Source organism: Psittacula echo, assembly GCF_963264785.1.
Source record: "Psittacula echo genome assembly, chromosome: 4".
NCBI classification, from domain to species: domain Eukaryota; kingdom Metazoa; phylum Chordata; class Aves; order Psittaciformes; family Psittacidae; genus Psittacula; species Psittacula echo.
In genome coordinates, this window is record NC_137738.1 from 122004761 (window position 1) to 122578781 (window position 574021).

At 49.0% G+C, this 574021-nt stretch overlaps 5 protein-coding genes across 11 annotated transcripts; 3 read left to right on the forward strand and 2 right to left on the reverse strand.

Annotated features, from left to right (window-relative positions):
- Positions 1–61512: 61512 nt before the first annotated feature.
- On the forward strand, positions 61513–178282 carry RALGAPA2 (Ral GTPase activating protein catalytic subunit alpha 2; the record flags this gene model as incomplete). The annotated part of the gene is made up of 42 exons (XM_080615981.1): positions 61513–61739; positions 69361–69471; positions 70108–70157; positions 80887–80944; positions 84059–84102; positions 84375–84549; positions 85109–85224; positions 86008–86146; positions 87443–87642; positions 89208–89438; positions 93202–93375; positions 94231–94368; positions 94980–95128; positions 95551–95662; positions 96378–96615; positions 97147–97311; positions 98820–98960; positions 100941–101078; positions 101593–101690; positions 103824–103914; positions 104077–104253; positions 105649–105842; positions 106310–106408; positions 106676–106831; positions 116989–117117; positions 118415–118543; positions 119190–119248; positions 119528–119636; positions 120688–120798; positions 121136–121204; positions 121337–121474; positions 121929–122112; positions 122827–123595; positions 123900–123971; positions 124956–125079; positions 126109–126264; positions 133419–133577; positions 138405–138532; positions 165827–165948; positions 176905–177049; positions 177731–178071; positions 178254–178282. Exons 1-42 carry the CDS (start codon positions 61634–61636, stop codon positions 178280–178282), a joined length of 6273 nt encoding a protein of 2090 aa, XP_080472107.1. The 5' UTR covers positions 61513–61633.
- A 6698-nt stretch (positions 178283–184980) lies between these two features.
- Positions 184981–186527, reverse strand: INSM1 (INSM transcriptional repressor 1; the record flags this gene model as incomplete). Its single annotated transcript, XM_080614832.1, is given in 2 exon segments — positions 184981–186438; positions 186441–186527. Coding segments are annotated over 2 exon segments (1425 nt in total). The 3' UTR covers positions 184981–185100.
- Positions 186528–187861: 1334 nt separating this feature from the next.
- Positions 187862–299377, reverse strand: CFAP61 (cilia and flagella associated protein 61; the record flags this gene model as incomplete). Of its 5 annotated transcripts, XM_080615810.1 has the most annotated exons (26): positions 187862–188088; positions 189622–189712; positions 209100–209305; positions 211577–211668; positions 212169–212496; positions 220172–220464; positions 226262–226436; positions 228297–228462; positions 232221–232319; positions 248507–248634; positions 261895–262029; positions 264648–264854; positions 266023–266100; positions 267086–267212; positions 270618–270757; positions 272707–272746; positions 275982–276160; positions 277197–277288; positions 282310–282454; positions 284428–284560; positions 290794–290920; positions 292008–292075; positions 293038–293114; positions 295674–295824; positions 296931–297081; positions 299114–299377. In XM_080615810.1, the coding sequence occupies 25 exons, from the start codon at positions 297071–297073 to the stop codon at positions 187900–187902; spliced, it is 3609 nt and encodes a 1202-aa protein (XP_080471936.1). In that variant the 3' UTR covers positions 187862–187899. The 5 variants fall into 5 exon arrangements, with proteins under 5 accessions (XP_080471936.1, XP_080471937.1, XP_080471935.1 ...); XM_080615811.1 differs by lacking the exon at positions 266023–266100; XM_080615809.1 differs by lacking the exon at positions 299114–299377 and having other exon boundaries at positions 296931–297106.
- An 86-nt stretch (positions 299378–299463) lies between these two features.
- CRNKL1 (crooked neck pre-mRNA splicing factor 1) lies at positions 299464–311001 on the forward strand. Of its 3 annotated transcripts, XM_080616267.1 has the most exons (15): positions 299591–299829; positions 299909–300061; positions 300360–300542; positions 301260–301351; positions 301469–301627; positions 301987–302153; positions 302671–302849; positions 303513–303683; positions 304335–304526; positions 305231–305290; positions 306256–306336; positions 308708–308947; positions 309354–309455; positions 310027–310275; positions 310778–311001. In XM_080616267.1, the coding sequence occupies exons 5-15, from the start codon at positions 301542–301544 to the stop codon at positions 310943–310945; spliced, it is 1695 nt and encodes a 564-aa protein (XP_080472393.1). In that variant the 5' UTR covers positions 299591–299829; positions 299909–300061; positions 300360–300542; positions 301260–301351; positions 301469–301541; the 3' UTR covers positions 310946–311001. The 3 variants fall into 3 exon arrangements, with proteins under 3 accessions (XP_080472391.1, XP_080472392.1, XP_080472393.1); XM_080616265.1 differs by lacking the exons at positions 299591–299829; positions 300360–300542 and adding an exon at positions 299464–299538; XM_080616266.1 differs by lacking the exons at positions 300360–300542; positions 301260–301351 and having other exon boundaries at positions 299590–299829.
- A 58476-nt stretch (positions 311002–369477) lies between these two features.
- Positions 369478–538821, forward strand: SLC24A3 (solute carrier family 24 member 3; the record flags this gene model as incomplete). The annotated part of the gene is made up of 17 exons (XM_080614864.1): positions 369478–369589; positions 402972–403109; positions 470191–470267; positions 480337–480411; positions 484652–484736; positions 486206–486309; positions 505077–505151; positions 508556–508581; positions 510253–510306; positions 512695–512840; positions 515677–515837; positions 516320–516596; positions 518136–518302; positions 520261–520375; positions 521259–521371; positions 535202–535267; positions 536656–538821. 17 exons carry the CDS (start codon positions 369478–369480, stop codon positions 536803–536805), a joined length of 1941 nt encoding a protein of 646 aa, XP_080470990.1. The 3' UTR covers positions 536806–538821.
- Positions 538822–574021: the final 35200 nt, after the last annotated feature.

The following is a 574021-nucleotide window of genomic DNA, read 5'->3' on the forward strand; positions in this document are numbered from 1 at the left end:
TCGGCACAAAGAGCCCGCAGCCCGGGAAGTTAAAAGAAAAGCCGGTTCTAAAGCACCAGCAACAAATTACTACTTCAACGCTGGATTAAATTTAAAAGCTCTTCACGGAGCTGCAGATAAATCCTATATATTAGAAGAAACCATAAAAGTACTTGCTCAAGAGCTAAAGGCACAAGTGGGAAGTTGACCCCAAAGATTTTTTTCTCTTAATAACCTGCTAAGTTTATAAAATTTCCCAGCATTGGAGAGGGCTTCGCTACCTCCGCAGTGCTCAGCACCACAAAGCAACACGGGCTGCTCTGCCCCATTAAATGAACTTGGACAAATCGCAGCAATCAAAGCGATTCATTAAATAAACACCACCAGGTTTGATTTTGGGGTTTGTGGTGATTTGTGGTTTGTGTGGGGTTTTAGTTTGGTTTCCCCCCCACCCTTGGAGCAGGATGGATTCTCTTTCACCACTCACACACACAGTGGGAATAACATCGATCCCATCCTTACTTCCCTTATCACAGGGAGCGGTGAGTGCAGGTACAGAACTATGCTCCTCCCGACCCGGGCTCGCATTCATATGGATCCCTTTCAGTGGGAAGGGTGCGGATGCACCCGCAGCGGCCAGGGCACAGCGCTGCCCCTCGGCTCACAGACACCCTGGGACCTGCCCGTGTTTTATCCCACCTTTCTGCACACTCAGTGCTTTAGATTCCTGAAACAGGGGCTTGGGCACTGCAATCGCTTCCCTGCATCTCTGGATGTGTGTATACATCCGTGCGGCTGCACGGGGGATGTACAGAGAAAGGAATGCTGCTCCTCCCTCCCCCTCCCCGTCCTTTATCCCAGTAGCCTATTTTAATAAATAATTATAGGCAGCTAAAGGATTTGTTCATTCCAAAAGGTCTCCCCTTCACATTTCTCAGAGGTTCAGCTCAAGGAGACACCATGATAATAAGGCTGACTCGGGATCCCTACTTCACAATGTCATTATGAGCTAGCATTTAAAATGGAGAAAATATGTATATTATACCTAAAAGCGTTACAAGGTTACAGCCTCGTCTCGGGAATATTTAATGCTGCCGGGGAAGCAGAGCTGGGGAGGAGGGAGAGGGGGGGAAACACGGGAGAGAAATCCTTTCTGAAACACAAGCTTGGAAAAAAGACGCTGGGAGCGAGCACGGGGTTCATTTGCATTTCCAATGACTGGGACTAATCCTCGCTGCCACCTTTACATTTCCTTATTACTTTTCCTAATTATCTTCTTTTTTTCCTGCTCGTAGCTTTCTCTCTCCATTCCCTCTCCTCCTATTCCCAAATACCCAGCGCGCTGCTGCCTGTGACCAAGCCCATCCATGCAGCTCCTCCAAAACACAGGTGCCCCCCAGCCTGGGTGCCCTGCGGGGTGGTCCCCATTAGCAGGGCTGTTAATGAAGGTTCCTGGGGTCTCGTAGGAGGCCGAGGTGGTGCCAAGGTCCCCGGCACGGGCCAGGCAGAGCCCTGTGCGCCCCATCCCATGGGAATGTGGGTGCGTGCGGGGTTCCCCCCAGCCCCTTCTCACCCCCCCAAAAGACACCGCGTCCCCGGTTGCTGCGGGTGGCATCAGTGACCGATCCTGGAGCACGGCCCATCCCAACGCAAGCCCCGCAGGGCAGCGGCAGCCGCCCCGCATGGTGGCCAGTGGAAAACGGGGCTTTATCGGCGTACAGAGACCTCCCTAAAAACTAACGCAGCTTAATCCCTCAAGCCCGACTCCAAGCGGTACTTAGCGAAGGTTCGGCATGGAACTGGAGCGGTCTTAACACGAACACACATCCCCTGTCTGAGACAAGTAAATTACGCTGCTAAACGCCTGTTGGAGCCCAGCTACTGAGCCACTATTTCAGTCTTATCCTAAAATTTGCTAATAGCAGCTCTTTCAAATAAATGAAGTGATAATGAAAAAAGTCCCGCTTTGAATTTATATATATTTCAGCAGAGAAGAATGTTTTATTTAAAATAGTTACAGTGGGCCTTTTGATTTAGAGTTTAAAGTAAATAATATTTGTACATCTAAAACATACTCAAGACAAATGAAAAGCCTCTAGATGCTTTTGTATGAGATGCTGAAGAGCTCTACAAACTTAAAAGCACAACCTCAATTAAGCCCATCTTCATCTGGAAAAAAAATTAGCAACTGAAAGCTGAATATATTAGATAATGCACACTCGCAGAAGAGCATTCTCTTAGCAAAAAATTCTTGATAACCAACCTAAAGCTGGCCTTAGAGTTGCTCAATGCTAATTCTGTTTGAAACTGTTTAACTAACTATGAATAGATATCCATATTCAACAAAGACATAATTAATGGCAACCTTTTCTTCTGCTCAGAAGACATCATAACAAGCAGAAAAGTACAAAAAGATTTTTATAGTAACTAATTTAAGGACAAAGGGTTGACCTCTAGCATTTCATTAAATAAACTGAGCGAATAAAAGCAGAGTGACAGTATTCATCCTCGTTCAATTCAAGCAGCCAATTTCAAAATGCAAATCATAATCTGCAGATGTTGCAGCCTGATATATTTTTCTTAGATATCATTTGTTCAATTTAAGAACATCAGACATTTGAATTTTAAATAAAAATCAAACCCAATTCCCAGCCTCAGTGCTCGGCGTCGCAGGGCCGACAGCGCAGGGCTGCGGGTGCACGGGGCTCCCCCTCCATCCCTCCCTCCATCCCTCCCTCCCCGGCGTTTGAGACCCAATGCTCCAACCATTCATTTTATATATTATTTCCAAAACCTTTTAATGGAGAAGTTTGATTAAGCCACACATTATTTCTGATTAGTGCAGCCAGTGAGTGCTGCTGCATCTACAGCCCGGGGATGGAGCATGAAGAGCCGCAGCTCATCGAGTTCCTCCAACCTTCTCGCTCAGGGAGACTCAGCACCCGAGCCAGGGTGCCACGGTCCCCCAGAGCCACAGATGGTGCTGGATGCATTCCGTGGACCTCAGAGGATGGTGGATGCATCCGCTGGACCACAGGGGGTGATGGATAAATCTCTGAATCACAGAGGGTAGTGGATACAGCCCCTGGGCCACAGAAGGTGGTGGATGCAGCCCCAGACCATGATGCCATGGGGCTGCTCTGCTCATGGAGAAGAGCATCCTTGCTCTGGTCCCTGAAAGCAGCAGGAGCCCACAGCCCCTGCCTGGGGTGGGGGAGATGTGGTGCTGTGCCCTGACTGGTGGACAGCAGGGAAAACACAATAGGAGATACATTTCCTAGGAATTTGGCAACACAACCCCAGATCTGTCAGTTTTCCAGGTTTTCTCCTGGGTGCCGGAGGAAAATGTGGGAAAGGAGGAGTGTTTGACTGGGCTCTGGGTGATCTACAGGCTTTTACCACGGAGGGAATTAAGTCTTGATGCAGCTCAATGCTTAGCATACGCTTCCCTTCCGCAGGGATTTAGGGGAAGTTAAACCCGTGCTGAAGCATGCTGCTCCAATGGGAGAGCCACGGGGGGGCATCTCCAGCCAGCAGATACCGTGCACTTTGCCAGCTATGGATCTGCAGCTGACAGCCTCACATCTGTGGAGGGTTTTCTTCTTCATTCCCACGCTTTAATAAGTATATTTTAGCATTTCTTACCTTGACAAGCTGAAGCGACAGGAGGGATGCTAAGGGATGCTTTTGATATCTCTAAAGGGGCCAGAAGATGCCTCGCTGCATCTGACACATGGGAACATGAGTTCCTCCCACTCCTGTTTACACGTCTGTGGAGCATCGCCCACTGGGCATGGCATCCCACGAGCCTGCAAAAACACAGCATTCTTCTTAGGAAGTTGCTTTGGGGTGTCTGGAAGTTTTTTGGGTAAGCAGGAGATGTTATTTGTTTATTTTGACCAAATGCACAGCCCATGGCACGAGCTCCTGGCTTTGCTGTCCTAGGCTTTTTTGGCCTAGGCTACAGTGGATCAACACTGCTGTCTGCTCAGGGAGTCATTTCCTTCCTTCTTTAATAAAAGGAAAATATCCCAGGGACCCACCACATGGACCTTAGTTACTGCTAAGTTACAACGAGGAGCATCATCTGTGAAAGCATGTCTATTAATTAAACTGCTGTTGATCAGAACTGGTTCATGGTACATAAAGAGGAACTGAAGCAAACAGTTGGGGGCATCAGTGCTGTTTCACCCAGCAGAGCAGTCACCACTGACACCCAGAGCATCGGTTCCATACCGGACCCTTCCAAAAGGGTCACCAGTGACACACAGAGCACTGGTTCCACACTGGATCCTTCCAAAAGGGTCACCACTGACACTCAGAGCACCAGTTCCACACTGGGCCCTTCCAAAAGGGTTACCACTGACACCCAGAACACTGGTTCCATACTGGACCCTTGCAAAAGGGTCACCAGTGACACACAGAGCATTGATTCCATGCTAGACCTTTCCAAAAGGGTCACCACTGACACACAGAGCACCAGTTCCATACCGGACCCTTCCAACAGCGCCACTGGGAGTGTGGGCACGGGGCACAGGGATGGGGATGAGGAAGGGCCGGGGCTTTGCCTCCTGCACAAACAGACCCTGCAGCTGTCGCAGGGAGAAATAAATGACTTCCGGAGGCGAGGGAGAATAAATGGGCCCATTCATGCGGCGTGAAGGGGACATTGTTTTCCTCCAGGGGAAAAAAAAAGATCCCTCCCAACAACCTATATATTAAGGTATCAATGAACAACAAATTCATTCTGTTATGACACAGGAAATGTAAAACAGAATAGGCTGCAAAACAAACTCGATTTATCAGCGCCACACATGCAAAAGAAGAAATTTCCCTTGTTGGCTGCTGGATCAGAGCGGCCTTTGACGGTGGTTCTGGCTCTCACGCTTAGAATTCCAGCCACACATGGAGCGTGTTCTGCCGGCGCGCTCGCGGTGGGTGCTCGCGCCGCAGATGAAGGCTGTGTCCCAGGGTTTATCCTCTTCAGTGACAACGTGTGCACAATACGCCTCCAACGCCTGTTTAAAACCGGCTGCAGATGAACACGGTGTCTGTCTCCTGCATTACAAGCAGGAGACATGGAGGTTTGGGGGGGTTTAAAGGGAGAGGAATTACTCACTGGAAGAGCACCCAAGCCTTTCGTCTGCACTTGGCAACCCCCAGGTCTGTATTAAAAAACAGGGAAAGAGGGCAAAATGGAAACTGGGAATGTGACACAAACCAGACCCTAGTTCCCAACATGAGGGTGAGCGGGGGACCAAGTCGCTTCCACCAGCCCCTCAGTCCTTCCTCTCACATGCTGGACTCAGCTCCATCCTCTCCCCGCCTCCTGCTCTTATGTCTACAACATTTATGCTAAGCCATTTTTCCCAAGTAACATTAAATAAAAATCTCTTAAAAATGAGTGGAATGGATCGATCCTGCCATAGAAATGGAATTTAAACAGCTGCAAGAAGCACTCAGCTTGCAGGGGACTAATCCAAAGGGTTTTAATTGGGGAAAGCAGCAATAAATGAAAGAACACGAGCTTGGAGAAGAACACTTGAAAGTGACTCGGGAAGATGAGATCTGTTTGTGCTTGGTGGGGAGATCTTCCTGCAGAAGGGCAGGGGGAGCCTTGTGGGCCCTGACCTGCAGCCCTAGAAGAACAAGGAAGGCCAAGGGGAATGGCTTGAACCTGCCAGAACAGGGGAGACTGAGCTGAGCTCTTAGGCAGAAGCTCTTCCCTGTGAGGGTGCTGAGGCGCTGGCCCAGGGTGCCCAGAGAAGCTGTGGCTGCCCCATCCCTGGCAGTGTTCAAGGCCAGGTTGGACACAGGGGCTTGGAGCAAGCTGCTCCAGTGGAAGGGGTCCCTGCCCGTGGCAGGGGTTGGAGCTGGAGGAGCTTTAAGTTCCCTTCAATACAAACCAGGCTGGGATTGTATGATTCCATGAAGAAGGCACAGAGCCCTTCCCAGCGCCAGCCAGACCCCAGTGCCAAGGGGCTCTTTAAGGGAGAGGGCCCAGGTGATACCCAGTGCGTTAACGCTGATCACATCCCTGAACCCGCGTGTGCCCTCCCCGTCCCTGAGCCGGTGACTCCCGGATCCTCCTGCACAGCGCGGGTCCGTCCGAGACGCCTCATCCTGCCGGATTCCCGGGGCCCGCCGGCGCCAAGGGGGTCCCGCACAAGCAGGATGCGTCCCTGGAGCCGCGCAGGACGCAGCCGGGGCCGGGCCGCGCCGTGCTCCCCTGGCGCTGCTTTAAACCCATGTCACGCTCCCAGCACAGCGGCTCCTCTGCGCCTGTTTGAACTGTCCCTCCCAATTAGCGGTAATAAGTGACTCCGGGAGGACGAGCAAACGCGGCGCATTCATTACCCCCCGCTCCGGCCGCCCCAGGAGATGCCGCCCGCAGCCGCGGAGCGCACCACGCCTGGCCCCAGCCACCGCCGCCGAGAGGCGAATTAATGACAAAGTCGCTCCAAGAGTTTGCCTGAAACGATTCTGTTCTGCCCATCCGCGCAGGAATTGATTGCTGCCGGCCTGGAAATATGTCCGGATCAATACGGCACAGCCCAGAGCAGAGCAAGGCATGCTCGAGCCCCATTTATTTAACCCACTTTTTTGAGGAATGGCACATAATTTACCAGGTAGGAATTGCGAAGCCTTCCCAGAGCAAGGACTAATGACAGGCGGTGGGGAGCCTGCGCCACCATTCATCTCCTTGCAGAGCCGCGGGTCCCTGCGCCCGCCGGTGGCCATCGCCGAGGTGATGCCCCTGCGGTGCCAGGACGTGCCCCCCGGCTACCTCGTGTCCTTGCTGGACACACACAGGGCCAAAGCACATCGCTCAGGTGCGCACTGAGGAAACGGCTTCAGATTGCACCTTTAGGGAAATGTTCTTAAAGGAAGAAGAAAAACCCACCAGAAAGGGCGGCTGGCTGCAGTGGCACACCCCAAATCACTGATGGTTGTGCATCTTGGACCATTTTATCACAGAACCTCAGCCTGGTTTGTGTTGGAAGGGAACTTAAAGCTCCTCCAGCTCCAACCCTGCCACAGGCAGGGACCCCTTCCACTGGAGCAGCTTGCTCCAAGCCCCTGTGTCCAACCTGGCCTTGAACACTGCCAGGGATGGGGCAGCCACAGCTTCTCTGGGCACCCTGGGCCAGCGCCTCAGCACCCTCACAGGGAAGAGCTTCTGCCTAAGAGCTCATCTCAGTCTCCTCTCTTCTGGCAGGTTCAAGCCATTCCCCTTGGCCTGTCCCTACAGGCCCTTGTCCCAAGCCCCTCTCCAGGTTTCCTGCAGCCCCTTTAGGCACTGGAGCTGCTCTCAGGTCTCCCCTTCAGGAGCCTTCTCTTCTCCAGGCTGCCCCAGCCCAGCTCTCTCAGCCTGGCTCCAGAGCAGAGCTGCTCCAGCCCTCGCAGCATCTCCATGGCCTCCTCTGGTCTCTCTACAGATCACATGTCCTACAGACAAATACTCGCTCCAGGCTATCACAGCTCAAAGCAATCATCCAAAGCCCACCTAGGAACAGCCTCAGTGTTTTATGGCAGTGCACTCCAGGAAAAAAAACAACCCCACAACTCCTGCACGCAGAGGTCGGACAAGCATCCTGCTCCCACTTGAGGTAACTCCCAGCGGGCATCCAAACCCTGAGGTGCCTTCTTAGAAAAGCAAGACCATGCTCAAGGGTGTGAAAACAGCATTAAAAGAGTGGGAATGAGCACACAGAAGAGCTGGGCTGTGCACCAGGGCTGGTGGGGAGGGCAGAGACCTTCCTGCAGGTACCATGGGGTGTACCGGGAGGCAGCGTGCAGCAGGGCTGCTGCCTTCCCCACAGACCAGGCTCCTCTGCGGCACAGCTGAAGCAATTGTGAAGTAAACACTGGTTTGGGATGAGCTAAAACCGATGCTGAATGGACACAACAGAACCACTGACACTCCCTGGGCAGCAGCTGTGACTGAACCCATCGTTAGCACTAAACACACCTGGAACTCAGCTCCCTGCAGCGCACAGCACAGAGACACTTGGCAGGGCAGAAGGGAGGTCACCCCTGTGGGGCTGGGACCCAGCTCTGGGGAATTTCATCCCCATGTGCTGCTTCCATAGGGGCGGCTCCAGCACACCCAGCCCCACTGTCCTGCGCTGCTGCCCCATGCCGCTCTGCCGGGATGCTCTGCATGCTCCACAGCGCCCGTGTTTTCCAGGGCATTAACTCCATGTGCACGGCTGCTGTCATCCTCCCCGAGGGGGGTGGCTGGGCCCTCCCTCTGCAGCCATCAGCATCACTCTGACCTGTCATCAGGGAATGATGAGGTGACACCAGTGCCCCGGGCCTGTCACCACGTCCTGGAGCAAGGAGCAGCCTCTGCCAGGGCAGCAGCAAAGCTACAGGCACATATGGCTGTAGGTACATGGCCATAGGTACACATGGCTGTAGTTGCACTCAGCTGTAGGTACACACAGCTGTAGGTACATGGCCATAGGTACACATGGCTGTAGGTGCACTCAGCTGTAGGTACACACAGCTGTAGGTACATGGCCATAGGTACATGCTGTAGGCACACACGGCTGTAAGTACACACGGCTGTAGGCACACATGTGGCTTGCCCTGCACTGTCATGGGAAGATTCAAGGAAAGGACAGCTCAGATGCCTTCAAACCAAGTGAACTCAAGCCTCCCTGCCTCTGTGATCCCTCCAGTGAATGTGTGTGTGCACAGCAAAGAAATAAACAGCAGAGCATTGCAGAAATCAAACTCTGGGATTTGCTGGGTTCTCCTGCCCGGGAACTTGGGGGAAGCCCTTCCTGCTCTGCTGGGCTGCTCCCAGCCATGGGATGTCCCTGCTCGGCCGGCACTGATCTCACAGGCACAGACATTGCCACAGGGACAGCCACAGGAGCATCTTCCCAGCGTCAAGGGCTGTGGGTACAGCAGGGAAGCACAGCGCCTGCTCTGCCTGGGGGTTCTAACAAGCATCCCCAAGCCTAAAGCCAACCCAGACTGGAGGAGAACTGCTGCTGGCCCCATTCCACAGATGAGACACTGACCTGGGGGGATGCCAGGGCAGGGAACACAGCCCAAGGAAACAGCAAAACAACACAGGGCTTGAAGCAGGAATTGTTGAACCCCAGCCCAGCTCCAGTGAGCCAGAAGGGGGAAAAGACACTTTCTATTCCGAGAGTTTGTCCGTGCTCCACATTGCTGGCACAGGCAGCGAGGCCGGGTCACATCTCAGGGCTCAGTGCAGGGTGCTGCAGCCCAGGCACTGCATTGCCTTCAGCTGCGCTCCCCTGTGCTTAGGGGGGCTTTTCTCCATTAAAAACGCTGCTTCTCTCCCATTTGGAGTGGAACATGCATGAAAAGGGTCATTCATGACAACTCTGAGGGCTGGGAGGATGAAATAGAAAACAACGTGGCTTTTCTTTTCCAGCAGTACCCCAGGATCCCCCCATGGTGATGCCCAGCAGGGCTCAGTGCAGCCCCAGGAACCCTACAGTGGTGATGCCCAGCAGGGCTCAGTGCATCCTCTCTGCGCCCAGCATCTCCTAGCTCCTCCACAGCACCCAGCAAAGAGGAGCCGGTCCAGCACCGCTTCTTCCCTCATCTCCTCCCATCCTAGCAGCACAAACCCCCACACGTGGCAGCCATCTCCACCAGTTTTATTGCTCAATAAAACATTTGAACCACAAATAAATGCTTTTGCCCAGCACTACATCTCCTCAAATAATAATGCACCAGCTCAAAAAGAAAAACAACCGGCATTCATATTCCGCTGCAAAGTTTTATTTCCCCTCCCCAAGGAGGGAGACGGAGGCCTTTCCGTTCTGCATTCAAATACTGTATGGGAATACAGTAACCATCGTTCTCAGAGGATTTGTGCAAATGCCAGCAAGACAAACCCCAAATCAAATTTATTAGCTGGTGGAGATGTCTAACAATTTTACACAGTGACTGATAAAGCCGCCTGGGAATTCCTTTCAACATTAAGTGATTTAAAGCCTCTACAGAAACTTCATTGTCTGTTACAATATATAAAGAGTTTCTCAGTATCAAGTAATGCTGGAGCAGCAGTCATTGGGTTGTTTATTATTGCTAGTGTGTGTTGTCTTTAATCCGGAATGCTTCCCAGGAATCCTCATATCCAGAGCCCTGTACAGAGCCATAACGGGACAATGGGAAAATTAATTAAGACCCACAGCCTGTGTTTTAAAGGCACTAGCTGTATTTTGATGGCAAGGTTGAGATGCTCACTCCTAACCTGAGTGCACTTGTGGAAGATGATCCAGATCTGATTGCCCCATTAGGGTCACCCATTCAGTGCCCACAGACTGCTTGGGGCAGGCACGATGAGGAGGGCTCCAGCCCCGAGACTCCTTGGCTGCGGCCAAGTCATAGAATCACAGAACACCAGAGTGGTTCGAGCTGGATCTCAAAGCTCCTCCAGCTCCAACCCCTGCCACGGGCAGGGACCCCTTCCACTGGAGCAGCTTGCTCCAAGCCCCTGTGTCCAACCTGGCCTTGAACACTGCCAGGGATGGGGCAGCCACAGCTTCTCTGGGCACCCTGGGCCAGCGCCTCAGCACCCTCACAGGGAAGAGCTTCTGCCTTATCAACAATCTAAACTTCCCCTGTTTCAGTTTGAACCCGTTACCCCTTGTCCTGTCAACTACAGTCCCTGATGAAGAGTCCCTCCCCAGCACCCTTGTAGCCTCCTTCAGATACTGGAAGGCTGCTATGAGGTCTCCACGCAGCTTCTCTTCTCCAGGCTGAACAGCCCCAATGTTCTCAGCCTGGCTCCATACAGGAGGTGCTGCAGCCCCTGAGCATCCTCGTGGCCTCCTCTGGCCTTGCTCCAGCAGCTCCATGTCCTTCTAAATGACAAATGCGTCCTAGAATCAGGCTGGCTTTGTGCTGCTGCAGCCACCTCCTTCAGAACCATTTGTAGCCACAGACCCAGGAACACAGCGCTCTTAATTGCCAGCTTTTCATCACGCGCATTCCTCGCTGTGCCATTTGCATTTTGGGGGTATTTAATCAATCCCCCCCGCTCCCAAACTCCGAAGTGAGATAACGTTTCTTGATTGTCTCTGTTGTATGTGAACGCTCCGCAGGCCTGACAGACAGTTCTTCATTTCAATTAGGGGATGCTCATCGTTAGCTTACTAATAAGGACCAATTTTCTGTCACAACTATTTCCTAATTAAATTCAAACCAGAGATTTCTAACCCAGATGGTCAGTGATGCCACAGATTTGTTTAAATTTGGTATCACAGTAACAAACTACTAATTAGGGTTTGTAAATACACCAATTCCCTCATGACTTAGTTGTTAGTAATGCATACAACCGGTTTATTAAAGCACTAATTGTGTCTGGCTTTACTTGGGCCTAACACATAATCCACTTATCACATACTGGTACCAACTCATTTCGAAGGGATTATGAATGAAATCATAAATGAGGTCTCGCATCCAGCTCCATGGTATTGTTAATAAAGGTTTGGTGTCATATTTAGATGATTTTCTGCCTCCGATGGAGAGTGGCCCCGCAGTGATGCTGCTGCTCTGCTCTCCAAAGGGTATTTGATGGAAGAAGTTCTGGATGCTGCTCCGGCACCTAAACCAGGGGTTTCTGCCTCAGCTCAGGGAGTCAGCACATCACTGAAGGAGCCAACCTCCTCCCTTTCACAGGGAAAGCACCAAAACAACAACTAATTCCTGTTTATCCCTATCAGAGACAAGCTTAGCACCTGCACAGGTCTGGGTCTTCCACAGGTGAGACCCCAGCCCTTTGCCTGCAGACCTGAGACCTTCACCAGCCTTCATCACCCTCTTGAGGGATGGAAACGTCCCAGCGCCACCAAAACCCACCTGCCATAGGAGCTGGATGTCACAGAACCCCAGAATGGGTTGGGTTGAATGGACCTTAAAGCTCCTCCAGTCCCAACCCCTGCCACGGGCAGGGACCCCTTCCACTGGAGCAGCTTGCTCCAAGCCCCTGTGTCCAACCTGGCCTTGAGCACTGCCAGGGATGGGGCAGCCACAGCTTCTCTGGGCACCCTGGGCCAGCGCCTCAGCACCCTCACAGGGAAGAGCTTCTGCCTAAGAGCTCAGCTCAGTCTCCCCTGTTCTGGCAGGTTCAAGCCATTCCCCTTGGCCTGTCCCTACAGGCCCTTGTCCCAAGGCCCTTTCCAGCTTTCCTGCAGCCCCTTTAGGCACTGGAGCTGCTCTCAGGTCTCCCCTTCAGGAGCCTTCTCTTCTCCAGGCTGCCCCAGCCCAGCTCCAGAGCAGAGCTGCTGCTCACGCTCTGGGGGTGCAGCCCAGCACGCAGCCTTGCAGAGGGGCAGCTCTGCACAGAATGCACCCTGGGGCTGATTTCATGGAAGTACCTGTTATGAGGAGCAGGAATGGGGAGCTCGCTGTTGCTGTGGATGCCCCTCCCTGCCTTGGCTTCAGTAAGTAAAGTAGGAAAGAAATGATAGATAACTGTGAATTGCAAGGTTATGTAAACACGGAGGGGGCTTTAGAAGAATCCTATTAAACCATAAGAGAAAAGCATGGATGGTTTATCACATCACTAAGACCCAAGAATGCATTAATAAATAGAATAATAGATAATGAACCATAGAGTACAAGGCTAAACTATCCGCCATTGTGAGGATCCTGTGACAGTAGAAACAATGAAGGGGAAGAAAAAGCTTTGTTGGTCTGTCACTAGAACCTTGTCGTGTATCTTTTATAGCCCATTTTTAATGGATTCACAGCACCTATCCATTATTCTCCACTCAAATCCCTCGTTTTTCTCCCTCTTGAATGCAAATTCCCATGCACCTCTCTTCCTTCACCATGACTGCCCATGTCAAACTTTGGGTTCCTGGGAGCATCGACAGCCTTTCAGCCCCAGCAACAACAGATTCCTGCCTTTGTATTCCTGAAGGGTTCCTAGGATGTTAGCAGGAGTGGGTACCTCAGCCCTGTTACACCCCTGGCTCTGCCCTAACAGCAGCAGGAACGTCAGGCAGGTCTCAGCCACCCCAAGCCGTGATGCCACAGACATTCCAGGAAGGAAAAAGAAGCATCAAAGCTGCTGCTGCTCCCTCTGTTTTCCAGCCGTCTGCAAATGACCCTGAGAGTTGTTGGAGGGGACTTGGCATTAATTCAAGAGATAGTTCCCTCTTTGTGGACACTTCTGAGACTCACTAACACTTGATTTCATTGCTCTGAGGAGCTTTTATCATTAAACACGTGCCACGGAACATTTACTGTAGATTGCTTTTCTTTTACTGCAGCACCGTTAGGTGCAGAGGAGCATGAATACGGGGTGACCACAACAGGCTCGATTGCATTAAAATCCTTCACTCCACTCAAACCCCAAATACTGATAGGATTTCTATATAAAACACAAAGACTTTCTGCTGCTACACTGGCAGCTTGGTGGTACCAAGAGCTTGGAGTCTGGCTGGCACTGCAGGCTGGGTGCCCTGCAGGGGATGGGAGCATGAGGGGATGAGGCATCCTGCGATGACCACACATCAAGCAGCAAGGCTGCTGAGAAACAAGAGGGTCCACGTCAAAGGTGAATAACTGGGCACAGCAAGACCAATGCCCCCAAAGCTGGGCTGCATCAAGAGGAGCGTGACCAGCAGGTCGAAGGAGGTGATCCTGCCCCTCTGCTCTGCTCTTGTGAGACCTCACTTGGAGCATTGTGTGCAGTTCTGGTGTCCTCAACATAAACAGGACATGGAACTGTTGGAACAAGTCCAGAGGAGGCCACGAGGATGATCAGGGGACTGGAGCACCTCCTGTATGGAGACAGGCTGAGAAAGTTGGGGCTGTTCAGCCTGGAGAAGAGAAGGCTGCGTGGAGACCTCAGAGCAGCTTCCAGTGTCTGAAGGGGGCTACAAGGGTGCTGGGGATGGACTCTTCATCAGGGACTGTAGTGACAGGACAAGGGGTAACGGGTTCAAACTGAAACAGGGGAAGTTCAGGTTGGAGATAAGGCAGAAGCTCTTCCCTGTGAGGGTGCTGAGGCGCTGGCCCAGGGTGCCCAGAGAAGCTGTGGCTGCCCCATCCCTGGCAGTGTTCAAGGCCAGGTTGGACACAGGGGCTTGGAGCAAGCTGCTCCAGTGGAAGGGGTCCCTGCCCGTGGCAGGGGTTGGAGCTGGAGGAGCTTTAAGGTCCCTTCCAGCCCAAATCAGGCTGGGGTTCTCTGACATCCATCATAATTTGGGTGGCGAACCCCACCTGAGGCAAGGTTCACGCAAGGAGCCTGGACCCGGCTCTGAGGTTCCATTAGAAACTGCCCTTCACTCACAGCTCCCGCTGCCGGGCTCTGCCGGGTGCCGGAGGCGAGGCAGGGATGCGGCTGCCCTCCTCCCAGAGGAGCCTCTCCCTGGCCATGGATCAGCCAGGAGCTCTGCCAGGAGCACACCTCACAGCAGTGGGGGCACAGCCCGTGCTCAGCAGCCCCTGCAGACAAGCACAAGTCACATAAGTTTGCCACTCTCTGTCCCCCCCTTCAGCGTGCAGCTTTGATCAAAACCCCTGGGTACCCGAGCGCTTGTTGACCAAATGTAGTAACGAGACATGGCCTGAAGCGAGGCTGCTCCCATGCCCCTTCAGCCTCTGGGAGCGGAGATGCAGAGGGTTAGGGGCCCTCCTGGTCCCCGTGAGCTGGAGCAGAAGCCTGGATCCAGCTCCACCAGATGCAGCAGGAGATTCTGTGCAGCCACATCTACACAAGACCTGCTTAACCCCCCTTTGTATGCAATAACCGCTCACTACAGCACTGGTAACGTCAAGAAATCAGCTAAAAATGCCTCCTCAGACCTGCTCTGTGCTGCCCATCCCCAGAGCACCTCCAGACATGGCTTAGGAGGAACCCTGTTAGAAACCCAACCAGCTCCTGCCAGAGCTCAAACACACGATGCCACATCATCCCTTAGGGAGCAATACAGGGCAGGGAGACTGCCTGGGCTCAAAATGGGCTTCTGACAGCATGGATGTTCTGGAAGAGGTCATCGACACCAGCCTTCCACCAGTGAGAGCCAGGATGTCCATCCAGAGAGGGGAGGTAAGGTACCCACAGCAGCAGTGCTGTTACGGTACCATTAGCACACCATTATGGTATGTTGATATTGTGAGGTACCATATCACATTGGTACCTCACCTATGTACCACCGCCCAAGGACCAGGTTGAGCCCAGACTCTGCTGCTCTGGACAAAGCACAGAAGCCCACAGCAAGGTGTTTGGGTCTAGAGCTTTGGAGTGCAAGCTCATTTCCCCCTTCCATGTGCAGAGCTGGAACAAGGAAGCAGAGAAGCACCGGTGGGGTTTCCTCAGGGAGGACTCAATGAGCCAGCTTCATCAGAAGCAAAGCTATTACAGTGCCTTTGGAGCACTGTGGCTCACAGCACAGAGCAGGGCTGGTAACTCCATCACACTGTGTCCTCCAGGCAAGTTCCCTTTCCTGCCTTAACACAGCAAACAAGCTCCAGCTCTGTGCTGGTGGTGGGAAGCAGGGCAGAGTTTATCCTGGAAGGGAGAACATGCTCCATTTATCAATGGATATCCATCAATGGATATCCATTTATCACCTCCAGGGGTGACCATGAAGTGCCTCCGCACTCCACATCCTGTGGTCTCCCACCCCATGTGCCCCACTGCAGCCCCCATGGCTGGGGCCATCTCAGGGGTGAGCTTTCACAGCAATGCTGCCCAGCATGAGCAGGCATTTCGCCTCAACAAACCCGCACACGAATCAGCCACTGCTGCTGGAGACAAACCCCGAAGAGTTAGTGATGCCTTTGGAGCAACAGGAAAACCGGGAGGCCCATCCCACCACCAACAGCATGGAGACTGCTTGGGAAGTCGGTGAGGGGAGAAGCTGGGATGGAGCAACAGGATCCTGGTGCCTGAAGTGGAGGGAGAGGATCCTGAAGAGCGAGACCAGCAGCCAAGAAGGGTGAGAAGCAGGACGGGAGATGAAGGAAGGCAGAGAAGCCACGGAGCAGCAAGGCAAAAGCAAGGAGGGCTGGGTCTGACGCAGTGAGGGATGGGAAGCTGCCACAGCAATTCCCAGAGTGAGGGGCAGACGGCTCCGGCCCTGGTATCCGGCTGACAGCGGAGATGAAAGCCAGGAGAGAAAAAGGGAATACATTGGGAGCGGGGGAGCGCCCGGCAGCACGGACAGCGCTGCTGTTAACTGGCCACCGGCTGACGCGGTCATTACAAAGCTCCCGCGTGGTCAGCACAGGAACCTGGCAGCAGCGAGGTTCCTGCGGCACCGAGGAGCAGATCCCTGCTCCCATCACGTCCGGCACTTCAGGCACCCCAACGTCATCACCAAGCAGCCACATCCAATGAGCCCGATGAGCAGCTTGAGCCCTGGCTCCCCTCAATGCTCTGCATTGAGCCACGGATGCCAAAAGCCTTCACTGCAAACCCACCCTCCCATGAACAGGGTTCCTGTGCCAGCCCCATCTCCACACACTCTTGACTGCAGAAACCTGGCCCCAGTGCACGGGCTCTGACCCACAGCATCAGATGTGTTTAGACAGTAACAAGCACACTTGTTAACCATTTCCTCACTGCTTGTGATCCAGACCCTTGGAGACATTCCCACACTCACCACTGACACCAATGGGGACCTAAATGTTTTCAGAGCTTGGACCTGGCTCCTGGGATCAAAAGGAGAGGTCTCACTTTGAGGTGCTGAGCCTCCACTGATCTCAGACTAGCTGCAGAGATTAATTGCAGGGTACGTGCATCCAGGCAAACCGTGTTCCTTATTCATCTCTCAGATGAAGATATGAAAATCAGGTCCCTGCTGTAAATTGCACATCTAGTGCACAGCAGGGAAACAACAGTCCTCCGGGATCAGCCCTTCCCCAGCAGCACAGAAAGGCACCAGAGCTTCAGTCAAGGCAAGGAACACAAATGAAAGTGTGCTGGACTCCTGTGAAAGCACAGGCTGCAAAGAGGCTGTTTCTCTAATCCTACCCAGCCTAAACACATCATTTCCTCACTTCCAAGGCTGCTTGGAGCTGCTGTTCATGGTCCAGCCCCAGAAAAGCCCAGTCTCTCACCAAAGGCTGTTTCCAGACTGGCAAACACAGGTTTTATTGTGGGCAATCCAAGGCAGCCGTTGGCTTTGCTGGAGCAATGAAAACCTGCCCTTGGCACTGCGCTATCTCGCATGCACCACACGGCTCCTTGAGGGCAGAGCAGCGCTGGGGGGGAGCACGACGAGGCCGAAGCAGCCACCTCAACCTCCACATGAGCACGGCTGCAGGGAGGCCGTGAGTGACACCAGCACATCCCACAGGCAGCAGTGTGGGAATGACGGCAAGAGTCCCACCTTCATTCCAGACGTGACCCTGGTGTTACTGGGGCTGTTTGGCCTTAAGGAAGCGGTGATTGCTCTCTGAGCGCGCACAATTCACCCAACAGGACAAGCAGAGCTTTAACTGTTCCCCACCAAACACCAGCATGCACTCAATAGGACCCCGTGAACCAGCACCGAGGCTGCTGCCTTGGGAAATCAAGATTTCCTGATGATCCCTGCCAGCGTGGAGGCACCAGGGCTGCATCAGCACCAGCGACAGGAAAGATGCTCTCCAGCCCACTCCAGGCAGTTAATGAGATTCGCTGTAATTAGCTCTGTAAGAGATGTGAAATAATAAATGGCACCAGCTACTGAGCCAGTGAATTACTTTTATGCTTTCTTCCTTTGGTTCTGACATTGCTGGAGTGAACATCGATTTTGTGTTGGAGATGAGCAGCACACACCTGCCTTGGGAGAGCGTGGGGCTGGGCTGAGCAGGGCCCAGCTGTGCAGAGCTTGGTTATGCAGCATTACAGGGTCTGTCTACACCCGAGAACAGCCCAGCCTCAGACATGCACTTACAGAGCCCAGAAAGCTCAGAAAAGAGCTTGTGGGGGCCAAGGAACCTGGAGAGGGGCTTGGGACAAGGGCCTGTAGGGACAGGCCAAGGGGAATGGCTTGAACCTGCCAGAACAGGGGAGACTGAGCTGAGCTCTTAGGCAGAAGCTCTTCCCTGTGAGGGTGCTGAGGCGCTGGCCCAGGGTGCCCAGAGAAGCTGTGGCTGCCCCATCCCTGGCAGTGCTCAAGGCCAGGTTGGACACAGGGGCTTGGAGCAAGCTGCTCCAGTGGAAGGGGTCCCTGCCCGTGGCAGGGGTTGGAGCTGGAGGAGCTTTAAGGTCCCTTCAACACAAACCAGGCTGGGGTTCTATATTTTGCACTTGTAAATGCACCATTTGTGTTAAATACCAACTCCATCTCATCACTTACAGCAGCAGCAGTTAAGGGGCAGGTGCCATCCCACCACACACATGGAACAGGCACCCCCCTGCACGAGGACCACACACCCTGGAGACAGGGATGTGCACAGATCCCTTCATGCGGGTGCAGAACCTGGGGCTCCCACAGCTGAGGGCAGTGCTGGGCTCCGGGGCTATGGAATCACCCCCATGCAAGGGGAGAGCACCAGCACCGTGCCCACACTGTGCCCATGGAGCGAGGCACCTTTACTGCGACCCCTGCAAACAGCAGAAGCCTGACGACAACGGCACAGAGCACTCGCTGCTCCAGGTGAATGCATTGGAAATGGCATCTCAGTCGCCATTGCCTCACCTCGCAGACAGCCACAGATTTTGTCACCAGCAGAACCCGCTGCCACCTTTGCCCCCTCTCCTTCAAACCCTAACAGTGTCCTCCCCTGGCTCCCCCATTTCCTCATCTCCATGAGCTGACAACACGATGCCTCCTGCAGAGACAGCCCCATATGGCTGGTCCCAAGGACACAGGACTCTGGGATCAGCCTCTCCCACCCCATCACAGCAGCTCAGTCACTGATGTTTCAGGTTGGTTTCTCTCACTTGCCCTCTGGGGTCTGAGCACGGAGCTTTCAATTTCTCCTCAGCTGAGAGACCTGGGATTTAAGCAAAGTCTGAATTCAAGATATACCAGTGAACACCAAACCCCTGGGAAACGCACCTCAAGGTCTATGGCTGTGGTGACAAGAGTCAATGCTCCAAATCTGCAATGGTAATAACTGTAACACCACAGAAGCATCTGTATCACTTCAGATTATTGAAGTTCACAACTCATCAGGAAGTGGGGTTCCTGGGGGGTGTTAGCACTGATTATTCCTAAACACCCTACCCTGAGCAGTGAATAAAGACGCTGTGATGCACCAGGCCATGTCCTGATGCAGCGTCCGGCCATCACCCATCTGCAGCAAAGAGCAGTTCAATTAAAAAGAACCAAACCTCTTCTGAAGTTCTAAGAAATCAGCCAGCACTTGTGGAGGACGGTTCCAGTGCACTCACCACGCAGTGCCCCTGCAGCACTGCACCGCCCCCGCAGCCCTGCACCGCCCCTGCAGCACTGCACCGCTCCCACAGCACTGCACCGCTCCCACAGCCCTGCACCGCCCCTGCAGCACTGCACCGCTCCTGCAGCCCTGCACCGCCCCTGCAGCACTGCACCGCTCCTGCAGCCCTGCACCGCCCCTGCAGCACTGCACCGCTCCCGCAGCCCTGCACCGCCCCTGCAGCCCTGCACCGCCCCTGCAGCAGTGCACCGCCCCTGCAGCAGTGCACCGCCCCTGCAGCACTGCACCGCTCCTGCAGCACTGCACCGCCCCCGCAGCACTGCACCGCCCCCGCAGCACTGCACCGCTCCCACAGCACTGCACCGCCCCCGCAGCACTGCACCGCCCCCGCAGCACTGCACCGCCCCCGCAGCACTGCACCGCTCCCGCAGCCCTGCACCGCCCCTGCAGCACTGCACCGCCCCTGCAGCACTGCACCGCTCCCACAGCACTGCACCGCTCCCACAGCACTGCACCGCCCCTGCAGCACTGCACCGCTCCCACAGCACTGCACCGCCCCTGCAGCACTGCACCGCCCCCGCAGCACTGCACCACTGTGGCAAACCAATCTGGAGGCCGAAGGAGCAATAGCCTGTCATCAAGGGTATCCGTAGGGTAGTTCTCCTGCATGATGCTCGTGCAGGTGGGGAAGCAGTAAAGCATTGTTTCATCAAATGGCAATTTCCTTGTATCTCAAAGAAGGAATCCCATTTGCTAGTCAGGGCACAATTCAATTAGAGGGGAGAATCCTATGAGAGGGAATGAAATCTATCTGGGATTGGGATGCTGCAAATCACACAGGGAAGAAAACGGCATTTGGTCCTGACATTATGATTTATTTCCTACTCAGCATCTTATAATTCCTACAAGATAAGCCCAGACTAGAAATTACCATGTGTGCACGGGTCTGTGTCTGAGCCTCTTTATTTTCTCTCTCAACCGCAGGACTCTTTCAACCTTATCTTTTAAGAGGCCAGTAAAATGAATGGTAACACTTTCAGAGGTGATGCAGGTCCTGCTGCGCACCCAGGGCCAGATCACTGCCACAAGCCCACCCCATGGATGTGCAGTGACTGCAGGGCTGAGATCCTGCCCAGCACTGCCCATCCCATACACTCCACTGCTCACAGCACTGGGGAGCCTCACCCGGCCTCCCTGTGCAATCCCTGTGGGAACACTGGCCCAGGCTGGGAGCCAGGCTCCCGAGCTTGGGGCTGAGCAGCGTCTCCCTCCAATGAAGACCTTCCTCCATCAACACTGCAGCTCAGCAGCAGCACTGCGGGGCTGGGACATGCGCACCCATCATCATCCAGCTTCAGCCTTCTCACAGCTGGTACCTTTGAGGCAATGGGAGACAAACTCCTCTGCTCCTCTCAGCTTTTCAGAGGTCTCCAGCACCCAGCCAGGTCCAGCAGGGACCTGGGATTAGGCTGTGCCCTCTTCCCCACACCCCACTCCCCAAAATCCACCCCTCTCTCCCTGGAGGGTACACACACACCAAAGGAGTGCTCTGCTCAAGGAAGGTGCCATGATTTAAGCCAGTCGGCAAGTCAGCCACGCAGTTTCTACTCCCCCCCCTCCCGGAGGGATGGGGAGGAGAATCAAAAGAATGCAACTCCCACAGGTTGAGACAAGAGCAGTCCAGTAACTAAGGTATAACACAAATCACTGCTGCTACCAACAATAATAATAATAATGATAAGGGAAATAACAAGGGGAGAGAATACGATACCGCCCGCTGAAAACGAGTCCGACTGAGCAGAGCGTGCCCTTCCGGGTAACTCCCCGTTACATCCCCAGGCATGACATGCTGTGGTATGGAATACCTCTTTGGTTAGTTTGGGTCAGGTATCCTGTCTCTGCTTCCTCCCGGCCCCTCCTCCTCCCTGGCAGAGCATGAGGCTCACAAAGTCCTTGGTCAGAGTAAACATTCTGACCAGCAACTGAAAACATCGGTTCTATCAGTACTGTTCCCAGGCCGAAAGTCAAAAACACAGCGCTGCACCAGCTACTAAGGAGAAAAAGTGACCGCTGCTGCTGAACCCAGGACAGAAGGTGCCTCTCCTACTGCAGCCAAGGAGTCACCATGAGAAATCTCAGCTGATTTTACCTCCAAGCTTGCTGTCAGCACTGGATGTCCTCAGCGCTGATGACCTGAGGCTCCTGCAGCCCTGAGCGCTGCAGATTTCCTCTCCAAAGACAAATCATCCACGAGACAGGCCCAGGGCACTTCATTCAGCTTGTGTGGGAGCTGAGCATGACTCCTCTCTGCAAAGCTGCATTTGAACTCCAAAGCTCCTATATATATATATATATATATATAGTGCACATTGCATCCCACATTCTCCCCTCCTCCTTCCCTCCTCCCTGGGCACCATCTCTGCGGGACCCTGGCCCATCTCCTTGGCCACCAGCAGGAATGCTGGCGGGGGATGTGTTTTGATGGCTCTGCCCCCTCGGAGGGGATGTCAGGCTCCCTGCTCTGTGAGTGCTCTGTGAACTCATCACTCTGGCTGCTGCAGCTCCTTTCTCTGGTTGCCTGTTTGACAGCCCGGTCCACAGCAGTGGGCAGAACCCATGCACCCCATTCCCAGCAGCACCCGTTACCTTTGAGAGGTTTTCAGTTCATTCACCCTCCTCCTCCTCCCAGTTTGCTTTCAGGACCTTGAGTCCCCCCTTCTCGCTGTGGGGAGCATCCTGCCCTCTCCAGGCCCTGGCTCACACTCCAAATCCCCCAGCCCAGGTAAGCAGACACTCACCTGGCCAGCCAGCATGAACAGCTCACTGAAGCACCTGCAGCACTGCTGTGTGCTACTGCAGTCCTCTGCAAGCAGATCAGAAAGCCATTTGACCCAAACCAAGCTGTATTTGAATTCATTGCATTTATACTTTATGCAGTTCCCTTTACTGTGATTCCCATAACATCTCTGGTCACCATAAACACGGCACCACTTCTCACAAGTGTCTTTTCCCCTTGCCTCAGACTTCCCTGTGCGCGCACAGACCGACCCGCAGAGCCCTCTTCCCAAAGCCTGTTTTCTGCCCAGTGCACAAAGACCTTCACGGAGCGATGCTTCCAGCCCTGCCTGGTGTGCGCAGGCAGGTGGGGGGGCTGCAGCACAGGAAGAGCCGCCCAAGCAGGCAGTTTCGTAGCTCACACCTTGCGCTCCATGTTCCACTCCACACTGTTCCCTGCGCTCCCGCTATCCCCATCGCTGCGTAAAGCAGCATTGCTGGGTCAGCAATGGACCACAAACCTGCAGGCTGGGGGGTGCGCTGGGCACCCGGTTACTGGCAGCTTTGCTCCTGCTCTGAAATTTCCTCCAGACCGGAGAACAGCAGCATTCCCGTTTGTCCCCACATGTCAAGGATTGCCACCACTGAGAGCATCTTCCATTGTCAGCTGCTTCATCTCCTGCTCCGTGCTGCTCTCACCTCCCTCCCGCTGCTCTCCCACCACTCCAGGGTGCTCGGGGTTCCTGGGGATCCCCACAGGTTCCATTCAGCTCCATAACAACATCTTTACACGGGCTGAGCACCAACTTGACCCCGCTGCCTGGTGGAAGCCCGGCAGGACCAGCACAGGGTCACCAGGACCCCAGTGAGGCAGGGCTGGGGCACCTGCAGCAGCCAGGACATGGGAGGAGCTGTCCATGGAGCTGGAAACGAGGCGTTTCCCATGGGAAGCAGGCACAGCTCACCCCGAACCTCCCTGCTCCGCACCCAGCTCTGCCTTCTCATCACTGGGCTGAGTCCTGCAACAGCCACCAAAACCAGCTCAAACACCCCAAGCCTCCTGCTGACCAACACCGGCATCCAGCAGCACCAGACACCAGTGCTGCGGGTCAGACACATGTGGTTCCAACCCTCTCCTCTTCCTGTGGCTCAGGTTTCCCTTCCACACAGTTCAACACGTTCACCTGCTGGCAGAATGAGGCAGAACCCATGAACATACAGTTTTAAGACACCCTAACCGTTTCGGGAGCTCAGGCACTAATGTCACGCACGCACACGCAGACAGCAGTGACAACCAGTGCTTCACATCAGTCAGCGCTGCAGCAATTGACCATTATTTGCACCTCAGACCCAAAACCTATGGCCAGGCCCTGGGAAAGGGACAGGAGACGTTTAACGCAGGACTTGGAGAAGAGAAGCTGCGTGGAGACCTCAGAGCAGCTTCCAGTGTCTGAAGGGGGCTACAAGGATGCTGGGGAGGGACTCTTCATCAGGGCCTGTAGGGACAGGCCAAGGGGAATGGCTTGAACCTGCCAGAACAGGGGAGACTGAGATGAGCTCTTAGGCAGAAGCTCTTCCCTGTGAGGGTGCTGAGGCGCTGGCACAGGGTGCCCAGAGAAGCTGTGGCTGCCCCATCCCTGGCAGTGTTCAAGGCCAGGTTGGACACAGGGGCTTGGAGCAAGCTGCTCCAGTGGAAAGGGTCCCTGCCCGTGGCAGGGGTTGGAGCTGGAGGAGCTTTGAGGTCCCTTCAACCCAAACCAGGCTGGGGCTCTGTGATTCCATGCCTCGGGTGCAGTCCCCACCGAGCACCTCTACCTGCTGTGGAGAGGACACCAGCGTGGTTTGCAGCCTGCACTGCAGGAGCCCCGCGCGGTCTCAGGCTCACACGGGGCAGGCTCAAGGCAGCCGCTACCGCAGAGCAAAGGGTGCCCTGGTTTGCAAAATTAATGGTATTTAGCGCAGCAGTTTCCGTAGTAACGGGCCCGGCCGCGCCAGGTCCCTGCCTCCGCGTGGCGCTCACCCATTTGCTTGCTCTCACCTCGCTCTCACCTTTACTTTCAGCTCTGAAGACAACACAATCCACAGCCGCTGCCGAGCAGGCTGAGTCACATTAAAATGATCCCCGTCTGCCCTGACCTCTTCTCTCTGCAGGTGAGAGTGTCCCCATTCAGCAGCTAAATGAAGCAGAAATGATGGAGTGTTTGTTTTCCCTGACTTTCCCTCAGCTTGCCGGTAAATTTACAGCCACGAATATGAAGTGTTAATTTAATGTTCCCACTGAGCATCTCATTGTCAACAAAGGCTTCAAACCAGAGGAGAGGAAAAGGTTAGCTCATGCAGAAAATGACCCTTATGGTTTGATTGTCTTCTGGTCCAGACTGGCAGCAAGCAGAAAGTGAAGGGCTTTGACTTCCAGCTTAATGCATTTGATGGCAATAAATGGAACCTCTCTACCTCTGCGCGGGGAAAGCAGCACCTGTAATGCTCACTTATTTGTGTGCCAGGCAATCTCCGCAGCCTGGAGGGGGAGCGGGCCTCTCCTCGCTCCCACCACTAATTTGACAGGACGGAAAAGTTAAACCCTTCATTATCCCAAACTCCAGCGGAAGGGGTTTGCTGCCTGGAGATTACAACAGGGCCTCAATGGTGGCGTGAACCATGAAATTGCTTTCTTCACCTGGTGCTTCAAAACTTTAAGGCCCCGGCTCTGGCAACAAGAAGTCGCGGAAGGAAGGAAAAAATTAAGGTTTAAATAATCAAAAGCCTTTCCAGGCAGAATTATACATGCAGGAGGCTTTATTCCCAGCACATTCAGGTCCTTTATCTGGTAAAAGGAGCTTAATACTTGCTGTAAGTAATGCTTACAGAGCTAATTTACAGACCAAGCGGAGCATGAGCGAGCACCACGGAATGCATTCCCCTGAGCTAACCTATTTGTAGCTTCAGAGGCAAAATGAACCCTGATGCTGGTGTGGAATAGTAGGGACAAATGAAGACTTGAGCAACAGAATGTTTTCTGCTAGGCAAAACAAATGTTGAGAGCAAGATGGAGATAACACACACAGTGGTGGGCTGTGCATGACAGGTTAATTCAGCAGCCCCTTGTACCCTTGCAAAGCCCACTAATCAAACTGGCAACATCTCAAGCTGCCAGTGTTCATGCTGAGGGCAACCACATTGATGTCTTCCATAACAATCAATAGGAATTGCTGTAACCTACCAAAGCCACCCACCACATTACATTAATTGGCTATTTCTGATCATGGATCGTTGTGTTCTGCAGGAGGCAAGGCTCTGAGCATGCACGTGCTGCAGCCCCTGCTCCATGCACTTCCATGCGTTAACACGTCCAAAGAGGCACGGTCGAGTGAACCAGAAAAGCCTGGAAGCAAAGGGGACCTACAGTAAGGGACCCGTCTGCTTTGTGTACCCCGTGACACAGCGCTCCCACTCATCCCAGTAACCCCCTTCCTACCAACAGTGGGCATGGGCCTGAGCCAGAACAGCAAGTGGTTACAGGAGCTATGCGTAGCACTGAGACCCAAATGGGAAGGGACAATGGGACCCACCACATGGGTTCAGACAACCCCTGGGACCCAAACTGCCCAGCCTGGGAATCCAGACAATGCTGCCATGGTCTGCTTCTGAAACTGAGGTCCTTTAAAAGCCACCTCTGCAGCATCCGTGTATCCAAAACCGATGAAACCCCTCTGTTAGCCAGAACCAACCAAAACACAAACCCACAAAACCCCTCAAGCCCCACAGCCTGCCCAGAAACCATCCGGTAAAATGCACAAAACCATTTTCTGTGAGCACAGGCACATTGAGGAAGCTCTGTACCAAGATGTGACTGAATCTGGGTTCAAACCTTGGAGCAACCTGCTCCAGCAGAAGGTGCGCCTGCCCCATGACAGCCAAGCTGCTTAGGAAGGGGAAAGCCGATGGTCTTGTAGGGACACCGAAACAGCAGAGGAGACGGCATTCACAGCATCCCTTTTAACTGTATTTCCTCCCGTGATAAACAGAGCCAATTAAGCACATTGAATGTGCCCCTTTATTAAAGTGCTGCAAGAACTACAGGCGTGTTTGTCAAGAGACAGTTGCTTTTAATTAAAGACGCATTATTCAGTGCGCGCTGGGTTCAGGACCGCTGTGCTGGAGCTCAGCACCACTACAAACCTCCCTGCCTTGGTACCCATCTGCAATCACACTGTCAGCCAGCAGCGGTCATGTTGAAAGCAGCAATTCATTCCCTACAGTCCTTTCTTAACACAATTTTCAGCCTGCAATTTAGATGATAGGAAAATTACAACCCTGCTGCACTGTATTATGTGATATAAATGTTATTGCAATTAAGCCAATGAGGAAAAATCCCAGAAAACAAAGAAGTTGAGCTCATGCGTTCTCCTTATTCTTCCCCCAAAGCTCAAGCAGTTGTCAAAGGGTGGGAAAGAGGAAGAATAGTTTCCATTAGAAGATGGCTGCAAACAGCAGGAGCTCAAAAGCAACATACAGCCATAGCCGATGTGTTGGGTTTTATCCCAATGCCCTAACAAGTTACCTGCCTGGGGCACACACGAGCAAGAATGGGCATGATTTGAATAATGAGGAATAGCCAAAAGTCCAGATGCCCTCCAGGTGATGGAGGAGGACACGCCAGGGCACCCCAGAGGGGGCTCCCACCAACTGCACCGGAGATTTCCACTCCTCACATCCTCAGCATCCACCCAACGTTTCCTCCTTCCCACCACAGCTCCCAGTGCCTCCGGACTGTGTGCACTGGAGGGTTTTTATGTACCCGGAGCACCTGGGCCCAGGCAGCAAGGCAACACCTCCACATCCAGAGCAGCAAAATGGGGTTTATAGAGCAGGGGGCAGAGGCATGGAGCAGCCAAACCACTCTCAGATTGGGCTCGCTTGTTTCTTCTCTCCCTGCAGACACAGAGAAACAGGATACTGCCCTGGATTGGGCTGGGAGAGAGTTAATTCCTTCCTAGCCCTGGCACAGTGCAGTGTTCTGGCTTCAGCTGGAGGAGAACTTCTCCTTAACTGCGCACTACATTAAAGCCAATTCTACCCTTCCTGGCCAGCCTGCAGCCTGCCCCAGCCCCTGGGTGAGCCTTGCAAGGGAAAGAACCCACAAATTACTTTGCAGCTTTCGAAGTCATGCTACATGTATGGACACGACTTCCAAAACAGCTCAGGGAGAAGTCTCACATAAGTGAACTATACACGGGGGCAATTTAATTGCCAGCAGCTCAGGAGCGGGATTGCACTGAGAGCACACAGGAATGGCCGGGTTTGGGATTTAAACTGCTGCCTGCAGCAGCCACAGGTTTGTGCTGAAATACAGGTGTCTAATTAGCCCCAAAAGGCTGAGGCATCCCCGGCAGCATCAGGAGCCAGCGGCCACAGGAGGAGAGGGACATCAACGCTTCCTTCCAGCTTCAGCTACTGGGATGAGGCACTAGGGACCCACGGATGTTACACACTAAATACAACAAACCTCAGCTGAGATGAATAAAGATTCCCTGAAACATCCTTAGAGTGCTAAGGAAAATGTCACAGAATCCCAGCCTGGTTTGAGTTGGAAGGGACCTCAAAGCTCCTCCAGCTCCAACCCCTGCCACGGGCAGGGACCCCTTCCACTGGAGCAGCTTGCTCCAAGCCCCTGTGTCCAACCTGGCCTTGAACACTGCCAGGGATGGGGCAGCCACAGCTTCTCTGGGCACCCTGGGCCAGCGCCTCAGCACCCTCACAGGGAAGAGCTTCTGCCTAAGAGCTCAGCTCAGTCTCCCCTGTTCTATCACAGTATCACAGTATGTTAGAGATTGGAAGGGACCTCAAGAGATCATCTAAAATAATCAATCTGGCAGGTTCAAGCCATTCCCCTTGGCCTGTCCCTACAGGCCCTTGTCCCAAGCCCCTCTCCAGGTTTCCTGCAGCCCCTTTAGGCACTGGAGCTGCTCTCAGGTCTCCCCTTCAGGAGCCTTCTCTTCTCCAGGCTGCCCCAGCCCAGCTCTCTCAGCCTGGCTCCAGAGCAGAGCTGCTCCAGCCCTCGCAGCATCTCCATGGCCTCCTCTGCACTCGCTCCAGCAGCTCCACGTCCCTCTTGTGCTGCTGCCCCAGAGCTGGATCAGGGCTGCAGGGGGGGTCTCCCCAGAGCGCAGCAGAGGGGCAGGATCCCCCCCAGCTCACACTGAGCACGGGTGTTCCTCACACAGCTCCCATCCCGCACTGGCGGCTCCCCAGCCCCTCGGGACCCTTCCCCTCTGCTGATGCCAGGCAGGGGTTGACGCGGCGGCCGCACGTCCCTAATGGCTCTCTGGGATGTGCTGCCACGTTCAGCTGATCAGCTGCGGGCGATGTGAAATGTCACACCATTAGCCCAGGCAGCCACTGCCAAGGTGACTATCGGCTGGAAATATCTCTTTAATAATGTAACTGTTTGTAAGTGACAAAGGTGATGCTCAAAACACAACGCAGCAATCAGTGCACATTACTGAACAAACCAGAAAGAGCCTTTTGTTTTCCGCCAGCCTTTCCCAGGCGTGTCCTGCCCAGATCTGACGGGATCATGTCCTTGCAAGGCAATTTGCAGTATCATAATTAAGACCACAGAGCCATTGAAGACAATAAAAGTCTCCTACCAGCATCCTCCCATCGCACCTCTAACACACAGGTACCTGCACACCCATCCTGCTATGGGTCTGCAGCCTCTGTGCATACAAACACCCCCATCCTCATCCAGGTGTGAGAACACCCGGAAGGAAAACAACTTCTGTGGAGGGAACAGGGCTCTTCACAGCACCAGCAGCCAACACAGCACCAAGAGAAGTACCCACTGTGCTTCAGGACAGCGCAAAGCACCAGCTCTTCCTCAGACACATCACACCGCAGTGGTTTGTTCCCAAACAAAGCTGTTTGCCAGGATGGGCTCGCTGCATCCCAGTGTCATCTATTCAGGAATGGATGAGCTGAAACTCTTCCCAGCCAAAGAGAGCCCCAGATGCTGCTGCTTTTGGCTGCTGTTCTGCCCGCATTTCTTATGATTTCTTAGAAAAGCTTTAATTTGGAAGGTTTCTACACTCCATGGCAGTGCCACAGCAGGGAACAATCACCACGGCTCAGCACAGGGCTCAGACACAGGGAAAAATCAAACAAGGAGAAGAGCAAGGAACTGCTCATGGTCAAAACTATTTGACTGCAGGTTCAACAACAAAGCTTGGGGAGATAAGTCTGTGTGTGTACCAACATCACATAAACCAGTGATTATCCAGCCATGCATGGCAACAGAGCCATTGATTCAAGTAACAAAGGGCACTGGATGAACTGCAGCGGTTTTGCTCTTTTTTGCTGGGAAAATTGATTTTCTCCAACTTTCCCTTGAACCTGCAGTCGGTTTAATCTGAACCCAAAGGAGCCTTTTAAGAACTCCCATAAATTAAAAATCTCTCTCTTCATTTCGCATGGTTTTGGTTCCTGCTGTTACAGCTGAAGCCCAAGGAACACTGGGGAAAGAGGTGGAAGTGATAATTACAGTTTGCTGGTGTCACCAGGACGTGCTTGCTCGCATACATTAAGAATAACATGTGAATATTGAACACAAGTGAAGCACAACACAAGACAGCTTAATGGCATGGGGAGACTCAGGCTGAAATCCAGCAGGAAAGACAGAGGCTGGCGAGCAAACAAGAGATGCAGCACTACCCATGAGCACTTCCCATCCCCGGGCATGTCATGCCCCATAGAGCACACAGGAGGATGAAGATGCCAATGAGGAGCTGAACTGTTGGCAGAGCACATGGACGGTGCTCTGGTTAGAGCACAAACACTTCATTGTTCCCCTGCCATTCCAGCCCAAGGCTTTCAAGGGATCAACCGCCTTGGAAGCCACCACCAGCCAGATGAGGTGGTGGCCCAGCCTGACCACAGCCAGCAACCTCTGGGTTTGCAAGTTACAGTACAAATGAGGTGCTTGCTTCATGCCCTGTTGGGACTCAAGTGCCACAATGACCTGGTCCTGCAGGATGCTGTGTCCTGATTCACCAATTGCATCCCAATCACGCCAGGAGATGCCCATTGCCTGCAGTGCTGGGTCTGTGAAGGTGTTGAGCACCCCACACACAGCATCACAGAATCAGCCAGGCTGGAAAAGCCCTTTAAGCTCATCCAGTCCAACCCTTACCCCAGCCCTGCCAAGGCCACCACTAACCCATGGCACTGAGGCCTCGTCTCCACGGGCTGTGAACCCTTGCAGGGACGGTGACTGCAGCCCTGCCCTGGGCAGCCTGTTCCAATGCCTGAGCACCCTTTGGGGCAGGAATTGTTCCTCAGCTCCATCTAAACCTGCCCTGGTGCAGCTTGAGGCCGGTTCCTCTTGTCCCATCCCTTGTTCCTTGGGAGCAGAGCCCAGCCCCTCCTGGCTCCATCCTCCTCTCAGGCACTTGTAGGGAGCCATCAGGTCCCCCCTGAGCCTTCTCTTCTCCACACTGAACCCCCCAGGTCCCTCAGCCATTCCCCATCACACTGGGCTCCAGGCCCTTGGCTGCCTGGGCACAAGCTGCTCATGTTCAGCTCCATCAATCAGCACCCCCAGCTCCTTTGCATCCATGCTTTGCACCCCATGTAGCTCTGCAGCACTGGGTCTCATCGAGATGCTGAGTACCCCACACCCCCCATCTCTGGGCTGCTGGGCCCCGTGGAGGCGCCGAGTACCCCACACCTTTGGGTGCTGGGCCCCATGAACACACTGAGCACCCCACGCACGCTGCTCAGCACCGCTGACAGCCCCGTGCTCACCGCGGGGCGCTGGCGCTGTTTACAGCCCCCGCACAGCACCCCCTTTGTGGGCGCTGGGCAGCGCAGCGGGCAGTGCACCCCCGGACACTCGCTCCCTTGTTCTGCCCCTCCGGCAGGCAGTAAATGACCTTTTATCCAAACAACAATCCCTAAAACAAAGCCCGCCCCGCGGCCGGCGGCAGCGCAGGGCTGGGCGCGATTGAAGCCAGCGCTGCGCTATGCAAACAAACCCGGGCTCTGTGTTCTCAGCAGCCTCCTGCTGACTTCGCAACTGATGTTGTTAGCGAGGAGAGCGCGCTGCGCTGCCAGCAATGCATCAAGGGGACCAGGGACCTTTGTTCCCAACTTTGTGACAAACACTGATCAATCGATGCTGGCGGGTGTGGGGAGAGAGGAGCCCACAAACAAACCCACAACACGCATGGGGGGGATGGTTTTAATGGCACAAAGGGCAATTAGGCACCCAGCCTCCCAGGGAAATTGGTTCCTTGTGGTCCTCCGTGCTTTTGAAAGTCTTCCTCTTATGCTCAAAGCAAACAGATTCTACCATCAAGCATCCAGAGCAGGAAAATATCAGCTGCAGCCAAGAGAACGGTTCGTGTGCACCACACAAAGAGGCAGGTAAAGGCTCCTTGAAAAGTGAAGGGAACTCTAGCCCAAGGGAACTGTCTTCTGTACCATGTATTAGAGTAGTCTAACTATGTCAAAATAGAGAAAACACTAATTAGCCATCACTAATAGCTGTGCTCTGTAAATGGTGGCACACACATGCATTTACTTGGGTACATCTTAATGCCAACACCCATTCCTCAGCATTAGCGCTACAGCAGCATCGTCAGGCCACATCCCAGCTCTTACAAGGCACAACACTACTGGAGGGCAGATCATGCCCTGAGGGGACTGAAGCCCAAGGACACAATGGAAAAGGCAGAAGGTAAACAGGAAGGACCTGATGGAGGTGGATTGTGCAACAGCAGAGCCAAGGGGGAGCACTCCCATCCACGGTCCCTGCGGGCCGTCCACGGTCCCTGCGGGCCGTCCAGAGGCTGGTGACACCTCAGAGGTGCTCGTTTGTAAAGCTCACGGGTGAGCTGCTGAGCCAGGCACCACGGGGTGACCTCGCACCACCCTGGGGAACTGTTTTTGGAAACACAGCCCAGAGGGTCAGTGACAGTGACATTGCCCTGCACTGCAGCCCAGGCTGGGCCAGCGGTCCCATCCCACCCTCCGGGTTGTCTTCTATTGAGTAACGCACACGGGCACTTCAGAAGTGGAGTATCAGCACCAGTGGTGGGATTCCTAGCCACAAGCTACTGGGATGATGGCTAAGAGTGTACTCACTGCCGGCTGCTCTGGCACAGTGCTCCTCTGAAAGCCTTCTCTGAAGACCCCCCCATCTCAGAAGCCTTGTAAAGACAAACAGGGAAGTTGAAAATCAAGTGATGGAGCCAGAGTTCTTCCCACCACTTGGTGAAATAGAGATCTGGTGCTCAGGCCCTTCCTAGCTAGCTGGCTGCTGCAGAGACGTGCTGCGCGCTAGACCAGCACACACAAAACAAGCCTGGAGAAGCCAACAAATGCAAACTTCAGTGGAAGGGGTAATTACACAGCTACTTTAATAGGGTACAGACACAGCTCTATAGAGGGCATAGACACAGCTCAGCTGAGGATGGGGAAACATTTTTATTGAGAGAGAACTGATCCTCTCTGGGGCAGCCAGAACCAATACACTGTGTTTAAATGCATTCACATAACACACAGCTAGATGGGAGAGCAGCAGGGGAACCGGTGACCCAGCGAGGCAAGCCTGTCCCACAGAGGGACTGAGGGTGGCACTTTAGGAGTTACACAACAGCAGCAAAATGGACAGGGGATGAAGCACATCTCTCAAAGTTCACTGCTGCAGCCTGATAGTGCACAGCACCATTTACTTGGCAGTATCCATGACCTTGCTTTTCCTTTGGCTCAGAGGCTGCACTGAGCAGTGGATCAGCTCCTCATTAGCTGCCTGCCTGGCAGGGAAATGCCACACAGACCCACATCACACCATTAGCTGCTCCCCACACATCAGAGGAGCTCTGCCCGTGCTGCGCCCCTCCTGCAGCCGCTGACATTTACCTGGTCCCCAAGCCACAGAGCATCCCGCTGTCAATCTCCCACTCTGCATCCCTGGGGCCTGAGAGGGCTGCATCCTTGCAGCCACCCCTCAGCTGCCTATTGTCACCCCACAGCAGAGTCTTGCTCTTGGAGGGCAGCACCGGGGCAATGCTGGAACTGGCTGGGGGGGGATGAGTTGGTGGCACTGGCTGCAGGCAGAGCGGGACCTTGAATTCCTTCTGCAGGAAATGAGTCCTCCCCAATCTGAGCATTTATAGTTTGTATTTATAAGAATCACACAGCCCCAGACTGGGTTGGGATGAAGGGACCTTAAAGCTCCTCCAGCTCTAACTACTGCCACGGGCAGGGACCCCTTCCACTGGAGCAGCTTGCTCCAAGCCCCTGTGTCCAACCTGGCCTTGAACACTGCCAGGGATGGGGCAGCCACAGCTTCTCTGGGCACCCTGGGCCAGCGCCTCAGCACCCTCACAGGGAAGAGCTTCTGACTTATCTCCAACCTGAACTTCCCCTGTTTCAGTTTGAACCCATCACCCCTTGTCCTGTCCCTACAGGCCCTGATGAAGAGTCCCTCTCCAGCATCCTTGTAGCCCCCTTCAAACACTGGAAGCTGCTCTGAGGTCTCCACGCAGCTTCTTTTCTCCAGACTGAACAGTCCCAATGTTCTCAGCCTGTCTCCATACAGGAGGTCCTGCAGCCCCTTATCCTCATACCTGAAACATATCTAGAGGGAACCAGAAGAGGAAACAGGAACATTTCATACATTAACTACACAAGCACTTGCATCCTGTCTGATTACAGCATCAGGTGCTCAGCTCCTGCAAAGCAGCATCTCCACAGGACTGACACTGGGGCTGTTGTGGTCTGTGCCGCCTGAGGACCAGTCAATGGAGCACCAGGCAGCATCATTCACCACAGCACAAGGGGCTTTGGGAGCCCCACGGATGCATTCACTCCATTGCCAAGCATCAGGCAGAGCTGGCCCAGTTCATGCACTCCTCTGGCCCCCCCAGCCGGGCTGAGCAGCAGCAGCAGCACAAGATGCATTCACCCCTCGAGCTATTTACTCACAGCTACAGATGTTGACATAACAAAGAGCTAAAGACAGACGGACAGAAGGGGAAGTGTTGCAGCACAGACACTGAGGGCTCTATTCTTCAGAAAGAGCTCTGACTTCCCCACCCAGCCCTGCATTCATGTGAGCATCATCTGGGGATGAAGCTTGCCTTCCTCTCCTGCAAGACACTACTGTGAGTGAACATCAGCTTGGCTGTTTGTGTCTGTGCTGAACTGAGCCCTTATAAACCCACAGAGCAAACAGTTGTTTCTAGGCAAAGAGCTACAGCTGATGGGTGCACTGGGCAGCCTCAGCTCCTGCTTTGCTGGGGAAGCAAAGGCCTTTCACCAAGATTACCTTCACAGACAGATTTGAAGGGCTGAAAAACTCTGTTTTCTGGGGGCAACACCTTGTACTCACAAAGCTTTGAGAACACCAACCTATTGGAATGACAGGACCAGCAGAGCGGGAAGATCAGAGCAGGGGCAGTGTAGGATGCGCTGCAGTTGCTGTTCTGCTGCTGGGATGCCCATCCCAACATGTCCTGGCTTCGGGAGATCCCTTCAGCAGGGTGGGAGCTGGGGGTTCAGCCTCCAGAGGTGGCTTTGGGAGCAGGACACGACACCACACAGATCCCAGTGCATCTGGAGAGCCGGTTGGCATGGGCTGGTGGCACTTGAGCTGCGAGTGCCCAACACTATTCCCACGTAATGGAGAAAAGGCGGGAGGCACTGGATGTTAAAGATGCATCAGCAAGGCCCCAGACCCCTACCAAGCCCCACCAGGGCTCAGGGACCTGATGCACCCAGCTGGGTCTCTCCACACAAGGCAGTTGGGATCCCTGCACTGCAAACCAGCTCTGCCCCAGGCACCAGGCTCTGGTGTCTGAGCAGTTGCTTTATGTTAAGTGTCTCACGCAAAGCGGAGCTCAGATCCCCCCCAGCCGCTGCGGAAAGATGCTATTGCCTGGAACCGTGCTCAGAGCAGCTCACTGCCGAGGGCCCTCCCGGCTGCTCCAGCGCTCACGCTCGGTGCCACCTGGTGTTCGCAGGCTGTAAATCCAGCGCCTTCCTTCCCAGCAGGCAGGGGTCAGGGTACCCAGGGGGAACGAGGAGCCCCAGGTCAGCAAGCACACGGTAACGCACAGCATCTGCTCTGCCAGGCGAGTCCTCTGGCACCGCACGGGCTCCCAGCCCAGCGGCGGACCAGGGCTCGGGCTCCAAGCAGGACGTGGGTAGCTGCTCACCCCCGATTTCGCTGATGTCTCCCCTGCCTGGGGACAGCTCGGGACCGGGACATGCCCGGTGCTGAGGAGCTGCCCTGGCACAGCACACGGCACCGAGCAGCCCCCACGCTGCTGGGCCTGACGGGGCTGTAAAGAGATCTCTCAAGGAGCAATTGAGTTGACTCCATAAAGCAGCAGGGAGCAAGCACCCTCCTTCCCGCAGAGGATGGGACAGGTCCGTTTGAAAGAACTGCAAGCAGGGGGTTTGGGTGGTGTTTCCCTAAAGCAGGGATATCTCCTACCAGGAAGCTGCCTGCAGACTCATCCCCAAGACCCCACAACATCTCTTCCCTGCTGGAAGTCACAGCTGGGCACACACTGGCCCAGGATAATGCAGGAAACTGCTTGAGCTGCATTCCCTTGAATTTAGCCGGGTTTGCACTCTCCAAAGCAATACAGTAAGAAGCAAACTCAGTGGTCCTTCTGGGGAAGCTCCATTCAGGATGTTGTTTCCCAGCATCCCTGGGGATACAGATCTGCAAATTGATTTACACTGGGCAAACCAGTTCGTCTCCACCATCAGTACCCCACTGCTTAAGCACACAGTGCACCAGCAGGTCCTGCTGCACCCAGGAATGCTGCTGTCCCTCTGCCACCGGAGACACCCCACCAGCAGCAAGGGAAGGTGGAGGGGCTGGTGGGTCAAAAGCAGTTGTTTCCATGTCCCAGATGCAGCTGGAGCACCAGTGATGCTGGAAGCACATCAAGAGGCTCTGGTGGAACTGGCAACACCAGAAACATGATTCACAAATGTTTAGTGGGGAACACATGAACCTAAGGCAAACATGCATTCACTGGAGATCTGCTGGTGTTTTGGAACTTGATGGCCCTTTCCAACCCAAACCATCCTATGATTCTATGAAGCAAAGCAGTGAGAAGAGCTGCTCACTCCTGCAGGTGGGGGTTTGCCTTGGAAAAACAAATTTACATTTCTTACACTTGTAAAATCTTTCTAAAACAGACCAGATGCAGGAACCCACATCCTAGCTCCTGTGACAGGACAAGAGCCAATGCAGCTGAGCAATTTAATCAGGAAACCTGGAGAGGGGCTTGGGACAAGGGCCTGTAGGGACAGGCCAAGGGGAATGGCTTGAACCTGCCAGAACAGGGGAGACTGAGCTGAGCTCTTAGGCAGAAGCTCTTCCCTGTGAGGGTGCTGAGGCGCTGGCCCAGGGTGCCCAGAGAAGCTGTGGCTGCCCCATCCCTGGCAGTGTTCAAGGCCAGGTTGGACACAGGGGCTTGGAGCAAGCTGCTCCAGTGGAAGGGGTCCCTGCCCGTGGCAGGGGTTGGAGCTGGAGGAGCTTTAAGGTCCTTTCCAACTTGGATTTTGTGATCTCCGAGCGCTGCAGCCCTCGGGCAGGGAGAGCATCCTCATTCCCTTGCGCACATTGCCACCTTGTGGCTTCCCGCCCAGTTTCTACACGAGGCCCCAAAATTCAGAGGTGCAGCCGGAGCCCCTGCGAAGTTACCTGCAAAGGCGTTCATTTGCCTGATGACAACCACGGCCTGTAACAGGCTATGAGATAACACTGGGCAGCTGCACACTTCAGAGGTACCTTTATCAGCCTTTACCCCCATTGCAGTGTTTGCTCCTGGCTCCAGCTCATGTCTTTAACATTGTGGTGGCACAAGAAACGAGGGAACTGAAGAATTCTGGGATTATTTATCTAGCACCAAGTGTTGGTATAAATATATATATATACACACACACCACACACTTCTGTGTGTCTGCTCCCTGCTGCAAGCTCAACAGGTACACTGCTGCATAATGAGCTGCCTGCAGATGAGGCTGACACTGGTTTGCAGGGTACAGGCAGCCATGTAATTCCTCAGGAGCTACACGGTAATTACGGTGCTTTTATGGAGCAATTAAACATCCCAATAAACGCTAACACAAGGATTCGGGGTGGGAGCTGCCACCAGCGGCCGGACAGAAAGCCAAGCAGTAATTCACGTTACAGTGCAGAGCAGCAGCATGCAGCGGTGACCTCCCACACCACAAACTGCTTTGTAGCTCCCGTGGCTGCACTAGTGCCTGCTCTGATGACCAAGGAGAGACTCAGTTTTGCCAGTGCTCTCTTCTGTTCCCATAGCCAGAAGCACATGGTTTATACTGGAACCACAACAGATGCTCCGGGCAAGGGCTCTCCAGAAGCCATCCTGGTCCTCCACAAAGCAAAGTCCCAACTGCTGCTGCCACCCAAGTCAGGGCTGCAGCAGTGTCCCCACCAGGAACAGCTCCAGGATGGGCTCCTTAGCTGAGTCCCAACACCGCTCTGGTTACTGGATCACACCAGTGTTCAGCCAGGTACATTAACATCTATTCTAGTCTATTTTCACCCGTTATTTCATCCCATTCCTGCTGAACTTTAGCAGAATTTCCCCACTCCCTCTAATGCTCGCATTTAGCACAGTGCTTGTTCTGACATCCTAAATTTGCACATGGAAATCAGAGCCACATCCTCCCCCTTGGGCAACGCAGGCCTCCTGATGTCAAAGTCAAACTAAACCCCTGCGGAAGCTCAGCCTCAGGACTGTGTATCATGGACAAGGCAGTACCTGAGCAAGCTCAGACCTCAGATTCATTTTTCCCCAGACTCCCCCCATGTATTCTCAAGTTTCCGACACTGCAATGAAGCCCCTCCATAAGAAACCATCTCTGTTGAGGAGCAGCCTGAGCAGCACAGCTCCTGCCACACACCAGTGAGCCCCAAGGTAAAGCCCTGCACATCCCTGCAGCATCCCATGGCCCTCCCGAGTCCCCCCTGCAGCAGAGTGGGGCACAGGCACAGACATGGTCACCAGCACAGCTCACAGTGCCCAGGCTCTCCAGGCAAGCACCAAACCACATAAACTGCACTCATGGACAGATTCTGCTTTCAGATTTCAGCCCCAATGTTGATGATAGATGCACCTCAAACACCCCCAAGCTCATCCCTAAAGATCTCTGGCACCCCACTCCCGTATCCCAAGAAATCCCTGCAGTCAGTGAGATGAACTACAGCTCATCCAGCAGTGAAAGGGATCCATTTGGCTGAATATTCTTGCTCATCGTAACAAGTGAACTTGACAAGCAGACAGGAACTTGTGCTGAATTTAAGCAAGGATCCTCCTACGGAGCAGAGGTGAGTGTAAGAACAGTCTGTCCCTTTTGTGACAGCTTCCCTAAAACTGGGTGTGCAGAAGAGCAAGCTGCAGTTAGCTGGGAACGAGGGGACTGAGCAAGCAGGAAGGGAGGGGTTGTAGTGGAATCCACAGGGGTGACACAGGAGCTGCACGTGACAGCGCAGAACCGTACCTGTAAATCACAGCAAGCATCACAAGAGGGAAGCTTTAAGTAAACCAGTTGTATTTCTACTCCAGGTTGGCATCCAGGCCAGTGAGGCAGCTGTAGGTCCTGAGGACCTACACCTTTAACACCCATCCATAAGGAGGTTGCAGCATGCACTACAGCTTCAAGGGAAGCCTGAGGGGTCTTTGCCCTGTCACACAAGGAACGCCTGCCTGGAATAGCCGCTCACTTCCCTTTGCCAGTCACCAGCTACACAAGCATTGCTGTTGTTTCTGGCTTCTTACCAGGACATGACTTCCACACTAAAAAGATGCACAAAAACCTGATTTCAGGCAAGTTTGCATTAGTTGTGGCAAAAGCATTTCCCGCAGCTATTTAACACTAACACAGCACTTTCCCAGCCATGGAGAAACACCTCGGGAAGACCAACAAGTACCATTAACCCAAGGTCACATCACGAATCATTCCAGCCCAGGACACAAGCACAGCACCTCCACCTCCTCCTCAGCCCCCATCCATAGGCCCTTGGCAGAGGCTTCACCCGCAGCACTGCGGCCAGGTCCCAGCCCTGGGGCGAGGGCACAGGCTGATGCCAGCAATGGCCCTTGCTCCGCTGCTCTTGTTAGCGCAGATCCCTCTCTGACACCTGCAGCTATTGCCAAAGCACACCCTGTCAAACGCTGTGGATCTACAGAGGGGAACAACCTTCCAGTGAGCAGCAGCAATAAACACTTTATTTGGACCACACACTGCCTCCAAGACACGCACCAAGGCTTGACTGACCCTTGGCTCCCGCGCTCTGTTGACAAAGAGATCTTTGTGACCCTGGGAAGCTGCACAGATTTAAAAGTATACATTTCTTACCTTAATGCATGTATTTGCTAAGGTAGGAGCAATAATCACAGCTACTGCTATCCTTTCCTTGCTCTGCCCCCTCACTTAGCAACTGGTGCTAACAGCATTATTCTCAGCTCGCCAAGGAAACTATTTCTGTTTCTTGCATTTCATTTCCTCGCAGAGCTTGATTTCTATTTTGTGGCGTTCTGGGTGTCCTTAACCACCCCTTTCCCTGCTAACTACAAGGTGTGCTGACACCTCCTCCTCCCCTCAGCACATCCAGGTCCATGACCCTCCATCCCAGTGACTGCACTTGTACGTGGTTGAGGAACACTCACTTGTAAGTATGTATACAAACCCAACATCATTCCAGAGCCTGCTCACTGGCATCTCAGCAGAGCCCTCTGAGGAGCAAGGGTTTTTTCTGCCTCTACACAGAGGATAAATCAATAGTGATGAGGTCTCAGCTCCCTGCAGAGGGAGCAGGCTCACCACCCCATCACACCAGTCCTCCCCAGCTGTGTGGAGATAGCACCTTTCAGATGGCAGGGATGACCTCACTCCGTGAGCCCTGTCATGTCAAGCTATTTCTGACCCAGGGCTCCAGGTTTCCTTATCCAGCATCAGAGGATGCTCAGGGGCTGCAGCACCTTCTGTACGGAAACAGGCTGAGAAAGTTGGGGCTGTTCAGCCTGGAGAAGAGAAGGCTGCGTGGAGACCTCAGAGCAGCTTCCAGTGTCTGAAGGGGGCTACAAGGATGCTGAGGAGGGACTCTTCATCAGGGACTGCAGTGACAGGACAAGGGGTGATGGGTTCAAACTGAAACAGGGGAAGTTCAGGTTGGAGATAAGGCAGAAGCTCTTCCCTGTGAGGGTGCTGAGGCGCTGGCACAGGGTGCCCAGAGAAGCTGTGGCTGCCCCATCCCTGGCAGTGCTCAAGGCCAGGTTGGACACAGGGGCTTGGAGCAAGCTGCTCCAGTGGAAGGGGTCCCTGCCCGTGGCAGGGGTTGGAGCTGGAGGAGCTTTCAAGTCTCTTCCCACCCAAACCAGCCTGGGGCTCTGTGATGACCAGCATGAAGCACACCTGCACAGGTGTTCCAGCACACAGAATTCGGACACAGCCTTCCCACACTCCTAAACTTCTGCAGAACAGGTCAATAAACACTGGAAACACGAACATCAGGCCAAGGGACCCTGGGGAGGTCGGGCTGCCCTGCTGCCCCTCTGCACCAGAACATGCTGATTCACTTGGATACCCACAAGAACAGGACAAGCATCCTCAAAACAGGTAATGCGTTTTACACCTCACACCCCTTACAGAGCCCTAGGTGATGCATGCCAGGGGCATCACCACTGATGCCAAGTGGGTGTCGAAGGAATTTACACCCCTTCAGCTGCCCAAAGGGAAGGGAAACAGTTCCGCCATGTAGCCCAGACCCATAAGACAAGCCACACACAACCACTCACAGCAGCACTGCAGATGGGAACAGACTGCACAAGGGGTATGAATACACATCCAGATCCTGCTTTTAAACAGCCCCAAAACAACCCCTCCAACAGGCTCCTGAGGAGCTCTGGAGACCCTTCTCCAGCCAGCCCAGACTTCCCTACAGCACCTTAGGACCCTCCAAAGCACCAGAACCTGCACACGTGCTCTATGAGTGAATTACAGGGGTTTCTGCGGCACCCAGGGATCTGGGGTCACTCCTCCTCCCAGCCAGGACACCCCAAGAGGAGTAAGGGGCTCACATGAAGGCTGAGGTGCCAGCAGGGTGCCCCCTCCCCACCAGAGCTGGTGGCTCTACTGAGTGAGGTGGCTGCAAATACACACTGCATGTGCAGAGAGAAGGAGGAGGAAGACACTCATCCCCCCAAACAGCACAGAGCCCAGCCAAGGGGCTCAGCCAGGCACAAGGGAACAAGCAGCAGGGACAGCCTACAAGGGACTGAGCAAGGAGGTACCTGCAGTCTGGGTCCAGAAGCCAGCCAAGATGAGAAGAGGAGCACCAAGCAGCAGCACTGATCACAACTCACACCAGGGAGTGCCACCTGGCGCCAGCTTATATGGAGCTTGGCTGTGGGCACAGGTGATGCTCCTTAGGACAATTCAGCCTTATCAGTGCCTGTGGTGCCCCCCCCTTCCTTTCACCCTGGGCTTTACGCTCTCTGTCTCCTCTCCATGCACAGAACACTGGCAAAGCTGGCAGAAGAGAAAGTGGAAAAGGTGCTTTTCTTCTTGAAATGCAGTTTTGTCTACACTAGGTGTAGCTGGGAAGGGTATGGCGGTAATTTGTCCAGCCCTGAACTGAAATGGTGGATAAGAAGCATGCTTTTTGTCTAGAAAATCCAAAATGAAATAGTGTCTAAACCTGCAGCGTTACACAGCACGTTATCTCGGAGGGCTTTGGTGTAACTTAGATAAAACACCCTATCTCTTATTGCAGAAATGTCAACATCATTCTAAATGTGCATGTGCTTTTCCATGGGTTTTCTATGGAGCCCCTGAATTCCACGAGCTTCCCTCTTGTTCTTTCATTCTCTTTTAAATTGGCAAATGAGTGTTCAATCCCTCAGAACTTCAGGTGCATTCTCATGTGTGGGAGAACACGTTCAGGGTGCCCTGAGTGGCTCCGTTCTGTGTGTGACACCAGAAATGCAATCTGTGCACCCGGCTGAGATGGGGAAAGTCAATATGAGGCTCCAGGGCAAGGTGAAACCTTTCACTCCCCTCCCGTGCTCCGGGTATTTGTGTGGCACTTCATCCCTGTTGCTCTCTATGCAGCACATGGTGAGGTGTGAACCCCTGCCCACGGATGGGGTCCCAGGCTGAAGTGAGGCCCCCCCCAAAAGCCTTGGCACAGGCACCAGCCAGGGCTCCTGGCTGGGCTCAGCACATCCCTAAGACCCTCCGGGCATGTCCAGGGCTACACGGAGCAGAAGATGCTGCTGGTGGCAAAGGGAGCACAAGATTGCCCACTGTTTGCTTCCCTGGCTGTGTTTGATCTGGGGAGAGGCTCTCACCCCAGAGCCTGGGTACCTCCCTTACCCTTCTTTCCATCACAACCTTGTCTTCAAGCCCTGGGAAAGAGGAAGACGCGGCACTGAAACACAGGGAATTCCAGTCAGGCGCACAAGCCGCTCCTTTTGGTGGTCCGATACCGGCCCAGGTTGCATGGAGGGGCTGTGCAGCCTCCATCCTCGGACACACTCCAAAGCCAACCAGGCATGGTCCTGACGGCCTGCCCCGGGTGACCCCGCCTGAGCAGGGGTGGCACCACCATCATCCACTGTGGGGGTTTCTGTTTCATGGTTATTCCATAGGAAAATGAGTACAATTAACAGGAACTTTATCCCTGTTCTGCCGTCTCCAACTTCTGATCAGGTTTCAGGAGTGTTTCAGACCCCCCATTAATTGTCCTCCAGTGATTTCATAGTGTTCTCCCAGGAGAAAAAGCCCTCCTGCAGTGGGTCCTGGCACTAAACACCATGGGGATGTGCCTCCTGCAGAGCCTGGAAGAGGAAGCAATGATCACAGGAGCCGGGCTTTGGTGCACTGCATCAGTGTGCCTGGGTACCTGCTCCCGTATATATGCAGCCACTGCTGTGGCTGGTGGGTTACAGCATGGATGGGTTTGGCTCTGTCTGCTTTGTACCTGAATCAGCAGCAGGACAAAAGAACAGGATGCTCCCCCAGCACAGTTACATTCCCATTTTTCTGACCAGTACAGGCTCCCCATTCCCTGATCTGGGATCTGGAGCACACCAAACACAGCACACCACTGTGGGAAACCACCAAGGACCATGGAGGAAGGCTGTGGTAGCCACTGACCTGAATTAAAATGCCCCTTAGAGTGCACAAAGGTGCAGATTTGTGCAGATCCACACAACCTGGCTGTTTGCTGTTGTGAGCAAAGATGCAGCCACACATCAACGCTCACCTGCGGTACCTGTGCCTGTCCACCACTCCTAACAGCATGTGCATGAATAAATAGAGGTTTCTAATGAGGCTAAGCCTGATCAAGATACACCATGGATTACCATCCCTCTTCCTTACAAAGCCAGATATGCTGTGAGATGGATGCCATCCTGATTCACACCCCAGCCTGGTGTGAATTCACACCGAGTGCTGCTGCTGCCCACCTCAAAGTGTGGTCACCAGCTCTGGGCATGGGGAGGCCCATGAGGGGACACGGCCACACCAGCTGCACTGTGCTTCTCCAGCTCCAGCCCTGTGAGTGAGCACGGGATGACACTGGTGCGAAGGCCAAACCTCCCTGTGTGTAGCACAATGGGCAAGGACAGACCCCAGCTCATAACGGTACCTTGCTGCACATCCAGCATCCCCCTCTCCATCCTCCTGCTGCCCAGCACTTGCGTTTCTGCCCTCCCCCCTCTACTGCTTCCATCCCTGAATACACCCCTGCCTCCATCCCTTCCATCCACCCCTGCATCTATTCCTGCCACTCATCCCTTCACCCACCCCCGCATCCATCCCTGCATCCATCCCTGCACCCATCCCTGCATCCATCCTTGCCACCCATCCCTGCACCCATCCCTGCATCCATTCTTGCCACCCATCCCTGCGCCCATCCCTGCATCCATCCCTGCGCCCATCCCTGCATCCATCCTTGCCACCCATCCCTGCACCCATCCCTGCATCCATTCTTGCCACCCATCCCTGCGCCCATCCCTGCATCCATCCCTGCGCCCATCCCTGCATCCATCCTTGCCACCCATCCCTGCACCCATCCCTGCATCCATCCCTGCGCCCATCCCTGCACCCATCCCTGCACCCATCCCTGCCACCCATCCCTGCATCCATCCCTGCACCCATCCCTGCATCCATTCTTGCCACCCATCCCTGCACCCATCCCTGCACCCATCCCTGCATCCATTCTTGCCACCCATCCCTGCACCCACCCCTGCATCCATCCCTGCACCCACCCCTGCATCCATCCTTGCCACCCATCCCTGCACCCATCCCTGCACCCATCCCTGCGCCCATCCCTGCATCCATCCCTGCACCCATCCCTGCATCCATCCCTGCACCCATCCCTGCATCCATCCCTGCGCCCATCCCTGCATCCATCCCTGCCACCCATCCCTGCAACCATCCCTGCACACATCCCTGCATCCATTCTTGCCACCCATCCCTGCATCCATCCCTGCGCCCATCCCTGCATCCATCCCTGCGCCCATCCCTGCATCCATCCCTGCACCCATCCCTGCCACCCATCCCTGCAACCATCCCTGCACACATCCCTGCATCCATTCTTGCCACCCATCCCTGCCACCCATCCCTGCACCCATCCCTGCAGCCATCCCTGCATCCATCCTTGCACCCATCCCTGCCACCCATCTCTGCACCCATCCCTGCACACATCCCTGCATCCATTCTTGCCACCCATCCCTGCATCCATCCCTGCACACATCCCTGCATCCATCCCTGCGCCCATCCCTGCATCCATCCCTGCACCCATCCCTGCCACCCATCCCTGCACCCATTCCTGCACCCATCCCTGCACCCATCCCTGCCACCCATCCCTGCACCCATCCCTGCACCCATCCCTGCACCCATCCCTGCACCCATCCCTGCATCCATCCCTGCACCCATCCCTGCACCCATCCCTGCACCCATCCTTGCCACCCATCCCTGCACCCATCCCTGCACCCATCCCTGCATCCATTCTTGCCACCCATCCCTGCACCCATCCCTGCGCCCATCCCTGCATCCATTCTTGCCACCCATCCCTGCACCCACCCCTGCATCCATCCCTGCCACCCATCCCTGCACCCATCCTTGCCACCCATCCCTGCACCCATCCCTGCACCCATCCCTGCACCCATCCCTGCGCCCATCCCTGCATCCATCCCTGCGCCCATCCCTGCATCCATCCCTGCACCCATCCCTGCGCCCATCCCTGCATCCATCCCTGCCACCCATCCCTGCAACCATCCCTGCACACATCCCTGCATCCATTCTTGCCACCCATCCCTGCATCCATCCCTGCGCCCATCCCTGCATCCATCCCTGCGCCCATCCCTGCATCCATCCCTGCACCCATCCCTGCCACCCATCCCTGCAACCATCCCTGCACACATCCCTGCATCCATTCTTGCCACCCATCCCTGCACCCATCCCTGCCACCCATCCCTGCATCCATCCTTGCCACCCATCCCTGCACCCATCCCTGCACCCATCCCTGCATCCATCCCTGCACCCATCCCTGCATCCATCCCTGCATCCATCCCTGCACCCATCCCTGCCACCCATCCCTGCAACCATCCCTGCACACATCCCTGCATCCATTCTTGCCACCCATCCCTGCACCCATCCCTGCACCCATCCCTGCATCCATCCCTGCACCCATCCCTGCATCCATCCTTGCACCCATCCCTGCCACCCATCTCTGCACCCATCCCTGCACACATCCGTGCATCCATTCTTGCCACCCATCCCTGCATCCATCCCTGCACCCATCCCTGCATCCATCCCTGCGCCCATCCCTGCATCCATCCCTGCACCCATCCCTGCCACCCATCCCTGCACCCATTCCTGCACCCATCCCTGCACCCATCCCTGCCACCCATCCCTGCACCCATCCCTGCACCCATCCCTGCACCCATCCCTGCATCCATCCCTGCACCCATCCCTGCACCCATCCCTGCATCCATCCCTCGCTCACCCTGTGCATACACAACCAGAATCAAGCAAGGGATGTTTCTAGGGCTGCAAGTCTGCAGCTGCAATTCACAAGTTCATTAAGAGTGGCCCTGCAAAGATGAGGTTTTTAATTGGAGCCCTAATTAGCAATGAATTCTCATTATTCCCCATGAATCCCCGGGCAGCTCTGGCAGAGTTTCTTTGTTCTCTTGCAAACAAGGAAGTGGAGAAGCCTCTGGGAGGGAAAGCAGCAGCTGATGATATACTGGGGGTGCTTTCCACTCGAGCCATTCCTTCAGTTTAATGCATTTTGCAGCCATTTTGCCTATGATTTATGGTTTGAAGAAATACAGAAACACGAACTTCATCATGGTTGGTTGCTACTCCCTCTCCCTTCCACAATGATGTGGCCCATGGGTCAGACTCGCCCTGCGATGAGCCTGGGTTCTGTGTTCTGTACTCGGGCAAGATCCCCCTTGACTTCAGTGGGAGTTTTACACATGGGGGGACACAGATCCAGGCACTGGAGTGGGAGAAGTTCTGCCTGAGAACAGCACAACAGCCCCACAGCAACAGCGCTGTGCTCTGCGCAGGGAAACGTGGAAGGGATGGAGGGGTCTGCCAGAACCTGCACTGGCAACAGGGAGGTCAGGCCCAGAGCAGCATCTGCACCGGGAGCCTCCCCTGGCACCTGGGGCTGGTTACTGTGAGCTGCAGCCAAGGCACAGGCACGTACACAGGTACAGAACAGCAGAGCGGGGTTCCCCATGGCCTGGGGTGCAGGGTACCAAGAAACCTCCAAGTGCTGGCTTGACTCATTCAGAGCCTTGTCAGAGGAGCAGCTCTGCTCTGGAGCCAGGCTGAGAGAGCTGGGCTGGGGCAGCCTGGAGAAGAGAAGGCTCCTGAAGGGGAGACCTGAGAGCAGCTCCAGTGCCTAAAGGGGCTGCAGGAAACCTGGAGAGGGGCTTGGGACAAGGGCCTGTAGGGACAGGCCAAGGGGAATGGCTTGAACCTGCCAGAACAGGGGAGACTGAGATGAGCTCTCAGGCAGAAGCTCTTCCCTGTGAGGGTGCTGAGGCGCCGGCACAGGGTGCCCAGAGAAGCTGTGGCTGCCCCATCCCTGGCAGTGCTCAAGGCCAGGTTGGACACAGGGGCTTGGAGCAAGCTGCTCCAGTGGAAGGGGTCCCTGCCCGTGGCAGGGGTTGGAGCTGGATGAGTTTTAAGGTCCTTTTCAACCCAAACCAGTTTGGGATTCAAATGAGCATTGAAATGCAGCAGTATTGAGGCAGTAGAATGGAATCTTTGCATTATTTTGGAATTCAGGTGTTGGTATCACCTGGGTAAAACAAGCTCTTCTCTTAATGAAAAACAATAGTTAGTCTACATCAAGCAGCCATCATGCATTCCTAGTTGGAGACACTTCCAAGCTATTTAGCTTCCAAGGTTTCTTTAAACTAGATGTGTTGGGGGACGGGGGCATCATTCCATCCCAACACACCCAGTCAGCTGCCAGCACCTACAATAAATGCTCAGAGCGATGCAGAGATATTCCAGCTGCTCCAGCCAATGAGCCGGCTTCATTTGGAGCTCGGCTCAGATGTCTCTATACAAACACCCATAGCATGGGAAACAAACAAGAGGAATTAGAGATGTGTGCATGTCTACGGGGGTATGATATAGTAGGCATCACAGAAACATGGCGGGATGGCTCCTACGACTGGAGTGTTGGAATGGAAGGTTACAGGCTCTATAGAAAAGACAGGCCTGGCAGGCGGGGAGGGGGAGCTGCTATTTATGTTAGGGATAGGCTGGAGAGTATGGAACTCTGTCTGGGGACGGGTGAGCAGTCGACAGAGGGTTTGTGGGTCAGGGTTAAAGGGAGATGTCCCACCTATGGGGGACATCACTGTGGGGATCTGTTACAGACCGCCTGATCAAGAGGAATCTGTGGATGAAGACCCCTATAGGCAGACAGCAACAGCCTCACGCTCACAGGCCCTTGTTCTCATGGGGGACTTCAACCACCCTGACATCTGCTGGAGTGAAGGTACGGCCCAGCACAAGGAATCCAGGAGGTTCCTCGATTGTGTGGAAGACAACTTCCTTCTGCAAGTAATAGAGGAGCCGACAAGGAGAGGTGCCATGCCAGACCTCATGCTCACCAACAGGGAAGGGCTCATTGGAAATGTGACACTCCAGGGCAGCCTTGGCTGCAGTGACCACGAGATGGTCGAATTTGAGATCCTCAGCACAGTGAGAAGAGCGTGCAGCGAGCTCACTGCCATGGACTTCAAGAGAGCAGACTTTGGCCTCTTCAGGAACCTGCTTAGTAAGGTTCCATGGGATATAGCCCTAGAGGGCAGGGGGGCCCAAGACTGTTGGTTGTTATTCAGGGATCACCTGCTCCAAGCTCAGGAGTGTTGCATCCCAACTAGAAGGAAGTGCAGCAGGAGGGCCAGGAGACCTCCTTGGATGGATAAGGAGCTGCTCAGGAAAATTCAAAGGAAAAAAGAGGCTTATAGAAGGTGGAAGCAGGGACAGGTGGCCTGGGAAGAATACAGGGATGCTGTCCAGGAAGCTAGGGAACAGGTTAGGAAAGCTAAGGCCCAATTAGAATTGAACTTTGCTAGGGATGTTAAGGGTAACAGGAAGGGATTCTATAGGTATGTAGCGAATAAAAGACAGACTAAGGACAACGTAGGCCCCCTCCGGAAGATATCGGGAGAACTGGCTACCCTGGATTTGGAGAAGGCTGAGGTTCTGAATGACTTCTTTGCCTCGGTCTTCACTGGCAAAGGCTCTGACCGCACCACCCAAGTCTTGGAAGGTGGATGCAGCGACTGTGAGAATGAAAACCACAGGCCCACTGTAGGAGAGGATCTGGTTTGAGACCATCTTAAGAACCTAAACGTACACAAGTCCATGGGACCTGATGAAATCCATCCGCGGGTCCTGAAGGAGCTGGCGAATGAAGTTGCTAAGCCACTGGCCATCATATTTGAAAAATCATGGCAGTCAGGTGAAGTTCCCGACGACTGGAAGAAGGGAAATATAACCCCCATTTTCAAGAAGGGGAAAATGGATGACCTGGGGAATTACAGACGAGTCAGTCTCACCTCTGTGCCTGGCAAACTCTTGGAGCAGATTCTCCTGGAAGGCATGCTAAGGCACATGAAAAACAAGGAGGTGGTTGGTGACAGCCAGCATGGCTTCACTAAGGGGAAATCCTGCCTGACCAATTTGGTGGCCTTCTATGATGGGGCTGCGGAACTGATGGACAGGGGCAGAGCAGTTGATGTCATCTACCTGGACTTGTGCAAAGTGTTCGACACTGTCCCACACGACATCCTTGTCTCTAAATTGGAGAGACATCAATTGGATGGGTGGACCACTCGGTGGATAAAGAACTGGCTGGATGGACACACGCAAAGAGTTGTGGTCAATGGCTCGATGTCCGGCTGGAGACCAGTAACGAGTGGTGTCCCTCAGGGATCGGTGTTGGGACCGCTCTTGTTCAACATCTTTGTCGGTGACATGGACAGTGGGATTGAGTGCGCCCTCAGCAAGTTTGCCGATGACACCAAGCTGTGTGGTTCGGTTGATACGCTGGAGGGAAGGGATGCCATGCAGAGGGACCTCGACACGCTTGTGAGGTGGGCTGATGCCAACCTGATGAAGTTTAACCATGCCAAGTGCAAGGTCCTACACCTGGGTCAGAGCAATCCCAGGCACAGCTACAGGTTGGGCAGAGAAGAGATTCAGAGCAGCCCTGCAGAGAAGGACTTGGGGGTGTTGGTCCATGAGAAACTGAACATGAGCCGGCTGCAGTGTGCGCTCGCAGCCCAGAAAGCCAACCGTATCCTGGGCTGCATCAAGAGGAGCGTGACCAGCAGGTCCAAGGAGGTGATCCTGCCCCTCTGCTCTGCTCTTGTGAGACCTCACTTGGAGCATTGTGTGCAGTTCTGGTGTCCTCAACATAAAAAGGACATGGAACTGTTGGAACAAGTCCAGAGGAGGCCACGAGGATGATCAGGGGCTGGAGCACCTCCTGTATGGAGACAGGCTGAGAAAGTTGGGGCTGTTCAGCCTGGAGAAGAGAAGCTGCGTGGAGACCTCATAGCAGCTTCCAGTATCTGAAGGGGGCCTACAAGGATGCTGGGGAGGGACTCTTCATCAGGGACTGCAGTGACAGGACAAGGGGTAATGGGTTCAAACTGAAACAGGGGAAGTTTAGATTGGATCTAAGGAAGAAATTCTTTACTGAGAGGGTGGTGAGGCACTGGAATGGGTTGCCCAGGGAGGTTGTGAATGCTCCATCCTTGGCGGTGTTCAAGGCCAGGTTGGATGAGGGCTTGGGTGCCATGGTTTAGTGTGAGGTCTCCCTGCCCATGGCAGGGGGGTTGGAACTGGATGATCTTAAGGTCCTTTCCAAGCCTAACTATTCTATGATTCTATGATTCTATTTGTCTCAGACAGGGAAATACATGTGCAGAGAGGGGTTTACCATAGAGGCAGCAGTGCCCATGTCCTGAGGCAGAGGAGCAGTGCTCATGCCTGGTCACTGTTCCCTGAGGAGTCTCCATGTCTTTTGCCAGCTCCATCACCAACCCCTCCATGTCTGTTCCTACGGCTGTGTCAGCCTCTGGCTGTGCAGCCCAGCTCTTGGAGGCAGGGCTGGGCCTTGCTCCTGAGCATCCCCACAGATTTACTTGGATGTGCTTATCCAATCCTCACCCTGCTCATTCTGCAAGAGTTATAGAAGGGAAAAGGAGCACTTCAAGCATGTGTAAGTGTAATTTTTTCTTGGGTTTGGCCTGGTTTCACAGCTTAAGTGCCTTGGAAGTGCTACAGTAGAGACATGTATTAGCCCCAGGAAACTTAATCACTTGGTTTTGTTGGAGATAATAAGCCAATAATTAAGAGATCCATTTTCCCAGGGAAAGATGCCCAGTGGCATCTCTTCCTCCTGTGATCCACACACATCCAGAGGTGCCCACACTCCAGGGACAGTAGCACACGGATATCACTGGCTGTCACCCGTCAGGGGACCACAGGAGGGAAGCACAGCAAGAAACAGGTAACCCATATGCATCCCAGTACCGATGGGACAGGGCACAGGACAAAAGATTCCAGCGTTCAGACCACCCCAGCTCCTGTGGAATTCTGTGATGCTTTATTCTTCAGAAGGTGGATCCTCACCACATTGTTCCCACAGCCCTCCACAAATTATTTGGATAATAAAGGACCTCCTGTGACATTAAGTACATTTTAATTACAGCATTGTCTGTAATGCATATATCTAATTGCAAATAATGATTTTCTCGTATTTTGCCTGCCTGCCCGTTCCATGCAGCAGATACTATCTTCTGACTCAGTGGTACAGGTTAATTAAAGTTTCTCTTTTAATACCGTTTCAAAGTGAACCACACAATTTCATCTGAGCTTCAGCTGTGTTGGCAAAAATGAGTTTTGTTATTTTTTGCCATGCAGAAAAGCTGAGTTCTGAGGCTGCAATCACTGCACTGCTTTCAGCAGTCATTGACTTGCAAAGGAAGAGCAGAAGGAAGAGTCTGGGTAACATCAGTGGCCAGCAGTTGCTTTGTGTGTTTCAGGATTGTTTTAATGGGTTTTGTTCTCTTCCGTACAAGAGAATTTGAGATCTTACTTTCAGAAGCACCATTTAACGTATTAGGTGGCCATTAGATGAAGTCCGGGTCGTTGGTATAAATCGCACTCAGGGTTAAGGCAACCCTCATGGTCATTCTTGATGTTAACAAAGCTCAGCCTAAGGGTGATCCCGGTCAACTGCTTCCTTCCTCATTTATTGTTCCTTAGGGTGATAAAGAGCAAACACAAGACGAGAGAAAACTGAGACCACAAACATGCTGTTGAATCAAAACAAGAGAGCTGAGGTTCAATACAGGGCAATAGAAAAACCACACCAAGAACGCTGCGCAGAGAACAAGAGGAGAAAGACTCATTTCATATGGGACAACACTTCAGCTGTAACTTGTACTAAAAAGTGACCTTTAGCTCTTGCCCTCTGAGCGTTATTTCCTTGGAGCAGCAGTATTCTGTAAGTCTGACTGTCGGCATCTCACTGCTCCTTAAGGCCGTACCTGACACACGCTGCCTGTGGGCTCAGAGGCGGCTCCAGGGAAGATGGAGGGGCAGGATTAACATGTGTCCCCAAAACCCAGGATACAGCCAGAGGAGGAGCTGGGGCTCCCGGGACCTCCCCATGCAATGCCACAGGCAGAAGTGAGCGCTGCCAGGAGGAAATTGCTGGAGCTCCTCCGAGAGCAGGAGTGACCTTTCCTCTTGGAGAGGGGTGAAGTAAACACCACTTATCCGGGATTCAGTGAGTGGAGACAGCAGCGCTTTATCCCTGTGCCACGGCACATGGAGCAGGGAAGCAGGGGAGGGATTTTCCTGCTTTTACAGCATAAGCCATCTCTGTCTGTTAGTGCGGCCTTGAGCTGAGCTGTAACAGCTCCTCATGGAAAGATCTTGGCCAGGCCAGGAGGCGATGGGCTTTCACAACCTGCCATAAACCTCTTCATGTGGTTCAACCTTTCGCAAGAGCAGTTGGATCTCTCCTTGCTGATATTTTTACTCCATGAAATTTCCTCATTCTCTGTGCCATTTCCTTTTGGAAGGCACCAGGGGACACGCAATCCACGCTTGTTCTATTTTAGGGGTTTTTTCCATCCATAGGCATAAATTCTTCTTCGCTCTACAGACAGTTTGAAATCCTGGCAGAAGGAAACCTGACATCTTTTCTTGACTGGTTTTTTCCTGTCTATCATTTTTATTATAAAAATGACATTTCAGTGCCTCACATGCTGCAGTGCTTACAAATTTTCCACCGGATTTCTCCAAAACAGCCCAGCACCCAGAAGCTTCATCCCCTTTCACTGCCAGATTCCCAGCGTTAGGAGCCTCTGAAAAGCTAGTTCCCAAGTGCTGCTCTGCTGAGGGACACTCCTGCTCCAGCTTTACATGTGCTTCACTTCAGCATGGCTTATTTCAGCGCTGTTGACTGCTATGTGCCATCCTGCAGCCTGCTGGAAGCTCTGCTCACCGCAGGGCCAGGGCCACATCCTGATCCTGCTGCCCCTCCCAAGGGCCACTGCCCTTCACCAGCCGTGAAGTCTTCAAGCCTCGTGTCTTGCTTGCTACATGCAAAGCCTCACACCTGATGTTGTACCTATGGCTGGATGGGGAAACTTCACAACTCTTACACTCACACACCTCTATCTGGCATTTGATTCCTCCCTGGTTTTGTATCTTCTGCAGATGACCGCATGCAGCTGGCAATATGCTGACCCCACAGCTGAAGATCTCCATGTCATTGCCTGTTCAAAAGGAACTGAACAAAAGGCTGCTGCTGGTCTCCAGTCCATGCACCAGCCTAGACCTGAGCACTGCAGCACAACCACTGTCAGCTTAACCCAGACCTAAACCCTGAGGAGGAGGAGGATGCACTTTTGGGTACCAGAGTCCCGTCTGCTTTTCCTTCAGTAAATATTCAACTCCTGTGAAGCAAGCATCAAGTAACTCGTGCTAAATACTGAAGTGCTTGTTGGGAGGCTGGGCTGCAGTATGCTCACTCAAGCAGTCAGCACACTGCTCCAGGGGACAGGCACCAAGCACCTTGAACTGCTCTTCTCCACCACCCCATCAGCTGGGCACTGCCCACAACTCCCCTACCTCCTGTACACCTCCAGCCCCTCCAACACGTGGTATCTGTGTCAGTCATCGATTCATCCATGGTGTCAGTCATTGATTGACTCATCCGTGACAGGCAAAGGGACAACACGAAACGCTTCGAGTGAGAGTCCGCAAGGGAGATCCTCAGCCAGTGCAAATGGACAAGGTGCCTTTGCTTCCATAAACCCAGTGGAAATCTGAACCTTTGCCAAAGCTGATCCATGGAAAGCAGTTTGCAGCATGCAGACTGGGAAAAGTCAGGTGTATATCAGAAATTAAGCACCAACCATATGGCTTTGAGCCTCAGGTGGTACCTTGTGGGTGCAGTGATCCAGGCCTGAGTACCGTGCAGGCACACTGATAGGGAAATAAACCCATCAAACCCAGAGCCAGCCGGAGGAGTCTTTTACATGATTAGTCCTATCAAGAGCGAGAGAGCAGAGTCCCACTTCCACAGGCTGGCACAGAAACAATGCTCTGCCAGCCAACCCCACGCTGAACCAAAGTTGGGAAGCATCAAGTGAATTGAGTCAAACTCAGGTGTAAGAAGCCAGTTTGCCTTAATCATGGGATCTCAGACTGGGTTGGGTTGGAAGGGACCTTAAAGCTCATCCAGTTCCAACTCCAGCCCTCTCCTCCAGACACTTGCTTCTCACAGCTCATAACACAACGCCTTTGAGGCTGTAACACACCTGCAGACCTGACTGAAATGGCAAACTAGACAATGGCTGCAGTACACCAGAACAGATCAGATCATTTTCTCCTCCTTCTTACCAAGGAGCACAATCTAAAAGGAGATAAACAAACACTGCCACCGATGCTCCTGAACAGGGACAGTGCACAAAAGCTCTTAAGAGCATTCTCCTGCTGCAGTTTGCTGAGTAACAAAGAACACGAGGCCACCCAAACCTTAGCAACTCATTTCTCACAGCTGAAATCACAGAATCCCAGCCTGGTTTGGGCTGAAGGGACCTCAGAAGCTCCAACCCCTGCCACGGGCAGGGACCCCTTCCACTGGAGCAGCTTGCTCCAAGCCCCTGTGTCCAACCTGGCCTTGAACACTGCCAGGGATGGGGCAGCCACAGCTTCTCTGGGCACCCTGTGCCAGCGCCTCAGCACCCTCACAGGGAAGAGCTTCTGCCTAAGAGCTCAGCTCAGTCTCCCCTGTTCTGGCAGGTTCAAGCCATTCCCCTTGGCCTGTCCCTACAGGCCCTTGTCCCAAGCCCCTCTCCAGGTTTCCTGCAGCCCCTTTAGGCACTGGAGCTGCTCTCAGGTCTCCCCTTCAGGAGCCTTCTCTTCTCCAGGCTGCCCCAGCCCAGCTCTCTCAGCCTGGCTCCAGAGCAGAGCTGCTCCAGCCCTCGCAGCATCTCCATGGCCTCCTCTGCACTCGCTCCAACAGCTCCATGTCCCTCTGGTGCTGTTGCTCCAGAGATGGATGCAGGATGCGGGGGGGTCTGCAGCGCGCAGCAGAGGGGTGGATGTGTCAGGCCACGGATATGCAACAGGATACACAAAAACCTTTCTAAATACAAATTGAGCACTTGGCTGGCAGGACAAACAGTCAGTTCCGGCATCCCACATGATGGAAATCGTTATTATCTCACCTGCACGTTACTGAGGAGGCAAGTCCCTGTGTTTACTTTTCCCCAGCCCTTCTTGCAGGCTCAGGTGTTGCACTGACACAGGTAAACCGAGAAGTTCCGTAACTTAATCTCTGCCATTAAAGTTTCAGGCTCCCCAGAAGTGACCCTGCCTGTTCCTCAGGCCTGGGAATGCAGCACTGGGTTCCCCACAGTGGGAGGCAGCTCCTCCACACAGCCCGCTCTGCACAGGGCTGTAGGGGAACAGGACAGAGTCCACCCTGCTGCGAGTAAGGAGCATAACGCACTAAGAGCACAGAAACACCGACCAGCTCCTGATTCTCCTGCGCCATCACAGCACAAAGATTAAAGCAGATGAGGCATATCCTGGGTTTGGATTACTGTGACTGTTGTTCTGTGCAATACATTTTGTTATCACAGAACCCCAGCCTGGTCTGTGTTGAAGGGACCTTAAAGCTCATCCCATCCCAACCCCTGCCACGGGCAGGGACCCCTTCCACTGGAGCAGCTTGCTCCAAGCCCCTGTGTCCAACCTGGCCTTGAACACTGCCAGGGATGGGGCAGCCACAGCTTCTCTGGGCACCCTGGGCCAGCGCCTCAGCACCCTCACAGGGAAGAGCTTCTGCCTAAGAGCTCAGCTCAGTCTCCCCTCTGGCAGGTTCAAGCCATTCCCCTTGGCCTGTTCCTGCATGTCCTTGGTCCCTAAATGGCTCACAACAAGGCTCTGCCCTGGTCTCTCCTGAGGTCTCTTTCCACTGCAGCAAACAGGCAGGAGAGGAGCAGGTTCCCTGCACAGGCACATGGCTCTGTTCATGCTCGTGGCCTTGCTGAGCCTTTCCTCTGTCCCTTGGGAGGTGCTGAGGCCTTGGGCATGCCTGACACCAGGAATAGGCACAGGCAAGCGGATGCCTGGGGTGTGGGAAACGCCCCTGCTTGGAGGGTGCAGCACTGGACCTGCAGCTTGTGTGTGTGTGTGAATTTCAGGAAGCCTTTTCCTTGCCAAGGCAAAGCTCCCTGGGGACAGCCCTGCTCAGCATCCTCCCACCTGTGCCCCAGTGACTCGCTCCAGCACAGAATCTTCTGGGCTATGTCCTGATGATGCTTTGTGGGCTCCCATTAGCTGACAGTGACCTTGCCCACAGCAGGGGGTTGGAACTGGATGAGCTTTAAGGTCCCTTCAACCCAAACCAGTCTGGAATTCTGTGATAGCCCAGATGCAAGGACAGAAAACACAAAGAAAGACCAACACTGTGCACTTTGCTTCTGCTCCCCTGCCCCTGCATCCCTCACTGTGTCACAGAGGTAGCAACTGAGCACCAGTGTCAGGGACTGCCTGTGGGGCCATCACTGCTGGCCTGATCCTGTTATTCCCTGGCAGTACCACGCTGCTTCCAAGAGGGGAGGAACACGGCAAGAGCCATGCCATGCAGGGTAGTGTGCCTGCCTGCAGCGACAGTGCACATTAATAATTTAGGCTGTTCTATTTCTGATGGGAGATGTGCTGCCCTTGCCCCTGCTGCTGATGTGCTGATGATGATGTGTTGCTGCTGTGCAGCGGGGGCTGAAACAGCAGCTTGGGCAGTAGCCACCTGCAGCATGGGCAGTGAGGGGATGTGGCTGTGCCAGGCCTCCCTCCCAGGGCAGGCTCCTGGGACTGGACTTCAAGGTCTCCATTCCTTCTCTGTGTGTGGGGCCTTGGCTGTGCTCTGACTTCCCAGAAACCTCCCCATGCTGGTGTGGTGCTGGTCCTCCTGCCCTGTGGCCAGCTCGCCTGGGGTCTGTGCACTGCCTTGTCCAAACTACCCAGCTCAAAAGGCAGGTTCCTCTTTACCCAAATGAACATCCGATCTGCTCCCACCGCTGCCGTGCCCGTGCCTGGATGTGCAGCTCACAACAGATGTCACGTTGGGCTGTGACCCTTACAAATCCAGCTCTGTGGTAAGTGATTACTGCTTTGTCCCCTTAAGTGACTGCTTTATATAGATGTTACTTCAGATCCTGAACGCTGAATGACCAAATCTCCTGCAGGAAATTATTCTACCTTAAGCATCTTCTTTCGGAAGTGCATTATCTGACCTTCTGGGAAACTGCAGCCGTCAGAGAACACAGGGCAGAGGGCTCTACACGCAGCTCCCCTCCACAGGGGATTCCACAGGCTGGGATCACTGCTGCCTGTTTACTGGGATCTCTGCATTCCGCTACATCACCTCAGAAACAAATAATTTCAAAAGCTGTATTTTAAGATGTTTTAACTAATAGCTTAAAGATCAGTTGCACACAATTCTGAGTTCATGGTATGACTCCATTTGGATGCATTTACTTAGCTAAAACTCATAGGAGGTTAAATGGGTTTGAACCTTGCTGCTACACTGACTGCTTATGCTTAGTAAGAGACAAAGGAATTTTACACTGGGAAGATAAGCCAGAGTATGGTGATGCATTACACACAGAGCAAAGTATTATCTCATGCTACATGACATGCAGAAGAAGACGCAGTTAGAACATCCACAGTTTATCATTCAGTTTTGCACCTGATTACTCAGCTAAGGCAATTATAATGGGGAAATGGTCAGAACTCTTCAAGATAGCTTCCATTTTTAAAAGCTTTTATCAGATGTGTGTTTCCACGTAATATGCGCCTGAAAACTGGTGGAGGAAACCTTTGAGAGGCACAGTCTCCCATCACATCCCATTAGGAAGCATCTTAATTTCTGGGAGCTTTGAAGTTTGCCTTGAAGCAGCCAAGTGGCCAAACCCCATTCTCACAGGGTTGCAGTGGATGATGGCAATGGGCCTCTCTTCATCAGCCTGCCTTTTCCTATTTCAGAGGAGCCAGCAGTGATACTGAGGTCAGATTTAGTCCTCACGTAAGTATAAAAGTGCATTAACACTTTAACTGTAGCAGCAGCACGGTTGAATTTGTCCTGCTCTGCACTAAGCTCTCAGTGCTGTGGGAAACAAGAAGGTGCCTTCAGACCTGGCCTGCAGCTGGCTATCATGGCACCGTCACTCAGCAGGGCCAGCTCTCCAACCTAGAGACATGAATGTCTGCACCACAGTGCATTAACTCCCTACCATCTACACATAGCATTGGGCACATCTTCCTCCCTGCAGCTCACTGATGAGCAAGAACCAAGCCCAAATGACCTGAATTCTATGATTTTAATCACAGAATTAAGTAGAAAACCCCAAACCACGGTAATTATGCCTATGCTAAATGACTCACTGAGCTCTTTATGTGACCACATAGTGCAGGACCTAACAGGGAGAGAAGCGAAAGCACTGCCTTCCCAGGGCACTGTAACTCCAGGCATGGAATCGATATTCCGGGGAGCTTTTCACAGGAAGAATTCCTGGCAAACTTGAAAGCACAGAGTGCCTGAAGCCATGCAGTTAGGTGTGAGGCATCAAATGCTCCCCAGTTATCACACGAGTTATTTGACATGAGAGCAGCCATACAGCCACAATCGCCTGATCCACAATAACAAGGACTTTTTTAACCAAGCAGGAAAAGACAATAACCTGGAATGACCAGAAACTGCCAGAAGGGACAAACTGAAAGTTGCTGTTTTTCTAAGTCAATTGAAATAAAAGGAAAAGGGAAAAAAACAAAAAAGCAAAGAGCAAGCCAAGATTTTAGCCATGCGCTTCCTGAGCCAACTGCGCGCATTGATTTGTGGCAGTGAAAGGGAAAAGCTGGAATGACCCAATCGGCTCTTCTCAGGAAGCTGCAGCTACCCAACCGGCAACCCGTGACCACAGATTTGAGACAGTTGTGGAAGATTCATCACTTTTCTAGGAGGAGACATTGTGTAACAGATTATGGGAAGAATACGCAATATGAGTTACTGTAAGCCTTAAATGGGCTCCGACACAATAGACTATTGATAGCAAATTGTGTGTCCCATTCCAAGGTCGTGCGTTGAAACTTTCTGCGTAAGAAAAATTATTAGTTTTTTTGGTTTAGCGCTGTGTGCCAGCACTGTTCATCCTCCTGTGACTGCAGGAAGTGACCTCCCAAAGAACCACAGGAATAGTCCAAGCTTTGGTACTTCTTGTGGCGTTTTGCTTTTCTGCAATGCTCCATGGCTGAGAAATAGAATAATAGAATCATAGAATCATAGAATAGTCAGGGTTGGAAAGGACCTTAAGATCATCCAGCTCCAACCCCCCTGCCATGGGCAGGGACACCTCACACTAAACCATGTCACCCAAGGCCTCATCCAACCTGGCCTTGAACACCGCCAAGGATGGAGCATTCACAACCTCCCTGGGCAACCCATTCCAGTGCCTCACCACCCTCACAGTAAAGAATTTCTTCCTTAGATCCAATCTAAACTTCCCCTGTTTCAGTTTGAACCCGTTACCCCTTGTCCTGTCACTGCAGTCCCTGATGAAGAGTCCATCCCCAGCATCCTTGTAGGCCCCCTTCGATCATTTCTATAAATATATGACATGTAAATTCATTGCTCATAGAATCCCAATGGTTTGGGTTGGAAGGGACCTTAAAGCTCCTCCAGCTCCAACCCCTGCTACGGGCAGGGGCACCTTCCACTGGAGCAGCTTGCTCCAAGCCCCCGTGTCCAACCTGGCCTTTTAACTAATTCTGTTAAAACCTAAGAAGTATTCGTGCAGTTTATTGCACTGAAACACTTTGCTTTCTTTCTTAGGACCTCATCCTGCCCTGGGACTTAGCAAACCTGACTTTCCTACCCAGGATTTTTACTGAGAGGATCTGTGGTCCTTGAACTGCAGCCCTGCTGCCTTCCCATTCCAGGCAAATCCTGCTCTTCTTGTGCATCTATTGAACCCACAGAGTGTTTTACCCTCCCTGCGTGCCCCAGGAGCAGCAGCAGCACTTGTGAGACATTGGCAGTGGAAACCCAAAGGCTCTTCCCACAGATGGAACTGTGTGTAGCTCAGTGCCCCTGCGAAAACAGGAATTTATTAACCGGAACAGTTACTGTCCCAGGGCTGTGGAATTGCCAGCTTTGAAAACAACAAAATCAGCAACAACGGATTGAACATTACAGGGCATTCCCCACAGCAAGCTCATTGCAGCATTACAACCCACAGCAAACATTAATCCAGCTGCAGCATTTCTGGCAAGGGGCAGACAGGCAACTCCAATTGAACCACGCAGACCTTGCCAAGCAGGGATGGAGCCCTGTGCCCGTATCACTGTACCTGCGGTACAGAATGCTGCAATCACAGAATCAGCCAGGTTGGAAAAGCCCTTTAAGCTCACCCAGTCCAACCCTTATCCCAGCCCCGCCAAGGCCACCACTAACCCATGGCACCGAGGCCTCGTCTCCACGGGGTGTGAACCCTTGCAGGGACGGTGCCTGCAGCCCTGCCCTGGGCAGCCTGTTCCAATGCCTGAGCACCCTCTGGGGCAGGAATTGTTCCCCAGCTCCATCTAAACCTGCCCTGGTGCAGCTTGAGGCCGGTTCCTCTTGTCCCATCCCTTGTTCCTTGGGAGCAGAGCCCAGCCCCTCCTGGCTCCATCCTCCTCTCAGGCACTTGTAGGGAGCGATCAGGTCCCCCCTGAGCCTTCTCTTCTCCAGACTGAACTCCCCAGGTCCCTCAGCCCTTCCCCATCACACTGTGCTCCAGGCCCTGCACCAGCTCCTTTCCCATGAGCATTTTCCAGCCACTCTTTTCCAAGTCTGGAGGGTTCCTGGGATTCCTGTGGCCCCAGTGCAGGACCCAGCACTGAGCCTTGTTGAACCCCAATACTGACGTTATGGGGCACCATCTTCCTTGGGGGCATACGGACAATGCCATCAAGGGCAACAAACTGCGGCTGGAGCAGGACTGTGCCGGGTGTCCCACAGCGCCAGCAGCCGTTCCCAGCGCCGTTAATCCAACTGGCACGGTGGATAAAGCCACCTTGAAACGTCAAACCCCGGCCGTGACGTCACGGTAAACGCCGGCGGCGCGGACCGCCCGCCGTGGGGCATGCCGGAGGCTGTAGTCCTCCCGGCCGCGGGGGAGCGCGGCTGCGCAGTGCGGCTGGCGGGCGGCGCGGACACTCCCACCCGTGCGGCGGGCAGCGGGCTCCGCGTTCGGCCGCCCGCCGGGACGGACACGGGCTCTGCCGGCCTCCAGCCCCGGCTGTGTGCGCCCGCCCCGAGCCCCCCCTGCCCGCGCCGCCGCCCCGCGCAGGGATGTTCTCCAGGAAGGGCCACGCCGATGTCAGGAAATCCACGCAGAAGGCGCTGGACCCGAAGCGGGACGTACTCACCCGCCTCAAGCACCTCCGGGCGCTGCTGGGTGAGTGGGGCCGCCGCGGCGCTAACCCGCGCCCCGCAGAGCAGAGAGGGGAGCGGGCGGGGCGGGGCTGGGGGACCCCCGCCCCTGCGCCCCGCCGGGCAGGGCCGGGCGGGAGGAGCTTCACCTTCGGGAAAGCCTCACCTCGAGGCGAGGGTGCCGGCCGCGCCCGCCGGTTGCCGCGCGCCGTTCTCCCCACACGTCCCGTTCACCCTCGGTGCCCCGATCCATTCACTAGCGCTGTTGGGCGCTGAGCGGCTGCTGTCCTCAGGCAGGAGTAACGCTGAGGAGTAAAGACTTGACAGGCAGCCCCCGTTGAAGGTGCCCCTTCCTGCCTTGAGTTACCGCAGCTTTCCCCAAGCTCACTTGGCAGCGCTGGGGAGCTCCGGGCGCTTTTCGGAGCTGTTGGAAGGCAGCAGCCCGTGTCCTTCCCAAGTTACTGGACCAGATGCAGAAGGTTATTGGTGTGTTCGGCTGCTCCTGGCTTCGGAAACTTGGGTTGCTTGTGTCGAAATACTTGTGCTGCAGCATTGTTGTTTGGGTACAAAGCCGTGCCTACATGTGTGATTTCCTGCGGGGCTCTTCAGAAGAGCCGTTCTAGGAACTCTGCTCTTGTCAACAGCACGTTGACAACGTGTCCTTCTTTCTTGCTCCCTCCCTGGGGGCTGCTTTTCTGGAGCCAGGCTGAGAGAGCTGGGCTGGGGCAGCCTGGAGAAGAGAAGGCTCCTGAAGGGGAGACCTGAGAGCAGCTCCAGTGCCTAAAGGGGCTGCAGGAAACCTGGAGAGGGGCTTGGGACAAGGGCCTGTAGGGACAGGCCAAGGGGAATGGCTTGAACCTGCCAGAACAGGGGAGACTGAGCTGAGCTCTTAGGCAGAAGCTCTTCCCTGTGAGGGTGCTGAGGCGCTGGCACAGGGTGCCCAGAGAAGCTGTGGCTGCCCCATCCCTGGCAGTGTTCAAGGCCAGGTTGGACACAGGGGCTTGGAGCAAGCTGCTCCAGTGGAAGGGGTCCCTGCCCGTGGCAGGGGTTGGAGCTTCTGAGGTCCCTTCAGCCCAAACCAGGCTGGGATTCTGTGATTTCAGCTGTGAGAAATGAGTTGCTAAGGTTTGGGTGGCCTCGTGTTCTTTGTTACTCAGCAAACTGCAGCAGGAGAATGCTCTTAAGAGCTTTTGTGCACTGTCCCTGTTCAGGAGCATCGGTGGCAGTGTTTGTTTATCTCCTTTTAGATTGTGCTCCTTGGTAAGAAGGAGGAGAAAATGATCTGATCTGTTCTGGTGTACTGCAGCCATTGTCTAGTTTGCCATTTCAGTCAGGTCTGCAGGTGTGTTACAGCCTCAAAGGCGTTGTGTTATGAGCTGTGAGAAGCAAGTGTCTGGAGGAGAGGGCCTGGGGTGAGTGTCTCCTCAGGAGAGAGCAGGATGCTGCAGGGCTGCACGGATGAACCTCCCTGTGGGCAGCGTGGGCCTGTTTGCGGTGCTGGAGATGGAACTGCAGGTTAAAATGTCATCTGTGAGGAGAGAACATACACAAACAGGTTTGAACGTTCTGTAACAAATCGAGGAGCGTTCCTGGTGAGGACACTGAGTGTGGTCCTGAGAAGAGCTTATCTCCCTTGGGATGGGCCCTTGGAGAAAGCTGTGCTCAGAATGTGGAAATGAATGAGTGAAGTGAAAGCAAAGGCTGTGGTAGTTTAGCTTGCTACGGGCATCTTGCTGATTTTTTGGGGACGTGTTTTGTACACATGTGAGTAACCATCACCCTGGTTTAAAGGTGCTGTTCGCCTGTGATCTGCGGCATTTAAGTAGCTAATCTGAGCCAGAGGCTTCTGCGGGTAATCGATTAGTGGGCAAGTGCTGGACAGATCTGTAACTGGTCTTGAGTCATGCTCTGAAAGTGGCCAGGTCTTGCTCATCTTCTGACCAGCAAGGCATGCAGGTTTGACGTGCCCAGACCTTAGATAGTCAATATTCCCAATGTGGACTCACAAGTGGAGCAGTTCTGACCACTGTGGTGGCGGGGCACAAGACGCTCACGTGTTGGAGTCCCTCAGCACCTGCAGTCTGCACGTTGTTTGTGAACAGCATTGAACCTTTGCTTTGGAGTTAGTGCTGAATGAAGGGTCTGTGGCTGCTCTGGGTGTAAATTCCTCCTATTCTGTATGTACAGAATCTCCATAGTTGGCAATCTGGTGTCAGTTTCGTGTTGATTTCCCTCTGAGGACCAAATGTGTATATGATAAGTTTGTTTTTCTTTTTATGTGTTTAATTTTTAATGGTACCATGTGTTTAAGGGCAGGACTTCAGAAAGGCGGGAGCACATACCTTACCTGCATTATGATGTGCCTTTGAACTGTGTATGTCTTATTGCTCATGTGCTGTGCAAGCCATAGTGAAATAATGGAAAGTTTCAGCGTGAAAAAAAAGTTGGGAAGCTTCTTGTTTCTGAGGTGAGGTTTAGAGCACTTTGTGAAAGCATCCTGGGAGAGATGCTCTGGGAGGCTGGAATGTGAGCTCACAGACCTTGTGTGTCATCCTGCTCAGCCAGCCCCATGAAAGTAAAGGGACTTGAAAAAGCAAGAAATACAGCAGCTTGGGTTCGTGTTCCCCTTTCAGCCTCTCGGAAGGACACAACTAAGTTAAGGTGAAACACTGGTGTGGCTGTGGCTCTTGGTGATACCCATCCTAGGGAGCGCGATGCTTTGTGTGCCCGTGCAGGACAGAAGGTTGTCAAGCTGTGGTGACAGAGCTGACGGGTGGAACTAATGGGAAATACACCCATGAGCGTGACAAAATTAACTGATGTCCCCAAGCAGATGGAACAGAAGGGGAAAGCGGTGCCTGATGCTTTCTGTAAAAATACTGACAACCCAGTTGGTAACAGGGGGGAACTACCCCCATCACTGCTCGGGAAGTAGCCTCTCTTCCAGAGGTGGAGGCCTGATGTTTTGATTAAACTTCCTGTTGAACATTGGTTTCAGGTGAAGCTGTTATCAGAACCAGAGGGCTGGGCAGTGAGTGAGGGCCTTGCTGGCTGCAGTGCTGTGATGTGACAGCTGGCTGTCTCGTACGGGATGTGGTTTATTGCGGGGGCTGTTTCAAAGCAGGCTCTGGTCCTGTTCCTGATGTCTGCCTTTGAGAACATCAGTGTAAACACCTCAGATAACATGGGAGTGGCTTTTTGAAGATAATATCTTCAGAGATATTGCTGCAAGTGCATGTTTTATGGTATCATTCAGCAGGGGGAATGAAGCAACTCATGGTAAGGATCTCTCCTGTATTTAAAGCAAACTGAGCTTTTGGTGTAGAGTCTCAAAAAGAATTGGATGTTTCTTTCTCTTTCCTTCAGCAGTGTGGCACTCCTTGTGCTGGCCAGGGCTAGGAATGTGTGTGTCTTCGTGTCCTTCCACCCCAGTCATTTCACTCCCTGTCCCCAACTGCTTGGCTCAGGCCATAGTGGCACATGTTCTCAAAATAGCTGCCCTGTTCTTGTGTTTCCGTAGGAGGTGCCATCCTCTCTTCCTTTGTTAGCTTTAAATCACAGGAATTAATCTGTAAACAAAATGACAGTTACTCTTCTGAGATCCTGCTGGTGCAGGAGGATAGTAATCAGAAGACGGTATAACAGGGGAGGGATGAGGAGAAGGAATGTGTATTTCCATAAATAAGGGGTTGTGTGAGCGCCAGGATCAGTAACACCCAGTTTGATGGCTTCGGGTCCCTTAGCTACCATCTGTTTGTCCAGTACCCAAACTGAAAGAAAAGATTCCTGTACCTTTGTGTTCCTGTAACATCTCTCAAGTCTCTGATGCCCTTCAGGATCTGAGCTCCTACTTCCTGTGAGCAGTCTCTACCTGCATGGCCATGCAAAGCACTCACTGGAATCACAATGGTGTTAGGGAAATGAGCAGAGAAGTTCCTTTAGTTTTGTTACTATAAAGACAAACTGACTTTCAGAACTTTGGTAAAATCCGTAGGAACGTTTTTTTCCCAAATACAGTGTTGACAGCGTGGTCTTTTTAGAATAGACTTGAACCATACTGGTGTTATAAGTGGTGGTGGTGACAAGCTTGGCTCTTTCACAGTGATTTGGCCATAAATGAAGCCCTCTGCACTGTTTCCCAGGTTAGTGTCTGTGGGACATTGTTTAGCATAAAAATGTGCCTTTGCTCTTTAAAACTTTGTTTCTGTGACTGTTCATGGGTAAAAATATTCTATTTTTAAGCATCTCTCAATGTTTTCTCCTCAGGTACAAATGACAAGTTCAGTCTAACATCTTTGCATGGCTTAGTGTATTCCCCTTGAGTTTTTCTTCTGGTTCCAAGAATTGCTTTGTCATGACATGGTATCTTTTATGAGTAATGGTGTGGTAGGAACAGCAGCTACTCTCTGCTGTAGTTCTCCAGTAATTTACATGAGGTCACTCTGTGCACATGCAGAAAATGGGTAAGTTTTTACTTCATGAGGGTGCTGAGCCTTTTCTGTGTGGTGTTATTACTCCTCCTAATTTCAGAGTGATTAGTGAGAGAGCATTAAGGCTGGAGATAATATTGGTGTGGAGGTTGTCTCTGTGAACAGACCCTGGTGCTCTAAGTTGCCCACCACCATGCACATTACACTGAGAAACAGCAAAGAGTGGGCACTTCCCCAGAGCCACTGGTGAGTCGCTGCGAGCCGCCTGGGATGGGGACGGTGCTGAAGCTGAATTATGGGGCTTGAATTTTCTTGAACTGAATCTTGTTAAGGATGATAACGTTGCTTTGAAAGTAGCAGCAGATTGGTGCAGTTGCCAAGCCCAAGAACGAGATACTGAAGGAGGGCAGTGGGGTTTTCCAGTTATGGCATGGGCTTAGGAGAGGTTTATCATTTAGAGACACTCAGAAGTGACCGCTTCCAGCCTTCCTGCTGAGTTTAGAACAGCCCTTATCCTTAGGTTTCACGTGAAATTGGAGGTGTTCAGTTATTGTAGAGATTCTTCTAACTAGAGGGGGTTAGTAGAGGATGTTGCCATGCTGATGCACCTTTTTGAAGGTAAAATCTGTAATTTCTGGGGCAAGAGTAGTAATAAAAGTTTATAATTAACTGGGGTATGACTGCACCATTGTCTCTTCATCTGCTTTAATTCTGAAGTATTTGAGCTGAAGAAAGCCCTTCAGGACTGAGAGAACTTTGTATGAATAACATGAAGCCAAGGGACTTTGGAAGTTCATGGAATGAAGGGAGGATTTTAATTACTTAAGTGCCTGCAGCAACACTTGGAGTTAACAGAAGAAGAAAGGTTCTGGCTTGCTAAGAACAGGATGGTTGTCCCCTCAGATTTAGTCATATGAGAAGGGTAATGAGAGCTTGGCAAGAAACGCAGATTCTTATTCAGTGGTACCTGGATAGTTTGTTTCCCTAAACTTTCAGCTTCAGTAAGGCAAATAATGGTGACTTGCAGTTACCTTATGAGCCAACCGCTCCATGTTTTATATGGAAGAAATATCACGTGCACCCTCATGAACGTCTTGTTATCTCCTGTATGTTGCTGTAAAAGCTGTAAAGTGCCCATGGGGAGCATCAGCCAATGGATCACCTATCCATGTTTGGGGAATGCCGTTATACGTGGGTTTGGAAAACCACTATGTATCTGATGGCTGACAGTGTTTGCCAGCTTGCTCAGAGCTCTGGCTTCACTAGGTGGCTGGTTTCAGCAGTAGTAACCTGAGAGCTACTTATGAGTAAATATAAAAATATTACCTAATACCTGCAATTCAATCCCAGCCCTGCAGTTCAGTTTCCTTGGATGCTTCTAAATTCTTTAGTCAACCTGATTTCCCTAAAGTCAGTGTTTTGTTTTCTTATTTTATATGGTAAATAGTGCATGAAACTTTCACTGATGTTTTCCATTTGGAAAGCAGAAGAATGAGCCTTACCCTGCCACAAGCTGAACATACATGTAGTAGTGAGCCAAGTGACTGTCTCAGGCCTCCTGCCAACTTTCCGTGAGCCCTCCTGAGGAGCCCTGTCTTGTCCTGGTTTCTGTCGGTTTAGCTGGCAGAGCCATCACCCACCTCTGCCCCCCTGTGCCCACCGGAGCAGGGAGAAGCACTGGTGCTCACTGTGGCTTTTCACTGCTCCTCACCATGAGCATGTGTGGTGAAGGAGTAAGGAAGTTGTATCCCTTAATGTATGTTCCTTAAATGTCTTAATGTATGCAGCAAATAAGGTATTTGGGAGTGAAATGCCCAAGAAAGCTCTGTTTTTGAGCAATGCAATTATTGGGCAAGTGGCTTATTCCTTATATATTGGATATTATGTTTTAGGTGAAGTGGGCAGTGGTGTCAGGATGACAACTTGCATGCAGGATTGCAGTAAAATCTTACTTTCTGAGTGAATATCAGCTCCTGAGGTAGTAAATGGGGGTGTTGTTGCCGGCTGCTTCTAGGGCAAGACAAGGTTTTCCTGCACACCTTGCAAGGGAATGTGAGGAGCCCCATGGTTCAGCAGGAGGGGGCTGCAGTGCTCCAGTGCCTCCTGACAGCAGAGCGACACGTGAGTCACCCACAGAGAAAAGGAGAATTTGCTTTTTTTGATCAGGCAGTTCCTTTCACAGCTTAAAGGGAAAGTTTCCTTTTTGTTCAGCTCTTAATGACCTCATCCCTTCATATGAAATCCTTGTAAATGGAAGCCTTGTTTTCTCCTGGAGTTGTATTTAACAGAACGCATTCAGAGAGGGGAATAATTGCACTTAGCTCACAAATTCGAGACCAGTAGCTTGTAGGAAACAGATATCATGTAAAAGAGTTTCCATGCACTGCTTGTTTCTGTAGCACAAGCAACCAGGCAATGCCCTACTCCCAAAAAGGTATTAATTAACACCCCATCCCACATTGTCCAAGACTAAAGTCATTCCCTCTCCTGCAGTTGTGTGATATTACTGGGTTGTGTTGCAATTGCTTTGTCTTGATTAATGAATGAGTTTCTTGAGAGGTGAAATTTCAGTGAGCAGCTGTGTTGTTAATAATTCCTGCCCTTTATCTTCTTACTTCGGGGTGGAATCATCTCACTTTTCTTGATCAAATCAGTTCAGTGAAGGGCAGGTGATGTTAAAGTGTGGTTTGCAAGTGGCAGGTTTAGAAAACATTGGTTTTCCTTTTTTCTTCTTACTAAATAAACTCATTTCAAATGCCTACCCCAAGCCGAGGCTCAGGGAAGGGAGCATGCCTGGCTTTCCGTTGGAGTGGATTGGGAATTTGCTGTTTTCTGAATTGATCTGCTTGTCAGATAGTCTGCAATTTGCATACAGGAATCTCTGCTGGTGTTTGTCTTTTCCCCCAGTGCCTGCTTGTAATGACCCAGAAGCCATTAAGTTGATAGCCAAGACACAGCCCATCTCCTTTCTGTTTCTGTTTATGGAAACCCAGTGGACCTCAGCCACATGGCAAACTTTCATCAGTGAAGTGCAAATGGAAATGTCCCTGTTTTACTTGCGAGGATGGAATCACAGTTTGGTATAGAATATCCAATGAACTCACTGAAATGGTTTTGTACTGCGTTTATTTCATTCTCTAACACTCAATTTGCATGAAGGCAGCGACTTCCAGCCTTGTGATGTTGTGTAATGACCCTGTTTGTTCCTCTTTTCAGATATTGTGGATGGGAGTGACCTGAAGCAATTTTTTGAGAACAATTATTCTCAAATTTATTTTGTGTTCTATGAAAACTTCATAACACTGGAAAATAGCTTGAAACAAAAAGGTAAGGTTTAGAGGTTTGCCAGCAATTGTTGAGTCAGTTTTCCCCAATTGTTCTCAACAGCGTTCTCTTAGAGCTTATCTGGTAATTATCTAGTCCACAGTTACCTCTGTTTGCATTAACGGTTCTGTGCAGTACAGTATTAGTAGTAATCATGTTAATTTTATGGTAGTAGAGAGACGAGCACGGAAATTGCTCTGAAATGTTGTAACTGAAAAGAATTCTAAATACATTTTTATGGTGAAGTGTCACTTCAGCTCAAGAATCAGTTCTTGTGCATTTACATGCACATCCTCTTGTCTCGTTTTGAAGTGCTGAAGCCTTCAGCCTGCAGGTAAGCAGATGTCTGTTCAGCTCAAGCACTGTCTGAGGTGCACAGACCAAGCGCAGTGCTGGAGCTCTGTCAGCAGGAATGGCCGTTTGCTTGGAGATGGGCACGGTGACCTGGACTGCAGCGGTTCCTCACTCGGATTCGAGAGAGAAGGGCACTGAAGTCTGGAAGCATCTTGCTCTTTTGATATTAAAGATGAATAAAATAAGCAGAGTGCAACATCTTTGACTTCAGTTGAGTAACTGTGTGATTTTGCCATCTGTCTCATACTGTGTATTTATGGCAAACTGTTGCTTTCTGCCTTGCAGGGAATAAATCACAAAGGGAGGAGCTGGACTCCATTCTCTTTCTTTTTGAAGTAAGTTTTCCAACTACTTTTTATGTTAAATCTCACTGTCATTATATGCTTACTTAGGCCTTTACAATGAGGGGTGAAGCCAGATGTCAGTCAAACCGACAGTAGGTATCCGTGACTATACAAAGTGGGAGGCAGAGGAGAACTAGGGGGGTGTTAAGCTTGCAGATACAATGCCAATAAACAGTTTATTATGCAACAGGAATGTTGGTTGAATGAATATCCAGAGTTAAGAGATTTCATCAAAATTACTTGATAGTCATTTTGATAAATGACAGGTGTATTACTATCATTTATCTGTAGATAATATGTAATGAATACTGTAATTATGAATTATACCTGTCCTGAGGATCAGCTCTTTGGAAGTGTCCTGGTTTCTCTCAGTAGAATTTGGGAGCAGTTTTTTTGAATGAAGTTCTTGCTCCTGTGCCTCATGGAAGGCTAGTTTGAAACAGCAGTTCTGCTCCCCTGTGCTTTGTCAGTGTGAAGTTCAGTGTCATGTTTATGTTGAATGTCTCACAGCAGGAGTCTGGGATCTGCTCCTTTCACATGGAGGCATCTGTTAGGACTGCAGTATTTGGTCTTGCAGCACAAGGAAAACAAAATGAATAAGAGTTGTCAACTACTGCATAGCAGTTTGAGCTGAGTGTGAAATGTTAATTTAACTTTTTTATGACTTCATGTTTAAAATGTGATTTATTAAAGAGGAGCATCTTTTCCCCCCAGAAGCGTACCTTTCCCAGCGCCAGCGCTCACAGTGTCTGCAGTGTCTAGGGAGGAAATGTTGGCCCGTTAACTTTGGCAGAGTCAAACCTGGGTGTCTTTGATTTAAAGAAGAGTAGACTGTGATAGATCATTTTCTCAGGGACCTCTACAATCAGTTATTACCTGAATACGTTTGGGTGTGAGAAAACATCACTGGACCAGATGAAAGCCTGACATATAAAGTGTCTTACGAACACACAGCAGAAGCTCTGCCTGTCTGAAGGCAGGATCAGTGGTGCCTTTAGGGGTTTTGGTTTGGGTTTTTTTAACAATCCATTAGGCAAATAATTGGCCTGATTTCTTTCTGAAGGGTAAATACACACATCTCCTATTGATTTCTCTTTGTTAATCTATCTGCTAACTTTTTGCTTGAGTCTTGCATCACAGAAGTGTTAGTCTTTCTTTATAGTTTAGGCTTTTTTTTGGTAAGGGTGTTAGGAAAAAAAAGCCCCAGACTTTCAATGGGACTTTAGAAATTGAAGTTAAAATGAAGGTTACATGTTCTGAACTCTTTTCCCGCCCTCTAAAAATGGAAAAAAATCCATTGCATTAATGTATAGCTTGTAGTTACAATAATATTTATCCTGACAAGAAGAATGATGCTGTCTAGCTTAACATGCTGTAATATGAAACACGGCCCTGAAAATGATGACATGGAGTGCTGGATTTTTGTGGTCTCATCTTCTGATGTTTATGAGGTAGCCAGTGCATCTCTGACTCTCTCCTCTGACTACCAGGCTGCATTTTCACACTGAAATCTAAAATCGAATCATGTTTTCTGCTACTTATTAATAAGAGAGCCTGCTTTAGGCTTTGCATGGGGCAGTGTTGAAGAACAGGAGCTCACACATCTGCTAGTGCCGTATTTGGGGCAGGAGACTCCTCTTCCCTCTCCTCCCACCCCAGTGGAGAAGGTATGGCCACATCTCCTGAACAGGGCTCTGCAGCTTAATGGGAGCTCATTAATGCCCTTGCTCTGTGTCTGGAATAAGTAATTTCAGTGGCTGTGTCATTAAATGGCAAATAGCTGATGGTTACTCACCCGCTTAAAGTGAACACACATGCATTCCTGGGTCCTGAAACCCAGGGTGCTGAGAACCGCGCATCTAACGCCACTTAGAAACATCAGGGAAACACTCTGTATGAGGAAGAGAAAAATCCGTAGTGTATGGAACACAGTGTTGCCTTGGGTCCCAGTCGAGGGGAATTATGTTCCAGCCTGGTCATCGACAGCCCTGGGGAAGAAGAAATCCTTTTGGATACTTGTGTGGATTTTGGAGGGATCACTTCTTGGTGTTTATCTACTGAAGTAAGTTTGCAATCCATTTGTAACACTTGCTCACTTGTACAGTTCTTTAGAGGGCCTTTTAACACACCGACAGAGGGTGCGTCAGCCTGAGCGCGGGACAGGAGAAGATGTAAATGCCAAGAAATGAAACATTCATACTGCAATCCATAGGAAACCCAACTAATGGGTTGTTAAAACTGCCCATGTTTCATCTGGTGGCAGCTGAGCCAGAGGGTGCCTGGAGTTTCCTTCTAATTAGCTAAATAGGTAATTACTGAGGCTTAACAACGCTGGAGTCCCGGAGCTGAGGGTTAACACTTTGCAAATCAATAGCAATATTTACGGAAGGCATCGACTTCTGCCTGTGCCGGTGGCTCAGCGGGGTCCTGCTGCTGTTCTGGTGACACCTAGTGTGGATAGGAGGTAAAAGTAACAAATGCCTGCTCCGCGAGTCCCTTGGGAGCTGCGTTGATTCGGTTGTAGGTTAGTGAAGATTCAATTTTACGTGTCAGCTACACAGCCTGGCCACTCACCAGTAACATCCAACAGCATATTAAAGAAGAAATATGAATCAAAAGGGGGTAACATGAAAGGTTAACCGTTCATTTTGTAAGGTACTTTGTTACAATTCATGTAACAGAGTTCTTAGATCTAACTTCATGTTCTCTAAGGGGCTTTGGCCTTGTCTTTTGCCAAATAGATATTCATGAAACAATACAGTGACTGTAGTTAGCTGCGTTATTTTTCCCTGTATCATCTCAAGGGCCAAATCATGTGAGAACTGAATTTGCCTGTTCTCTGGCGAGGCCTAGTTACTCCAGACTGTAGTGCACGTTCAGAACGCGTTGATAGCGTTTCCTGTGTCACTGTTCTCTCTGATTTGAGGGCATTGCTTGTTACACTGAGCACTGTGTGTCACAGAAGGGGCACTGCAGTTCCGCAAGGTTTCTGGGTCCTATGGAAGTTCTGTGCCATCATTTGAGTGTGAAAGCTCGGGTTTATTTTAATTATAAAGGGTTTTGTCTCTCAGCATCAGGTACCGATTCCTCTGAGGCTGCATGCTTTTTGCGTTGGTAATGCAGTAGGAGCAGGCTGGTAGGTTGATATAATGCACCGATCAATTTCTTCCCATTCTCTCTGATTATGTTGTATGGGTTAAGCACAGCTGCATCTCTTGTGCCGATGCAGCATTGGCTGCACTGATGTAACGTGCTTGCTGTCTGGAATAGTTTATTCTTACCACTTCAGAGACACTTCCTAGTGCAGGAAAGGTTCCCAAAGTCACTTACAATAGCTGCTGTTGTTGCTAGAAGCTTCTCAGGTCCTGCCAGTGTAGCTCAGGTCTGTGCCGAGTGCAGGTAGCTGGGGTGGTGGGTTGGGTGCCCTCACTGCCGCAGGGGTATGTACCCAGAAAGCCTCTCAGCACACATTGCTTTGCTTGTTTATTTTGTAGCAGTGCATATTAATGTAGCATTGAGTGCCCTTGTGTTTCACAGCGCCTTATTTACAAAAGCAGACTGTGGTTTTCATTTAGCTTGTACAATAAGCTTTGGTTTTGCTGGGAGCTCTTAATTGCTCCACGTCCATGTTTCTTGTGGAACTTGTGGCTCCTTGAACTTGGAGAAGATGAGGGTAAGGCCAGACACAGGGTAAGCACGACTTCTTACAGGATCTGCAGAATTACAGCCCTCACATAGCTCATGCTGTGCAGTGGCTGTGCTTCTAGACCCTTCTGTGTGCCAGGCCCAGCCTGCCCCCTATGGCTCTTGCCCTGCTGAAGTGAGTTGAGGCTAGCAGAGGTGGTGAACAGGCACAGAGCTGTCTGTTCTGCCTCCCGTACAAGCTCAGCAGCAAAATGCTGATGCATCCTTCCCAGCTCTCCTCCGGAGTGTCCCCAGTACGTACCCAGCGGGTGATGTAAACTGGAATGTGAATATGCTGGGAGCCTCTGCAGTGCTGGCATTGCACACACTCAAGTTCATGCTCTGCTTTGGCTTCTGTACAACACGGAGCGTTTTCCCAGAGCTGAGCATCAACAAACTGTTGGAACTTGCCCAATGTACTTTGAGCTTCGTGTTCTATAGCAGCAGGTACTGGTCTCAATACAGTGGTGCTGTCCTTAGGAGCACATCTAAGTATAAGCTACAAATGGCCATATACTCAGAGGATTGAGATGTGGTATAAATCCACTGCAGCATGGGTTGCTCTGCTGTCAGAATGGGAATGTAACGACTACAGAAGCAACCTGAGTTCATTACTGCAGGTGTGCACAAGTTACTTGTTCTGCAAATGCTGGTGCTAATTCTGGATAGGTTTGTAATTGGCTACAGTCTGTTAGGAGCCCATTGGAAAAGTAGGTGCAGCCCAGGCCCAGTAAATGCACCACATGTGTCAGAGGAGCACCGGCTGTGGTGTGGGTGACCAGGCAGGGCTCTGCACTGACACAGCACAGGAGCAGGCACTGCTGTGTAGCACTGCCCAGTAACCACATAAACACCATTTAAAATGTATAGCTGTGGTTCATGCTGCATCAAGGTTGCTGTGGATGTTTTAAATGTTGGATTCTTCCAGCACATTGTAGGTCTGCTTTATATAGACTCCTGTGTGAATTAGCAATAGTGGTTAAGCAGCTTAAAGCAAATCTCAAAGCCAGTGGTGATTTTTAGCAGGTCATTTTGAATGCCATAAACCCTGCATCAGTGACACCTTCACTGCTTTCACATTCATCACTCTTTACAAAGGACTTTAGTGCCGTGATGCTATTTTTTATGAATGTGCAAAAGGCTCTTCTGTATGTGCAGCATTTTCTTGGGCTGGTTTGCTTATCTGAGGCTGTTGCTCCTAATTACTTCCTTCATTTAGAATAAAACTGAGGAAAATTGAATTCTGTTGAAATAAATTGTGTATTGAAAGTGGCCAATGTGAAAAGTACTTGTAAAATTCTTTACAAAGAACAATCAAGTCAGGTTATTGTTGAGTTCTTATTGCCACAGCTCCTGGTTTCTCATCTCTTGGGGTTATACCTTCTGTTTAGCTTTTCCCCTTTATTTAACTTTCTTGTTACTATTTCCATTTTCCTCATGTCTATGCAGCTCAGTGGCTTAATTTCCCCATCTGCAGGTTATCTTACACTTGAAATCAAATTACCATTAAGAGTCGCAGCTTTAAATTCCGGTTATAGGCTCTGGTACAGCTTTTCAGTTGATTCCCCGTGCCTTCTGTGATTACCAGTTCCCCTGCTTAACCCTGAGTCTCTCACACACACTTGGCTGGCTAATTCTCAGGCTCAGTAGAGTACCAAGGGCTTATTTGTTTATAGGAATAAAATTACTTACAGCCCTTCTTCCTGCATGGAGAAAATTACTTTTTGAACCAGCCTCAGTTTCTTCTGCCATAATTCTCATGGTTCGTCTATTGCTGCTCTTTAAATGACATTGATGTTACTCTTACAGCTTTCTTTTGTTCATTCTAACTGTATGTTCATGTGTCTGACTTCAGAGACCCTGCTGTTTGATGCTGTGCCTAGGGCAAGAGTATCCTGCGTGCTTTGGGCAGATGTTTTCCCTCAACGAATAGCTAAATAATTTATTGGTGCATTAAATGGAGTGTCCCTTCATGCAGACAGAAGCGCTGCAGGCACACGGAGAGCAGGCTCTTGGCTTCACCCAAATTGGTGAATAGGAGCTGGAAAATTTCTGACTTACTGCAGGTTTTAGTAGTTGAACACTGAAACTCTTGTGGAGGCACCACCGAGCGGCACTTGAGCTGGCGTGTAGGGGAGCTCGTCTGCATTTGACTTGGCTTAAAGCAGCTCCACCTGCCACTGACTAACAGAAACTTCTTATGATGTCCAGGTTGCAGCAAATAAAAGCTATTTTTTGTCTCAGAATCCATTCTCCTGGAATGAATATTACTGTGAACCTGTCACTGACATTGCCTCTGAGAGCATGTTCAATCAGCAAGAACATTTGTGTTGGTTGATGCTTAATAAGAGGCTACATAGCAAGTTTCAGAGCTCTGGGACTCTATTGTCCACCTATTGTCTCACCTCTGTGGAACTTCAAGGGGAAACATCCAAGCTATAGGGGTCTTCAGTGTGATTTGGTCCCAGCCTCAGCCTGCCCTGCCTCTGCAGCAGAGCAGCACAGCGCACTGTGACAGGCACAAAGCCACCCGTGGGTTTGGTTCAGCAAAGCTGGTGCAATAACAGACCTTTCCATAGGAGCTGCAGGATTGGTTAAGCCAGAGTGAATCTGTAGAAATAGAAACCCTGGTATCTTTTATTTTACTTTGATAAAAGAGAGAGAGAGATCTTTCAAAAAGCAGCATCCTGTGTAAACTAAGGTTTCAACTGAACATTATTCCTAGTCATGCAGGAAGTCTGGAAGAAAAAGAACTATGGATAATCAGTTAAAAGAACTGACAGATACCCTGATGTGTTGATCAGTAGTAATACCTAATTTCTATTTCAAGTGTGCTATAATGGATTACCATATAGATGCAGCAAAGCACTAAGCATTAAATAGATCTATGTGTTTTCTGGAAAAGCAATATTATTTTGCACTGTGGGGTCTCTTAAGCAATTTCTTACTAGTCTGCTGTGAAACCAGAACCAGGAGTCAATGGCCAGCGTGGATTCACAGCGGTGCTGCTCCAGCTCTAGGCTGGAGTGGAAGCAACTGTCATTTGTTTTATAGGAAGAGCAGGATGTGTTTTTAGAACACCAGGGGTTGGGAGGGCATAGAAAATGCTGTTGGAAATGAGATGTTGGCAGTTCAACAGCCGGAGCTTGCTCACAATGTCCGTGCTCCCCTGTCACGCTGTGACACTGCCTGGGCACTCCTGCACACATGGAAAATTCCTGCTTAAAAATTGCTTGAACTGTAGCTTTGAATGAACTTGGAACATTCACAAGTTTTATTTGATAGTGCAGACTTGTAACCGGGATAACTTGGTTTGCATTGAGGAGCAAATGTGGGCTCTGAAGTCAGGCTGTTTATGTGGGTGCTGATGTGCTGCTAAGCTTTCCTATCTTCATTAGGAGGCTGAGGTGCAGGCAATGCGACCTGGTCACTGTGGCAGTACAGGCAGGTGATTAACCACATCTTTGCGTTGCTTCAAAGTGCATCATATAGATATATATTTCTTGGTTTTTACATGTTGAAGCAGAGAACAGCATGGGAAATGACTGAAGTGTCTCCATTTTTGCTGCATGAAAACATGTTGGGATATGGAAGCCTTCCTCAGATGGGAACCTCTGTCCCCTTACTAGCTCTGTCAACCCTTGAATTGTTTTGACTCGGTCACCTGGGAAGGGTGTTTGTGTTTTATAAAGAAAACCCCCTGTAAGTGTGTTCTTTCCTTCCCCAGCCCTGCCAGCTTCGTGCAGTTCAGTTGAGCTTGTGTTCTGGTGGTGGTTGTACTCCACAACAGCATTTGCTTTCCTGTTTTTCTCTGCCACAACCCACAATTCACTAACACTTGGATATACAAGTTGTTGTGAAGTTGTGTTTCAGAATGGATCTTTATTAAGAAGAAATAAGGAGGAAATTCTTTCCTGTAAGGGTGGTGAGGCACTGGAATGGGTTGCCCAGGGAGGTTGTGAATGCTCCATCCCTGGCAGTGTTCAAGGCCAGGTTGGATGAGGCCTTGGGTGCCATGGTTTAGTGTGGGGTGTCCCTGCCCATGGCAGGGGGGTTGGAACTGGATGATCTTAAGGTCCTTTCCAACCCTGACTGTTCTATGATTCTATGATTTATTTTGCAGCTTTGCCACCTTCCAGCTTACACCTTGTCCTGGTTCACTGTCTGGACGTGACCTTTGTGTTGAGGTGTAGGTGACAGTGTGTGACACACAGGATGTTTATGCTGTGCTGTTGGGGAGTGAGACCCAGTTTCCCTCAGTGCGCTGTGTGTCTGAAGCAACTGCTGGTTAGTGACTGAGCTGAGCCAGCTGGGATGTGTGACTGCAGAACTGCCCCCAGAACACGGCGGAAGCTCTTGGGAATACGTCTGGTTTCTTCTGGCAGCTCAGGAAAACTTGCTTGTCATCAGATCGCTCTCATAAGCTTTCCTTCCTGCCACAGGAGTGTGCCGGGCTGGTGTTCGCATCTAGTGAAGCAGACGTGTTCCAAGTACAGGTTTTGGTTTACAATAAGGGATTTTACTGTGACATGTGCGGTGCACTGAGACGTGGTTTCCCTGGTAGCAGTGCCAGATTGTGACAGGTTTCTGATTCAATGTTCTGATACAGAAGTGGCAGTTGAGTTTTTGGAAGTTCAATACAATTGCTTCTCCGAAGTGAGGGGTTTGAAATAGCTGAGAGAGGATTTACATCCAAAGACAAGCTGAAGGTATCTCATTCCTGTGGTCTGTGAAAGGAAGCTGATTTTGCTCTAACTGTGCTTCTCATAATGGCTTAAACAATGGGAACAAAATGTATGTGGTTTTGACCATTTCGCCGTGACAAATGTGAAGGTATTGGAAGGTTTCTGCCTACAGTGTGTTCTGATGCTTGAACCCAGACAGATTTTGCTGCCAGTTTGTCTTAGGGTTTCATTTAACAGAGCTCTTGTGTTACGGGCTCTGATGTGAGCTGGGGTGCAGACTGAACCCTGCATGCAAAGTACCACCACTCTTGCAGTGACTTGAAGTGTTCGGGATTCAGGTCAGAAGCTCCTTTCTGCCCTGTGCTGAGTGCGGTAATGCTCAGTGTTGGAAATGGGCTGGAGAAGTGGTGGGCTGCGACTGTTTCAGTATTTAGATGGATAACGATAATTCTCTGTCTGCGGATCCTGCAGTCTGGTTGGCAGAAGCGTGGCCCCTTCCTACCAGGTAAAGCCCCAGTGTGACTCATGGCCTCATTTTCAGCCTGTCAGAGCCTTCATCCCAAGCACATTCCTGCTGCCCATGGATGGGGAGCCAGACCTCTGGCCACCCGCCCCGCTCCTTTGGTTCCTGCTCCACGGTGCCATGGGGGTGAAACAAAGCACACGACAGCATGGAAGGGACGGGCCCCATTTCTGCTCCAGGTAAACCTTTAGAAAGGCCAGATGCTATTGGGAGCATGTGCCTGGTGAAGGTGTGAAGAAGGCCAAGCTGTCAATGGGACCTGAGGTCTAGTTCCCCAAGTCTATGGACGTGCCATCAGTGCCACCTTCTGCCATGGAGAAAGGAATGCTCCATTTCCAGAAGGACTCTTGGGAGAGTTGCACACCATTTCTGAGGTGGTGTCGAATTAGACAAGTCTGTTCTGTCCCATCTCTGGAGCACGCTGTTTCCAGCAGCAGTACTTTGGCTGTCTCTGAAGGGATGCCCACACTCGCTTTCTTGGCTGTGATGCTTTACTTCCTCTTGTGAGCTTTTATGTGCAAAAGACCCACAAATGTTGCTTAAACGACCTGTCATTCATTTGCATCCTGCATGGAGTATTTCTGGAAACTGAACGGTGCTTTGTATGCAGAACTTTGTTCCAGTGATTCTGTTTAGTAATTAAGAGGAGCTCTGTTAGTCATTTGTAACATCATTTAATCTCATTTCCAATAGATGTTAAAAGCTAGTTTCCCATTTAAATGTATCTTGATTTCATGTTTCAATGGCTGGAAAGGTGTGAGATCAGACCTGTTTTTCTGTGGGATCCATGTGAAGCCGTGTTTGTTCTCTCACTGTTTTTGAGAGCTGAGCAGCAGTGAGTTCCCTGCCCTGTGTCGCTAATACACCTCCATGCTGAGCCCTAGCCTGTACTGCTAATAGGGTAAGAAGGAGGAAAAAGATGCTTGGAGCCTGCTAACTGAAGGTCCTTTTAAAAATCATATTTACCCAGGTAAGACCCTGGGTAGTTTTGATTTGTCCAGATTATTTAATAGCATTGCCATCCACTAAACTGACAGAACAGCACTTGGTGGCCCCAACTGCCCTTTACAACCAAGATGATACAGCTCCGTTCAGGAAAGCACTCAGGAGCATGCTTAATCTGCTTTGCTTCGTGGTGCCCTGTGGGTACCAGAACTGAGGGGGAGTGGGTTTGACCGCAGCCTCTCCCTGTGTTTGAGCTGCCTCTGGTGCAGTCAGTCCAAACCTCCAGAGGCCACTCGTGCTGTTCCACAGAGGAGCTTTACTGAGTGCTGCGCTGGGAATTAACTGAGTCCAGCTTTGTGCAGCTCGGTTCCGCACCCCAGCTGAAGGCACAGGTAAATCACTCACTGCAGAGATCACCACAGCGCTGTTCAGCCCTGCCTTAGCCGGGGATCAGAGCCCCTTACCTGGGGAGAGGCAGACCTGAGCCCCAGGAGCTCAGGATCTGGGCTGTATCGACCCAGTCATTACCAGTCACTGCAGGGGGAGTGTAACCCAAAGGGAGCTGCTTAGAAATCTGCAGCTTCTGCATTGGAAAGCAGTTTATATTCGGGAATGCTAGGCATTGGAAAGTGATGGGAAAGGGAAAGCGGTTCATGACAGTGTCATGGTATTTATTCAGGACCGTTCCAGGTATCTTTCTCTGCTGTAAGACAATAAAGTAATGGGCAAAAGTTGCACTATGGTAGGTGTTTGCTTTCTATTGTGTTCTCAATGTGTACATTGCCATTTCATTGATGTATTTCATTGTGTATTAATTTCTCTGTATCCTCTGAATGAGCCTGTTTACTACAGAAAATGTGACTTTCAGTTTTGTTTCCTGCAGAAAATATTGCAGCTGCTACCTGAGAGGATTTTTTACCGATGGCATTTTCGCAGTATAGGTAAGAAGGAAGGGTTTAAAGCTTCCAGTCAAATAAAATCGGTGTTTTCTGTATTCACTCCCGGTTCTGCAGGTCCTGTTAACCACAGACTCCCATAGTATTCCCATACAAATAGTACTTACATGAGGCTGGCAGCTGAAAAATCTCAAAGCGTATGGTATGGAAAATGCTTTTACCTGCTCTAAGAGCTCTGTGTGTTCCTTGGTTTGTGTGTGTTTTGTTGCCTGCTTCACTTGACTTTGCACAAATGCCTTTTAAATTTTATGTTCTTGGATTTATCTGTGTCCTCTTCCCTTCTCTTTCATCTGCTGGAAGCTATCGAGAGGATGGGGGTCATAAACCAACACATCTTTTTCTGTTTAGGTCTCCCTTTGTGTTCACAGCCTAACAGCAAAGTTAGGATTGAGGAGGGTTGTGGAATCTGTGTGTTATAGAACCATAGAATCATAGAATAGTCAGGGTTGGAAAGGACCCCAAGATCATCCAGTTCCAGCCCCCCTGCCATGGGCAGGGACACCTCACACTAAACCATGGCACCCAAGGCCTCATCCAACCTGGCCTTGAACACCGCCAAGGATGGAGGATGATGGTCTTTTGCATGTGATCATACCCGAGATGCATACAGACCCATAGCACTGAGTGCGGCTCTTTGCCTCATGATGGATGCTGTTGAACTCAACCCTTGCCACCTCCTGGAAGCTCATTCTGTAAAACCCAGGCTGTGGCCAGGGGGCTGCTCAGTAGGTGAGCATAGGCTGTGCTAAACTGAGTGCAAGCCATGGGGCTGCTGCAGTGAAAGGAGCTTCATTTCATCTCTTATCTCCTGTATTCTCTGGGCAGCTTAGTCCATTAATGTTTGTGAATCACTCAGTTGTCTCACACTATTTGTGGCAATTAAATGAGGAATTTCTGGTTTAGGGCTGGGACAGTGAAGGAAAGAGATTCAGGACAAAAATACAGACTCTTTGGTAGCTCTTTTTGATCAGTTTTTCTTCTGATGAGTGGCCCACAATCTTTCTGTCCTGTGTAAGTGGAATCATGAATGCACAGTGTTTGTCCAGGCTATCTGCCACCGATTCCCAGGTAGTGGAGGGTTTGCCGAGCACTCCGTTAGGATGTGACACTGGCCATGACAGACAGGAGATACCGATGGTGGCCCTCACTGGGTCACACCAACAGCGTGTCTGCTCCTTCCCCAGACTCCCAGGGGATTTACTGTACATTGTGCCTCCTGGACCAAGGGAAGGAACAGGGGGAGGGTAAAGCTCTGCTTTATTCCCTAGCCTCCTGTCCACTCTGCATGCTCTGGGGGGCAGGTGTGCTGCAGGAAGAGGTTTCACAGGCGCCAGCTGGAGATTGTATCGAAGCACGTGAGTGGGAAAGGACAGGATAAAGTTGCCAGCTCAGTGAAGTGCTTGGCTCAAAGCACTATCTGCTTCTGCTATACTTAGCTTCTCTTAAAGGTAGTAGAAATTGTGGCAGGCTTGGTTTAGTCACTCCCCAGCTTTGGAGATCTCAGTAAGAAAAGCAGGATTCATTCTTCTGCACAATGATCGTGTGTAGTTGAGGATTTCATATAGTTCATATAGAGCTTTTAACTAGATTTACATATTGGATTCAAACATTAATGCTATGGGAAAAGAAGTGCCATTGTCTTCAGTTAGATGAAAGTCAACTTTTTAATGGTTTAAATATTCCCTGCAGCCTCCAGTGCTGCTATAGGGAATGTTGTGACCTGTGATCAGAGACAGGAGCCGGAAAGCAAAATTTATTCCTCTCCTCATTTAACCACATAGAATAAAGCTGGAGTTAAATGGGCACAGCCATACTGAAAGGTGCAGTGCATTCATTATGATAGTCAGAGCACCTTGAAATCCAGTGAAGTGCCTGAACTTGAGCGTTTCCTCTGAATTCAACATCTTTGATCCATCACTGGTTTGAAAATTCTGGTCCCAAATGCTGCCAGGGCACTCACAGGGTTTGGGTTTGCTCTTTGTTAAAGCACGTTTCAGCTGCTGGCGGAGGGGGTGTGTTTCCTCCAGGCAGTAGGGTTTGGCTCCAGCACCATTCTGTCAGCTGCCATGTTGCCGTCAACACAGTGCGTTTGCTGGTGCACAACTACAGAGTGGAAGTTAAAGGTTAAGGAAGGAGTCTTGTCACATTCCCAGTTAGCACTGATGGGAACAAAAGGAGACATCTGCTTGAGCACTTGGCTGCCATTTCAGCTGAACTAGAGCAGAACAGGTTGGCTTCAGTCAGTTGTTCTAGAGCTGATATATTCTTTATATTTCTGCTTCTTTTGAATAGTCATATTTGGATAATTTTTCACCTGAGTCTGATAAATGAGCTCTGGAATTTGGCAGGGCTGTTATTTACAGCTGTACCTTGTGAGTTGTGCTCGATGTTCCCACGCATTGAAGTGTATTTGCTATATATGTTAATAATTCCATTTAGTCCTGTGGAACGGTGAGCTCCTGAGGGAAGGCTCCCATTCAGGGTGTACAGAATTCACAGACCCAGGGGGATGAGCAGCTGAGTGCTCTATCATGTTACTTTTCTCAGAACTGGATTAAAGCCGTGCTTTACCTGGAGCATTTGAGGTATAATCACTTGGATTTGAAGTTCAGAGAGGTTGGTTTGGAATCTCTAAAAGCAGAACTGAAACATTGTGCGGTTTCGTAGCTGTGTTTATAGACACGAATGCAGTGCGGGTTGCTAGCATCATTTTCTCACCATTGCTGTCAATATTAGTGTATTCACGTGCATTAATCCTACCAGTTAGGAGTAAGGAAGATTTCTCCAAATCCAGTAACTCAAAATTCCCCCTCCGTAGCTTATGTTTAATGAGAATAATTTGAGAAACTGTCAGCTGACTGAACCCAAAGTACCCCACTGGAAAGATAAGTCATGTTTAATCTTGTGGCACTCACAATGATGATTATGGTTGTAAGTGGATTCACTTGGGGGTTTTCAACCCGTAGTCTTCCTTTTGTAGGACCCATCTCAGTACCCACATAGCAAATGGCACTAAACTGGCGTTTCTGTGGTGCTCTTTATACCCCGTAGTGTCCGTCTCTGGATCTGACATGTGCCTGTTTCCTTCTTCTCACCCAGGGTCGATTCTGAAGAAACTTTTGCACACTGGGAATTCTCTCAAGGTATTTCTCTGGGATGATGCATTCATAGTGCTTTTCACTTGGATTCCTATGAGGTGTATTACTGTACAGTTTTCCATTATCGGTGGTTTTCAGCTTGCTGGGCTTCGTAATGTTACTTATACACCTTTTAACCACAAATTTGATTATTGTAATCCTGGTTTATTTTAATATTTATCCTCAGTCATTTTGCTGTTCATTTCTTCATGATTTCACTGTTATTGTACTTACAAATTTGTTTTAATATCTTCTGCTACCGCATCATTCCCTCGTAGATAAGATGTGAAGGAATCCGCCTGTTTCTTCTCTGGCTCCAAGCACTTCAGACTAACTGTGGGGAAGAGCAGATATTAATATTTGCATGCCTTGTGCCTGGCTTTCCACCCCTTACCTCCTCCCGAGGTCCCTGTACACTGGATAACCTCATTAGTCCTCCGAATTCACCGGATGGTGAGTAAATGAACACCATTTCCATGAGGGGCACATAGCTTCTCGTGCCACTGGGGTTGTGGTGGAGCTGCAGAGCTTCTCGTGGGGAAGGTGTTACATGAATGCTGTTTGTCTTTCTGGTTCAGAGGTGGATGGAATTTGCCGAGCTATTGTGTTTAGTGCAGCTGTGCAGCCTTCTGGTCTTGTCATTCTCAGTTCAGAACGTTGGGTTTGTTGGTTCATGGTTGGCTTTTGTGGGGGTTTCATTAGTTTGTGCTTCTGCTGGAGCTGCAGCTCTATGAACGCGTTACTGCACAACGAGTAGGTGCGGAGATGTGCAGTTAACCTGCAGTGACTGCTTGTGTTAACCCCCCCAAACTGCTGTCAGGCAGAGGCTGCTGCCACCTTCGATTGTATGTGGTAGGGCTTGGGAAAACATGGGAAGCCCAATGGTTACTGACTTCATACAACTTAGGAGTGCATTAATGGTTATCTTCAGATTCATCTTTCTCTAGAAAATACCTTTTATTTAACTATTTTGGGGGGTTTCTCTGCTTAAAACAGCTTCTTTTTATTTTAGCCAAGATTTCTCCAGAAGAAATAACCCCACTCGTGCCAGCGGTCTCTGGAGAGAAAATTGCTGAAGACCAAACCTGCTATTTTCTTCAGCTGCTGTTAAAATACATGGTGATTCAGGTAGGGAGGATACATAGTTTTAACTCTTCGTATTTGTACTTGGGGTAGGAAGTTCAGTCTATGCTGTACCTGCACGAAAGTGGTTTTGCCGCTCCACAGGAAGAAGCTGTTTTCTGCACTTTCTTACTCTTGTTTTTAAAAGGAAAATCATCCTAAAGCTATTTCCTTGGGCTGTTTTGTTTAAAATAAGAAGTTTTGCACTCTTGTGGTAAGAATTAGAATCATAGAATCATAGAATAGTCAGGGTTGGAAAGGACCTTAAGATCATCCAGCTCCAACCCCCCTGCCATGGGCAGGGACACCCCACACTAAACCATGGCACCCAAGGCCTCATCCAACCTGGCCTTGAACACCGCCAGGGATGGAGCATTCACAACCTCCCTGGGCAACCCATTCCAGTGCCTCACCACGCTCACAGTAAAGAATTTCTTCCTTATATCCAATCTAAACTTCCCCTGTTTCAGTTTGAACCCGTTACCCCTTGTCCTGTCACTGCAGTCCCTGATGAAGGGTCCATCCCCAGCATCCTTGTAGGCCCCTTTCAGGAAGGCTGCTCTGAGGTCTCCACGCAGCCTTCTCTTCTCTTCTTCAGGCTGAACAGCCCTAACTTTCTCAGCTGAATGTTATCCAAACCTGCAGGATAACTGACTGCTTTATGTGCTTCTGGTTGCATGTAGAAAATTTATCTGGGGTAAAGATGCAGTTTGTTCTCTTGGCCACATTGCAGAGCTGAGAAGACTATTTTATCTTGTTTGTTTGTTTCTCTCTAACTCCATGACAAAGGCTGCAAGCTTAGAGTGGAAGAATAAGGAGAACCAAGACACTGGGTTTAAGTTTCTCTTTACCTTGTTTAGAAAATACTACCTTCCTCACTTGTTTCCATCATTCACAAAGCTGACCAACCTCTACAAACCTGTTCTGGGTGAGTAGTGAATTCTGTCCTGTCAGTCAAAAAAGAAGTTAACAGTGACTGTTCTCAGTAGCATCTCTGTTCCCTGCCTCATATCACCACAGTTCTGCTGAATGAGGAGTTTTCCTCCCTCATCTCATGATTTGATGTTTTTGTAGCATATTTTGATTGTATTTGATTGATATTTGTAGCAAACTTCTGCTTTTCTGAGGTAGTCCAGGAGGCTGCTGCTGCTCAGGCTGCATAAGGGCTGGCCTGGTTTTCCTTTCCTAAGGGCATCTCCACAGACATAACATTTACATGGAGTGAGTGAGGACTCTGTAACTGTGATGTGTAATGACAGAACATGCTCTCTGATGGGTTTGTTAAAGAACCAGCAAGCTGCCCCAGGCTGAGGGAGCAGCTAACTTAGTTACTCTCATTTACTTCTTGTTTCCTTGAAGAGAAGATGGGCAAGAAGGGCCAGATAAAAGGAGGTAAGATGTACGTCTGCAACTGCAGGATTAAAAGCATGTTAATTCAGAAACTCTCACATTTTTCCTAATTTTCTACTGAATTATGTATGGGAGTCAATAGGAGCAGCGGTGTTAATCCTCACTTGATGTGCTGCAGCCTCTTCATCATCCTTCCCCAATCCTCTGACATCTAATTCTTGTCCTTTGCAGTTTAATATGTAGTGTCTAAGCTCACCTCGGTGCCACCTGAGCTCTGTTCACAACTCCAGCCCAGGCCTTCCATGTCTTTGGGCTATGCACCAGTGATTTTTCCCTAACTCTAAGCATCTGAGTGGATTGTGACCCAACCCTGTCTCCCTTCAGCAACCTTCCACTTCTTCCCATGTGTTTTCCTTCTTTATTTCAGCTTGTGCAATGCTCTTTGCACCAAGTATCCTTTTTCTTCTCGGTCTTTGCACTGAGGAGTGTTCCAGAGCCTCTTCTCTTTCTCACTGTACTTCATTAATAAAGCTCTGTGAAACTTATGACATTAACCAACACTGTAATAGTAGTTCTCTGTTTCAGGTTTTGCCCTTCTTTTTGCAGCCCTCCTCCTTTGCTTTCCTTTGTTTTGCATGATACAAATTATAACCTGCAAGGAAAATCTCTGCTTTTATGTTCTTGCTTTCCTTTAGGAGTAACAAAATTCTGACAATGTAAGCACTACTGTAATAAAAGCAGTCAGTTACTGCATCTGTTAGTTCATATGCAGAAGATGTTGGTGACATGTTCAGGACATTTAACCACAGTCTGGAAGCTACTGCAGTATTCTCAGATGAGTTTTTCCTTTTATCTTCTCTTTTTATCTCCCCAGATATTCCTGATGTAAGACCGAGGCCGGTGTACATCCCTGCAACACGGAACAATGAGAGTGTCTATAGCACCAAGATCCCCTACATGGCAGCTCGCGTTGTTTTCATTAAGTGGCTTGTTACCTTCTTCCTCGAGAAGAAATACTTACCTGCTGTTCAGAATGCGAAAAACGGGGGGGAAATGCTCCCTAAAATCATTCAGGTGCTTTGAAGCCTCTCTCTTTCCTAATGTTCATACTGACCTGGTGCATGATCACTGCGTATTGACAGCCTGAGCAGGGAAGAAATGCTACCCCTGAGTGAATAAATGATATATTTGATTATTTGTACTTTGATGGAGGAAGGAATCTCTGAGGGAAATCCTTCAGGAGTCTGCTAGAAGTTTGTGGCTTTTCTCTTATAGCTGTTTGCCTCTGCAGCACCATCAGTATTATGTTCAGACCTTCAGAATTCAGTCTGTAAACTGTCATTTGTGGCATGGACCATTTCCCAGCACATCAAAGGCCTCTTTGTTTCCCTCTCGATGACAGCAGCTGTGTACAATGAGATATTAGAAAAAGACTGCACTTTCAGGTTGCTGGTTGAGACTTCCCTAGGACCAGGGGCTCTGCAGGGATCCCGGAGGAATGGGTGTGTTTCTTTTAAGAGACTCCAGCCTCCTGTTCAAAATTTAGGATCAATGTCAGCTTCTGTTCTCTTGAGTTGTAGGTGAGTCTGGCTCCAGTGGCAAAGCCTGCAGTAACTATTGTGGCAGAACTGTGTATTTTCATGTCTGTTGGTTTGGGAGCCCTTCACTGTAGAAGCTGAAGGCCCTAAACCAGCAACTGAAAGTGCTTTTTAATTGATCTTTTCTTTCTGACTGGAAATTGCACCTTTAAAACTGCTGTGCGCCAACAGGCAGAGCCAGGAGAAAGAATTGGTCCCTTCTTCCTGAATTTTATAGACAGCGGACACACAAATTCGGGTTGCATAAAGGTATTGCTGCCCTCAGGGTGGAAGCTGGTTGGGAGCTAGCACTCGGCTGCTGGTATGTGCCAGCCTTGGGCACACGCTGACCTCTGTGGCTCTGAATTCACTGACTGCAGCCTGGGCCTGGCTGGTGAGGTTGAATCTCACCCAAGCTTCCTTGTGAAAAGCAGCAGAGGTGTTAGTGCTGCTCTGTTGCTGCCCACTTGGCTGAGCAGAGGGCAGGCTCACTAACATGATCAGGAAGCAGACCTGTGTTTGGATGATGCCTTATTATATCAGTGTAAGCTGGGATTCTGGTAACTCAGAAGCAACTTTTAGTCCTCTGCCTACTCCTGGCAGCATCACTTCAGCCTAAACAGAGTTCAAGATGTTGCAAAATACATGCAATTGCAGAACAAAACCTGACTAGGACAAGTCAGGAATAATAACGTGTGAGGGTATGAGCCCTGTGTAGTGCTATGAGCCACCGTTTCCCAAAACCAAGGGGAGCTGGAGATTCCTCTCCCCTGTGTCTGCACCTTCTCCACTCCCTCCACTGCACCCTTCCCTCATTTTCGCTTTATGACCTGGGCAAGGTGGTTGCTGTTCTGTGCTGGGGGGCCCATATGAAGGGTGCATTGTGTAGACTGTAAGACCAGATTCCTTCTCGGATGAAGTCATAGACTGAAAATGACACTTCCCGAGCGCCGAGATGCCAGTGTGTTGTGTGGCACAGAGCACGAGCATCCTGAGGCCTGTGTAAGTGCCAGGGCGTTGGTGGATGTTGCTTCACTCAGGTGTGTGTTCTCCTCTGCCCAGACTGTTGGTGGTGCTAGCCAAGATAAACCCCCAGAGCTGGACACGGGAGCGTCGCACGCGGGCGAGCAGGAGCGGAGCCACTCCAACAGCAGCAGCCTGTCCGACCGACGGCTCAGCAGCTCCAGCCTCTGCAGCGTGGAGGAGCAGCACCGCCCCCTCTACGACATGGTGCAGAGGATCCTCTTGTCCACCCGGGGCTACGTGAACTTTGTGAACGAGGTGTTCCGGCAGGTCGGTGCCTGTGTTCAGTGGCTGTTGGGTGCTTTCCCTAAGGCAAGTGTCATGGTTATGAGGCAGAACGCAGCAGAGGCTGGTGGGCAGGTAACTGGTCAAACTGGATGTGACACACCAGCACCCTTTAGCTTGGAGTCCTTCCTAGGGCTAGCTTTAACAGCAGTGTTGTGACATACTTGTGGGAGCTGCAGGTTGTTGCTGGTGCCAGGATGTTGAATGGGCCACTTCAGTTGTTCTTAGTATTGGGATATAATTTAAAGGTGTGTAAAAAGCCATTAGCGTACAAGTTTATTATTTGAATTAGTTCCTGTGATCAACATCAGTCTTTAATGTTGAATATTAATTGCTTCTACTTGTATTTGTCATTAATTTGGCATCTTTTCAGTCATTTGGGATACACGTGTGTGGCCCTGCTGGAGAGGCCGTTTTCTGTTTGTTGGGTTGGTTGGTTGGTTGGTTGGGGGTCTTGGTTCATTGGATTTTGCTTTTGTTTGGAATTTTTTTGTTTCCTGTTGAGTTTTTTTGATTTTACCATTGTTTTTTCTGGGACTGAGGTAGAAATCGGTTAAAGCGGCAGCTCCAGGTGACACAAAGGTGCAGGAGCTGCTCTCCAGCAGCTGAGTGAGCTTCCTTCACAAGCTTCACTGTGAAGTGCCTCATGTGGCACGGATTACGAACCCTTGCATGGGTTTAGAAGCCTGTCTCGGTGCTTTTCAGTGCGTGGCTGGCACTGGGGGAGGAGACAGCAGTGGGACAAGAGGCAGCGCTGGTTCAGGAGGCAGCACTGGTTCAGGAGGCAGCGCTGGGACGGGAGGCAGCAGTGGGACGGGAGGCAGCCCTGGTTCAGGAGGCAGCCCTGGTTCAGGAGGCAGCGCTGGGACGGGAGGCAGCAGTGGGACGGGAGGCAGCAGTGGGACGGGAGGCAGCACTGGTTCAGGAGGCAGCCCTGGTTCAGGAGGCAGCGCTGGGACGGGAGGCAGCAGTGGGACGGAAGGCAGCACTGGTTCAGGAGGCAGCAGTGGGACGGGAGGCAGCAGTGGGGCGGGAGGCAGCAGTGGGACGGGAGGCAGCAGTGGGACGGGAGGCAGCAGTGGGACGGGAGGCAGCAGTGAGACGGGAGGCAGCAGTGAGACGGGAGGCAGCAGTGAGACGGGAGGCAGCAGTGAGACGGGAGGCAGCAGTGAGACGGGAGGCAGCAGTGAGACGGGAGGCAGCGCTGGGACGGGAGGCAGCGCTGGGACGGGAGGCAGCGCTGGGACGGGAGGCAGCGCTGGGACGGGAGGCAGCGCTGGGACGGGAGGCAGCAGTGAGACGGGAGGCAGCAGTGAGACGGGAGGCAGCAGTGAGACGGGAGGCAGCAGTGGGACGGGAGGCAGCAGTGGGACGGGAGGCAGCAGTGGGACGGGAGGCAGCACTGGTTCAGGAGGCAGCGCTGGGACGGGAGGCAGCGCTGGGACGGGAGGCAGCGCTGGGACGGGAGGCAGCAGTGAGACGGGAGGCAGCAGTGAGACGGGAGGCAGCAGTGAGACGGGAGGCAGCAGTGAGACGGGAGGCAGCGCTGGGACGGGAGGCAGCGCTGGGACGGGAGGCAGCGCTGGGACGGGAGGCAGCGCTGGGACGGGAGGCAGCGCTGGGACGGGAGGCAGCGCTGGGACGGGAGGCAGCGCTGGAACGGGAGGCAGCAGTGGGACGGGAGGCAGCACTGGTTCAGGAGGCAGCGCTGGGACGGGAGGCAGCGCTGGGACGGGAGGCAGCGCTGGGACGGGAGGCAGCACTTGTGTGGTTCCGAAGCGCTGTGGCTTGCTGCCCTCTCCTGGTGCGTGTTCACAGCGTGTGAGGTTGGACCCGTTGCAGGGAACAAAGGCTCCACGATGCCTCTGTTCAGTGTGGTCAGTGTTCAGGAACTGAGACAGATAAATGTGTTTGCATCCGGTTTGTGTTTATGCTCCCTTACAGGAAGCTCACTCGGCACTGTGAATTCTGCTTTCCTTCCCCTGCTTTCTTTCCCCTGCTTTCCTTTTCCTTTCTACCCCACTTCTTAGTCTTTCTGAAAGCATTCTGTGTCGTGCCCATTCCTCCCACTGGTGAGCTCGTTTCTCTACTGTTGCAGTAGCTGGTTTGTGGCTCTTCCAGGTTCTGCATCCTTCATAAGTTGTCAGTGCCTGTGAAGACATGCTCAGTAATTTCACACACTTGCTGTATGGCACAATTGAACTTGCTTTTGCTATAACCCTTCCATTTCTGTTAAACCAGCTGCTGGGTGTTGCACTTCCTGCTGGATAGAGACAAGGAAGTGTGTGGTGTGATGTGATTTCCCCTGACCCGAGCAGTGTGCCCTTGCAATGGGTTTGCAGCTAGACTGGGGTAAGGAGGTGCTGTAGCTTGTGGCCCTGTTGATCATGGTCACCTCTTCAGAGTTGAAAAGACCTATTTTTCAGAATGAAAAATGTGTTTTCCTCTCTTTCAGTGTTTTTATAACATAATGCATATTGATATCAACATTTTTTGTTGGCAAAATGGGGGTTTTTATTACAAGATGACATTTTCAGGTATTGATTTCTGTGCCTGTTCACTGCAGTGCACAGGTCTGTCGCTGTATTGCTTCCTGTCTCCTAAGGCCCACAGGTATGTGGGGAAGCAGCCAGTGCAGCCTTTGGGAGCTTTGGGAGAGGGTGTCTGTACAGAATGACTCCCAGAGACAGATACTGCGCAGCATGTTGGGCACAAATGCACTGTGGTGATTTCCAAAGCCGCGGTGAGGAAGGATCGAGTGCCAGCCACTGTTGCCCTCGTCACAACTCACTGCCTTGTCTCTGTGTGCACCTCCTGAGGTGGCCCTTCACATCCCACACTGCTGGCGGGACAGGGAGACCTCTTCTTCAGGAGGTGCAGAGCAGTTCCCAGGCTGTGCCTGCCAGTCTTTGGGGCTGGTGATGGCTTGTGGGCTGAATCCAGGTGGAGTCAGAGACCTTGCACAGGGCAGCAGCCACCGCTTGGGGTTGTCCCAATGTCCTGGTTTAGCAGTAGCAGTCATTTTTTCTACTGGTGCAGTGCTGTGTTTTGACTTTCGACCTGGGAATAATACTGATAAAGCCAATGTTTTCAGTTGTGGGTCAGAATGTTTACCCTGACCAAGGACTTTGTGAGTCTCATGCTCTGCCAGGGAGGAGGAGAAGCCAGGAGGAAGCAGGGACAGGACACCTGACCCAAACTAGCCAAAGAGGTATTCCATACCACAGCACGTCATGCCCAGGATGTAGAATGGAGAGTTCCCGGAAGGGCTGGATCATGGCAGGGTGGGGGTGAGGTACCGGTTGGTGAGCGGTTGTATTCTCTTCCTTGTTATTTCCTTTATCATTATTACTATTGGTGGTAGCAGCAGTGATTTGTGTTATACCTTAGTTATTAAACTGTTCTTATCTCAACCCGTGGGAGCTGCATTCTTTTGATTCTCCTCCCCGTCCCTCCAGAAGCGGAGGGAAGAAAGGTGGGGGGGGAAGTGGACTGCATGGTTCTGATTTACAGCCTGGGCTTAAACCACGACACCCAACAAATGCAGTGTGGAAGTAATTTGGAGTTGTGAATGATGCAGGTGTATGCAGGGGCTGTTGGTGAATCATAGCTCCTCCTAGTACAGACGGAAGAGTAAGAATTGTGTCCTTCTGAGCTGTGTCAGTCATGGTGGTGGTGTGGGTGTGTTCATGTGTGCATGTCCTTCTGTGTCCTAGGTTTGGTAAAATGAGTTAACTTTTCAATTCAGGCTTTTCTGTTGCCACCTTGTGATGTATCTGCAACACGGAAAGTGGTTAAGGTGTATCAGAAGTGGATACTGCAGGAGAAGCCGGTGTTCATGGAGGAGCCAGACAAGAAGGATGATGGGCAGGATGCTGGTGACAACCTAGAAGATTCCTCAGTGCAAACGGATGGTAAACATGTATGGCATCAGTGTTACCTACTCCATCCTGTCACCTACAGCACATGACTTAAGTTTAAACTCTCAGTGTAAATGAGTAACAACTTAAAAATGTGTGGAAAATCAAGATTAAAATAGGCTTTTATTTAGGGACTCAAAATAATTACTGAGTGTTCAGTAGCACTTGCAGAGTATTGAAATACATGATCTGTTGGTTAGTCCCTGCCTGCACTAATGTGGCAGCAAGAACTGAATGGAGCAAATTACTGATAGGTTCTGCAGTGTTAACATTCATGTTGTTTGTTGGCCTCGTGCATTTAAGACTAATTCCTTTAGGTGGTAGGTACTTCAGAATCTGACAATACGTACTGGTTTGTATACACCGGTGAAATACTTGGATTAGTCTAGGAAATCAAAGGGTAGATACAGATTCTGTGCATCATTTTAATAGCCTATACTGAACATCAGTAAAAGTTGACTTTGACACTACTGACACTGTGAAACTGTTTAAAGGGAGGTTTTGTTGTACTGAGCAAGAGGTTTGAGTTGTAAAAACACAGAATTACAGGGGTTTGACAGATTATTTGTAGAGAACTTACAGTTTGGCCAGGCTTAAATTCAAATATTACTACAATCAGTAATTATAAAGCGTGATATAAAACATTTCAAATAACATAGCCTTCAAACTTTAATGAACCTTTATGTTCCACATACCATCTGTTTGTTCAGAGATCAAGCAACAACAGATGTGCCTTCCTTGCTGAAATGAAGCAGGACATGAGAGGTCCCGTTTTTGCTGCTGACAGCTTAACTGCGTTAGATTAAATATGGGCACGCTCCTTGCTGCTCATCACTAACCCAGTCTGTGTTTGACAGCTCTCCTCTGAGCACTCGGGACACAAGCGCTCCTCCAGCTGGGGCAGGACGTACTCCTTCACCAGTGCTGTTAACAGGGGATGTGTGCTGGAAGAGGAGGACAGAAACGTTAAAGCTGGTGCTCAAGCTGCATTACAGGTGTGGTCTGTAGGAGAGGAACGGGGCTGTAACTGGATCATGTAACCTCATCACTTCATCGTTTAACCTAATCATGTAACTCACAGTGCAAGTTATAATACAGTCTCTGAGATGAAACAAAACAACTACCAGCAGTTGATGGGCTTTGTAAGCTAGGATTTGCACTTCATTTATAACTTTTTATAATGTATATTGAGCCCTGGGACCATATCTTGCAGCCAGATAGCTATATTCTGTGACAGAAAGTTCATGGTTTTCTGCTGTGGGTACTGGGAATCAATCAGAACTGTACACTTGCTCTCGTTGAGCCTCAGTTATGGGGAATACTGGTGCCTGCTCAGGCATGCAATGCCAGAGGACGAGTAGCTGGAGGAATGATGCTCTTGCCTCAGCACATAGCAGAGGTACTCACCAAACCCACAGTGTGTGACATGTGCCTTTGCTGGGTCTGTAATGTCACCCGAGTTGTTGTTGGAACAGTGCAGCAGAGCAAAGTGATAGGTAAAACATGAAACCTGCTGTAGGGAAAGTGAAAGGTTTGGCTGGAGGAGGACAAGTGTTTTCTTCACTCCTGACACCACATAAACTGCCTGTCAATGCCTGTTCTGAAGGTGTTCCTGACAAACTCAGCGAATGTTTTCTTGCTGGAGCCCTGCCCTGAAGTCCCTGTGCTGCTGAAGGAGCAGGTGGATGCTTGCAAAGCCGTTCTGAGCATCTTTAGGCGCATGATAATGGAGCTGTCTATGAATAAAAAGACCTGGTAAGCTTAATACATTCTGTATTGTTTAAGAGGAAATTATCACCATTTAAGTTTTATGGGAGAACTATTGGGTAGGGAACAGACTGGCTTTCCCAGGAACAGACCTTCCTGGGTCAGTTACCCTGGTGACTTGCCTCGGAATGGATCCTTGAGCTTGCAGGTTCTGCTGAGTCCACATCATTGTGTGGTTTGACACGTGGGTTCTGGCTGGTGTTGCCATTCCTGACTGCACCTCTCAGAAATGGGTTTTTATTGTCCACAACAAACTCATGTTGTTTTGCACATGATCTGTGAAGTCTCAAGTGTGATCCCATTATAAGTCAAGCTCACTGGAGAATTAAGAGGGGGTTTGGTACATGGGAATTAACGAGTACAATTGATAGAACATGTGAACACAGAGTGCAATTTTGTTTTGGCTCCAGGGAGCAGATGTTACAGATACTCCTTAGAATAACAGAAGCTGTGATGCAGAAGCCAAAGGAAAACCAGATCAAAGATGCCTTCGCTCAAAGCATGTCAGGATTGCTTTTCCGAGTGAGTGACTGGGGTTGGTTGGTTTGTTTGGGGGGGTTTACGTTGGTTCTCCATGATGCTTACCCATAGTTTTAGTTAAATGCAATGAAACCTACTTTGAAACCAGGAAGAGATTCTCCTTTGCAGTACTACAAGGAATTACTTTGTAAACTGCTCCTAACAGAGGGAGACAGCTGATTTGATCTGTCCCTAAGGGCTGTGTGACAAACGGTGGTAGAACACGCAGGCACACAGTCTCTGTGTGGGTGTCTCTAAGGTGTAGGCTTGATGTAACTAAGTCCAGCTGGCACATCACAGCTGAGGCACATTGAATGACATGAAAACATTTATACATCCTATTGTACTTCAGAAGCTCAGCTACAGTGTCCAGGTCTGAGTGCCACAGGCATAGCTCAGTCACTGGGATCACTCTGTAGGTGTAGGAGACAGTTCTTCCTCATCATCATCATCATTATTATTAGTCACAGTTTGTTTCAGTTTGCCAGGGACCATACAGACCACCTGAGGCGTGTGTTTGGGAATGTTTGGATTTCCTTAGTGAACAACTTTGACAATGATTTACCTCCTGATGTCTGGGGATGGGTTTTTTGATGAAAGACACTGCCTGTGCATCACGAACACTCAGTGCTAATGTGCAGGTCAGTGCTGACTTCAGCAGCATGGGTCAGGGTTGTTGTGCTGGATTCATGAGCTCGCACTCATTTCTGTCTCTCAGACCCTCATCGTGGCGTGGATCAGAGCCAACCTGAGCGTGTACATCTCCCGGGATCTGTGGGACGAGCTGCTCAGTGTCCTGTCCTCCCTGACCGACTGGGAGGAGCTCATCATTGAGTGGGCCAACATCATGGACTCTCTGACAGCCGTGCTGGCCAGAACTGTGTACGGGGTGGAGATGACAAACTTGCCCTTGGATAAGCTCAGTGAACAGAAAGAAAAGAAGCAGAGAGGGAAAGGTTGGTCTGTGCTTCAGTGCCTTTTGTATCCAACAAGTTAAATATTTCAGATTAATCTCAAAAATTAATTTGATTTAATCTAACATTAAATACTCCTTAATCTAATGTAAGAACCTGTTTAATCAAATGTGAAGTGCTTTGGATTTGTGTGTCCTCGCTGTGTGAGGAAAGGTAATTGGGGTCAATAGAAGAAGCAGGTTTTAGTACGCGCTTAAAATCAGTCTTTGCTGTGTAGTGGCAGTGAAACGTGGTTTCCAGTGCTGTGGTCTGGCCTAGTCAGCAGTGCAGAAATTCTTTTCCATGTCTCTTTCTTAAACTTTAATAAAGTATTTTAGCTGCATTTATGTGCCACTTACAATTGATGCACATAGTTGAAGCAGTGATTGGTTTTTATTGATAGTAAAAGTTCACCTGTGTTGTTTAAAAGGTGAATGTTTTTCATGCCCGAGTGCTTGTAAGCCCATTCATAGTTAGCAGAAACATGTGCCAAAGCATGCAATCACTGAGGATTTTGCTTGTTTTCTCTCTAAGGTGGCATTTTGGAGCCTCAGAAGACAGCTGTAGTGGGAAGATCTTTCTCATTAAGCTGGAAAAGCCATCCTGAAGTTGTGGAGCCGATGAGATTTAGAAGTGCCACAACCTCTGGAGCCCCAGGGGTTGAGAAGGCAAGAAATATTGTTCGTCAGAGAGCAACAGGTTAGACACAAAGAACTAAATGCTTATATCCTCAAACACTCGTGTTAAATCTGCCCTGGAGTTGTGGCTGCTTCCGAAAGTAGTGCAACTTAAGAGTTAAATGCCTGAGCAGAGGTGCTGTGTACCTGTGGCTGGATGTCCTGACCACTGCCACTGTGAACAGATAATCCAAGTATTTTGAAAGCCTCTAAATAGATGCTTTGAAGTACATTACATTTAATTGCAAGTTAGTCCTGTGCACACTGTGGGTTTCTGTAAAGTGCATCCCATCCCTATCTGTGATTTGATAAGAAAGCATTTATTAACATCAGTCAGATAGTACCTGGTGCTTCTGTCCTTTCACACAGCTACTGACTGGGAGCACAAGGTAAACCAGATCCGTAGCAAACAATTTCATCCTTTCTTACTCACTTTATTTGCTTCTTTTTAATTGGCATGATGAGGTATGTACAGCATCTCCTTTTCCTTTCCTCTCTCATGTTTACCTCTGGAAAGAGGAAAACAGGAGAAGGGAGAACAGGGGTGCGGAATAATGGGGCATGTCTGAGACCCCAGGCACGGAACAGATATCTGATTTTTTCAAGCATTTCAGCAGCCTGAATCTGATCTCTTTATTTCATGGTAGCATGGTTCTGTGTTCCAGTGCAGTGGGATAAGGATGAGAACTCCATAGAAAACCTGTTTTTGAATAGGACAGATTTCACTGTGCAGCTTCCTTCCTCCATCTGAACAGATTAGTTGTGTTTCTTACCAGGAGAACTTGAAGGTGATTTTGTATGTTTTGAGGCTTTAGGCTTCCTGACTAAGCTGCAGGCTTCAGCTTAGATCACAAAACATTTTGTCAATGGAGTCAGTCATTCTTTGTGTCTGTTTTACTTTCAAATCCAGCGAGTTCCTATTTGTGTTCCAGTGGGGGCTCGCTGTTTCTTCTGCCACAGCATTTCTCCCCTAGTTCTCTCTAGGGAAGAGATATCTCTGCTCGCCAGAGCGGTTGAGAGGACCTGGAGGTGTTGATCATCAAGGGCTTTTCAAGTCTAACCTCCAGCTCAGAGCAGGTCTGCTCAGAGCAGGGTGCTTGGGCTTTACCCAGCCTGGAGCTGGGATGCAGAGTTTCACAAGCCAAACCAGAGGCAGCTCTGTCTTCAGATCAGTTTCAGCAAGTTTTCCAGTCTTTATTTTTGAGCTGTATGTTCTGCTACAGATACTTTGGGGCAAAGAAAAGAGGATAAAGTCAAAAAATCAGCCCGGAGGCAGGACTTGTGCACTGTCAGAATGAAATATTCCCTGTGGTAGAACTGCTGTGATTCAGGAATCACTGGTTGTTGCACTCTCAGTGGGTGAGAGCCAGTTGCACATTATTGACTTAGAGCTCATAGGAAAAACTTCTGGGCTTAATGGTGTCATTTTTTCCCCCCAAATTGTTGTGTTTCATTGTATCACAACATTCAGAATACCAAATATTTCCTTCCTGTTTCTGACCTAATTCTTGCTTTATTTCTCCCTGAAAGCCAAGCGCAGCCAGTCTATCAGCAACTGTGTGCACCTTTATGAGGCTTTGCCAGCTACTAAAAGCGTCCCTCTCCTGCTTCACACTGTGAGCTCTCTCTTACCTGGTATCTCTTACACTTCTTGTTCTCACAGACTGTCAGGTACTGTACTTGAAATCACCTTTTATATAAATGTTCTTTATATTTGAAACTGCTGTCTGTCTGTTCCCCTTCTGTCTTTAGTGGTGTGGAATGAGATGTGTTGCCCTGGTTTGGTTTCTCACGCATCAAAGCTGTTCAAAACATGGTGTTAACTAATAGTGGTAGCCGTTAAGAGATGAGCAAGTTTAATGGGAGCATAACTTGTCCTTTTTCACAGTTACAGAGGGTGCAAACAGTGGCTACTTGTAGCTTTTTGTTACCCTGGCGCTGGGTTCAGTGTCAGACGGTAAGGGTCACTGAAGAGCTACTGCAGAGACTGCTTGAAGGTGTGAGCTGGTGCAAGCAAAATAGGCAGAGAAATGCGGCTGGTTGAGCTGCTTAACAGAAAAATCTCCTTCACTCTGTTACACGGTTACAAATCCAGGCTTATAAACGTGGCCTTTTTCCTTCCATGGAATTCTTTCTGTAACTATTGATCCCAGAAGCAAATGTAAAAGTTTTGTCTGTGCCTCTTAGTTCTGGGGTAGTGTTTGATTTCTCTCAAAGGTTTGCAGTACTGCAAGCAATGCAAGTTTTGTTCATTTGAATATTAAAGATGACCATGAATCATGGTTCCTTTCTTAATAAAGAAATCCTTTTATTCATGCTTACACTTTTTATCACTTGATTTATGGAAGGTTTCCAAGCAGTTGTTAAAGTTTTAATTTAGTGCGGACCCAATATGCTAAGGGTAAGGGAAGCAAACACTAAAGGCAGCAGTCCAGATTTGGGCGTTTAGTGTTATTTAGACTTAAGTGGGTGTATTTCTGCTCAAGTGCAGTAAACCTTGGAGTTCCCAAGGAGTGGGACTTGTTATTGTGGCAACTGAAGCTGGAGCGAGCCCTAAGCATGCACCTCCTGAGCTAAGCTCTGTGCTGGTGCCCAGCCACAGCTGAGTAAAAGCGAGGAGCACAGAGTGCTTGGCTGGAGGGCACTCATCCTGCCCCTAGCCAGGGGAGCTGGTGGAGCAGCCAGCTTGCTCATCCTCTGAGCAGGCTGTCCTTTCTCTCTGCTTTCGGCTGGGAAACCTCTGACAGTGACTTTGTCCCCTCCTGCATTTCACCTCCTGGGAGGGGTTTCTGACTCGAGCCCTAAGCAGGGTTGGAGCTGAAGTGGTGCCAGTTGCTGAATTGAATTTGTTATTTGATTTTATCACTTTCTGCAAGGCGCTTGAGGCAGCAGTGATGCTGTGAGGTCAGTGCAGTTGGGGTGACGCTGTGAGGTCAGTACAAGCCAGAGCAGTTGGGGTTTGTGCATGGGCACTTGTGAGGTACTTCTCTAAAGCACACACAATGTTCATTAAGAGTTTCAGCATTACACTTGGTGCAGGTTGCTCCTTCCCCACTCTGTCAGTTCACTTTCTCACTTGAATTTTCATGTCCCTTTCTCTTCTCTTTTGATTTCTCATTTGCAGTTACAACAAAAAGCTGCAGGATGCAGTTTCCCTCAGAAACCTCAGATCGCTTTTACCCTGTCTGAATTGTTGCCTTTTCTATTGTCCCCCTCCCCTCCTCAAGCACAGGTCAGTCAGCACAGCCGTGTCCCGCACTCTCCATCTCTAGCAGTGTTGCAGCTTCTCCTCTGTCCTGTTTCCAGGAGCAGGGCCTAGTGCGGGGCTCTAGCGCTGAAAACCAGCTTTGTTCCCATGGCTCCCACCCTTCCTCATGCACTCTGAACCCCAAAGCCATTTCTGTCCCTTTTATAGCCCTTTCACCACTGGCACTGCTCCTACACCTCTCTCTAAACTTTACAGTTGTCTAAGGATAGTGTATAAAACCTAAATGATAACTCTGTAACTGAGAGGGACATTCCAGCTGTGGAACTTGGGAAGTTTGAATGTACTTGAATAGATACGGAAAGTCTCGTGTAGCTGCCTTAGGTAAGGAGTTCACACGAGTGCGTCATTCTGAGCTGTGCGAATGTTCTGTGTTCAATCACCAGAAGTGGAAGAATCTCAGCAGCTGGAAAATCCAGCAGGAGCAGAAGCCTCGGGCCTGTTTGCAGAGCAGGAGCAGCAGCTGACTCGGAGCAGCAGCACCTCGGACATCACAGAGCAGTTCCCACCTGATTTTCTCCAAGGTAATTCAGACCACAGCGATGCTGCACCTCTGAAGAGGAAGTGTGGAGCCTTGTCCAGCCCCATAAGTGCTGCTCTTACCGGCTTTGCTTTCCAGCCCTGTTCCAAGATGTGTCTTTATCTTGGTTTCTCAGTAAATATATCGTTGGCGTCTTGTTGAAATAACTGTTGGTAAGAAGTTACAGACCCAAATGCAGGACACGACCTTTATAAAGCAAGGCAGTGAACAAAGAAACCTTTAAATGTGTGCATTTTATGTGTGACTCTTGACATTTATTTCGTTTAATCTGGCTTGCATTTAAATTTTGTCTTCAAGAGAACAACTCTGCTGTTCCATCATGTAGGTTATGCTCATGAAGGATCTTCCAAAGCACCTTGTGGTCTGTTGTAATGTATTACTTCCCTGAGCTATAGACACAAGTGACATGTAAATGTAACTGAAGTGCTCGTGTGCTGTGCTATGTACTTTGGTCCCACAAATGTCTGTATTTCTTGTTTGCTTTCCAAAATTTCTAGGTAAAAAGGCTGGAACTTCTCATAATTCCACTTCTGCAGACTCCAGATGTGTTCAGGATAATAAGGGATGCGCAAAGAAGGAGCATGAAGCTGAGCAAGTAAGGCAAAACAGGAAGTAACCATTGATGAGAGCCTGATAATGTTTCATTTCTAATGAGGTGGGTTTAGTGTTTAGAAACTCCAGCAGCTGCCAGTGTGAAAAGCCACGAATCACATCTCTAGTTTGGAGCCTGGAATTGTGCTGTAGCTGCTTGCTTGTTGGGTGATGTGAGCATTCTGCCTCTCCCCATCTTGTCAGCTGTTTCTGCAGGCTGAGGTGATGCCTGTATTGCAGGTTTATGCAAGACTTCTGTGCTTTTTATATTAAATATAAACAAGAAGTTAATAACTTTTAAAGTGTAAATAATTCATGGCTATTACAGAGCTAGAGTGCACTGGAATAAATGTTTCATGGTTTAAAGTACTGGGGGAAGTGCTCTCCTCCAGCACCATTTGTGTCACCAGCTGTGTACTGCAGAGGGTTGCGCAAGTTGCCATCAGGACAGGAAAGCTTCATAAATTTTTAATGCAACTTTGGAATAAATGGCAGAAATAATGATGGCTGGGGCTGAGCATCCCTGTGGAAGTGTAATGCAGTGTGGCATGGAGGGCTTCAAGCTGAATCTCATCTTTGGACCGTGGCTCTCCCATATGTCTAGACTTGGAAGTGCCAGTAATTGCTCTAGAAAGGAGGAGCCATTTTCTGCAGGGTGCTTTCATTCATTGCTTTGGGAGTAGCCAAGTGTCTCAGAGAGGGAGGAAACCCCCGTCTGCTGTGCGTGGTGGAGGGGAGAGGGTGAGAAGTGAGCTCGGGGCGGGGGGCAATGAGACATGAACCTGTTACAGAGCACTCCCAGGCTGGTGCTGCCAGGCTGCTGCCGGAGGGCTCCTCCACGCTCTCTGCAAGCGGGAGCTGGGCTTTGGCCATGTACTCACTGTGTAACTTGCTGAGGTACCGCGTGAACCAGCCGGAGCTCAGGTCGCAGCCCACCACCAGCACTGGGAGCCAGTCACCAGCGCAGGGAGAGCACTGCAGCCTGGCAGGCAGTGCAGGCCAGCAGGCATTGCCTGGGAGTGATGGGCAGGTCTCTCCAGCTGCAGTGTTAGATAACGCCATAATGATTCGTAAAGCCAGATGTCTCTTTGGGGGCAAGAATTCCTCAGATTTAGGCAGAAAGAATGAACGGATTAATGTCTGGCCAGGGGGTCAGAAATTGCTTTAAGAGATGTATACATTTATTTAAAAATAGTAATAATAATAACTGCAAATCTCAAAATGGAATGTCACAAATATTACCCGAATTGAAGAATTTCAATTTTTCTACTCTTGAGAGTAGAGGTTCCTTCAGCAGTTAGATCCAGTGTGCCCCGAGGGGCTTGGTGTTGGACAGGAGTTAAGTTCTGCCATTACAGGTGTCATGGAGATGTGAAGTGGAAGGTGACCTGCCAGATGTAAAGAAAACCAGTGATATGCAGGGACAGAGCAGTGTTGTGTAGAAGAAGAAAATGGTCTGAAGAGTTTTCAGCAAGTATCTCTAAACACATCTGGTGAAGGAGGAGGAGGTGAACAAAGGATGGGGCATCTTTTCCTGAGTCGTCTTGCAGCAGGATAATGCTCTGACAGAAGAGATGATGCAGATTCCTTCCTGGAAGATTTTTGATACTTTTCTGTGTTGATTCATTTCAGATTTGTGGAAAAAAATTAGATAAAATGTCCTGCTTGTTGGTATGAAAACTGAGCCTAAGGAAGGGAGGATAAAGGCTGAAACTGAAAGCATAAGCATAGAATCGGAATCATAGAATAGTTAGGGTTGGAAAGGACCTTAAGATCATCCAGTTCCAACCCCCCTGCCATGGGCAGGGACACCTCACACTAAACCATGGCACCCAAGGCCTCATCCAACCTGGCCTTGAACACCGCCAAGGATGGAGCATTCACAACCTCCCTGGGCAACCCATTCCAGTGCCTCACCACGCTCACAGTAAAGAATTTCTTCCTTATATCCAATCTAAACTTCTCCTATTGGTTCCCTTAAGTAATTTAGAGATATTTGGGTAGTCTAAATATTAATTGAAATATCTTATCTGGGTTATAACTGATTCCTAGTAACTGTGTATGTATCTCAGATTTGCTAAAACATGATGTGGTTCTCAGAACTGTAATAAAGTGAGATGAATGTGTTTCTCCGAAGGTACCAGTCCGAAGAAGCAGCAGCACAGCTGAGTTGGATTTGAGGGCAGACTGGCAGCAATCCCATGGGAATTGCAGAGAGAGAGAAAAAAGTGAGTTCCAAGACACACAGCCTTTTTCTGAAGTGTAGCAGCTGGAGTCAGTGTCAGATTCTGTCTTGTTGCAGATGTAGTGGCCACTTTTCTCATGGTGCTTTGCTAATGTAGTTGTTACAAACAGGGTTTGTGACCTGGTTAATGCCCTTCCTGCTGCAGGTGAGAGCGTCAGCAGTGACACGTCCATTGGCTACAACAACGAGGTGGAGATTGCCCTCATCCCCTGGCAAGCTTCTGAAGATGACCCTGAGGCGAATGCCTCAGCAGATGTTTGTGTGGATGCTGATGCCCCTCGCTGGCTTCAGCTTAGCCCCTCGGACACCGCAAACCTGACAGGTACTGCACTGCAGGGAACATGTTCTACACTGTGATCTCCCAAAGGACTTCACACAGTTCAGTTTGCTTATAAAAAGTATGTTTCATTTATCATGTTCCTTTCATGATGCTCATTCAAAAATGAGTTTTCAATGCCCAGAGTTTAAGAATTTGGATAATCCGAAGCTGAACTGGGTGCCAGGAAACTGTGGTACAGAAAAGGATCACACAGTTGAAAATAATGGGGTTGCTTTCTGTGTCAAATCACTACTCATCAGCTGAGTTGTGACAGGTGATCACATGTGCTCTCTGAGCCTGTGCCACTAATGCCCAGTAAATTAATTTAATTTCTATGTAAAGTGAATAAGATTTATTTTTTAGCAGAAAGGTACAAGCCAAGCAAAAAAAACAAAACAAAATATCCCAAAAGCTTTTTAAAGAAATCAGTTCACATGAACATGAAGGTGTCTAGAATGGCTTTCACTTTGCTGACCCTCTTTGGGTCCTGGCAGAGGGTACTTCCCTCTGCCTGTGTAGAGGGTTCCTGCGCTGCTCCCGCAACCCTCGGGTGCTGAGCACTGCAGGGAGCCCCCTGGGGCTGGTTGTGCCTGCAGACAGGCTGCTGCGTGGCTCTCGCTGCACTGAGAGTAGGCTCTTGTCAGCAACAATTCCACTTCAATATGGAATTCTGCTCGTACTGTCCCAGCAGACAAATCCATCGTCCTGGTGGTCTTCACAGCCCCCTGCTCTCCTGCTCAGTTTGAGTACCGCAATCTCAGGAACAGTTCCTGCATAAATGAGGATGTCCAAGCATGCTGTTCATCACTAGCAGTGCATACCTCTTAGGGCCTTTGTTCACTTGCATTTCCAGGTCATTTTATACTGTGTGATCTTAAAAGAGAAAGGGCTTTTAGAAATAGAAATCACAGAATCATGGAATCCCAGACTGGTTTGGGTTGGAAGGGACCTTAAAGCTCATCCAGTTCCAACCCCTTCCATGGGCAGGGACACCTTCCACTAAAGCAGCCCCTGCCCGTGCCAGGGGGGTTGTAACTAAATGATGAAATGTTACCTGTTAGCCAGTTACAGGTTGAATAAATATCTCTGACTGCATGAATGTTCCATTTGGAACTCCTGGTAAAACAAACCTAATGTTGAGGAGGGCAGTCTGATGTAAGCTGCTCTGAGGCTGTATCACCTCTGCGTGGATGGCCCATGAGCCCACACTTTCTGCTGTGTTTTAGTTTTGAACCGTGTGCTAGCTTGAGCAATGAAAAAGAGAGGGGTGATTTGGAGAGAGGGAGAACTTCAGAGGTGGAAAATGGTTAAAAGGAGCAGTTTTCCTGGTTTACTGACCCGCTTTATGCTGATGCTGCATTTCTGATTCATGGCAATGGACCTGTGTTGGATTTCCAGACAGCAGTGAGTTCCTTGCCGATGACTGCAGTATAATTGCTGGTGGAAGCCTCATTGGTTGGCATCCTGATTCTGCTGCCGTGTTATGGAGGAGGATCTTGGGAATTCTTGGAGACGTCAACAATATAAAGTCACCTAAAATTCATGCAAAAGTGTTTGGGTATCTCTATGAGCTGTGGTACAAACTTGCAAAGGTACGTGGATGGTGCTTGCTCTTACTGAGCTGGTTTTTCTGTTGTTTAAAAATTATTAAATATGATTTAGTATTAGCATCTGGAACAAAAGCATGGGATTTGGAGGATTCTCTTGTCAGGAAGGCTAATTGTGTTTCGTTTCCAGTAGGTGTCCTCCTGTTCAATGATAAGAGAATTTAGGCAGTTAATTTATATGGGGTGAGGAAACAGTGGCAAAGAAAATAGAGGTATAGAACAGAATATTGGTGCAAAAGCCCATGCTGTGACCTGAAAGGGCAACATTTGCTTAGGACATGGGGAAGCTATGTAGAAGGAAGAGCCTTCCTGGTAGTTTTGGCTGAAGTAGGAACTCTTGTAGTGCAGAATGTAGTACCTCAAAATAACTAAACCAACCTAAAATGAGAAAGTGAATGTGAAATAAAGCAAGCCATCAATTTTATTGACTCTTCTCTTTTAAACTGCCCTAGATTCGGGACAACCTCGCTATAAGTGTGGACAATCAGTCTACTCCCTCTCCTCCTGTCCTCATTCCTCCTCTCAGGATATTTGCATCTTGGTTGTTCAAGGTAAGTGGTTTCTAAACTTCTCACGCGTTGGTGTTGTCTCCTCTATCAGTACTGAATGTGTGTATGTTCAGTTGTGTTACTGTTAATGGTTGCAGCCACTGCTGCTAAGAGGATGAGTACCCTCCGGAGGCTGTTTGGACTTGAATCTCTTGTAGCAAATACAGGGAACAGCTTTGCTTTGTGCAGAATCTGCTGGAGATGCAGGTTTGCATTCGCTGGCTATCTGAGAAAAAAAAAGCACTAATACAAGGATTTTGCTCATTACAGGCAACCACCCTGCCAAGTGAGTACAAGGAAGGCAAGCTGCAGGCATACAGGCTCATCTGTGCCATGATGACAAGGCGACAAGATGTTCTGCCTAACTCTGATTTCCTGGTTCACTTCTATTTTGTGATGCACCTTGGCTTGACAAGTGAAGACCAGGTACAAGCTTTCCCTGATAAAAGTGAATTTACTGTTGTGTACTGATGGAGATGTCTGTTTTCTGTGGTACAGTTCTTGTGCTGGGGCTCTGGGGCAGCAGCACAAGAGGGACGTGGAGCTGCTGGAGCGAGTGCAGAGGAGGCCACGGAGATGCTGCGAGGGCTGGAGCAGCTCTGCTCTGGAGCCAGGCTGAGAGAGCTGGGCTGGGGCAGCCTGGAGAAGAGAAGGCTCCTGAAGGGGAGACCTGAGAGCAGCTCCAGTGCCTAAAGGGGCTGCAGGAAACCTGGAGAGGGGCTTGGGACAAGGGCCTGTAGGGACAGGCCAAGGGGAATGGCTTGAACCTGCCAGAACAGGGGAGACTGAGATGAGCTCTTAGGCAGAAGCTCTTCCCTGTGAGGGTGCTGAGGCGCTGGCCCAGGGTGCCCAGAGAAGCTGTGGCTGCCCCATCCCTGGCAGTGTTCAAGGCCAGGTTGGACACCGGGGCTTGGAGCAAGCTGCTCCAGTGGAAGGGGTCCCTGCCCGTGGCAAGGGCTGGAGCTGGATGAGCTTCAAGGTCCCTTCAACCCAAACCAGGCTGGGATTCTGTGATTTTCGTATTTGAAGTCTGAAGCAGAAAGGAAGCAATGCTTTGTGATGCTTGTTGCGTGAAATTGTCTGATGTAGCCTGGTCTGTACCTCTTTTTAGATTACTTAGTCATAAGTTTCTCATTGCTCCCCCAGTTAACAACTACGTATTTGTGATGCACTGTCACAACCACATCACAGCTCACCTTAGGGATGCTTGTACCTTCTAGCACAATGTAAAATGCCAGACATGATCTTGGGTGAAGGAGGGGCTGTGAAGAGCTTCCTGTTAGCTTAGGAGCAGTGTCTGCTCTCAGCACGCCCTTTGAATGCCCTGTGCATTGTGTTCAAGACCCTCCTCAAAATTAGCATTACTGTTGTCCTCTCCAGACTTTTGCCCTTCAGCATTAGTCCTTCAGGGGAGGTTTAACATACCAGCTCTTCCTGACTGCTGCAAGGGGGGCTGAGACAGAAGGTTATCTTACCACTGTAGCCAGGAGGTGCTGCCAGAACATTCTGCTGCTGAGGATAATTGTGTCCGGGTCCCTGTGCCCTGGGCTGGCCTCATTAATAAAGCATTCAGTGGGAGATGAAGTCGAGACTTCATCTGTTGAGGTGTAAGGAGATTACTGGGCCGCAGAAACGGCTGAATACGTATAACAGCTCTGAGAGTTACTCTTAGCAAAATAGAGGATATGGAAAAGCACATCCATGGTTTCATAGCTGGAGGAGAGCGGTTTCTTCCTTACAGGAGAGCACGGGCAGAGCCGAGCTCCGGTGCCGGCAGAGGGCACCTCGGAACCCTGCGGCGCTCACTGCTCTGCCGAGTGCCTGCAGGGAGAGCCCCACCGGCTCCCTTGTTTCTGGGGTGGAAAGGGGAACAGTCCGTTGTTAGCGGGCGGGGGCGCTGGGAGGCCCAGCTCCCCTCCTGACAAGTGAGGGCGTTCCGAAAATCCGCCTTTAAATAGATAGTGGAGGGGGGAAAAAAGGAGTAGAAAGGAGATGGTTTTCTGGTGGAAAACCAAGTCCTGGCCAGTGCTGAAACAGAAAAACTCCCCTCTCTGCACTGTCAGGGTGTAACCTGGGGGTAACGAACAGCTTGTTGCTCTTTCATTCCCCTGATGCCATTCGGATTTCAGTTTAACACTGCCTGGTAAACACAGTAACTTCATTCCTCTACAAACCCCTCTGTGTGCTAACATCCACTGTGATCAGACCCCCTCAGTGTTAAGAACCACTCAGCATTACATCCTGTCACATAAAGCCCACAACTCACCAAACGTTAGAGCCTGATGTAGGCTGAATGTAAATAAAATAATTAGCTTTTACATTTGAAAACACAAAGACCCTGAATCAGTAGAGCAGCGGCTGCCAGCACAGGCCATAGGGATGGGCAGTATCAGTGCCTGTAAGACTTCACTTGTTTTCATCTACAGCTTTCCATGAAATGGCCAGGTTCAGAAGTGTCAGCAGCTCCTTTCTGCTAAGCTGGAGGGTGCTCTGCTTTTTCCAAATCTGATGGTTTCCTGGAGAGCCAATCCCTACATAGAAACTGGAGGACTTCTGAAATGTGAGCGGGTTGTTGTTGAGCTGCTCTTTACCCTGTCCATTGCACTTTGGTGTCAGTAGCAGTCCCACAGGCTTTAAGTTCTTTCTGCTGTGTGCACTGGATTTCATTCCTTGTGCAGAGCCCCAGTCCCAAGTGAAAGAGGATGGAGAGGTGGACACCGCGCAGTGAAGGCAGACCCCGCGCTGCCCATCCTTCCAGGCTGTCCCAGCTATTTTCCACACTGATGCTGCTCTTTTGTTCCTCCTCGTCTCACTCTGTTTTGCGGCTTTTGCCTCTTGGTGGCACACTTGACCACAGGTTTTCTCGTGTGTTGCTGTCCTTCCAGTTTTGCTTTCCTTAGCTGTGGAATTGGTTGAGGTATTAGCTCGTGGTGCTTGGGAGCTTGGATTCTTGTGCAACATATTGATACAAACCACAATCCATGTGCCTGTTTCTGTATTTCCAGTATCACAGAACCCCAGACTGGTTTGTGTTGGAAAGGACCTTAAAGCTCATCCAGTCCCAACCCCTACCATGGACAGGGGCACCTTCCACTAGAGCAGGTTGCATCCAACCTGGCCTCAAACACTGCCATGGATGGGCCGTGATTCGCCTCAAGGTGCTGGATGGGTGTTGAGTCTGGTCCAGTAATTTGGATGCTGAGGGCACTGCCTGCTGCAAGGACAGGTTCTGTGATTTTTGTACTTTGTGGGGTTTGGGACATGCTGTTCCCTGATAAGCCTCTTTAAAAGAGGGAGTGATGTCCTGGGCACAGGGATTGCTGGGACACAGATCCCTGTTCTTTGTAGCACTGCAGAATTTGAGGATTCCAGTCATTGCCCACCAGAATAAGCTGTGGTGCAGATTCTTTTAGCACAGATGTTTATATGTGCTAAGCAGAAGCATGAATTTCTCACTCTTAAGGAACACAAACGGGAGAGCTGGGGGGATGTTCTCATGGAGCAGTTTTCCTTCGGTGTATATCACTAGTGCAACTTTAGAATTACTGAGGAAAGCAGGAGGAATGTGGACAAACCCCAGGAGAGCACGTTGGCTGTGTTTGAAGAGTTTTGAGTCACTACATAAGTTACAGTCAGAAACCCCTTTGACCTGAATGTGATTATCAGTTAGTTTAGTCTACTAGGTATAGTTCATAGTTGGTTATTTTATTTAGTTAGCATTGCAAGTGTTCCTTTCTGCCATATGTTTCTGTTTCCACTCCTCCCTTAAGGGTACAAAATTCCTGCTGTGTTGTGTAGCCCTTTGTGCTGACAGGAAACCAAACCGATCCATTTGGAACACGGTTATGAATTATCCAGTAGCATCTCAGCGAGTGGGGCCGCCTCGGGGGTGTGTAAAAGAGCGGTGGAAGGTGAGGTGGGAGGTGTGGTGGGAGGTGTGGTGGGAGGTGTGTTTTCCACGGGGCTCCGCTGGCCCTCGGGGCAGGATGCAGCAATTAGGACACGCGGGGTAATGAGCTCTGCCTGTTTGTGTGTGCAACACCCGGACAACAACCGTCTCTGAGGGCAGGTGAACAATTCTGCACCGTGGTTGCATCAGCTCCTCAGGTGGGAGAAGGGGCTGAGCCCAGGCTGGTGCTGTCACTGCTCCTGGCTCAAGGAGGGGCCTCAGGTCAGGGGCCAAGTGACCATCTGGGGTGATGGGTCTCCTCCTCCTCCGCTCCCAGCAGTGGCCATTCTGCTGCAGCTCCTTAGGGGTGAGGTTCACTGGGGCTCTACCTTCCCTTCCTCCCATCTACAGGACAGTGAGTGCAGATGTTCACTGCCCTGCTGTGGGGCAGTGGAGGGAGGTCACCTCCCGTTGTCCTAGTCCCTTGTCTGGGTTATGGAGAATCATGGCATGCTTTGGGGTGTGAATCTTAGCCTATGTCCCAGGGGAGCCTGGTGTGGTTTGAGTAGGCATAGCTGCCTTCTGCTACTTGGTGAACACCCTCCCCCATGCCCATGATTGTGCCCACACGTGTCTTTCAATTTGGACTATAAATAAAGCTTTTTAAATAAAACCACATCTGGTACTGCAGTGCACACACTGAGTCAGGAAAGAAAAGGCGGTTTGTTATCCTGGCGCTGCTGGGTGCTTACTGCAAGCAGTGGTTTTAGCTTTGTGAAGTCCATAAGCATCTCCTTGCTTCATAGCTTCCTTCCTTTTGCTGAAGAACCAACGTACCAGAACATAATCCCAAAATACTACTGACACTACTCACCCCCCTTCAGAAAGGGGGAAAGCTTCAGAAAGCTCTTGGGATAGTTCTGATTCCTCAGTTCGGGTGCTTTTGGTACTTAAATAATCCTAATTAGTGGTGGATTTCTGTGGCACTGTCTTACCTCTACATTTCCACTCCCAGTTTGAGCAGAGACCGCAGTGCAACTCATGTGCTTGCCTTGGAGGCAGGTTTTCAGTGTCAGCCCCACAGCTGTTTGGTGTCACTTCTTTAGCAGCTCTCCGCCTGCTACCAGGGCTTTGGCATCAGTGAAGATGCTCTGTGTAACCTCTCAACAGCATGTGCCACTGAGGCTTTGCTCTGTCGTCAGAGGTTGTCTGAAAGTGAGTGTTAACACATAAGTTTAATAAAGGTACAGTTCCACAGGCTCACAGAGGACCTCTGGAATGGAATGCTTATAGCAGATACTAATGAACGTAATAAAAAGCACAGACCTCAGAAATTCCCTATGGAAAGGCAGCTAACAGCGAAGGAGGGAGCCTGCGCTGGGAGCTTCTTTTAGTTGAGTGGTGTTAAGGGCAGAGCAAACTTTAAACATGGAAGCAAAAACCCCACAAAGCCCGGACCGAAGGAGCTGGCAGATGTCCTGGTGATTAGATTTCAGGCCGTGCAGGATGCAGCCAGCTGCAGGCAGAGGAGTTAACAGCTATGCTTTTAGCTCTGTGCCTTTTGGTAGCAGAAGGGTGACTTAGCTGAAATACTCTGCCAGTAAAGATGGTGATGTACTAATGTAGGTTGTGCCTGTCTACAAGCCTCGTCATCTGTTTCAAATGTGCTGTCCCTGATTACAGCAGGGAAGCTCCAGCAGCTATGTGGTAAGCTTGTGAGGAAACACTGACTGCAGCTCTTTCATCAGAGATGGCTGCTTTAAAACCTGAAGCATTTCTCAGTAGAGCTGCTACGAGAGAAGCCATGTTATCTACCTGTTATCTACCATGTTATCTACCTGTTTGTACTGACATCGATCTGGAGTTCAGCAAAAAGCACTTGTGAGCTGCTGTATGTTTCTTTGAAGTTCTTATTCAACACAAGGGGCTGTGAACAGCTTCTACACTGCTCAGCCACTGCAGCTGCTCACTGGGACCTGCACTAGCTGCGTTTGCCGTGTTTTGGGATGTGCAAAACAACCTCTTCTCCTCTGCATGTGTTCCTGCATCCTGAAAGCTGATGCAGCAGGTAGGTAGAAGTGCCTCCCTGGCTCCCTGTGATCCAGGGCTTGGAAGTGTCCTGCCACTCCCTGTGATGACACAAAGTCAGCTCGATTCCTCAAGCAATGCCATGGACTAGTAACTGAGGTGTTGGTACCGTAGCTCCATAGCAAATGGGTATTTGAATTCTTCCCTCTCAGTGTGTGTGAACTTAAAACAGTTCTTCCAGTCTGAAGCATGTCCCTAACCCTCTGAGGCTGTGGATATATCAAATGTACTGTAAAGGAGGAGAAGCTTTAAAAGCTCTTTAAAAACTCCTTTCCTATGTTTGTGTGATCTCTCATGAGGGCATATGAGCAGTTCTGTCAGCACAGGGCTTTGGCTGTTCTCTTAGTAATGCAGCTGTAGAAGAGGGAGCTTTCTGATGTAGTTTAGAGGGGAAGGAGCAGTTACCAGCAGGTGATTTACACAGTAATCTCTCATCTTTAGCACTAGTGAGTAACCTTACCCGTGTTTTACAAATGCGTTGTTCTTCTGGTTTGTAATATCTCTCCCTGTTGCATTCCAGTCACAAGACACTTCAGCAAACACAGCTTCTTTGGAGGTTAAATGACAGGTTGAAATGGATTTTCCTGACAGGCTAATCCCGAGGGTGTCAGAATACTTCATACCTTGTTATTGCAACTTAATTTTTGACGAGGTAACTCTTACCTACAAGGTGATGGTAGGGAGGAAGACCTGGAATGGTGATGGATGGAAGCGCGTGTTCCTTTACAATGGGGTCGGAGGACGAATGGCTCCGCGCTGCAGTCTCAGGTTCTGATCTTTGCCGTGCTGTGGATTTCAGTGGCTCCTGAGGCTCGGTGAGGAGCAGAGTGCCCTGGGTGCCAAGGCGGCAGCGTGCGGGGCGGGTGGTGGCTGTTCAGATACACCCGGAGTGTGCAGGAGCCTGGCGGCACTGCGGGGAGGGGTGTTTTTGTAACTGAGCTCTCAGTGACCCCCATCCGTTGGTTTTTCACTTACTCAGTGGACGTTTGTGACCTTATTATTTGGATTTCCAGCTTAACCTATGCTGAAATACCATGCTGCTTATAGGGTTAATGCGTTTGAGAAGGACATGCGTGTGATTGCCCCCTTCTCTCCGCTCCTCCCCGTTTTTAACACTACAGAGCGTCATTTTGAATGGAAATAGTCCGTAATGGTCCTTTTTTTCACTTGTCTTCAACAACGTGAACGCTAAATTATAGCTGTGCAATTATGTAAACAATGGCCATGCTTCCAGAATGAATACTTCCTTTTAAATTTTCATTTTGTGTAATTGCTGAAAGGTTTGGAGCCATAATAAACCAAAATTATTTTACACGTTTATCGTTCTAAAGGTCAATTATGAAAGAAGTAAAGAAACAACACGGCACAGAATGAGTAAACCAATTTCTATTGCCATCACCATATGCTTTTCTTATTGCTTGTGTTTTCCCAGTTACTGTGTACATAGCATTCAATTAAAGTGATTCATTTACCAGGCTGCGAGCTGCAGAGCAGGGTCTGCATGTACCGGGCAGCGCTTCGGAGGGGAGGAAACAACGGCCTCTGTTTGAATTACCTGATTTTTGTGCTATCACTGATAGGACATATGTTCTCCCTTGGACTCTTTCTCATGAGCCCAGGTCTCCTGGATGAGCTCATAGTGCTCCTGAACTGCTGCGTGAAGCCGCACTCAGCTGTGAGCAGGAAACGTGGTGCCTGGTGGGGAAAGGGAGGAACCGGCCCAGCTTTACCTGAAAGCACCATCCCAGGGGGAGCTTCTGCCCTGTGCATGCTGCTGGGTCTGAGCTCAAGCAGGACACCAGCGTTACCTCAGACACTCTCTGCCTTGTGTTAGTTCAAACGAAGTCACTCAGGCTAGCGTGGATCTCTACCGGAATGCCCAGGATGGCAGTGGGAACCGATGGGAACCAGGCTGGATGCGGTTTTGCCTGGGCTGTTACACACTTGCACCTTGTCAGCTTCCAATAGTTGTGTGTGTTGTAGCTCACAGTGTACAGCCTGTGCTGGGAATCCATCGCTTTGAAGCTACCGGACAAAACAGAGGAAGTGAGGGTTGTTTCCTTAGCTTTTCCAAAGGAATTTCCGAAAGGTTCTCACTATGAAAACCAATGTACTTCTTTAGTGGCAGCCCATCTCACAAACAGCAAGTATATCTGTGTGGCCTCATTCTCACAGCTTTTTGGCATCTGTTGTCACAGGGTTTGTTAAAGCTGTGTTCGCTGTGCACCCGCAGGTATGAGTGTATGAAAGCAGCAGTGTTGCTGCTGCTCTTTCATCCTGTTTCCTGTGCAGTGACCACTGTTGGGAGCCCACGAAGCCGATGCCTGTTCCAGTGGTGGTGAACAGATGGGGCTGAGCAAGGACAGGGGCAAAGGCCGTTGTTTGTACCTCCCAGGCCAGGTTAGCCCAGGCCCTTTCACTGTGGCATGTGTCAACAGCAGCGTGCTCCCATCTGCTGCTGGTGGTGCACAGCCTCGCAGAGCCCACACACATCCCCTACCTGCCTGGGGTGGGTGGTTACAGGTGCTGCGGGGAGCCGGGGCCTCAATCAGAGCCTGCATTAGAAAGGTGGGTCCTTTGTTCTGCCCAGGGCGAGTTTATCTCCCACTTTACGAGCGGCTGCATCCATCTGCTCCCTCTTTGCATGTTTGCCTTGACTGATATTGACTTTAAAATGTATCAAAGGAAGTGATTAAAAGCAGTTTAAACATTAACTCGAGTGGCATTTAGCTTATTCAGGAAAGTGAAAGCATTATCTGCTACTATGTGACAAACCAGTGTTACTTACTGAAAATACACACCAGTTATTTCATGGGCTGTCACTGCTGTGGATACATAGCAGGGCACTGACCAGGTTCTGCCCAGGTGCTCAGCAGGGACTTCAGAAAGTACCGGTGGTGTAAAAGCTCATCTTCATGGAGAGCAAAGGGAGCTTGGCTTCTTTAGGTTCTGATGTACGGGCATGTTCTGGGACTGAAGTTAGGTTCAAGCCTTCCTTAGCACATCATAACACCAGAAAAGGTGGACACTGGAAATGATTTTCCCTTGCAGCTTTTCTTTGACATTTTACTGAGACAAAACCTAATTTTCTACATAATGTAGAAATTGCTTTTTCCAGTTCTTCAGCAAATGCAATGTTCCATGTAAGGATTATAGAGATTTTGTGCCCAAGTTTAAACCTCCTGAAACCCGGTAGGAAAGGAATCTTAAATAGAAGAGCTTTGCTCTGATGTGAAGAGACTGTGGAGAATTGAAGTGTGGAAGGATTAAAGCTGGAACGCAGCTCTGGAATGTGTTCTGTGTCACAGGTAATGTGAGAGCAGAGCTGGGGTTGGTGGTCTGCTCTCACACGTGTAGTGCTACCTGTAAAACCCAGGAGAGCCCCTTTGCTTCTTCAGGAGTTCAGCAGCAGCTCTTCTCCCCAAGGCTGACCTGCATTTGCTGTCGTAGTTATTCAGAAGAGTGACTTGGGATAAGCTGGTCGCTGTGGGTTTCTGTGGCACCGTGCTGGCTGCCGGCACTCGGTGCGTTTCACCTCAATGTATTTCCCAGCCAGTTCAGAAGAGCAGGAGGATCCCAGGATGCTGGAGCAGCCTGGCAGTGGTTGGCGCCTGCTATTGGTTCCTGCCCAGGCTCCTCTGGGCAAAGCCACAGCCCATTGTGGCACCTGGGGAGTTCATGGCTACAGAGGTTTGGGTAATGGGGTTTTAGGGAATAACTCACTGGGAATGATGTAATACTTCATCTGAAATGGATTAATGCCTTTGGATTCAAGTCTTATTTAACAGGAGAACAGTTATGCTTAGGCACAGAGAGACACGAGGGTTTGGTTTGGGCTTTTTCCAACAGGGATGTAAGATTACAACTATTATAAAAATACAAAATGCGCTTTTCTCACAAAGCACATCAGCAGGAAGCAGTGGCTGGTACCTGATGGTCAGTTTCTACATAGAGCTGTGGGGATCTGAATTATCTATCACCATGATTAGTGTGGAACTGGTGAATTGCAAAGTTCAATCACAGAATCAATGAGGTTGGAAAAGCCCTTCAAGCTCACCCAGTCCAACCCTTACCCCAGCCCTGCCAAGGCCACCACTAACCCATGGCACTGAGGCCTCGTCTCCACGGGGTGTGAACCCTTGCAGGGACGGTGCCTGCAGCCCTGCCCTGGGCAGCCTGTTCCAATGCCTGAGCACCCTTTGGGGCAGGAATTGTTCCTCAGCTCCATCTAAACCTGCCCTGGTGCAGCTTGAGGCCGGTTCCTCTTGTCCCATCCCTTGTTCCTTGGGAGCAGAGCCCAGCCCCTCCTGGCTCCATCCTCCTCTCAGGCACTTGTAGGGAGCCATCAGGTCCCCCCTGAGCCTTCTCTTCTCCACACTGAACCCCCCAGGTCCCTCAGCCCTTCCCCATCACACTTGGGCTCCAGGCCCTGCACCAGCTCTGGTGCCCTTCTCTGACCCTGCTCCAGCACCTCAATGTCTCTCTTGAGTGAGAGGCCCAGAACTGGACACAGGATTCAAGGTGCAGCCTCACCTCTCCCTTTTGGTTTTGGCCCTTTGTTGTTGTTGTGTTTTCCTTGTTCTGAAGCAGGCCCCTTCTCTTCCAGGATATCCTGAACACAGTCATCAGGCACTGCCCGCCATGGTTTTTCTTCCTGGGCTTGCCTGGCTTTACCATGCTTATCGGGGACTTCATCACAGCGGCGGCGCGGGTGCTGAGTGCGGACACGCTGGAGGTGAGGGGCCACCCAGTGCCTGCTGCTGGGGCTGGTGTGTATGGACTCATCAGTGCCGTGTGGGGCGGTGCTGGGGCAGCTGAGCATGGGGTCCTGGATGCACTGGCATGCTCCTGGTGCAGACGTGTTTCATCAGAGGCACCGTGTGAGGAGCGGTCCCGCTGGGGCCGCAGCACGCCTCTGTGCTAAAGGCAAGGCTTGCACTTCAGAGCCTCATTAGCTACTCACAGGGAGCACGTACGGACTCTTGTGGCAGTACAGGATCTCGTGCTGAGCATCAGCGCTAACAGAAACATGACTCTAAACAATGAGAGTGGGGAAGGAGAAGTAGAACAGCAAACCAGTGGTGGGGTGCCACAGTAAGCGGGAAGGTCTGGCAGTGCTGGCAGAGCAGCAGAGCTTTGTCTATGAAACACCCGCCCAGGGGGACCTACCTGTCCCCTCTGGACAAGCGCTTTTGCTGCTGCTCGTGACCTTGGTGCGGCTGCGCAGGGACACAGCCCTTTCCTGTCCCAGCAGAACTGAAGAGTGAGCCTGGCTGTGCCTTCTCCATCATCCTGTCATCGAACATCAAAACCCCTGGTCAGCCCGATCACTGATCCAGAGCTCAGAGTGTAAGAAATGAATAGCCAGCTTTCCATGGGGGAAGAGCCCAAACCACCACCACCTTCCATTTCTCCTACAACCATGAAACTTAGCATGCATTGCACTTTCAACAGGACACAGGATGATATAGCAGCAGTTCATGCATTTATAGTTCATGCCATGTTGCTTTTGATGGTGTTATTGAAGTAGGAATCTCTCTATGCACTTCTATCACATATACAGTCAGTTTGAGTGCATTGTGCTGTCCCTTGTGTCCCACGATCAGCTAATAGTAGTGCTGGATTAATGCTTAAAACTCTCACTCAGCTTTTCTTTAGCTTGTTCTGTGGTTTTTGTTGATGCTAAATCGCTGATGGTTGGGTTGTGTAATGACAGAGGAGGTATTAAAAATGTAGAACATGCTTAGAAGTGGGGCCAGGTCCCTGCTGGAGGCAAAGCTCAGGCTCAGAGAAAGAGCAGAGCAACACAGCAGCTGACATGGGCAGGTAAGTGCTTGTTAGTCACTGCTTTAATGCAGCCCTTGCTGTAGTTGTAAAGGAAAAGCCACAGGGATGTGTTCCTCAGGACGCTGCTGCAGTGGGAATACAGCACACTTGGTGTTCATGGTGACACACACGGCCTCAGAGCTGATGTCATTTTCCTAACCTCTGGATGTGCTCAGTGGGTGTCTGTGTTCGCTTCCCCTGGGCAGGCTCCCCGCTCGGAGGCTCTCACCATCCTTGGTTCTCTTGTTTGCTTCCCAAATATCTACCAAGAAATCCCACTGCTGCGGCCCGTTGCCGAAGCGGGCGAGGTCATCGCGGGAACTGCGGATGTGAAGGTAACGTCCAGACCCACCAGGAAACCCTTCACTGGCCTCATGTGCTCTCCCTGCTCCATCGCTCCGTGCCTGCTGATGGTTGTGCTCAGACCCCCACGGCTGCACACATTACATTGTACTCACTCGATAAGCATTGCTGTGTTTAATGGGTACCCTAACATTGACAAAGCTGAGCTCCTGCAATTGCATTTGATTTTCAAGGAGAGTGAACTGGTTCCGATCAAATGCGACGTTTGTCAGGCAGATGCTGCAGGTCAATTCGTTAAATGATGGTGGTGATATTATTTAAAGTGTCCATTCATGGTATCTGTGTACGTTAGTCCAGTAACAGATGTGGGGGTGCAGAAGGGGAGGTAGTTTTGGTATTATATTAAATGTTAAGAAAATTCCAGTACTAGAACCATCATCTTGTGTGAATGGTTTTACCTTGAGCACTGATTTCAGTGGGACACCTGGAGATGTGAATTGCCTTGAGGGATGGAAAGCTCTGTCATTTGCTGACTTTCACAGCAACAGTCTTGTAGGGGAAAAGTGGCACGTGCCCACCCCAGAGACCCACCAAAGGGTGCTATGGCAAAATGAAACAACTTTATTTAAAGTACATAAATGAAAAAGATGTTTATTCAAATTTGTTTTGTTATTTTAGTGTTACCTCATAAATATTTTATTGAAGAATGCTACAGAGGAGCCAAGTGAAGCTGCAAGGTAAAATACTGAGTAAAACACATGGGCAAATGGGAAAGTCTTTCTCACTACTTATTTCTGGGGCTTGTACAGCTGAGTTGTTTCTACTGCCTTGTGGTTTGATCCTGCTTAGATTGGTTCTTTAGCCCTAGAAGATGAGGTTCGTTCTGTGCCGTGAAGGTGTTGAGCTGTGGTGTCAGAGGGGAAGCAGAGATCATGTCTTTATCATGTCTGTCTGCTTTTTTTTCCCCTAAATATTCTTCTAAAGCCTCTGACAGAAGCGCTTTTCCTTTCCCAAAGGTGCATAGCCATCTGTGGCCTCGGAGTGTGGATATGTGAAGAGCTGACACAGTGCACAAACCACCCCCAAGTGAAGGAAGCAATCAATGTCATAGGTGTGACACTGAAGGTACTGCTGTGACAGCCTCTACTCGACAGCATCATGTAAAAGCGTAGTTTCACTTGATAAGTAGTTGCTGATTACGTGGAGCCCAGTCTGCTGGTTTGTTGTTCCATTGCTTAAAGCCCCAACAGGATGCTGCTGAGCAAACCACAGCCTGGGGCTTTCTGCAGGCTGTAGTGAGACGGCATTAACTGTCCTCAGGAAGGTATCTGCCAGTTCTGAACTTTTGCCTGTCATTAGCAGCTCCTTATCTTCAGGGAGCATGGTTCTGAGTCTGTGCATGGTTCTTCAGTGGGGCCCTTGGCAGGGTCATAGAATCCCAGCCTGGTTTGGGTGGGAGGGACCTTAAAGCTCCTCCAGCTCCAACCCCGGCCACGGGCAGGGACCCCTTCCACTGGAGCAGCTTGCTCCAAGCCCCTGTGTCCAACCTGGCCTTGAACACTGCCAGGGATGGGGCAGCCACAGCTTCTCTGGGCACCCTGGGCCAGCACCTCAGCACCCTCACAGGGAAGAGCTTCTGCCTAAGAGCTCAGCTCAGTCTCCCCTGTTCTGGCAGGTTCAAGCCATTCCCCTTGGCCTGTCCCTACAGGCCCTTGTCCCAAGCCCCTCTCCAGGTTTCCTGCAGCCCCTTTAGGCACTGGAGCTGCTCTAAGGTCTCCCCTTCAGGAGCCTTCTCTTCTCCAGGCTGCCCCAGCCCAGCTCTCTCAGCCTGGCTCCAGAGCAGAGCTGCTCCAGCCCTCGCAGCATCTCCATGGCCTCCTCTGCACTCGCTCCAACAGCTCCACGTCCCTCTTGTGTCCTATAGAACAGTTCAAGACACTTGCAGAACCAGCCTGTGATTCTGTACCTAAAGACCCTTCCCACCACAGGCCAAGTTAAGATCACACAGATAAGGTCACACCTGGCTTATCCCGGTGCAGACAATGTGCTGTTGCAACATCACCAGTTTTTTATGGTTATATGGATGCACAATAATTTAAAATACAGGAAAACTGAAGGAAATACACCTGGATATTTTATGTGGATATTTATATTCTAATCTCCTCTTCTCTTCCAGTTCTCTAATAAACTGGTAGCTCAGGTAGCCTGTGATGTTCTTCAGCTGCTGGTTTCTTACTGGCAAAAGCTTCAGAAGTACGAATCCTCCCTGTCCAGAAAGATCGCTGAGGTGAGACAGGTTCTTTCAAGTGTTTGTGTGGAAATCATGGGCAAAGTTGTCTTCATTCCCTCATTCCTTGCCCGAGCTGCTCTAACTGTGGCTTTATGTTCGCTTTGTCTCTCTACAACTCTTGGTCCTAGAACCAGTGTGCTTCTCTTATCTGTAGCGATATATTTCCAAAAGGCTCGGTAAAACTTTGTAGTCTCCCTTGGACATTGATTTATAAGGGCAGTGAGATGCTCCTGAGAGAATTTAACCTCTCTCATGCCCTGTTCCAATGAAGTTCATGCTCTGTCTTTATACTGAAAGAAGTGAGATGTCTTTATGAAATTCTGCTCCAATGTAGATCCTCGTGGCCACTATTGCCTTCCTCTTGCCAAGCGCTGAATACTCCTCAGTGGAAGCAGATAAAAAGGTACGTTGACTGGAAAGAGCAGCCTCTGTCCCTTCTGTGTGCTATTGGAGATGGTTATTGAATTAAATTGCTTTAAGTTTGGATGAATTTAATAGAATATACCTAAATTCTGTGTTATATGATTTTATTCAGTTCATAGTTTCATTACTGCTCTGCCTGTTGGATTGGTGTATGGCACTGCCCATGAAAATGCTGCTGGAGCCAGTGTCTGCTGGTGCTCTTGAAGATCCACATGCATCCAAAGCTCCTTTACTGGACTACATTTACAGAGTGAGTCTGAGGAATGAATGGGATTCTCTCACAGATCCTCTTGGGCACAGAAGCATTTTTAACAAAGTCCTGAATTCTCACAGTGAGCAGAAGTTGTCCAAATGAGAAGTGCAGAATGCAAAGCACCGTGATGGTGAGATCAGAGAGCTAGAACAGACACAGGATGGTGAGGAGAGAAAGGCAAAATGCTTAAAACAGTGAGCCCCGGCAATAATCTTTGCAGAAGTATTTCAGTGACTTGACCTGGGCTGTTAAGATACAAAGAGTCCTGCAGGGAGCTGTTCAGTACAGAATCAGTGCTGATGAAGAGTGTTCTTTTGAAAACAGTATTTAGACGTGAGCGTCCTTTGTAGCATGTCCTGGCTCTCACCATGTAAAGCTGGCAGTGAACGTGTGTAAGGGGGTGCTGCGGTGTCCCCATTATTGCTCCTCAGCCCATGCCTGTGTGCTGCAGGTTCTGCACTGCTGTGTGAATGGCTCCAGCACCTACACCCAGCAGAGCCACTACGTGCTCAGCCTGGCAGACCTCTCCTCCAGCGACTACGACCCGTTCCTGCCGCTGGGCAACGTGAGGAGCTCGGAGCCAGCCCAGTGCCACTCCTCCACAGACCTGGGCAACCTGCTCACTGTCGCCGAGGGTAAGAGCTCAGTGTGGTGAGGCCCTGCACGTCAGCCCTCAGCAGCTGGGGAATGGAGCTTCCCAGGGGACAGCTCTTCCTGGAAAACGTGCTGTTTCCTTTGGGTTTGTGCGTGTACTTCTAGTTTTAACAGAAATGTTAAAAACATTAAAATATCGTTTTAATGTCACAAAGATGCTGCGAGGGCTGGAGCAGCTCTGCTCTGGAGCCAGGCTGAGAGAGCTGGGCTGGGGCAGCCTGGAGAAGAGAAGGCTCCTGAAGGGGAGACCTGAGAGCAGCTCCAGTGCCTAAAGGGGCTGCAGGAAACCTGGAGAGGGGCTTGGGACAAGGGCCTGTAGGGACAGGCCAAGGGGAATGGCTTGAACCTGCCAGAACAGGGGAGACTGAGCTGAGCTCTTAGGCAGAAGCTCTTCCCTGTGAGGGTGCTGAGGCGCTGGCCCAGGGTGCCCAGAGAAGCTGTGGCTGCCCCATCCCTGGCAGTGTTCAAGGCCAGGTTGGACACAGGGGCTTGGAGCAAGCTGCTCCAGTGGAAGGGGTCCCTGCCCGTGGCAGGGGTTGGAGCTGGGTGAGTTTTAAGGCCCCTTCCAGCCCAAATCATCCTGTGATTCTCTAACAACTAAGGCAAGCTTCTCCAATAGGAACAGAAACGTGCCGATGCTGTGTTTGAATTGCTCCTGCTGCTCCCATCCATCTGTGATGTTTTCATTGTTTTAGAAAAAAGGAGGAGGAATTTAGAGCTGATCCCTCTGACGGCGCGGATGGTCATGACTCACCTGGTGAATCACCTGAGCCACTACCCGCTCAGCGGAGGCCCTGCCATCCTGCACAGCCTCCTCAGCGAGAACCACGACAACTCCTATGTGGAGTCCTCCGAGCTGTCCTCGGAAGTCTTCCGGAGCCCCAACCTGCAGCTCTTTGTGTTCAATGACAGTACTCTTATATCCTACCTCCAAATCCCCACGGAGAAGACGGACACTGAGCCACCAGCAGCCCCCTCGGACGTCAGGGTAATAGTCAGAGATATCTCAGGGAAGTACTCTTGGGATGGCAGGATACTGTACGGGCCTCTGGAGGGCTGCCTCCCGCAGCAGAGCCCAGCGAGCGCGCTGGTTGTCTCCAGCAACCCCCAGCACCACTTCATTTCCCAGAAAGACCTTTCTCAGGTGGAAGAGGGAGAAGATGCCCTGGACCAGCTGCTGGAGAGGATTGGTACCACCAGTCCCGAGTGCCTCCTGCATCCCCAGCGGAAGCTGAACGAGCCGGCGCCGCCACCCCTTGGCATGAGCTGCGAGCAGGAGCATGCACTCACCGAGGCGCTGACAAGGCAGAGCGCCCAGGAGGAGCAGTGCATCCTCCAGTGCAGCTCAGACCTCAGCATGAGGGTGGCCCACCAAGAAGAACCACGTCCTGTTGAGCCACAGGCTTCCTTCTATTTCTGTCGGCTCTTGCTAAACGACTTGGGAATGAACTCCTGGGATAGAAGGTAGGAAGAGAGGATTCAGAGCATGTTTATGGTCCTCTTCTCACTTCTACCCCCAAACATGTGCACACTTAAATTGAGAACTACACAGCTGGGTGGTGGTCAGAGCAGGATTTTGAACTTCTGCATGTACCTGGTTCAGTGATTCTTTTAAATAAGCATTTGTAGATTGCTTATAGTAAGAGTAATGACAAACCCCCATTTGCATCGTGCTGATTTGATTCCCTTCTCTTGGTATTTGAATGAGGAAATGCTGTGTCTGTGCTGTGCTGCGTTTTCCTTCAACTCCTGTTTTACATATTCATAGGAAGAGCTTTCACCTTCTGAAGAAGAATTCAAAGCTGCTGCGAGAACTGAAGAACCTGGATTCCCGCCAGTGGTAGGCAAATGGTTACTGCCTGCACCATTGGGAAGGGGAGCATTTCCCAAGGAACAGTGGGAAGTCACCAAACCCAAGCTTCTGTATTGCTTATTCTAGCATGTGCTAGCAATATGAATATCTGTATGGAAAAGGGATGGCTTGTTTCTGGGGGTTCTGGAGTGTGGATGGACAAGCTCTCTTCACTGGCACCAGATACACAGCATTCCCAGTCAGTAGCAGATCCCAAGACACAACAACCTGTTTCCTGTTCTCGTTAGCTGAGCAGGGAGGAAGAATCTCCAGACACCTTGTGGCCTTGGCTCAGCTCACACAAAGGACTGTTTCCTGCAGGGCGAGCCCTGTGTCAGGGGCAGCAGTCGAAGGGGTGATCTCCATAGAAGTACTCTGAAGCCAGGCAGTGGCAGAGCAGAGTGCTGCATATTGTGTTTGATTCTTCATTACATGACATGCAGCCCTTGGGAAACTGGAGTATTGAAGAGTCCTGGTTTTCTGCTATCCCAAGGATTTCCATACCAAACCCACCCAGGTTGTTTTCAAAGCAGGCAACTGTCCCTGTTGACCATGTACAGCTCAGCCCAGGCTCTGGAAGTCAATAATGGTTTTTCTTTCTCGTACATCATCAGCCTGTAATTAAAATCCTGTAGGTCACATTAAGCTCCCGTTAACACCTGGGCCAGCACCTCCTTGCAGGGCTGCACAGATGTATGTGATTAACCCTCTAATTGGGACCTGGTCACCAGTTCTGCTGCTGCTGCACTCAGCTCTGCTCTCGGCTGCGGCACCTGCACTGTGGTCATGGGGAAAGCACCGGGGAAAACCTACTTCTGCAGCTGGAAGTGAGGGATGTATTTGTGTGCAGGGAAGGGAGGGACGTGCAGAGCCAACGGGGGTCACCTGCTCATTGCTTTTGAGTGCAGGTGGTCTAAAAAATAACTCTGAGCTATAGCTTGTGTAAGTTTTGTTTCTTGTATCCCATTGCAGCCGGGAGACCCACAAGATTGCAGTGTTCTACATTGCAGAGGGGCAAGAGGACAAGTGCTCCATCCTGTCCAATGCAAGGGGAAGCCAGGCCTATGAAGATTTTGTTGCTGGACTGGGCTGGGAGGTAATAATAGTCACGAATTTAGGCAAGCTTACATACTGGAAACCAAGGGCTTAGATCACTGCGTGGTTTGTAATTCTTTGCTGGGGGGGGGAAGGTAAATTTAATGCACACTGATGTTTAGCAGTACTTAAAAGATCACCTCCTTAGCAGAGTGCTGTAAATCCCCATGCTGCTCCTGCACAAATGCATCCTCCCTGTCTCTGAGGGACCCACGCTGCTGCAGGGGACACTTCTGCTTTCTGCATCTTGGAGAGCTGGAGCATGACTTTACCTTCATTTTACCTCCTCTTAACTCCCCACATGGTCAGGCCACGTACGCAGCCACAGGAGAGCTTTACAAAGAGCAGACACAGTTGTGTTCAGTTTGCACTGTTGAAATGGTGTGCCAGGGACCTGACTGCCATGAATGCTTCTGGGTTTTGGATATAGGGAGTAACTGTGTTCATGCTTAAGGATTTAAGTGACACAAGGTCTGCAGGGGAAGGTGGCATCCTCAGTGATGCAGCTGGGAAAACAAACAAGTTTTTGGACACAGGCTTGTCTTCAGAGGGACATTTCTTCTAAATAATCTTCTAGAATAGTTTCTTCTGAGCTTTTTCTTCTTGTACCAATGTCCACTTTGTTCTGCAGCTTTCCTGGTGGCTTGTATTTGCTCTGCACTTCAGTTGCTTCTCAGGGTGTGTGCTTGGAGTGGGCTTGCTAAGCCTGCACAGCCCCTAGAGCAGCTGCTCATGACAATGCTGCTGCTTCCTGGCTGTGTTTGCTGGAAGGGAGGCAAAAAGCCACGGAGATAATGACTGGGGCCTAGTTAAGAGGTGGTTACTGTTAGTAAAGGTCAGATACAGGAATAGGCAACAGACAGCTCTAACTAATGCAAAGATCACAGACCCATAGGGGAAGGCTTCTCTTTCTCTGGGGTGGCTGCAGAATCATAAAGGGGTAGATTGACCGGGGCTTGAGATATAAAGAAGTACTGATGATTGATCAGTCTCTTCACATCCCTTCTCATTCTGCCTTTCCATGGATCAGGTTGATCTGTCCACGCACGGGGGGTTCATGGGTGGCCTGCAGCGCAACGGCAGCACAGGACAGACAGCACCCTACTATGCTACCTCCACCGTGGAGATCATTTTCCATGTGTCCACAAGAATGCCTTCAGATTCAGATGATTCACTCACCAAAAAGGTAAATCACTTCCTGGGTATTTCAGAACAGTGTCTGCAGTTTCTCTGTGCTTAAATCAAAGTTTAAACTGGAAGCAGATTGTGCTGCTTGGTCCTCACAGGCCATCTTTGCTGTGCCACATGGTGCTCTGCAGCTACATTATCTGCATTAAATGGCATCTAAATTCTGGATTCTGAAACACAATTAACATTTCCATGGTAGCCTCAATGCCACCATTAGCAATAATATTAGCAATAATTTCATTTGTATGTTGTCTGCCTGCCAAAACTGTTGTAGTTTGGTAGAACAAAACAACCAAATGCAGCATAATAAAACCTTACAGATGAATCATCCAGCGTGGAACGGGGAAGAAAAGAAGTGAAAGAGAAGTGACAAGCCTAGTACTGAAGGCAGCCAGCTGATATGGAAAGCCATTATCCAGTTATTCACAATTCTGACAAGCAGACTCTGCTTCAAAGATGGCCAGAACCCAGCCCAAAATTTTGTTGGTATCAGTGCTTAATCATTTGTCCTCCCTAACAAGGAGTGATGTGAGATTATGGTGCTTGCCAACTGCTGCTCAGAGTCAAAGAAGATTTTAGGTGCATACCATATCTTTGCCTTTTTAATTAGGATTGGCAACTTGTCCTACATAGGTTGTTAATGTGTGTTAATAATGCTGCTACAGCCATCCAGTCTGCCATGTGATGCTATTGTGCTCTGAAAATCATCCATAACTATGTCATTGGGTGATTGCATTTGTCCACTTGGTTTCAAAATAACATGTGTTTTTCCTCAAAATCAAAAGGTGGGATTTCTGATCGCTGGAGCTGAAGCCTCACCCAGCATTGAAGAGTTAACCAGGTCCTTGCATTTCTTATTGTGCTATCTGGCATTTAAGACAAAAGTCAACAAAATGACATGTTCCTCTTCATGAATGCAGCTCATTAGCTTCATATTAGTGGATTTACATGGCTATGGGAAAAATGCAGGCTGAGTACTTCAGGACGGAGAAGTAGGGCTGTGGCTCATGTGAAGAGGCTGTACGGTCTCTGTCACTTCACTAAGGTAGGACCATCTGTATTTTATTGTTCCTGGCCAGTATTTATCCAGCTGCTAGTTAAAAACTCCAGTGATGAATGCTTTCCAGTTTCCCTAGGCAACATATTCCCATGCTCCACGAGAACATTTCTTGTAGCATCTACTTTGCTCCAATTTAAGCCCTTTATTTTTACCCTGTTCCACACGGATATTTGGAACAGATTATTTTGCAGCAGAGTTGCTCATGTTTGGGAGCTGCTGCTATGTCTCCTTCTTCCTACTCAAATTGTGTTCATTTACTCTAATCTTAGCTCCTGGGTTTTGTGGAAATACTGTCTCGCTGTTGAGTAATACGTCACCAGGGAGAGGAGAGAGCACAGTCTGACAGAGCTACCACAAGGGGAAAAATGGGGTTTAATTGCAAACAGTCTATTTTACTGGTTCTCCTAATTCCCACCCACATTAGGGATTAACACAGACATTGAGAGAGTCTGGTTATTCTGTTTAATTGTCTTCCCTCTGTGGGCTTTAGGGGAATTTCTTCTTTGTTAGAAACAAAAAGCAAAAGCAGTTTGTAGTTGCCAGTCCCCAAGTCTTGAAGTGCTGGGAAACCAGCCCAGCTCCAGTACCTACTATCCACAGAAAACAAGCAAAGTAATTGCTCTGAGACTTAAAATCTGCTGTAGGGATCAAACTGCGTGTCCTGTAAAGAAGGACAAAGCTCTGAGCAATCCCATGGACCTGAGGAGCTGGTGGGCTGGACCAGAGGACTTCCAGAAGGCTTTTTGAAAGGAATAATCTTCTGTGCTTGTGCACGGAACAGTTCTGGTTGATTTGTGGCAGCTCTTGCATAAGCAAGTGTGTGTTCCTGTGCAAATCAGCATAGACTTCTTACCAAACTTGGCAGACCTGCAGGTAAGGGTGGAGGCAGGATGTGCTTCAGAAGCACTGGAAGATTTCTGGACGATTGATAGGTCTCCTAGTTCTTTGAAGACGCTGAGGGATGAACTCGCCTGCCTTCAAGACCAGCATTTTGAGCATGAGCATATCCAAACCATCTCTAAAGACAGCATTAAACCTACTGGGGTTCATATAACCCAATAAACATGTTCATTTCTAGAAATTTCTGTTGTAAACCTTAGCTGCAGAGGCCCTGTACTGCAGTATAGAAAGACAGCTACATCGATGCTTTAGCAGCACAGTTCCTCAGGCCACAGAAGTCCCATGTTGATTTTGGCAGCCTTTGCCTGTGCAGAGCACAACCGGCGTGTGTTTGAGGAGAAGCAAGTGCCTGCTGTGACATACTCTGAAGCAAGAGGAAAATGTATGTGCTCCCCCCACTGTCCATGCTGCCCTTGTGCATCCTGCAGTACCTGGTTAACATTGTGATCAGATGCAGCCGAGATCACAGCGGCTCTGCAGGTCATCACCAGCACTTTAATAGTTCTACTTGCACAGCGAGTGCTGGGCTTGGCTCCCGCCTCAGGTTGTTGGGGCAGTGTGTCCAGGTCAGCAACATCATTTCGTGTTTATTTCTTCTTCCCAATAATGCTCCCTTTTCATAGCAGTGTGTCAAAGGAAGGCAGATTCCAGTGTCACCCGGTCCCTGCTCCATGTCAGTGTTTGCTGTGCTGGAGCACAGCACAGTGGGCACGGAGGACACTGTTACTGAAGCAGAAAATCAGATGTTGCCAGTCAGGATGCAATGGGGGCCACAACGTTTTTCTTGCCTTCCCCTGCTTCTATCAGGCAGGGCTGTGCATGGATAGTGTGTGGGACTCGAGCCCCTTATCTCTGAGATCTTGATGCTGTTTCTGTGGGCTCTCCTGTGCTTGTTTTGCCTGCAGACAGGCAGCAGGAACTCAGCGCCTGGCTCTCGGGCTTGGGCTGAACAGAACAGAAGGGTTTACCACCTGCTGGCCCGGGAGCTGAGGCAGAGGCCGGATCCTCTGCGATGCGGAATGAAGCAGATGCAGTAATTTTACTTAAATATGTTATTATGGCTCTTTACTGCACACAAGAGGAACAATTCATTGCGGGTTTGAATTCACAAGAATAAGTACACTTCTACTGAGGGTGAGCGTGGCCCCTTGTTGTGTAGTGCAGTTGTGATTTGCAGTTTGTATTCTTTTAGTTGAAGTAAATGCTGACAGATTATATTGCTTACTTGGGGAAGGAAAAAAAGGCAGAAAAAACCCTCTCCAAATAAGTCTGAGCCCTGAAAAAAATGTTTCTTAGCGGAATAATCAAAACTCAGCAGGTATCTGCTGCTGTGGGGTTCTGCAGCATTGGCTCTGAACTGGTTTTTAACCTGGCTGTCTTGTGGCAAAGTGAAGATCAATCATAGTAGCAGCATCCTGCCTGAATTGTGCTGAAAGGCTTAAAACCGAGCTGCAGCAGTTGTGAGTGCTTTATTCCATCCCCATTGTCATAGCAGAACTTTTCAATTCAGAAATCTGGTTGCAACCCCATACTGAACTCTTGCTCCTTTGCTGCAGAAATTTGTTAGCTGGAGCTAGATTCGATTTTTAGCAGCTAATCTAACTGCTGTAGGGGTTTGCAAAGTGGGGACAGAGCTGTGCTATTGGATTTGTCCAATTCATTTGACTCCAGGACTATAATTGCACTTATGTCTTACAAGGCTTTTATAGCCTAGGGCTGGCGAGCAGCAGAAAAACAAATTGGCAGTGATACAGTAAGAGTGAAAGGGAATGAAAGGCACACATTATCAGTCTCCAGGCAGCACTGTTCTGGCAGGAAGTTTCTTGGTTAATTTACAAATAAAACTTAGATTTTCGGATGCGTACGCTGTCAGCAGACAATGGGGATGTCAGCCCCCACTGGTACTTAGCAAAAGTAGCAGCCGTGCCTTCCCCAAAGCAGGAATTCTTCAGTCAAACAGACGACTCGTCTCTGGAGCCAGCTGGCTGTGTAATGCAATTAGCGGGGAAAGGAGGTCAGGCCATGAGGTGTGTGCCGTGACCAGCGCCGCGCCAGCAGCGCCGTGCCTGCGGGCGGGGGCAGCCCCGCCGCGCTCCGCGCAGCCGGCGGCGCTCGGCGAGCAACCGGACAGCTCCCGGTGCTCGGTGACCTCCCGAGGAGCTCTCTCTCAGCGCGCTCCCAGTGCTCGGTGAGCTCCCGGCACGGCAGCCGGCTGCGCTGCCCCCGCCGTGTTACCGCTGAGCGGGCGCCGAGCAGAGCTCATCCGCGGCCGCGCCGCGCACGGCAGCAGCGGTACCCACCGGCTCGCAGGCGCTGCGCGCTGCAGGGTCAGCGAGCCCTGGCCATGGCTGTGCCTGAGCTGGGAACGTCCGTGTTTTGTTCCTGTACATGCGGCTGAGACCCCGAGTGCTGCCAGCGCGCTCCCGAGGAGCAATTGCGGGTTGGGGAGCTGCCTTCCTGGCACATCTGTCCGGGCCCTTCAAGTCAGCAATAAACTGTGGAAAGTCTGAGTGCCTGCGGCTGAGCTGCTCTTTGGGTTTTGCTTTAACACAGATCTTGTTTCCTGGCTGCTGTGGGACCCTCTTTAACATAGTTTTTATTTCTCCTCTGACCCTGCCCCTCGTGGAGGACATGGCCGGGGCCTCTGCCTCCAAACACCACCTCTGCGCTGCTTCGGGCCCCCAGGCAAAGCTCGCTTCTGTCCTGCAGGGCGCAGACTCTGGCCCGCAGCTCGCTGTGAGGGAGCAGGGCAGCAGAACAGCAGCTGGGCTGTTGTCACTGATAACATTATTACAGTGCTTTTTATCAGTGGCCTTTCAAGAGCAAATAATTTTTATTAATACCAGTTTCATATTTGTAGCATTATACCTTATACATGTGAGGGTTAAAGACTTGTGACTTGGAAACAGTGGCAGTAGTTTGAGCTTTGCAATGCGTTACAGCCTGCCATGAGGACTGTAGCAAAGGCAGGAATTTATTATCATACGATGTTGGCAAGATTTGAGCCACAAATCGCTCCCTGTCTCAAACACAGCAGCATCAGTTGATCTGACTTCTGTTCACTGAATTTTGTTCTCTTGGATGTGGGATAAGTGCAAAGTGTTTTGGGTTTCTTCAGCATGAAGAGTGTTTGATTGTTAGCAGGACAGTTCCTTGTGGTGTACAAAGGGTCTCTGAAGCAGTGTTTGGACAAAGTGTGATCACTGGTTTATAGCAGTATGTGGTGTTTGTTGCTCTGGAAGCAGAGGTGAGGCAGTGCAGAGCCTTTCCTTCACAGGTTGTTTTGGGGAAGAGCTGTGTTAGCTCAGGAATTGCCACATGCAACCCGATAATTGCATCACCTTTAGAGTTCAGTTTCTGTGTTCATTTGTTGGGCTTTCTAAAGCAGAGCTTGCTAAATGTGGGCTTCCTCTGTGTTGTGAAGCCCGTGCCAGAGCTCTGTGTAATATTGGGCACAGCCTGGTACACTGCAGGCGCTGCCTGCTCTGAATACAGCTGGCTCCCCGCTCAGCTCCCATGGAACACCACAGCCTGGCTTCAGCTGGGACAGAACAGCCTGGCCATGCTCCGGGCTCCTCCGCACTAAAATCTGTTGTTGCCACACAGATCTCGGGGGTTTTAACAGTAAACTTCAGGTCTGGCTTTTGGGTGCTTTTCAGGTGACACGGCTGCATCAGCTCACAGAAGGGAAGTCCGGGTCTGGTTGTACGTGTGAATTCCTGCTGAGGTTGGTGTGTGCCAGGCTGCACCGTGGTACTGTCAGCATTGGTGTTGTGTGGGTGCTGCTTTGTTTTACTGAGCAAGTAAGAAAATAGAAGAGACTCACAGAAATGAGGATGACTGAGAACAGCAACTTGTGTAGATGGTTGTACATGGAAGAAGCTTTAGGAATAGCATTTAGTGATTTTGTAAGACAAAAAGTGTGTATTTTCTTCAGGCAGATCTAAAAATTTCTTTTATTTACACTGATGGGTAAAACACCACTCTTTGTCTGCTGGTTCATTTAAATTAAACTGGGAATCTGGGTCACTCTGCAAACTTGGCTTTATTCTACTCCACTAGAGTATGAGCTGTAGGGCAGGTTGGTGGCTGTACCTGATTCTCACAACGTGTCACAGCTTTGCCATGTTTCTCTCCCAGGGAGGGTACAGTTTCCCCCGGTGTATAGCAGTAGAAGGCTGTACTTCTAAAGGCAGTCGGTGGATGGGGGAGCTCGCTGGTAGGGTAGGGCTGATGCAAGGCGGGTGGGGATTTGCTCCCTTATTTACCAGGGAAAATCACTACTTTTTTTTCCTTTCCTCTTTCCTCCCCCCGCCCAGAGGCAGTGAAGAGCTGGGCCCGTTTGGCTGCTTTGTCAGGGCTATTGTGCACATTGTTCAGGGGCTAGCACTGAACTGTGTGTGTCTGGAGGGGAGGGGGGTGCTTTTAAGCTGTAAGTGGGACTTAAATTCTCTTTCTGCTCTGGGCTGGCATTCTGCGTGTGGATTAAATTTTAACTTTAAAGCTTACAGTTGAAACTATTGTGCGTGGCTTGTACACGATTGCCAAACACTCGCTGCCATCTGTTAGATCACCTCCAGTCCCTCCAGTAACAAAGCAGACCCGCGGCTTTCAGATGCGTTCCCTACGTCACATTTAGCATTATCCTTATTTTATGTAACTCGGCTCCAGATAACAAGGTAACTGCCACAGTGTTTGCCACTCACCTCTAATTCACGGTGCCCAGCTATTTTCCAACAAAAAGTCCTTCCCAAAGCCAGCAAGGGGCTATCTGCAATGTAATAAACCAGGAATAGTGGTTGGTGACGGGGTTTCTGGACATCCCGGGTTGAGGCATTGCATCTTTCTGTGACAGCCACCTTCTTGTGGCTGCACTATGATGTTCCGTGGGGTAATGGTTAGTTCTGGTAGTTCAGATTTCCATGTGAAGTGATTGTAGGTGATGCACATTTACATCTCACACTAATGGTTGGTTTGGTAATTACTTAATTAGCCATCACCAGCGATGCCTTCAGAAGGGAGCAAATTCTTTAGCTCATCTTTTCATGAGCGACTGGACAAAACCAATATTTTCACTTTTTCTGTAATGAAATATTTCTACTATTGAGCATTGTAATTCAATTTGTAAGCCGTGACCCCTCATAAACTGTTGTTATCACTCTGATTAATAAAGAGCCAATTTGCTGTTGCAGCTTCGTCACTTGGGAAATGATGAGGTTCACATCGTCTGGTCTGAGCACACCAGGAACTACCGCAGAGGCATTATTCCCACAGACTTTGGAGATGTTCTAATTGTTATTTACCCCATGAAGAATCACATGTTTTTCATAGAGATAATGAAGAAACCAGAGGTATGTTTTGATTGATTTACTGCATCTCTCCTATGTGTTATGCAAAGGACCAGTTGTTGCTTAAATAAAGCTTGGTGCTTTGGGTTTGTTTTACCAGCAAATACGAAGTACAGTTCCTCCATCTCAGTTTAAAAGTATGCTGAGCAATGAGCTTTTATCTTAAACCTGGAATTATTAATAGTGATGGAGATGGCTGCTAGTTCATGTTACAGTCATACTTGGCACTTAAAGAAATGTTCCAGCATTCTCAACCCATAGGAGCTATTGTACAATAAGAACAGTGCTTAAAGTCATTGTGAATTTCCACTATGAGGCAATAACAGCAAAATAATCAAGACATAAGTTCCTTATTTGCTCTGAGTTCACCCCATACAGCTTGGTTACTGCTGTACGTGTGGTACCATGTGTAACCTCACAATCTGACTCAGTGGGACGATGCAGATACTGGGTATCCTTACATCAGATTTGGTGTTTTCTGTTCAAATAATTGTTAATGCAGCCACATTTTAGACACATTTTGGAAAGAATGAACTTTTTTCTTTGCCAAATGTTGGGTGTGTAGGTGCATCTGTCCATATATAGAGAAAAAAAGCTACTTTAATGCTTGTCTGGTACATTCTGGATGCAAAAATGTATATAAAATATGCTTTATGAAAGCAATCAGTGTGATCAATCCCATTTCCTTTATATGAGGGACAATATTATTCAAGAGAATAACCAGCTGTGGATAAATGCCTACATCAGGTATGTATTTACCAGCTGGTATTTTTTGGGTTGTGAATGATGGAGTTGTTATCTATTGATATTATATATTAGATTATATTATATATTGATGGAGTTATCATGTATTAACAGCCAGTGGTTTGCCAGTGCATGTTTCAAACTTGAAAATGGTTTCTATATTGAAATAGTGGGGCTTTCCCTACACTTGAGTTTGAGCTCTGCAATGTACTTTTGGGGAGTTTTAGCTTTTTGTGTTCCATCAAGAACATCAGGACTTGGCGTTACGAACGCGCTCGGTAATTCTGGGGAGCAGTGGAGAAAAGCCATGTCATCTTCCATATTAGTCAAAAACACCCACCGGGCAGAGAGAAGAATAGCTAACTGGAAATTTAGTGTTATCCCTACATTTAAAGTACAAACCATTACAATGTAATAAAATTAATCCAGACATTTCCAGGGCAAGTGTGGCTGACCTTTTGTTCACCAGCCACTGACCCCAGGGTGAATGAGAGAGGCTTGCAGAGAGAAATGTCTGTTGTTTGGCTTCGGTCCCTGGTATTTAAATTGCATTCCCTAATCAAATGAAAAGGCTGTCCTCTCTATCAGGTTACAGAATCCATGGCAACATTTGGCCTTTTATATACATAATGTTAGCCTTTTTGTTTGCATCTAAGCAGAGACACCTGGAGCAATGTTAACATTAACCGATTTAGCATTAATAGCTTCATTATAGAAGAATTTCTGATCAGATAGCTGTTACTTTTGTTATATTGCCTCAGCTTGTATTGTTTTCATTTTTTATCTCCCTGCTTGGCAACCGGGCAATGATTTGCAAATTTTTTTTGTCTTGATTAATTAAGCAATATAATTATCAGGAGCCGGGATGCAGTCTTTGCCCGACAAAGCTGCTGGGGGAAGACAATAGTAAGTCTGTTAGTGTGAATGCATTCCACGCGTCACAGATGCATGAGGATATTCTGAACAATGAGACGAAAAGCTGCCTGCAAAAGGGGACAAAGAATGCCAGGCAGACTCTACACGCGGCACATACCGCCAGGGACATGCTGCGGGTTCCCTGGGACACAGATGCCTCGTTAGATTGCAGCTAGTCAGCAGAGATTAATTCTCAGCCATTTGGTACAATAATTTCCCCATTCCCCACTCCTTTAACTAGTGCTGCTCGCTGGAGAGGGGCAGCCTTTGTGCTCAAAAGGTTTATTTAACCTTGCCTACTTTTACTGCGGGCAGCGGAAATGGGGATTTTTCTCCGGGAGGTTGTAATGAAGCAGGTGTTTGCAAGGGGCTGAATATTAATTTTTGCCTCGTGGAGAACCCGCGCTGACATTTGGGTGCTCGAGGAAGGGGACGTTTCCCTTCCCTCTCTTTTCATTGAGTCCTGTCAAAGCCAAATGTGGGTTTGTAACCACTCAAAGCACCGTTTTCCTCCAGTGGGTGTTTGATTCCGACCCACGGAGAGCGCTGAGCCAGGGAAGCGTCCCTGTGCCGGGGTCCCCCTCCAGCCCCTGTACAGATGGAAGCTGACGATACGCGACTCCCATTGACTTTAATGACCCTGAGTGTGGCCGCTGGGGCTGCTCGGAATGAATAATGCCCTGCTTTGTGTCAGGGAGGGTGTATGGTCCGGCTGTGCCGCTGCCTGCGCTGCTGCTCCTGCCTGCACTGCTCCCTGCCTGCTCTGCTCCTGCCTGCTCTGCTCCTGCCTGCGCTGCTCCTGCCTGCGCTGCTGCTGCCTGTGCTGCTGCTCCTGCCTGCACTGCTCCCTGCCTGTGCTGCTGCTGCTTCCTGCCTGAACTGCTGCTGCCTGCACTGCTGCTCCTGCCTGCCTGCACTGGTGCTGCCTGCCTTTGCTGCTCTCTGCTGCACTGCTCCTGCCTGCACTGCTCCTGCCTGCGCTACTGCGCCTGCCTGCACTACTGCTGCCTGCCTGTGCTGCTCCTGCCTGCACTGCTGCTCCCTGTATGAGCTACTGCTGCTCCTTCTGCCTGTGCTGCTCCTTCTGCCTGTGCTGCTCCTTCTGCCTGTGCTGCTGCTGCTGCCTGCATTGCTGCTGCTGCCTGCACTGCTCCTGCCTTCCCTGCTTCTCCCTGCGCTGCTGCCTGTGCTGCTGCTGCCTGTGCTGCTGCTTCTGCCTTCCCTGCTCCTGCCTGCGCTGCTTCTCCCTGCCTGCACTGCTCTTCCTGCCTTCCCTGCTCCTGCACGGCTGTTCCTGCCTGCACTGTGCCTGCCTGTGCTGCTCCTGCCAGGCCGGGCAGTCCCCAGGGTCAGCCACACATCCCAGAGCTGGCATCCCACTGGCAAACCCAGCTCCTGGTTGCAGCTGCGCTGAGCTTCACCTGCCAGTGGAAAACCAGTGCCCGCCACACAAAGTCCCTTCCAGCCCTTGCAGTATTCTCTTTTCCATCTGCCAGAGTAGGCTGAGCTCCTCGTGAAGTGCTGGGAACTTCGGACAAAACAGATGCCCACGGGATGGTTCCTGAAGTAAATCTGTTTGAGTGTTCGGAACATGCTGGAAAAGCCTGTGTCCCCATGCCGGGAAGTCACCTTCCAGCGCTCCCACCACACTCGTATCTCTGCACCCTGGTCAGGGATGCTCAGGAAAGCTCTCTGGATTTAGGGTTCAGCCTGACTTAGCCTCCTCTTCTGATTAAGGGAAGTGTAAATTATGACTTACTGGAGTTTGACTTTTAAACTTTCAGAGGAAGCAATTATTTAACTTAGTTTTAAACTGTCAGACAGATCGGAGGTGGTTTTGATAAATTTACTGGAGAGAGCCGCTGAAATGGTTTTAAATGTGAGCTTATGTACATGTATGTATTCATACACACACAGATTGTCTGCACTGAGCGTGTACAAACTGTGTAACATGGTGTTAACAAAATCCACCCCATCCCTGGGCTGCAGCTGGGTTTGAAACCCTGGAGCAAAGTCCTGGGAGCAAACCTGGCTCATCAGAAAGCCCGATGGTGCGTTCCCTCCGTGTGGAAGTGCTCATCTGCTCTAAGTGTCTGGTAGCTGCGAGCTGGTGTCATTTTAATACCAGTCGGTACTTAACCTCCTTATCTGTACTTCCATGCAAATGCAGGTTTACAAGTTTTCTCCTTTTATCAATCCTGTGAACACAATATGTGTTAAGAGTGCCACTAGGGAATGTTACTGCTCAAAAAGGAGAGACTTGATGCTCTGGAACATCTCTCTTTGGTGGCATAGAATTCCTCCCTGGCCCCTTTCTTTCCAACCGCCAAGGTGGGAATGCCAGCATCAAAAAACAAAGGCAAAGCCACTATGGACACATTTTACACTAACCTGGTTTTTGGGGGCGGGTAACTCTTTAAGTAACGGAATGACAGAATAACTGTGCTGGAAAGACAGCTGTCATTTGCAGATGTTAGATTAAAACCAAATTTCTTCTGTAATTCATTGCCACTTCTAATTAGAGGAATTCCCTAGATGCAGGGGATTTATATTATTCCCTTTGTCCTGTTATTGAATGACTGTCACAGTCACCCACGAGCAGTTGCAGAAGAATAATGGAGGGTATTTATTTACGTGATAAGCCCCTGTACAGATGGAAAAAATCCATAGCTTAAATATTGATAATTGCTGCTGGCTTCTGTCTGGGGCTTGGGCTGGGGGTTGGGGTTGGTTTTGTTGTGGAAGGGGAAGGAGTTTGCTTGGAAACACGAAGATGTATTTAAACATCAGTATTTCCTGGGTTTGACACGGCAGAGCCTGTTACACGTATGCAATTCTGGGCACCTTTCGCTTTCATACAGCATCTCTCTAACCTCATACAGCCTTTGTGTGAGGAGCTGCGTGCCAGCACCGGGCCCTGGGGGTTCCTCTGGAGGTGACGCTGCAGGAGCAGGGTTCAGCACCTCGAGGTGCTTGTGCCTGTCCCAGCCCTGCCCCTCAGGGGCGCTGGTTTCCACAACGTGGTCGTACCAGTTTATGGCAGAATAACACCCTGGTCATAGAGGGGGACACGGCTTTTGGCACATTGCTCCTGTGCGTGACTGTGGGAGCTGCTCCCGTGCTCTGCACGAACCTCAGCCTCACACGTGCTGTTTCTGCTTGGGTGCACAGGTGCCATTCTTTGGTCCTCTCTTCGACGGAGCCATCGTGACCGCGAAGCTGCTGCCGAGCCTCATCTGTGCCACGTGCATCAATGCCAGCAGGGCCGTCAAGTCCCTCATCCCGCTCTACCAGAGCTTGTATCCTTTGCTCCAGGGGCAGGGCTCCTTGGCAGGGCGCATACTTGAATGCTGCTCTGCAGAGAGGTAAGCTGGGACGACAGCCTTCCATTGGAGTTTACTGGGAAAGGTCTTCATAAGATCATAACGTGACAGCAGTGCTCTCCAGCAGCTTCAGTCTGATGGCGGCTGGCTTGGGCATAACGCTGACTCTTTGAACTGTAAGTAACAACACTACTCAGTTTTCTTTCTCACTAACAGAAGTTTCCTACTGTGTCTATTGGGTTATATATTGGGTTATATATATTGGGTTATACACAGAGCTTGGTCCTGTTCTTGTCTTACTCAAAGAAGTGGTCCAAAATTCTTCACTTGGACTTGTTCCGTTACTAAGATGGGTGGGATTTGGCCTCAGATACAGATGTTTCCATTCCCAAATTCCAGTTTCATTCCAGCCACATCTGTATTGGGGCATTTTCAGAACCTCTCTTCTCTGAGGTGCTGGAAGGTAACTCTCAGGTGTGGTGCCCTGCTGCAGGGCTGGGAGCACAGACATTCCTGTGTTCTGTTCCAATTGACAGCATTGCTGCTGGGTTTCACCTACCCTGGGATTTTCTTATGATGCCGTAATAATGCCAGAAACATTTTATAGCTTGTTTTGTGATCACGTCTCTTATCTTGGGACCAGCACTCACTGCACTTCATTTGCTTTGGGGAGCTTTTGATCTGAGTATTTCTATAACCATGTGACATTGAGAAGGAGTTTGTAAATGAAACGTTTTGACCTTTGAGAGAACATTGATCAGTTTGGGACATTTTTAAACACAAATATCCACAAAATACTGTTTTGTTTATTTAAAGGCTAAATTCTCTCCAGTGCACTCTGCAGAAGCCGACAGCAATGAGAAGCAGCATTGTGGTTAAATGAGTTTGTATGGTATGAACGTGGCTGTGACCTGGTTTAAAGCGAAGATGTGGTTGTTGCCTGTGCCGCTGGCTCTGAGCAGATACGAACCTTGCTGAGTTTTCTGGGGTGGTTTTGGGAGAGCTCTAGGTAATTACCAAAGTGCTTCTGTGCAGAATTGAGCTTCACCCGTCCGCTCCTGTAGCCAATGTACAGCAATAAAATAGCTCTGCAGTAAAGTTAATGTGAGTAACAGAGACCCTGCTGCTATCCCAGCACCTCACCCCGGCTGGAGTCCTCCGATTCCCACTCCTGCTCTTCCTTTTGACTTTCAGCATCCTGCCGTGCTCCTGCTTCCAGCCAGGCCTCTCTGGGTCCCCCTCGTCCCCAAGGGAACATGAGCAGCAGGAACATGATAGCACATGCCCCTTCCCGGCATATGTGTGAGGGCTTGCTGGAGCAGCATCTGTCCCCGGATTCTTTTCTTCCTTTCTTGTGCCTGCTTTCGCATCAACGGTATCTGCAGTGAATCAACTGCCACTTGTCTGTTTGATAGATGAAAGTGGATTGAGGAACCTCTGACACTGGGCAGGGAGAACGTGGTGGGATGATCCCGTCAGGATGATGCTTCAGTGGGAGAGAAAGCTTTCCGTGACTGCTGCTATAGATAACACCTTTAGCTATACTGAAATCCTTAGTGAGCCACAAGCTGGGGTGTAGGTGTATACATGTGTAAGGTGGTGTGTGGACCTGTCCCATGCAGTAATGGGGTTTTGTAGCTCCTGCAGGGTGCACACACAGGGAATGGCTCTGCTGGCTGCTACTGGAACAGGAGGATTTAAACAGTAAGTGAAAGAGTTTAGTAACTGTCAGACTGAGAGATGTTACTTTCATGATGATGAAATAATCATGCTATTTTCATGAGAGATGGTATTATCTGGAGATGAAAATAACTCAAAAGGTGAAATAATAACAGGAGGGAGAAACAGAAGTCAGTAATCCTGGCAAAGTGAGGGGTGAGGGTTGACAGCGCATCGGCCACAACACCGTGGTTCATGTGAGTGCAGAACAGCTTGTGTAGGGCAGAGCTGAGGAGGGGTCTGCCACTGGTGTTCCTCACATGGGCCGTGTTAAAGTCAGCACCCATAGAATAAGAGTTAGTAACTGAAAACGTTGATTCCAGCGTGGTCAGAAATGGACTGGACGCTCCATCCGGCATCAGTGGTTCCATGGCGATGGGCTCCTGTTGTTGGAGCAGTGGCTGGTGCAGAGCATCTGTGAGGACCTGACTCCCCCCCAGGCAGAGCCCCCACCCTGACCCCAGGATGTGGGGGGCTCAGGAAGGAGTTGGGCTGTGCCCATAGGGAGCAGTGCTCATGCAAAGCAGTGCCGATGGGATGCAGTGCCGATGGGATGCAGTGCCCATGGGGAGTGGTGCCCATGGGGAGCAGTGCCCACTGGATGCGATGCCAGTGGAGAGCGGTGTCCATGGGGTGCAGCGCCCATGGAGAGTGGTGTCTATGGGGTGCAGCGCCCATGGGGAGCGGTGCCCATGGGGAGCAGCCCCCATGGGATGCTGTGCCAATGGGGAGCAGTGCCCATTGGATGCAGTGTCCATGGGATGCCGTGCCAACGGGGAGCAGTGCCCATGGGATGCAGTGTCCATGGGATGCTGTGCCGACAGGGAGTGATACCCATGGGATGCAGTGTCCGTGGGATGCTGTGCCAATGGGGAGCAGTGTCCATGGGATGCAGTGCCGATGGGGAGCAGTGCCCATGGGATGCAGTGTCCATGGCATGCTGTGCCGATGGGGAGCGGTGTCCATGGGATGCAGTGTCCATGGCATGCTGTGCCGATGGGGAGCAGTGCCCATGGGATGCAGTGTCCATGGGATGCTGTGCCGATGGGGAGCAGTGCCCATGGGATGCAGTGTCCGTGGGATGCTGTGCCGATGGGGAGCAGTGCCCATGGGATGCAGTGTCCGTGGGATGCTGTGCTGATGGGGAGCAGTGCCCATGGGATGCAGTGTCTGTGGGACGCTGTGCCGATGGGGAGCGGTGCCCATGGGATGCAGTGTCCATGGGATGCTGTGCCGATGGGGAGCAGTGCCCATGGGATGCAGTGTCCGTGGGATGCTGTGCTGATGGGGAGCAGTGCCCATGGGATGCAGTGTCTGTGGGACGCTGTGCCGATGGGGAGCAGTGCCCATGGGATGCAGTGTCCGTGGGATGCTGTGCTGATGGGGAGCAGTGCCCATGGGATGCAGTGTCTGTGGGACGCTGTGCCGATGGGGAGCAGTGCCCATGGGATGCAGTGTCCATGGGATGCTGTGCCGATGGGGAGCGGTGCCCATGGGATGCAGTGTCCATGGGATGCTGTGCCGATGGGGAGCAGTGCCCATGGGATGCAGTGTCTGTGGGACACAGTGCCAGTGGGTAGTGGTGCCCACGGGGTCGCGTGCCGCAGCCAGGCAGCCCCTCACCAGCAGTGGCAGCTGAAGTCACTTGTTGAAGTCTGTAACTCCGGCTCCAGCTGCACTTGTCAGGGGCTGTAAGGGAAGTGTAATCAGCCACGGAGAGTCATTTGCATCTCAATTAGGAGGGAGTCAGGAGGAAGCGGTGGGGTCTGTTGCTGGAAGGTTGTGGAAGAAATCTCATGAGGCACAAAAGGCCCCCGAGTCCCCGTGCTCCAGCCAGGGGAGGACAAAATCTGAGCCCGGTTTCCATGGGGACCAGGCCCGCAGAGCCTCTGAGCACCTCGCGCTGCGCCGTCATCGCTTGGTCATCATGACACAAACTCCTCTGTTGTACCCAGATACGTTTCTCGGTTGGAAATCTGCTTGGAAATGAGGCAGGGAACTCTGGCAGACCTCAGAGGATGTTCTTGTGTTTATGGAACTGCTGCTGTTTAAGGAATTCATTAGGGCGAGAGAAACACTCCTCACAAAGTAATTAACCAGACTTAAACTTGAGCTTAAAGCCACTGTCTCTTTGTACACACCACATGGCAAAACCCAGGGTAGGCATCACAGAGCTCAGTTGTCCCTTGCACGGCTGGAGCCCGGTCCTGGCTGTCGCTCTGCAGGGTGTGCGTGGCCGTGGTGGTCAGACGCGAGTGTGTGCTCAAACCGATGGTGTCCAGGGGTGTTTCATCCCTGGAGCACTGAGGATTGAGACCCTCTGGTGGGTGCTCTCCGCATCCTTCAGGAGCTGTTGAGTGTGGGGTGATGGTGCCTCAGCACCCCAGCAGCCCCAGCAGCCCAGCTCCTCAGGCAGGAGGTTTGTTTTAAACGTGGCTGTGTATTTACAGAAATCTTGAACAACGAGGTGGCTTAAATTATGTCAGACCAAGGAAGAATAATATTTATGCTTCCTAAATAATAATTTTTAAAATTCCTAAAATTATGGTATAAAAATGCATATGTTTATGCCAGTTTTGGGGGGATCATTTAAACCACCTCTCTATGTGCTGGAGAAAGGAAGGAACAACAAATCTCACAGAGAAATAATGACTAAATCAGAAATGAAGTTGCTCTGAATCAAGGCCAGTTAAAGCAGCGGTGGCTGATGGTCAGTATTTAAGAGCACCACAATTTCCAGAGCAGGATGAAACCCAGCACATTGGTTGTCTGGTGCGAGTTGTAGCCGGTGTGAGCAGGACACCTGAAGGAGGGGCCTGTTCTGGTTCCAGGAATAGTGAGTATTCCAAAGCATGGGGGCAGTGCTGACACAGAACTGCCCCTTTGTGCTCCCTTCCAGCTGATACCAAACCAGTTGTGTGCTGGAAAGGGAGCTTGAACACTGGCGCATGATGGAGCCCCCGTTGCTCTGAGCTGCACCTCTCTGGGGACTGGTCTTGGCTGCAAAGACAAATACTGGAGGAGAGAATGGGGTCTGTATTCAGGTCTTTATTCTGGGTCTGATGCACAGCTGCTGTTCCAGCCCACAGTTCCTAAGCTCAGGTGCTCCGGACACAGGAACATAGCTGAGTCTGCAGTTACCAGGCGCTTTGCTTGGGCCAGGATTCAGTGTCTGTTGCCAAAAAGACTTTGGGCTCTGGGGATAGCGATGCCTGAGCAAAAACATCCCCTTGGAGTGCACAGGGAATTGCAACTTTGACTATCCGGAGTCCAGATTGTCTTTCAGATGGAGCGGTTTCCTTGCTCCTTGACGCCCATTGTTCAGAGATCTGTACGTTGGTCTCAGGTTTACTCATGAAATTCTACAACCAGGATGCTGCTGCTTTCCCATCTGACCTGTTTCGCTAACAGCAAAGTGAGCATCCCCGATTCCTACATCGTTTATCAGCTTTTTTTTCTTTTCTTAAAACCCTGGTAGTGCAAAACGCTCTTCACAGGCAGGGCAGGCGTTGTGCGGGCTGCGCTGCTGGAGGGCTGTGCCAGGCCAGGTTTGGTGTGAAAACCCTCTAAGTGTGAGGAGCAGCAGTGCTTTCTGAGCCTTTTCCTTGCTTTGTGACTGGAGAGGAAAGAGCCCACAGCAGTGAAGAGGGAGCTTGGGTGAATGGCTGTCATGGTCTGTGAGGCTGGGGAAGCGGCCCCATGTTCTGCAGATGTCTGTGTCTGTGTTCCCGCTCTTCCACTGGGAAAAGCCTGGTTTTAACTGAAAGATTGTTTTTGTTATTTGCGGTATCTTACCCCTGGTTTTCCCTCCACCACTGCAAACAGCTGCTGGACTTGGTGCTCCCTGGCCTCACTGAGTGAATTCAGAGCAGCAGAGATTCTCTGACACATGAGATGTTCCCCCAGCTCTTGTGAGCAGCCTGGCAGAGGGTGGGAGATGTCCCTGCGAGCACTGGTTGCTTCCCTGGGGCCTTTGTTGAATTCTCACAGTCTCTGGGTTATTTTCTTAGCAATTTAAGCTACTCGGATCTCGCTGTGCATGAGTAAATAGGGAGTTAGTTCCTGTTGGGGCTTATTGAGAACTGACATGCTTATCATGAATTACCTTTTTAAGCAATCTCAGGATAAATTGGTTTGTTCCTATGCTAAAAAAGGGGTTGTTGTTCTTATCCTGCCTGCTGGTTCCTGTGTATTTCCGATGCTCTTCTACAGTTCCTGGATTCGAGTGCAGCACCTTTCTCTGCAGGGGAAGGTGGTAGCTGGTGAGTGAGCCCCCGCGGGCTTCTGGCTGTCAGCTGCTGGCTTTGCCCTCAGAACTGCCCATTTCAGGTGTCACTGCAACTGTTCCGGAGCTGTTACCCCAACAGGCCTCTCGTATAAGCTGTGCTGCTTCTGCCTTTATCATTAACTTAAACAGAATTATAGAAGGGCTGACCTCGTAGAAGAATGAAATTGCCACTGTGGCAGGTTGTGGTGTTCCCAAAGTTGTTGTGTACTTCTTGTTCATTCAAAGACAAAACCTGAAGGTAAAAGAGTTAAGTTGCTTTTGAATTGCCTGTGGGTGTTCATAGTACTTGCTGCAAGGTAATGCCCCCGTGCACTAAACACTGACAGTGTCCATGCATTGAACAAACAAAAAGGGCACACTGAGGATGCGCATAAACTATGCGTTGAGTAGTGTGTGAGCACTGGATGTCACCATTTTCCCGCTTACAACTTGCAATCCTGTTTGTGGGCCTGAAGAAATCACAGCTCTTCCTTTGGAGGAGCAAACTGGTACCTGAATAACTCTGGAAGTCCTACCTGCTGTAAGGAATATGGTCTGGCTGCTTAACAACACCAGGCACGGGGTTCATCGGAGAAAATCAAGCCACCATAACAGAAAAAGGCATGTGTAAATGGAATTCATTACATTGCATGCAGGTATTGACACATCTCTCAGGTTCTCATGCCTGCGGTCAAGGAGATTAAGCAAAGAACATAAACTTTGATATTTTATTTTTGTAATTCATTCCCTTTAAGACAGTTTCTGATTCCTGGAATGCAGAGCGGCTGATCTGCTCACCTGCTTTACCAGGGACTGAAGAAGAAAGATCTGTGCTGTGATGGACTTCGCTGTGTGACCTGAGTGGCCATCACATATTCTGTAGGAGCATGTCATGTCAGGTGCCTGAAAAGACATTTTGTGAACCTTTCCAAATGTGAACTTGCTTCTGGGGCTCTGCCCTGGTGATAAAGGCGTGTGTGATTGTGCCATGAACATGAAGCAGAAAGCCTGGTCCTCTCTTTAGAGAAGGCTTCCCAATTTGTCCCTTGGCTTCACCCAAAGAAGTCATGCCCCCAGGCTCTATAATGCTGTCAGAAATTACTATGAAATTGTAAAGCACGTGTCACAGGAGCTGTGACAATTTATGTGACACCGCATCTGACCGTTCTCTGCGGAGCGCTGGGCTCTGGCTGGGGGGGGTCTGCGTCTGTCTGCGGGGAGCAGCGGGTTCCTCTCCAGCGGCCGCTGTAACCAGCCCTCACAGAGGGTCTGGGTCTGGGAGCAGCGTGTGGGGCTCTGCGGGCTGAGCACAGGCAGCAGCACTGCCCCTCACGGTGCAGCATCCTGCCGGCACGGTCGATGGCCGCGCGCTTCTCTCCTCGCAGCGAGCACTTTCTGCGGGCAGCGATCGATGCCTCTAATCTGCTCCAGCCTGTACCAAGTCATGCGAGGAGAAGCTTTTAGGTGGCATTACACGGCGCTGTGGAGGTGGCTCTTCAGCTGTTATTCATAGTGCTCTTCATGGACTGGCAGAGAGATCCACTTCATCCCGCTTGTGAATGTACCGGGAGTACGTCTGGCTTCCGCAGCTTGGATTTCACACGCTGCTGTGTGATGCAGGGACATGGTGGCTTTGAGCTTCTGTAGTTTCATGCGTACGTTGTTCATATGTGTACATGTTGTGTGCATGTTGCTGTGAACACCCGGGCAGCGTCACCACTTCACTGCAGGCTCAGGAGGCAGTGCCAGGTTTGCACGTTCACACTCCAGTTCATTTTTCTGCCGTAACAAGGGGCAGGACTCATTGTTCTTCTCCACGGCTGCAAGCTGTAGAGATCACTGAGGGCTGCTGAGGAAGTCCCAAGCTAGTTCTGTAGCAGTTTGAACCTGCCGCCCCTCCTGATGGTGATCTCTGCAGCGACTGTGCTCCACAGTGAGGGTAAATGCACCCAGCAGCTGTACAGGATTTTTTTTGCTAAGTAATGTAATGGGCACTTGCACTGGTTAAGTGACATAGTGAATGTAATGGGGTTTAAATGAAAAGTGAATTCACTGTGTGCTATGTGTCAGAAATAGGGAAACAAACAAACAAATCCCAAGAAACTCCACTTTGGATTTGTTAGATGATGTATACATGCAGTAATTGAAACAAGGCTCCTGCATACACAGCCATGCCTCTTCTGCCCTTCCCGAAGTCTGGAAAGTGACGATCTTGCTGAAAAAGGCACAAAGCGCATAAAGCATAAGCAGCGGCTTTGATTGAGACACTTGGCTTCTTTATTCCATTTCTTCATCAGTGATATTTCATTTGTGCATGAATACTTCTGCAGGAGATGGGGGGGGGAGTTAATTTAAGTGCTGCTTTAAACTGTGTCCTAGCTCTGAATCCAGCGGGAGTGGTGTGGAAGGGCTCCTGCACCACGGCTGCTCTAAAGGCTGCTGGGAGAAACGTTCCTCCAGCTTAAATCTGCAGCAGCACAGTGCAGTTGTTTATACGTTCACACGCAGAACGCAGTGGGTTTCTCTGCCAGGCTGACCAGCACCACAGCCATGGGGCAGAGGGAAATGTGGGGATCCTGAGGCCCATTGCTGGGAGTGTTCATGGGGTGCCCCAACAGGGCGCTTACAGCACCCTGACACTGGCCACATTTTTACATCAGCTGGGCCCTCAGCTGTGCCTGGGGTGTTGCTCATGGTACCTACCCTGTGGTCAAGCTGAGGGTGATCACAGTGCATACCCAGTACACAGCGTGGTGCACGGGGTTGTTTACAGCTAACCAGTGAACATACTTTTTGTAGTAAGACGTGAACTCAAGCTCCAGCTCTCTTCTGGTAGGATACACAGAGCTGCAAATGGCTATTGAGGGATGTTTATGTTTTTTGTTGTATTGGACAAAGAACCTCGAACTTATGTTTAATGAGGGCTCTCCTTAGAGCTTGTCAGAAGCAAAACTGATACAGGCGGTTGCTACCAAGTACTTCATTGAATGTTATGGGGTATTTTGGTGGTTTGGGTTGGATTTTGGTGTTTGGTTTTGTCTTGTTTTCACTCACACACCAGGCAAATTAAAGGGGTTTGCATTCTTTGTCTTTTCAAAGTAAGTTTTGCTGTTCCACCCCTAATAACTCGGAAGGGATTTGTGTAGCTAAAACCTGCTTTATCTTTTGGAAACGTGCTTCTGAATGCTCACTTGCACTTGGATTTCCTGGGCTCACGGAATCCCAGAGTGGTTTGGGTGGGAAAGGACCTCAAAGCTCATCCAGTTCCAACCCCTGCCAAGGGCAGGGACGCCTTCCACTGGAGCAGCTTGCTCCAAGCCGCGTCCATCCCGGCCTCCTGTTGGTTTTGCTCCGTGTTTGTCACAAACGGGAAAGCAAAACCGGGACCCGGGGCTCCCTGCGCGGGCGCTGCTGCCGCTGCACGGGCACAAAGCGCGCGGGCGTCCCGGCGCCGCGGAGCCCCCGCGGGGCGCGCGGTCCCGAGCAGCAGCGCCGGTGCCGGCCCGTCCCTGGGCGCTGCTTTGTGCTCCCCGCGGCTCATTACCATGCTGGCGGCCGGGCGGCTCGGGCTTACCAGCTGTCCCTGCTGCTCCCGCCGTGGCCGGAGCGCCGCGGCCCACCGCCGCAGACGGCCTTCCGCTGGGGATGCCCACGTGGCCGCCGGCAGCCGCGGCACTGCATAAAGTAGCAGGGCCCTCGCATGGCATATGGTGTCTGGATTCATACAAGATGCAAAACTATTCTGCCCTAATGCACAATGACTCATAGCATTGCTAATTTTTCCAACAAAAGCCCACTTCCACACCCACACTTTTAACCCCTCAGGCTAAAGAGCCTCTTCTTTAGTTTCAAAGCCTTGGAAACGCAAGGCGGTGGCTTCGGGATCAATATATGAAACCCTATATTTATTTAAAGCATATGCGAGTTCTGACGCTTGTTTTAAATTTCAGTAAAGCCCGGTTTTCAGGTCCCTGTTCTACCACATGGTCAGGTTTTTTGTTCCAAAGCAGGTTCCTTGCCGAATGTTGGCAATCGTTAATTTTTTGGTAGTTACGTTTTACAAAAAGGAGTCAGCATAGAAAATAAAAAGTTATTTTAATGTAAGAGTGAATCAAAGAATGTAGCGAGTGGATGCGCGGTGCTCATGTGTTCCAGCACGAATTACCAAGCCGCTTACTGGAAGCAGGTTGTGGTACCGGGCTCTTCCCTCTGTGCTGGCTCTTCGGGGAGAGAAATAATTCGCTTTCCAACTAGAGGGAGCTGCTGGTGCCGCTGAAGCCGGCTCCTGCCCCCAGCCCAGTTCCTTTGTGCGCAGCGAGCAGCGATCGTGCCTCCGTTCTGACAAAATCAAGGGGAATTACCCCGAGTCGTTTACATGAAAAGGCCGCGTCTTAATTGTGGCGGTGCAATGGTCGCGTTACACCGCGGAACCCGGGGGGGGCTGCGCGGGGGGAACCGTGCAGCTCCTGAGGAGCCCCCTCGGCGCAGAGCGAGGAGCTGGGGCTGCCGCCGCGGGACGGCACAAAGAGCACCGGGGAGGTGGGAGCCGAGGGGAGCGGCCTCCGCCGGGCACAGGAACAAAGGGACCTGCCTGCTCCCGAGCCCCTCGGACAGGAGCTCCGGGCACCGCGTGGTGCTCCCGCGGGGTGGGCTCCAGGAGGGGTGCTGGCCTCGGGAAACCTTCGCTAGGGGAGGTGTGAGAGCGCTGGTGACTCTGCTGTGGGGTCTCCACCATGTCCTCACCACGGCCAAACGCTGGGGCTGGCCTCGGTAACAGCAGTGTCCATCCAGTGAGGCAGTTCCTGTGCCCCAGACCCTGCTTCTGCCTCTCCCTGGCTGGTGGGAAGGCTGGAGGTACACATCACCCAGCGACCATCAGCACCAGTGTGTAATCACCAGGACAGATTCACAGTGGGTTTCAAACTCCTCTGCTTTGTCCTTTAAAGAAAACCTGAGCTCAGTGCGTGTTTTCTATGAACCACACACGCTGCAGTCTCTCCTTCAAAAGTTAAGAAATCATTTTCTGAACAAGAGAAAGGGGATTGGGTTTAGCTTTGAGTTTTCTTTATCACTTTGTCTCTCTAGTAAAACTGAACTGAATTAAGCGTTGACTGTGCTGTGAGATCCAGTCACCTCCTGGCATCCCACCAACCTGACTGGTTCTGTGTATCTCATACCCTGCTGTAATGGGTAGCACCACAGTCCTACATCATTCTTTAAGGAGGAAAGGTTTTCCCTCTACGCACACTTGAAAAGCTTCTAAAGCCATCCCGTCACTGAGGACTTTTTTATTGGGTTGGGGACATAAATGTGGAAGAGAGAGAGGAGTAGGAGGAAGCCCTGCTCCATGGTGGGTTCCCTGGCTGGTGTACTCAACTTGTGTTTTGTCTTTCCTCAGTATCCTGCTTTTGTGTGTTTCACCGTAAGATTAACTGTCAGGGTTCTAGTGTACAAACAGGAGCAGATGGCTCTTAATGATTTCTTTAATGCTTGCAGCAATCTAGTACATGTACAGCATCTTCTGTTTAAAAACAGTAATCTCAGTTCACGTGCTGGTTTTAATATGCTCTGAGTTGGGCTGGGGCTGGTGTCGGTGAGAGCTTGTGACTTCAGCCAGGTTTATTGTACCTGTGCAGGGTTATCCGCCTCAGCCATGCTCACCTGTGTAACAGTATGAATGAGCTTTAAAGCCTTGCCAGTCTGCAGTGCATTGGTTCCCATAAATGAACCTGGCCTCCTCCTGCCACCCTTCAGCTGGGCTGCGTGGTGTTCCTCAGCAGTTGTCACTTGGGTACCTTCGTGTTAACCCAGTAACACGCTCACTTGGGTTCGTTCAGTGTTTCACTGCCTCAAAGCCTCAGTACCAGAAATGCAGCATCATGAAAGAGAAGTCATTAAAATTCAGGAAATGGCCTCAAGCTGGCGTGGATTCATTTTCCCTCTTGTTCATGCAGGATCTCACCACAGCTTGTGCCATCCCGGTGACTTAATTTGCTTCCTGGCATTGCAGGTTGGCTTCTGGTTTGAAGGGCTGTGTCGCCAGGCTCACACCTAGGAGGTGATGTAGCACCAGAGTAAGTAATAAAGGACAGAGCTGTTACTGTGGGGAAGGAGCTGATGCTGGTGTTCAGAAACTCCCTATCTCAGGAGTGAGCTCCTCCCCTTATTGTGAATTTCTGTCTCCATCTTACCCCTTCCTCCCTGCACTGCCAGCATGGGAAGTCAGGGGCTCCAAACCCACCGTTTGCACAGGCAGCTCCAGTGGCAGGAGATGGAAGTGACTGGGATTGGTTTTCTGGCCTTAATTTTTAAATTAATTACTCAAAGGGTTGGAGTTGCAGGAGCAGCAGTTACAGCCCCGTCTGTCAGTGTGAGTAACCTCAGCTACACAGTTTTCCACATAGCCATGCTTTCTGTCTGTACTGGTTCTACTGTACCTGGCGGTTGACATCTCCATTTCACAGGGAGGGTAAAAAGCAGCATCAGTGTCTTTATTGCCAGCAGCGTATTCCATGTGTGACACGGGGATCCTGTTCTCCGGTTGATTCTCCGCTCACTGCCGTGTTGTGTTGCCATTGCTCACCCTCAGGGTGCCGTGGTGCCCGGGACACTCTGCTCATGCCTCCAGGACCCTGCACCCTCACACCGGACCACAGAGCAGCTTTATGGCCATGGCACTGGAGAGGATTCATCCCAGTCCAGAGCAGCTTTCATTCAGGAAGGTTTCCTGCCCAGGCTTCTGCAGGGCCCGCTGGGTTTTGTGCTCCCTGTTTTATGACTTGTTGCCATGATAATTCAGCTCATCTTACAGGTTCCTCTAATTGTGATGGGTGTGTAATCATTCATTTTATTGAGGCTCATTAAGGCCTGTGAACCCCTGTCCCAACTTGGAGCAATTAGAGCCCGGGTACCCAGTCCATCTGCTCCCAGCACTGTTTAATTAATGAACTTTTAGCGTGTGCTGCGCCTCGGAAAAGCCCTGGTATGCCGGAGCTGCTGAATGGGATCCGCGTGCCAGCGTCTCCCTGTTTTTAAATGCCACAGCAATGTGCAGTTTGGAATCCCAGAAGTCAACACAAAGTACTGGGATCCGGGAGGCGAAGGGGAGAGGTTGTATTTTAGTTTCCATTTTTCCTGTGGGTTGCAGTCCCTGTAACGCTGGTGGTTACAAATAAAGGGGTCCTATAGCCTCCAGTGCTCTTCTGGATGCCCCAAACAACAACTTCCAGTCTTCCCTTGGATCACTGAAGACATGCTGAGAGCAGTACACAAAATGCCATCTTTTCATTCTTGCATTTACTGGAAGGACATCAGAAATAGGATGCATGCAGGCACACGTTTTCCTCCCCTTCATCTTTCTGTCACATTTAGAGCATCAGGGCTGAGAAACCTTTGTGGTTTGGGGGTTTTGTTTTGTTTGGTTGATTTTTGTAGTATTCAGTAGAATGAGATTTTAGGATGGAGTGGGACCCACCAGCACTGCTGGAGTTATCCTAGAGACAATTGTATTGACACCCAGAGCTGTGAGCAGACAGTGGGACAGAGGTTCCTAAACCCTTTGGGTATTTGTGCTGCTTCTCCTCTGTGTGTTTGGCTGTGCAGCGGCACGCTGGGGCAGTGATTTAGGCAGATTGAATAGAACAGTTGCATTTGTTTTAAATGCAGGTAAACTCCTGGTCGCTGGTTGGGCAGAGGAAGTGACAGCTCAGAGCACCAGGGGATTGAGGAAGACCTACCTTGGAAGACGTATATTAACATCTAGTCTGGCAGGTGTGCTGAATGTCAGTGTCAGGTTGCTGTCCTGCCCGACTCGGGAGCCAGAGAGATGATAGAGAGGAAGAGGATGCTTCCTGCTGGGTGGTTTTGTGTTCATGATCTGTTGCTGTTCATTGCAGCCCAGTGTCGTAGTCCTGCGGTTGTGCTTTACCTGCCTCGGCCTGGTCTGTGCCTACCTTAAATATTCAGGACAAGACTGAAGCCGTCCCTGGTGCCTCAGCCCCTTTCAGCACCAGGCAGACCATCTGTCCCGTCCCGCCGTGCTCCCCGGCACATGCTTCAGCCAGTGCTGTGCCCTGGAGGAGCAAACCAGGAGCTGAAACATGCCCTGGGGCTGGGGCTGGGCCCAGCGTGTGTGGAAAAGTGACTGCTGCTGCCTTCGGAATGCTGGTGTTCCTGGAAATGAGCCCCGGGTTTTGTTGTACCTTCAAGGCTGTTCTATAGGTCATGGTGCCTAAAGGTAGGGCACCAGCAAACTTCTCTGTCGGGACAGTTCTGAGCCATGTTAATCTTCTGTCAGGGGTTTCCTCACACCCCTTTCCTCTTTTGGACCAATTCTAATGTGATTGCTGAGTGTTTTCGTTGCCCTGGAAGAGAGATTTCCACACTGGCTATTTTCAGTTCCTTTTGCAGTATTTCCATATTCCAGGTCATCCTTTCATAGTCAACCCCACACGTCAGCAGTCCATGCAGGTGAATCCAAACATGGTCTGTGGCTCCTTTGTGTCCCTGAGGTACTTTAACTTTCATGTCTGCAAGGAAAACGTGGTTTTCTCTATTCTGGGGGGAAGTGCACATGTTCTGTTCGGGATTGCACCATTTGTGCTCTGTACCAGGCCTGTGTGAGGCTCAGCCTCCGTGCCTCCACGCTGTCTGTTGGTGATGTTCCTTGGTCCAGGGCTGTGACCTCAGCTCAGTTCTCCTGAGGTGTCATTCCACCGGCTGTGACCGAGTTGCAACCAAAGGAATTAGGGGGTTTTAGGAACAAATTCGTTCAGCATGTGTGTTTAATAAGGCTCATTTCTAAACCCACACCATTCCTTTGCAAGCTGATTGGTAGGAGGATGCAGCTCTGTTTAAATGAGGGAAACTCGCGGATGTCTTTTATTTCAGTCCCTTTTCTGCTCTCCGCAAGTATTTGGACTCATGCTGTCAGCAGCAGGAAATGCACTGGGCTGTCTGGATCAGGCAGTAGCTCCTCTGGGTTTGCTTCTCTGTGCTGACCAGCACAAGTTCTGTGCAATGTGAGAAGACCCATGTGCGGAAACCTCTGCACTTCCTACAGCAGCAGGAGCCTGTGAGTGTAATGCGTGTTGTGTACATACTTTAGCAATAGTTTCTTTTACACCTATGAGCACTGGACCCATTCCACCTTAGTTACCTGAACAGAAGAGCCACTGAAGTGAATCACACCGAGGCTGTTCTGTGATGGGCAACTGATCTGCAATGAAGGAATGCCATCCAGAGGGACCTCGACACGCTTGTGAGGTGGGCTGATGCCAACCTGAAGAAGTTTAACCATGCCAAGTGCAAGGTCCTACACCTGGGTCGGAGCAATCCCAGGCACAGCTACAGGTTGGGCAGAGAAGAGATTCAGAGCAGCCCTGCAGAGAAGGACTTGGGGGTGTTGGTCGATGAGAAAATGAACATGAGCCGGCTGCAGTGTGCGCTCGCAGCCCAGAAAGCAACCGTATCCTGGGCTGCATCAAGAGGAGCGTGACCAGCAGGTCCAAGGAGGTGATCCTGCCCCTCTGCTCTGCTCTCGTGAGACCTCACTTGGAGCATTGTGTGCAGTTCTGGTGTCCTCAACATAAAAAGGACATGGAACTGTTGGAACAAGTCCAGAGGAGGGCCACGAGGATGATCAGGGACTGGAGCACCTCCTGTATGGAGACAGGCTGAGAAAGTTGGGGCTGTTCAGCCTGGAGAAGAGAAGCTGCGTGGAGACCTCATAGCAGCTTCCAGTATCTGAAGGGGGCCTACAAGGATGCTGGGGAGGGACTCTTCATCAGGGACTGTAGTGACAGGACAAGGGGTAATGGGTTCAGACTGAAACAGGGGAAGTTTAGATTGGATCTAAGGAAGAAATTCTTTACTGAGAGGGTGGTGAGGCACTGGAATGGGTTGCCCAGGGAGGTTGTGAATGCTCCATCCTTGGCGGTGTTCAGGGCCAAATTGGATGAGGCCTTGGGTGCCATGGTTTAGTGTGGGGTGTCCCTGCCCATGGCAGGGGGGTTGGAACTTGATGATCTTAAGGTCCTTTCCAACCCTAACTATTCTATGATTCTATGTTTGCATGAAGATGTTAATATTGATATATACATGATATGCATCATATTGATATATACATGATATACATCATACTGATATATACTTTAAGATTTTAATATTGCCCATATTTACTACTAATTTCTTAAATCACTTTTTGGTGGGGTTTTTTTTCAAAATTAAGATACTTATAACAGTTTTTCTTTGTGCTGCCTGGAAAATGAGGTTGATGTTCTGCGGGTTTATTAGGAGAGATGAGAAGGATGTCATTCTATCCATTGTTAAATATTATTGCATGTTAATCCATATTTTAGAAGTTCAAAGGCTGCACGAGCACGTCTTTCTCTGTTCCTTTGCTGTTGGTAAAGATGTCCTCGTATCAAGCATTCACATTTGTGTGAAAAATAGAACCCAGTTCAATCCATGCATAGATTGTCAGAAAGATTAAAGTGTGCATCATGCAATTTCTGTTCTTTCAGAAAGGGGCCTTTGATGTGCTAATGTTCACTTTCTCCCTTTTCATTCCCAAGTGCTGGCCATTGTTTTGAGCTCAGAACAGCCTCTGCTCACTGAGGAGCGCTCCAGTACGGGGTAGCCCAACCTTGCCCAAGGTAGCTAATAGAAATATGCAGTAATAGTCGTGGCGTGATGCCCTGGGATCAGGTAACCGTGTGCCTGCACAGACAAATACCACGGCAGAGGCAAAACTCTATTGAAAACAGATGCTGCAGAAAAGCCAGATATTGAATTTGAAGTGTGCTGCTGTTTCTGCTGTTGTTCCAACTCATACAGCTCGGGTTTAAAATAGAAAGCTCACGGTGCAGTGATCACTGTAGTCTGCTAAAATCAGTCTCAAAGACAAGGCTGGGATTGCCAAAGTTATTCAGCAAGTGAAATTATTTGGATGGCCTCATCCTGTGTTGCAGTGAAGGTTTTGCAGCAAGTGGATCAAATCCTGCAGGCTGCTTGCAGTGCACGTGGTGGGGGACTGGTGTAGTTGGATGGCTTTGCATAGAGATGGGCTGCTTGTGGCTAATTTTACTTCTGCCAGAGACACTGTTCCCCTTTTGTTAGGGACTGGGAAGAAATAGTTTGTCATGAGGAACCAGGAGCTATTCCCATATATGTATATGGGAAGTGTTAGTGTGGAGCTGCACAGGAAGAGAGAGCAGTGGCCAACTAAGTGGTACAAACCAGTTTTAAAACAGGCTGAGATTTGGTGGTTGAGTTTTGGGAGAGTGAGTTAGATAGCCATAAACTGGCCTCTGGTGAGGGAAGTGTCATCCAGGATGCTCAGCAGCTCGGAGTTCAGGAGATGTGCCTGTTTCTCGAGCAGTTGAACACTGTAGCCTTCCAAAAGCTGTAGCTGTATGAGCTGCAAGGTGCCAGTGAAGCAGGACTCGTTCAGAAATGTTTCTGGTATCGTTTCTTATTTTGATTACAATTAAGTTTGAATTGAAAGGTGATATTGAGGAAGCTGGCAGCTGGACACGTGTTTCATTGAGAAACTGCAGGCTCGACAACGGTTGGAAAACAACGTGAATAAATAGAACCCTTAGAAGCTGCACTGGAAATGTGTTAGGATGGCAGCAGCGTGCAGCACTGCTGCTGGGCAGCCTCTTCCCAGGGCACTGTCTATAGGGATTCTCCTCCGTTTGTCTCCACCAACTTTGATGCCTCATTACAGATTCATCTCCTGCTCTCCCCTTCCTCTTCAGGATCCCCATGATCTCCTTTCAGGTCTGAAATTACTCAGCACTCAGGGACTTCAAAGAACATCAGAAATTCATCTGAAAGGGCCCGGTCTTCAAGAAGTGGTGTCAAAGCTGAGAGAGCGATCTGTTCCAGTGGAAGCCCCCCTTGCTCTGCTCTGCTCTGGGGAGCCTCCCTGCAGTCCTGCATCCAGCTCTGGGGCAGGTTACACAGCATCGGCACAGAAACAGAAAATACCTGGCAAGGGTCCTTGTTATCACAGAACCCCAGCCTGGTTTGGGTTGAAGGGACCTTAAAGCTCCTCCAGTTCCAACCCCTGCCACGGGCAGGGACCCCTTCCACTGGAGCAGCTTGCTCCAAGCCCCTGTGTCCAACCTGGCCTTGAGCACTGCCAGGGATGGGGCAGCCACAGCTTCTCTGGGCACCCTGTGCCAGCGCCTCAGCACCCTCACAGGGAAGAGCTTCTGCCTAAGAGCTCATCTCAGTCTCCTCTCTGGCAAGTTCAAGCCATTCCCCTTGTCCTGTCCCTACAGTCCCTGATGAAGAGTCCCTCTCCAGCATCCTTGTAGCCCCCTTCAAACACTGGAAGCTGCTCTGAGGTCTCCACGCAGCTTCTCTTCTCCAGCCTGAACAGCCCCAACTTTCTCAGCCTGTGTTCATAGAGGGGTGCTCCAGCCCCTCAGCATGCTCGTGGCCTCCTCTGGACTTGCTCCAAAGCTAGGGATGTTCTTATGCTGGGGACACCAGAGCTGCACGCAGCTGATTAAGCCCCACAAAGCTCTTGTGGTCTCATGGTTCACAAGTCAGACCTGGGAAGACGTTTTTCAATGTGTTGTGTCCATTACCTGGAGTCCTGTGCCCAGGAGATCCCCTGCTCAGTGTCCAGGTCTGCTCTGCCTTGGAATATCTACAACAGTTAAGAATAAGCCAGATGGGAATCTTAAACCTCCCCTTCTCTTTCCACATTCATTTTCTTTATTTAAAGCTGGACATTCCCACTGATTCCTTGGCACCTTCGCCTGACCGATCCTTCCCTCCTACCCTCTAGTGCAGAGCAATTTCCCAGCCTGTATCACTGCAGCAACAAGTACATTTAGTGCTGAGCAGCTTGCAAATGGTGTCACTCGGGATGGATGTGATAATAAGCCCCACATTGCTGATCCATGATTGTAATGAATGTAAATTGTCAGGTGTAATAAGAGCTGAAACTGAGCCATTTAGTGGTAGTTCCAGGAATCATGAAAAGATCTGTAATAAACTAGAGGGGGCAGAGTTATTTTGTGTGATTATTGTCCTGGTCGGAGCTGCCTGATGCTTGCACTCTCACCAAACTGACAGTGATGGTTTTATTAACCTTTAGTAGGTGACAAAATCTGATTGTAAATTCACCTGAAAAGATGTTCCCTCACCCAGACCCGAAACACAGGCTTCTACCAGCAGCTTTGTAGATGGGTATAATCTCATCTGATGGATGTGTCTGCAGTGGCCAGCCCACCTCCCTGCTCCTGGAGCTATCTGTGGGAGTGCACCGTTGGTGTGGGCTCCTGCTGTTTAACACAGGAGGATTTAGTAGGTGGTTTGCCCATTATCTCACCTGCCTGTTCTGCAGGGCTGCCGTTTGGCTGCCTGCTGAGCTGGTAAGTGATGTGAGTGCTGTGGGGAGAGTGCTGGACATCAGTCGAGGGGAGGGCTGTGTCTCAGGACCGCAATCCACAGTGCAGGCATTGTCCAGGTGAGGGAATTCTGATGCTGCCTTAGGGAAAAGGCCAGTTTGCAGGGAAAGGTGCTGTGCTGCAGAAAGGTGCCCTGGATGGAGGCTCCAAAGCCATCCCCTCATTCTGGGGGATCTGAGGGGTGGCACAGCACTGAAGCGGTCTCAGCACCTGCGGGGACCCCTCTGCCCCAGAGACCTGCTGGTGCTCACAGAATCACAGAACATTAGGAATTGGAAGGGACCTCAAAAGATCATCTAGTCCAATCCCCCCTGCCGTAGCAGGGCACGTAGCTCAGCCACGTTCCTCCCTGCTTCCAGCAGTGGTTCTGCAGGGGTGTCCCTGCTTCGTGCTGCCTGTTGTCTGGAAGCCGTCAGCCGTTATCCCCCTTCCACTTCCCAAGCGTCCAGATTCCTGAGGTGGATGTGCAGGGAAGTACTTTGATAATTCCTGCTTGCTTTCCCCAATCATTTAAATGTGATGGTGAGACACAAGTGGACTTTTGATTTACTATAGCAAAGTTATCTTGCAAGTTACTTGTCTTACAAGTCTGATGAGCAGGTCTCAAGAGTTCTGAGTTATGAACCTGTCATTATCTCCCTCTTTTGCCTTTGGCTGTTTGATTTTCAAAGCTGGGAATGACTTCGGTTGTTGCAGGCACGTTCAGGTTTTGAATGGCTCTGAGTTTGCTGTTATCCTGGAAGATCCCTAGCTGTATTTTCACTCTGATAGTGCTGTGATGGAGCTTGAGAACATGGGCTCTGAGGACAAGCAGTGGCCTGCACCCCTCCTTGACATGCTCTGTGCAGCAGTGGGCTGAGAGCAGAGCTGGTGTGTTTGAGGGTTTTAAGAGGCAGGGTACCAGTTTGGTGACATTTGACTTTAGGTGAACATGCTTGTGCTTGGAGAATGCACGGCAGTGAGTGCAGTCATGTTAAAACACACTGACGGGGTGCAGGCACTGGTGCAGACACACATGTGCACGTTAGTCCATATGCATCTGTTTGTGTGTTCTCATGTGTGCGATTACACCAGGATAACCACACACAACTTTTATAAGCCTCTTTCTTAGCCTTTCATGGGCTCTCATGTTTTTCATTATAAGATTTTAAGCTGTCAGTGACTACCAGCAGCATTTGCCATCAGCTGAGAGCACTGATAACAGGCTCCCAGCCCTTGCAGCAGGTCTGCACCTTCCTTAAAGGCTGGGTGAAGGACAGGAAGGTTGGCTCTGGTGGAGCACACCCCAGGACCAGCTCCCTGCATCCCTGGTGAGAGGTGCAGGGCACAGGCTGTGCTCACTGCAGAGCATCTGCACAGGGAGCTTCCCAGCTCCATCAGCTCAGATATGGAGGTTTCCTCTGAGCTCCACATGGAATCTCATCCTGGGAGGCAGTGCAGATCCTTGCCAGGGGCCAGCTGGCCCCCAATGAACTAGATGAGCTTTAAGGTCCCTCCCAACACAGACCAGACTGCGATTCTGTAAGGTAACTCACCCCACTGCCCTCAGGAGAGAGGACCTCTGCATCTGTGCTCTGCAGCACTGGGAAGGTGACTTTCAATAGACCTGAGCAGTTTCCATCCCTTTTGGGAATCTCTCAGGATTGGACAGGGAACTACATGGATACTTGTAGAGAAAATTTACACAGGGGGAATCATGGCCCACTAGTTTGCTGGCCAAAAACTTGTGTAACTGAAGTCACAGTGGTTCTTGTGATACAGAACACTTTCAGAAATAGCATCTTGGTGGTTACATCTTCATGTGCCCTGCGGAATGATTTCCCAGTCGGGCTGCTGCTGCACGAGCGGATAATAGGCAATTATGTCATCATTGTAATCAATTGAAGTATTTTAATCAAAGCCTTATCAGCGTGATGGAGCATGGAGTACAGCTGCTCACGGACCTGGGGCATGCAAAGGACGAGTGCACAATGCAGAATGTGCAGTGCACGTGTGTGTGTGGTGCTTGCACTGCTGTGGTGTTGAGTTTCTGCTGGGTTAGGAATGATCTCAGTGAGAACAAAACTAAGGAGGGAGCTGAGCTGCATTTCTAAGTGGTTGTTCAGGGGAGCAGGAGGTCCTGTTAGGAGATAACCACAAGTGCTCCACATTAGAACAAAAAATCCTCAAATAGGGATAAACATGTGCCGTGGAAGTGCAGGACCGTACAGCATCAGGAATCATGGGATGGTTAGAAGGGACCTTAAAAATCAGCCAGTTCCAACCTCTGTTCCTTCATCCTGCTATGGAATGGTTGGGCTGTAACAGAATGGTGTGTCTGCTCCCGGGCTTCCCACGAGGAGGAGGAGGAGTTGATCAAGATGAAAGCTGGTTTTCTGCCTTATTCCTAATAAACACAGAATTCCTCCCACAGCACAGGACTGAGGTGCCAGGCTGTGCTCCCAGCTCACCCTGGGCACTGCGCACTGCAGATGTGAGCGGAGCTTCCAGCCTTGGGCATTCCCGTAGGATTCTGCTCTTATGTTGCTGATTTCGACGGAGATGGTTTGAAACCACGTGAAATGTGGGTCTGTTGTTGTTTTTTAGTTTCACTTTCCTCTCTGAAGTAATTCCTGGCAACCCTCTGTGAGGAAGCCAATGTGCTGCATGTTGGGAAGTGCTGCAGCAGCAGCCATGTGCCCTGCAGCAGCCCTGCCATGTGCCCTGCAGCAGCAGCAGTTGTGTGCCCTGCAGCATTAGCCCTGCCATGTGCCCTGCAGCAGCAGCCGTGTGCCTTGCAGCAGCACTGCAGCAGTCACAGGTGCTGTGTTGCTGTGTTCTGCAGTAGCTGCAGCCCCATCTCCACCCCTCAGGACTGGGGTTCTCTTGTCACCCCATGCACAGGGGGAGGTGGCAGAGCCCCAGACTTGGTGCTGAGGCACTGGGCAAATGCTCCACAACAGAGAATCCACTTGAAACCTCCCCAAGCCGTGGGCTTCAGTGAGTCCCATCTCATGTACTCTGGGGTGCTGGGGCCCAGCCACCCCTGGCACCGGGGGTGCCCCCAGTGTTCCCAGTGCAGCAGTCAGAGGGCTGCCTGCTGTGAGGCTCTGCACAGAGGGGCGGCAAGGCAGAGAGCTGTGCAGTGGAGGGGATGAGCTCTTGGTTTTGGCAGCGGGGGATCATCTGCTGTGGGTACAGAGGAGGACCTGGCACTCGCCGGGGCCGAGCACGGAGCCCTGCCTCCAGACAGATGGTCTTCGTGGCACTCAACCCGACCGTTGGGTTGAGCTGGACGTGGTGGACTCAGCCTCACGCCAAACGTGTCTCACATGTTGCATTGACCAGTGTAAGACAAGCATCGCCCTGGAAAGTTTTCATCTGAGATGCTTTGGTTTAAAAAAAGCCCATAAATGTGCAGTTGTTGACAGGAATGGTTGGATTGCACCTGCCTGGTGAGGGATATACGTTACTGAAATTCCCCCAAAAGTTTCCAGTTAAATTTATGCACTATGACAGTCACTAGACCATAAATGATGGCAAGCCCTATCAAGCAGATTGGGTTTCACACTCAGATTGCCTGCCACGTTTGAAAAGCACAGCAGCTCAGTCTTGTGCAGAGCTTAAGGAGGCCAATTAGGTGCATCAAGGTCATCTACCATTTATGTTAGATCCATTTTATGGTCCCTGCTTTACTCAACTTTGGTAAGTCCCAAACATTTATGTCCTTGTTTGTCTCCAAAACCCTATCATGGTGTCAGGAGCAAACCTGTTTGTGGAACCATCTTTGGTTCTTACAGTATATATTAGGAGGAGACTGAAATATGTGTAATGGTCAGAAATGACTGAACAGTAGTTCTTTGGTATTGCAATCCTGACGGGGCAGTCAATAAAACAGAGTCCACCACAGCTCCAGTGAGGCTGGAAAGCTCTGGCTTGCACCTGAGAAATAATAAGGTCAAGGATTTTCTTTCTTCCAGTCTCCCTGGTTGGGTGGAAGAGGGAATTGGCATGTGGACATGGAGACAGCCTTGATGTCTGATGAACTGGAAAGAGCTGTCGACCTCTATACTTCCAGCTTCTCTGCTGGCCAGATGCCCTGAAAGCCCTTCTCAGGGTGGGATGCACATCACAGATGGGAATTACAATAGGTTGGTGCCAATAGCCTGCATTAGCTTCCTTGGCAGTCCCCCTGGAGCTGGAGGAACAGTTGTTTCAGTGTGTGCTCTCCACGGACCCAAGCAGTTGGGTCCCAGTCCCGGGGCAGGAGCCCCTTGGCATTGGCAGATGATGAACACTGAGCCGTGGAGAGCAGCCGATCACTCCTCCCTTCGCCTGTTCACAAACCACAGATACTTTTGTCTCTGTTTGCATGAGCAGAGCGCTGTGTCAACAAGATACGCAGTGGTTTCCAGAGAGGGGTGAGCGTACACAAATGCTGCCAAGATGGTTTGATTTGCTAAAAGCAGTGTGGGGAAGGGTGGGTGATGTGTAGCTGATGTTTTTGCTGAAGGTCAGCACAGAGTTAAGGTTAATAACCAAAAGTTCTGAATTTTCAGGATCATCTTCTGTATTCCTCCATTTCCAAATGCAGTTATTTATGGTTCAATGTTGTGTGTATACACAGAGAGGGAAACGTTGGGCAGCTCTTGACTCCAGGATGACTCAGTTCACCTGCAGAACCCAGATGAGAAGGACCTTGAAGGCTTTTCAGAGTCTCTGCATTTTAAGCTGTGGGTCTGAAATTGGCTCTGTGTTGTTGTAGAGGTTAGATGTGGAAGTGATGCTTGTAGGTCAGAGCCACACACTGCCTGGTGCATTGTCAAAAAGTTCTACCTTCTGTCTTCTTCTGATCCTCCATTTGGAAGGAGGATGCATGTGGACTTGATCTTAAAGGTCTTTTCCAACCTAGTTGATTCTGTGTGTTTCCCCACAGAACAGTAAGAAGATGCAGTTTAACATTTGAACACATGTAAGTCAGTAAAATCCCACCACTGGTTCCTAAGGACAATGGCACAGCAGATGTACAAGGGCTGCAGTTTGTCAGGTCACGTCTCGCCCTAGTGACTCTCTGGAGGAACGTGCTCTGACCTGGGCATAAACATGAAGCGTTTTCAGGCTGCAAGTGAAAATGACGGTCTGGGACCACTCGTGTACAAACAGTGTTGAAATGCCAAGTCTTCTCCACCCCCATCCACCTTATTCTCTGCGTATGTTATGTTTATTCTCTCAGACCCTCAAAGCACGTCCCTTGGGACTCCCAAGTGCCTGGCAGGTGATGAAGGTGGTGGTGGCAGAAGACTCTGACACGAACACAAGTGAGCAGCAAAGCAGTGGGTTGGTTTGCAGACAAGCAGCTCAACTCAAACAAGTTTACAAAGGTTTTGTGTGAGAGATGATGTGGTACATGTGGTGCCACGCTGTTTTTTGACCTGTACATACAGGCTGGAGGTACTTTTTGGAGGGTACTTCACAGCTTGTTCATCATGTTCCTAATGCCTGCATTAGAATTCCTAAACTTTGGTAAAACTTCAGTTTTGGGGTTTTTTTAATGAATCCAAACTGTCTTCCCTAATCCTTGTACGTATTAATAGACAGCAGAGTTCAGTTTAATTTCCTGCAGTGACTTGATGCTTTTTAGATCAAGCTGTGGTGGCCCTGGCAGTTGTGCTTTGGGGAGCCCGGGACAGACGCGAGGGGTGTGCCCAGCTGAGGAAGGTGATGGTCAAGGGGGGGTCTCCCTCACCGAGCTGTGGTGTGCACCTACTGCTGTCAGCTCTTCATCTGCCAAGGCCAGGCTGGACACAGGGGCTTGGAGCAAGCTGCTCCAGTGGAAGGGGTCCCTGCCCGTGGCAGGGGTTGGAGCCGGAGGAGCTTTAAGGCCCCTCCAACCCAACCCAGTCTGGGTTTCTGTGACTCGTAGGAACGGGGATCTTCCTCTGAAGCCGCTGCAGCTCCCTGGAGCTTGGCTTCAGCTCAGCTCTGCTGTTTTTCCGTACCTGCCCAGCTCTGCGGCTGGGTTTCTCCTGGTCCTTTGTGTGGCCGGGGGCATCCTCCCGCTCGAGGCGAGGCCGTCACCTCGTCCCCATCTCCTCACTCCCTGCTGCCGGGCACGGAGCTGCGCTGTGCCAGCCGCCGCCCCGCGCGCCTCTGCGTGCCCGTGCGGGGCCTCCTTGGGCAGCGGCGCGGGCTCAGGTGGCCGCGGGCGCCGCTCCCGCAGAGCGCTCTCAGCTCCCGCCACGGCGCGGCCGCTCCCGCTGCGCCCGCACGCGCCGGCTCCGTGCCCCGCGCTACCGGAGCCCCCGGGAGCCCGGCCCCGCGCGCGGGCCGGTGCCCGCCCCGGCTCTGCCGGCTCCGGGAGGCGCGCGGGGAAACGGGCGCATCCCGCGGGCAGGCGGCGCGCGCTGCAGCGGCCCGCAGCGATGTCCCCGCTGCGGGCTCCGGCGGGAAGTCCGTGGGAAGGTTTATCCCGGATGGAGCCGCCTCTGCTCGCGTCAGGGCAGAGCTCGGCCTCCTCCTTTCCTCCCCCTTTGTCACCACCGGGCCTGCAGGAACGTGCGGGCTGTCTTAGCTTGTTCCCCCTAGGCAGAGCCCTGGCCCTCGTGCCCTGCTCTGCAGTACCAGGACACTGCTTGATTCTGGGGGCTTGTTTTTAACACTGCTTCAGAGGGGTTTGTTAATGTGATGAAAGCCACAAATGGCACTTCACTTTGAATTAGTGATGCTTTTCAATTGTAAGCCCTCACCTGCATCGTGTTGTCACTGTGTTATTCTCGCTACTCCTAATTTCCACATTTCACTCTGCCTTTGCTCCCGCTGGCCGTGTTAGAACGTGTTTCCAGTCACACAGACACAATAATGAGGGTCTGAAACTTTTGTTTTATACGAGGGAACAGAGAATGAGATGTCAGAGTGGCTCCTGCGAGTGGTAATGCAGAAAGTCATATGTGAGGTGCTGCAGCCCCTTGTAGGTTTGTTTCAGGCGTTATCCTGTTATTGGAAGCGTCTGATTCACCTTCTGAGAAAACAGAAGCTGCACACAAAGGGAGAGATTTGCTTTCTCTGCTGTGAAAAGCTGCCGCAAGCAGGGGTCCTATTAAGACAGCTGGAAAGTTGCTTCAGCTTGTTACGCTTGTAAGTTTTATTGGTTTTTGATTACACATTTGAATGCTGTGTGTTCCAGGTTGCCGAGTTTTAATTAAAAGGCAATAGTCTTGATGTTAGATTGCTTTGTTGTCTGCATTATGCAGACTATAATGCATGCGAGTGCTGGGGTGAGTTCTTCCAATGTGCATGGCTTATTTAGGATACAGAAGGTTGCACCTTCCAGCACCTGCCTACAGACAAACCATACGCTTTAAGGAGCTGGGTTTATTACAGCTAATTTCTTTCAAGAACTACAGTGATCAAATAAATGGGGTTGGAAATAAGGGGGTGGGGGGGTGGTGTTCTCCCTCTGTCCTGCAGCTTGTCTCTCCAATCCAGTATTCTTTTCTAGCCTGGCAGGGTGGCTGCAGTGGGAATGTTGTGTACTGGAAACCCTCCGTAGTGCTGCAGCTTGTCTGTAAAGGTGAGGTTTGGTTTAAACAAGCCTGCAGTCCTGGGGCGTGCTTCTGCCCGCAGTAGCTGCAGCAGTCCCTCAGGTCTACCGGGTCACCACTTTGCACTCATGGAGCTAAAAGGTTCTACCCTGAGTTTCAAGCCATTAAGCGTGTTCAGAACTGTTAAGCAGCAGTGGGCAGGTCTGGTCCTCAATTTGCCATGGCTGTGTACAGCCTGGTTAGTGTGGCTGTCGATCTGAAGTGCTGGTGTTGGTGGACTCTGTGTAACAGCATTTAACCGTGCACACACATTTCCTTAACCTGGTCATTGCAGTTACGAGGAACGAGCTCTGTATCTCGAAGCAATAATCCAGAACCATAAAGAAGTAATGACATTTGAGGATTTTGCCACTCAGGTCTTTTCTCCCTCTCCCAGCTACTCCCTCGGTGGAACTGGTGAGTCTCTGCACGTTCTTCTTCTCTTTAGCACTAAGAAGCACTTGAGCGGCAGATGTACACCTGTTTTTTGTAGATAAATGCTTGCAAATTTAAGACGACCATTCTTCCCCTGAAACAACTAATGAATATCAAAAGGAACGATGACATTCATTTTAATTTGTTTTGCATCAGAGCTATTCACTGTGCTCCTTTCTTCAGCTATCCTGTTAACCCCCGAATCTAGCAAGGTTAATGAACTTTCTCTCAGTAATGTGCTCTGGTCCATTCAGGAGGATGGGTTTCTTGCTGAGCTGGGAATATGTTGTTCAAAAGCTATGCCTGAATCGGTGCTTACTTATCGAGAAAGAGTTCCTCGCAGTAGAAGCCGTTGCTACTAATGCTAAATGGGGATTATGCTGCCGAGATACCAGGGTCAGGGATTAATGCACAAGAAATGTAAGAGCAGTGCTCTGCACGGAAACCACAGCAGCCAGCAGTATGCTAACAGATCCCTTCAATATACATGGTCAGGCTGCCTTCCCACACCTGGCCTGGAGCCTGCTTGAGTTGGGTTAATGTATGGAAGGATACACATACGTGTATACGTGTGTGTATCTATATGTATGTACATACACACACATGAATGCTGATCAGCACTCATCAGCCTTGCTGAAAGATGGAGATGTAATGCTGTGAGCTTGGATGCTAGCGAGCAGCCAGTAAGACACGAACTGCTGCTTTGCTCTGTCTTTGCTCTCGTTTAAATAAACGCCTCCTGAAAGGCAGCTTTGACTCTGAAATGCAGATTTCCAGTGCCCCCAAGATGTGTTTTTCCAGCCTCCAAAAAGTGTATGGTCCCCGTGTGCTGGACTCCCTAACAAAGATTCCTTAATCCCTTTTTTACACTCAGAGGGGAAACTGGCACTTTCTCATTACTCCCTGCTCCTCTTTCGGATTGTTTAATAGATTATTTCAAACCTGTCTAAATGTTGCAGGACATCTGCTCTATTTCTCTTTAGCCTGACTTGTTAGCAAATATCTTCCATCTAAACTGAAAAATTGAAGGAAGAAATTAAATTTACCAAAATAAATCACTTACAAATAAAATCAGGCGTGCACCATTGTTTAACGTTACTGGCTCCGGTCCTGGAGCTCCCGGAGCTTTGTTGGGAGATAAGAGAAGGCTGCAGGGCCGGTGCTGGTGGCCAGCAGCAGCAGGCAGCAGGCAGTGGAGATAAGCAAGCTGGCAGGAGGAGAGGAGAGCTGGGCCATTAACATAATCGCGCCTCCGCTTCCTGGAGAGGCGTCAAGAAACACAGCGATGGCCTCTATTGATCTCTGCTGAACTGGAATACTAAACAACATTAGAAAAGCTTATAACTTAAAGCTTTGATTAATGTTTTCTACATTAAAAAGTAGAACAGCTGTGAATTAAATTCTTTTATACACTCTGCCAGAAGTCTGAGACAAAAAAAAATGATGGGTTTCAATAGACGTGGAGCCTGCGTGCCAGTGTTGTTCGCGCTGTGAATCACTATCTGTTGACGCATCAGCAAATCAAAGTGCAGCTCTATGGGTGTATTTTAACTGCTTTGCTCTGTGCATAATTGTATTTCGCTTTCACATTCTTCTTGCGGCACACAGTGATCGTATTATCTGCAAATTCAGGTTGACAAGCAAGGACACAGTCATTTGGTAATGCCGGAGTCATACTTTCTGAAGTCTCTGATACGTTTTCTATGCTGAAACTATTTAAGATGTTTCCTAATACGTACTTTAGTTTGCCAGAGCACTGTTAAACCAGTAGTACCTGAATGTGGTTTTGTGATTTCAGGATTTTATTTGTTTTTAAGAGTAAGCCTGCCACAGTCAGGTCCTGGTTTTTGGACTTCCAAACATCAGAATTTATGTCACAAAAAACTGGAGGCTGGTCCTGATTTCCGGCATCAAACCCTTTGCTTCAGAGACTTTCCTCACCTTACCCAGTGATTTACTTGCATCTGTAGTGGGATGTTCCCGAGAGTCGGGTCAGGGGTTACCATTAAGATGTTTTTTCCATCACTTGCCCAAGGAGCAAGGAGGCTGAATGCAAACTGCAAAGCTCCGGCCCAGGCAGCAGCTGCTACACGGCAAGTCCCTGTCCCACAGCCTTGTGTGGAGCTGTGCACAGATCCCAAGCATCCCTCAGCATTTTCCCGCCTTTGCTGTGGCTTAGACTGGGGGGATGCTACCAGCAGCATTCAGAAATAAAGAACGCACCAGCTTGGGTGCAGCTGGCCCAGGTTTGCTGCATCTCTTCATTCCTGCTGGTGATTAGGAATAGGAAGGGATGTAAAACTCTACTGGAGCCGCTGTCAGTGTGGGTGCAGTGGGGGCAAGCAGGACGGTCTCAGCCATGAGCAGCACTGCTCTGTGTTCTCCAGCACACAGCCTGTCCCTCTGTGCCATGGGCACTTAGACCTACTCCAAGCTTAGACTCACCTGCCCTAATGCCTGTTGCTTGAGGATCGGGGATGGTGTTTCTGTCCATGTGAGAGGGGAATTTCTGTTCTGAAATGGAAAAAATGAATCACAGAGCAGTGAATGAGTGGAGCTGACACAGGTCTGTGCTTCCCCTTCTCCGGTAACAAGGCAGCTGCCCAGCTTAAACTGTTCAGGTAAAATTCAGATGAATTCTCCTCTGATCTTAATCCCAGTTAATTGGAATCCTGTCATCGCTGCGTATACATGTGCGCGAGAGAAGGGGGCAGTGAGTAAGTGTGCTTTTTTTTAAACTGAAGCTTGTTTTTATCAGTCAATACGGTACAAGAAGCAAATCAGATTTGTGAAATGAATCACTTATCTGGCTGTTAATGGCACACATTATTGGGGTGTTATTAACTGTCATCTATTTATTTGAACTCAATGTTTTTATGTTTTCTGATGGTGCCCCAGGGATGCTGCCCCTGGACTCAGCTGGGATGGGGCTTTCTTACAAGGATGCCCTGGCTCTCCGCTTCCACACATGGCCTCGCAGGTGCATGAAAATCATCCAGTTGAGACCCTCTCTTGCTGTTTTCAGAAGCAGAGCCTGAAACTCCCCTCACGTAGCACAGAGAGCTCTATGTATCTCAAAGGCTGGAAGAGCCTCCTGGTAGGCAGAATGGGCATCCCTGAGCTCATTGAGGGGATGTGCAGATTAGGAACAAAAGATGAGAATTCGGGCCTTTGTTGTTAAACTGGTACATTACATGCTGTATTTTAATTAGGCTGGGTCTGAGAGTCAGCCCAGGAAATCCTCAGTAATCCAACACTAGTGAATTACTCTTATCCTTTCCCTCTGCAGATTTCTCTCAGGTTCGGGGATGGGGTTTAAGCTGCTATCTTTTCCTGCTGTTGCTCCCTCAGCCAAAAAGAAAAGCAATTATTCACCAAAATGCTTGTGTGTTCCTGAAGAAACGCCATCAAACTGAAGCAGGCACAAACAGATACAAAAGCATTCCAACTCTAATTACCTCTGGGACTAAAGAGCGCTTGTTGGTTTGTTGTTTGGGGTTTTCTTTTTCACTTGAGCTCAGCAGCCAGAATGGTTTTAGCCCTTAGGAAATGGAAGCAGTCAGGTGTGCCAGGAGGGGAAAGAGGCCTTTAGGCTCACAGGGGCAGATTTCTGCTCTGGAGGCAGCCCCCAGCTCTGCTTGTCAGCAGCGTGGACTTGCAGTTGGTGCTCAAAGGGTTAACTGGAGCGGGCACACTTGACTGCTGAGAGGACTGATCTAATCACTGCCATATCCAAGTGCATCTGTTCACCATGAGGTCATCCTTGTGCATGCTAATGATTTGGAAAATAAAGCATAATGCTTGACGTTATCAGGAGGGATAGAGTGTGCATCTTGGCTAGCAGCTATTGTGGAATGAAGCACAGCAGAAGCATCCCAGGGTCTTGCTTTCCATTTCTGTGGTTTAAAGCACTGTTTTCAGTGGAGCGTCAGGAAAACCGTGCTGGAAGAGTCTGCCATGTGCTATCTGTTGATAAATGGATTCTTTAATGAATGTTAGAGCATTGCCCAGGAGCAACACTTGAGTTGAGGAACTGCGGAGGTTTGCAGCGTTCTTGGTTTGACGCCTGCCTGTGATTTACATAAGCCCGGGACTCTGCAGCCTTTCTCTTGGAAAGGTGACACACGCTCTGCCTTTGTCTCTGGACTTCTACACACTTACAATCCTTGTAGAAAATCCTTGAGTGTCCCACAAGCGAGATGAGCTTTATTTTAAGACACTTTTTGCTGGATGCCCAGCTGCATCTTTCCCACTTCAAAGAAAAAAGGAGTATTTCAAATGGCCATGTCAATTTTAAAATCTGTCCTTTGACAGAAACAAAACCAACCCTGTTGTCATAAACAGATCTGTGTTTTTTATAATGCTAATAGAGTAATGATTCTCCTTGGGTTAGCTTGGGTTTTCTGGGGTTTGTTTTACTTCTTTGTGCATTTCCTTGCAAAGCTGTAGGTGTTTGGCCAGGTCTGGGTGAGACAATAAAAGTCTCTCCAGGTTCTGTGTAATATTTCAGTATATTTTTAGGGAAGCCAGAGGGGGCTGGACATTAAAACCCACAGATCTGAAACAAGCCGCAGTGCTGTGTTGCTGGAGCATGCACAGCACACCCGAGTGTGGGTCGGATCAACGTGACTGTGCAGCCTGGAATGAAAAGACGAGTTTCTGGTGACTGGGACATGGGGAATCCCAGATGCTGCTGGCAGGAGAGGCCGTGCTGACCCTGCCCCACAGTCGTCACGGCTGGGATGCTGCTGTGGAGCTACACACGGTGCTTGGACACGGGCTTGGACCTCAAAGCTGAATCTGGCCTTTTCCAGTACAGGCGCTGCCCTGGAGCGCGGAGGGAGCCCAAGGAGTCCAGTCATTAGCACGAGCTCATTTCCAGGTCCGAGTGGGAAGGAGCATGTGCAGTGCAGGTGCCGGATGACTGTAGAGGTTGTCCAGGCCCTAAACAAAGAGGAGAAGCTTGGGGAGGTGGAGCAGAGAACTGAGAAACTGAGAAAGCACGAGGATCAATCCCTGTGTTGACACATGGATGCTGCCAACAGAGTCACAGTTGAGCTGCACGATGAAGCGGTGCCTGGGTGGAAGTGCACGCTCCTGCCACAGGAGCACTTGTTACAGCTGCAGGGACAACACTGGAAGCCAGAGGTTCTTCCTCTTCCGGACTCGGGCAGCAAGTGAAGCCCTTTCCCAGGCTGTGGAGTCTTCCGTAATTCATCAGCCAGTTATGCATTTAGCAGTCTGAAGGGTTCAAGCACTGTATGAGGGAACAAAAGGAGCTCCTGCATCCTCAGTACTCTGTGGGATGTGCCCTTGTCAGACCCTTTGGGTTCAGTTGTGCATGTTGACAGTGTGATAGTTCGTATTTTTACATGAAAGAGAAATACTTTCTCAGTCAGTCAAACTCTGATTGTCCCTGTAGGGGTTGGAACTGGTCTGTTATTAACCAGGGCAAACTCATGGTGAATACCAGAGTGGGTATCAGAGTGGCATCAGCTCTACCCCCAAGCTCCAGTGATTGAAGGGGCTGAAGCAGGGCACTGCAAGAGGACCAGGCCTGGTTCAGATGGTGACCCCATGCAGGTCGGTCAGGAAGCTGCTGTTCCTCTGCACTCCCTGCTGCAGGATCTCCCCTCTGCCTGCCTCCTGTGAGGACACAGCGCAGCGCTGGAGCTGCTGCTCCCTCGGGGTCTGCAGTGGAGTGGGATGAGCGCAGCCCCAGGCCCAGCCTGTGCTCCTGCTGCTTCCTGGTCCAGTGACCGGCTCCGAGCAGCTCTGCAGCCATGACCTGCGGCAGAGACCATGGCCAGGGCAGGATTCGCACCGGTCGTAAGCACAGGATGGGGAAATACTGGTGTGACCTGATGGGCCCTGTGCTGCGGTGACAGCTCCCTGTGCAGATGCATGTCAGCCCTGCAGCCGCAGAGGAGAGCTCTGGTGCAGTGCCAGTGGAGTGCAGGAGCAGTGCCAGTGCAGTGCCAGTGCAGGACCAGTGTAGTGCCAGTGCAGTGCCAGTGCAGTGCCGGTGCAGTGCTAGTGAAGTGACAGTGCCATGTCAGTGCCGGTGCAGTGCTGATACAGTGCCAATGCAGTGCTAGCGTAGTGGTGGTGCAGTGCCGGTGGTGTGCTGGTGCAGTGCCATTGTAGTGCTGGTGTAGTGGCAGTGTAGTGCTGGTGTACTGCTAGTTCCACATCAGTGCAGTGCTGGTGTAGTGCTGGTGCCATGCTGGTACAGTGTTGCTGCTGCAGACTGCAGTGCCAGAAGGAGGCTTTGGCCAGGGTCAAGTCAGAACAGCTCCAGTGCCTAAAGGGGCTGCAGGAAACCTGGAGAGGGGCTCGGGACAAGGGCCTGTAGGGACAGGCCAAGGGGAATGGCTTGAACCTGCCAGAACAGGGGAGACTGAGATGAGCTCTTAGGCAGAAGCTCTTCCCTGTGAGGGTGCTGAGGCGCTGGCCCAGGGTGCCCAGAGAAGCTGTGGCTGCCCCATCCCTGGCAGTGTTCAAAGCCAGGTTGGACACAGGGGCTTGGAGCAAGCTGCTCCAGTGGAAGGGGTCCCTGCCCGTGGCAGGGGTTGGAGCTGGAGGAGCTTTGAGGTCCCTTCAACCCAAACCAGGCTGGGGTTCTGTGATTCTGTGGTTTCCTCCAAATGCCCCCCCTGGGTCAGGCAGGCTCAGGGTGCTGCTGCTCATGTGCTTTCAGTCTCTCCTGGTGAGAGGAGGACAGAGCACATCACCATGCTGGGTGGATCAATTAACTGCTGCTATGATTCCCTCTGGAATTTTCTACCTTCACATTTACTGGGAAGGAAAACAAAGACGCCACAGATGTGTCACAGCTGATGGGTTGATGAGGGGGACAGGTCATGGCGGCTGTGAAAACTCCATGGGCCTTCTCAAGTATGAACATTCGGAATCCTTAACGACCACGCACCGTGTCGTGATCTGTTTGTACCTGCTTGGGCTGCACACTAAGGACCACCTTTCTGGTCTTCCATACAGTAGAAGCTCATGAGATCCTTTTGCTGAACACATGAAGCCCTGACCTTCAACCACTGACACACTGCAGCCTTCAGGTGGTTGGCTGGGCTGAGAGGAGCCCTCTGACGTTACTGCACCCGGGGCCTGCCAGGGGAGATGCCTCAGCGCCGGCCTGCCGCATGTGCTGTCCTTGGCGAGGGCTCGGCTGGCTTTGGTTTGGAGCTGGACCTGGCAGCGCAGTGCTGGGGGCTCCGGCCTCTGCTCTCCATAGAATCCCAAGTTGTTTGTCCATCATCAGTACCAACACTGCTGTGTATGTGTGTGTGGTGCAGGGGGTGTGTGTATGTGTGTACGGTGCAGGGTGTATGTGTGTATAGTGGAGGGTGTATGTGTGTATAGTGGAGGGTGGTCTAGAGGAGTTGTTTTGCTTCCAGGAGGGTTACTCTGCTTCACAAGTTGAAGAGAAATGGCTCAAAGATCCTTCTGTCCTAGAGCATGTGCCCTGGTGCTGTAGAAACCAGCTTTGTTCTGGTCAGTAGATATAAGATGATAAAAGCTCTCCAGAAGGTGACTCTTCATTTAAAGTGTATTTGTATCTGTATTAATAACTGAATTCTTAATCCCCTGCTGCAAGGAACATACTTTAAGAGCTTAATCCTTCACCTGCATAAAGCATTTCTACCTGTAAGAGACCATGGAGGCCTCTGATGGGCGTTCATGTGCAGTGTTCACAGGCGGGCACAGGGCTGCCTGTAGCAGGGTTTTGCCTGTGTGAGTGACTCCCTATGGGTGGGAAGGGTTTGTGCTCAGGGATTGTCACTGTGCACCTCCTGTGCTGCCCAGCCTGCCGCGTGTGGGAGAAGGGGATCTGTGAAGCCTCAGATCTTAACTCAATTTGATCTTTGGAGGTGTCACTGAAGCAAGAGCCTGACGTCTCCTCGCACCACATTGGCAAGTACGGCAGGAGCTGAAGGTCACGTCGTGTTCCAGCGTTTCCCTCCCTGTGTTTTCAATCCACAGAACAGCTGGGGCAGGACGAGCCCCGGGGGCACCCGTTTCTCTCTGGTCCCTGGGGATACCGGGGTGAACTTTGGGTCCCGACTTGTCCTTACACTGGAGCCACCCACCGGGTGCCACTGCCGTGATGCCGTGGCCGGTTTCGGCTGCTGCTGCTCTGACGCCTGTTGTGTTCTCTCCCCTCAGATTAGAATAAATTCCGGTCTCGTTACGGTAATTGCCGCAGGTAAGAGCGATGCTTCCCCTGCTGCTGCCCGTGTGCTCCACCACTAATAGCCCTGCTTCTCCTGCTCCTCCTGCGCTCGGTGCATGGCGGCTCTGGGGCTCTCGGGTCTGTCTCTGCCTGTCTCTGTCACCTCAGCCCCATCTCCTTGTGCTTCCTGCACCCTGCGGTGCCCAGCGCCCATCCCAGCGCCTGCTGCTCCCTCTGCTGTGCCGGGCACGGCCGGTGCCGGGACCTGCCGCTGCGGGAAGTGTTTGGCCACGGCCGGGCCCGTTTGTGCGTGTTTGTGGCCAGGGATGGGATCGGGGATGGGGCAGCCGCCAGGAATGGGCTGCAGGGCAGCACCCGCGGCGGTGCTCACCCGGAAACAGGGAATGCTGCCGCTGGGCTCCCCCCTTTGTGGGAATTCTTTGGCCAAGTTGTACACGTCAGGCACTGACCCCCGTGAGTCGAGAGCGAATGTTCGGTGTTTGCCACGCTGCTGCCCGGTTCTGACAGCGTCTGATTTCACACCGTGTGTGCCCCTCTGAAACACACACGGCAGGAGAGGGGACGCGCCTCTGTATCGCTGCAGAAGGGAGCTGAGCCTCCCGGGAGCACCTTCCGCAGCGGCACCGGCGGCGCCGGCTCTCGGCAGCCCCCTCGCCCCGCACGGCTGATCCCGGCCCCGCACGGAGCTGCAGCTCCCTTGCAAGGCGCCAAGTAATTATGGCCCGTGCCAGACAGCTTGCAAGTGGAATTACAATATTTGTATGGAGCTGCCTCCTTTGTGGCCGGGGCTCACTCCGCAGCTGCCGCCGCCCCATCAATCACGGCGGTTTGGGGAGCTCCAGGCTGGTGGCACAGCTCGGGGCTCGCCAGGAGAGCCGGCACTGCAGGAATGTGCGGGTTGGTGATGCGGAGCAGAGTGAGGTGTGAGCCCTGCTCCCCGCTCCTCACTCCCTGCTTCCTATTCCCCGCTCCCGCAGCCGCCTGCCCTCAGCCGCGGGCCCTGCTTTGTTCTGCACTTGCATGAATATTGCTCGAGCTCGTCTGTTGGGTGAAAACTGCATTATTTTGACCATCTGCCGCGCTGCCGCACCGCAGGAATGTGGGGCGCGACACCTCCCTCGCAGCCCTTCCCTCCCCCTGCAGACAGCAGCACCCAGCTCTGGTTCAGCCCCTGCCCGGCAGCTCCGCGGTTGTCACAGAAATGCCCGTACCGCAAAGTCAGGTTTTTCACCTTTCCTTAATGCGCTGTTTCCCCTCAGTCCCGTGTCCGGCGGGACAAAGCGGTGAGTACAGATTGCCTTGGACATGCAAACGCCGGTCTGTGAACGGCGGGGCCTGCCGGCGGGACCTGGGTTGGCTGCAGCCCCCAGCAGTGCCCAGCTCACCCAGGCCTGAGGGTCTCCAGCCAAAGCACAGGGACTGAGGGGTAGCCCCGGCAGAGGGAGCGGAGCACACCCCGTGCGCGGCCACCTCCGAGGGCTCTGTGCCGCGTGTAAGGACACGGAGCCTGTGGAGCAAAGGCAGCGCAGGAGGGGCCGGGCTGCAGCTCCTGCCCCCCTCTCACCCCCATTGTTCTTCACTCTGGGCTCCAAGAGCTGCGGGCCCCTCTCTCATTAAGACCTGTTCAGCCCCGGCCGCCGCTCGTCAGCACCTGTGGGGGAGTCATCGCAACGAAACCTGGTGGTGCTGAGCCATGAAGTGCTGCAGCTGCGGCTGCAGCCACCCCAGCCCACACGTAACGGCCCCGCACGGGGGGTGCAGGTCACTGATGTGATGGGTCCTGTTCAAGAAGTGGAACTAATCAGAAAAGACTGGGATTCTTTGAGATTTTTATCAGGGTCCAAGATGCCTCCCATAGAGCATTCACACTATGGAGACTCATTTCCAGCTCCCTGCAGTAGATCAAATACAGGAGAGCATAGTTTTATAACAGCAGACCATAGTTTTATACAGCACATGCTTGAAAGAAGCGTTTTTAGAGCTGTCAGGTGGGGAGCTGTGAGCGGACAGGATGGATGCTCCTGCTCCCCAAGGTGGCAATGTTGCGGTGGCTGCTGGTGCCACCAGTGCAGGGGCTGCACCAACCGGGGCGCCAGGACTGAGGGGGTCACTGCTGGGGGGGGTGTTGCATGAGCCCTGCTTTGGAAAGCTGAGAAAGGGAAATTCCTCATTTCTCAAGGAAAGCTGGAAAGTGCCCTCAGCTGCCTGGGTCAGACTCTATAGAATCCCATGAACCCCAGCCTGGTTTGTGTTGGAATGGACCTTAAAGCTCCTCCAGCTCCAACCCTGCCACAGGCAGGGACCCCTTCCACTGGAGCAGCTTGCTCCAAGCCCCTGTGTCCAACCTGGCCTTGAGCACTGCCAGGGATGGGGCAGCCACAGCTTCTCTGGGCACCCTGTGCCAGCGCCTCAGCACCCTCACAGGGAAGAGCTTCTGCCTAAGAGCTCAGCTCAGTCTCCCCTCTGGCAGGTTCAAGCCATTCCCCTTGGCCTGTCCCTACAGGCCCTTGTCCCAAGCCCCTCTCCAGGTTTCCTGCAGCCCCTTTAGGCACTGGAGCTGCTCTCAGGTCTCCCCTTCAGGAGCCTTCTCTTCTCCAGCCTGACCCAGCCCTGCCTCTGTTTACCACTGCCCGGCTCTCCGCAGGGCTGGTTCGGAGGGGTGGGGCGGTGCTGCCTCTGCCGCGGTTCTGTGCCCCCGTCACGGTGCCCTCTGCTCTCCTCTGTTCCAGGCTGCCTCAGCGCCAGCGCCGACCTCGAGGTGTCCCTGGGGGTGGCTGCGCGGCGCTCGCCCTCGCTGCGGGTTCCCGGGCGGATGCGGAGCTCGGCCAGCGCGCTCTGCGGCGCCGCGGGGCTCCGGGACCTCCACACGGACGCGTGAGCTCCTGCTCCTCGGACGTGCGGGTTCGCGGGGGGGGACGCGGGGGCTCCGCTCTCCAGACCCGCAGCTCTGGTGTCAGCAGACGCTGCCCATGACCGGACGTCGCCTCCGTTACCACCATGTTTTGCTCCATCGCTTCCATCGCAGAGCAGAGGGAGGTGACCGGGTGCTCCCACCACTGGAGCAGCGTCAGCCCGGCAGCAGCACAGCTGCTCCCCAGCACCAGTGCACAAGAGCTGGCGTCGCAGCCAGAGGACACGAGCCAGCACTGATACCTGTTACTTAACGTAGCTTTAGAGCGTTGTGTTGGTCATCCCGGCCAGCACCTGGTCCTGCGTCAGGGAATTGTGTCCCCAGACGGGTTTTCACATCCGTGGCCACCCAACAACTGCTCCCCTCCCGTGCACAGCGGGTGAAGGATGGGGATGCTGCCCAGCCTGTGTTCCACCTCTGCTCCTCTGCTGTTGTCTGCTCATCCAGCACCAGTTCTGCTCCTGTAACTGGGAATTGGTAACCATCATCACAGATATCATTTACCAGAGAGCCAGGAGGGTGCTGCCAGCCTCACGCAGTGGCAGCACCTCCATTAACACCAGTTTAACTGCGGTACCTTGTGCAGGGTCACACGTGTCAGTACCTTGTGTGTGCAGCCTTCCCAGCCCGTTGTGCTGGTGCAGCGCAGTGGAGCAGCAGCTCCTGTCCTTGGTGCCCATCGCCCATGGGTGCTGTCTGGTCACCGAGGTGGCAGCCTCCCGGGCACCCTCCAGTGCTGCTGCCCCGCTGGGTGCAGCCTCTGGGCTGCAGGGCTCCCACTGTGGACAGCAGCGACTCCTCAGCTGCAGCACCATTGGCTGTGATGGCGGCTGCAACCGGAGAACAGACACAACCCAACTCCCTTTGAAGAGCAAAGGCCACGACTCACAGCAGCGACCTCTTGGGTCCCCCAGTCACCGCAGCCGGGCCACGCTCTGCACCCTGCGGCCTCACTGCTTACAACAACTGGATCTGCAAGTGTTGGGTGGGCAGAGTCCTCCCCGCACTTTGTGGCACTCCTGGCACTGTGCTTCCAACAGGAGCTGCATTTCAGGCTCGTGGGGTTCCAGGGGTGCCGATGCCTCAGAGCTAGAACCTGGTGTTGTAAAGATGAAACAAACCCAACAGAAACTCAGGGTCTGCCCGATTGCCGTTGCTGCCTCCCAGCCTGGGTTTCACTGATCGTGTGTCGGTAACGGACAGCAGAAGATAAACCCTAGTGTTTAACTGTCAGGGCTGGCTCGCCCCGGGTTACCCAGTACATGGTCTAAAATCACTTCAGAGGTCTCCTGTGCAGGAGACTTCTCTCACTGAGCAATACCCATCACTAATTCAGGGAAGAACTGAAACACTGATGGAAATAAAATAGTATTTTCCTGATGTCAAAACCCGAAACCCGTTAATTTGTAAAGTTCAGTTGTGGTTTTGTACTGACCTGGTTCCCTCACACACCAATAAACTCGTGCTCACAGCAGCCTCGCATGAACAGGGGGAGTCTGTGCCTGCGCTGGGGCCGTCAGCAGCCCCTTCCTGGGGGGTGGGACTGCGGGGACATGGAACGTGCTGGACGTGGGACACACTGGACATGGGACACACTGGACATGGGACGTGCTGGACGTGGGACACACTGGACATGGGATGTGCTGTGCATGGGACACACTGGACATGGGACGTGCTGGGCATGGGACACACTGGACATGGGATGTGCTGGGCATGGGATGTGCTGGGCATGGGACACACTGGACATGGGATGTGCTGGGCATGGGATGTGCTGTGCATGGGACACACTGGACATGGGATGTGCTGGGCATGGGATGTGCTGGGCATGGGACACACTGGACATGGGATGTGCTGGGCATGGGATGTGCTGTGCATGGGACACACTGGACGTGGGACATGCTGGACGTGGGACACACTGGACATGGGATGTGCTGGGCATGGGACACACTGGACATGGGACGTGCTGGGCATGGGACACACTGGACATGGGATGTGCTGGGCATGGGATGTGCTGGGCATGGGACACACTGGACATGGGATGTGCTGGGCATGGGATGTGCTGTGCATGGGACACACTGGACGTGGGACATGCTGGACGTGGGACACACTGGACATGGGATGTGCTGTGCATGGGACACACTGGACATGGGATGTGCTGGGCATGGGACACACTGGACATGGGACATGCTGGACATGGGACACACTGGACATGGGATGTGCTGGGCATGGGACACACTGGACGTGGGATGTGCTGGGCATGGGATGTGCTGGGCATGGGACACACTGGACATGGGACATGCTGGACGTGGGACACACTGGACATGAGGCATGCTGGACGTGGGACACACTGGACATGGGATGTGCTGGGCATGGGACACACTGGACATGGGACGTGCTGGGCATGGGACACACTGGACATGGGATGTGCTGGGCATGGGACACACTGGACATGGGATGTGCTGGCCGTGGGACACACTGGACATGGGATGCGCTGGACGTGGGACACACTGGACATGGGTCATACTGGACATGCTGCCACCTGCTGCAGGCTCGATGGGGAAGATGAACACATTTGTTGGGCAGGATCCCGCCAAGGGGCTTGTGATTGCCCAGGAACAGCATCAGAGCAAAGGAAGAGGATTTTAACCTCCTCTTCTACAGAAAGTCAGTGCTGAGCTGTGCTTGTGTTAAAGGTTTAGCGCTACTGTCACCGTCCACAAGGATGGGCCACCCGAGAGAGACATACAAAGGGTTGTTGAGGTGCAGCCTTCGAGCTCAGCCACACACACAGAGCGCACCCTGCAGCAGCAGCGCCCTGTTCCCCTCCCTCAGCCCTTTTATCTGGGGTGTCTTTGATCGCACTCCCCCCCATGATGGGTCCTTGGCTGCTGCACGCTGCATTGCATCACACGGGCACAGGAGCACACGTGTGTGTGGTCACTACTTCCGAAGCACCGGCCCATTGGCCTCCATCCCGCTGCAGCTCCCGGTGCTGACCCCGCGAGCAGACTCTGCAATGGGTTAATTTGCTAATTACAGCCCATTACAACCCCCACAAGACATGATTTATGTCCCGTTCATCACGGAATGCTCAGTGACAAGGCTTCCCTTGGAGCGTGTGAAGCCTCACTGCAGAGCAACCTGCGTGAACATCGGACCCAGCATATTTCTATTGTGGTTTTCTACTCTATGGAAACATCCCTCAAGGAAAGGAAGGGGGTCTCTGCTCTGTGTCGGGGGGGTTACGTGTCACCACCCGCTCGTGCCAGCGGGAATGCAAGGGGATTGTCGGGCACTGGGAGAACGCTTGGAAACGTCCATTCCTGTGCTGAAGAGGGGCGGCAAAGGCGCCTCTGGAGCTGCTTTGGGCACGATGGGGAATTGATCCAAATGGCTCCGGATGAACCCCACCCGCAGAAACACCCGGACCTTCGCAGCGCGGCCGGGGGCTGGCGGCTGCCGGTGGCCCCGGGCAGTGGCTGCGCCGCTGCTGGGGCTGGGCAGAGCCGGGCACCGGGACTGACCCCGGGACGGGCGCGGGGCCGGGATGGGCTCACTCGGGGTCCCTGTGCCCGCCCCGGCAGCACGCGGGGGGGGGTCGGGAAGAGCCGGCTGGGGCCGGGGAGCAGGAACACAGGGAGCTTCAGACACCCCCAGCAGCAGCAGCAGGACGAGGCACCGGCAGAACCATGGACACGCGCAGACAACGTGAAGAAAATAGCACAATAAAACAAAACAAAAGTAAAAAGAATTATAAAACCGGAAATTAATTTATACGCATCCACAGGCTGCTTAACCTTTAGCATGAATTATTGCTATATCTATTAATAGGATCTATATTGTATCATTAAATAAACTTATAATAATTACATATATCATGCTACAGTTATATGCTATAGTATATTTAATTAGTATCTAACAATTTATATTAAGTATATCTATACATGTATATTAGGCATAGTACATATTACAGGTATTAAATATACGTGGATATAATGCTTATATAATAAGCATAATATATATTCTACAATCGATGCGTTAGGAACAGCATCATATAATGCATATAATGAAATGTACATTATTATATAATATACTGTATACAATATGCACTACATATTCCATTATATATTATTAATACATTATATTTATTACTATTAATAGTCACTATATATTTACTAATTTTACCAAAATATGGGTTACAGATTACATCTATACTCTATATTACATATACGTGAGATATGTACATGTATATCTGAACACATACCTAGTATATACTCGAGATACATAAGAAAATGGTAATTCTATAAATCACCTCAGCAATGTCTGAATTATACAATGAATATGTAACCTCTGCTACCACATCAAGTGTAATGCCTGTCTAACGTACATCACAGAAGAATCAAAGCCCCTCACACAACATAGTCCATAACTGTCGGTTCTGGCTCACACATAACATGTATGTCTAATGGGTATGTTACACCTGCACTTACACACAGACCTGTGCATGTATGTGCACATGCACGTGCACAACGTGCACTGTGCAATGCTTACTCCATGATCCAGAACATACAAATGAATGGCTACAAAGCTACTAAAACCCCTCATAAAACAGTATTGTTTCATCACATGAGCATTGGATCAAGTACCTATAATGATATATATAATGCACCTGTAATATTACACACTGTATATGGTGTGTTAGAATATGCCTTATACAATAAGCAATAATTTATAATATGCATTGTATATGCATGTTTATATTATATTATGCAGATGTATTATGTGTAATTCATTACATACGTATTACTAAATACAGAGATAATCGATATAAAATACACGGAGATAAAAGGATCACAATTTCTATGTTTATTTAGGATTATCATTTATTACCCACAGCAGAGTCTGTATTTCCTGTGCGTACCCGCAGTGAGCGGATCCAGCGCCGTGTCCCACGCGGTGGCTGCCTGGGACTTGCCTGGGTGTTCTTGAGCTGTTCCAGGCTGTCGCGTCACCGGTACCGCAGTCACTGGGCGCTCACCCTGCGGCGGGTGCAGCTCTGGTGAACACATCAGCTGGTTCCACGGGGCAGAGCTCCGCTATGGGCTGTAAACTACATTAAATTCAAACCGCTTAAAGCCGTAATGAGGCTTTTTATCTGCATGGGAGGATTCCAGACCTTGGAATGGGATGTGCAGAACACAGGCTCCAGCCACCCTGCTCCATCACCCACGGGAGATGCCTGGGGGCTCGGGGACTCGCTGCAGCAGCAGCGTCGGCCCAAAACACCCTGCGGGACCCAGCACCCTCACAGGAGGGTGATGGGATAAGCGGAGTGTTGGGACTCGCACCCCACAGCACCCCACACCATCCCATGGCATTGTGTGCCCTGCTGGGGACGGCCAGCCCGCAGCTCCATGAGCTGTTTTCCCTCCTGCCAGCTCATTACACGGGTCTGTGTGGGGAAGAGCCCTGAAAGGCAAAGCCAAAGCCCTGTCCCTGCCCATTTCTGGGCCATCAGAGGGTGCCCGGCGAGGCCAGGCTGCCCCTTGTCAGGGCCCTGTAGCTGCTGTAACGCACCTCCTGGTCCCTTTCAGGTTGCAAAGAGCCGCCCGGCCTCTGTGCGTGCACACCCTTGCGAGCCCGGAGAGGAGGGAGGCTCCTGCTGACTGCACACAGTTGGACACTGCCCGTGTGCCCGCCGGCCCCGGGTGCCAACAGCCCCCGCAGGCTGCCCTTCGCCCCAAGGGACACGCAGTGGTGCTGCCGGTCGCTCCCATAACATCCCTCAGACACTCGCAGGCACTCGGACCTCCCGGCCCCGCGGGTGCAGCCCCGGGACACCAAAGCGGTTCCCCTGTTTTACAGGAGCTCCGTTTCCAACGTGCTCCAGTGTCACCGCTCCTCACTCCGCCCCACACGAGCAGCCGCCACCACTCACACTCCCACGGGAGTCCCTACGGACCTGGGAATGGTGCTGATCCTGATCGGCTTTACCTGGCCCCTGCCGAAACAGGCAGGGATTTACCTGAGCATGGAGAAATCTCTGTCAGTGTGAAGCAGTTGCTTGGGCTTTGCCAGGGTACAGGCTGGGAGCATCCAGAGAGGTGGAGCCTCTGGGCGACCCCGATAGATGCTCCGGGCCTCACTCCGGGAACGGTGGCTGCTGTCTGCTGGAGAGCACAACCACGAGCACTGGGAACCCCTCAGGAGCTCCTGCTCTGCTCCAGTGATGGATGAGAGCAGCCTGCAGCGAGCTGTGGCTCACCGGCTGTGATAACCCAGCGCCAGGGAAGCAGGAAGAGCAGACCTGCACTTGCAGCCCGCTGAGGGGCTGCTGCTCGCACCTCTCAGGCTGCGTTCTCTGTCTCACTGTTACCGATTTACAGCTCAAACCACGGCTCCACCTCAGCCTGAAGCCGGTTCCGGGATAGCGGAGCTGTGTCCCGGGAATCCAGCAGCAGGAGCACGCCGCTCTGCTGGGTTTTAGCCCTACTGAACAAGAAGGTAAAAAACATCTTTAGGAAGATTTTCTTTCTCTAGCAGCGCTGCTTTATAAAACCCCCCCGACGCTTCCCGGGCAGCTTCCAGCAACAGCTCCCGGCGGTCCCCTGCCATTTCCGAGGGAAGAGACGAGAGCGAACGTGGCAGCAACAGGTCCTAAACCTCTCCCAGTGCGCAAAAGCCTCAGAGGCGTTTCCATCCCTCAGCGTGGGCCAGAGCCGCCAGCTCGGTGCCCCTCGGCCCTCCCCGCACCGGGATGGGGCAGGGTCTCGCCCCGGGCCCCCGGGCAGAGCGGTGATGGGAGGTTGGCTCCTGCTGTGAAGAGAGCGCCCCGCACTCAGCACTGCAGGGCTCGCACCGGCCCCGCGCACACCTGACATGAGAACACGTTGCTAAAATAATCAAGAAACTCCTTTTTGGCCAAATCTGTGCAGTCCCTTCACAGAGCGAGCCTCGGGCTCTGTTTGTAGAGCCGTTTGGACAGTTCTGTACAAGCTGCAGCTCCTCAGAACACCCCCAGGCCCCATCCTGTCCCTGCTGTGTGACACGGCCACCTCTCCCCTCGCAGGGTGACCCGGGCACTGCGCACCTTGCCCTGCCCCTGCCCTCGGAGGTTTCTCACCCGTCGGTGTGATCCCAGTCCCGGGGGCCAGCCCTGGCGCACCGGGCTGGCAAATGGAAGGGTGGCAACACTGAAGATACTACAACCCCCCCCCCCATGCACTGGGGCAACCTTCCCAGCACCAGGCACCCCCTCTTTCCCCCAGGTCCTGTTGGGCGATCCCACCTGAGACGCAGCACAGCCCCCAGCCCCGGCCACAGGAGCACGCCTGCATTGGAAAATATTTTATTTGAATAGTAAATAATTATACAGTTGAAACAGTTCTATTGAAGCACTCTATAAATAGCTAACAGTTAAGAAAATAATGTGTGTAGAAAAAGAGATTGCATCTAAAAGTAAGAGCTGTCGGTTGCACAAGATCGAATGGCCAAGGTCGTGTGTGTTCTAGGTATAAAAGTTAAAACCTTTATAGCAGATCCCTTGAAAAAAAAAAAAAATCTAAAACGCACAGTGAAATGGCAGGCGGGGACAAAACCAGCGTCAGAGCATCTGCGATCAAATAATATCAATCTTCATAATTAATATAAATAAATAACGAATAAATAACATAATTACTCAAACCAACATATACAGATAGTCAACTCGTGAGCTACCTCGGGAAGGGCAAACCGAACGGAAACAGAAGGTTGGCATGTCACAGTTAAGGCAGTTTCTACAGCATCTTCTGGAGACCATCAACAGCGGCGTCAAGGCATCGGCGGCTGCGGGAACGGGAACCCTCGGGCGGGTCCGGGGTCCCCCGACGGGCGCCGAGGCGAACCAGCGGCCGAACGGAGGGAGGGACTCGGCGGCGGACGAGAAGCCGGGCTCCAGCGGTTCACCAGCCGGGTTAAAGCTAATCGTGTGGCGGCCCCGGGCCGTGCGGGGCGGTGCGGGAAGGCACGGGCGGCTCTAGCAGGCGGGCCGCAGCGGCACCTGGAGCAGGATGACCTGCCTGTTCTCCGAGGGGTGGCACTTGTTGATGTGCCGGGTGAGGCCGGGCGAGCTGTAGAAGGTGGCCGGGCAGTACTTGCAGGGGAAGACCTGCGCGGCGTGCAGCAGGCGGAGGTGCCGCTCCTGGCTGCTCTTGCTGGGGAAGGTCTCCCCGCACACCGGGCACAGTCGGCACTCGGCGGGCGGCGGCGCGGGCGGCTCCTCGGCTGCGGCCTCGGAGGCCGGTGCGGCTCCCGGCGCGGGTGCCGGTGGCTGGTGGCCCAGCAGGTGCTTGCGCAGGTAGGCCTGCCGGCGGAACCGCTTGGCGCAGCGGGGGCACTCGAAGAGCCCCTCCTCGGAGCCCGCTTCCGAGCCGCCGCCGGGGCTCGGCGTGTCCCGCTCGCTGCCGCTGCCCCCTCCCGCCTCCTTCGGCGGCTCCTCCGGCGGCGCTCGACCCGCCTCGGGGCCGCTCTTGGCGGCGGGCGGGCGCGGCTTGTGCCAGCGGCGGTGCGAGGCGAGGTTGGCGGGGCAGGAGAAGACCTTGTCGCACTCGGGGCAGCGGTACTCCACCCGCACGATGCGGGAGCAGCGGTGCTGCGCCAGCGCGAAGGGGTCCCCGTACTCCTCCTTGCAGAGCTGGCAGATGAACTCGCCCAGCGGGCGAGCGCAGCCGCCCCGCGCCCTGGCCGGCGCCTCCACCGGGCCCTCCTTGATGCGCAGCCCCAGCACAGGCGACGTGGTCACCTCGTCCTCGAAGGTCAGCTTCCGGATCGCCTTCGCCTTCTTGCCCGACGGGGCCTTCTGCCGCCCGGGCTCCGCGGTGCTCGGCGGCCGCTTAGCGGGCTGCGGGCGGGCGGCGGCGGTCGGCGCGGCCGGGGCGGGCGGCGCGGGGGCTCCGCCGGGGCCTGGGCCCGCGGCGGGCGGCTCTGCGGGGCCGGCGGCAGCGGCCCAGAGCTTGAGCTCCGCCGGCGCGAAGAGGAGCGGGTCCATGGTGGCGGGCACGGCCGGCGCCGGGAAGGACTCGGCCGAGACGGGCGAGCCCAAGCTGAAGCCGCGCTCCAGGTACTTGTCCCTGCTGACGGGCCGCGTGGGGCTGTACAGCGCCTGCACGGCGGCATCGGGCGTCCCGCACGGCACCGGGTCTCGCGGCGGCGCGGCGGGGCGGGCGGGCGGCAGCGGCGCGGGGCTGCCCGTGGGCAGCGGCGCCCCGGCGGGGTCGCGGCAGCAGCGCGCGCGGTACGAGGCGGGGGCGGGCCGGCGGCTGCGCTTCACCAGGAAGCCCCGCGGCATCTTGGCGCCGCCCGCGCGGCGGCCCCGGCCCTGGCCCCGGCACCCACCCGGCACCGGCCCCGCCGCTCGCGGTGCCCGGCCGCGGCCGCGCCGCCTTTAAGCGGGGCCGGGGCCATTGTTCGGGCCGGCGGCGGCGGCGCGGGCCAATCAGCGGCGCCGCGGCGGGCGGGGGGCGGGGCCTCGTGCACCTGAGCCCCGCCGGCGGCACGCGCCCGGCCCCGCCCCCCGCACGCTCCGGCGCCCGCCGCCGCGCGGCGCGGCACGCGCGGGCCTTTGTGTGCGGCCCCGGGGCGCGCGCTGCGCTCCCCCCCCGCGGTGTGCCCGGTGCCGGGAGCGGGGGGGGAGCCCGGTGCCGGCATCAGGTGGCGCGCGCGGGAGCGCTGAGACCGGCCCGGCCCTGCCCCGCCGCCGCTGCGAGCGGAACGGACCCGCGGTGCCGCCAGACCCGGGCACCTGTAACGGGAGCGGCCGGGGCCGCATAGCGAATACACACACACACACAGAGACACCGCCCGCCCAGGGCGGCCGCTGTCCGGAGGAAGGCAGTGCCCGGTGCCGGTTCCCGGGTGCCGGTTCCCGCTGGCGGCAGTGCCGGGTCCCGGTGCCGGTGCGGTCGCCGCGGCAGGTGCAGCCCCGCTTTAACCCTTTGTCCGCGGGGGGGGTCTCTCGGCTCCGCGCTCGCAGGTGGCGCCGCGGCGGGGAGCCCGTGGGGGGGGTGAGCGCCCCCTGCCGCGCGCAGCCGGCCGGCCCCGGGGGCGCGTGCGGGCAGCCCCCCCTTTGTGAGGGGCACGCGGGCGGCACGCGAGTGAGCGGCCCCCACCCCCCCCCGCGAGCCCCGCGCGCTGCCTTTGTGCACCTCATTAGCATAAAGCTGCGCGAGCCGCGCGGCGGGCGCACAAAGGGGCGGGGGAGGGGGGGGCGCCCCGGCAGCGCCCGGGGCCGCGGCGGGGGTGTGCGGGGTGTGTGTGGCCGCTCCCCCCCCCCCGCGGTGGGACAGGCGTGCGGCGGGGCGGGGCGCGCGCCATTAGCATACAGCTGCGGGCCGCCGGGCACGCGCCGCCCCCCCGCGGGGCTCGCACCGACACCGCGGACCTTGCAACCCCCAGCCCCGGCGCCCCCGGTTCGAGACCCCAGCGCCGCACAGCGAGAAACCCCTGCCCCAGAGCTCCCACCGAGAAACCCCTGCCCCGGAGCTCCCACCGAGAAACCCCTGCCCCAGAGCTCCCACCGAGAAACCCCTGCCCCAGAGCTCCCACCGAGAAACCCCTGCCCCAGAGCTCCCACCGAGAAACCCCTGCCCCGGAGCTCCCACCGAGAAACCCCTGCCCCGGAGCTCCCACCGAGAAACCCCTGCCCCGGAGCTCCCACCGAGAAACCCCTGCCCCGGAGCTCCCACCGAGAAACCCCTGCCCCGGAGCTCCCACCGAGAAACCCCTGCCCCAGAGCTCCCACCGAGGTGTTCCGTCCTCCCCATCGGGGCCGCAGCCCTTACGGAGCCGGGGAGTCGGCGTCCCCCGGGCCGGTCGCTGCCGCCTCACCTGCGCTCGGCGGGCCCCTGGCCGGGTAGTACATGGGCAGGCTGTAGTGATGGCGGCGCAGGAAGCGCAGGATGGGGCCCAGCAGAGGCTCCGGGCAGGGGCTGCTCTCCGTGGCGTCCTCGGGCAGCGGCTGGGGCACCTGCAGGGCACAGCGGTCCGTCAGCATTGGGTTCTCCGGGGCTACAGCGGGCACCGTCCAACCTGGCCTTGAACCGGGGATGGGGCAGCCACAGCTTCTCTGGGCACCCTGTGCCAGCGCCTCAGCACCCTCAAAACCACCATCAATATTACCCCTAACTGCACGAGATGTTCCCAGCTCCTGTGGGAGTCAGCAGTGTACTTGCACTCAAACACTCCTTGCAAAGGTGTATTTCCCCTCGTTTTGATGTTTCATCACTGTAGTGAAACATCACAACAGGCTGAAGTGGGTTGGGATGTAACAGGAACCAGGCTGGACAGGCTTTGGAGCAAGCTGCTCTAGTGGAAGGTGTCCCTGCCCGTGCAGGGGGTTGGAACTGGATGAGCTTTAAGGTCCCTTCCAACCCAAACCAGGAGGGGATTCTGTGATTCTGTGTAGAAATACAGCCAGCCCCGAGGCACTGAGGGTATATTCCATGAAGTGAACAGTACTGACTGTATTTGGCAACATGCCTACAAGAAACACCCAAGGAAAACATAAATTTGACATTTAGCAAATATGGGTGAAATCACGGTGAAGAAAACCCAAATAAAACACAAAAAGCAGCGACGCGTTTGCATTCAGATGCAGACACCATCACCTGTGTTCATACAACAGGAGGCAGGGGATGAGCATCTGCACGGCCACGGCTGTGACACATGCCAGTTTGCAGGATGGAAATGGGTGGGCACGGCCTATACCCCATCCCTTTGTCACCTGCCTATGTTTACAGTTGATTCCCTTTGGTTTCTGCACTGTTAAAACCCCCAGGAGCTGTCGCTGCAGGAACTGCACCACGTTAACTGTGAGCAACAGCAACAGCAGCAGGAGAGGGAAACTGGTCCCTAGCTGAGGGCTCAAGCACCAAATCATGTCTGAGGTCAGGCAGGAATTCGTCAGGGCTGGGACTGCTCTTTGTGAGTGCAGCTGGTTTTGGGTTTGGAGCAGGCAACACTGCGGTGCTCAGGCACTGTGCCCCTGCCTGCGGTACTACAGGAAGAGCTTTAGCAAACCTTTTCATGTCATCCTCACTCAGTAAATCCACTTATCACTGAAGAAAGCCAGTTGCTTTCATTCTTGGCTACAAAAGACTGTTCCCTGTTGAAAAATCTGCTTCTCCTGGGCTCAGCTGGGACACGTTCAGGGTGACCTGTCGTGCATTTGTACCAGGAAACATGAGTAACGGGGGGAAACAGGACAAGTGACCCCTGGTTCTGGTGGGTGGTTGTACTGAACTGCGTGTGGAATACAGAAATGCCATGAAGGAAAACAAAACGAGTTGAAGTTCTGCCGGCAAACTGCAAACGCACCCAGGTAACAGCAGGAGCACGACGGGCTGCGCGTGGTAAGCACCGTGGGCGCGGGACCCGCTTGGGCTGCCCAGGGAAATAGCTCAACAGAAACATGGGGCTTGAGGAGAAAGAGCAGAAACCAAAGTGAACAGCACTGACAAATTACCCTCTGATGAATGTGCCCGCCTGCCGCTTGCCTTACCTGCTCTGATACGAGGGCTTGGCGCAGTTCCTCCTTGAGGTCGATAAACTGATCGTGATAGATGGCCATGGACCAAGGCTCCCTGAAGAACCTGGTTAAAAAAGAAGAAATTTAGTTATCTTGTGAACCTCTCATTAACCACTAATAAAGTATTTACCTGTTTTTTTGCCTTTATAAATGACAGTTCTGGACCCATCACGATCGTTTGTTCATAAAATGCCTCCTGTAACAGCATGGTCAATCAATTCTTTTAATGGATGTTCCTGATGTACAGCCAGCTTCAGTAATTACATTTAAAGTGGCTTAATTCAGAGCTGTGGCAAGACCCAGTGAAGAATCCTGATTTTATCAGAATTTAAAAGCCTGAAGACCTGTAAAGAACGGTGTCTCCATTATCTGTCCTCATTTGAGAAAAGCAGATTGCAGGATTAACTGAACTGCTGCATAAACAAATTAAATTTGTGTAGACAATGACACAAATGTTGTTCATCATTAAGGTTTCTGGATTAATAAAGGCCAGAAAAACAGGCCACCGGAGTGCTGCAATATGTTCTTTGCACTGGTACTGAGCTAAATTGAACCTATTCTAGGAGGAAGCTCTTGTGACTTTTTCATTCATGGCAGCATCCTTCTGTGAGAAGGCAGGGAAGGGATGGAAAGGACACGGCTCGACATGGAGCCGCAGGCTGTGGATGTGACCGGAGGCAGCAAGCTATGGACTGAGGTTACTGCTCTCTCTAGGATGAAGAACTTTTTCAGCTGCAGGGAGATGCTCTGTGTGTAACTGTTGTCAATGCCCTCTGGAGTCGGGGTGCACCGTGTTCACCCCGGAAGGGCTGGGAGCTGTCAGCAGGGTCCTGCAGGAGCTCGTTTAGGGGAGTGACTGCAGCCAACGTGCTCTCTTTGGGTGCTGCTGCCGGGAGCATGTGGATGCTGTTGCTCCATTGAGCTGCCTGGTCCTGAACGAGCACTGGGATAAAGCAAAAGGCGCCACACGTTTAATAATTCTGATGTTCCTGTCTGCAGAAACTCCTGTGCAGGTTCCTGGGTGCAGATGAGATGTTCATTGCTGCCCAGCGGCAGGATCCCCCCGCTCTGAACGAAGCAGCAGCGCTCCCGCATGACCCACACTGGTAATGATGCTCTGTGCTCCTGCACAGTCGTCCTGCTTCTGTGACACCATTATCCCATAGAAGCTCTTCCCCACCCCACTGCTCCCCTTTACCACGGTTCTCTGCACCACCGGCTGCCCCAGCAGCCTCTCTCAGGCTTCAGCAGTGTCCAGCTCCTCCTGGGTGGATGTTCTCACAGTACAAACACTCACTGGCACTAATACAAAGAGTGAGCAGCAGCTCAGGGAGGGGATCCTGCCCTCTGCTGTGCTCTGGGGAGACCCCCCCTGCAGTCCTGATCCAGCTCTGGGGCAGCAGCACAAGAGGGACGTGGAGCTGCTGGAGCGAGGCCAGAGGAGGCCATGGAGATGCTGCGAGGGCTGGAGCAGCTCTGCTCTGGAGCCAGGCTGAGAGAGCTGGGCTGGGTCAGCCTGGAGAAGAGAAGGCTCCTGAAGGGGAGACCTGAGAGCAGCTCCAGTGCCTAAAGGGGCTGCAGGAAAGCTGGAGAGGGGCTTGGGACAAGGGCCTGTAGGGACAGGCCAAGGGGAATGGCTTGAACCTGCCAGAACAGGGGAGACTGAGATGAGCTCTTAGGCAGAAGCTCTTCCCTGTGAGGGTGCTGAGGCGCTGGCCCAGGGTGCCCAGAGAAGCTGTGGCTGCCCCATCCCTGGCAGTGTTCAAGGCCAGGTTGGACACAGGGGCTTGGAGCAAGCTGCTCCAGTGGAAGGGGTCCCTGCCCGTGGCAGGGGTTGGAGCTGGAGGAGCTTCAAGCTCCCTTCCAACACAAACCAGTCTGGGAGCCTATGAAGCACCATGTTCTTGCCATGGGGATGCTCCCAGCCTGGCAGTCTCTGTTAACACATCACCACGACCGACAAAATTCATTCGGATATGAAATGTTGGAAAAGATGAGCTCAGCTTTACGTGTCTTTAATTATTATACACCCAGAGCGTGTGCAGAAAGCTAGGGAAGAACAGGATGTTCCTCAAATATTTAAACCCTCTTCAGAGAAACCCTCATCCAACACAAACCTTTAACTCAGGGTTGGTGCTAGAAAGCAGAGCAGGGAGAAGGGGGGTGCTGTACAGGAACACCTGTACCAGTTAAGACTATTTTTACTGATATGCCCTGCTAAAAGGCCAAACATTTTGTCTTCAAGCTGGCATCTTACTTTCAATTCTAACCCTGGTAAGACAATTTCATCCCCTGGCTGCTGCACATCTCCCAACAGCCCTACCTTGGGAAGCTCACCTGCCTCACTAAGATGTTGCATTAAGTGGTTATGAAATGTTTCAGGGATGCTGCATATTCCTGCTGCTGCCTGCTCAGTCCATAACTGTAGTTTTAACCATTCCTGCAATGTTCACAGATTTGGAGCTCAAAACCTGACGTGTGTCACCCAGTTTGCAGTGTTCAATGCAAATAAAATGTCCTTTTTGGAGGCACAGAGAATGCCTTGTTGGCATTTTCTACATGGGTGCTGAGAAGCTGCCAGTGAGCAGCACTGCCTCCCGGGTGCCCTTTACCTCCCCTGCAGAAATGTAACCAAGGGCAATTGGAAGAAAGGCTCCACAGCAACAGCTCACTCTCTTTGCAGGCTCTGTGTTTTTACCCGTTTATCTCTTGTGCTGAAACCCCCTTTCCACAGAGCACGTGGTGGCTCTGGGGACCTACATACGTCAGCTACAGGGAAGCTCAGTCATGCGAAAGCCCATTTGAAGCCACACCAAGGCGATGCCTTTGCGAGGCTCACTCTAGGTGTCAGCAGCAGTCCCCCAGGGCACGCCAGAGGAGGCTCTCCAGTGCAGGGGATGGGGCCTGGCGTGCCCCCAGCCGAGGCACTGAGGCTGTCCTGGGACAGCATCTGCCATGTGTTTGCACACTGAGTCCTTCACAGCCTCCCGGGGACCAGGTTAGATATGCACAAGACAATGGGCGGTGTTGGCCAGAGCCTCATGGGTCCCAGCTTGGTCAGTTCCCAGCGGGAATCCCGCTGGCTGCAACAGGGGCTGTGGGGAAGGCATCTGGAACCAAAGGGGGGAATGGTCTCCTCTCAAGGACAATCTGCCACATCCTTTTTGTTGCTAGGAAGCTGGGCTCGCTTTCCATTGACAAATAGCGTTTAAAGTCTGTTCTGCATCATTTGTGATGTGCAGCCTACATTAGATGAAAGGGAAGGAGGAGGATAATAGTCCTGTAGAACAGATATGGGATCTCTCCCTTTCCAAGAGATACAGCATTAAATGGAATGGACAAAGTCAGCCTCTGCTACAAGCAAAACTGGAGTGAGCATGCACGTGGCCTTCCATCTGCGAGCTGTCTGTATTCCAGCGCCTAAAGAGGCCTGTAGGGATGGGACAAGCGGGAATGGCTTTAACCTGACTGAACATGAAGGAAAGCAAGACATGAATAATTTCCACTTATGCTACTAAAGATGGGCTTCTGAGGAGCACTCTTGCTTTTGTCTTTATGTATTCCATATTGGGTGCTTTTCTTGGAAAACCTCAGCTGAAATCCTCTCCCAAAATGAAAGAAACTGGTGGAAAGAGAAGTAGAGAGAAGGGACTGGGATGTGTCCAACAAAGCAGAAATAGCACCAACCAGAAACCAGTTCTTAAAAGAGGTTTGATTTTCTCATTCCTTTTAATGCAAAAGTAAATCTCATTATTGCAGCCTGAAAAATAGTGGTTTTGTTTTGGGTCTGAGGACTGTAATATGTTTTCAATTGCTTCCATTCCTTTTGTTGCTGCTTCCATGAGCCCGATGACATGTTGATCACCGGTGCTGCATGGCCAGGCCATGGGCACAGCCTGAACTGGGAATGCAGCTCCTGGAACTGGTGCAGCATTCCCTGCCTGCAGGTGAGCTCGTGGAGCTGAGCCCCACGCGCCAGCACAGGGCCCAGGTAAGGGAACTGAAACCACAGCCCTCAGCAGCACCCATCCCTTGGGAGGGTGCTTGGGAAAACCCCTCTGCAGGGAACTGACTGTGAGGATGCTGTGCCCGCCCGTGTTCTCCTGCTACCCAAAATATGGAAACAACCACAAAACCAAACCCCACTCCTCACAGCCCTGCTATCCCCACCGCACCACCAACACACAGACTCGGAGGGAACAACTCTGTTCAGAAACTCAGACCATCCATGCAGCGGTTTGGATCCACTGCAGCTCTTGTTAAAGGTCTCCAAATAATCACAAACACAGATCTCTTGAACCCTGTTCATTGCTTCATGAGGCAGCCTGAAGTCACTGGTGACCTGCCTCATGGCCCACTGCACACAATGGGACTGCTCAAAGCTGGTTCCTCCATCGTCCAGCACTGCAGGCACATGGAGAGCACACACAGCTTTTTAGTGCACAACATGAGGCAGGGCCACTGATAAACTTAATCTCCTGTTAATCCGTGAGCAGCGCAGAGTCCCCTTTGTCCCTGCAGCTTCCCACCCTTGGCACAACACGGTGAATTTTCAAGCTGGATGCCCATTGTCCGGGTTTGAATTTATTTTTTCTTGAAGAGGAAATGTGATGCTGGAAGTGCCAATCTCCAGGCTGCATCTGCTCTGTCTGGAAGAGCCTCTGTCAGGGCTCAGACACACAGACCCAAGACATTCAAAGTCATTCCTTTGCACATTTGGGGTCCTTAAACCCAAATGACTTCGGTGGTTTATGGAAGTAGTTTCCCACTGGTGCTTTGGGCCCGTGATGGAAAAGGCTCCCATGTGCTGGAGGGCTGTGCTGCAGGATGCCACATTCCTCCTTGGTCTGCCACTGCCTCGCCAGCAAGAAGGAAGCTGCTGCTGTTCCAAACACCAGGAACCGAACCAGGACAAACACTGAAACTGAAGCAGCTGCTCAGGGGACAGGGGCTCAAGTGCAGTTATGCCAGGAATGCCTACGGAGAGCAGGGAATTGCACCTCCCAGGAGTGGGGAGAGGGAAATACCGCTTAGGGATGCAGTGCAGTTAGTCACTCACAGTTTGCAGATGAGCAAAAGCCATTTCTCCAGCACAAGTGCACATAGGAGGAAATGTCCCATCTTGCCAGGAAAGGGGAAGATGGTTTGTTTTGAGGACAATATATAGATGCTTTTAAGAATCTTAATTGCAAAGGTATTGTGATTCTAGTAAAAGATACAGAGTATTTTACATATCCATGTAAAGGCTGTTATGCATTTATAGGTACATAGCAGCCTTCCAGTATCTGAAGGGGGCTACAAGGATGCTGGAGGGGGACTCTTCATCAGGGACTGTAGTGACAGGACAAGGGGTAACGGGTTCAAACTGAAACAGGGCAAGTTCAGTTTAGATCTAAGGCAGAAGCTCTTCCCTGTGAGGGTGCTGAGGCGCTGGCCCAGGGTGCCCAGAGAAGCTGTGGCTGCCCCATCCCTGGCAGTGTTCAAGGCCAGGTTGGACACAGGGGCTTGGAGCAAGCTGCTCCAGTGGAAGGGGTCCCTGCCCGTGGCAGGGGTTGGAGCTGGATGAGGTCCCCTTAAGGGGAACCCTTAACGTCCCTTCAACACAAACCAGGCTGGGATTTTATGATTTCCAGATATACCTTGCATAGGAATCATAAAGTGTACATTTAAAGGCCATGTAAGTAAAGCCATTGAGCATTTCCTGCTAACTATCATCTGAGCAGTAATTCTGAAAGGCAGCTTGTTTTCATAGGTAAAAAGCGAGATAATCTGTGCAAAGGCCACAAAGCACCACCTGAAGCGTTGTTCTCAAGGCATATAAGGTGTTCCCTGGTTTGCCATGTCTCAGAACTCACCTGCCACTGCTGAGCCAGCAGCACGTGCTGAGCCCGGCAGGGCTGCGTGCTCCCTGCTCCGGGGCTCTGCTCACCTGCTGGGCCGGACAGCCTGCTCACCGCTGCTGAGCTCATTAGTCAGGACTCTGCTGCTGCTCCGACCCAGTGATTACTGAAATCAGTGGTCTTACGGGCACTGAGCCTGTGATTTACTTCACTGGGCAAATCTACACAGCAATGATGGTGTTCTCTGTGCTGCAGGCTGGTGTTTCCTTTGTACGCGTTGTGGGTCAGTCACAGAAGGGAAGCCTGTGCTTCCAACAGAACTACGGTCAGACCTGCAGTGTGTTCTCTTTGGAAGATGACTGGTTTGAAGCCTGGGGTTTACAAGCCCCTTTTTCTATAGCTGCAAAAATGAAAGGTGTGCCATTATCTGGAGACACCACTGGGAAGCAGATCTGAGCAGTACTCTCTCCACACAGGGATGCTGCAGCCCTGTCCTATCCTAAGTGTCCATTCCAGCGTGGGAATTTGGCAAAGTTTAGATACTTGATGAGATACGAGCAGTTATTGCGTGGCTGATTCTCACTGAACTGCTCTTTAAACTCTCTGAACTCTGTGCTCTTTAAAACTGATGTAAAAACATCACTCTCAGCTCTTTCTATAGGAAATAAGGGCTGCCCCTGAAATTAGGTTCATTGCATTTTTTCACACAGTTCTATTTCAGTGCAATGCATTATGAAAAACCAATTTAAAGGAAATTAAGTGTGATGCACCAAATCAGCAAACGGGCTGTGTGCAGAGCTACGAGTGCTTCAGTGTCTGGTTTATGGATCCTGAGGCCAGTCACTCGGAATGGTTTGCATCATTATCAATGTGAATCAGCAAGGTTCTGCTGCAAGCGAGCGTGGCCGGCACAGCTGAGCAGCCTTCACTTGCTGATTGGGACGTGGGGTTTCTTAGTAACCCAGCTCTTCATTAGCAAGTTACCAGCTCCTTAAAACTGCAGTGCTGTAGAGAAATCTAAAGCCACAGAAGGGTCCTGTAATTTTTACTGCCTGGCTCTGGAAGTACAGCTCTGCTGGTGCACCTCAGGGTCAACGTCTAATTCTGGTAGCAAAAGAGCCACCAGATCTCCCTTTCTGTGCTCCTCTTCCCTCATCCTGTCTGTCTCTTCATGAAAAGCACACAGATTTCCCTCTAATGAGGCCACAAAGTGCACGGAGCAGCATCAGCCCCTCAGCCACACTTGTACCTGCCACATTTCCCTTCTGCTTCCTTTCATCCCTGCAGAAAAGGAGTCTCACCGCCTGTACAATGAACAAAAGCCTTAGGTGGAGTCCCTAAGTGATCACAGCGTGCTAATGGGGTGGGAGCTGGCACATTCCAGACAGCAGACATCCTAGTGTTTCTCTTAATGAACAATCCCTCTCCATTTCTGAACGGCTGGCTTAACAACAGCTTTTCTATGCAGCATTCATGTTTAAATGCGACATGCGTTTCATGTTTAAATAACCTCTGATTATCCAGGCTGCAAGTAATAAATTTGTATCGTTACCTTCCCCTTTTAAAAGCACTTAAACCATCAAATATTCTTCTTTTTCTTATTTGTTCTATTGTGAGATGTTCAATTAGAGTTGTGTCAATAAACAATCCGGTGTGGTGCTTCTGCTTAAACTCTCATTAAATGACACTGCTTAATAAATCACTCTCAACCTGATGTAACCGAGCCATAATGTGTGAACTGAACTCCAAGGAGAGATGTAAATGGTTAATTTAAAATAAGTAAATGTTGTTCATGCCACTCAGAATGCTCAGCTTGTACAGCTCATATGAGAAATATAACGTGAGCACAAGTGATGCTCCTGTTCCAGCACAAGTGACATGCTCCAGCTGCATGCCTGGCAGCCTTGTGTCCTGTCATGTATTGGTACCTGTTGCTGGTGAAGCTGCACCGCTCTCCGTAGAGCATCCCTCACTTCCCGGAGTGCTGAGCCTCTGCACAGGCTGCAGACACATCTTCTAACAGACCTACACATGCCAAAGTTACTCATTCCCTTCTAATGTGAGCACCGAGTCCCGGCTGCTATTCCAGCGCTGGGAAGGAAATTCCTTCCCGCATTTCAGCAGCATCCCCTGTCCCACGCACAGGCATTGCCAGAGCCACCCCCCAACTCCCATTTGCCAAAGAGCCTCTGGTCAATGTCTGCCAAAGGGGCTTTTCCCTGCAGCCCTGCCCCTCATCACCAGTCCCCAGAGTGACCTTTGCAGCACGGTGGACACAGAAACCCCAGCTCTGGAGAGCCCCATGGCTTGCAGTGGAGATGAGGCATTCGGAGCACACCCACATCCTGCTGCACATGGCTCTGCTATTGTGTGACAGCCATCTGCTCCTCGTGGTGCTACCTGAGATCGCGCGGGGTAGAGACTGGTCCCTGGGTCAGACAAGTGCTTCAAGTGCTGGAAACCAAGTTATTAAAAACGTGAGCTCAGCTCAAACGCGTGTGTGCCTGTGAGGTTCCTCCTCCCCAGTCCAGCTGCCTGCGTGGAGTCCTGCAGGGGACTGACCCAGTCTCCCCCCAGCCCTTCACACACACAGCAATATCTGAGCATCCAGGCGCGTGCACCATGGGCTGCGGGATGCAATCGGAGGGGTAGTAAGTACAGATGGCCGGAAGCACACTTTTGGTAAGAACTAAACATAAATGCACTATAAGGAGAGCACTTGGCACCCTGCATTATGTGTTACTCAGAACTCTCTGACTGCTACACCATGCGCTCATCTGTCAGCATGCTCCATAAACTGCTAGATGCTGGAAGTGCTCAGCACAGAGCATCCCAGTAACTTCAGTGGACACGAGAGGAAACCTGGGGAGTAGGTATGAGAAGAAACTCATAGAGGGGACGGCTGAGCAGCACATTTCAGACCGTGATGGTGGCAGATGATGTTGGAGGATCAGGACACTAACTGCCAGCCCAAACTCTGCCATTCCTGCAGGGACACTGCCTCTGCTGTCAGACAACAGTGCTACTCCTCTGCCTCGTCATCAGTGTTTGCCACACCAATGTGATGCAACCAGCATCTTCTGAGGGTCAGGACTGGAAACAAGCCTATTAATACGGCATTACAAATCCCAAGTAAAGCACCACTCATACCTAATTTAATAAATGAACTACTCGAGTATTTTAGAAACTAGCGGGTCAGATTTCTACATGTTACATTAGTAGATTTGGCTTTCATTAATGCCAAATGAAGCCTACATGAAGCACTTCTACCTTATATTAAAGGCATGATGCCAGTGAGCATCCATTTGGTTGCCAGGTATCAGGAGACCCCCCTAATAATCCAGTTTGTACTTAAGATGCAGCAGAGGGAGATTCCACCGCTCTGTAGACACGTTCCCTAACTTGGCAGCAGCCTTCACCTTGGGGGAGCACACGGGGTGTAACTGGCTGGGGACACTCCTCTGTGAAGCACTATGGAGCACACAGGGTGTAACTGGCTGTGGAGCACTGCAGGGCACAAGCTTTCTTCCTCCTGCAAGAGAAGTCTTCCCTGTCAGAAGAAGCCTCATTCTTGGGTGCTCAAATTCCAGTTGAGTCTTCTTGAGATGCAAACTTATGGGAAATGAATAAAAATTGCAGAAAGTTCTTCCTGAAGTGGGTTCCAAACCTAGGGAGTAATGCTGTTAAATCTGCAGGTGACCTGAAAGCTTTGTATACAAAATACCCAGCTTTAGGATACTGTGGCTTTGGTTCCTGTGGTTTTGCCTGCTCTGACATGGGACAACTGCAGAATGGGATGGCTGCAGGCCTGGACAGAGCGAGGACACCGACCGTGGTGGCACAAGGCAGATGGAAGGGTGCCCACTGCTGATGGCAATGGTGCCTTTCTCCTGCAGCACAATGGCAAGTGAGGATGAGACTTTCCCTGGTCAGTAAATACTGCCTGCAGCCGTCAGACCTCATTCCCCGCAGACCTTGGCATCCCACAACCCAGTCAGAGGGATGGAGTGCATCCCACCGTGGTGCAGTCAGAGGCAGCTGTCTGACTGGATGTGGTCATCTCCTGGCTTAACAGCCCATTTCCTCAGCTGTTGTTTGCATGGGTGGCAACAGAAACATTGGCTCTTGAATTCCTGTTCCGCTAAGAAATGAACTGAGCCCACAGTGAGCTCAGAGGCTGCTCTGAATGAAGCTGCAACACCCAACACCTGTGAGAACAGGCCCAAATGTGGCTGCAGAAGCTTAACAACATGCAATTACTTCTGAAAAAGACTAATATGTGCTGTTATCACATTAATACCTCTGTCACTGGGATCGCAGCCAGGTGTTCCGAGCTCCTGTTCTAACTGTGCAGCTGTAGAGCTGCTCCAAGATCTCCTTTAAAAATGCCCATAGTACCTGTCTGCTAAAGGGAAAAGAAACTCCCAAACTCTTCAGTTCCATCAGATGCAGTGTTGTTGGTTTAACCAGGAGAGCTCAAAGCATTGTCTCCCTGGAAAACAAGTTTCATTCAAAAGCCTCTGAGGCTCACAGTGAGCTGTGAAAATACTGTTAATGTAGAGGAGGAGCATCAAACTCAGTAAAAGCTCATCCCTCGTGCACCGTGCAGCCAGGTGGCTGTGGCGATACAGAATGATGATTCTCTGTTGGCTTTTTAGATACTGTGTGATAGGTTGGTAAATGGATGAACTTAAAGTCTTAAAGGGCAGCAGTCTGAATACTCATAACCAGCAGTGATTCGTTGGGGGCGTCAGACTTGGTCTTGCAGCCCTGGGGGCTGACGGGCTTCTTCCCCTGTCTGCTCCCCCCCCCAGACACACCTGCAGGAAGGGAGGGGTAAGGGCTGTGGCTCCAATCTTCCACTTGGTTGTGGGCCAAGTCCTGCAGGTTTTAATCACTCTGAACTCTCACTGAAACCAGTGGAAGGTGTCTTGTACAAGAGGAAATGTTATTTCTGTCATCATTACCACCAGCCCCTGTTCCAGGCGCTCCAGCGGAAGGGGTTAGTTACTTGTTGAGCTGCCTGGACCTGGAGCCTGTTGTTAATGCTAATTTGAAGCTGGCACTGGCACATTATGGTCAGGAAATGCGGTTCCATGGGGTTAAGGTCCAGCTTCAACACCCGATGCAAATCAGGGAGGAAAGGCGCTGCTCGGTGCAGCCTCTCTCTCGTTAGTCAGGAGGTAATTTGCATGTTACACAGGAATAAATGAGCTCCCGGGTGGCAGCTGAGCCAGTCCTGGGAATGAGGAGCCAGGCTGGGAAACCTGAACACAGAGTAAAGATCAGACCTGCACTTCCCGGCCGCATAGGAACCCACTGGACACAGGCCGGGGGGAGTGGTGGGGGGGCAGGTTTACAAGCTTACCCAGCAATCCACAACATTCCCACTGCCTACCTTCTCCCTAAGGGCACTCCACATCTCGCTAGAAGGGACTGCCAGTGGGTGCAAGAGGAACGTGCACTGGTTTAAAAGTTAAAAGGAGTTTTTCCAAAGTCAAAGGGAGAAATTTGGTCCTACAATCAGCTTTGCATTCACACAGTCATGTGAGATCATTACAGCCCATGTGAACACCACCCAAAACAGTTCTGCTTCTCTATCACATCTCTACACAAAGAAATTAATGCATTCTCATTTTCCTTGCCAAAAGATGACCAGACACCACTTTTTGTCTACATCAAAGCCTCAAGACAGTCTTCATCCCACAAGAGATGCTAAAACACAATTATATGGTTTTCTAATAGACAGTCTTCTCGTGGCCAGGTTTTAACACTGTATTTTTGTATATTGGACATATATATCTTATATATATATATATATATACCTTCTATATAACATTGCATTATGTGGATGTGTATGCACTGTATATATAATATGATATGATGAGACTGCGCTATATTGCCAGCCTTCTTCCACTGCCCTACCTCCTCCTGAAAGAAGCAATTTGCTGTGCTGGTCCCTCTGTGCCAGGACTGCTGCATGGGGATGATGGGCAGTTTGCTTCCTCCCCTTTCTCTTCCCTTTCTCACTGGTCCTCTCCTTCTGCCTAGGCTGCCTGCAAAGGGCTGTCCTTCACTGCAGCGGGTTGTTCTGCCTCCTGCCTGTTGAATTACCTGGAGAACCTATCCCCTTTATAGTACAGACATTTTTAACAGACATACCAGGGAACACTTGTGTGTGTGTGTGCATGCATGTACAAGCACTGGAAGAAACAAGCAAACAAGGATTAAAGTGATTGTTAATTGCTGCAGAGCAGCATCTGTGATTTCATTCAAATGACCAAAGAGCAAGAAGAGGACCAAACCTATCTAAAGATAAGGTATAAAGAAGATGAAAAGTAGGGCTGGAAGCAATAAAATAACCGGGTAAGAAAAACCTGGCAACAGTAATTCAGGAATTTTGCCACAGGCTAATGAGAGGTGAGAGAAAATAATGAGGCAAAAGATCCCAAACAACATCCACATCTAAAGGCTGTAAAAGACAGGTCCGATATTAGCCCATCAGCACTGATCAAGAGGAGCTCAGGAGATGCGGTGAGGGCTGAGGAGGGTGCCCCTCTGGGGCACCCCAGGGATCCTGGCCAGGCCACACAGATGTGCAGGGCACGGTGCCTATGAGGACCTTGACCAGGTGCTCTGAGCACAGGGAGCAGCTCACACGAGCGGTGTTGCAGGAGCTGAGGTCAGAGCTGCACCTCTCTGTGCTGACTGCCCTGACTCCTCCTGTTCACAGATCAGCACCAGGATCTTCATCTCCACTGAGGTTTGTGAAGTCTCTGGGGAGTTTCAAACTTGACCTTTCCTGTAATCAGCTTGTGCAGTGCATGGGGATCCCATCACGATCGTGGGAGCAAGGGGGGGCAATGCATTCTGAGTTCCCTTCCTGAAGAAACAAGCTGTCCATTCAGAAGTCAATGTCTCACCTCTTCCAGACCTGCAGGTGCAGCTATGAAGGGTGCAGACAAGTGGAGCTGCACCAAGGTCCTTGGCTGGGCTACACACTCAGCAGTGGGAAAGGGAACTAATGCTGGTTTTGTCGAGGCCAGGCAAATCCTGCTACCTGTGCTGCAGGCAGAGGTCCCAAAGCAAGATGATTTATTCTTCCAGATGTCGATGCTGGTGCTAGCACACAGAACAGCTGGAACTGTGAACACATCTGGGCAAACAGCGGTGTTCAGGGCCGGGCAGCATTTGTGGCTGATAGGAAGGCTTGGGTCACAGTTGTGTTTGCATATTGTCACACCATGGAAAAGACTGATGATACCTCACCACAACCTGAATATTGAGTTTCTTCCAGAGCTCAGGCTGCATTAGCTGATCAGCATCAGCTGTGACAAGGCAGGAAAACGATCTGCTGTCTTAGCCTGAATCTCATACAGTTGTGTCATCCTCTCTCAGTTTCTACTTCACACTTATTGACAATATACTGTTTATGTGAACTTGACATTCGCTGTGTGCTGCTCCTCTCTTGTAAAACAAACCCAACATTGTCTAGAAATCAAGATCAATCCCTGTAGCAGCAGCAATTCACAAGTTCCACACAAAGGTTTCCTGAAGTGAAATTTATAAAGAGCATTTTTGTCCAAGAAACTCTTAAACCTCATAGTTGAGGTTTGGGCTTATCATAGAACCCCAGACTGGTTTGGGTTGAAGGGACCTTAAAGCTCCTCCAGCTCCAACCCCTGCCACGGGCAGGGACCCCTTCCACTGGAGCAGCTTGCTCCAAGCCCCTGTGTCCAACCTGGCCTTGAACACTGCCAGCGATGGGGCAGCCACAGCTTCTCTGGGCACCCTGTGCCAGCGCCTCAGCACCCTCACAGGGAAGAGCTTCTGCCTAAGAGCTCAGCTCAGTCTCCCCTCCTTCATTTTATCCTGTCTTTCAGTACCAGATGGAAGAAGAAACAATGAGCAGAGAGCACAGGACTGCCCAACACAGTGCAAGCATTGTGAGAGCAGCATGTCCAGTCCCAGGGGAGCCCCAAGTCACAGAATCATAGAACAGTTAGGGTGGGAAAAGACCTTAAGATCATCCAGTTCCAAACCCCCTGCCATGGGCAGGGGCACCCCACACTAAACCATGGCACCCAAGGCCTCATCCAACCTGGCCTTGAACACCACCAAGGATGGAGCATTCACAACCTCCCTGGGCAACCCATTCCAGTGCCTCACCACCCTCACAGTAAAGAATTTCCTCCTTATTTCTTCTTAATAAAGATCCAATCTAAACTTCCCCTGTTTAAGTTTGAACCCGTTACCCCTTGTCCTGTCACTACAGTCCCTGATGAAGAGTCCCTCCCCAGCATCCTTGTAGCCCCCTTCAGATACTGGAAGCTGCTATGAGGTCTCCACGCAGCTTCTCTTCTCCAGGCTGAACAGCCCCAACTTTCTCAGCCTGTCTCCATACAGGAGGTGCTCCAGTCCCCTGATCATCCTTGTGGCCTCCTCTGGACTTGTTCCAACAGTTCCATGTCCTTTTTATGTTGAGGACACCAGAACTGCACACAATGCTCCAAGTGAGGTCTCACGAGAGCAGAGTAGAGGGGGAGGATCACAGAATCACAGAATCCTGAGGGTTGGAAGGGACCTCAAAAGATCATCTAGTCCAACCCCCCTGCAAGAGCAGGGTAACCTAGAGTACATCACACAGGAACTTGTCCAGCCGGGCCTTGAATATCTCCAATGTAGGAGACTCCACAACCCCCCTGGGCAACCTGTTCCAGTGCTCTGTCACTCTCACAGTAAAGAAGTTCTTCCTGATGTTCACATGGAACCTCTTATGCTCCAGTTTACACCCATTACCCCTTGTCCTGTCACTGGACATCACTGAGAAAAGCCTAGCTCCATCATCCTGACACTCACCCTTTACGTATTTGTCAACGTTGATGAGGTCACCCCTCAGTCTCCTCTTCTCCAGGCTAGAGACCCAGCTCCCTCAGCCTCTCCTCATAAGGGAGATGTTCCACTCCCTTAATCATCTTTGTGGCTCTGCGCTGGACTCTTTCAAGCAATTCCCTGTCCATCTTGAACTGAGGGGCCCAGAACTGGACACAATATTCCAGATGCGGCCTCACCAAGGCAGAGTAGAGAGAGAGGAGAACCTCTCTTGACCTACTAACCACACCCTTTCTAATGCACCCTAGGATGCCATTGGCCTTCTTGCCCACAAGGGCACATTGCTGGCTCATGGTCATCCTCCTATCCACCAGGACCCCCAGGTCCCTTTCCCCTTCGCTACTTTCCAGCAGGTCAACCCCCAACCCGTACTGTTGCATGGGGTTGTTCCTCCTCAGATGCAGGACTCTACACTTGCCCTTGTTGAATTTCATCAAGTTTCTCCCCGCCCAACTCTCCAGCCTGTCCAGGTCTCGCTGAATGGCAACACGGCCTTTTGGTGTGTCAGCCACTCCTCCCGGTTTAGTGTCATCAGCGAACTTGCTGAGGGTACATTCAGTTCCCTCATCCAGGTCATTGATGAAAATATTAAACAGCACTGGTGCCAGCACCGGCCCCTGAGGGACTCCACTAGTCACAGACCTCCAGCGAGATTCTGCCCCATTGACCACAACTCTCTGCCTTCTTCCTTTCAACCAGTTCTTGATCCACCTCACTACCTGATCATCAAGCCCACACTTCCTTAGCTTATCTATGAGGATGCTGTGGGAGACAGTATCAAAGGCCTTACTGAAATCAAGAAAAACCACATCTACCGCTCTGCCATCATCCATCCACCTAGTTGCTTCCTCATAGAAGGCTATAAGGTTGGTCAAACATGACTTCCCCTTGGTAAAACCATGTTGGCTACTCTTAATGACCACCTCATCCTTGATATGCCTAGAGATGGTGTCAAGAATAAGTTGTTCCATCACCTTTCCAGGGATGGAGGTAAGGCTGACCGGTCTATAATTACCCAGGTCCTCCTTCTTGCCCTTCTTATGGACTGGCGTGACTTTTGCCATCCTCCAATCCTCAGGCACCTCTCCTGTTTCCCACGACTTACCAAAGATGATGGAGAGTGGCCTAGCAATGACCTCCGCCAGCTCCCTCAGCACCGGTGGGTGTATTCCATCCGGACCCATCGATTTATAGATGTCCAGATTGCTTAACTGATCCTAACCCAGTCCTCATCTACCAAAGCAAACTCCTCCTTTATCCTGACTCCTTCTGGGGCTATAGGAATCTGGGGCCCCCGGGGAGAGCCTGCAGCAGTAAAGACAGAGGCAAAGAAGGCATTCAGCACCTCTGCCTTCTTTATATCCTCTGTCTCCAGGGCACCCTCCTCGTTCAGCAGTGGGCCTGTATTGCCTCTTGTGTTAGCTTTATCCGCTATGTATTTGAAGAAGCCCTTTCTATTGTCCTTAACCCGACTTGCAAGATTAAGTTCCAAGGAGGCCTTAGCTGTCCTAATTGCCTCCCTACATCCTCTAACAACTGTCCTATATTCCTCCCAAGTGGCCAGCCCCTCCTTCCATAATCCATAGATTCTCTTTTTCCACATGAGTTTGCCCAGCAGTTCCTTGTTTAACTATGCTGGTCTCCTGGCTCCCTTACTTGATTTCCTACCCATTGGGACACTCTGATCCTGAGCTTGGAAGAAGTGGTCCTTGAATGCTGACCAACTATCTTGAGCCCCTTTAACCACCTAGTACCCTTTCCCATGAGACTTCCCTTAGCAATTGATTGAAGAGGCCAAAGTTGGCCCTTCGGAAATCCAGAATTGTGGCCTTGCTAGGTATTCTATTCCTCCCACACAGGATCCTAAACTCCACCATCTCATGGTCACTGCAGCCAAGGTTGCCATTGACAATCACCACTTCAACCAGACCCTCCTTGTTGGTGAGTACTAGATCCAGCAGCACTCCTCTCCTAGTTGGTTTGTCCACCATTTGCATTAAGAATTTATCATCAATGCCCTGGAGGAACCTCCTAGACTGTGAATGATTGGCTGCGTGAGTCTTCCAGCAAATATCGAGGTAGTTAAAATCCCCCATGAGGACCAAGGCATGTAGTTGCGAGGCTGCTTTCAGTTGCCTGTAGAAAGCCTCATCACCTCCTTCGACCTGCTGGTCACGCTCCTCTTGATGCAGCCCAGGATACGGTTGCTTTCTGGGCTGTGAGCGCACACTGAAGCCGGCTCATGTTCAGTTTCTCATCGACCAACACCCCCAAGTCCTTCTCTGCAGGGCTGCTCTGAATCTCTTCTCTGCCCAACCTGTAGCTGTGCCTGGGATTGCTCCGACCCAGGTGTAGGACCTTGCACTTGGCATGGTTAAACTTCATAAGGTTGGCATCAGCCCACCTCACAAGCGTGTCGAGGTCCCTCTGGATGGCATCCCTTCCCTCCGGCGTATCAACCGAACCACACAGCTTGGTGTCATCGGCAAACTTGCTGAGGGTGCACTCAATCCCACTGTCCATGTCACCGACAAAGATGTTGAACAAGACCGGTCCCAACACCGATCCCTGAGGGACACCACTCGTTACCGGTCTCCAGCCAGACATCGAGCCATTGACCACAACTCTTTGTGTGCAGCCATCCAGCCAGTTCTTTATCCACCGAGTGGTCCACCCATCAAACTGATGTCTCCCCAATTTAGAGACAAGGATGTCATGTGGGACACTGTCGAACGCTTTGCACAAGTCCAGGTAGATGACATCAACTGCTCTGCCCCTGTCCATCAGTTCCGTAGCCCCATCATAGAAGGCCACCAAATTGGTCAGGCAGGATTTCCCCTTAGTGAAGCCATGCTGGCTGTCACCAACCACCTCCTTGTTTTTCATGTGCCTTAGCATGCCTTCCAGGAGAATCTTCATTCTCACAGTCCCTGCATCTGCAGGGGGTTACATTTCCCTTTTTCCAGTCATTGGGAACTTCACCTGACTGCCATGATTTTTCAAATATGATGGACAAGTCCTTTCCAGGGAGCTCACCCTTAGGGATGCAGCCAACACCACTGCTCCCAAAACATGGCTCACAAAGCATCCCTCTGCTGTTAACCAAGGGATTGGCCAGGTGCCCCCTCCTCTGCCTCAGCAGACACTAGCACTTCCCTGTCTGAGCAGTGCACAACTCCTCACCCATGCTCTGTGCAGCTCTGCGACACTGGACCAGCAGAAGGGCAGAAGCCAGAGGAGGAGGTACATAACCCAGAGGCTCTTCAGCCCCTGTTTCAAGAGATCAGGTGCTTCATTCTACAGAGTTTTTGAACCAGCAGATCATTGTTATGATGCAGTTTTTTTTGGAGCACAGCACATCCTGTACAGCAAACTTGTACAAACTGTTACCTAAATAACAGTGTTTAATATGGGAATTCTGCTACCATTTATGTCTTTCTTCACAGCAGTGACAACAGAATCAGAGCTGGAGACTTTTAGGGCACCACTATCAGCTCTGTATCATGACATAAATCCATTTGCTCCTGTGCTTGGCTTTCTGTCTCTGAACCAGCCTAGGTTGTGTGGTGCTTCACTTCTCCATCTGTGACAACACAGGTTGCCAGGCCACCACTTGTGAGGGATGTTTTAGAAGGAAAATCAAAACAGGATGTATCAACAAATTCTTCTTTACCTCCTGTTTCAGTTACATGCTCAAGGCATTTTATGAATCTTTCTTTGAATGAAACTCAAGGCTGGGTTGGGGTTTCGTGTTTGTTTTAACCAAGCTTGACTTCCAAAGCACTTGTTTGCACTGAGGCAAAAGGAACAAACCAAGTCTGAGTTTTGAGGCCAGGTCATTTTTTTAAGCTATGAAATTCTGGAGAAGCAGCAGCAGATTAAAGATGTGGTAGATTGTGTTTCCCAGATAGGCCTCTCTGTAATAACCTCCTTAATCAAGTTTGCATTTCCAAAAGCAATGAAGAATCATCTTAGAGGAGGTGGCACATAAATCTTGCTAGAAACAGCTCTTCAGTCCCTCCCACCTCCTGCAGACCTGCCTTGGGACACGGAGCCCCCGACTGCTGCGCTGGTGTGGGCACAGCAGGCAGAGGGAAGCACCTCGGAACAGTGCAGGACCTGTGCCATAGTGGGGAAGTCCTGCAAGGTGAAGGGGGAACCTCCACTAAAGAGAGTCCTGACACAGCTTCCAGCTGTAGAATTCACTTAAATACCTTGCTTACATACAGAACGCTGTCTAGAGGATAAACTTCATGGTTGGTTTTATCACCAGATACTCAGGCATATTGTGAGCGTGACTGTCATCATGAGTGATTTAAAATCTAATTCATAAATTTGATTCAAAGTGATAAAAATACCCCCTTTTAAAAGTGACTTCTGACTATGAATCTTCAGTACAAAAGGATTGGTCAGGTTCAGCTTAACGAGTTAAACCTACTGAATATTCTAAGCAAAAGTTATCAAAATGCTGAGATGCTCTTTCAGATGAAGGGTGGTTGAGGAAACCACTGCTCCTTCTCTCAGCAGATCTCAGTCACACAGCACTGTACAGGATGGTCTCCAGGGCTTGCACTGCCACTGCGAATTTTGCCAAATTGTAGAAAATATTCTTATAAACCTATTTTTTGCTCTAAGAGAAAACAGGCAGAAGCCATAATAAACTAAGCCTACAATTCTGCAAGAATGTGGATGTGATGGACAATGTTGGGTTTCGCTCACCTGTAAAGGTCTGTAATCTGCCCTTGGTTCCAACGATAGCAGAGATCGTTGAGAAGACGCTCATGCTGGCCATACAAGCAGATGTAGTTGGAGGCAGGAAAGGGTTCCTTTGAAAAGCAGGTGATGCCATCGACTATGCTGTATTTGTTGATATGCATCCTGAAGTAATTCCCTTCTCTTGCCTCTCCAGTGATGATCTCCATCCCCTAGAACAGAACACACAAGGGAAGCTGTCGAGGTGGAATGAACACCAGACTGGGCACATGTAGAGCACAGCCAGGGCTCCCCAGCTGATATTTACCACTTCTGAAAATCCACAGCCCTTTTTTCGCACCACAATACCCACTCCTGGTAACACACTTCATACAACAAGGTGCTTTGCTATGGTTTGGATGCAAACACTTCCCGTGTGGATTAGACCTTGGTAACTGCACACAAACTGCAGCGTACGGGTGGGTGGGCTCTGCTGGCAGCCCCCAGTGCCATTCCAGACACCATGGAGTGCACTGGCACTTGGGACACAGGAGCCATGGGGACCTGTGACCTCCTGGCACAGCAGCTGGGGTCTCCAAACAGCAGGAGATGCCTGTTTCAGCAACTGAATTGATCTTTATTCATCCCACTTTCTTCCGCAGAGTCTGCACTCCTGCAGACACGTGTGTTGTAGTTTACTATAGGATATCACCTGATGTATGAAGAACACAGGGGTGTACCTGTACTCCCTCTCCGGATTTATAACTATGCATATGTTTTCATGTATGTATATACAAACAGTATATGTCCAGAGTCCAAATTCATGGCACATCATAGAAACTATGCCATTGTAGGCAGAGGGTTGGCACTATCACATTAACCAGCTCCAAGCAGACTTCAACATTACAACTCAAAGGTTTATCACAGACCAATTAAGCATTTTTGGCTTTGTGTAGAAGTTTTCCATAGTCAGAGGTGTGACCTCCAACAAAGGAAGAAATACAAGAAGGTTCCTGCTCAGTTCTAAAGCAAACTTCTACATTTTCTAAATGGCGCTGTGCACTAGATGCTTGCTCACAGCTGAAGGAGGCTGAGCTTGATCTCTTGGGATGTCTCCACCTTTCAAATGGTGAATTAGTACTGCCTTTAAAAAATACACATGTGTATGAGCTTGTGTGTGTATATATATACATACACACACACACATATGTACATTGATTTAGAATTGCTCTCCATGACTTCCTCCTGCTAATTTGAGTGAGGGCTGCCACCAACTCTCCTATCAATAAAAGACTAAGAATGGTGGGTGTTGATGCTCAAACTGCAATATTTAGGTTCAGCTGCTGAAATCAATCACTTAAAAGATACAAATGTAAAGATTTGCTTCAGACCTCACACTGCAGTGGGATGATCAAATAGCTTGAACCTATTTTTTAAGCTGTATTCATGTTCCAGTTTTATCCATTTCTGAGACCTGTTGCTAGGCTACAGTCCCCTTTGTTACTTCCACATCTCTCTGCTAATACATCTCACTGCCTTCGCTTACTCCTTCCTCAGGAAATTCTTTCAGATTTACTTGAAGTTGCTGGAGTGGCTGTGGAGATGTTCCCTTTTCAGAGAGCAGGTAAGCAAAGCTGCAGCAGAACAATTCTGATCATGTTCTAGCAATCTGGAATGACAAAGCCAATTTTTCCCTCCCTGGTAATCCTTTCTGCTTCCCAGTACATGCTGCTTTGGCCAGCTCATCTGGATCTGCAAAGCTGGGAAACAAGGTGAGCCATGCTTCGATTCCTACGCCCAGAGCATGGATTCCTTTTTAAACAAAATAATTTCTTTCCATGGACCATTTTTGCTTGAGTTTTAGCATCAACACTGAAGTAGTCTTTTAAAAGCCACTCTTTATATGAACTATGAGAATGGGCTTGATGCAGAAATCCCTGAGGAAAAAGATATGATCTGCATGAACGGGGGCTTGTCGAGGTGAATGGTCCTCTCTGGCTTTAAAAGACATGAATCTTGTTCTGCTCTTGTTTCACAAGTCAGGTTCTCCTGTAGGAGAAGTATCCACTGGTATCATGGGACAATCTCTTGTGCAGCCCAGCTGTGTGAAGTGCTTCCCCACCATGAGACAACTCTCATGGCTGCAGCACCAGCTACTTTCTGCCAGTGAAGTACAGAGCACCCCTTCCAGAACATCTTCTTTCTCTACTACTCTACAAACCAACCCCATTTCACTGATAGACTGCAAAGGTTTATCATCTCTATGATTACATGCATGCATCTCTAGCCCCTTACTGCAGGGAGGACAGAGGTTAAGCACTAAGGCTGAAAGGGTATTCTAGTGAATCTCAGCTGATCCTGTCCTAGGTCCATTTTACAGAGACCATGCTTACTGAAGGTGTTTCAAAGTGTGTGGTGCCTGTGCAGGTACCTGTGCCATCCTAAATAAGGACATCTTCCCAAATGGAGGACAAAACAAAGGAAAGTTCAGTAATGCAACTTACATGATCACACAGGGAAAGTTCCAAGTCCAGGCGGATGGGGATTCCTGGTTTGGCAATATGCAAGTAGTGATAGCCTCCAGGAAGAACACCTCCTGCCAGGAGGGAAATAGGAGATTTATTAAATCACAAATAAAGAAAAAGTAAAGTATTTGCTCTCCTTCATCTCTTTTTGTTTGTCTCTTTACTAAATGACTCTAAAAATAGAACCAGGAACTTATTTTGTTTTGGTGGACTTTGTGTTATAAACATTTTTGGGTGCTCTTACACATATTGGTGCAGCAGCCACACACTGGAAAGTTCTGATTATAGTTTTATTGATCTTGAACTTGAAAGAAAGATACTGGGTTTCACTGGAAACACTCTATGTTTACTGCAATGTAAGCAAAAGCACAACTTGGCTTGTTAGTAGCAAAACTACTAAAGCAGTGTAAGCTTTTACTGCAACTCACCTCTCTCCACTGACTAGATAAGGAACTCTGAGAGCTTCACTGCCATGAGATGACAGCTTGGGTGAGGTGGAGCTACCCTGGTTGGATAAGAACACAAACACCAAGAAGGGTATGAAAGTATGAGAGAATCCAGTTGGACATACCTTTAATTTTGCACCCTTTGTATGTGGGAATGAGTCTGTCTGTGCCTTCTAGTGCCACAGAAGAGGGCTGAGGGGTTAGATCCAGGAGACTCAGCATTGATGCAGCGAGTTCAAAGCCAATCTCTTTTGAACTGAAGTTGCTGTGTGTCCACTCATCCACATAATATCTCCTGGAGTACTTTGTTAAGGGACCTGCAGCCTTGATGCTCACATCATTAGTGCAGAATTTGGTATCGATCACAAGTCTCCCATCAAAAACCAGGCGAGCATCATTAATTGCCTTAAAGGTTTCATAATCCACCATCCTGTAGGCAAAGCTAAAAAATGCCTGGAAAAGAGATGTAAATAAGTGGAGGTTATTACACATCAGTTACTGGCTCTTTTCATAAATCAAAACCTGCTTTTCATGCTGAACATTATGTATCTTAAAAAACAAGGACATAAAATAAAGTATGATTTTTATAGACAGAAAAATCCTTCTGATGCAAGAGTTACAGCTACTCAAATTAACCCAAGGACAGTAGTGAGGAGAATTATTGAACTGGACTCATCTACTTCTGGTTACCAGAGGAGCTTTCCTTTAAAACTAATAGTAACCGTGTGGAACAGCTTGAGTGGCCGTGCAGATCTTCTGTGTTAGTGTGAGCTTATGGAACAGACTTGAACCTTTTCTTGAAGCTTTTTTTCCTTCAAAGAAAAGCCAAACCAAAAAGCTAAGAAATAAGAAAGTACAATGTACTCTGCATCTTATAAACCTGTTTCCAACTGTTGTGCCTGACTCTTTACTTACAAACCACGTCACCCTGGCACCCAGCACAGGGACCTTCAGTGAAATGAGAGAGAGGAAATGAAAATCATTTGGGGGCAATGTCATCCCCACTCAGACCACAGCAGCAGAACTTCAGTGGAAGCTGTGGAGGCCAAGGGGTTTGAGAGAGGTACAAAAGCACTGGGTATCTGCATGAAAAGGAAAGCATTCGCATCTGTTATCCTTGATAACCATGCCAAGTGCAAGGTCCTACACCTGGGTCGGAGCAATCCCAGGCACAGCTACAGGTTGGGCAGAGAAGAGATTCAGAGCAGCCCTGCAGAGAAGGACTTGGGGGTGTTGGTCGATGAGAAACTGAACATGAGCCGGCTGCAGTGTGCGCTCGCAGCCCAGAAAGCAACCGTATCCTGGGCTGCATCAAGAGGAGCATGACCAGCAGGTCCAAGGAGGTGATCCTGCCCCTCTACTCTGCTCTCGTGAGACCTCACTTGGAGCATTGTGTGCAGTTCTGGTGTCCTCAACATAAAAAGGACATGGAACTGTTGGAACAAGTCCAGAGGAGGCCACGAGGATGATCAGGGGCTGGAGCACCTCCTGTATGGAGACAGGCTGAGAAAGTTGGGGCTGTTCAGCCTGGAGAAGAGAAGCTGCGTGGAGACCTCATAGCAGCTTCCAGTATCTGAAGGGGGCCTACAAGGATGCTGGGGAGGGACTCTTCATCAGGGACTGTAGTGACAGGACAAGGGGTAACGGGTTCAAACTGAAACAGGAGAAGTTTAGATTGGATCTAAGGAAGAAATTCTTTACTGAGAGGGTGGTGAGGCACTGGAATGGGTTGCCCAGGGAGGTTGTGAATGCTCCATCCTTGGCAGTGTTCAAGGCCAGGTTGGATGAGGCCTTGGGTGATATGGTTTAGTGTGGGGTGCCCCTGCCCATGGCAGGGGGGTTGGAACTGGATGATCTTAAGGTCCTTTCCAACCCTAACTATTCTATGATTCTATGATAGTGATGTTGATTTTGTAAAGCCTATCCAGACTTTGTCAGGACTGAAAGACATCTCTAACTGCTCCAGATCTGGCTAACACTTGCTCTGAGAGGCAAAGCAAATACTGATCTGTACCCCTTGGTGCCTGGGACTGCTGGGCCACTCCTGGAGACAGGGCACGGGTCTAGATGGACACCAGATCCTTGTACCTCACCTGCGCCAGCCCAGGCAAGGCTGTGTCTGTCTGTAAAGTCCTTGGTACATCTGACATTCACTTATTGAGCCTGTTGATGAGCAGATACCCATTCACTGTGGTTTGTTTTGTGGGTCTGAAAAGAGATGTGACTTCTGTTCTTGGGTAACACTGCCCGGGCTGTCTGAAGTGGCCCTGAGGTAGGGATTTATCTCAGGACCAGCATCTACTGACACCATGAGCTCATCTTCCCCACAGGAAGATTTCAAAGTCATTGAAAGAAAATCACCTTAAATCCTTCAACTCCTCCTCTAAGTCCCAGAGAGGAAAGCACTGATAATTCCCTTCCTTTGTCTTCCCGTGGAACCTGCACAGCCCCTCTTCTGGGACACAGGGAAGCAGCTCAGCCCCATGTCCCAGGCCAGAAGCTGAGAGGCAGCACTGCGGGGCCGGTGGTGTTGCTATGTGGAACAGATGCACAGGCAGCCGGTGCTGCCAGGCGAGGGGTGCCTGAGGAGCTGCTCTCACATCCTGCACAGTCTTTTGTCTGCTCTGCACAGGCACCACCAGGGAGGAGCGTCAGAGCCACGCACATCTGATCTCTGCCTGGGTATGTGCCTTATCCGGTTGTCTGTGCTGCCTGAAAGTAACGTCTGAAACCTGGAGCCAAACATGCAGTCCCCAAGGACAAAAGTGCTGTGGAAGGTAAAACCTGCATCACCTGGAGGTGCTCACCTCTGAAACATGAGAAATGAGCAGCAGGGAACTGAGGTTGGGTCATGGCAGCTTGGGGCCAGGGGGCACACACAGAACAGCCCCTGCCCTAGGCCCTTACTCCCATCTGAGCACTGCAGGCAGCAGAAGCAGGAGAAGCTACAACTGTGAGCAGCATCTTTGCAGTTGCCTCTTCCAAAGGATAAACAGAAAGCTGGCAGAACAAGTGTCCCAAAACCAGGGTAAAACAAGAGTGCACGCTGAACACTGAGGGTTGAAAGTAGTAAGAGTGACAAGGTTGAGAGATGTTCTGAACAAGATCATGGTCTGCAAGGGGTGCAGATGAAGACTGACCATCTCACTGGTACAATACACTGTGCAGCTTCAAAGCCTTTACAAAGAGCTCTCCCCTTCATCAGTGCCCTCAGCTTTTAAAATCATTATGCAACAGAAGTTGACTGCTGCTGCCCACCATCACAGAATCACAGAATCACAGAACATTAGGAATTGGAAGGGACCTCAAAAGATCATCTAGTCCAATCCCCCTGCCAGAGCAGGAACACCTAGATGAGGTTACACAGGAATGTGTCCAGGCGGGTTTTGAATGTCTCCAGAGAAGGAGACTCCACAACCCCCCTGGGCAGCCTGTTCCAGTGTTCCATCACCCTCACTGAGAAGAAGTTTCTTCTCAAATTTAAGTGGAACCTCTTGTGTTCCAGTTTGAGCCCATTACCTCTTGTCTTACCATTGGTTGTCACCAAGAACAGCCTGGCTCCATCCTCGTGACACTCCCCCTTTATATATTTATAAACATTAATGAGGTCACCCCTCAGTCTCCTCTTCTCCAAACTAAAGAGACCCAGCTCCCTCAGCCTTTCCTCATAAGGGAGATGCTCCACTCCCTTCATCATCTTTGTTGCCCTGCGCTGGACTCTCTCCCGCAGGTCCCTGTCCTTCTTGAACTGAGGGGCCCAGAACTGGACACAATATTCCAGATGTGGTCTCACCAGGGCAGAGTAGAGAGGAAGGAGGACCTCTCTCGACCTACTGACCACCCCCCTTCTAATACACCCCAGGATGCCATTGGCCTTCTTGGCCACAAGGGCACATTGCTGGCTCATGGTCATCCTCCTATCCACCAGGACCCCCAGGTCCCTTTCCCCTTCACTGCTCTCTAAGAAATATCAAGAAATATCAGGCTGCGGAAAGGGTGAAACATTATCTGGAGAAGCACACGTCACCTTGCTGCCTTCACCTTGACCAGCCTGAGACAACCATATGAAGGCAAACCAGCACCAGTAACATGTTCTTCCCTCAGCACCAGCCTCGGGGAGGAGGCAGTTGTGACCTGGGTAAAGGCATTACCTGGTTATCCCACCAAACAGCGTCCCTGTGAACTAAGGGCAAGTGTCAGATGCTCAAGACCAGAACAAAAAGCACAGGAGAGGGGGGAAAAGAGGCTTGGGAATGTCAGCAATGCTGGTACAGCAGAGCCAGACAGCAGAGGAGCCGGAGCTGCTGGGCTTTTTGTAAGGCAGTACGTACAGGTCAGGGAATTGCACCCATCCACAGCATCCCAAAGCAGGGATGCTCTGCCCGCGCGGGCACAAGGACCACTCAGCCCCAGTGCTGCTGACAGCAGCTGTGTCACGGAGGGGAGGGGACAGCAGCGGGCTCCAGGCTGGGAGCTGGGAGCCATCTGTCAGCCCGGAGGCAGGCAGGCAGGCAGGCAGGGGGCAGGCAGGGATTTTCTCCCGCTGTTCCGTCCTGCAGGACTGCGTGGAGACCTCATAGCAGCTTCCAGTATCTGAAGGGGGCCTACAAGGATGCTGGGGAGGGACTCTTCATCAGGGACTGTAGTGACAGGACAAGGGGTAACGGGTTCAAACTGAAACAGGGGAAGTTTAGATTGGATCTAAGGAAGAAATTCTTTACTGTGAGGGTGGTGAGGCACTGGAATGGGTTGCCCAGGGAAGCTGTGAATGCTCCATCCTTGGCGGTGTTCAAGGCCAGGTTGGACAGAGCCTTGGGTGCCATGGTTTAGTGTGGGGTGTCCCTGCCCATGGCAGGGGGGTTGGAACTGGATGATCTTAAGGTCCTTTCCAACCCTAACTATTCTATGATTTTATGATTCTATGACTCTGCAGATCAAGCCCCCCTGAGCTGCCAGTCAAGAGATGATGTTGGCTGAGAGCACTGAAGGCCTGAACACAGCCTGCTCCCGGCGGAGGCTGCTCTGCGAGGCTCGACCCAAAGGTGGTGGGCAAAGAGATGGGTTGGTGGGAGGTGGTGGGTGGATGTTCACTCGCAAGACCAAGACCCACTGTCCTGGGTTCAGCAGCAGCAGTCAGTTTTTCTCCTTCTTAGTAGCTGTTGCAGCACTGTGGTTTTGACTTTCAGCCTGGGAACGGAGCTGATAACAACTGATGTTTAGACTGACCAAGGACTTTGTGAGTCTCATGCTCTGCCAGGGAGGAGGAGGGGCCGGGAGGAAGCAGGGACAGGACACCTGACCCAAACTAGCCAAAGAGGTATTCCATACCACAGCACATCATGCCCAGGATGTAGAACAGAGAGTCCCTGGAAGGGCTGGATGACTGCGGGGTGGGGGCGAGGTACCGGTTGGTGAGCGGTTGTATTCTCTTCCTTGTTATTTCCTTTATCATTATTACTATTAGTGGTAGCAGCAGTGATTTGTGTTATACCTTAGTTATTAAACTGTTCTTATCTCTACCCGTGGGAGCTGCATTCTTTTGATTCTCCTCCCTGTCCCTCCAGAAGCGGAGGGAAGAAAGGTGTGGGGGGGGAAGTGGACTGCGTGGTTCTGATTTACGGCCTGGGCTTAAACCACGACAGTTCTTTTTGGCGCCCAACGTGGGGCTTGAAGGGTTGAGATAACGACAGTTCTTTTTTGGCGGTCGAGGAGGGGAAGGAGGCAGCTGCCGAGCAGCGGGAGGAGGCGGCGGAGGAGCCGAGCGCCGCGACCGAGCCCAGCCCCGTGGCGGCCGAGAGCATCCCCCAGCAGCAGCCCACCGAGCCCCGTGAGCCTGGTCCCCAGGAGGATGCAGGAGACCCCGCAGCATTTCCCAGCAAGGCAGAGGAGGAAGATCTGGACTCAGAAAAAGCGAAGCTGGTGGTGAGAGAGCCTTCAAGCACAGCAGCTACAGCCCCAGTGACAAGTACAGCAGCAGCATTTGAGAGTTCTGAAGGTTTTGAATGGCCTTTGGGTACCCTTGGGACCTGCCTGCTGATTGTGATGGGGATCACCATGTTGGCACACACACAAAGTGTGTTCTACCCACGGCCATTTTGTCTGATCCCGAGAGTTAAGCAGAGTCAGGTTTGGGTCTTGTCTGGGTTTAGACGACGATATAGGGGGACCAAGAGGTTTTCCCCAGGGCTGGACAGTCATGAGTGGCACGGTGTGTGGGACAGTATGGGCGAGTATCTAATCCACTGGGCCCCTCCAGTGCTTTGGAAGCGTCGGAGATGGAAGGCAGCTGTATGGAGTCCCCGATGACAAGTTGCAGAAACTGCTGAAGGGGAGGGTGAATTATTTTGAGCCTGATGGGCCCATGACACTTCAGGCCATCAGGGCAGAGATGCAACATAGAGATGGACTCATGATCGAGGGGTGGACTTTGCAATGGGCCTCTCCTGCTCTGAAAGACTGTTACAAGAGATGGAGCCCACCATCATGGACCGAATGGGCTCAGCAGCTTTATAGTGATTGGTCCGTGCACTAAGATAAGAGTGCACTGAGGTGGAAGTGATGGTATATTGAAAATGTGGGATCTGAGCATGACGTGAATGGTATGGAACAAGGGGTGGATACTGTCCTGGGTTCAGCAGCAGCAGTCATTTTTTCTCCTTCTTAGTAGCTGTTGCAGCACTGTGGTTTTGACTTTTGGCCTGGGAACAGAGCTGATAACACTGATGTTTAGACTGACCAAGGACTTTGTGAGTCTCATGCTCTGCCAGGGAGGAGGAGGGGCCGGGAGGAAGCAGGGACAGGACACCTGACCCAAACTAGCCAAAGAGGTATTCCATACCACAGCACGTCATGCCCAGGATGTAGAATTGAGAGTCCCCGGAAGGGCTGGATGACTGCGGGGTGGGGGTGAGGTATCGGTTGGTGAGCGGTTGTATTCTCTTCCTTGTTATTTCCTTTATCATTATTACTATTGGTGGTAGCAGTAGTGATTTGTGTTATACCTTAGTTATTAAACTGTTCTTATCTCTACCCGTGGGAGTTGCATTCTTTTGATTCTCCTCCCCGTCCCTCCAGAAGCGGAGGGAAGAAAGGGTGGGGGGGGGTAGTGGACTGCATGGTTCTGATTTATGGCCTGGGCTTAAACCACGACACCCACTTGGAGATCTCTCTGGAGGAAGGATAAAACAGAGGGATTTTAGGGAAAGAGGAGAGAAATTGAAGAGCTACATATGAGGAGAGAGTGAGGAAAGTCACTGCTGATACGGAGACCAAAGTCAGGAGGCTGCCAGCAAAGGGCTTTGCAAGGTCTTCCCTCCACCAGAAAGGGCTTCGCTGGCCATATGTTAAAAAAGAAAAGGATTGGTAAAGCCCACTGACTGAGAGCTTCCAGTGAGGGGAGCCCCAGGGACCATGGCTCCAGAGGGCTCTGCAGGGGACCACGCAGCTCTTCCCTTCCAGGACTGCAGGACTCTGCCAAGGAAGCGTGCAGGGAGCTGGGTGTGCTGAGGGGCCGGATGGCTTCCGGCAGGTGCGGCTTTGATGTGGCTGTCACAAGCACGTGGGTTACCCTAATGGTGAAAACCAGAACTACTCTGCCCATCAGGAAAGCCCCAAATCCCAAAGAGGGGCCACACCAGAGAGTGTGCACATTAATTTGCTTAGGTAAGACACTGATCCCATAGATGAGCAAACCCATAGTCATGGATGTAGGGGGAGAAAGATGTGTTTAAAATACATTTTGATTGCATTACACAGTAGGCTTCTACCCTTTTTGGCTTCTATTGTGACTTAATCAAATGCACAGAACTATAGGCAGGAGGAACTGCAAATTTAAATGATAAAAGCATTTCTGGAATTGTTTAGAAAATGAATTAAGAGTATTTGTCACTCAGCAGTGAACAACTACTTGTGAGTCAGGTGACTTCAATACATTGTAATCCACATCAGGCAGGGTACAGTGATGGGTTGGTTTGGATTTTTAAAAGCCAATCCTTTAGACTAACAAGTGAGTGTTCAATCTGCTCCAGACAATGAGGAAACAGCTAAACCAAGGAGGGGCTGTCTAAATTTGATGGCCTTTGTCTTAAAAAGCCAGACTGATGGAAGTACAGTGGAAGCACACACTTACCGAGCACTGCAGCTGAAAGGGTTTTGTGCTGGTGGTGAAGGAAGCACACGTGATGAGGTCTGGGTCATCGCCTGTGCCCCACTGTGCCAGGACACTGTCCCAGTGCACCGACACGCCGGCCTCCACCAGTGCCTGCCCCACGGCGCCTTCGAGCTCGTTGTTGTTGAGGCACGTCACGTTGGAGCTGAGCGGAGGCTGCACCAGGTGTATGCGGGAACCAGTGATCCCGAGGGACAAGAGGGCTTCTACCGTGGTGTAAATGTCAATTGTGTTCCCATAGACAATGATGTTCCCTGAGGGAATCAAAAAAGGGGAACAATTTCTAAGATGTACAATGAAAACCTTATTAGTGTAACTGGGATGATAATACCACAGAATTGCTCCCTGTGACCCTCTCACTCCTCTGATGCTATGAAGCAAACAGCGTTACCTAGCAACAGTAGGCAAGATAATTTAGTGAAGAATCTGTACAAAACATCCCACAAAGTAGGCAAGTACTTCACATACAAGTATGACATTCGCTCTGACCCTGGGATTTGAAATTATTTTGATTGGAAATCCTCTAGGGAGGAAAAAAACCCCAACGTTTTCATTTCGTTCTCCCCTCCCTCCTCAGTTTTGCTCATTGAAATGCCTTACGGGGCGGCTGGATGGACTAGCGGGAGCAAATGAAACACTTCATGCAGAAAAACCACACAAACTGTGGGAAGACCAAGTTTAGAAAACAAACCTGAGAGGCGCTTCTGACCAGTGAGTATGAAAACAGTGACTGGGCACAGGCTGGGTGGAGAATGGATGGAGCAGCCTGAGGAGGACTTGGGGTGCTGGGTGAGGAGAAGCTCCCCATAACCCAGCTTCAGGGTGCGCTTGAGCCTGGAACCCCCCCGTGTGCTGGGCTGCACCCCCAGAGCATGAGCAGCAGCTCAGGGAGGGGATCCTGCCCTCTGCTGTGCTCTGGGGAGACCCCCCCTGCAGCCCTGATCCAGCTCTGGGGCAGCAGCACCAGAGGGACGTGGAGCTGCTGGAGCGAGGGCAGAGGAGGCCATGGAGATGCTGCGAGGGCTGGAGCAGCTCTGCTCTGGAGCCAGGCTGAGAGAGCTGGGCTGGGTCAGCCTGGAGAAGAGAAGGCTCCTGAAGGGGAGACCTGAGAGCAGCTCCAGTGCCTAAAGGGGCTGCAGGAAACCTGGAGAGGGGCTTGGGACAAGGGCCTGTAGGGACAGGCCAAGGGGAATGGCTTGAACCTGCCAGAACAGGGGAGACTGAGCTGAGCTCTTAGGCAGAAGCTCTTCCCTGTGAGGGTGCTGAGGCGCTGGCACAGGGTGCCCAGAGAAGCTGTGGCTGCCCCATCCCTGGCAGTGCTCAAGGCCAGGTTGGACACAGGGGCTTGGAGCAAGCTGCTCCAGTGGAAGGTGTCCCTGCCTGTGGCAGGGGTCGGAGCTGGAGGAGCTTCAAGGTCCCTTCCAACACAAACCAGGCTGGGGTTCTGCGAATGTTCTAAAGAAAAACCAGTGTAGAATTGTAGAAGATGTTTCAGGACCGCGTTCTGCCAACAGCAGCAGCAGCTGCCTCCAGAGCAGCAACTGCAGCCAGAACGGGACAGAGAGGGGACCCTCCTCAGAACTCGCCCGAGTGTGACTTTCGGCAGCATGTGTTTCCCTGCAAGGCACTGCAGCCAGCAGTGATGAGCAGGTAAGTGTGCCTCATGCTGCTGACGTGTGTTTGTCTCAGCACTGGCATTTATGCTCACTCCAAGTGATAGCATCCCCTATAAACTACATTTTATTATTTTATATGCTAAACTGCTTTCACTGGGACCATGAGACACTGCAATGAGAAACTGCATGAGACACAGGGCAATACTAAACACAGCATCCACAGAGCTCCAGCAACCAACAATATTAATAAAGGTTGTTTACAGATGTTTTGTTATTCCCCTTTGACTGCCTACAAGGTTATTTTATTTGTCCATATCCGTTTGGCTACTTGCAGCTGCCAAATAAATATACCTCTTCCTAACTGCCAGAGGAAAGAACTGCCTCATGGATAGACATGCTCAGGAACGACAGGAAGCATTTTTCTGCTCTTCACACCAGTGCCCAGAGGGCCAGAACCATTTTACCGGCAAATGTATTAATCTGAAATCATAAAGATGTTACTACTTCTATAAAAGCAACATAGAACAGATACGATATGTAATAATGGGAATTCCATTCAATGTGTACATTGCTAGTCTGACTTCCCAAGCCCAAAGAGCCCTTTCTGCGGCATGCCTGCCAGGATGCCTGTCTGCAGGCAGCATTGTCCTCAGGAGAGCACCAGAAGAGAAGGAAGACATAAGATTAACCCTTTTTTCCCACTGCTGCAGCAGGGTGTAATGCAAGAAGTGAACAAGCAGGATTAGTGGTGAAATTCAAACTCTGATACATTCATATTTGGTAATCTGATGTGCTAGTAGTGCAGTAAGAATGTGGAGCTGACAGCCCCACATCATTTACACATTCCCAACCAGCAAGGGGTGAAAACCATGAGCAGATGAAGAGGATGTAATGGCTGGGAGAGGGGAATGAGAGGTGTTCTCCAGAGGCAGAGCCTAGCAGAGGTTGGTTCTGGCTCCAAGCAGCAGGTCTGGGCACCTGAGGTGCCTTTGCCATCGGGCAGAACCAGCCTCTCTGAGGGGCAGCTCAGTTACTGCATGGCACACGCTCAGTTCCATGTTGGCATTTTGTGTATCACATCAGATTCCAGCCCGGCATTTCCCAAGGAAAATTAACATTCTGGTTTATATGGTAATAACAAGTAGAGCTACATTAGCTGAAGGAAACCATTGCTCCTTTACTGACCTCCTGTAAATCAGCAGTTTATGGTTTCTGCTTATTACAATATTAGAGGCTTTTTAGATTACAGAGCTAGTAGTATAGGAACTACAGATATTCATTACAGACTGAAATTATGTTCACTGGACAGACAACAGTTCCTCAGCATGCTTTTATTATTTAACTACATGAAAATGTATCTATCTGTAAGTAAACGCAATAATCTTCCATGGGAAAAAGCAACCATAAATAAAGCAGGTTAGAGTAGTTGTACCATTTATTGCTAGACTGCCAGCGCTGTGCAGGGCGGGCTCATTCATCCTCCACAAGTGGAAGCTCAAGATTTCACTGACCCCAGCATGACCCAAATCTCTTTAGTTTGCAAAAGCTACAGGAGAGAATCAGTTTTAGCTGCAGCATCAGAGGCTCTGGTCAGTGATTCATGCACTGGAATGTCAATGCAAGAGTATTCCCACAAACACACTTTTAATAAGGCAGTAACTATCTCTAGGTAAAGAGAAAAATTAATTGCTCCATTTGGGGCCATTAAAGCAGTTTTGTTCCTTACTTTCCTTCCATACTACTTTTTATTTTCATGGAAAGTGCAGCGCTGACAGGGGCTGGATTCCAAGTAGTCACAATGACAGCTATGACAGTTCCATGCATTAGGCTCCCGGCTTTCATCAGGGAAAGGCCCTTCCAGAGCTGCTGCCATTCCGTCCAGGACAGAGGCTTCCAGCCTGGCGCTGGGGCCCCACGGCAGCTGGAGGAGGAGCTGGCGGTGGCAGACATGGCTCATGGAGCCACCCTTGGTCTCACCATCCCTCGGGAGCCCCATGGCTCCACCACAGTGTGCACACACCACCTCCACCACCACGTGCCATGTATGGGGTGATCCTGCCCTACTTACAGCCCCCAAACCAGCACCCACCAGTTCCACCCACCCAGCACACAGCAGTACATGGTGCTCAGTGAAAACCCAGCCCTAACTCTTGATCTGGAGAATTTCAGAGGTGAAAAGTAAAGGCAAACATCCACCTTTGGCCAGCACAGTGCAGAGGCAGTACAGCCCGCAGACAGCTGATGGACATCTACATCAATTGCTGGGCTCCACAGGAGCTCTGCCTCTGCACCTCCATGAGCCTGTCACCTATTACTGCCTCTAGAAGAGGGCAGGGGCTGAAAAGTGGACTCATTTTCAGAAAGAGCAGGGATCTTGGATGCAGCCATGACCAAGCTGGGAAGAACAACATTCATAAGAAATAGAGCTGGAAAAAGAAGCAGGGTGAGGAAGAACAGAAATGGAGATTGGTGAAGATGGAGTTCTCCAGCTGGGCACTCTTTATAGCTTACATCTGCAGTGGCAGAGAACACAAAAGCAGGAAGAGCAATGAAAGGGAACCGGAGCCAGAGGCACATAAGGACAAAGGGTCACATCTCCCACAGAGCATGTCTCCAAAAAGTCCCTCCAGATCGGACTCATCGGGAGTTGTGGATATACCTTATAACTGAAGACAGGATCGTACCTAATGAAGATCTGCAGCTTTACACCACAACGTAAGTCAGCAGCAATAATGAAATTATCACAGAATCCCAGCCTGGTTTGTGTTGAAGGGACCTTAAAGCTCCTCCAGCTCCAACCCCTGCCACGGGCAGGGACCCCTTCCACTGGAGCAGCTTGCTCCAAGCCCCTGTGTCCAACCTGGCCTTGAACACTGCCAGGGATGGGGCAGCCACAGCTTCTCTGGGCACCCTGTGCCAGCGCCTCAGCACCCTCACAGGGAAGAGCTTCTGCCTAAGAGCTCAGCTCAGTCTCCCCTGTTCTGGCAGGTTCAAGCCATTCCCCTTTTCCTGTCCCTACAGGCCCTTGTCCCAAGCCCCTCTCCAGGTTTCCTGCAGCCCCTTTAGGCACTGGAGCTGCTCTCAGGTCTCCCTTTCAGGAGCCTTCTCTTCTCCAGGCTGCCCCAGCCCAGCTCTCTCAGCCTGGCTCCAGAGCAGAGCTGCTCCAGCCCTTGCAGCATCTCCGTGGCCTCCTCTGCATTATGATTAATTTTAATTTAGTATTAATAAACCAAAGGTGCATTTGTCCCCAGCAGCAGAGCTGCTGTAAGGCCTGAAAAGCAATCCCCAGATGCTGCTTCCACCGCGTTCCTGCGCGGGGATACTGCAGCACATTCCAGGACTGGGTACACAGGGATTTACATAAAAGAGTAGGAGCAGCAAACAGGGAAACCCAACCTCATCTATCTATGCAAATACAGCCATGTCTGTTGGCAGGACAGGAGGTGAAGCACTGTGGGCAGGGCTGGTGTCACTGGGACTGCTGCACAGGTTCCATTTGCCTGCCTGAGGCCAGGACACTGCTGGAGGAAAGTGTGAGCAGAAGCACTGCCATGTTCATTGTCTCCTGTCCGGATCATTGCAAGACTTGGAGTACGATAAAGAAACTTCCAGTGTCTTGAGAACCTCCCTAAAGGTCTGCCAAGCCAAACATGAATCTTGGAGACCACACCAAGGAACCACCATGTTCTCCATGAACGAGCCAGGTGACCTATGCCCTCAGGAAACTGCTCTTGTTACACTCAGCAGGAACTTCCCACGAGGCCAGCTTTCCTGCTCTGAACTCCATCCTTCCCCAGATTCAGCACACGGAACCAACGTTACATGAACAACTCTCTTCTGTAGTTGAAGTTCAGCTCAGAAGCCTGGATGACTCCAGGTATTTTCACAGCATACGCTTTCAGAGCCTGAACTAATGAACATATGGAGGTGGGGACAGGCTGAGGAAGGGCAGTGGTGGTGGACATCTGCACAGATGTGTGATTTTAAGGATTAAAAAGGAAATATTGGGAGTGTCGGTTCTGTGTGAAAGCCTGTAACTGATGTAACCCAATACAAAGAACCCACTTCCTAATTCAGAGCTGATTTCTTTGTGCTATGCCTCAAATCCAGATATTTTGCTATATAGAAAAACACATCCACTAATTAAATTATTATTTAATTAGATAATTAATGCCTCCAGCCAGATTTGCATTTGGGTCTCATTCTGGTTTATAGAATAATCATAGCTAATTAATTTATCTCAAGCTTTTCTTTCTGAGCTACACATGTGGATATCAAAAATGACAACAAATGGTAAACTCATCTGGAAAACAAAGCTCAGCAGATGAAAGGCTTTGTTAGAATTAACCAAGCACCAATTGCAGCATGGAGTTAAGGAAACAATGAGCCCAGCAAACACTGCTGTGGGTGTGTGAGTGTCAATGCAGGCACTCACCTTCCGCGCTGACAATGTGCTCCCTCAGCCACCGCGCAGCCTTTGCGCAGTCCTGATTGTCATTGAGAGTAAAATGGTTGGAAGGGACCTTCCCTGTGTATCTCTGTGGCCACTCACTCAGGACTTCTCTGTTAGTGGGGAGTTTACGGATATCTGCTCCAGTGGGAGACGGAACCTGGAAGAAACGAGTGAGTGAGTGAATACATGGCATGTATCTCGGAGAACTGCTAAGAAAGATTTTCAGTACCAAGGATACAACCTCAGGATGGCTATCCTTGTCCATCCTCCCCCCTGTTAACATTCAGCAGTAGCACACCCATTGGTGGCCACAGAGAACACAAGATTTGTGCGAGCCTGAGCACACACACAGAAGTACACGTGTGTGTGCACACCCCATACTGCCTCTGGGATGGGAGTGACCACTTCAAAGGGTCGTGCCAGCACAAGGGAGTAACAACACAGGCAAAACAAGTGAAAGGACTTCACAGCAAACAGCAGAAACAAGTAAGTATATGGCTGAAGGATCTCTGTGGTTATCTGGACAACATATACCTTTAAATGACACTCAGAAAGCCTTGTGCAGCACAGCTGCCTCCATCTTTTGGCAGCAAAAATCAACTTCCTAAAATAAGAGAGGTTTTGTCCCAGAGAAAGGGACCAAGCCTGCTTGATGGTTGAAATGCCAGCAGCAGTGAGGTGTTACTTGTATAATGCTACTTTACAGTAACAAAATCAATCTGAATTATATAGAGCAAAAAAGGGAGTCTCATCTACGACTTTCACAGCACCAGCAATTAAAAGTCCTGAACAGTGTTCTCACTGCCCCTTGGATCAACTGAAATACTATCTGGTCACGTAAAACCAGGCATGACAACAAAAGACTGACCTACCCAACAAGCAAATCCTCTTAATCATAATGGATAATATTAGGGATTAATTTGACTGTGTACCAAACAAGGGACAACTTAGAAAAAGGATGGACTAGAGCAATGTGTAATAAAACAGAAATCAGATGATAAAAGTAATTCCTTCCTATTTTTTGTAGAGCTTAAAAGTGAGAATAGATGACATTAGGTTTTCTTCTTGAAAGCAGATAAATCCCAAGTCTTGCCCTGCTTCCTTTCTTCAGTGTAGTTACTTTCCATAACTTATTCTGCAAGTCAGGGTTACCTCCACACTTTTTATAGGAGCACTTAAAGTCATTCAGACCACACTTCAGTTTTTGTTTGTCTCTGGACAGCAAATGTGGATTGCTGTTTAAAGTGGTTCTACTCTGCAAAGTGATTACCGAGAACCCGGGGCTTCCTTGCTCCCCAGCCCTGTTGCACCCGTGCAGGCCAAGCTTTCATTGCAGGGCTGAACACATTCATGTTTGTGACTTCTGGTGAACAGCACTGCAAAGACCTGCAGACACATGCTCAGTTTGATCTCCTGATTTTACAGGCAAAATGCCTTGTTCATGCCAAAACCAATCACTCAGGCAAAACCACTGCAGGCAACAGGGCTACACAAAAGATGGCCATATGGATATCTAGCTTGAAGGCCAGTGGATGGTACACAAGAAGGACATCCCAGGCTGGGTTCCTTCCGAGTTGAGGACAGGAAATTAGCTTGATTCCACATTTCACACGAAACTAAGGATCTGCTTTGATGTCACTGGAAACTTGGCTGTGTGTTACAATAACACACAGCACCATGTGTGTACCCTGGCACGGTCATGGGGTGAGATGAACAATTAATCTGATAAGGAATTCTTTCTATACCAAAACTTAGTCAAATGATGTTGGACCAGCTGGAGGCGAGTCTCCTTGTGAAGTGTCATGGTGGCAAAAATACTGGCAGCTTTGCTTAGTACCTGACGCTGAGCAGTGACGTTGCTGGGAGGAAACTTTGCAAAGCCACATTTCCCATTGTGCAGCCACACTGGAACAGCACAACCTGCTGCACCCACAGGCTGTGGACCCGCTCAGCACCACTGCTCTGCTCAGCACAGAAACACTACTCGCTGCAACAACTGTAGACACACACACCTCACCTGGTACTGCTGTCCTGCACACAGCACAAGGTAGTCATACGGCACTTTCTCCTTGGAAACCACCACGTATTTGGCAGCGCGGTTTATGCTGGTCATTTTACCAACCACAACATTAACCCACGAATGAAGTGACATCTTTGCATGATCTTCATCATTAAAGCAGTGGCTGTGAAGGAAGACACTCTGTGAGTGACACGAGCTGACAGCAGGCATTAGACGAGATCAGTCCGTATGGAACACAGTTACACACTGACTACTCTCTGCTAAACCAAACAACCCCTCCCAGCACTGAGCCCTACAACCACGTCATGTAAAAACAAAGTCACCACTACATGCTTTATCTGCTTTTTCTTTGCAGGCTCCTCCAAGGAGGAGACTTAAGCTTCAGAGGCCCTAGTGGCATTTTAACATGCATGTTCTGAAGTGTCAGCATGAAAACTTTGCAAATACTCTAGAAGCCAGGAAAGAGCTGGGAGGAAAGACAGAGAGCTCCAATCTTCTCTTGGTGATCCCTTCCCAGCTGAACTGTTCCAAAATGCAAGAATGAAGAACCCTGAAAACATTCTGATTTGACCCCCTGCCCCAAACAGTCAGGAGTCTCTAAAATGCAACTGAGCTTGTATGCTGGATGAACCGAACAGTAACGGGGGAGGAGGAGAAACTTTGCCATAGGCTATCCAAAAGAGCACAGAACTAGACAGGAAATGAGACACACAAGCAGTGCAGATGTGAAAATATCAACCTGCTCTAATATGTAGCTGAACAATTTATTATTCTTAATGAAATGGGGAAGGATTTTTTGCATTTTCAAAGCAATTCCCTTCAGTGTGAGGCAAGGAACCAGAGGAAGGTTTGCCTGTTCTAACAGCAGAGCCCTGTTCCATGGGACAGTTGGGGCTTCCAGGGCCCCTGAAGGCTTTACAGACTAAGAGTTGTCCAAATGAGAAACCTCAACAGGAACCTGATCTTTAGGGTGTGCAGGTTTTGAGCTCAGCTCTGGTGCTGTTAACTCAGTGTAAGTACCAGGCCACTGAGGAACCTGAAACCACTCGTGGATTTCCAAAGCCTCACACAGGACCTACTTTTGCAGCTCTCAGATTTCAGCAGTATTTCAGCCTGTTTTCAGTGTAAAGTATCACACATACTCCTGGGTATGATGGAAGTATCAGAGATGCTGCTACTTAAAAAGCCAATTTTGAAGCAAAATCTGAATGGAACAAACCCTCTTTCAATGCCTCAGCAATGAAAATAACAATTATTTCCAAAGCTCTGTCCATGCCCCCTTTCCCAGGCCAGCAAATACTAGGATGCTTATTTATTTCTGCATTTGTACTACCCTCTTTTAATAGACTTCCGGGAAGACAATGATTCCTGAAGGTAAAACACTCCCATAAGAGGTACAACAGACACACCATTTATAAAACATATGGAGGAACAGAGAAATCACATCTTCATGTTGTGGTTTAAGCCCAGCCAGTAACTTTAGCCGGTAACTTTAAAGACAGCTGGGCTTAAACCAGGACACTTCAACAAGATCTGTTGTGACTCATGAAGATCATGGAGTCTTGCAATAGCCCTGTATTTTCATACACAGACTGCTGCTGGCCATTCTGCAACTCAGTGCCTTCTGATACAGAGAACTTAACCCAGGCAGAATTCTGTTCAATCAGGTTCTTGCAGTAGGACTGAAGAGTAATGCTAAAACCAAACCCATTTCTAGCTTTGCAAAGGGATGAATCTGTGGGATCTAGCAAAAAAGAATGCAACAAGCTTGAAGCAAGCAAAAAAGATGAATGCCTGGTGCCCCACAGACGTCTGGTTTATGAGATCAGAGTGACATGGCAAGAAGATGGAATTAGCATATCTTGTGTGAAAGGAAGCTGGATCTCACCCCTGCCAGCACTTCAGGCCTGTGTGAGGATGGCCAGTGTAGAGATCCTCCACTTTCTCCAGTCTGTGATCTGAAGTCACTGAAGAAGAAACACTCCATCTACCACACAAAGCTCACGGCCATCCAGAGGCTCAATAACTTTACTTTCTATTGATACCAAGTGATGAAAAATATTCCCCTTTCTTCCACAGGACTACCTGGACTGTGATTAAATAGAAGGGGACTGGGCTCGTGGTGAAGCATCTGATCCTGTATATTGCACCAGTGCCTGCAGCGTTGCTGCAGGGAAGTCACAGCACTGGCAGCTGCTCTTTGCTATGAGCACCAGCACACACGTTCTGAAAGAGCTGAGTGCTGTGCATTAATTGTGGTTACTGAGGTCCAGCACTATCACACAGGATGGCACAGACAAAGCTGCTTTATGGCCTGAAGAATTTTAGGACAGAACACCTGGTCTTTCTGAGGCGCTCTGCATCCTCCGTACTCACAAATAGCAGAGGCAGTACGAAAGGGAAGAAAACAACTGACAATCTGAATTGTAATCAGGCACACATCTATAAATAAAGTGGACATCAAGGACAGCTGAGGGGTTTCAAAAGCACCTTTATAATTGAAGAGTGCAGCTCCCAGGAGACTGGCACTCCAAAATCACAGGGATGCTTTCAAGAACTCACACCCTGCAGAGCTCAATTTTCACTCTTAATCTGCTTTCAAATTTTACCAGCTAATTCTGGTGAGGCAGACATGAAGCACAAGTTTCCATCAGGAAGGATGCTGTGTTATTGCAACTCTTTTTTACAGTATATGTAGGAGAAAGAGCACATGTGTTTATGTGAGCATCAAGGCCCTTCATTTACTAGTTAAACACACCCCTTTCTGCAATAAAAAAATCAATTCAGGTAACTATTTATAAAAATTCCTTGATAGGGTAAAATTCCAAATGAGATAAGATGGTTTTAAACAGGTTCCCATCACACCATCCTCATGTCTTTGTAGAGAGCTCATTTTTAAAGTGCAGCAAGCAGACAGGGAGTTGTTTTGCCATTAAAAAAGCTGGCCCTTTAGCGCGTTGCTGCTTACTTAGTGAAAGATTTGGTAGAAACCAGTGAGCAGGTTCCAAAGAGCCACACTGCAGATCTAAATAACTTGTACAAAGCTCATTCCCCAGCTATTCAAAATAGCAAATTCACTTTGATTCTATCCTCCTCAATGTTCAGGACAATCACGTTCCTTTCTACAGGGAGGATTCTCTGACACTATTCCGAAGTACAAAACACAACCATCAAACCAAATGTACTAAATTTAAGTGGGGGTTCTGTAGTGTTGATGTTACTGAGTTAAGATTTTATCCTACTGAACACAAGATATTTTACTTATTGGCCAATGAGGGAGCTTGTGGAATACCCGCTCCTAGCCACAGGCATTGCTGTCCTGAGTCACAACCTCCCCTGCAGCTCCTGAGCACCAGTGCTGTGGCTCTGCCAGCCCAGGAGCGTGCGGGACAGCACTTGAGCTGGGCTGGAGACACACAGCCCAGTGACAGGCACACAAACAGCTCACAAGCAGCAGAACTGACATCAACAGCAAGAATCCTAAACTTTCCCTGTAAGTAAAGTCCCCTGGTGACAGCATCTCACCACATCACTGGTCACACTGCTAATATTAATTCTTGTCTGTTTGGTCACCATTGCTTGGCACAAACCCCATGAAAATGAAAAACTAAGTAATGGTTTAAAAGCAAACATACATCTTTTATCATTTTTCTTTAACCTGGAGATCTAAACAATCTGAAAAGTCTTGGGAAGCAGAGACCAGTGTCCTGGTGTAACACAATGGACTGCTGACCTGAAGTTACTGCTCTAGCAGTCATTATATTCAACTCATTTCACAGGTGAATGCATGTTGTATAGACAGACTGGATTGTTTTGAGGCTGTCTGTGTATCTATCTAAAATGTAGGACAAGTTCACAGAGCATTACAAAGTGTCATGTTCTCCTTTGAAGCTATGGCAGTGTTTAGATCTGAAATCAAACCTGTTAATTAAAAATCCTCCATGTCTGGAGCCTGGTGGGTCTTTTCCTGGAAGGCCGTGAGTTGAAATCAAGGTCAGGTTGTTGAACTGCAGACGTGGCCTGTGGAAGGAAACCAAAACACCATGGTTGAAGCAGGGCAAGTGTGCCAGGCTACAGCTGGTAGAAGCATCACCCAAGTGCACGTCAGTGCATGGTCACACACTGTACGGCCAGCATTCAGCACAATCCGTCCTAATCCTGACAGGTATTTAGACTCTATCATGTAACTAACAAGTTCTTCCTTATGGCAGGATTTACCTGTGAGACCACTGAGTCTGCCCAAACACCTCCGGTAGCAGCGGGAAAGGAAACCCAATTCCTGACAACTGGGAATTGGTCTGCTTCCTGTGCCGGGCCTGCTGCAGTTAGGAGGGCACATCAGAGGAACAGTGTAGCTTTTAGTTCCATATTCAGGAGGATACAGAGAGCAATTCCTTTACATGGGGCAGGTACAAATGTTCTGTCCTTTTGCTAAGAGGCACGTGTCTTTGGGTACCAGACTACTTTCTGGTTTCATTAAGGGCAGAGTGTGGTAGAGAACCAGGCTGACAGCATGTTGAACTAAATGTGATCTGACATTTAAAACCAAATAAATATTATGAGTGATTAAGCCTTCTAATCTTCAAGGCTTTCTGTAAGTTGAGTATGGATTGATGCAAATGGTACAAAGGAATCAGAATGTTTTTTATCAACCAATGTTAATTTGTTATTCATACTTTTAAAAAACATATTCAAACAAAGTTAAAGGTCATACTTAAACCAAGGAATTTCAAGGTTATGGCTGCCCCTCTCAAAATGCATATTAATAGTTTAATTCTGGATTATGGATTATCTATGGTAAATCTCCATGCATACGCAGGCCAAGTGCAATGTGATAAATAACCTTCATGTAACAGAGTGCATATATTTATACAGATTATGGGCCTGATTCTCATTTAAATTAAGGTCACTCTGCAGAGGTGGGTGTAAGCAGAATCTGCTCTTCATTTATGGCCACATTATGCTGGCTGAGGGATATAAAGTGGGCCTGACGGAAATCCGAGTTATCCCGACCCATTGAGCTGAATTCCAAGTGCACAGAACATCACTCGCACCAGTGCAGCGCTGCCAGCGGGTGCTTACTGAACAACTACAACTTTATATACCTCAACAGGATGGCTCCTTGGCAATGGATTTACATGTAGTTATGAAGAAAAGTACACCACCAGTACACAAACATGCTGGACAATCCCATCCTGCCTGTCCCCACAGCAGTGAATCAGAGAATCAGGATAACCTGGGTTGGAAAAGACTTTTAGGAACATCAAGCTCCTTTTCAGCTTAGAGCTGAAATGACCTCTGCACATCACATGCTGCATGGCCTCAGGCCAATGGTTCTCCAAGTCCAGGAGCTACAGCAACATGACTTTCAAATTCCATTAACAATATTTAGGATGAAGAAGCAGAATGAGGGTCCTAGGCAACATGAACATGTCTCTCTTTCAGGAGTGCATGATGCACTTTATTGATCTGGTACAATCCTATTCTGCAGGTGCTCTACCTCTATTTAGTCCATACACATTCATCCAGCATTTCCACAGCCATCAGTCATTTGTTCAGCTCTTCCCCACTGAGTGTGGGGCTTCACTTCAGACCTTTCACTCACTATGATTTACTAACTAATGATTTACTTCTACCTCAGTGCTCCCATGGCATTCCCATAGGCTGCCACGATCCAATGTTTCCCATTCATTAATCTTGTAGGCATCAAAATGATTAGCATCTCCTTAGAAGACTGTGATGAAATGGGTCATATCTTCTGTTCACATTTTACAGTGAGAAAAATCAGGGCACAAAGAAAATGGGATTAGAGCTGTCAAAAGGGCACATGATGCTGGGGGCAGAGCTGCAGAGGCCAGAGGCAGGTACCCAGCACTGCCTGTGCTCCAGGAGCTGGCACGCTGCCCTCTGGGTCCATGAGCACAGCTCCATGCAAATAATGGTCACGTTTTCAGAGAGGTAAAAGTCTTCTTCAGCTAAGAATCAAACTCTATTAAATGGCTAAGCCATGAATGAAGCTTCATTATTAAAACCACAGGCTGGAATATGTGAAGATCATCAAAATCTTTAAAGAAAACAAGTAAAACCCACCACTGTCGAGTATTACAAAAGCATGATCTCAAAACTGTAGCTGGTAATCCTAACCTTAGGATTTTAAATATATATATATATATAATCATAGGTTCTATGATTCTATATCCACAGTAAGGATATTGATGTGCCAAGGCAGCAGATCTGCTTTCCCTAATGAGATGTCTCCAACCATTCCTGACTGATTTTTCCAGTAATTCTGTAAAATGTGTATTGATCATGAGGATAGCTGAAAACAGTAAATCCTATTGACTGCAACCTATCCAACTGCCATCCCAGTCAGCTTTTATCCCAGAAAACTGATCAGGGGAGACAATAACAGAAGTTAAATATACTGAAACTAGCCCCAAGAAGGCAAATCTGTAGAGATGGTACCACACAGTCCGTGTTTCAATATAGAATGGTTTGTGTTGGAAGGGAGCTTAAAGCTCATCCAGCTCCAACCCCTGCCACAGGCAGGGACCCCTTCCACTGGAGCAGCTTGCTCCAAGCCCCTGTGTCCAACCTGGCCTTGAACACTGCCAGGGATGGGGCAGCCACAGCTTCTCTGGGCACCCTGTGCCAGCGCCTCAGCACCCTCACAGGGAAGAGCTTCTGCCTAAGAGCTCATCTCAGTCTCCCCTGTTCTGGCAGGTTCAAGCCATTCCCCTTGGCCTGTCCCTACAGGCCCTTGTCCCAAGCCCCTCTCCAGGTTTCCTGCAGCCCCTTTAGGCACTGGAGCTGCTCTCAGGTCTCCCCTTCAGGAGCCTTCTCTTCTCCAGGCTGCCCCAGCCCAGCTCTGTCAGCCTGGCTCCAGAGCAGAGCTGCTCCAGCCCTCGCAGCATCTCCATGGCCTCCTCTGCCCTCGCTCCAGCAGCTCCACGTCCCTCTTGTGCTGCTGCCCCAGAGCTGGATCAGGGCTGCAGGGGGGGTCTCCCCAGAGCACAGCAGAGGGCAGGATCCCCTCCCTGAGCTGCTGCTCACGCTCTGGGGGTGCAGCCCAGCACACGGGGGGGTTCTGGGCTCAGGTGCACCCTGATGGCTCTTGGGGAGCTTCTCCTCAGTCAGGCACTTAGAATCATAGAATCATAGAATCATAGTATAGTGAGGGCTGGAAAAGACCTTAAGATGATCCAGTTCCAACCCCCCTGCCATGGGCAAGGACATCCCACACTAAACCATGGCACCCATATCTACATATATAAATACATACATACATGCACATACATATTCATATACACACACACACATATCTACAGGCATTTAACTACAAGGCTAGAAATAACAGGCAGCCTGCGGGTGCTCAGCCATGATTATGTTCAGGCACCAGCACATGGAGGTAATGGCTCTGCGGGGTTTGAGCAGTGGCTGTACACACGGGGCCACACTCTGTGCCATCCACCCCATTCCTCCATGAAGCAGTGTTACTTCTAGGCTAACAAAAGGATGGCTTGTTTATTTATTAAGGTGTTTGATGCCTTCTTGCTGCCTAAAATCTCTTGATAACAGAAAACCACCAAAGGCTCTGAGAAACAGGTAGTGTCTGTAGGAGAATGAACATCTTCTGAGCTTCTAATACATAAATTGATGCCTAATATGAAGTAGAGTAAAAGCAGAGGTTCCTGTTTGGTGGGAAAGTCTTCAAGTTAAGAGCCTGAATGAAAGCAACATAAACCAAGTGCACCTGCATTTTAGAAGCAACTAATTCCAGCAGGGATTCATGTTGCTGTGGATACAGAGGGAAGAACAGCTCAAAGATACTGGTAAAGCAGGGAGGGATTAGAGTATCTAGGGAAATAAGTAAAAGGTATTGGGTTTCATTGCACAGCTTAGAGGACAGCTACAAAAAGAGTTTAAACACCCTTGTCCTTGAAATAAAATAGGACTGTCAGTTGACTGTGAGCATAAGCAAAGCAGTAAACACAAAGTTTTAGTACAGTACTTAAATATATAGAGAGATCTGTGTCTGTATCTCCTGCAGTTTGAACCTTGCTGTTCTCTGCCGTGTTTGTGGATTTTTTGCCTCATGTTTTGCTACCTGTTGTTTTCCTTCCTTGTGTGCAGGGTGTAATGCTGGAGGCTGAGATGGTGGAAAGTGCCTGAACAAATGATTTAATTAATTGCTCTCATTAAACCCTTCATTATCACAACTAATCACGGTCAAATCTCTCCTGTTACAACAACAAACTGGGTGAAGCGTGTGTGTGAACGCAAGCGTTGCAGTCAGCTGGAACAAAGCATTGCGCTCCCTGTGCCTGCAGGCGTTGGGGGAAGCTCAAATAGAACAGGTGACAGAAGAAAACGCTTACCCTGGCTACTGACTCCTGTGGGCACTGCTCTGTGGCACAGCCTTCAAACAGTAAGGTTACTGTCTGCAATTATAACCTACCCAAAAGCCAAGTCCTGAGTATCCTGTACCCTCAGCTTCACTCAGCTCAAGATTGCTCCAGAAAGGGCAGCAAAGAGCCTGTTTCCAGCACTAGATCCTGAACACTCGGATGTGATCAGGTCTTGCATTAACGAAACTGAGAGATCTGAGCAATCTGTTTTGCAACAAAGGAAGGCTTTGGAGTGGGCCCAGGCTTGGAGTGGGCCCAGCGCGAAGGATGATGAGCAGTAGAGAACCAGGCGGGACACTGGATGCTCAGGGCACAGGAAAGCTGTGTGCCCAGTGCCAGTCTCTGGGAAAAGGTGGGTACAGACCCTTCACCTGTTCTCAAATAACAGAACAATTTATCCCAAGCAGGACTGTCCATTCGTCAGGGAAGACCAGCACCCAAACACTCCAACCCCACAGCAGGCAGGATGTGACCTCCAGAGCAGACTGCTGCAGAAGGAAAAGATCTTCTGACCTATTTTCCAGCTCTACACAAGCCCCACACAGAATTGCTCAGCTGCACAGAGGCTGCTGCTCCAAGTAACAGCACACCTCACTTGCCCATGTTTTCACCAAGGATAAACACATTCCTCAGCACTGGAGCCCTGGTTAGCAACCTTTAGGAGTGTAATGTTTCCCTATTAGAATCATACAATAGTTAGGCTTGGAAAGGACCTTAAGATCATCCAGTTCCAACCCCCCTGCCATGGGCAGGGAAACTTCACACTAAACCATGGCACCCAAGGCTCTGTCCAACCTGGCCTTGAACACCGCCAGGGGTGGAGCATTCACAACTTCCCTGGGCAACCCATTCCAGTGCCTCACCACCCTCACAGTAAAGAATTTCTTCCTTAGATCCAATCTAAACTTCCCCTGTTTCAGTTTGAACCCGTTACCCCTTGTCCTGTCACTACAGTCCCTGATGAAGAGTCCCTCCCCAGCATCCTTGTAGGCCCCCTTCAGATACTGGAAGCTGCTATGAGGTCTCCACGCAGCCTTCTCTTCTCCAGGCTGAACAGCCCCAACTTTCTCAGCCTGTCTCCATACAGGAGGTGCTCCAGCCCCTGATCATCCTCTTGGCCTCCTCTGGACTTGTTCCAACAGTTCCATGTCCTGTTTATGTTGAGGACACCAGAACTGCACACAATGCTCCAAGTGAGGTCTCACGAGAGCAGAGTAGAGGGGCAGGATCACCTCCTTGGACCTGCTGGTCACGCTCCTCTTGATGCAGCCCAGGATACGGTTGCTTTCTGGGCTGCGAGTGCACACTGCAGCCGGCTCATGTTCAGTTTCTCATCACGGTACTAAAGTTTCTTACCACTAAGTTTCTCACCATGGTACTAAATTGCTTCTGTTTGTTTGGACAGCGCCCGTTGCTTCTGCTGGCAGGGCTGGAAAAAGCCTTTCCCTCTCCTGCACTCCTGCTCCCGGGGCAGCTGCACTGGACTCAGATAAGGAAGAATCCACCCAAAGTTGAGCACAAAGCTATGCGAAAACCCAGCAAGAACCAACCCCCTGCATGGTGCAACACGGAGCTGTTCTGGTGGCATGAGGTGGCATGACCCAACAGCACTGGGGCATCAGGCTGTTGGTACCAGCAGCAGCAGAAAGAGTTTATGGTTTGTATCAACAGTCACCCAAGAACCTTATGTGAGCGCATCAGTTACAGCCCTCAGAGGAGGACTGCGGCTTAACTGCAGTGTCCATCAGCGAGTTATAGAATAGAATCACAGAGTGGTTTGGGTTGGAAAAGACCTTCAGATCATGCAGTTCCAGCCCCCTGCCATGGGCAGGGATGCCTCACATTAGACCAGTTTGCTCCAAGCCCCTGTGTCCAACCTGGCCTTGAACAGTGCCAGGGATGGGCCAGTCACAGCTTCTCTGGGCACCCTAGGCCAGCGCCTCAGCACCCTCACAGGGAAGAGCTTCTTCCTTATCTCTAACCTGAACTTCCCCTGTTTCAGTTTGAACCCATAATTACTAATAATTATCCCCCTATAATTACGAGTGAACAAAGATAAACCAGTTCTCCATTGGATCAACCTAAGGAAAACGTGTTAAGATTGTGAACAAATTTGCTCAGTGAAAGAAGAGGTGACAATACAGTCTTTACAGGGACACTTCTCAGTGCAAGGGTCAAGAAAAGGGTTTCTACATATTCATTTGTTTTAAAAACTGTGCCCATGGTGACTCTTCCTCCAAGACCGGCAACAGACATGTCGAGACCACCACCAACTAAAATGGAAAGGCAAGTGAATCTAATTGCCAGTGGCTCCCAATTAATCTGGCTGCCACTGAGGACACCAGGGGACAGAGCAGTCACTGCAGTGGGAGAATTCACATCTTCTTCCCAGAACAGTACTATTTCCATTCAAGACAGGCCCAACATGGCTGCAATTCACCATCCTCTTTCATTTCAGAAACGCTCTCCTGAAGTGTTCACAAGAGATTAAAAAGAAAGTGTTTGCTTCCAACTTTGATTTACCAACATTCAAGATGTAATTTCTTTAAAAACCAAAGAGCTACTTCTTTTCCATGGCACCTCAGCAGAATACCTCTTCACGTCCCAGGTCCCTCCTCCTGACACACCACCACATCCTCCCTTCAAAAACTTACGTTTTGATGGAAAGTGCTTCTATCAAAGTACTGCTTTTCCAGAAGCTCCCCACCAGGTTTAGCAGTGATTGACTTCACCAGATGCTGCATTCTCAAGAGCAGCCTTAAGGCCAGGCCATGAAAGCCACCACTGCCACCGCTGCCAATAGCTTAGCAAGAACCCATTAAAAAGCCAGGTAGTATTTCCTCTGAGCTTTGGCTCACGCCCCTCAGGGGTGCTGTGAGTGTTCCTCTCCCCAGCTGGCAGCTCCTCCTCATCTCTCTGGACTCTGAACTTGATGGTTTGATTCTACGTAGGACGTGGAGGCACCTCCTTGTGCTTCAAGCCTAGTGCTCCTATCACAAGACCGAAAAAACCCAACCCAACCCCAAACTTCCCGTAACATTTCCAAGCACCATTTTGAAGATAATTACATTTTTGTTCCCACTATGCTGCTGGAAGATGTTCTCTCTCCCACAGTGAACTGCACTGAGAAGTGCTACAAGCACCAACTGCCTTGGGGTAGCAAAGTGCAAACAGATGATGGCTCATCTGCCATCCCCGCTGCAGGTTTCTCTCTCAGAAATGGGAGTGTTTGCTCCACAGTTGCAGCACTTCCAGGATGGAGCTTCTCAAAATCAGTGGGGCAAATTCCTTGCAGTATGAATTGTGTGACCCAACAGGAAGATCTGAGAGCTCTTTCCTTTCCCATACACCACCCACAGTCATTCAGACACATCCACACGCTTACGTGGGAACACCCACAGCTACCAAGTCTACCCAGTCAGCCCCACTATCCCAGATATAAGTTGGCTTTGAGCTTGACCAAATCAAAGCACCATCCAAGCACTGCTTTACTGAGAGCATTTCCTTACTAAAATTTCAATTTCCATTCCATAAATGTTTCAGCATTTCATCCTCTTAAAGGTATAAAACAGAGCAATTATGTTTCTAGACAGAAAATGAGGGGTATCTGATTATGGCCTCGGTAGTTACAGTCTCTAGCTGTTTGAATCTAATCACCTGGCAGTTTCAGAATCGCAGTTGAGACACATCAACACCATTTTCCACAGATGAAGATGCCATAAATTGGGCAGTAAAACTAGAATGTGGTTGAAATGTTGCTGTTTTGTCTGCTCCAGGATGAATGTTTCAGTGCATAACACACAGCGTAAACTCTAGCTTGTGAAGAGAACATTTTTCATATTATTGGCCAGCCAAGCTATGCTAAAACTAAGGGATTTTTTATGGCTGCCTATTTACTAAACCCCAATTTTCCAGGTTATTGCAGAGGACATGAGCATTTTGACTCCGTGGTGTTGCTTGGTGCAGATCTGGCAATGCCGCCTTTACAGGGATGGAAGAGTACACACTTGGAAAAGCACATGGATGTCAGAGGATTCACTTGCCTTGAATCTGAACGGCTTGAGATCAGTACCAACGTTTTTGTCTTCACTTCTGGGCACATTCTGCTCCTGACAGCAGGAGCGGGCAGGAAGAGCAGACACTCCCAAGAGCTGCGTGTCCTGAGGCAGCGCGGCAGTGCCACAGGCTCCTGGCAGATAGCTGGCAGCACCAGGGCCAGGCTGGAGCAGGGCCACCATCCCTGAGCCCAACATCTGCATGGAGCAGCTGCAGCACTGGGCTCTGGCAGCCTGGAAGGCACAGCTGCCTCAGTGGTACTGGTCCCCAGGGAGGGCACCCCGCGAGGTGCAGCACCACACAGCCTTTGGCACCTGGTTCTTCACCAGGGCAAGGAGGTGCTTCTCCAGCAGCTCCTCCCGCCTCACCCGTGCCCTCAGCTCCCACGAAACTGAAGTGACACCCAGTTCCTGCAGAGGTGCCACTGACACCAGGGCCCAGGCTGTCCAGCCCTACAGCACGTGTCCCAGTTCCCACCACCATACAGTAACATGGGTACCGGGGCAATCAAGCTACAGCTCCACCTAACCCAACTAAGCCCCACTAGGAGCCTGTGCAGCCTGGCTAACACAGCATGCATTCATATAGAGATTCACATAGAGATTCACCAGCTTGTTGCGCTATCCTGTGCACTCCCAGATCTCATGGCAATGTAAACTGCATCAGACTCATCTCCTTCCTGGGACCTGGAGGGTAACTGCATCATTTCAGAAAAGGACCCTTAACATTTCAGCTCATCAAGCATTCAGAAAAACCAAGCAAGCACCTTCAAACAGCGATGTTCCGTCAGAGTACATACAGATCTACATGTGACCAGGAATCAAATGTACACTAATTACTAGGGAGAAGGGTCACAACTTAACAGCCAACGGGTCTGAACACTCTTCAGTGCTTCAGAACCAACCCACAGGCAGTTTTGGAGACCTCAGTGAGTCCACCTCCACAGCAGCCCTGGGAAACAAACATCAAACAAAGAAAACCAAACATGAACAGCAGCGAAAAGTACATCTCCTGCATGGCTTCAGCAGACCCGGAGCACCCGAACGCAGTGTTTGCACTTGGAATGCTGCTTTGTTTGCTTTGACCTGCACTGATCTGAGCACGATGGGCAGCCAGGTTAGCTGGCATAGAGCTGCTCCAAGAGCCCAGGAATGCCACCCCCAGTCTCCAAAAGGGGTACAACGCACACGGAACAGAATTCTATAGAGACTCCTGTGACTCATGGCAATTCTGAAACAGGCTTTTCATGTGAAAAACACTATTTCCAAGACCAGTTTTAACATGCAACAGGAAGTTATAAGTATTCCTATCTAAATAGTAGCAAAATCACCAAATACTTACAAATTTGACGTGTGAAAGAATAGTTCGGGCTCAGACAAATGTTCGCATGTATTTAAAGGGTAAGTACTTCAAGCTGAAATAATCTATTTAAAACTGAAAGCTGTCTCCAAAACAAGAACATAACTATAAACCAACCCCATATCGATGCTAATTGATATCTTTTGGCAGAAGCAGGTCAGTGGCTGCTAGGCAGGCAGAGCTGACCCACATCCTCTCCCCCAGTTTGTGTCTGGTATCAGTCACTGACAGTGTCCTTTGTGATCCTGACTGCACAACACGGCGAGATACGACCCATCGTATTTATTTCTGTCACAACTTGATCTCTATTCACCAGAAATGATGGAAGGCAACAACATCTGAAGGACACGGGCCCGGTGACACTGAACACACGGTCAACCACAACATTGTTCTGCATTTGCCTTGGTGTGAAAAAAAGGCAGTCAAAAGGAAGCACATGTATCTCAACTCGTGTGGCAGAGACAGATAGTATAAAGCAATGAGGATCACCAAAGCATTCATTACATGTTAGCTCTGTGATCAGCAAGTAAGCACTAACTATTTAATTAGTCAACTAATTAGTGCCAGGCAACATGGAAGCTTCAGATGTTCTCAGACAAATGCAGAGATAAAAAGCCTAATTAAACAGCAAGCGTTATGGTAACCACTGCCAACAGGCCAGATGTGCAGGGCCGTGCACGCTGCGCTGCTGGAGAGCAGCCGTTGGGCTCTCCTGTCAACACTCCCTGTTCTAACCCCTGCCATTTCCAAGCTGATCTTTGACACATTCAACTCACAACAGGAGACACTGTCCTGCAGACAAACACTCACAAGTTTCCTGCGCCAGGTTCTGGTTCTGCCTTAAGAAAAAAGTTCTGGGCTTTGATAAACATGTCCTTTGATCCACTTAGTTTTTAAATGCAATAGTTATTTAAGTGCACCCATGTGGAAAGGTAAAACTATTTCCCAACCCCTTCCCACAGCCACCTTCATTTACTGCTGTTTCGTGTAGCATGTTATGTATATTTCCAGTGTCCTCAGAGAATAAGTCATTGTTTACAGCAGAGGTTGGATTAAGGAGGTTTTGAGATCATGGATTAAACAGGGCTTTCCCTGTAATCAGGAGACAATGCTGCTCTCCACAGCTATATGCAAAGAGGTGGATAAAGAGCTAATTGGTTCACTACAGTGGGACCAGTGACAAGATGTTGCTGGGAGCTGCATGCCTGCAGCCGGGGGGCTGCCAGGAGGCTCTGTCAGCACCGTCAGAGCTGTGAGCACTGTGAGCACTGTCAGCTCTGTGAGCACTCTCAGCACTGTGAGCACTCTCAGCGCTGTGAGCGCTGTGAGCAGTGAGCACTGTGAGCACTGTCAACACTGTCAGCGCTGTGAGCACTGTGAGCACTGTGAGCAGTGAGCACTGTGAGCGCAGTGAGCACTCTCAGCACTGTGAGAGCTGTGAGCAGTGAGCACTGTGAGCGCTGTGAGCACTCTCAGCACTGTGAGAGCTGTGAGCAGTGAGCACTGTGAGCGCTGTGAGCACTCTCAGCACTGTGAGAGCTGTGAGCAGTGAGCACTGTGAGCGCTGTGAGCACTCTCAGCACTGTGAGAGCTGTGAGCAGTGAGCACTGTCAGCGCTGTCAGCGCTGAGCACAGTGAGCACTGTGAGCACTGTGAGCACTGTCAGCGCTGTGAGCGCTGTGAGCAGTGAGCACTGTGAGCACTGTCAACACTGTCAGCGCTGTGAGCACTGTGAGCACTGTCAGTGCTGTGAACACTGTGAGCACTGTCAGCGCTGTGAGCACTGTCAGCACTGTGAGCGCTGTCAGTGCTGTGAACACTGTCAGCACTGTGAGCACTGTGAGCAGCAAGCACTGTCAGTGTTGTGAGCACTGTGAGCAGTGAGCACTGTCAGCGCTGTCAGTGCTGAGCACAGTGAGCACAGTGAGCACTGTGAGCACTGTCAGCACTGTGAGCGCTGTCAGTGCTGTGAACACTGTCAGCACTGTGAGCACTGTGAGCAGCAAGCACTGTCAGTGTTGTGAGCACTGTGAGCAGTGAGCACTGTCAGCGCTGTGAGCACTGTGAGCAGCGAGCACTGTCAGCGTTGTGAGCACGCTGTGCCCTCAGCCACACAGAGCCAGCGGCATGGCTGGGTCTAACTGGGTCTCTGGCCTAACGCTGCGGCCATGGCCAGTGCTCTTTCAGTGTCAAAGAACTAAGCACATCCAACCCACCGCCTGGCCCTGCCCTCCTGGGACACCAGCATTCAGCACTGAGGTTACTTGTAAAGCATCTCCGTACTGGGGCATTTGAGAAGATCAAAGAGCTGGGCTGTAGCTTACCTTCCCCTAAGGATATACACAATGGGGAACACTGGTGTAACTGAGCACTGTGCAACTCGCTATCCCCAGTTGTAGCTGTTCACAGGTTTTCAAATACCTTGTTAGCTGCAGTGGATGTTTCTCCTGCTGGACCTCACCTCCAAGAACTGGTATTTGCAGAACTCGGAACTGAGCTCGTTTCTCCTTTCCTCACACTCAGAGGTACTGACAATCTGTCCTCACAAAACACATTTTACACTTACAAGTCCTTTCTAGATACAATTGTCATTGAACACTTGCAGGTTGAGTATTTAAACCAGCTTTTTCATGTGTAAGTTTAGTAGATGTGCACTTCAGCTCACTGGGGATGACAAAAAAAAAAGCGTAGTTTCTTAAAAACTTCCTTTAGTCTTAAATTCAGTCTCCTTTTTAGGGTCTCCATCCATGACAATGTGTCAGTGTTAGTGGATCATAGCACTGCAAGTGTAGGGGCATGCATGTATTTACCAGAATGGCTGATAAAACTCTTCCTTCTGGTTTGTTTTCTTCTTTGTTTTTCCCCCCCAAGGACCAAGTCTCTCAATGGAAACTAAAACTGAGGAAAACTTGTGTTTTAGCTCAGCCTCTCTTCTGAGTTTCTCCGGCTTGACTTACTGGAGCTGAAAGCTCTCCCCAGAAAGCCCCACAACAAAGGGAGGGAGGCCAAAGCCTGCCAAGGAGGGCAGGGAACAATAGGGCTGGGTGTTGCTGGGCTGAGCAGCATTTTCACGAGGGAGATTGGTTCAGTGGCTGCTTCTCCTTTAGCGCTGGACATCCCGCAGGGTCTGCACCTCTTTAACAAGGGGGCTGATGCGCTGCAGGTCCTGCAAGCCGTGTCTCAGGACTGGCTCTGTGCAAGGGGAAGGATGTAACTGCACTGCCAGGAGGATCCCCAGCAGGACCTGCGGCACTCACAGCTCCTTCCTGCCTGCCACGCTCCTGCACGGCAGTTGATACCTGCAGCAACTGATGGTGCAGCTCCTCGCTGCCCCTCCACAGCGCCTGGGCTCTGCTGCCAGCTCGCTGCAGCCCCTCATGTGCTGGAGGAGGCGTTCTGTCACCTGTGCCCACAGCTGGTCCTGTGTGGATGGGAAGCTGGGCTCTGCCTGCATTGCTCCCCTGCTTCCCGAATAAAACATCCCTGAGCCTGTAGGAAAGCAGCACTATGGCTGGAAACACATGTCTGCATGTGATTACACTCCGAGAACAGGAATCAGCAGGAGAGATATGTTTGAATGGTGAACATGAATAATGAGATCACCTCCCCTGACCTAGCGATAGATTAAGCACAACGGATTCAGTTCTCCAGGGCTCAGAGCACCCCAAGCATCAGGAAGAAGCGTTCCTGCTAGCAGGTCATTCCATACACTCATCTGCAGCATTTCCACATTGCCCTTTGAAACAACAGGCACCAATTTGGGTGCACCAGTGCTCTGATCTCTGTGACAATCTGTTTCCAGAAACTCCAGCAGCAAGGCAGTGAGCCGCACGGGAAGACTGAAGCAGCATTGAGACAGCAGTTTACAGCACATACAGAATCATGGACTGGTTTGTGCTGAAGGTACCTTAAAGCTCTTCCAGCTCCAGCCCCTGCCACGGGCAGGGACACCTTCCACTAGAGCAGCTTGCTCCAAGCCCCTGTGTCCAACCTGGCCTTGAACACTGCCAGGGATGGGGCAGCCACAGCTTCTCTGGGCACCCTGTGCCAGCGCCTCAGCACCCACCATACACACCTCTGCAGCAGGCACTGTCAGGCTTGTGTTCGGTGCGGGTGGATAAGCAGGGGTGCCCCTGGCTGCAGGGGACAGGGTGACCCTCCCCAGTGCTGCAGCAGAGACACTGCAGGGCCCTGCCTGGCACAGCGGGGGCAGAGGCTCCTGAGAGGCAATGCTCGGGATGATCCCTGTTCAATGGAAAATGGATTTCTTCAGTCTCAAAAAAGTTGAAAACACTTGTAACATGTAGTTCTAATAATTGTTCTGTTGGTAAGTGAATTACATTGTGTGTTTCCATGGTGACTGAGTATGTAAAATAATTAAGTATGAAGAATAATGAGGAGAAAACTACTTCCTCTTTTTCAGGATTAGGGGCTTACAAATTAATTCAATCTGGCTATTTTTAGTGCATGTAACCTCTGCAAACAATACTAGAAAAAATATGAGTAAATTAAACCAAATTGTATTACGAGGCCTTCACATTGATCAGGAGACTTGATCTGCTGCTGATGTGAAAACGAAAACATCCTCTTTCTGAAGTCCATACATATATGAATATCAATGCTGGGGCATTCTGCACTAAGTGCTGCCTCTCTGCTTCTTGTGTCTGAGAGCAAGGCTCAGGTTCTCCCAAGCAGGAGCACCCCTTGGTGCAGTGCTGCAGACAGGCTCTCGTGCCCCGCTCACTGCAGGGACTCAGCTTCTGGCCAGCACATTGAGAGCATCGATGTGCTTTGGTTTTCCTCACAGCACTTCATGCTGAAAGTGCAGTAATACAGCACAGGGTGAGCAACAGGAACATGGCTGATAGCTGTAAAGTGATTTTTTAACTGAGTTTTGAGTGGCACAGGAGGGTGAGAGGAAAGGGATTTTACTCCAAGAGGGATGCTCTGCAGGCAGTCAGAACCTAAGGAAAAAGAGCAAGCAGCTGGTATTTTTCCTTCCCTGCTCCAGCACTATAATAACATCCACAAAGCACTTCAGCTCCTGCTTCTCCTGCCATATTGATATTTTAATTTGTGATGTTATGCATGGCTGCTGTAGAAATACAAACTCTTGACTCAACCGACAGAAACAGGCAGAACTGTCAGTTCCCTGCCAGCCTCCCCGGCTGCACTGGCCACGCTGCTGTAACTACAACATTCCCAATCTGGATGCCATGTTCACCCTACAAGTCTTTTCAGACATTTCTAGGATGCATGTTTCATTTATGAGGAAAACAACAACTGCACAGAAGGACTTGGATTCTCACATGCAGCCTGACTTCCCTGCAGCCCCCACAACAGCTAGGGATGGGTATGGCAGGCAAATGCAAGCAGTCAGATATTGGGGAGGGGGCACCTTGTTCTAACTCTGGGAAGTCTGTGAAACAGAACTTTGCCCTGGCTCAGTGTCCTGGGTTCAGCAGTAGCAGTCTTTTTTCTCCTTCTTAGTAGCTGGTGCAGAGCTGTGGTTTTGACTTTCAGCCTGGGAACAACGCTGATAACACCCATGACTGCTATAGCTGAACCCAGGACACTCAGACAATGGAAGGTAAAAGAAGTTGTATACATTCTCCTTCTCAACCAGTTCAGACTGTTCATTTACTCCAGTTTGGAGAAGACAAAGTCACCACAGCAATCTGATTTGCAGTTTTACTGCTGATGAATCCCTTAATGTGTGCGGTGGCCTGTGCCCTTGGTGGGCCACAGAGCAGGCCCAGGCTACGGAAGAGCATGTCCTCTGCTAGCCCTTTCCATCACCCTGGGGTCTACAGCAAAAACAGCACAAGGGCCTAAAAGGACAATCCTTGGCTCCTGAGCAATCCCAAACATCAAAAGACTCGTTGGAATCAAAGGTATCAAAAGGTGTCATTACAGTTAAAAGCAGCACAGTGGGGTTAAAACTCAGCAAGCTTCTGTCGTACACTGCACAGCTCTGAAAACACACATCACAAGAGGGAAGAGATGGGAGGGATTCAGACAGCTATCTGTGATCCCACTGAGCACAACTGGCTTCACAGATCAATACTGCTTTGGAGCACATGTGAGGGCCATGGATTTAACCTCTCATATTGCTGTGCAAGAACAACTGTCAAAGAGATTTGAAGTATATGGAAACTCAGCGTGCCTTCACCCTGCGGATCTATGAGCAGCTCTGTCAGCACTTCCGAGTTCCAGAGCCCACCAGGATGCAGCACCTACCTCTGCACATCTTCAGACACTCAGCCCTTTACCAACTAGCACATGGAGACAGACTCAAAGGATGGTTCTGAATGGATGCAGTGAGCCCTTCAACCAAAAGGTAACACGTTCTTCTCAATAAAGGAAATAAAATAGAAAACTTACCAAAAAATGAGCGTTTCCAGAAAAGAGATTCCAACATCGGACGCACCAACCACCACAATTCTGGTGTTGACAGACACTTTGGATTCCAGCACCAGCTTTCGATTTGTGTGGTTCAGAGAATAGCTCAGCTGTGAAAAAATATGGAAAACAACACAGAAATGCATGAAAGGAACCCAGCCAAAGCCTGCTGAGAATCCTTAAACCATGAGCCATGCCTCACCTTGCGTTCACACAGAGCTCACCATGGCTCACTGACATGACTAACACTAGGGTTTTTCAGTGCACAGCACAAGATAAATGGTAGATAAATGGTACTACAATGTTGAAGTATGTGCATGTTTAATAGGTCACAGAAAATTAGCAGAGCTTAATGGTCTGGCTCCTCTTGGAAAAGATGCTATGGAGTCCTTGTAAGAGAGGAGAAACACTGCCTCTGCTGTCATTTACTACCATTAGCTGACACCTGGGGAGCATATTTACATAACGTTAAAGCCATTTCTACACCTTCCAGAGCAGTTTGTACTCTTGCTGCTTTATTCATGGAAATTACTTTACGTCTAAGGAGGAACTTCTATCTTGGAGTGTCTTCACGTGTTTCATGGAAAACTCTTTCAAAGTGATAGGATTAACCTTCCCTTTTCCTAAATACAGAGCAGCCAGACCGAAAGCCAGGCGGACACCAAGTTAACGTGTATCTCAACGCACTGAGATCAACACTCGGGCCAAAAATCTATCTATGAAGTTTTTAATTACCGGCTTCAGTTTCTGCTCTTCTTAATGCAGACACTGGCTCAGACAACAAATTCCACGTATTTGTTTACCCGGTGTCTCTAGGTCTCAGCAGCTAACAGAGGTTCTCACAACAAATACACAAGGGACAAGAGATAATGTTGCGTTTGACAATTGTTTTCTGCCCTGAACTATATTTGATTCTCAAACGTCTGATGACAGGCAGGAAAACACTCCCCACCTTGCAGCACAACCCACTTGGCACGTTTCTGACTGCTTTGGGTTATGCACGCTCCCACTTCACAGAACGCATAATTGCACATTCAGAAACGCACTGAAGAGACAAGCAAAATGGAGCTGCTTCTGTTATCTGTCAGGCACTTCTACACAGTACTGCTGTGTCACCGAGGCAGGAAGCACTCCAAGACTTCGAACAGGTTCTCCTCTAGCAGGTTACAAATAGGAGACAGAGTTAATAAAATTAACTCCTTTAAATTCCTCCTATGAGATTACAGTAGAAATATATTCTCTATATATTAGTTGTCAGAGTAACTCAATATACAAAGAACAACTATTCCATTTTAAAGCTATGGCAATTGCATTGGCCTCCTCAAGAAGCACGGAGCACGTTGCGATACCCATTGATGTTTCGTGCCATGTGCTCGCCACGGTGCAGACCCACAGCCGGGGTCCCAGCACAGCCTCACTGCAGGAGGTGGAGAGCCGCCTGTCTGACGCAGTGGTGGGCTGCACTGTGCCTTAAGGAAGGCCTGTGGACCGATTACCTTCAACCCGTCCCCGCTGTGCAGCAACTCACTTCAGATGTGGCAGAAGTCAAAGCCATCCTGGTGAGGTAACGCTATTTCCTACTGCCAGACAGATGCTCTCCTGGCTGCAGCGCACCGCAGCGCAACGCTGACACCCGGTGGTGAGCCGGGGCCCTCCCCGGGAAGATTCCAGAAGACACCTCCGTGTCCAGCCCGCAGAGCCGAATGCGGGGAGCGCAGGCCCGTGGGCCCCCGGCAGCCCGGCACCGAGCCAGGGCTGAGCACAGGACCGCTGCGGTGCTGCCTGCATCCTAAAGACCCCCCTGGAACCAGCCTAGGCACCTGCTTCAAAGCCAGTGCTGTCCAGCACGACTGAACTCCTCCTGCAGCGGGGTCCGCTGGTGAATGGGGTTTGGCCATAAATGACAACAGATCCATGCCATTCCCACATTTCCGAAATTGGAAACCCTTTTCTGCCTCATTGAGAACACGCATCACTGGAAAGATGTGAAGGAATGGGAAGAACCGACTGACTCCCCCATTTAAGTAAGCCCTGGATGTGTTTCTGGGATACCCTGAGCAGGTCTGCCCCAAGTACAGCTCTGGCACTGCTCTGCGGGGGGTCGCGGGGGCCTCATGGTCCCACAGGCAGGCACCGAGGATGCTGCTTCAGGCCCTAGTCCTGGGGTTGTGACCCCCAGACAAGAACTCCAACAGGCTTCTCTGCTGCACAGAGTTGCAGCTTTCTAGCAAAGCCAAGCCAAGCCTTGTGGCAGAACATCATCAGTGATGTGTCTGCTGAAATGCGGCTTTAACCACATTAAGAGAAGGTCAAAAGAACATGAGGAGATGCTACTTGCAGTGTATCTCATCAACCGAAAGGACTCGACAGGAATGGCAGCAGCTAACGGGATCAACCGCATGGGCTTGCAGCAGTGCCAGGTTCAAACACCCCCCACTGCAGGCTGCGTGGGGTTTGTTTTCCACATGGACCCCAGTGATGAAGCACAAAGCAGCAACACCATTTCTGAGGCAAGAGTTGTGCCTCATTTATGAAATGGCTTCTGTATCGAGGGTACAAAGGCAGCACATGAGCAGGATCTAACGGTTTTGTTCACTGCACAATGGCCCCAACACCAACAGCTGTCATGCCTCAGAAATCACCTTTCTAACGGCTAAGTACACTAAATGGCCCCAGGGAGTAAGGAATTAGGTGGATTGGTCCCATAATACCACCTTATTTTAGCAAAATGTCAGGACAAATGACTGCATATGTTCCCCGGAGGAGCAATCACACATCATAATTGATAGGTCAGTCGCCAGCTCTAACTTGTTTATTTCCTACCCAATTCATTAAACAAACCAGCAATCAGTAACTAACGTAAGGCAAAAAAGCACCGAAGCTGTTGTCAGGAGAGGCTCATGTACCTCAGGAAAAGGAAGCATGTGCTTTGGTTATCAAAGAGATGTTGTCCCCCCTTCCTGCCCTGGTACCCGAGAGCCTCACCATCACCCCCCATCCCATCCCATCCTCCTTTCTTCACTAGGCCACAGGGGACAGGTCTCGTGAACAGTCAGTGCCACCCTCTTTGGGGCCTTCGGGCTGCACCATACTAACAATGATACCCATGTCTCAGGGTACTCCCCTGAACATGCAAACCTTGTGTGCAAAGCCTGTCTGTCACTTGGGATCTGACATGTATCTACACAAATCTCTACACCATGTGCAGTGTAGGACTGATTTATAGCATTAAAACTCTCACATCCCTCTACCCTAAGTAACCAGTGGGAAAAGATAACATGAAATCATTATTTGGTTTTAGCGAATCCATTTGTATGCATTTCTTCTCCTGCACTTTCAACCCATGTAAAGCATCACACTCATAGCACATGCCCATATACACTGCTGTATACATGCCATCTCAGATGGAGATAACCCATAGCTCCTCCTAGTTCTGGTTTAAACATTTGACTCTGGGCTATTCGTGGGATTTCAAAAAATTACCATTGGAATTTTCCTACCAGAGGTGTGTTTTATAGCAAACGTTACCTTCATTGAAATAGAAAAACTGGAACCTGAACACCCAACGATGAACAGCCCCGTCGGACAGAGGGTTTCAACTCCAACAGAAAAGGAGCAGTGCTATGTTCTGAACTGGGTGTTAGTAAATGCATCCCAGTAAAACACCAGCAGTGTGTCAACGAGCTCTTACGTTCATTGCTGGGGCTCTTCATGCAAAGACTCCATCACACAGCAGGATTTAGACTTGGTTTTACTGCACACTGAGGACTTGGGCCTTACCCAGCTCAACACCCCCAAGTGTTTGCTATATTTAAATACATGAGAGTGGCGATGAGTTCAGAAGCACTGCTCTGGGTACCACACAGGGAACATGGGACCGACTTGCTCCTTACGTATTCAGCATCCTCACAGATCCCTCAATGCTACAGGATGTACCAGGGACCACTCGAGGGACCCTCCCAGCCCAGTCCTGGGTATCCTAAACCTGCAGGACAGGCTTTTGGTTTCATTCAGCATTTGCTACTGAGAAACTGAGTGACAGTCACTGCTGGACAGGATCTACACAGCTTGAACTCTGCTACTGTAAGAACCACCTGACTAACCAACCTGCTCGAGGTTAGTGCTGAGGTCAGCGCTAGTGGCAGGCAAACAAGGAGGTGAACAAACAGAGCTATTTTAATTTCAAGCTCCATTTGAATCACAAGGAAAAAAAGAAGAATCGATGTTTACCAAGGAGATATGAACAAAAGTCACTGGAAAATGGAAGCTTTTCCAGCCTGCGTTATTGTTTTTCTAAATAGTAGCTACGTTCCAAAGAGTCTCATTAGGAATGTCTGTACACATGTTTTCAGGAGCTGTTTCCAGCATTCACAGATTTACACAAACACCAGGAACAGAAGGAAAAGGAGAAAGAAACTGTGATGAAGAGTGCAGCCCTCATCATTTTGTCATCTTTGTCAAGATCCCCTCCTTTGGCAACTGCGGCTCTGTCTAACCAGCTTGCACAGATAATACCTTGCCTTTATATCAAGTTTTTCATCCATAGACCTCAAAGGCCTTTGAGAATGAAGTTATTCTTACTATATCGATCTTCATGCGGGTAAATGCTGATCTCAGTCTATATATTCATGACCAATCCCTAGGACTCCCTGTGAAACCACTTTCCTGTGCCACTCCAGAGCACAGCACAGGAGAGCAGAGCATGGGCACATGCATCTAATGTCCCTGCAGAACCACTGTTACCATGGTAAGAAACTGCTCTTTTTTCCTTTTAGCACCAACATTTGGATTCCCAGCCCAAAGAGGGCTGGACAGTTCACACTTCCATAGACCTCATGACTTTTGCTGCTCAGCTTACAAGGCCAAATGGTTGAACTCTGAATGGGGTCATTTTCAGAGGTGAGGTCTCCCCATCCCTCAGGGGCAGGCAGTGATGTACAGAAGGCACAGGGACCTGCTCGAGCTACAGGGGTGAAGCCATGGCTGGCTCTAGGGTGTTGAGATAAAGAAACCTGCTTTATGGAAACCAATTTTCATCTGTTAAGAAAGTCACTAACAGCAACCCTGGAAAAGGACTGTAACCCATACCTTTACAGCAGACAGATGCTAAAGGGTGAAGAGTTCTTTTAACAGCCCACTAAGACTGCATAAAATAATTACCTATAAATAGCAAAATTATATGTAACAGAAAATGCCACCAGCATTTCCAGACAATTCTCGCTTCCATGGTGAACCACAGGACTTCCTTAAGGTTTGATTTTAAGCCAGTCCTGCTTCACCTCCCTGCCCAGCTCCAAAGGGCGCTATGGAAAACCTGAACATCCCTGAAGAGACTTCACTGGACAAATCTCTCGGTGCTGGCTCAGGAAGGCTCCCTCTGAGAGCCCCTCCTGAGCGATCACACCACCGCCACAACACAGCACAGCTTCTCCAGTGCCTGTATCCAAACAGGGCTGTGTATGCTCTGGAGAGGGAGAGGACAGAAGCACCTCTGTGCACTGCACCTACTCGGCACACACACTCATGGCAACAGAAGGAGCATTTGCTAAATGGACAGAATTCATTAAATTATCCAAGAGATGTATAAAATCAAAAGCTGTAAAAAATAAACCATAAAACCCATCATCACGTTTCGTACTGGAGATGACGAACACGAGGTAAGGAAAGCACAGTATGAGGGTACAGGGGACATTGATTTGCAGCTTACTGGAGAGTTGTATTTTAGTGACAGCAGCTCTGCTTCTCCATTTTGTGAGAGGGAACAATTCTTTTCTGTGGAAAACATATCTATGCCCTCCTTCCAAGCTGCACTTCTGCTACTTCCAAAGTCAATCCAGCAAAACCCTTTGAAAGAGCTTTTGAACAAGTCTGACCTGGTTTTAGGCAGAAATGACTATTTTAGTTTGCTGCAAATGTCATTAACACCTGCCCAGGACTGACACCCTGCTTTCAAAATAAAGACAGGTCACCCTACTTTTAATTTCACACAGGCACATAAGTGGTAAACACTGGAAGCATTCCTGTTAATGATGCCATCTGGTGCCTCCCATAACTGTGCAATATTGAGCCTTCCAAACAAGATGTAATGGCAGTAACACACAAACCCACTGACATTTACAGTAAGGAAATTTATTACCAGCCAGCAGTTCGGAATGGCTGTGTTTGCATGGCTGCTGGTGCTGTAAAACCCTCACCTTTCCCAACCGAGTGGAGGTACAATAAATAATGGATTTTCATCCATGCACATATTACTAAAGCATGAAAAATTCATTGCCCCAACACAACAGCATCTTAAGCAACAGTTACTTCTTTAAAAATTAATAGTACTCTCCTGGTTAAGTGCAAACTGCACACACCGAGCCTGTGTTTGTGACACCAATGTGATCACAGACAAATGGGAACACATAGGAATGTGTTCGTCTTAACTTTGGTCTGTGACTCTTGATATTTAGAAGCAGGGAGCTCCTGCCCATCCTGCCTAGGCTCTCTGCTTAGCATCATTATAATCATTAGCAGAGGCTTAATGATTGAAAAACCCCAAACACCAAAAACCTTTCACATTTAAATCATAGAACAGTTTGGGTTCTAAGGGACTGTTAAAGTCCCAACCCTCCTGCAAGAAGCAGGGACATCCACAACAATTTTAGCCCCTTTTGGTACATTCCAGTGCCTCAGCTGAGTGCACACAGAACCGAGTCACAACAGAGCCTCCTGTTACTACAGGTTTCCCACAGTCTGAATACACTTTGCTTGAAGGCAGACAGCTATAAAATACAACAGCACCAACGGCTTCTCTTCACCACTCAGCCATTCCATGCCCTGTCAGCATTCATGCTAGAGCACAGCTGGAGAGGAGGCACCTCGGAAGCACAGCTATTCCCTGCCACACAGGGATGTAGGACTGAAGCTTCTCAGTGAACTGCGGCTCGGGAAGCTGGGGGGAGTTTGCTCTAACACACATCTGCACTCGAGGAGGGCATGCACTGCAAAGCAGTGCTTGTACCTGTCCTGCCCTCCTTCTTGACGTTTTTCTCTGGATGCCTAAGGTGAAAACCATGCTCTCTCCATTTCTCTCAACCTGTCAGAAGCAAAACAGCTCTGCTTGTTCAGAACAGGTTGTTCTGTTGTACACAGCCTCTCCACGTTTTAAAACCTGTTTCCACTCCTTGTTTTTATTATCATTTAAGTGCAACTGAGCTCAGATTTTCTATCTGCACTCTCTGGATGAGCTGGGACTCAGTCATGGGTTGCAAATGTCCCTGCCTTTTCCTCTGCTTCCCTCCACCTCCACAGCAAGGTGTTAACTGTCAGTGTATCAACTCTCCATAGGCCAGAGTAATGCATTATGCTCACTCTGGGTGGTTGACCCAAAACACTGCGGACCCTGCTCAGTTTGTTTCAGTAGGAAGCACTGAGGATGGAGCAGTCAGGTATGTCCCACCTACACACAGTCCCTCAGGTTCAAGCGAAGAGTTAGGGCAGCTTCTCGTTAGCAGAAGCTACAGTGTCAAATGCCTCAAGAGCTTCCTGGGGGAGGCAGGATCACCCAGAGAAGAGTTTCCTATACAAGCACTCATGTATACCTTGTTTATTTTCCTTTTCAAACAAGCTGCCCCAAATAACAGGTTCTGTCAAGCCTGAAAATGATTTAGATTTTTGGTTTTCAGTTTTACCTGGTAGCTCCGTTTATTTTCCTTTTAGAAACCCTGCAAACACACTGGGCATGTTTGATTCTGGGTTTAAAGTCCTGAAGCTTTACAGTGGACATAAAAAAGCTCATGTAATAGAGATTAGTCCAGGACAGTACTTCCAATTGCAACTCATTGAGTAGCTTCTGCAATACAAAGAATATGCATGAATATAGACTTCAATGGAACAAGTTGTGAGTTGCTCTAGGAACAACTACATTGATTAAAAAACATGCTTGAAAGTTTTAGTATTTTCTCTCATTTTGTGTTTGAAAAATGATATTAAACTGCTTTCAGGCCACAGGCATGAGCCTGGAATCAAGTAAACACACACGATACCGGCACTGAAACCCGTGAAGGTAGCAGTGCTTGTATTCCCATTTCTTGAGTCTTAGATTAACACTGACCCTTTGCAGTTGAGCTTCCATTTCCCCACCAGGTTTTCAGCCTTTTCTCGTGCTCTGACCCCAGACAGTTCCACGTGGTAGTGCAGATCTACGCACACACAATAAACCAGCTCTTCCTAGCGTCTCCTGTTTGCAGACCCCTTCCGGAATGTGCAGAGGCTGGAGGCCACAGCCCACCCATGTGCAGAACAGCACCCATCACTGACAGGGTCACAGTGAGATGCCCACGACTCCTTGGAGGGGAAAGGAGGACATTGAAAGTTTTGCTCCAAACAGTAAAGGAAAAATCTTCTGCAGAAAACAGCCTCGTGCCATTAAATAGAGTAACTTGTTACGCAGGAGGTAAGCAGACTTCACCACTCCAGTGACAACCCTTCTGTTCCCGTAAGCTGTAGAGCAATGCAAGTATGAAGGAACAGAAGGATACCACCTCCCACAGCCCATGCCACTGCTCAGAACAGAAGGCAGCATGTTTTCATGCACACTATTACTCAATTCCATGTGTACAGGGTCTTTTCCGCAGCTTCTAAACAGTATTCATCCTGATAAGGTCCTCTGGTGTGGTCAGGTAAAGCAACTTTTGAGGAAAATTTCCAGTAGGAGGTTTAAGGCTGTCACACAGCAGTTGCTTTGGAGGGTGTTTTAACTGTCCCCTCACACGGAATGCAGCCCTGGCCCCTAAGGGAGGGCAGGATCCGCTGCTGATGTCCCCAGGTCGATGTGGGGACATCTCTCCAGCCACCCTGGCAACACTCAGCTCCTGACCACAGCTGAAGTCAGTGACTTGGGGAGCACAGCACTGGGCTCAGTCTCCTTCACTCACTGCTTCCGACCCCATGTAAGGATTCCCTGTAACACCCGCACAAGCGATGGCTTGAGAAGCACTAAACTGACTGGTGGGTTGGTTTGTGTTTTTTCTGATTAAACTTATACAGCACTGTATGTGTTTCTGCAATGCCTTAGTAACTGTTCTGTCTTCTTCCTATGAGCTACAGCAGAAAAACCAGTTCTGAACTCTACAATAAAACCTGACAGCTTGAACACAGCCATGATATAAAAACACAAGTAAACCTGGTAGCATGAATAATAATGAAAGGGCAGAAACAGGAAAATAATTCAACAGATGTGTGACATTTCTGTCCTTCACTGTGGATCAGTTATTCTTGTTAATTATATCACCTATTCTTCCCTTTTATTGATAATTACATGAAGCAGATGGATAACAGAATGCTCCCAGATGGTGGGAAAGCAAACAAGTTTATCAATTGTTTATTTATGAAGAAATCATTAAAAATTATTTCATTATCTGTAGTTTTCTACTGCACCCATAATAACATGCACAGCCAGGGCCAGCAGCACTTTACAAGTTATTTAGTATTCTGTTGTAACCAACTGGTTTTTAACGTAACACGACTGAAATGACTGACAGATGTGCAAAACACCATCATAATCTAATCTGCTTTAACACTGTGGGAATTAAGATTTGGAATCTTTGGATCTTCTGCCAATTGGCTCTTCAGAGCCAGTTATTGACTTGGAATACAAAACCGAGAGCTCTCCTCTGACTCGGAGCAGCTGCAGCAGCGACTGATGCAGCAGCAGCCGGGGCTCTGCAGGGCTGTCCTTAGCCCCACAGCAGGGCAGCCTGAGTGGGTGCTCCTGCAGGGGCTCAGCGTGAGCAGGCTCCCAAGCCTCGTGCTTCCCAGGCTACAGCAAACGAGACCGTTGGCATCTATGCCATTGGGCAGGGCTGCGGGGCAGGCAGCAGGGCTCAGCACCTCCCCTCCATGCCTCCTCTGGCAATCCATGCCTGATTTACCCCAATCGCTTCCACAGAGCAATGGGAGACAATCTTGTAGAACAGACACAAAACCAGCGGCAAAATGTATTTGCCATCTCAAGGAGGGGGGTAAAACCACATTGTGTCACTAGTGACTGTCACAAGAAAATATTACTGTGTTCATTAAGGGTGTGAAGCCCTTTAGGAAATGGAGAACCACTGCTCCCAGGGAGCCTACAGGAAGAAGGCCCTGTGCTTTCTTAGACACCACAAAGCACAGCCCATGCTGCCTGCTAGAAGCAGGAGTGAGCAGGCAGGAATCCATGGCAGGGCAGTGCACAGCTTCCTCCCTTTTTGATTCTTCCAGACACTGCAGTAAGAACAGAGATCTGACAGAGGGACAACAAGAACAAGTTATCACAGACTTCATTTCGGGTGCTCATCTGTTTGTAACAACCGATCCAGACCTGCAGGAAAACCACCTCTCCAGCACAGCCGAGATCCATCTGGACTGGCAACACATGGGAATTAGCTGAGGGCAAAGCCTTTCTGATTCAGATTGCAGCTTTTGCTTCTGGCTTTGGAGGAAGGAATCTGGGAAAACAGTCTTTGTGGCTCCTGGCTGAGTTATCTCTACTGGGTCAATATTTATGAGTGAATCTCTTCATGCTCCCAGGCAGGCTGGAATGTATTGAAGAGATACACAAAGTGATGGAGCCCCAGGGCTCCCGCTGCACATCCTCTCTGAGATACTGAGCCACTAATGGCCTACAGAGATATATGTGCACAAATCAAGAGCTGTGCTTAGGCAGGGAATGGCTGAGCTGCTCAGCCCCGAGCTGTTCCTGGTGAAAAATGGATTCTGCAGCAAGAATAGGAGAGAGAGCTGGAACGAGAGGAAGGCAGCTGAAAAACCAAGAGATAGAAGCAGATGCTGATGGCCAGATATCTTGGGGCATCTTCTGGGTATCAAAGCAAGAATTTTGCTACTATTATCTCCATCGTAAGTGACAGATACTCCAGCAATGGATTAGGACAGGCAATCAAATGAAGATTGTGCATTTCTGACATTGACTTGCATTTACAATGTTTGTATTGTACTTCATGGGAAAGACTCCTGTCACCACTGCAGAGGTGCCTAAAACAAGAGTTACAATAATAACCCATCCTCCAGCTCTCAGGAGCAAAGGGGCCATGGGCTGATGTCTGAAGGAAGTGCTGTCTACATGCCTGCTGAGCTCGAAGAATATCATAAAGAAACGAGGAGAGGTCTCAACTACCTGGAATCCCTGCTTGCCCAAAGCTTTCCAGATCCTGCAGGATCCTGCCCACCTGCTTAAACCCACCGTACCAAAGAGGACAGCAGAAATTTTCTCCTTACTGCTACCTAGGTGCTCGCCCCAGACAACTCCCTCCTCCTTCCTGCTCCAGCCTCTTTGTCTGCCCTCACTTCTCCCTCTCTTCTCCAAGCTCTCCCTCCAACATTGTTTTCCCACTTCCCTGTTACCTCCCTTCCTAGGCTGCTGGGATCTTCTTGGTGACCAACACATCTCACCTTCTTTCACAGTATTTTAAAGATGACAGTTCTCAGCCTTTCCATTTTACAGTTATCACATATAACTCCTTTGTGGGATATTTTGCTCTCTGCAATACAGACTGTGTCCTTCTGTTGACAGAGTGTCTGGGCAGGCCTTGTGATCGTTGCAAAATGTAGAAGTATCATTTTGTGCCTACTGAAATTTGATCATATTAATTTTATAAAATACACCTCATTTGCAATTCAGCTGCAGGATTTTGCAGGAAAGTGCAAGATTATCCAAGGGGATCAATTTTCCTTCCTGAATTCAGAGTAGAAAGAGGGTAAATGCCTTATGCCTGCTACTACCAGAGCTAACAAAACATCCAGGATCTAAAAGCAGCACCAGGTTCTTACTTCTACAAGCACACTCAGTCCCCTGTGGTAGGTTACCTCCCAATTCATAAAGCTTTCCCAATGTATGGTGGCCAAAGGTCAATTCATTCACTCAACAGAGGAGTCAATTTAGCTTTATGTGGTTTCAGATTCTTGGTCCTTCAGAAAACGACAGGCAGCAGCAGTGGACTGGCTTTATCCTCAAGTTACCACCTAGGGATCAACCCCAGATGTCAGCTTTGATAGAACACAGTCTGTCAGGAATCTATAATTAATGCTGGCACATATGCATCAACTCTCATGCAGTGGGCAGCCTTCACGTCTCTTCAGCACAACTTTGTTAGTGAAAATCTCACATGTTTTATTAATTAGAAATTGATTAAACTTTCAAGATTTTAACTGATCATCTCAGTGCCTGCAACTCAGACAGGCTCAGGCTCAACCTCAGCACACAAAAGATTTGCAGATCTCCCCATCACAGGAAGTCTGATTCCCAGGTCCAGCAAACACGCTCAGAGGAGCTCTTCTTGCAAGTGAGCAACAGGTCAGTTTAAAGATAAACCAGGATGTAGTTTAAAGAATAGTGTTGGACAGTTTATCCTGCAGAGAAGAGGGAGGAAGGTGTGGGGGGGGGTGTTGAGGGAAGACTGTTCAACAAAGCCAAACTTACACCAATGGCCTCAGCCATGTTCTGGATCTTGCTTTGCCAATTGCTGCCTAATTAAGAGGTTTGGGTGCCAAAAAATACCAACTGTGAAAAGGACAGCTCTAAAATATGATATGGGAGCCCATTGCAGCCAACCGGAGTTCACAGACAGACACAAAGCTCCCTAATTATATTTCTTTAGGAAATTGCAGCTACCTACTGAGAGTATCCATCACTAATGGGGTTTTTCTGATGTCAGATTTGCTGGTTACTCGTGAGGAACCATCTTCATGTCAAATTTTAGTTAGTTAAAAATGTAAGACAGAATAAGGTGTCATTTAACACAGGAAATGGAGAGACTTTTAGGTCAGAACCTCCAGCCTTCACGAGTCCTACACAAATCAGAACTATTCGGTAGAGACAACAACCCTTTCTTTTTGCTGTTAAATCATTCCTGATATTTTGAAGTGTTCTTTGAGGGTTTCTTGTGCATAGAAGAAATCTGGCTTTGGGACTGAAACCTACCATGTATTTAAGCAATTTCTACAGCAATAGTCAGCATAATGGCATTGTCTTTTTTTCACTTGCAGAGTGACACCTAAATAAACTTACCAGAAGAAGGACTAAACAGTAAGTCAGAGCATTTAGAATGTGTTGGGAATTTGAGAGCAACGCCATGAGAAGCCACTGCTAAAATGGAAGCAATTGTGTGCAGATGTTCCAGGTCAGTGGCTGCTCCTATAACGTGTTTGAAATTCAAGCTCAGAAGCAGCGGCGGCCGTGCAGAAGCAGGGCTGGGATTGTGAGGGTATGGACACCATGTTCAGTGTAATTAAGAAGCAACCTATCAACACTGGGATGGTAATGCCATCCCATCTGCCAAAGCCTGCACTAGCTGGCACCATGCCTTCCGCCTGCTGCTGCTTCTGTTACCCACCTGATCCTTGGAGACCTGCTCTGATGGAGCGTTTATGCCAAGCTCTTCCAGAGGATAGACAATCTGTCGTCTTGGTCGCACGGGAGCCATGTAATGAAGGGCAGATGTCAGGGAATGGGCACAGGGAGTCTGAAACTGAAAGGCAGCGATCTATATTTCAGCAGAGAGAATGTCAGAGCAGTGCATCACAGATGTCTGTTGTATGGCTTTGCAAATACAAAATTCTTAGCTCTGTTGGCTAAATCTGAGAGAAAAATCAGCAAATAAACAAACATACTCAGAGCAGAGGAATGAATTGCAGCTAATTCCTGACACTAATGAAGATAATTATGAGAGTAATTACATTACCAGCTCTGTGGGAATGACAGATAAACAAGTGGTTTGGTTTATGGGATTTTTCAGCACAAGTATTTTCCCCAGGAGGATATTTTGCTCCATAGTGATCATGAATCAGCTTGACTTGACCCCATTAAGCGGTGTTATCTGCTTACTCTAACCTTTGCTCCTTTGGCAAAGGAGGGTTATGAATTCATATCAGATTCTATACCGACCAAAATGTCGATTTCATCCAAGTGATAAATGTTAATCAACTGGCAGAAACCTGAGGTGAACAAACCCTTGATGCTAATGCGAGGAGCATGGATCATTAGGAGTAGCTCTATTCCATTTATTACAGCATGACTGGCTGTCATAATTTACAACATGAAAGGGACAAAAAATAAATGAGACTTCCTGTAAGTAGAGAATGAGTGTTAATGAAACTAAATTACACTGAAGTACCATTCCATCCACAAGTAATGAAAAACTGGATCTTACTGTGTTAAGAACTGAGTAAAATATCACATTTACCACTTAGAAAGCAATGGTTTACAAAAGTAACTTAAAGGAACTCTGTAGCCTGGAAATAGGCCAAACTAGAATCATTAGTAGGATTTAACCTTCCTCTTCCATCCACTGCCATTAAACTGCATTTTTGTAAGTGCCTCTTAAGCATCTGAGAACCTAATGCTACGTAAGGACATTGGTTCCTCAAGAGAACACTTCATAAACCTCCACAAAAGTGCACAGGAAAAAACATCCTTCTGAAAATATGCTTGTGTCTAACCTGGCAATTCCTGTGTTCAGAATGTGGCCGTCTCAAAAACACCTAAGCCACTGAGGACAGGAGTCATTTCAGTCACCATCTCAGAGCTGGGTGCTTACTTGAGGCAGCCGTGCAGATGCCCTCAGGTAGAGATGAGCATCCCCAGAGGGCAATTCCTTCCACCCTAAGATAGGCAGTAATGATGGATGGGTGAAGTGCCCTCTGGATGCACTGAGCTTCCTCCCTTAACGCTGGCAGGAGCCTGGACCAGACAGTAGCTCTAGAAGGCTACACAGCATGAGCTGACATGTTTGTTTACCCTTTTCTGACATGAGACTGATGACAAGACACACACATCAGTGTTGTGGAAAGAATCTTTCAGTTTGCTTCCAGAAATGACATGGTTCTCAGCAATGGCTTTTCTCTCACAGCATTAGGGTCTCAGGGCTCTGCAGGCCCTTGCTGAAACACAAGCCACATTTTCAACAGCAGTGAGGTGCTAAGGTCCCACCAGCTTCTGATGAAACACAGTCTAGAGCCTAAGTCACTTCTGAAGAGGTTTTACAGAACTCTGTGTTTTAGTGGTTTTAGTAGTATCCCCTTGCATTTACTCATGATACATTATACCCAGTGACATCATTCCTTTTTCCTTCCCTGCCCTCCACTTCATCCTGAACCTAAACAAATACTGATACCACCCAAAATTCATTATGCAGGTGAGTGGTGGTACATGGGACAGCACATCTTGGTCAGGTTCTATTAATAAACTATGAGAGGAGATACAAATCATTGTTAAAGATACACCATGTCCCTTCTGCCTTGTCACTGCAAGTGAAGGTGCAGCACATGTACTGGCACGTTAAAACAATGAAATCAAAACTCTTACGTTGGTCTCCTCAGTTGATGAGGTTCTTGTTTCTTTATCTATACATCTAGCACAACGGCAAGAAACAAAGTCAAACCCAAACTAAAGCTTACAACTCAGACGCAGGGCTCTAACTTAGGCAGGAGTGGGAATACTGCATGCCTGCTACTTCATCCTAGAACCCAGCTATTGGGAATGGACAGCAAAAGGCAGACACTTGACTGTTGGGACTACAGCTCATTTATGGAGGGGGCTGACAAGGCACAAAGCAACAGCAGCACACAAACCTGTATGGGTAAGAAGCACATATATTTCTCCTAGAAATAAGCAAGGAGGTATCAAACAAATGGTTCATTCCTCTGCTGTGTTGCTACCAGGGAACATCCTGGGTATGTTAACTTAAGGCATCTAACTCAGTCAGAGGCCAGTTGCACTCAGACTCTCTGAATTCAACCTGCACAGTGACTTGGCTCAGCAGGAGCCATCCTGTCGAAGAGCTGCTCTCTCTTCACAGACTGGAGCACACCAAGGCCAAGCACACTTCAAACTGCTGCTTCTCCACATACTTCCTGAAGCTACTGAGTACGTCTGGAGTCACAACACTACTGAGCATCTACTGAGCATATGTACGATGCAACCGCTACATCCGTGAGTGCAGATGATATCATGCAAGAAGAAAGTACAATTTGCTGCAGTTTGCTAAGAAAATTCCTGTTTACAGCCACTCACAGAAGCAAAGAGAAAAATAAAGTGAGAAAAGGTGACAACATTTAGTATCAGAAATACAAATAACTTTGTCCTTACCTTGCCTTCCACATACTGTGGATAAATAGGATAGTAAAGAGAAGATTTGTGGGCCAAGCGAAGCATCTCCTTTAGAAAGTATTTTGTATAGTGATGAAATATGGGATTTAAGACAAAGTGGCAAAGATGTCCATGTTCCTCTTGCTGGTGGCAATTGAAATTAATAAAGGATTCAATGTTGTAATGTGATCGAATGTACTCAATATGCTGGAAAACAAGAACATGGAGATCAGCAGTGACAAGACAGCTCCATTTACACTACTGGAGCAAGTCCAGTGAGTTGCTTCCTATCAACTAAGAAACCGAATCTGAACACTGAAATGCAGTTCCTGTGGGCATTGTTCTCAGTTAAAGCGCTGAACATACTTCTATTGGAAACCCTGTCACTGTATCAAAGCCTGCTCTTGCAGCTTGCCCACCTTTCCTACAGGGAATGCATAGCTGACCTTTTCACAGTGTTAATGTAGACAGGTTAATGGACATTGAGGGAGGGGAAAAGAAAAAACAACCAACTAACCCAAACCCCACAACTGTTCTACTGAGTTCAAGACAGAGGAGCCTAGATTGTCCCCTCACAACACTGACACTGAGGAAGGGGAATTCTGCAGAAGAGCTGTGTACAAAATGCCCTCCAACAAGGGCTGAAGTGATAAGCTGACATTTTTGCACATTATACAGTCAAGAGAAACTGCTATATCCTCTTATCTCAATGCTCTTAATATAATTAAGAGCTATTTTTGAAACCAGGAGTGACTATGTTAAAAACTGAGCAAACAGCTGCTGAACAATCTAAAATCTGCCACAGAATTAAGCCTCAAAGAAGGTTTATTTTTCCAGACTAATATGCAACATTGTCTTTTTTGTGCTCCATTGGAACATGCACTTTTTATTTGCTTTGAAGGGTGGGATTCGGAATCACTCAGAACCTACAGTTGGAGAAAAGAAGGTAAGAAAGCAAATCTAGAAGGACAACTACTGCTCTGCAATACTCATGGCAAAACTGCTTATTGACTTTGTCAATTAGGGGGCAAACCAGGTGATTATGAACATATTTAGAGGCAGAATGGCTTTCTGCTGAAGATCCAAGAAGAGGTGCAGGAGGCACTTCCAGAATGCATCAGCAGCTTCCTGCAGATCACAGGATGAGTTTTTGTGTGCCAATCATCACCTATGGGAAGGGCAATAATGAGGTCTGCATTGTCAGGAAAGAGAAAGAAAGTTTAGAGGAGCAATATATTTTACATAGACTTTCCTTTTACATAGGTGTACCTAACTTTGTAGGTTAGGTACACCTGTAGTGGCAAGCCTGAAACTCAGCCTGTAGCACTGAGGGCTAAGCATTACAGTTTTCACACAACACAGAAACAGGATTTACCATTTCATCTCTAATGACAGAAATGCCAACTATCTGATCCAGAACTTCTGCTACAAAAGCGTTCACTGCATTCCCATCCTGCAAGGCAAAACACATGCACATTCCCTATTTCATTGGTACTCTTTAACCTGACTGCATTTCAACACACAGTTAAAATACCTTCCTCCCAGTATACACACTCCCCCAGTTTAACCACTCTGCCCTAACTCAAGGCACAATGTTTAAATGGTGTTTGTGGCTGGACTCTGGACCATGCAGAACTTTATGGAACTTAAGGTTCAGTTAAGATCTCGCTAACAGCAGTGCTATAAGCTCAGCCACTACTTTAGTCCTGGGTTAAGTTCTGGTCTTAGGAAAGAATATTCATAAAACAGATACTCTCCATCAATAGTTGTATAAAATGGATTTCCCTGCAGCTGTATGACTGGTAATGACAGCGCTTGGGTTTTGTCTATGCAGCATTTTCCGTCACACAACAAAACTGCAGATGTTCCCTGCTGTCTGCTGGGCATGCACCCACCCACATTATGGGAGGGAACTGTCTGCTGAGCATACGCCTGTCCACATCATGAGAAGGCACTGTCTGCTGGACATGCACCCATCCACATCATGGGAAGGAACTGTTTGCTGGGCCTGTACCCACCCACATCATGGGAAGGAACTGTCTGCTGGGCATGTGCTTGTCCACATCATGGGAAGGAGCTGTTTGCTCACAATGTGCCCATCCACATCATGGGAAGGAGAAAGAGGCCCCATCATGTGACAGACACAAGTACATGTTCATCACACAACCAGATATGCAAGCAAGAAAAAGCACCAACATAAAGGAGGCTGTGGGTGGCCAAGGCATGCATCCAGCCTGCTTCTGTCCCTGCACTAGTATAGAGCACAGGTTAGATTAACCATCAGGTCAGGCTGAATACAGCCTATGCCAACTGTTGGTACTGACTTGAGTACCTCTACACTATATAGAGAAAGGTCACTAGTTTCATGTAACAAATTATGGATGTTTTTACCAGTGTTTATCCATTCTCCTGTAAGTGTCTTTGCAAGCAATACTCACGGGATCCCTGCGAAGCAGAGTAAATATCCTGAAGTCATTCAGTATCCTTTCATTCAAGCTAAGGGTTTCAGTGAGCATCTGGACACCAGGCAGGTCACTGCTCGTTGCGCTTCTTACATTAAATGACCTATAAAAAAAAGGGAAAAAGAAAAAAAGCTCACTCTGTGACAAATTAAAGCCGATTCCCACACCGTGACAACCTGCCTTCCACAAGGACTGCACGCACCTCTTTTAGAAGCTGGAATTGATTGCTCTATGACAATGGTTCCAAGAGCATATATTAGCTTAGTGTATGAGAACATAAAAGATCACACAACAGCTACTTAAGACAACTCAAGATGCTGCTTTAACTGTTACTGAACACTCAGTCTTTCTGCACCTACAGTCCAGCCCCATGAAGCAATGAGTACTGTAACCACAGATACCACCCAACCTTCATGTGACCACAGGCAGCAGAGAAAGGAGCCAAAGAATCATTCAAAATGGAAGCAGCTGCTGTGGCTGCACAGTGATACACATGGGGAGAAGAACAGAAAAAAAGGTAAGAAAAGAAAGAGAAAAAAGGATAGAGAAAAAAATAACCTAGAGCCAAGTGTCATCCTGGCATATGGTACCAAGGAAAGGTGGTAGCATCTTTCTCCAGCAGGAACAACCAACTAACGGTTGTGTTAGGCCTCGGTTCTTCAAACAGCAACATGTAAGCATAAACTTACATAAAGCAAAAACAAAATGCCCCTGCTAAACATAAGACTGCCACTTAGAGATCACACACCAGTGACACAGTGTGAAAGTGTCAGTGCAATAGGGACAGCAGCAGCATATGAGCTACAGCAGGAATATCCTGGCACTTCCCGAGTTCACACATGCTGCTATAAAACATCTTCCCACCACTAAGCATGAAAAAGAATTACTTCCCAGGAACAGTCTCCAGCAGCTGAGGAACTCTCTCATGTTGCTTGTTAAAGGCACTGACCACTCCTGGTTAGACAAGGCCCATGAAATAAAGATTTTAGCTGTTCAAGGAGCCAAATTACAGCTGCATTTCCAAGAATTCAGTTCTTTCCCCCCAGATAAAATCTTGGGATCCAGGCAGCCTGACTGCCACTCCTGGTCTTGTTTGCCATTTCAACTTTATGTGCTATTTGTCAGCCTAAGTTCCAGTCACACTCAGACTGATTTTGTGGAATGCTGTTTTAATGAACAGCACTAGGACCTTTAAAACCCAAAGCTACCAAATCTCTGATGTGCTATGGGAAATGTCCCAGCTCCATCTCTGTGCTCACTTTCAGCTGGATTATCTGAGTGCTCAAAGCACACATTTGATTGCTAAATTACAAACTAACCCTGAATCTGGAAGTGAGCATCAGCTTCCTTTGCACATTGGTTACACACTTCCAGAGAGTTCACTGCAAGATGGAATAAGCGATGAGGATGATGGTCAGGGACACCCACAGCACAGTTCACGTGTCCCCTCCTGCCAGCCCACTGCGCCCAGCATAGGGGTGTCCCCCTCCATGTCCTGGAGCGGTGCCAGAGTGAACCATGTTTTAAATGACAAAAACCAGAACATGCCAAAACCGAACCCAGTTTTAAATACACCCAAACCCCAGATCCACTGGGAGGATGGAGGACTAGGACGGACCATCCAAGGTCTGTGCCCGTTTCTCTTCCAGCAAAGAATTAAGTGATTCTAGATGCCCAGTTCCTTCCACTGCTCAGACACCAGGATGCTGCTATTATTATTATGCTTGTTAGTGAAAATTGAGGCAAAGTGTCCATTAAGCATTTCAGCCTATGCCTCGTCATCTGTTATTTTTCCTCCTTCACTGGTAAGTAGCAGGCCCATACTTCCATTTGCTGTACTCTTGCTTTCTGTGTACTTAACACTTTTTCTTAGTCCTTTTACAACCTCTACTAATCAGTATCTCATTTTGTGCCTGAGCCTCTTCTGATTTTGCCCTTTTGTGCCTTCATATCCCCATCTCCTTAGCCCTGCTTTTCTTTTAGTCCATTTTCTGTGACCTCCTTTTCTCTCTCATGCCTGTCGAAAGCCCTTGGTGCAAGTACAATATATTGATCTTTCACTTGTTCATATTTTGGTTTCATCTAAGAGAGCATCTGCTGTTGTGCACCAAGCTCTTTGTTCTTCAGAAACTTCCCAAAGGCTTCAGCTGGTTTCTTCCATAGCTTTTGTGATCCTGAACCTCAGTGAAAGGCTATTTTCCTTACTTCCTGCACAGCTGCAGGGTGGGGTGGAAAATGCTACTACTGACTTTGTTGTGTTCTCATGGAAGGGCTGGTATCATTTGGAATATGCACAATTCAATCGGAATTGTAAGGGTTTTACAAAAACGTTGATAACAAGTTAAATTTTGACCAAAATCACAAGAGGACGTGTGACTCCCAAACCTACCCGTGGATTACTGAGCAGCTGGGCTGAGATTAGCAGGAATTACTCCAGTGGCTTTCCCTGCAGCCAGCTGGATTCTGACAGAGCACACAGAAGCCCAGTTTCATCCCAGGGTAAAAAGCTTTGCACAGGTCCAAGAGGAGCTGGCCAGACCCTGCGTGAGCTATTTGTATAGCAGCAAAGGTGCTTAAGGATGCAATTACAGCAGAAGTATTGCTCTGAAACCATGCACTATTTAGCTACATTAAAAAAAAGGAGGGGGGAAATCTCTAACTGTGCCACAGTTTTAGCTGGTGTCTGGGACAGCCTGGGCTTGTTACACAAACAAAGCATTGGAAAACTCCTACTACACAACAGCAGTCACAACAAGAGTGGTTGTGTGTCCCAGTCCACCAGTATTTCAGGCTACGGAAGCATTCAGAAATTCAAAGGTATGAAATAAATGATTAAAAAAAAAGAGATAAATTATATAAAATAGATACTCAACAATGAGGTTATGTTGTGTTCTGCATGTTTCAGAAATGCATTACACTGCATAAATTACACCTATACCAGGCTTTCAAGTATCAGTGTCACACAACCTGACTCAGTTCACAGGGCCAGACACTGCACTGTGTTTCTCTATTAGCCTTGGTTCACAATGAGGCAGCTTGAAGAAGCTTCTTGTCTGTACAAGTGCTCATGAATCCTCTCACTGCACTTTGCTTCTCCTTGAAGGAAGCTATATATAAATGCTGGCAGTCAGAAGAGTGTTTGCATTTACAGTTTTAATGATCACAGTTTTTCTTTGATTAAAAATCATGTCACTAACTACTTATTTCAGTTAACAATATGAGGCTATTTTCACATTGTCTTATATAATGCTGTTTGAGATACACCTGAGCAGGCTTAGAATTCACTCCAGAACAGGTAGCAAGAAGCTGTAGTAACCCTGCTAAAGAAACTTAAGTTACTCAGCTCTGCTCCTGAGTGCTCCAGGCACAGCCCAGGGCTATTCAATACACTGGTATGAGAACTCCAGCTGTAAGATCTGCCATCCTGTGCAGAATACCAGCAGAGAACGCCCAGGTGGTGCTGGGCTGGGGGAGTCCATCAGCTGTTGCCACGAGGCACAGGACTCACGTGAGCAGCCCCGCACGGTGGAACACGTAAAGCTCCTGGCCAAATCTGGATGTGCAGAATGGGACAGCCCGGACAAAACTCTGGATCAGGAGGAACTCTGGTACATGATGTGGCACGAGGATGACACAGAAGTCTTTGTCCTGAAGAAAATTGCAGACAATAAAGGCTCTTAGTGAGCTCAGTAGAAGCTTTACACAAAAGCTTATCTTGAGGGGACAGAAAGAAACCAAACTGAATGTAGTGCTTACAACACAGGTACACTCCAAGCATTGCTTTACCTAGCTGGCTTGATGCCTGAGCAGCACAAAGGAGCTGATGAGCGCAACACTAGGCTGGCTCACAGAAACAGGTCCTTTAGCTCCCACAGTAATGACTTATTTGTTAGTATCCTAATATACCCTAATGGTCCTTTTTATGCACAGCTCCCCCAACTTTCTTCCTCAACAGAATAAGCACAGACTGACTTTGCACTGTGTGCACAGTAGACCTGATGAATACAAGTTTGTGTATGTGCAGTAGTGTCCAGCTTGTCCCAGGTTTGGCACTGCTGGTGTGCACCACAGGGTGCACCTGCATACAAACACTTTGGAACAGCAGTCACTGTAATTGCTGAGAGATCTGTGCTGTAAAGGCTGCAGAGGTGCAAATGAATGCAGGAAACTCCATGGCATCCCAGACTGGTTTGGGCTGAAGGGACCTTAAAGCTCCTCCAGCTCCAACCCCTGCCACGGGCAGGGACCCCTTCCACTAGAGCAGCTTGCTCCAAGCCCCTGTGTCCAACCTGGCCTTGAACACTGCCAGGGATGGGGCAGCCACAGCTTCTCTGGGCACCCTGGGCCAGCGCCTCAGCACCCTCACAGGGAAGAGCTTCTGCCTAAGAGCTCATCTCAATCTCCCCTCTGGCAGGTTCAAGCCATTCCCCTTGTCCTGTCCCTACTCAGATGAAAGTCAGCTTCATGGCATGCTAACCTTATCCATTCAACTGCTCAAGCACTCCTTTCACCAGAGTCTCTCCCATCCGTTTTTATTGAATCCATGTTTTGAGATAATCTCCCTGCACACAGGGATGTTGGAGAACTCTGCCCATTCAGAAAGACACTTCATGCACGAGACACATGCTGAGGGACTCCCGAGCAGCACAGATCTGGAAGACGTTTAATCAGTTGACTTTGGCTGATTATTCTATGACATTTTTTCCAACGGAAAGCTGTTTGAATTTCAATCCTTTTCTTCTCTTTAAGCACACTTGTCCTGGGTTTTTAAGTTTTCTCACTACACCTGGTGATTCCATCATGACATTTAGTGTCAAGGAGTGGCAGGTGCACTGCTGAATGGATAAATCAGAGATCTGGAACGCTCCCGTGCTCACGTTCTCTGGGAGCTTTTTTTGGTAGGAAGCAGCAGTTTTGAACATGCTGATCTCTAGGGCAAAGTCTGTACCTCTGGTCACTGGGACCTGGCTTTAAGGGATGTTACCATGCAGTAAATCGCGGTGTGGCTTCACAACACACTGTAGTGTGCACTAAGAATGCTTCAGAGAGTGGACTCTGTTACCTCAGCTAAAGATGGAGCACACAGGGCATAGTGTTAAATAGTTGTGCCACTGTAAATTCACATCCTTATTTGCCACGCATTAGCCTTGCCCTAAAAATAAGCCTTCAGTGCCACTGTTTAGGCTATGGGTAAATACCATGTATTTCTTTAATACTGCTATTCTGTAGGCTTTAATTTCGTCTCCTCTAATGTATTTCCCCCAGTTTTGTTTTTAATTTAGGTACAGTCTGGATGTATGCATGATTTTAAAGGAGTTTGAAACATTTGTTTTCTAAATCTGCATCTCAGAAAAGCCCCTATGGAACAGAAATGAAGGACTGATGACTGCAAGACAGAAAGTCCAAAGCAGCCATGGAGGGAAGTTGAACTCCTCAGGATAACTCAGCCCAAGGCAACTCAGCCCAGGGTAACTCAGCCATGGCACACTCCTGTCAGTCACAGACTTCCTCAGGCATCATATCCAAATACTCTGGCTGACAATTGCACTGCTGTCCCACCACGCATTCACATGCACACAGACTTGAATTATACTTACTGGGAAAAGCTTGAAAACATACTGCAGGAAATCCAGCGATCTGCAAGCAAAACACTGTTAAATGCAGCACACATCAGCCAGAGCCTGTACATGTTGGCATTGACATTCCTATAAGTGCAAGGCACAGTTATTCACAGTGATCAGTCCACTTGCTCCTCACTGAGCAGCTGCAGATGTTGCACACTGTCTGCAGCTGACTTCCAGGGCTTAAAGCATCACTATCAACAAGTATACACCTGAACGTCTGAACTAATCTCATAGCATTGGGCTCTTCACTGAAAGGCAAAAAGAAAAAGACTCACACTGTTGACTCCAACGTTTTCCAGAGGTCATTCACAGGCTGTCAGAGCAGCGTTAGCAGACAGTCAGCGTTAACTGAGGTTGCAAACAGTTGTTGCTATGGCCTACAATATTCTTACGCACTACTAAGAGTTCTGTCTTTACTCACTTGGTAAACGTCTTCGATGTGCTTGATGAGACTGACAGGAATGTCAATACTTTGAATTGGTTTTGAACACTTCTTTCCACTTCTCACCTACTGTTTAGAGTAATTCCACCCTCTTTTCCGTGGTGACAGTGAAATGTGACATTTGAGTTTAAAGGCATGAGAAATCTAACAAATTCTTTGTGTCTCTCCTACGTGTAAGCTCTAAACCCAAATACAAATGATGCTGAAGCGTTATAAAATATTTTTCACTGTACAAAATGTCTGTTGAAGAAACTCAATATAGATACACTACCTAAAACTATTGATAAACCTCCTCCTTCCTCCAGACCAGTAGTTAAGTTCTCTTTAATTACTTCACCAATAATATTAATGAATGAAAAGAGAAATAATTTCTAATAAAAATATTTATGTTTGAAATAAACCTTTCAACAAAATCTGTAAGCACAGACCTGGATTGGGGCATTATACAGTCACCTATATAGTCCATAATTACAGCTAGAGAATAGCTAAATGGGGGAATGGGAAATGTCATTGCAATGGAGTTTTCTGCTCTCTCATATCCAGCACCTCCTGGGCAGCAGGGAACACAAGAATGGAGGTAGGAGTTTTTTTAGGGGGCTTAAAAAGGTATCAAATGTCTGCAGAAGAACCAGCAGGTTGGTTCCTCCACAGTTCACTTCCAATGCACTGACAAGCCACAGAGGTTTAAGATTTAAGCCACTCTAGATTTCAGAGATGGAAACATTTAGCAACCTGACTGGATAACACAAATTCCCCAGTGGTAAGCTCCCCTCGAGGACTAAGATGCAATCATGCCTGCATTTCTATTTCTGGATCCATGCAGGTCAGCAGTAACTCCTGCAGTACACAGCCAGGATTGCCTCACGTCACCCTTTCAACATCCTCCCTTCCCTGAAGTTTCTTTCGCAAACAGGTGGATCAAGCAAACACAAGCAAAATACGTGAAAACACCTAGATCTACAGATACCCAGGGAGGTTGTGAATGCTCCATCCTTGGCGGTGTTCAAGGCCAGGTTGGATGAGGCCTTGGGTGGCATGGTTTAGTGTGAGGTGTCCCTGCCCATGGCAGGGGGGTTGGAACTGGATGATCTTAAGGTCCTTTCCAACCCTAACTATTCTATGATTCTATGATTCCTCAGCTCTTGAGGAGAGGACCTTGCATGAGTTATCTGAAAAGTCTTCAGGAAGGAACGCTGTGTTCTCCATAGATATCCATCTTGGAATCCCAACTGCTCAGGGGAAAAAAGAATGGAGCTGCAGTGCTGAATGATAAACAGAGTGAAGAGAGCTTGAACAGAAACATCAATGATGCAGACGAAGGACAGAATGTGACAAGGGAGCAAAAAAGTGAGATATCCATATCCTAAGCAGGATGCTATGAGCAGAGAACTCTAGCCTACAGGAGAGTATTTCCCAACGTAGGTATGGACCACTGCTGTGAATTGCTGGTTCAGGTTAAAGGAGTTATTCCACAGCAAGTTCCTCCCCTCAGCAGTATTTTGAAATTATTTTATTCTGGAATAATTATATTACTTGAATTTTATTTTAGACCAGATTGTCCATAAATCCAGCGTTCTGGAATGGACTCTCTGCAGTGCCATGGTTCTGTCGTATATGCATGCATCAGTGTTTCTAAGTACACCACAGACTTCTGGCACTGCATTTCTCTCTCCTCCTAATGAATCCAACCAGCATTACTTGGGAAATATGTACCAAGACGACTACGTGCTTGCTTTGCTTTTGTAACTTAGGATACCTGTAGTTGAAAAAGATTCAGTGTTTAATCCCTTTGGGTAGGACTCCTCCTTAGTCAAGAAACAGCTTAATAAACAGAATTCATTTTCAAGGAGTTCTGATTTGTCTTCTTAATGAATTTTGTTCCTAAATCTCCTTTAAAGCAGATGAGTTGAGAAGTTGGCAGTCACCAGTGACTGCTACCATGAGACAGAGATGTTTCTGCAAACAGTACTGCAGTTGTCAGACTCATCATCTATAACGTCCTTGCTACTGATACCCTGGATCTCCAGAAATCACGTACGTTCAAGAGTGTGGAAGTCCTGGGGTGTGCTCAGCCTCTTTCTGTCTCCTTTCTGTAAGTACCTACATGGTTTATCTTTCTTTCTAGGCTCTATAAACAAGAGCAGGGCTCACTTGTAAGCAGAAAGGGCCAGCGCTCCTGGAGATGTTTTTGCTAATGTGGTTGAGCGCAGGTTCATTCTGCAGGGGTGCAGAGAAATTTGGCAACAAAATGTATAGATCTGTTCTACTCTACCAGGATCTCGGAGACCAAAGTCAGCAGCAACCATTTGAAGACAACAAGCCTTTGCCTCCTCCCTGCAGCAGTGGATTCCAGGAAACTGAATCAATTCTCTCAGTGATGGAAGACTGAGTCTTTAGAAAGGACAACATTTAACTGCAGATTTCAGAACAGCTTTATTGCCCCATGGAACAAGATGAGCAGTATGGCAACACCCAGCTCCTTCTGCAGTTAGGCAGCTTTGGCATCAATGTTTCTTCAGAGGAAGAAGTGGCCTTCTTCCAAAATTTCAACTAGCGTTTTCCCAATAAAAATGAGTTCTGAACTTCCTGTCCCCACAGCTGTCCCACCACAGGGGGGAAAAGCTGCAGCCAGAGCTTGAGAATTTCACTAAGTTGTTAGTGAAAGTAAAAGAAATGGAAAAAAAAGAGGTCAGAAGAAAATCCAGCCTCCCACAGCGTGTGCTGCCACTTCCAGCTTTGTCCTAAAAATGGAGCACTGAGAACCGGTGTTAAACTGGGAAAGCAGGAACTCTTCACCCAAGCTTACCTGGTTTCATACTTCTCATCGATCCAAAACAGGCGGATACAGAAAGCATTGGAAGCTCCTCTGTACACAGGGCGAAAAGCACCTTTTTCTTCAGCCTCAAGGAGTGTTGCTGAGCCTTTGAAATCCTTGACATCACCTGGGAGCAGCTCAGTGTGCAGGACAGTAATGGCTCCACTGCTCTGCAGTAACAACACACAAGTGGTCACGTACAAGAGTTCATTTTGAATTAACAGCTCCTGCATTATTCCTCCCTAACAGCATTCCAAGCACACGCACAGGGATGCACTTTCTCCTTGTCACATTTTGACAAACACAGAAGTTCCAGGATGTATATTTCATGGGATATCTATTTCTCAAACACTAGATAAAAATGGCCTTTAAAAATACACACATTCTTGCTGAAGAGCAACATATTCACAAACTAAGTTACCACGATGGCCCCTCCATAAGGCAAGAAAATATTCATCTTTCAGAAATGTTCCTATATAAAACAGGTGTGTATGGAAAAGAGGTGACAGTTGAAAACATGTTATGCTAAAGAAAATGGGATCAATGCAGAGAATACTGTGGAGACAGAAATGAACAATGAGAAGAAAACCAGAGGAGTTTTGGTACATCCTGATGCAACCATTCAGAATCTATCAGGTTAAATTCTCTGCTGGTTTCTGCTGCTCCACTGCACTTCATAGTAATGGTCTTTCATCAGGTTGAGCTTCACTCAACAGAAGAGGCACAGAGAGAACATGCGCCCTTTAACTTCTGCAGCCCACAGGGGAAAACTGGAGCCATGTTGCTGCTTTTGCTCTGCCAGCGTCCCATCAACAGCAGAGTTTCAGCTCCCAACACTATCAGTCAAACCCTCAGGCCTTGCACTGGCTCCAGCCCTGCCTCTTCCAGGATAGCTCTCTCCCACCTGTGAGGAGCCCACTCAGAGCTGTGCTTCCACATGCCTTCACTCGGCAGCAGACCTGCACAAACAGGCCCCCATCCTCTTTCTCCTCTCACTGCCATCCTCGTGCTGGCTCGTCCTGTGGAAGTGGATGAGAAAACTACCCCTGTCCATCCTGATCCCATACAACAGTGGATCGAAGAGTCAGTCCACGCACAGGACAGTGCAGGAGCAGCAATAACAAGCACTGCCTGTCCTGGCAGCCTCCACCTTTGCCTCAGATTAGCTTTGAAAGTCACTGGCACTGCTGTGTGCAGAGGTATTACCTGCACAGCTGCATCCTCATCAGGAACATGTTCAAAGTTTGGAGATGGAACAGACTCTGTCTCTTGACTTGTTTGGCTGCTTTTATCTTCACCTGAGTAATGAAAATGAATAAATGCATCAGGCTTAAAAACGCAAGCTGAACCCTCAGGATCACAGCATTAAGGAGAGTGTGGCAGGCTGCCTCTATTGGAAGATTTATTTCATTTGTTTTTAACAAGCACAGTTAAAATACACCCTCCCACAGTTACTTGGCTAGAATTTCATTAGACTTTTTGATTTCAAGGCAAAAGAATCAGAGAATTGGACGGAGGAGAATTGAACAAGACAGAGTTTTGAAGCAATTCCTAACTCATGTATTATATGTAGTAAATTTTTACCCTATTTGAAGAGACAAGTCTGAGTGATTAGTGTATTGACTGGTATCTTAAGCCCTGGAGCTGTTCTAACTTGTTTTCTGATGATCACAAAGGTGAGCAAGGGCTCTTGATTCTCAGGTTAGCTCTCCTAAACCAACCCAAATTAAGAATAAATCCTAGTCAGTCCAGAACCCTTGCTACTGGTGCAAGCAGGGACAAGAATCAGATATTTAAAGTCCCTTCTCAGTTGTTAAACCTAACTAGCTCTCTAAACCCTGTTTTATTTCTTTTATAAGGTGATTGCTCAGTTTGTCTTTTCCCTTCTCTCCCTCTAAGAATTTATCTCCTCTGCCACTTTGCTCAGATGTTGAAGTAAATCCTCCAAAGCATTCTGTCAACCACTGCAATCTGGGGTGTGTGCAGGACTACTCACTCATAACAACAGACACTTGTTGAGCCACACCAGGGATGCTTCAGTAGCAGTGAGCACAGACTTTGACATCAGCAGCATGAAAAAGAATAAAAGAGCTCCATGGAAAGGAACAAGCACTTGACAAAGTAACAGAAACCAGGTTTAAAATTGCATCACAGGTCATCCTGCCACCCTCAGTCACATCCTAGTAGCATTCCAGTTTAGTTCATTCCAACCTGAGCAGTACTATTTTTGTGGTCAAACAGGTCTAAGGTCACATGTGAAATACACATGAATCCTACATGTGAAATACATGTGAATCCTACATGTTACTCCAAGTGACCACCCAAATTACTAAAGCCAAGTATCAGCTCCTGTATTTTTAGCCCTGAATGTACCTTTACTAGTTGTGCCATTCCTGTTACTGTCCCCTCCTCAGTTGCACAGACATGCTCACAGCTTGGGTTATTTAACAAGAATGCCTGAACGTGAGTTTTAACTCATGAGCTCTGGAGGTGTGGGTATCGCTGCGGCAGCAAACACATCAGACTGGGACATGGCATGTGAGGGCTCCAGTGATACAAGAAGTCAAAATTTCTGAGCCCCAGGAGGAACAAAAAGCCTTCAGAAGACCCAACACAACAGAATCCTTCACTCCTCTCTGAACTTTACCTTGGGAAACCCATCTAAGCGCATTCACCAACATGAGTATTTCTTCATACAGTAATGAGCTTAAAAAAAATACCTTCAAGGTTTAAAATAATTCAGCCAAAGTATTCTGAAAAATGTGTTATCTGAAAATCTGTTCCTCTGTTAGTAGAGAAGAATTCAGTGTCAATGTGCAGGGTAAGAAGGAACACAGGTCTTGAAACTGTGGTTTCTCAGGGGTATCACAGATGTGAGGCTTCACAGGGAATGATGAGATGTGGTGTGGACTAACTCAGCCCCATTTCCCATCACAAACAGCCCTGCAGGTGTCACAGGTAATTAATACAGGGCTCTGCTTGTGTGTAAATATTGAGATGTTGTTCCTGACTTTACACTGAAACGAAATCCCTCAATGGCTCCAGCATCCACCACTGGCAAATGTAGCTGCAGCACTGCTTGCATGGATGTGCGCACAAGTGGTGGGATGGACACAAATATTGTTGCACTAAACGAAGTAAGGAACGTGAACAAAGGGAAAATGGAACTAATCCTGTGATTGCTGGGTTGTTAGCAGAGGTAACAGGCAGCAGGAGCAAGAAGCCAGTTCACCATGAAGCCTGATGAAAAGCCCTTGAATCATTCCCCCTGCATCATAATGTTTTGTAGCTACTAATTCGTGACACCATATAGAGTAACAACCAAATGACTGTAATTACCCCGAGGCTTAAGTGGCATATCAATACTGGGTTAAAGACAGATTCCTGTATGTGCCTGCATTACTATTCAGTATTACATTCTGAAGGGAAAAATATCATCAACCTGTGATCTCTACTTACCGGGCTCAAGAGCTTGGGAAAAGCTTATTTATGCGTGAACATCAAATGACCCTACCCAGGAATGCAGCCTGCACTTGGAACTCATGACAGGAAGTCTCCAGCACTACTGATCCAAGGAGACCCCTGAACTGTCACCAGGTTTCCAGTACAGCCGCCTGCAGGAGCTGTGCCATCGCTGAAACACCATTCAGTCATTCATGGAGTGCTTGCGTTATGCACTGTAAGCAGATACCAACTACGCGCGACTGACACTACAATACATTCTAAGGACTTTGCTTCACCCTTACACTGGGAAGGCTCCACAATGCACTCCTGGGATGCAACTCTCATGTGGACTTTGCAGTTACCAAAAAACCTCAAAATAATAACCCCCCCAAGAGCCCCCAAACCTACAAACAAAAACCTCAACAAAAAAAACCCCAACCCCAAAACCCCAACAAACCACCCCCCAGACAAGACAATGCTCTTTCCAAATTACATATTTTAATAAAACAGAAGGCAGAAGGAAGGGAACTGTGCTTATGACTTGGTTGGGGCTTTTTTTGCTGTAAACTTCTTTATTGAAAGAGTGGGATTTTTTATTTCCAAAAAGGAAAATAGGAAAAAAAAAAAAAAGCAGCAACATGAATGAATACTGAAATAAATGGCATTACCTCTCATGAATAATGAAACCCAAACCATCCCAAAGGAAAGGGCTTTTCATTCAAACTGCTCAAAAATAGGGATTTTTTGTTTATAGCCATTAGTCAAATGTGTGCTAAGCAGTATAAGGAAAAGCTGTTTATCAAACATCTACCATACGAGACACATACTTTCAATAAGCCATAACAAACTTCTGGAGCTGTTCAAGCTAATGCCTTATTGAAGGGGTATCAGAAACCTGAGCAGTAATAGTCTACATTTGATTTTTTTTTCCCTCTTTCTTTTTCCTTTCTCTGAAATTCAACTACCACAGCTCTCAGTTTCACCTCTCTCCTTTGGGCCGTACTGGGCAGGCATAAACAACAACTTCCAGTGTTTCAGGACAACAAACGCTTCCTGAGGTGTTGTAATGGTTCGTTTATTCTAAAACATGCAAAGCTACAACAATCTTTTTAATTATTATTCAGTAATAAGAGAATTAATATTCCTGAGCTGCACAGCCATGAGCTAACCCTGATTTTACTATTACATTTCCAGTGGCTCTTTCTCTCTAGGAATAGTGTCAGAGCCAAGCTCTTGGCTTATGCCACTCAAGTTCCTTCTCAGGTGTCTGAGACCATTGGTGGTTTGTACTCAAGCTACCTGAAAAAGCCTACAAGTAATTCTCTTTCTCCAGAGCTGCCCCTGTCATTCTGAACAGAGGGATAATCCTACTTCTAAGAATCTTGCCTGGAGGAGACACACAGGATTGCAAACAAGTATCAACTGCCAAAACTAACCTAGTATTTCAGTGGAGAGGGAGAAGAGTGATGAACACCTGAGCTGTGAGCCAAGCTGCTTTAGAGACACCAGAACCTGAACAGAACGGTTGTTCATGCTAAGTTTTCACATTTTGAACAAGTCTCTTAGATTTCCTAAATGTAAAACCCTGTATAAGAGCCATGGTGTTAAAAACTTTAACCACTCACTCATTAAAAAGCTCAGCAGCACAGAATTGGCCACAAAATATGGGCCTACAGCTTGCAGCCCCAGGACAAGGAAAGCACTCGGAAGTGCCTGAGGGTTTTCCCTGAAACAGTAACACAGAGTGGCTGTGGCTGAGGGGACCACTGCTGAAGCCCTCTGCTCCAGCAGGGTCACCTAGGTCTGCCTGTGCAGGACTGTGTTCCTACTTTTCAGACCAGACTATGGTGACTGATGCTTCTTCCTCCCTCAGGCGCATTTATGTCTCCACGCATCTGTCACCTATTTTGCAATGACACTGCTGCAGCTCCAGCAGCACAGGACCATACGGGAGGAGACAGTGGCTCCCTTCACCTCGGTGTGCAAGCTGCTTCTTTCTGGGGGAGGGAAGTCCACAGGAGCAGCTGTAGGACTTTATTCTTTCCCTTTCCTCTTCCATGGCTGTCAGCTCTCAGGTGCCAGCTGGTGATTGCTCTGGTGCTCCCTGTTTTGCCTGCTGCTTTGTGTTCAGACAGGCAGATACCTACAGCCTAACATGGGGTTTTAATTCTATTACTGATAATTAATAGACAGCAAAATGTTGCCCTTTGCACAAGAAGCCCTTTGACACTGAAAATAAAGATGACAACTGTAAATCATGTACATGACACTTCCGTTCTGCAAAGAGGTAACATATTCATGTTACTGTTTCTATGCTTTGCAGTAAGGTGGCTTGTAGATGTGCTGTTGTACCATGCCCAATATAAAAATAGAATAAAGAGACAGTCCCTGATCTCCAAAATCTTGTCATCTAGAAGACTGAAAACAGTAAGTAAAGAGAGCAAAGGTGCGCCACAAGTTAATAGGATGACACAAGACAATGGGACAACATAATAGCTACAGTTAACCAGCTGCTAAGCTACAGACATTAGAATCACATTTCAAAACTGAGTTTTCAGTTAATAGCACAACCATAGCTAACTGATAGAAAACATACCTGATGCTTCAGCTTTCCAAAACCTGACACCCAGGTTTAGCCCATAGCTGGTACCGATCAGCTCCTCACAACCAACCACCACTTCCAAGTCAGACACCAGGGCTAGCAAAATTTCCCTCCTGAATTACAACCCATCAGGTAACCATCTCCAAAACAGACATGTTAACTTGTGTTTTCTTGCCAGTAAACCTTCATCCTCCTCCAACCTTTGGCAAAACCTACTCGTAAGCTAGAAACAGATGCACCTCCAATGTATCTAGCAGTTTAGGACATAGATACCTTCTTGAAGGCTTGGCACTTTGAGAATATCTTCAGGATGTGGTTTACAGAGTCCATGGAAAGGCCCCAGGTCAAAACACTCTTGCAACAAGGAGACATTTACTTGCGAACACAAGCTCATGAATCCTACTGCAGTGTCACCAGCCTGGAACACAAACGCAATGGCATATGTGTGAAAGCTGAGCATGTGATTTGAGGTCTGGACAAAAATGTGAACAAAAAACTTTCTGAAACATAAAAGTTACTGGTTGTGCACAAAGGAACTATTTCAGCAAAAGTTAAACATTCATGGTTTTTCCCTGTAATGTCTGTATTAGGATCTCTATATTAGATACTACAATTGTTTTGCTAGCTATGACTTGCAAGAGCGTTAGGATTATATGTATGGACTAAGTAATGACCTATTGTTTCAATAAAGCATTTGTTACAGTATATAAAAAACATATACTTTCAGCTACATACCTCCAAAAAGGTATAATTTATATTTAACTTGAAGTGCAGGTGAAGGAAAATCAGGCTTTAGCTACCTATAACAGCCAGTTACTGCACTCTGCTTTGTAAAGAAAATTGTGCTCAAACTGAAAAGTGTATTTTATTTTCCTATGAGAATGATTAATACAAGAAAGTGATTCTCTAGTATATAAGCAGTATCTAATGCAGTACATGGTGTAGATTATTTGCAGCAGTTATAAGCACTAAATATTTTCAAGTTCTGAAAAAAAAAAAAATCTAAGAACTAGTCCTTAAAGAAATGCAACAGACTTGCAGGTACCATAGTGACAAGCCCCTGCCATGGGAAAGGCCATGTCACTCTGCATGTTTGGTACTGAATGGATCTGGGGTCTTCAGCAGGAAATACACTCTGAAAATGAGAACTGGTGAGCTGCAGGGCTTTGGCTTTAGGCAGAGATGAGTCCAGAAGTAAGAAGCTCTTCAGTTGTTAATGCTGTGTGTAACTTTCTGGTGAAACACACATAATCAGGTTTTTTCCTCTTACTACACATACTGCAGGCCCCCTTTATATGCAGAATGAAACTGCAGTGGCTGGGTTTGGAGAGCTGTTTTATCAGGCCGTCAGCACTCCCATCAAAATAAAAAATACAAACTTTCATTTTCCCCCTCAAACAAGTGACTATTCGTTTGCTTGTTTGCGTAACTGAACAAAAGCTGGGGCACTGCAGTTGTCTGGCTGCTGTGTAATTTTAGGCCCAAGGCTCAGCGGAGGCTGATTAACCAATCCATCTACCATATGTGCAAAAAGAGGCTGCCAGCTTCATTCTCTGCAGGGAAAATTGGCAACTGTCTTGGTTCGCATGGAGGTGTCTTCCCAATCTGCAGCAGCAGTGACAAGTGTAAGCCATGAGGGCCTGGAACACCTTTTCCTCATATCATATTTAGCTATAAATGTACAATTGAAATGTATTATTTATAAAGATAGCGATTTGTAATGTGCTATTACACTAATGCTTTATTGTTTCCCATTTGGCTTCCAATGGCAGTGATTACATGTTACGGTTTATAAAATCATTTGCTATAGAAAGCAGACTTGTGGAATTAAGCAGGTTATGTTGCCCATCAGCTCACAACACCATGCCCAATTACTAACACAGGAAAATCTTAACAGGAATTTTCAGCAGGATAACTATTATCACTTCTTTCTCATTTAAATTAATTCCTGGGTTTCTATCTTCAGTTCAGCAAAAATGTGACTGCCTGAGCCTGGAGATGGGAAAAATCTGTAGCTTTTTTAACTGTGAAGGTATCACTGGCTACTAGTTTTCACTTGCAATATTCATTTTCACTGGGAATGAAAACTGGTCATCTATAATGCAAATGTCTTAAATGGCAACATGGCTTTTTCAAGATGGTCTATTCCAATTACTGGAAAAGAATCCACACGATTACTGGAATTGCTGCTTCATTTGCTTTAACAGGAGATACTGCTCCTAAAGACAGACACAAAACACGTGGCGGAGGGCACGGTGTACGTGCAGATCACAAAATCTACCTTCCAAATGTGAGCTTGCTCTTTTTGTTCATTGAGCTGCAGTGTGAGCTGTCACATGCAACATCACTGGTGTTAGGATTAGACAAAACCAGAGCTCATGGCAGACTGACCTCACCAACAGCAGCCTGATTGTCTTCATCCTGACTTTCTATGAGATCAGCAAGGAAATATTCACTATAGGTTTCTTTCAGGGTCTCACTGTGATGTGTCCAGAGTGCCCTGATGTCATCATGATCTTCCAGCCTACAAAAAAAGAGATCAGGTAACATCCTAAAGCTCCACCATTAATCGGTCCTGATCCTGTTGATCAACTCCATTAGCATTTGCACAGATATTACAAATACCTGATCCAAAGCCTCCACCCACAAATAACTTCACCCAGCACATGTCGCCAGTGCACACAAAACTGGGAGCCCCAGCACCAGAGGAAAGACAGAACCACTGCCGGAAGCCAGCACAGCCCACCTGAGATCTGGATTGCTCAACAGGGATGCTTATCTTTCCCTAACAAAATACAAGGGCAGCCCCGTTCAAAATCCCTTTGCCATCTCAGGCCAGGTGGAGCCAGGCTTTAGGCTTCATTTAAAAAGATTATGTTTAGTGAGCCCAACTGTCAGTCGTTAGAGTTGGCAGAGATCTCACACAGCAACATCAGCGCAGTTTAGAAAATCAGTTCTTCAAAAAATAAAGCAGAAGACAGCAACAGTGCCTTCCTGGGTGGGAGCAGCAGTGCTGAGCACTGGGCAGATCACTGTTATTACACCCAGCAGCGCAGGAGACACCCTGCAGGAGCCAGCCGTTATGCATTTGTAAGGTCAAGTTAATGCTCCACCTCTGACGAAGATGCAAAGGCGAAAGTGCAATTGCGCTGTCCCTCTGCTTCCTGGAAGGCTTCCTGCACCAGTGGGAACCTGCCACTCCACCACGTGGTCTGTTCTCTGGGCTGCTCCCACCATTCCCAGTGAGCCCAGGATTTGGTGTTAGGCTCATACAGGCCCCATTCCACACGGATTTTTATCTAAATAGGTAACAGGGGCTTCTTCCCATTAACCCACTTTAAAAAGTCTTAGTTTTTAACCAGGATCAACATCAACCCTAACAAGAAGTTTCAGTGCTTTTTACCAGTGCATGAAGGAATTCTTTAGCCTCATGTGCCATGACCATGGCATAATGGGCAACAGAAAACACCTTCCAACACAGAGCTGCTTTCAGTCAGATGAAAAACACTCTTTTATTTATCTGTCTGAAAAATACAAGAATTAAGTGGTCCAACCAACAATTCTGCACTTAAAAAAGTGGTGAGAAAAGCAGGGCTGGGCTGGGCTGCTCCAAGAAATGATTTTGCTACCAGACTGCGGAGTTAAGACAATTGTTTCCTCAGGGCCGTAAGCAGACTGCTAGTGAGCACACTCTTGGCTATCTCCGTTAACCACACATGCACACCCCCCCGGAGAAAGACGAGCCCCACAGGGCAGAGGAATTAAACGAAGAGTGAACAACGCGCTTCATCAAACAGAACGCGTTTGTGCTTACTGAGGGACACCGAGCCCAGCACCGCGGGGTCCTGTGGCACAGCAGGCTGCACCCTTCAGGTACAGAGCGCCCAGGAGAGTACCTGTGCCGGCCAACCGCCCTGCAGAGCGAGCTTGAGCCCGCAGCGCCCCGCACACGGCCGCGCTCCCTCCTGCGGAACACATCCTGGTGGTAACATTTGTAACACTCTTTTTGAAGCTTTTCCAGACCCACTTTTCCTCCTGCACCGCCGCCACCGGCACTTGACAACGCGGAAGGCAAGGCTGCTGCTCCTGCGGCCGGCTCTGCGCTCCGCCGCTGGCGGGTCTCTGCTGACCCCTGGCGGCCGGGCCGGGGCGCGCTGAGGGGCCGCCACCGCCCAGCCCTGCCGGCGCTTCCGGAGCCCACGTTCCGTTCCCGCAGCAGGACAATGAGAGCCAGCGGCATTCCCACCCCGCAGAGCCCCACGGCCCGGCGGTTCTGCAGTGCTCAGCACCCCGGCAGCTGTGATCGAACCCCCACAGCATGGCCACAGCTTTGTGTACCCGCCACTCCACCCTGCGTTACCCTGCACTGATCCCCCTGAAATGCCAACAGGAAGATACTTCTTACGTAGCTTTCCTTTCTTTAAAAGTGTTACCTGCGGTGCAAACATGTTTCTGAAGGTAACTAGCAGGAATTGTTATTAACCCTTCCCTCGGTTTTCCTAACACTTTTGTTTTGCTCAGGCACCTACTACTCGAGTTTGTATCTGCTCCTACCTACTCATGTCTATAACTTGACATCTTATTTCTGCGTATGCAGCAATTCAGAAAACCAAACAAAACAGATTTCTCATTCCCACTCTTTACATGTTTCCAGATTTGGAAGAAGCCTTAAAGTTAACACAACTGGGCTCAAAAGATTATTTCTGGTTTTGTCAAACAGGGTCTGAGTTTCCAAGTACCGATGCTAGAGAAGCCTGAAGGGTGATTTAGGAGGTATCTTGATGTGTTTTTGCCCTGCAGAGCCGAGGGAGGAGGCCCTGAACAGCCCTGCGGCCATGGGGCAGGAAGGGCTGCAAGGGGGACACAGTACCTGGCCTCACATACAGCCTTTAAGCAGGGTGAACAAACCCTTTAGGATGTCCCAAATCACACGGAACTACTGCACCTGCCAGCAGCTTTGCATAAATTAATCCTTTTTCTGAAGGGCAGTTGCCACATTCTTTCATGGGGTTTTGAAGTTAAGAAAGCCAGTAGAGATGGATATCATCACTGCCCACTCAAAGCTGGAGACAGCTACCAGGCTGACAAGTTTCCAAGCCCCACACTTTTTCATTCTTTTTTCACTGTTTAAGTGAGAATTTTTGTTGTAAGTATTTTATTGCTATATTATATATGTACTATTTTATGTTTCTGCTCCAAGCCCCTAGGTTGGACACAGGGGCTTGGAGCAAGCTGCTCTAGTGGAAGGTGTCCCTGCCCATGGCAGGGGGTTGGAACTGGATGAGCTTTAAGGTCTCTTCCAATCCAGACCAGGCTGGGATTCTGTGACTTCCAACCCAGACCAGGCTGGGATTCTGTGACTTCCAAAAGGAAAAAAAAGGGAAAAAAAGTACAAAAATTACAACACACCATCAATTACTTGCCTTTAGCATTAACTCAAAATTTTTAACCGAAATGAAGTTCCAAGAACAACGAACCCTGTAAAAATATATAGTAATTCATATTCTTTATCTCTCAAATCAAAGTAGCAGTCTTCCTCATCTTTACAGGCAGTATCTCAAGGGAAGAGCTGCTGCAAGGTTTTCTATCATCTGAACTTCACTACTTCAACACAATTAATTAGTATAGCAAATCTGATAATTTGTTAGAAACCTCAAACCAATCAAACTAATTTAGGGGTAAAGGAATGAGACACCCTAAGTGTTTCACTGGGGTAGATATGGTGGTATACACACAGCACCTCCAAAGTGAACGCCCTGATTGCTCCAAGTCCCTTCCAGCATTCTGCTCTGTAAAACACAGCATCAAAATGCAGATGGCAATTCTGCCAGCTCATGGTACGTAGAAAGACTGACCTCGTGATAGTCAGTGGGGCTCCACATAAGCCCATTCATCTCCCTGTACACCAGAACTGTAGGAATACAACTACTTTTATACTTTTCTGGTTTTGATATCCTCCAACAGTACCACAGTCTTTAAAAAAAAAACAACAAAACACAATAGCTTTTTAATATAAAAACACTACAAAATTCCTGTACTGTAAGAAAAAGCACAATAAAGGCATTCCACATTTGTGAGCTCTCCTGTATATGGTACAAACTCGGGAATGATGGGATCTAGATGATAAATCAGCAAGAAACTTAGATATAAAAGCTTGGTAGATTGTGTCCTGGCACAGTACAGATTTATTTCACATTATAAAGGTCAGATGGAGAATAGCTTCAAATTAATGGTTAAGCAAAGCATCAGTTTACAGCATCTTCCCTTCTCTCCCCGTCATATAAGCAAGGGAAAAGGGAGCAGATATTACCCTAATCTCCTGTCATTGACCCAGAACGTGTTGCTAGGCAGGTGGCTGGGACAACTTCCATAGATAAGTCTCTGCAGGGCTCCACTGAACGTTACTATGGATGCCAGTGAAGTACAAAGGTGAATACAGAGGAAAAGGAAAGGCAAAGCGTCCACTGCAAACAGAATTTAGCTTACTCAGAGCATCTGATGATAGACAACACTGAAATATAAATTTTATATCAGCAGATACTGTGTAATTTAAGAGAGAAAAAAAAAACCCCAACAGTTTCCTGGTTATTTTTCTAACAATAATAAACAAACTAAAGTAAATCGTTTTCATTATTTGTAACAAACTACAGAAATCCCAGGTAAGATGGTATCTCTTATGTGGACTATTCGTATGTCCCACATTACATTTCCAGTTGTGTTAAAAATATTTCTATTGATAATATATAATAGCCATCCAAAAAAAAAAGATTATGGTTCAAACTAAATAGACAAACATAATAGTTGGAAACAAGACATACGGAAAAACTTTAAATCCTTAGGATTTAATTCACCTACTGATAACTTCTCAGGATTATGGTTCATTCATTCACTTACTGATAGATGGTAGACAACTCAAAGGAAAGACTCATAAGCAGCCTAAAAATTGTAGATCAAGTTAGTATGCAAATAATTCTGTAGCATATTGAAATATGCAGACCTATAGCAGGATGGTGTGGTCAAGGTCAGGCCTCTGTCCTTTTTATTAGAATATTCTAAAATCAAGTAACAGGAGATTGCAAACATTGACTGAATCTATAGGATAAAGAGCATGATCTGCAGATTTGTTTTTAGGCCTATTTGGCAAAATTAATGTGTGTAAACCATCTCTGAGACAGGCTTCTGTCAGAATCCATCCTGAGATGCCCACAGGAATTAACCCATAAGCAAACAGGCATGCATTTACCAGGCAGAGATAGGCCTAATGTGGTGTTATCACTAGTGCTACTGCTGGTCAATACAGACCCGCATGCACATTGGTATCGTATGGTACACTGTCCCAGAGATTTGCTTGTCCCTACTCAGTTTCCACTACATGGAGCGGAAGTTTAGATTGGATATAAGGAAGAAGTTCTTTACTGTCAGGGTGGTGAGGCACTGGAACAGGTTGCCCAAGGAAGTTGTGAATGCTTGATCCCTGGTGGTGTTCAAGGCCAGGTTGTACAGAGCCTTGGGTGACATGGTTTAGTGTGAGGTATTCCTGCCCACAGCAGGGGGTTTGGAACTAGATGATCTTAAGGTCCTTTCCAACCCTAACTATTCTATGATTCTATAACCACATAGCAACGCTTACATCAGAACAAACCAGAGCAAGTCCAAAATGGATCAGAATCAAATAAAATCATTACTTCATAAACCATTACCCTACGCACTGTTCCCACTGCGAAGAGGAAAACGAGTGAATCAAAATGCATGGGTACAAGCTATATTTCAGCCACACTATAGGGAAGCATCTACACATCAGTGACAGCATGTGCGGTCCAGCAATGCACACAAACACAAGGCCCCATTGGGTCAGAAGCTGCATTTCGCACTGGCGGCACACAAAGTTGGCACGGGCACAGGAAGCTGCCATTTGGTGCAGGCAGCAGAACTCAAATGGCAGAAATACGGCAAGAGTGGTACTAGTGAACATGCAGGCAGGCACCACCAGCAAGGCTGCTAGAGAAACCTGCAGCTCTGCCTGGTGCATGCTGCAAGCAGCTGAGCAGAAACGAGAGAAAATTCATTCAGAGTCTAACTTTGAAAATAACATTTCTGACTTGAATCCCAAAACAAGAGCAAGGCTATGTTAAAGGGACATGGCGTGAGCATATCAGAGTCCTTGCTCTAAACTGCATCCATTAAAACAAGGAACACAATGGAAGGAAAAAAGTGCTACCCCCTGAATTTCTTAATCTCTGTCAGCAGCAGTGAGAAAGGGGTGCATCAGTGCTTGCGCATAAGGAACTGCACAACAGACAAAAGGGATTACTCTCTGTGTCTGAAAGACTACTGGAACTAGGGATTCTTGGCTCCTATTGAATCCTTTTAGATAATAGACCTTCCTATTCAGACTTTGATCCACCGGTCAGAATATAACATGAGGCAATTAAAAAGAAGTTGAAAGATGCTCCAAAAGACCAGGAAAGTACATGTACTCACTAAACAGCATTGAAGCAATCCAGCAGCAGATTCACAGACTAAACATCACTGACAAAAAGTGTATTCTTTCTAGAGAGCAAACTAATTTTACACAAAATACAATTGATCTTGTGATGAAGTAGAATAAAACCAGCATAACCATAGAACTACTTAATTAGGTCATCAAGGAAAATCACAGCAGTTTAGCTAAGATACTGGTGCTGTAAACAACAAAAAGGATTCTTCCCATTACCCCACGCAGTCTGCTCACAGAAGCAGAAGAGGAAATTGCGTTACCTTGCTTTGCGGACATACAGCTGCGGGTAATGCCGATGTCTGGGGCACACAAGCAAGGTGAAGTCATTATCCACTGCTGAATCTGGAGCAGTCATCATCTCTTCAAAGACATTTTCCATGTCTGGCCCTATGAATGACAAAACTCTGTTAGGAGCCACAGAGAAACTCCATTATGGAAGCTTCTAAATGATCAGCAAATCTGTCTGAGGAAAACAGAGATTTGAACTTAAACCCCAGATGGCATAATGCTCTTAAGTCTTTTAAGTGATGAAGCTGAAGTGACAGTAGTATAAACATGTGAAAGAATTGTTACTGGATTAATTTGCTAATTAATACAGCATCCCAAACCAGAAGAAGCTTCAAAGCAATCCAAAATTGGTAGGATCAAATCCCTATAGAAATACAAGCCTTATAACCAATCTTATATGGCACTAGAGAATGTCTTTGTCAGGACTCATTATGCTGAAGGAAATCTGGCATTTGTTACTAGGGTGGGTTTGACAAAATCCTTTTTTCAGGTGCTGCTCCCTGTAGTTGACACATCACTGGGGAGGTTGTTTAGCATGACTTGGAACTAAGATGCCTACAAACTGGCATATGGGAGAAGGTACCAGTTCACTTCAAGGAAAGCTCCAAGCACAAAACTCAGTCGTCAAGTAAACGTCTGGTTTATTAGTCTGAATTCAGGCCTGAAATGCCACATCAGGTACTGCTCTCTGATTGAGATGTGCATTCTCCCTCTTTGGACCTCTGCTCTAACCTCATTTCCTTCCATGAGCACCCCTCCTGAGCCTCACCGATGCGTCCTCTTCCCATCTTGTACTCACTTGTCTAAATAGGAGAAAGACTATAGTTTCAGTCTCTCAACTCTCTTCAGCCAGATACCTTCACAAGACTTGGAGGAATTTATTTCTGAGATCTTCACTCCTGTTTGGAGTCCTGTCAGTTTCTGGCAAATTTAAAGACTGCAGGGAATTGGTAGGGTTCTGAATGGATGGACTGCTGGCGTGAATGTGCAGCCACAGAAACCTCTTCCACAAGGTGTGCACTAGAGGATACTTTAAGATTGTGTTCTCTGTATGTTTAAGGAATTGCAACTGTTCTCAGTATTTTAAAAAGCCACACAAAAGCCCACCCCCACAGTGCACATTAATGATCATGAGGTTCCAGATTGTTGTCATTATTTTAAGAATAAAATTGCGTTCAATTCTCACCTAAATTCGTCTCAGCTGGTATGAAGAGAAGTATAAACTGCAGTTCTGGTACTGTGATAAAAGCTCTCCTGGACAAATAACAGAACTGTATTAAATCTTTCATCATTACACCCATCAAACAGATACAGCAGCTAGTCTTTTAATATGCAATTTTATCTCCAGTGTCTCTGATCTTCCTTCATGAGTCCACATGGCTCAAAAATTAAAACATTTATGGCAAATAAGTTTATATAAAATTAATCTGGGCATTTTTTACTGTTTTTCTACCTTATTTCTCTCTTAATTTCCCAATCTTTAGATTTCAAACATCTTTCTTTTTATCTCTGTTCCCCAGCAGTGAAATATTAAAGATGCCAGATCTCTGCTGGCAGATCTCAGAGTTGGCATCTGGATGAGCTGCCTTGACATGATAAAGTAGCTGTAAACTCAACAGCACCAAGAGCAGCTTACTGTTTATGTAAGGAAATTCTGTGCTGTACCAGATAACCTGAGCAGTGGTTATATTGGAGCACTGAGCTAACACAGCAATGCGTTGTGCTGTTTGCACAGTACAGTTGCAGCCTTACCAGATAATCTGGAGCTAACGAACTACCAATAGATTACCTGGGAACAAGCATGTTCCAGAAACATCTACAGCTTTCCAATTTACATTTACATTTTTTACATTTTTCCATTTACAGTTTTCCAAGCTCAGTCCTACAATTTGATACTTACAAGTAGAAATTTAGGACAAAGAGAAATCAATCTGCCTTGCAACTGCAGTAGTATTTCTATGGAAAATTACAGCAAAGACACAGCTAAACCTTAGCACCAGTGGGAAGTGCACTGGGAACTAGAACAGCTTGGTTTCCAAGCCGGCAGTGCACATTTGATTAGTACAGGGTTATGTTTTATTACCTTCCGAGGCTGTCCATAGAGAGATTTAATTTTGATTCCGTGATCACATTTAGGCATTTTAAACTCATTGCTGCTCCAGGTGATGGTAGAAGAGTGCACATGCTTCACTACAGAAAGTTACAGATGAACTCACCTAACAATTTCTTGGGGACATTCAGCTGCATATTCTTCTTTTGCCACACACAGATGCATGAACAATGTGTTAAGAGGCTACAAAATGAGGAATGAAAATCTGAGCACCATGCAGCTAATATTTATATGTCATCCCAAGCACTAATATGTACATTTATTTCCAGTGTATATGATCTGCACTCAAAATGAGTAATTTCACATGTAAAGATAATGTCAAAGCATGTGTGGATGAAGCTATGTGATTAAAGGACATTTTTTATACCATGATTTGTGCTGCTGTCATATTTTTGATTTACACTCAGGCTTACACTTTTTTGACTGCAATATATATCCATGAGATCATATTTAACAGTATCCCAGACTAATAACATTTTAATTTAACCACAGAAATTAACAACTAACTCTTAACAATGTTTAATTTAACATTTGGCTGATAAAGACACTCTCAGTAGGTTTTAAAAAGAAAAACCAAACCCAAAAGCTCATGTGCTTCTCACCCTACTAAAATGCTTTTTCTATAACAGAAGTAAGAAGAATTACAAAGTCTTAAGATTACATCATTAGACACATGTAAATAGCCAGGCAGAAACAGGACAGGCTGAAAGGCACCTTTCTGTGACATGCCTGCTGTTAACCGGGAAGCACGAGCAAATGAAACCCTGTGCTGGAGAGGAAGGTGCTGCTACTTCAGCTGCTGTCTCGCGCATAACCATTCAAGTGCTGAGTCAGCCAAGGTCTACCTGGACATGAAATATTCCTAGAAAAAAATATTTTAAACAGAAAACCCTATTCAGAGGTATTCTGAATAGTCGAATATTCAACTAAAATATGATGGTGAGAGTCACCAATACATTTCATCAACTTCAGGGCAAGTACGATTTTAACAGAGCTTGCAGTATATGGACCAGCACAAAGACAACAGGCTGTTTTAATGAATAAGCATCAAAACCCATTTCTAAACATCAGAGTTGCCCTGTTTTTTTTTAAAAGCAAAAGGAAGAAGGAAAAAAAATTAAAAGCCTGTTTTGTTGCTGAGGTCCAAGAGGAGGCCCAGGAGGCAAGACTTGGCCTGGAACCTTTCCTGAAGAGCGCTGGTAACCAGGCAATGCTGGAAAGCATGCTCACTAATCAAATGCTGCCCGAGTCAAGCCCTGACTGGAACCTCCAGGCTACATTATCATATCTGTGCTCCACAGAAAAAAATGTCAACCAGACTTTTAAAAAATTCTATTTTCAGAAGATCTCAATTTTGTAAAGCACATCTGCATGGATGTAACCTGCAGTTAACCAGTGATACCTCAACTAGTTATAACTCATAGTAGTGTTGTTTCTTTTGTCACTGCAGAAGCATAAAACATACTGAAACTTCTGTGTGTATAGAAAACAATCTCCATTCTAGAAAAAGAAGAGTCCTTCTGCTTCTTCTCAGTGTTCCAAAGTACCTTTCACTCCTGTGTACCAGCAGCAGTCCCTAACACTCTCGAGCTCTCTTTTTGTGCTTTCTGTTTGTATGCCCCTGCACTCCGAGGTCAGCTGCAGCTCTGCTGCAGTCGATGCTGTCGTGCCTGCGGAGCCGACGGTATGGCACAACCCACGGGAGCAGCTGCAGCTGCAGAGCGTGTGAAGTGGCTGTGCCTGCAGTGTGCCCAGACACAAAGTACTGCTCAAGTGACAAAGAAAACAGATTACAGGAAAATTACATGGGTTTGTTCTGTCCTCCCTTTGGCTGTAGTAATTTTGCTTCTTTAACAGCATTTCCAAATACAATTGCTGCATTTGTCAGCTTTTCTGCAAGCCGTTCCTTAATGTCTCCAGAACATTAGAAAATCGATGAACAAACTGTCTAGAGATAATTTCAGTACTGCCAATACCTTATTATGGCATGTGCTGCCTGGCTTTTGAGTGTTTATGATTAACACTGTCCATCTTTTCTCAACAATCACAGGATTTCCTAGTTGGACTGAATGAGGGGCAGCATTTGAATCCTAAACTTCTAAGTGCCTATTTCTAGTCCATAATTCCTAAGAGTAGTTCATAATCTTGATCTAGGAGCATGTACGAAAACTGCCACCACACAGAACAGAGCACAGCGATATTCACATGATCATGTCAGCATGGTCCTCCTCCCAGCATAACTCACCACTCTTCAAGCAGGGTACACTCCCCATCCCCTATTCTTTCTCTCAAGCCATTAAATTTGCATTTAATTCTGTAAAATAGCAAAACTTTATTCCAAAAGGTGAAAAATGAGGATTCCAGTTCCCTTACAGCAAGAGGACCTTAGAGCAATGACTACCTCTGAGGTAAATGTTCTGTTAGATAACACCAGTGGTTTTTGCATGAAAAATACTGGTGGTAGCTATGATTCACACTGCTCTCAGTGCTAGCACAGCGCTCATGTTCTGCACATGTATGGCAAATAAAAGACTTGTCTTCCCCAACTGCCATCCTTATAGTTACCTTCAGTTACCCTAGTGTTAAAAAGACAGGTACTCATGGACTTCTGAGCACCTGAGGGTTTAGTTAGGAATCTGATGATCACCTTCTTTAGCATGAGTGCCTCAGATCCACCCAACATAGATTTTAGATGCCATTACCTTAAATGAAAGCTCAGCTAAAATCACACAATTTACTTACAGTGCAGCTATTGCTAATGTAGTTTTCATGTAGAAATGATTCCCAATCAGACTGATCAGTGATATTCCAATTTGGATAGTCCAGAAAGACAGCATGGGCTATAGCCCCATTCTTCTCATTGCAGAGGGTCAAAGCTAGGTTGGCTCTTTCTCTGTAAAAACAATTTAATTTTGCAGAAGCTGAAGAAACTACACCGAGAAAAGTGACTGTTAATTCAGCCTGTTAGAATCACAAAACTAACCATGTTCAAAAGTGCTCCCAGGATCAGGCCTCAATAAAACTTCATTACCCACATCCCAACCTGATTCCAAATCATCAATTCCAAATCATCAATTCCAAATATTTATTTTGTGTATGCTGGCGTTATAACAATTCATTACTATGATGAAATACTACATTTTTTCAAACCCTCAGTTAGCATGAATTTGATACACAAAATGGAAATGCTCCCTCTTTTTTGTATGTGTCTTCATTTGTCTGTCACCCAGATAGCAGGCATCTGAGACGGTTGCCATTAACCCTCAGTGACCCATCAGCATTTCACACAGTCCATCTCTGCTGTTCATCACTGCACAGAAAGATGAAGCACAGAGGGTTCATCATTGTCTCCAGTGGTGAAAATATGGTAACAGAGGACCTCTACAACCGCCCATTTCTGCCATGCAAGCAGCTAGGTTACAGGTGCCAAAACACAGAGAATATATTTGGTATCTTGGGGGCATAAAAAGACAAGACACCTTGAAACATATTTTATGGCAGATAGAGGCTGTCTCCCAAGTTAGAACAGAGGCAAAAAACAACCAGTTCCTTACATTAAGTGGTAACTGGAGGAGAAGGAAAATATTTCAACAAACACAGGAAAAGAGAATGGTCATGGGACACAGTGATTAAAACCCTCATCCCCTCTACTTCTGTCACCCTCCAAAGGCAAAAGGATTCTGTTAGATGCAGCAGACAGCAGACGTTGCAATCTGATGGTTTCATCAGGTATCACTCAGAAGTATTTCTCCTGAACTTGTGTAAAAAAGAAGCTAGCATGGAGTCACGCTGCATTATGCTGCAGCATCGCACCAAGTTTGCACAGCCATGCGTGTGTGAGGCAGAGAAGATATGGAAGCAGATTTTCTGTCCCTGTTTTTGACTAGCCTAAAAAGCCACACCATGCAAAGTATCATAATGGTTTCTGCCATTTAACACAATTTCTTGACGTTTCCTGCAAGAAGGGCGATATAATGTCCCTTAAATACTGTTACTTACAACAGGTACACGACATCAATTCTTCCAAAAAGGACATCTGTAGTATTGCTGAAGAGGCCAATAATATCCGACACATCGCATGATTCTGTTCTTCTGGCACTGATCACTCCTATGTCTCCTCTGGAAGACGTTTCTGTAGTCATCTTGCAGGCTGCAACAAGAAAGAAAGAACACATTGCTGCTCTGGCAGATCCCACTGCAATCCACTGTGCAGTGCAGTTAAACTGATCCTTACAAAGAAGCTGAAGCAGCACAATTCAGGTGGATTCCCATATACCTCAACATAAATCCATACTGCCTGCATAGACATACAGCATGCCAACAGTGCACATGTAGAAATATAGCAGGCAATCATCACTCCTATTGTATGCATTGTACATGCTACACAGGAAATAAATGTCTTTAATAGGCTACAAATTGCTTTTATATTTATTCATTTATAGGCATTTTCATGCTCTCTGTCAAAACAGTGCCCATCATTAATAATTTCAAATTTAATAGCTGTAAGTCTACAGGGTTGGGAGGATCAGCTGCAAACCATCAGGGTAAGGACATCCTGGTGAACAGCAGTTTCAGGTGAGTTAAATGTATTTTGCACAAAGCAGCACCTTTAATTTCTGCCTGTGTCAACAGCAATGCTTAAATTTCAGGAGGAATTGAAAGATCTGCAGCATTCCTGCCCACAAGAAAAATGTTGTTCACACCATTCCAGGTCCATGTGATTTACTGACCTGCAATTTTGGAACATACAGGGGCAACAGCCCACCCATACCTATCAACTAACAGCTCAGTCAGCTTTCACCTGTGTTGTGACACTGTAGTGTAGCCTGTTGTGATATAATTGAGAATTGGGCATGTAAAACCCAAACGGACCAACACAACAGCTTAGTGCTATTTCTAAATAGACTTGTGCAAAATATAGCATTACTTGCTCAAAAGAAGTCTAAATAACCAACATACGTACACTAGCAGGGCACTTTTACCAACGTACCAAACACAACAGCCATTGCTAACAGTCTCTCCAGGTATTAGGCCCCACAGATCCCAGCTCAAATGGGATAATCCTGAATTTCATACTTTTTAAATCCAGAGAGAGTTGCATGTACAGCTCCATCTTTCTCCCATGACCAAGACACTGTTACAGGTGACAGCACAGGTCTCAGTCATGCCACAAACGTTGCAAAGAGGTTCCAGAACCAACCTGAGGCAAAACATCCTCTGCAGGTTTTAATGTGTGCACTCAGCAGAGTTGTAGTGATGTAGAAAGAACCAGCTGGGCATAAGAGTGTACTTATTACTGAGTATAGCAATAACATCTACAAGATAAACCCCCCTATACTAGCTTGTGTAACAAGCTTCTCAAACATTTGCAGTACTAAGGTGTATATATAGAAAGATACGTGTATTTTTTTTTCCCAGTGGAGTGGAAGGCAGCTACCCCCAGGGCTAAATGACATGTGATTCTTAAAATGAGCAAAGAGAATGGCCAAATAATTCCTTTCCACATTTCAGTCAGTAACTGCAAGCTGAGAGACTACTAAAATAGTTGTTTTAGTAAATCATTAGTAAACAACCATTAGTAAAATGGTTGGTTTTTATTAATACCAACTGCATATATCAAAATAAATGAGAATTTTAAATTGTCATTCACAAACTGTGATCAAGCAGTAAGATTACCCCAACAGAGGAGAAGCTTGCCACATTTCTATGTTCAGTTTTTTAACTTCACTGAGAAAGTCTCACCCCTTCTCCACTAGCTCCCCTTAAAGGCCCTCAACACTAACTCAACCGGAAACAGCATTCACACGTTAAAAATGTACCGTTTCCCTGAGAAAATGCACTCTTCCTACAGCAACTCCCGTGTTTGTGCTACAGGAGCAGCAAACAGGCCGTGGCTGAACCAGCAGGTAAAGAACCGTTCCTGTTCCGAACCAGCTCTGGCCCCTGCACAAACACTCTTAAAGCCAGGCGGGACTCCTGTGGTGTGCTCTGTCAGTCTCTGACCCTAAGTACACCGAGTGACCCCCAGTCAGCGCCTCAGCGGCCGCTCGCAAAACCCCCCTCAGCCCACACCGCATCGCGCACCCGCCTCATCCAGTAACGGCTCCCACAGCTCCGCGAGCCGCCGCGCCGCCAGGGGGCGCGCTCTGCAGTGCGCGGCCCCCAGCTGAGCGTGCTCTCACCTGCCTCCCGCTGCCGAGCCGAGTCCCTGTCCCGGCGCTGGGGGAGCCCACGGCCCGACTGAGTCACGAAGAGGCGACCCCTGACGACCGAATGACCGACCGACTGACTGACTGACTGACTGCCTACTACTACTGCCTGACTGACAGACTGCCTGACTACTGACTGACTGACTACTGACTGACTACTGACTAACTACTGCCTGACTGACAGACTGCCTGACTACTGACTGACTGACTACTAACCACCACTGTCTACTTGCTAACTATCACCCACTCTTCGCCACGCAGCCGCGTCGGGACGCGCCGCCGTTACCCCGGCAACGACGCTGCGTGAGGTCAGGGGTGACGGGGCGGAGCTAGCACGGAGAGGCGGCAAGATGGCGTCTACGGCGGCCGGGAAGCAGCGGATCCCCAAAGTGGCGAAGGTGCGGGGGGGAGGCTGCGGGCTCGCGGCCGGAGGGGCGGGTACGGGAGCGGAGGGCGGTCGGGGCCTACCCGCGCCGGGCGTCCCGGATCCGCAGTTCCCGCTGCCTTCGGGAAGCGGGTGAGGCGCCCTCTGGTCCCCATGGCCGCCCCTCACCGCGACCTCTGGAAGCCTCGCCTCCCGCCATGCCCCAGGCAGGGGCTCGGGCTGGCGCTTAGGGCCCTGACGCTCTCGGAGAGCGCGGGATGTCGGATCCGTCCTCGGCACACACCGAGCGCAGGCACCCGCGGGAGTGAGTTAATGGGTCAGGGCGGGGGAAATCCGAATTTTCCATTGGAAGAAAATGCGAATCAAGGACTCTCACTCTACAGGTGAAAAATAAAGCGCCTGCGGAAGTTCAGATCACAGCAGAGCAGCTTCTAAGAGAAGCAAAAGAGAGAGAACTCGAGCTTCTCCCACCACCTCCCCAACAGAAGATCACAGATGTTGAGGAGCTAAATGACTATAAACTCCGGAAAAGGAAGGTAAAGGAAAAGTCCCTAATCTTGATGCTCACATAAAGCCCTAAAACTTCTACTGTAGTCTAACTTAAACAAGAGACAGTCTATTTTACTGTGTTTGCAAGCGCTATTTCTGTTCTGTATAATTATAGTGTTAGTGCACAGCTGTCTGCACTAATCGTGATTATGTTTGATAATTGTCTTGAAACTCGACCATTTGGCATAAGAGATTTTAGGGATCATTTCTTCTGCTTTATGTGAAAGGATTGCTTTACTTATGCAAACTTATCTGTGGCTTTGTTCTGCTTTTTCCTTTGATAAGTGCTGTTGTGGATCAGCAAAGCAAGCATATCCCTTACAGGGAACTGTAAAGAAATTGCTGAGTGTTGGAAACGTTTCGATGCAGACAGCATGAACCAGGGCTGTCATTCCCTGAAGCACACGTGTGTTCAGAGCTGAGGACTGTGGTGGCTGGCCCAGCACCCCTGTGCTCAGCCCTGAGCAGGTGATTGTTCCTTCCTTACCACAGTGGGTAGGGCTCCCTGTGAACACATCAGGCCTTGCTGTGCTGGACACAGGTGTACCTCCCTCGGGCATATGGAGAGCAGCCAGAGCCAGTGATCAGCACCACAGCACTGCAGAAACAGTGTCTGATGGTACCTTTTTACATGTCCTGAATGGCAGTAACAGCTGGCACGTTAACTGTGTTACACCATGTTAAACACCAGTAGCATTGATCCTGACAGTAGCCAAGCAAAGGGCTGAAGGTGCTCTCACTGTTCCACTGACAGTGAAATTTGTCTGGCACATATTAAATCTGGGGAATAAGAATTAGGCATCCTGCTCTAAAGAAGAATTCGGAGTAGTGATACATACAGGTCAGAGTGAAGAAACTTGTGCTGAAGCATCCAAGTATATTCTGGTTTGTTTGCAGTAACTGGATTACATCGGTCCACATAATGTTGCTGTTGAATCATTAAGCAGGAGATTTATAAAAAAAAAAAAGGCAAAAAATACTTTGTTGTTATTCCATCAGTAGTTACACTTTGAGCTTCTGTCATGCAATTTTGAGGAAGCGTATTGAGTATGATCTGTTACTGCATCTGTATGGGTGTAAGACATTTGGAATTAATTCCAATAATTGCAGTAATATTGCATGAGCCATTTATAACAAGATTGGTCTACACAGAGGGATTTCTTACTTAAATAATTTTCTTCTCAGACTTTTGAAGATAACATAAGGAAAAACAGGACTGTTATCAGTAACTGGATAAAGTACGCACAATGGGAGGAAAGCCTGAAAGAAATACAGAGGTAATTATGATACAGCTGCAGACATCTCTTACAAAGCTTTTAAAACATCTAGTGACAAACAGTGTCAAAGTCTTGGAGGCACATTACAGACACAGCTTACTTCTCTTTGCTTTCCAGAGCCCGTTCCATTTACGAGCGTGCTTTAGATGTAGACTACAGAAATGTCACACTCTGGCTGAAGTATGCAGAGATGGAGATGAAGAACCGCCAGGTTAATCATGCCCGAAACATCTGGGACCGAGCTATCACCACCCTCCCCAGGGTGAACCAGTTCTGGTACGTTTGCAGAGAGCAAAGCGTTGTTTCCAGCCCCAAAGACTAAGGATCATGTTTCTGGTTTGGTATCATGCAACAGTGCATTGGCTTCTGTTTCTCCAAGTCTTCAGGCAAGTCTGAAGAAAAGAGGAAGGCTTAAATTTTGGAATGGTTTTGTACTTTTCAACTAGTCAGACTATTGGGAGAGAAGATGTTCGTGTATCTGCATGCTGCCAATCACAACAGTGTCTATAGGCATTTCTGGGGTGCAGGTGGAAAATAGGTGAAGAAATCTCAGTAATGTTCTTATCAAGCACTAACAACATCCTTGTAATATGTGTTTATTGTGTGATTGTAAAAACTGGATCTTGTTTTATAAGGTATAAGTATACGTACATGGAAGAGATGTTGGGGAACATTGCTGGGTCACGTCAGGTGTTTGAACGGTGGATGGAGTGGCAGCCAGAGGAGCAGGCTTGGCATTCCTACATTAACTTCGAGCTCAGATACAAGGAGGTGGACAGGGCACGCAGCATTTATGAGAGATATATCCTTTTTAGTGTACTGCAACACTGCCCAAGTTTAGGCCTACATCTTTCATTTCTTTATCTATTCTACCTCCAGCTATGTCTGTGTGCTTCTTTTTACTGTGGCATGTTGGGAGTAGGCCACCATGCCAAGAGCCGGCAGTAGGTGTTTGAAGTGTTTAGTATATGCTTTCCAAAGTCATTCAGCAAATGCACATCTTGCCACAACAGTGTGTATTTAACAGCACTCATGCTTACAGCTTTTTTGCAGTCATCATTTGTTTCAGATTTCTCCTCTTTAAACTTCTCCCTGACTCTTGCCTGATTTTTATCCCTTTCTAAAATTTCTTCAAGTTCTCAGGAAGGCACAAAGCCTTTGCATGCATAGAGCTGTTTTGTGTCTTCTTCCCAGTTGGATTTTTTTGCATATGCTATCCTTGAGAGTTGTTCTATGTGGTCCATGACCCTGCAGTCACTGGGAAGAATGCAATTTGAAATGTCAGTGCAACCACCACTGTTTCTTTAACATAGCTCTACTTGTGATTGTGCATCCTGATGTTAAAAACTGGATCAAGTATGCCCGCTTTGAAGAGAAGCACAGTTACTTTGCTCACGCAAGGAAGGTATATGAGAGGGCAGTGGATTTCTTTGGAGAAGAGCATATGGATGAGCACTTGTACGTGGCTTTTGCAAAATTTGAGGAGAACCAGAAAGAAGTAAGACCTTGATAATACCTCACACTAATGCCAACCACCCCCATGAGATTCATTCTTCAATATCAAACTTAAGGCCACTTAACATTCACTGCAATACTTTCATTTTCCAGCACCTTGTGAGATATTGCTGTTGTAGTCTGAATTAAAGAGGCAATTTTTTGCTTAGCTTGTATTTACCTTTTGGTGACACCAAGGAAATATGTTCTAAGAAAGCTGGGCACCAGATCTGCCAAGCCTGAGAACAGTATCATTGGATGAAATACGTATCCTCAGACTTGTAAGTTTGTTGGAGGTTGTAGGCCTGCATGACGAAAACTGAAGGAGCCATGTTTTTCCCAGGTGTTCTCTTTAAAGTGACCAGACCATTCAGGAATTGAAAGTATTCTGTGAACCCAAACCCACAACCTCTTGAATATACCCTCAATATTGCACACCCTGTAAATGAATAAGCAGTGGTAGGTTTTAATATTTACAGGTATTTCCACTCCCTGCCCCAAGTTTACTTTTCAGGGAGATCTGTGCTAGTCCTGTCTCAAGTAATTTGTATTGAGATATTCTGTGATTCTTCATTTATTAAATACTGCCAAAAGCTCATTGAGAAATTGTGGGGGAAGACAGGAGCTGCTTTGTTGGTGTTACTCAAATGATATTTAATATTTTCAGTTTGAAAGAGTAAGGGTGATCTACAAGTATGCCTTGGATAGAATCCCAAAACAGGAGGCCTCAAATCTCTTCAAGAACTACACCATCTTTGAGAAGAAGTTTGGAGACAGAAGGGGAATTGAGGACATCATTGTCAGCAAGAGGAGATTCCAGTATGAAGAGGAAGTAAAGGTATGTATTAAAACATCCACTGGGCGCATCATGCATCCCGCTGCTGCTTAAGGTACATGAGTGTCTCAGGATATGAAGGCTGATAAGTCTTGTTACCCTTGATGCCCAGTGAAAAAAAATACCATCCACCGGGAAGAGAATGATGCTTGCATTCATGGATTGTTTTGATTCTGTATTCTAACATAGAATGCAGAGACAAAGTTTTTGATTGAACTCAGAGCTCAGTACCCTTCACCGTCATCTTGGGGTACAGTACAGTTTAGCTTCTAACTTCTTGTATTATACAGTAGCTGTTACAGGACACCTCACCTGTGTGTAAATACCTTTCTGTGAGAAAATGAGTGTTCCGCACCTATCTGCTATTCACTGAATATCATATATTTCCCCATTTCCTCTTCCCTTCTCACAGTTCAGTTTGTTTGCCTTCACTTAAAGGACATTTGCAGGTAAACTAAAAATAAAGAACCAAATGCACTTGAACCCCAGAGCTCTCGCATAAGCATACGTGAGACTGACAGTTTGCATTAATATTGCAATCATCTCTTTTTGAAGGAGAAATTCTATATAAAAGCCATAGGTAAAGAAACAGGGTCTGTTGTTTGTAGTTACTGAAATTTCTTTCCCATTTCCCTACTCCCATCTTTCTGGAAGGCAAATCCACATAATTATGATGCGTGGTTTGACTACCTGAGGTTAGTTGAAAGTGATGCAGATGCTGAGGCTGTCCGAGAAGTGTACGAAAGAGCCATCGCCAACGTTCCCCCAGTTCAAGAGAAGAGGCACTGGAAGAGATACATCTATCTTTGGATTAACTATGCATTATATGAAGAGCTGGAGGCAAAGGCAAGTAGTAAGAACTGGTTTTTTTCCCCCTGTCTTTCCCATGTATTTTCCTTACATTGAATAGCTACAGAAATTTTAGTAAGAAAACAGAGATACAAAAATGTTATGTCTTACTTCAATAGCAAATCCAACAAGTATGGGGGTGTTTTCCCCTCCCATATATAGGGGATAAAAGTACTTCAGTTTCACCACAATTCAACCACAAATAGGTTGATAATAAAAGCAGCCCCATTTGAATTGCCTGTTCCTGAACTTATCAAAATTTTTTGCCTAAAAAAGCTATCTGTGATTGTTCAACAAGAATTGAACAATCAAACTCTTGCTATAGGGGCCTTTTGAGGCTGTGTAAGTATTTCTCATTACCAGTCACACAGCATGAGCTGCTCTTTATTTCATAAAATTGGAGTGCAGTATGAAGTGTTTGTTAAAGGAAAAAAAAAAGACTTTTTCCCCAGAAAACAGGAACACTCCTGGTTTTGTTGTCTATTTTTTTAGTGTTGAATCTTATTTTGAAAAGATTACTTGTATCGATTCTCAGAAGTCACAGCCTTTGAACTGTGCACATTAAGCAGATAAGGATGTTTACATCTTAAAGATACACAATTCTAAACAGCTTTACTTCTGCAGTTTTGCAGATACTGCATGATGCAAAATCCAGCATAACCTTAGCAGTGACAGAGTATTTCTGTTGCCTGTTCTTGCAGGATGCGGAGCGAACCAGGCAGGTGTATCAGGCCTGCATTGAGCTCATTCCCCACAAGAAGGTATGGCTCCTCTAGGGCTTTGCATTGAGTCTTGGATTAAAACTGGCAAGATAAGATCCTTTGATTTTCTTTCCCTGCAAGGGATTTCCTCATGCAGATACAATGTAAGGGTTTCTCCAGTATTTTCAAATTGCTAAGTATGCTCTAAAAAGCTGAAATAACACAGAGCCAAAGGATAGTGCGTGCAGTACTATTAAGCAGCAGGGAAGGCCTCTCTGCTATTCATTACTTACTTGTTTTCTTCCTCAGACCGAACCTTTTACTTCTCTGTCTCAGCCCAGTTGCTTGTAGTCTTTGCAGAAGACTTCTTGTTCTTTTTAATAGGGAGTTACCACCTTTTGTAGCAACTGTTTGTAATTGTCTGCATGGCCCCAGCTGAGGGAGGTGCACTTGATAAAACTCTTCCAGGTGTGCATTCCCCGTTACAATCCGGCTTCAAGACCTGTTTGGGTTTGTGGATGTTATTGCCAGTGAGCTTTAACTAAAGTATCCATGTGGCCAAACCATTAAAACAACTAATCAGCATTGCCATGGAATGTCAAGAAATCTTAGTTCATGTACTTTCTTTCTTAGTTTGTCATTATTTGTGTCTTCCGAGTATCAATTGGGTAGGTTAGGATTAATCTCTAGTAATTTAGAGCTATCAGTGATAGCTGATATTTTACCTATCAGTTGATTGATTAAAAAAACATTTCTGTGTTTTAGAAGACTTCTGTCCTGGCCATTTTTGCTTTTGTTATTGTGGAGTATATTGTCCTGCTCTAGAGAGAGTGTTTTGGGTTATGAACTGTCAACTTCTCAACAGGAAAGCACTGCGGTTAAATGGAATTAACAGCAGTAGCAGTAACACCTTGTGCAGACAAAACAGAATGTACAGACCGAGACAGAATGAGTATTTTTTTAAATATATGCAGTGTTATTTATAAGCTTCCACCCTAAGCATCACATTGTTCTTTTTCTTTCAGTTTACGTTTGCCAAAATGTGGCTGCTGTATGCACAGTTTGAAATACGACAGAAAAATCTGCCACTTGCCAGAAGAGCTTTGGTAAGCTTTTGTTAATCTGTAATAGACTTCACTAACAGTACCAAGGGAACGGCATTAAAAGTTCTTAAATTGTCCTTTATAAGATGCTCGTTTAATCCACTTAAATAAAGCATCTGAGAGGTCTGCAGGGACCAGTGTTCACTGTCGTGTGATTTAAAAAGAAGCGTAACTTGGTATGATGATTAGCCATGGGCAGAATGAATGCAGCTTTCTGGTTTCAGCTGACACAACACAGATCTGAATGCAGGAGCACCCAAATCAGCTTAGTGCACTTGGAAGTGTTTAACTGCTGCTGGTTCGTTTCGGTGACACTTGCACTAACAGTAGTGTTTTAAAAAGCATTTGAAATAAACAGGAGGTTTTGAATCCCGGAAATGAAGAGCTGCTGAATAGAGCATTGGAGTGCCAGCTACAAGGTTGCTGATAGAAGCAATCACAGGGACTTTGGGCAGGCTCAAGAGCTTCTGTGCAAATTCACTGTGTCAATGTCAGCATGTCAGAGAACAATGGAGTACATTTTGGCAGCAAAACCTTTTGAAATGAAACTTTCCTTCAGTTAAGATATTCTAAATAAGCTCAGTGATGGCATTGGGAATTCTGGGAGGAAGACAGCGTTGGTAGTAGTTGAGGTGATTTGATTTTAAAGAGGAAGCTGATGGGATTTCTACCAAACCCATGGCACAGCAGTGGCAAGAGCATAAATGTGAGTGCCCTTCTATAGCTGCCACTGGACCAATCTGCCCCAACGTGGTAGTGAAGCCTCTTGAGACAGACTTCTGCCCATGACCACAACAAAATGAAGCAGAGGGGTTAAGTTCCCTATGAGACTGTTACTGTCTCCCTGCAGGAGAAGACAGCCGTCTGTCCTGCAGCATGCTGCTGTTATAGCTTGGTGTAAAATAACCATCACCCAACACTACTGCAGTCACCCACCAGCACCCTGCTTCTGGCTGCCTATTTTTTGAGGTAAATGTCATGGTAGATTCTGGAAAGGGTGCTTCAGCCTGGCTAGAAATAAAGTCTCCTCCTTTTCTTCTAGGCTTCTCTTTTGTTGGTCTTTTTCCATCTTGTTGCTTAATTTCTTTGACAAACTATTTTTAGTAGGTCACCTTTGTCTTATTTTGGAAACCAGATTTTGTTGCTGCAGCCATAATACTTTTTCAGACTGAGCCAAGATTTGGCAGTTTCTGTCTTTCTTTTGCAATGAATTGGCTTTGAGCCATCTCTTTGGCAGGAAGCCTTGCTCCTGTCCCAGGGTGAGGGTCCTGCACTGTCACCACTCAGAAGAGAGGGTCCCGCTCTGGATCTGAAGCTTTTATCAGCATGCAGATGGCATTTCTGCCTTATCTTCTGTCTTATTTTCATGTCTGCTGCAGATGGTGTGTGGATTCTTTGTTTTCCCAGTGACTCAAAGCATGAGGCTCACTACGTACCAGTCTCAGGCCCATTCTTAACTCCGGCTTTACAAGATCATAGAATCATAGAATAGTTAGGGTTGGAAAGGACCTTAAGATCATCCAGTTCCAACCCCCCTGCCATGGGCAGGGACACTCCACACTAAACCATGCCACCCAAGGCCTCATCCAACCTGGCCTTGAACACCGCCAAGGATGGAGCATTCACAACCTCCCTGGGCAACCCATTCCAGTGCCTCACCACCCTCACAGTAAAGAATTTCTTCCTTATATCCAATCTAAACTTCCCCTGTTTAAGTTTGAACCCATTACCCCTTGTCTTATCACTACAGTCCCTGATGTGTAGTCCATCCCCAAAAGATTCCTGAATTAAGAATCAAAAACTGCTTCCTCTCAGCTTGGCACTGTGGCTTAGGACATACAGGTTTCTTCAGATGCTGAAGCATACCAAAAAGGAAGTATTTTTTGAAAACATGATTCTCCATCACTTTTTACCGTGAGCAAGCCGGGAGGGTGGATAGTGTTTTGTGATGGGGAATAGCAGTGGTGGTTCAGGAGATGATTTTTCTTGATACAGTTTGTTTTACGATATACCTGAGAACTGGTACAACCTGGTACTATGCTTGCTTCAGCTTTTGATGCAAGATGAAGCATTCGTTTGATGAGATGGGCTGAGTGTCAATGAATACATTGTGGGCAGTTGTGTTATGTAGGAGCATAGTAAATTAGGTTTTCTGCTTTCAGAGTTGCTGTTGGTGTTTATGGAGGAACACTGATTTTGCACACACTGGTTGGATTCAGACTGGCCCTGGCCAGAGTCTTAAAACCCAGACTCTGCTCAAAAGCGAATTTCAGTTCAAATACTGGAGAGTAAATGGGTCTTGAGAAGACAGGGTGGGATTTTCCTCTTTGCAAGGTCTTTAAGTGGGTTTTGTCATTTGGGTTTTTCTTCCTAGGGCACATCCATTGGTAAATGTCCAAAGAACAAACTGTTCAAAGGCTACATTGAACTGGAGCTACAGCTGCGAGAATTCGATCGCTGCCGGAAGCTCTATGAGAAGTTCCTGGAGTTTGCCCCAGAGAACTGCACCTCCTGGATTAAGTTTGCAGAACTGGAAACCATCCTGGGGGACATCGACCGGGCCCGTGCAATATATGAGCTGGCCATTGGGCAGCCCCGGCTGGACATGCCCGAGGTAAGGTGGGGCAGCAGCTCCGCGTGGGCACCATTTAAAGGTATTTATTACACATTATGGCTAATTAAATGTAACTCATCTCCTGGCCTGGACAGAACTGCTCACAGAGTGCCTTAGCCTCTGTCTCATTAGTTTAGCATCTGTGTCTTAGCAGGGTACAGAAGAATGAAAATCCCATGATAGAACATGGAGGGGAAGCATGCTTCCTGCAGTGAGCTGAGCAGATCATGTGCACAAGATCTGGTCCTGCCTGGTCACAGCCCTCCCTCCTGCAGGCAGTTCCTCCTCGCATCTCTGAAACATTTTTTAGAGAGTTTTCACATTTATCTCTGCTCCTGCTCTGTTCTGTTCCTTCCCCCATCATCTCAGTGTTCTGTGAATATAACAAGAGACTTCTCTTCTGCAGGTTCTTTGGAAGTCCTACATTGACTTCGAAATTGAGCAAGAGGAGTATGAGAAAACAAGAAGTCTTTACCGCAGGTTACTTCAGCGGACACAGCACGTTAAGGTACGCGTGGGTACCCAGAACCCAGATTGGTCTTGAATCTGGCCCATGGTGGATGGAAACCCTTGACTGCTTTGCTTCTCTGGCTTTTCCACTATTGATTTTCAAATCAACAGTGAACCTAAGCCATGTCTGCACCATAAAAGGGGAAAGGCATTTTCTAACTTGCACACGACAACAGGCATCTCTTATGAAAGAAGCTTTTCCAAGCAGCCCTCTTACTGCTGAGTAGCTTTGGAATTTTACTTGCAAAAACATTACAAGGCAAAAATAGTTGTGCTGTTTCCAGTGTAGTTTGTTGCTGTTGTTCAGCTGAATTCAGGCAGACTTGCCATGACCAAAAACAACCACAAGGAATTTGTCAGCATGGCTTATGTGAATATTCTGTCTTGCCAAAGTGAGTCAAATCTCACACATGGGAAACAAATCTGGATTTTCCAGGTGTCTGCTGTGAAAAAGTACTTTAGACTTGCACTGACACTTGGCTTTTTTGGCTCTCTGGTTTTTAAACTGTCACTTAGCTGTCAGAGATGGGAGTGGAGGTTTCAGCGTGGTTTGATTGTTCCCACCACAGGTATGGATCAGCTTTGCACAGTTCGAGCTCTCTGCAGGGAGGGAGGGCAGCTTGTCTCGGGGCCGGCAGATCTATGAGGAGGCCAATAAGGCCATGCGGAACTGTGAGGAGAAAGAGGAGCGGGTCATGCTGCTGGAATCCTGGAGGAGCTTTGAAGAGGAGTTTGGAAGCGATGCCACTAAAGAGAGGGTAGATAAACTTATGCCTGAAAAGATAAAGAAGAGGAGAAAACTGCAAGCTGAAGATGGGGTAAGAGTTAAAATTCTGCATGTGGTTGCTTTGAATCCCTGGTGGCTTTGTGCTGGGGTCTGCTACAGAAACATGTCTGGGTGCTGTAACTGCATGTGTGTTACTGCAGGAGCTGGAAAAAAGCTTTGGCCTGAAATGTGCTGCTGAGCTCCCTACTCTGCAACAGGCTGGGTGGAGAGCTGATTCAGAGTGAGATACTCCCATGCTCAAGCCACCTGTAGTTTAAACTCTGACCCTAGACAAATCAAACCAGCTTTAGGTAGTACTGTGCAGATTGTGTTTGTTTCTTAACTTTGTTGGGGAAACTACAGCCAGGCTGTTCATCACATCTGCCTGCTCACTGTGCATGGCAGTGGTACTGTCTTATACCCACCCATTCAGCTCACTGGTTTAACAAACATGGATTTTAATTTATTTCACCATTAAGCTTATTAGAAGCACCTTCTAATAGTTCACATGAACATGCAGATTAAACATGCTTTATGGTACTTTTTTTCCCTAGTCTGATGCTGGCTGGGAGGAATACTATGATTATATTTTCCCAGAAGATACTGCCAATCAGCCGAATCTCAAGCTGCTTGCTATGGCTAAACTCTGGAAGAAACAGCAGCAGGAGAGCGAAGCTGCAGAGATGGATCCCGACAAGGACATTGATGAGAGCCAGTCTTAAGGCCTTGCCTTTTCCTGCCCTTTTCCTGGGCATTGTACAGTATTTTCATTGGTGATAAATAAATGTATTTGAAGAGTTTTACTGTTATTGACTTCAGACTTTTTTTGTGGGAAAAAAAGAAAAAGAACCATATTGGAGTTGATTCCCTTTGGTAGTCCAACAATTGATAGAATTCCAGCAACTGAAAGGAGGAGTTGTGGTCAAGGGCAGGGGTCAGCTGTTCCAGTGGTCTGAGAACTGGAAGAACTGGACAGCAGCTTTGTTTTTAGCACAAGACCCACTGTTCTAAGGCTTCTGCAACCTATCACAGTAAGGATATTGTGACGTGCCAACACAGCAGATCTGTTTTCCTAATGAGATGTCTCCAACCATTCCTGAATGATTTTTTCAGTAATTCTGTAAAATATGTATTGATCATGAGGACAGCCGAAAACAGTAAATCCTATTGACTGCAACCTATCCCAGCTTTTATCCCAGAAAACTGATTAGGTGAGACAATAGCAGAAGTTAAATATACTGAAACTAGCCCTGAGAAGGCAAATCTGTAGAGATGGTACCACACAGGCCGTGTTTCAATATAGAATGGTTTGGGTTGAAGAGACCTTAAAGCTCATCCAGTTCTAGGCCCCTGCCACAGGCAGGGACACCTTCCACTGGAGCAGCTTGCTCCAAGCCCCTGTGTCCAACCTGGCCTTGAACACTGCCAGGGATAGGGCAGCCACAGCTTCTCTGCGAGGCGACACCCAGAAGGTGAAGCAGGACTTTGTGGCCCCAGGTGGGGTGGTCAAGAGCATGGGGACCCAGATGGTTTTCCCCTTGATCCTTGAGGAATGGGGGCAATGCAGGTCAGAGCCTGCCCATACATCTGGTGCTGATGAGAGTGATGAGCTTTCACCCCCACAGCCCCCATGGGTAGGAGCAACAGGATCCACCTGGCCAAGGAAAGCCAAAGGGAGCTTGCTGAGGGGCCGGCCAGTGCGGGGAGAAGGCTTTAAACTGGGAGCAAGAGAGCAGAGAGGCTGGTGGGGTTGGGAGCAGTGGGCTGGGGTAGCAGCACAGGGAATACCTGTATGGTGGGTATGCTGCACATAGAGGGATGCTCTGGCTCTTCTCTTGGGAATCCTGTGGGATTAGGAGCCTGTTTGGAGTGCCTGGGACCAGTCCTGTGTATGTAGAGCTCTGCTATGTTGGGTGAGTCTTTCCTGCCCCATTTTGTCCTGTGTTTGTTCATCTCGGTCACTTGGCTGAATGACTCCACTGTTGGGACCTGTCCTGGAGCACTCACTGACCATTGTTCTTAGTCTAACAGGCCTCTGGGTTTTCAAGCCATCTCTGTAAGTTTATACCTTTTATTTTAAAGCTTGATTATTGTGGGAGAGGTGTTTGTGACAGTGCGACCAGTGGCTGTAACACAGCTGTGTCTTGCACCAGTTACTCTGTCTCCCTGAAGCCTCCCCAAAGCCTGCGTGGTAAAGCAGGGCTGTTTCATCCCAACAGCTCATGGGAGTGTGTTGATGAGACAAAAATCAGTTTATTTAAGTTCATAGTGGCTCTTATGCCTCCCAGGCTTTAACTTTGCCAGTGTCCTGGTGTTCTGGGTAGGGTTTTTTTGGTTTTAGGTAGTGGGAGGCCACAGTTGTGATCCTGGTGCATCCCCGCACAGTGCAGCACTCCTGTCTGAGAGCAGCTTGTTTTATTGGTGTAAGACGTTCTGGTGCATTTGAACACCATTTGCCTGCTTGCTCTGAGGAGGGATGCAAAACCTCACACACATGTTGAGCAATCGAGAGCTGCTGGTGGAATGCTTTGACAATGCAGAGCTTGGTTTCCTTCAGGGTCCCTTGTATATATTCCTGTCCAGCTGATATATTTTGTCTTTTAATTCTACCCCTGTAAATTGAAGTCCCTGAAGTTCTGTTTGTACTAAGTCATAGCCCTGGTAATGGCAATTTGCAGTGGGCAGGGGGTATTACTTTCTATTATTGGCAAGTAAAGAAGCTGGTGGTACCTGTCTAACCAGGCATGTGCTTAGGAGCTTAAGGAGAGAGAACTTTAGGTGTGCCAAATGGAAGGTAACTTTGATGGAACTGATGCCATCTCGCCAGTTTCGTGAACTCTGGTGGATGTTGACTCCAGAGGTGGAAAATGACTTGCGTGTGTGGTTTAGACATTGGTTTGTGCTGTCCTAGTTTGTTCTCCCCAACAAGAGCAGGTGGTTGATTTGGGGCAGAATATGAAGAACTGGAAGTGCTTGATTTATACTTGCACTGAAGAAGCAGCAGAGCTGACTTGTGCTGCAGTGAGTGGTGAGGGGGGAGGCAGGAACCGGGAAGATGCTGTGGGACCAGGTCCCCCTGGCATGGGGCACCTCTGTTGGAGGGCCCCAGCAAGCTGAGGGCCTGCTGCTGCCTGGCTGGTGCGTTGAGGTGAGGAACCTCCTGTCAGTGCTGCGGCTCCTTCTCATCGACTGAAACCTGCTCTTTGTAACTGATCTCTTGAGCAGCACAGGAGCCGATGCTGCTCGCACCAGCCTTCTGCTGCCTGCCTGCTGCGCTGGGCTCTACCCTGCCCCGGCTGCCTGCCGTCCGCAGAGGGTGCGGTGCAGTGGGCTGGGACTGTGAAGCAGCACTGTTGGATGCAGTGAGCTGGGACTGTGAAGCAGCGCTCTGTGGTACAGTGAGCTGGCACTGCAGGGCACTGTTGTGCAGTGCAGTGAACTGATGCGCTTTGCTCTTCCCTTGCCTCCCATCTTCCCTACCAGAGAAGAGGCTAGGAGCATACCAGGCTGCTGGGGCTCCGCTGTGCTCTGGAGGACAAGGCTGGAATGAAATGAAATTGAATGTCAAAGAGGTGTTGAATCCAATTACAGCGCACGTCAAGAGGCTGAAGCTGGGGCTCTGACAGGGGCTGTACCGCACCCACCCGCTGCCGAGCCGCGCTGCCTCCAGCCCGCTCCCTCATTCCCTGGAGCAGCTCCATCTCCTGCCGCGCTCCCGAGTTCGGACCCCGGCACAGGGACACTTCCCCGCGTGTCTCTGCGGTCCCGTTGCGCCCCGTGATGTGGTCACTGTGTCTCCAGGGGTGCTCGGTCTGACGAACAGAGGACACGCATTGGCAGATGCCTCCAGGTCCAGCTTCCTAGTGCCATGAGTGCCCCTGGCTCCTGTCCTGTGTGTGTCACTAATGCTGCAGCACATGCGTGGGTTGGTTTCTTTTCCTTTGGTTTCCTTGGGGATAGAAATCAAACCTGTTAATGCTGAGTACCTGAGCTAGGGCAGGTTTCTGCCAGAGCCTGGTTATTTATAGGACTTCTCAAAGGGGGTTTTGTGTCATTGTTGGGCAGCACTCCCCTGTGCACAGCAGAGACTGTTCAAAGATCTGTTCTTCATATTCTTCATGCTCCATCCCTGGCAGTGTTCAAGGCCAGGTTGGACACAGGTGCTTGGAGCAAGCTGCTCTAGGGGAAGGTGTCCCTGCCCGTGGCAGGGGTTGGAATTGGATGAGCTTTAAGGTCCCTTCCAACCCAGACCACCCTGTGATTATTTGTTATGTTTTCTCTTTGCACTCTGTGGTTTATGCCTGTGATGTGTTTTTCTGTTTGTGAGTCATTTCCTTGAGCTCACGTCAAGTGAATACCTGGGTTTTGCAGTTCACATGGAGCTAGAGGCTCCTCAGGTGGCAGCTCCCAATGGGGATGAGTTTGGGGGATGTCCTGCAGCATCCTGCACCCTTGCCCTTAAGCAGTGCCCTTCCCCAGTGCCGTGCTCTGGAGGGGTACAAGGGCTGGGTCCTGACATTTGTAGGAGCCTTGCAGAGATGGTTGGAGCATTAGCACAAGAGCCATGGCCCAAGCTGGCATGGCAGTGGTGGCAGAGAAACGATATGAGGGGTTTGCAGGGATTTGGCTGGTTGGGTGGGCTGTTGCCAACTACACCTTTAGGATTTATTCTTTTCCAGGTGGGTAGTTTTAGATGAATAGAACAAGCTGCAGCTCACAGCAAAGGGAGTAACGAAGATCTGCCTCAAAACCACCGCGTTAGCACGTAACAATTTGATGTAACCCTGTAGTTATGTGTAGTTATTTTTACTGGGGGTGGAGAGGGATGTCTCTGGCAGATCCTGGACCCATTAGCAGCCTCTTGTCTGACCCTCCAGCCCGTGGCTTGCAGGCAGACCCTGAGCCACGCTGTGTCTCGTGGCATTGCTCCTTGCAGTGTTCCAGCCCTTGGCTGCAAGGACAAGTGTTCCTCTGCCATCCTCTGCACAAGCACCAAGTGCTCCATGCTCTGCTCCTCGACCCTGGGGCCTGTGCTCTGGAATGGGTGTTAAACACTTGTGACTGTTTGTTTTATGTCCATTTACTTCATTCCTGCAGACCTGCAGGATGTAACGTTTGGGTTATGGAACCCCTCTGCCTGCCTGGATTTATGGCCGGTCTCTATGGGAAAGCAGGGCTCCTGCTGGAAGATTTCTGGCACCCCCGGATAGATAACCCTCTGCTGCCCAGGAGCCCCTGTGGTGCTGGCTGGGGAGCCCAGAGCAGGGAGCACTTGCCTGGGTGAGGCGGGGATGGGGCAGCACATACTCTCCGTGGGGATCCCTGCTGCTTGCCCCCTGCATGGGCCAGGCAGTCCCTGCTCCTTCCTGCATGGCTGTGCAAGGAAAAAGGGCTTTTGCCACTGCCAATCCCCCTCTCCTGCAGCTGCTCCCATGTCTTCAGACCAGTTCCAGCTGGGTTTGATGGGCCGAGGGCTTTCGGGGTACAAAATGCCTTTAAACCTATCAAAAATCCCATTCTTGGGTACAGAAGGGAATACTGAGCAGTAGGTTCATGCAGTGAGGAGATAATCCCCTCACTTTTTATCTGGTGGAGGAAGATCTACAAGGAGTGCGATGGAAGGACTTTAGGAGTTAGGATGTGTTTATTCTGGAACAGTTCTTTGAAACCAGTTTGCTCATGGAGCTGCTTGTTTGGGGCTGAGTCCTTCACTGAGGGGTAAATGCATTTTACACTCAGGGGCTTGTGTGGCACAACTTAAACTTTCTGTCCCTGACTCGAGGGGGCTGCCAACAGCTGCTGTTACAGCAGGAGCTGAGCACTGTTGGAGTGCCCAGGCTGATCACTGCTTGGGGTTTGGAGAGCCTGGTTTTTGTTTCCTGGCTCATGATTGTGCAGGTTCTTTCCTGAAGCTGGTTTTTAGCAGCTCTAAAAAAACATCCCCCTTCATGAGAGATTTGTGATATTTGTGCTTTCATTCCACCTCTGTAGATACAACCAGTCAATGAAGCACCGCTCTAGAGAGCAGATAAACGTTTGTCTCTGCTTGTAGGTTGTGTGTTATTAGTGGAGGGTTTATCTGCCCATACAGGGGCTAAAAGGCCAGATTAAACCGAGGACCACACTGAAAATATTCCTCCTTGGTCCCAGCTGAGCACTGTACAAGGGGCTAACAGGGAGCGTACGAGTAGAACATCTGAGGTTAGAGCATGCTGGGATTGAAGCTGTATAAACTAACGCATTGAAACAGCGTGGCTGGTACTTCTGATGCCTTAAATAGAAAAGGTATTTTGTTTTGGAGCTGTTTTCTCTTTACCTCCAAGCTCTGCTCTGTGACCCTCGGTGCTGCTTTAGCTCTGGTAGCACAGTGTTTGTCAGATGAGCTCCCAGCTTCCTCTGTACCCCACAGCGTGAGCACAGAGTCCTCCGCTCAGACCGTGTGTGATGAGTGGCAGAAGCCTCACCCTTGAGGTAAGGGTGGTCTGCAAGCTCGTGCACTCGCATCCTACTCAAGGAGCAGATCTGTGCCCAGTATTCCCAGGAAATGGTGCTTGGGGAAAGCTGAATGGCAGAGGAACAAAGCACTCTGCGCTCCTCTCTGCACCAGCCCTCAAAGGGCTCTGCTGTGTCTGACTGCATCCTTGGTACAGCAGCACTTGTGGCCCATGGTGAGGGCAGCAGCAGGAGGGTGATGCTGCATCTGCCTCTTGCTGCTTGAGACTTGGGAAAGGAGCCCCACGGTGTCAGGGTCTTGGGCAGATTGGGTGAGACTTTTGTCTTGATCAGGTCAGGCACTTTGAGGGTAAATTTACATTAGATCTGAGGCAGAAGCTCTTCCCTGTGAGGGTGCTGAGGCGCTGGCCCAGGGTGCCCAGAGAAGCTGTGGCTGCCCCATCCCTGGCAGTGTTCAAGGCCAGGTTGGACACAGGGGCTTGGAGCAAGCTGCTCCAGTGGAAGGGGTCCCTGCTCGTGGCAGGGGTTGGGATGGAATGAGCTTTAAGGTCCCTTCAACCCAAACCAGGCTGGAGTTCTGTGATAAGTAGTCTGGTGGTAGTTACTGACATGGGTCACTCGCCAAAGGATGGCAAGGATACAGTCTGAAATGCAGATGTCTCTGATGACGGCTTGCAGGGGGCTGCAGTGTGGGCAAGAGACTGGGAAAGATGCAGGCTTCCCACCTTTCCCTTGCTTGAATTCCTGCTCATTGTGAGTGTGTTAAGTCTCTCTTCCCTCCCTAAACCTCATGTTCGTCAGTAAAGATGGAGCTTCATGTGCAGGGTGTGCTTAGAGCACTGTCCTGTCCTAAGGTAAAGTTACATGACATGTCTTTGGTATCTGTGCTGGGACCTTATGGACAGGATGGAGAAGCTGTATGAGCATTTTTAGATTCGGTGTGTGTATGAGAACAGCAAAACTTGCCTGCCTTTTGAAATGCATCATCCACAATTCTTCTCTGTTGCTGACTGTGATACTGGAGTGTTGTGGCTTATTGCAGTCGGGATGTGTGGCTGCAATTGGTCATCTGAGCTTTACAGTTCCTCGGTAATGGTGTCAGTGCGATGCCGACATAACCCAAATGTGGTTTTATAGCTTCACCATGCTGCAGAGTTCGAAATGAACTGCTCTTAAAATTCATCCAGAAAATAAATGTCCTCATACCATAAAAGCTGGAGAGAGAGAATATCCCAGTGAACTGTCAAACCTGAGTAAGCTGCAGTAGCTGCTGCGGTTTAATTTGTTGTTGTAAACTGGATTGGTCTCACTTAATAGGAAGTAACTGATTTGGAAGTAGGAAGCAACATCACATTTTTACATCGCCAGTACCTGCCAATTGCTGGGTCTCTTCTGGAAACCCTAAATGCACCAGGATTTTTTGGATATGTGAATGAAGTAACTGGAAATGGAGCAGCTGACGTTGTCCCAAGCTGCCAAAGCAGCTTTTGGGAAGTCTGCTGCACAAAGGGGTGCTTAAAAGGCAAATAAAGAAATAAAGCCATGGGTTAGAAACTGCACGAGAAGTAGGAAAACGTAAAGGCATTAAATGGGGAAGGCTCAGTATAAAGATGCTGTGACTCCGTTCACAATGGATAATAGTGGTTAAGTTTCTCTAGGGAAATTTTAGGGGCTTAGCAGCAAGACGGCAGTGTTCACACTGGCACTGATTGTGCCTTAATAGAAAACAATCTGAGCCATCTCATGGGAATGTGGTGAATTGGCTGAGGGTGCAACACCTGCATGGGCAAACTCGGTGTGATGGGGGTCAGGGTGCATTGGCTGTTCCTTTTGCTCTTGGGTATGATACAGGAAACAAAGATTTCTGTTAGCGGTCTGCAGCAGCGTGGCAGCTTCCAGCCTAAGCCTGTGCAGTGGGTTTCAGGAATTCCTTTCTGGAGCTGCAGGTATCCGTTTGGATAATATTAGAAAACAGTGAATTTCATGGGAAGGAAAGGACCTGTACAAGTCACATCAACAGTTCCGTCCCTGGCAATGTAACATCTGACTGACTTGGACTGAGAAGCAGCAGCATTCACCCTGCACACACCTGCCTGGGAATCTGGGGAAGGGAAGGCCTTGTCCGGAATGGAGCAGGCTCCTGACCCCACTCGGGAAATCCCATCCAGTGACAGATCCCATTTGGGAAATCCTGCCCAGCAGATACTGGATGATATCAGGAGGTGGAGGCCAGTGCTGAGGCTGCAGGCATGCTCTCTGCTGCCTCCACGAAGCCTGGTGCAGTGCTGAGATGGGATCAGCTCTGCCCAGGCGCTCTTTGGTCTTCCTGTCTGGGGGCAGCCTGGGTGATGGAATTTGACTGCTTTGTGAGGAGTTTGCACCCCGTCAGGAGCAGCCGGGTGGGCACGGGGGAGGGCGAGAGCTCAGAAGTTGCCTGGGGAAGTGACATGGTGACATCTGAAAAAATACGAAACCTGTGAGAGCGCAGTGGCTGATTATGGAGCTCCGACTGGAGCTGTTCATTTTGAATATCCCTACTAGGAGGAGTCCAGCTGCTTCAATGTTTAATGCATGCACAGTAATAGAAGCTGAGCTGATCTCTGTGGGCCCGTTTGCTCCATCACTGTCCAGAAGGAAATAAATTAAAGTCTATTTCAAACCATACTTTGGATCCTGATGCTGCAGCGGGGGGGACCTGGGGAGTGAAGGCAAAGGGAGGGCTCTGTCCCTGAGCCCGTCCTTGACTGTCCCCGGGGGCAATGCACACACTTGGTGCAGGGATACAGGGAATCAGTGACCTCGGCAGGATCACTGCTTGGAGCAGGGGCTCTCCTCAAGTCAGGCTCAAGTGACTTCAGTGGAAGCGGGGTTTTGATTACAGAAAACCAGCTGATTCCAGGCACCTCTCACTGAGCTTTCCAATATTCTTGTAACACCGCAGCCGAGACTCTTCTGTCCTGAACATGAAGAAACCCTAGGCCTGGAGCATTGACTTTCCTAACGCTTCCCAGTTAAACCCCTTTAATGGAGCAGGAGGCTTTCCAGCTCCCAAGGGATGCTTTTCCCATTCAGGTGGCACGGGGATGATCTCAGCAGGGTGTGTGCGGGTGCCGTTGGTGCAATTATGCTTTCAGATCAGTTCAGTATTTAAAATGGTGTTGTCTGGTTGCTGGTGTTTCGCATGTGTGGTGCCTCGGAAGTGAGACGCAACGCTCATCACACTTGAAGTTTCATTAGTAATGGGTGAGAGCCAGGGCAGAGCTATCTGCCTCCAGAAGTGAGAAGGTGCTGGTCACCGTGTGCTGCTGCTGATGTGCTGGAGACTTTTGGGGCTGGGTCCATAGGGTCTCATGTTCTAGCTCTCCACTCCCTATATCAAGGAAGGGCTTTTCTGCAGCAGCTCTTACTTGCTTCTCCTTTTAGTCTGTCTTTGTGTCCTTCCAGCGCTGTGCTGGAGCTGTGCAGCCCTTGCTGGAGCCCACTGAATGTGTGAGGATGGAAAGGGGCTGTGGGAAGGGCCAGAAGCAGTTTCCTCAGGCTCAGGCAATACCTGCACAGCTTCCCTCAGTCTGGAGCTCAGCCTGGAGCTGGAAGCCCTGGGTCTGTGGAATGTGCAGGGGATACCCAAGGTGGCAGCCAAGCTTGTTTCTGTTGCCAATAGGTGCCTTCTAAGCTGCAGGTGCAGATTGTCTCCTCCTTACCTGCAGAGCTCTTCAATATGCTCCTAGTTTGTACTTACTTTATGCTTACTCTTATTCTATGCATATTATGTGAAAATAGTACATTGTTTTGTGTATAAGTATGCTATTTTACACTGATTGAGATCACATTTTACCTGTGTAAAGGTCCCTTCAACCCAAACTGGTCTGCTTCTGCTGCTCCAGTCACACTGGTGACCAAGGCTGCATGGGATAACAGCGCCACTGGCCACGCATGAGAATGAGCACCAGGATGCTCCCCATGGGGCTGAGCCAAGCCACAGCCCCAGTCAGACCAGACGAGGAGGAAGGGAAGGAGACTGCTTTCCAGGAGTCCCTGGTGACACCCAGAGAGAGAGGATGGCTCCTGCAGCCTCCTGCAGACACCCAGGCTGTCCTTCAGGCACTTCTCAAAGATGCCATTGAGAGTAGCACGGCTGATCCAGCCTGCAGATAGCTGCATCTCCAGCAGGAGCCCGGCTCCCCATGGCTTCTGCCCTCACAGCCCATCCAACGGCAGATCCATAGACCCAGAAACCAACCTGGGAACGAAGGGAAGGAGGGAGAGGAGGCAAATGCAAGTTAGGGCTGTGAAATCATCTTCACTTTGAAGAGAGTCTTTTCCCCATATTTGCTGAGCACTTCACATAATAGATCCCCAGGGCAGGAAAGCAACAGCAAACACACATTGCTTTGGTAACGGCATGCGCTGTTCACCTACAGGTGCAAGGCTGTCCCTCTGGGAAGGGAAGGAAGCACTCAGCAGTGTGGATGAGCCCCTGGAGGACAAACCAAACATTCAGGAATAGCACAAACCATCCGGCAGTGCTCTTCCAGGAGGCAGCAAAACAATGCCCCGATTCAGCAAGGCCTAAAGAGCACAGTGATGAGCCCTGAATCGTTCAGCTTTTACCAGGAACCCCGACTTCCCCAGCTTCTCCCAGTTTGAAACCTTGCCTTGCTGTTGTCAGCAAAGCCCATGAGGTAGAGGAAGATGCTTCCTCCCTGTCCCTCCTGTGGTGGCAAGAGGGTCCCCACGCAGTGCAGATATGCAGGACTTGGATGTTTCTCCAATAAGAAGTTAACACAACAAAGTCCCAAAGGGCTTTAGATTAAGTGTTTTAAAACAAAGTCTTTCATAGTCAGTCACAGCTGCAGGTGAACAAAGCAACTCAGCAACTCCAGCTGCTTTTGGGAGTGTAGTTACTTGAGGTTTGTGGAACAGAGGTGGATTTGTTGTTCTGCATTGCAAGTATTAGAGACTGTTAAGAAGAGCGTGCAGAAACTGTCTGTGGAAGCCTGACCTAAGAATGTACCTTGATTTGCATGAATACAAGAGAAGAGAATTCAGATGAATTGGAGGATACCAAAGATCAGTCTGTGTCAGTCTTTCTGGCTAGGGAAAGCATCTCCTTTAAGGTCAGGAAATCGCCCTTCACGCACATTTGCCTGTTCAGTTTTTAATCTTTCTTTTCCAGTTCTGTAAATAGTGCAAGAATGATATCAACCGTGTAGCGCCAGTGAGCTGATTCTCTTGCTCCAAGCTATCAGACACAAAAGCATTGCAGGGCTGGGTTGTAAATTGAGTTGGATTTGATTCTTTTCTACATCTGTGTTATTCTGAGCTCTTATGTAAACACTTGGAATGCAATTTCTGTATGTACGTGGTTGTTATGCAACTACCCAGTGCTGGGATGCCAAAGGCATTTCATTTTCTTCTCGATGACTTTGGGAAGCAGTGATTGAGCATTCTTCCTGGGGAAAGCACAGAGAATGAGAGTGAAAAACAGTCATGAAAATGACAGAAAACAAGGATAAATGCACATTTGGAAAGGGGGAAAATCAGAATGTTCCCAAGTCACCAAACTATTTATGGCGGCTCTCGCTGGTTGTGTGATTACAGCTTCAGCACCACTTGACTACATTTGTTCCCTATGGAAATTGTTGACTGGCTCAATACATACATCTGCTTTACAGCCCATGCTGAATACATTCTTTATGTATTATTGATGAAACATGCTTATTTATAGCAGATGATGTTTAGCAAGGTAGCAGTGAAAGCCTTGCCAGAGATGTGTTCCACCAGATCCCTAGTGCTTTTCAAGCAATGATGAGTGCATCCCGAGAGCAGCTCCAGGAATGTGCTGGGTAAATCACAATGTTCTGTAGGTGTTATCTGCAGGAGCAGTTCTCCAGCAGTGGCACTGGGAGCCACATCCCTCCTGGAAACCTCTTGAAGTCATGAAACTACTTCACATAAAAAATTACATTTGAATTAAAATTATTTAGTTTTCAAATTAATTGTTGTATTATTGTAATAAACTATTACTGGAGAAGGGCTTTGGACAAGGGCCTGTAGGGACAGGCCAAGGGGAATGGCTTGAACCTGCCAGAACGGGGGAGACTGAGCTGAGCTCTTAGGCAGAAGCTCTTCCCTGTGAGGGTGCTGAGGCGCTGGCCCAGGGTGCCCAGAGAAGCTGTGGCTGCCCCATCCCTGGCAGTGCTAAAGGCCAGGTTGGACACAGGGGCTTGGAGCAAGCTGCTCCAGTGGAAGGTGTCCCTGCCCGTGGCAGGGATTGGAGCTGGAGGAGCTTTAAGGTCCCTTCCAACCCAAACCAGGCTGGGGTTCTACAATTCTACGTTAGCACCAGTGTTTGACACAAGGGCTCTGTATGGGGTCAAGTGTTTTTGTGCTCTGGTACATCTTGTCTGTAATGAGCTTGTGCTGCCAGCTCCTGGGAAGGAGGGAAATAACTGCTACAGCTGCACCAGGCAGAGCTTCCAGATGCTGATGGAAAGGACCTGGAGCACAACTCACGTCACAGGTTTTGCTTTGCCCATTCTTCTGCTGGGCTGCCAGGTTCCTCAGGACAGGGGATGCCAGCCGAGCCGCACTGATGCTGGTGAGGGCCCCATGTTCCCCTGTGGGGCTTTGTGCTCTGAGGCATTACTTTAGGTGAGGTCCATAGTGAGGAGTCGCTTCTGAACTGATCTACCTTGATGCCCGTAGCTGGATTTGCATGGCTTTCAGAGCCGAAAGTCCAACCCATCATCTGCTTAATCCTCCTTGAGTCAAAGCAAACCCGCACTAAGTGGATTCTAGAAATAAATGTCCAGTTTTACACACTTCTGCTTTCAAAGTAACGGTTGAAGTCAAAGGTTAAACTGCAATGAAATCCTTATTGCCTTTTCCCTCTGAAAGCATGGTAGGAGGACAAAGCTGCCTTGCTCGGCCTTGGGAAGTGTTCTGCCTTTTTGGTTGTGGCTCTGAGTTTGTTGTTTAGTGTCTCATAAGAGTGAGAGCTGAATACGCAAAGGCTTTTGGCATTAATCATTCACATTATCTTGCAGCCATTCTATCTTTGCTTGGCCTTGCATTGCCACTCAGAATAATACCATAATACCACATCATCCAATTATATTATCTTTTCCTCTTTTCATTAGGAATGTGCATTATCTAAATGCCTTCCTATAAAGCTGGGGCTGGGGGAGAGCTTGCTGCTGTGCAGAAAGAAACTAGCTTATTTTCTGGTTTGCATAATGTTCTTGGAGTCCTAATATAATGTTTGCAAGCATGGATGTTTAAATTGCCGTAGGCTCTGGGCAGCAAATAGGCTTTGCTCCTTCTCATAGCAGTTCTGAATGCAGAAAATAGTGAATTGCACTTAAAAGGGAACTAAAGCTGTTTCTTTTTACCTTTATTGTTACTATAAACTTCTACAGCTGAAGAAATACATTACCCTTTTACCACTTAAACCACGTTGCTCCTTCTGCATTTTGTTCTGTTTCAGTCATACAAAACAGTTGTTTTAACTTAATTTTGTATTAGATTTCTCATGCATATAATAAAATCCTGTTCCTTTGTTAATCCAGCAATCTGAGCAAACACAATATAGCAGCATCAGAGGAGAACACTTAATCCCCCCTTATTTTTATCCAGTGTCACTGCTCATGGCGGGGGGGAGGGCGTTGGATTAGATCTTTAAAGAGCCCCTCCAACCCAAACCATCCGGTGGTTTTGCCTTGTTCAGGTGTGAAATGAGAGCGTTTCTGTACAGGCAAGGTCAGATCTTGCCTTTCAGCATTTATTACCTGATTTCACTAAATAATTTGTTTCTAAAACACACCCAGCATTTGGTGCATCTCTGTCTATACATTTTCTATCTCAAGGCTTTAGGAAAGTGTGGCTGCAGGGAAAACCCTCCATCCCAGAGCATCCTGCATCCCACAGGCAGGAGGCTGCAGCCCCTGCCTTGGTGCTGAGGCTTTTCTGCTTCACTGCATCTTGGGTGAGATGAGAGCACCTCAGGAAACAAGGAACAAAGCTGAAACCTTCACCTTCCTCTCCCTCAAAGCTGTGGTAGCAAGTGTGGCAACACGACTCCAAAGGCAAGTGGGAAGAGATTCAAATGTATTTGGTCTTCCTGACCTCCCTTTGAATAGGGAAACCTTAAAACCAAGGGGCTCAGCTCACATCCCACGGGGTTCAGCTCTACAACAAACCCGTGAATCATCTCTACAGCAGAACTCCCCATCTGTGTCCATGCCCATCCAGAGAAGACACTGGGCATGCTTCTCATGCAGGAAACCAAGCTGTGGAGGGGGTTTGGCTGGGACAAACTGATTCTGGAAGTGATGTGACATCTCTGCCGCTGCAAAGCGCCACCTCAGAGTGCTGCCAGGCTTCCCGCTGGCAGCATTCGCCGGCCAGGGCTTTGTGTCTGTTGTGTGCTCTTAAACCGTGCCAGGCTAAAACCTGGGCAGGGATTGTGAGGCGGGTGTAAATCCCGACCTCTCCCAAAGTGTCTGTTCCTCTGTGTCTCTGCCCAACGGCTGGGCAGGGAGCGCTGCACGTCCCCGTGGGTGCCGGGGGGATTTGCCCATTGGCAACCTCTCAGAAGAGGGAAATATCCCTGCAGTTAATTCAGGCTCAGAGCTTGGAGGATGCGGACTCTCAACATGTGCATGCATGGCTCTGCCTGCAGGCAGCGTGTCAGAGCTCAGCATCTGGCTCTTGCGTTCCAAATGTGAACTTCTAACCCCTGTGCAGATGTAGCTGAGCTGCTGACCCATCCTGCACCACATCCCTGAAGGGGTACCCTACCACAGGACACTGCTCCGAAACGTTTGTGTCCCTGCACAGTGCCTTGGCAAGAAAAACTCTGAATGGCGGGTGAGAAGCTCAGAGGTACCTGAACAGAGGTGCCAGAGGCGACCAGGGGCTGTGAAAGGCTTGCAGTATTTCATGGAATTGTGGAATGGTTTGGGTTGAAGGGACCTTAAAGCTCCTCCAGCTCCAACCCCTGCCACGGGCAGGGACCCCTTCCACTGGAGCAGCTTGCTCCAAGCCCCTGTGTCCAACCTGGCCTTTAGCACTGCCAGGGATGGGGCAGCCACAGCTTCTCTGGGCACCCTGGGCCAGCGCCTCAGCACCCTCACAGGGAAGAGCTTCTGCCTAAGAGCTCAGCTCAGTCTCCCCTGTTCTGGCAGGTTCAAGCCATTCCCCTTGGCCTGTCCCAAGCCCCTCTCCAGGTTTCCTGGAGCCCCTTTAGGTATTGGAAAACTGTTATAAGGTCTCCCCTGAAAACTGCAGAAGGGAGGGAAAAGGGGATCTGCATCTTCCTGCGGATCAGATGAGTCTGGAGCACTGTTGTTGCAGACACCATTCAGCCTGTTTCATTGTACCAGATTTGTGGCTGAAGTTTTATTCATTGTAAGCCAAACCTTCACCGGTCTTAACTGTTTTTATCTCAGTGCAGCTCTCTTCTGTAACTGAGTATTTTTACAATATCTTTTGAGATTACTTAAGCATTTTGAAAAGCAAAGAAAGGGGAAAAATCCCCTGTAATCCCTTTATCGCCTCTGTGTTACTGATGAGTCTCCTTGAGTACAAAGAAATGCAAATTTAGTCCTGTACTTTATGTCTGAATTCTCATTCCTAAGCTGGTGCACACCCAGACTGCAGAGTGTGCATGTGCACACACACAAATCCTTATTCGTTCCAGTATTCAAATTTTAAAAGGATGAAACCATTCCTTTATTAAGATCACCTTTACTTGGGTGTAATCTTGAAGTAAAATACACCCAAATCCCATTCCCAATGAGGCAGGAGTTAATTCAGCTTTTCCAGTTATCCCCTTCTCTCATCAAAACTACTTGTGACGTTTTTCCTTGGCGTGAGGGAGTATGGCTATTGTGAAATGGCCATAATAGGTACGTTTGAGACGGTGATGCATTGAGCACGTGTGTCGTAACACATCTGTTCTCATGTAATATGAAGGTGGATTCTGTATCCCATAGTGCAAATTTCACAGTCTGAATGTACAACTGCTTCCCAAAACTGGGAGATCCAGGGCTTGTCCTCTTGGGTTAGATCACAGGCTTCTCAAAGAGAAATGCAGCTCAGCTGGCATTACTCCTGCTGTGTGGTATAGACTCTTCCTTACATTGAGTAGTAAGAAAGAGGAAAATATTGTGTAGAAAAGAGCAGGTTTCCTGCCATTCTGTACTCACATCATTTATGCGGGGAAGGGTTCCTGCGAGGATCTGGCAGCTGCAGGAGAAGGTGCAGCTGGCAAAGGGATGCTCATTTAGATGTACATGGCCCTTTGCAGCTGGTTTGGCTGGGCAGCACCAGTGTGATGGGTATGGTGAGTACAGCTGTGTTGAGAGGCAGTGATAAGTTTTCCTCTTGAATATGCAGTGCCTGCTCGTGTAGGTGTTTAAAGGCATACAGATCTACTTTGTGAAGCCAGGAGCCGCGCTTTCTGTTCACTGGAGCATGCAGCAAAGGTAATGGGCGTTTTCAATGAAAGTCGATGAAGTCCCGATTCTGACATCAGCACCTGCGTGGTCCCAACAGCATTTACATAGAAAAAGACCCAAATGCATGTTAGATCCTGCAGACACCTCTTGTGCCCATGGTGATCCATGACTTGCATGCTTCATCTGGGAGCTGTGGTGGAAGCGGCTGGGAATGCAGTGGGTCACAGGGACCCGCCAAGCGGATGAGCTGCCCCAGGGCGGTGTCTGCGGTCACTTGAGGAGCTTTGGCTCTGTGATGTCCCCAGGCTGTGCTGCAGCCAGGTCCCCTGGGAAACGGCGGGGGGGGGGGGGGGGGGGGGGGGGGGCGGAGGTGAAGGTGGCCGCTGGTGCAGGGAGCTCTGCCAGGCAGCACTAGCAGGAGACCTGATCTGAAACGGCTGTTCTGGGCTGCGGGTGATGCTGTGGGACACACACCTCTGGAGACATCATATCTACTCTTGCTGAAGGTCTTATGTGCCGAACAGCTGATCCTGGGATATGGGGGCTCCCTGGAAACACTGGAGTAACAAAGGAAAACAGGAGGGAGTTCAGCAGAATTCAGCTTCCCCCTTTTAGTCCTCGTGGTTCTGCCCTGGCATACTGTGGTGTGGTGGGTGGGGAAGCAGCTCTGAAAGGTGGAGGGTAGTCCCCTGAAGTTCATACTCAGGAGCATCATTCCAGGATAACTCACCATCTCCTCCAGACGTCTCCCAGTGCAGATAGTTTTCTGTTCCACAATGTGGGCACTGCGAGCCCAAGCTGCCCGGTTCAGACAAATGCTGCAATTCAGAACCTAACACAACGGCTCCTGCAGGATGCGTTCATTTCATTTAATGTTTTCTGCCTCCCTCTGAGCTGATGGAACCCGGGAACAGTAACGGAGAGCAGCAGAGACCGGGACGAAGGCACCCCCGGGTCAAAGGGAGGAGGAAGCGCCCCTGGCAAGGGTGGTCCCGGCGGAGCAGGAGCAGATGTGGCTCGGGAAGGACACGGCCGAGCTGGGCCCCAACTGTGCCTCTTCCTGCCTTTGCTGCAGCAGCACCTGGAGCCTGTGCGGAGCTGCCTGGGAAGCGCCACAAGGTGGAACTGGGATAACGCTGTTATATCCGGTTGGATAACTCTGACTGGGCAGCCGGCAGGACTGGGGCTGCTCACCTCCATCTGCGGTTTGCTCTCAAGTAACCCGCTGCAGATTGCAGCTTTTGGCTGCAGTTTCAGACCGTGCACAGTCTTCCTCAGAAGGGTTTGAGGGATTTTCCCTTTTCCACATTTAAAGCAGTAGGAAGTTGAAAGGACGTGATGTGCAGGGGAAGGGCTTTGCTGGCACTGCCTCAAACCTTCCTTTCCAGGGGTCTGAGAAGAGATTCTCAGGCCTGCGTGATCCTGAGGGAAGGGGGCAGAAACGTGTCTGTGCACACATCGTATTTCAGTGTATCTTCTGAGGCTCATAAATAATGAATTGTAAGGATCTGAGCCTTTCTCTCAGAGCAGAACAGCTACATCTGGGCATTCAACATGTAATTTGGACTTCAAATTTGAAGAGCGTCCATAACCCTGCCTTATTTTAGCTATTAAACTTGCTCCTACCTGCTTTTCATCACCAGTGGAGATTGCTGGGTCACCCCTGCAGGTTAGAGAGCAAAGCTCAGGGTACCGTCTTCTAACATCCCCTAAAGCAGGCGGCGTGAGCCAGGGCAGGAGAGGAGATGTGCGTGTCAAGCTGCTCCCTGAAGCTGATGACAAAATAGTTTTTCTCTTTAATTTTGGCTAATGACACTTATGTATTTTTACCCATTGCTTTCCTTATTTTGCTTCAATTCTGCCGGATGATTCACATCAAAACCTCAGACACTGGCAGTGAACAACCTACTGCTCATCAGAGCGGTACAGGAACTTCCCTTGGGAATAGATCTCAGGTTGTTTATATTCCAGCCCCAGGGATGTTCCAGAGCTGCTGCTTTCAAAACCAGTAAGAATCTTTGGGTGCTCTGTGTTTCTGCTACTCAGGTGTCTGCGATGCTTGGAAATGAACATGACACCCCTCTCCTTTCTAAAGCAAATCTTGCCTCCTGTATCTGGTACCTCTCTCTGACTCAATGCGAGCTGGAAGGCCTCGGGCTGGCCAGAGCCAATGTGGTCTCATTAAAACTCAACGGCCATAGTCACCCAAGACTAATGTAATGGAGGCACACGTGTCTGTGGGCTCTTAGCACAAGGAGGTGTATTGCTGCTCTGTCCCATTGAAAACAGAGCAAGGCACTTTCCAGCAGCAGTTTCTTCTTGTCTGTGTGTTGTCTGTGAGTGAAGGGAATGATATTTCTGTGCTGCACAGAAAGGCTTGAGCTGTTCTTCCTGGCAAAAACTACTTTGCTCTTGCTTCGGTTCATTTAAGCACTTTGTAACACTTATGTTTGGGCAGGCAGCATGTCTAGCTATTTCTTCTTCTTTTCCTATAAGACCTCCTCACCTTTTCTTGATCACAAAACAGCTACGCACTGATGCTGGCTTGTGCCATCTCCAGTTCAGTTGAGCGTACATAAATAATGATGGCAAGGGAGCTGTTTCCTCTTCCTCTTCTCCATCATCTTGGAGAAAGACATCCCAGCCATCTCTGCACGTAAGGATAGCTGTCAGCTCTCCGACACCCCTGTTGTCTGCAGTGTGCCTCTCCTGGAAGTCCAGTTGGCTCTGTGGGATGTGGCTGTACAGCCTGGACACAGCTGGTCCCCACTGCTCCAGGGCTGGCTCTGATGGGGTAATCCAGTTGCATCATCAGCACCTTCTCCTGCCCCTGCATGATCCCCCACCCCCTGCTAGTGCTGGTCTGTGCCGGCATCTGGCACTTCACTGTGCGGCACCAGCACCTGCTCTGCAGAACGAAAACGAAGCTGAGCCAGGGTCTCGCATGTAGCTGCGATGCCTGACCCTGTGCTGCCAAGAGCCAGAACCTGGGGAGGGACGGAACCCTCTTCCCCTGCCTGGAGGTGTGCGTCTGAGCCAGGTCCTGCCCCAGGGGGGTAAAATTTTTGGCCTTAGGATGTAGCGGATGCTCAGCTCGGAGCCTGCCTCATGCTCTCCAGAGTGCGGGCAGACGCCTGCGCCTCTTCCTGCCGTTCTCCAACAGGCAGGTCCTGCCAGGGCAGCCCCGGACACGGCAGTACCCAAATAACATGTAACCCCCAGGACCTGAAGGGGAAATGTTGCGAAAGTCAGAGCGGGACCAGAGCCACAGCTTCTTACACTGCTCTCAGTGCTGCGGACCCCAGCCAAAGCACACCATGTGCTGATGACCCCTGAACCCTGCGATCTCCTCACCCTTTCCATAGTCCTGATGTGAACTGCCAAACACACCCGTGTACCCATATAGAAATAGTGCCCTGGTACTATTGTATTCCTCTCATCTGGATAATTGCTCTCCCAGCTGGCTACACAGTTGGATCTTAACTTCACCAAGCTGTTCATCAAGACCCTTCTTTCATGTTCCTACGCATGCAGCGCAGCCTGGTTTGTGATTCACACAGCCATAGCACACCCTGCTCAGGAAGCTGCTGGTGTTTTTCTCTTTATTTCTTTGTAAATCAGCAAAGCTCCTGGTTTTTCAGGGATGGGGTGATGTGTTTTACAGAATGTCACATCATCTCTGGGACATTAATGTGAATGAATTCACATAGGGTGTTGAGCGGATTTCTGGGAAGAGGACAATTTGTTCAGGGTGGACCTTCAAAAGGAATCACAGGAACTTCTAAGCCCACGGTGCTGCTTTTCCAGAGCCTGGGGGGAGCAGGATCAGCCGTGTGTGCAATGGTGCTGTCGGTGAACTGACTGTGGTCAAAATCAGGTTGTTGTGTAATGCAACAGCTGGGATCAGATGGGCTTCTGCTGCTCCCTTGGGCTTCATGCTCCATAGCAAGTAACCTCATCAGAACGCCTCTCGGGCTTAGGTCCATTGGGCAGGAGAAGATAACCTCAGAAAGTGCAGCAGAAGCGTGCTGGCACTGAGCCACTGCCAGCCTTGCTGCTGACAGACAGCGAGGGGCTGTTCCATGCTGGTTCTGGGATATGTGCTGAGTAAAGGTTTGTAAGTCCTATCTTTCCATCACTGTTAGAAAGAATGGAAGCTGAACACTTCAGAAATGTTAAATACCACTTCAGTGCTGAGTTCCATGCTGTGACAATCAGATTTGCTTCTTTCCATCAGTGGAAAGAATCTTGGCTTTTCATCCATCTACAGTAACATTTCTGCCTGTTTCTCTTCAGAGGCTTCCTATACAAAGCCCCCAGTAGACCCCTGAAGGGTTCACAGGAGACCTGGAAACTGTCCCAGGCCTCTCCCCTAATCCTTCAGGAAAGGATAAAGAATGGAGAAAGAGAAGCAAGGCCTGGGAAGCCCACGCAGCTGGATGGTGGAATGACCCAGCAAGGTCACTGGACTCGGTTGCTCGTGTCTCGGATCAGCAGTAGGAAGCTTGAGGCAGCCGCTGGGTGCAGGATTCCCGCGGGCAGGCTGAGGCAGGACACTCCCTGTCGGTGCATGTGCTCTGCTTCAAACATAAATCAGGGTTTTTCATTAAACTTACACTTAGATCCTGACAATTTCCCGGCACACTTGTGCTCAGAGCCTCTGCCAGTGGTGCCATGTGCTGCCTGCCTCCTTGACTGGCTGTGGACACTGTGCTTTATTGTATGACCTCACACCACGCTGAGCACTCTGCTTTTTCCATGTGCATTACGTTACTAACGGAGAAGGTCAGTGGCCAGTCATTTATCATGTGAAAAACATCCATTTGGTAAACGTTTTGAAACCAGAGAGAGTTTAATAAACAACTGGTGCTCTGCGAGTGCCTGTTGCACATTGCACATCGCTGCTTGGTCCTTGGGATGCAGCAGCATGGCTGACACGGAGCATTGGGGTCCTGGGAGACAGGACAGCCCTTGGAAGCTGCAGGTTGACAAAAGCCAAGAAGTGGCACACTGTGACACTGTAAGTGTTCAAAGCAAGGAGCCTCCAGCCACACTGAGCAGGCTGAAGGGAAAGATGGAGTAGGGAGCTGGTACTTTGCCTTCTTTCAGAGGCGGTGGTACCGGTTATGTGTGTTTGCCACAGTGGTGGTCTCCTTGCCGTGGTGCCTCCTGCAAAACCAGAGCCACTGCAGAATGCCCCAGTACCTCTGTGTGTCTATGTGTGGTTTGGGTCTGCTGGGCAGGTGTGGTGGTTTCTGGGTCTAAGAGCAGAAGTGCCCCAGGGAGGACACGTGCAGTCCTACCAGAGGCATCAGCTGCCCAAAGCCATGGAGCTGCTCAGACCTTCCCCAGCTCTTTATGATCCACAAAGGGAGATCCCAGCCCTCACTCAGGCAAATCCTAAATGCCAGGTCTGGAGTTTTAGGGAAGGCAGAAACAAAACCTGCTTTTAAAGAATGATGGAACAAATCTGTGGCCCCAAACCATCAGTGACTGCTTTGTATCAGGCTCAGAGACAGCTTCCAGCACAGAGAATCACTGAGCACTGGGGAGGGCTGCGATGGGACAGTCCATTTGCCAGGCATGGCTCAGTCCGGTTCCTATCCCCTGCCATCTGTTGTTGGCCACCCTTGAGAAGATGCTGATGCACAGCTGTCATTACCTAGCAATAAGGCTAATTCCTTGATGTGTGCTGTCCCTGTTCCAAATGCTCATCTGTAGCTTGCTGCAGAGGATGCGACAACTGTTGAAGGGTGTTGGGGTTTTTTGTCTTTCCTCTTGTAGCTCTTTGCTTATAGCTACTTCCTTATGAAAGATCCCTCATGTCATGGCAGGAGAGGCTCATGATTGCACTGACCTGGCTATTTAAAATACTGAAGTGCAAGTAAAGATTTGGCAGGCCACAGCGGGCACGTGGAAGTGAGTTGTGAGCAGCCAGCTCAGGGTGAACAGTTTTGTTTAATCTTGTCCTTTAGAATTTGTGTCATTCTAAATCTGGCCACTGGATGCAATTTAGATTCCATGAAGGCACATCTTCACTGCAGCAGGTGATTGTCCCCCTCCAGGTACGTGCGGTGTCTTTTGGGGAAGAAGGAAACAGGGAACTGTCCCTCCTCCGGTGCCTGGTTCCTGTGGGAGCATCCCTCCCTGGGAACGGGGCCCCTGCAGCCAGCTCTCAGGTTTGTGTTTAACAGGCTGCAGACCTGGAAGGCAGCAGTGTGGGCATGGGGCAGGAGCTGCCCTGGTGATGGGGAACCAAGTCTCAGGTTCATCTCATTTAACTGTGCTCTCCCGCTTGCTCCAGCTCATTTAAAATCTCAGCATCTGCTCTGCAGCCTGTTCCTGAGACCACAGTGGGCTGAATAAGGTCTTTGAAGCAGCTTTTTGTACCCTGAGAGGTAAGAGGGCAGAGAGCAAACACAACCAGGTGAATAGCTGTACAGGTAAAACAAGGATGCTTTTCTGAGGCTCAGAAAGGTGGTTTCTTTCCTGTGGCTCTTGTTTGCAGTGAGCTGCAAGCAAAAATGGGAACCATTTAACACCTCCCTCAGCTCGCCTGCCCCAGTGTGTTTCAGGTTTGACTTGTTTCCCGTGCCCTGGTGAAGTCTTGTCATCTCTCCATGGAGCAGACCAAGGTTTGTAGTCAGAGGAATGATTCTTACTCGTTTTGGTAAAATGCCAAGGAAGACTTTCAGTGGGATGGAAATAACAAATGTGCCAAGTAAGGATGAGCATTACAGCCCTCAAGCAAAGAAGCCTCATTAGTCTGTGGGTTTGGTTATGGATTTGGTTCTTTACATCTCAAGGTCTGTTTTGGGTGGCTCTCTACACCTCCAGTGCAGCAGGGCTCTAACAAGTGATCGTGCATTTACAGCCAGTGCTCTTTGGGTGGATGTCTGTGAGCTCCCCTTTGTGCTCCCGGGTACCGGGAAGGCACATTGAGTTTTCCTGCTTGGAATGCCCAGCAAGAACCAATGCACTGTAAATCTGAATACAGGTATTTTCCATAACTTCTGTTTAAAGCACTGGCAAACAGTCGAGCAGCTGCAGATTATCCTAGACTGAGATTCACACTCACACGTGGGCCATTTTCTGCAGGTCTTACTTTTCTTTTAAAATTATTTTGATTTTCCCAATAGAAAATTCCCCAAGGAAATCTCAGTAACCAGAAATGATGTAGGGGTTCCTCTGGAAGCATACTGCTGGTCTTCATTGACTTCTAGAAAAGACAGTAATTTTAATGGTAAGGAAGTCCCAATCAGTAGCCATCTTGCAGGCTTCTCGGTTCAGATGCTGAACTGAAGGGCTGCGTTGCTCTAAAAAGCAGAATTTAAGGGTGGAATAGCATGAAGAAATGGTGCTACTACAGCAGGCCAAAGGTGTTTGGAAAATGATTGGAAGGGTTTAATTTGCTCTGTAAACACCACCAGATTAAACATGAAATAACTCAGGACTATTGATGTAAGTGCCAAAAAGCAAAACCTCCCAGTGTCAAAGTCAGGCTGACCGGATGAGCTTGCGATTCCCAGTCTGGGGGCAGTGTGAGCAATGGGTTGAAACCCGTCTGATTTATGGAGATTGCAGTTCTCAGCAGATCCCTGGGTGCAGCATTGGCTGCAGATCCCTGCTCTGCACCAGTGGCTGCATGACGGCAGGTAGCCACCTCAGAGTCATTCACTGCACTTCATTAAAACCCACCTCAAGCAGTGTTTCCATAAACCAGCAAGGCTTTTAGTCAGCTTAAAAGCACACTTTAATAGTATCAGGACTTGGAGCAAGCTGCTCCAGTGGAAGGTGTCCCTGCCCATGGCAGCGGTTGGAACTGGAGGAGCTTTAAGTTCCCTTCATCCCAAACCATTCCATGGATCTATGATGTGCTAAGGTGAAGGTTTTCAAGGGTGGGCAGAGGTGCAGAGAACTCTGGTATGCTTTAGGGTGTGCAATTGAAATGGCAAAGAGGAGGCTGAGCTCCCAGGGCAGGCTCGTCCCCTCTCCCCTCACCAGCACCATGTCCTCTCCCTTCTTTGGTCAGCTTGATAAGCTGATTTCTTCTAATCCTTCCTTTAGAACTGGCCTCCTGTTCTCTTGTTCAGTTTTCAGAGAGGTTGTAAGGATTTTTTGCATCTTCTCTGTTGGGAATACGGGTCTGGTGGCAACATTTCTGTCAAAGCCTCTTGTCCACTGGTGATGGCTCTTGGCTGCATGGGGGTGGTTACTTGGGTGCATTTGTCTTGCAGGAATCCTGCCTCAGCTCCGAGTTAAACAGAAATGCTGTTTTGCACTTGCCTTCTGGTGACAGATGAGTTTCCACTTCCAGGCTGCTGTATTTCAGTTAAACAGGAATGTCAAACACACACATGCTGTGACAAGTGCTTGTTCCAAAACCTCTTGTTGGGGAAGCACCCAATCCCTTAGGACAGACAGGTGTTCTGGTTGCCTTCTGAAGACGAAACCCTGGCACAAGTATCTCTTGGCTGGGGCACTTTGCTTGCTTTCGCATGTTTTTGCCCAGGTCACTGTTGGGGATGAAGGTCACCAGTGAGCATTTGATTGTGTCGGTGCATCACTTGGACTCCCATCGAGGCACCCAGAGGCCGTGCGCTGTCCCTTCCCCTTCACTGAGCCTGTGAAGGGGCCCGGCAGACCCGTGGTGCCCTGTGGGGTGAGCAGCAGGCTCCGGGGCTGTGTGCAGGTGGGGCACTCGGCAGGCTGGCTGCAAACACCCAGGTCTGGTGCAGGACCAGTCTGCCCTGCTGCCTGCACAGGTTTTGTGCCAGTGACCATGCGGACCCCTCTGTGCCTTATCTTCTTGGTCTTGAGATGCAGAGAAGCAGCAACTCAAAGCAACTTGCAGATGTGCCTCATTTTAGGAGGGTTTTCTCTGTGGGATCTCAAAGATTGCCTGGTTCCTGTAACATGGAGCTCTCTCCTGTCTGCTCACAGAGGAGCTAATGACAGAAAATGGCTTTTACCCCAGCTCTTCACAGCCCACCAGGGATGCTCCCATCAGCTCGCTGTGCAGGATGCTTTTGGGAAGCCCACGGGACTTTAACTCTGGTCTTTCAAGTGAAGTGTTGGACCAGATGATCTCTAGAGGTCACTTCCAACCTGAGTAATCCTGTGGCTCTGTGAAAATCCCCCTGGCTTTGGGGATAGTGGTGCCTCGGGTTTCTGTTTTCTCTGTTCTCCCCTCCTCAGGAGCCTCTGCACATCTCTCTTTCTCCAGGCAGTGCGACTTCCATGAGCAAACAGAAAGAAATCTTAGCTGGAGCTTTGGATTGTTATCCCTCCTTCCCAGACCAGACTTATTCAGGTCTCTCCTGTGTGTTGTGTGATTGCCTCAAATCAAGGGTTGAAGGCAGGTGTCCTGGGTTCAGCAGTAGCAGTCATTTTTCTCCTTCTTAGTAGCTGGTGCAGTGCTGTGGTTTTGACTCTCAGCCTGGGAACAGTGCTGATAACACTGATGGTTTTAGTTACTCCTCAAACATTTAGCCTGACCAAAGACTTTCGGAGCCTCATGCTCTGCCAGGGAGGAGGGCAAGCCAGGAGGAAGCAGGGACAGGACACCTGACCCAAACTAGCCAAAGAGGTATTCCATACCACAGCACGTCATGCCTGGGGATGTAACGGGGAGTTACCCGGAAGGGCTAGTGCACTGCTGGGTCGGGCTAGGTATCGGTCGGCGGGTGGCGAGCAGTTGTATTCTCTCCCCTTGTTATTTCCCTTATCATTACTATTATTGTTGGTAGCAGCAGTGATTTGTGTTATACCTTAGTTACTGGACTGCTCTTGTCTCAACCCACGGGAGTTACATTCTTTCTATTCTCCTCCCCATCCCTCTGGGAGCGGGGGGAAGAAAGGGAGGGGAGTAGAGTGCGTGGTTCTGATTTATGGCCTGGGCTTAAACCACAATAGCAGTGAATGATGGACGATACCCAGGGAACAAGAGTTTGGTCTGCAGGCCAGTCAGTCTCACCTCTGTGCCTGGCAGGGCCTTGAAGCAGATTCTCCTGGAAACCATGCTAAGGCACATGAAAAACAATGAGGAGGGAATCCAATCCACCCGCCCCTTCAGGCACATCCTCAGGTAGGAAAAGCAGCAAAACCTTCTCTTTCTCCACTTTTTAGGCTGGTTCTTGCGTGAGATAGAGCCCAGTAGCATGTGTGTGTGATGAAATGGACCTGTGCCTTTGATGAGGCTCTTGCATTTCACTGCTGGAGGGGCTGTCCCTCACATGCCGTGTACAACTTCGAGAAAGAAACAGAAAGCAGCACCTTGCTGAGCTTGCTGCTTGCCCTTGCCTGATCTGAGAGCGGGGGAGCGGGGAGGGTTTGCTGGTGATAAAATCCTGCAGTAATTAACAGTGGGGATTTCCACAGAGCAGCTCCTGCAGTTCTCGGATGCAGCGCTCCCATTGGTACTCTTCTGCTTGGTTTTCGGGCCTGAGCAAGTCTCCCAGCGGGCACTTTTGAAGTGAACAAACAAGAACTCTCTGCTTGTGTCACTGCGGTATTAAGAGGGTACATTTATACTGTGCCCCAGGTAGTGCGGGAGTCTCTCTTCTCACATGCTCTCCCCACAGGTTCCTGCAGCCCTTGTGGTTTATTGTAGGCAAACAGCAAAACCTCCCCAAAGCATACCCTGCCTCTTCCCCTGTTAGCAACAGGAGCCAGTGCTGGGAGAGACCCAGCTCGTGTTGTGTGTCCTCACCAAACTCCAAGCGAGCTGCCGTGGGGAACCCTCCTGCTGGGCTGGAGTGAGGGCAGAGCTGGTGCTTGGGGACCCTGACAAGTGCCAGCCAGGGAAAATATAGTGCTTGGGGGCGAACAGGCCCCCCAGGACACCCCAGAGCCAGCGTATCCCCCCGAGACAGCACAAGGCTGCAGCCTGCGCTGTTCTGCACTTCCCACTCCTCAGTACCTTGCTCTTAACACTCTCGGCACTGCTTTTGCCTTGTATTTCCCTGCACTTGGAATAATCGCTGCTCCCCACAGTCAAACCAGCATGGATTATGGTAATTTGGAGGTGAAAGGCTTTTGGATGCTGGCTTCGATTCTTTTGTGTGTGAGGAGGGAACAAGCCCCACCATTCAAACATGGAGCAAGAGAAACAAGCATGGCTGCAAGAGCTCGTGCTGCTGGGAAGCAGAGTTTGGTGGGAGCAGTCCTGGAAAGTAATCCATTAAATTGGATCCTGTTGCTTTCTGCATTCAGCTCAATGGGCTGAATGTGCTGGAGCTGTGACTCACTGGACCACCACCACTGCTTTCTAAAAATACCTCCAGAACACATTTTGGATTGATGTTTCAGTGAGTCACACTTCCCAACAAAAGGGCTTAAGGAAAACTTGGTGCATTGATGGAAATGACTCTCCCCTCCTCAAACACAGCAGTGATTTGAAAGAGCAAGCTGTTTTCACATGGGCAGGACAGCCAGTTCTGGAAAGCAGCAGAGAGCAGGTGGGATTTGGTCACCCCATTGCATCCATCCCTGCTGTTATCCGGGGACCTCCATTCTCAGTGCAGTCACTCCATAAACAGCCTGGCTTCCTCATCAGGTTCCGTACCAAGGCTTCAGACTCCTGGGGCAGTAGGAGCTCCATGGACTTCCAAGGCTGTTCCCAAAGTAGTGCCTCTGCAGGAGGAGGAGAAGCGCCCATCGTGAGGCGCCTTGCGAAACCCCTGACATGGAGCCAGGGTAGGTTAAACACTGACTGTTTCCTGCAGCGTCAGGACGTGAGTCACTGCTCGGGTTCACCCAGGGTCCTGATGCTGCTCCGGGAGGCTGAGCTGCTGCAGAAAGTATGCACAGCTCTCAGTGTGCGTGCTGGGAGCAGCACAAGGGACAAGCCCCATGCAGCAGGAGCAATGCGTACCAGTCACAGGCTCTCCTGCAGCTTGTTTTGGTGGAGGGGTTTTGGTCCCAGGTGATGTCTCCCTGACGGCCTCCAGGCAGGGAAGCTCCTGGGACAGCCCATCCTGGATCTGGAGCAAGGCTCCTCTTGCTGCATAGCAATGGGCCTCTTCCACAGGCAATCAAGGATTTAAAGTGGAGACTTAAACCTTGTTCATGCTGATAAACAAAGCTGCTTTCCTGTGCCAAGTGCTGAATGTCCAGCGATCCCAAGGGAGGTTCCTGTCTGGTGCCAAATAGGCTGTGAATAAGTTCTCTTTTTCCCAAAGCTCTCCCATGGACCGCAGGGAGCAGCAGGGTAATCCTGCTGAATTCAGATAACCCCATGCCCCCCTGCTCTGCTGGGCCTCCCACCCAGGAGCCCACAGCCTGAAGCATCCGTTGTGTGAGTGTTAGCAATAGCTTTGGGAACAGGAACTTTTCAGAGGCACTTCCAGCTTATCACAGGGTCTGTTTCTAAGGCCAGAGCCTTGATACTGTGCTCACCTCTGCCGAGCAGAACAAGGCTGCATTAGGAAACAGCATGTTCCTGTGGGTCAGTTTTGGTCCAGCGTCAGCACACAGTGAGAGAAGCAGGATCTAAGGGATGCAGATGCTGAAAAAGGTGTCTGGGTTGTTACCTGCATCTGCAGAGCCACGCTTGCTCCCAGCCACAATGGGAAGGGGAAGACATCCCTCGCCAGGGGCTACGGCAGGACTTGGCCATCCTCTGCTGTTACCTTCCCTTCAGCTGGAGCTGCATGGGTTGTGCTGGAGCAGGTTTCCAGACAGCGGTGTGTACACAAACAAACAGGGCTGTAATGCTCCACACTGATGTGTGTTCTTGTGCCCGTGGTGAGAAATGGCCTGGACAGTTTTGAAGTTAAGAGCATAATTTGTTGTGTTATTCGGGTCCCTTCTGACATCGCTTCAGTTCCTCTGCGTTTAACAGGGACTGCGTTCCTGTTCAAAATAGCTCCAGAGTGAAACAGGGCTGTTTTCTATGAACTTTTATTGTGGGGAGGAAAAGAATGGGATGGGATATTGCTTGGGGCAGTTTGTAGGCAGAAGGAGAAGGTTTATAAATGAGAGGACAGTGAGGTGCTGGAATAAAGCCTGGGGCAGATTTAAGAGCAAAGTAAGTGACTCTTTGCAGATGTTAGGATATAGTTTCCTTCAGGCAGGAGGATGGGTGGGTCCCACCTCTTGCTCTCTTCTCTCTTCTGTGACACCAGCGAGGTGTAGAAGATCCCTGGTTGCATTCAAATCCATTCTATCGGGAAGCCACAGCAGCAAACCTTTCAGTTTGCATGCAGAGTCCTGGAGAACTGTGCATCAGCTGAAGAGAGGGGACAGGGCACACAGAGGGACCTGCCCTTGCATCAAAACACAAGAGCTGAGAAAGCTTTTCCTGGTTCATCTGCCAGAAGAGAAGGGAAAGGGCAGGTCCTGCTTTTGCATGTGGGTTTGTTCTCGGCGCTGACCCTGTTCTAGACAGAGCACCAGCATCCCACCATGGGCACCCGCACCCTGGGCTTGCTGAGTGCTTCTAGTATCTGCCTCCACTCTCTCTTCTGCTAAGCAAATGGGAAGGAGAACTTGTGTTGTCCAAAGCACAGAGAGGTCTCTCCATACCCTTGAGGTCCCGCGGGGGAATTCCTCCATCCTCGTGAATGGAGACCTGGGCTTGAACTGTTTGGGCTTCTCTGAGCACCTGGGGAGCAAACCTGTGAGCGTGGGCACTCGGTGGGCCTCGGGCCACAGTGCTGTGTCGCTGCATGGGCCTCTGGAGGCATCGTGGCACCCTGAGATCCTGTGTCTGTCCTGGCAGGTGGAACTGGGAATGGTTGGAGATGTGTTGTGAGCACAGGGGGAGGAAAACACAGATCCTGTGGGCTCTTGCTCCTGGAAAATGTCAGCCAACAAGCAAGTGCTGCAGGACGTGAGCTGCGTGGGGCTGTGGCAGCTTTTGGATAAACTTCTGTTGTAGGAACACTGGGGAGAATGTGGAGGAAGAGCAAAGGTTTTGTCCCACATGGAAAAGGAGATTGGTGCTCAGGAGCAGCTGTAAGGGGTGGCAGCTTCTCAGTGCTGATGGGGCCAGGCTGCTGTTGGGAGGGGTGGTCTGTGTCCATCCCTGTGTGGGCAGGTCAGTCCTTCCTGTGGGTCCTTGCTCAGCAAAATCCTTAGGCAGAACATTCACTGAGCCTGGCGAGCAGCCTCCATTAGGACAACGTGTGCGTGCGCTTTCCTGAGATGGGAAATCTCTCTCCTATTGATGCTAGAAATCCCTCTGCAGAGAGCAGTGCCTGTCCCAAAGGCAGGCAGCCCTCCGAACTGGGCTCTGCCCGTGGCTGGCAGGCAGGACCAGGCAGGCAGAGCTTGCCTGCTTTCAGCCAACAGAAGTCCTGGGCCTGAGCAGTGCTCTGAGTCTATTAAATCTCCAGTTTTCCTGTGCAAAATCACTTTACTGGGAAAGCTCTTGACCACTGTACATCTCTGCCTGTGTAGGAACTGGAGGAGGAAGAGCAGCAGGTGGCTTGGGTGTATCTGCTCCCTCCTGCTGATGGGCAAAGCCCAGACCTTGGTGGCTGTGTGTGAAAGAGCAGGTAACAGCTTTTAAGGACTGAGGCGGTCTTATTGGTGTGAGCTGGAGGAGCCCCTGCTCCATGGGGCTGCTGTGGCCCTGGGGCTGGGCATGCAGGGCATGCACTGCAGGGCCTCTGCAAGTACCTGTGTGGTGGTGGTGGTGGTGGTGAGGTGGCAATAATGGCGATGGTGGTGGTGACAGTACTGCTGGTGGTAGTGGTGATGGTGCTGGTGCTCCTGGTAGCGGTGAGCACCTGGAAGCCCGTCCCCAGCTCCCCGTGCCTGCGCATGTCCTGATGGAGAGCCCATGGAAGAGGGGAGAGCAGAGCTCCATGTGTCGAACACGGCGGCCGCACGCAGCAATGCCCTCTGCGGAGGGAAGGGGGAGCAGGCAGGGAGGCTCCAGCTTCAAGTGCCTGTCACGGCGCGGTGAAGAATGGGCCTGCCCTGGCAGCCGCAGGCGTCACCCGTGTCTCTGCCGCAGGCGCTGCCGGCACCGCCCGCCCGAGCAGAGGGAGGCAGCAGGCGCTCCGCTCCTGGAACCTGGGGACCGGTCCCGAGGGCCTGCTCGGAGCACAGCGCTCGGTGCGCCCGGTCCCTGCCGGCAGCGGGTCCCACAGCTCTGTCAGCACCGCGCGGGTGGCGGTGGCTCAGGGCAGCCGCATCCCTTGGTGCCGGCTCCTGCCCAGCGCTGCTGCTCCTCCGGCTTCGCAGAGACCCCGGCACAAAAGCTGATGGTGTGCGCAGGGAGACCCAGAGCAGCCCTTCCCAGAGCCCTTCCGTGCGCAGGCAGAAGATGCACCGTGAGCCACGAGAAAGGGTCAGATGGGGGCTGAGGCCAAGAAGTACTTTAACATTATTTGCCTGAGACATTATTTCATTGGAAGTTACCTCCTGAGAGCCCCCACATGCTTCTGCCTAGATACATGAAATTCGTTGTAAATAACCGTGTGCTGGGCTGCACCCCCAGAGCGTGAGCAGCAGCTCAGGGAGGGGATCCTGCCCCTCTGCTGCGCTCTGCGGAGACCCCCCCTGCAACCCTGATCCAGCTCTGGGGCAGCAGCACAAGAGGGACGTGGAGCTGCTGGAGCGAGGCCAGAGGAGGCCATGGAGATGCTGCGAGGGCTGGAGCAGCTCTGCTCTGGAGCCAGGCTGAGAGAGCTGGGCTGGGGCAGCCTGGAGAAGAGAAGGCTCCTGAAGGGGAGACCTGAGAGCAGCTCCAGTGCCTAAAGGGGCTGCAGGAAACCTGGAGAGGGGCTTGGGACAAGGGCCTGTAGGGACAGGCCAAGGGGAATGGCTTTAACCTGCCAGAACAGGGGAGACTGAGCTGAGCTCTTAGGCAGAAGCTCTTCCCTGTGAGGGTGCTGAGGCACTGGCACAGGGTGCCCAGAGAAGCTGTGGCTGCCCCATCCCTGGCAGTGCTCAAGGCCAGGTTGGACACAGGGGCTTGGAGCAAGCTGCTCCAGTGGAAGGGGTCCCTGCCCGTGGCAGGGGTTGGAGCTGAAGGAGCTTCAAGGTCCTTTCCAACACAAACCAGGCTGGGGTTCTGTGATTCTATGATCTTTTGTTTTTTTATTTTTCTAGCCCATGGCAACACCCCACTTTTGGCAGTGGTTTTCCCAAGCCCACTCTCAGCATCTAAAGCAACCAACTGAATGACTTTCTAGTAGGTCTCTGTTACTGAGCCAAAGTGCTGTTGTTACTGTACCCACAGCAGGATGCAGCCCAAGCGGTAAGGATGCGGAGGGAAGGTGGCATGGACAAGGTGGCAGGATGGCTGTCGGCACAACCCTGTGCTGCTGAGGCACCCGCCAAGAGGCTTCAGTACCTGATCTGGTTCCTTCCCTCTGCTTCCTTCCTCCTGGGAGCGAAGGGATGAGCACAGGGAAGGATTTGTACATCAGACCCTCTGGACAGCGCTGCAGCCTGGGTGTGGCCTGGAGAGACCAGCAAGTGTGAAATAAGGTACTGGCATGTACAGATACAGCAACTGTGCAAAACACATTGGAAATAACCTTATGAGGTAGCCTTGCTTTGGAGCATATGGGCCTGGTTACTTATTTGGTCTGCTCCCTGTCCTCCCAAGCAGTAGGAATGTAGTTTGTTCCTTTCAGCAGGGTATAAACATTTACACTCTCCTTTCTAACCCTATCACTTTGATCTCCTCCATATACTTTTCCAGGAATGCCTACTGGCAATGGAAAAATGCATTAGCCTGAGCTAATTTGTTTCTCCTTTATATATAAGTGCATTAAGCCTTGGGAAATGGGGCAATAAAGTGGGATTGTGGAGCTGTAGGGCAAAGCAGTGCCTCCGTAACACCATAACAAGGTTTTTGGGGTGCGTTTGTGGCAAGAGGTGGTGGAGATCTTGGGTTATGGCAGTTGTACTCCTTAAAAGGATTTGATTTGTCTTCTCTGGTACTAAGCACATTTTGCCATCAGAAGAACAAAAAAGAAAGGTGTCTAATTGCTCTTCCCTTTCTGAGGACTGTTCTACATGAGTAGGGAAGATTTGGAGGAAAAGAGAAACTCATGAAAATGTATAAGCATAACTCCTGGGGTCAGACTGTGAGTGAGCATAAATCAGTTGCTCCTTTTTGGAATCATTTCTATCACTTTTGAGGAGTACAATTTTTGTCGCACAGTATCTTTTATGTTTTTTCTGGGCTGTACCTGCTGCTCTGTGCCTGGGCGCGGGTTCTTTCTCCCAGACATGATTCTCTCACACCAGAAAATGCACCCCAGGTCCTGGCTTTGTGCACCAAGAGAACATGAAGTCTTATTAAAAGCCTCTGCCTCCCTTTCTAACACAGCTAGCATTGTCTTGGAAACCAAACCAAGGAATTAGCAAAACCAAGACTAGTAAGAGCTGAAAGTATTATTAAAACCACTATAGGCAACTCGGCTGCCTCTGCAAACAGCAGCTTGCAGATGTGCAGTGATGGAACTCTGGCGTTCTGCACTTCAGCTGAATTCCAGATACTGAGTGTGCTGAGAGGAGAGTGGGCCTGGGGATACAGCCCTGCTCTCCTGCCTGCCCTGAGCAGGTACAAGAGCTCATGCTGTGGATGTGGCTCACTTGACGGCCCCTCTCCAGAGCTTCCTGGTGGCCAGATCTCTGCTGGCTGTGATACTCTGAGCAGGATCCATGAGATGGGTGGCAGAAACTACCCTTGGTGCCTAAAACTTGTGCTGGGTCTTCCAAGTGCGTGGCACCCAGGTTTCTGGTGGAATCGTGATGCTGGTTGCTGCAGCTCTGCTCTTTCCTGGTGCTTTCCTTTCCACCCCTGCACTGCCTGCTCCCTGCAGCAACACCTCCCTGAACTTTATGCACTCAGGGAGGAATGTTCCTGGTTTGCCTGCAAAAAACCCACCCTCATGCAATCTGCTCTGAGGAGTGAGAAGAGAAGGCTGGGATGGCATGAACATCACAGGCCAGGGAAGCTCCAGCAGGGATGCTCTGTGCGGCTGGTACCCCAGCCCTGCTGGGCCCTGCCCCACTGCTGCAGCTCCATGCCTGCCTGGTGCTCACGCCAGCTGATGGGCAGAAGAGGGCAGAGCTGACAGGCTGACCTGCATCCTGTAAGCCATCTAATTTAGCTCTCTGCTGCCCTGAGCCCACCGCCCCTCCTTGCAGAGAAGGGCAAGGAGATTACTGTTGTTTGCCTGCAATCCATGGTGCTTGTTCGTTGACCTCTTCGCTTTGCTTTGGGAGCACAGAGCAGCTCGAAGCACAGCACAAGACTTTCTGTGCTTCGTGTTGAGTGCTCAGCCAGAGACCTGTGGGCGCTGTTTCTGCGCTGCCCGCACGATGCCAAGGGGCGACCAGCGCAGGGCCAAACCCCACCATTTACATGCCCTGAGCAGCCAGTGCTGCTATGAAACCCTGGCTACCCGAGCCGTGAGACTGGGCGTGATGTTCACCGGCCTTTAAAGCAGGTCATTTCCTGCTGGGGACGGCAGAGTTGTGGTGCCTCTCGCCATCCTCCCCCCCCCCCCCAAAGGCTGCAGCACTGGAGGGAAGCGCACTCGCTGCTCTGTGAAGTCTCACAGCTCTTAAGTCAACCTCAGGATTTTGGGGGCTTGACTCACAACTCCTGAAGGGCCGGGGCTGTCTCTGCAGTCTCTGGCTTCCTGCCCAGAGACAACTATAAAAAGGCATGTTTAGATTTCTGCGGCATTCTTCATTTATGTCAGAAAATACAGCAGCACGGCTCAGACAGACCCAAATATGGGCACTGCAGTGGCTCCCCTCGATCATCTGCCTTCGAGACAGGGGAACAACCCAGACTCCAAAACCTCTTTCCTACTCCAACCCACACCTGACATCAGGGATAGACCTATTAAGGCTGTTGAAACCTTTCTAACGCTTACTGTGCTGCTTATGCTACTGCAGTGCCTATCTGCAAGTCCCAACATTCCCAGGGTGAGGAATTCTCTGCATTTGTGCCCTGAAAAAAGAAACTTTTCTTGAGAAAAAGAAGCCTTACAAGACAGTACAGCCGCGGACATCGCAGCCATGAGACAAACAGTGGGAATCAAGGGGTTTCTTTGTTTTCAAACACTCTAACACAAGGTATGGCCCAGGCGGGTGACGAGGAGCAAAGGCAGCATCAGGCCATCCCTCCTGAGAGCACACGAGGTGATGAGGGGCTGTTTGTGAGCACGAAGCATTTCAGGGTGAGCAGTACCCTAAGCCTCAGGGCTGCCAGGGGCAGGAGTTACCCGTCCTCTCCCTGGTCACACCAATGGGCTCATTCTGGGGCGTTCTGCAGCTCTGTTCCATCCACATCCAAACGTGGGACTGTAGAGAGAAGGCAGAGAGAGCTGGGAACTGATCAAACAGCCTCTCCCCTCGTGCAGCCTGACCCTTTGTAGCCAATGCTCTCCTGTGAGCAGTCCCTGCTGGAATGAGCTGTTTCTCCCGCCGAGGTGAGGACATCCCGTTGCTCATCTCCTGTGTACTGTAACAGCTCCGGTGGGCAGCCCTGGAGGAAGTGGCTGTGATCTGTGTGCCCTGGGCACAGGATGGTTGCACCCCCTGCCCTGGAACCTGCTGCTCCTTTCACAGCAGCGCTTGCTTTCACCCCGTCGTGTTTATGCTGCTCTTCCCCCTGACATGGCTCTGAGGCCACATCCACCCCATCAGTTGTCCAAGGAGCTGGCAAGACCCTTCAGTTCCTCCCACAGACAGATGACTGCCGAGGCACCACGGGTGAGGAGACATTTCTCTCCCACATCAGCTGTCTGTCTCCTGGCAGACAGATATTTCAAAGCCCTGCCAAGCCCCTGCTCTCCTCCTCTTCTGCCAAAAGCATTGCCAGGGCTATTCCTGACCTTTGCCTGAAACACCTCATCCCATGCTTGAAACACCCCATCCCGTGGCCCACCAGCGTGCTCCTTCATCTTTGCACATGGTTTGTCCATGTGCCGCAGCACAGCAGCACAAGCCAAAGTCTCCTTGGCTTCATCTGCCCAACCTTTTGAGCTCTGGCCATGAGAGATGGGGCTCTCCTAACCGCTTCTGACAGGCTGTCTGAACTGTCACTCGCTTTTTCCTTTCCCCCTCTCTGACAAATGCTACTGGCGTAAGTGGCCAGTGGTCAGGGTCCCCAGCCCAAGGTTCTGCCACCTCCTCAGTCTGTGCTCAGCAGCCAAGACTGAAGGAGGGTTGATCCTGTGGGAGGTGGGAGCAGCCGCTGGTGCTCAGATGAAGTGGAGGGCGCTCTGCTGCGGGCTCTGCTCTGTGGCACAGGAGACAGGCATGCGCTGTTCCCCTGAACAGGTCTGTCAGAGACCCCTGTGACTGCAGCCACTGACACCTCTGCCACCAGCATCTTCCTTAAACAGCACATCCTGGAGGAACAGCTCTGGGCAGGACCAGGAAGGTCTTGCCAGCTCCACTTGCCTCCATCCGACAGCTTCCTACAGGTCCGTGTCCTCCCAAGGCAATCTCACCTGAGGGCTCTGTTAGCTCTCCTGCTGCACAGCTTTTCCCAGGGTCCAGGCTGCACCTGCTTTGCCACAATCAATGTCTGTAACCACCTGCCCCATTCACCACGGCTGTGGAAAACAAGTTCTTCCCTCCTTGAAGCAGTACTTTGTGTATTCAAAGCTGGCTCCCACCTCTGCCCCCTGCACTTCCGCAGCCTCCCTGCTGGAGGAGGCAGTCCCAGCTCCGCAGCCTCCCTGGGGCAGGGCAAGTCTCCTGGGCCCCTGCTCACAAAGCCTCAGAGCTGCACAGAGCCATCAAGGTCAGCTCCCAGCCCGAGGAGCTCGTCCCTGCTGGCGTGAGCACCTTTCGAGCAAGAGCTGAAGGGGTGGCAGACGCGCGTTGTGTGATGGAGTCTTCTGAACGTCTCCTATGGCCAAGGCTGAACAGCACGGTGCCATCCACAGAGAGGACTCACCAGCTCTCCACCATCGAGGTTGAAATGGAGAAGAAACTGGATGTGGAGGGTTGGCAAGAGGCAAGAGATGTGGATGTGCATGTTTAGTTCATGTGTGTATATGTGTGTGTATGCATCTATATTGGAACTTGTGCTTTTTTCCCCTATTAAAATATTCATAGACTTGCTAAATCTCACATTTCTATCTCATGAGGCACAACTTTAAAGTCCAACTTGTTGCAGTCAAGAGGATTTAAATTCTCTTTTGTCAGATCCTTTTTTGGCTGTTTCCCAGTCATCTCTACCCCTTCTGACTGACGAGAAGCACACCTGAAGAAGTGACTGCACCGTGGCGGCAGGAGGCAACGGGAACAATCCACTTGTTCTCTTAGAAGAAAAGAAATCTCAACACACTTTGTTTTCACAAGTCAAAGTTCGTTACCGCAGAACATCCCAGGTCCTGCCCCAGCTCCCGCCCTAGCCTGGCAGCTCTCAGGCCTCATTACTTTGCTTGGTTTACAGGTTTCTTTGGGGCAGCAGGGTCTGGCAGTGTCAGGCTGTTTAGAGCAATTCATGCAGCCTCTCTCCTGAGGTCTGGACAGTTTTGGTCCCCAGCACGTGCCTGGGTGCTTCTTGGAGCAGGGCTTGCAGCATCCCGCTCCTGCTGATCCCAGCACACGTGGCTGGACACTGCTGCTCCTGTCAGACCTGTCCACGTATCCTGCCACTGTCACATCCCGCAATGGCAGTGAAGACATCATCTGCCAGGGAAACAGTGCCCGGACACCTTAGGTGTCATTGTGTGCAAGGATCTCTGAATAGGTGAAATAAGTTACAAGGACATGCAGGAACAGGCCAAGGGGAACGGCTTGAACCTGCCAGAACAGGGGAGACTGAGCTGAGCTCTTAGGCAGAAGCTCTTCCCTGTGAGGGTGCTGAGGCGCTGGCCCAGGGTGCCCAGAGAAGCTGTGGCTGCCCCATCCCTGGCAGTGTTCAAGGCCAGGTTGGACACAGGGGCTTGGAGCAAGCTGCTCCAGTGGAAGGGGTCCCTGCCCGTGGCAGGGGTTGGAGCTGGAGGAGCTTTAAGGTCCCTTCCAACACAAACCAGGCTGGGGTTCTGTGAAGTTGTTGCAAAAGACAAGAAAAGTGATACTGAGCTCAGACCAGGAAGAATGGATAATGCATGCAATGGGAGAAAACAGCAATGGACTGAAGAGGAGGATGGATAAGCAAGGTCATGAGGAAACACAGGTTTCTCCCATTTCTCCCCTTCCTGTTTTCAAGCAGGGAAATGTGTCCCCTGCACCTCAGTTCCACACTGCAAAAGCCACCCCCATGCCCTGGCTGAGGAGCAAGAGGCTCAGAGGGCAGCAGCCCTGCAGCACTGATCCCTTGGTGCTCAGCAGCCCAAGGGGCTCCTTCCTGCTCTCTGCACTGAGGCTGCCCAGGTCACAGCCAACCTGGTTTTCTGGAAGTGGAACAGCCGGGTCCTGGCCCCTGCAGAGCTGGGAGCTGTGTTACAGTGCTCAGGTGGGCTCAGGTGTTCCTGCAGCCCAATCAAAGCAATCAGCAGCTGAAGGAGCTCTGGGGAGGAGAGGAGGGCACTTGGGGGTTGATTGCTGCCTACCCCTACAAAACCAGAAGGAGCTGGGGTGGGGAGTGCTCTTGTGCTGTGTGGTGTTGGTACTGGGCTCACTGGGACGCAGCCAGGTCACCCCGAGCAGCTCAGGCTGTGGTTTTCTTACCAGTGGTAAGTAAACATTCTCTCTTAGTCCTGCTGGGTATGGGAGCTGTGTGTTGTGCTGGGTGGCTGCTCTGTCCTCCAATTCATAGGTTATTCACTCATTTAAAAACTCTTGCTACTTCCCCTCTATCTGCCATAACCACGCAGCGATGAAGCAAGTGTCACTGAACCCTCAGTGGCTATGTGGCAATAGGGATCATTAGTTATTTTGTGATAGTGATGCTGCTGGGTTAGAAGCTGGTCACACCAGAACTTCTCCTGGCAGGCTGGATGTGACAGCAGCTGCTGGCAAGGTGGAGGTGACAGAACATGGGGGGACCATCACCACTGCCAGGACTGTATGTGTGTGCCGGGGCGCTTGGCAGCCCAGCTCTGTGTGCCTGGCACAGGAGCGGGGCTTGGGCAGGGCTCATGCTCCTTGGCAGCCCTCGCATGGCAACAGACTGTGCAGAGCAAGCGTTTGGGTTTAGGTTTCTATTAACACTTACTCCATTTCATTAATGTTTTCAGCATTGGTGTCATCGCTGGTGGTCATTCTGTCCTTAATTGGCTGGCAGTGCATAGCGGGAGATTAAATTAGTGCAGGTACTCTGAGGACATTCTGCACAGTCAGCATAGGCACCATTCGCTGGGAAGAGGAAGTATGTTAACTGCTTAAAAATCACCACTTGTCCCAACTACCCCCATAACAAACTGGCCTGAAACTAATTCCGTGTAGTCTTCCTTTCTTTCCTTTGGCTTTTGAGAGATTGGAGCAGTGATTCGCATGGCCAGAAATAGTGCCCTGTTCATTAGGAAGCAAAGCTTGGGGAGCCATTAGGGCTACCTGCCCTGTGGTGCCATGCACTTTGTCTGCTCAGTCACTTTGAATACAAGGTGGCAAAATACCACCCAAAAGACAATTCACTTTTTCCATTCAGCCACTCAATTACCCCACACACCAATTGCCACCAGCTTTCCTTGGTATTACTTGAGGTCAGCAGAGCCTCTCCTGCTGGGGACTTCTGGATGTGGTTTGATTGTCAGTCTGGAAGAGGGATTCCTGCCCTGTGAAGATACAATGTTTCCCCCTCAGATGCTGCGCTGAGCTGCCTTTGACCGGCCATAGGGAAACTTCCCTTTGCTGAAGGGGTCAGGTCACTAGTTCATCATTAGGTGTGGCAATTCCTGGCTGCCAAAGGGATTTTCGGAGTCATCTCAGTGTGTCTTGCTCAAGGTGACCTGCTGTGGGCAACGTCTGAGCCTGTGATGCTATTAGCGTGCTGTATTGGCCTAGAAACTCCACTTCAAAACTCAGCCATCTCAAACCCTGTGTCACTTAAGAGCTGATAGCCCAGTATAGGTCTACCAATATGATTCAAGATGTAGGTAAGGTATGTGGATCCGTGCGATGCTGCTCTAAATGTTAAATGCACTCTGCTATGGATGTCCTGTTAAGCACCATGTGGAAAAGCTGTGTGAGGCTGGGGTTTGTTGGTTGGGGTTTGTGTTTTGCGATCGTGCGGTCAAGGCTGTGATGAACACGATGGGGGAGATGCAACTTCATCTCAAGGTGTGCAGCCACATTATTTCTCCTCCACCACAGAGACGTAACACTCCAGCTAACATGGAACATGTGACAACTTGTGGTCCACTGAAGATAAGCAAAAGCTTTTTCCTTATCTGAAAAGGAAACGTTCACAGCTCTGCTGTAGTGCTCAAGAAACACAATACACAACTCTAATTCTCAGTAAGGCAAGGGAATATTAGTACACCAGATGCAGTTTATGTGCACCGCTTTGGGCTGAATTCACCATGAGCCTTTAGAAACTTGCTGTGAACTGAAGCTTGAGTATCAAACACTTGATCTGGAGTTAAGCAACAACGAACTAAACCAGAACACCCCATAAGTTTTGTTCCTGCTGCTGTGCTGCACCTTTCCACTTGGAAGAGAATAAACCCGTAAGTTTCTGTTCCCCCTAGCCTCCAAAGAACAGAGGCTGACCTCCTGGAGGCTGCAGTAGGTGTCCTGCTGCTCTCACTTCATCTCCCACCACCTTTCATTGACTTAGAGCTCCATCCTACCAGCTGAGATCCAAGTGCCTGGCTTTAGTAATTGGTTTTCCCTAAATACTAGAAGTAGCATTTAATCTTTGTCTCCTGCAGTGATTTACACTTCTGGACAAAGGTTAGAGTCAATTATAGTGAATCACAGTTCAAAAACCTGAAGTTTAAACACATGCACCCAGGTACATGCACACACTCTGCTTTTTCTTACACAAATGCATCCCCCTTTGTGTTCATCGGAGCGCAAGGCAACTGCTATCCCAGGAATCTCCCAAGTGCTGTTTAAGGAGGGCTGTGTCAACATCCAAACCAAAGGGACTCTGTTGTTACCATTTGTCTGTATTAATGCATTGCATGGGGCCAGATCCCATCCAATGGAATTCCCCTCTCTCACTGTAGAGAAGAATAGTCCCTGGGTGAGTTTTGATTTTACCCATATGTGTGTGGTTCAACAGCATCCACCAAATCCTCTCTCCGGAGAGAGACAAAACATCGCATGCAATGACAGGCGGAGGAGGGGATAGAAACTTCCCTACTCTGTGTAACGTCTTGGGAGGGAAGTTGTGGAATCTTTGTGGATTTTTCCATCTTTTCCCAAAACACCTGGAGCTGTTCCCACCGAACCAAGGGTGCTGTTCTGGATGGGCCTGGTAAGAGACTGATCTCCTCCTGTGCTGACACCAAGGGACCTGCCCAGGCTGTGCTCTGGAGGTCCCACTGATGACCAGGGTGAAGCACTGAGTGCTGGACACACCAAGAGTTGGGCTCATGGGAAGAGCTGGATAGCGCTGTGCGGATAGGGAGGGAGATGGGAAGAGGAGGGTGCAGGGACAGGAATGCCACGTGCAGCTGCGCTGGGTGAGGTGTGAAGGCAGCTGAGAAGTCACAGAAGCCTCTGGGTGCTTTTGATACTGCAGAACAGGCACAGTGGCCAAACGTTTCCGATCAGATGCCAGCTTAGGTTAAGAAAAAGCTTTGTTCTTCCTCTCATGCAGGCACACACCACCCCTCCTGCAGCTCTGTTCCGCGCTGGTGTACACAGTGCCTCCCTGCTCTCAGGAGAAGTGCTGCAGAAACAGGCAGGGGCTGGGAGGAAGGGGTGGGTAACGTCAGGGCTGTTATCGGTTGGCTGCTGCAACTCCTTTGCTGCTGTGGCTTGTGAGAGCTGCAGGCCTGCCCCAAGCTCTCTGTAGGAAGCTATAGGACATGCTGGGAATGGCTTTGCACGACACATGGTGCAGTGTCCCCATCCTGCGCTGTCTTTGGGCTAACGTGAGCTCCTGCTCAGAGCTGGAACGTGGCCCCGCTCCTGGGGCTGCCTGGTCCCACCCTGGTCCAGGCTGGCTCCTGTGCCTCCATCCCGCTGATGTACAGCGAGCCCAGAGTCAATGAACCCAACTGAGAAACTGCGCATGGAGGGAAATGTGACAGTTTCACATCTAGTTGAGATCCTCCATCCCTGTAACTGGCTGCAACGTCCTTCCCTTCACCAGTTTAAGAACACCTTTGTGCATTTCTAGTCTCACCCACAACACGTGGTTCAGCACAGTTCACCGTCCCAATGCCAGTGTGCTCGTGCCCTCCAGGCAAAGCAAAGCTTTCAAGCACTCGATTGCAACCACATTTTCCCATGTAGAGTTAAATCTAGAAACTCTCCTTTTCAGAGCTGCTGGGAGCTTTCAGAAAGTGAGGGCTTTCACTTGGGGGGTTGGAAGGAAGGAACAGTTTGTTTATTGTGCCCGAGGCATCCATCTGATGCACATCAGCTTCAGCAAACTCCAGCCAAGCAAGCAGCAAATTTCCAAGATGACCATATGTATATTCCCTGGGATCTGGACTCTGGGAACAGCCTCGTCCTCAGCACCAAGGCTGCATCTTCTGGCAGTGAAATGTGCAGGAACATCAGTGTCACGGAGCCGGTCCAAGGAACCTCTCGTTCACTGGAAGTGTGTGTTCAGTCTGCAACCACAGGGCCAGGCCCTTGGCTGTTCTGGTCCTGATGGCTCTCCTGACACTGGCTGTGTTAATCTGGTGCGGCTTTTTGATTTCCTTTGTTATTTCTCTTCTCCCTCCCCATGTTTCTGATCAGTCTGGGGGTTCTTTGGGCTTTATTTTATGATCTTACCTGGGTGAGATGCAAAGAACTTGTACTGCCCAGCCAGAGTTCAATGGTTCTTTTGAACGGCACCACAGCCGGGGGTGCTTCTCAAAAGGGATCACTACCTTGTGCTGCTGCTGTTCAGTGATGCAAATGTAGTGGCTTTAGAGAGAGTGATGGCATGGACACTGGATGCAGATCTTCCATAAGTCCTGCTCTCTCCAGAGGATCATTTTTACCAAAAATCAGAAATATTGGAAAAGCAGTTGGAGAATGGATAGTAAGAATACACAAATGAGTATGTAGAACGTGAAATTTAGGTTGAATTCATAAATTATCTGAATTTTCATTTAGCAAGGACACTTCCTTTTCCCCAAAAGGATACTTCCCATTTTCCTCCCCCAAAAGCAGCTACCTTTCCACAACTCCCTCACCTAAGCAGTGATCTTTATATTGCTCTGCTTGCTCACAACTGCCTGCGGATCAAAGCACAGGGGTGTTGGTGCTGTTCACAAACAGAAGTTATTCCATTCTCTCCTGATCAGCTGTACTTGGAGAGGGGTGTTTCTATGACTGTGTGTACAAGGGAAAAGGGCTGCACAAGAAGAACTTTCTAAACACCTGAGTGGGGTTGGGGGGGTGGAAAGAGCATAAGACTAAATGACAGGGCAGTGATTTCTAGAGTGTGGTGGAGCAGTGTTGATTTTGCATTAGTAAGATTTTACCAAAGAAAATAAGTAGGGATGCTGGAAGAATAGATGCGGGCTTTTTATGCAAAGCAAATAATGGGAATTGCTATTTGCATAACATGACTGTAATGCTGGGAACAGTACATTGACTGTTTGGAATCACAGAATCCCAGCCTGGTTTGGGCTGAAGGGACCTTAAAGCTCCTCCAGCTCCAACCCCTGCCACGGGCAGGGACCCCTTCCACTGGAGCAGCTTGCTCCAAGCCCCTGTGTCCAACCTGGCCTTGAACACTGCCAGGGATGGGGCAGCCACAGCTTCTCTGGGCACCCTGTGCCAGCGCCTCAGCACCCTCATAGTGAAATTCAGCAGCAAGATCAAATTCTTTGTGTAGCTTCATCTTTACTTTTAAAAATTATACCTTGGGAAAGGTGGATAATGTGGAGTGGGGGAGGCATCTTTTTCTCTCTTTGGTGTTTCCAGCCAGAAAAGCCCAGACTGTTTCAGTGAGCAGGGCTAGGTTTGAATGCACTGGTCTGAATGTTCAAAGTATAATAAGGACACTGAACTGGGTTAATCCCTACCGAAACAGGAGCCTGGCTCCCTGTTCACCTGCCACCAAGCCTGTGGATCCAGCCTGTGGAGAACGGATGCTTCTCCAGCCACTGCAAACGTTTGTACTCCTCTGTGTGCAGACGGCTGCAGGGAAGCGATCAGAAAGCCTGGGCCTATTGCCCCATCCTGCTGCTGGACCTCACAGGCTGGGTTTATTCCTGCCCCAAGAAGAACCTCTGGGATGTGGCAGTGAGGAAAGGAGCAGTCGCTCCTGCCACAGACGCTGGAGTGTCAGGCAGCAGGGCCTGGGCTCTGCTCCTGAGAGCCGGCTGAGTCCAGGGGAGGGGAAACAGCCCTTCTCTAGGGATTCATTGACCCTGACTAAAACCAGACCTTGAGCACCAGGGAGTCTTCTTTCAAAGGCTGCTATTGGCTTAGAGTACTGTTGCCTCTGTAACTCTAGGGCTTTGCAAGGAGCAGAAACCAAGGGCTCAGTTACTTCCCTCATCAATGACATAACATGTAATTATCCAAAACATAACAGAAGATGGTCACAAGGCCCCTTACAAGCAGCTGATGGGATGGATACCAACTGCTCATCTGAGAGCTTGGAGCAGCTGAGGTGGGTTTGTCACAGGAACCCAGCCCCAGTGGTCCTATTCTGCACCAGGACATTGTCGCACCCTGGAGTCCTATGAAGTTGCAAGATATAGGTGGCATTGCCGGAATAACCCCAAGCGGGCAGGCAGTAATGGATGGACAGGGAAGATGCTTTCCTGCAGGTACCAAAATTTAGGGGAGATCTATGGTGTTTCTATGAGGAACGATCCCATTCCTCTTCCATCTCTATTCTTTTGAAGCAAATGCTTAGCTGGTGGTACCTGGTATATCCACATCAGCTAATGGAAAATCTCTCCCAGCCAAGTTCCTGAACATGGGAAGCAGATTTGCCTCCATTTCTTATTAGGATTAGAAAACAAGCTGATGCTGACCAGAAGTTTAATTTTCTCTGCTCAGGCTTGCGTTTTTGTTTAAGGCAATTTGGAGCATGAAGACGTTTGGGGTTGTTCAACATCTTTGTCGGTGACATGGACAGTGGGATTGAGTGCACCCCCAGCAAGTTTGCCGATGACACCAAGCTGTGTGGTTCGGTTGATAGGCCGGAGGGAAGGGATGCCATGCAGAGGGACCTCGACACGCTTGTGAGGTGGGCTGATGCCAACCTGATGAAGTTTAACCATGCCAAGTGCAAGGTCCTACACCTGGGTTGGAGCAATCCCAGGCACAGCTACAGGTTGGGCAGAGAAGAGATTCAGAGCAGCCCTGCAGAGAAGGACTTGGGGGTGTTGGTCGATGAGAAAATGAACATGAGCCGGCTGCAGTGTGCGCTCGCAGCCCAGAAAGCAACCGTATCCTGGGCTGCATCAAGAGGAGCGTGACCAGCAGGTCCAAGGAGGTGATCCTGCCCCTCTACTCTGCTCTCGTGAGACCTCACTTGGAGCATTGTGTGCAGTTCTGGTGTCCTCAACATAAACAGGACATGGAAGTGTTGGAACAAGTCCAGAGGAGGCCACGAGGATGATCAGGGGCTGGAGCACCTCCTGTATGGAGACAGGCTGAGAAAGTTGGGGCTGTTCAGCCTGGAGAAGAGAAGAGAAGGCTGCGTGGAGACCTCATAGCAGCTTCCAGTATGTGAAGGGGGCCTACAAGGATGCTGGGGATGGACTCTTCATCAGGGACTGTAGTGACAGGACAAGGGGTAACGGGTTCAAACTTAAACAGGGGAAGTTGAGATTGGATCTAAGGAAGAAATTCTTTACTGTGAGGGTGGTGAGGCACTGGAATGGGTTGCCCAAGGAGGTTGTGAATGCTCCACCCCTGGTGGTGTTCAAGGCCAGGTTGGACAGAGCTTTGGCTTGTATGGTTTAGTGTGAGGTGTTGCTGCCCATGGCAGGGGGTTGGAACTGGATGATCTTAAGGTCCTTTCCAACCCTAACTATTCTATGATTCTAACAGCCAGCAGCATTAACTGTTGAACTCCTGGGGAAGCAGCCTGATCGATCAGCAGGTCAGTGCCAGGAGCCTTGGAATGTTTCCTTTGTTTGTTTTTTTTTTGCCTGCCTAAGTCGATTGCTTAAACTGCATTTAACTTCCACAGGGTCGGTGCCGCTCTGATTTACAGCGGCCTTAATATTATTTAAGTTTGGAAATTACTAGCAGTAAATCAAATTTAGGTCATTTTGCTCTGAAACAGGAACTTGCACTGAGGATTGAATGCAGTTGAACTAATCCACTTAAAGTCAAGCAGTGACTTAATTTAGATTATTTTTTCTGAGCGTGCCTGTCTAGGTAAGACTATTGCTTCTTCAGCTGTTGTTACAAAATGCAGTGTCCTGACATGTGTTCTCTCCATGTGTTAAGTACTACCAGAAATAATTAGGGCTAATTTGCACTGAAACAAATGGGGGTGCAGGTACCTTATGTGATGCGGCTGCCTTAATTCTTAACAGTGATTGCTCACTCTGTAAATGATGAAGTCTTGTCTTTCATGTAGGGAGTCTCATTTATTAGTGCAAACAAGTGGAACTCTGGTTGATTCATTAGGAGTTTGATTCATGGCAAATTACTGATTTCTCCCTAATTGCACGAGGGAATGATCTTGTTGCTTTCTCAGCACAGCTCCTTTACATGTGCAGGACTGTTGGATTTCTCTTAGCAATTGCCGTTCCTGGGCAGCTCAGCCCCACTGCTCTTCAGAGGGTGAGGGCCTGCCCAGGGGAGGTGTTACTGAAATGGGATTTGAGGAATACCTCTAAGGAACAACCACAGAACCCCAGACTGGTTTGCCTTGAAGGGAGCTTAAAGCATATATATTTGCTGTGAAAAGCTGATATTCACTGGGTCTGAAATGCTGAAGGACTTGCAGACCATAAACCAATGAATCTACTTCACTATAGCATAATAACTATCCTACAGCTTTAATATAATCGAGCTGTTTGGAAGCTTGATTACAGCAAAACACATTTTGATGAACTCATAGCTGCTCTGTATCCAGTTAAGGAAGTTTTAAACTATCTTTTAAAGTTTTAAAAGCTGTTTTGTGCACATTTAACCCTGGCACAATTAACAGCTAAAATTGCCCAGTAAGTGATGAGGTGGTTTAAACACATGTAGCCATTTTTTTCTATTCTGCACGAGAAGGTAATGCTGCATTACACCAGCCAATGGGCTATTCCTACCCTCTCTGTAGTTTTCTTCCACATCATTCCCTTGCTGCTATGTTCCAGAATGGGGACAGGAGCAGCCCTGACAGCCCTTGGGCAGGCTACAGGTGATGTGACCCAAGGATGCACTGGCCAGCAAGTTCTGGGCTCTTATCAGGGAGAGGATTCCTCTCCGTTTCCATTAAAAAAGTTTTGCACTTGTTTTCTGAGGCCGTGTGTGCTATGGCCACACTTGCAATGCCAAGGCACCCACATTTACGGGGAAACCACTGTATCTTGGTGAGATGCCTTTGGGGAAGCTGTAACTGGTGCAGTGGAGCAAGGTTCCCATGTGTTTAAGCCTGTGCTGTTCAGCATCTGATTAATAAACCTGACATTCCACACAGTGAATGAAAGGTTTTATTTTAACAAAGCTGGTAGAGGCATGCGTTAGAGACTGGAAATTCCATGTCCTGTTTCATGTATTGCACTCCAGGTGGGTTTCTACATAGGAATGCTCTTAGGTGGCTGTGTTAGTTTGCATTCTGCTTCCTCCTCACTAGATGTCTCCAGGAGCAACGTACGTTCTCCCAGATGCATTGCCTGAAAGACCAGAGACTGAAATGGACCTGGAAGTGAGTTTGAGCAGGAGTTCAGCTGTTTGCATGCTGTAACTGCTTGTCCTGGAAACAGAGAGTCAAGCTCTGCAGCACAAGTGATGTGCAGAGCGCCCAGAGGCGCTGCCACCTTGCCAGCATCCATGGCAGCTTCCGAGCAGTGTCCTTGGACTCCAAAACAAGCTGGGTCACAAACTGGTGCCCATCATTTGTGCATATTCGTGCTTAGCTGCTGAGAACGGGTGATAGATTTTGTCAAGTAACATGTTTACAGACAGAGACATGACGGCTACCACTGGGCAGGAGGTAATAACCCTACTGAATCTCATTCCGGGTCTTCTGCTAGCTCAAGTGTGGTTCAGTCCCAGTTTAGGATGACAGTGAACCTTCCTGCATAACTTCTTCTCCATCTTCTCCTGTATCTGGAGTTGGGAAAAAAGTGTTAAGCAGTGAACCATCACTGGAAAGATGAGCACAGCTTCCTTCCACTGATTTAATTAGCTACTTCAGCTGGGCCAGTAAGTTCATGTAGTTCAGCCAAGCAGCAACATTTCCTCCTGTAATTGGGACTTATCTGATGAAGCTGCAGCACTGCAAACTGTTGCATCAGCTCGTATGTGAAGTGCTGATGAGCTGGTTTCAGATACAGATCCATAGATTAGCCCAGGGATCTGTCACATACAGATCCTTCCAGTGCTGAGGGAGCAGGCAGCCCCTGGGCTTTGAAGTTTTGACACCTCTTCTGCAGAGCATGAGCCCCTCTGCTGCCAGCAAAAGCCATTCCCAAAAGTGGCAATGGAAAAGGGGGAAGGAAGATGGGTCTGTGTCAGGAGGGAAGCAGCACAGAACGATCTAGGAGAGGGTAACACCAGAGCAGCTGGTTCTGCAGAGCCAAGGCAATAAGGGCCCTGGAAGAGCCCTTGGACAGGACTTGCTGGAGATGCCAGGTTGGAGGGTGCTGAGGCGCTGGCACAGGGTGCCCAAAGAAGCTGTGGCTGCCCCATCCCTGGCAGTGTTCAAGGCCAGGTTGGACACAGGGGCTTGGAGCAAGCTGCTCCAGTGGAAGGGGTCCCTGCCCGTGGCAGGGGTTGGAGCTGGAGGAGCTTTAAGGTCCCTTCAACACAAACCACTCTGGGGTTCTGTGATGTTCCCAGGCTGGGGGGTGATCAAATGCTGGCAGGCGGCAGGGCAGAGATGGGACGAGGAGCAGCAGTGCGCTGGTGGGGACTGCGTGAGGCAGAAGGGGGATGTGCTGTGTGTGGTCCTCTCGCAGACTGGAGCAGCTCCCTGTGACCCTGCCATGGACTTTGACCCCGTGTCCCTGGAGCAGCCCCACAGCCACCTCGGAGGGGACAGTTTGTAAGGAGCGGTGCAGAGCTGAGCCTCAGCTCCTGCGGCAGGACCTCACCTGCCTGTGACCCATCAGCTTGGTGCAACAGCAGGGTTCTGATGGGTCTAACTCGTAACCCATATCCTGCGTGCTGGGATGCCAGTGGCTTGGTGTGGCTTTGCCTGACATGGTGATGAGTCTTGCATCAGCAGCTTGAGGCCCAGCCAGAGAGGAAGACGGGAGAGATTCTGTCATAAAGAGCTTATCAAGTCCTTGCATGCAACAAGGAAGCAGCAGGAGTTCAAGGCAGGCAGCAAACAGGAGGTGCTTCCATGCAGGCCAAGGGAAGAAATTCATATGAGAAATCTGTTGTCTGCAAGAGGGGGTTTCCAGGGGACAGGGACAGGGACACGTGAGAAAGATGGAGCAGCGTCTCTGACCTGGGATGCTTTTTGGAGATCAGCATCCTTCCCTGCAGGCCACCGCACGGGTGTTCAGCAGCAAAGGTGTGGCTGGATCAGTGGTCATCTGAGTTTTATATTCGATTCCTTGACTTTCCTAGGGCTTTTCCAAGGTGTAAACTGTGAACTCCGGATATACAGATGTCAGGGTTAATTCTAACACTGCTGTTCTCAGCACTTGCAAACTTACCCAGCCCCTTTTGCATTGCAGAAATTATTTTTGGCCTCAGAAACAACTTCCTGTGGCAAAGGGTCCTGGAGGGCAATTTCTCTCTGCGTGCAATAGGATTTCATTTGCATTTGTTTTGAATTTTCTGCCCTTTAATTTTGTTAAGTGGTGCTGGTTTGCGGTGCTCTGGGGCAGGTAGAGTAGCAGCTCCGTGTGTTATTCTGCAGCCTCTTACCAAGGCACAATGCAAACAGAGGTACCACCAGCCTCGCCAGTGTGTGCTTGTGAGAGCAGAGTGCGAGGGGACATCGATAAGGAGATACAGAACTGCTCTATTTGTAAACCAGATCACTGGTTTCAGAGCGAACAAGCTGGCTGCTGAAAGGGCAGAAAGGAAAGCAGAGTCATCCCGAGGCATTCAGCAATGAGCTATGCAAGACATAACCTCAAACCACAGGAAGCCCTGACATCCCATGAAGTAACAAATATTTTTCTATTAATACCAGCGTTTTTATTGCCTCTTTCATCCTGAAAGAACCCTCGCTGGCTTTTGTGCTTTGCAGACTCAATTCAGTAATTGCTTATCCAGGTATTCCCAAAGATAGGTCAATAGCAAGGGGCTTAACCTCAGGGACAAGCCTCTGTGGCAGCCCTGGGGTGGAAGAGCTGGGTCTGTCTGATGGCACAGGAGAATGTAGATATACATATATACTTGTACAAATGCAATGCACATTGTTTCTTTCACCTGTTTGTTCATGTATTTAATTGCAGATCTTCAGTCAAGTGAGGACACAGAAAGCTTTGGAAAAATCTGTCTGAGTGAGTACAGAGGAGGACTGGAGCAGGAAAGCCGGATGTCACTGTCCTCCTTCAGCACCAAACCTGGGCCCTCTGGGACGAGGCGAGCCAGAAACCAGCTCTGTCACAGCCTTGTTTATTTTCCTGAACAGCTGAAAGACTGAGAGCCCATCCCTGCTGCTGCCTCCGTACAACAGGCACCCCGTCACCAATGGGAGGGAGAAGCAGCACAGATGGCATGGGCACATGGATGGGCATGGTCTCTGAGAGCGGACCTGGGGCTCTGTTTTCGCACTGCTATTGGGAGACATAGAATCACAGAGCCCCAGCCTGGTTTGGGTTGAAGGGACCTTGAAGCTCATCCAGTCCCAACCCCTGCCACGGGCAGGGACCCCTTCCACTGGAGCAGCTTGCTCCAAGCCCCTGTGTCCAACCTGGCCTTGAACACTGCCAGGGATGGGGCAGCCACAGCTTCTCTGGGCACCCTGGGCCAGCGCCTCAGCACCCTCACAGGGAAGAGCTTCTGCCTAAGAGCTCATCTCAGTCTCCCCTGTTCTGGCAGGTTCAAGCCATTCCCCTTGGCCTGTCCCTACAGGCCCTTGTCCCAAGCCCCTCTCCAGGTTTCCTGCAGCCCCTTTAGGCACTGGAGCTGCTCTCAGGTCTCCCCTTCAGGAGCCTTCTCTTCTCCAGGCTGACCCAGCCCAGCTCTCTCAGCCTGGCTCCACAGTTGTTCACTTTTCCCATGGCCATTTCCCTCTATTCAGTGGCTCCAAAACCAGAAGAAACAAACATCCTTGTCCTCAGCATGCAGCCTCTGTCCCTGGCTAAGCAAAGACAGCTCTCTGCCACCCCGATGCTGACCCTCCAGCTTTGCTTCTGGCTGGGCTTGGGGTTCATGTGCTGCTGTGGCCCCATGGGAGCTCCTGCGCACAGCAGATGTTTCCATCCTGCAAGTCTTTCTGTTGATGTGTTCCAGCTTCCCCAGTTCCTCACCTTTGCCTCCCTGGCTTCCCCCTGTGCTCCCTGTGCATCTCCATGGTTCCCTCCAGCCGCTGCCCACTTGACTGCCCTCTGCATGGTGCTGGCCAGTCTCAGGTGCATCCCACAACATCATTCCTTGCCTCAGAAAGCTCTATTTGTTTGAGAAGTATGAGAGCATGGTTTTGTTAGCTCTGTGGTAGAGATAGGCCTCCCTCTTGTTGCAGGAAGGTCATAACGGTGACTCCCTAAAATCCTGAATTCCCCACAAGCATCCAAGTGCAAGCACTTTTGCTCAAAAGAGAGGAGAACTACCAGCCTTCATAAGGCAGACACCCACCTTTATCCAAGGGCAGGACCTTAAGCTGTTTTATCTGAGCAGATGCAAACTTATTTAAATGCTCTTCAATCAAATGGGAGCAGGTGCAGCCTAAACTGCTGTGAGCTGTTTTTACATGGATATCCTATCAGCTGAGCAGCCTTTTGAACCACTTTGAAACCAGTGTGAGTGTGTGACTCAAAGGAAGCACTTTATCATCGCTTGGTGTGGCACTGCCCATCAGCTGACAGAAGACAAGGCACCCTTCCCTGCTCTCCATCATTCAGTGGTGACATCCCTGCTGAGTGGCAAAGGAGTCTGCCACCTTCTCCAGTGCAGGGTCACCTGGATTTACTGACACCAGTATCGCCAGCAAGCGGCTTCAGGGTGAGCAGAGGCAAGGGAGCAGAGGAGGGTCGCTCACGTGAGCTTTCTGCTCACCAGGGGATACCATGCAGGTAGGAGGGAGCAACCAGCAGTGCGCTTAAGTGCAGCCCGTTTGTGGTTTGCAAAGAAGAGATGTGTCTAAGGCTGATGAGTTGACAGCTGGTGTAAGCCAGCCTCTTAATTTCACAGGAAACAAGCAACTGTGCACAGCCACCACCATCCTGCTGATAAACTGCTTAAAACACGTACAACCAGCTAACACCTGAGAGCATAAAATCACAGAACCAACCAGATTGGAAAAGAACTCATCAAAGGTCCAACTGCTCCCAGCCCTGCCAAGGCCACCACTAACCCGTGGCACTGAGGCCTCGTCTCCACGGGGTGTGAACACTTGCAGGGACGGTGACTGCAGCCCTGCCCTGGGCAGCCTGTTCCAATGCCTGAGCACCCTTTGGGGCAGGAATTGTTCCTCAGCTCCAGTCTAAAATGAAAGATGAAAGGGTGAAAACTTCTGTTTAGACAGAAACTTGGAGGGATGGCACCGGAACTGTTTGTGAACTGAACAAAGTAATGCCCTAGACTAAAATCCAAAGCAAGGAAAGCTCCTGTTATTTCTTTCTGGTCTGCCAAGGCTGCCTTAGTTGGTTCTCCAACAGCAGCTTTGTGTGTGAAGTGCATCACCAGTACAACTCAGTGATTGTGTCATACGGATGCCCCAAGCTGGTCTCTTCACCGAGGGTGTTGCCCAGCCCTGATCTCGTAGTGTCCCTGACCTGCGTGTGTTTGGGCAAGGCTCCAGAGCAGCCATTGTCTATGTCCAGCCCCTGCTCTATCCAAATTTACTCAGGATGCTGCTTGCCAGTTGAGCATCGCAGTCTCTGGCATCCTGGATTCTGGCTGGGTAACATCTACCTAAAGATGCTGCTCCGCATTAATCCTGAACGTTTTCCTCCAGAGTTGAAAGCTCTTTGTGAGCGCAATCTGCCAGCCCAAACAGAAGAAAATCTCTATTTGGTCTGAAAGCAGAACTTGGCATAGTTGCAGGGGAAAATGCCAAGTACGCGAGGCTGCTCTCCTTGAAAGAGCCATGACTGTTCCTTAGCTCCAGTAAGGCACATCTGGCTGTCATCTCTGCACATCTGTATCCTGTGATTCACACAGTTTTCTCCCCATGCTTTATGTGGTTTTTTATGCTGTGATGAGGCTCTGGAAAGAATAAAAGCACATTGGCAGAGCCTCTCTGTGAGCCAGCTCTCTGGGAGTCGAGGGTCCTAACAAAGCTGGTGGGACCTCCTCCAGAGCCTGCAGCAAAGCCTTTCCACAGCCTCCCAGGAGAATGTGGAGCAACCAGCAATGTGAGTAGAGACCTGTGGATGTTCACGTGCATCACTAGAGCATCTCAGGAAGCATCTGGGAAAAGAGGAATTTCCTTAGCACCTCTGCTCTTTTCCAGCCCCTTTTTCAGGTTTAACACAGACTCGAACACCATTGCACTGATTAATATTTATAAGTCAATCTTGTTAGGTCTGGTCTGTATCAAGACTGGCTCCTGGGCTGGTAGTTCCCATGAGAGTTTCAGCTAGTTCTTCGACTGCTGTTTCAGGCAGGATCCCACCATGCATAGGTACCCAGATGCTGACTGGAACCCATGAGCAGCTGCTGAAAGAAGCAGCAGTTTCCTGCCCTGCAAAGACTCAGTAAAGGAGAGGAGGTGTCTGTGCCTCTGTTATCTCCCTTCCTCAGCCCGGCTGATGCAGAAGCCAGCTAAATAGGATTTCCTCACTTGGATTGCAGAAGCAACTCCAAAGAACAGTCACAATGCCTTTAACATCCATCTTTGCTGACTGGCCTTCAAAAAGGGCTGAGATCATCAGAGTCACCTTTTTAAGATGTGGAATCAGGTGGGACATAGCTGTGATCTGACGGACTGAACGTGGTACATCATTAAGGTCCCACACTGTTAAGAGATCAAGAGATGCTCCTCAAAGAGTATCAAAATGGTCAGATGAGAAACAAGAGTGAAAGAAAGGAAGCAAACGAGGTGATACAAAGTAAACAGTATTCAGCAGTGTGTCAGTCTCCTCTGTTCTTTCTTTAGCAGTTCTTTTTTTCTTGCAGAAGGCTCCTACAGAAGATAAATATAAGAGCTTTTCCCTTGGAAGGGTAACATCCACAGCACTTCCTTTCCTTCTACGTCCTCCTGCAGACAGATCGGTGCAATGCCTGCTCCTCCCACACTCTGGTTTATCAGTGGGAGAGGAGTGAATTCTGCTCCCCAGAAATGGAAATGTTTCACAAGTACTTACTACGCTGGTAAGGAATTTGCTAAATCACTTTGTGATTTTGAGTGGGGAATGTGTTCCTAAACTACCCCTTATATTCCCAGTCTCAGTTCCCAACACAGCAAGCTGCTACCTCAAGCAGCTCTGCAGTGGGACAAAAGGAGGCTTGTGATGGAGGGTGAATGATGATTTCACAGTGGCTCTCAGGGTCACTCTTTTGAGCAGTTACAGACATCAAAAGGACATTCAGATCCAAAAGGAATACCTGGGGAGTGCAGTCATCATTCTCTGTCCTGTCAGCAACGGGGGCACTCACCCCAAGCTCCTCTCCCCTGAAGCTGGCTTATTGGTTTCACATGGTGTTGATCAGAGCCAGCCGTGAGACAGCACCATCACAGATGGGGTGACTTATTGTGGTGTGTGACAGCACTACAGGTTTCACAGTTGTTTATCATGGGATAAAACCTGTCCTGCCAGGGGGAAGGGAGTGTGTCCTACCTGGAAAATCCCCAAACCAAACCAAAACACCTCTTCCATAGTTACATCCCGGGACAGTGATTAACTTCGTCTATTTACTGTGTGTTGGGAGCTGACTCTGCCTGCCTGAGGCCAGCAGTGACACCGGCACTTCTGAAGTTGTGAGGAGGAGCTCGGGCAATAAATCTTTGAGAGCAGTGCTGGGGACTGAGATCCTGCTTTAGCTCTGAATCACAATAAACCCTTGGAAGACAGGTTGGAAGGCAAGCACATAGAAAGATGCTGTGCCCAAAATGAGACTGTCCCTAATGGGAACTGTTAGTAACTAATCAAAATTCTTCCAGTACCTAAAGGGGCTGCAGGAAACCTGGACAGAGGCTTTGAACAAGGGCCTGTAGGGACAGGCCAAGGGGAATGGCTTGAACCTGCCAGAACAGGGGAGACTGAGCTGAGCTCTTAGGCAGAAGCTCTTCCCTGTGAGGGTGCTGAGGCGCTGGCACAGGGTGCCCAGAGAAGCTGTGGCTGCCCCATCCCTGGCAGTGTTCAAGGCCAGGTTGGACACAGGGGCTTGGAGCAAGCTGCTCCAGTGGAAGGGGTCCCTGCCCGTGGCAGGGGTTGGGAATGGATGAGCTTCAAGGTCCCTTCCAACACAAACCAGGCTGCGATTCTACGAAAAACGTCAAGAGTGGTGTTTCCATGTATTTCAGTGTCTCTGTGCAGCAAGCCATGGCGCAACTCTCCGGCCATGGTGCAACACGCCAGCCATAGCAACTCTTGAGTAGCATTGAGACCATAGGAGCAGATGCATCTCTTCCACTTCCTTGTTCATCTCATCTGAAGGTGGCTCTCAAGTCAGAAAGCGTTTCGCTGGTGTGGGCAGGGCGATACGTGGGTCTGTGTTGAACTGAGGGTGCCGGGTAACTGTGGCTGTGCTGTGTCCCAGCTGCCTCTTCTGCCAGCTCCCAAGGACATCAGTCATGTATGGGGTGGAAAAGCCTCACTGAGCAAGGGGTATGGAGGAAGGAGAGCTCCTGCACAGTGCACCATGAGCACTCTGGGGCTGGGGCAGGCAAGGACGAGGACAAGCTCTCCATGCTGCTCTCTGTGTCCCAAGTTGCTGTCAGAAGTATTTTAACTTGGAATGATGAAACGCTTGAAATATTTTTGGAGAGTTTGTGTTCTGTCGCTGCATCAGTCTCCTTTGATTTGATTCAGTGTGTTCACACTGAAGATCATGCTGCCTGTGTTCTCACACTCTCCTCCCATTGATCGCAGCAGCCTCCCTCGCTGCTGCTGCTGTCTGAATGAGAGCACTGGGGGGCCAGGCAGAGGTCCCAAATATCAGCGCTGCTTTAGGGACTCAGGGTTCAAAGCCAGGCTCTGCCAGATGTTCCTCCCATGTCCTGGGGCAGATGTGTCACTAATCCCAGAGGCCTTCCTGAAGAGGGGGTAACAGTGTCTCTTCACCTCTGCAGGCCCTGCAGAGGCAGCAGTCTCCTCGTGTGCACACAACACCCTGCTTCCAATGCAGCCAGTGGGGTTTGTTAATGCTGCACCAACAGTTCTGAGGTTAAACAGGGAGAGGGTGAAGGGTGCAGGCCAACTCAGGTTCTGGTGCAGGGGCTGTCTGGTGCTGTGGCTGGTGGCACAGCTCTGTGGTGGTGCCATGGTTGGTGGCACAGCTCCATGTTTGTGCCATGGTTGGTGGCACAGCTCTGTGGTGGTGCCATGGTTGGTGGCACAGCTCCATGTTTGTGCCGTGGTTGGTGGCACAGCTCCGTGGCAGTGCCGTGGTTGGTGGCACAGCTCTGTGGCAGTGCCGTGGTTGGTGGCACAGCTCCATGGCAGTGCCGTGGTTGGTGGCACAGCTCCATGTTTGTGCTGTGGTTGGTGGCACAGCTCCATGTCGATCAGCTCACACCTGTCCCTGCTCGGACCTGCGCCCAGAGGCATGGTGGTCACAGGCCTGTGGCAGAGTTTTGCCCACGCTGGCTCCTGTGCAGGGTCAGTGCAGCGGGCGGCTGCTCACCCAGCTCAGAACAGAGCGTAAGCAAGGTGGGAATCACAGCCACAGACTGGTTTGGGTTGGAAAGGACCTTAAAGTTCATCTGGTTTCAATACCTTCACTAGAACCAAACCCACAGTAAGAATTCTCCAGAGTGTGCGTGCATGAAACATGGAGGCCAAGCCTGGCTCCTGCTCTGAGCTGGGACCTGCTGGTGAGCAGGGATGGGGTTGGCTGGGGGGGTTTGTTTCTAAGCACAGCAGCAGAGGTCAGGCACTGCCGTAGGGTGCAGGGTGGTGGGGAATGGATGGGATGGACAAACGGGCGGACGGATGGATGCATGGATGGATGGGATGGACAAACGGGTGGACGGATGGATGCATGGATGGATGGGATGGACAAACGGGCGGACGGATGGATGCATGGATGGATGGGATGGGATGGGTGGATGGATGTATGAATGGATGGAGGGTGGATCGATGGATGGATTGATGAATGGGTGGGTAGGTGAATGAATGGATGGATCGATAGATCAATGGATGGATGGGTGGATCAATGGATGGGTGGATGGGTCGATGGATGAATGGGTGGGTGAATGGATGGATGGGTGGATCAATGGATGGGTAGATGAATGGATGGATGGGTGGATCAATGGATGGGTAGATGAATGGATGGATGGGTGGATCAATGGATGGGTAGATGGATCAATGCACCGATGGATGTATCTCAATGGATGAACAGATGGATGGATCAGTAGATGGGCTTATGGATCAATGGATGGGTGGGTGGATGGATGGATTGATGCGTGGGTGGATGGACGGATGGGTGGACGGATGGATGGATCGATGGGTGGGTGGGTCAGTGATGCCCGCAACCACAGGAGGCCATGCGCAGGCCGCGCCAGCAGCACGGTCCGGGGGGGGCTCCGTGCAGCAGCAGCTCAGGAGATGCCGCCTCGCCGGGGCAAGCCGCGGGGTCGGGCAGGGGCAACCCCGGGAGCGGCGGCTCAGGCTCCCGCCGCAGGGCTGCGCGGAGAAGAGAGGAGTGTGCCACCGGCGGCGGAAACTTCCCCGCCGGCCCCGGCCCATCCACCTCCCCCGTCCATCCCCCTCCACCCCGCTCCGTCCCTCCCTTCCTCCTCCCCCGGCCCGGCCCGCCCCGCCCGCCCGCGCAGCGGCGGTGGGCCGGCGGCCGGCGCGCAGGCGGCGGGGGGCGGGTAGGGGCGGTGCTGCGGGCCCCGGCTGGGCTCGGCGCGGCTCGGCTCGGCGCGGCGCGGAGGACCGGAGCGGAGCGGAGGGAGCGTGGCCGCGATGGGCGCCTCGGCGGCGGCGCGGCGGCGGCGCGGGGCGCGGCGGCGGGGGCAGCTGTGCGCGCTGGCCGCACTGACCCTGCTCCTGGCCGGCTGCGCGGCCGGGCGCGGCGGTGAGTCTGCGCCGGGGGCCGCTGCGAGGGGCCGCGGCGGGCGGGTGGGTCACCTGCGCTGAGGTGAGCCGGGACCGGGGCCGCCTCCACACCTCGCTCTGGAGGTGCGGGCCGGAGCCCGCCCCGAGCTGGCGCAGGGAGCCATGGGGGGGACGGTGGCCCCCGGGAGAGGAGAGAAACTTTGCCGAGCGCCGTGCCCCAGGGCCAGCGGAGCCGAGCGGGATCCCCGGGGCCAGGGTCTCTCGGGGCTGCCCGCGATGCAGCCTCCCGGTCCTTGCCCGCGGCTGCCGGTACCACGGGGCGGGGGCCGTCACGCTGCCATTGCGGAGGTTGCCGGTGCCGTTTGAATGGGCTCCCGGGTGGCGGTCTGGGAGGGAGAGGTGTTGTGTGAGAGTGGCCGCGAAGCGTCCCTGCCCCGTGTGGCACCGGCTGCACGGAGGGTGAGAGCAGGCGGGCTGGGCTCTGCGTTGCGAATGTGGGAGTGTAAGCAGGGTTTAGGCAAGGCGTATTTTCCTTTAAGTGAAGGGGAGCGTTCCCCTCCGTGACTTCAATTTGCTTTTTAAACAAACAGACGTGTCTGAAGGGTTTGCGATGTCCAGCATGGTGTGAGGAATGCTCTGATGTTTAGGAAAGAGCACAAACACCAGCTAGGACTGGAGCGCAGTTTTCTGTTGTGTTGTATAGCAGCGTTTGGATAGAGCTTCGAGATCTGGGACTTCAGTGCCCTTAAATTAATCAAATTATTATTTTTCTTTAAATATATGTATTGTAAAAGCTATGCTTTTATTCCCTGAAAGTGGTGGCTGCTTCTGGGAAGTAAGGCCAGGGAAGACACATGAGCATCGCTGTTAGAAAACAGGGGTGTATGTGTGTACTTAAGTATGTTTAAGCCTGCCCACACGGTATATGTGGCTGTGTGACACTAACACCAGCCCTTATTTTCTGTAACTTCAAAGGCTGCTGGTGGGAAGGTGCTTCCTTTGGGCCCGCTGCCTCTAGTGCCAGTGAGGCCAGACCCAAACTCTCTTCCCGTTTCCCGTTGGTGGAAAACGGAGCTATCGCCAGCCCATTCACCACCTGAGCAGGCTGGCTTCTTGGTGCTTGCCTTTGCCGTGTGAGAAACTGTAGATTACAAAGCAAATCAAGTTTCAGACCTATGTTAAACAGTGCTTAGCTCGCTCTGAGGGGTAGTGTGGATCTCCATCCCGTGTTTTGCTCTCCTGGAGCATGGTTTTCCTGCTGGTGCGGAAAGAGCTCCATCCGCTGAGTGAAGGCGGCACAGGCAGTGGCGGTCTGTGCGCAGGTGGATTTGGCTCTGTTTTGCTCCAGTTGCCCAGAGTGTTCCCCAGCCTCTCCTTGGGGCTCTCACTGTTCTTTGTTCTGGGAGAGTGTCTCACACTGCGCTGTCTCACACTAGCTTTGAATTAATCCAAGAGATGAGAAATAGCATTTGGGGTGACAGACATGGCACCCTGTGTGTCGGCTGCCACATGGAGGCGGGAGCGGCCATGGGAAGAAGGGATTTACAGGTGGGAATTTTCCACAGCACCCACTGCGTCTCTCCGTGGGACCTCAGTGGGTGGGCTCTCCTGGGAACCTCACAGCCTGCAGCCTGGTGGCTCTGCAGTTTGTGTTCCTGTTGTGACTGGAGAGGAGGTGTAAGGACGTATTTCAGTTTAGTGATTGGAATATTTCTCCCATGTAAATGTGTGTGGTTTAAGGTCAGACACGAGTTTTTGACTAGGCTGTAGTGCGTTGGTATCAAGTGGCATCTCCTTCCCACTGCCTGGTGGAGTCAGCAGCTTTACCCCATGCTTCGCTGACAGTTTTGGTTGCAAGAGGGGGTGGTACCCAGAGCATGCATAGTGTACACGGCTGGTGCATAGCTCACTCACATCCTTGATGCCAGAGTCTGGTGGTGGCATGAAGCTTGGGATGCAGTGGAGATGCGGGAGCAATTGCTACTCCTGCAGAGCCCTTGCATGGAAGTGCAGTGCAGCAGCCCCAGGCTTCAACCATGGTTTTAGATGATAAGTTCTTACTTTTAATGCTGCTGTTTTTCTTAGTCCCCTTCCCTGCAGCCACTGTCTGTGCCACAGCCTGAAGCCAGAGGAGCATGGCTTTTCCAGTTGCAGGTGACCTCTGTTTGCAGAGGGCTGCGAGGCCAAAGCCTCATTCGGAAAGTGTATGTACTTACATCTACACAAAAGAAATAGGCTAGAGCTCCTGCTGAAGAAGAAGGTAACAACACAATTTTAGATGATAAACCAGCTGCAGCGGGTGACTCTGTGGACAGGGCATAAAACATGTGTTGCTCCCACTGCTTCTCTGGGTGACTTAATGGCTCCATGTCTCTCTTGGCTGGGTCTCTGAAAAAAGACATCCTTCTCAAGTCACTTGGAGATCTCTTGATGCTAAATGATGTGTAATAACAAAGTGTTATAATATTATAATGTTTATATAAAGGTCATTCCAAAGATCTTTATATTCCATAATGCTCAGGCTTTCAGAAATAGATGCAGTGCAAATTAAGAAGAAGCCCAAGTGCACAAAGTTAATCTGTACAGCTGGGGTGCCTCTTTCTCTCTTCCAGGCAGTGTAAGTCCATGGCTATGCCCTAACATCCAGGAAGTGGCACTGGTAAATAAGAGGTGTAGCTGAGATCAAATGCAGGCCTGCAGACCCAAAATACAGCTGCCAGCCACTGGACTGCCGTATGCCTCTTGGTCTGCTGAAGTGGGCTGGAGATCAAGGAAAGTTATAGAAACATGAACAGTATGGGTCGCTTCCAAAACTCTCCCTGACTCTGCCACTCTTGCAGAAGGAGCCAGATAAAGTATGAAGCTCCCCCCCATCAGTCTAACTCAATTTCTCTCTTGTGAAAAGAGGGGGGAGTGGGGGAGAGAGACTTCTTCATTATACGAGACCATCTTTCAATTGTGACGATGCAGGTTTTTCAGGGGAGGCCTCTGAGTCAGGCCTTTTACCAGTTTGCTGTCATGGAGAGCAGGAATAGCAGGGATAGCAGTCAGTGGGATTTTTCTTTTCCTCCGTCTGTGTGCCAGTGTTTTTGGCAGGATGGTAAAGAAAAGCTGGGTTTGATTCTGCAGACCTTACTCATGGGGATGGGCACATCCAAGGAAATGGAGTTGCCTGCGTGATTCAAGCGTGGAAGATTTGGGTTGCTTTTAAGTCTTGTTTTAACTTGACAGGACAGAAGTACCCAGAATGGTGGAGCAGGGCCTGCCAGGGACACTTCAGCTGGCTCTGAGGCTTACCTTAAATCCAAAGCTTGGACTGTTTTTAAAGGGCTGATAGTTGCCTGGTCCTTCCTGTGGGGTGAGAGCATCCATGTGTGCCCAGTGTGCTGGGTTGCAGCCCGACAGCGTGAGCAGCAGGTCTCGGGAGTCCAGCAGTCCAGACTGACTCCTGCAGTCTTGCATCCAGCTCTGGGGCAACAGCACAAGAGGGACGTGGAGCTGTTGGGGCGAGTCTAGAGGAGGTCACAGAGATGCTGCGAGGGCTGGAGCAGCTCTGCTCTGGAGCCAGGCTGAGAGAGCTGGGCTGGGTCAGCCTGGAGAAGAGAAGGCTCCTGAAGGGGAGACCTTAGAGCAGCTCCAGTGCCTAAAGGGGCTGCAGGAAACCTGGAGAGGGGCTTGGGACAAGGGCCTGTAGGGACAGGCCAAGGGGAATGGCTTGAACCTGCCAGAACAGGGGAGACTGAGCTGAGCTCTTAGGCAGAAGCTCTTCCCTGTGAGGGTGCTGAGGTGCTGGCCCAGGGTGCCCAGAGAAGCTGTGGCTGCCCCATCCCTGGCAGTGTTCAAGGCCAGGTTGGACACAGGGGCTTGGAGCAAGCTGCTCCAGTGGAAGAGGTCCCTGCCCGTGGCAGGGGTTGGAGCTGGAGGAGCTTGAAGCTCTCTTCCAGCACAAACCAGTCTGGGATTCTATGATTCATGTAATGATAACACATGTGCAGAAAGCCTCTAAGCAATGCTGGGTGACATGATGGGACATACGGAGCAAAGATCCCAGCATGTCTGCCTTCTGCCCTGTGCTGGTTGGAGTACCTCACAGGACTGGAATGAACCATGCAGGCTGTTTCCTTCTGACCATTTTGTCATGGGCCTTTCCTCAAAGGGCTTTTCCTTACGGATCTCCTTACTGCCAAAATAGCGTTGATGAACCTTGGTGTGACAGATCCTGGTCCTCTAGCTGGGAATTAAGTGTAAACTCCCTGATTTCGTTTGAATGTTTTGGTTTGTGCAAACCAAGAAACCCAAACCGAACTTCAGAGGTCGTGCAATGAAAGCACAAAAGCAGTTATTTTCCTCACCTCTTCAGTGAAGCGTAATCCTAGCTTCAGTGAGAGTAATCCTAGCCCAGATGTAATGCTGTAATTGTTGGACCCCTGGATGTGGGAATTTACCCTCATAAACTAGGGAGAGGCATCAGGCCAGAGCGTGGTATGTGACCTCTTTGGCAGGGAGCTTGTTTGGCCTTGCAGGGAATGACTTGTTCATTTATCTAGTACTTGTTCAAGGTCCTACATTGACAGAGGCTGAGGTCTTCTGTTGAGCAGCTTGTGGCTCGGGGAGCAGCAGGGATGGCTTTGCAGCTCTGTGTGGAAGGAGCGTGGGGGAACGTGCTTAAAGATGTGCTTCACTTTCAGCACATGCTTATGGTACTGACAAAGCAGGGTCTGTGCCCTGGCTGTGAATCTGTGCTTGCTGCAGGGTCTTCCTGAAGAACTGCCTTAAGAATATCCACATCTCTGTAACTGAATTCAACTTCATTAAAATGTCATGGAAGTGCTGGAACATGTGCCAGACTGGTCAGCTTGCCAGAGCCGGATGCCCAAGGTAAACCCCGGCACAACACCTGAAACCACAGGACCTTGGTCCTCAGGATGTGGATGCCAGATGCTTGGGAGTTCCAGATTCAGCAGGGCACGAAGGCAGATGTTGCTGGCCACCCTCACTGTTCGTAACCAGAGCGAAGGCAACGCTGTGAGATGGTGGATAGCAGAAAAACTCAATAGTTGTTATTCTTTTAGTGCCTGCTAAGGGAAGGTAGGCTTGTGGTTGCACATCTGCCTCTGCTGATCCAGCTGTGAATGCTCAGTCTTGCCCTGGCTGCTGCGTGTGGCTGCTCCTGCCCCCTTTGCCTCTTGCATGGCCCTGGGACTTTGGTGGCCCTTAGCTGAGTCTTCTCAGTGAGCTGACCCAGCAGAAGACAGCCCAGGAGAAGTAAAGGAGGTTTTCTGCCAAATTAGCCAACTCAGATGACTTGGGGAGGGGTCTTAACAAGCCATGGCTGAACAGAGAGCCCTTGGGTAGTAACCATGCTCTGAATGGCAGTGCCTGTGATAAGCTGGGTATGGCTTGTTGATTTTGCCTAAGCCCTTTTTCAGTAGTTCCTTCCTGCTGCTAGTCTTAAATGGCCCTTCACATTGAGAAGGCTATCTGGTCACACCGCCCAGGTTTGGCTAGAGATTCTCAAAAGGAAAGGCTGGGTTGGGCCTGTCACACATTCATATGGCAGGTATGGCTGCAGCTTCCGGGGAGTGAGACTGGAAGACAAACCTCTCCTGGGATGGGAGAGGATCATCCAGGAGATTGGCAGCCAGCCCTGCAACTGGAAACCCCTTCAGCCCTGGAGCTGACCCAGCTTCTAAGTGTTAGTCTGCTCCAGGGCTTTTTTCTGTGTTTTGTGTCTGTTGTTGTCTCTAAATGGATGGTGACCCTTTGATAGCTAGAAAAAGAATTTCTTTTTCTTTTCCTTTCTCTTTTCTTCTGGTTTCTGTGCCTTTGGAGTGGTTTAAGTTACCCTTTCGAGCTTTTCTGTCCACAAGGAAGCACAGAAAATCTAGTCTTCCTAGAGCCTCCCTAAGAGAAGACTTGAGGAAGAGAGCCACGTCTCATGCAACCTGTCATGGAAAACTTGGGTGTTTTGTTTTTTCTGATGAAAAGCACACGGAGCACAGAGCCAGGAGGATGCAGCTTGTTACTGCCATTGCTTGGAAGCCAGTGCAGCAGCTTCATGCAAGTTCTGCAGAAGGGCAGGTTTCTTCTGCAGGCACAGGGATCAAATGCTCCTCTGTGGCTGGAGCTGCACCTTCCTGTCACCAGGTCAGTCTTTAAGCATGGGATTTTGGCAAGCACACATGGGAATTTTCAGCAGCTTTGTTCTGCTCTAGGTTTTACCCTTGGTATCACTGTGAGTCAGGTCAGACCAATGCCAAGAGCCATTGGGAACCTCATCCTAATGTTTTTCTGCTGCTGTGGCTTTATGGGAAGAAGCAGTGGGTATGCCCAGGTGTGAGCAGGCTGTTTGTAAGTGCCACCACTTCAGTCATCATGTCCTGTAGACATGCTCTCAGAAGAGTAGGGTTACACAGCAAGTAAATCTTTGTGGCTGGTCTGCAGCAGACCTGTATTACTCACAGCATCAAAGGGGAATCCTGTGAAAATGGAAGCCGTTAACACGTGTAATTTGCAGCTCGTGAATGGGTTCCTGGCTGATCCTAAAGGGATGAAGGTGTTTTACCTCTGCCTCCCCATGGAATCATTGCTGGAGTGTCAGGCTCTCCTCCAGCTCCAATCAGCCTGTCCTTGTGTTATTTACTGCCAAGGATATCCTGGCTTGAAGCTTGCAGTTAGCTACTCAAAACCCCTAAGGGGCAGTTCCATCTCCCTTTATCATGTCTACCAGCAAAGCTTCTGCTATCTTTTCTAGTGTTGTCTTCCACAGGAGGTTAAATCTCTACAGCAGTCAGAGAAGTGCCTGTTCCGCCAAGACTTAGATCCAATTTTGTTAGCTTGGAAATTGATAGCAACAGAGTTGCCTTGGTATGAAGATGGCCATGGGATGAACCCACTGTATCTGGGGGTTTCGGCGGGTGTTGAGGCCTCCATCACTTTGGTGGTGGAGCCAACTACATCAAAGGAGCATCTGTACTTCTGTAAGACATTAACTACATGCAGTCGATGTGTTTGTACCGTATCATGGCTGGATTTCAGCTAAACACAGATTTAATCACAAACTGGGTACAATCTCTAGATGCTATGCTTTTCTTTAGGAGCAGGCTGAGAAAACTCTGGAAATGAGGGAATTTCTCGTTTCCAGTGTGTTTTGTTGTTGGGGGGTAAAGGAGGACAAGGTAGGAAAGGAAGCAGGATGGGACATGGCTTTCAGCAGCAAGGGCTGATGAGTAGAAGCACACAGTAACTGGAGACAACCTCAGGCTGGGTGAAAAGCTGAAACTTGATGTGGACTGAAGATGTTTAAGCTGGATCTTTTTGGCAGTATCCCTGAAACAAGGAGCACTGCACCAAGAGCTCCAGGGAGAAGTCCTAGGTCTTGTTCTTCTCAAAAAGGGGGGTGGTGAAGAGGAGTCCAGATGTGGTGTCCAGGGGGAAGGCTGCGTGGGACAGTACTTGCTGGGACTGTGTTTGCCTTTTATGGGCTTTTTTGGTGAGCGGGGATTGCTGAAGAGGTAGGATTAATGTCATCTGCCTGGAAGCCCTGCCTGTGGGAAGCAGATGGTCCCCAGGTCCTGCCTGAGACCTGGAAGCTGCCTGCAGGCCCAGAGGAGAGGGTGTGCGTCTCCTGTCATACATCCTGTTCCGCATTGTCCTCTGTTCTTTGGCAGGCCAGGTCGGGGATGCTGTCAGAGGCCGGTGATACACCTTTCGTTGAGGGAGAATAGGGAGTGCCAGGGTGGGTTTGGAGGCAGGATCTCGTTGCTTTGCAGCATTCCTGTGCTGAGCTGTGAGCGAGCAGCTGTGTGGGGTGGCCCTGCTTCACAGCCTCGTCTGACCTTCCTGCACCTCCAGTAGTGTGTGCGGTACTTGGGCCAGCAGCCGTGTTTGTGTGTGCATAGGCACCTAGGCCATGCTCCAGGGGCGAGTGCTGAACGTGCAGCGTGTGAAGTGCTGCGCTTGACTTCAGGTGGGCTCGTGTGTGTACGAGGTTAACCAGCGCCTTCCCAGCTCCAGCATTCCTCAGTCCACAGCCTCTTCAGAGGAAATGAGGTGAGTGAGCACGTCCTCAAATTGTAAAGTAGGGAAACTGAGATACGAGAGGAGTGTGTGGGATTCTCCTGGCACGGGGATGATGGAGACCAGATGGAGTGCAGATCTGCAGATGGATTTCTGCATCAATCATAGCGTTCTGACATGTCCTTGCAGATCAGGCCTGGGAAGTCTCTTGTGGCTCTGCAGTGGCTAAGGGATAAAAGGCAGGGCATTGTGTGTGAGCACTGTGTATCTCATCTGTTGCAGTGGTGGAAGAGGAGAAAGACGTGTTTGGATAGTGCTGAGCATGCTCTTCTAAGGAAAACTTGGGTATGCCAAGGCTCATCCTTGGTATTTGCTCCTGCAGCAGGCATCACTTATCAAACGGGAACTGCAAGCAAATAATATCTCGATTAGGAATGAGCCTGCTAAAGTTCAGGGAAAGAATCTTTTTACTATGCAAGCCAAAACCATGCTAACTGAACTGCAAACAACTGAAGGGTCTGCTATAATTCTCTCTGAGAGATAGACTCAGCTGTTTTTATTCCCTAAGATGGCCAGAACATCCTGTAACATAAAGCAGGAGGAGAAACGAGCCTTACATGGACTCATTTCTCCTCTTGAGGGGATCTGCCCTCCAATTCTCAGTGCACCTCGTCGTGATAGTTGATTTGTGTTTTGTTGCCAGCTTACAGGGAGAATAGAACAGAAAGAAACTCAGATGAACATTGCACGCTCTGATGCAGCGCAACAGTTCATTTTAGGGGAAACAAGCACATAAGCCATGTCAGTTGATGTTACACACAATAATGTGTACTAAAAGGCTCACAGCATTTGATCTGCATTGTTAAAAACAAGTAGGTACGTATGATGTGCAACTCCACAGGGTGGTGGCAAGTAGGAAAGAGCTGTTAAATGCCTTGCTTTCATGCTCAGTAAGTGCCGTGCTGTACAGGGAGCTGGTGAGGATTCTGGCCATGATCTTGTATACTTGAGGTGTACATTCTGCTCCCTCCTCTGCAGCAAGGTACCATGGAGCTGCTGCAGGGCTCAGGACAGAGGATGCTGTAGAACCCTGTGGGCAAGTGTTATAAACTGTCCAGCAAGAGGAGACCTTGTCAATGGGGTGGTGTAAAGTCCTTTTGAGGGTGTAGGCTGCTGGGCAGCGGGGTGGACCAGTCCCTTGGCATCACCAGTGTGCTGGTGATGATAACCACAGTTAAGATCTTTTGACAGAGCACAGGTTTTGCATTTCAGGTCTAGGTAAGCACAGACTATCCTGCTACAGTATGGAATGTACGGGCTGGTGATGGAGTTCTCATGAGCTCTGTCGTGAAAACTGAGCTAAAAAGACCCTTGTCCCAGGGAGCTTCCCTCCAACCCAGTGGACTGTGACATACAGCTTGCTTGTTCATGATACGCTGCTTCAACAGATTACATCAGTTGTGCTCATGTCAGGGTGTTCCTTGCTGGGGACTCCTCAGAAAGCAGTGTGTTGAAGGAGAGGGAGGAGGAGAAGAGGCAATACTTAAAAAAAACCCCTTAGGTTAATTTTACTGCTGGCAAAGTAAAATGAATTATGAGTTTCACGTTCTTTGGATTTATTCCCACCCTAAATCAGAGGCAGCATGAAATCAGGCTTGATCAGAAGTGAAGTTTCCTGAGAACGTAAGTGGGTAATGTAGAAGCCTCTTGAGTCAAACAGTGATCCAAGGAAAGGCTGCAGGAGGGCTGCCTTGGTGCTTCTGGCTGCTGTCAGACAGGCAGTGTGCTTCACAGGGAGCGAATGGAGCTGGGACACCTCAGGAGCTGGTGTTGCATGGACCGTGGCTGGTGTCACCTTCCTGCTGGGGCTGGGTCTGCAGACAGGGCTGTAAGAGGGCTTACTGGAGATGCACTTCCTGGGTGATTTATCCTGGGAATGAGTGGCTGCATGTGTCACCAGTGACCTGGCCCCGCGCAGCTTTCCCGTGTGGCCTCCTGGCTTCCCTTCCCCTCAGATTTCCAGGGCTTTGGTCAGATAGAACCCATGGACCAGCCGGCGGGTGTCAGAGGAGGCCAAGGAGGAGCCACGAGGCTGTGCATGTCCTGAGGCCAGGAGCTGTGTGCCTGCGTGGCGGCACGAAGGGCCCCACCAGCCTGGGCCCTGTGTTGCTGTACACAGGGGCCGGATTGTGGTGGAGAGGGCGGCTGGAGGTGGATGAGGCCCTGGTGTGGTGGTGGTGAGCAGGGCCAGGGGTGGCCAGGGCAGGCCTGAGGGTGTGCTGGTGGGTGTCACATGGAGGTGAATCAGCCTTCATGTGGAAACTGCCTTGATGCTGCTGCAGAAAAGTCTTTCACAGGTGAGGTGGTTTCTTGCTAGGATGGATCTTGATGAAGAAATCGGTCATTTTTTCACCTTTATTTAGATCCCATCTACAAGTGATCAACCTAAAGGGGCTGCAGGAAACCTGGAGAGGCGCTTTGAACAAGGGCCTGTAGGGACAGGCCAAGGGGAATGGCTTGAACCTGCCAGAAGAGGGGAGACTGAGCTGAGCTCTTAGGCAGAAGCTCTTCCCTGTGAGGGTGCTGAGGCGCTGGCACAGGGTGCCCAGAGAAGCTGTGGCTGCCCCATCCCTGGCAGTGCTCAAGGCCAGGTTGGACACAGGGGCTTGGAGCAAGCTGCTCCAGTGGAAGGTGTCCCTGCCCGTGGCAGGGGTTGGGACTGGATGAGCTTGAAGCTCTCTTCCAGCACAAACCAGGCTGGGATTCTGTGATGGTTCCCCAGTCTTAGGAGCTTCCTGCAATGAACAGCACAAGATCTGGTCACTCCTGAGCCCCTCCTGAAGCCTGTCCGTCCTGCAGGGGGTTATCAGGTGTCCGGCCTCGCCATGTGGTAAAGGAGCACTGCTGGTCATCAGAGAAATGTGAGAAGATTATGGAAAGATGATGAAACTGAAAAGGAGAAGGATGAAAAAAGCATCAGTCGCCACCCATGGCTGTGTGCCAAAGTTAAAATCTCCAGGGATTTTGCACCACCTAATGCATAACAGCCTGTAAACTGGAACAGTGGTGTCTGTGCCTTTGTTTTTATAGCCTTGATCATAGGGGTGTTTTGTAAAACGTTAGACAGGATTTTTGTTCCGTTTTGGTGGAAAGCCCGTGTTTTCCAGGGCAAGCACGAGTTACCTGTCCCCTGCATGCACCTGTCAGAGCTGCTGGTGAGCAGGCGGCGTGCCTGCACTGCGCTGCTGGGCACTGGAGGCTGAGGACCTGAGCGCTGGTCTGCAAGTGTTTAAATTGGCTGTGGTGGCACAGGGCCAGCTGGCACCAGCTCAGAATTGGACAGAACAGCTTGTCCAAGGTCACCGCACGGGCCATGAGCAGTGAATTAAACCCGGGTCTGTGGAGTCTCACTCCCGATAGATAAAGACTGTGTGGTGCTGCTTGGAGGGTCCTGCTGTTCTTACAGCCTTATAGAGAAGGGACAGCGTCAACCAAGCACTTGTTCGGGTGCGGTGTGGAGTACCACCCTTTTGCGCCAGGGTCTGGGGTTAAAAACAAACAGTTTTTTGGTCCTATAGTATTGTTGATTTCCTTAAAATACCTTGGGAAATTGTAGTTTGGAATTTTACTGGAAAGGTGCCCTCCCTGTCAGTGAGTGAGGGGCTGAGCGGAGCTGCGCCATGCTCATTTTGCAGGAGGAATGCTGAGGTGCTTTTACCTGTTTGGGCTTGCGTCTGCCTTTATGTCTGCCCTTTTCAGCAGGTAGGGAAACATTCCCCAGTGAAAGGAGTGAGAGTGTAGTGAGCACTTGGGACAGGGAGTGCCTTCGCTTCCTCTGCTTGTAGGGACAGGCTGCCTTGTCAGTGAGCTGCAAAGGAGTCTCTACACGCTTCAGTCAAGACTTAGTGCAGACCTTCCTCTTCAGCATGTTTCAGAAGGTTCATATGCTAATGTTACCCTGACCTTGCATTTAAGGGCTAGTGTAAATCCAGGAATGGTGTTCTCTGTTGTTTTCAAGAATGACAGATATCCTGTTCTTTGAGTCCTTGCTGTTTTTTGGGATTTTTGTTAAATTCTTTTCAGGAATGGGCGTGATGAGTTATTTCTTCTCTGCTCTCTGTGTTTCTGAATATTGAGAATGCATCATAGACCACTGTCTTCCTTGTTTCTGTTTTCCCTTTCCTACTTGTTCAGGCGAAAAGAGAAAGATCAGGACTGACAGGGCTCTTGAGCTGTAGTTATTCCTTAAGGCCTGTTCGGTCGGGCTTTCATTGATGGTTTAGAATCATAGAATAGTTTGGGTTGGAAGGGACCTTCAAAGCTCATCTAGTTCAACCCTTTGCAATGAGCGGGAACATCTCCAACTAGATCAGGTTTCTCAGAACCACATCCAGCTTGGCCTGAAATGTTTCCAAGGATGGGGCATCCACCGCCTCTGTGGGCAGCCTGTACCAGTGTTTCGCCACGCTTATAGAAGATTTCTTCCTTATAACTAGACTAAATCTCCCCCCTTTTAGTTTAAACCCTTTGCCCCTTGTCCTGTTGCAATAGAATGCTGTATGTGTTTGCAGCATACCTCTGCCACTGCACCCTTTCCCTCTCCCCCCTTGCTCAAAGGCTCCCTATGTGGAGCAGTTAAATCAGGTCTGTGGACTCATACCACTCTCCAAGCACTTACAGCAGCTGACTTGGGGTGCCTGCTGAGCCCCTTGAGGCAGAACAGAGCCTGTTTTCCTCTCGGGCACTGCATCCTTAGGGCATTAGGGAAGTGTTCTGTTGAGCTGTGTGCCTTGGTTCAAGAGCTGACCCATGTGCTCAGCTGTGTTTGACCAGAAGACAAACTCCTCTGTAGTGTGAGAGCTCTTGGTGTGGATGCTGAACATACAGGTTAGTTCTGGTGAGGCAGTGAAGTTGCACAAAATGTGACTATTAATGATGATTGTAATTTTGTTCCTGTACATTAGCAGGGCTCTTCAGAGAAGAGCTGAAATTGTGTTTCCAAAATCATGGACTGTGCTTCCTCCACAAGCTGAAATGTGGGAATTTCCGAGGTGCTTCCTTCTTGTGTCTGGGGATTCTTTTATTTTTCCTTTACCCCTTTTCTTGCCCCCCTCCAACTCGTGAAAGGTTTTTTCCATAGCCTCACATTGGTATGGATGTGGAGGGAGAGCAGGAGGGGCCGCGTTAGATGCTGGGGCTGCCAGCAGCCATGCACAAGGCTGCAGAGCTGGGCTGTTGCTGGGGGCAGTCCTGCAGCTCATTGCTTCGGTCACTGGTGGTACAAAGCAGCATCAAACAAGCAGGAAGGTAGCTGTGCTCTCCCTGCCCCGTTCCATGGGTGCTACAGTGCATGTGTCCTCCTCAGGGCAGCTGGGGGCTGGCACCTATCCGCTAAGGTGAGCTTGGGCTGCACAGCCACATCTGTGCACAGTGATGGACTGGGGCGCTCAGCTGGAGGAGAGGACCGGGGACAACCTGAGGCAGCTCAGTGGAGACACCTGTTGACTGGGAAGATGCTGTGCCCGTGATCTGCGGGGGGACGACCACGGGAGGCAGGAAAAGCGAGGTGTTCTGGGGTGGTGAGCCTTGGCTTGTAGCGGTACTGTGAGGCAAAATAGAGGAGGCAGTGTCTGGTGCTGCGGTTGCATTAGAGGAGGCTGGCCTGGGAGGGAAGTTGCAGTAGGACACATCTTACTTTTTCCAGACAGACAAATCTGGCAGTTTTACTGTGGCAGTTTAAAATGTGCCTCCAGCTCTGGGATTCCCAGGGCTGGTGGGCTTTGTCCCCCTTTTCCTCATTACCAGGTTTAGTTCTAGGTGTGTTTACTGACTTCTAATAAATATAAGAAAGTGGTGTCCTGGGGCTTCCTTATATATTTATCTGTAATTAAGGTAGGATTAATTGCTCAAAATTGTTTTTGAGGGCCTGTTATGAGATCAGCAGATAGGAGCATGGAATAAAGTGCATAATGAATACATTATGTTATAAATAATGGACACGGACAGTGCAAAGGCATCCCTGAAAGGTAATAGCTCTTTTAATATTTAATTAAGCAGGCTCCGTAGGGAAAAGACTTGATGTCACTAAGGTAATTTTCAGCCTGGCTTAGTGACGCACGGATCAGTCAGAATGAGGGCAGAAGCCTGCATACAGCTGGGACTTTTGGTAGGCACAGTTCATGGTAATCACAAGGATGTTTTGTTGGCTGGAGAGCTAGTGAGGAGGGATGATGTTGAGGGATGGTAGAGAGGCTAGCACCTGGAAGATCGGTTAGAACTAGTGCTTTGCTTCTTTCGTTGAGCTGGAGCTGCTGGTCTAGCAGCATACGAACCTTGTGCTTCTGCCTGCTTTGTAGAAGAAGCAGGTTTTTTGTGGAGAGGATGATGGATGGTTCTCTCCTGCTCTTACAGCCTATTTGCCTGTGGCTAGCTGGTTGCGGCAGCCCCAGACTGGCTGGCTAGTGGCAGAGAACAGGTTTGAGTGAAGGAGTTAAGACCTCTACGATGCTGTGTGACTTGTGAGCCTTCACAGCCTCTTAAGCTCCTTGTGGTGGTTCCTTCTGTGGCTCTTGCTACCCAGTGTTAATGTGAGCCCCACACAGCGGGAACAAAGGAGATGTGTTAGTGCAGGTAGGTCAGTTTTATAGGGAAAACGACGCAGCATCAGTTACGAGGCCAACAGCTGCCATCAGCATAGAATCACAGAGTCACAGACTGGTTTGGGTGGGAAGAGACCTTAAAGCTCACCCAGCTCCAGCCGCTGCCATGGACAGGGACCCCTTCCACTGGAGCAGCTTGCTCCAAGCCCCTGTGTCCAGCCTGGCCTTGAACACTGCCAGGGATGGGGCAGCCACAGCTTCTCTGGGCACCCTGTGCCAGCGCCTCAGCACCCTCACAGGGAAGAGCTTCTGCCTAAGAGCTCAGCTCAGTCTCCCCTCTGGCAGTTCTTATCTGTGATGGAAGTTGAGTCTCACAGGTTTTCTGAATGGAAAAAGGACAAGTATTGCCCATCTGCAAGGCCTAACTTCCCACCCATGTCCCCAGCTGCTCATTTTCCATTTCCCATCTCCTCCATGCTCTCATTTCAGTATGTTTTATGCTCCGTTCTCACAGCAGCTCCACTGCAATTTCACCCGTGCCAGTGTAGTATGTGGTTAAATGAGAAGGCCAGGTTGGATGAGGCCTTGGGTGGCATGGTTTAGTGTGGGGTATCCCTGCCCATGGCAGGGGGGTTGGAACTGGATGATCTTGGGGTCCTTTCCAACCCTGGCTATTCTATGATTCTAAGGTGGGGAGATGTGGGAAGGTTGCAGTGCCCAGGCTGCCCTCTGGCATGTCTCCCAAGTCTGTTGATGAGGTTCCCTGCTTTGTATTTCCCTGTCTGGCTGTCAGGGAGCTTTCCTGAATTTCATAGCACATGAAGGGTGCTTTTAGGGCAACTAAATCCAGCTTCAGTGTTGTGCAGTGGAGTTGAATATCAGAGCACATGTATCCTCTGGGGCCGAGACCTTGTCTCTGTGCTGTGAAGTGCCTGTGTATGTTTCCAGAACTATGGAAGCAGTAAATAATAACCATTAAACAAATATCAGTTGCAGATTTATGTAGTGTTTTGCAAGGAAACACAAGAGGAAAAGAGTTGTAGGGCAAAGGGAAGGGGGAAATAGTCTTTTTAACTTGAAAACCATTTGTATTGAAACTGGACAGAAAAAAGCTCCCTTTTCCCTCTTGCTTGTTTATTTTTTGCCAGATTCATTTCTTGTCCTTTATCTTTTGTGGAGGAGAGTATAAAAAAACCCCTCTGTTCTTTTGTGATAGCCCCCCCATGATCAGAGTGTTCTGGTGTTCAGGAACCAGACTGGGAGCCAGGGCTTGTGACAGTCTCTTTTTTTCCTTCCTTTCTTTCTTTCCTGAAAGGAGTGGCTTATTTTTAGTGCTTGCAAGACCCAGCTCGCTGGAGGGCCACAGCAGGCCTGTTCCATCCACCAGCCATGGGAGTGTCACATTCACTCAGGGAACAGGATCTGCTCCTGCTCCTCGTGCCTTTCTCTGCTCTGTTTCTGTCTGTTCCATCTCTTTTGGCAGCCCCAGGACTGTGTCCTTCAGGAGTCAGTTCCAGGCTTTCCGCAGAGCTGGAAGAGCAATGGGGAGCCTGATGGGCACCGGGGCTGGGCCTGGCCCCTGCCTAGGCTGCTCCCCTCCGGTACCTCCCTGGGAGATGCTGCTTTGGGATGCAAGGTCCTCTCTGCTGGGGCTCCCCTCCAAACACAGACATGGCCCTTGGCTTGCAGGGTGGGCACACTGCTGAGTGTGCAGCAGAGCTGCAAGGGTGACATTTCTCATAGACTGTAGGATTCTGTAAAGGATTTGTAAAGATTTCGTGGAGAATTTTCCTAGTAAAAAGTCATGGTTTCTTTTCTCTTTTTGAGGGGTGGGGGAGGAAGAGCTGCTCTGTTTCTTTTCCCAGCATGTCTCTATGATATTTTCAGACTACATTTAATTCTGCAGAATTATATTCAGCTAAAAGTGCAAAAGAGGACAAACTAAACCAAAATAAAATACTTTATTCCAGGTCGACTAAAACATTTACCCTGACTCCAATCATCCTTCTTCCCGCTGTGTCAGCTACGAGTTAGGAGAGAGATACATAACTGGGGGGGAAGGGGCAGTGCCAAAACAAAACCACTGCCATCAAACCAGGTATTTGTCTCTGTCACGTGGGTTTGGAAACAGCTCATTTTTCACTGCTCTTTAAAAGGTAAGTATCTCCATCAGAGAGTTGTGCTACTGCAGCGCATCATTCAAGCCTTCCAAGAACCAGGGGGCTGTTTGGTGACAGTGAGGATCTCAATTACTGCTTTTTCAGCCATGTGAAGTCTTGATTTCCAGGTTGAAGCAGCCACAGGATCTTGGAACTGTGTAGAAATATCATGGTTTAAGCCCAGCTGGCAACCCAGAACACACAGCCGCTTGCTCACTCCTCCCACTTCCTCCCCGCACTCCCAGAGGGATGGGGAGGAGAATCGAAAGAATGTAACTCCCATGGGTTGAGACAAGAGCAGTCCAGTAACTAAGGTATAACACAAATCACTGCTGCTACCAACAATAATAGTAATGATAAGGGAAATAACAAGGGGAGAGAATACAACTGCTCGCCACCCGCCGACCGATACCTAGCCCGACCCAGCAGTGCACTAGCCCTTCCGGGTAACTCCCCGTTACATCCCCAGGCATGACGTGCTGTGGTATGGAATACCTCTTTGGCTAGTTTGGGTCAGGTGTCCTGTCCCTGCTTCCTCCTGGCTTGCCCTCCTCCCTGGCAAAGCATGAGGCTCCGAAAGTCTTTGGTCAGGCTAAATGTTTGAGGAGTAACTAAAACCATCAGTGTTATCAGCACTGTTCCCAGGCTGAGAGTCAAAACCACAGCACTGCACCAGCTACTAAGAAGGAGAAAAATGACTGCTACTGCTGAACCCAGGACAAGAAAGTAGCACTGTTACTGATGGGAAATCAGCTTTAGGTTATTCTCAATTCATACTTGGCTAATTTTTTCCTTGCTGTCTACCATGAGAAAAGAAAACCATGATGTGTGAGTTCGATGCAACAGCCTGGGCTGATCTGGGCAGCCATCCATAGCCCACTCTTACTGCTGCAATTCTTGTACTTTTTGCCTTCCCCTTCCCCTCACCTCCCCTCTGAAGTCAAAGGGACCTTTCCTGTTGATTTCACTGCTCCATCCAAAGCCCGTGTTCTGGACAGTGGCTCAGGGAGATTTTTGACGAGCAGTTTGGATAGCTGGGACCTGGGAGGATTGGTGAATTGAGTTGAGGAGGTTGCTGACAGGAGAAAAAGGAGCTCAGAGAGAGTTTCGGTGAGATGCAGAACAGGGAAAGAGCAGGGAACTTTGGAGTTCTGAATGCACCTTGGGATTGCCCAGCATCCATCGCAGGGAGAAGGGCAGGGAGCATGGCTGGAAGGAGCTTGGGTCAGGGAGAGGAGCTGTCCTGAGGACGTGTTAGGGAGGAGTGTTTCTTGCCCATCTTCTTTTTGTGCCTCTGAAAACTTTCTCTCTATTTATTAGGGAGGAGAAAAAAAGTGCTGACATCTACTGCAGGGCAGCGCAAAGGCAGCTGCGTTGTTATACCCCTGAAATTCACCTCTGTAGCAGCCACAGATGCAGTGGGAGACAAAACCAGACTTAGCTGGGCGGTATTAGGAGATTGTCCCATTCCCGGAACATTGCAGGGCAGAAGAAAGAGGCACCAGCTCTGTCAGGAGAGGTGCAGGGTGCCAAGGCACAGTGGAAATCACACCTGACAGGCAGCAGAGAAAACATCAACAGCATCCAGGCCTTCCATTTGTAACTGGTGACATGTTAATGGCGTGAGAGTGCCAGTGAAGAGACCCCTGAGAAATGGGGGTAGGGAATCAGGTTAAAAATACCGAGTGCTGTTGTGTAGGCCAGTGGGAAGCCGTCACCTTGAGTGTTGTGTGTTGTAAGCAGGAGAATAGGGGAATGACCAAGGAAAACCGAGGAAAATTCCTAGAGGCATGTGAAGATTATAATAAGAAGAAAAGTAGTGTTTAGTTTAGAGCTGGATCCCAGGAGGCATGATAGGGAGATCTAAAAATGGTATTTTTACCAGGTGCTCAACTGTTTCTTTTGCACTTCTGTGTAAAGCATGAAGTGAATGCTCAGTGTAATGGTCAAGCTGACAGGAATAATTAAGAAGACATGAATTTCTGCACAAATGGGTAGTGAACAGTCCAGGAAGCCGGAAGCAATCACATCTCCAATGACAAGTTTTGGCACAAGACAGCGAACAGGAAATTTTATCTTCACTTAAACAAGCCTACCCCAGTACTGTTCATGATGGTGGAGAAGCATACACGGAAATCCATGGTTCACGTGGAGGCTGAGCATTAGAGATGAGTTACACCTTCTGCCGGGTCTGAGGTGGAGGTATTTTGCTGACCTGGAGAGCTAGCAGACCTAAAGAGCTAGCTTTTGAGTGATCAGGTATTTCCTAAAACCCCTCTTGTTTATCTGTAAATAAAAGCCTCTATCAAAATGCTTGTTCTATAAGAATATAGGATGTCACAGAGCTCATAAATTTAGGGAGATCAATGTTCTTCCATTCTTTCAAGTTCTTGAAAGAGACTGTTTCATCTCATTTCTGCTCTGCTTTCCTTGAGGAAAAAATGCTGTTGCTTTTGGCTTTACCCATACCCTTTGGGAAGGTAAAATGGGATGCATGCCATCTGTGTAAAGTTACTTAAAAACCGTTCTGGGAAGACTTCTCAGGTTTTGAAGCAAGTGAAAGAGGTGAAGCGTGCTCCAGGTTAAGGCACTTTTCCAGTGCCTGTCTGAGCTGCTGATACTCAGCACCCTTGGTAACGGGGTGTGTGATCACTGTGGTGTGGTCCAGGGTTGGCACAGAGACTGGAGTGCTGCAGCACGTTGTTCCTTCATCCCTTAAGGCCCTTCTCGTGCAGTGAGCCTGAGTCCTCACCGTTCTGCAGCAGGGATGAGGCTACTGCTGCTTAGGGGAGAAAAAGGGAAGTACTCTATGGACATTTAGATGCTGAGCACGAGGTATGGCCTAAGTACCTTAAACAGAAAAACTCAGTTTGCATCATGCAACATCTAGATTTCAGCCTGTCCTCCCCATTACAGCACTGCTGTGGTGTGTTTAGTTACTGCATCTGCCTCCTGCTAAGAATCATACAAACGTGTAGGGAGAAACAGGTCTTGTGCAGAGATGAGGCAGAGGGAGAGCGAAATCTGTGACAGAGACATGGAGCATGTGGTTGAGGTCACAGTGAGTTTGTGGCAGAGTGGGGACTAAACTTCCATCTCTTAAATCATTACCTCATGTTCTGGCTACAGGCTGCAGTTTGTGTGTGGCTTATCTTTGACTTGTGCAGCCAGGAGGGGAGTTTTCAAAGTATTTATGTTCTGGGCCCCTCACTACAAGAGAGACGTTGAGGTGCTGGAGCGGGGCCAGAGAAGGGCACCGGAGCTGGTGCAGGGCCTGGAGCACAGTGTGATGGGGAAGGGCTGAGGGACCTGGGGGGTTCAGTGTGGAGAAGAGAAGGCTCAGGGGGGACCTGATCGCTCCCTACAAGTGCCTGAGAGGAGGATGGAGCCAGGAGGGGCTGGGCTCTGCTCCCAAGGAACAAGGGATGGGACAAGAGGAAACGGCCTCAAGCTGCACCAGGGCAGGTTTAGATGGAGCTGAGGAACAATTCCTTCCCCAGAGGGTGCTCAGGCATTGGAACAGGCTGCCCAGGGCAGGGCTGCAGGCACCGTCCCTGCAAGGGTTCACACCCCGTGGAGACGAGGCCTCAGTGCCATGGGTTAGTGGTGGCCTTGGCAGGGCTGGGGAATGGTTGGACTGGGTGAGCTTGAAGGGCTTTTCCAACCTCATTGATTCTGTGATTCTGTGATCTCTTGCAAAGATACTTTTCTGTCCATCAAGCTTTGCTGCATAAAGTGCTGCAGGCGATGAAGGTCAGAGCTGCGGGTGCTGCCCAGCACCCCCAACTGCAAAGGTTCATGCGATGCCCATGGGTGCCAGCACTGGAGGGGGTGCTCTGGGCAGGAGGAATGGCTTGAACTGCCAAAGGGGAGACTGAGCTGAGCTCTTAGGCAGAAGCTCTTCCCTGTGAGGGTGCTGAGGCGCTGGCACAGGGTGCCCAGAGAAGCTGTGGCTGCCCCATCCCTGGCAGTGTTCAAGGCCAGGTTGGACACAGGGGCTTGGAGCAAGCTGCTCTAGTGGAAGGTGTCCCTGCCCGTGGCAGGGGTTGGAACTGGATGAGCTTTAAGGTCCCTTCCAACACAAACCAGTGTGAGCTGCTCAGGAAAATTCAAAGGAAAAAAGAGGCTTATAGAAGGTGGAAGCAAGGACAGGCGGCCTGGGAAGAATAGAAGGATGTTGTCCAGGAAGCTAGGGACCAGGTTAGGAAAGCTGAGGCCCAGTTAGAATTAAACTTGACTAGGGATGTTAAGGATAACAGGAAGGGATTCTATAGGTACGTAGTGAATAAAAGACAGAGTAAGGACAACGTAGGCCCCCTCCGGAAGCTATCGGGAGAACTGGCTACCCTGGATTTGGAGAAGGCTGAGGTTCTGAATGACTTCTTTGCCTCGGTCTTCACTGGCAAAGGCTCTGACCGCACCACCCAAGTCTTGGAAGGTGGATGCAGCGACTGTGAGAATGAAAACCACAGGCCCACTGTAGGAGAGGATCTGGTTTGAGACCATCTTAACCTGAACATGCACAAGTCCATGAGACCTGACGATATCCATCCGCAGGTCCTGAAGGAGCTGGAGAGTGAAGTTGCTAAGCCACTGGCCATCATATTTGAAAAATCATGGCAGTCAGGTGAAGTTCCCAACGACTGGAAGAAGGGAAATATAACCCCCATTTTCAAGAAGGGGAAAATGGATGACCTGGGGAATTACAGACGAGTCAGTCTCACCTCTGTGCCTGGCAAACTCTTGGAGCAGATTCTCCTGGAAGGCATGCTAAGGCACATGAAAAACAAGGAGGTGGTTGGTGACAGCCAGCATGGCTTCACTAAGGGGAAATCCTGCCTGACCAATTTGGTGGCCTTCTATGATGGGGCTGCGGAACTGATGGACAGGGGCAGAGCAGTTGATGTCATCTACCTGGACTTGTGCAAAGCGTTTGACAGTGTCCCAAAGGGGCCCAAGATAGTTGGTTGGCATTCAAGGATTGCTTATTCCAAGCTCAAGAGCTGAGCATCCCGACATGTAGGAAGTCAAGGAAGAGGGCCAGGAGACCTGCGTGGCTGAATAAGGAACTGCTGGGTATGCTCAAGTGGAAGAGCAGAGTTTATAGGTCATGGAAGGAGGGGCTGGCCACTCGGGAGGAATATAAGGCTGCTGCTAGAGGATGTAGGAAGGCAGCTAGGATGGCTAAGGCCTCCTTAGAATTAAATCTGGCCAGAGGGGTCAAGGACAACAGAAAGAGCTTTTTCAAATACATAGCTGATAAAACTAACACCAGAGGCAAGGTTGGCCCACTGGTGAATGGGATGGGTGCCCTGGTGACAGAAGATACTGAGATGGCAGAGTTATTGAATGCCGCCTTTGTCTCAGTCTACTCTGCTGGAGGCAGTCCTGAAGAGCACTGTACTTCTGAGACCTCAGATGAAGTCAGGTCACTGGAGCAGTTTGCCTTAGTCCATGAGGAATGGGTTAGGGACCAGTTGAGCAATCTGGACATCCATAAATCCATGGGTCCAGATGGGATGCACCCGCGGGTGCTGAGGGAACTGGCGGAAGTCATTGCTAGACCACTCTCCATCATCTTTACCAAGTCTTGGGAAACGGGAGAGGTGCCTGAGGACTGGAGGAAAGCAAATGTCACTCCAGTCTTCAAAAAGGGCAAGAAGGAGGACCCGGGTAACTATAGACCGGTCAGCCTCACCTCCATCCCTGGGAAAGTGATGGAACACCTTATCCTTGATGCCATCTTAAGGCATGTCAAGGAGAAGAGGGTTATGAGGGGCAGTCAACATGGCTTTACCAAGGGGAAGTCATGCTTGACCAACCTCCTAGCCTTTTATGAGGAAATAACATTGTGGATGGATGATGGCAGAGCGGTGGATGTGGTCTACCTTGACTTCTGCAAAGCATTTGACACAGTCTCCCACAGCATCCTCATAGCTAAATTGAGGAAGTGTGGCCTGGATGATCAGGTAGTGAGGTGGACTGCAAACTGGCTGAAGGACAGAAGCCAGAGAGTTGTAGTCTATGGGGCGGAGTCCAGTTGGAGGCCTGTATCTAGTGGAGTGCCTCAAGGGTCAGTACTGGGACCAGTATTATTTAATATATTCATCAATGATTTAGATGAGGGAATTGAGTGTACTGTCAGCAAGTTTGCTGATGACACTAAGCTGGGAGGAGTGGCTGACACGCCAGAAGGCTGTGCTGCCATCCAGCGGGACCTGGACAGGCTGGAGAGTTGGGCAGGGAGAAACTTGATGAAATATAACAAGGGAAAGTGCAGAGTCCTGCATCTGGGCAGGAACAACCCCAGGTTCCAGTATAGGTTGGGGAACGACCTGTTAGAGAGCAGTGTAGGGGAGAGGGACCTGGGGGTCCTAGTGGATGGCAGGATGACCATGAGCCAACACTGTGCCCTTGTGGCCAAGAAGGCCAATGGCATCCTGGGGTGTATTAGAAGGGGGGTGGTCAGTAGGTCGAGAGAGGTCCTCCTTCCCCTCTACTCGGCCCTGGTGAGACCGCATCTGGAATATTGTGTCCAGTTCTGGGCCCCTCAGTTCAAGAAGGACAGGGAACTGCTGGAGAGAGTCCAGCGCAGGGCGACAAAGATGATGAAGGGAGTGGAGCATCTCCCTTATGAGGAAAGGCTGAGGGAGCTGGGTCTCTATAGTTTGGAGAAGAGGAGACTGCGGGGTGACCTTATTAGTGTATATAAATATATAAAGGGGGAGTGTCATGAGGATGGAGCCAGGCTCTTCTCAATGGCTAACAATGATAAGACAAGGGGTAATGGGTATAAACTGGAACACAAGAGGTTCCACTTAAACTTGAGAAGAAACTTCTTCTCAGTGAGGGTGACGGAACACTGGAACAGGCTGCCCAGGGAGGTTGTGGAGTCTCCTTCTCTGGAGACATTCAAAACCCGCCTGGACACATTCCTGTGTAACCTTATCTAGGTGTTCCTGCTCTGGCAGGGGGATTGGACTAGATGATCTTTTGAGGTCCCTTCCAATCTCTAACATACTGTGATACTGTGATACATGACATCCTTGTCTCTAAATTGGAGAGACATCAATTGGATGGGTGGACCACTCGGTGGATAAAGAACTGGCTGGATGGACACACGCAAAGAGTTGTGGTCAATGGCTCCATGTCCGGCTGGAGACCAGTAACGAGTGGTGTCCCTCAGGGATCGGTGTTGGGACCGGTCTTGTTCAACATCTTTGTCGGTGACATGGACAGTGGGATTGAGTGCACCCTCAGCAAGTTTGCCAATGACACCAAGCTGTGTGGTTCGGTTGAAATGCCGGAGGGAAGGGATGCCATGCAGAGGGACCTCGACACGCTTGTGAGGTGGGCTGATGCCAACCTGATGAAGTTTAACCATGCCAAGTGCAAGGTCCTACACCTGGGTTGGAGCAATCCCAGGCACAGCTACAGGTTGGGCAGAGAAGAGATTCAGAGCAGCCCTGCAGAGAAGGACTTGGGGGTGTTGGTCGATGAGAAAATGAACATGAGCCGGCTGCAGTGTGCGCTCGCAGCCCAGAAAGCAACCGTATCCTGGGCTGCATCAAGAGGAGCGTGACCAGCAGGTCGAAGGAGGTGATCCTGCCCCTCTACTCTGCTCTCGTGAGACCTCACTTGGAGCATTGTGTGCAGTTCTGGTGTCCTCAACATAAAAAGGACATGGAACTGTTGGAACAAGTCCAGAGGAGGCCACAAGGATGATCAGGGGCTGGAGCACCTCCTGTATGGAGACAGGCTGAGAAAGTTGGGGCTGTTCAGCCTGGAGAAGAGAAGGCTGCGTGGAGACCTCATAGCAGCTTCCAGTATGTGAAGGAGGCCTACAAGGATGCTGGGGAGGGACTCTTCATCAGGGACTGTAGTGACAGGACAAGGGGTAACGGGTTCAAACTGAAACAGGGGAAGTTTAGATTGGATCTAAGGAAGAAATTCTTTACTGTGAGGGTGGTGAGGCACTGGAATGGGTTGCCCAGGGAGGTTGTGAATGCTCCATCCTTGGTGGTGTTCAAGGCCAGGTTGGATGAGGCCTTGGGTGACATGTTTTAGTGTGAGGTGTCCCTGGAGTTGGATGATCTCAAGGTCCTTTCCAACCCTAACTATTCTATGATTCTGTGATTCTAGGAAGGCTCTTCCTGACCTTTAAAGTTTTCTTTGCCTTCAGGGTGTGAGCAGAGGAAGACTCAAGCAGAACACATGTGGGAATGGCACTTTCAGGTGGTCGGTAGCTTTTCAGAGTTAAAATAACCCCCAAATCACCTGTTTTACTGTTCTCCATGTGATGCTGCTGTTGACCTTCAGAGTATGCTCTGCCTGGGCTGAATTTGCAGCACTGCTCCCAGGTGTTGCTCATGAGGGCTCATGATGACCAGGAGGGGCAGAAGCTTCTTGAGGTCCTTGGTGAGCTCCTGTGCTTGTTGCTGGGGGAGAGCTGGTGCGTGTCTGTCTGGAGGTGTATGGCACCCATGTCTGGCTCAGTGGGAGCACTGGAACTGAGAAGGTGAGTGCATGGGAGCGTGGAGGCTATGTTGTTCCAGAGGTGTACCTGGTCTTTTGCCATGCTCCTCTGAGAGTGCATGTGAGGGAAGAGGGGTACAGAGGCAGTGCTTTCATAGAATCACTGATTTGGAAGGAACCTTAAAGCTCATCCAGTTCCACCCCCCTGCCATGGGCAGGGACACCTTCCACTGGACCAGGTTGGAACTGGATGAGCTTTAAGGTCCCTTTCAATCCAAACCGTTGTGTGATTTGCAGAAGTAGCGAGGAAGGGAGGTCTGTGAGCATGGGGTGAGGTGCTCCTCAGCAGCAGGGAGTGCACTGAGATGTCCTGGTGCTCTGGTGACTTGAGCAATGCTGCAGTTGGTTCAGGTGAGTCATGCTCACCATTAAGACACTGCAGGAGTGCCTGGTTACACCGGGACCCTGAGATCTCCTCTGTCATTACTGTTGGCAGGCTGCAGGTCTCTCCCTTAGCTGTCCTTTTGCCTTGTCAGTGACCCTTGGTGCTGGCAGCGCACAGAGGCAGGGCTGGCGCTGTGCAGTGAAAGGTGCTGGTCCCTAGTTCTGGAGCACATCCCGTGATGCTGCTCTCAGGCATCCTGTGTTCTTCCCAAGCAAGCTGTGCCTCTGCTCTCCGCCTACAGCTCCTGCTCTGTGCCCAGTTAGGTTTGGAGGCCTTTGGTTTAGGGACCATCTCCTGTTTATTAATTGCCTGGCTCTGTCCTCTGTGCCCTACTCATGTTATACAAGTATTAACAGCAGTGGTGGGTGTTCTTCTCACCCCTTCTGCACCTTCCCATGTAGGTTGGCATATGTGGAAATACAGCTTTGAAATCAGCTGTGAGGAGCAGGCTGCTCTTCAAAGCCAGGTGCTGGGTTTCTGGGTTTTTTGTTTGATTTTTTTAATTCCCCCCCTGAGAATGCTCTATTTATGGTCTTTGCTGCTGATGATTTTGAAAGAAAAGCATCTCCCAAACCAGTCTACAATGAAAGATAATCAATTATGAGCTGCTTATGCAATCCTGAGCTCAGATTGTGCTGTGACAACCTGCAGGAGATCTGATAAACCCGTGAGCAGGGGCTGCCTGGGCACTTACTTGCATGGCAAGGGTGAGAAGGTTAACTTGAGCAATGCTGCAGTTAATTCAGCTGAGTCCTGCTCTGCTGAGAGGATTCCCCTGGTCTGTCTCGAGGTAACTACACTGCTACTCCCTCCCTCTGCTGCTCTCTTAACTGGGTGACTGTGCTTGGCTGTTCCAGCTTTTTTCTTCCCCAGAAATACTTCCCTTTTGTATTCAGTGAAGGAAAATTTCAGGGAGAGGGAGATGATTCAGTGAGCTGAAAGGGGAGTGTGTAAAACTGGCCCTCCAAAACTGCTGCCATCAAAACAATGGATAGAAGGGACAGACGAGAGGAAGGAGGGCAGGCATGGTCCAGGAGAGCTGTGCTGGCTTTGGGGGGGGCCAGCAGGATCCAACAGTCTGCATGGAAAGTCCTTCACTGTCTGTGAGAGCCGAGGGCTCCGCCAGCTCTGCGCAGTCCCTGGCAGTGAGGCATCATGCTTGTGGAAGGCCATGATGGTAGATCTGGCCCTTTGGCTGGCCCTGTCAGCTCTGCACTGCTCCAGTTTGCTGCTCACCAGCACATGGCATCTTCACTGCTCCTCAGCATTATGGGGCCACATCCTTCACTGCTGTAAATCAGTTCCTGCACCAGAGCTCAAGGAGTTATCCCAGTTTCCCCCAGCTGAGCATCATGCCAGTGTAGTTTTTACTACTCTCCCCCCCATTAATTTAAACTTGTCCACTGACTCAACCCCATCCTGGATGAGAAGGGCTGCGATACACTTGTGTTGAGGCACCACCATACACCAGACTGATGCAGGAGAGCTTTCCATGACCTTTCCTTAGCAAACCTTAAGACCTTGATTCACGCACTTGTCTTCCTCTTAATGTTTTTTTTGTTGTTATTATTTTCCACTAATTATGGGGTAATGGATGGTTATGGAGGCTTTGATGAAATGACCTCATTGCTTCATGGCCAGGCCCATGGCAGGGGAGTTGGAACTAGATGATCTTAAGGTCCTTTCCAATCCTAACTATTCTATGATTCTGTGAAATGACCTGATTTCAGTGATGGGGACATGGGGGGTGTTTGGGTTTTAATCAGCAGCCTGGAGAAAAAGATGCTTCTAAGTTTCTTTCCCTCACGTGCGGGGTACACTTGGAGGAGACGCTGTGTGTATGCATTACATGCTCAGCCTCATGATTAGTGTGAGCTTGCTGTATTAATTGCTGCATGCTTGGATAGTGCAGCGTGTAGGGCAGGGGCTGTTTGCATGTGGTGCCATGCGTAGTGGTGTCCCCTCCGGTCTACAGCCACTCAGTGCTACTGGATCAGAAGTAGGGACCAGTCCAAATAGGCAATTGTGCTCCTTTATAGCACAATGAAAAGATTTAAAAGAGTCTTCATCTGTGTAGGTGTGTTAAGTAAACCTGTGTGGAAATAGTCTTTGATGGGAAGCCATGTGGCTGAGTGCAAGGCAGGTAAAATCACAGAGTGGTTTGGGTTGGAAGGGACCTTAAAGCTCCTCCAGCTCTAACTGCTGCCACAGGCAGGGACCCCTTCCACTAGAGCAGCTTGCTCCAAGCCCCTGTGTCCAACCTGGCCTTGAACACTGCCAGGGATGGGGCAGCCACAGCTTCTCTGGGCACCCTGTGCCAGCGCCTCAGCACCCTCACAGGGAAGAACTTCAGTCTGCCCTTCTGTCAGCTTATCTTACCTAACCTCTATCACATCTTATGGAGGTGAATTGGGGTGGTTTTGTCGCATTCAGCTATCAAGTCATGCTGGACCTTGAGCTCTGCACGAGGTTTCTTTGTTTCCTGTTAGAAACTGGATGTTTGCTCTGAGGCCCTGCCGTGTTTCAGGCTCGTTGGGATTCCTGTGACTTGATGCTGGAAATAAATATGCTTGTCTGCTATTGGTGTGCTGTCGGGGCGCATAGGGATGTTGTATCCCATCATAAAGTAGGAATCTTCATGCTGAGAAGAGCAGGTAGGATGTGTTGAGCTGTGTTTCTGCAGTGCTGGAAGTTGTAAACTCCAGACAGAGCCTTCTGGAACAGCGTAAGGAGCTCTTGAGTTTGTGCGTGGGGATGTGGGTCGCACATGGTGTTTGCAGAAGTCCTGAGCAGTGTGGTCAGTTCTTCATTCCACTCAGCTTCATTTTCATGAGTGTGGGTAGAAGAGCTCAGCTCTTGCTGGAGAGTCTGTTCCCAGCAAGCTGCCACCCTGCTTGGCTGGGGCAGGAGCACACACACTGATGTGCTCCCTGTCACCTTCAGAGAGACGCGGCCCATGGAAACGCACCGTCTGCATTGCCCTATTGTACTGTGAACTGCAGTGCAGGCACGGAGACAGGGAAAAATGACTCGTGTGCTCATTGTCCATGGGAATGTCTCTGGGAAGAAGCACAAATAAGCTCTCTGTAACCTGGGTTCTCAGTCTGTAATGCAAAACTGGTGCTGGGTAACTGGAGTTGTGGAAAATACCTTGTGGTGATGCTTAGTGCTTGAAAAACATAATTCATCCGCTTTGAAATATGCCATGCTTCAGAACTGTGGAAAAACTGTCTATTGTAGCAAAGTTTTTAAAGATGTCATGGTATTACTTTATTATAAAGCCAGCAGCTAAGACATTAATAAGAAAAATGTCCAATTTGTACACTGGCCTGAACCAAATGACAGTGTAGCTAATGCAAGATGTTTAATAGCCTTTGCCTCTGGTGGGAAAATGACAGAAATGTCTTTGGCATGCTTCCCATTAAAAATCATCCAGTTCTGAATAACTGCAAAAAGAAAGAAAACCATTTACTTTCTTCTTGCAACCTTTCCTGTTTCTCCTTGGAGAGAAGAGTTTTGCTCATTCCTTGCTGTTCTTGTAGCCTCTCTGCAGGATATTGGAATTTTGTTCTACATTTTGCTGGCTGTGATTTAGTGTATATTGAAATTGAGGGATGGGGCCCTCATTTAGTGACATCAGGGCCTAAGCCCTGCAGCCTTTGGCAGCTGATGTGGAGCTTCAAGTCAGCATAAGCTCTGCCTTGGAACAGGTGAATAAAGGGTTGCACAATCAGAACTGAGGAGCCAAAAGCACATGTTGCAAAAATTTGTTCTCAAAGAGAACTTGTGATCATTGCATCTGCCTTTTTGAGGCTGTCCCGGGGAGGTGATTGTGTAATATTTGTAGGTCAGAACATACTTGTGTGTTTTCCACAAGTGAGCCTGAGGTGCTGGTGCTCCTGCTGTGGTTTTGTGGCAACCCAAGGGGGGACCTCACCAATGCAGGTGGGAATCATGGAATGGCTTGGGTTGGAAAGGACCTTAAAGCTCCTCCAGTTCCAACCCCTGCCACGGGCAGGGACCCCTTCCACTGGAGCAGCTTGCTCCAAGCCCCTGTGTCCAACCTGGCCTTGAACACTGCCAGGGATGGTGCAGCCACAGCTTCCTTGGGCAGCCTGTTCCAGTGTCTCACGGCTGGCATTTGAAGGTGCTGTGGAAGCTGGGTCTGGCCACGGTGTTGGTGGCATGTTGTCATCCCAGTCGTGGTGGGATGCTGTGGCCGAGGTGATGTTCCTGGTGCTGCAGCACTCCTTGGTGGTGGTGATTCTGCCTTGTGCCAGCAGCTGAAGCAGGGAGAGATGCTGCCAGCTCAGAAGGGTGGTGCCTGCTGCATCCACCAGATGGTGAGGTCTGTGCTGTATGCACGTGTGAAGGTTAAACCACAGCTGGCACCAGTTCCTGTCACTGAATCTGCCAGCACACAGATCCAGGTTCCTGCGAGGTGATGGGTGTGCAGCCTATGCCCCGGGGCCAGGCGTTGAGCTGCCTGTGGCCCTCTGGTACTTGTCATAAAATGTCCTTGTTAGAAAGTTTAGGATCTTGATGTGTCCCTGTTTTCACAGGGAAATCCTTGGAAGGCCAGACCTTTGCAAAAGCATCTCCCTGTTTCTGTGACTTCTGTTTTTTATAGCTCTGTCAAGCCAAGTGTGTTTCAGAGAGGGGACACCAAAGGCAGGACTTTGGGGGTCAGCAGCTTACGAGTCCTGCTGTGGAGCAGCCAACCCTGCTTGAACCTGGAGGTACCAGAGGAGAGCTTTTAACGATGCAAGTCAGCCACATCCCAACAAGTTCACCCATGGACCAGCTCTGCTGCTATTTACGCTGATTTGTGTGAATGCCGAGTGTAGCCTTTATAAACATTTTTAATGCCAAATTAAGCTTTTCCCCTTCCAAAGTCACCTCAGATGACTCTCTTCTTCTCTACCTCTCTCGAGAAGTTTGCCCTCTGGGAGGGAGAGGTGTTATGGGTTGGGGCAGCAGGAGGGTCTGTGCAGAACCTGTGGGTGCTGCAGCCCTTGCAGGTTCTCCTCCTGCCTTCTCTCTATGCCATGATGCAGCAGCGGGTGCTTGGGGATGAATCTCTGCTTTGGAAAGAGCTTGTGTGTGGAGCTGAACTGCTCAGCTCGGGTTACCGGAGTGTTTATTATTATGGGAGATGCCTGATGTTGCACTATTCCATGTGCTCCTTCTGAGAAAATGCTGTTTGTGTATGTTTAGCTTGCAGTTTAAGCTCTTGCGCCTGCTCACAGACTAAACAAACAGCATTCTCTAAAATTTGTAAAGCATCACAAGTACAAAGTCCTTGAAGCTTCAAATATGCCTGCTTAGTTTACTGAGTTAAACACCTTTTGCTTAGAAAAGAGGGGTGCTTGAGGCTGCTGGTGGAGCTGTGGATGTTCCTCAGACAGGCACACAGCTGCCTGCCTTGGGAGCATTGGAGCATTGCCGCCCTTGGCCTGGAATGCAAGTCTCCAGGCAGCCCATTTTCAGGCATTGCCTCCCCATTGGTGGGGCGACAGGAGAGAGCTGCCACGGGCAAGACAGAGAGGTCTCAGCCTGGCCACCTCTCTCAATGGAATCAGTCAGAAAATCTAACAGAAGGGTTTGGAGCTGCAAAGAACCTTTTTCTTTATCCTTTATCTGAGACATTGCCTCTAGATCTGAATTTTCCACTGCTCTTTGCTTGTGATCCATCTCCAAAGTGCTGGTCAAAATGGGGAATAGTTCAGATTTAAAGGTGGTTTTGAAGCATCAGGCATTGGGTGCAGACTCCAGCCTCCATGGACCCCTGGTGCTGTGAATTAATTCCCTGCATGGAGTAGAGCCGGTTGTTTCCCGTTGTCCTCAAGGTTCCATCGATGTTGGACAGACAATTGCATGTTCTCAGTGGGCAGAACAGCCAGGCCCTGCCACAGCAAAGGAGACAGTCTGTGAGCAGTACCAGTGACAGGCACATGAAGAGTAGCTTCAGTAGCAAAGTCCTTGTGAGAAAGCCCGAGTTCTGCTTGGTGGAAAGATGGATGGGTGTATGGAAATCTCTCTCAAGTGCTGTTTGTTACTGGTTGTGCTCAAGGTCTCTGCTGTGAGATAGTTGATTTGGGCTGTGTGCCTGCCTCGGGCAGATGCACAAGAGGGTTTTTTTTTTTTCCTCCTTGAATCTCAACCTACATAGGATGCACAGGACTGACACATGAGCACACGTGTTCAGCTCGTTAGGCAGACATGGCATATCCAAGGCTGACCAGCCTTGTGCCAAGAACATCATGGAAATCAGCCAGTTGCTTTCGTTGACACTGCTAAAATAGTTTCACTTCACAGCACCAAGGCAAAGCTGAAGTGGGGAGTAAAGCAAAGAGCCAGGAGTGATGAGACAAAGCGGTGCATTACCTTTTCTGGGGTTACTTGCTGTGTACTTGTACCTGAAACCAGCCTGTGCACTGAGCCTGGGTCATGAAGCAGCTCCAGTGTGATGTGTTGAGCTGCTGATGAGCAATGAGGGTTGGTGTGGTGTGTCTTCACATTTGTTATGTGCAAACTGGGTTTGGTGCCCAGTGAGTTGATTTTCTGATGTGTTTCTTGCCCAGCTATCGCTGCCTGCACTCACTTCTCAATATTCACTTTTAAGTTCCTTGTGGCTTCTCAGCAGCAAAGTCCTGGTGCTAGCCGCTTTCATCCTTCACTGGAGTCCAAGATGTGCTGCTTCAGACTCACTATTTGGCTACTCTTTGCTCCATCCTTGCCTTCCAGATGGTGATTCTTGTTTCACTGGGTTGATGGCTTGGGAATAGAGTTTTGGGGTTTTTCTTGGTATTCTCAATCAATCATGTGTAGCACTGAACTTCAGTAGTGTACAGCTGGTTTGCAGTGAGGTCTGGGGCTTGCCGGCAAAGAAACCAGTGAGCAAAAGTCATATGAGTGGTGTTGGGAAGCGAAGAGGTCAGTCAATGTGCAAACACACTTATTAGGAGGACAGAGCATGGTGAAGAGCACACTTAACCCCCTGGGTCTGAAATGGTTGACTCGTGGTTTATCCCTTTTCAGTGTTATGTGAAGTACTTGCCACTGATGTTTACAGATGTTTCTTAATGGTTGAGAGGAGGGAGAGCTCCTGCAGTGACTCGGAGGCACTCTCTGACTTTGTTGGGTTTGTGTTGGATGGGGATAATGGCATGGTTGGGCTTAGGAAGAGCCATTTTGAGAATGCCAAACGTTTGTGTCCAGCGCTGTATTTCTGAGGCCTCATTCAGCAGCAGGTTGGATTGCAAGCCTAAACAGAAATGGCTTAAATGTTGTACAGGCCTGTGGAAAATTCAGCAGCATTTTGCTGATGCTTAAGAGCAGTGAAATGCTACAGAAGTGCTAAGTTCAGGTGGTTTTTCCTGTGTGTGGTGGTTTGTAGGGTTTTTGTTTTGTTCTGGTTTATGTTGGTTTTTATCCAAAACAGCCGTGATTCTCCAGTATTAAACTGACTGAAGCCTACAACTTCTCATGAAACCACTGATGCTCTTCTAGTATGAAACCGTGAAGTTGTGGCGGAATGACCCCGACTCCTAACGTTTCTGGGGCTAACTGGGATGTGGAGCTAATGGCAGCGCACCTTTCCAGAGGGATTAGAAACAGTGCTGTTTCTAACCCAAGGGATATGGGGTTTGAAATGCAAATGTTTTGGCTGCCTTCCCTGTATCTACTGCTCTTTCACTTTAGGTTATGATGCCCTGAGCTATTCTGTGGAAAGTAATGACAAATGGAGCGGGAGACAGCTACTACAAACGAATGAGGAGAACACGACTGATGTCCCAGAGGAAGGAGGACAGCTGTATGTCAGAAATTGCACTGAACCAGGTAGGAATGAAAGTAACTTCTCGCTCCTCAGTCTTACAGTTGACTTTCTCACCTCCAGATATCTGTACTGGCATCGCCTTTACTGCCACAAACTTGTACTTACTAATTTTTAAGTCAATAAACATGGATGTTGTTTTCCTTTTGTGCATGCACTGTATGGGTACTGCAAATTCCCTCAGTAGCCAGGGCTCAGAGGAGGACTTGCTGTCAGCTGGAATACAGGACAATGTTTAATACATACTAATAGGCAAGTGCTGAGATCATAAGCAGCATGTCTTCTGTGGTTCTTGCATAATAAACACTGTGTGCGGTTCCAGCAGTGGGATTTGCATAGTGACGATGTGTGTTAGTAGGATTATTACCTGAGAAATCAGTAGGTAGTCATATATTTAGTGCAAGTACCTCCATCAGCAGTGGGCCCAAAGAAACCCAGTCTTCTGTAGCTTGAGGTTGGGTTGATCTGCTGATGAGAAATAGGGCTTAGTTTGCAATGTGGCTTTTTCTTCAGGGAGGGACCTTAGCAGGGTCCACCTCATCTCCTTGGCTCCTTGTCCTGGGTTCAGCTTAAACCGTGACACTCCTGTTTTCATGAAACTCGTGTCCCACTTCCTCAGGGATCTGCCTGCAGCTGGGGTTAAGGCACACTGGCACTGGTATTTAACTGTAGGAGAGGAGCTGAGGTGCTTTTGAACTTGCCTTCCCTGAGCCGTGTGGGGCTCTTTGTCAATGTCTTGTACTTGTTCTGAAAGAGCCCCCTCTGTTAAGAGGGGTGTTTCCTGTCCCTTAGTTAAAAGGAAAAATCACTGCCAATCCTATTCAAAAAAACTTTCCATGGGTGATAAAAAAAAGACCAAGATAGGGAGTCTTCAATTTGCATCCAGTCGATTGCATTATTTTTATTTCTATCCAAATAGATGTCATCATAATAGATCACTATTAGAAGAGAAATCTTTATGAGGACTGCTCAGTCATTTCTTTTCAAAGCAGAGCTCGGATGTTGTTTCCTCACAGTTCAGGGAGGGAAGGGAAAGGTGTTCCTCTGCTCTTCAGGACTTATGTAGGTTATGTGTCCCAAGAGAAATTGCAACAAATACAGTTCTTGCTGTGCTTCTCTGCCTATAATTTTTCCTCCAGTATAATCGTTAATAACAGTTCTGGACAGATGGATGGTTATAATCTTTTTAGACAGAAAAAAACAGTACAGAAATTCTTCTTACTCCATTTTTCTTTTGTTTGCATATCTCCCATATAGTGCAGATCCAGTCATACAGTCTCACATCAGCATCTATAGTAATCTTGGTACATTAGCACCTGCTGTCTCACCATCCTCATCAGCACTTTTTGCTGCCTTCCCCAGATGAAGTGGCCTACAGGAAACATTTGGGATTTTATCTGTGGTTTTCCAGAAGACAAAATGGTAATTATTGAGCACATTGTGTAGTGTTTGGGAGAGAAGAAGTAGGAACACATTGGTGAATTTCTATTGTAATCTGAATTGTCATGCCATTACAACAGAATACATTCTGTAATAGCAAACTGACTGAAAGTACTGTAGCAAAGAAAACAAAAGCAACAAAGTTCAGGTCCCATGTGTTGTTTTGTGGATTTCCTTTTGGACTGTTAGGGTAGTGGATATGTCAGTTATTAACACTGGGATGGGTGGCAGGCAGAAATGTTTGAGTTGTCTTGGTTGGACGGGGAGTGGGATGCTGTCTGTGGAAGTTAACCTGTTGACTTCAGTGAATCCCATGTCACTGCAGAACACTTCAGTCCTGCTTTTCAGCACGTGAAGTGAGTAAAAGAGCTGGCAGAAGCAGTGCTGTAAATAGCATCGCTACATTGTCTTGTTCTGAAGGGGTTTGTGCTGTATATGGTAACTCAGCAGGAGAAAGCAAAATGTGAATTTTGCTTTAGGAAGAGTTTCAGAATTTCCCATTTTCACTGCAGCTCAGACTGGTGCGAGGTTTCTGAATCCAGCACAAAATGGATCATGAGCCCATACAGCTTCATCCTGCTGCTCTCTTTCCTAATGCTAAGAGTGAAACAGCCATTCAGGAGATGAAATACGATGGTGATGGAGCTGAGGTCCGTCTAAGCTACACAAGGTTAACTACTGCCACAGCAGGTTATAATCACGGTCTAGTTTGTATTGAAGGGAACCTTAAAACTCATGCAGTTCCAACCCCCTGCCATGGGCAGGGACACCTTTCACTAGAGCAGGTTAGGATGAGGAGACCTTTGGCATGGCTCCTAACAGCATCTTTTGTGTTCAGAAGTGTAGAAAGGAGTAGGGTGATTCAAATCAGTGTATGGCTCTGACACTAATGATAGTTGCTGTTGATCAGAGCTGATAGAAAGGTTGATTCCACAGGCTTTCAGGGCAGCACAGTCTTTCCATGGCCAGGTTAGTGCTGGATGAGGCCCCTGAATGGTGTTCAGCTCTGAAGTGACTATTGAAAGAGACCTGAACGAGTGCAGCAGTGGAGAGGTACAAAAGCTCCCCAGGCGTGTCTGCATTTGCCTTCTCCAAGTGCTCGCCTGTACAGTGCTGCTCAGAGAAATTGGGTCAGTTTGGCTAAAATTGTGATGTTGCTGAGCACAGCCTGCCTGTGGTGTGTCACACAGCCCTCGGGTGCCTGTTATTACTTGGGAATCAGCAGAGCTTAAACCTCCTCAGGATCCCCACAGGACGTGCACTCGTGTGCATTTGGCCTTCAGGTGCTTCTCCGTGGTAAGACTGGTAGGAAAACACTGCCTGAAAAGATGGGGTAATTTTCCTGCTTAGTTCCAGAATTAAGTTGCACAAACACCTACAGCTCGGCAAAAGGGAGTGTTTAAGAAAGCAGTTTCACCTCCTCTGTTGGGGAGGGAAATGAAATGCCTCGTTTTGAAGTGTTCTGTGGGTTTTTGCAGCCCTTGGTTTTTGCGGTCTGTTGGCAGTAAACACGTTTTTACATGCTAAAGGAAAGATTCTTTTTCTGTAAATGCATGTGGATTGTCAGGAAGCCTGGCATCGCATTTCTGAACTGCTGGGTTTAGTTTCTAATGGTTTAGCCAGTGGGCTGTCTAGTGGCATGTAGTCATCAGAGCTGCTCCAAACGGCTTTGCCCACTTTTCATTTGAAACATACATTGTAGAAATATCAGAGGGGTAAAATGGACTGAATGCAGCCTGAGGATTTTTTTTTCTGTGTTTTTTTTTGGGTTTGTTTTTTTTTTTTGGGGGGTGTTTTTTATCCTTTCGTAGTTTTCCACTCTGAAGCTGTTGCGGCTGGAGTGACAGTGTGGTCTTCTAGAGCAGGTACCTTCAAAGCACACTGCTCACTGTGTGCTGCGTAGCCTCAGTTCACTGACCCCTGGGGAGTTTGAGCCCTGCAGTAGGGCTCTGGGAAATAAATCTGGCAAGGCTCAGTCTGGAGGGTGGCTGCTCCTGTCTTGGGATAGCAAATAAGAGGGGACTGTTTGCTTTCAGAAAGCTGTTGAACTTGGCTGGTGCAGTGACGACGTGGTAACCTTTCTGCTTGCACCCTTGCCCTCTCAGCACTGATGGAGTTGGTGGTGTGCATCTGGCTTGGTTAAGGTCCAGCTCTGAATGACTGGCTCCAGAAGCAGTTACAACCTGGTACTCGGCTATGGATGATGTGGGCAGGAAAGAGCACTCCTGAAACAGTCAGGGATATAGCAAGGCATGGTGAATGGATGAGATGAAATCCCAGCCTCAAAGTACTCCTGTCTTTGCAAGTATACTAGATGCTGTGGGATCTGAGTCCCTGTCAGAGTGCTTTGAAACGTCAGTTTAAGCCTCACTGCTGTGTGCCCTGTTGGCAGAAAGAAGCTGAGGAATATTCATTGTATGCTCTGCCCCGCCCCTGTGGCTGTATTTGGTTGTGTTGAGCATTTGTGAATGCAGAACTACAAAGCAGCCTCCTTTCTTTTCCGAAGAGCCTTTGGGTTCTCATCCCCTGTTGCCTTGTTTTCCAGCCCTGTGTTCATATCTACTTGATATTTGGGTGTTGAGGGTGATGGAGACTTCTCCATGTCCATAGGTAATACAGACTTCTTGCCTCTTGTCCTTTGTATCTGGAGGTAAGGTGCCAGTCTTGGACTCTTTCCTAATCATCCTTCTGCTTGTTGCCTCCGTAAGATACAAGGAGTGGTATCTTTACAAACCTGGGGTTTGCTTTAGTGGAGTGCGGATGGGATCCTATTTCACTTGGGATGGGAAACAGGGAGACACAGAAGACAAAATTCATCTGGAATTTTCCTGGAAAGATGCTGGAAGTAGCTGTTGGCAGAGTGAGCAAGGCTGCTCCTGCTCCACTGCTGCCGAGGTCAGGAAGTCCTTCTTCACCAGCAGATTACAGTATGCTCTGTGAAGAGTGATTCCTCCTCCCTTCTTTTTTTAACTCCTGTCTGAATCAAAATGCAATTAAACCCCCCCAAACCAAAATCCAGCAGAACAGTCACTTTCCCTCAAGCAAAAGTAATTTTTCTTAGCAAAAGGAAAATGGATAATTTGTTTCTGTTTGAGCAGTCACAAACCCTTGCTCCCACTTGTTGAAAGGCTGCAGAAACCAACTGCTGTAAGTTTAGTGACAAACTGTGCTTACAGGATATCACAAGGATGTTCTTCCCTCCCTCTGCTGTGACAGCTTTGTGAAGTTGACAGGAATTTGCTCAAGCTGCTGCTCCCACACTCTGCTCCTGTCTGTTGATTGCTGCTTTCCATTCTGCCCTCTACAAAGGAAGACTGGACTGGGCTCAGTGTGTGATTCCTGTCGAACCAGGGCTGAGAGGACTCCTGCACACCATCATCCACTTTCGTTTTGTTTGCCCTTGTTGGTGCTTTGCAGACAAGGTTGTCGCTTGTCCCAGGAGTCCTATTCCTGGGCCTTGGGGTCTGCAGCGTGTTCTCCTGTGGTAACAGTGCAGCCATGAGGTCTGGTGCTCTGGGAGCAGGGGTCAGTCACAGCGATGCATCGTTGCTCTGGGAGGCTGCTGTGCCCCTCCTCGTGCCAAGCAGCACTGAAAGGCTTCATCAGCTCCAAACATAAAGCATTCAAAAAGCTTGATGTTGGGTTGGAAGCTCAGAAATAAAACCAAACCCCATGCCTGCTGCTTCTAGGTTTGTGTGCTGGCTCGGAGGTGAATTATCTTTTCCTGCTGTCAGGAAGGAAAGATGTCCTTTTGCCTGGAGCAGGGGCTGAAGTGGTGATGCTGTCACCTGCCCTGAGAGCTGGGCTAGGGCACAAACGCCAGCGCTGGCAAAGCTCCTTGGCTGACATCAGCTTCGGAACCAAGCGTTGTCTTTGTGCAGGCTGCATGTCCCTGCAGTGGGTATTGGCTGCAGGGAGCCCGTGGAGCAGCTGCTGGCTGGGACAGAGCTTTTGCCGGCCGAGCCTGCCTGCTTGGGTTGATGGAAGCATTGGGAATGGTTTTTCTGTTCGCACGTGTTGGCCATGGGCTGCATACAAAGGCAGCAAGTGCAGGCAGTTACAGCACTGGGCTTGAGCACATGTGCCCGACTCTCCTCTCATTAGCTCTGTGGATACATCGGAGCAATGTCTCCTCTCTCGATGCTCTCTGTACGCGTCAGAGCAATGTCTCTGCTCTCAGTGCTCTCTGTACACGTCAGAGCAATGTCTCTGCTCTCGATGCTCTCTGTACACGTTGGAGCAATGTCTCCTCTCTCGATGCTCTCTGTACACGTTGGAGCAATGTCTCCTCTCTCGGTGCTCTCTGTACACGTTGGAGCAATGTCTCTGCTCTCGGTGCTCTCTGTACACGTTGGAGCAATGTCTCCTCTCTCGATGCTCTCTGTACACGTCAGAGCAATGTCTCCTCTCTCGATGCTCTCTGTACACGTCAGAGCAATGTCTCTGCTCTCGATGCTCTCTGTACACGTTGGAGCAATGTCTCCTCTCTCAATGCTCTCTGTACACGTTGGAGCAATGTCTCCTCTCTCGGTGCTCTCTGTACACGTTGGAGCAATGTCTCTGCTCTCGGTGCTCTCTGTACACGTTGGAGCAATGTCTCCTCTCTCGGTGCTCTCTGTACACGTTGGAGCAATGTCTCCTCTCTCGGTGCTCTCTGTACACGTTGGAGCAATGTCTCCTCTCTCGGTGCTCTCTGTACACGTTGGAGCAATGTCTCTGCTCTCGGTGCTCTCTGTACACGTTGGAGCAATGTCTCCTCTCTCGATGCTCTCTGTACACGTTGGAGCAATGTCTCCTCTCTCGGTGCTCTCTGTACACGTTGGAGCAATGTCTCTGCTCTCGGTGCTCTCTGTACACGTTGGAGCAATGTCTCCTCTCTCGATGCTCTCTGTACACGTTGGAGCAATGTCTCCTCTCTCGATGCTCTCTGTACACGTCAGAGCAATGTCTCCTCTCTCGGTGCTCTCTGTACACGTTGGAGCAATGTCTCCTCTCTCGATGCTCTCTGTACACGTTGGAGCAATGTCTCCTCTCTCGATGCTCTCTGTACATGTTGGAGCAATGTCTCCTCTCTCGATGCTCTCTGTACACGTCAGAGCAATGTCTCTGCTCTCGGTGCTCTCTGTACACGTTGGAGCAATGTCTCTGCTCTCGATGCTCTCTGTACACGTTGGAGCAGTGTCTCCTCTCTCGATGCTCTCTGTACACATCAGAGCAATGTCTCCTCTCTCGGTGCTCTCTGTACACGTTGGAGCAATGTCTCCTCTCTCGATGCTCTCTGTACACGTCAGAGCAATGTCTCCTCTCTCGGTGCTCTCTGTACACGTTGGAGCAATGTCTCCTCTCTCGATGCTCTCTGTACACGTTGGAGCAATGTCTCCTCTCTCGATGCTCTCTGTACACGTTGGAGCAATGTCTCCTCTCTCGGTGCTCTCTGTACACGTTGGAGCAATATCTCCTCTCTCGGTGCTCTCTGTACACGTTGGAGCAATGTCTCTGCTCTCGGTGCTCTCTGTACACGTTGGAGCAGTGTCTCCTCTCTCGATGCTCTCTGTACACGTTGGAGCAATGTCTCCTCTCTCGGTGCTCTCTGTACACGTCAGAGCAATGTCTCCTCTCTCGGTGCTCTCTGTACACGTTGGAGCAATATCTCCTCTCTCGATGCTCTCTGTACATGTTGGAGCAATATCTCCTCTCTCGATGCTCTCTGTACACTTTGGAGCAATGTCTCTGCTCTCGGTGCACTTAGAGGTTTTCTTTTTTTTAATTTATTTTTTTCTTGCAATGAAATAGAATTGATTTTCCTGCCTGGAGAAAGGTTTAATCTACCTGATGTCAGTGCCAGGGTCAGTGTGCCACCAAATGGGTGCCATTGGTGAGAACTTCAGTGACCAGCAGATCCTTGGACTTAGCAGGGAAGGGTTATGCCAAGAAATGTTTTTAACAGGGAGGAGCCATTTACCATTGCAGAAGCTGGCAAGGGGAGTGGAAAATCCAGCATCTCTTTCCTATTCAGAATGAGGAGGGTATCTTTCTCAATAACACTCTGTGTCACGTGGAGGACACTACCAGGCACAAAAAGAACAAATAAAGGAGGATAAGCAAGGATGACTCTTCTTGCTTTTCCCAGGGAATGTCCCCAAAAGCAATTTGTCTTATTTCAGCTTCTAGGACTAATGTGATGTTTTAGTGAGGTGTGGTGGTGGTTTAACAAAGTGGCCATCAGGTCATGGAGGGGATCCTGCCCTCTGCTGTGCTCTGGGGAGACCCCCCCTGCAGTCCTGATCAGCTCTGGGGCAGCAGCACAAGAGGGATGTGGAGCTGCTGGAGCGAGTGCAGAGGAGGCCATGGAGATGCTGCGAGGGCTGGAGCAGCTCTGCTCTGGAGCCAGGCTGAGAGAGCTGGGCTGGGGCAGCCTGGAGAAGAGAAGGCTCCTGAAGGGGAGACCTGAGGGCAGCTCCAGTGCCTAAAGGGGCTGCAGGAAACCTGGAGAGGGGCTTGGGACAAGGGCCTGTAGGGACAGGCCAAGGGGAATGGCTTGAACCTGCCAGAACAGGGGAGACTGAGCTGAGCTCTTAGGCAGAAGCTCTTCCCTGTGAGGGTGCTGAGGCGCTGGCCCAGGGTGCCCAGAGAAGCTGTGGCTGCCCCATCCCTGGCAGTGTTCAAGGCCAGGTTGGACACAGGGGCTTGGAGCAAGCTGCTCCAGTGGAAGGGGTCCCTGCCCATGGCAGGGGTTGGAGCTGGAGGAGCTTTAAGGTCCCTTCCAACACAAACCAGTCTGGGATGCTGTGACACCAGCTGGGTGATGGTGGTTGGTAAGTGGCAGGTGGGAGCCCTTGGAAGCCAGATGTTCTCACACGTTGTGCTGATGCAGCGATGCACGAGTGGGCTGAGAGCTGCGGTCCTGCCCTTCCTACCACTGCGAGGGGCTGCATGCTGCAGTGCAGTAGTGGAATGATCACGCACAGGAGCCTCACAGTGCCCCGGCATCTGGGCTGGCGATGCACATGTATACACATGTGCACACATGGTGCTCCTTGGCTGCCAGTGTCAGAACATCAGCCCCAGGCTCATTGGCACTGCAGAGCTCCTTGCTCTGGGCTTGCTTTGTGACTTGGACTTGCTTCTGTGTTTGTCGCCCTGCTTGGCTGCTCTGGTGGTGAAGCTGAGTGAGGCACGTGGTTGAGTCAGCCTTGGTGCTGGTTTGTGACTGTGCCATGGATTTGCTGGCGTTTGCTTTTGAGCTGTGTCTGTGGGAGTGCTGGGTTGTAGGGCCTCTTTGAAACGAGAGGTGGTCACAAGTACTTTCTTTAAGACTTTAGTCGGCAGCAGCCTAAGCATCACTCAGTGACACTGGTGTATAGGTAAGCATACAACAGGACTGTACCTTGACCACATGTTAAACAGGAAGCTTGAAGCAATTGCTTTTTGCTGGGTATTTGAAGTTTCTGAACTGATCTCCAAATTGTGCAATTCCCTGGAAAATGGAGCTCCCTGTGCACATGCAGGAGGCCAGTAGCAGTCTTTTTGCTGAAATTTTGCCAGTATTCCCATGTGGTTATATGTGTGACTTCAGGAGCTGAAGATCATAGGATTACAGAATGGCTTGGGTTAGAAAGGACCTTAAGGTCATCCAGTTCCAACCCCCTGCAATGGGCAGGAACGTCTCCCACTAAACCATGTCACCCAAAGCTCTGTCCAACCTGGCCTTGAACACTGCCGGGGGTGGGGCAGCCACAGTTTCTCTGGGCACCCTGTGCCAGCGCCTCAGCACCCTCACAGGGAAGAACTTCCTTATATCTAACCTGAACTTCCCCTGTTTCAGTTTGAACCCATCACCCCTTGTCCTGTCACTACAGTCCCTGATGAAGAGTCCCTCCCCAGCATTCTTGTAGGCCCCCTTTAGACACTGGAAGCTGCTCTGAGGTCTCCATGCAGCTTCTCTTCTCCAGGCTGAACAGCCCCAATGTTCTCAGCCTGTCTTTATATGGAGAAAAGTACTACAAGCTCTGTGATTAAAATCAAGTGGTGGCAGTGCTCTTTCCCAGTTCATCCTCAGTGTGTTCTCTTGCATTAATAAAACAAAAGAACCGGAGAAGGGAGGGGAGCTGAGCAGGAAAACAACAAAGTAAAACCCAGATCCCAAGACCAGCATCACCTCTATGGTCTGTAGGCAGAGGAAGGGTGGTCAGCTCCTGTGAACTCATAGTGCCCTCGTCAGAAAGCTGCTGTTTGTTTTTACAGAATACATCATTGTACGGGTATCAAACCACTGTAATTAAACTACTGCTTGTTCAAATAGAAAAGAATCTCATTAGACCCATTGGCTCCTGGGTTATGAGTAGTCAGCCTCCAGACCTTGGCATGGCAGCTTGGCCAAGATGTGCACTGGTAGTCTGCAAAATCTCACCTACTGGGACTCATTTGCTTAATTGGTGATACTTATGACTAGCGTGTTCCCATTGTAATTGTTTCTGTTGGAAATCACTATTGTCATATGCTGCTATGCAGTAGAGGCATTGCAAAGTGTTTATGGAAGATTTGTATGTCATGCTGGGTGTTCAGTGAAGAACACCAAGGGATAATTGACTGTTGCTACCGAAGAAGAATGTTAATAGTATTGAGAAATAATGACAAGACAAAAAAGTAATAATCCTGTAGAGAACACGGAACAGATCTTAATGTGTACACCTGCTGCTATCAAAGGCACAGGAGGACAGCTTTGGAGAGCCAGTCAGAAGCACAACCCAGTTTGCATGGTAGCTTTTCCTAGCATCCCATTTATCTAGTCGGTGTTCTGCTGTAGGCTGCCAATGAGCTTTACTGACAAAACCTGAAATAGGGAATGCTGGACCTGGGTTTGCCAGCCAGGGGAATTTAGCAGTAACAGTGGTGGGAGCACACAGATGCAGTACCCGCATAGTTCAGGTTCACATCTGGTACCTTGAAGAGATTGTTTAGTGCAGATCATGTCTTACTGCTTCAACACTTTGTTCCTCTTTTCATCCCTGTCCCTCCAGCTCCACAGCCAAGTGGATTTGCCAAAACCCAAACCTTAGCCTCTTGTATCTCAGTGTTTTGCTAACAGTAGGCTGCTTAGTTATTCAGTGTTTGAAGTACTATGCGAGGGCTTAAGAGAGAGAGGTACTCAGCTGTGGGCCATGCAAGATAGGCATAGATAGGGCTATGGCTTCTGATCTCTCTTTCTAGTCTTCATTAGGCTGTAATGAAGTGACCCACCTGCAAGCTGCTAGTGACCATTTAATGGCCTGTTTTCTAGGGATGCTGATCCAGCAGCCTTTGACTGGTGCTAACCGTTGTCTAGATGTGAAATACTGACTCTGGTGCTACCGCTCATGGTGAGAAAGCTTTGCCTTATACGTGCTTATACTAAAGATCTATGAGACTGGTAACTTGAGCATCGCAGTGCAGGCACTGGGCTGCATCCCTGCTGGGAGGGAAGGGATGCACAGCCGTGGAGGGAGGGTCCGGGCATGGAGGAGGGGATGCGTCACTGAACACACATGGTGGTTGTGCATGGAGAGTGATGGCTGGAGGGCACCGTACTGGCGTGCTCGTCCTTCGGCTGAAGGGACATGGAGCCCATGGAGCTGTGCCTGGAGGAGCAGCTTCTCATCCCTCTCAAAGATCAAAACACCCTCATGGCCATCCTTGGAGTGAAGCCTCTGGTGCCCTAGGACACGCACACTGAAGCATGCTGCCTGTGGGTATCCTGGTCTAGAGCGTGCTGAGAACTTGGAACTGGTTTTGCTGTTCTATGGACTTGCCAAACAGGTAAAAAGTAGACATGGAGAGCACTTACCTGATGTAAAACTGCTCTCTTTTATCCCTGTCTGAAGTTCTTTTCAAAAACAGTTATCAGTCTGGATAAAACACAGGTTTCGAGCTGTGAGCTTGTGGGGTTCCAGTCTTATTTGATGGAGTGGCCACAGTAAAAATAAATGTAGTTTTAAGAAGAAAGGAAAAATGAGGTAGATCACGGCCCTTTTGCATTGGAACTCAAATATTCCCTGAACCAGCTGATGGATCATGTTTGCACACATACTTCATGGAGGACAAACAATTTTTCAGCTACATCATCTCTGAAGAAGCTGCCTACTTTATCTCTGGAAAAAATGCAGGTAGAAAATATCAGCATTCTTCAGCACAAAGAGGGGGGAAAATACTTTCCTAAGTACATTATCAGCCAGTAACTGCATTTATTGTAGCAAGAATCCATGTTGAGTGTAATGGCGGTGGATGGAGGGCCTTTGTGTCCCTATATCTTTATTTTTTCCCCTCTGAAGTGACTTTAAAATGCCCAGAAATTTTCTTAGTTTTGTTTTCTTGGGGGGCTTTTGTTGGTTGGTTGGTTGTAGGTGTTTTGTTCTTTCTACCTAGAGGAGTGAGACTTGAACTTCCTTGAACTTCTAGCAAGCTTGGGCTGCCCCTTTGGTTATATTGTGTTGTGAAAAAGGTGGAGGAGAGGTTTATGATACTGAAGAGGAACAAGTGCTTCCAAGTATTTGCATTTAAAAGACGTTAGGAAGCAACACAGGACTTGAGACATGAATAGATATCTTTCTAAAAAGGGTTTTACTTCTCTGACATCTGAGGATGCCAGGCAGCTGGAGTGCATCACATCACTCTAGTAGTTTGAGAAGTCTTCCAAGAAGCCCAAGACCTGAATCTCTAAGGAGGAGGTGGACAAGTTGTTGAGTCAGGCTTTCTTCTTTTGAAGGGAATGCTGAGTAGGAGAACCAGGACTATTGCAGGTTTTTGGGTTGGCAGCTTGGAAGAGCCACTGTGGGCCTCTGCTGATGCAGGTCCATGCCAGTGGTGGCCTCTTGTCCTGCCTGTATGCCGCAGGCTCCCTGGGTCATCTCTGTGCCTCGGTGGCAGAATGGCACAGCTCATACTGGCTGGCAGCACGGGCCATGGTTGGGCTGTCTGATGACTAGCACACTCTAAGGAGTTAGTACTAGGTAAAACCTGTAAATTTCTAGTGATTGTGTTCATATGTTCTGGATTGTCTGAGGGTGCTGAGGCGCTGGCCCAGGGTGCCCAGAGAAGCTGTGGCTGCCCCATCCCTGGCAGTGTTCAAGGCCAGGTTGGACACAGGGGCTTGGAGCAAGCTGCTCCAGTGGAAGGTGTCCCTGCCTGTGGCAGGGGTTGGAGCTGGAGGAGCTTTAATACCCCTTCAACGCAAACTGGGATTCAGTGATCTTCCTGATCAAATCAGTGACTGATGCTTACTTGGCAGATGTGAGCTGCTCAATGCAGTGTGGCCTCAGGACATTACTGAGGTACAAATAACAGCTCACAGCTACAGTAAAAGTAAAGGTGTACCAGATGCAGATGTTCTAGATTGGCCAGATACCAGGATAGTTGATTTTTTTACACACCTGAATTATTATTCTGTCATGGTAAATGTAAATTGTCCACTTAAGCATTTAAAAATATATTGCTGTGTTTTTGTGAAATGTCACGATTCTCCCCAGCATCCTTTTCCCACCAAGTCCCTATTCTGTGAACATGCTTCCTGCAGGGTTTTGTTGTGATGCTGGTTTTCCCCCATGAGTGACACTGGCTTTTAAACCGTTCTGGAGCTCAGAACAGATGGAAGCTCTCCCAGAGCTGCAGAAGCCTGCAAGCCATGGCTGTGCTGCAGCATGAGCACGGAGCTGGGGACAGGGCTTCTGAATCACTTCTGTCTCCTGACAGTATGAAGAGACCAAGTTGTTCATCCAGGGGCAGACTCTGGGCAGATCTTTAGGTGGTGTGTGACAGGCTCTGCTGGCTTACATCAAGTGATGGTTTAGCCCTTTATGAGACAAAGTATTCAACATCCATTTGTGCAGGTAGGACAGTCCCTTGTGTGGAACTGGGGCAAGGAGGGTTTCCTGTAGGACCACAACTGGGTATCCTGTGCCACCGCATCGTTTCCTCCTTCCTAAAGCAGGGGAGGGATGTGGCAGCAGCATCTGCAGCTCCAGCACTTGGTGATGCCTTTCGGCTTTGCTGTTGTGGGGGTTTTGTTTGTATCCAGCCAATCCTACTCTCTGTCACAAGCCCAAAGCACCAAGGAGAAGTGGCTGGTCCTTGGTGCTCTTTGTCATCTTGTAGGTGTATTTTGCTCCTAATCTGGCTTTCAGTGATCTGCTTAACCTGTGTACCTTCCAGCAGCTCACAGAATCACAGAATTAGTAAAGGCTGGAAAAGACCTTTAAGCTCATCCAGTGCAGCTGTTCCCCAGCACTGCCAAGGCACTGCCCATGGCACTGAGAGCCTTGTGTGTGAACACTTCAGGGACGGTGATTCCACCACTTAGTCCAGCCTATTGCAAAGTTCCTCTAGTTTGGATGCCTGTGATGGTTTGGGTTGATGTGTGACTTGCAGGACTGTGCTGGCTTTCACTTTCACCCTTGTCAAAACAAACTCTTGTAGTTGTGCAGTACCCTAAAACCAGCCCAAACGTCAAAGCAGAGGCAGACGTTGCCGGTGCAAGGTTAGAGGCTGAAATGTAAGATCGGCCTTTCCGACATCACCTGCTTTCCCTGCAGCCTGCAGTGGTGTGGCCATCTTGGCGTTGCCTGCAGGGACCCCTGCACTGTTCAAGGTGGCTTTAAAAATGAAAGGAAAATGTTTGGGTTTTAAAAATAAATTTTGCAGTTGTGATCCCCGGGGGTTTGGGAATGGGGTCATTGGTTTGTGCCTGTAACATCCACTGTCCCTGCAGCGGGCGGTGTGCTTCCTCTTCCCGTTAAAATAATGTTACATATGGTTATGTATCTTGAATTACAATCTTCAGGTGATATTGGTTTGTCAGTGGTTTAAACCCTCTAATTCTGGTTCGGGTTATACAGGGTTAGATACTCCAGCTCCAGCAAACCTCCAAGAGTCTGCTTTGACGTTTCCTGTGCCAGTGACTTGTTTTTGTTCAAAGTTTCTGATTAAATCACATGGAGGATGCTATCTTTTCTAAGCAAACCAATGGGTCATGGGGTTTTGCTTGGAGTCCAGAGGAGGAAGGAAGTTGACATGGACAGGATGAAAAAGGGCTGTTGGAGAAGCGTTTGATGGTTTATAAGCCGTGGAAAAGGGAAGTCTGGGTTTGAAGTGGAAATTGAGTCCTAGCTGTAGCAGGTTCTCTAGCTCAGGTGATTTTGTGAGGGCTTATGCTATTTTAAAGGGTGACTTCAGTGAGCTTGTGTTGAAATAGAAAGTGCTTTAAAGGATTCTCAGATTTTGCGAGGTTCAGCGTAGCTCAGAGAATTATCTGTTGGATTTGAAGGGTGCTGGCTGTGGAAGGCACTGCCTTTTACTTGTACTTTAAACTTGGGAATAGAAAACCTTGGTGGTCTATGACGTAGGCTGTGCTGTCGCTGTAGTTCCCATCTCCTGGGCCAGGCTCTGCTGTGCCTCTTCCCTGTGCCTACAGCACACTTGTGTTACTCCTGCAGGCGAATGGACACCTTCCCCATCCCTGGCAGTGTTCAAGGCCAGGTTGGACACAGGGGCTTGGAGCAAGCTGCTCTAGTGGAAGGTGTCCCTGCCTGTGACAGGGGTTGGAGCTGGATGAGCTTTAAGGTCCCTTCCAACCCAAACCAGGCTGGGGTATGATATGATTAAAGACTTGTCAGTGCTGAGTGGCCTCTTGTTTAATGCACAGCCACTGCCAAGGTGCAGGAGATGATTTTGGAGGGGCTGCTCATTTGCATGGCCATGGCACGGGCACCACAGCCAGGCTTCCATCGAAGGAACCTTGCTATCAAGTGCCAGCCCAGGCTGGCGGTAGGCAGGCGCAGGAGCAGCTCTCCTGCCATGACCCCTTCTGCTACTGCAGGTCTTTCAAGGAGCCTTCACAACATGAGTTTTGTCTTATTTTAAAGCTTTTTTGTGTTGCCAGAAGGGTAGAAGGAATAAGCCTGATAATGAAGAAAACCAGCCAAATGGTTGTAGGCACGTGCTTTACGGTTTGGTGTGTCTGTGGTACTTGCAGGTTGAAGGTGGATGTGGAAACAAGGGCCTCAAGCCTTGATTTAAATCTCAGTGCCTTCAGGGGTGAAAGCTAATGTAACTCCAAGATCTGCCCCAGGACAAGTCTTTATATTAGAGTTTCTGGTTTAAGTTTGTTATTTTTGAGCTAATACTGTTAAAGAAGAAAAATAACATCTGGCCCTCTGTTACCAATTTGATTTTTGTTGCTTGATTTTCAGTTCTTGCCAGTAGTAGGTATTTAAAAATCAAAGGTCCAGATTTTCTGCTGATGTGAAGTATGTCTGGCTCCATTGACTTCACTGAGCTTACACTAGTTTTAAATGACCAAGGATCTCATGCAACATCCTGAGTCAAGATTTAATGCAGTCAGGATGGAGTCTTTATCATCTGTCATTTGCATTTTAAGTAATGCTTAATTGTATAGTTTTTATACACAGACACGTGCATAAACTCACTTATGCACAGAGTAATGGATTTATATATTAATGCTGAAGCAGTTTAATTGAGTGTGCAGCAGTGGGTAAAATAAAAGTATTTAATTAAAATGGATTTCTTTTTTTCCATGGATTGCATGAAGAATTTTCCAGATTAGATATTGGTTACCCACATATGCGAGCTTCTCGTGATTTCCTTGCCGTCCCCATTAGGAGATGGAAGAGGGGTTATTTATCATCCCTGGCAGTGTTCAAGTCCAGGTTGGACACAGGGGCTTGGAGCAAGCTGCTCCAGTGGAAGGTGTTCCTGCCTGTGGCAGGGGTTGGAGCTGGATGAGCTTTAAGGTCACTTCAACCCAAACCAGGCTGGGATTCTGTGGTTTTCTTTCTTGGTTTCAGGATGAGTGGCTCTTTTGCTGCCTAGTGCTGGTGGGCTGTGAGCAGGGGGTAAGGAAGAGAGCTGCCACTTTGGTCCAGGCTCTTCAGAAAGATGTGCATTCAGGTGGGATCAGAGTCTTGTGCTAGCTGTGAGAAAACCACTTGGGAAGAGAAGTCCCCTGTGCTGCTCTCCCTGCATCCATAGTCGCTAAAGCGAGTGGTTGGAGTTTTGGCTGCAGTTTGCAGCATGGGAAGCCTCTCTGTGTTTCACGTTTGCTCAGCCAAAGTTCATGGAAGGTTTTCAGAAGGTTTTTTTTATTTCTATCCCAAATTTCGATACTTCAGGAGATTGCCAAATATCCTAGAATTTCAGGGTAGCGTCTAAAGGCCAGAAGATACTGGTACTTCTGTGACAAGAGCAGCACTTCTAGGGGATGTTTTGGGGTTACCTGCACAGCAGTGGCTGTGCATCCTGCTGGAGGAGAGAAATGCTTCAGAACATACACACATATACATGTGAATCACTGAACCCCAGCCCGGTTTGTGTTGAAGGGACCTTGAAGCTCCTCCAGCTCCAACCCCTGCCACGGGCAGGGACCCCTTCCACTGGAGCAGCTTGCTCCAAGCCCCTGTGTCCAACCTGGCCTTGAACACTGCCAGGGATGGGGCAGCCACAGCTTCTCTGGGCACCCTGTGCCAGCGCCTCAGCACCCTCACAGGGAAGAGCTTCTGCCTAAGAGCTCAGCTCAGTCTCCCCTGTTCTGGCAGGTTCAAGCCATTCCCCTTGGCCTGTCCCTACAGGCCCTTGTCCAAAGCCCCTCTCCAGGTTTCTTGAGGTCCTCTTTAGATGTTGGAAGACCCTGAGCTGTATACATATATCTGTATACATAAAAAGAGAGATGGGATTAAAAAAGAGCAGTTGTGACCAGTATATGTGTAACCCAAGATAATTCTGAGCCTGCATCCTGATTAATACAGAACCCACGCTCCTGTTGATGGACAGGCAGGTACTGATGGGTTGAATGACAACTTCTTATTAGCACTCATTAATCATTAATGGTCTGACTAGAGAGTTAGCTTCTGTGCTGATGTGCTGATGACTGACTTTCAGGTGACCTGAGCACTGTGATGCTCTGTCCTTCCGCAGCTGGGCAAGCTTACCATGTCCTGGCTTAGTGACATTATGTGCTGAAGCCTCTTGGTAATTACCCACCACACCAGCTTCATCTCCACAAGGGCTGTTATTAGTCATGAGCAGAGATGCTGTCTTCCCATCACTTAATGGGTGGGAGAAGAAAAGGAAAGGAGGAGGTGATAATTGTTTTGTGTTAAAACAGAGATAATTCCTGCTATAGAATTCCGATAGAAAACAACGCAGCCATTCATTATTCATCCTCACAGCTCAAGTGTGCATGGGCAGAGTGGATTCAGGGCTTCCCTTGGGCTGGGCTGTGATGAGGCAGTCGCTGGAGCCTGCTCTGAGCCCCTGTTGGTGGATGGCTCCCTCAGGAGGATGCTGTCCTGGGGTCTGTCAGGGCAGATGCCACCAGACCTGCTGCTCCATCAAACCCAACCTGTATGTGAGCCACGTGCCTTGCGGGACCCCTGCCTGTGTTCCTGACAAACAGACACTCATCCGGGTGACACTACTGCGTCAGCACCTCTGAAGAGGGCTCTGTGCTAGGAAGAGAGGTCTGATCAGGCTGCAGGTCTGTCTGACACTGTCTTCTGGCTCCATCTGTGTTTAGTGCCATGCTTGTGGGCAAAAATGCCACGATGGTGTGAGATGCATTTCCCACTGGGATTTGTGTCGATGGGCTGAGTGATGCTCCCCTGGCATACTCTTGCGTCTCCCTGTAATTTGCAGTGTGAGAAGTCAGTGGCTGGTTTCTCTGTATGAAGTACCTTGTCGTGCTTTATGTTCTCTGGAAATCTGAGCATTTTCTGAGCCTTGTGTGAGCCTTTGGCACCTGCAGCCCTGTATGACCAGAGCTCTGCTACTGACCTGTGCCTGTTGTAAGGATGTCTCTCTGGCAGGGGGATAAGAAAGGAAATAAACCCAGGTTTGCTGTGTGGAGGCATCAGCTGGCAGAGCTGGTCTAACACAGCAAGCAGGACTGAGGGCGTCCTCTAGGGCAGTGGGTTGCTGTGAGGACCCTTGGTGAGGCTGGATGCAGGGATGCAGCAGCTTTCTGGTAGCCATAGTAACCATCAGGGATGTGGTGGTAACTGCTGGCATTCCTAGACCGACGGGCACGGAAAAGAGGTGGAAATGAGTGTGGCTTCAAGGCCAGGCAGTGAACTAACCTGCAGGTGTGAGTAACATCCCATAGTGCCTGGTGGGGATGCCCAGATGCCTGTGTTGCCAGGGGTGTTTCTGGCACACCCTGGGATGCCTCCACCCCAGGCACGTGGGTCCAGATTGATGGACACCTATGGATCAATGTCTGTGACTGGGGAGTGTCCTTTCTTGTTGCCTCTTTCACAGATCTGTTGAACTCCTCCTTGAAACTGCCCTTGTGTGGCTCAGCAGTGCCTGCTCTGCAGGCAGGGCTCTTGGTGCTCATCTTCCCCCATTCAGGTGGGATGATAGGGCTGGGTTTGTCTCTGCTCCTCCCTGAAGCAAGGTCTGGAAGGATGTGTCTCCAGCAGCACTGGGGTCTGCGAACACCCCTCAAAGGTTGGGGGTGCGCAAGGGGTCAGCAATGCTCAGAAGAGCCATGGGCAAGGGAGTGCAAATAAACAAATACCACTACATAAGCTTTGTCTTAAAGTGAGATTGTGGAAAACCTGCTGAGTCCGAGACTTCTGTGAGTAGTGCTGCGCCTGTCCCCTTCGCCAGTACCCAGAATTACAGATTTAACCAGGATGCAGGAGCTGACAAATGCTTGGACTGGGCAATGGAAAGTTCCACTGAGCCACCACTGCTCAAGTTGCTGGGGGAAGCTGCAGTGGTGAGATGGAGCCTCCATGCTTGAGTTAATAGGATGTTATGTTCTGCTGCACTCGGGTTTCTCCTCTGGATGTGTCATTCTTCACTCCCTTTTTCTTTTTCCTAAAAAAATTCCAAGTGAAGCTGTCGTTCACAGCCAGCACATCTCCTGCTCTGCCTCCACTGCATCTATGCAGAATGCGTTGGGATTGAACCACTCTCTGCTGGAAAAGACTTTCAGAGGTACTGAACTTACCTTTGGCATAGGATGAATGGGCGGAGTAGCACGGTAGTGAGAAGAGAGCCCAGCAACCCACCGCTGAGTTATGTGTCTGTTGTTGCTCATCACCTGTGCTGCCAAGTACCCTTGAACCTCTTGGTGGTGATTGGGGATCACTGGAGGGGGCCTCGGTGCGCAGGCACCATGTGTCCGTCATCCCGAGCGCATGTGCACGCAGTGTGAGAGCATGAGCCTTGAAGAGTAAGCTCAACTGGTTTTCCCAGTGACAGTGCCAGTAAAGCTGGGATTGATGTTTCCCTGGCAAATTTGTCCAAGTAGGAAATTCCCTTCTGTTTAGAGTATAAATCAGGATCAGATAGCCTTTTAGGAGAGTGTGCTGTCACTCAGTGTTTCCCATCCTATTTTGATGTTGCAAATCCTTGACATATTCCCAGTGGAGTTGCAGACTTGCCTGCAGCAAATTCAACCAGAAGAGAAGACTGGTGTTGCTTTCGCTGCCTTTCCCAGCCCCACTGAAGCAGGACATGGGCCCCCAGGCCCTCCCCAGCCAGCAGGTGACAAACTGCTGGGTGCCCAAGCACTACCGGTGAGGACCTGGTCCGAGCTTTGCCCCAGCGTGTTTTCTCTGTGCACCCTGCCTATGAATCCAGTGCAAAGAGAGTGCTACAAACCTTGCTGGAGCTCGATCAAGCAGAGGTGTGATACGGTTAACGCAAAGTCTGTTGCCTCATTTCAGAGATATATTTGCAAGCAGATCAGACTTAATTTACTGTCTTATTTTTCTACTCCCACAAGAGTAGTGGAAGAAACACATTCTTTGTTAGTTTTGTCTGTAAAACTGAGAAATATATGCGCTGTTAAAATCATGTTGCTGTGATCAGATGTACAGAAAACCGAAATAAATAAGAGGTTTGTGCTTGTGCTTTGAAGGTAATAGGCTGTATTCCTTGTCAGGCTTTTACTCTCCATTGATTACTATGTAGGTGCTGTAAACTGCAGAAGAGGGATGTTGTACAGCATGCAGTACCCTGGCATGTATATCCCTTTTGAAGAGATGGGCTGTGGAGGCTCAGGCATGGTTTGGGTTTATGTTGCCTGTCTGATGAGCTTTACTGTGCAGCAGCAGTGTCTGGGGTGCTCCAGTAGGTAGAAATGAGGTCGGCTGAGATTCAGGGCAGACAGGAGCCAACTGTAAGATAGAGGCTGCTTCCAGCACAGTGACTGACCTGCAGAGCCCTGGATTTGGTTCTCAGGTCATTCATCCTTATTTCTTGATGTGCTAACCAGCAGGCACAGCATGGCAGTTCTGCTCATCTAAGTCAGAATGTGACGCAGGCACGCAGCAATGCATTGGGATGTTGTGTAAAGTCTGCAAACTGTTTCCATAGGGGTGAAAGTGATTCCAGAAAAGTCAAAATTCTTCCCTCAGTTGCCTGATCAATTGCTTCTTTGTGTGATATCATTTTATTATAAAATTTACTTGAATTTTAAACAAAATTTGGGTGCCTGCATAGGCACCTGATGGCTTGGTGTGCTCTTCTACTTTGGTGCTGAGCAGAGGGTTTGGAGAGGGCTCTGCAGCAGCACAGGGTGCTGCTGCGTCTGCTGCAGCTTGGGCACTGGTGTGTTTCCATGTGAAGGTGCCTGTGTGCAGCTACTCCAGGTACAACGCAGCCGCTTCCCACCCATGGAGGCTGGATGTCTGCTTGGTAGCAGGAGAGCAAGGCCTGAGCTTTGATAGCAGCACAGCCTGGTTTGTGTTGGAAGGGACCTTAAAGCTCCTCCAGCTCCAACCCCTGCCACGGGCAGGGACCCCTTCCACTAGAGCAGCTTGCTCCAAGCCCCTGTGTCCAACATGGCCTTGAACACTGCCAGGGATGGGGCAGCCACAGCTTCTCTGGGCACCCTGGGCCAGCACCTCAGCACCCTCACAGGGAAGAGCTTCTGCCTAAGAGCTCATCTCAGTCTCCCCTCTGGCAGGTTAAAGCCATTCCCCTTGGCCTGTCCCTACAGGCCCTTGTCCAAAGCCCCTCTCCAGCTTTCCTGCAGCCCCTTCAGATATCTCAGAGCAGCTCATCTGCAGACTCTCCCATGTGCAGGTTGATGGGTGGCTGCAGAAAAATCTGTGGTGCCTGAACTCCTCTCTGGGATTGCTAAAGCAGGCACTGGGCAGGCTGAGTTCCTGAAGCTGGAGATGAGGATAGCTCCATCGTGGTTTTTGGATGGAAATACTTGGCTTCCAGCACTGGCTGCCGCTAGTAACTTTGGAGCCCCATTAAATCCTAAAGCAATGAAATGGATCAGCAAAGTGGGATTATTTTTTTTTTTCTTTTGTGAGATATTTGCCAGCTGTTGTTTATGGAAAAAAACATCCAAATGCTGTCTATGAGAACTGGTTTTTAGGTTTGTGTTTGGGGCGATTTATACATTATGCATTAGCATGGGACACCAAAATATTTATTTACCAGCATGACTATTTAGAGGAAGAATGACTGGGAAGCAGTGAAAAGTGGTGATGGTTTAGCCGGAGATCCAGCAGGACCTTACCAGTGTTAAAAATGGTTCAACAATTAAATTGTCAGGGAATAAGACAATAAAATGGCCTTAGAAATCACTTCAGCTGGGTTGTCAGGACTAGCTCCAGTTGGGTAATTCCCCTGTTTTGCTGGAGGAACTGGTTTCATAGAGCCCAGAGAAAGAAGGGGGAGATGTTGAGTGTTTCGTAACAGGGTTGGCTGTGTTTGGAAGAAGCTGAGCAGGGATGAGTTTTTCTTTGGTTAAGTTTGTTGAATGATGTTTTTGAGATAGTTCTTTTACAAAGCACTGTTCTGAGAATTCCGTGCTGCTTTGTGCCATTCCCTTTTCTTTTTGCTTGCAATGAAAGAATTTTGATTAGAGCTCTTGTTAAGCAGCATGTCCTTGTTTTGTACGAGGCATGTCACAGGAATAATGCTGCTATAGAAGGAGGCCCCAGACTTGGAGAAGTTAATTATATTGCTTGCTGATTGCAAAGAATTACCACCAAATGATAGTTTATGAGCGCTGGGCTATCTTGGGAACAAACTCTCTGAGTGGGCTGGAGCACTGCAGAAATAAGCAGTGCAGGGAAAACAAGTCCTGGGTCAGAGCATCAGTGTCGGAACACTGCTATGAGTGAGGAGCCGGGGCACCATGGGAGTGGGCTGCACTCGCACTGCAGCATGTGCTGGAGTGAGCTCCTTGGGATGGGGCTCAGCCATGCCCGGAGCCCATTCCCTGTGTGACAGCTCATGTGTGGCTGCTCATGGGAGCTCTCCTGATGCTGTCATCTGAGCCCTGAGGAGAAGGACTTGGGGTGTTGGGTGAGGAGAAGCTCCCCATAACCCAGCTTCAGGGTGTGCTTGAGCCCGGAACCCCTCCCATGTGCTGGGCTGCACCCCCAGAGCGTGAGCAGCAGCTCAGGGAGGGGATCCTGCCCCTCTGCTGTGCTCTGGGGAGACCCCCCCTGCAGCCCTGATCCAGCTCTGGGGCAGCAGCTGGGATGTGGAGCTGATGGAGCGAGCTGGAGTTCCTCGTGCTCCCAAGGCCACGTTTGCATCCTGCACTAACATTCACAAAGCTTCATGGGTTTTTTCAACAATGGTGTTTCTCCATGGATGCCCCAAAAAAACCGCAGCAAACAAAACCAGAACCTCAGGACTTGGCTGGAAATAAAAATGAGTTTGAATGAAATGAGCTACCAGCCACCAAACCCAGCTATTGAGCCTGCACAACAGTTTTCATCATGACGTGTATTAAATAGAGGAGTTGCAAACCTTCCTAAACAGAACTGCTGTGAAATGAGGGCTGACCTTTAGCAGCTGCAGAATAACGCAACATCCCCTTCCCTGGGAATGCTGCAGGAGCACATACAGGAAATAGTGATAAATAAGGGATCAGAAAGTTGGAGATTTTTCAAGGTGATGTAGCTCTGCTGGAGCACAAACACCAAAAAGATGCTCCAGGTGGCCAGGCTGATACATTTAGGAAGGGGAGGAGGTGAAAGCAAAGGAGCCACACGTGCCCCTTGTCCTGCTTTCACACTGAATAATGATAAAAATATATGCAGACCTGCCCTTGATCTAGCAGAGAACATAGAACAGTCATAGAATCATATAATCAATAAGGTTGAATGAGGCCTTTAATATCATCAAGTCCAACAGTTGCCTCAGGACTGCCATGTCCACCACTAACCAATGTCACTAAGGGCCTTGTCTACATGGAGGAGAAAGCAAAGCCAAACCACCTTGGGCTTTTTGCCCCAGGGGAGAATGGACAGTGGTTTGCAGTTCTTTTTGGAGGCCTCAGGGGAACTGAGTCTGTTTGGCAGGAAGCACATGGTCACAAGACCACAATCCAGAAGGATTCATGATTGTTCCTCCAGAAAGTGCTGCTCGACACACAGCGTGTCCTCAGATAGAAATGTTTTGATAATGTTTTGGGGGTAATTAAGCTGGAACATGTGTACAACTGTTGAAATCCTGAATGCCAAAAAAGGGAAGCTGTGCTAGTCTCAAATATATGGACTCATCACTTAATCTGAATAAATGTTACCATTGTACTTGGAGTTTGTTGCATTGTGCTATAGGCTTTTGGCAGGACTTTCATGAGAGATGAGGAAACAGCAGTCTGTTTAGTAAGATGGTTCCCTCAAGCCTTTTTGAGACTATTCTCTTAGTTTTGCTAAAGTGTATGTGATGCATCCTTCAAAAATCCATTCTGGGTGCTCCAGCCTCCCAGTGGAAACTGCTCTGGAGGGTAAATGCCATGTGGGACAAAGACCAGACCTGTATGTCTCCCTGTGAAGGGTGATTAACCGCTTGTCAAACTGCTGTGGGTCAGCTAGTACCCCCAGCACTGGTGTATTACACTGGGATGTTGCTCTTGTGGTCAAGCTCTGGCAGGAGAAGACAGCAGCTGAGCTGGGCAGCCGCTGTCAGGATGTCCCCGTTGGTGCTTGCACATTGTCCCTGGTCAACCCACCCGGGTCCTTTGACAGTGATGGAGAAGAAATGCCTCTGGAATGCTGGGGCAGATGAAGGCATCAGTGTGGCTGTCAGGGCCACTGGGCAGCGTCCCCAAGCTGGGACACCCCAACCTGTCTCATCATCCCCTAGCCCTGTTCAGTGCCCTCACTGGGGCTGCCTGGTCACCCCCATTTCTGTCTGTTTTTTCCTGTGCTAGTCTAGTAGGAGCCATTCTCACCCCCAGAGCAGGAGTGTTCACAGTCAGGGGTCAAACAACAGAGTGTGGTTAATTGCAGAGTCATTGGTGCCACTTCACCCGGGTGGTGTGAAGAGCAAGGCTCAGTCACCCCAGTCCCCATCCATCCATCCAGCAGGGCTGCGACAAGAGTTGTGCCATGGTGCTGGAGATCTGCCTCTGAGGGCCAGGGGCAGAGCTGCAGGTTAAAGCCTGTAGGAAAGGAGTCAGCGCATCTACTTCCCTGGTCTGTGTAGTTCAAGAGAGAAAAGTAGTTGTGGCCACTGGTGCTTCATTGGCCATAGTTTGTGTGATCTCTGTAACGTCATGATAGATGGGGTGATCCTTGAAATCGGGGCTCAGGTAGATGCTCCCAGTGTCGCCTTATTTTTACATAGGGATCGCAAACCCAGACAAAGTCATTTCACATCTCTGAGCACACAAAATCGGTTTGTAGGCCTTATGTAAGGGTGCCATAAATGCCCTGGATAGAGAGGATGATTAAAACCACAGAGCCCTGTAATAGGGGAATTTCTCCATTTCTGTGAGGGAAATAAAACCACCAGGGCATTCCCTTTGCTTGGATTTAAATTAACCCAAAGTTTAATTTGGTTGTATTCATTTAGTTCATCAGTGAGGCAAGAGTGAACCCGGGTGGAGATGCATCAGGAAATTAAGCTTTACTCCTTAGAAAAAAAACACAAAGCCTTTTGCAGCTGCTGTTACACAGGAATTACCAGGTTGGTTAAGAGGAGGGAGGAGGGGAAAGATATTTTTAAAGCCCATAGATTTGTTCTTTATATTTGCTCTGAGGTTTTGGAAACATTTTCAAGCTCTTTTCTGCACCTGTGAGGATTCATGAATCCCAGAACCCCAGACTGATTTGGGTTGGAAGGGACCTTAAAGCTTCTCCAGCTCCAACCCCTGCCACGGGCAGGGACCCCTTCCACTGGAGCAGCTTGCTCCAAGCCCCTGTGTCCAACCTGGCCTTGAACACTGCCAGGGGTGTTGCTTCCCTGGGCAATGCTTTCTGCTTGTCTGGTTGGTTTGTGGTTGTGTTAACTTCCCGGTGATGAACGCGGGGTTCCTGTGGAACTCCCACTCGCTGGGGGAGGTCTCTTGGGTTCTGATGGTCCTTATTGCCAACCTGCAGGGCAGGACGGGGGGTGCTGGGAGCTGCAGGGCACCTGGAGCCCTTGGCCATCTCCTCCTGGTTCTCCCAGATATCGGTGTTGGTGGGTACCGGGCACTGGGGGGATGCTGGGCTGCAGTGCCACAGGCATGTGGTGGTGGTAGAAGTCATTTCCATGGTAACCGGGCAGCAGTGTGACATCACCAGCACTGTCACATTTAGGCTTTCCAAGGCTTTTTGGATTTGGGGATTACATAAGGTGTGGCGAGGCTGGGCTGGGCTCTGAGCAGGGCAGAGCTGCAGATGGGTTAGATTTGAACGCAACCAATAAACCCAACAATGCAAACCCACAAATACACCCCCCATGCGACCCAGGGGTGTCTGGGCTCCTCGGCAGCAGTGCACGCAGTGCTGGTTGCACTGGTGGTTGCGGCAGATGCAGCTGCAGTTGCAGCAGGAGACGCAGCTGTGGTTTGCGGCAGGTGCAGTAGTGGTTGCCGCGGTGGTTGCAGCAGCAGATGCAGCGATTGTTGCAGCAGCTTGCCGTGGTGATTGAACTGGTGGTTGCAGCAGCAGTTCAGGTGTTTGCGCTGGTGTTTGCAGCAGCAGATGCACTGGTGGTTGCGCTGGTGGTTTCAGCAGCAGATTCAGAGGTGGTTGCAGCAGTTGCAGCTGTGGTTGCAGCAGCAGTTGCAGCAGTTGCTGTGGTGGTTGCCATGGTGGTTGCAGCAGCTGTTGCCATGGTGATTGCAGTGGTTGCAGCAGTGGACTCTCCATGGCAGACCCGCTCCTGGTGCCAGGTTCTGTCTGGTTGTCATCTCCCTGCCACCAGGCACCACTCAGGCTGCTGCTGAGTCTTGGGGATGCAGGAAAGGAGCAGGGATTGCCGGTGAGAGTCAAGGCAAGGGAGCACATTCGTTTGGAGAAAAGGGGTTTGGATAAGCTTGCTGTCCCTGAGGTGGTGAAGATTTCCTATGGAGATCCTTTGGGATCAGGACACCAGATTGGCCCTAATTCAGCTGTGCTGGGGATCAGAAACTTGGAGTTACGAGTTCACTTGTGTAGGTTTGTACACAGGCATTGCCTGTAGGGCCACAGGAGTGATTGGGTCTGGAGCACTTCCGATACAAAGACAGGCTGAGAACATTGGGGCTGTTCAACCTGGAGAAGAGAAGGCTGCGTGGAGACCTCAGAGCAGCTTCCAGTGTCTGAAGGGGGCTACAAGGATGCTGGAGAGGGACTCTTCATCAGGGACAGTAGTGATAGGACAAGGGGTGATGGGTTCAGACTGGAACAGGAGAGGTTTAGGTCAGATATAGGAAGAAATTGTTTCCTGTGATAGTGGTGAGGCTGGTCAGCTTGGACAGGATCTGCAGTGCGGAGCCTTGCACGAACCAGAGCCGTGCTGGGCTGTGGGGAGCTGCTGGGCTCTGGGGATCGCTCAGCTGGCCCCACAAACCGTGGGAATGTGAGCATTCTGCATAGCTCTCCTGCAAAGAGTTCCATGAACTCATCCTGCTGCCTGCAGGTGCTCTGCAGAGGTTTGTGCACAGCTTTGGATTGAAGCCTCCCAACAGAAGGAAACGTTTCAACAAGAAGAAAAAGCATGAAGTTTGATGTGGTCTCTTTTTGCTCTGATCAGCATCTGTGCCAGCATCCTTAAAGCAAGAACCCTGAAGGCTGGTACCCAGCTGTGTCTCCTAACGACTTCTGGAACAGAGTGTTCCTGTGTGATTGACTCTTAATTTTTACATGTATCCTGCTGGGAAGTGCTATGCAAGGCACACAGTAGCATTCAGTATTTCCTGGTATTTTCACAGCTTCAATTTGGTTTACTCCTAAATCTGTTTTGAGAGTCAGTAAAGTGAAAAACATGAGTTAAAAAGTTATTAGCAACAATATGAGTGGTTTTCATTTTGTTAAGAAGTTCTTACCTGTTTGTGTTTCTGACCAAACAAAGTAATGAGTCTACAGAAAACTCCAGCCTTATCAATAGTTGTGTGACCGGGGTGAGGATGCACTGTCAGTCTGCCCTGTCAGCAGTGACGTGGCTGATGTGTGCAGTGGTGAGGGGAAAGGCAGGAAGAAGGAGCGTTTTCTCCTTGCATCTCACCAAAGCTCTGGCCTAGATGACACTTATATGTTCAGGATTTGAACAAGGCTTCGGTGCATGCTCGAGGTTTTGAATTGCTGTCCAAGTCAGGGTGAGAATTTAATGCTTTTGAGGGGAAGAGCTGGTGCAGTCGCCTGCTTGCTTTTCAGCCCTGTGTTGCCTTCAGTTACTGATCTGAATACTTTAAGAACCCTTTCTAGTGCGGCTGTCAGAGGAGAAAAGGAGGTGATCATCCCACCTTTGTCTTTTGGTACAGAAGTGCTTCAGTGTGTGTGTCTGCACACTCCCAGTGCCCTGCCCCTCCTCTCCTCAGACCGCTCCTCTAGTACTTGCTTGGCGCTTACTTCCTTACCCAGTTCATGCATGAGCAGTCCTATGGTTTGTGTCATCTCAGGGTCTTCCCTAGCACTGACGTGGATTTGCGAAAGGAAGACCTGAAACTTCAGCATCATGAAAAATAGAGGGGCCACTTTTCAGGTTCCCTGGGTGCTCGCTCAGCTCCTGCGTGCTCAGCACCAAGGGAACTGTGGTGCCCAACCAGGACTCTAGAAGCCTAATGTTATTTACCATTTTTCACCATCTGTGCTAAGCTGTGGGCACCCCCAGATACTCAGCACCACACATGAAAAGGAGATGTCTTTCCCGTCCATGTGGAGCAATGTCACCGTGTCCAGGCATGCAGTGGTGGTGACTCTGCTGTCCTGAGAGGTACCAGGTGAAGGCAGGGCAGTGATTTCACATGTGGTTGGGGGTTCTGAGTGGTGGAGACCTCACTTCTTTCAGAATAAAGGGGTTTTGTCCTTCTTATGTTACTCCTCCCACCGGGCTTTCCTGTGGCCTGTACTTCCATGCCAGTTCCTCTGCCCTGGCAGTGGCTGGGAGAGCATGCGGAGCATTCGATTTGGATGACAGCTGGCTGCTGAGCCAAGGGGATTTTATGCTCGGGGCAAAGGAATAATCTTCATCTTGTTTCTAGCTTTCTGCAATACTTCCTCAGTCATCGTTTGTATTCACTGTTCTGCCAAATCTGTTTTCATATATGTGTACTTAAAATACGTTGTGGTTTTCTATTAAATGCAACTTAGTTTTTTTCTGGGACATTCAGGATAAGGGAGATTTTGAAATAATGCAGTAACATCTCATGAGGTGATAATCCCTATAGGTAACGCAGAGAAGGTCTTGAAAGATGCTGGATTTGGTTTTAAGCCCAGAATAAAGGTTCCAAAGTTGGGGTTCATGATTCAGCATTCTCATGTTAATGATTTACAGCAATGAATGTGAAGTTAGTGCTGGGTTTCTCTGGAACAAAAGATTGCCTGGGTCTGAAACAGTGACTTCTCTTGCAATCTGACTGAGGGGAGGAGCAGCTTGAGAATGAGGGGAAAAACTGAAATCCAGTGTAAGGCAGTAGGTCAGATCCTTGCAGTGGCTGGAAGATTTTCCTAGGGAGAATACACGGCTGACAGTCCTCAGGGTGCACAGCTAAAGGCTTTCTGGGGGAAAAGGCAGCAAAATCCAGCCACAGCCACAGTGCACCCCACATCCCACCTGTGCCTGACTGCTTGGGAGCTCACTGCTAATTTGTGCTTTTCTGTAAGCAGCTTCTAACAGTCTGCTGGCGCTTGGCGCTGCCCAGCTCCCGATGGGAGGCATGGCATTTACCAGCAGAAAGCAAACAGCACACATCTCTCCTTCCTGCAGTCTGCAGGTACGTGTGTGCTTGTACTTTTGCAGCCACACTCTGGAATCACACGGATAGTGATCGGGCCAGTTGTACCATTTCCTGACCATGCTTAGGGAGAATCAGTCAGTCACAGACTGATTTGGGTTGGAAGGAACCTTAAAGCTCATCTAGTTCCAAGCCCCTGCCGTGGGAGGGACAACTTCCACTAGAGCAGGTGCTTACCCTGGGTGGTTGCTTCCTGCCCAAGCCCTGGTTCTGATTTCCCTCTTCTCTTGGTTTTCTGCGTGGTGTGTGCTGGATTGCAGCTGTCCAGCAAAACCCGTCACTAAATGTGAAGTCCGGCAGGGACGTCCCTTTTCCTGCGGTGAGAGCTTGGCCAAGCTTCTTGCCTTGCAGATGGGTCCTGGGACTAAACCAAACACTGCTATTTGCTTAACTGGAGCATTTTGATCTGTGCAGAATGAGCTGGGTATCTCCTTTGCATTTCAAATGTGAGTCAGAAGTGAGCTGAGTGGGATGGACCCTGATGGTTGCTTCTGCCATTAACATCGATTAATATGCCGTGTCCTCCCACTGACTTCCCGTGATAGACAGACAGGCTGTCAGCGTACCTTGGCTTCCCCCATCTTCACCAGGTGAGGGAAGGACCTTGAGGTGTGAGGCTGTTGATCTCCGTATGTGTTGTGCTGCACGCTTCTCCTCCTCCCCACACTGCAGAATCCTGTGGGAAGCCTCGCTGAGCACTCTTTGGATGCAGCTCTTGCTGCCTGCAGCTCCCCAGCCCAGCCTGCAGAGCCCTCGTGCTGTCCCTGTGCACTCCAGGTCCGTGCCCGGTGCAGCGCGTCTGTCCCATCTCTTGGCATTGCCATGGGGTGTCCCTGCAGTTCTGAGAAAACCTATTCAGAGGCTGTTCTGAGCTGGTCCCTCTGTTTCCTGGACTGTCGTGTTTGTTGATGCTTGAATTGTGATTTTATCATGGTGTTACCTTTTGAAGGATGATCATAAACAGCTTGGTTTAAAGAGAATCGTTACCAGAATGATTGGGGTAATAAGTGCAATAGCATTTGTCCCTTGTCAAAGAGGAATGAAGGGTAGTGTTGCAGTTCTGGGGGGTTATGGAGTGTTACCTGAGGGAAGGCAGCTTTTAAGCATTAATTTTATTTGGTTTTTCCTTTTTTTTTTCTTTTCTTTTTTTTTTAAGCAAAGCACATTTATTTGTGTCCGCACTCGGGGTCTGCTGTGCTTGGTTTCAGGGCTGCTGGGGATGGAGGACTTAGTTGAAAGTAATTTCTTCTGTTGCAAAGAAGCTGAAGTAGAAGGTGGACATGAGCCATGTTGGCAGACCTAGGCCTGAAGCAAAGGACCTCTCTGCAATCTCTGCAAGAGACTGATGGCAAATACCTGCTCCTCCTGCCAGGATGGGGCGGGCTGGTGCCACAGTGTTTTATGGTGTTTCTCCATCGAGCTGCCCTGAACTTCAGTGGGTGGGCGATGCCAGAAATCTGTGCTTCAGTGTGCTTCACTTAAAGCTTTTATCTGATCTCTTTTATTTGAATACTCTGCTTGTATTTACTGACATCAGCAACAGTTTTTCACTCCTGACAGGAATGTAAGAAGGAGTAACTTGGGAAAGAGCCAGATGGATTTTATTGTGGCCTGGACATCCTCAGTAATGCTATCTGGTTTCTGGTGATTTCCCAGTCCTCACAGTTTTGTTATTGATGGAGCAGAGAGAAGACCACTTGACTTTGATACATGGTCTGAGCTAGTTCTTCTGGCACACAGACATCGGTCTTGATTTTACATGGAAGCGGAATGTGTTAGATAGCCAAATAGGAGCAAATACCCAATGCTCAGTGTTGGCTTTTGGGCCAGTGTCCATGTCACCAAGCTTCGGGTGGTTCTGCAGGGTGATTCAGCTTGCCCGTCCTCTTTCCACTGAATGGAGAGCCGGGTCACCAGGAAATGGATGTCGTTGGATAAAATGTAGCTTGAGGTCTTAAGGGCTTATGAAGGAAGTGGTTTTTTATGGGGGGGGGAAAGGATGAGAGGGCAAAGGCAGAGAAATCACAGTTGAGCAGCCATGGGTAGGTCCTGGTGCTGTCACCTCAGAGCTGGCATTCATCCATGGGCACCAGCCGCATGTGTGGTCGGAGTGGCTCCAGCTGGACAGCAGGGCTGGTGTCCCGCTGTGTTGCCCAGAAAGCAGGGTGGGGGCTGGCAGACGGCTCCTCAGAATGCACCGGGTGCTGCTGCCTTGCTCTTCCTGAGCTGAGGATGGGGCTGTGCCCACTGCAGTGCCCGTGCTGTGGGGAGCGTGCCCCGGCCAGGCCGGCTGCCTGCTGTCACCAGGGGCTGGTGCACACAACGTGTGTTTATGTCGTTTCTAAGCAATGTGGTAAAGCAGGAAAGGAGCGGGTGAATCCTGCTGGCAGGGTCTGCACTGCCCAGCTGCGTGGCCCTGACGTTTCAGCCTCCTGCAGAAGCAGGCAGCCTGGGAACAATTTCCTGGAGGAGTTCATCAACCGTTGAGTCTGGGGAGTGGTCTTTTCTCATGCGTTTTGAAGTGGCTTTTGTACAGAAGTCAGAATGCACGCGCTGGGAGGTGTCATGGGCTCGGAGGACTGGGCTGTTGTTAGAACAAGCACAACAGCCTTCGCTCTGAGGTGAGAGTCAAAGCACAGCTTCTGCATGGAGGGAGGTAAGTTCTGGAGCTGTGTCACATGAAGCGTTTCCAGCAGAGATCAGAAAGTGCTCAGCCCACAACTCTAGTGGGGCCTCATTAAGAGTGCTCTCTGCAGTGGTGTCATCACACTCAGAAGGAGTAATACAGACTGGAGCAGGTAAATGGGAAAATACTGGGATCCTCAGGGGATTGTGAAGGCTCAAAACAAGAAAACAACAGCTTGGTCTGGTTTGGTTCAGTTTAGCAAAATAAGGGCTATTTTTAAATACATGGGTATTAAATATATATTTTACGTTATTATATTTCAAACCTAAAGTAGTGGACAGTAGTGGTACAAGGACCAGTGGATATAGATTGGCAATGAATAAATACGGGCTGGAAACCAGGAATTTCTAGCCATGAGATGGGCATTCTGAAAGAACATCCCAGAAAGATTTGTGAGGGAAAACCAGACCAGTCCTAAACTGGGAGCAGTGACGTGCCAGCTCAAACCCACCGATGTGCAGGAAGCATCTGCAGGACTGGCCTCATGCGGTATTAAGGGATGGTGTTTGTATAGGTACGTGGAGACTAGATGTCCTGGTTTAGCAGTAGCAGTCATTTTTTTCTCCTTCTTAGTAGCTGGTGCAGCGCTGTGTTTTTGACTTTCGGCCTGGGAACAGTACTGATAGAACCGATGTTTTCAGTTGCTGGTCAGAATGTTTACTCTGACCAAGGACTTTGTGAGCCTCATGCTCTGCCAGGGAGGAGGAGGGGCCGGGAGGAAGCAGAGACAGGACACCTGACCCAAACTAGCCAAACAGGTATTCCATACCACAGCACGTCATGCCCAGGATGTAGAACTGAGAGTTCCTGGAAGGGCTTGAGCACTGCTGCGTGAGGGCGAGGTGTCAGTCAGTGAGGTGTTGTATTTTCTTCCCTTGTTACTTCCCTTATCATTATTATTATTGCTGGTAGCAGCAGTGATTTGTGTTATGCCTTAGTGACTGGACTGTTCTTATCTCAACCCATGGGAGTTGCATTCTTTCAATTCTCCTCCATGTCCCTCCAGGAGCGAGGGGAAGAAAGGGTGGGGGGGAGAAGTAGACTGCGTGGTTCTAATTTACGGCCTGGGATTAAACCACGACACTAGAGCACCGGTGTGTAACGGTCTGCACAGATGCATGGCTGGAACAGTCCCTCCCTCAAAAGCTGAGGAGTCTCAAAGACCTCATGGATCTTCTGCCATGTTTTGTATCTGTGCTGCATGGCATTGGTGGGGCAGCAGGAGAGAGCGGTGGGATCTTGGTACTCAGGTGGGAACATATTTCTCTTCTGTTTATTGAAGTACCATGAGGCAGCAAAGATGAGTGCAAATGTGTAGGCTGGTCACTTCATCTGCTGCTTGTGCTTCATCTGCAAGAAAAAGCATGCCTGTTGCTTGCAGTTCAGGGCCAATGTGCTCACCCAGATGTGGAGTAACAGCTTGTAAATCATTATCTGATCGGTATCTCGCCATTAAACTTCCAGTGCTGATAGTTTGTGCACTGCGATCTCCTGACGCATTTCTGTTGAGCATGTTGTATTGGTTTTGCAATAAATCTGAGGGTAAACAATAAAAGCTGAAAACAACTGCCAAAGATGGAGGTGAAACATCAACTCTGTGACTGGTGTTGGAAATAGGGTCTTTGGTCTGGCTGCCCTCTCTGGGAAGGGGCAGGCGTGTTTGAGCAGTGTGTTGTGCTGAAACCAAACGTGGTTGACCATTGCCATCTCTGGATGCCAGCTTAAAAGGTGTGTGCAGAATCCAGCCATTTTTGATTCCTGCCCCAGAGAGCAAGAGCTACGGGTTGAGCATTTCAGGGTGTAAAGCCACAGGTCTCTTCCAGCTCTTCCCACTGCATGGTATTCTCCTGACCTGTCCTACTGCCTCATGAGCACAGACGTCTGCCTTTTCTATCAGGATTAGGACATGAGTCACAGCAGTGGAGTTGACTATGAAGTCTGTGCCATGTTCATCTTTAGTATATTTAGGAGACATAGAGAGCTTCTGCAATGAGCCAGACCAAAGATTTATTTTACCTGCTGTCCCAGCTCCTGTACAACCAATAGCCCTTCAGTGGCTGCATCCACACCGTGGTGTTTAATAGGCACTGAGAGGAGCTGTCTTTCATGAATTAGCTTAATCTGCTGTTTAAATTAATTTAAATTTTTTGGTCTCCACAGTCTACTGAAATTAAACAACAGCATAATCAGTGTTAACAACCTATAAAATGCTGGATAGCAGGGAGCTTGGGTGACTTTGTGTGTCACATAGGGCACATCAGCTATAGCTGAAATCAATGAGCAGAGCATGGATTTTATGGCTTATCAACCCAGCTCTGCAGCCATCCCACTGGGTGAAACTGGGAGAAGAGCCCTTTTGCACAACTATTTTGTTCACTAAGAAAATACAAGTTGATCTTGCTGTCTGTGCAAGACCTAACACAGTGGGTGAAGCCTTGTGATCCTTTCCTGAGGAATGGTCATGGTGACCATGCTGGTTTTCTGTCCTTGTGGACCATGGCCTGTTCTGAACACAGGAAGGTCTACCCTTCAAAATGCAAAGCCTTAAGTGAGCAGATGTGGCCAGCTTTGAGGGAGTCGAGGGCTGTTAGCAAACAACTGTAATGGCAGGGAGTTGAAAGAAAGCAGATTGGCATCGCAGTGTATGTGGCCCTATGGCTGGTGAGCACGGGCATGACACATGACACGGGTGTGATATAGAGCTATTGCACATTGGGTAGGAAAGTAGCAAAGACAAAGGATTTAGGAGTGCTTTTGTATTCTTGGTGTTTTTCTCGTTTTTAAGAGCTATTGCTTTTTTGCTTTGAGTGACAGAATCTTTGCAGAGAGTTTGGGGATTCCCTCCATGGCCTGGTGTCAGGGAGCTCGCTGAATGTCAGTGTGTGTATCACCTCGTTAGACAGCTTGACAAGCAGTGAAATGTTGCTTAAAGGCAAATTTTGATGTCAGGGAGTTTGTTTGGGTTTTTCTCCCATTTTAAATGGATCTGTTGTTAGAGAAGCCTCAGCCAGAGCTCTGCTCACTGAGGTCCCTGATGCAGGAATGGCTAAAACTTCATGGATCCCTTGAAAGTGTTTCCAGTCCCAGTTTAAATGAACTCATTATGTTTCAGCTTGGCAGCAGTACGAGGAATGATGGGGAAGAGGGAAAAGTCTCAGAGTTAAAAGAGATTTCAAAAGCACCTTAGGAAATGTTCCCAAACAACCACAAACCCTCCCTGGGGATCCTGTCCACATATTAGAGAGCTCCAAGTGCATATATTGAGCAGTTCAGAAAGCAAAACTTGGCCACTGGAGCTCAGGGGTGGAAAGCCAGTGGCTGTGGTGGGGTGCCAGGAGGTCTCATCCAGCGCAGGCAGAGCCGCAGCTGTGCTAGGCTAACCCAGTCACGAGTCAGGAAGCCTTTCAGGAAACTAATAGGAAAATTCATTAGGGCAGTAATACTTTCCCCATGCATCTTGCAGGGGGGTTCTGCTTTACAGATTAATGCTTTCCCTGTGGCTGCTGCAAGAGTATTCTGCTCTCCTGATCAATCCAGGCTTGCTATGGGAAAACAGTGTTTTCATGGCCTGTGGCACAGTGTCATGATGTACTTTGGAAAGAACGTTGGTGTATGATCCGTGCTAGTGCAAGTTGGCCTTGCTCCACTGCAGCCACCAAAGCAACCTGCACTGTGGACCAGGAGAGGTAGGTCTGGTACCATAAGGGAAAAGAGAAAACGTGCTACTCTGCATGACATGGAAGGTGGAGAGATGGACATTCTGAGGGAAGGGCCCGTGCTTTGTATCATGCTTGGCAGTGTTGGGTTTCATCTCTGAAGGAGAATGGGATTAGAATGTGACTAAAGCAGCCACGGCTGAATCGATGTCCACAGCTACTTTGGTGGAACTGTAGATCACCTTCAAAGAGGAAGACTGTGTGAGGAGGCTGGAGTTACAGACACTCTGTGGAGTCAGCAGTGTTTGAAACATGTGCGTTCTTCACTTCTAGAACGGGCTGGCCTTTAATTCAGTACGGTTTCTGTTTACATCTGTGCTGGTGCTGCAGCTTGCCTTCCCTCCAGCATGCCCAAGAGACCAGCCAGGATGAGTTCCTGCTCTGGTTTGTTTAAAGCATGGCAGGAAACTTTTTTCAGTGCAGTTAAAGCATTCAGCTTGAGGTGACTGTCAGTATTTAGAGGGGTCAAACTTTGCTCTTAGTCTTGACACTAAATTACTGTATTGACAGCAAGCCAAGGTACTGATCCTGGATTTCCGTCAAAGTAACTCGGGACTGGAATGGGGATGTGTCTTCCTTCCTTCAACTGTGTGACTTGGATTCCTTGTCCCAAGTCATACCAGACTCATACAGAGCTCTGGAGCAGTGATGTTCCCAGCTTGTGCAGTCACCCTGGAGACCAGCCTTGTTTTACCACCTCCCACAACATCCTCATTGCTGTGGCTGATCCGAGGGGGGACCGTTCTCAGCTGCTTGTTGCCCTCTTTGTGCTCTCCAGCAGAATCATGAATTACTTTTTTGCTAGATCTTTTCAAAAGCAGGTTGTCTGATGAGGAGACACTGTGGTGTCAGGACCCCGGTGGTCACCTCTGCCAGGGAAGGAGTACCTGGGAATGATATCCTGGTCATGAGCGGTTGCATGATGCATGTTGGGGACATGAGGCATATTAAATCTTCCCTGTTCACTGGGAGCTACTGCCCAGCCCTGTGGGACTTCAGGTCTCCTTTCCCCCCAGCCCCTCCATGGACTCCACGTCTCATGAGGGTTCCTCGGGTGCCTGGTGCATCAGATGGCCTGGGTGACCATGGGAGCAGAGGAGGTGATGGAGGGCAGCCAGGATGGGCTGGTGTGAACTGCTCAGCTCTGAGGAGCAGAGAGCAGCAGCCACAGCCTGTGCGGGGGGCCTGCTCCAAACCCTCCTGCAGCTGGAGGTAAAACGTGCCTTGGTTTTGGTCCGCTCTGGCCAAGACGAATGACAGGAGGGAATTCAGAGGCAGAGCACTGAATAAATTCAAGGCTCTCAGAGGGGGGAGGGAGACATTCAACAAAATAATTTCATTTCCCATGGCAGCAGTGTGGTTTGAGGTTTTGAGGGGTTTTATTGGGGTTTGGGAGGCATGGGGTGGTTTCTGGTGTGACTCTGAGCCTGGTGGAAACATGACAAGGTATTTTTGTCCCTGCCCATGGCAGGGGTTGGAACTGGATAACCTTTAAGGTCCCCTCGAACCCAAACCAATCTGGGATTCCGTGATTTGCTGCCCCTGCGTGCTGCTGGGAGCCAGCATCTGTGGGCTCCTCATAGCAGCTCAGCAGGCATAACAGGGTATTTGTTTAGTCTTCACTCAGGTGACTAATGGTTAATGAGCAAACGTTAATTGGGAATTGCAGGCTGAGAGAGGAGCGTTTGAGTAGGGAATGGGAAGTCTGGAAATTGTATTTCCAAGCCCACTGTTCCTGCTGCTGTGGTATGTGGTGAGTTACTTGACCTCTCTGCACCTCGCTGTACTACTCAGTAAAGTGAGAATAATGATGCCTGTTTCATGGGGGTGCTGCAGGGATTAGCCAATCCTTTGCAATGCTTTAGGGAAACCTCAGTGGAAAGGAGCTTTAGAAGTGGAAGAAATTAGTATTTGTGATCCAGACACTTTGTACCTTCTTGGCCAGTTCTGAACTCATGTCCTGGCTGGGATTGCCACCTGCCCCAGTGCACGGCACCGCAGTCATTTGGGAATGGGTTTTGTGGAAGAATGTGGAGGGGCACTGATCCTGGGTAACGCTGCAGCTCCAGGGTTACTCCTGTCAGGGTTTCCCTCGCTCAGATGCCCCCAGGTCTGGTGCAGTTGTGTGACCCCAGGTCTCCTTGCTCTGCTGTATGTTCAGTAGAGATGTGCTATTCACTCCACTCACTGCCGGTACATAGTGGGTTTCTGTTCTGTTGTGTTATTTATATGACTTTTCATCCTCCAGCTCTGTGATGGGAGCAAGTTACATACAGCAGTCGATGGTCCTTTCCAGGAAGTATCAGTGATGGTCCTTTTGTCCTTTTCTGTTGTCCCGTCATCACAGTGGGGTAACATCGTTACTGAGGGACATACTCAATATACTGAAAGTCAAGGATGAAGGCGGGGCTCAACACTTGTTTCTGTGGCCCAGTACGGTTTCCTACACTAAGGATGGAGTTGCTGGATCTAAAGAAATTGTGTTTCTTACTACCAAGCATGTTTCTGCTCTAGTGGAAGGTGTCCCTGCCTGTGGCAGGGGTTGAGACTGGGTGAGCTTTAAGGTCCCTCCAACCCAAACCAGTTTGAGGTTCTCTGATTCTGAACTTTCTTCTTCTTTAATAGCAACATCTGTTCTTCTGGGTGTAGTTAATGGCCCATGCTTGGCCTTAGCCTAGTCACAGGCCTTTCTTCAGGTGCCATGGTGTTCCATATAGTCCCAGCCAGTCACTGACCTTCCTGCCCAGGCTGGTGGGTGACTGGTGGCACATGGCACCTAAAAGGTGTGATCTGAAGGGTGCCCAGGACTGGGAGATCTGGAGATGAGCTACTGGGCGCGAGGACAGGGCCATGCATGGCCTCCTCCGGCCATGCTGTGTGCCTAAAGAAGATGTTTGGGTTTGGGACTAAGGAATGCTCGTCTTTTCCTGCTCAGGAGCTGCTGTGCCTCCTTCAGGAAGGGATGGGGGGGACAGTGCCGAGGCAGGGCAGGACCACAGAGCTGGCAGCTCCTCTGTCGAGGCCTGCTTTCCTCTCCTGTTTGCTGCTGATAACTACTAATGCATGTCCATAAGGCAGATACTATATCTGGCCATATTTATCTTGTTCCGCAGAACAGCCAAGAATATTTTCCTCGGTGAAGAGCTGTGACTTTCGGTCTTGTTAATATTCAGCTGCTCTTTGGTGATATTTTGCTTTGTTGAGACCTGCCTTAGAAATATTGCTGATCCTCCTGGCAGAGTCTGGGGCAGGAGCACTGTAAATCTCTGGTATTAGTGACTGACAATAGCTCTTCAGTATTTTACTTCCTGACCAGGCCATAAGAAACTCTTTTACTTCAGCTGATTATTAGACATTGGTTGGGCATGCATCCCATCGAAATCGTGGACAAGCAGCAAACATTTGGCGTTAAAATAGAAAGCACGTATATAGCTTTTAGTAAGACACATTAAGCATGATACAGGGTTGTTGTTGATGTTTGTGCACTGGTAAGGGTATTCCTGCTCTGAAGATGGAATTCCTGATTTTGTGCTGTTTGCTTTCTTTCTCCAAAAGCTGTTCCTGGAGGAATCCAGAGAGAAGGTGCGAGAGCCTCCATGTGCATTGAAAAACATGGTCTTGGGTCACCAGAGTAAAGCTGTCCTGCAGATTTTGTCCCTAGTTCACTGCAATAATTAGTTCTTTAACAGTCCCTTCTGTAGGTAGTTCTGCATTCATCCTGGATTATAGCAGCACAAATCCAGTTCACGGTCTCCTTGCTGAGGTTTCCATATTGTGTTTGCCGTAAAGAATCTCTCCTTGAAGCAGTGTGGCTGCTGGCAACAGGAGACACAGAGATGCCAATTTTAATCAATGCTTTTCATTGCAAAAGCAGTTTTCAGTTTCTTTGGGATGAGGAGAATTTCTCACATGTGGTGGCTTGCCAAAGGCAGCCCTGGGGGGGTTGGAACGGGTCAGGGGTGATTCTGCAGCGGCCCCACACACCGGGAGCACGTGCAGCGCTTCTGGGGCTGCAGCACAGGGGAGGTGGCAGTGAGGGGGAAGGTGATATGGTTTAAATTTCATTTCCTGCCCAGGTTCAGGAAGGATGAGGCTTGTGATGCCCAGAGCACAGCAGGGGTGGACTCAGGGACACCGTAGAACAGACTTCCAGTACCTGAGGGGGCCAACAAGGAATCTGGAGAGGGGCTTTGGGACAAGGGCCTGTAGGGACAGGCCAAGGGGAATGGCTTGAACCTGCCAGAACAGGGGAGACTGAGCTGAGCTCTTAGGCAGAAGCTCTTCCCTGTGAGGGTGCTGAGGTGCTGGCCCAGGGTGCCCAGAGAAGCTGTGGCTGCCCCATCCCTGGCAGTGTTCAAGGCCAGGTTGGACACAGGGGCTTGGAGCAAGCTGCTCCAGTGGAAGGGGTCCCTGCCTGTGGCAGGGGTTGGAGCTGGAGGAGCTTTAAGATCCCGTCCAGCCCAGCCCAGTTTGGGGTTCTGATTATGGTGTACAGGGACCAGGCTGCCCCCCCAGCGTGTCTTAGCACTGAGATTACACAGACTAACTTGAACAGACCCCCCCTCCCAGATGCAGCCAGCTGTCTGCAGAAACACAGGAGTGAACCGTGCTCTAGTTCATGCAGAGCAATGGGATTAGTTTGCTAGAGCCCTTCTCATCAACTCTCTTCTCAGCCCTATTACCCTGTGATGTTTGTTTCCTTCTGATTGATGTGAAATGATAGCCAGGTTGCATTTTAAATGTCTTGTGTCCGGGTTTTGTGCTGGCAGCTGTAAGGGAAAGAGATGCCTTAACTTTCAACTGCAGGGATCCGGCAGAATTGGAAATGGCTCAGAGCTTGCAGGAGGAAGCATTGGAAGATGGTAATGCACACACTAATTCCAGCCCAGCCTGACTTTGCATGGACACCTCGCTCTGTTTGCAGAAGGGAGGAGCTGCCGCTCATGATTCACTGCCTCTTCTCCTGCTCGCGTCTACTCTGCTCCCTGCGAGCCCAGCGGCTGGTTGGACACAGCATGTTCGTTAGCTCGCTGGCTTCTTAAGCCGTGTTTCTGAGGCATGGCATGAGGCTCTGCCAGGCAGTGTGGTGTCATCTTCTCGATTCCTCTTAAGCATCCCTGTGTCTCACCTACGCGACACTGAACTCTCTTGACACCCTGTTGTGCTTCGGGAAATCTGGTTTAGCTTCAGGATGCTGATAGCAGCGCTGTGTGTCAGATGTTGTAGATGATGTATTCCTTCCTTCATCAACAAATGTGTCTGAGTTGGGACCTGTTTGGTTACTGCTCCGTTCTCATCTTTGGTAACACAGCTGTGCTTGGTGTATTTTGTCCACTGCTTTCTTTGGTAGGGGCAAAAGGGACACCCTGTCACCTCAGGGTGAGGCTCAAGGAAGAGCCTTGGATCTGAAGCTATTCTTATGATTACAAAGTTTACTGCTGTGAAGTCATCTAAGGTACTTGTGCCTAGAGGGATATGGTAGTGCTGCTGTGTGTGCCTGCGGGAGGTGTTCAGGAGTGTGTTGCTGAAGCCGATTCCAGTCTCACTGTGGACTGGCAAAAGCAGAGCTGGTCCCAGGGCTGAGCACCTCCTGTGGGCACCCTGTGCTGGCCCAGCCTCGCCGGCTGCTCCTGCAGGCATCGCTTCTGGGGTGTGCTGGCTGGTGAGCGAGGCTGGCTCTTGGCCGCCAGCAGGTCAGTGACATGAACCTGCTCCAGTCCCCTGAGAAACTCTTGCGTTTCAGTAATGCTTTTCCTTTGAAGCCAACCAGGCATTTTGGAGGCTCCTGCCATAAACCAGGTTGTTGGCATGCACAGGAGCGCCTTGCCTGGCTGTGAGAGATCCCCTTTTCCCAGACCACTTCATCACACTTTTCCTCACTGTTTCATGCCCATTTCCTGGAGATATCGGTGACAGCTGAGCGCTCAGCACCTTGCCCCGTGAAGTTTGGCAGTGTTTAGTGTTGTGTTGTGCCCTCTGTCCTTTACAGACACTGGGAGTTCCACTGCCAGCAGGACTTGCACATCTCCCTAAGTCCTCCCTGCTTGAATGGCAGCCGCAGGGAAGGCTGCCTTGCCTGCCCCGTTCCCCAAGGGGAAGTGATCACTGGTGAGGCACGCTCAGTGCCGGCCGGGCAGACTCCTGATCTCCTCCAGCTCCCTGCCTTGGCTTTGACTGGCAGCCCAGCAGAAGCAGATGCTGTCCTTGGGCTCCTGCACTGCTAGAATAGAATCACAGAATAGTTTGGGTTGGAAGGACACCTGGAAACACACTGTCAGAGACTGCCTTGGGGTACCTGGTGTGTCTTAGGGTGAAATGGGAATGTTTGTGCAGGAGAGGGTGGGAGGCCCTTTGTAAGGCTGTTTACAGATTATTCACAGCAAAGTGTAGCAGTCATGCAAAGGTTATGCCACCAAGGGGTACATGGTATTTAGTTGTGTGACTGCCACAGAAATCCATTGCCCTTCTAGCTAAACCTCCCTGAAGCATTCTGGAAGTGCCTAGCACTTCTTCCCTGAGTGTTACACTGAGGCATATGGGTCAGGGGAGGAAATCAGCCTGTGCAGTCACCTCTTCGGTGCCAGTATCATTCTGGGCTGAGGAAAAGCTCGTTCTCACATGCTGAATCACCAGGAACAAGTCAGAGTCTGGCTTGTTTGCCGCAGCCATTTACTGTGTATTACCTTTAAATACCCGCTGGCATCCCAAGGCCTGTCCTCATAGGATCATCACAGAATCCCTGGTTGATCCAACCCAGTGCCTGGTTTGGGTTGAAGGGACCTTAAAGCTCATCCAGCTCCAACCCCTGCCACGGGCAGGGACCCCTTCCACTGGAGCAGCTTGCTCCAAGCCCCTGTGTCCAACCTGGCCTTGAACACTGCCAGGGATGGGGCAGCCACAGCTTCTCTGGGCACCCTGTTATGTCCCCCTTTGGGCCGCCTCAGCCATTTATCCTCCCTGAGCCTTTGCAAGCCAGCATGCTTCAAAACCTCTGGCTCAGCACCCTTAGTGATACAGCCTGATAAAAGAGAGGGAGATGCTTAGAATCCTTTGCTTTCCTTTAAATGTGTTTTATCTCTGTATAGCCATTAAAACTAAAAGCCACATGTTATGCAAGTGGATTTTCCCTGTATTAATGGTTTCAGAAGCCCTAGTCCATTTCTTACTACAGCATGTGCATACATTATAAAGAAATGGAGTTGCACTCGTGGGGTTCAGTGAATTTGCAATATGAAATTCTTGATCTTTAAACACTTGCATTTTTACCATGGATCAAGAAGGTCCCAAGCCTCCAGTTCAGGATGCGAGTGCTTATCGGTTCATGCATCCCTCCACCAGCTCAGCCCTACCTAGCAGCAGGCAGGGTCTGTACCAAATGTGTATTTCATGTCTTGTTTCCTCAGGGGTGCAGCCTTTCAAACTAAAACTTTCCTTGGGGCTGGGAAGGCAGGCAGGAGAAGGGGGACAAGGTGATGAGGTGTGTTAAAGTGGAAGGTATTAAATAAGGCTTTGGCAGGAAAACATCTCTGATGCTGTTGCATCCCCAGCTGTAGCTGTAAGTAATGCCAGCACCACCCTGACAAGTGGACCTTTTGGTGACAGAGGATTCTGCTGTAGAGCACAGAGCAAGGAGGGTTGCGCAAGTTGAGATAAGTTTAAAGCCCCTTTACAGATTGCTGCGTTTTCCCAAGGTCTCTTCCTACCAGCTGGCTTTTCCTTCCTCAGGTGGTGCTAGCCCTGAAACCAAGAGCACCCTTCTTCCTCTAACAGCACCTCTGAGCAGCTCCCCCTCGCTCCAGAGAGCTCCTCCCTCTCCCCCGGGAAATGCTGGGGATAACTGTGAAGAGCCCGTGTCACTGGTGCTGATAGAGTTGTGGTGGACGAAGCACTGGTGGTGCCTTTCTCTGTGCTCAGGGAAAGAGAACCTGGAGGAGAAGCCGTTCTTTAAACTCATCTGCCATAGTTCTCATTTGCTGCACCATGAACATGGCCTCTTGCAGAGTAATGAAGCTGTAAGCGTATCCTCTGAAGCTGATTGGAAGCCTAGTTGGCTGTAGTAAGGTATAATCCCACTTTAAAGACACTCTTATTTATAAAGATAATCTTATTTTAAGACTCCTGACTTTACCATGGCAAAGTTTCCATTTAGGGAGGAGGGGGAGGAAAAGAATATAATTGGGATAAAATAAATTTAAAAAAAAAAAAGGAACCTAGTATCTTTGTAAAACAGATGGTCCTTTCTCTTGCCACATGTAAAGCAGAGTCCTGCCCATGTGGGGATTTACATGTAATTACAGCTGCCCTTGTAGCTTCCTCTTTTTTCCTTTCCTTTTTTATTTCCTTTAAGGAAGGAGGAAGCACATGGTGTGTGCACCACTGTCCCTCTTGGGCATTAAAGGCCTGAAGGCCTCGCAGTGCACAGGATGTCCCTTCAGGAGCCTTCTCTTCTCCAGGCTGCCCCAGCCCAGCTCTCTCAGCCTGGCTCCAGAGCAGAGCTGCTCCAGCCCTCACAGCATCTCCATGGCCTCCTCTGCACTCGCTCCAGCAGCTCCACGTCCCTCCTGTGCTGCTGCCCCAGAGCTGGATCAGGGCTGCAGGGGCGTCTTTCTTTCCTTCCTCCTCTTGCTGACTGTGAATCACAGTTGAGGTCCTTCCCTGCTAAGATGTGCAGCCTTTCGCAGACGTGGAGCTTGCAGGATAGGTGATGGAGCAACCTTTCAAATCCCTGTCTCCAATTTCACAATCTCACATAGGGTTTCATTGCTGGAAGTGAAAGATGAATTACATGGGAGGGGGCACACAGCTATTGGTCCAGGGCTGTTCTGCACAGCCTCCTTATGTCTGTGCCAAGGGACTCATTTATACCACCTGAGATTCTGCCTTGTGGCTATATCTTGTTTGGAAGGAAGTAGATGCCTGGGGGGAGTAATACCCAAAATAAAATACTTCTATGAATAAGATTATGCCTTTGCTGTCACCAGTTCTGAAAAGGTTTTTCTTGGATGCTTCAAAATACATAGAAGGGAAAAAGATAAAACATTTTAAATAATGTCTATCAATGACAGCCATAGCTGCAGAACATGAAGCTTCTTAGTAATGTAACAATGTTGGTTTGGATTGATATTAAAGATGTGAGCTGCAAAGGATGTAAACATTAAAGAAAAGGGAAGCTGGTGCTGAGGAAATGATTTATGAACATGAAATGAGTTTACCTCTGTTCCGTTTTCGAACTTGGAGACCTGCAAGAAATCATGGTTGGCTTTTCCCAGTTTGCCGGGGTGGGCTTTAGGAGGCTGAAGACTGTTCTACCGACGTAATGACCCTCTCTAGCAACATGCCTCCGTTGGTATTTTCCAGGGGGGTTGTGGAGTCTCAGTCCTTGCAGAGATCCAGACCCTCGTTGGACCCAGCCCTGGGCAGCCTGCTTGTGAGACACTGCCTGAGCAGGCGTTGGACTGATGGGACCAGTCCTGATATAGTAATGCCTTCTCAGGACAGTGGCTTTAGAATAGCAGCTGGTGCCAAACCATTCTTCCCCTCACGATTTCTTGTTTTGCTACAGTAGGGCAATCATGAGTTTTCCTGAGTTACACAGATTTTCACAACTTTAAGGCCAGATGGGACCCAGGGGATGTAACCCTACATCATTTTAGTCAAAGCTTCCTGACTTTTGTCCCAAAGGCTTAGGGACAGATATAAGCACATGTACACTTGCAGGGTGCCAGCTGGGGTCAAGTTACCTTCAGAATCCCTTTGGGAATAAAAAATTAGCAGGGATCCACTGAAATCAAACCATCCAACCTTTGTGTCCAGTTTTGTCTTGATGCATGAGGGAAGTGAAGGGGTTACTTCTTCCTTTCTGCTGCTTCTTTCTGCTGTCCCAGCAGAATGCTTCTTCCGTGTCAATGTAGAAGGTGTATAAAAGTTTCTGTGTATAAAAGATGTTAAAAATTTAAAACATCACGAAGAGGAACAGTTCTTTCACCTCTTCTATGTGAAAGTGAGACTTTGTTCTGATTAAACACTTAAAGTCAAGTCATTGCAATAGGACACCGCAAGTGGGGGCTAAAAGGAGCTGCCTCTGCTAATGAAGGCCATAGGGCTGTAGCAGCGCTGGTGATGCATCATTACCTGCTGATCTGTCACTGTGCAATTAGCAGGGTGATGCTGCATGTTTGCAGTGGCCTCTGCCAAGGAGGAGCTGGAACTCTGCAGCAGTCTTTGCCGTCCTGCAGCATGGCTTTGCTCTGCTCAAGTGGTTGGTCAGTTGGAGGAAGGTGTATCTGTCATAAGTGTGGTCTGGGACAGAGATAGTGGAGAGGAGCATCAAAGCATCACCTCCAGGCAGCAGCACCTGGACCTTCTTAGCAGCCTTGCATGGACATGATCCACAAAGCTGGCATCACCATCATCATTTGTGAGCTAATGAGCATGAGGCATCCAGATGGCAGAAATAATGTGTGTATTGTAGCAGAGCCTAATGCTAACTCCAAGTGATAATGCAACGTTCCTTGGGTATCAGTAGCAATGTTCTGTTCTAAAATGGTAATAGAGTGTGCATTTGCTTATTAGGAATGAATGTCAAGCCATTCCCCATCATGGAAATATCGTGTTTCCATGACTTTGATAAATAGCTGCTGAAGCTCATGAATTTTTAATAGTAGTCCTATATTTAGGGGCTTTCAGTTTCTGAGAGAGATAAAAGGCTCTTCCGAGATGGAGTTCTGGAAGTGCCTTGTCTTCTGCAACTGCTGGTACCTATTTAAAGCCACTGTTGTCTTTCTGATGTATGAATATTATGCTGACATTGGTTGATATGATTTTTATGCAGGAGATTAGGCTCTAAGCCTGCCTGTCACCGTAAAGCAAAGCACGTAACTGCAGAGGAACCTGCTGTGTACTTTGCTTCATCTGTATGTGATGCTTGTTCACTTTTCCCCAGTAATCATAGTATAAACCCAACTGCACTGATTCCCCTCTTCTCATGAGGCTCACCTACTTCAGACAAATAAATATGGGTAGTATTGTGTGTGTATGTGTGTGGGGATATATGTACATATGTGTGCATACAGATAAGTACATGTCTGTACATAAAAACATGTGTGTAGCCTCTGTAAGACCTTTTGATAGTGCACGCAGCTGGCACTCAGTTTATGTTTCGGTGCCAGGCAGGAAAGCGATGTGCACGCCAGCAGCCAGGCCGCGCGGTGTGAGGTGAACATGCTCATGCCACCACTGTCGTCTCTCCTGCCAGCCAGCGCGATTGCAGGGGCTGTGCTGCTCCTCCAGCTCCATGTAGTTTATCAGGGAATAAGTGCAGTTCACCAGCAGTAAAACCACGGGGGTCTTCAAGCATCTTTTTTGTGCAGAAACCAGTAAGGACAAAAATGGAAAAGCAAAACTGGAATCCCTAAGTGAAGCTCCAGAGGAGAGGGCAGCCCACAGCCCACCATGAGCCAGCTTTGCTGCACATTGGAACATAGTCCTTGGTCCTCATCCTGCTGGCGCTACTGGGTGCTCACAGCAAAGCTTCTGAATGGATTTCCTAAGGATTTGAACCCTACAGCTCTTACTTTCCAGCGGAAGCCCCTAAACAGTACTGAGCGGGGTGCTCTTCTGGAAAAAATGAGAGCAAGCTGGAAGGATGGTGCTATATAGGTAATGAGAGAGGAGGCAAAAATCTCTTGAACTTCTCCCTGTGAAATTCAAAAGCTGAGATGTGGGGAACAAAAAGCATGCACTCTGTCTGGGCTGTGCTGGAAAGCCAGAGATTCAGTTTCACTGCTCCCAGCCCTCGGCATTTGGTTTCAGAGAGGCGTTGTGACAGCCTTTCTGCTTGAGTCAGTTTGTAGCAGACCACGAAGTCAATTAGAGATCCTCAGTGCTAATTGCTGGAGTGCCCTCGCTTTAGACAGGGCTGTGGTGGTTTCCATCAGTGGAGGATCCAGCTTGCTGCATCCAGGTTTTTTTATGGTTATCTCCAGTTTTCAGCTGGCTCAGAGTATGGTTTGCAGTTCCTGGAGAGCATCTGAATGTTTTTGTGCTGTAACCCATGACAATGAGCAAGCAATTGTGCTCATCTGGTGAGTAGTATTGATGTGGTGAGCCCCCAGGTTGGGTGCCATGACCTTCCGTTGGTCAGGAGGTGCTGGGAGGACCATGGATGTTATGTCCACCTGCCTGGGCAGAGATGGGTTCTGTGTCAGGGTCAGAACTGAAATGTCAGTCCTTGGCCCTGAGATGAGTCTGGTTCAATTTGATCACCAGAAGCAGTGGAAGGGCTCGTGTGGGAGGCTCTGGGCCTTTACTTCATCTCTACAAATGGGAGCCCTGACTGGTTTTAGAAAGCAAGTGATCTATCAAGTGTCTTGGGACAGCACATGTATCAGTCTTCTCTGAAATGGTCACTGGCAAGTGCATGATTAATGCATATAACACTAAGAAAAACGGCAAAATCTCAGCCTGAAGTAAGGGAAGAACTAGTGACAGGGTAATTAGCTACCTGAGAAGCCTCCCAGTTGAGCCCGGACATGATGAACTTCTTGGTGCAGCAGCTGAAGGATTGGATTAAATAACCCCCAAACCAGTAGCAGCTAACAGAGGCAGGCAGTGGGGAGCACTGAGGGTCCTGGGGATACATTTGGAGGAGCAGACTGGTGTTCAGAAATCCTGATAAACTGAAAAAGGGTCTGGAGAAGATGTGACAATGTTCAAAGGGCACAAGTAAGTGCACTGTGCTGTGGGACACCCCCCAGAGCGCAGACTGGGGACTGCCCTGCCTCACCGACCCAGCTGCTCTCTTCTAGGCTGATCTGCTGGTAGGAAGGACAGACCATGTGGCCTCATTGTCCAGAATTAATCTCCAAATAATGTAAAACACTGATTGCATCAAAGTAAGAGAATAGTTAATGGGATGTCTAATGTAAGATAACAAGGAGATTGTGATAGCTTTGCGCATTTAGAAATTTGAGGGAGCTTACAGAGTATTATGCTTGCTCCACAGATGAGACTGGGCAGTCTAAATGTTGGATTCATTTGCAGGCAGCAAATCCCTGCAGTGATGGTGTGTGAGCAGCAGGGCTGGGGCAGGGGATCCGGAGCAGAGCCTGTGCCCAGGGCTGGGGCGGTGGGGCTGGACCCTCCGGATCACCCTGTAGCTACAGCAGCTCCTCACACCATGCTTTGCCCCAGCTCTCAGCCAGAATAACAGTGTTCCCCTTGGCCTAGGTCTGTGCTTTGGCCAGGCTTCACTTGGCATCCTCCCCTCGCAGGTTCTCACCATCCCCTCGCACTCCCCACCTCATCTCCAGATACAGGCACCCTCTGTCCTTTTGCTTGCCAAAAGCATTGCCACCTTCTTAGCTGGCAGTAGTGGCTTTGGCTGACCCAAGGTGAAGCTGCCTGCTGGGGAGAGGAGAGAGTAAACAAGTGACAAGATAGAAACATTTCAACGTTGGCCAGAAACAGTTTTGCTGTAGGATGCTGCTGACCCCATCGCCTACTCAGGTGCAAAAGAAGGTCAAGGCTGAGACTTCAACACTCGGGGTTTCTTCTAAAGAAGTCCAAACCGGTAGCAAGGAAAGAGTTGAGAACATTTTAATTTCATCCTTGCTTTCTGCCTTTCCTGCTTAAGCAGGAGACTGTCAGCTTTTGGTGAAAGGGTGCAAAAATAAATAGGTAAAGGTGAAGCCTTCATTCCTGGGAGGTGAAATGACAAATACCAGAGCTCTTTGTTCACTGAAATGCCAGAGACTAAAGTCTGAACTCCTTCAAACGTTATGCTGCTGCTCTGAAGTGGTACAGGTCCCTTGTGCCCATCTCAGGGTGAATTCTCGAGGAGTGAGAAGGTGAGAGGCTGAACACCCTGTCAGCAAATACCATCCCTCATCTGTGAGGGTCTGAATCTGTGGTCTGGTACTGAGCAGGCAAGTGAGACAGCTCCTCAGCCCGTCACTTCTGCTGTTGGCTGGAAGCTGATAACTTCTTGAAAGAGGGGTGAGAAGTAAATCCCAGATGAGGAGCACGGCAGGGGCGAGGTTCATCACTCATACAATGTGGTGCCTTGTGCAGGAGACATGGGAAATCCTGCCAGGAGCCAAACAGAGCCAGGGAGTGAGGTTTTGGCTGTGTCACACTCTAAAACATTGGCTTAAACTGGACGTTTTTCCATCATGCAACCTATTATTGAACATTATGCCCACTAGCACAGCAGACTGGAGGCACCGAGTGATTGGGAACTGCTCGTGCGCATGCAGACCAGTTGTGCGTAAACTGGGATCATTTTACTAAAAGCACTGGAAGCCCCTGTGTGCCCCCTTCAAAACATATTCAAAAACACTATCAGGAAGGGATCCTTTGTGAAGGTAACTGGAGCGCTGGCCTTTCAAAAATCAGTTTGGGACTGAGCTGGGATTCGTACTTCAGCTAAGCTGAGGGGTTGCAGAACTGTCTTATACCAGAAGCAGAATCAGGGTGGTGGTTGTTAGGAAGGACACGTTGTCCTTCATGCATCTCTGAGTGTAAAACTGAAGCTGTTCCTCTCAGGAGAAGGGGAGGCCTGTGGGGGGGGGAGCCGGGACAGATGGAGTATCCTTCCTTGGATGTGGGAATATCCAGCAGTCACAATTGCATGCTTGAAATGTGGAACAAGGAAATACTAACCAGGGGTTCCTGAAGGCAGAATCAATAGCAAAATAAGCAGTGTTGCTTGTGATGCAAACTAACGTCCCTTTGGCTTCCTCTGTGATTGCTGCCTGTGGAAAGAATAGGCTATTTGAGGCTAGTTCTAATAAAAAGAGATTTTTCCTGTTTCACAGGGCATAGAGTCACAGAGTGGTTTGCATTGAAGGGACCTGAAAGCTCCTCCAGCTCCAACCCCTGCCATGGGCAGGGACACCTTCCACTAGAGCAGCTTGCTCCAAGCCCCTGTGTCCAACCTGGCCTTGAACACTGCCAGGGATGGGGCAGCCACAGCTTCTCTGGGCACCCTGGGCCAGCACCTCAGCACCCTCACAGGGAAGAGCTTCTGCCTAAGAGCTCATCTCAGTCTCCCCTCTGGCAGGTTCAAGCCATTCCCCTTGGCCTGTCTACAGGCCCTTGTGAAAGGATGGAGTGGGCATCGTGAGCTGCTGCCCTCTCTCAATAAGGCTCCTTTGTCCCTCAGCTCGGTGCTGGGGTTTGGATCTCTGCTAGCAACAGTGGTCAGGGTGTTTGTGTAGGGATTCTGCTCCACAAGCTCCCATGGCTGTGGGAGAGCCAGGAGGCTGCATTCAGCGAATGGTTGGTTTGAGGCTCAGAGATGCTGAGCAGAGGTGTGTGTCTTGTCTTTCGCTGCCACGCATGGGCAGGTCCTCTGGCAAGGCTCCTGAGTCTCTTGGCAGGTTTCAGAGGTGATCTCTTGTGATGCTCTGCCTGCTTTTTGTGCACCCAAGCCCCAGGACCTGGCTGGCTGGAAGTCACCAGGAGATGGTTATGAGCTCATCCCACAGGAGGGGGAAGCTGCAGTGCCCATGGTGGCGTTGGTGCCGTCTTCACTTGTTTGGCAAAAAGCTGCTCCATCTGCCTGGTGCCTCAGCTCTCTGCCCAAGCTTCTGCTTGTTCTGTCTCCAGCAACTCCTGTGTGGATCCGTGCTCAGGCAGAGCAGGGCTGGTGGCATTGTGCATGGTAGTGGATGTGCTGGAGCACGTGATACAGAGGTGTGCCACATCTGTCCTGCACCATTGTGTAGCTCATACTTAGCTGGTGGATTGAAGTTTCAAAACAAGCAGGTAAGGGGAGAGGAAAGCCCTAGGGTCTAACGACATGATCAGGTATGCCTGCAGGTAGCCTGAGCTCTGTGTGGCCACTGCATGACCAGCATCCTGTGCCTGGAAAAGGTAGTGTCTGGGCTGGAAGAGCATCTGCAGCAGAAGTTCCCAGAGCATGTGTTTAAGCTACAATTTTGACATGTTTTGATCCAAGTCCCAAAAGCATGGGTTTTTTGCAGGAGGTTTCTTGGTTTACGCTGATCTAGGTTCCCAGCCACCCCTGTAGCAGGAATAAGCATACTGGGGGAATTTGCTCTTCTCCTTTAAACTCATGTCATCCCTGAATCTAGAACTTGGGATCTTGAGAAATTAAAAAAAGCCTCTCCCTTTTCTCCCCAAGATAAGAAGAGATGTGACAGCAGCATCTGTTCCTTTCCAGGTGGCTTCATAAAACTGCTTCTTGAAAAAAATTGCCTTTTTTTGTTAGCCTGTCCATCAATATGAACATAATGTAAATATTTGTTACCCAAAATAAAGCTAAAGAAATAGAGACTGTATTCTGTTCCCAATCAGAAGTAGTCCAGGAAATCACAGAATCATAAAGTCATAGAATAGTTATGGTTGGAAAGGACCTTAAGATCATCCAGTTCCAACCCCCCTGCCATGGGCAGGGACACCCCACACTAAACCATGTCACCCAAGGCCTCATCCAACCTGGCCTTGAACACCGCCAAGGATGGAGCATTCACAGCCTCCCTGGGCAACCCATTCCAATGCCTCACCACCCTCTCAGTAAAGAATTTCCTCCTTAGATCCAATCTAAACTTCCCCTGTTTAAGTTTGAACCCGTTACCCCTTGTCCTGTCACTACAGTCCCTGATGAAGAGTCCCTCCCCAGCATCCTTGTAGGCCCCCTTCAGATACTGGAAGCTGCTATGAGGTCTCCACGCAGCCTTCTCTTCTCCAGGCTGAACAGTCCCAACTTTCTCAGCCTGTCTCCATACAGGAGGTGCTCCAGTCCCCTGATCATCCTTGTGGCCTCCTCTGGACTTGTTCCAACAGTTCCATGTCCTTTTTATGTTGAGGACACCAGAACTGCACACAATGCTCCAAGTGAGGTCTCACGAGAGCAGAGTAGAGGGGCAGGATCACCTCCTTCGACCTGCTGGTCACGCTCCTCTTGATGCAGCCCAGGATACGGTTGCTTTCTGGGCTGCGAGCGCACACTGAAGCCGGCTCATGTTCAGTTTCTCATCGACCAACACCCCCAAGTCCTTCTCTGCAGGGCTGCTCTGAATCTCTTCTCTGCCCAACCTGTAGCTGTGCCTGGGATTGCTCCGACCCAGGTGTAGGACCTTGCACTTGGCATGGTTAAACTTCATCAGGTTGGCATCAGCCCACCTCACAAGCGTGTCAAGGTCCCTCTGGATGGCATCCCTTCCCTCCGGCGTATCAACCGAACCACACAGCTTGGTGTCATCGGCAAACTTGCTGGGGGTGCACTCAATCCCACTGTCCATGTCACCGACAAAGATGTTGAACAAGACCGGTCCCAACACTGACCCCTGAGGGACACCACTCGTTACCGGTCTCCAGCCAGAGATCCAGAATAGCTGTAATTAAGCCAGTAAGTTATTAGGAATTTCTGGCAGTTCGTGTGAGGACAGGAGCTAGCCAGAGATTTGTTCTTTTCTTGCTGTGGTTTTGCTAAGAACCTCCCTCATGCCAGTTATTTCTGTCCAGGGTGTGTGGCTGATGATGGATAACTTTGCACAAGTATTGCATTTGTCAAGGGAAGCATCTTGATCTGAGTCCAGCTGCACTTAGGCCTGTAGAACTTTTAACTGTGGGCAGTTCTGCTAATGTCTCCATGCATTTCCTTCTAGAAGCAGTAATTGCTGCTAGTGAAGGAGTATGGGGGGGACACAGACAGAAAAGTAAAACCTGCAGCGTGTTCAAAGGAAACACAGAAATGCAAAAGCTGAGAGATCCTGGAAGACAGTTGCCAGAATCTTGCTGTGACAGAAGTAAGGCTTCTACCGAACAAAAGAAAAGATAACCTTCTCTTTAAAGGTCATTTGTTGTTGTTATTTGACTTAAACTCTCTCTGAACCATACGCTGTTGCATATTATTTACTAGTTCTGATTTCTTCCCTGTTTGTGTTTAGATATATTTGCTTGTTGTCATCGGATGTCAACTCCACCTCTGACCTTGCAAGCTATTCATCTGCATTGAGGCCAAGGCAGAACCTTTTTGGCTTCACAAGGGCTCTGCTTATATGTAGAGGTTTGTTCCTTTAAGGCTTTGCTTTCTGCAGCTGGGAAAACATCTGTTTCAGGGAAACCTTTTCTGGATCTGAACCTTGCTTTGTGTGTGTATGCTTGGCATAACGGAACAGGTACATGATGGAGCAGGGCTCGAGCCTGGAGGCATGGTGCAATACAACATGCAACCAAGAAAGGGGGGAATGACAGAATATGGGTGCTCAGGGTTGAGCACTTCACAGGTGCCTCATTTCTAAGGAAATGCCCTTTGCAATTTCTGTGCAACTCTGAACATCTTAAATGCTGAACAGGTGAAAATCAGATGTGCATGGAATTGCAAGCAGCTGCGCCGTTAGGTGTACCAACAAAGCTATGTATGTTTTAGACGTGTGTGTTTTACAGGTAGGTAGAACATCACTACAGTCTAAAATCATGAACCTGGCCAGAGCTTTTTGTCCTAGAATTGGTGCTACTAGGCAGAAATGGGGCTTCCCAGGAGATTTACTGAAGCCGTTTGCATAGGTGGGTGGATGAGGAAGCTTTTGATGCCTGGTATTTTCAATCAGTGATGTCTCAGGAGTGCTTCCTCCAGAATAGGAAGGAGCGATGTTTGTTCTCACTTCCCATGCAAATGAGCTGCCAGTTTTGAATTCCCCACGGTGCATGTGGTTCATCGTCTCATCTTCCCATTCTTCTGTATTCTCCCTCCCTTTCTTTTCTCCAGGCCATACATAACTTACCATGTTTGACAAAAAATGCAGAGCTCTCCCATATCATACCATGAAATCTCTCCCAGTCATCCATGTCTGCTTTGTCTGGCTCATCCTACCGAGTAAACAGGTACTCGGCAAGGCTCAGCAGCCTTGTGATGCTTCCATGGTCTCTGACAGAGGAGCTGATAACAGCTATCTGTAATTGAAACCTGCTTTGACTCAGCTGTTAGACTGTCCCATTCGTAGGGGAAGCTGAAGATCAGTGAGGGGAAAAATACCCATCTGGCATGGTGTAAGGTGATAACCCAAACTTCATTTACCCTGCTGGCTGTGGTTAACTGCAGCCCCTGAGCCCTGAAGCCTGTTCAGTTCTGGGCCCCTCACTACAAGAGCAACATGGAGTCATGAGAGACATGGAGACAAGAGCTGGAGCGGGGCCAGAGAAGGGCAATGGAGGCGGTGCAGGGCCTGGAGCACAGTGTGATGGGGAATGGCTGAGGGGCCTGGGGGGTTCAGTCTGGAGAAGAGAAGGCTCAGGGGGGACCTGATGGCTCCCTACAACTGCCTGAGAGGATGGAGCCAGGAGGGGCTGGGCTCTGCTCCCAAGGAACAAGGGATGGAACAAGAGGAACCGGCCTCAAGCTGCACCAGGGCAGGTTTAGATGGAGCTGAGGAACAATTCCTGCCCCAAAGGGTGCTCAGGCATTGGAACAGGCTGCCCAGGGCAGGGCTGCAGGCACCGTCCCTGCAAGGGTTCACACCCCGTGGAGACGAGGCCTCAGTGCCATGGGTTAGTGGTGGCCTTGGCAGGGCTGGGAGCGGTTGGACTGGGTGAGCTTAAAGGGCTTTTCCAACCTGGTGGATTCTGTGATTCTGTGAGCTGTGGCCTCCGAAGGATCTGCCCTTGGAGAGGCAGCAGCAGACCCTGCAGGGGGTGAGAATGGAGGGAGCTGGGGAAGCAGAGTCCTTTTGTGTTCCTGGTGATTAAAGTACGTAAGTCCCTGAATGAGGGCTTACTGATTCAGGTATTAGGGAGAGCGATTTTAGGCTGATTCGATCATTGGAGAGGGTTGTGTCGTTATGGAGAGCAGAAAAAAGCAGTGGCCTACAGGGCTGAGGATATGGGGTCCTGCGGGCTCACTTGGGGGGGGTCTCTCCAGGGGAAGGGGGGCCAAAATTAAGACCCTTGACTTGGATGGCAAGGCTCCTGCTGTGTGGTGTGTGCCTGGCCCAGAGAAGGGTCTGCTTGCCATTAGAGAGCTCTGTGTTTTCAGCTGGTGAAGTGACCAAAGGCTCGTAGGGGTGTCATGGGAAGCACTGGGGCCATTCCCTCTCCCTGGACTTTGTGGTATGAAGTGTTTTGTGACAGCGGTCAGGAGCTGGGAATCAGTGCTGGTGCTGCACGGGGCCAGGCTGGGTGCCGTGTCTGAGCAGGCAGGGGCCTCCTGCAGTGATGGGATCCCTGTGCTGGCCAGGATCCGCAGGCCTGCTGCCTGGAGAATGGGATCCGCTCCCTCCAACACAGCCACTGCGCTTGTGTTCTGGAAGACAGCCCGGCAGCTGCCTGCTCTGCGGGGACACAGCATCTCCCAGCCCTGTGGACTGAGGCTGACGTTACCATGGGATTTATACCCCGGCAGGACCCCACAGCACTCCCCTCTTGCCATATTTATCTGAAGAGGTGCTTTCCAATAAGACAGCATAGCAAATCACCCAGAATGCTTTCAGAGGAGAAGTTCATGGGGTGAGTGATCTGTGAGGGGATGTTCCTGTGTGGTTGACATCTGGTTTGAATTCCTCAGGTGGGACTCGGGGTCTTTCTGCAGCTCCTGAGGGCTGCTAACACCATAATGTGTCCCCTCATGGGCAAGGGCTGCGCCTTCCCAGAGAGGCCCCACAAAGTTCAAGTGGAAATGTTAGCTGATTGCAAACCAGAGCCCTATGCTCACATGTTCACATCTCTGTCTATGGCTGCTCTGTTTCATGTCATGCTCCAGCAGCTCTTCCTTTGTTCCACAAAGCCTAGTTTCCCAAGGCTGCTGGTAATAAAGGAGGCATCAGGGTGGGCACACAGCACCAGTGTCCAGGGCTGGCCTCTGAGATGGGACCGCCGCTGCGACCCCTGGGACCATGCGGTGCGGCTGGAGTCAGGGCAGCTCCATCCCACTCCTGCAGTTTTCTCTGTAGGAATCCCCTCATCTGGCCGTGTGAAGCAGCATCGCCTCACCCTGCTTCCGCCTCTGGGAAACCTTGGACAACCCCGGGCATGCTCCTGCCCCTGGACATGACAGAGGTGCTCCGGGTGCATTGTTGAAGCTGAAGAGCAGGGCTGGAAAAATGCAGAGCTGCTTTTGTTGGGTGTGTTTGCCCTCACCATCCTTTGTGCTGGGTGTGAGCATGAGCTCATCAGCGTGCAGTAACCTGGGAGGTGGAAGTGTGCATCAGCTCATCACTGCCTGAGCATCCACTATCAGTGTTTACGTGTTGGTAATTAGAGGTACCAGGAATGCTGTCTGCACTTTCAGTGCTGGTCAGAGCCGACCCTGTGAAGCCGTTGCAAGGTCTGGGACTGTGCCATTGGCCGTGCAGGGGATGCTGCAGGGTTTGGAACGGCTCTGCCCCACGCTTGCTTGGCAGCTGTTTTCCAGCAGTTAAGTGGTGACATGGGTAAAACACTAGCAAAGTGATTTCATATCGATACATTAGCATAGATTGGCTCTCTTGAATTTTAGATCATGACACTGTAATGCAAATACCATTTTAATTTTGTGGAAAGTAAAGCCTTTATATATATTTTAAAAAAAAACCTACTCTACTCTCCTGTCAGAGAGTTTGACCAATCCTGATTACTTTTGAAGCCAACTAAAGATTTTCACAGACCCTTGGTCTCCTGCACTGTGTGTTTTAAAGCTGTTCCTGTGGAGTTTGGCTGCAGGGACTGGTGTGCTGCAGAGCATGAGGCTGCCCATGCCCAAGCCAGTCTCCAGGCAGTGGTAGCTGTGAAGCTGAATGTGCCCAGAAGCTCCTGAGCCCCCTCATCTCCCCAGGTCTGCAAGCTCGCCCCAGTGGGTCACTGCTCTGTGAGAGGGACAGGCTTCGGGCACAGAGCAGTTACTCTCTGGTATATTTGGTAGGGCCCGCAGCGCTGTCACAGTTGATACGGTTCAGGAGATGCTGTTGGAGAGTGAGGGAATTGGGCCAGACAGTGTGCAGGCAGGTGGTGAATGTAATGTTACTGCTCAACCTGAAACAGTCAAAAATCTCAAGCTTGAGTTTAAAATAATGAATTTGAGATTGGGAGGGGGAAGGTAACTAATTGTTTCAGGGTATATTTTTATTTCCCTGTGTAAAAAGCTGTTGGCATTGATTCAGAAAAAGATGTCACAGATCACACCTAGTATCTTTCTCTCATAGATGGCAATAGTAGAGGTCAAAGAAACCTGTTGACTTTTGATAAGGTCCTGTAGGGACAGGCCAAGGGGAATGGCTTGAACCTGCCAGAGGAGAGACTGAGATGAGCTCTTAGGCAGAAGCTCTTCCCTGTGAGGGTGCTGAGGCGCTGGCCCAGGGTGCCCAGAGAAGCTGTGGCTGCCCCATCCCTGGCAGTGTTCAAGGCCAGGTTGGACACAGGGGCTTGGAGCAAGCTGCCCCAGTGGAAGGGGTCCCTGCCCATGGCAGGGGTTGGAGCTGGAGGAGCTTTGAGGTCCCTTCCAACACAAACCAGGCTGTGACTCTGTTATGATTCTGTTGAGCAAACACGTGGGGTCAGTTCCTGGTGCTCTTTCTCCAGCTGCAGCTGTTTGCTGCTCAGGGACTTCCTGAGCCACAGGACCAATCTTTATGTTGCTAGCCTTTGAGGGACTTTTCTTCCACTTGCTTGCTTTGTGAAGCTTTGGAAAATTCGGATCTGCAGCACTCTCTGATGGTGAGCTGCCCGCACACTGTGTGAAAGGTGCCTTTGGCCCTGGACCTGCTTCCCGTGGCCTCTCTCAAGCTGTTGGACCCTTTTCTCCTTGCCACTCAGTGTCTGAGACCTGTACTCCAACGCCCCTTTTTGAGGTCTCTGTTCCAGAATTCCGTGTTTGATGACCTATCCATCCTCCTGGCTGCTCCCATTGCTGCTCTGTGCATGTTCGCAGCTGCATCCCTCCCAAGATGGGAGGACCAGCATGACAGAAGCTACAGCAAGGAGTGCGCCTGTGCAGTGGCAGAATGACATTCCCTTGAGTTCTCTGTTCCTGTTGTGGTTGTTGCTAATGATGTGTTTGCTTTCCTGTTGTGAGCTGGCACGCTCGGAGCACCTCAAGCCAGGCACGGGAACAAACATTCTGTCATCTGGGCTTAGACAAGAGCTGGCACCCAGCTGCTTCGAACAGCCACATGTCCCTGTGCTTTTCCAGCTGCAGGAGTATAGTTGTCCCGGGGTCTTTTAATGACAGCTGAAGTAGCATTTATATTTTGAGTAGCAGCAGTCCCTAAATGTTAGAGTTGCGTATCAAAATCCTGGTTTCTAATCCAGCCCACTCGTGACATGGGCTTCTATCCTGTGATGGGACCTTTCAGTCCACTTATTTGGAAACAAAGGCAAAACAGGGGCCAAACAGGGGCCACTGGGCAGAGTAATTATCCTGAAAAGCTGTATACAAATACAGGCTGTGCCTCTCTCACTGGGTATTGAATGCTTTGGGATTGCAGTGCCTGGTACTGATGTGACTTACCTCTGGCCATGAAATAATTGTGGGGACGGCCTGAGAAAATGAGCTGAGTTTTTAAACTTCTGACAGTTTTATTTGCTGGTAATTCATTGCCGAGGCTGAACATCCTCGCTGCTTCCTTCTGTGAAAGTGGTGGCAGATTTCCCAAGGGTTTTCTTGTCCCTACACTAGGTACACTGCTAGCAATGTAAAGACTGTTTTAAAAAATGAGTATATGATGCAGCTCTGAGAACTATTGATCCAGTACAGTGTCATTTTGTTGGGTTTTTTTTAAAGGATCCTTTTGGAAAGGTGGAAACATTAAATAGGAGAGGGGAAGGAGTGGCAGGGAAAGAGATTTTGAACGGGTAGCACTCCCTGCTGCTCTCCAGAAGAATAATACAGCAGCATCTTCTCTGCACATCTGTCCTTGGCACAGTGCACGAACTGCCTGGAGTAGCTTGACAGTGCAGAACAGGGGCAAATTTGTATTGCGCCAGCAAATCCTCTGAGTAGAGTGGTAATGTGGATCGTTTTGTAAGTCAGCTAAAACTAAGGCTGAACAGGGTTCCAGTTTTAATGAATTGCACACTGATTGAGAATAAAGAGACAAGAATTTATTCCAACTCACTGTGTTATGACTAAAATAACTTTTCCCTGTCGAGCACGGATACAGATTCTTCTCCAGATCTGGCACGTGGAGCGTGCACTGCAATGCCCTGTGGATGCTTCCGTGGGAGCCAGCAGCAACCGCTCCGTGGCTGCTGTGGGCTGCAGGCAATGTCCTACACCTCGTGCTTGAAAAGGGTGGGCTCCCCTGTCTGTACAGCAGTGATGCTTAGACTGGAGATAAACAATTCCTGCCCCAAAGGGTGCTCAGGCATTGGAACAGGCTGCCCAGGGCAGGGCTGCAGGCACCGTCCCTGCAAGGGTTCACACCCCGTGGAGACGAGGCCTCAGTGCCACGGGTTAGTGGTGGCCTTGGCACTGCTGTTGGACTGGATGAGCTTGAAGGGCTTTTCCAACCTGGTTGATTCTATGATTCCTCTCTGAACACCTGAGGTCTTGCTGTCAGGTCCTTGGCTAATGCAAAAGAGCACAACTTTTCACACCTATTGCAATTTCCTCCTTTATTTAGCCTCCTTTACATCCATACCTTGCTAATAGTCATTTAGTTCCTGTTACTTCCAAATTCTAATAATTCTAATATTCACTAGTAATTTTACAAGTTGCCAATACAAGATTGAACTGCACCCAAAAACCCTCACATCATGTGAAGCTGCATACTCCTTCAAACAATACCTTGCATCAACTGAAAACTCAGACCGAGTTGTGTCCGTCTGAAGGCTGGAATTCACATGTCTGCAGTAGGAGCTGTCAGTGCGGGATGCTGCAGTGCTGATGCAGGGGCACAGCTCTGGTCTTGGCAGCTGGCATTGTACGTGGTACTCATGCAGGAAATATCCGTGGAGGTGCTGAGTGCATGTGAAGATCCTACCTTTCTGCAGTTTGCAGACCAAATACCTACAACGTCTGCAGGAGGAGAGCGGATCAGTTGGGCAGAAAACTTCCATTCTTTGAGCTCAGGTTCATTGACAGGATGGTGGGGTTTTTTTCCTGGTATGATCAACATAAGCCAGGCAAAATATGCCCCTATTTTCTGTGCAAAAGCTGTGGACTCTTTTAAGAAAAATAACTGTATGAGCTTTTATACTAGCTAAATAGGGCAGCTGTTGTTGGAGTGGTGTTCTAGCAACACCCTTTATTTCTTCTTAGAAAGGAGTTCCTGTGTTTTGCAAAGCTCTCCTCTTATCTGTACTCATCTGCACCTGATGCATCTGATAAAAATGCAGCAGATTTCAAATTTGCATATATTATTTTCTAATTGCATAGATTCAAGTGTAAGCCACCACAAGCATTTGTGTTCAGATGGTGTCGCAGAGAAGGCGGTGCTGGGCAGAGCAAGCCTCAGACACCTGAGATGTTTCTCTAATCTGAAGGTGCATTTCATTACAGTGTGGAGGTGGGAACCTGAACTTGAAGGGGATTTGGCATTTCTGCTTTGCACAGAATGGATGGAAGGATTCCCCACCTCTGCCAGTAGTGACAAGGTTGTTCTGGTTTTATACTGGGGGGGGGTTCCTGTATGCTTTTAATTATAGAATCACAGGCTGTTTGGGTTGAAAGAGACCTTAAAGCTCATCCAGTTCCAAGCCCTTGCCACAGGCAGGGACACCTTCCGCTAGAGCAGCTTGCTCCAGGCCCCTGTGTCATAGAATCATAGAATAGAATCATAGAATAGTTAGGGTTGGAAAGGACCTTAAGATCATCCAGTTCCAACACCCCTGCCATGGGCAGGGAGACCTCACACTAAACCATGCCCAAGGCCTCATCCAACCTGGCCTTGAACACCGCCAAGGATGGAGCATTCACAACCTCCCTGGGCAACCCATTCCAGTGCCTCACCACCCTCTCAGTAAAGAATTTCTTCCTTATATCCAATCTAAACTTCCCCTGTTTCAGTTTGAACCCGTTACCCCTTGTCCTGTCACTAGAGTCCCTGATGAAGAGTCCCTCCCCAGCATCCTTGTAGGCCCCCTTCAGATACTGGAAGGCTGCTATGAGGTCTCCACGCAGCCTTCTCTTCTCCAGGCTGAACAGCCCCAACTTTCTCAGCCTATCTTCGGACAGGAGGTGCTCCAGTCCTCTCCTACAGTGGGCCTAGGGTCTTCATTCTCACAGTCCATGGCCTGGTTTATCACATGTTCAAGGGTATTGCTGGTGTTACTTCATTGCAGATTCATCTTAAAGGTGCCGTCTGTAGTACTCTAGTAGCTCCCACTAGTTTGTTAGGACTTGTTATAAAGTTTACCAGTGGGTAGGAATGCAACTCACAGTATTAACCTGAGTCTTTTGAGTGGTCAAAAGGCCACTATGTAAAAAAGAACGTTTTCCCCCTCAGGCACAGTGTCTGAGTAGATCTGTTGCTTGTGTTAGTTACAAAATTAAGATGTAGCTACCTTTTGCTCAGTTATTGATTCACAGACAGCAAAGCTGTGAGAGTGAGCTGGACTGGTTTTCCATTTAATCATCTATGGAATTGCTCATTAAATTCCAATTGATGGAGCTTTATTAATAATAATGATGTGAAAGCCAGGAAGAACATAGTTTGAGGTCCTTCCAACTCAAGGCAGAATGTGCAGAACTGACCATTAGGAGAAAGCCATTATTTTAGTTGTTACTGAGCAATTCAAATCTGAAATTACTAGAAGCACCTGGAATACCAGAACATCATCTTCACACTTGCTTTTTAGTTTATAGCCAAAAGCCGTTCCTGCAGCCTAATTGGCAGACTGGCTTTAGGTGCTCTATAATTCAGTCAACATCCAGAACAGTAATAAAGCATTTGAGTAAATGGAAGTAAATTGTCTTTAAATGACTTGCAACACCATATTTGCAGTAAGAGTTACCCATCTGTATTCATGTTCTTTTCAACTGTTCTGCTGATTATTTCACTTAGGAAAGAACTGTTAATCTAAGAAGAATATATTGCTCTTCATGAAAACACATTGAGCAAACTGAATTGCTGACTTGTTTTCTGGGTTGGTGCAGTGGCCATCATCTGTCCCACATTAGTGTGTCATTTCTAAGGCTTTATGACTCTCTTGGTCTTAAATTGCATGATGAAGCCAAGGTGGAGTGCAGACCTCTTGGTATGTAAACTCATTGCTCTGGAGCTGGTGCTTTTCTGTGCTATAAGGAAGAAGGGAGCAGAAGCATGAATGTTTGAGCAACCAGCAGGTCATGGCTCTGATTCTATCACCTCTTGCTGCAGATGTCAGAATGTCCCTTTCTTCTCTCCTGATTGTTTACAGAACTGCCCAGGCGGCCACCTAGCCCAGCATCCTGCTTCTGGAAGTGGCTGGTAAGGGATGCTTAGAGAGAAGTGTAAGCTACAGGGCCTGTAAAGATCAGTTCTCCTACCCATGCCCACCCTAGCACATGGCTGTGCTGCCATCCAGCGAGACCTGGACAGGCTGGAGAGTTGGGCAGGGAATAACTTGATGAAATATAACAAGGGAAAGTGTAGAGTCCTGCGTCTGGGCAGGAACAACCCCAGGTTCCAGTATAGGTTGGGGAGCAACCTGTTAGAGAGTAGTGTAGGGGAGAGGGACCTGGGTGTTCTAGTGGACGGCAGGATGACCATGAGCCAACACTGTGCCCTTGTGGCCAAGAAGGCCAATGGCATCCTGGGGTGTATTAGAAGGGGGGTGGTCAGTAGGTCGAGAGAGGTCCTCCTTCCCCTCTACTCTGCCCTGGTGAGACTGCATCTGGAATATTGTGTCCAGTTCTGGGCCCCTCAGTTCAAGAAGGACAGGGACCTGCTGGAGAGAGTCCAGCGCAGGGCAACTAAGATGATGAAGGGAGTGGAGCATCTCCCTTATGAGGAAAGGCTGAGGGAGCTGGGTCTCTATAGTTTGGAGAAGAGGAGACTGCGGGGTGACCTTATTAGTGTATATAAATATATAAAGGAGGAGTGTCATGAGGATGGAGCCAGGCTCTTCTCAGTGGGAAACGATAGGACAAGGGGTAATGGGTATAAACTGGAACACAAGAGGTTCCACTTAAATTTGAGAAGAAACTTCTTCTCAGTGAGGGTGACGGAACACTGGAACAGGCTGCCCAGGGAGGTTGTGGAGTCTCCTCCTCTGGAGACATTCAAAACCCGCCTGGACACATTCCTGTGTAACCTCATCTAGGTATTCCTGCTCCGGCAGGGGGATTGGACTAGATGATCTTTTGAGGTCCCTTCCAATCTCTAGCGTAGAATCATAGAACAGTTAGGGTTGGAAAGGACCTTGAGATCATCCAGTTCCAACCCCCCTGCCATGGGTAGGGACACCCCACACTAAACCATGTCACCCAAGGCCTCATCCAACCTGGCCTTGAACACCGCCAAGGATGGAGCATTCACAACCTCCCTGGGCAACCCATTCCAGTGCCTCACCACCCTCACAGTAAAGAATTTCTTCCTTAGATCCAATCTAAACTTCCCCTGTTTCAGTTTGAACCCGTTACCCCTTGCCTGTCACTACAGTCCCTGATGAAGAGTCCATCCCCAGCATCCTTGTAGGCCCCCTTCAGATACTGGAAGCTGCTATGAGGTCTCCACGCAGCCTTCTCTTCTCCAGGCTGAACAGCCCCAGCTTTCTCAGCCTGTCTCCATACAGGAGGTGCTCCAGTCCCCTGATCATCCTTGTGGCCTCCTCTGGACTTGTTCCAACAGTTCCATGTCCTTTTTATGTTGAGGACATCAGAACTGCACACAATGCTCCAAGTGAGGTCTCACGAGAGCAGAGGGGCAGGATCACCTCCTTGGACCTGCTGGTCACGCTCCTCTTGATGCAGCCAGGATACGGTTGCTTTCTGGGCTGCGAGCACACACTGCAGCCGGCTCATGTTCAGTTTCTCATCGACCAACACCCCCAAGTCCTTCTCTGCAGGGCTGCTCTGAATCTCTTCTCTGCCCAACCTGTAGCTGTGCCTGGGATTGCTCCGACCCAGGTGTAGGACCTTGCACTTGGCATGGTTAAACTTCATAAGGTTGGCATCAGCCCACCTCACAAGCGTGTCGAGGTCCCTCTGGATGGCATCCCTTCCCTCCGGCGTATCAACCGAACCACACAGCTTGGTGTCATCGGCAAACTTGCTGAGGGCGCACTCAATCCCACTGTCCATGTCACCGACAAAGATGTTGAACAAGACCGGTCCCAGCACCGATCCCTGAGGGACACCACTCGTTACCGGTCTCCAGCTGGACATCGAGCCATTGACCACAACTCTTTGTGTGCAGCCATCCAGCCAGTTCTTTATCCACCGAGTGGTCCACCCATCAAACTGATGTCTCTCCAATTTAGAGACAAGGATGTCGTGTGGGACACTGTCGAACGCTTTGCACAAGTCCAGGTAGATGACATCAACTGCTCTGCCCCTGTCCATCAGTTTCGTAGCCCCATCTTAGAAGGCATACTGTGATACTGTGACCATTTTTAGCATGTCACCTTCAGACCATCTTTAGTGTTTCACCTTTTGACCACATAGAATGCCTTCTGTTCTTCCTTGCATGAGCTGGGCTGCAGCAGGGTGTTGCAGAGCCCTGAGGAGACCATGATCGTGAGAAGATCGGTGAGGTCAGAAATGGGATTTGCTTTTCTACTTTCCCCACAAGTGGGCAGCTTTGCTGAGAGAAATGGCATCTAGTTTGGGTTGCTGTTTCTTTCCTTGCTCTATCATATTATTATTTGACATAATTATGTTTCACATGAAGTTTCTTCATGGTTCGCTTCTACCAACAGATGCTCTTTCTGAAGCTGATTAGACCACAGAGTCTGCCTGAGTCCCACAGCCTCACTGCAGAGTAAAGGTGTTCATCCTTCATCCCGAGCGATAACGACTTTGCCTTTGAGTTTGCTGCAGTTAAAAAGCTGCTGTTGGGGACATGGAACAGGCTGTGCCGAGGGACTCCTCGGACGCTGTCCTTGAGTTGATGTGGGCAGAGCTGTGGATCTCTGGCTGAAGCCGTTTCACACAGACCTGCTGCCAGCCCTTGGGAGAAGGTGGAATTGTTACCCATTCCCATGGCACATGTCATGCACCTTCACAGGAAACTTGCTTCAGACACACATCGCCCTCTTGAACCGCTGCTATCAGGAGGACTTCAGCTGGCCTTTGCACGTAGGGTTACAGCTTGTGGGGCTTTGCAGTAGCGCTAACCCTTCCCAATGGAAATCTTTGCAACAACAAAGAGTTGCACCCTTGGGGTTTTCAGTATTTGATGTCTTTGTCAGAACCTTCTTTGCATCACTGGCGCCATACATCAGATGTCTTGTTCGTGTTGAGGATGCCTCTGAGGAGGCAGAGTGAAGTCTGCAGGCAGAGAAAGGATTTGTTTTGATCTGGAATTTCCAAACCTGGCTCTGAGCTGGGTTGCGTCCCCTCCACCTGCTGCTGTCTGCCACAGCTGGTTGTCCTCAGAGTGTTTGCTGTACAGAGAAGTCTTGTGCCTTGATGCTGTTACAAGTTCAGTGAGAGACACCAGGCAGGGTAAGGAGCGAACCCAGCTGAGAGGTGGTTTACTGCATGTGCCTGCTGTTGGGAATGACTTGAGGGAAGTCATTGTCTGTCTGGACATGGGTACATGTTACCTGTGCCCTTCCCATGGGCAGGTGGTACCGTCAGCTCGAGGGGCAGCTTGAGCCTGTCCATTTTGGGTATAAAACCATAGGTCAGAAATGAGTGACACATCACCACCTACTCTGTACAAGCTGTTTCCTTGAATGTTTTCAGGAGAGAGCAATGCTGTGCTCTTGGGATTTACCTACCTTCCCCAAAGCGTTTGGGTACATAATGTTGTGGTTGCCACAAAAACAAATTAACTTTTGTGAAAAGGCTGTAATTGCCAGAGGACAAATTAAGCAGAACTACTAATAGGGAAGCAAAACAGAGCTTTCGGTGTGGTATTCGTAGGGCTACTGCTCAGTAGAAGAGCTCAGGCGATTTTTCATGGTGTTACTTAACAGCACGCGCGGTGGTTTTGAGTAGCTGATTAAACATCTGAGCTTTCCCTTTCCCCCCACTTTTGCAGCTCTCCATGAATTCCCCAATGACATCTTCACAAACGAGGACAGGAGACATGGAGCTGTGGTCCTGCACGTCCTTTGTGTAAGTTCTGTGACTTTGCATTTCTTCTCATGTCGGTGTGGCCAGGGCTCCCTGTGCTCACTGCAGGCTGATGCCACTCCTGCCCACGGGGGATTGTGCTCTTAGTCGTGGTTGAGAGCGAGTTTCAGTAGCTACACTGACTATAACATACCTCAGTTTTACATAAACCCCTTTTAAAAGCCCTGGTGCAGCCCGTGAGCACAACGCATGCTATCAAGTGAGTAAATTCCTATGTGTTACTTCAACCAGACCAGCTTTGCTGAGGCTGGCAGCCAGCTGAGGTCCCCTGCCTTCCACAACCCCAAGCACAAGGGTGCTGCAGGGTTGGAAGGTTGAGGGAGGACATTCATGTAATTGCCTTCAAAAATGAGTCTTATCCCCATAAATTTCCCCCAGAAATCCATGTGGCACCCCTTATGACATAGCTGTAGAAGAAAGAAATTATCATAGAATCACAGAATTGGGTTGGAAGGGACATTAAAGCTCATCCAGCTCCAACCCCCTGCCACAGAAAGGGACACCTTCCACTTGAGCAGGTTGCTCCAAGCCCCATCCAGCCTGGCCTTGAACACTGCCAGGGATGGGGAATGAGAGAATGTTTTCTGTTTAGAAAGATTATTCACTGGATTGATTTAAAAACATAATAATAATTTGGGTCTCCAGAATTCCCCGGAGTGGTGAGATTGCTAAAGTGAGTTTTTTTCCTGAATATATGAAAGATCATAACTTCTCATTTATTAAACACAGTTAATATGTGTCCTGGATCCTCTTGGGAATTCTGGAGGACATCAGGCAGGCAAAGGATTTGCCTCAAAGTTCAGAAATGTGCCAAGAAGACTTTAATAGCTGCTATTTTAAAGACCTTACTAATATCAGAAATCTGTGCAATTTTGGGCTTGGAGTTTTGTGATTTCTGCCCCAAACAAGTCAGTGTAAGTGATGTGCTTGGGCAAGGCCAAAATTAAAGACACTCAAGATGAATGTACTTAAATAACCCTTGGTCTGTCAGTCCATAGGCACTTGGCCAGTGTTAGTGGACCTTGTGTTCAGCAGCTGCAGTACTCTTGCAGCAGGAAGCACTGTCCCTCCAAATCCATTCATCGACCTTTGTTAGGTGAAGACAGTTCTTTATTAACATTGTCTTCATTGAAGAACTGCCAAGTTGGTGCTTGGGAGGGGGAAGAGGCTTTCTTATGCAGGCATGAAAATGCCTACTTCTATTGAACTTTTAAAAGCATTTAATAATTTTCAGTCAGCTTAAATGAGCAGTTACCATTAGCAGCGTGCAATGATTCATGATTTAAGTATAAATGAGATGGTATTGCATGTTGCTTTGCTAGTGCTCTGTGTTATGATTTCATTTTGGCTAAATGGCTACGACAATTTGTTGAGTAACATCGCAGTTGACTGTGTCTGGCGAGCTGGAGACTACCGAGTTTCCATGGGAACATTGAGTGTGGAGATGTTTTGGAAAGGGAGCACTGGGCCCAAGCTGGATCTTTCGGCACTCAAAAGAATACTCTCCAAAATTCATCTAGACCCTTGCTCTCTCAAGGGAGCGTCGTGCAGCAGTGAGTCACCCAGAGCCTCTCTGCAGCTGAAGAGACCTTCAGAGGTCTGAGCAGACGATCACACCTGCCTTGATGTGCATCTCATCCAGTGCCTGTTTGCATCCCAAGTGCTGATCACTTCTGTTCCAGCCAGTCAGTGCTCTCTGCCTCCAGCAGCTTTTGTGTTTCAGCAGGAAAAGGTCGCTGTTGGTCATCAGTTAACTTGAGAAGCTCTATGAACTGCTCTTCATCCATACAGAAAGTGTGTGACCATCATGTACTCTTGACAAATACTGGTAGCCTGTTGGCACCTGTGTAACTGTACTGCAGCTAATATGCAGAAGTGTTAGGAGAGTTAAGGATGGAATTAACTGTGCACAGTTAAATACATCTCTCTGCTTGAAAAGCAGCTAGCAGGCTCATGTGCAGCCACTCCAGGCAAAAGAGGGTGATTATAGCGGCACGTTGCTACCTTGTAATCACACATTTCTTGCATTTTAACGAAAAATCATTTTTTAAAAATGTCTTGACTTAGAGGAATAAGTTTAGAATGAGACCATTAGAAATGAGCTGCTAAAATCCCTCCTGAGCTCTGTGTGATCCACACCTCTGAATGTGTTTTTTCAGGGTATTTAAAAGAGACAAGACCTGGGCTGTAATTTTTTATTAGTAGTAACTAATATTCTCATGCAGTTGCCTACATAAAATAGGATTTGGGTTATTTTCCAGTCTACTTTAAAGTAGATTGGGCTTCATAATTGCTCTCCAGATAGTTTATACAGGCTTTTTTTTCAGTTCTGAATAAGCTGAACATACTTTTGAAATATCTCAAAATGGGGTTTGGAGAACTGAAGCTTCAAGATGAAATGTCTACTTAAGAACAAAAAGAAAAATGTGGTTTTAGTGAGAACTAGATGTAAGCATCTGCTGTCCCAACAGAAACCTACCTCTGGTCTCTTCCTCTCTAGCAAGCAGCAAGATGGACTCCTCAGTCCGTCAGTGCTCTATCATTCTCCATGGCAGTTTTATTGATCAAGAATCTTTACTGACCATGCTCCAGTCCCCGAGGTGCAGGACCCGTCTGGATTCACCCTTTCCAACACTGTGGCACTTGGGGACAACCCCTTGGCTGTTGGAAGCTGTCACAAGGTGCACAGGTCCAAGGCTGCCGGCATCAGCTGAGAAGTTTTGCAGTCTCTCTGTCCTGAGCTGTCAGCTCTGTGAATCCCAAGGGAAGCTCTCCCAAGCATCACTTATCTGTGGCCTTGGTACAGCCCGTTGGGTGGAGTGGGGGCCTGAAGCAGCGATGACAAATCCTTTGCCTTTGCTGTAGCGAGCTGTAACCCATTGTCTAAGAAAATCGTGATACTTGGAGAAAACAGAGAACAGTCAGCATTTAGCAACCTGCCTCTCTAGTCTGGCTTGAAAGGGGTTGTCATGGTATTGGGGTGGTGAACCTCTAGTTGTGTTTTTTACCTTCCAGCAATGCAGTTGCCAAACCTGTGATTGAATCAGAGCACACAAATGCACTTTGGGGGGAGGATACAGGCACAGTGTTGCATTATCTGCAGCAACATTTCTTCTTGGGTTTGAAGAAGCTGGATTGTAAAAGGGGCTTTGTAGTGGCAGGGAGAAGAATGGAGTAATGATTAGCAGGTCATCATCATGCTTCTCTTGTTTATTGATCTCCTCTTCAACTGTGTTTATTCCTTTCAGTAAAAACTGGTTCTTTCTCCTCTCCCCCTTTGCCCATACTCCTGTGTTTATTTCTGATAGGGGGCAAATGCTATAAACTGGGGCCTTGGGAGTATGCAGTAGATGGCCTCTCAGGGGATTCCCAAGGCATCTTCTTATTGTTTAATAAAGTGAAAACACAAGGACCCCAGCAGATCCCATGGTGGAGCAGTGCAGAATTACTTAACATAATGTGATGCTTCATGAAAGTAAGAGTAAATCCCTAAATGCTTCAAAATCTAGGAAAAACTGGGCAGAAGCAGTTTAGTAATAGTTTTAGGTTTGAACTGAAAGTAGTTCAGTTTCAAGGGAAAGCTGACCACTGAAACTTATGACAGGTTCGAAGCCACAGTGTTTCATTTCCCCCAGATACATCTTTGGAGCTAATCAACTGATTGCTTCACTGCTATTAATCATCTCTGTTCCTCTCTGAGATGAGGGCACGTTGCTGTGAGCAGTAACACCCCCACCAGGTTGTTGGTTTGGGATTCTCAGGTTGGAGGCAGCCGAGGTCTGGGGTTTGAGAGTCTGGTGCTGTTCACTGCTGAGGGCTCCAGAGTACAGCCTGTGATCCGGCAGCTCCCCAGCCCCCGAGAGCTTCACTTTGCAGTCTGGACGTTGTTCAGAACACGGTTGTCCCGGTGTTCTTGTACCATTTCACAAGTCCCAGCAGATGCGTTCCTGGCACCTGTGCAGACCCCCAGCCCTGTCGTGCCCACGGACACTGGAAGATGGGCTCCGTCAGCTCCACGAGGCACGGGAGGGCAATTGCTTTGATGAGTGATCTGTGAGGTTTTTGCTGACGGCAGAGGAAGGAGGGTTTGGGAATTGCTGTGTGTTTCCCTGGGAAAGCCCGGTGGATGGGCAGTCTTTCCTCCCTGCCCTGTCACTGCCCTGTTATCCCAGTCCTTGACAGTACAGTGTTGGTTCCTATTTTCCCAGCGTTCTCCAGGCAAATCCACAGTGGTGGTGTCCAGGACACAGTTGAGGTCGAGCTCCTCCCCGGGCAGAGCTAGGCAGCACATAGGGAGCAGGGTGAAGGAGCAGGTTCTGTATGTTGTGATCCCTCTCTCAGCGGTCCCTCATGCGCCTCATTTGCCATCATCCTGTGTAACCATGGGAACAGGATGCTCCAGAGGAGCACCTGCTTCCCTTGTGCGAGCCCTTCAGGAAATGCAGGTTGCTCTGGATGCATCCCGCCTTTGTTACTGCACCAAGTCACAGACCAGCCACATCTCATTTCTGCTGCACAGAGCTGTCTCATTAGGGTGATGGTTTTCCAGTGTTTGCTTTAGTGATGCTGCGCCGTACAGACAGCTTGCTACTGAGTTCATAGCCTGCTGCTCCCAGTGTACTTGGACTTGTGGGTTCCTTGTTTGGTTGTTCGGGGTTTTTTATTTCTTTTCAATAATGGAGCTGTAGGTGTTTTTGTAATGCAGTTGGAAAGCCCCATGGTCGGTTACAGTGGTGTTGGTGATGCCCCTTGGCTTGTGTGCCTCTTGTGGCGGGAGCAGCCAGGAATGGTCACCTCTTCCTTTCCCGGCTCCCTTGGGAAGAAGGCAGGGCTGCAGGAATTGCTGGCTCCTACAGGCTTTCTTGTGAAAAGCTTCTTGCTTTCGCTCAGTAGAGCAAGTTTTAATCTGAGTATGAAGATTGGAACAGGAAACTCAAAGAACCACTGGGCAAACATGAAAAATCACCATTTATGTTCTGTGCAACAGACCATGTATTTCGAGTGAGATAGTTAATCCTTTCACACAGAGATTACAGTTACTTCTCTGATGCTTGTTAGAGCCATAATTTTAAAATCAGTCCTAATGTAATGCTTAATCCGGGATTTGCAATCCTTTTGTTCATGGCCATTACAGTTCCATAATTTTTTAATGTCCTTCTGGGGAAGAAGAGTGTATTTTCAGTGGTTTGCCCATGTAAAGAAATCTATACCTTCACTTCGAGCCAAACACAACTAAATGATGCTGGGGCTGCGACTTATGGTTTGTGTTTGGTCCACAGCGTTGTCCCCTTTTGTGGTTACACACATCCACAGCTCTGCCCATAGCACACCTGTGTTCTCCAGCTGCTGCCTGCATCCCCAGTGGGTGTTTCCATGTGTGCTGCTGAAATGTGCTAAACCTGCTGTTCCCGTGGTCCTGCGAGGACAGACCGGCGTGTGCCAAAGGAGAAGCAGCAGGACTCTGTTGGATTCTCACATTAACTTAGGTGGAAGCAGATACCACCTAATCAGAATGTTGGGGCCATGCTGTGCCCATTCTGGACATCTGACGTACACAAGAGACCTGCTTGCCCTGGTCATAGAATCATAGAACAGCTTGGATTGGAAGGGACGCTGGCTGTCTTCCTTCTTTCCACATAAACCAGCCTGCGCTGGGCTTCATTTTTGCAAGTCTGACTTGACATAAAACTGCATTTCCTGGTTGTGTTCCTGCTGGCCCAGACTCTAAACCTGATCTGGTTTTGTTTGTTTTAAATGAAAGAAGCCCCACCAAAAAACCCCAAACAATATTCAAGGAAGTAACAGTTACTGTCCTCACGTGTTCACTTACCAGGGTAGTTGCCAGTGTTCTAGCTTGTGAACCAAGCTGTTTTCTAGCCAGATACTCCTTAGATTTTGACACTTTATATGGTAGTGCACTCAAGCCAGTTAAATAAAACTGGGGGAGACTCATGGGCAAAACCAGATTTGTGACGACAATGAGGTCATTGAAGATAGATGTCCAGCACATAAGTCAGCACATAAGCACATAAGTCCAGCCTGCTCTGTTCTACCAGCCTGGTGTTAACACTTGCTGAAGTGGCCCAACATGATCTTGCTGCCTGCAGCAGGCTTTGGCTCAGCACCTTCAGCAGCTGCAGCAGCGTGTCCTTCCCCACTGCCTCCAGGAGGGTTAGAGAAAGTGTGACAGCAGCTTCTTCACATTCGCTTTTCCACTCCTTACTCATTTCAGCCCCCTTTGGCCTTTTCTCTTGGACATGATCTTGGGAGGACAAAAGAAAGTTCCCTTGTCACCTTTTTGAGCTGTGATTGTGCCCTCTAAAAATCAGATCAGAGAAGCAGCTTTTGTCCCTGCCTGTGGGTACTGGGATGTGGATGTGCATTGCCATTCTTGTTTTTCCTGGAGACAGTGCAGACCCACCCCTCACATATTTGAATGATCTTTTAAAGGCTCTCAGAAGGATTTTCCTAAGCTAAAATTATGGACGGGATGTCCACCCAGATGAGGGATGTTTCTGGTAAGGACTGCGTGTGGTGCAGAAACTGCCTGATCTGAGAAAACAGGGAGAACACAGAGGAGGCAAAGTCCGTGCATGTGCCACGAGTGGAAGCAGATGCTGAAGTGACCTGGTTTGGCTTCTGAGCATGTGATTTTTTTTGGGTGGTTGTCTCCTCGCCACCCTCATTGGGCCTTGCCCCGTTTCAGGAAGGCTCGTCTGCCACAGCAGCAGCAGATTGCAGGAAGCCCAAGCAGCCATATGATGCCTTGTGCTCTGTGACTGTAGATTATGTCTAATGTAGAAGATGCACTCGATTTATTGGGATGATGATGTACAGATTAGTGTTCTTGAAAGGCATTACTGTGTATTTGGGGAGGGAAAATGATGGCATAACCCACTGCAGATTAATATGATTAGCAGATCAAAAAATCCAGGCTGAAGTTGGGCACCCACTATCCACTGTATTCAGTGGGATTTGGCCACATAACTCTCTGGGGTTGTTTCTGATCCTTCCTCCTGTGATGCACAGCTTCTGTGAGCCATTTGCTTCCTTTGTCTCGGTTCATACAGTTACTGTTGGTACCACGTCAGCAGGTAGTGCTGCCTTTACAAGATCAAGGTCTTTCCTGCACCCGGCAGAGCTGTAGGCCTGGAATTGTGGTGTAAATTATATTTATTCATGTTTATGAGTAGTGATAGAGGAGCACAAAAACTGTCCTAAGTGGCAAGCTAGCACCAAGTCTTCAAGATGGTGTCAGAATCATCTATTGTGATAAATTCCCATCTCTAATCCTGAAAAATATGCTTGAATTCTTTTTGAGCTTGAAAAGCTTTCACAGCTGAGATTGTCACAGAAATCACTGCCTTCTGCAGCAAAGTTGTAAGTAAATTCTGGCATGTTAGAATCTGCGAGTTTGGGAGACTTGGGGGGTGTAAACTTGTTGCTGAAAGTTACAGCAAGAACAGGACCCCAGAGGTCATTTTTATTGCTGCTTTCCTCCCAGGAAAAAAAAAATACTGTGATCTCCTCCCATCAGCTGGGCTTCAGCAGTAAACCGCAGAGACAAGTGAAGCAGGAGACTCTGCTGGTGATGGGATAATACCTGTGCTTCGATAGGATCATGACACTGATTTTCTACAAATATTGGCCACTTCACTCTAGTTACTAACTTGAGCTGCACTACTTGTAAAAACAGTTCTGTAGTCGTACATGGCACATGTTACATTGATCTTTAAAGTAGTTTTGTCTCACTTTGAGAGTGGAAAGATGAATAATGTAATGCCTGTGAGTGACACTGTGAAAAAGAAAGGGGTTGATGCATGCTTTCCTGCTGTATGGGACCAGATACCAGAATGACTTCTTCCTTGGGCTGTTTGCCTTCAGGCACAAGTACAGGTAACTCTACCGGTGAGAAGCTCTATATTTATAACAAACAAACAACTAAACAGACACAACCAAAGCACTGCAAACCTAGCAAAATATTATGGAGATGCATGTTTCCACTGTGAGGCAATTTAAATGATCCATGCACCATGAGCAGCCTTCCACAGCCACTCTTTTTGGACAAGGCTGGCTTGTGCTCAGCTGCCGCAGCCCAGTACTACAGGTTGATGTCCTGAGCCTCACCTCTGTTTGCATGCTCCAGACTTAGGGATCTCTCCTCTGCATGCACACATGCTTTCACAAGTATGTAGCAATGAATAAACCATTGCTGATCCTGCTGGGATTTGGATCCAGGGTAGTAACACAGACTCTCTGTGGCTGGTTTTCGGCAGCACATTCAGATAGGCTGTTTTCTAGTTCCTATGGGGATGCCAGCTCTAGTAGTTACACTGCATACCTGACACTGAGGAGTGATGCAAGGGATGATATGTCTACACCAGTAACTAGAGGAGTCAGGGACATGCCAACCTGATGAAGTTTAACCATGCCAAGTGCAAGGTCCTACACCTGGGTTGGAGCAATTCCAGGCACAGTTACAGGTTGGGCAGAGAAGAGATTCAGAGCAGCCCTGCAGAGAAGGACTTGGGGGTGTTGGTTGATGAGAAACTGAACATGAGCTGGCTTCAGTGTGCGCTCGCAGCCCAGAAAGCAACCGTATCCTGGGCTGCATCAAGAGGAGCGTGACCAGCAGGTCGAAGGAGGTGATCCTGCCCCTCTGCTCTCGTGAGACCTCACTTGGAGCATTGTGTGCAGTTCTGGTGTCCTCAACATAAACAGGACATGGAACTGTTGGAACAAGTCCAGAGGAGGCCACGAGGATGATCAGGGGCTGGAGCACCTCCCGTATGGAGACAGGCTGAGAAAGTTGGGGCTGTTCAGCCTGGAGAAGAGAAGGCTGCGTGGAGACCTCATAGCAGCTTCCAGTATCTGAAGGGGGCCTACAAGGATGCTGGGGATGGACTCTTCATCAGAGACTGTAGTGACAGGACAAGGGGTAACGGGTTCAAACTGAAACAGGGGAAGTTTAGATTGGATCTAAGGAAGAAATTCTTTACTGTGAGGGTGGTGAGGCACTGGAATGGGTTGCCCAGGGAGGTTGTGAATGCTCCATCCTTGGCAGTGTTCAAGGCCAGGTTGGATGAGGCCTTGGGCATGGTTTAGTGTGAGGTGTCCCTGCCCATGGCAGGGGTGTTGGAACTGGATGATCTTAAGGTCATTTCCAGCCGTAACTGATCTATGATTCTGTGATTTTATGGGCACCAGCCTGGCTGTGATGTGTGCTCTGTCAGGGAGCTGACTTGCTTTTCCCCTGTGCCAGTGAGCATTTTCCTGTCTGGTTTCAGGGCATGCATCAAGGCAGGGGATAGAGATTCTCTCCCCTGGACAGTGTGGACCAGTCCCTAGGAAAGACAAGAGTTCAGCTGCATGGATGTAGGCCATGCTGTGCTGTTTGCCTGTTGGGACAGACATCAGGCCTTAGCATCTTCTGTTTGAAAATGCAGAAGTGCCTTTCTGTTTAATAATACAGAAATACAGATTAAATGTTTCTTGCATGGAATTGGAGAGTTGATTCGCCAAGTGGCCTTTCAAGTCTTGTGTCCTCCCTTGGCTTTCAGTCATTTGCTCCTGTGTGGCGTTTAGCAAGAGTTATCACTGGGATCCCAGATGACATGGCAGGGCACTTCAGTTGCAGAAAACAAGCTCCTTTCCCCTTTTTCAAAGCTTTAGCTTTTCAAGAACTACTCCTCAAGGATTTGGATTTTCACATAATGCAGTCATAAAACAACCCTTGTTCTGTGCAACAGGGGGAAAAAGGGAGGCAAAAATATTGAAGTGTGGCTTAGCAATATCCAGAGAATTAAAACAAAAAAGAATTCCTTATGATGATGATAAAATGTTGGCAGCTTTTGATAGCTTGCAGGAACTTTTGGATAAATACTTCATGATCTTCCTATTAAATCCCAGAGTCCCCCCTGGATTCTTCTTGCAAGGCCATTTTATTGTTTTGTTAAAGCATACATGGCCACAAAGCAGGAGGAGTTGGGGTGCTGCAGTCCGCTTCTGCTTCACAACCTCCACACTCAAGATTTTCTCTTTTCTTTTGCAGGCCGTGTATATGTTTTATGCTTTGGCAATTGTCTGCGATGATTTCTTTGTCCCTTCGTTGGAAAAGATTTGTGAGGTAAGGTATTAGAAGATTGTAGCAGTTACTTAACCTTTAGCAGCAGTTCTTCTCAAGAGCCTCAGAACGTGATGATGGTGTATTTACTGTTGTCCTAGTGTATTCCCCCATTCTTGTTTATTTGCTCAGCACAGTGTGTGTGCTCTGGCTCAGCTTCGTGTTCTTGCTCGCAGGAGATGGGCTGGGAGTCTACTGGTGGATAAACTCTGCTGAGACTCTCTCTTGAAAGGTAGCAGTGGCTCTGAAATAGTAATTCCGGTGTCTGCGTCATAGCACTGCTTTAAAACGGGAGCGATTTATAACATAGTGAGAAACACGTTCTTTGGAGCAGCGATTCCCAGGCTAAGCCCCATGTGGTGGGCTCCCAGAAGTGCTACCTGAGCGTGAGAGCTTGTCCAGTGCCCTGTGGCTTGCTGCTGATGTGCTCCTGCGTCTCCAGCTGAGAAACCCTGCCCCTGAGGTAGGATCCAGGCAGCGGAGACTGAGAGAGCTGGGATGTCATTTGTGCATCATGTGGGGAGCAGCACTATGGTTCAGTTACAGCTTTGGGCATGTCACGGTTCTCCTGGGATTTGGGAGATGATAGCCTTTTATTTCTTGACTTCTGCATAGAAATACTGATCCACGGGGTGTTTCTGAGTTTCATGTACCATTAACTTGGAACTTAGAGACTCCAAAGGGTCAGACTGGGAAAGCAAAAAATGCACAGGAGAGTTTACAAGTATTGGTATTTGAAACCAAACCAAAAACACACCCAGGAAGGGGGAGATGCCAGGCTCTCAGCTGGGGTCCTGCCCTCGTGTGGGTCCTGGCCCTGTGGAATTGGGGGATACATCCCGCTGCCCAACCGGTGAGGACCTGCACACCACCAGTGCATTCACTCTGGGGTTTACCGGCTTCGGGTGCAGGCGGCAACAGCCGTCTCTGCTTAGTGAGCAGACCTGCACCATAGCTGGGCTGTCTGCTTGGACTTTGGCTGGAAATGAAGTCAAGAAGGACGTGGAGCTGTTGGAGCAAGTGCAGACAAGGCCACGAGGATGATCAGGGGATGCAGCACCTCCCGTATGGAGACAGGCTGAGAACATTGGGGCTGTTCAGCCTGGAGAAGAGAAGCTGCGTGGAGACCTCAGAGCAGCTTCCAGTGTCTGAAGGGGGCTACAAGGATGCTGGGGAGGGACTCTTCATCAAGGTTCAAACTTAAACAGGAGAAGTTCAGGTTGGATTTAGGAAAAAATTCTTTACTCTCAAACTGGGAGTAGATGGGTCTGTGGAGCACTGGCTCCTGTTACAGCTCTGCCTTGGGCTCTCTGAGTGACCTTAGGGTCCTATATCCAACCTGAACTTCCCCTGTTTAAGTCTGAACTCATCACCCCTTGTCCTATCACTAAGGTCCCTGATGTGAAAGAGAAAACTTAGCAATAGAACAACAGTTGAGCATACTTGTATTAAGAAGTTACTGTCAAGAAGCAAGATCCTGTGTCATTAGAGATTATCGATATGGGTCATATAAATGGATCAGAATTTTACTATTCATGTTGCTCCTTGATTCTCTAAAGAAAGAGGTTTTTCTTAGCCCCTAGGTGACCGTTTGGGGCATTTGAGTCCCTTTATCTAAGTATTTTAAGAATAATTAAGCATTTTTGTAATTATGTGATGCAAAAGAAATACACATTCCTATTTCCTGCTCCAACTCCTTGTGATTTTATCAGTCCAAAATGGCTTGCCTTTCTTTTCATGGCTTTTCATGGCTTGTCCTTGGTGTTAGCACTCAAGAATGCATGGGAAAAGGCTCGGGTCACTTCACAAAGGCCTCTGCAGCCGTTCGGCTTATGAACTCTTGCCTGATTTTCTAGCAAAGGGAAGGTTTTATTGCTGCCCGATAGCCACAGATGCTACCACCGACCACGACCACCTGAGTCCTCCTCTGTCACCTGATAAGGCCTGGGATGTTTTCAGGGGTGTTCACTTGTTTGTTAACTCACAAAAAATAATGGAGAGGGAGGGAGAGGGGAGAGCCCTTTGCAGGAATCACATCCAAGTGGTTGTACTGGGTATGGCAGTACATGTGCTCGCAGTTTACCTTGCCATCAACCATAGATGGTAGTGACTTGCTGCAGACCCAAGATCTACCACCAGTAATCCCACCACCTACAATCATATCCAGCACAAAAGAAATTTGACCTCTTGCCTAAAGGCTTTTGTGCTCTTGGAGATCAACGAGCAGCAGTTCTACAGTGGATCGTAGTTTAGATGCACTAATTCAAAAATAAACACCCTTTTTCTGGCTTAGCTTCTTCTAGTTTGGAAAGTGGTTCTTGAGTTGAACCAACAACGCATTTGCAGTCCCAGGTGTGTGCACTGAGATGAGAATTTGCTCCAGAACACTTGCTATGGTAGACAGTCACACTCTGTCTTAGTTCAGATGTACTTACATAAATTTCTGATTTTCAGTTGTTTTCTAAGCTAACTTGTACTTTCCTGTGCCCAGCCACTCTGTTATTGGTGTAGCAGAGTGTTTACATGCCACAAATAACATCATACATCAATTGGAAACATTTGTCTGCAAATACCAGAGAACATATCTGCCTCCTGCATAGCATGCTGCATTTCCTTCTCTACTGTATTAACTTAATCATCATCTGCGTTGCAGTAAATTATCTAGGAACTGTCCTCGAGAGAACCTACTATAGGTTTAAAGTAACCCATCCCCACAGGTAGTCATAGCATGACAGAATAATTTCGGTTGGAAGGGACCTTAAAGCTCATCTATTTCCAACCCCCGTGCAGGGAGCAGGGACACCATCAACTAGATCAGGTTGCCCAGAACCACATCCAGCCTGGCCTGCAATGTCTCCAGGGATGGCACATCAGCTGGTTTCCTTGGCTGATGGTCTTGTCTTTCAGAAGACACCATCGAGTTGCAGACCGGCTGTTGTAGGATGATTGTGTCTATATTTCCATAGAAAATCCTGCAGAAGAAACTGGCCTTTGGGGATCTACTTGTCGTCCTAACTTCTACAGTAGCTTTAATTCTATGTAAAATCGTTTTCCATAAAGCTCTATTTAATCAAGTTCCACAAGCTTTTATAGCAGTGCAGCAATGCCGTGGTCTCCTGCTTGAAAAGCACTCCTGCTGAGGGCACCTCTTTTCCTTTTTCCTTGTTCCCGTAACAAGGGAAAAAGGACAATGCAGATTTTCTGTTGTACATATACAGTCAGTGGATAGAGTTACATTCTCTTATGGGCCCAGAACATCCTTTAGGGGATCTTCAGACAAGGTTGGTGGGAAGATTTCTGCAATCTTGTCTCTGTGCAAATGTGCTTTGGTAACGATAAAGTTGCACCCGTATGGAGGGAGGGGGGAGGCTTCCTCCATCCTGCTGGGCTTGGAGTGCTGCTTGGAGCAGTTTTGATAGGGAAACCTCCCACCACCCTGAGCTGCCTTCCCTCGCTCATACCATGGCAGCCACACACGTATGAGCAAGACAGCTCTGTGTAGTAACAGCTCAGCACTTTGTGGCTGTGTGGTGGGGGATGGCTTTTTATAGCTACTCATTAAACTGTGGAAGGTGCCAGCAAAGCATGTGGGCTGTAACAGCCTCGATGTGTTTGCTGAGCAGTGGCTTGTGCAGATGGAGCAGTGGGAATGCAGAAAACATAAAGGAAGTAATTAACCAAGTAAATCTTTGGAAACAGCGTGTGCCGATGATGATTTCATAGAGTAGTGGGTCTTTTCCCTTCCAGAACCCCCTGGTTTATATAGCCCCTGGGCACTGCGAGGGGAAGGCTGTAGAAGGTAAGCATCCTCAATGGCCATCCAAGTGTAAGGGGGTGGGGAAACGTTAAATACCCAGGGCTGAAATGATACCAGGGAAGGCAGCTGGGGGTGAACCAAGCCTGAGCTCTGGCCCTAACCTTTAGGGCCAAATAAATGAAACAAGGTGTGTATGGTGGGGTCATGGAGGAGACAAAGGGCCGTGACTGCTGAAACTGCCTGGCTGTTGTCCAGAGTGGTGCTCTTTCTGTCCTCTGTAAAGGGTATCACTGCCACAACCTGCCCTCTCTACCAGGAGGTGCTCACTTAAGTAGCCAATTCCTGTGATGACTTTTTCCCCTGTACTTAAACTCTATTAATGTAAAAATTTACACACATGGGCAGTTTCCCACTCTTTATGTTTCTAGTTGAATTCCTGCAGCCTCCCAGTGTTGTGATCAATGTCTCTGATGTGTTTTTCTGCAGCGCTTGCATCTTAGCGAAGATGTGGCTGGGGCAACTTTTATGGCCGCGGGAAGCTCTGCTCCTGAGTTGTTTACATCTGTCATAGGTAACTGAATGCTGCTGCTTCTTGAAACCTCCACATCTCCATGCTTGGTTTTTGGGAGTTGAAATGAGATTGCTGAGTACCTGTGTCATTCATTTATAATCCCTGGACCTTCCCTCATGGGCTTATGGGAAGTGTTATAGGATTCAGCAGTCCTAAAGTGTGTGAAACCTGGGAAACTCCTGTGGTCCTTCAACAGCCCTGAGCTACAAGGGGACTGCAGTCATCTGTTACAAAGTGATGCTCTATGTATGTATGTATATATGCTACCTGGTGTAAGGGAAGCATGTTCTTGCAGTTTTATGCACCCACATGTCTGTTGGTAGGTGATCATCAAAGCAGCATTTGAGAGATTAAGGTGGGCACTGCATCACTGAGAATTACTCAGCTTAGATACTTTCTCTAGAAGATAATTCTAGTTCAGTCACAGCTATCAGATGCAGAGCACAAATTAATTCACGCAAAGCTGGATACTCTGCAGAGAGGTCTGATTACACGTAAAGCCCTAAGATGTAGGAATTTAAATTGGATCAAGTTGGGGTTGTATTCCAGTTAAGGATAGTGCAATAGCAAAGTGAAAATAGAACCAGGTTCCATCAGGCAGCTTAGAGAAGTCTTAATGGTCTGATCATTATCTGGCTGTGCAATCCACCAGATACTGTGGAGTGTCCCTTGGCGAGTGACTGCTTCTGTGGAACATGTTTCTAAGAAAGGATAAAGTGGAAAAAAATATCTAAACTATGCTGGAACCTTAAAAGCAAGTGGTGAGTTCAAGCAGCCTGACAGCCAGCAGGAGATGGAGTGTTATTTTTAGGCTGACTTCTTAAGGAAAGAATTTTGTGCAGCACCGTGATGCATGTGTCTGTCAGTTTGTCTCCCCCATCATTAACCTCATTGGCCAATTTTAACCACATTTGACAGAAGAGCTCTGAAAGGAGCTTGAAACACAGTACCATAACTCATCCTGAGAGGCAACATTCAACTTGTAAGTAGCTAGTGGCCAGGCATCTCTGAATCAGCTCCAGCTCAAGCTTCTACTTGCCTGTTGAAGCCAGGGGGGATGGGGATATGGGAGAGAGCAAAATACCGCTGAGGGAATGTTGTATGGGAGATAGTTTCCTGCAGATTCGTGTCCGACCAGCTGCTCCCATGGAGCTTACTGTCTTCTGTGATGTGTGATTCCATAATGTCGGATCACAAGACCAGGAGGTTGGTGACTTAGACATGTCTAAGGTATTTGGTTTCCGTTAGACAATCTATCGAGGTCCCCTCAGAAAGCAAGTTCTGGCACCTTTATTCACTCTAATACCTTCCTCTACAAGTTGCCCTATTAAATATGAGAACAAGTGGCAGAACCGGTACGTGCCTTTACAATCGTTATGGGGTGTGAGGGTTGCAATTTTCTGTGCAAATTTTATGGAAAACTTCTGCTCTTCCCAATTCACGCAGTTTGCCTTGAACTTGTTTTTTAGGTGTTTTTATCACGAAAGGAGACGTAGGCGTTGGAACCATCGTAGGCTCGGCTGTGTTCAACATTCTCTGTATTATTGGCGTGTGTGGGCTTTTTGCAGGACAGGTAAGAGCATTTAACAATTCCTAACAGCTCTTGCTTCATCCTGTGCCTCGGCTGTGCTGTGAATCAGCTGCCTGGTTCACAACCTTGCCACACATTTCTCCGGCTTTGTTCTTTTTAGTAGGCCCTACACTACTCCTCTTGCATTTTCCAAATGAAAAGCAGAACAGCAGATGTCAACTCAGGCATTTTGAGCTACCCAAGATGTGTGGGTGGTCAAAGGAATACAAGTTGGTTATTTAACACCTCCTCTTGGTACCTAGTGAAGAACGCATTGTGACATTTGTATCTGGTTCTTCTAGACCAGAGGAGCCAGGAAATGTCTGTGCCTCTGGCTGGTTAAAGTGTACTTCAGTGAGCCATGCAAGATGCCTCTGGAAGAATAATGACACTTCTGGAGAATCACTACGGTGCTGCCTTTGTGCAAGATCATTTCAGATACACATGCTAAGCTGGCACAGTGTTGTTGGTGACTGGTGTGAGTTACAAAGTTGGATGAGAAGGATGTAGTTTATCTCATTAATTATATCCAGAATCACAGAATGCTTTACTTGGGAAGGGACCTCTGGAGGTCTCTGATCCAAAGCCCTCACCACCCTGACCCCGCAGCTCAAAGCAGGGCTGATTTCAGAGTTGGGTCAGGTTGCTCAGGGCCTTATCCAGTCAGGTTTTGAATACTTCCAAGGATGCCAAAACTTTTTTCCTCACTAGCAGTAAAGCTATCTGTTCTTAGTATAGTTTCTGACTGTTTTCCAGTGTGTCAAGCTGCTTATGACAACACAAGCTATTCATCTGAAATCAAAGTAATTAAACTGTGAGAACTAAGCTGCTGTCTGAATTGTAGACATGATTGACTGTATAATTAAATCTGCATTCACCTTAGCACTTGCCCACAATCTGACAGGATGTTCTTTGAAATGTTATTGTGAAGACTTACCTGTAACAAGGAGAAGCAGGATAACATCATGGATACAGGGCAGTAGGATAACTAGCTCTGGAAGGACTTAAGAGAAGGGGCCGGTATAATCTGGTCATTATGAGAAAGCATGCAGAGAGATTGGGCTTTCCTGGGAAAGTTCATAGTCCAATTTTGTTTGCAAGAGCAATGGACTGTCAGGATGAAGGTAGGTGTACATTTTCACTATGGAGAAGCTTCAGGAAGAGCCCACAGAGTACTCTTTAACCACCTAAGCTCCCTTGATTTCTGTGGGAACGTGCAGCTGGAAGCTGCGCAGTCTCAATGTGTTAGTGGTTCTACTGTAACTCTTACTATGAAAGCCCAGTTGATCCAGGCCAATTTTTAATCACCAAAGCTTTCTCAGGGCATGAAGCTATGTTCCCCAGAGGTGTTCTCCTGTAATGAGTAGGACATTTTGCTCAGGTTGCTTTTTTCAAGCAAATGAAGATGATTAACTGTTTCGCACGATGGCAGAGAAGCTGATTCTTGATTTTCACTCCCCACAGTATTGATTGCATGCTTCAGACCTGCTAAAAATGTAGCTACAAATCACAGCTTTCAGTGGAAAAGGCTTGTGAGGGTTTAGGGGTTGATGGAGAATGTCAGTCTTCTGGAGAGACCATTTACAGGTGGGAGATGTTTGTTCCTGAGGAATATAACACAGCTGAGATGCTCTTGTAAATGCCTTCAGCCTTCCAGGTGTGGTAGCTTTCAGAAGTTCAAAGTGGGGATTGGCTGCTATAAGTCATCCTAAGCTTGGTCTGTGAGTCTCTTGAGCCAAGAATTGAGATTTCAATTGACTTGTCCCAGTTTTGTTTTCCCTGACTCTGCTGGTGATTTGCATGTGGTTCTGTCAAGTCACTTAATGTCTGTTCATTGAAGTTTAACCCACGGAGGGCGAGTGAAAACTGGAATGATTAACATGACTGTATGGAATCATCATTTAAATGAACAAGTAAGAAACCTCAATATAATTAATTCCAGTATTCTAGATAAAGCTCTGTTTTGGTTTGTGCTTTTTATTTTTTCCGTCTCCCAACCCTTCACCAAAAAGTCATTCACTTCTACTGATGTGATTCCTCTTCTTGTTTTGCGTTAGTATTAATAGGAATTTGGTTTCCTTATCAATAATGTCTCTACAGATGCACTAACATCGGTGCTAAATTTAGTTGGTGTTTGGATACCAGTTCTGATGGGGCCGTGGCCCTCGGGTTGGAGTTGCCTTGTACTGGGACAGGTGAGCCTGGAGGCAGCCCATCAGTCCAAGGCGCTGGCTCTACTGCTCAGAGCAGGGTTTTCTGTGGTTTTCTCTTTTGATCTCGGACCTGCAGGGTCAGCAGCTGGAGTCCTCTGATTTCAGATAAGACCAGTGAGTCAGTGAGCAGGGGTTTACCAGCCAAGCTTTGCTCTCTTGTGAGTTTCTCCCAAGGCTGCTCAGGACACAAACCTGTTTTCTGCCCTGGAAAGCAAGGTTCAGGCATCTTGGTTTGAGGCTGAGAGGCTTTTGGGTTTGTCAGGTAGGAGAAAAGAGGCAGAGGATTCAGCCCATGCCTGTGGCAGTTTAAACCCAGTGATGCTCATGTGGAATTTGCGTCCATCCGAACCTGTCACTAAAAGTGTGGCTGTCAGGAGGTGGCTGCTGCAGATTGCCAGGCTGGATGGGGAGGGTTGGTGCCCTGTTCCCTTCTGTCTGCTTATCACACGGGATGCTTCTGGCGGGGGAGGGACAATCTGTAGATCATCACAGCACCCATTTCCACAAAGGGATTTGCAGAGGGGGTGCAAGTAGTCTCACCTTCGCTTCCCTGTAACATGTGCCAGCAGCAGCAGCAGTTTCCAGCAGGAGTGTTCGTGTGTGGATGAGGGCAGTTTGCAGCCGCAGTTGTGGCCACGTGCTGGGATCCGGCTGGCTCACCAGTTCCCATTTGGGTGCTGGGTTGCTTTGAGGTACCGGCAGTCCGGGAGGTGGGTGCGGAGCAGCGCTCAGTGAGCCATAACCCTGTGCCAGGGCTGCTCCATTCCCTCCTGGATGCTCAGCTCAGATGCAGGGGAGAAAATGTCCCTGTGATGGGGATTTTGGGGCACTGCAGGGTGCTTGGGAGTGCTGTATTGCTGCTGACTGGGAAGCCCACCACTCAGACCCATAGGGCACTTCTGCAGCCTTGCCATAAACGTTCTTTATTGTTGCAGAAGTGGTCAGTATCATGAAAAAGCTTTTTTGTTGGGGTTTTGTTTGTTTGTTTTTGTTGGGGTTTTGACCAGGGGAAGGTTGCATTACAAACCACTGACCAGCTCTGTCCAGTATAGGTTTTATTTCTAAATCAGGCTGTAGTATGTGTGTGCTATGTTGGATGTGCTATTCTTTGGCTTAAAAAAATACTGGATTTGGCTACATGGACGCAGACCCACAGCCCCAAAAAGCTGGATTGCATTTGTTTGAACACCAACTCAAACTGATTATTTTTCTAAGCCTTTAATGGCTGCTTTGTGCATGCTTCTCAGAATAAATCAGAATAGACATCCCGTTGCTGGAACTGAGGAAGGAAAGTGTGATGCCCACACCTCTTTATGACACTACGCAGCTAAAAACTGCACTGAAAGAGCATTATTGAGGTTGAAAGTCAAACGCTGAAAAGTTACAAAATAACAGAATTAAGGTTCCTTGTGCAACCTTAATTTGCCCCCCTGATGTGTTCACATTATTATAGAGTCTTTAATTACAGGCTCCCATGCTGGTTTCCCCACAGGGTCCCCGCCACCCTCAGAGCACAGAATGGACTTTGCTCACTTAATGAGCAGCTTTTCATTATTTAGTTTCTCTTCATTGTTCAGTGTGTGTCCTTCTGCCTTATTTACCCAGCTCTGATCACGCCCTCTTCCAGAGGCAGAGTTATTAATTTCCTCTTGAACTTGTGCCGATCTCTATTGTATCTGAGCAGTTGATGAACAATTAATTAATTTCCCCCAAAACCTGTGTGAGATGAAAGGATGTTTTAAAGATGGGGAAACAAAGCGCAGAGATTAAATACAAAAGAATAACTTGTCGTTTTAGAGGCCAATTAGAGCTGGCACGGGCCTGGTGTTCCCCTGAATGCATGGTGTCCTGTGGCATGCTTTTTGTTCAGAGGGCAGCTGCCTCTGCCTCCAAATGCTGCTCCTGCTGCTCCAGCTCAGCACTGCACAAGGTTTTTCATGCTGGGCTGACTTTGGTTTAAGTGGCCACCTCAATGTCCATACAGCCCAGCTCTTCTTGGGAGCATTCAGCTGCTTTAGCCAGACGAGCCCTTTTTCTTTCTAGGTCCCAGTTCTTGTTCCACCTTCTGCAAGGGGACACACAAAACACCTCTGTCATAATGAGCCCTGGCTTCATCCCTAGGACCATTCTTCACTTGAATTAAGCAAGTGACTTAACTACTTCATCTCCTAGCATTTAGTGCTTGCTTTTGCTAGTGTGATGATGTTCCTTCTAAGCACTCGGATGCTCCTGGTTCCTTTCCATTTGATCTGTGCCCCAGACCTCCCTCATCCATCCCCCGTTTCTTGAGACTTGACAGAAAAGCTTTCTCTGGACAGATTTTCTCATCAGGTCATGGAAGCACCCCATAGCTGTCTCTGAAGCATCCAGCTTTCCACCAGTCTAGATCCCATATTTCCACCAGAGGTCTACATCCTTTCTCCTCTCCCCACCCCTCTGCTCTGTGGCTCCTTGACCCAACTTTCTCTTGGCTAACTTCATCCGTGGCAGGGAAGCACCTTTGGAGGTACAAGATCTTGTTCTAGAGTCAGGGCAATCACATTTTCTGCTGCTGTTGTCTCCAACAGCTGCAGACTTGGTGTGCCCCAGAGGCAATGATGCTGGTGACATATCTGCCCTTACTCTGTCCTTGGCTGGAGGACCTCCCCACCCCTGCTTTGTAATCCCAGCAGAGACACAGCCCTTGCAAGAGGTTTCCTTGTGGACACATCTCTGAAGTCGCTCAAAGGCCTGTCACACAGCTCCCTTACCCAGAATGGCAAGTGTGAAATGAGGAGCTCTCCTTGCCCCACACACACATCAGGTCTCAGGCGGTGCTGCATCTCGATGTGACACACTCCTTGCTGCTCGTCACCTCTGCCTTCGGAGTGGGAGGTTTTCTATCCTCTGGTCATGCTGAACACGGTTGTTAGATGCCATGGGGGTCTGAGCTGCGCTGCCTGTGGGCTCCCAGGTGGGGTTTGCTGGTCCACAGCTGAGCCCTGCCTGTCTTTGCCGCGGCTCATGTGGGAAGATGCTGCAGGGAGCTGGTGCTATCAGAAGGGGGAAGGTGCTTAGTGCTGAGCAGTCAGCCTGAAGTAGCTCAGGAGCAAGCTGGCAGAAGCTCTTGGTCAAGGCAGTAATTAGAAAAGCTTTCATTTCATTTATGTATGTTTTAATTTTGAAAGCTTAAGGAATTCATCACCTTGGTTGTCCCAGTCCTGCAAGTTGCAGCCAAACTCATTTCTGCAGACAGAGCTGCTCACAGGATGGGTGTCTGAAAGCCACACAACTCGTTCATACCATCTGCTGTTAAGCCTCACTTTTTGGGTTTCAAAATATCCGTGGTAGTGTTGTAATGCTCCTGAAGAGCTGCTCTCATACTAAAACAAACAGCTGATGCAGATGAAAACCAGCTTCAGCGCATCGTTGTGCTCCTTTTTCCTTTGTGGCCCAGCCAGAAAAGGACAAAGTTGGGCTGGAAACTGGATTGGTTTGGATGTCAATAGACTGGAGAGATTAACCACGTGACTGTTATGCGCCAGCCCAGAGCTGAAGTTGTGTGTTACAAACCCTGGGGAAGGATTAACAAATGCAAGCAAGCAAAACTGGTTTAAACAACCCTAAAGACATTCTGTTAGTGTTAAGTATTATAACCCCCTTGTGTCCCTTTGTTGTTAAACAGTGCTGAAAATTAGAAGTTTCAGATCCAGTGTAAGTCAGAGGCACCTCTACCCATCAGACCCTTACGAGCTTGAGGGGTTCTTACTGATTGCAAAACCAAGGTGGTTCTAGATTATGTAAAAACTCTGTGCTGTGCCATGACATGTTACTGCAAAGTAGAAATGTGTGTTTCAGTAGCCTGAAAGAGGCTTGATTTTCAATTCGGTCGGTGCTGGTGACACTTTGGGAGCCGCCAGTGAGGATTCTGGTCTGGAAGGAGTTTTTAGTTTTTTGTCTTTCTATCTTTTCTCACTGATGTGAGCAATGAAATCTCCTGAGGTCTTGATCCTTGTGTTCTTGAAGTGACGGTCGATGCGGGCTGCCTGCGTTTCTGATGGCCAAACTGCCTGCAAAGGCTGGATTTTCTAAACTAGCCCAGGTCTCTTTAAAGTATCTTAAACTGGGTCTCTGGAAGCTGAAGAACTCAACCTCTGATGCATTTTGAAATCTCTGACCAAGGCATATTTAGAGAGATACATAACATTTACTGTTCTGAACAGCTGGGTGCAGCCCGCTTGGTTGTGGCACTGAACCTTAGCATCCTCCTTTCTTCTTGCATCCTGTTGCAGTATTCTGCTGATGTCTTATGTGCACACACACCAAGGAAGATTTGCCTTATTTCATCCAGGCAGTAGGTGCAATTTTTAAGGCACAGATAATTTTAGTATAGGGAAATATGCAAAGAATGGTCCTAATTTCCCAAATGCTGAGGTAGCGCAGGCGGGATGTGTGTTTCATCGCTTGTCCGTAGGCCTGTGACACTAATGCTTGTCCTCTCAATTGTACAGCTAAGTCATATAACCCGAACATTGTTTATTTAGCTGCTGTGTCTGTTTTGCTTTCTACTGGCAAAGAGAAGGTATGAGAAAGGAAGAGAATGTTGCAAGAGGTGAAATGGTAGCAGATGCAGCCCTTCAAACCTAAGTTCAGCAGCACTTTCTGGGGCTGCATGCTTGATAGCAGGGATGGGATACAGGCATGGGGTCTGCAGTCTGTGTTGTGATGGATTGTGTCAGCCTTTTTCCATGACACTGAAACAACGGTGCATGGGGAGCTCGAGCTTAGCCCAGGGTCCCCTGCAAGCCCTGGTCGCTCTGTCCTGGCTTCTCTCACTCTCGTGTTTGTGCTTCACAGTTTCTCCCCTCCCTCCACTGCCCTCTCGTTGTCCTTGGCAGCAAGGATGTGCAATTCTCGGAAGCAGTCAGTGCTTGCTTAATTCAGCTCTCATTCAAGCCAGCACAAGCAGAGTTTGTTCAGTTCTGGAAATTCCCCCCTCCAGACTCTCCTCTTTTTTGCAGCTCTGCTGCTCTCTCCTGCATGTCATCCAGTCCTCCTCTGTCCTCAGCCAGCACTAAACTCTGCAGCCTTTTGCCATGGTGCAGAAGAGAGGGATGGATGAGGTTAGTGAAAAGTGCTTAAGTGGAAGCAGCATAACCATGAGTTGCAAGCCACTCCGGCATTAAACAGCAGTTTTTAATCTGCACAGCTTAATTTGCTAGTTACCATTTGACTGCTGTTTTTCAGTTGAGTTCTAGTTTTTCCATTTCACCTTTCCCCAGAACAAGCCAGCCTGCTCTGGGTGGAGCAGGGGACCATGGATGCTGAATTATGCCCAAAACGTTCATGTTTTTTCAGAGGCTATTCCAGTTATTTCTTCTGTCAAAGGGTCTCATGGGTGGCCAGGCAACATTCCTCAATACACTGGAGTAAAAAAGGACTACACTGACCATCTGAACTGCCTCATGCTCCAGTGGTATTCTTTTACCCAAGGAAATAAGCTAAATTGAGAAGGCTCTCCTGTGGCCAAATCATGGTAAACTCTTGTGTAAGCTGAGAATTCCTCTCAAAATCATCAGCTGATGTGCGCTCAGTTTTATCTCAGTGTGAAAATATACCTAAGAGTTTTATAGGAGCTGCAGTTCCATTCCCTCAGGTGAGGAAATGGAACAGAGATTTAATAACCAGGTAGAATATTGTTTATTGAAGAGACTGGGACTTTTGTAATCTATTTTTACTCTAGTTCTGTCATACAAACACCCTGTGTGTAACTTAATCTTTTAAGCCCTAATTTCACTGACAGCTTGGACTGGACTCATTACTGACCTTCAGCTTTTTTTCTTTCCTTCTTTTGGATTGCTGAGGAGTTTGAGGAAGGGAGAGCTGCGGTGTTGGGGTTTTTATTCATGGGTCTGTGACCATCGTTTGAAAACATGTAAAACTGCAGCGAAGTAGTTTAAGGAGAACTTAATGTGAAGAGCTGGGACTATATGCTGCTCTCATAGACTGCGGTACAATGGGGTTTTGTGCTGGCAACATGTTTTAGTGGCTGCAGGCCTGCTCTTTCACTGATAGAAGTGAAAGCAAGAAATGGACACAGTAATAAGCCAGACAAGGATCCTGCACTGAGACTTGCACTGAAGACAGAATTTGTCCAGAAGTCGAAGCTGTGGTTCGGATGGGAACATAGAACCTCTGGCACAGCCGTGTGTACATGAAACCCCAGGTATCGGAAGAGCAGCAGGTGGGTGCTTCCTGCTGTCCCACAGGAAGTCAGGCAGGAAGAAAGCAGCGCAGACTGCAGACAGGGCAGAAAGCTGTCGTGGAGTTGCAGGACAGAGAAGTATCAGTTAATACAGAGGTGCTGCCCAAGGGTCCTCTGAGAGGCTGCAGCTTGTCTGTATGCCAGTATAAAGTCCTTGCACACCTCCAGGATTAGGAGGGTGCTCCCTGCTTCAGGAGCAGTAAGTAGAGCTGCAGCTTCAGCTCCCTTCCCTGCTGCTGCTTGAGCAGGCAGCTGAATGGGCTCCTCTGCCTCTTGTATCCTTCTCTGTGTTTTGTCAGAGCTATCGAGAAGGATGTTCACCCACTGTAAAAGCAGCAGAGTGCTCCTTTTCCCTGGGGTTTTCCTGCTGGAATGTTTGGCACTGGCAGACAACAGAGCAAATCTGAGTGACAGCACAAGTTAGATTCCTTTCCAGCTGCCCCTTTAACACAAGTGGTGTTATCTTGGGAATTGAAGACTTGTGGATTTATAGCAAATTTGTAACCAGTGTGTGAGCAGACATGGTTTGTGTTAATCAGAAAACATTAAAAAGTGACTTTGTCTTGTTCTCCGTGAGTGTCATGTCTTGTCTCCATGATGCTGCCACGTAGCAGCATCCTATGTGTGGTGAATAAGCTCTGTCAGAGGTACCTGTTACACCATAAACCTTTTGGTCTCCTTTTGGAGAGATCTGATGAACTCTGCAAGCCTTTTGTCTTGTGGTTTGTGGTGCCAGGCACCTGGCATCTGCATCTAAGTCGAACCAGAAACCTCACAGTGAGGTCAGTGAGATAGGACCTACTGATGGGTTTTTTACCTCATCAGGTCCTTGTTGCTGTTATGGTAGCACCTGCAGCTTCTATCATGAATTAAAACTCCACAGTACTGTGTGTTATGCAAATACAGAGCCAGAACACAGAGCTCTTGAGCCTGACAGCTTCTGACCAGAGGGTATGGTGAGAGACAGCAGGAGGGACCGAGCAGGCAGAGGGGGAGGCGTGAGGAGACCGTGATGGGGCAGCGATGTGGACACTGCAAGCTGCATCAACCTAAACACATGATGGGTGATTTATGGGCTGTGTGGGCACAGGAAAGGCTTGGCACTGGTGAAGTGTTTACAGGAAGCTCCTCTCAGGCCAAGGGACAACATGACTGTACTCACACAGAAGGCTCTTCAGGAAGATGCGATGGGGTCTGGTGTGATGGACAGATCAGGTGCCAGGGTTGCTGTCTGGATGGTGAATGATCCAGGACTGCTCTGGCCATCACAGATATTGCTGTGGTTGTTTTATATTAGCATTTCGAAACCTTCACAGAGTTACATTCAGTAGTAGGATACAAACAGGGGAGGCAACCAAAGTTGGAAATGGATTCTTGTCAGCATCAAAATAAGTCTAGTGCCTGATCACCCTTGAACACCATTACTGTTTGAAGTCAGGTTTTCTCTCTGACAGTTCACACACACATCAATAGTATGGACTTACCATTGGTAGGATTTTTTCTTAAATCGTTTGTAGTATAAAAGCAAGAGAAATCACAAAATCTGGTTTTATGTCTGGCAAGGCCAGTCTGAGGAGACTGGGAAATGTTTACCCTGTGTACACCTTCCTGTACCACTGTCCTTGAATCCTGCTGCGAGTCCTGCACGGAATTGCAGGCACTGTCTGCAAATGCAGGTCTTTGGGGTCCTGCTGCCTTGGCTCTGCGGGAATCTGAGCTAAAAAGACATGCTGATCTGAATAACTCATGGACAATTATGAGTACCAGTTGAGCAGGGAATATTTTTGGCTTTGTCCTGAGGTCTGGAGAGTGTCCACTGCTTCCATTCTGAGAATGTCACAGAGACGGATTGCTGCCGCAGTAATGAAAATATCAAGAGCTGCTTAAAAAAAGCAAATATTCTTGGGGAAATAATGAGAATAAATTGAGCTGGTCCACAATGTACGAGCCGGGAGCTGGCGCAACGGCTGAACTCTGGAGAGGATGGCTAACCAGTGGTAAAATTAGGGGGCTGGTAATTGGAAGGAAGCTTTCCTCTCAGTGAGTCCATTAGATCAGAGCTGCTTAGCAATTACTGGCTTGGAGAGAAATGGATTTTAAGGCCTGGATTTTTTGAGCCCAGCCTGTGTTTGTATTTTATGTTTTGCTGAACTTCCATTGGGAAGGTGTTCAGTGTTGGTCAGAGCCCTGAGCAAGCCTGCTGTCTTTGCCAGGAGGTACTTGGGAAAGGTTGTGCTCAGGGCACTGAGCTGGATACTGGCAGTGTCCTGGGACACTGGGACAGCCATGACCCCAGCAAGCAGGGGACACGCACCGCATGCTGGGTCAGCACCACGCGGTACAGAAGGGAGCACTGCCGTCTGCTCTGGGTGGTTCAGTCCAGGACATCCTGCTGTGCCGTGTCCCATGCAGGAGCCTGTCGCTGATGCTGACTGCCAGATGGCTTTCCAGGCAGGCTGTGCCGGCCGCAGCGGCTTTCCGTGCAGGAATCTGTCTCCAGTCTCAGCTGTTGCAGCGTGGTTGGGGATGGTGGGAGGGAGCATGGGACCAGGCACTCCCGCTGTGCTGTCATGAGACAGCCCCTTGTGCCTTGCCGGGCACTTGGCAGCAGCCTCACCTGTCCTGTCCCTTGCACTCGGGCTGTCCCAGCCCCAGCAGGAGCTTTCCCTTCCCTGCGGCTCCTCGCACCTCTGCAGCTCTCTGAGCCCAGCTCCTTGCAAAATGGCCAGAGGGGTTTGGGCTTTGCTCTCAGTGATGGTTCTGCTCTCGCCAGGGACCAGGCGAGAAAGTAGGAATAAGCATGATTGACTCTCAAGTTCATGGCTGAGTCTGGCAGATGATGGCTGCGGGAGCAGCAAGGCCGGGGGGAGGATACCCTGTGATATCTGCTGTATTTGATTTGCAGCTAATGATTATTAGCTTCTGATTGACCAATTTGCTCATTGCAGGTAGGATTTAATAGTGCATAAAACAAGGGAAGTGTTGTGAAAAGGAGCTTGTGGGTCCTGATGGTCAGGCGGTTCCTCTCCTTGCAGAAACTGCTGGAAGATGGCAGCAATTATCTCAGGAAATTCCTTTGTGCCTTATAGCTTCATTGCAATCGCTATAGGACTGATACGATGAGCAGTGAGAGAAAGTGCATGCAGAATATGAAACACACAGTTGCTATTTCCCACCTTGTTTGGTCCTGACATTTCAAAACAGCACGAGGGCTGCAGCCGCTGAGTCACAGACACCCCCTTTAGCTCTCCCTTTGCAGTTTTTTGGCTGATTCTGCATCTGAATTACAGAGTGGGTTGAAGTGCCACCAGAAGCTCACCACCCTCTAAGCCGTACCAAGTCCTGGGTATGGGATTTCTAGCCCATGCCTCTTAGCTCAGGCAGAACCTTATGTTTTGCTGTGGGAATGATGCTGGTGAAAATGAGGCCGAGGTCAACCACCAACTGTAGGCCTGGACCAGTTCACAAGGGCTCAGAGACTTGCCTGCCATAGCCTGACACGTGGGAGCAGCACCTTAACTGCACATACATCCATGCACAGACACACGCGGGGCCTGAGGAGCAGGACCAGGAGTGAGTCAGGCCGTATCGTGACACATTCTCTGTGGTGGGCCGCAGCCAGAATGGTTGGTGCTGGTCTCTGTAACAATGAAGGGCTTTGAAGAACTGCCCCAGAGGTTTGCTCGCATTCCAAAAAAAGCTCCCTGATTTTTAAGTGCCACAATTTGTAGGAAGTGTAAGAATCCCTTTGCATCTCTAATTCACACACATATCTCTCTAACTGCAGTGACCTTTCAGATTTGCATGAACCTGTATTCAGCTGAAGAAAAGGCAGTGGAACCTATTAAATTGTACCAGAGCATGGTGAGGTGGGTTTTCTTCTGATTTCTACCCAGCACTGACACAGATGACAAACTGCTCAATTAAATAACTTGGATTTTGCAAGTGAAGCCCAGTTCTATAACATAAATGTTCTATAACATAGAAGGATCTGTCCTTGTAGGGAGGTTTTGCTGTATCTGATCAAGTAATTTCCCTCTCTCCCACGTACCTGATGGAGAAAATGTCTCTTGGTCATTTCATGGAAGGTATTTTAATTTTCTGCTTGGCCTGACCGAGCAGCTGTGACTGGAGGATGAGTTGGTTGGATTTGCATAAGATCATTAAGGTCCAATAATGATGTTTATTGCTGAGATAGCTGCCATTTATATTCATGCAAAACAAGTAAAATTAAACCTCAGGTGATATCACCGTTATTACCCATGCAGTTAATGACGACAAAGCCCATCAGTAAGTGGAGATTTCACAGTGGACTGTAGGTAATTCTCTTCCTGAATCTCTGGGCCTGCCAGAGTGGTGGTAGGCTGTGAGAGCCCAGTAGGCTCTCTTCAAAGGAATGCTGATTGGGTTGTTACTGGTGTCATGTTTGGACAGAGGAGGACTGGGATCCACACAATGCTAAGCAGCATCACTACCACATCCTGGGACTATGCCTGTGTTGCATCCAAATGGGTGAACAGCAAAATACATGTGTGCCGTGAAGCTTCTCCCTCCTTGGATCTCTTCAGGCGTGACTCAGATACTTCAGCTGATCGGCTCTGCTGTGACCAGTCTCTCTTCAGTGGGTTGAAGCAGTGTCGGGTTTGGTTGCTGGAAGGTAAAACCAGGGCTTTGCTGGGGACTGAATTCTGCAGTCCATGAGGAAGTGAAGTGCTGCTGAGTTTCATCTTCCCACCCTCTTCAGGATGAGAGCTGGCACCTGAGGTAGAGCCCTTTTCATTGTTTTTATCATTCCAAATGCATAAGAGATGTATTAGCCAGCCTGATCACTTTGAAAACCCATCCCCAGGCTCCACCAGAGTTCACTACTTACTGTACCACTGGAAAGCAGTTGCTGACCTCACTTTGACAGGAGATCCTGTTGTATTGTCACAGGGCTAATGTGAAGTTGTGCTTAACAGTAATGTCGGGACAACAGCACCTTCTGGAGGGGACCCCACCAGGCCTGAAGAGCCATCCCTGGGCTCTGAGGGTCGCTCCTGCAAACCAGGAGTAGAGTGTGAGGAGGTTCCCAATGTGTGTCTTGCTGCAGCTGACTGGAGAGGCTGATACAACACAGGCCTGGCTGGTTGTGAGGTTACAGGGTACCTGCAAGGTATCACAGTGAGCAAGAGTTTTGTCAGTCAGTACACAGGAGCATTCAAAAACCAGGTCCCAGCCTCTGTTAGGGTGGTGTAAGAGCTTCCCTAGCTGCGTCTGCATCAGAGAAGGGCAGCATGAAGACTGACTCAGATCCTCTGCTTCTGGATGCCTTTTGACAAGCCCTTAGTGAGAACCTGAATGTATGGAATGAAGACTTGAGAGAGCAGTATCTGCTGTGAAAGCACCCAGCTGCCTGCCTGCTCCTCTCGTCCCCAGCCTAGCAGAGCCTGGCAGTGGTACCTATTCCCTTGGCTTCCTGTCTGTGAGGAGCGGGAAAGACAGCAGCAGGGAAAAGGGTCTTGTGTTTGCTGCCTGCTCTCTTAACCTGTCCTGCAGCATTGCTGGGTAAGGCTGGCTCAGTTTGCATTCATCTTTCAGGTTGTAGCCAACCATTAAAAGAAAAAGATGCTTCTCCAGAAAAGAGCTTTGTGGCTTCAGCACAGCCTCATTGAAACCGTGTGGAGTAAGATTCCAGACTGGTGATTAATTTGGAAACACCCTTGGACCCCAGAGCTGCACAGAAGGCCCACCCAAAACAGTGACCGTGGTCAGTCACTAAGGAACACTTGGTTGTGTTGCAGTGCTGTAGGAGATATGTCTGTGTTAAAACTCCGTCTAATAAATTAGAGAAGTTCTATCACTTCCCTTTAAAACTCATGAGACATGGTCATCTTTGTCCAAAACCACGTTCTGCTGAGTGGCAGTCTCTCTGCAAAGATCTAACATCAGTGAAGCAAACTGCTCATGAGGAGCCAACACTGCACATCAGCTGGGTGGGAGATGCATCAGCTGTGAGGCACTAAGCGGTGGGTTCACTGTCGGTACATCTCTGTTGATCTCCATAGACTCTTAAGGCTAATCACCACAGGGATTGACCTTAATCCTTTGACACCCTTGGCCGAGCATTCCCGTCTCTCCACATTAACAAATTCAGTTATTAGCTCTTAATACCTGAAAATCCAGACCTCTGTGCCAGAGGGTAACAGAGAAACAAGATTAGGAAGATTGCTTCCAAAGCCTAGCATTTCCTGGCAGCGTTCATACCTGATCACAACAGGCCACGAGAGGAGGAAAAGCTCTGGAACAATTCAGAGTGAGAAAGATCCCTGGAGAACCTGGATGTGCTTAGGCAACGTTCAGAATGTTTCCCCTGGAAAGCTGAGCAGAGAAAATATCCAGCAGTCCACATCCCTGTGGACTGCCTCATGCCTTTGCTAGCAGCAGCACAAACATCTTTACGAGGGTAGCAGCAGCCATGTTCTGCTTCACATGCTTCATCTCAGGCCCATCACCATAATGGGGAGAGCAGGTGAGTATCAGGCTTTAAAACAGCCAGCTCCGTGGCCTCTGTCATGAGGCCATGACAGAGGCTTCATGACCGCAAAAGAGTTTCCACACTGCTAACAAAGATAAAGCATTTGGAAGAGCAGAAGAGAGGAGGGTCAATTTCATAGAGGATAAATGGTGAAACCCTGGGATGGGGCATGGGTATATTGCCACTGAGCTAACTTGAGTGCCAACAGCTGCAGGTGCCAGTGTCTGATTTTCAATGATTTTCTTCTCGCCCTTACCAGCATGTGTGTGTTAGATGGAGGAGATTGTGTATGCTGCATGGGGCTGCTGCTTCAGGAGTTGAGAACCACAGAAATCAAGCTGAAACTGATAAAATCTTGATTTCTCTGCTCTCCAGCCCTTTAAAAAGGGAAATAAGCATTCTGAGTAGTAAATATTCTACATAAGAGTTTACAGGGAAAAAGTTTACTGATGAGAAACCAAATGTCTAATACGTGTTGTTTTACCCATATAGGAATGATGCTGTGGCATGCAGGTGAGCATGCACTGTGGGTCCTCATCTGTGTTTGACTTGTTGGGGGTTGGTGTCATATAAGCCTGAACTAAGGAGCTCTTCCTTTCAGCTCTGGGGAATGCTAGATTCGGTCCTTAGTGTATTAGTCAAGAGAGGGCTAAAGGCACTTGGTGAGAGTTTGAATTTCAGGTACTTTCTTTGAACAGAGGAAACGTTTAACCTGACCATCAGTGGTTTTGCAGCTGCCTCCTTATGCCTGGCTGTGGAAGGACCAGCTCTCCTTGGTCACAGTATTGCTGATTTAAAACTCAAATTTGATCATGTTTTTACCCAGGCTGATTGCATCCCTGATTTCCTTTCTGCCTTAGTCTGCTAAAACATAATTGAAGTGGTTTTCAGTGCATTAAGATTTTTGTGGAGTCCTTGGTTGCAAAACTATATGGCACAACTTAGGCACTGAAGGTCTTACTAGTCATAACCAGGCTGACCGGTTCTTGTCAGCAGGCTGAAAGTACTGCCATTGCCCTCAGTGCTAATCGCTGCTTTTACCCTTGGTGCACAGTTACCTTCTGTGCACAGCTTTCCTGTATCAGATTGTTCTTCCCAGTGATCAAATGATTCAAAGACTTCCATTAAACGACTCACATCCTAAGGAGGGCTGAGATTTAATTGCCCCATAGTTACTGTGTCAGGGCTGTGAAATGTGAGCAGCCTGTACAAGTCCTAGGCACGACCATGTTCCCTTCAATCCAATCTGAAATCAGCATCAGAATCCTTGTGATTCGCACAGCCTCTTGGTCTATGACACTTGTGCATGAGGTCCCTGCTAAATAGATGCGTTTAAGCATCTGGATCTCCATGTGTTCATTCAGGTGTCTGAGGAAAATTCCCTGGAAGATTATACCTTCAAAATTATTGCAGAATATCAGAGAGCAGGAGAGATACGGTTTGACTCACAGTAACCAGGACATCTTGCTTTCACAGGTATTCTGTGCTGTATGGTGACAGCCCTTATACTCAGGAGAGAGTTTGTTAGGTAGAATAGCAGCAGTTGCCTGTTCATATGAGGTTTGTTATTTGTTTCAGAAATGTAATTTTTATTATGCAGAACTCAAGCTTACAGCTATAAAATCTCCACCAGCATCCATGCTATGCACATGACCTTAAGCTGTATCATAAAAGCTGCATAAGAGTGGAATAATTTTATAATTTTATAAACTCTCTCACAAATCAATCAAAATGAAAGGGCCCACTATGCATAAGATGTGAAATTTAATTAAGGATCTCTGAATAGAATTATGAACCCAACTCAAGGTTTCTGCATTTGGAAATTTCCTTCATAAAGCATCTCTATTCATCTATCCCTACATGCACTGAAATGTATTGTCAGCTGGTATATATCTAATCTGACGCACGGACTTTAAAGGCCTGTTTTTCTATTTTAGATAGGCGGTTTTTACATGTGAATGGTTGCATAAAGATCCTTAACACTGGGCATAAATAGCATCCACTTTAAAAAGCCATAGTATTAAAAGGCTGCAGAGAGCTAAGTATAATGGTCAGTATGTTTTTACAGCATTTGTTTTGCCAGCAGTTCTGAAAAAAGCCCAGTATTGTAAGAGGTAATACGCAGAGAAATCCACAAAATTATTTTTTAAGTAGGACCTTTCTTTAGCTATCATAGAAATGAAAATAAAATTACTGTTTGTTTGTCTGGATTCATGCACAAGCATGGCTGGAGGATGTGGTCAGAAAATTCACATATACCTTCAAGGCCAGATCCAAATGAGTGTAAATGGGCCATCTACCTCCTTGTGGTTTACACCTGTGAAGGATGTGACCCACAAGGTTTGAAATGCACTCTGGAAATGGGAGATAAACATTTGAGGAGAAGCTTATACTGAGAGGACTTCCTAGAGCTGCAAAAAACCACAATCATACTGAAGATGTTAGCACTGCATGCCTGTTCTTTGTCTGCCCTTTTGCATACCATTAATGAAGTTAAAGGCTGTCTTCTTCACTGGTATTTTTTTCTTCTAAGACCTGAATTGCAGGCGCATTCAGCCTACAGTGGGGATTCCTCCTCGTTTCTGTGGCTGTCATGGTTTAAGCCCAGCCAGTAACTCGGAATCACGCAGCTGCTTGCTCACTCCCCTCTTTTGTCCCTCCTGGTTTTGGAAGGTGTCAAGCGAGCTGCACAGCAATCCCTTTTTATATTCAGTTGCATTTAAATACCTGGGGTTTGTTCTTAATGCTTTGCTAGAGTGTTAACTTGAGTATTTGTCCCAAAGCCTGTGCAAATGCACATGAAGCTGTAGTGATACCTGTCAGTGCAGTGGGTGAAGCCATGGCTCTGCTGAGGTTTGGGTAATACCTAGAGTGTTGGGGATCTGTCTGCTCTGTGCTGTCAGACTGTTTTGCGGTGCAACTTCTATTGCTTAAGTAATCCTCTTCTGAATGAGTCAGCATGGGTCAAGTTGACATTTTTAGCAAGGACAAGCCCATCATCCAGCAGTCTGAGTATCTTGGAAACCCAGTGTATGGATGCTATGGGGGACATAGGCGTGGTAAGGCAGTGATGGGGAGGACCCTGCCTACTGGATCAGTGCACACCTTGCACTCTTGCTCAGTGTTTGGGTTAGTTGGGGAAAATGAATACAAGAAACAGATGGGAACCACCCAGAGAGTCAACAGGGCTGTTCATCTCCTGTGATCGTTATCCACAGGACACTCGTTGCTGAGTGTCAGCTCTGGCCCAGGATGGTCCTGTGGGTGAAGCTGAGCCCTTCCCACTGCCCGGGCAGCAGCAGCACTCCCAGCCTCCTCTGTGGCAGGTCACCCTGTGCCTGCCTCTGAACAGACCTGGGGCCAGCTTAGCCTGCAGGGATGCAGGCTCTGTGTGTGCGTATGGGGGGGATTTCAGGGGGAGAAGGATGTCAGATAGCTGAGCTTGTGGGAAACTCCTCTGTCATCCATAAATACTTGGGACTCAGTTCCCACTTCCATGGCTTTGACAGCACTGGTGTGATTTAGCATGTTGGCAGCTTTGCAGTGGAAGCCACCTGCTGCCCATGACCTTACACCTTTTACCCCTCAGACTGGGCCATCCCCCGCTCTCCTTGCTGCCTGTTGCTCAAGCAGCTGCAGAAAGCCGGTGCGTTTCCTGGCTTGGGGCTGCTCTTCGTGTCCTAGCACGTGTGTGGGCAGCTTACACGGGATAGCACGCTTGCTTTGGCACACGCTGCCAGCATGGCAGCCACGGGTGAGGGCCTGGCTGACACCCTCTCTTCGCCTGTTTCCTCAGGTCGTTGCGCTGTCGTCGTGGAGTCTCTTGAGAGATTCAATCTACTACACACTGTCTGTTGTTGCACTCATTGTGGTAAGTTTCTAAAAGTTATTCTTCTGTGGGAGCCCCCGTGCCTATTGCCACCTGTAAAGGGAACCTGCTAAGAAATCAGTCTTATAGCCAAGATTCTAGCTCCAGGACTCGTGGAAAAATGTACTTGTGAGGTTGACTTCCATATGTAAGCAAGAAGGGAACTTTAGGGTCAGGAGGCAAACGCTTGCATTTCTGAAGTTTGCACTACTTTTATTAGTCACCGTTTCAACGATGTGTTTTATTTTGCCATACACGCTCTGTAGGTGCAAAGGCCTTTAGCTGCCTCAAACAAAGAGTTTGTCTCAACGTGTTTGTACCTTTATTCCCTTTGCTGCAAGATCAACCTTTTTGCACCTGATGAAAAATAACTTTTCTATGTGCCCTCATACCACAAAGTGTTGCTGAACAAACTTGGGCACACCCACAAACCGTAATAAACTACATTGCACAGGTTAAAGACATCTAGCAGGCGTTCTCTTAGTTTGCTCCGCAGGCAGCACAGATGTGGGCAGCTGCCTGGCAGCACTCTGGGGCTTGGGTCAGGCATTTTGCTTATTGCTTGGTGACAGACAAGGTAAAGATCTGTTGACTCTGTCACTGGGTCTTAAATTCTTTAAGTAAGGCAGGTTTTTTCCAGGGCTGGTTCCTCCTCATGGTTGTCAGCTGCTTCAGGATGTTGAGAGCCATTCCCTATTGTACTGTTCTGTTGGGAGTGTACCCTAAGCCTTGGGATAGCTTCTCTCCAGATGTACCCCCACTCTTCTGCTCTTGTCAGCTGTGAGGTTCAAGGTCCTTCACGCAGCCAGGGCAGCAGGACTGCGCAACTTCAGGGTTCACTGGAGGTTTGAAAGTGTTGCCAGAACTCCTATGTTACAGCACTGATGTGCAGCTGATGTGGCTTGGGAGATGTGGAGAGCCTCCCACATCTCTTCAGCGTTACTCCACAGCAGTCATTACAAATGACTTCCAAATACGTGTTAGAGAAAAAACAGAGAAAGGCTGGAGCAAGGGAAAACATCTAAAATGGTTAAAGGTGTAGCTTCCAGCTGATTTACCAACCCTTTTATGTGCAATATTGCTCTCCAGTTGATGGAAAATGAGGATTTCTCCTTTCAGACAAGGCTCCAGTTTAAGAAGTTTCTCCTCCCCTTCGCTCACACGAGGCTTCAGTGTCTTGGATCTTTCCTGTCCTTTTAAGGCAGAATCAAATTTAGGTGGCAGCACATTGTCATTCAAATACTGACTCTCCAGTCCCTGATGGCTCAGCCTGGAGACAAGCCACAGGCTCCATGTCCTGTGTTGCACAACCTGTATCCGTTCTGCTTTGTTAGGTTTCTGTGCGCCTTAAATTTTAGAAGGCGCTCAAATGCTTTGCCATATAGGGATGTTTTGCCATATCAGGGCACTGAGACTTCTCTGCAACTTGAATACAATAATTTCTTGAGGAATGATGCTGCTTGTAGAAGGTTGCTCTCACACTACTTTAAAAAGCAGTTTGTGTTGCTGCAGTGTAGGGTGCACTCCATGGGCATCTTTACTAATCATAAATACACCTGCAGGGAAATAAATACATTCCAGCCGATGTTGAGATTCAGTTCTTTAAAAACTTTGATATTCCACTGGGTAAATCACTGTGACTTGGTCACCTTCTGTTTCCCCTGGCAAAGGATTTGCAGTGCTGTAGTAATAAATAGCAGAGCAGTACAAATTCACCTGTTCTGTGCTCCAGGCTGTTTGATAAGAATGAGTGAACTCTAAATCACAGAGATGAGAAGTGGCTCAGCTGCACCCTCCACACTTACCTCACCTTCATTCAGCCCTCTGATTTTGTATTTTATTTTATTTTAACTTTAAAACAATATTGCAATGCTGCCTTGCCTTGTTGTAGAGCTTAGAGAGCTGCTACTCCTTCCTTCCCTCAAAAGGAAAATGATGCTTATGTATCTTAACATGAAGGGACATGGTCAGAGTCATTAGGGACAAAAGTGTGATGGATGCTATTTATAATTACAAAGGTCAACGCACACATTTTCGTGTCCCATCACGCCAGCAGAGTGTAACCCAAAACAGGCATGGTCAGATTAGATCAGAGTAACTGGGAGCTGTAACTTACAATATTTTGTGGTCACGTTTTCTTCCAATGATCAGTGTAACTATTGCTTGGTGCTGTCATGCAGAAGTTGCTACTTACAGGCTATAGAGCTGAAGGGAAGTGTTTCACTGTGCTTTCAGAGGCTCATTCCCTTTCATAGAATCATAGAATCCCAAGACCAGGGGAATGGCTTTAACCTGCCAGAGGGGAGACTGAGATGAGCTCTTAGGCAGAAGCTCTTCCCTGTGAGGGTGCTGAGGCGCTGGCCCAGGGTGCCCAGAGAAGCTGTGGCTGCCCCATCCCTGGCAGTGTTCAAGGCCAGGTTGGACACAGGGGCTTGGAGCAAGCTGCTCCAGTGGAAGGGGTCCCTGCCCGTGGCAGGGGTTGGAGCTGGAGGAGCTTTAAGGTCCCTTCAACCCAAACGATTCCATGGTTCTGTTCTGTGATTCTGTGACCGGCTGAGGCGGAAGGAGGAGCGCAGGGAGAGGGGTGCTGCCAGAAAGGGGGGTGGCAGCCTCCCTGCTCCCAGCATGGCCGGTGATGGTGATGGAGGGCGGACTGGGAAGGGCCCGGCTGTGGAGCACTGCAGCCACCTGCCGGTCACCTCCCAACATCTGGTTCTGCAGACCCCGGGAGCCAGGCGTGGTGGGGCAGGCTCCTGTCACCGCGCTGCGCGGGCGGGGTTCTGCCTGCCACAGCACGCAGCATCTGCACACACAGGAAGAGCCACGATCCTTCCTCCTGGCAGTGTGTGCAGAGCTGTTCCGAAAGCATCACCACCCATCGCACACGTGCCACAGTGCGGGGCGAGCGGTCAGGGTCGGTGTGAGGAGCGTGGGGCAGGGGTTAGGATCAGTGTGAGGAGCCTGGGGCAGGGGTCAGTCAGTGTCAGGAAACACTGCATGGGGCCGGTTTGAGGCAGGATGTGCAGGAGCAGCTCTGGAGCCGCCGGTACATTTGTGTGCTGAGCGCCCGGTCACCATCGGGAGCAGGTCCGGGAAAGAGCCCGTGTCAGAGCCCAGCCCGTGGGTCCGAGGTGCAGCCCTTCCCTGACTCACTTCTGCATCCCTGCTGCAATAGCCCCAGGTCCACAAGGACCTCCTGGGGTTTGGGAAGGAGAACCTGCCTGCCTTTGCTAGGTGAGAGAAGCTAAGGGTGGGGCAGGAGGGCAGTACCAAACTAGACCAGAGCATGATCCCATTGCCCTGAGCCCTTGGTTGCTCTGCCTGCTCTGTCCCTTGCTCAGGTGATGAGCTGTTTTCAGCTGTGATTTTGTGTATAACATGCCTGTTCTTAAACCTTTTCTCCACAGTTTATTTATGACGAAAAGGTTTCCTGGTAAGTGAATCCCTTTTCTTTTCATATTTCTCGTTGTACCACAAAATCCTGCAATAAGTAGAGCTCATCAGAAGAGGAGGGGGAAGCTGAAAAGCTCTGCAGAGTGATTCAGGAAGCAGTTTCCTGCTGCGTGAGAAACCTCAGCACAGGATGGGCCAGAATAATTCATTTTCTGAGCCAGGGAGGAAAGCCTGGGAGCATGTCACTCAAAATTCCCCATACAGTGGCAGCAGTTGGTGCCCTCTGCCCGCCTTGCAGCAGCCCAGGAATGCAGAGGCAGAGGCTGATGCTTAGGTGCCAGTGTGCCATGGATGTCAGGCACCTGGGAATATACAGAGCTGCCCAAGCAGTCAATAAATGTGTGTTCCAGTAGTTGGACTTTTAATAATCTAGCATTTATTTTTTTAAAAAAAAAAAAGCTCCAAAGGCAATATTAACGAGCAAATGACCAGTTTAAATAAAGAAATATATGAATGTTAATATCCCCATGAACGTGCTTAAATGTTCTGCAGTAGGTATGGTAGGCTTGGAGGGTTTCAGACACTTTCAGAAGTGTACTTTCAGTTGTTTTGCTTTCATGGCTTTGTTTGCAGCACCTCTAAGGGCTTGTAGAGTGGCAGTGGCAGCTTTGATTTCACTCTCGGCCAGTATAACTTTGCAAGCACTAGAGGGAGTCAGGCTTTAGGGGTTGCATGTTTTGTTAAACGTGTTCTTGCCAGGGATTATGTTTCCTTTCAGAGGAACATTTCTGAAGCAGAGTTTTGCAATTGCTTGTTTTCCTTTGCTTTGTTTTGTTTTCTTAACTAAGATTGACTCGAGGCCCTACAATTGTAGTAGACTGTGCCCTTCAACTAAGACACGTCAATGTGGAAGCTGAGTGTTGAACTGCCAGGATCAGGGAAAGAAATATTGATATGATTAGTGCAATGTCTCAAAATCCTTAAAGAGAAAATGGCCCGTGAGTTTTAGTATATAGCAGTCTGATAATGGATGATTTCCACAAGGACTAGCAGTTTGCCATAAGGAACTGTACAGAATACAGCATTTTGATCAATGAAAAAGATTACCTAGAAACAAGTTTTAAAAGTCATACTGTATTTTGTTTTCATATACATTTCATTAGTTTGACACAGAAACAGTGGAGGAAAACCCACCAGCATCTAATCAGCAGTTTGAACTGCTGCCTGCTGCGTTCTCAGTGGTTACACAGCAGCAGTAGTGAAAGAGTAGCCAGCGCTTGTTCGCTTTGTCTCGGCATGATCAATGTGCTTTAGCATGCTCCAGAAGCCCAACAACCTGCTTTACACCGATGCAGGCAGGGCAGGATGCCTTCTCCCCTCTCTTGCCACAGCGCCCACAGGTATTGTCCTTACAGAAATGTTTGTGTTCCTCAGGTGTGTGATTTGTTCACTGAACTTCGGGGTTGAGTCACTTGTTCTTAGCTGACAGGTTGACTTGGCCAAGTAAAGCTAGAGCAGAAGCCAAGAACACAAAGGAGGCGTCTCACGGGTGTGTGTGAGCCATCTCTTTACACATACCCTTTTCTAGTGGTGTGTTAAGACAGCCCAAGAGGGTCAAGCCTTGATGTGATAAGTAGGGGAATGGCTGAACTTGGGCAGCTGACTGCTGTGCCCTGCTCTGATGTATTTTCTGTGTCACTCTTGTTTGCAGGTGGGAGTCCTTAGTCTTGGTGCTGATGTATGTCATCTACATCGTTATCATGAAGTAAGTCAAATGCACCCTCTGCTTGTTTAGATTGTGAGGCTCCCTCCTCCAGAGCTTTTCCAAAGGTTGCAAAGGTAATTAAAGAGAGCCGCAGGCTTTGGGCAGTGCGTTCATGGGCTTACGCTGCTTGCACACCAGCAACACCTCCAGTAGCAGAGGTTAAAGCACTTTGCCTTGTCATGTAGTTATCTCTAATTTATCCTGGTGAGGCAGGAAGGGGCTGTTTGTCCCCATAGTACAGCTCCAAAGATTGGGCATCTGAAGGCCTACACCAGTGCATGCAGCTCTGGCAACAGACAGGAGCTGGAAGCTACTACACAGCAGGAAAACTAAGACATAGTTGGGAAATGGTCAGTGACCTGCTATACCTTTTAGACAAGTCTATGGGGCCAGGTGGGATTCACCGTGGGGTGCTGAGGGAGGTGGTGGAAGTGCTCCCCAAGCCACTTCCCATCATTTATCAGCAACGCTTCAGGCTTGGGGCAGAGTGACTGGAAAGCTCGTGAAAAAGGACCTGGGGTGGTAGTCAACAGGCAGCTGAACATGAGCACCTTGTGCCCAGGCAGCCAAGAAGCCACCAGCATCCTGGCCTGTATCAGCACCAGTGTGGCAGCAGGACCAGGGCAGTGTTTGTCCCTATGCGCTGGGCACTGGTGCGGCCGCGCCTCAAATCCTGTGTTCAGTTCTGGGACACTGAGGTGCTGGAGCAGGGCCAGAGATGGACAACAGAGCTGGTGCAGGGCCTGGAGCACAAATGTGATGGGGAACGGCTGAGGGACCTGGGGGGTTCAGTCTGAAGAAGAGAAGGCTCAGGGGGCACTTACCGCTCTCTACAGCTGCCTGAAAGTACCTGTAGTGAGGTGGAGTCGGTCTCTTCTTCCAAGTAATAAGTGATAGGACAAGAGGAAATTGGCCTCAAGGGGTGGGAGGGGAGGTTTAGACTGGAGATTAGAAACTTCTTCACCACAAGGGTGATCAAGTATTGGAACAGGCTGCCCAAGGCAGTGCTGGAGCCACTGTCCCTGGAGGTATTTAAAAGACCTGCAGGTGTGACACTCAGAAACATGGTTTAGTGGTGGCCTTGGCAGTGCAGGGTTAAGTCAGACCTGATGATCTTAAAGGTCTTTTCCTCCCCAAACAATACTATGCTTTGCGGCTCTTGCCCTGTGTGAACTGACCAAAGCTAATGCAGCAAGTCTGTGACAGAGCAGGGAACCAAGTCCACCTCTGGGTCCTCCCAAAGCAGCCTCTTCTGATTTCGCTTTAACATCCCTCCTCAGAAATAAAACCATGAGGGATTCCAGTCTACTCTTTATGGGTGCAGACCTCCACACCGATTTGTTCTTGCTTTCATGGAGACCCATGATAAAACTGCAGCACAATCAGCATTTATTTTCTGAGCATCTGACCTATGTAACTTCTTTCACACAAATCCATGCTAGCAAAGTTAGTCTGCTCTGCTGTTAGGTTCCCCATTTCCTGCCTTGGTTTTAAAAGCCAGTGGAAAGGAAACCCAAATTTAAACTGGAACATTCAGCAAAATCTACCATCTGCCAAGCACACCAGTGGCCCTTGTCTCAACAAGTCAGAGTTGAGATTTGTTTTGAAATGATGAATAAAGTAAATATTGAGAGAGCAATTCTCAGTAAGAACAGCAGAACACCCAGGCTCGGCTGAAGGGAACACGAGGCAGAATTCATCTCACTTCTCGTAAGTAGAAACTTTTTCTTTAACCTAGAGGGTAGCTTCACCCTTGCAGCAATGAATGGACCAGCAAACCAGTTGTAATGTCTGAATCAAGAATGGATTCTTTTTCTGAAAGCAATGCTGTAGTGTGAGCAGATGTTTCAGACCTGTTTGGTTATAGCTAGGGTGGTTGTTGGCCTGTCGTCCAGGTGTTCACAGTGGTCTGCCATTGCCTTTGAGTGTCATGGTGAGATCTTGGCTCATGTTCCTGTCAGCGCCTGGCTACTCGAAATCAAATAAGAAATTATTTTAATTTTTTTCACCCCAGACTGGAGGCAGAACTTAGCACGTGTTGTGTTCCTGGCGTGGGTCACAGGTGAAACAGCGCTCGTGGTCAGTGTGATTGCGTGATAAAAAAAAACGTGGATGGTGACAAGTAATCCTTACTTGCTATACAGAATGTTAATTGCACATAGCGCAGAATCATGCATGTCATTCCAGATTCCTGTCTTGTATTTTTCATAGCCTTCTGGGTATGGAGAAATTGCATCATAGCCATATTGTGGCTGGATTCCAAACCAAAGGGATTTTCTTCCCTTCCTTAGTTGAATCGCACTGTATGTAAGTCTAGGAAAGGAAGGGTGTCAAGAAATCCACACAGAAGCAGCAAAGGTCTATCTAGAGTTTGTTTCATTTGTACAGGTACAACTCAACCATACATCACTGCTTCGAAAGGAAGACAAAAAACTCGGCAAATATGGTGAATGGTTTAGCAAATAACACAGAAATGGATGATAACAGCAACTGCGATGCCACAGTGGTATTACTAAAGAAAGGTAACTGTTCCAGTAAGTCACCCTGCTTGCTTGCATCATTCTCAAGTGTTCACACGTTCGTCTGCTAGTCATGGGGTGTGGGCTGCTGCTGTCTTACCAGCCATGGAACAGGCAGGGTCCTTCTGTAATGCCCCTGCCAGATGGCCATGGCTCCTGTGCCTGGGGGTGCAGTGTGGTCACCCCAGCTGCCACATCCTGGAAGCAGCTCAGGCCTCCTCTGTGTAATTCCTGGCAGTGGACAAGTGCCTGGCTGGAAGGACTCCTCCAGCTTCAAGCCTGACTTGCCCAGGGACTGCTTCTTTAGATCCTCATAGCCATGCCATTGTGAGTCTTCTTGTGGGCGCTGTTATTCTGCACTGAAGATGCCCATTTACCCCTAGTGCCTCAGTTAATTTAACTCTATTCCAAGGCAACAAAAACTGAGCAGGGAAAAACACCCTGCTTATACTGGTGTACACATTCCCCCCAGTGAAGGCAGGGTGAGAACTGTATTGGTCAAGGTAGTGTGCTCGTACTGCATGTGCTGTTCTGAATGTTCAAAACTTTTCCATGATCTTTAATGTGGATTTCACTTTGGCTGAAATGTGCTTCCCCATTTGCCTTCAGTCACAATTGTGTATGAAAATGATGTATGTATTGTATTTCTTCAGCTTAAAGAAAACAGCATCTCCCACTCCATACTCAGCAGCAGTAGCTCAGTGTGTGTATTTGCAAGCATGTATAAACTGTGTTTACAGACGATAATTACTTTATCTGTGCAACAGTCAACAAGCATGTAACTGCTTGGGATTTACATGTTCCTATCCTCAGGAATAACATCACCCCACCCAGACACTGGTTTACCCTGAGAAGGAGCTCTGGCTTGTCTAAAGCAGTTCTGGTTGCTGGCTGCAGATGGGCTGCCCTTTTTGTTTTGCTGGACTGAAAAAAACCAACAAACCCTAGACAAATATAGGCCTCTCTTCCTGCGAAGAGTGAGTGAAAGACTTTGAATGCACTAAACAACCCAACATGAAATGTAGAGAGGTTTATGTACTGACGTCAAACCCTTTGAGTCTACCAGAGGCCAGCTGTCCTGTTACTGCCCTGTTGCTGAGGAAAGGCTTTTGTGAGTGCTGTGTGCTCTGATTTGGGGAAGCTGCTTTTATGCGAACTACAGCTCTCTGTAGCCTGAGGCTCTGAATAGCAAAACTGTGCTGACCAGATGACTTCACGCTGTACCAGTAAAGTAAGGCTGATAAAACTCAGTAAGCATGAACTCAGGCCTTAGTCATCCAGGTTCACCTGCTGGCCTCAGGGTTATGCACAAACGAGGCGGTTCTGACTGGGATTTGGTGTGAATCTGCCCAGGATCTGTCTCTGTGTGATGCTGCTCAGCTGCTGGTGACTTTCTGGTTTGGACATTTGTGGTTGCTCAAACTGGCTGAGGAAGGAAGATGAAGGAATTGCTTCATTTTCCTGCACATTGTTCCTGTATTTCCTTGGCAGTGGGCCACCAGAGGTCCGGCCAGGCACACAGAATAACAGAATCCCGAGGGTTGGAAGGGACCTCAAAAGATCATCTAGTCCAACCCCCCTGCAAGAGCAGGGTAACCTAGAGTACATCACACAGGAGCTTGTCCAGCCGGGCCTTGAATATCTCCAACGTAGGAGACTCCACAACCCCCCTGGGCAACCTGTTCCAGTGCTCTGTCACTCTCACAGTAAAGAAGTTTTTCCGGTATGTGGGGTCACAGCAGCACTCATTGCAGCAGGTTGCTGAGGCTTTCATATGCTACCATTTTTCTGAGGCATTTTCTGAAAAGAGGACCAAAAAGGATCAGACAGTGGGATTTCTGTGTTTGGGGCAGTTCCCCCAGGGGCTGTGGAGAAAATTCCAGTGTGGAAGGAGTCACAAGAAAAAGCTATCTGGCTGGTTTGATATTTTTTATTTAAATATGAGTGACCTCACTTATCTGTCCCAATCCATGAACCTTCTCTGTCAGGAAAAACAAGTGACACTAAGGCCTAGGAGATACTCTTCTGCAAGAGTAACAGTGATGGTCATAACTAGTAATGCCATGAAACAGTTGCCAGTGTTCAGCACTGATTTTCATAAACCGAAGCAGAGATGAGTCAGGGAAGACCTCTGGTCTCCCTGCTGCCAAGTCCCAGTCCTGGCCCAGAGTTCACAGTCTGAGGCAGCATCCATGCACAGAGAGGATGGACACTGGCACTGTGCCCCAGTTGGAGCTCAGTCCAGGTAGTGTGCCCTGCCTCCTTGTTCCTTTGCTCTTCCACAATGGGTCACACCCCAGGGACTGCCACATGCACTTGCTGCCAGGTTTGGTGGCACTTCGCAGCCATGAGCTGCAAGCCCAGAATGCAGGAACCTGCTTTTCATTTGCATTAGTACCTCCCAGGGACAATTTCCTCACCCCTGTGTACAGTTAATGGTGGGTGAGGCCAGTATCCTCACAGAAGTGCAGATCGTAGCAGTGGAATTAATGCAGCTTTTCCTCAGCACCATTTCTACTTTGATGGAGTAGCTGCTGTGGAAGTGGCAATCTGCCTAACGCAGGCCTGTAATGAGCTGCGCAGAGCAGATTTAATTTTCTGTAATGAGCATGAGTAGGGACACCGTATTGGTGGTTAGTCTAAGAACAGAAATGTAGGACACGTAAAGACAGAAATTAAGGACAGGGGAGACATAATTTGAATGGTGGTAGCTAAAGGAATGGTTTTTACAAAGGACCTGTGGAACCCACAGGTTTATTCTTCTGTGAGCCACGTAGGGCAGAGGGAGACTATAAGATGAGACTATGAGGCTATAAGACCACCTCATGTTCTCTTTGTTCCTTGGCTGCAGGAAACTTCCACCGTAAAGCGTCAGTGATCATGGTGGATGAGCTGCTGTCTGCCTACCCACACCAGCTTTCCTTTTCTGAGGCTGGGCTCCGGATCATGATAACCAGCCACTTCCCTCCCAAAACACGTCTCTCCATGGCTAGCCGCATGTTGATAAATGAGGTATGTCTTTTATCTCCCCCCTTCTCCTTCTGAATTTGCCTTTTCCTGTAGCAGTGTTTAGGTCAAAATGGAACTCTGGTGTTTATTCTGGATCCCTGATAGCATTTTCCCAGTCCTTATCCTTCTGACACTGACTTTACTAGATCATCCCTTGCTTTCTGTCCACACGCAGGTTTTAACAGAGACCGTTTCAAGTTATTACGTGGCTGTGTTACCTGTGGCTCTTGCTCACAGGAGGTGCTCCCTGCGTTGATCTGGCATTACTACCGCTTGCACTTATTTAATAATAGGGTACTCTACTGAGTTTGCACTTAGTCTGACCCTGGTCTTAGAGTACTCCTGAAGTCAATTCTACAGCCACTGGCCCTTCTCCTATAAAAGTTGTATATGTGAGATTTCTCTGGTCATCTGCAAGCAACCAGTGCTTTAAATGTAAAAAAACAAATGTGGCTTTCAGCAAGAATTTGTGCCTGTGTTTACAGAGACAAAGGCTGATCAACAGCAGGACGTACACCAATGGCGAGTCAGAGGTAGCAATCAAAATACCTATCAAGCATGTGGTCGAGAATGGAACAGGTCCCAGCAACTCTGGCGAGCGGGGTGTGAATGGCACACGGCGGGATGAAGACATGGCTGAGGCTGGGAATGAGACCGAGAACGAGAATGAGGATAACGACAACAACGAAAACGATGAGGAAGAGGAAGAAGATGATGATGATGATGACCATGAAGGGCCATACACACCTTTTGACCTACCCAGTAAGAAGCTCCTGGGTTTGTGTTGTTCCAGAAAGCAAAACTTGATTTGAGTGTGCCAGAAAGCATCATGGATGTGTGTTGAGGCAGAATTTTCAGGTCGCTCCCATCAGCCTGCACCTCACAGTATAGTTCCTGTTCACAGGTAAAAGATGAGAGGAACTGGGAAGCAGCAGGAACTTCTCAGGACGCAGACTGCTGGGCTTGGACACACCTTTGCTGCAGGTCATGCGTTGGCCTGGCACTGCTATTGCAGTCAGAGGGGAGAGGCAATTTCCACGGGTTGGTTCCTGCCCCAAAACCTGGGTCACCCTCTGGAGAGACCAGTCTTCTCTGCTGACTGCGGAGGAAGCTGAGGATGGTGGGGCCGCTTGAATGCAGGTCAGATGCGTCTGCATTTGAGCCATCCCTGGGAAATGAGGAGTGATCTTACCTCAGTGATAAGATGCAGTGCTAATGGAGACAGGGCAGTAGTGGTGCTGGTGTGGAGCAGAGACAGAAGAAGGTCCTGAGCGCCTCTGCTTCCTGCTGTTACCTAAGCATGCCCAATGTCTTCTCGCTCTTTCTGAAGAGCTTAGAAAGTCAGAACAGCTTCATGACTTGTGAACAACCACATGTGCTTCAGGTTGCTGAGCACTGCGCCAGCAGGATGGACATCTTTTGCCAATTTCCTCTTACCCCATCAGGGCTCTAGTCCCAGGATGATTATAATGTATCCCTGTCCTGCCTTGAGTTCACAGTCGCCAGAGCTGGCAAGATCTGCTGTGTTGCAGAATACTGTAGGGACTGGTCCTGCCCTTTACAGGTGAGATAGTTTTGGGGAACTTCAGATCTCCTCACTCAAACAGCATACCTGTAGTTCGAGTAAGGAAAAAACCTGAGTCTTGAAGACAGTAATTATGGAAATATGAGGAACCATGACACTGGATTCATAGTATGGGAAAGGTTGGCATGGGCCTCTGGAGATCTCTGTTTCAAACCCCTGCTCAGAGGAGGTTGCCAAAGGCTGTGTCCAGTTGAGTTTTGATTATCTGTAAGGGTGTAGATCCCAGAATCTTTCTGGGTACCTGTTCCAGTGTGTTTGACCACCCTCATGATAGGACAAAAAGAGAATGCACAACTTAAAGTAACATCTATTCTGAATTCCCCTTATCGCAGGCTGAGTCCGTTGGCTCTTAAAATTTCCTTGTGCATTTCTGTGAAGGGCCTGGCTCCATCTTAGGTGGTTGAAGATGGGTCAGTTCTCTTTCTAGAATCTGTTTTTATGTGGTACCTGTAAGAACTTGACCCAGGGAGGGTATATGTGCTCTGACCCATTGCTGTGAGAGAGGCACTTCACACTCCTTCCTTGTGCCCCTCTCTGTCCTCTCATCTCTGCTGTCACACCATGATTTTCCAAACAAGCAATGTCTTGTCTCGTCATTTGGATGGCAGTTAGGCTGAGGTGTCCCTGGCATCTTGCTTGCTAATATTAACAACATAATTACATTCTGGACTGAAACAGACTAGTATTGTGATTGTTTCCCTTTTTATGTTTTACAGCTGGCAAGATAGAAATCTTGAAGTGGCTTTTCACATGGCCATTGAGTTTTGTCCTGTACTTCACAGTTCCCAACTGCAACAAACCCCACTTGGAAAAATGGTTCATGGTTACCTTTGCTTCTTCTACGCTCTGGATTGCAGCTTTCTCATACATGATGGTGTGGATGGTATGTACCAACTAAAGCAGAAACCGCAGCCTGGAAGAGGCAACAGAAGGTGGTTTTGTCAGCTCTTGTGGTTTAGCCCAGCCGGTAACTCAGAACCAGGCAGCCGCTCGCTCGCTCCCCCTGCTTCTTCCTCCCCTCGCTCCCTGAGGGATGGGGAGGAGAATCGAAAGAATGTAACTCCCATGGGCTGAGACAAGAGCAGTCCAGTAACTAAGGTATAACACAAATCACTGCTGCTACCACCAATAATAGTAATGATAAGGGAAATAACAAGGGGAGAGAACCCACTGACCCATTACCCAGCCCGACCTGAGCAGCGATCTAGCCCTTCTGGATAACTGCCCCCAGTTTATATACTGGGCATGATGTGCTGTGGTATGGAATACCTCTTTGGCTAGTTTGGGTCAGGTGTCCTGTCTCTGCTTCCTCCCGTCTTCCCCTCCTCCCTGGCAAAGCATGAGACTGAGAAAGTCCTTGGTCAGAGTAAACATACTTGCCAACAGCTAAAAACATCGGTGTTATCAGCGTTGTTTCCAGGCTGAAAGTCAAATACACAGCACTGCACCAGCTACTAAGAAGGAGCAAAATGACCGCTACTGCTGAACCCAGGACATCAGCTTAGAGAAATGTGTAGAAAGTTCTACATAGCTGACTTTTTAGATGAGAAACCTTAAGTCTGCTTCAGTTTGTATTAGACCAGTCCACTCGCAGAGAAGAAAATTAGAGGCCAGTAGCCATAACCCTTGAACTTTATTCAGGGCTGGAATTTCACGCAGATTCTTTAACATGAGACAATATTATACTTGCACCAGTTTAACACCTCCTTCTTGTTCAGGGCAGTGTAAAGAGGCCCTGATGCAACTAAGAATCTGGCCTCAATAGCTCTTTATTTTCTTGGAGCAAGCAAGCTTGAGAGACAGAGTTGTGAATGATGACACTGAACTCAAAACACAAGTTTTGAACAAAAGTGTCACATTCAGCCAGATTCTTGCACAACTCCTTTAGTCAACAGGAACTGAATTCTACCTCACTGTCCTGAAGGTGGAAGGAGATAAATAAAAGTGAACACAAGGAAATCCAGACATAGTTGGCCTGTTCACAGAAGAGTTCATGCACTGGCTGGGTCACTGAGCCTTTTAGCTTGACTCAGGCCTCCTTACATGATATATGTAGGTGAAAAGTGTAAGTTGTCCTCATTAGGATTACAGTAGTACTGCAGCATGGATTGTGTTTCTTTTAGAGCAGTCTACTCTTAAGCAGAATTGGACAACGATTGGCATCAGGAGAGAGTCTAGGAAGGAAAGCCTGGTTTTGTGCTGCTGCGCTTGTGATGGAGTGCACAATTCATGATCTGTCTCTGCATGGGATCCAAAAAGCATAGGAATGCCTCACTAAAGCCCTGGCCACTGCTTTCTTGCTGGGAAGGCAAAGGCAGTGAAAAAATCTTCACTGCCTTCAAAGTTCATTCTTGTACTAAATGCAAAAATAAATGCCAGGCTTTTCCCTGCAAACTAATCAAAGCAGTTACGGAAGAGGTGTTTCTGTTTTGTTTTCAATAATCCATGTTACCCTGAGCAAGAAATGGAAAGTTACTGGTTTTATTCTGCTTTTCATCTGTGAGGATGAGGTATTATTCAACAAAAAAGCTATCCCAGCTTTCCATAGCTGAAATACCAGAGCCCACAGGGTCACTGTGCTGCTTCTAAAATACGGTTCACATTTCTTGGAATGTGCTGCAAAGAGTTGAGAAGAGAAGAGCAATTAAGTGTAGCTAATAGAAAATGGGCATCTAAATTTAATAATAGTAATCATTTTGAAGAGCACCAATTCATCATAGACTGCATAGCAAAGGAAAGAAGAAATTAAATGTATGTTCTCTCTCCCACTAGGAATTGGGCCAAGCTGGTCTCTGATTTTAGTTCTTGTAAACAGCTTGACAGTATATTTCCTCTCCTTAGGTGACAATCATTGGCTACACACTGGGAATTCCAGATGTGATCATGGGTATCACTTTCTTGGCAGCTGGAACCAGTGTGCCAGACTGCATGGCAAGCCTTATCGTAGCAAGGCAAGGTAGGTTCATCACAGAGATGTCATACTGCTATGAAAATGTTTCCTTTTGCCCTCTTCCTCTTTAAGTAGCACAGATGTGTCCTGAATGTGATAACATATAGAGCCCTTTTCTGATGCTGAAATTTAAAACAAGAACAACGAAGGAAATGTTTAGCTGTTGAAAAGCAGCTAACAGGTTCTTAATGATAGTATGGAACACGTTCTAGTACTGTTGTCAACTTCAGGCCTTCCCCAGAAGTCACAATGTGTTTCTTCATTTAAATACAGTCCATACAGAATTGTTTAGAATATGGCATAAGGGTCATTCAGGTCACTTCCCAGCTTTTCTTCACGGTCATACGGACTGGAAGATCCTACTGTTTTTAAGGAATGTTCCCTCAGTCCCAGTGACTCCAGCACCAGGTGTTTTAACAGAAATAGAAAGTTGTCAGTTCTGCTTTGAGGAGCAAAAACAAGGGCTCTTCTTGAAATAACCATCTACGTAACAGACTACCTGAAGACCTAATCTGATCAGTCCAATGTAGAAACTTGTGTGCCATGGTTACAGCAAAGCATCAAGAGCCACACTGAGCATGGCGCCAGAGTATTGGCAGGTCACAACTGGCACAGCCAGTGACCAGGGGTCCCCACAGCAGCAGAGCATTAGCTGAAGGAAGTTCTCAGATGATCTAGAAGATGGATCCAGCCCCTTAAACCCCACTGGACTTGTATGATGGGGAGGGCAAAGAGGAAAGGGAAGAGATGGGGTGAGGGTAATCTCCCTTAACTCTTCGCCTTAATCTGTGGAAATTGTCTCAAGTAGCTCAGGTGAATGTATTTCTGTTTAAAAGCTGAAAGACTTTTCTGGGGCCTGTCTGACTGAATGTGGTTTCCATTCCTGCAGGTATGGGGGATATGGCCGTGTCTAACTCCATCGGAAGCAATGTGTTTGATATTTTAATTGGCCTAGGCCTCCCGTGGGCTTTGCAGACCCTAGCAGTGAATTATGGATCATACGTAAGTCCTACATTTGTTCACATGATTTTTTTTATTTCTTAATTATTTATTTATAAAACAGATGGGGGGGAAGTAAAAAATTGGATTGGATTTGAAGAAACAACTAGTTTTGCTCTTTTACGATTTGACAAGCAATTAATTGTCAGTGGACATTCCACATCCTTTGGAGCACAAAGTACTTCCATTTCTTCCTTAAATAAGGTAACTCACTAAAGTATACTGCATTTTCATGCACTTGAATATATTCCAAATAAGAAGAATGATCGTGTTTCTAATAAGCCAGAGGGGATAAACACAGAGGTGGAAACTAAAGGACAGAGCAGACCTGTAAGGTGCTGGGTAAGAAAAATTCTAGCATTACTAAACTGGAAGGTGGAGGAAACTGTTAAACAGCTGGATATTTCAGAGCATAACCAACATCAGGAAACACTGCAGAGCTTTCCTGTTTGAGAAAAACCACCCAACACCACTGAAACCATCCTTTACTTCTCAGATTATAAGCGCTCCACCCCAAAAGTTGCAAGCTCCCTTCAGAGAAGGAAGAACAGGAGATGCCATGAAGTCCTATAGGGAAGTCACTGTTGCTATTGCTGTTAGCTGGACACCACTCAGACAGCCTTGTAGGACAGAGGAAAAATCTTGACTATAATCACTGAGTCAGTGTAAAGTTAAAAGACGAGAATGACAGAATTGTTGAGGTTGGCAAGTACCTCCAGAGATCGTGTAGTCCCCAAACCTGCTCAAAGCAGGGTCAGCTAGAGCAGAGTGCTTAGGACCACGTTCAGTTGTGTATTGAATACCTCCAAGGATGGAGGCTACATAACTGATAAGATCCCCCTGAATCTTCTGCGGGCTGAGCAGTCCCAGCTCGTGCAGCCTCCGTTTATATGTCAGATGCTGCAGTCACTTAAATCATCCTTGCGGGCCTTCACTGGGCTCTCTCTAGGAAGTCTGTATCTTCCTTCTACTGAGGAGCCCAGAACTGAACCAAGCACTCAAAATGAGTCTCACCAGTACTGAGTAGAGAAAAATCACCTCTCTCTACCTGCTGGAAATGCTTCTCCTAATGTAGCCCAGGATGCTGTTGGTGCTCCATGCCACAAGGGTGCATTGCGGACTTCAGCTTCATGTCTCACCAGGATCAGCAGGTCTTTCTCTGCCAAACTGCTTTTCAGCTCGTCAGCCCCAGCGTTTTCTGGCTGTGCATTTTTCCAGCAAGTCCAGGTGCCTCTGAACATCAGCACAACCCTCTAATACAACCAGACTGTATTTTGGGATGTGCGTTCTCCAAAAACCCAGAACACCTAAGAAAGTGTCCTGGGTTCAGCAGCAGCAGTCGTTTTTTCTTCTTCTTAGTAGCTGCTGCAGCACTGTGCGAATTCTTTCGATTCTCCTCCCCGTCCCTCCAGAAGCAGGGGGAAGAAAGGTGGGGGGGGGGGAAGTGGACTTCGTGGTTCTGATTTACGGCCTGGGTTTAAACCACGACAGAAAGCTTGTGTTTCTTTCTTGCTAGTTGATGGAGGCATTGCTGTTATCTCACTGATCACATCCGTTGGCATCTGATGATGTCCATCTTTGTATTTTATTTCCCAAAACTGGATCTCCTGTGCAGGTCCTTTGACCTTTCTTTGTTTTATGGCAAAACCAGCCTTTGGAAGGATTTGGATTATTTTCTTCTCTTTCTCAAAAACTTCTTTGCCCCACACAGTAATGTCATCAATGTATGAAGCTTGCCCCTGTTCCAGTGCAGTCTGGATCAGTCCATGGCAGATGGTAGGGCTGTGTTTCCACCCTGGGACAGTCGATTCCAAGTGTACTGGATGCCCCTCCAAGTAAAAGCAAACTGGCCTGCACTCCACTGCCAGAGGGACTGTGAAAAATGCATTGGCAATATCAGTTGTGGCATACCACTTGACTGCCTTTGAGTCCAGTTCGTACTGAAGTTCTAGCATGTCCGGTATGGCAGCACACAGTGGTGGTGTGACTTCATTCAGGCCATGATAGTCTGTGCTCTCCATTAGACTTTCACACAGGCCATATGGGTGAGCAGGTCCTGCTGATCACTCCTTGGCTCTCCAATCTACAGATCAGCTCATGGATGGGAATCAGGGAGTCTTGGTTGGTGCAATATTGCCACTGGTTCACTGTTGTGGTCACGATTGGCACTTGTTGTTCTTTGACCTTCAGCAACCCCATAACAGAAGGATCCTCTGAGAGACCAGGCAAGGTGGACAGCTGCTCAATTTCCTCAGTCTCCAAGGCATTTCTACCAAAAGCTCATCAGTAGCCTTTGGGTCTTAGAAGTACCCTCTCCTGAGATATTCTATGCCAAGGATGCATGGATCCCCTAGACCAGTCACAATGAAGAGCTTCTCTCACTCCTTCTCAGTTAGGCTGATTTCAGCCTCCAGTGCAGGCAGCTGTTGGGATCCCCCTGTCATTCCAGAAATAGAAATGGGTTCTGCCCTTCGATGATATCAGGGTACACTGTGCACCAGTATCTAATACAGCCTTATAGTCCTATGGGACTGACGTACCAGCCCATCTGATCGACACAGTCAGGTAAACCCAGTTGTTCCTCTCCTCCGCCTGGCTGAAGGCAGGGCCCTTCTAATAGTGATCATAAGATTCTTCATTTACTTCTTGTACAAAAGGGTTAGAATTGCTTTTCATAGGAGTCAGAGTAAAATTGGCTCTTTCACTACGTCTGGGAAACTGCCCACCGGAGTCTGGAGCAGCAACATGCCAGAAATGGAGAAGAGGAGCTGCTCCCTTTCCCCTTGTTGCCCCTGGGCAGTGGTGTACACATGCGTGTGGCAGTGTGGTGTGCTGTGATTGTGCCCATTCTGAACTTTCTCAGGCACATGCGGTAAAGTGGCTTCACACATTAACCAGCCAAGCAGCTGCTCCCAACCAGAAGATTTATAGGGTTTCATTCTGAATGTGAATCATAGAATAGTCAGGGCTGGAAAGGACCTCAAGATCATCCAGTTCCAACCCCCCTGCCATGGGCGGGGACACCCCACACTAAACCATGCCACCCAAGGCCTCATCCAACCTGGCCTTGAACACCGCCAAGGATGAAGCATTCACAACCTCCCTGGGCAACCCATTCCAGTGCCTCACCACCCTCTCAGTAAAGAATTTCTTCCTTAGATCCAATCTAAACTTCCCCTCGTTAAGTTTGAACCCCTTACCCCTTATCCTGTCACTACAGTCTCCAATGAATAGTCCCTCGCCAGCATCCCTATAGCCCCCTTCAGATACTGGAAGGCTGCTATGAGGTCTCCACGCAGCCTTCTCTTCTCCAGGCTGAACAGCCCCAACTTTCTCAGCCTATCTTCATACAGGAGGTGCTCCAGCCCCTGATCATCCTTGTGGCCTCCTCTGGACTTGTTCCAACAGTTCCATGTCCTTTTTATGTTGAGGACACCAGAACTGCACACAATGCTCCAAGTGAGGTCTCACGAGAGCAGAGTAGAGGGGCAGGATCACCTCCTTCGACCTGCTGGTCACACTCCTTTTGATGCAGCCCAGGAAGAGCAGTCTCACTGCTAATTGTGCTTTCAGCTGCTATAGCACTCTTTGTAGGATGAGCTTCTGTTTGAGCCTTCCTTAAACTCCCTGTAGGCAGAGCGCATTTTACAGATGGTGTGTTTTCATTTGAACTAAGAAGAGATGCAGCCTACAAGCTTGTGGCTGATTGCAAGACATCAATGCGTTGAAAGTGAGGCCCCTGTTGCTGCGTGGTTCTCTCATACGTGTGGCAGCAACCACAGGAAGCCCCATGCAGAATCAGGACATCTTGTTTAAACAAGTTTAGTCTGTGAGGTTGTGCCTGAGGGGGAAAAATACAGCTTGTGATCTAGTAGATAAGATGGGAAAAGAGCAAGAGAGGACCTGTCAAGGAGAAACTAATGGAGTTGCTGGAGGTCACACAATAGGTAAGTGGCAGAACTGGAAATGAACTATGAATCTCGAGACACGTTCTGGTGCTGGGCTCCTAATCGTAATCATTTTGATTAAGTGCCTTTCCCACTTCGGACTGCCCTTTCCCAGGCCTATTGCTGATGGATGTTTCAGTTTTAGTTTCCTGCAAGAAAGTAAGGGAAAACCATCTTTTGCTTCTCAGGCTTCACCTTGGTAGCATCTGTCACCTGTTTTCAAGAAGGAAGTTCGCCGCCTTCTGTTTTCCTACTCTAAATGAAACATTTTCCTGCAAATGTAGGTATCCTTCAAGTGGAAGCTGCAGGGCAGTCACAGTCCCAGCCTGAACTTGATGTGATGTAGGAAGCCGGCACACCAGGCAGTGCTTTGCAAAAACCCATGTATGGGGCTTCCAGTTTCGGTTTCCAGTAGCCTTCACCCTGCCTCCCTGTGTTTTCTGTTACCACAAGCCAGTGTCTCAGTGTGATCATCAGTGGGCAATACTGGATTTTTACTCTCTTCCTTCCAGTGCTGACTGTCAGTCCAAACCAAGACAGAGAATGCACCATCTAATGTTTCTTCAGGAAAATGTTACTGTTGGTGCAAGAAAGAAAAGGTCCTCCTCTGCCCTCAGTCTTTGCCTTCAACTCGGTTGTCAGTCCCATAGCTCTTGGTTTGGGCCAGGCCACTGACACTTTTGCCATTGAAAGGCAGATCCAGTGAATATCAAGCAGCTTCCAGAGCAGATCCTTTCTGTTTCTACAATGTCTAGTCTCTAACCCAACTATATGTTTATTATTTTAATAGTCAGTGTTGTTTCTGGACACCCAGTGTCAAGGCACTAACTCTGCCTTCCTCTGTGTTTCCCACCGGAGCTTCCATTACCACTACTCAGAGGTCACTAGTACACCCTCCTGCTGCAGCTCTGACCTTCTGTTATCAACCACAGCTAATGTAGCATGCCAGCAGGACTTTCGGAGAAAAAAGCAGAATCCCTCTGGACCTAGAGAGACCTTTGGAAGAGTTTACTTTCTCGTCTCTTCCAGCTCTGAGTCCTGGACATGTTGCTGACTGTCTAATCCTGCAAGCGTCCTTCCCCAGTGGCTCTGGCAAACCCAGAGTGGAAGGACATTTGCTCTGTGGCTTCCATCCAATTGCTTCCCTCTGGAATAAGTTGGGGTTTTTTTTGTTTTGGATGAGAAGCTGTAAACCAGACATCAGCCAGGAGTATTTTAGAGAAAAGGAATTTTTAGCCTAAGGATAAAGGGCCAGGTTCATTTGTTCACATCAGCGTTTGGGAGTATAATCATTTTTGTCCATCACTCCTCTGCCTGGTAACTTCAGCCAGTTGCAGCAAAATTTAGAATCATAGAATCATAAAATCATAGAATAGTTAGGGTTGGAAAAGACCTTCAGATCATCCAGTTCCAGCATTCCTAGACACCTCACACTAAATCATGTCATCCAAGACTCCATCCAACCTGGCCTTGAACACTGCCAGGGATGGAGCATTCACAGCTTCCTTGGGCAACCCATTCCGGTGCCTCACTACCCTTACAGTAAAGAACTGCTGCCTTATATCTAACTTGAACTTCCCCTGTTTCAGTTTGAACCCATCACCCCTTGTCCTGTCACTACAGTCCCTGATGAAGAGTCCATCCCCAGCATCCTTGTAGGCCCCCTTCAGACACTGGAAGCTGCTCTGAGGTCACCACACAGCCTTCTCTTCTCCAGGCTGAACAGCCCCAACTTTCTCAGCCTGTCTTCATACAAGAGGTGCTCCAGCAGTAAGGTAGAAGTCTTAGAGATATTGCATTCCTTTCATGCAAACAGGCAGCTGGAAAGAGAAGGAGTAACCCCAGTGTGGGCCATGTTAGACATCAGAGAATCCAGAGGGAAGCGAACACTTGAGAAACAGATACTGAGACAGCAAGTGTCACTGCTTTGCTGCTCCCTGACCAGTTTGCTGTTCACTGTTTTAATTTGAAGACAGGATGATGTATCTTATGATATTAGGACAAAGCATGCCTTCATATCCTCACAGCCAACATCTGTGTGTGTGTTCCCTGCCCATTCTGTACCTCAAATCCTCTGAGGGAGGAGGGAGGATAGGTTCAATGGATCTGCCATTCATAGGGGCAAACATTAAGGTTGAGGGTAGCAACAGGGTGGTAACTGAGTGTCTGCAGGGGTCCCTGCTTCCCACAGCATTACTCTTCACTTCTGTAGATGTTATTCCTCCTCCTGCTCTGGGGAGCCACTCTTTTCTGGCTGTCACATTAACGTCTGCAACCTGATGTGCTGGTATCACTGCAGCAACAGTATGCAGCTTGTCAGCTATTAATGGATTCATTTATTGGCTGATCCCAAAAAGCTATGGATGGGCATAGCAGCAGGTGCATGCTGAAGCTAGGAACTAGTCCCTCCAACTTCCTGGAATAGTCTGTATGTATTGAGTGCATTTGCTTCCTGGTTTCATGATGCAGATACTGGGATGATTATACTGTAGTAGATAGAGGAGAAGTGTCTACAGCAGAAGTGCTTGGTGCCTTACTAACAATGCAGGAGTACTCTCCAACCATAACCCTGATATTCCTGAATGAAGTAATTTCACTTATATTTGGAAGGCGGACACAGGGGCTGTGAGAATGAAGACCTTGGGCCCACTGTAGGAGAGGATCTGGTTTGAGACCATCTTAAGAACCTGAACATGCACAAGTCCATGGGACCTGATGAAATCCATCCACGGGTCCTGAAGGAGCTGGTGAGTGAAGTTGCTAAGCCACTGGCCATCATATTTGAAAAATCATGGCAGTCAGGTGGAGTTCCCGACGACTGGAAAAAGGGAAATATAACCCCCATTTTCAAGAAGGGGAAAATGGATGACCCGGGGAATTACAGACCAGTCAGTCTCACCTCTGTGCCTGGCAAACTCTTGGAGCAGATTCTCCTGGAAGGCATGCTGAGGCACATGAAAAACAAGGAGGTGGTTGGTGACAGCCAGCATGGCTTCACTAAGGGGAAATCCTGCCTGACCAATTTGGTGGCCTTCTATGATGGGGCTGCGGAACTGATGGACAGGGGCAGAGCAGTTGATGTCATCTACCTGGACTTGTGCAAAGCGTTCGACAGTGTCCCACATGACATCCTTGTCTCTAAATTGGAGAGACATCAATTGGATGGGTGGACCACTCGGTGGATAAAGAACTGGCTGGATGGCTGCACACAAAGAGTTGTGGTCAATGACTCGATGTCTGGCTGGAGACCGGTAACGAGTGGTGTCCCTCAGGGATCGGTGTTGGGACCGGTCTTGTTCAACATCTTTGTCGGTGACATGGACAGTGGGATTGAGTGCGCCCTCAGCAAGTTTGCCGATGACACCAAGCTGTGTGGTTCGGTTGAAATGCCGGAGGGAAGGGATGCCATGCAGAGGGACCTCGACACGCTTGTGAGGTGGGCTGATGCCAACCTGATGAAGTTTAACCATGCCAAGTGCAAGGTCCGACACCTGGGTCGGAGCAATCCCAGGCACAGCTACAGGTTGGGCAGAGAAGAGATTCAGAGCAGCCCTGCAGAGAAGGACTTGGGGGTGTTGGTCGATGAGAAAATGAACATGAGCCGGCTGCAGTGTGCGCTCACAGCCCAGAAAGCAACCGTATCCTGGGCTGCATCAAGAGGAGCATGACCAGCAGGTCGAAGGAGGTGATCCTGCCCCTCTGCTCTCGTGAGACCTCACTTGGAGCATTGTGTGCAGTTCTGGTGGTGTCCTCAACATAAAAAGGACATGGAACTGTTGGAACAAGTCCAGAGGAGGCCACGAGGATGATCAGGGGACTGGAGCACCTCCTGTATGAAGATAGGCTGAGAAAGTTGGGGCTGTTCAGCCTGGAGAAGAGAAGGCTGCGTGGAGACCTCATAGCAGCCTTCCATTATCTGAAGGGGGCCTACAAGGATGCTGGGGATGGACTATTCATTGGAGATTGTAATGGCAGGACAAGGGGTAATGGGTTAAAACTTAAACAGGGGAAGTTCAGATTGGATCTAAGGAAGAAATTCTTTACTGAGAGAGTGGTGAGGCATTGGAATGGGTTGCCCAGGGAGGTTGTGAATGCTCCATCCTTGGCGGTGTTCAAGGCCAGGTTGGATGAGGTCTTGGGTGGCATGGTTTAGTGTGAGGTGTCCCTGCCCATGCTAGGGGGGTTGGAACTGGATGATCTTAAGGTCCTTTCCAACCCTAACTGTTCTATGATTCTATATTTAGACCCTGGAGCAAAACCAGTTTGGGTTTTGGCAGTAGCTCCTTATTTTCCCTTCCGCAACTGCTAGAAAAGAACTAACGAATGGAATCACTTTTATTCAGTTTCCATTGTTTTTCCTCTGCTGTTCAGCTTCAGCCTCTGTCCTGTATTGCCTGAAGGAGCTTCATGGGAATAGCTGGAGCTGGTGGCAGCTTTGCATTTGCTGCACAAGAAGCAGGGAGTTGCCTCAATTCAAATTAAGACAGAGCAGACTTTGAACTTCTAAACCTTTCATGTGTGACTAGTCAAAACACAGTGTTCTTCTGGCTTGCTTCAGCCACTAGATACAAGCCAAACCTCAAAGGGGAGTTTGTGAATGTTGATTTTTCCTCCTTGCAGTATGAGGGAGTGCTTCGTCTGCAGACAGTTTTCTCCTGGGAAAGAAGCATTTCCTATTCTTAAACAGAGAATGAGTTTTTTCCGTCTGTCATTAAGAAGATTCCAGTTGAGGCCCTTTTTCTGCTCTTTGCTAAAAACTGGAATTATCTCCTCCCTGACTGGGAGTTTTGAATGTTTTGCCATCTCTTTTTCCCTGGGCTTGCGCATTGTCATGTACCCTGAGAAAACCTATTGCCTCTTGCAGGAGATGCGAGCTGTCTCATGGGAAGACTGCTTCTCTGATTTCTACCCTACTGTGGCAGATCAAGGATTCATTTTTCTTAAGTTTTTGTGCCAAATCTCAAAACCTTCTGAGCTGTGCTCACAGTTAGAAGTCACAATCAGAAATAGAGCAGGCAATGATGATAACCAGAGAAGTGGGAACAGTTTGTCAGTTAAAAATGTGTTTCCAGAGCTGTAGACTTGCGGGCAATCTGTGAAACAGCAGCAGGTAGTCCAAAATCAAATGCAGAAACAGAAAGGATCCTTCAGGTTAGGTAGTCCAGGAAACCTTTACAGGGAGAGGTATCTGGGCAACATGCTTAAACAGGAATTGTATCTACAATGAGAGAGGTTTCTTACTGATGTAAGTCAGCCTGCTCCAGGGCTGTCTTAAATAGCCTGGCGACCCTGGGCATGGTGCCTGAACGTATGCCATTCTCCACATGTGCAAAAGTCGAGTGGGGTCAGACGCACTGCGTGTGCTAGAAAAGCAGTGCATGAGACACAGCTGGACTCACTGCACCCACCATCCAGAGCTGTTCCATGCATAAGCAGCAAGCCAAGTTAAGTGGAGTATTTGTGTGCACATAGAGTAACTCCACAGCATGTCCACTGCAAGTCCACTGCAAGTCCAATGCATCTGGATTTAGACCCCACACCCATCCGTGGAATCTTATCTCCCAGCTGTTCCAGAGCAAATCTGCTTTGGGGACAGGCTTACATCAATGCTGGTTTGTTCCAACTGTCTTTCTGTTGGTTTTCATTTGCTTCTCACTGGTTTATAGCCCTTCTCACCTGTGGTTTTGGTCCTTTTCTGTACCTTTTCTGCCTGCTGCATGGCACAGCAGGGTGCTGCCATGCATGCCCCACCTCCTGAGCCACAGTGGAAATGTCTGGAATTCTGCTCAGCTTTTACAGTGCTTTGAGCTTACCAACAAGGTTTTTTAGCCAAGGAGTTGCACTTTTTCTCCCAGAAAGTCCAGCTGTGATACGTATCCAGTTCAGCCAAATGAGCTTCCTGACATAGTGCATTCCACAAGTAACATTTGCTCACCGAGGAAAACCACCCTTTGCTATGTCCATGGAGAGGTTTTAAGCCTGCTGTCCTGTGGCAGAGTGAGCTATTAGGCAATGACCCTAATAAATGTCCCAGTTGTTTGCAGAGCAAAAAGCACTGGAAAGTGACAACTGCATTAGAAAACATCTTCCCCCACCCTGGAAATCCTGTCTTTTGATGGGAATAGTCAAGCTTCATAAAGGAAAGTTCTTGTTATTTTGGTTCATTACTAGTTAATTGCTTTACTCAACAGTGGGGGCTAGGCTAGATCCCTGACCAGACACAGTGCTAGTTAAGCCTGAGCTGAGAACTGTTAACCTGGGGTGAAACTCCAGTGTTTTAATGAATACTACTGCAAAGGAAAATCAGTGCTCAGGCTGCTGGAAGTGGGGTTGCCATGCTTTCTTTGCCCATGTGGGATCAGTGTTATAAATAACTATCATACACTTTCTAGTTTTGAATAATTCTTAATAGCAACTTTTGTTCCCCTGAATGACCTCCAAAGAAGAACCTTGCAGATAGTCCAAAGCAGGCAGCCCCAGACATCTCTCTTTGGAAGCACTGTCCTCAGCAGATTAAACACACAGGCCTTTGGAATAGTCTTCATTCGAAATGTCAGTTTTATGGAGGCTAATGATGTAACTGAGAAGCAGTGTCTGCATTTTAGGTTGAATTCAGATGTTTTCCATGCTAAAATTATTCCAGCTGCTTCATTTGCTTCTTTTTCCTGTAGATTCCTTTCCGATTGATGTATTTTATGCTGACAGTTTTTACAGATACCGGCACTGGTCAAACAGAATTTCTGACCAAAATCCAGACAGGAATTTTTGTAAACTAGTATCTGTCTTTCCTACCAGCTGCTGCTCATACGGGGTAGCAGAGAAGGTGCCTTTCAATTTGTATTTTAGTCACACAAAGTTAGATTGGGAGTTTTTTTGCATTTTAGAATAACTGAAATGGAAATCTAGCCTCACACTAGGCCATGTCTCCCAAGGGTCTGTCCAAACCGGCCTTGAACACTGCCAGGGATGGGGCATTCTTCGGACAACTTGTGCCAGTGCCTCAGAACCCTCACAGTAAAGAACTTTTTCCTTATACCTAACCTGAACTTCCCCTGTTTTAGCTTATCCTGGCTTCTTAGTGTAACAGGAAATACACTGTGGGGTAGCAAAGAAAAAGGTTTCCTGGGTCAGAACCTGACTTGTCTCTCATCCCAAGAGCAGCTCTTATTTCAGCAAAACTTTGAGGTTTGCTCAGGACTGATAAGAGAAGCTTCAGTGGCCTTAGAGACATCTTCTGCAAAAATACATTCCCTGCTTGTCCACAGCTTGCAACCTGCAGTTTACATTGACAGTGGGATCATTACATTTTTCACCTTCACATGCAGACAGCCCCAGAATTGGCCTTCAAACTCTGAAGCAGTCCAAATCCTTCATTTTTTTGGACAATCTAATGGGAATATTGTACTTTACATGTAATAGCCATCAGAATATAATGGTCCTGCTCTACATACCTACACTTACCGCTTACAGTTACTGTCTTAAAGAAATCCTGTAATACCTTTAAGAATGAATGATCATCCTGGCTGGAGCCTTTTATATGATGGCAAAAATTAGTAAAGAAGGAAAATCTGCCATTTGTGTAAGCCAATATTTGAACATACATGAAGATAGCAGCAAATCTCAGGGGGCAACAGAGCTCTGCATATTGGTGGGAGGATTGTGAGTACAGATGCTATAACAATTCCAGGGTGTAGTAGCTGTGCAAGAGCTATTCATGTTTGCTAGAGTTTATTGGAAGTACAGGAATACATCGTCATGCTGAATCTTGAGCAAGTACAGCAGAGGAAAGAAATCCTTCCAGGACTGTCTTTTTGCAGCATGCTTGGCCTTGTCCCCAACGTGAATTTGCACGGAGGATCCTGGGTGTATGGAGTTCATTGCAGGCTCAGGTTTGCAAAATGTCAAAAAAAAATAACCCTTTCCTTGACTGTGGAAGTCAGACTCTCCCCTCAGTTGGTCTTGGGGAGTGAAGCTACATCATTACTCTGGATTTGGGAACATTTGGGTGAGATGTTTTTCCTGGCTCTCTGATACAAGTGCCTCAGCACTCTTGCAGTCATGTAGTGCTGCTTGTCACCGAATGAGCAATAACCACTTCTTGTGCAAATGGGCTTCTTTATAGTCTAAACGGAAGGATGCAGCACTGAAAAGTGGCCAGTGATACACATTCTTTGTGTTGATAGTTGAGAAAATAATATGGTAGCACAGAGGTTTAGTTTGAATTGTTTCTTTGACTAAAACAGTTTAAAGACCAAGAGATAAATCCAGCTATAAAAAAAATGTTATTTGAGGTGGACAAGCTTTTATTATGGGAACCATTTTCTTGTCTGCAGATCATTTGCAGGAATGGACTGATGCTTTTGCTTTTCCTAGTAGACAAACATAGATCAAGCTGAGCAATTAAAAACTGGATATCAGCCCATCTAAGGAAGATCACTATTTAGTTTTGCTGTTTGACCTCAGCAGCAGAGTAGTGTGACTGAAAATATACCTGCACTGCAGAGAATCAAAGTCTACTGGACAAATATCAGCAATGTCCTTTTCTAAAGCATCCTTGAAAAATACTTGTACATAATTTCTTGCTAAGATTGATCTCTGCCAGGAAAGTTGAGTAGTCATTTTACTTTAAATAGTAATTGATTTTGGTGACTGTTAGTTGAAGCTCAACTTTACGTAGGGTTTCATTGCACAGAAGGTATAGGGAAGAACACAGTAAGCGGTGTTACCTTATGGTAGCCTTAAGATAATAATTGATATTAAGTGGTCTAAAGATTTACAGTTCAGTCACTCATGGCACCCACCCTGCAACTTCCAGCTACCCTTATGCTTCCCTGGAGAAGATGACCTTCATAGGAGGAATTATCCTTCACACAGTAGCCCCTGCAGAAATGCCCTGAGAGATTCCATTTGAGTGCTCTGTCTACGATACTGCAGGTGATACTGCCTGAGAAGATAGTATAAAAATACCCAAAGGGGCAGTGATTGAGCTCCTCAAGAGAAGAACAGAAAACTGAGGAAAAGCACAATCCTAGCTGAGGAACAGGATTGGAAAAGTGCTTTACTCGCTGTAGTCTTCCTATGTAGCTCTAGGTTTATGTTGCATAAAATAATGCTTTGAAATATATTTAGGGTTTAAAGCTGCAGGTGAGTGCCTTTGGTTGGACTCTAAAGCCTCTAAAAGTAGCAGTTAAATAGCTCCACAGCTTTGTACATGTATTTTGGTTCTCCACTGGCACAGTGGCTGCGATTGCGGCTCTGCCGTGGAGATGGCTCTGTCAGAGCCTGTGATGTGTCTGGTATCTCTACACAGCCCTGCAGGCAATAAAATGACTCTTTGCCCTGTTTGCCTCTGTGCTAAATTACACTTAGCCTGTGGCAGTGTGCCGTGCTGCACTGATAGCGATGATCTGCAGCAGCTGAGGTGCAGGCTGTGAGAACACTGACTTGTTTTCTTCACTGAGATGAGTAAAGAGTAGGGAAGAAATTACATGTTTGTGTGTGTCCTTGTTTGTTTTCACCCACAATGAAGCAGTAATTGATGTCTGAATGCAAAAATTCCTTTTCCTTGTTTATTCTTGCAGGATGCACATGGGAGTTAAGTGCCAAAAAGAAAATTCCATGATAAAACAGTATAAGAAATGACAAAGCCTGTGTGAGGTGAAATAGTTTGAGATGCTGTCAGCTCCTAAGGATGCTATTCTACCAATACTCTGGCAATAGGGAGTATGCAAAATAATCTGTGATGTAATGGGTCTGAATTGGCGCTTAGAGCTTGCAAGCCAGTCTTCAGCAACTCAGCAGTTTAGGATTTTACTGAATTTTCAGCAGAGAAAAGTACTGCTGCTTCTAATTGTGACATGGTTTTATAAACTTCCTTCTTTTACAGATTCGGTTAAACAGCAGAGGACTTATCTATTCTGTCGGTCTCCTGCTGGCATCTGTTTTTGTCACAGTATGTATATAGTCTTTTGTTCTTCATTTCTAAAGAGTGATTTTTATAGACTGTTTCTTCACCTGTTCTTTTCTCACTTTCAGCTGTAATAGTGGTTGCAAGGACTGTTGTTAAGGGGTAGGAATGGTCATTCCTATTGTAAACTTCCCAAGACCTTGATCTGCCACCTTGCAGAAGCTCTCTCTGTCACAGGATGCCTCTCATATTTGTGTATTTTTCATGGGAGGAGCCCAAGAGATCCATTAGTTATTTCTCAGGCTAAAGTTGGACCAGTTCCCTTGATGTATTACAAGATCCATTCTCCTGTCGGACAGGTATACAGAACACTGTACAGTTTGCTTTGGCTCTCTGTAAGAACCTTCTGAACTGCAACACCAACCAGAACAAATAGTGCCTAGGCATGACAGTGATTCTCTGGAAATCCATGCCTCATGTTTCCTGACCTGCCCATGTCCAGCATAGCAGATTAGAAATTGTAAGGAGAAGAGAATTTCTGTGACATCTTCCAAATCTTGAGACCAGCTGCTCTGGGGAGTCATAGAGTCATACAATAGTCAGGGTTGGAAAGGACCTTAAGGTTATCCAGTTCCAACTCCCCTGCCATGGGCAGGGACACCCCACACTAAACCATGTCACCCAAGGCCTCATCCAACCTGGCCTTGAACACCGCCAAGGATGGAGCATTCACAACCTCCCTGGGCAACCCATTCCAGTGCCTCACCACCCTCTCAGTAAAGAATTTCTTCCTTAGATCCAATCTAAACTTCCCCTGTTTCAGTTTGAACCCGTTACCCCTTGTCCTGTCGCTACAGTCCCTGATGAAGGGTCTCTCCCCAGCATCCCTATAGCCCCACTTCAGATACTGAAAGGCAGTATGAGGTCTCCACGCAGCCTTCTCATGTCCTGGAGTGCTCCTGGGCATTGCACACCAACACAGTTCCCACGTACTCAAGACTTTAATTTTTCAAGAGGTTTGTGTGAGAGCAAACTAAGCAAAGTTGAGGACAGCCTTAGACTCTGTGGCTGCAGACTGAGATGCAGAGGGGCATGTAAAGCATTTTGAGTGAAGAAAAGGGGATCTGGCCTTTGAGAACATTTCTAAATTAAATGGGATTGTTCTTGTCAAAATTAATTGCAGAAACTTAAGGCCCTTGAGCCAGGGCTCCAAGTGATCTAAGTCCGTGGGGCTTCAATGACTGTGAGGGGGCTGCTCTGATTTACTTCACCTGTGGTCTTCAGCTCACTTGCTGCAGCACTTGCATTGTGATTGCTTCCAGGTGACCATGCTCAGTAGGGGTGCAGTCACCTTTATGTTCCTGCAATTGAGATGGGGATTTACCTCTGTTAAAATGTTCCTGCTGTGGTGGCTTACTCTGTGTTTATTGTAGGTTTTTGGCGTCCACATGAACAAATGGAAACTGGATAAGAAGCTAGGGTGTGTGTGCCTTTCCCTTTATGGCATCTTCCTGTGTTTCTCCATCATGACAGAATTCAATGTTTTCACTTTTGTGAACTTGCCCATGTGCAGAGATCACTAATGTAGGTGGCAGACTGTTGGGAGGAACTTTCTTCTTACCTGTGCAATACAAACCACGGCTGGCATCTCCTGAACGCGGTGCACCTCCAAGTCGTGACGTATATCCTGCTCACTGTTCATACGACCTGTGGCCCCATCTAGGTCTGCCCTGTCCCTGACTCCCCACAACCTGGACAAATCCTGCATCGATGTGAAGATTATTTTTTTCAATATTCATGTGATTTCCTAGCTCAGTTTTTGAACAGTGTGACTGGGATGAACTGGCTGCTAACTGGCGTCAAGCCAGGCAAAACTGGTCTGCTACAATTATTTCTTCTTTTTAAGTTATTTGATGGAAGACTAATCTAATTTATGACTTAAGACTACTGCTGTAATGCAGAAGAGGTACATTCTACAGGGGCTGATTTTCAAGGAGAATCATGGGTTTTTTTGTTTGTTTGTTTGGTTTTTGTCTTATTCCTTTTTTTTTTAACTGTGTTCTGGGATTTTGAGGGGTGGGCAGGGTGTTTTTTTGGTTTTGTTTTTTAATTGCCAGAGATCAAGGTCTTCTCTTGCATCTTCTCCTTTTGTGTGCTGGACCTCCTGCAATGATCCAAAGGTCACAGGGCAGTGTAATATGGGAATACAATTCAAGGTACTCGGCATATGAATGGATTTACTGCATTTTAAAAGAAGATTGTCAAGGCAACAGACAATGAGTTTTGACCATAAATAATGAAACTTGTACAGGTATGATGAGGAATGCAAAGTAAACATGGATTCAGAGGATAAACACTGCTACATTTTATTACTAACATTGGAGTTTTATTACTAGGGTGTTCATGGTATTTCCAAGCAATAGTTTGATTGCCAGCCCTGGAGGGCTACCAATGAAATGTCCTGGTTTTTAATGGTCTGCACATGGAAATGGAAGGTCAAAACTTTCTCTGCTCCATCAGATTTCTTGTTTTGGGGGGATTCAATAGTTCATGTCTTACTCATTCTGAGAAGGAGCTAAGTAAATGTTGGAACTTTTCTGAGTTACAGACACTGGTTTCTTTAAAAGGAAAGAGGCATATTTTGCACAGATATAGTTACTGAAGTCATAATTTGCCGTTCTTTAAAGAATACACTGGACCTGGCCAGATATTTGTCTTCTGAAGCAGTTGAACTTACCTGGTAACAAATCAAGTGGATTCATTGCCCCTCCTTTGGCAGGGAGGAAGACACAGAGAGACATGGCACTTTTTAAAATGTGGATTATCTTCAATGCAGACTCGCTCACAGATCTTAAGTTATTGTGAAAGTTTTGCTATTCGTTGTTCCAATATCCCTGCTAGATTTTGTATAATTCTGTATTAATATGCAGGCAGATTCCACACCATGAGAAACACTATCACAGCTTCATTTGTATTGATACTGTGGATTCTTGCCAGTGCTGGCTCTTGTATTTACTTTAAGCACTGATGACTTCTGATTCATTTGGTATGTTTTTTCTTCTTGTATATCTTCTACTATGAAATGTATTAAGATACTACCAGCTAGGTGAATGTTTTTGTCTATGGTACAAACAATGGCAAATATTGGTAGTAAAGGTACAGAAAACCCTATGTAAAGAAAAAAAAGGAAGTTAAAAAAAAAAAACCCTAACCAACAGCTTACACCAAACCCTAACCTACAGCAGGGAAGAAACCTCCAACTGAAAAAAAGGCAAAGAGAGCCCCATTCACAGACAGAAAGCCAAGTTTTATTTCATTTGCACTTTTGGAAGTGACTTTTACAGTTTGATTTTGTTTGGGCAAAGTGCTGTAAATGGAAATATTTACCCCCTGTGGTTACCATTCAGCTCAGCACCCGATGTTCGTTCTTTGTCACATTAAGCGTGTGGAGGTTCTGGCCACTGTTGCACTGCACGTGTTGAGGAAATCTGGTGGGAAAAGCTGTGTGCTGCTGGCCTTGGTGGACAAAGTGTGCTCATGATCCCTGGCAGGGAGCAGTACGAGTCCAGGGACAGGCAGTGGAGAGTCAATGACATGCCTGCGTCACCATTTTTCTTTCTGGAAAACAGTTGTGTTGCTACTTGTTGAGCTCTGCAGCCTGTGGTTCAAGCAGCCTTGTTGTCACTGTGCCCACTGAAATCCTCTTGCATTAGGAAGCCCGCTGTACTTTTCCTGTTGTTTTTTATTGTTGCTGTTTGATTTTTTTTTGTTGTTGTCAATGAGATTAATAATAACCACTAAAATGCCTAAAATACTTCCTTAAATCAAACAATGCTAGCAACGATGTGGCACATGTCCCTAAAGGCCACCCCTTCCACACACAGCTATACTCTTGTAGGAAGATGCAGTTGCTCCTAAGCAGAGTGTTTCCTTGAGGGACAGATTTGGGGAAGAAAAACAAAAAAGAGAGAAGTTTCACATCAGGGCCTATTGTTACTTCTATTTTTAATATTTATACTGCTGCTCCAATGGAGCCAGGTGGATCTATTTCTACGAAATAGCCATTACCTATCCCGTGGCACAAAAACTGCATGAGTATTTTTTAGGAACTTTTCCTATTGGTGTGCATTAAATACTGTAGTGTATCGTAGCTTTGCATTGTGTGTAAAACCTGAAATACCTTGTTTTGACACTTGTGTGTTGTGCAAGAATGTTCTGCAAGTTGTTTCTAAGCAGAAGCAAAAGGTACATTGAATTGCCGTTGTTGTGCCATATATGAATTGATGAGCACTTCTTATATTGACAGTTCTAGTGAGATGTGCTTATGATTTACAGCCAAATCTCAGACCTGGTTTGGAAGAGGATAGACCAAGTGAATGTGTGCATTCTTGTTTTTTTCTCCAAAAGACAGCGCCTATCAAGTTTTTAGCATAATCAAAGCCTGTGGAAACGTCCGCAAAGCAAAAACACTTGAGCAATTTTTAGCATCCTTCCTGTGTGACATCACCAAAACTCCCGTAGACAGTTACAGTCAAATGTGGTGCAGATCGAAAGCTTTGCACCAGAGAGGACTGCATCTGAGGGGTTCTCTCCTCCCGATATCAGATCGTGGTCCCTGCAGGCTGTGCACAGGGGGCAGCCAACACCTGCCTTCCGTTCCCTGCGAGCGAGCAGCTCTGCAGTGCCTATTGCTGCCCAGTGATGGGGTCACCGCTGTGGCATGGGAGCCTCGGGGGGAGGCTGCTCCCCTCTGCCCCCCTCGGAGCCGTGGGGCAGGAGGGGCTGTGCCGGGGCTGGTGGAAGGGGCAGGTGAGGCACAGCCGGGCTCTGGAGAGGCGCAGGGGAAGCCGCATTGGGTTGTGTTCTTTGAATGTGTCTGGGATTCCTGTGCACGGTTGGTACTCTGAGAGCAGGGATCACCTTCATGTCTGAGGCTGTGCTTGGCTTTGGGCCAGTTGACTCTGGTTCCATTCCCAGCTGTTTCAGAGAATTCTGAATGATTACTTCAAAGGAAGGTGAGAGGGCCTTTTCCTCAGTGCAGAGCAGCACACTGCAGCTCTGACTTTGACTTGATTCATGGATGTGAGCCTTTGCTAGTCTCAGCTCTGCTCAAGGTGTGGATGGCCTCCCTTTGACAGCAGTTCAAAGGCAGAATGGTGGGATACAATATGGTGAGGACTTAAGCGTGCTGTAAAAGCTGCTTATGTCCCTACCGAAGGTGAATTTTCTGTTTGCTTTTTTTCCTGATTTTTGTCTTTTTTTTTTCCTTTTTTGTTTTTTGATGTACTGCACTTTTTGGTAGATTGTTTCTGCAACAGGAACGCCAACCTGCAATGTGTGCATGGGAGGAGCCTTCCACTGGTATCATTTGGGTTTTTTTTCCTGTGATGCTACCTGGCTGCTTTGTTTTCTGCTTTCTGTCCTCAGCTGTGTCATTGAAATCAACTGATTGGCATGCTTTAGATTTGTGATGTTAGTGCTTGAGAAAACAAATACTCATTCTTAACATTCAGAGATGCACGACTGGGTTTTTCATGACAAAACACATCAGGTAAAACAGCAATCTAGTTTTAGAAAAACAAGTCCAATGCAAATGGGGCAACCTGAGGGGAACTTTTAACAGCCTGCTGTCAGAACAAGAGTTTTTATGTGGCTTTTCCAAATAACAGTATTTGTGAGATAAGATGTAGATCGAATATTGTTGAATAACTTTTTAGAAAACCACAACTTTCTGCTGATAGGCCAGTGTTTCTTGTATCAGTTTTTTTTTTGGGAGCCCTAATCCTTTCAAATAAAGCTCACAGAGGTGCAGCAGTGAAAGGTTTATCTATTTCAAAGTTACGCCACTGAGGCTTTAAACTTGTTCAAATGGATCATTCAGTCTCAATGGACCATGCTTAGCTGGATTTAAATCTTCCTTATATTCATGAAGTTTCACTTGATCAGCAGCCACTGTAAGTTAGTCTAAAATAGACTTAAATCCAGGTAAGAATGTCTGTATTAGGTTTGTCCAACTTGAACCAGACCTGTTTAAAGCCATGCTTTTAAGGAAAGTGGTGGAAGTTTGAATATTTGGAAGACTTCATCCACTTCAAAATTCAGGAGGTGCAGAGGTTGAATATGCTGAATGGGTGAAGCAACTACAGTGCTTAAAGGAAGAGAGTTCTCAGTATTTCACTGGCTTGAGTGAAAGTTGACCTCTGTTGAAACCAATGGCAAAACCCCAGTGACTGCTTCGTAGCGTCAGTGTACGTGTTCACAGCGTTAAGCCCAGGAAAGGGCTGTTGCACTTTGTTTTTTAAAGATGAATGAACTTTTTGTTTTCTTACCTGAAGAGGTAAATGAAGAACTATTAATACAGCTTGGCACCTTTAAGGGAATTTACGTGAATATCCTGTTAGCACTTAGTAGCCTCAAATCTGAAGCATATTTCGTATATGTATATACTTCCACCCAAACTGCTCTGACTTGTTTGGCTGAATCTCCAGAACCAGTCTCAGGTGTGGGCAAATCCATGTTTTTTGGAAAAGTTTTCTTTATTCTTGGGAAAGCAAGGAGGGAGGAAATGGCAGTTTATGTCATTGTGCACCAGGGGATATAATTTGGCTGAAAATCTATTCTTCACCACCCTGAAACAGCATAGGCCAAGTTATCCAAGTTTGGGCAGAAGCATCCAATTTCAGGAAAGCATCTAGAAAAGCACAGTTTGTTTAAAGCAACCAATTTTGTAATAAATTTATATAGTTAAAATGACTTTATCATGGTATGTTTTAGGTAGTTTTTTATTTTACTTTTTGTAATAACCTTGTAGAACAAGTTTTAAACCTTCCACACCAAAACAACCTGGCAGAAATCTTGTCAATATGATCTTTGTCTGCCAAGTAGGATTCAAATGGTGCTAAAAGTCAACATGATAATTTCACAGCAACAGCTTAATGTAACCTTTTTATTGCCAGTTGAGGGAAAACAGAACATCATATGCCTGAACCTATGAGGACAGTGGTAGCTGATTGCAGATCTGCTCAAATGTTGAGCATTTCCATTGGCATGCCTGGCATGGAAAGCAAGGAGCTTGGATTCCCAGAGGAGTAACACCCCTGTTGCTGGATATCTCATGCTGTAATGGTAGAAAGGGGTTGCTGGTGTGTGCACCCCCTGGTTACTGCGTGCTAGCTTGGAATGATACTTGCTCCTTTTTCATAACAAAAACACAGATTTCCCTTAGAACTGAGTTTGACCTTAATTCCGGTCAGTATTGTCTACCAATAGGCATTGGAGCAGGGGAAGACCCTAAAGCTCATCCAGTTCCAACCCCTTACCACGGGCAGGGACACCTTCCACTAGAGCAGCTTGCTCCAAGCCCCTGTGTCCAACCTGGCCTTGAACACTGCCAGGGATGGGGCAGCCACAAGTGCTGTGTTCACTTCATGCACGTAGAGACGGGGATTTGGCTCTGGAAGGAGTTAACTGTAGAAATGTTTGGTGGATAGAGAGGCCTGTAACAGTAAGCAAATTTTAGTAGTCATAGAGGTGTGTAACTCTGCCATTAGGAATGAAAAAACAGAGACCTCTGCACTTGTGCCATGAGATCTATATGCAACTGGTGGGGTCATTTCAGTAAAGCAGTCCCCAGGGTAGCAAACCACCACATCTCCAAGGGAGACTGGTTGTAATAATTCCTGTCAAAAAGTGGTGCCGTCAGCCTACAGGTACATGGTCACTTTACAATCATAGAACCAAAAACTGGTTTGGGCCGGCTCCTAAGTTGCGAATCCAGAAAGCACCAGAGCCCTTGCCTAACTTGAAGCACATCCCTTGTCTTGTAGAGGTCCATCTGTTGGAAGCTGGGCACACGCTGAAGTGTTCTGCAGAGAAATTTGGTTTAGGGAATCCAGCTCTTTGGCATCAGGAGGGTTTATTTAAGTGCCCAACAAAGCACCACGTGCAGTTTAGGAGTGAGGGCTCTCGCAGGGAGTGACTGAGGCAAAATATTCTCCTGGCAGGGGCAGAATCCTCCGTGGTCAGTGAGCAGATTACTCTGACCAGAGCCTGTAATGAACATGCCTTGGGTTCAAATCCAGAAAGTGACTTTTAGAAGACTTTATACAAGTTTTATAACCTATTCACTAGGAGTCAGCTGCTGAGGTTTTCACTCTTGATGCTTAGGAAAGCAGATTTTTGCTTTGCAGGGGTCTATCACTTGCCTGTATGCCCCTCTAGAAGACAGGAGCCCATGTTAGTAGCTCTCCTGTGCAAACGGGACCTGATGCTGAGCTTTCTCAAGTTAAAAGCAAGGGGGTTTTAACTGAGCTAGAAGGGCTTTGACTCAAGCCCGAGCCTGGGGCAGTTGCTGATGGGGTTGTACCCTGCATGGAGGTGTCCAGCAGTCAGTGCACAGCACACACCAGCGCAGGTGCCTGTCTCACCTCGTGCTCTCAGCAGCTCCTGCTGCGCAGGAGGCAGAGCTGGGCAGTCCCCTGCCTGCCCTGTGCAGGTCAGTTCCTTTGCTGTGTGCTCTTGCGGCCCCGGAACGTGCGCAGGGCTTGGGTGGGCTCTTTTGAATTTGAGGCTGCAGTTTGCAATTGGAGGAGGTGGAAAAAGAATTTTGCATTGCAAACCATGGGCTGAGATACCACAGCAGGAGTTCTCTCCCACGTCCCAGCTTCATGCAACTGCATCTGTAGGCATGCGGATGGTGAAGTACGAAGGATCGCATCCAGGACCCTCTGATGCTCTCCAGCCAGCACTTTAAGTTGAAAGTTAGGTTACAAAAATAGACTCTTACATCCTGACTTTGAGTCCTGGTGCAACTTGTGTGTAAATAGGATGAATGACTCCTGGCAGGACTCGCAATGAAAGACAGTTTGCAGGATGTGGTCCTGTATTAGCATCCATGTCACTTTTTAACTTTGTTGAGGACAGTCATCATTGAGAAAGGGTTCATTTTCTATAGGATGGCTAAGTAGGTTGCCACACCATGGCTGCAGAAACCAAACACAGTCCCTAGAAGAAGGCAAACCTCCTTTACTGGCTGTTACAGCCTTAGAACTACATCTCGTTCTAGTGCTGTCTGCCTTTAAATGGCCCAAACCATTGAAATAACCAATCATCACACACTGCATGGGAAGATTTTTCATAGGATGGCTTTTAAAAGACTCTTCAAAAGGAAATTTGCACGTATGAGGATACTTTATATATAGTGGCCTCAAAATTAATAAAGTGGATCCAACCCAGCTCAGTTCTGGTTAGGCAAAGACACTCATTATACAATAAACATTATTGATCTGATTAAGTGATTATAGATCTGACCTGGGCCTTTTACACTTTGTGAAGCCAGGCGATTCGATACTGGTTTTATGAAGGCACTCTGTCAGAAGTTCATGTAAGTCATTGGCAGATTTTTTTTGCCTTATTTTTTTAAAATGAATATAGATTTATATTCAAGCAACATATATATATGTATGCATACATACTTACCAGTATGTCCGCTGTTATTAAAATGAAGCCCTGTAGTTACCAGCTGCCATCTGTGTAGGAATAAGACCCTGTAATGGCAACTGCTAAGAATCTAAGTGTATCAGTACTTAAAATAGTCTTAGACACACATATTTATAAATGCAAGAGATGGTTACTAGTTTTTGTTTCCACATTGTGTTGGCAGGGTATTCTGAGTGGTGCATGGCAGTTGCATATCTATAATACAGCAAGTCAAAAGCTTAAGCAGCTTATCTTTGTACATTCAGGACTCCTTCTAATTGTGATTATTGTCATTTGAAATGCCAGTTGCATTTTCTGAACATAAAGACAGCTTTGAGAAAAAAAAAGGCACATGCAAGACATTGATGGGGTCGGGAGATCTGCACTGAAGTATTTATATGTTTTATTTATTTATCATGCATGAAGAGCTGAGCCTCTGGTTTTCCCCATGCTGGCAAAAGATTTAGGAACCTGATTTCAGTCCCTATCTAAAGCTGATGCCAGGTTTTCCTGATTCAGGGAGCAAGCAAAGCCATTAAAAGCATCCTACCGCCCTTCTGAGTGGCCACAAAATGTAACAAGGCCTTCTTGGATGCTTCTTATATTAGTAGAGAAGCTGAGGAATGCTGAGATACCCAAAGACTCTTCTGCAATGCTCACCTCTTGATCTGTAAGAGAAATACATAAATAGCAAATACTCATTGCACCATAATGTTTTAGTATCAGTGTCACAAGATACCATTTGCAATAATGAAGATTCATGTTTCACAAGATACCAACAAGTGGTTTGGGTGACTTTTAGGGTTTTTTATTTTTTAGTAATCTTTTAGTAAGAAGCAGTCTGCCTGGTTTTACCCATCTCCCTTTAACAGTAAATGACTGGTTAAATGTGAAGATCTCTCTTTCAGACAGATGTCATGCACTAGCAAATGCTTGGGTGAAGCTGACACTGTCCCAGCTTTATGACAGGGCGGTTCCCCTTTAGAGCAGGCAGGTTCTCCACCTTGAAATCCTGCAGTAAAAATGATGCAACCACTCACATATGTGGTACTTCCCTATTTCCACTGCATTGGTTTGGTTTGGGGTAGGTCAGCAGATCTCCATTGTAGACTATATCACATCGTTGCTATCAGTTTGAATTACAATAGGGCTTGTTGTTGGGAAATGCTGGAGCAGTGATGGAGTCATTTTACAGACATTGTTTTGGGAGGAGGAAACAGCAAGCCTGTGATTCATCAGATCATAAAGACTGGGGGATTTTTCAGATTAGAAAAGAAAAAAACTTGAAGGTAAAGGCTGATTGCATGGAGTATTGCCTGAGTCTTTCATAAAGGTTCCTGTAATGTTCAAGACTTGCATAAAGTGAGGTCCCACGTTCTGTCAAGCCCAGGGCTGAGCAGAGTTGTTCATCCTGCGTTCTCAACAGCAGTACTTCTCTTCCAGTAACTCTCACTGGGGTCAACACCTCTGTGTGTAACACACATTGCTGCATCTCGGAGCTGTGTCGTGAAATTGCACAATGCGTGGGTCAGATGAGCAAGCACAGAACTTGAACTACAACAGGTTCTTGAAAGATATAACTTCGTTCTTAAGGTTGTATTTCATTAATGGATGACAGAAGCAAAGGACACAAAGCGTGATTCTGTAATTATCCAGCACCTGTGGAGAGCAAGTGCACATGACTGATATGGCATCACAGAAAGCTGGTTAGTGTGTAATTGGGATGCTGCAAGTTTTGCAGGGGTTGCATTTACACAGAGGTTTGCTTGAATGCTATTTGATCTTTACAACTTGCACCCTTCTAAAGAGGTATTTCTTGCTGGTGAGAAATACTGCATTCCTTTATCAGGAAGAGGGGGAGAGGGATGCCAAAACCGATATCTCCACACCATTCTTATCCTAGCTTCACAAGTATGCTTCTTACCTGTTACAGAAATGGTTGTGTAAATTGGTAGCGGCAGTGTGTGTACCTGGGGGATGAGCTGGTACGCAGTTACCTTTGCCATGCATTGAAGATTTGGGGACAAGTTTTACTGAATGTTCTAGATTGACTTCACTGACTTGTGCTTGTAAAGCTGAGAATCATTACTAGGCCCTTAGTGCAGGCAGTATCTGTAAGAAATGACTAAAGGGATGATAGATTCTGTTTGTCCTCACATTGAATGTTTGTTTTCAAGCCTGAAACCAAGGTAGGAAGGTGCTTGTTTGGCTTTTGAGGATCGGCAAGGGGAGTGGGGCCAGAGGCAGCATTGCTCTGTGCAGTCTGAAATCCCTTGGTGAGGTTTGGCTCAGCCAGTGGAGGTGTGTAGGAGGGCAGGACTGGTGCTTCTCTCCAGTCCATGGTTCATCTCGTCACAGACACGGGCCTGTGGCGGGCGACCCTGTAGGGTGAAGGTCACTTCTGCTACAACCCCAGCAAAGCCTGGCAATGGGAATCCATGCACTGGTAAACTGGGATTTCACTAGAGCAAGCAGGTCAGCACACAGACCTGTTCCTCCTCAGGTATGTTGCACAAGTTCCCTGTACCTTCTCTTCCTCCTCTGGCTCATCCAGTATGTTTTGGACCAGGCTTTCATTAGCTCCCATTTATTAACTAGAACCATGGCTGGATTCGCAGCAGTGCTGGGCCCCTGCTCATCGCTGAAGGGCAGTGGGTGCTGCTGGGTGCAGGCTTTCCGAAGAAACTTCCCTTTGCTTTCTTTTCCTTGCAAGGGCTTTGCCCACCAGTGCCCTGTGATTGAGGTGAGTTTGCAACCCCTACTATGGCTTGTTCTAAAACAGACTGTGAGGGAACCGCACAGATTTCTTTGCATTGTGTATGTGGTGGGTTTTCTACTTCATGGCGCAGCCACAGCATCAAAGCTGCAGGAAGCACAGCAATAAAAGTGACTGGTACAAGCACCTTTTATTTGATTTGGGATCAAATGATGCTGTCTGGGTTCCTCTTCACTGAGTGGGACAATCCTGTGATGCTTCTAACCATAAGGAAAAAAATGCAGGTGGAACTGAGGGCAAATGCACATGTAATGTATGTTCATTTACAGCCAGACAGAAAACAAAATAATCAGTGGTTTCTGGTAGTGCAATTCTACTCAAAATCATTTTTTAAGTCAGCTTAGAAGTGTTAAGATGGTGGAGCCACAGACAAAACATTTGTTACCTTTTGAAATGAGTTGCAATGGTTTTGTCATACTTGTACAAGTATTATAAGGTCATTCTTTATGTTTGTTTTACAACTTGTTGTAGAATAGTCTTCTATGCATAGCTGTTCCACTTGCCTGTGTAAGCTACAGATTTAACAGAAATGAAAGCATGCGTTTTTCTCTGTTTGCTGGTAACCTATGAATTTAGAAACTTGTATTTCTGTGGTTTTAATGTGTTACACTATAAACAAAATTCACAGCACTATTGTCTACGGAATATCAAGAAGTTTTATTAGAATGAATTACTTTAAATGTTTTGTCATTTGATTTAATAATGTGTCAGACATCTACACTAAAACAATATAATGTTTATCAATAAAAGTATCTTCTCTTTGTACTAACAACACTTCAGGGTGTGCTTGGACACAGGAGTCGAGCACCCCTGTGGGTCACAATCCCAACGATTTATTCAGTTTTGGCATAGTTCTGAAAATACTTTGTACCCCTCGTTTGACCTGAGCATTGACTTAGGGAGTGAAGGAAAAAGGAAAGAGGGTTCGTACTTTTTTTTCCTCTGCCACTTTTCGTGTGCCTCTGCAGTAAAGGTATGTGCACCACAGTAGTTGGTGCAGGAGTGGGCTGGCTCCTCTGACCTGGTCGTGACGGAGTCCACACAGAAACACTGAAGGAATTTTATCTGCTCTTACATGAGGAGTCAAATTCTGCTCTGTTACAACAATCCAGATCTGAAATCACTGTGCTGAAGTTACTCTCTTCCAGAATAGGGTAGGAGGAGTTGATTGTCACTCTCCCAGCTGGAAGGATTCTGTGCCTGTGACCATTCACCACTGACAGCCACGGTTATGAGATCCAGTCCTCCCTCTGAAGTTATTCCTGGAATAACATTTGTAGTCATGCTTGGAATAATAATGAGGAGGAGGTGCCATTGTAACAGTTCTGATGTAGCCAGTTTCCATTACAGAAAGCTGTGGAAAGGGCTTGTTAAAAGGCATATTTCTGGAGTAGTGGAATACTTGTGCTGCTTTTATGCTCTGCACCAGCCTAGCAGAGACTGCAACTTCCCTACTAAATCTGAGCCTGCCTTGGTGATAGGACTCATTGCATTAAAAGGTTGGGACGCTTCAGCTCACCTCCCCTCCCATTATGCTTTCTCTGAAAGAAAGGCTTGAGATCCTTAAATGAAAAGGTCTGTAATTGGGACTGGCTGCCTCACCTAAAATACCTTTGCTTTTGTCTTTGTAACAGCCACTGCCAAAATGGCATCTTTCTTCTGATGGACCCACCGTGTCCACAGGAAGCAGTGGTATGTCTTAGGCTGAAGAGTTTGTTTATTTACACATCCACTGCTATTTCCAGATGCAGAAGAGCCATGTGGTGCAGGAAAGGCGCACATGCTGGTCCCATGGCTCTGCCCAGGACTACAGGGAGTGAGGTGCAGCCTTTGATATTAGTACAGAAAATGTCTTCCATCAGTGCAAGCCCAGCAGTTGTCTTGAAAATATTTTCCCTCATTTCACTTGTTTGCTTCCCAGCCCCGCGTGCTGGCAGCCCAGAAGGTGTGCTGGAGCCCGTGCAGGTGCCGCGGCCCTGCAGAGACTGCCCCGTGCCTCGTTTTCTGGTTCAGAGATAATCTTGCTCTTTGTCACGACTTGGAGCTGTTCCAGTTGGCTGTTGGACCCTGAAGATACTCCCTACCCCTGCCAGGCTGATTGGCCAGATACGCATCTTTTTTGATTCAGCCTCATGATTACTTACCTCACTTTAGAAAAATTCTGTGTAATTTGCAGCCTGGAAAGTTAGAAACTGGTTTTCAGAGGTCGAGGAGTAAGTGAATTTCAAGCTGCTTTCACTAAAGTTAGGAAAATCAGAGCACTGAGGCAAGCCGTCATGGCTTTGGCTGGAGGAGTTGTTGAAGAAATATGCATTTCATATTCATGTATTCACTTTTGTATTTTTAGAAGCTGTTGCTGTGTTGTCTTTGCCGTTACTCCTCAGCCCTCACAAACCCTGCCAAGCAGAAACATGAATGTTTCCTTCAGAACAAAAAGTGAAACGTCAGGGCAGAAGTACAAAGTGATGAAAAGAAAACGACCCCTCCTCCAGCCTGGCCCTCTTTAATCATCATAAAGATGCAAAACGAGGCACAAATCCTGTTTATTTTCCCTTTGGCAATCACTCCTGACTTGCTTTACAGAGGCCCAACTTGTGTCTTTGCCACCCCAAAAGATACTTGCTTTGAAATATCATTTCCAGAGACGAGAGATCTTTTCTCTGCAAGTTGCAGTTAACACTCTCCCTCCAGACTGGGCTCAATTGGTTTTGACCTGTTTATTGGCATTCTGACTGTGCTGCTTGAACAAAGCTGCATCTGCCCCTGATCTCAGCATAAGGACATCTGATGGATAACTCTGAAGTCTTCAGTCATCCCAAAATCGTGTTTGAAGAGGACTGGTTAAGGAATGTCTCTGCTGATGAGAGAAATGTCTTTTCTTCTTTGTTCCAATCTTTGGAATAACATCTTTAAAAAAAAAAAAATACCCCTCGCCCCCCAAGGTGTACGTTTTATGGCTGATCTTTCCTTCCCTTTATTCCACAAGACAATTTCACTGTATGTACATCAACAATAAATACGCCAACCTCTACCAGACTAATTTTCCTTCCTAAATGTCATTCTTAAAGCTAAAGGAAATCTGGCGCCATGCCCCACTCCCAAAGACTGCCTTTACCTGCTGCAGCACAGCCAAGGGTCCAGCTGCACCGCTGGCCACGTCAGCACTACGGGACTGCATCTAAGGAACAAGGACTTTCATCTCATGCCTGAGGAATTAAAGCACTTGCTTTCCTTTCTGTTAGTCTAATGAAAAAGGGAGAGCTTGGAGACAAGCCTCCCACCCAAGATGGTTTTTAGCCTCTTGATGCCACAGCCTCCCAGGTCACAGGCAACAAAAGCAGCACATACTTGCAGAGCAGGACATGCCACCACTGCTTAGCATCCCAAAAGATGTGCAATGCCCTTTTATTGTGAAGAGGCATGGACAGGGCTACCTTTTAAGAGAAGAAATGGGGTTATGCATCCCAGAAAGAATCACAGAACCCCAGCCTGGTTTGTGTTGGAAAGGACCTTGAAGCTCCTCCAGCTCCAACCCCTGCCACGGGCAGGGACCCCTTCCACTGGAGCAGCTTGCTCCAAGCCCCTGTGTCCAACCTGGCCTTGAACACTGCCAGGGATGGGGCAGCCACAGCTTCTCTGGGCACCCTGGGCCAGCGCCTCAGCACCCTCACAGGGAAGAGCTTCTGCCTAAGAGCTCAGCTCAGTCTCCCCTGTTCTGGCAGGTTCAAGCCATTCCCCTTGGCCTGTCCCTACAGGCCCTTGTCCCAAGCCCCTCTCCAGGTTTCCTGCAGCCCCTTTAGGCACTGGAGCTGCTCTCAGGTCTCCCCTTCAGGAGCCTTCTCTTCTCCAGGCTGCCCCAGCCCAGCTCTCTCAGCCTGGCTCCAGAGCAGAGCTGCTCCAGCCCTCGCAGCATCTCCATGGCCTCCTCTGGCCTCGCTCCAGCAGCTCCACGTCCCTCTTGTGCTGCTGCCCCAGAGCTGGATCAGGGCTGCAGGGGGGGTCTCCCCAGAGCACAGCAGAGGGGCAGGATCCCCTCCCTGAGCTGCTGCTCGCGCTCTGGGGGTGCAGCCCAGCACACGGGGGGGTTCTGGGCTCAAGTGAGACCAAGGCATTTCCATGCAACTCTGTCACAACCCTGAGGGTTTGGCGTTTCCCAGTTCAAGTGGGCTGTGGCTAGTGAGCATTCTCACCTTGCATGGGGTGCCCAGATAACGGTAACCACACTCAAGAGAACCAATGCTTGATGGTTAGGGTTTTCAGTGCCAAAATCCTTTACTAGGTTTTGTTCTTTATTAGGCCTTCAGGCTGCTGGTGGGCTGCACAGGTCCAGGTTTCTAATCCTTGGTGCTGTGAGGTGGATGTACACCAGTATTCCCAAGCACATTGTGCTTCCTAGAAAACTGAAGCAGAGGCAACATATGGCTGTGTCTCTTTCTGAAAGGGAATCAGGCAGACACAGGACTCGGGACAAACTCCAGGTATGCTGATTTTGAGTGTACTTTTCCTCCCTGCTGCAATGGTAATCAGCCCTCTTAACGTAGCTGAGCATCTGCCCTCTTCCCCTCCAGCTGCTTTAAGTGGGCTGGCATTTGGAGAGAAGGAAGCGCATCTTCAGCCTCTGACTGTCAGGAACAAGCAGCGCTCTGTGCTGGTGTGAGCCTGCTTCACAGCGCCAAGCAAATCGTTAGAGAAGAGTAGCACAGAATAAACAAAACCAGTTCAATACCACAGCCTGGAGAGAGCAGGTGCAATGAAACCACTTCAAACCAGAGCAGTTGCTTACTGCAACTCGCACAAGAAGATTTTACAAGTGAGCCTTTAAAGAATGAATGGGAGGGGGGAAGATTGGCATCATTAACGTATCAGCTGCAGTGATACAGAACAGCGACATTAAAAAGAGAACTCTGCTGTTATCTTTGTGTGTGAACTTAAATCAATACTTGGCCTGCCTAAAATTCTTTTCTGCTGACTGCAGGGAGAGCTTGGATTTTAGCAGTGTATTCTCTAACGTTTCCAAGCAATGCCATCTAGGGCATACAGACCTACAAATACCAACAGGAATGCTATCCATCCTTAGTGACAGAGCTTGCTCGGTTGAATGTTAGTAACTGGTTCATCACATATGCATGAGGCCTGCTGGGATTTGCTCATTTTCAGTATCTGCTTCCAGTTTTCCAGAGCATGCTTCGTGTCAGATATTAATGGATAGTTTTGTCTAAACTGGAAGACAGTGAGTTTCTGAATATACCTTATTTCCTCTGTAAATCCATTCGATAGCTTTCATCTGTGCAGCATATCAGGGATTATGAATGGTATCTCTAATCTTCAGCTACTCAAGGACTCCACCATGGCTGTGATTAGAGCAGCAATTCCCTTAGCAGATTAAACTATTAAACCTCACAGGCCAGATCTTGGCATCCTTATTCAGAAATCTACTTACTCGGTTACTGAGATCTTCCTGTTCAACCCAAGCTTCTGTAGAATACAAGTCTGCATTAACTGAAAATGTCTCAAGGACCTGGTCCAGTTGCAGCTCTGTCCTCACTTCTGGCTGAGGATTAAGTGCCAAATACAAGTATGTAGCCATCTCCTGGGTTCCATGGAGGTCTGTGGCAATAACTATTTATGAACCTGGACTCACTAGTACAACATTTTCAGTACTATCTTGTCCTCTTGATTCTTACCATTTGACTTTGTAGTGCTTGGCCTTTCTAAGGAATGGTAACAATATTTCATGGCACTTTAGACTGATATTGTCCAGCTCTGTAATGGGTTTTCTTGTTCTATGTACACAGATTTGCTCCCCACTAGAGAACAGCAATGGCTTTAGCTCTCAAATTAATCTCAGGAGATCCTTCAAACTGCAAAGCTGCACATCAGCTTCTGGACCAGCCAGCTTCTGCCCAGTTCTGTAAGATTTATGCTTGGAGCTGATTGTTCTCAGGTTATTTGCCTTGTATGACTTCACTGCTTTTACAAGTAGCTCCAAACTAAAGGCAAAAAACTTGAAAGCACATTGGGAAATGTTAATGCTTCCACTAATAAAAACAAGAGCTTTTAACATAGATACAGGCCTTTTTTTCCCCCTCCTCTTGCATAATGGCAGGCTTGTTGCTATCCCAACAAAGGGAGGGCCTGATTCTCCTTCAGGTTTGTAGTCATCTCCTTTGGCTGCCAAGAGATAATAAAGCAAATGCCTGCTCCCACCTTAGAATGGCATTGCCTGTGGGCACAAAAATGCACATACACTCAAGTGAAGCAGTGGAAGGCTGAGGAAGCAATAGGCAAATGTTAACAGGATTAATTAAGTAGAAATTACATTAGTAGTTAGATTTTTGTTGGGTGTAATTAAATGGTGCACTGTTAAAACATGATGCTGAAATGACAAATAATTAGTTGATCACGGTTCTCCCTAGGGATCTGTTTTCCCATAAACTGGTATGGTGTATGTCACTTCTCATTGTAACTGCAGATTTGAAGCATAGTTTACTTTATTGAGCAAACAACTTTATGGCCAGGCTACAAACACTCTTCTCCTCTTTCTTCTTCTTCAGTAGCACTGTAAAGATGACAGGACGACTCACAATCGTTACTTTCCTGCAAGTTGAGACAGTTCTGAGAGAAAGACTGGAAATGCCAGGCTGTGTGTTTTGGAAGATGATGAAAGCATGTTCTCATCTGCCTGTACCACATTCACCACCATGAAGGCAGAGACTAGTGACTCAGGAGCTGGTACTTCCAAGTGCTTTAAAACTGGTGTCCAAGCTTGAATAAATTCAGGTTGCTGTGCTTCACTGGTGGATCTGAGACAATCAGATCAGTCAATTCAGAATTCAGGTGGAGTGAGGAAGGATTACCCAAATACAGGTACTACCACCCTTCCCTCCTCCCCACACGGTGTCACATAAAATAGATAATGTGTTTAGTGGTGGGATTAGAGTATGGCTCTGATTCTTCACAAGTTCCTGAGGATTACTCACAGCTAGTGTCTGGCAGTCATCATCTCTCTGGACAGAGCTCTCATCACCATTCTCATGTCACTTTGGCTCAAGCTGTAGAGAAAGGAACAGGTTTTTGCACATACACAGCTGGAATGAGCTTTCATTGGCAGCTGGAGGCTCATTATTGCATCTTCGCTTCTCGCTCCCCAGTCTAATGAGGTTGCTGGTAAGGAGATGGGATTAGATGCTATGGCCCTTGCATTTTCCTGATACGGTGCTCAGAAAGGGCAGGACGTGCATAGTGCCCCTGGGTTGCTCTGGCCTGCATCCTCAGGGACTTTCTGAGCAACTCAGGGTTCTGGTCCACGTGCTCTTTGAGAGCTGGGATGTCAGAGTGAGCCCACTTCCCTGTATCAATATTATCTGAATACTGTTTTCAAAAGAATACTTCAAATTAAAGAGAGAGAAGGTAAGAAATAAATGCTACTGAGCTGGCAATGTGGTTATGCAGAATTTCCACTTACTTGTTTCCTGGCTGTCAGGAAGACACATAAGGAATAGCTGCTGTTGGTTCTCTCATCAGAACGCCACCATGGAAATCTGTCTTGATGTAGGGCGTGTTGAAAAGCTGTTGGCCAGATCCCCCTTCATGGAACAAGGCTGAGAGAGTTGAACTTAACAATCACAGCACCATGAAATAATAAAAGAGTGATTTCTTCCCATAGCTGCAGTGACTCATGACCATAAACAATTTCACCCCTGTCCTTTGCTACCAGCAGTACAGAATGGGGGAAAAAAAAACAGCAGCAAAAAGAGTGGCTCTACAATGAGTCTAGGAAATAGGAACGGGGATTCTCCATCCATATCAAAGAGGCCATATGAAGCAGTAGAAGCGACCTGGGGCTTTTTTAATAACATTTGTCAAGCGTGCTATTTATCACATTTGTGTAGCCTTTAGTTCAATAAATACAAGAGTGCTGTATACTTTAATAAAAGCATGCTAATGCCCTGCAGTAAGTGGGATGACCAGAAAAGAGTTACTTCTTCCGAATCGTGCAGCAGAGCTGGGAAGGGAACCAAAATCTCTTGAAAATCAGGTTAATCCACAAGACATCATCTCTTTCAAGAAACATTCTCCAATATAATGTCACACTTGCCAATGAGTACAGGTAGGTAGGAAAGAAACATGCCATGGGTGAATATGCTGGGGCTCATCTGAGTACCAAGTCATGTTTTTACTCAGTAAGAACTTTATCAAAATATGGTAATGAGGATGCAGAGCAAGGTGCAGTACTGGGGAGCTACTGTATTGCCTCAGAAGGGAGAACTGACAGCTAAGGCTTAAGTTCCAGTTTTGAGACTATTTATTTGCCTGACACCAGTGTCTATGACCATGGAAGTGGCAAGAGGCAGCCATCAGCCAGAAGTCAAAGAGTTTAACTTTTAGCCTTCTCAAAACCCACCCACAGGGATTAGGTCACATATCTTTGACTGCTCCATTTGTTCAAAAAGTGTCTCTGTGTGACAATTGCAGCAGTGCCAGAGTAACAACTTTCATTTGCAGTATGTCAGCATCTCATCTTACCAGTTTTGGGACCTAGCAAATTAGTGGTCAGCTCAGAAGGCTGAGGTTCTTAATGACTTCTTTGCCTCAGTCTTCACTGGCAAATGCCCTGACCGCACCACCCAAGTCTTGGAAGGCAGACGCAGGCACTGTGAGAATGAAGACCGTAGGCCCACTGTAGGAGAGGATCTGGTTCAAGACCATCTTAACCTGAACATGCACAGGTCCATGGGACCTGATGAAATCCATTCGCGGGTCCTGAAGGAGCTGGTGAGTGAAGTTGCTAAGCCACTGGCCATCATATTTGAAAAATCATGGCAGTCAGGTGGAGTTCCCGACGACTGGAAGAAGGGAAATATAACCCCCATTTTCAAGAAGGGGAAAATGGATGACCCGGGGAATTACAGACCAGTCAGTCTCACCTCTGTGCCTGGCAAACTCTTGGAGCAGATTCTGCTGGAAGGCATGCTGAGGCACATGAAAAACAAGGAGGTGGTTGGTGACAGCCAGCATGGCTTCACTAAGGGGAAATCCTGCCTGACCAATTTGGTGGCCTTCTATGATGGGGCTACGGAACTGATGGACAGGGGCAGAGCAGTTGATGTCATCTACCTGGACTTGTGCAAAGTGTTCGACAGTGTCCCACATGACATCCTTGTCTCTAAATTGGAGAGACATCAATTGGATGGGTGGACCACTCGGTGGATAAAGAACTGGCTGGATGGCCGCATGCAAAGAGTTGTGGTCAATGGCTCGATGTCCGGCTGGAGACCGGTAACGAGTGGTGTCCCTCAGGGATCAGTGTTGGGACCGGTCTTGTTCAACATCTTTGTCGCTGACATGGACAGTGGGATTGAGTGCGCCCTCAGCAAGTTTGCCGATGACACCAAGCTGTGTGGTTCAGTTGATACGCCGGAGGGAAGGGATGCCATCCAGAGGGACCTTGACACGCTTGTGAGGTGGGCTGATGCCAACCTTATGAAGTTTAACCATGCCAAGTGCAAGGTCCTACACCTGGGTCGGAGCAATCCCAGGCACAGCTACAGGTTGGGCAGAGAAGAGATTCAGAGCAGCCCTGCAGAGAAGGACTTGGGGGTGTTGGTCGATGAGAAACTGAACATGAGCCGGCTGCAGTGTGCGCTCGCAGCCCAGAAAGCAACCGTATCCTGGGCTGCATCAAGAGGAGCATGACCAGCAGGTCGAAGGAGGTGATCCTGCCCCTCTACTCTGCTCTTGTGAGACCTCACTTGGAGCATTGTGTGCAGTTCTGGTGGTGTCCTCAACATAAAAAGGACATGGAACTGTTGGAACAAGTCCAGAGGAGGCCATGAGGATGATCAGGGGCTGGAGCACCTCCTGTATGGAGACAGGCTGAGAAAGTTGGGACTGTTCAGCCTGGAGAAGAGAAGGCTGCGTGGAGACCTCATAGCAGCTTCCATTATCTGAAGGGGGCCTACAAGGATGCTGGGGAGGGACTCTTCATCAGGGACTGTAGTGATAGGACAAGGGGTAACGGGTTCAGACTTAAACAGGAGAAGTTTAGATTAGATCTAAGGAAGAAATTCTTTACTGTGCGGGTGGTGAGGCACTGGAATGGGTTGCCCAGGGAAGTTGTGAATGCTCCATCCTTGGTGGTGTTCAAGGCCAGTTTGGACAGAGCCTTGGGTGGCATGGTTTAGTGTGAGGTGTCCCTGCCCATGGCAGGGGAGTTGGAACTGGATGATCTTAAGGTCCTTTCCAACCATAACTATTCTATGATTCTATGATTCTATTTTACTCTCCTACTGGCAGGATCACTCAGCCCAGGCTCCCTAAAAGGACTAAGATCATTGTCCTATCCAGCTGCAGGGAGCAAACACCCTCACCTCAGTATCACACGTGGTGATCCTGGGTGTTTGCCTCATTCCCACTGAGCAGTAGAACATAGCCAGGAGGTTGCTCTCGAAGGGGAAATTATTTTTTCAGCGGGAGCAGTGCTAAAATGGCTCTGTCGTGTACCAGGCAAGTGATGCTCCGCCAGCCTGAACAGCTGGGAGCAAGCTGTTGGAAGCCATTGGAATCAAGGCTGTGTTGGGAATGCTGGTTCTGAGGAATCCCCAGAGATGGGAAGGAGCAAGCGTGGATTGCCCTGGTCTGGAATCCACCTGGCAAGCATCACATGTGCACCAGCTCTGCCTTGCAGCACTGGGAAGATGGAGCTCCCAGTTACCTGGTACTTCTCTTGGCACTCTCCTTTCACTCTGCTTTTGAGGTTCTTGTGGCTTTTGCCTGTATGAAATGTTGGGAGTATGTGGCTGACAGGCTCAGGATAGCTCTCTACCTCAGCATTAATGAATCTGGAACTAAGCAATGCTCTCTGTGACACTGAAATTTAGATGATGATGGAATATCCCCTGGATCTGAAAAATGAAGAGGTGGAACAAGGAGAGATTCTGCCGCACCATACACAATAGGTCATGTCAGAGCCCAGAACAACTCAGGATCCCAATACAAGCCTCGCTACAGCTTGCAGAAAAACTAGTTGGCTCAGTTCTATTGGATTTGTTCACTTGTTGGTTTGTTTGGTAGGGCTTTCTTCTTTCCAGATGTGTAGGTATGTATGTGTCTGCTCTCTGTGTGAAAAAGTCATTAGGAAAATTAAACAAAACAATGAGGTCTGTTTTAGGCAGGTTTTCCTGTGTCTCCTTAAGGCAATTTGATTCTCATCTCCTTCCTCTGTTATAAAACACGGCTGAGTGCCAATGTTGTTTTGCAAATCAGAACAAGAAATTTGACTTGGAGCCCAAAATGCAATACGCACATACTGCCAAGGGGTAAGATTTTGAGTGTACTTAAGTAATTGCTGTCATGTGCTACAGGCTGAAACACACGTGTTTTAAGGTGAGAATAGATCACTCTGAAGTCATCAGTGAATGTGGCCAGGCACTGGAGGGCTGGGGAGGATGCACCTCTGTGACTGGGAGGTTGCACAGGTCTTCCTGTGGTGCAGCAGCAGCATGTTGAGCACACAAGAGACAGATCCCAGCGACTCATCTGCCTTTCATGTAAAGTGCTGCAGTTTCTCTTCTCCCTCCTGCAGAGCTCACAGAGACATAGCAGGCTTCAAGGGTAGGAGCCAGTGGAAGAGGAAAGTCTCTTGGTGTAGGAATCTCAGGTATCATGAGAGAAACTAGTAGAAGGAATTAATAATTGCTGCTCCCTGCTGCAGTTGCCAGATAAGCAAGTCTGTTTCCCATTCCTTCAGCAACTACTCAAGACACTGGAGATCCCAGTAATGCTGTTTTCCTTTGTACTTGTCACGGAAGTAACAAACAGGAGTTCTGATTTTTAGAGCTGAAGGACATACTGCCCAGGCCAAGTCTGAACCAAATCACATGGAAAAGCTGCCCTCACCTCGCCAGGATGTGTAATACAGCAATGCAGCAGCTTGGGGAAGGCCAAGTGCCATTTCTTGTCTGGACTAGTTGAGTCCTCTGGGGCATCCCACCAATGCTTAAAGCCTTCTGCCTACACATGGGTCTCTGCCTCACACCCATATGATGACAAATATAGCCCAGCCATTCAGGGCTGGGAAGAACCTTCTTTTCTGCAGGCTTACTGTGTGTATAGAAAATCATGCCTAGCCCATGCTCACAGCTGGATTGAGGGAGGGTCTCAATCAGGGATAAATAAACACAAACTATGAAACTTCATCCAGTACCTCAGGTATGTGAAAGGCTGTATGCAGCAAAGTGATTTTTTCCCGTAAGTTTTCTCCAGCACTTAGAGACCAGTTCTGCTCCAGTTCAGCAGGGCTGGCTGTGTTCTAACCTGCCTCTCATATACTGCCTCTTGTTTGCTCTTCTTTTCCTCTGTGGCTGGCAATACTTTGCTTAACTGCTCCCACATGCTTTTGGGGGGCAGTGGTGCCTCCTCCCTCTCTGTAAGGGTAGCCCTGGGCTCTGACAGCTATGCCAAGCCAAGCACTGCAAAACAGGACTGCAGTGCAATCTGCTAGGCTACCTGAATAAACACTAGTAGTTTCAGAGGTACCGGGACTGAAAAGCCAGTCATGGTGTCCCTCGTGATAGATGCTTTTAAATGTTGAAGACCTCTGACAGGAAAGGTTTCGGTGGCCCTTGAGCCAGCTCACAGAACTCGCCACTGGTTTCACACCAGGCAAGCAGGATTTACTGCAGCTGCCCCCAGCTCACCGCGGAAGTTTCACATCTCTGTCAAAAGACACCTAGAGGTTAAATAAACGAAAGCTGCAGCAACAGAAAGTGCTCAGATGCATTAAGCGGTTGCATCTGTGAGCCAATCAGGTCTCTTATGCATGAAGATTAATGGACACTTTCACAAAAGCCATGGATTGATGTAAATGTCACCACCTTGTAAATAAGACAGCATTGCTTACCCTGCTTCCTCAAAGCCAGGTAGGCATCCACCTTTCATTTTAATGGTCTGAATTTTGGACTTGGTATATGCCCTTTAAGTAGATTTTTCCACCCCTGTGTACGTTTGAATATGTTCCTAATCATGCTTTGCTGCCTTCAGTGTGGTTGTGAGCATTCCTAAGGGGTACTCTATGGAGAAAGCAGCTGCCAGACTGGAAGGAGAATCTTGCTCTCCTTTATTTTAGTTATAGAAATAACCTGCACTGAAATCAATCTAATGAACTTGTGATGCAATGGGTGCTAAGATCCTGGAATGAGCTGTGGAACCAGCACATCCCCACGGCACGAATGCTGCAGTTTATCTTCCCCAGTGTCAGCTGAAGTCAGTGACGAGTGCATCGGCCGCGTCCTGCACACAGCACAGAGGTGTGCGACGGGAACTGCCCTTCCCCGCGGGTACGGCCGGAGCTCCGCGGGCACAGCTGGACGGCGCGTGGGGAGGCGGCAAAATCGCTCAGCGCCCCGCGCGGTTTTCAGCTAGGTCGGTCAGAGGCGCGCCCGGGCTCCGGGAGCGCCTCTGGGCCCACCCTGGCTCTGCGGCCTCCGGCGTCCCCGCGCCGCTGCCGGGACTTCCCGGCAGAGCTCCCGCTACCCCGCTGCTGCGCGACCCGCGCAGTGACCGCGCCTCCAGCCTTGCCGTGCGGCTGCAGGGGAAGGGCCGGGCGCGGGGCGGGCACAGGGCGCAGGCGCCTGGCCCCAGGAGGGAGCCGGCTCCGGGGTGACGGGAGGGGCGGCCCGAAGCGAGCGGTGGGCACAAAGCAGCGGCTGCTTCCCGTACCTTGGGCTGGACGGGGGCGGCTCCCACCAGCGCTGCCGCTGCTGCCCGGCGGCGCGAGGTAAGGGGCGGGTGGGGCTCCGGGGCCGGGCGGCTGCGGGGTGCGGGGCCGGGTGGAGGGGCCCGCGGCGGCCCCTTGAAACCGCTGCCCCGCGGGAGCGAGCGGACCGTGGCACACGAGGGCCGCGGAGGTGCGTGGTGTTGGGAAGCGTCGCTCTCCGCTCCGCCGGGACGCAGGTGAGGAGCCAGGCTGCAGCCGGTCCCTCTTCCTCATCCCTTTCTTCCCCCTCTGGGCTGCTTCTGCCGCGGCCAAGGCAAGGCCGGACCGGGCCTCGTCTTCCTGCGGCAGGTCCCAGGAAATGTGGTCCAGGGCCTGCGCACACCGGGCTGCTGCTCCCTGCTCGATGCCAGGCCTCTGCACAGGGGCTCGGGGCCACCGCCCGCCCCGCCGTGCCCTGCCCGGGCACCCCGCTGCCTGCCGGGGGACCCTCATCGACAGCTTGCAGCTGCGCCGTCCATCCCACCCTGCTTCCTGCTGCTGTCATCTTCTGTGTGACCAAGTCGTACAGCCTTGGAAAGGAAAACTCAGTGCATGTTTGCAGTGCGGTGCTAGCCCATTTTAGGGCCTGCAGGCAGTACGCCGTACACACTGTCAACAGTAGCTGAGCAAGGCTGAATGAAGAGTTCTTAGTGTGGGCATCTGCATTGCTTTTCTGACTGGATTCGGGCTTCCCAGGGCCCAAAAGATGGGAATACAACATACGTTTTGTCAGTTCCTCCTCTTAAATATTTCCTCATAAATATTATGATAAAAGTTTATTTTCAATCACACAGGTCCAATTTGATAAATGCAGAAAAGCGGAAGGTGTACTTTCATCCATTAGCTTGATTCCTTTTTTGTATTATTTTTCCAAGCTACTTAACTCTCATTTCTTGTATTTGCTTATTTCCTAAAGTCTTACTCTAATGCCCTTATAAGTAAGGAATAGTTTTATGTGCCTTTGTCAGCTCAGCTGTGTTGATGAGAATTGCATAAAGCATGATTTCCACCTGGTATTTCTTTGTCCAAAAGCTCCTGGGGGGGGAAACAGGGCAGTGCTTGCACTGTTAGAATATAGCTTGTTTGGAACAGCCGAGGGACCTGACAAGTGACTGGACTAACTGTATTTGACTGGAGTTATTGCATTTGCAGAAGTGCTCTGTTGTCCAGGTGTAGGCTGTAAGGCTGATGTGGCAGTGTTCAGAAAGGCAGGTACTTGGAGCTTTAGACTGTGCCACTCCACAGGAATTCTGTCTTCAATTCAGCTGTGTCTGCACTGAGTCTGTTTTGCTGAGATAAAATATGTCGATATAGCTGTTGAACCAAGCTCTTGCCTTTCCACGGGCCAGATCTATGTTACATTTCATTGACTTTAGATCTATTTAGCTTTTAAATATTTGATTGTTAATAGGTTACTTGGGACCCAAATACTTAACTGAGCAGGAAGACTCGATAAGAGTTGTCAGTCACATAGCTACACTAGAAAATTGTGCTGTGATTCTGAAAACATTTATGTGGAGCAGTCCCCTGTATTTTATCATATGTAATCCTAGGATGCATTTAGTTTCATTGAGAGGATTTGTATTCAATCTCCTGCCTCATTCTTTGTGTTAATTAAAAACATTAGGTAAGAAGTAATTACCAAGAATATCAGCAATATTGATTCTTCTGAAAATGGTGATGGAAGAGCTGCATGGAACAAGATTCCAGTATGTCTATGATTCTATGATTTTATGTTGCTTGGAATACACTCACCAAGTGGGTTTTGAGGCTGACTTTTCCTCTTCAAGGGATTTCTGTAGGTTTCAGTCTGTTTATATTTGCTAAACTTGTAAATATTTGGATTTTTTGTTTGGTTTTGCCCCTCAGCAGATTTGGGGTCCGACAGCGCTGTTGTAGATGGGCTACCAGGGTAAAGTTTCCCTGGTAGGTAAGTCTGTTGAGGCTGGGTTGTACAGTAGCCGTAATGTAGATTTCTTCTCCAGCTAAGCCTTTAAAAGGACAGCTAGCATAAATATTATTCTGTGCTGAGAAGCTGATCCTGTTAAGCTTCAGGATTTTCAGGCTGCTTGAAAAATTTCTGGTGGATTGAGAAACTTCTGTGCTGAGCAAGGTGCAAACCCAGAAATGCATCATCTCTGCTATTCAGAGCAGAGGTGGCCCAACTGTGGTGTTTGGGTTTTATTTATTTCAGAAGTTCAAATTCAGTTGTCAAGGGCTCTGTGGCCCAAGAGTGGTATGAGTCTGTGCTCCTGGCACAGCTGGATAAGGTGTGTCGAGGGGCTCTTGTGGCTGACTTTGGTGGATTGCTCTATCACCCTTTTGCACTTCCAGCCATCTTGGTGTCCCTTGCTCCGGCTCTGAGGCCCCATAGGGAGGTGTATCATGGTCTCCGTGTGAAAATACTCTAGTGTCCTCCTCCCTAGAGGCTGGGAGGTTGAAGCATACAGTGTGTGATGAACTGTGTTGAGGTCTGTGGCTAATAGAACCAGGAACATTGGCTCCGTTGCTCTCAATTATGTCTAATGTAGAAGATGACAATCTCTTTTACTTAAGGCTCAGAGGCAGTTTTGGATTGTTTCTAAAAATAGATCAAACATAGTTACTAAGGCACTGAACAAACGGTAGGGTAACTAAATATTTCACTGCTACTAGAATAATGCAGCTGTCACATTGTAGTGATAAGTAACTGTCATTCATCTCCCATCAGCAGGAGGAAGTTGAGAGGGTACTACACAAAGTAGATATGGTCTTAGTCCTTTTCTTAACATGTTATCAAACCACTCACAGCTTTTTAGCCGTGTAGGATCACTGAGTGGCTCTGGGTCAGGAGCTGAAAGGGGCTCAACAGCAAAATTGTGGTCTTGGCTTCCAGAAGTAGTGACTCCAAGCATAGACTGGAGCAACTTACAGAAAGCTAGTTCTGTGGTCATGTGTATTGTAGGCTCCATGGTTGTGCAGGACTTGCCTGTGGCTCTAAATACTTACCATAGTGTACAGATCTTGAAAATAAGAGGTTTACATACCTCTAATCTGTAATTGGAGATTTATCGAGATGTGTCTCGGAAAAACCTTTAACATTCCTTACTTAAGAGTTACTTGGGAAGAATGCAAAGCAGAGTCAAGTGTTACCAGTTAAACCATGTTTTTTGTTGTTCCAGTCACTTATCATTCAATTGGAATATTCAGTGTGTACTGGGAGAGGGGATGGAAGTGTAACTAAATATTTGGCACCCTGTGTTAAACTGAGTCATTGTGTAAAAAAAAATAAAAAAAAAATAAAAAAAAAAAAAGAGGCAAGCACGGGAGTGATCTAGTGTAGTAGGAATTGGAGGGATATGAGGCTCTAATTTCCAATATATACCTTAATTTAGAACACTTCAAAATTATTCCTGACTGTCGTGGTTTAAGCCCCGGCTGTAAATTAGAACCACGCAGTCTACTTCCCCCCCTCCACTCCCCAGAGGGATGGGGAGGAGAATCGAAAGAATGTAACTCCCACGGGTTGAGATAAGAACAGTCCAGTAACTAAGGTATAACACAAATCACTACTGCTGCCACCAATAATAATAATGATAAGAGAAATAACAAGGGAAGAAAATATGATACCGCTCGCCGGAAAAGAGCCCGACCGAAAAAAAGGACGTGCCCTTCCGGGTAGCTCCCAGTTACATCCCCGGGCATGACGTGCTGTGGTATGGAATACCTCTTTGGCTAGTTTGGGTCAGGCGTCCTGTCCCTGCTTCCTCCCGGCCCCTCCTCCTCCCTGGCAGAGCATGAGACTCACAAAGTCTTTGGTCAGTCTAAACATCAGTTGTTATCAGCTTTGTTCCGAGGCTGAAAGTCAAAAACACAGTGCTGCAACAGCTACTAAAAAGGAGAAAAACTGACTGCTACTGCTGAACCCAGGACACTGACTCAAGAAACTCTGCAGCAAGACACTTAAATGCAATACAGTTATCCCGTATCTTCTTATGGAACATATTACTGAGAGCTGGAAAGGATATCACATCGACTTCTTGGCATTTGTGGTGCTTATGACCTAGAGTAGGACCACTTACAATCATCAGCTTTATCTGATGTTTCGCCACCTGCAGTTACCCAATCCTAAGGCAGTCTGGCCTACCATGCTTGTTCAGGAGTCTGAGTATTTGCAGTTCGAATGGGACCAAGGAGAAAGGGGCTGGAAGGAATGTAGAATTTTCTTAGTCTCTTGACTGCTGTGGGATGCAAAGTGGTTTGTTTGTGGAAGGGTGGCTGCTACCACTTTGCATTCTTGGCTGTAGACTGAAGTGCTTAGGTGGTCTGATCTCGCTTTTGGTCTGGGCTCTGTGTGATACTTACCTGGAAGGCGAGGTGTTCTGTAACCCAGCCTCTTTTGGTTTAGAGAGCATCTTTTAGACAGATCAAGACAAACATGTGCAGTCTTTCTTCTGCCTTTTTGTTCCACAACGCTGCCGTAGAAATGAAAGGTGATGAAGGACTTGCCAGGCATCATGCTGAGTCTCAGCCCATAGCCACCTCTACACTGGACCTCCTGTCCTGAAAGGCATCTGCTCTCCCAGCTGACAATGAGGTTGTCAAGACGGAGATAAAGGTTGGTGCAGTGTGGAAGCACACGTCCTTTCCTCATCCAGGCACTGCACTGCTTGGCCCAGTCATGGCAGCTCTTGTGAAAAGCGTGTGTAAAGCACGTTCTGCTGCTCTGCGAGCTCTGCATGTGGAGCCCACCCTGTGAGAGCAGAGTGACAGGAAGGTGTTTGTGCAGCACAGGCCATTTGGCAAGATGTCACCCCATGGTGGAACTAGTTCTCCTCTCTTTGACAGTAAGTTTTATACGAACTCTATTAACTTCAAGGGGGTTGCTCCAGAATTCATGCTATTAGTTGCAAATACTGAATCAGCCCCAAGGGCTTGGTTTTTGTCCTTGTGACTTTTTGTTGACTTCTGTAGTTTTTATAAGCCTATGTCTGTGAAGCCCATGCTTAACTCTTCTAAATAAAATAAAATATTTTGCAGGATGGAAAAACCTGTATCTGTCCATTTTGGGTTGTGGGGGTTTTTTTCCTCACATATTTATTGAAAGCTTGCAGAAAGATTTAAACGTATTCTCTAAGAAAAGTGACTGAAATTTATTGTCTTGTAATTGCAAGACTGATAGTATATCCATTTGTTGTGTGCTTAGGAGAAGTTGAAATATACATATACTTTTTTATCTGCTATTCAATCAAAGTTAGTTTGATTTGCAGTTATTTGAGAATAGTCATCTGTCTACTGCAATGCTTTGAAAAGAAGCTGGCTGATAAAGCAGGTGTGTATTTTTGATGGTTTTATTTTTCTGCCTTGAGATCAGCAGAGAGAAATTACTTACACATAAAGGAAAAGAAATTATGGAGCTGTCATTGCATTCTCTTAGACTCATTCTGGGGTTGTTTTTGCCATGCTGTAAACAACTCATTTGAAAATTACTACACATTAATGCCATAATGCTGTCTTCGAAGCTGATAGGATTCTGCTGACAGTGTGAGTATGAGAGGAGTGTGAAGATCTCACCATGGTAGAGTGAAAGTAGCAAAAGGAAGTTAGAGTCCTACTAGTTCTCTGGCAGGAATAATAGTATTTTGTGATATGTAATCATCATACATGATTTGGAGTTAGTGAATCCATTTGTGTGGCTGTTGCATGAAAAAACTATTAACGATGCCGCACCATGGAGGATTCTGATCTGTGAGGGTGATGGTATAACAATAGGGTTGGTTGAGACAAAGGAATTGCATTTTTCCTCCCGATCTTGGAACAGGGTTTGCAAGATAGCCTTATAACTGAAAGGTCTTGGAAGGTGTCTTACATGCGACTTGTCTCTGAAGAGTAAAAGCCCTGGTGTACACAGAAGCTGGTGTCATCTTCTGGAATTCTGAAAAGCCTGGAGGCAGTGAATCGTTTTGTGTGTTATTTAAAAACTAAGGGACAAATCCTTAGCTGCCAATGACATGCTCCATGACAACGAAAGGAGTACTGTAAATTGTCTCTGAGGAATGATAACAGTCCTCTCCTCAAACCCATGTATACAGCCTTAGAGGCAGAAACAGCCTTATTGAGGGGCTTCTCTCAGAAAAATCCCAAACAAAACCAAAGCAAAACAAAAATAAACCCCTCCAAAAATAACCCCCAAAATCAACTGCTCTTCACTCCACTGGCTTCAGAATGTGAATGTCATCTGGGGAAATGCCCAGGACTAAACACAGTGCTCTAAACATGGTCTCATAAGAGGCTTGTAAAGGAAAAGAAAAAACAAACAAACAAAAATAACCCTTTTTGGACTTTTAAATGGTTCTCTTTCCTTTTTTTTGTCCAAAATGATGTCTTTGGTTTCTGCCTTATATTTGCTGAATGCAAATCTATGTTTTCCAGTAATTAACTCCAGGGTTTTTTGACCCTGATTTTGTTGAAACATATTCCCAACATGAAAATAACCCGAAGTCTTACGGGTTTTTCTTTCACACATGCTGTGTGTTACATTTGCTGGCACTCCCTTTTTAACTTGCCTCTGGATCCTTAGCCTTGTCTTCCTCTTAATCCTTTGCTCAATAATTTCTTTTAATATAGGATGCTTTTTGAGCATGTGCCAAGGCATATATTTAAATACATTGAGAATGAATGTGTGGAAAGCAATGGAAATATTTGCTTGACTGAACTGACTGTGTTCCTCACTCAGCTTAATGGTTCAGATGAAGATTCAGAGCTGTGGAACATGTGAGAATGGCAGGAGGCAAGTCTGAGTGAGTGATCAGAGCAGCATGTTGAGTCAGTGCATGGAGAAATGCTATTTGCCGTAGAAGAGTATCTTCTATTGTCTTCCTGCCCGACAGATGCCCATTCAGGTGCTTAAGGCAAAAGCCAAAAGTTTGGCCATGGAATGGTTTCTCCTGTGTGGAGAAATGGGCAGAATTGCCAGCTGTTGTTTTCCAGCTCAGCCTGGGCTGATGTGGCAAGGTGCTGCCTTTTACTTGATCTTCGTGCTGATTCTGTGAGTGAACTTTGTGATAGCTTCAACTTAGGAAGGAAGTAAGGCCCAGACTGCTTCCATTTAGGATCTGCTTATGTAGGAAACTGCTCAATACTTTTTGCAAAAAAGTAAAGTTTTTTTAACTTAATTTATTTTCTTTCCTTTTCTTTCTTTTTTTTTTTTTTTTTCTATTTAATACAACCACAGAACGGAGCCATAACCTTCACAACAATAAACACGCATTCTTTTGCCAGATGCAGCCTTGCAATGCTTTAAGATGCATAACTTGCTGAGACTGTAACTGAGGAAAACAGATACTGGCAACTATGATATGCCAGCACTCAGTGAATTGTCGTAATAAGCTATTTTAGCTACAGGTGGGGATTTAAAAAATCATAAATTATTCACTGTGTTCACAGGAGTTAGTGCAAGGTGAAAAATCCTAAATTGAACACTTTGAATAGCTTGGGAGAGAAAGCCAGGGTTCTGGCAATGTGTTTGCTAAGGGCTATACTTGTTTGGTTTGCCTGTCTGGAACCTTCAGGGTGCCCTGGATCATTTAAATTGTCTGCCCATGTGCCACAGTATAACCCCAACTTTTACATAGGTTTTACTAGCATCTGTCTAGAGACAGCTGTTTAAAATGGTGGTAGTTTTGTAAGTTAGAGTTAATTTTTTGAAACTGCAAGTTGAGAATGTGAATTTTAGCCCTGTGACTTTTGCTGATAGTAGTGTGAACTTAAATGCTAGCTGCAGTAGAACTCATATCCTGAAGTGTTCCTCTGAATGTGTGTTAGACCTGAGAATTGCTGCTGAGGTCTTCATAAACTGCTTTCAAATATCCAGAATTTTAGAAAATGATCTTTGAGTTGTGAGTAAACTTTTCCACTGGTTAAGTGTGTCGGACTTGGGAAACTGCAGAGTCAATTAGGAATGTGGGTCAGGAGTCTACTAGCCCCGAGCCCATGTCCCAGAAAGGCACCATCCCTGCATGCCCTGCCATGTGAGAAATAGACTGTGGCTCCACTTATTATTTTGATACACTCCACTTATTTTAATACAATAAGAACAATGAGCAAAAGCTGTTGCACGGCAACGATGTTTGAGTCCCACCACCATGTCACGAGGACTTACACGGAAAGCCCCAGTGCAAACTTGTATCAGTGGTCTTCATTTTATGCATTGCTTGGAATTTTTGGCTTATTTAGTTGGACTGAAAATGAGGCTTCACCATCGAGTGAGCAGCTTCCCTTTGGTTAGTTCAAATTTTCTATTTAGTGGTGCCATAAGAATTCTTAATTCGCGTGTGTTGCACAGATGAAAGCACAGCTCATCATTTTGTCTTCACTAGAAATATATTCTCAGCGTTTGCTTTGCAGTATGTCCCTTAAAATATTTAACTTTATGTCAATTTCTTTTTTCTAGAAGATATGATCTGCCAAGATAAATATTTTATTTATTATAGTGTGGATTCATTTTTTGATGTCTATATGAAAAACATTATTTCATCCGCTGGTATTTTATGAATGACTGAGCATATGTTAGCTATCACTTCTAGTTTATTTCCTATGTGGTTAACAGCAGCTCTGGAAGCCAGAGGAGTGTTTTAGCTCTATCTTGCATGTCTTGTTCCTTGCTAACAATAGTATACTTGCATGCGCACTCCCTTTTGACAGATGCACCGAGCATCTTCCTTTACTGCTGGTAGTCTTCTATTTGCCAGGCTCTAGTCTAGACTTGAGAACCGTTGCGTTCACTACTCCACAGAGAGCAAGAGGCATTTTTGTTTTAATTTAGTATCACAGCCATGTTGAAGCTCAGTCTTTTATTTAAGGTTTATTTCAGGCCAAGCAATATCTAATATTATGTCAGTTTCACTGGTGCTCCCTGTGTTGCTTTATAATGTTCTGTGTTTTGCTTAGCAATTAAAGTTGGTTTACATGTTTAAAAACAGACAGTAGGTGATAGTTGTCTTTCAATAGTTACTAATAATGATCTAATAATGACTAGAATATCATTAGTTCTAATACTGACTATCTAATGATCCTGGCAGGCTTTTGGTTATACCACTAAAGTACGAAATGTAAAACTAAGGAAAAGTCTTGGGCCTTGGGATAAGCTGAGTAGTAAGTTTAACTGAGGATACCTGGATGGAGACACTAACTTGGAACAGTGAATTGAAGAAAGTAATCTTTACTAGCAGCACATTGTTTCGTACCATCTGTTCCTTCACAAACAAAGCTGAGAGAGTTGGGGCTGTTCAGCCTGGAGAAGAAAAGCTGCGTGGTGACATCATAGCAGCCTTCCAGTATCTGATGGGGGCCTACAGGGATGCTGGAGAGGTACTCTTCATCAAGGACTGTAGTGATAGGACAAGGGGTGATGGGTTCAAACTGGAACAGGGGAAGTTCAGGTTAGATATAAAGAAAAAGTTCTTTACTGTGAGGATGGCGAGGTGCTGGCACAAGGTGCCCAGAGAAGTGGTAAATGTTCTGTCGGTGGTAGTGTTCAAAGGCAAGTTGGACAGAGCCTTTGCAACATGGTCTAGTGTGAGGTATCCCTGCCCTTGACAAGATGATCATAAGATCCCTTCCAAACCTAAATATTCTGTGGTTCTATGTTTATCACTGTAGTTAAAACTCCTGCTAGTAAGCAGTGCATAATTTATTATGGGAAGACTCCTTGGGTTTTTGCTTCATTGGGCTTTATACTTCCCTCGTGCAGGTGGATGATGAGTTCCCTGCACAGCTCTGTTTGTAAGGCTGTTTCCCTTCCTGGCAAGGATGGGCTAGTAACACTGGTTACAAGTGTTTCCTCTCTGTTGAGGCGGAGGGTGCCCTTTGGGCCCAGTAGAATGGGAAGAAAGCCTTCATTTTGCTAGCAGGAATCTTCATTTGGAACACTTTACTGGAATCTGGTGCATTAAAGGGACAACAAATTTAGGAAAGGTAGATCATTGTTTCAGCTCATGCTCAGTAATCTTTCCATTCAGCAAGAGGTTTATATATGTATGATTTTAGCTATGAACGGTTCTTCAGTTTTTCCTCTGTGCTTTTCCTAATTGACACACTTTGTTAGATGAGCATTAATGCAGCATAGGCCAACAGGTCACATTTAGCTCTTGAAGCTACAGTAAAGGTCCTGACAAAAGTAAACCACCAAGTCTAGCAACTTACAGGTTGTATACACTATCCCTGACATCTGTAAAAGCCCTATTTAGTTTGGATGTACAATCTCCAAAGAAAAGGTAGGTCATGTAAAGTTTTGGCAAAGTTCATGATGTATGATGCCTGTAGGATGACTGAGCATTTTATGGAATCCCTTGCTTTTATTCATCCACTGTCCAGTGGCTAGCATAGAAAGCTGGTTGTCAGTTGAAACCTTTTGTTTCAAGCCTGCCAGCTTTTAATTGAAGGCAGTATGTTATTTCCTTGGCTGCTTAAACCCATTTCTAGTCTGGCATCTACATATGTAGGTGTGAAACATGCAAGTGCAAGGAGAGTATGTTTGTGTGAATTCCTGCGTTTGAGGAGAACGGGGAGAGGTGCTTTTTGGTGGCAAGCTGCTAAGAAGCATGGAGCTGTTTGAAATATGAAATATGAATCAAGAGATTCATAAGTGAAAGTTGTTGAAATTTGCTGAGCATGCAGGCTTTATACAAGTAGCTATTGGAGCTGCATTTGCAGTGCTGGCATGGGGCAGTTGGTGTTTGATGCTGTACAAGGAAGCAACAGTAGAAAGCTTACAGTAAGATGTCACTGTCAGGATGGCCAAAGTGTGGAAGGAGAAGTGGAATGACAAGAGTGAAAGTGGTTTAGATGTTTTAGAACTGAGCTATAGTCTGGGTCTCTTTCCACTACACATTGCCAAACAATAGATTGCCTGGACAAGAGAGGAACCACTGCAGTTATATTCTGCAGAATATAACTTTTATCTGTAGGGGGAATTAGAAAGAAATGGGTTCTAGCCCTTCGAGCTAAGAATAAATGTGGGAAACATGAGCTGGATGCAGTCAGACTGGCAGCTGACAGCAGCTGCTTCTGTTACACTTCGGGCTTTGAAGGCAAGAGGAAGAGCTTTGCTCCTTTTTGAACCCTGTAATGGCATTAGGAAACTCAGCTGATCGTAACAGCCCCTCTGGCCTGGTGAAGAAGGGAATGGAAAGAGTGGACCAGCAGTCCCTCTAGGCTTATGCTTTTCTGATTGTCAGGGGGTACTCAGCATCAAATGTCAATTTATTCCTTGGGGGATAGAGGGTGTTGGCCTTATCAGGGGTTCTGGATAGCTCCAGTTGCCGTTTGTGCAGGCCTTGGGAAAAATAATGGAGTTTGCTTGATTTCTGTCTTTAGGAGGAAGCCAGTACCAGCTCCTTGCTGGGCATTGTTCATGTTCACCTGCTGCAGTAGGGGTTGGGCTAGGACTTTGCAAGTAGGAGGAAATACAGTGGTCCTGCCCAGGTGAGGTCATGGTCCACCAACTGTGAAAGAAAGGTGATTATTCCCCCTATGATTTGCCTTCTGATGCTATGGTTTTGGAAGGAAAGCAGAATGTGAAAAAACAGCAAGTTTTAGGGGTGGATTGAGTTCCCCTAGCTTAGTCACAGCAGGTCAAGTTACTCACTTGAGATTTGTGACTCCCCAGAGACATGGGTTTGTGTTTGTGCAGAGGAAACATCATAGCTGAGGTACAGAAGAAGAGAGAAATTAACTTGATGGTGTTTATTTTAAGAGTGGTTGATAAACTTTGAAGGTTTTTTTCATGTTGCTGAATTTATACAAAGAAGCTGTATAAAAATAACTGGCACCAGCTGTAGAAGCAATAAAATAATGCTGTTAAGTCTTGAAACTGTGGTATGTAACCACAAGAACTATTTTCACCATTGGCAGCTTTCTCTTTATTATCTGCAAAAAAGAGAATGATGGAATTTGTTAAACAATTTAAGTTTTCATTTGTAAAAGGACCAAGTAAACCTGTATCCCAGTATACCTAGTCCTGGCTCCCTGTACACAATGCTAGCCAATGTTTTTTGCTAGCAGTCATGGTAATCTTCTGGTACCAGTGTGTCAACAAGAATTAAACTAGAAAAGACCTTGACATCTGACTGCTGTCTCACTCTCTGGGTTTGATTGCATTTGATTCAGATGAGAAAGAAAAAACAAGTGACACTAGCAGACTGTTTATCTGATCTATGTACATAATGTAACCCCTGATACAGTAAACATGGAGTCACCAATGTGTTTTAATTCAGAATGGTCTGTTGATGTCAGTACTTTGACCCAGTTTCACCATTTCAACAAATGAGGCTTGTTTTCTTTTGAAATGCTTATTTTGAAACACTTTGTCCCAGGAGAGAGGAGAGAGAAAACAAATTGTTTATACAAGTAAACTAATAGTGGAGAATCAAAACACCCACACTTGTTCTTCAGAAGTTCCCCTGCTAGTAGTTTCTATGAACTCATAAATACAGAGAGGAAAGAAAAACTTCTAGTAGTAATCAGATGGGTTTCTATGTGACTGCTGATGCTGCCAAAGAAGCAAAGTTTGGCATTGATGTTTCCTATAGCACTGAGGGATCAAAAATAGGAGGGAAAACTGCTCTTCCCCAAATCTAGGGAGGGGAGGACCTTCTTTCTTCCTTGTCTGGATGAAGATAGCCTAGAAGAGGCTTTAAGCCTTTCTCTTTACTGTAAGAGCCAGGTGCTGGCGTAGCATCGATACCTCTGTCTTTATTTATGGGAGTGTATATGTCCTGATATTTTGAGGGACTTGAGGAAAGAAGCAGAT

Bases quoted from the DNA above. Each gene is read 5' to 3' on its own strand.
- CRNKL1 (XM_080616265.1), top strand. From the start codon at position 299,491: ATGGCGTCTACGGCGGCCGGGAAGCAGCGGATCCCCAAAGTGGCGAAG. The intron at 300,062-301,259 runs GTAAAGGAAAAG...TTTTCTTCTCAG, and splicing joins ATAAACTCCGGAAAAGGAAG to ACTTTTGAAGATAACATAAG. The intron at 302,850-303,512 runs GTAAGACCTTGA...TAATATTTTCAG, and splicing joins TTGAGGAGAACCAGAAAGAA to TTTGAAAGAGTAAGGGTGAT.